The following is a 481,458-nucleotide window of genomic DNA, read 5'->3' on the forward strand; positions in this document are numbered from 1 at the left end:
TGAAAACAAAAATATACATGTACGAATACTAAGAAATAGGTGAACATTAAAGTGATATTATTTTCGCGAAAATGTATGTTTTTCAAAATTTATTTTTTTGTGCGGTCTGCGAACAAGATAGGCTTTTAAAATTTTCAGATTGTTTTTGCATTTTTACTCTTTAATACTGGTGGTACATATCCTCTTTCGTGCATATTTTTTATGATAATTTTTAAGATAACTTAAATTTCTATATTGAAAAAGTCTATTTCCCCGTCGTTTCCCGACCATAGTTTCTTCTGATGTTTTATGGGCTTAAGTTTCAAATATCATTCCGAAAAAAATCTATTTTTCTCAACTTAGGCTCAAAACATGAAAATGTTAAGGCAAAAGATTTTAGTTTCTGCGTTCGCCAGGACTTCTTATTTTATTTGTTCTCTGGCGTATTCACCATAAAAACTTAATTTTTATATATGTTTGCGACATTCAGGAAAAAACGATTGTTTCTCAAGTAGAATATGACTATTGATTTCAAAATTTTGAAGCAACGTTTTACAAAAATATCAAATTGTGAAAAATATCAATTGTACTCCGATAAAAAATGGCGTGTGCAAGGAAATATGCCCATGAAGAACTGTTTGTGTTATTCAAATAGTTTCCAGTCAAATACTTTGAGAAGCATAATATGATATTTACAATAATAGACGCATAGGTTTGAAATGCTGCCTCTGATACAAAATCTACAATGAGAAGCTATATTTTCGGTGCAACATCAAAATCGTTTAACAATTTGGATGCTCCTAAACCCACAGAAAAAAACTTGGGTTCGGTTTATCCATCCTTCATGCACGAATTCAGTTTTTTGAGCATTTATTACATATATCAGATAAACTTCTAATCAAGAAGTGGAACAAAGAACGGTGGAAGACAAAGAAATTTGTGAAAGAAGAAAAAAAGAAATACAAAAAGATTTCAAAGACACGTTAAGCCTATTGTCGATTTCCCCAAGGCAGGATTTGGAAATACTAATGATAAGAACACATCACGCAATTTTTTTTTTTTTTTTTTTTTTTTGAATTATGAACAGTCTAGTGTAATTACTGGCATTAATTTAGAATTAATTCAAAAATGCAGTATTATTTTAGAAGTAGTTTCATCTAGCTTTCCAATTAATATTGATAAATCTAGTTCTTTTACAATGTAAACGTCAAAATAATATGTTGATTTGTACCCCTGGCATCCGATGTCCCCAACTGAGCATAAGATATTGATTCTTGCTCCTGCAGTGATACTCAATGCCATGGTTCCTATAGGACAATTTTTCGAAGAAGCCAAGGAGGCTAAAGGAAGCACTTTCGTTTATATAGACAACAATACACACGAAAAATGTTCCAGAATTGACTGCAATATGGATGGTTGGAATAGGCTACTTCTTACCTCGGATCCTTTCTTGGCATCAATACGTATTGTTTACAAAAGAAATAGGCAACATTTTACAACAACTGATTTGTCGTTATTACAGGACCATCTTTAGTAACTCTCATTCATTGGTAAAATTAAATTTAATGTTCATAATTATATCCACTAATAAACTAGTTGTTTTAAAATATTAAAACAACAACAATGGGATTAAGCCAGACTATTTTGAAAAAAGAAACAAAATTGCAAACGCTATCCCAAAAAAAAAACGCCACAATGTTTTATAGTTTAAATATTTATGTATTTATAATAGTACATATTAAATTTGCTTTATTTTTAATATCATCATATATGTACCAAATTTTATCAGCTTATGAGGTGTAAGGTTGGAGAATATAATTGAATATATCTTGACTAAAATGGTTTAAACAAATTTTGCCACTCGAAAAAAAACAATAATTTAAAATCAATATTTTTGTCTGTTGTTTAAAAAATATATATGGAAACTACATCTGAACCGATTTGATCTAAATCCTATCAACATAGTCCTAGTGAAAATTTAGGATACATTTTATCAAATGTAATCGTGATCTGAGGTATATTGTGGCTTTTGTGCAACTTTAACAAAATGTGAAATAAAAAAAATATATGTTGGGACTACAAATAAATCTGGACTGACTTGGATCAAATTAGGCATACTTTGACATCTGCTAAGTTTGGATGCATTATTTTACTTTCCGGTTCTATCAAATGTATATAACGCTTTTTGTGTATGATTTATCTAAAGTCGGATGCCAATATATATGTGAGCTGTATTTGAATCTGGACCAATTCTCACTATTTTCTGTAGAGTTAGTCTTTAGACCAAAAATATGATTTGTGCCAAAGTTTACGTCAATCGGACTACAAATGAGATTGTTAAGATTTTTAATCAACTTTTAACATACATTTCCCCTCTGTGCGTCGGCCAAGTGCGGAGAGTTGTTAAACAAATTAGGAAAACACTTTTAATACAAAACAAAAATTAATCATGGGAATTTAATTCCTCGAAGTCATAAAGTCATTTTTCAGTTTACTGCCATAAATAGGCAAACCCGAACACAAAATCAAATTCAGAGAGAAAGTGCTACGGACCGCATTAACGCTTTTCATGTATGCTGTCAACAACATCTGTTCGGTATCATGAGTTCAGACTCTGATACGTTTGGATAAATTGTTGCAAAAGGATTATGGCTTGGGTTCTGGTATTTCTCTCTCCATCGCCAACAACATTAGCGAAACCTATGCGTGAAAGGTCTTCTCACCCACCACCGGTACAACTGGACGTGATACTGGATTCGAAGGTACCGTTGTTGCCTTGTTCCACTTGAAGGCCAATCGTAACGATAAAGTTCGTGCTTTGCGTGAAGCATTCTTCCGTAAAAATGTGGCCAGGTCGATGAACATGTTGGCCACCGTTCTCATCTTTGCTGTTGTCATCTAATTCCAAGGATTCCGAGTTGATTTGCCCAGCACATCTGCCCGTTATCAAGTTGTTCTATACCTCGAACATTCCCATCATCCTGCAGAAATGATGGCCGTTAAACTCCAAAGTAACTTCTTCATCAACCTTGTTGGTGTTTGGACTGATGTTGGTAGTGGCGGCCAACCTCGCTCCTATACCACCCTTCCATCTGCGCCATTCTTTTTAAGCTTCTAAAAAATTTCATGAAATCGTTTTATTCGTTTGCACAAAAAGCTTGTAGAATCAATCGCGTCTGTTATTTCCGTTCCGCACTGGAGCGATTTCATTGAAAAACTTTTTTAGGGTAGGATTTTGTAATAATTTTTATTTATTTATGTTTATTTATTTATGTTTTCTACACAACAAGACATTAATCTTATAATTAAAGTGTAGATGTATAATCAGAAAAAAATATCCTAGTTAAGTAGGGTCACAATGAATAAAAAAGGGACGAATTAAATAAATATAATTAAATTAAAAAAAGATATATAATCAGAAAGAAATATCCTAGTTAAGTAGGGTCACAATGAATAAAAAGGGATGAAATTAAATAAAACCTGATAAATATTAATTTGAAAAACATTTGAAAAAGCATTAATATCCACGTTGACTAATAATGTGCTGAATGTGCTGAATAAGGCGTTTTTTAAATGTGAGAGCGTTGCTGATGCTTTGAATATTGTGTGGTAAATTATTCCAAAGACGTATAGTGTTGATAAAAAATTGTTTTTCGGACATAGAGCTCCGACGTGTGAATGGTTTTAAAATTCTTCCTCTGTCAGATTGGGCAAAAATAAGTTTTTCAAACAGATATTTAGGCTTTTGTTTCACTATAAGTTTATGTAACAAAATTAAAGATCTGATTTCAAGAAGATTGTTAAAACTATAGCCATAGAGAGAAATCGAAAGTTGTGAAATGTGCTGTGACCTGTTTAAACCATATATATATCGAATAATGCTGTTGAAAGTGACATTAAGTTTGCGAAGACTGGAGGAATCGCAGTTTGCAAAGAACTCACACCCATAAGTCAAACTTGGAATCAGGTACGACTTTGCAAGTAGAATCCGAATATTAATTGGCGTATAGCAATGTGTGATCCATAAAACACGCAGTTTAGCATAAGTTTGACCGGCAACAGTGCTTGCATGGTCGGACCAACTCAAAGAACTATTAAAAGTTACACCCAAGTTCTTTGCGCTTCGCACTACATCAATCTTTTGATTGTTGATTAATATATCTGGCGGGCGTAAACTGATTTTTTTTGTTTTTATGAATAATTAAGCATTTTGACTTTTTGGGATTCAATAATAAGCCATTTGCGGTCGCCCAATTGTGGACGCGAGTGAGATCTTCGTTCAGTTTTGCTATGCAGTCATCTACGTTATTTACCGATGCACTTAAATATAACTGCACATCATCTGCATACATCATAATATCACAGTGGTTCAATTGACGTGGTAAGTCATTGGCGTAAAGCGAAAAAAGGAGTGGGCCTATGATTGAACCCTGTGGGACACCTTTAGGTACCAGTAACGGATCTGATTTAGTATTTCCCACGGAAACAGATTGTAGCCTGTTAGTGAGATATGACATGATTAAATTGGTTGCTGTTGTTGAAAAGTTGAAAAACCTCTGGAGTTTTTGGCATAAGTTTAAATGATCCACAAATTTGATTAACTGATAAGATCGTAACTCTATGCATGATTACAAATATTATAATATGTTTAAAAAATACGACACAGTATATTAAAAAAATTTTAGGATTAGCTCTGTGAGTGTGGACAAGGTTCATTTGGAGTACACCGAAATTCATCAAGAACTTTGGAGTGATAAACGCATATGGGCTCATTGCTATCAATGCGTTTAATGTACACCAGCCCGCGAAAGGTATATGCCGATTTTATAAGCCCTTTCTTTTTAACATGAATCGCCTCTTGTAGTAATTGGTAATTGTTGTTTGAAATGTTTTCATTAATGTAATATGGCGAGTCGGAATTATACCCAATGATCCTCAGAGATAGTTTGTTATTATTTTGTTTTTTGTATCCTGATACAGACTTCAGGAAAAAATTTTTGTCATATGGGGACAAAAATTTAATAAGGATAACTCCATCTGGAGAATTTCGTTGTTTAGTATTATTCCTGTTTTGCAGGCGGTGACAGGATTTTATTAAAGGTGGAACTATCCTCATTGAATTGCAAATGTTGTTGAACACTTCATTTAAGTTTTCGTCTCTATGGAAAGGAATTCCATTTATTCGGATTTCACATGCCACTGGGGCATTTTCCTGCTTCAAGAGTTCCATTCGTAGCTCCATAATTTCAGACTTGGCCGTATAAGCTTCACGTTCTAAGTTTGAAACACGCGTGTTCACATCGTTTAAATCATGTATTATGTTTGCCAATTTGTGGTCAATCTCATTCAAAATACGTGTTTCTGTCTCCTTTAGCATCTCCTTGAATTGAGCCATTAGCCTTTCACTTAGCTTATTGAAGCGCTCGTCGAGCATCTGGTACATTCGGAAAGGGGATTCAGATGAGCGAGGTGTTTTTGTTAAATTTCCGAGTGAGAGATATGTGAGGCTTTCTCTGTCACGTTTGGGTGCCCGTGTATTTCTTACAACACGATCAGTTTCTACGTGTATGTCTACCTGTGTAGTGTCTCCTTCGTGTTGATCAGACATTTTAAAGATAACGATTTTTTGGTGGTTTAGAGAGATAATAAATGTTTTGGGCACAGGATGACTCGTAGATGTGTGGAGAAAAGTACGTATACGGTGCGTGTCTTCGGTGGAAGTTTACGATTCACAGGGTGGTTCGTTTGACAACGGTTATGTTTTAAAAGTTTTATTAGGTAAAGACTTATTAAAAAGTGTTGCCTACTTTTAGGCCAAAGTTATTTATATATTTTATGTTGTCTGTTATAAAAAAGCTTAAAGAGTCTGTAAAAGAAGCAACTTATTTACATAAATTTAGAGAGCTTTCACAAATAAAAATGACGTTTTGTTTGACACTTTTCCTTTACTCTCACAGTTCGGCTCTCACTTGCGTTTGTTACTCGCAGTATAGTTCTCACTTGTGTTTATGTTTCTAGTTAGTTGTTCTTGTAACGTGGTATGATCAATTTCTTCTTATTTGTTTATGAATTTTATGCCAAAATAGATTTGCCAAAATTTTAAGATAACACTTTCAAACAATGGGAAATTATTTTATTTGTATTTCAACACAGGGTGTAGCACTTGTTGATTTGGCTTAAGGCTATCTTTTTTTGGTTTTAAACCGGAAAGTAGAGTATGTTCGGCAGCTTAGAAAAACACGTCTACGCGGTACGACTGTAGTCTAGATTTCATTAAATTAGATCGACTTCCCCACAACAGCAATTTCATAATATTACTATAGTTTTGTCGCTTTACTTTCAAGAATCTTCAAGTTTTAACACTTTTTACTCGAAAAGCGTTCCTTTGCTTCAGTCACCATACAATTTATATGGGAGCAGTTTACAACTTTTACTACCTTTGCCGGCTTGACAATTTTCAGAAGTAAAGGAACAGGCCATCTACCATGTATGTCCCGGTCCACACTAGAGTGAATTTCATTAAAAAATTTCTTTCTTGGACCTTGGACCTCACTACAGCTATTTCATGATTTTACTCTACTATGGAACTCGATCTAGAAACGCATAATTTGATGAAATTTTTTATATGATATCACTCTAGTGCACTATAGTGTGGACAGGGACTTAACAATTTGCTTTAAAAAATTCTGTTTGGTTCTACGGCTATTATTTAGTGTTGTCAAAATGTTCGATAGTATCGATAAAAAAAACTATTCATCGATATTGGCGTAAAAAATTAAGTATCGATAATATCGATATTTCCATCGATGGTTTGCTAGCTCTATAATAGAGGTAAATCACGGTTAATAGAGGTCCAAATTCAAAAGCCCAGGAAGCCGGTTAATCGAAGAAGATGTTCAACTGTAATTAATAATATGATTCTATTAATTGGTAACAATGAGTGCCAAAGGGTTGGTGAAAATGCCATGTTGGAGGGTTGGTAAAAATGCAAAGACAAAAGTTTGATAACGATGCTATGCTAAAAGACAGGTGACAGGCTTACGATTCGATATATAACACATCTTTTGGTGATCATGTTCGTGTAAAAATGGTTAAAAATTCATAATTTATCAGATCAATTGTACCCATGATTAAACTGCATCTCTTTTGCAGAATGCATGCAAAAATATATTTTTTCAAAAGATTTACAAAATTATTTTTATATTTATGTTTCAACCTCTTAATTTTTTGCAAGATATGTTCTATTTTATTAACCTTAATAACAAACTTAATAATTTATTACAGACGGCAAGCTCACCACGGAGAGTTGCTGTGCCTGTTTTGGTAAAAGATGGAAAACCATGCTCATCCAGCAGTTCTAATCAATCACATCCGCACCAAGCTAATAACGAATCCACAGATGATCCGTCAAACATGGTTACCTCAAATGGAAACAGCATAAACATTATATCTGAAACACCAAATTCGCATTCTCCAGATACATCAACCTCCCTAATTGCATCGTACAATGATTCGGTTTCAAGTGCCCAAATGTTGCAACAACCCTGCAATAATACAATAGTACCAAATAGTATAGCAATGGCCTACAGAAATCAAAATAATTTTATTCAAAGTAGTCACCAACAGCAATGCGGAGGGTATATCCCTCTTCAAGGCCGGGCGTGGTAAGAAATAAATTCTTAAGTTCATAAATAAATTCTTATGTTGTCAACTAATGGATGATATATATCAAGCGTGTATTCCATTGTATATATATATATATATATTTATGTATAGTTGGTTGAACTTAAAAAAGATATGAAAGCTCAATAATAACATATAAAAATAGTGTAGAAAAAACTCAAATTTCTAAAAATTTCATAAGCATACAGCGTCTACAACGTACAAATATTTTGTGAAGGCTGTAGTCGAGACAGCGCCGACTTTGTGATACTCTATTCCACTACACCTATACATAAGCTTTTCACTGTAAATTTTTTATTGAAATACTAAAGTAAAAATTACCAAATGAAAGACCTACTAAAAATATGTCAAAAATTTTACGAAATTTAAAGTCTAGTTTTTTCATGTTTTTCTCCGACCTCATCAAATGTATTGTCAACCCTGTAATGAGCAACGTCAGTTTATTGTGGCACTAAAACACAGCAAGCAGGTAGACTTCTAAAATTTCATATAGATAGTTGTAGGGGGTTTACAACGACATTTGCCATATATATAATGGTAGAAGCACATACAATTTTGAAAAGTGATACTTTAGTGAGATGATCCTTATATATATATGTTAAAAATGGATAAAAATTGGGTTATGGAGTTATCGAAATCGGTCCAGCCGTTCTCAACTGATGCCGTTACCAACGAAGGGCATTTGATTTTTATTTATATTGATATAGCATTTTTAAAGAAATGGGGTATAGGGGGAGTACCACCCCTTCCGAAATTCAACTAACTTTGTATTTTAACCGGGGCCATCTCTCTACATTACCTGTCAATTTCAGGTAAATCGGTTCAGTAGTTTTTGTAGAGATTATAAAAATTTAAAATTTAAAAAAGTAGGCGTGGTCAAATTTTCTTTGCATAAAACCCTAGTGGGTTATGGCGCTCATTCTACAGAAAGAATTATGTAAATCGACCCAACCGTCCTTAACTGATGCCATTTCCGACGAACGACATTTGATTTTTATTTATATAGATACTAGCCGACCCGGTCCGGGTTGCTGGCCCTTGGAACTGTTTTATTACCTTTTCTTAAGTCATCAATTATATTTTTTTTGCAACATTAATATGAAGTATTTTTGAAGCCTTTTACTTATCAAGTCAACCTAGTGTCTTTGTCTAGAAACCTTTCTCAATACATACACATTTATGTATAATCGAATATGGGTTTTCTTCATGAATTGTAATGCCTTCCATTTCGGAAGTACATTGGCAGTGGCTTAGAACGCTATGACCTCGACAACATTGTCTGTTTGTTGGAGAGGACCCAGGTGCAAACCTCAGCCAGGGCAACCGGTCTCTGCTGTAAATTTTTATTTATTGTTGTCTTTTTAGGTCGAAGGCCATTATTTATGAAAGTTTTTAATTAATTGAATTTTTAATCGAGCTAACATGACCTGAGGAGCTTTTTTTATTGAAAAAGTAAATTCTAGCGAAGTCACCACACACTCAACCAATATGCTACGAACGTTTCGCTGGTGGTTTAATTCAGCTCATCAGGCATATTGAATGTGAATGGTTAAAAGGCAAAGGCTGATTTTGAAACTTCTATTTATACAACCATTATTACAAATTTACAGATATGAAGTATTATTGAAGCCTTTTACTTATCAAGTCAACCTAGTGTCTTTTATTTCCATTGATTTGTAACATATTTAAGAAAGTGTGAGTGATCGGGTCTTATGGTTTGTAATTTTTACATATATATATATATATATATATATATATATATATATATATATATATATATATATATATATATATATATATATATATATATGTATATATATTTCTTCCAAGAATCTTGGGCTTAATGTTGTTGGATATTTTGGTAATGATTAATACATCGACATCCGTGGATAAGATGTGGATTATAATTATTCAATCTGATGAGAAGAATATGAAAACTTTAGCATCAAATATACTAATAATGTGTGTGCTGAGCTTACAATTTGAAGAATTGATCTCTACAAATTTGTTAAGTTATTAAATGTAAAAAAAAAACAAATTAATGATATTGGACGTTTCTTGCTGAAAGGTGAGAATTATCAATAAGGAGTGGAAGGCAAATTTGACTAACAAAGCTTAACAAAACTAGGCTATAGAGTTCTGAATAAGTTTGAAATTCCTATGAACTAGAACACACCAACAAAAGGACTCTCTTACTTATTGGTCCTTATCTGTAGATCAGTGGTCATAAATTAGCGTATGCCAATTAAACGATGTCCAAAAAGATCACAGGCGCTGATAACACAGTCACCAGGTTGATAGGGAACGACAAATTCATCCAAAAACTATATGGGCATCGAAATGAACAATAAACCATTACCAAAAGATAATGAAAGTGTAACCACAATGCAAACGGTCGGCAAGAGCGAAGTAAACTCTATTCTGCTGAATTTCCTGTAAGGTTGTGGAAACTATTCACTACCTAATGTCCTGATATAAAGAACATTTCAAATATCCTATGAAAAAAATGAACTTTAAAACTATGAGAAAAAATTGAGCCAAAAAGACCGGGTATATATCTTCTCGGCCCCACGTTGGGCGCCAAATTCTGTAATGAACATGAATAAATTTCGTGCGAATGCAAGTTTTAATAATGTCTTAGGCATTCAGGGACTTGGGATGAGGTAGGTCGGTGGGAGCCTTTGATACCCTAGCTACAGTCGGATGGGGGGTTCTTGACCTTCTCAAACCAAACCACTTTCCCATTACGTCCTTATTATAGACTCCCATGGTTAATTAATTAAAATAATCTAAAGAAAAGTAAAGAGAAAAAAAATAAATACCCCGTAATACAAAAATCATGATTTTAAGTTGTAACCTGCTTTTGTTAGTCGTTGCTAGGATAATTATGGACTCTCTGATGATGTTGAGAGTCAATGCCTCAAGACCCACACCAGCCTATATTCTACGGGCATATGATTTAATTGTAGAATCCCTAAATAATTACCACTCCAATTCAACTACCTCATTTCATGCAAGAAAACGTCGTTTCGAATTAGAACTTCATATTGAATTATATATCGTCGGCTCCGTCGGAAAAGGTCGTAAGTCCACTTTTTTGGGAAATCGCGTTTTTGTTACAGGATGATAGTACAAGTAAAAACACGTCGTATGCTAGAAAGAAAATGGTAGTATGTCGCGTTTTTCTATATGTTTTGCCCTTGTCGGAAAAGGTCGTAAGTCCACAAAACGTACAAATTTGAGTATGAAAAGGTCGTAAGTCCACAGGAAAATGTATATTTTAAAAGAATACTACTGCTAATGTAGTTCAGATATAATGTTTAACGTCATCAATGGTTGGGGTACAATGTAAAGAACTAGCCCACACCTTTGGATGATAATCGGATGATATTTGGCGGAGCCTGTGGACCAAACTTTTGAACAAAAATGTGATTATTTCTATATTGCAACGAAATCTTACATTTGAAATCTATTTTCCCCTATAAGCGAACTGATTATGAAAGATGGACTTCTGGCCTTTTCATTGATACATATTGGGATGCTGTATGTGTTCAAGTACCTCAAAGATTGATAAAATTGTAAAAAAATCAAATTTTTTTACTGTTTTTACTGTCGTATATCTTACTTTACTTTATCAACTGGTAATTTGTGGTTTCTCTAGGACATTTATTCACATAACGAGATTAGTTTGTATTCTGAATTCAATAAAGTAATACCTTCTAACGGACGGGTAAGTGCAATGTTTATATTATTAAATGATTCTAAAATTATAATTGATTGAAATGTTATTAAACTAAGAAGACGTCATGGTTTTTGCTAACAAAGAGCAGTATGAATTTGGAATGGAATTAGACGATGGTGTCATGGGACTAGTTCCCTATGGTTTTCACGGTGATTCTGAAAGCTCTGATGATGAACTTCCTAAACGCAGGAAGACATTACATGCTGAAGATTCTACATGGTTTGGAGACAAAAACATAATATGCAGTGAGTTGGGACAGAAATACTTGGGAAGACAAAAAAGGACACTATTTGGGATTACAATGTAGCTAAGAAACCACGTACATTAACGGAATTAATCATGAAATTTAATTGAAGGAAAAGGTCGCAAGGCAAAAATACAATAAATATTAGCCGAACCGGTCCACGTTGCTGGCCCTTGAAACAGTTTATGTTACCTTTTCTTATGTCAATTAAATTTTTTGCATCGCAAATTAGTTGGGATATGCAAGTGAATATCAATAACAAGTAAGAACGTCGTTAAGTTCGGCCAGGCCGAACTTGTTATACCCTCCACCATGAGTTGTATTGAATTTTACTTCAATTAGTTTCCATTCGTTTATGAAGTAGACTAGACTAATCTTCAAAATACCGAAATTCGGGAAGCACCGTTCTATGGGGCTATATGAAGGCGTGGACCTATATAGACAAATTTATGGGAGAAAGTTTAATACCCGAAACGAAGAATAAATACCAAAATTTTAGCCATTTCGGACGAATATTGAGGTCACACCTTCAAAATACCGGAAATCGGGAGGTACCGTTCTATGGGGGCTATATGAAGGCGTCAATACCAAACATTCTAGAAGTAATAGAAACTTCTATACCAAATCACGAAGATCTATCTTAAAAATTGCGAGCTGTATCTTAATTTCAATAGACGGACAGACGGTCATGGTTATACCGACTTAGAATTTTACTCTGGTCGGGTCTTATTGCTAAAATATGTACCCAGGATTGGGGAAACGGAATAGTACGTAAGTTTTATATATATACGGCATTTAAAAAATAAGGCACAGGTGTAACCCGCTCCTCCGAAATTCAACAAAATATATAGCCTACTTCTACCAACGGACATCCCTGTGCATAATCTGAAAATTACATGGAATAAGTACTTAGGGTCGGAGATTCAACAACCGTTGCCTCGCAAATTAATTTTCTGACCGATACCTTCATAACTTTTGCAAAAAAGCATTTTCTAAAAAAAAATAGCACCCGCCCCTTCCTAAATTCAAAAATATAAAGCCTATTTTAACCTCGGATGTTCCTTGTATTTTCTTTGAAATTTAAAAAAAAATCGGTTCAGCCGTTTTTGAGTCTATGCGGAACATACAAACATAAACACATTGTCTTTTATATATAAGATTTCACACAAAAGTTTTGGTCCATTAAACCCGCTAATAATTATCTCATCATCATGTTAAATTGCAGGCTTATTCTTTGTCTTAAACTCAAATCATTCTTAAAATTTCGCTCCCATCGGAATATTACTGCGATCCACAGGACAGCTACAAAGTCGGGTAAAAATTGTGGGTTTGGTCCATTTCACACCTTTCGATCATAACCAACATCTAATGGGGTCACTTCCGGTCGGAACCCGACCTCTCCACAAAATTTCGTGACGATCGGTCCAAAATTGAGGTCTGGATTTTTATTACAATTGTTAATGGATGGTCGGACACACATAGCTAGATCGCTTTATCTCGTCAAGATATGAAAAAATGGCCACGGGAGGGGGTCTACGACGAATACTTCGCGATGTTTCACGAATATTAGACAAAAAACTTATAATACCCTTTCCACATTGTTTCGTAAAGTATAAATATTTTATTTTAAAAACGTCCGTAAATTTTAGGAAAAGGTCGTAAGTCCCTACAAAAATACAAAATGTACAAGGAAAAGGTCGTAAGTCCAAAGACATCCAATTATCTCCCAAACGCGACGGAATTTTACCAATCAAAGTACAGGTATTGAAGCGGAATAAATAAACGAAAAATAATGCCTTTACCACCATAATAAAATTTTTAATACAGAAAGCGCTGTAATGTTTTTTCTTCCTCCTGAAAAATTTATTGTGAGGGACTTACGACCTTTTCCGACGGAGCAGACGATATATGTTTTTATTCAAGACATAATATTATAATTGGATTTAATGAGTAGAAAAATTCAAAATGTAACACTAGGACATAATGTAAAAATTTATGAGATATGAGTGATTATTTCTGAATATTATGTATAATTCAAAAAAAAAAAAAAAAGGAGAAAAAGGTACTATAAACTTTATGAAACATAAGCGACCCGCATGGGGTTAATATAAATATTTATGAATGGATTTTGCTAATGAAAAAAAAGTAAAGAACAATATAAACTAGTATCAAGCGGAGATCATAACGTAAACAAAATCATGCAAAGAGAAAGAAATCCAAAACAGAGGGAAAAAATTATATGTGATCAACAACGATTATTCACTTAGAGGTTATTTTGTGATTTCTTTTGCATTATGATCTCTCCTGAATTTCGATTATGGGCAAAGACAAACAAAATCAATAAAGAACACAATATGCAAAACAAATATGATTTTTGGTGTTTTTAGTGCTTACCCCCTTTCTTCGGTCATGATGAAGGCCTCCAAACACGAACTGGATCTTTTTGTTGCTCTCTTTTACTGCAGAGAGCGGGTGGTACTCCAAGCTAAATGTGGGAATTTATGTTTTTAGTTGATTTTGTTGTAGTCTTTTTTTATGAATGAATTTCTTTTCAAGGAAAGTAGCGTTTACGTTTTACTCTATGAAGTATCTTTTTAAAGATTAATGGGAAGTATTCCTCATATACACTGTTGTTATTTATAGATTTAACGTAATGTTTACAAATAATTCCATTAAACTGAATTTTATTTATTGAAATAGAGAATTACTTTGATTTAAATTTGTTGATGATGTATTTGAATAACTTAATATTATTAATTTTGGATGATTATTGTGGAGATTAATTAGGATTGCTTGGTGGCAATATACTTTTTTTTAATTTTATGAATCGACAGTGAAGTCAAAATAAGAATTTTATAGTAAAACTTTAAAGTAATTATTTTAATGATTTTTCAGAGTCTCTCATCCACTAATTTGATGGCATAATATTGGGTGCGATCATATAGTTAATGGCCAAATTCTTGCACCTGTTTTTAAAGTTTGAAGTAAATGATATGCAATAAGCTATCTTTAAACAGAATACCACGGGATGGTTATGAGCGTGGAAGAGCTGGATTTTAGTGTGTGTTGATAATTGATGGCGATTATCCCAGTTCTTAGAAAATAATTTCTTCACTTGATTGATTTTTTCGTAGCCTGTGGGAATCAGGAGATGTCTATATTCACAGTATCTGTGTTTGGTGATTCTTGTCTAGCACTGGATTTCAAGCTTATTCCGCCTCAGTTATTTATGCTTCCGAAGTGTTTTAAGAGGAGATTCGCCGAGCTCATGTGATGGTACAGGAAGGTTCAGATGCTGCACCGCTTAGTGGCGGGTTTATTATTAAAGATGGTGTCTATTCAGCCAATCTTGGGCCACTTCGTCGTAGCAGAAAATAGCCAGACGGTTGCGTGGGAGATTCCAACCAAAATTTAAGCAGAGGTTGTACCACATGCGCAGTTAGAACTCCAATACTTTGTATAGGTGATATATTCGCAGAGTATTATTTTTGATGAGAAGTGGAATATATTATTCGCGATCTGTATGGAATAATATTGTTAAAATATATCTAAATTCCATTATCTTGGGTGCGGAGAAAACCAACCTTTGAGGATAAATTTTCACTTTTTAAAGTATGGATAAGAAATATTGGAGTTATTTTCTGTACAACTATTTGATCTTTTCACTTTGACTGTTCGCACAAAAAGGAAGTTGTTCAATTTTTTTTTTGTCAGCGTTTTGGCCTCTTTTTCGATATAAGTTAGGAGGTTAAAAGGAGACTGTCAAATCTGCTAGAACGATATCAACTAATGATTAATATCGAGTATTCACTGATGGAACTTAGGAAATCAAAATTTGAACTTTAGTAAAAATTCACTATTATTTGGGCAATTTTGGTTATTTTCAATCTCAATAGATTTTAAAAGCAGTTATAAAGGAGTTATCCTTGATTCAAAAGGATTAATTTCCGAAAATATCAATTTATTTTGTGGAGCTCTAGTTCATGCATGATGAATTTATTATATGCATGATCCGATACATAATGCATTCAAAACACTATGTCAGCCCGAGACTGTTATCGACATGAACTACAGTGGTAGACAAAGAGAGGAAAAATATGATCCGCTATAGTGATCAAAACAAAAACGAAAAAATATAGAAATTGATGATCGTCTGAATAATGCCGTCTGAATATAATATTTGGTAAGTTTTTTTTTCAACTTATAATTTTATGTTTGATTTTGATCATATTAATTTACAGCGGCGTATAAAAAAAGAAGTTATCTATAAAGCATCACAATACATTGCAGTGGGCATGATTGGGACCTGAATATGGAATTATGACTTTATGTTATAATATATTCGGTGAAACAATTTGCAAATACATCAACATCAATTTAACAACTTATAATATATGTGTTTTTCGTGTAATGCAAGATATAAAGAGAACCAACAATAAAAGTGCTTGGTGCATATACTGACTGCCTATGAATTGAAATGTGGTATGCAAAAAATGTATTTTTTTACGAGATTGGAAAAAAATGTTTAGGTGTTTATTTCGAGTGTCCTTGAAACGTCCACCACACTCCCAAAAACGTGTAATAATCTTTTCGATTGAAGTGGTGTTAAACAAAGAAATGTTATGTGTATTTCTAGAGGTTTCGGGTATTGGACCGCCTACTATCCAGCCGAATACTGTTTTTTGCGCTAAGAATGAGCCAAAAGGTTTTACGGGAGTCCCTATTTCGAAAATTAAGGGTCCTATATCCATTCCTATGAGAAGATCGTCAGGTTGACTTATGTGGAATTTCGGGTCTGCTAAGTTAAGACCAATAATATCTGTAAGTTTACTCTTTTAATATTTTGTGAAGGCAAATTAGACGGAAGGTGCCCATACATCTATGTAATTCAAAGCTTGGGTCTAAACGAGAACGCAAAGTGAAATGACAAGATTTTGTAGAAGTTTCTGAGACGATTTGGCTAAGCCCTGTAACATCAACAAGGTTTTTCTTGGTAGACAATTTTAATTTGTTTCGAAGTTTTTCAGAGATAAAAGAAGATTGTGATCCAGTGTCAATAATTGCTCTGGCATCATATGATTACATGGTCATGAAAGGCTTTATCTTTACGATTTTTTTGGAATGTAAGTGCATATTTTTTATCTTCTGAAAGTCATTTAGGACTCGGTGAGTAATTTCAAGAAAATTATGGGCGGGTTAGCCGTAATTTTTCAGGAGATTCCTCTACCTTCCCTCCCAGTCCTTGGTTTGGCTGGCTTATGTGTTTCACGAAATCGATTCTTTCTGTATTTTCGTAACTTTTGCATATTATTTCAACTATATTCCACTAATTATTCAAAAATAAGCAAAAATTCCCTTTATTTCTGCCGTTTTTATACTAAAATATAAACAGTTTTCTCTTTTCTAGGATAGCGTTTTTCCTTAGCCCTAAATTTTGATAATTTGCTATGAAATATGGCCATGAAAGGCTTTATCTTTACGATTTTTTTGGAATGTAAGTACATATTTTTTATCTTCTGAAAGTCATTTAGGACTCGGTGAGTAATTTCAAGAAAATTAAGGGCGGGTTAGCCGTAATTTTTCAGGAGATTCCTCTACCTTCCCTCCCAGTCCTTGGTTTGGCTGGCTTATGTGTTTCACGAAATCGATTCTTTCTGTATTTTCGTAACTTTTGCATATTATTTCAACTATATTCCACTAATTATTCAAAAATAAGCAAAAATTCCCTTTATTTCTGCCGTTTTTATACTAAAATATAAACAGTTTTCTCTTTTCTAGGATAGCGTTTTTCCTTAGCCCTAAATTTTGATAATTTGCTATGAAATATGATATTTTTGCTCACAGGAACAAAGATTCTGTTCGCAATTATTGAAAATTATACTAATATTGCAGAAAAAGTTCGTTATTGACCGGTTATTTTCTAAAATATTTAACAAAAGTTACAAAAACCGAATATTTTTGACGCATAGGAAACAGGGTTAACAACTTCTTCTTTGTTATTCTCGCTTATAGGGTTGCCATGGATCCATGTTACATACATTTTTTAATTGCCACAGGACCAACATTTTTTTAAGTATTTGGTTTTTTGAATATTGTGCATGGGCTTCTAAAATACTGAGGTGTTATTATTGGTGAAATTGAAAACCAAATATTTTTGACACTCACTGTATGCAGCTGGAACCAAATTTTTTGTAAACTTGAGACTTTTTCGAACATTCTTCAAAAAATTTGGAGAGTGCGAAGGATGGCGAAGTTAGTAAAACTCAACTTCAATTTTTAGGACTTGAAAAAAAAACCACAAAAAAAGTATTATACAAAATGTGATTTCCAGCACATTTTATGCGAATAATGTGTACAAATTTGTATGTAAAAGTAATTAGAAAACCTTGTACTAAAACTTCCATTTCGAAAAAAAAAATAATTTTATCCTTTCAATTTTGAGTTACTTGTCTAGTAAGAAGTCACAACCTTACTGATGTTTTTGAAGTTTTTAAGATACCATACGTAAATGTCAACTTCTTTTGTTTTGTTTTGATAAATACCATTATAAATTACAAAATCAGTGCTGGAATATGAAAATACGCTATGTTTAGAGACAATTTGTTGAATTGTCGCAGCGATTTAGTGATATCGATTTTTCGATTTTTGTCGCAGGTTGGGACCAGTGTGCGATGTAGCATCTGCTGCATATTAGGGTGCAAAATACAGTAAAATGGTCATAATTTCCGCGAAGTTCATTTACATATTATGCGCATCCGATTTCAATAATCACCATTAAAAAATACATCTTTCTATGCCGTTTCAACGCGATCCACCAAGAACCGTGGATGTAGCATCTCACTCAATTTTTAGAAAAATTCTATTATATCTCTGGATTTACGAGAGTTTCTAAATATCTGTTTTCGCGCAGTTTAAGCACGCGTATCGATCTATTTATTTAAGTAGAACTGACTAGAGTTGTATAGTTCACAAACGAACTAGTTCAATTGAACGATTCATTGAAAAGAGCGTACGAACTAGATTAGTCGATATAGTTCATTATAGTTCAGTAGTTCTCTGAGCACCGACCGAAAGATAAAATAACGATCAAAGAACGAACGATTCAGCACGTCGTTCACATACCATAATGTGACGCCGTCGTCAGAGTTAACTGATGACTTTGTAAAGGTAATATTTTTGTTTACATTTTGTATTTTATACGCATATATGTGCACACAACTTTATTTTAAGTAATTTTTTTAATTTTAATATTTTCATTTACATATGTTTATACATAAATAGTTACAAATTTAAAGTTTTAAAATTCCAAATTTGCTTTTTAGTCACACCAAAGCTATTTTCTTTCGTTCCTGAGTTTTTCAAAATATTCTCCTGTTGTTTGTTCCTTTTCGGTATACATATGTATGTATACATGTGTTTGTATACAAATGAACGAACTTGCAAGCGAACGAGTCAGAGCCGGTGAACGATAGAACAAAAAGAGAGCTGAATGACGAAAGCTTTACGACGAACGATTGAACTACTGAACTAAAAGAGCGACCTAGTTCGTTGAAAAGAGCTGAACTAAAAAGAGCGATCAGCTAAAAGAGCTAGAAAGTACAACTCTAGAACTGACACATCCAAAACGCGTTTTAATATGCTATATTTTCAAAATAATTTTTTGCACATTTTCGAAATTTGAGGGGTATCATATCCGCCGATCTTTCGCCGATTTTGCTATAACTCGGTCAATTTTGATCGAATAGCCCTCAAATTAAATATGTAGTATTTCCTTATGCCCCCGAGTAAAAATCGGTTCAGATTTGGATATAGCTCCCATATATACCTTTCCTCGATTTTGCTATAAATCGCTCAATTTTTGATGAAGATGGGATGTTTCCTCAGGCCACTGATCAGTTTTACCGATTTTGATTTGATTTCATAAAAATCGGTAAAGATTTGGATATAGCCTCCATATATATCTTTCACCGATTTCGCTATAAATTGATCAATTTTTGAAACATAGCCTTCAAATTTAACATGGGATGTTTCCTTAAGGCCTTCTTCAGTTTCACCGATTTTGATAAAAATCTGTTTAGATTTGGATATAGCTCTCATATATATTTTCACGCAATGTATGTGATATATTTATTAAATTAGGAAAATATGACACAATTATCCGTAATTGAGTGACATCGGGCGAAATTATATATCGAAGCCATATTCAAACCTGAACCGATATGGACCAAAGTTGATATTTTTCATTCCTGTTCCCTCATAAGTACTTGTGCAAACATTCATCAACCTAGGTCAACGGTAAAACTGAACAAGGGCCTGAGGAACATCCCATGTTAAATTTGAAGGATATTCATCAAAAATAGAGCGAATTATAGCAAAATCGGGGGAAGATATGTATGGGGGCTATATCCAAATCTGAACCGATTTTTACGACAATCGATGTAGCTATTCAGGGGACTAAGAAAATAACACGTAATTAATTTGAATTTGGCTATCCGATCAAAATTGAACAAGTTGTAGCAAAATCGGGAAGAGATATATATGGGGGCTATATAAAAACTGAACCGATATATCTCAGAAGGTTGCAGGGATGGGCAGAATGTTTTTATACATTTCGCTTCGGAAGAGATGTCCAATTAACGGAAATCAAGAGCCAAGGTGGCAATCAAAAGATATACTCAACCAAATATTAAGAATTTATATTTCTTTTATCAAATTTAAATTTTTAATTCTTGATAACGGTACTTTGCCCATGTGCAGTTTATGTCAACTTTTTGAACTAAAATTTTATATTTATAGCCCACCCATCAAATTCCCATCCAAAACTTTTAAAATTATCAACAAACTTTTCAGAAAATGTTATTTTAAATGTCGTCTAATGTTCATATGATTATCGCTTTAGATTACCTGGGAAATATTTTTCATATTTAAAGAGCTATAATTTCATTATCAACAAAACATATCAACAAAACTCTTTCAGATTCGTTGTATCGGATGTGTTTACTGTAAGAAAAAACATAAACATATGTAGAAGTTAACATCACATTTTTTGATTTTTGTCCACGCGGCAGCACTGTGCGTCATGGCTTTTTAGATTCAGAACGTAAAAAAACTAAATTTACGGAGGTTTCCACGGAAATCGAATGACGTTTGTAAATTTTAAACCAAAAAAATAGCTTTTTGAGAAAAATTTACGCACAAAACTTTCGTGTTTGGGCGCAGATTACTGTGATCCTGTGAGGGCTACACCCTCATTTTATACATTAAAAATGCGAAATCGCGAGTACTACAATCAAATAATAAGCTTTTAGGGAAATCCAGCTGCGCGTCCCGATTAGAGCAAAAATTCAAAAAACCCCATTTTTCAGTCTTCAAAATGTCAGCATCCGTTTGAGGTAGATACAGTGGATATATTAAAAAATCATACATTAGAAACTTCAACTCTGAAGTGTACTCTTTAACTTCTCCTTTGAGCATTAAGCTCTACATTGTGTTGTAAAACCACTAATTGGAAAATAACATAATGAAACTTGTTTCCTTCAACGATTTTTTTACATTAGTTCGACCACAGCTTGGGTTCAAATTATTATTTTAAGAAACCCCTCGGTGAATCGGGCTAAAACAGTTTATTTTACCGAAATGCGATCAAAAGTTATGGTATAGTAAAACTGATCGCGAGTTACAATACCCCATACCTCAGTTTCAACATAAGTTAATTTTCTACAAAAAGCTTGATATATTTAACATAGTCTGGTTGCAAAAGTTTGTATAAATTGTTACAGTAAGTTGTTTGTTAACGCACTTTGTTCCCAGTTAACTCTCTGTTCTTCATTGAGATCTTGCAAGTTTTTGCTGGAGAAATTTCTTCTAGCAAGAACTTGCAAGTAACCAGACACTCATTAGGTCTGTCTGGTTATTTTCCCAGCAAGAATTGTTCAGCAAAAATATTTTGGAAAGTAAGGCGCTTTTATTCTCTTTTGCAAGAAAAATGTAAAAAGTAAACAGACACCTTCCTAGGAAAAACCCGCAAGCAATCAGCTGACTTGCCAAAACAGAACAATTTGTCCGCCATTAAAGGAACCAATGCAAGCAAAAATTTTATATTTTCTTAAAAGTAAAACAAATAAAATGGCCTAAAAAAGAATTTTTACACTTTGCAACTGTGTTCTCCAAGAAAACAATACAATTAGGCTTGCTATTTCCACAATAAAATTGTTTTTAATTTTGAGAAACATAAATCACCGAATAATTAAAAACAGATGACTGATTGTTTCAGAAACAAGAAGAGCTGCAAGTGGTTGCTAGAAGAAATTTGTCCAGCAAGAATTTGCAAACTCTCTGTACAAGAACTGTCGAAATGTCTCTCTCGGATCGCTCTGTTTTGCTGGACTTTTGTGTTAACAGACGACTTTCAGTGGTACAAATTGTTACAAATTTTAGGATAACCAGACAGACTTAATATATTAGGTAAGCATATAACTGTAATGTTTAGATTTCGTTAGTCCCAATTTACATTAGGCGAGTTTACTTGCGGCAATTGTCAGTTTCAAGGAGAGAGAGGTGATGTATATGGTAACCCTTTGCCTCTCAACACCCTCTCTCACCCACAAACTGACAATTGCCGCAAGTAAACTTGCCTAATGTAAATTGGGACTTATATAACATGATGTTTTATGTGACAGGTTTGAAACTTTTATACGCAATTTAGACGTTATTTGCAATCATATGTACAAGGAGTTGAACTGGAAGCGATCCCTGAACCTATAAGTATCGTTTCTGATACCATTATTTGCAAATTTCCTCCTTGATTGCGATTTTAAATTAGCAGCATTTTTTCTGTTATAGGTAATGTTTTTATACATTGTTTCATAAACATTTTTTATATCATAAATTTTCTGTGTTCTTTCTAGCTTTAGAGTTCTTTTACACCAAAAAGTGGCAAAACTGGAAGCCATTGTTAAGAGAGAGAGAACAAAAACGACTTTCTCTTCTACCACAGGCCACCAGACACATTTCGTCGTTAAGAAAATGAATAATGAAGCAAAGAAAATAAAAGAATAAAGCGCGCAATGCCAAACAAAATGAAAAACAGTGAAATAAAATAAGAAAATTGAATGTGTATGTTTATTTTTGACATTTTTACCAGATATGCAATTTTTGTCGTTCTTTCTGTAACATTTTGCAATTTTATTCTCTACAATTTTTTTATGAGAGAACAATTTTGACATTTCGTCTTTTGCTATTAAAAAGTAAAGGAACAAAACTTTTATCTCTTCGTCGTGTTCAGTGAATTTTGTTATTGCTCTGTTCCAGAACCTGCAAGATGTAACGTGACAAATTGATCACATACATAAAACCAACGACAGCGCTGCCCCACTACCACAACAACATTACAACCGGCCAACGGAGATTAACAAAGCCCCACTACCCAACAGCGTCACAACCTGCCAATCCATACTAACTGTTGGGTTCGCTTGCGTTCCAGTGGGATGTGTGTGTTACAGTGCAATTTTAGGCAAGCGACAGCATAACAACTGCAGAGTAATTCTCAAATGCTCTGTGCGACTGTACACACTAATATTTCAGTTTCGTTGGCGAAAGACAGGTTTGCTACTGGAGGGAGCCAGCCATACGGGCTTGAGTACAGTTGTGTGTTCGTGGTCCGCCAACCGACACGGGAGTGTAGAGAGGTTGGGAAGTATTTTTGAGAGCTACCCCTTTGCGCGGTGGCTAATACATTCACTCCACCTTCGGGTGTTGTTCCACTCCACCTTCGGGTGTTGTTCCACTCCACCTCCGGGTGTTGTTCCACTCCACCTTGGGTGTTGTTCCACTCCACCTTCGGGTGTTGTTCCACTCCACCTCCGGGTGTTGTTCCACTCCACCTCCGGGTGTTGTCCCACGCCACCTTCGGGTGTTGTTCCACTCCACCTTCGGGTGTTGTTCCACTCCACCTTCGGGTGTTGTTCCACTCCACCCTCGGGTGTTGTTCCACTCCACCTTCGGGTGTTGTTCCACTCCACCCTTTGGGTGTTGTTCCACTAGTCAGTACTCGTAGAATACCGTAGAGGCTAACGTAGAACTAACACTAACGAACGACAACACGGACAGCCGAGTCGAGTGCAGAATCACCGAGTAGCCGAACACCGATCATCAGTGGGCGAACACATGCGAACTCCGAGGGGCCACACATCTGCAACACGAATCACCGAATGGCCGAAGACTGAACCCTAAACACCGAATCACCGAGTGGCCGAACACATACGAACCCCGAGTGGACGAATATCTACAACACGAATCACCGAGTGGCCGAACACATACGAACCCCGAGTGGCCGAACATCTACAACACGAATCACCGAGTTCCCGATTATCTTCAAATCGTCGCCGAACAGTGAATCATCGAGTTCCCGATTATCTTCAGATCGCCTACTACCGAACGGCGAATCACCGAGTTCCCGACCATCATCAAACCATTTACTTAATCCAAGTTGCCGATTCCCCAGCCAATTATTCTTCTTATCGTATTTAAACATAAGTAGATTATAAATTAGTTTTACATCAATAAATATCCGATTTAACCCCCAGGAAAGGGAGAATACTCGTCTTATTATTCCGTAAGGTTTAGTGGGCCCTTATGGCGACCCTGGACACGACTAAGTCTACCCCAGCCTACGACAAAACCACGTTACAAAGAATCTAATAATTTTACTATGTTTTCGATATCATAAAAGGCAAATTTGTTGTCGTAGTAAAATTCTTGCCGCGTATACTGCAGTTGAGATAGTTGTTCTGTTCCAGAACCTGCAAAAATTTATATTATATTTAAAATTTAAATTTTCAAAAATGGTAGATTCTTATAGTTGTGGAACAAAGCAAGTATAAGATAAGTTCGTAAAAAGAAATTCCCCAAATCACCAAGGCGGTTTTTGTCCCCATATCCAAGACCTATATCTCGGGAAGTATGAACTTCCTTGCAATCAGGATCCCAGGGACAACCTATGGTAAAAATTTCAGCCCCATAAGAGAGGTGCTATAATGAGACATTTCCGAAATCGCTCAACAGGTCACAATTATTTTCCAGTCGATGCCAAAACTTTACCAATTCATTGTTGTGGTCTGTTGTCTGTAAAAACTAAGATACAGCTCACAATATTTAAGATAGAGCTTTATAATTTGTTACATAAGTTTCTATTACACCTTGCGTTTTTAAAAAACCCTCCAAAAACGGCTTCTCCCAATTTTTGGTATTTTGAAGAATTAAGCCTCATCATCTAATTTTGATATATACCCCATAGAATGGTACACCCCGATTTAACGTATTTTGAAAGTTTTAGCCCCATTATCATTCCGACATGGCTAAAATTTGGTACGTAGTCCCGTTGGAGCGTTAAGCAACCCTGCAGGGATGTTTCGATATATATCATCATTTTAATATAGACTCAATCGAACGTTACCTTCCCATTTGGAAGATATGGCTGCAATTAGGTATTTAATTAGGGTATAAAATATGTCGGCTTAATTCAGTGTTTAGGGTATATACACTTTCATACGGGCAAAATGTGCCTCATCGAAATAATGGTTTTAGACCCCAAGTATGTTTGGACGAAATGTGTTTCAGACAATTTGGAGTCGATTGAGCAATGTCCGTCCGTCTGTCTGTCTGGCTGGCTGGAGCGCACGATAACTCTCGAAGGGATGAACCGATTCGGTTCAAATTTTGGCTTTCGTAATATTTTGCCCAAACTTAGTTTAAGTTCGAAGATGGGCTATATCGGTCCACTCCTTCCGGTACCTCCCACACAAAAGTTCGAAAATGTTCCGAAAATTTGTGCGCATGATAACTCTTAAAGGGAGTAACTGATTTGGTCCATACTTTGCACATCGTGAAACTTTTACCAGACTTAGATAAGGTTTCAATATCGACTCAATCGGTCCACTCCTTCGGGTACATCCCACACAAAATTTCGGAAAAGTTCAGTTTAGGGCCATGTCTCGAATCGCTTTGATTTTTGTTTTAGCAACTTGTATTCACGGCCCCCCATACGGCGGTACAAGTTTCATCAGGGGCAAAACCCTAATTCCTGAGAAAATAGCCTGAAAGGTTCAAAAACCCCTATGACACCGTGTGTAGTGGTTGGAGCGCAAGATAACTCTCGAACGGATCTGCCGATTCGATCCAAAATTTGGCCTTCATAATATTTTGTCCAAACTAAGTTTAAGTTCGAAGATAAGCCATATCGGTTCACTCCTTCAGGTACCTCCCCCACAAAAATTCAAAAATGTTCGGGAAAAATTGTGCGTACGATAACTCTTGAAGGGACGGACGGATTTGGTCCATACTTTACGCATCCTAATATATCTACCAGATATAGATCAGGTTTGAATATGGACTATTTTTGCCCATTCCTTCGGGTACCTCCCACACAAAATTTCGGATAAGTTCACTTTATGACCAGCTCTTGACTGACTTTGATTTCTGATGACGCAACTTGCAATCGCTGACTCAATTACAACAGTAAAAGTTTTTTCAGTGGCATATCCAACTGATCGCAACACTGCGAAACATCCCTAACCGCGACATTATTGTGCTCATCGGAGACTTTAATGCAAAAATCGGAACCGAAAATAAGGACATTACGCACGTAATAGGAAAACACGGCCTGGGCTTAAAGAACAACAACAAATGTTTGCGCATCATATTAAAAGTGTTTTGGCCAAACACCATATCAAACGACGAACTCTTAAGACAGACAAAGGAAGATCCAATACTGCAACAGATTATAAGACGAAAGTGGAAATGGATTGGCCATACATTGCGCAAACCAATTAACAGCATCACCAGAACAGCCTTGGAGTGGAACCCTCAGGGAAACCGTCGACCCGGACGTCCAAAAAATACTTGGAGGAGAACCATAAAGACTGAATTAAACCAGATAAATAAATCTTTCGATGAAATAAAATTAATATGTCAAGATAGATTAAGATGGAAATGTATTATAGAAGCCCTATGTTCCCAAGTGGAATAATAAAGGAAAAAAAAAAAATCCATACTTCTTGGGAAAACTGCCCGAAAGTTGTAAAAACCCCCTGTGGCACCATATGTAGACCAATTTGGTCCAAAATTTTGCCTTGGTCATATTTTGTCCAAACTTAGTTTAACTTTTAAAATGGCCCATATCGGTCCTCTCCTTAGGCGATCCTTTGGAAATTTATACCGATGATGTACAGCCATATTATGTTTTCCGTGTACAAGTCTATGCTTCCTGGCAACTGGCCAACAGGTGTACGATAACCCACTGAAATGACTAGTGGGCGAGATATCTATCGAAAAGATATGGTTCTCAAAATAAGATCCACTTCCGTAATGCACTATGTCGGTTCATTCCCTTTAATCCTAATCCACTTTTTTGTCGGCAAGTTCAAATGTCCAAAAAGTGCCACAAAATTCTGAAAAGACCCTAAATACATTCGATCTGTCCGTAGATGAAAGTTCCAATTCAAATATGCTGAGGGTATATCTCTGTCGGCAAAGCCGACTGATACTTTTTTACTTGTTTTATTTTTAATTTCATCACAAAAATCAGCTGTTGTCGAAAAGAAAAGAATGGTTATTGACAACTTTGAAAATATACACTATACACTACCGGTCATCTGAATAGGTTTGAATTTTTTTCTTTTTATATGTTAAGGTATCTTCTGATGTGTTCGTATTGCAGATCCATGCTATTTAGTTTTTGAGAGTCCTATACTATGCCAACATTCCCAAGAAAAAACTTGACGGTGTTGCCATATTTTCGGAAAATATCCCAATTATAATAAAAAATGTACAAAAAAGTGTCCAATTTTTGCGATCATCAGAATAGGTTTGAATCAAAAAAAATTGAAAAATTGTACTACTCAAGCAAATAATGCGCAGTTTTTTGGTTTAGTTTAGTAAAATGGAACATTCTGATAAATCCTACAACAAATTTGACCCGCTTTATTTGGAACGTGGGTTCAATTCTCAACATGGAAAAGTTACCAAGAACTTTTAGATAAAATCAAGAAATATTCAAACAAAAACGTTTTATAAACTTGCTTTAAATGACTTTTTGATTTTGTTAGATCTCTTCTGAGCTTCGAAAATTGTCTGAGAGCAAATACCAAGTGTAGCCATCTTATTAGGATCGATAATTTAGAAAGGTCATTGAAAATAGTTGGTATTTTAGTTCAAGTTTCATTTTTTAACTAACCTTGCAGTACAAATTTATGCATTATCATACTCACAAATCCACCATAGTTGACCACACGTATCATAAATGTTCGAAAATTGGTATGGATGAATGTTTCATCGACGACAATAAAGTAGAAAATTGTAATTCAAATTTAAGTCAAAGGGGCATGATATCACCGACTTTTATAGTGCTGTAATACCTATATAGTCAGGTCAAAAAGTTTTTTTCTGTTCATAAGTCATAAAACAAACACGAATAAGTACAAAAGAATGAACTACAGCACTATAAAAGTCGGCGATATCATGTCCCTTTCAGTTAAATTTGAATTACAATTTTCTACTTTATTGTCGTCGAAGAAACATTGTTCCAGACCAATTTTCGAACATTTATGATACGTGTGGTCAACTATGGTGGATTTGTGAGTATGATAATGCATAAATTTGTACTGCAAGGTTAGTTAAAAAATGAAACTTGAACTAAAATACCAACTATTTTCAATGACCTTTCTAAATTATCGATCCTAATAAGATGGCTACACTTGGTATTTGCTCTCAGACAATTTTCGAAGCTCAGAAGAGATCTAACGAAATCAAAAAGTCATTTAAAGCAAGTTTATAAAACGTTTTTGTTTGAATATTTCTTGATTTTATCTAAAAGTTCTTGGTAACTTTTCCATGTTGAGAATTGAACCCACGTTCCAAATAAAGCGGGTCAAATTTGTTGTAGGATTTATCAGAATGTTCCATTTTACTAAACTAAACCAAAAAACTGCGCATTATTTGCTTGAGTAGTACAATTTTTCAATTTTTTTTGATTCAAACCTATTCTGATGATCGCAAAAATTGGACACTTTTTTGTACATTTTTTATTATAATTGGGATATTTTCCGAAAATATGGCAACACCGTCAAGTTTTTTCTTGGGAATGTTGGCATAGTATAGGACTCTCAAAAACTAAATAGCATGGATCTGCAATACGAACACATCAGAAGATACCTTAACATATAAAAAGAAAAAAATTCAAACCTATTCAGATGACCGCTAGTGTACATCTGATTGTTGAAGGTGTTTAGTGATATACGAGTGATTACGCAAACTTTCGTACATTGTCAAAGTTCAAAATCAATACATATTAGCTGTGTTCCTTCACCTACCTGAGGTTACCATTTTTAACCTGCAAAGCGTTCCTTAAGGCACATATGCCTTTCTCTTCTACCACAGGCTACTAGACAAATTTCTTCAGGTAAAAAATGGTAGAACTGTTTTTTCGACATTTGTTTGACGATTATTTCACAATGAAGAAACAAATGAACGAAAAACAGACGAAAAAGTCGAACGCTAACAAAACAAAATTAAAAACTGTGAAATAAAAAAAGAAATTTGATTTTTTGTGTTTCTTTTTGACATTGCCAACAGATCTACAATTTTTCCGTTCCTTTACTTTTCTGGTAAAATATTAATGAGAGAGCAATTTTGACACTTTTCTCTTTTACCATTTTTACCATTAAAAAAGTAAAGGAAAAAAGCTATTTATCGTTCGACGGGATTTTTCTTACCTAAGTGTTTAATCATACTAATAATTAATTTACCGATATAATAATACAATAACCAAAATAATAAATTTAAATATAGGAAATTTATAAAGTCTGAAAAAATTATACGGATTTTCAAATTCATGAAATAGAACGCTTATTTCCACTTTTATTGATTGCAAATTTTCAAATTTCGTAGATAAATTTTAATCAAACATGGAACCATCAATCCATATATAAAAAGTGATTCAGGGGCTAAATGCCTTCAACAATAACTACACACTCGGTTTCATCTTCTCCATGACAATTCGTTGCTTTACATGTGTATTTGCCTGAATCCGACGGCCTGCAGTCTATAATTTCAAGGGTAACTACGCCGTCAGAATGAGTCATGGAATATTCGTATTTACTAAGCTCTCGCCCATCCTTGTACCATTTGACAGAGGCCACGGGTTTCCCGCTTAAACAACAAAGTAATTTGCAGGTATCACGTGATTGCATAACACGTGGCCGTAACAGGAATGTGAAAGATGGCACTGATTCTGACTCCTCCTGCCAGAATGTATATGGAAGTGGCTCGCGTCTTCGTACTGGTGTGGATTCATGAACATATCTTGGTTGTTATTTAGGCAATGGTGGTACGTTGAGGAAAACAACTTCCTCTCTAGATCCGTAGTGATTTTCTGCTCGAATAATATATTCACCGCGATCCTCTAGTTTTACCCGGTTAATAATGAAATAGTAGTCATCGCCGACGTATCGTTTCATGAATTTGACGCTTTGTCGTAATTCGGAATTATGCGACCAAGACAAAGTAGGAGTGGCAGTAGCAATACAACGACAATAGAACTTTACACTTTGTCCTTCATAACAATATTGTGAAGAGGGACGTATTACGAATCGCGGAGCAGCCTGTCTCGATCAAATGTTGTATCACATATTTTATATTTCTCCATTAAAAGTTTGCGCAATGATGAGTACTCCGAAATTCTTCCCATGGGTATCGCGTAATTACCGGCATTCTAGTTTCTCATTCTCAGTTTATCGCGGAATGCAAGGTAACGGGAGCGTTGAATTTGTTTATTACGATCAGCGTGATCGCCAGTTAGCCATGGGTGAAGGAGACATTCATGTGCTGTCATTCGTTTTCCTTGTTTGCTACAAGCAATTTTCTAATAAAGTCTTTAGCTTCATCCGATATACATATATTTAAAAGCCTCTTCATCAAACTCCCATTGACATGATTTAACATTTTTCAGAGTATTTACGTCATTATCTCCAGCAAATGGCGATAGACCACTTAATAAAATGTAAGTTAAAACTCCAGTTGCCCACATGTCTGTGTAAAATCCAACAGGTTCACGGTTTACTATTTCGGGAGCAGCAAATTCTGCAGTTCCAGTTGTTATCTTTACCTTTTCATTAGGATCAAGGCGGGTGGCAAGACCGAAGTCTATTAATTTTACATTATTACTCTTACGAGTTTGACACATGATGTTCTCAGGTTTTATGTCAAGGTGGACAATGTTCTTTTCGTGCATGTATTTGATACCTTCACAAATTTGTCGCATGTAATGTATAACTTCCGCTTCAGACATTTGGTAATCATCCGCCGTGATACGTTCAAATAATTCTCCACCGGACAAACTGAAAGAATATATATACAGTCAGGGACAAAAATTTACATACACCCCCTAAATCTCGGGTATTAGGGTTAGTAGTGATTTTTATGAAATTCCAAGTATGCAGTTGTATTTCTTCTCACTAATAAACAATATTTAATAGAACAAAAGTATATTCCATAATACAAATAACGGTAAATTTTACAAAAACCTAAAAATGATGGGGACAAAAGTTTACATACACACAAGGAAATATGCGTATTACCGTGCAATTTATGGAATTAACAGCAATATTTATACATTTTATTGTTTTGGCGAATGCCTCTAGGTGTCTGAGATATATTTTAGAGAAAAGAAAATAATTTTTGGGGGTCAAATGCCGTTATTTAAGGTCAAACTTCTTGTATTGCTCGTCAAAGCTGACCCTTCCTTAATTCTTTGCGTTTTTAGGTAATGCACTTTAAAAAACCACAAAATTAGTGTCAGATTGCAAGTCTTGAGACCCTACAAACCTTTGAAGTTGTTCTTGTGCACAAGGAATGTATCGGACTATATTACTTTGTCGTAATTCGGAATTATGCGACCAAGACAAAGTAGGAGTGGCAGTAGCAATACAACGACAATAGAACTTTACACTTTGTCCTTCATAACAAAATTGTGAAGAGGGACGTATTACGAATCGCGGAGCAGCCTGTCTCGATCAAATGTTGTATCACATATTTTATATTTCTCCATTAAAAGTTTGCGCAATGATGAGTACTCCGAAATTCTTCCCATGGGTATCGCGTAATTACCGGCATTCTAGTTTCTCATTCTCAGTTTATCGCGGAATGCAAGGTAACGGGAGCGTTGAATTTGTTTATTACGATCAGCGTGATCGCCAGTTAGCCATGGGTGAAGGAGACATTCATGTGCTGTCATTCGTTTTCCTTGTTTGCTACAAGCAATTTTCTAATAAAGTCTTTAGCTTCATCCGATATACATACAGTGGCGGCCATATAATTAAGAACGACATCGTATTAAAAAGTATTTGACTTGCTACGTTCCAAATATTTGAATATTTATATGGAACAAAATTTGTGAATAAAGTACACGGTAAGCACTTTCAAATAAAGCCAAAACATGTTTTAATTCTCCCTCGTTTATACGAAAGAAACCACGATTTATTAAAATAGTCATAAATCGACCTGGCCACATAATTAAGAACGATATAAGTAAAGGTTACTTTAAGGTAATTTTCATACACAATATGTGAATATATCGTTATGTATTTTAGAAATCGGATACTTTGTTTAATTTTTAGTATCAAATGTCCTTCATTGGTACATATTATTGAGTCTAAGTTTGATAATTAGGGCATACCTAAGGTTTTCCAAAATTTGCCCATAATTTGACGAATTTATTTTATTTTTGGGATCTAAAGCCACAGTTTTGGCTTCCTCTCATCCCCGCTACGACGCTCTGAAGGATACCCTGTGATTGTCGTTCCATAGTCGGCGCTTATTTACCCTTAAATTGGGTTTTATCCCACTTCTTTGTGTCCTTTACGAGGGAATTGTCTGGGAAATTAGCCATTTCCACCTTATAAATCGGTAGGATTGTTGTCTACAGGTAGTAGACAGGAAATAAAACAATAATTTCGTTTTGTGCAAAAAATTGGCCTAACGGTACACCGAACAAAAATGAAAGGTTTAATATTTTGAAAGCCTTCATTGCACAATGTCTTTGTGGGTGTGGTAGGCATAGTTATGTAAGACTTTTTAATCAATGAAGCTCATATTAATATCAAAACCAGTCAAATCAATAATTTTTATGGATGAAAATACAATTTTTGTATAAACTAATGTCTGATGTACATACACAAAATTGTTGTGGAATTCGAGCATTCAAAACATTAGTTAATAAATGTTATATTCGGTGTGGAATTCTTCCAATTCGTGTATATACCTTATATTATTGTTTCATTTCCTGTTTATTACCTGCAGACAAAAATCCTACCGCTTTATAAGGTGGAAATGGCTCTTACGAAACTATTTCCCAGGCAATTCCCTCGTAAAGGACTCAAACAAGTGGGATAAAAGCCAATTTAAGGGTAAATAAGCACCGATTATGGAACGATAATCACAGGGTATCCTTCAGAGCGTCGTAGCGGGGATGAGAGGAAGCCAAAACTGTGGCTTTAGATCCCAAAAACAAAATAAATTCGTCAAATTATGGGCAAATTTTGGAAAACCTTAGGTATGCCCTAATTATCAAACCTAGACTCAATAATATGTACCATTGAAGGACATTTGATACTAAAAATTAATCAAAGTAACCGATTTCTAAAATACATAACGATATATTCACATATTGTGTATGAAAATTACCTTAAAGTAACCTTTACTTATATCGTTCTTAATTATGTGGCCAGGTCGATTTATGACTATTTTAATAAATCGTGGTTTCTTTCGTATAAACGAGGGAGAATTATAACATGTTTTGGCTATAGTTGAAAGTGCTTACAGTGTACTTTATTTACAAATTTTGTTCCATATAAATATTCAAATATTTGGAACGTAGCAAGTCAAATACTTTTTAATACGATGTCGTTCTTAATTATATGGCCGCCACTGTATATTTAAAAGCCTCTTCATCAAACTCCCATTGACATGATTTAACATTTTTCAGAGTATTTACGTCATTATCTCCAGCAAATGGCGATAGACCACTTAATAAAATGTAAGTTAAAACTCCAGTTGCCCACATGTCTGTGTAAAATCCAACAGGTTCACGGTTTACTATTTCGGGAGCAGCAAATTCTGCAGTTCCAGTTGTTATCTTTACCTTTTCATTAGGATCAAGGCGGGTGGCAAGACCGAAGTCTATTAATTTTACATTATTACTCTTACGAGTTTGACACATGATGTTCTCAGGTTTTATGTCAAGGTGGACAATGTTCTTTTCGTGCATGTATTTGACACCTTCACAAATTTGTCGCATGTAATGTATAACTTCCGCTTCAGACATTTGGTAATCATCCGCCGTGATACGTTCAAATAATTCTCCACCGGACAAACTGAAAGAATATATATACAGTCAGGGACAAAAATTTACATACACCCCCTAAATCTCGGGTATTAGGGTTAGTAGTGATTTTTATGAAATTCCAAGTATGCAGTTGTATTTCTTCTCACTAAAAAACAATATTTAATAGAACAAAAGTATATTCCATAATACAAATAACGGTAAATTTTACAAAAACCTAAAAATGATGGGGACAAAAGTTTACATACACCCAAGGAAATATGCGTATTACCGTGCAATTTATGGAATTAACAGCAAAATTTATACATTTTATTGTTTTGGCGAATGCCTCTAGGTGTCTGAGATATATTTTAGAGAAAAGAAAATAATTTTTGGGGGTCAAATGCCGTTATTTAAGGTCAAACTTCTTGTATTGCTCGTCAAAGCTGACCCTTCCTTAATTCTTTGCGTTTTTAGGTAATGCCAGCAAATGGCGATAGACCACTTAATAAAATGTAAGTTAAAACTCCAGTTGCCCACATGTCTGTGTAAAATCCAACAGGTTCACGGTTTACTATTTCGGGAGCAGCAAATTCTGCAGTTCCAGTTGTTATCTTTACCTTTTCATTAGGATCAAGGCGGGTGGCAAGACCGAAGTCTATTAATTTTACATTATTACTCTTACGAGTTTGACACATGATGTTCTCAGGTTTTATGTCAAGGTGGACAATGTTCTTTTCGTGCATGTATTTGACACCTTCACAAATTTGTCGCATGTAATGTATAACTTCCGCTTCAGACATTTGGTAATCATCCGCCGTGATACGTTCAAATAATTCTCCACCGGACAAACTGAAAGAATATATATACAGTCAGGGACAAAAATTTACATACACCCCCTAAATCTCGGGTATTAGGGTTAGTAGTGATTTTTATGAAATTCCAAGTATGCAGTTGTATTTCTTCTCACTAAAAAACAATATTTAATAGAACAAAAGTATATTCCATAATACAAATAACGGTAAATTTTACAAAAACCTAAAAATGATGGGGACAAAAGTTTACATACACCCAAGGAAATATGCGTATTACCGTGCAATTTATGGAATTAACAGCAAAATTTATACATTTTATTGTTTTGGCGAATGCCTCTAGGTGTCTGAGATATATTTTAGAGAAAAGAAAATAATTTTTGGGGGTCAAATGCCGTTATTTAAGGTCAAACTTCTTGTATTGCTCGTCAAAGCTGACCCTTCCTTAATTCTTTGCGTTTTTAGGTAATGCACTTTAAAAAACCACAAAATTAGTGTCAGATTGCAAGTCTTGAGACCCTACAAACCTTTGAAGTTGTTCTTGTGCACAAGGAATGTATCGGACTATATTACAAGGCAATTCAAAGCCTTCTGTATGTAATTTGCGCCAAGAATTCCGTGGAATCTATTCACTTCCTGAGAAATCTGAGGAAAAACGTGCATTTATCGAGGTTCAGGAAGTTATATTGTGCCCAAGAACAACTTCAAAGCTTTCTCGGGCCTCAAGACTTGCAATCTGACACTAACTTTGTTCTTCTTTTAAAGTGCAATACCTAAAAACGCAAAGAATTGAGCAAGGGTAAGCTTTAACAAGCTATACAAGAAGTTTGACCTTAAATAACGGCATTTGACCCCCAAAAATTATTTTCTTTTTTCTAAAATATATCTCAGACACCTAGAGGCATTCGCCAAAACAATAAAATGTATACATTTTGCTGTTAATTCCATAAATTGCACGGTAATACCCATATATCCTTGGGTGTATGTAAACTTTTGTCCCCATAATTTTTAGGTTTTTGTAAAATTTACCGTTATTTGTATTATGGAATATACTTTTGTTCTATTAAATATTGTTTATTAGTAAGAAGAAATAAAACTGCATAGTTGGAATTTCATAAAAATCACTACTAACCCTAATACTCGAGATTTAGGGGGTGTATGTAAACTTTTGTCCCTGACTGTATATATATATTAGAATACTCAAAATATATTTAAGTTCGTAATACTTACAATTCCAAAATCAAAACCATTTCATCGTCATCCTCAAAGGCAACATGTAAATTTATAAGCTTCTGATGATGTAATTGATTCATTACATCAATTTCTCTTCGAATCATGTCTTTTTCAATTGAGTGTGAAACGGGAATAAATTTAGCTGCGAAAACATTACCAGTTTTAAGTTCTCTACACCTGTGCACAACGCCAAAGGCACCAGTGCCAATTTCTTCTAAAATTTTATATTTGTCTTTTGCAAGAAAAATGTAAAAAGTAAACAGACACCTTCCTAGGAAAAACCCGCAAGCAATCAGCTGACTTGCCAAAACAGAACAATTTGTCCGTCATTAAAGGAACCAATGCAAGCAAAAATTTTATATTTTCTTAAAAGTAAAACAAATAAAATGGCCTAAAAAAGAATTTTTACACTTTGCAACTGTGTTCTCCAAGAAAACAATACAATTAGGCTTGCTATTTCCACAATAAAATTGTTTTTAATTTTGAGAAACATAAATCACCGAATAATTAAAAACAGATGACTGATTGTTTTCAGGAACAAGAAGAGCTGCAAGTGGTTGCTAGAAGAAATTTGTCCAGCAAGAATTTGCAAACTCTCTGTACAAGAACTGTCGAAATGTCTCTCTCGGATCGCTCTGTTTTGCTGGACTTTTGTGTTAACAGACGACTTTCAGTGGTACAAATTGTTACAAATTTTAGGATAACCAGACAGACTTAATATATTAGGTAAGCATATAACTGTAATGTTTAGATTTCGTTATATAACATGATGTTTTATGTGACAGGTTTGAAACTTTTATACGCAATTTAGACGTTATTTACAATCATATGTACAAGGAGTTGAACTGGAAGCGATCCCTGAACCTATAAGTATCGTTTCTGATACCATTATTTGCAAATTTCCTCCTTGATTGCGATTTTAAATTAGCAGCATTTTTTCTGTTATAGGTAATGTTTTTATACATTGTTTCATAAACATTTTTTTATATCATAAATTTTCTGTGTTCTTTCTAGCTTTAGAGTTCTTTTACTCCAAAAAGTGGCAAAACTGGAAGCCATTGTTAAGAGAGAGAGAGAGAGAACAAAAACGACTTTCTCTTCTACCACAGGCCACCAGACACATTTCCTCGTTAAGAAAATGAATAATAAAGCAAAGAAAATAAAAGAATAAAGCGCGCAATGCCAAACAAAATGAAAAACAGTGAAATAAAATAAGAAAATTGAATGTGTATGTTTATTTTTGACATTTTTACCAGATATGCAATTTTTGTCGTTCTTTCTGTAACATTTTGCAATTTTATTCTCTACAATTTTTTTATGAGAGAACAATTTTGACAGTTCGTCTTTTGCTATTAAAAAGTAAAGGAACAAAACTTTTATCTCTTCGTCGTGTTCAGCGAATTTTGTTATTGCTCTGTTCCAGAACCTGCAAGAATCTAATAATTTTACTATGTTTTCGATATCATAAAAGACAAATTTGTTGTCGTAGTAAAATTCTTGCCGCGTATACTGCAGTTGAGATAGTTGTTCTGTTCCAGAACCTGCAAAAATTTATTTATATTATATTTAATATTTAAATTTTCAAAAATGGTAGATTCTTATATTTGTGGAACAAAGCAAGTATAAGATAAGTTCTTAAAAAGAAATTCCCCAAATCACCAAGGCGGTTTTTGTCCCCATATCCAAGACCTATATCTCGGGAAGTATGAACTTCCTTGCAATCAGGATCCCAGGGACAACCTATGGTAAAAATTTCAGCCCCATAAGAGAGGTGCTATAATGAGACATTTCCGAAATCGCTCAACAGGTCACAATTATTTTCCAGTCGATGCCAAAATTTTACCAATTCATTGTTGTGGTCTGTTGTCTGTAAAAACTAAGATACAGCTCGCAATATTTAAGATAGAGCTTTATAATTTTTTACATAAGTTCCTATTACACCTTGTGTTGAAAATGGACTATATCTGTCCACGTTTTTAAAAAACCCTCCAAAAACGGCTCCTCCCAATTTTTGGTATTTTGAAGAATTAAGCCTCATCATCTAATTTTGATATATACCCCATAGAATGGTACACCCCGATTTAACGTATTTTGAAAGTTTTAGCCCCATTATCGTTCCGACATGGCTAAAATTTGGTACGTAGTCCCGTTGGAGCGTTAAGCAACCCTGCAGGGATGTTTCGATATATATCATCATTTTAATATAGACTCAATCGAACGTTACCTTCCCATTTGGAAGATATGGCTGCAATTAGGTATTTAATTAGGGTATAAAATATGTCGGCTTAATTCAGTGTTTACTCGTTATACCCTCAGCCTTTAGGCTATGAAGGGTATATACACTTTCATACGGGCAAAATGTGCCTCATCGAAATAATGGTTTTAGACCCCAAGTATGTTTGGACGAAACGTGTTTCAGACAATTTGTAGTCGATTGAGAAATGTCCGTCTGTCTGTTTGTCTGTCTGGCTGGCTGGAGCGCACGATAACTCTCGAAGGGATGAACCGATTCGGTTCAAATTTTGGCTTTCGTAATATTTTGCCCAAACTTAGTTTAAGTTCGAAGATGGGCTATATCGGTCCACTCCTTCCGGTACCTCCTACACAAAAGTTCGAAAATGTTCCGAAAATTTGTGCGCATGATAACTCTTACAGGGAGTAACTGATTTGGTCCATACTTTGCACATCGTTAAACTTTTACCAGACTTAGATAAGGTTTCAATGTCGACTCAATCGGTCCACTCCTTCGGGTACATCCCACACAAAATTTCGGAAAAGTTCAGTTTAGGGCCATCTCTCGAATCGCTTTGATTTTTGTTTTAGCAACTTGTATTCACGGCCCCCCATACGGCGGTACAAGTTTCATCAGGGGCAAAACCCTACTTCCTGAGAAAATAGCCTGAAAGGTTCAAAAACCCCTATGACACCGTGTGTAGTGGTTGGAGCGCAAGATAACTCTCGAACGGATCTGCCGATTCGATCCAAAATTTGGCCTTCATAATATTTTGTCCAAACTAAGTTTAAGTTCGAAGATAAGCCATATCGGTTCACTCCTTCAGGTACCTCCCCCACAAAAATTCAAAAATGTTCGGGAAAAATTGTGCGTACGATAACTCTTGAAGGGACGGACGGATTTGGTCCATACTTTACGCATCCTAATATATCTACCAGATATAGATCAGGTTTGAATATGGACTATATTTGCCCATTCCTTCGGGTACCTCCCACACAAAATTTCGGATGATGACGCAACTTGCAATCGCTGACTCAATTACAACGGTAAAAGTTTTTTCAGTGGCAAGTCCATACTTCTTGGGAAAACTGCCCGAAAGTTGTAAAAACCCCCTGTGGCACCATATGTAGACCAATTTGGTCCAAAATTTTGCCTTGGTCATATTTTGTCCAAACTTAGTTTAACTTTTAAAATGGCCCATATCGGTCCTCTCCTTAGGCGATCCTTTGGAAATTTATACCGATGATGTACAGCCATATTATGTTTTCCGTGTACAAGTCTATGCTTCCTGGCATACTGGCCAACAGGTGTACGATAACCCACTGAAATGACTAGTGGGCGCGATATCAATCGAAAAGATATGGTTCTCAAAATAAGATCCACTTCCGTAATGCACTATGTCGGTTCATTCCCTTTAATCCTAATCCACTTTTTTGTCGGCAAGTTCAAATGTCCAAAAAGTGCCACAAAATTCTGAAAAGACCCTAAATCAGTGTTCGAAAATAAACACTATGGTATCGTACCGTACCGTTCTGTACCGTACCAAGGTGGATAGGTACACTACGATAGTGTACCGCTACGGAACACAAACACAAAAAAATATTTTAGTGATACTGTACCGGAACACAACGATAATCGTAGTGTACCGCATGCCGGAGCACTAAAAATCGTAGTGCTCCGACTGCGGAGGACTAAAAATCGTAGTGTTCCGACTGCGGAGCACTAAAAATTTTAGTGTTCCGACTGCCGGAGCACTAAAAATCGTAGTGCTCCGACTGCGGAGCACTAAAAATTTTAGTGCTCCGACTGCGGAGGACTAAAAATGTTAGTGTTCCGACTGCCAGATCACTAAAAATCATAGCGCACCATGTGTTGGAACACTAAAAAATAATAACTGTATTATGTTTTCTTAGCAAAAATAAATATTTGGTTAAATTTGATAAAATAAAAATTAAGATGAACTGTTACATCCATGTATGTTTAAATTAGTTAAACACATTGCGAAATTTGGTCAAAATTATGAAAAAACAATACTTAGTTTTTGTGGAATGAAACACAAAGATCGTCGTGCCGGAGCACTAAAAATCGTTTTGTACCACGTTTTGAAACTATAAGGTAATGAACCAACCATACATTAATTTATTATGATTTCTGAGAAAATTAAATATTATATATATACTAGCTGACCCGGTCCGCGTTGCTGGCCCGTTTTTAGTTTTCCGTGTAAACATGTATAAACCATCTACATACATATTTATATATCTACACCTTTTCAGATTCAATTCGATTCGTTTTAGGTGTAATTCGAGAATTCCATTTTTAATTCGTAACATTTTATTTGTAATTAGAGAATTGCATTTGTAATTCGAAACATTTCAATTGTAATTCGAATTATTCCATTTGTAATTCGAATTTATCTGTTTGTAATTTGAATTATTATATTTGTAATTCGAATTATTCCATTTGTAATTCGACTTATTTTACTTGTAATTCGAACTATTTTATTTTTAATCCGAATTATTCCATTTGTTCCTTTTTGTTCTTTTCCTTTTTTTAAATGGAATAATTCGAATTACAAATGGAATAATTTGAATTACAAATAGAATAATCGAATTACGAATGAAATGTTGCGATTTTCGAACCGAATTCATGAAATAAAATTTTCAGCAAAACTCTCATGTAATTGTATCTCCAGATTTAAAATAGAAAATTCTTTTAATTATACCCTCCACCATAAGATGAAGGGTATAACTAACATTTTGTTTCCGTTTGTAACACTTCGAATTTTTTGATCAGAATAAGAATGAGTTAATGTAGCGATGTTCTTCAGCTAAAATCGAGCTACAACCCGCAATATTTAACATTGAACTTTGTAATGATATAAACCCAATGTAACTGTACCACCCGATTTTCGGTATTCGCCATTAAATGGATTAAGTCTTCCTTGGGGTATAAGCATTCCCATTCGGTGTCCATATTTTAGCCAAATTATTAAACTGAAATGGCTATAATTTGGTTTCTTGGCTATAATTGGCTATAATTTGTCCGTTGGGGGTCGTAAATGCTCATGCAGAGTATTGTCGCTACAGGCCCACTTTTTGATAAAGCTCCCATAGAACGGTACCTCATGATTTTCTATAGTAAAGAGGTTTTTCATAATTTTCCCACCGAAATGATTGTTGTTGGTCTCCGTCGGGGGTCGTAAACATACCTGCAGAGACTTGTCGGTATAAGTCCATGTTCTGATATAGGCACCGTAGAACAGTTTGGAGGTTTCCCACCGTCATGGCTACAATTTGGTATTTAGTCTTCGTTGTGGGTGGAAGACATTCCCACATAGACTATTCGGTACTTGTTTAGGTTTTTATATAGACTACATAGAACGGTACCTCCCGATTTTCAGTATATGCAAGGTTTTAGCCGCATTATTCAACCGGTATGGCTATACTTGGTATTTAGTCGCCCTTGGAAGTTTCAGCCACATTATCCAACCGAAATGGCTAAAATCTGGTTTCAATATAAATTGTGGTGAATGGTAAAAAAGTTCGGCGCGTTCGAACTTAACGCCGTTTTTACTTCTTGTTAACAAAGTGCTGATTCATTGAATACGTTATTATTTTAAGCTCCTAAACATGTAAACATCAGTGATTCATGAAAAATGAGTTGAATTTATCTAGGCTTTGCTGTATAAAAAACGTGATCTTGATCGAGTTATTCCAAGCACTGAAGTCAACGTTCATGGCGTGTTTGCAGTAAGAATAAAGTTTTCAAAAATTGGACGTAATCGCGGCATTCTGCTTCCAAAACACTCATTAATGGCAGAGGACACCATTGCTGATGTATTGAATACTAATATGTCTAATAATCTCTGAGATTTCGCGATTTGTTAAAACGCGATGTGGGGGAGGTCCCCCACCCACTCAATTTTCGGTATTCTCCAGCCGATTCGGAAGTTTAATTTAGAACATAATGCAGTCTTAAAGAACTTGACATACATTTAGATAGATTATAGATACGCCGCATTGTTGGACCGTCGTTTTAGTGACCAATGCTAATTTCTTAGACGTTCTAGTTTAAAATTATGTTTTGTCTGATTTCTCAATCGATTTTTTGGAAATTCGGTCAAGCGACCTTTAACATTATCGGGGTTGTACTGTATACCAAAATGTGGGGTTGATCGCGCATTCCCACTTATCGATTTTTTTGGAAATTCGGTCAAGGGACCTTTAACATTATCGGGGTTGTACTGTATACCAAAATGTGGGGTTGATCGCGAATTCCCACTTATTGAAGCCAGTGTTTATAGCGTTTTTGTAGTCACGCTTACTGAAATTAAGTATATTATCTATAATTATACAATATTGAAAAATTGGTCTGACCGCGATATTCAACTTCCGAGATGACCATTCAGGATCAAGACAATTATTACCATAGTATTGCAAGCAATTTTTAAACAATATCAAAAATATTTTTGATTTCACGTTTTCTTAAAAAAAATTGTGGGGAAGGTACCCTGGTCACTCAACTGACCAGTATAAAAAATAGCTAAAAACCTATTCTCAGACCTAAAAACTCCACATACCAAATTTCGTGGAATTCGGTCCAGCCGTTTCAGAGGAGTTTAATTTCGAACATCATGGCAGACTCGAAGAATTTTATATATATATAGATATATATATATTTTTTTAATAAATAAAAATTAAAAGAAAATGTGAAAAACATCTGATTTGGGGTTTGGACAATGGACTGTCGGAACACTAAAATTTTTAGTAATCCGGCAGTTGGAACACTACGATTTTTAGTGATCCGGCAGTCGGAACACTACGATTTTTAGTGCTCCGCAGCCAAACACTACGATTTTTATTGTTCCATTCTTTCCATTTTTTAGAGATCCGGCAGTCGGAACACTACGATTTTTAGTACTCCGCAGCCGGACACTACTATTTTTATTGTTTCGATTTTTAGAGATCCGGCAGTCGGAACACTAAAATTTTTAGTGATCCGGCAGTCGGAACACTACGATTTTTAGTGATCCGGCAGTCGGAACACTACGTTTTTTAGTGCTCCGCAGCCGAACACTACGATTTTTATTGTTCCATTGTTTCGATTTTTAGAGATCCGGCAGTCGGAACACTACGATTTTTAGTGATCCGGCAGTCGGAACACTACGATTTTTAGTGATCCGGCAGTCGGAACACTACGATTTTAGTGCTCCGCAGCCGAACACTACGATTTTTATTGATCCGTGTTCTATTAAATTTTATTTTGTTGGCGTTTTTTATTGTTGGACTGCAGAATTTTACATCTTTGTGTTTATTTCAGCTTTAGTCCATATTTTGTTGTATTCAAGTATTTGAATACAACAAATACTTGAATACAACAAAATATGGACTAAAGCTGAAATAAACACAAAGATGTAAAATTCTGCAGTCCAACAATAAAAAACGCCAACAACAATAATAGGCATCAGCACGGCCTTGTTGATCAATGCGTAATGCAAAAACAACAACTTTCTCGTTGTTTTACCCCCGCTTATTGAAGCAACACACTATGTTCGTATTCTTTGCAATGCAAAGACGACATAAAAACAGTGGTGGATATAAAATTCTTTAGTTCGACTCAAATTGTAGGGTAATCAGTTTTAGGGCCATATAGCAAATTTCTCATTTTGTTTAATTTGCTGGATGGGCTTATTGACCTGTTTATCGATACAGAGTCGGCGGAAAAGGGAACTGATGAAGTTGTTTGGTGACAACTGAAACTATAGTATTCCCGACCCTCCGCCCGCAACTAATCAATTTCATATCCACTGTAAAACATTTTGTTGTTATTCAAATACTTGAATACAACAAAATATGGACTAAAGCTGAAATAAACACAAAGATGTAAATTTTATTTTTTAATTTGTTTTTATTAAAAAAATTATAAAATATTTAATTTTCCTCACAAATCATAATAAACTCATGTATCCACAGTCAGAACACTACAATTTGTAGTGCGCCATTGTACAACAACCGAATCAATGTTTTTCATATATTCTACGTAAGTTCCCAACGTTATTAATTAATACGTATACATACATGGAATTAAGAGGTGTATCTGAGTTTTTATGTCTTAATTTGTACATATCTCAAAAATTATAAATATTTAATTATCCTCGCAAGTCATAATAAACTCGTGTGTGGTACATTATCATTACGTTATTTTTTGGTGTTCCGACATGTGGTACACAACGATTTTTTAGTGCTCCGACTGCGGAACACTACGATTTTTTAGTGTTCCGACTGCGGAGCACTACGATTTTTAGTGCTCCGACTGCGGAACACTACGATTTTTAGTGTTCCGACTGCGGTACCCAACGTTTTTAGTGTACCAAAATGTGGTACACTACGTTTATCGTTGTGCTCCGGAACAGTATCACTAAAATATTTTTTAGTGTTTGTGTTCCGGAACACTAACGCCAAAAATATTTTAGTGATACTGTACTCGGAGCGGTACACTATGTTAGTGTACTGTTTATTTTCGAACTCTGCCCTAAATACATTCGATCTGTCCGTAGATGAAAGTTCCAATTCAAATATGCTGAGGGTATATCTCTGTCGGCAAAGCCGACTGATACTTTTTTACTTGTTTTATTTTTAATTTCATCACAAAAATCAGCTGTTGTCGAAAAGAAAAGAATGGTTATTGAAAACTTTGAAAATATACACTATACATCTGATTGTTGAAGGTGTTTAGTGATATAAGAGTGATTACGCAAACTTTCGTACATTGTCAAAGTTCAAAATCAATACATATTAGCTGTGTTCCTTTACCTACCTGAGGTAACCATTTTTAACCTGCAAAGCGTTCCTTAACCCCAAAAAAATTTTAAAAGTGAGAGAGGAGAGGGAACATATGCCTTTCTCTTCTACCACAGGCTACTAGACAAATTTCTGCCTGTAAAAAATGGTAGAACTGATTTTTCGACATTTGTTTGACGATTATTTCACAATGAAGAAACAAATGAACGAAAAAGTCGAACGCTAACAAAACAAAATTAAAAACTGTGAAATAAAAAAAGAAATTTGATTTTTTGTGTTTCTTTTTGACATTGCCAACAGATCTACAATTTTTCCGTTCCTTTACTTTTCTGGTAAAATATTAATGAGAGAGCAATTTTGACACTTTTCTCTTTTACCATTTTTACCATTAAAAAAGTAAAGGAAAAAAGCTATTTATCGTTCGACGGGATTTTCTTACCTAAGTGTTTAATCATACTAATAATTAATTTACCGATATAATAATACAATAACCAAAATAATAAATAAAAAAATATGAAATTTATAAAGTCTGAAAAAATTATACGGATTTTCAAATTCATGAAATAGAACGCTTATTTCCACTTTTATTGATTGCAAATTTTCAAATTTCGTAGATAAATTTTAATCAAACATGGAACCATCAATCCATATATAAAAAGTGATTCAGGGGCTAAATGCCTTCAACAATAACTACACACTCGGTTTCATCTTCTCCATGACAATTCGTTGCTTTACATGTGTATTTGCCTGAATCCGACGGCCTGCAGTCTATAATTTCAAGGGTAACTACGCAGTCAGAATGAGTCATGGAATATTCGTATTTACTAAGCTCTCGCCCATCCTTGTACCATTTGACAGAGGCCACGTGTTTCCCGCTTAAACAACAAAGTAATTTGCAGGTATCACGTGATTGCATAACACGTGGCCGTAACAGGAATGTGAAAGATGACACTGATTCTGACTCCTCCTGCCAGAATGTATATGGAAGTGGCTCGCGTCTTCGTACTGCTGTGGATTCATGAACATATCTTGGTTGTTATTTAGGCAATGGTGGTACGTTGAGGAAAACAACTTCCTCTCTAGATCCGTAGTGATTTTCTGCTCGAATAATATATTCACCGCGATCCTCTAGTTTTACCCGGTTAATAATGAAATAGTAGTCATCGCCGACGTATCGTTTCATGAATTTGACGCTTTGTCGTAATTCGGAATTATGCGACCAAGACAAAGTAGGAGTGGCAGTAGCAATACAACGACAATAGAACTTTACACTTTGTCCTTCATAACAAAATTGTGAAGATACGTATTACGAATCGCGGAGCAGCCTGTCTGCGATCAAATGTTGTATCACATATTTTATATTTCTCCATTAAAAGTTTGCGCAATGATGAGTACTCCGAAATTCTTCCCATGGGTATAACGTAATTACCGGCATTCTAGTTTCTCATTCTCAGTTTATCGCGGAATGCAAGGTAACGGAAGCGTTGAATTTGTTTATTACGATCAGCGTGATCGGCAGTTAGCCATGGGTGAAGGAGACATTCATGTGCTGTCATTCGTTTTCCTTGTTTGCTACAAGCAATTTTCTAATAAAGTCTTTAGCTTCATCCGATATACATATATTTAAAAGCCTCTTCATCAAACTCCCATTGACATGATTTAACATTTTTCAGAGTATTTACGTCATTATCTCCAGCAAATGGCGATAGACCACTTAATAAAATGTAAGTTAAAACTCCAGTTGCCCACATGTCTGTGTAAAATCCAACAGGTTCACGGTTTACTATTTCGGGAGCAGCAAATTCTGCAGTTCCAGTTGTTATCTTTACCTTTTCATTAGGATCAAGGCGGGTGGCAAGACCGAAGTCTATTAATTTTACATTATTACTCTTACGAGTTTGACACATGATGTTCTCAGGTTTTATGTCAAGGTGGACAATGTTCTTTTCGTGCATGTATTTGATACCTTCACAAATTTGTCGCATGTAATGTATAACTTCCGCTTCAGACATTTGGTAATCATCCGCCGTGATACGTTCAAATAATTCTCCACCGGACAAACTGAAAGAATATATATACAGTCAGGGACAAAAATTTACATACACCCCCTAAATCTCGAGTATTAGGGTTAGTAGTGATTTTTATGAAATTCCAACTATGCAGTTGTATTTCTTCTTACTAATAAACAATATTTAATAGAACAAAAGTATATTCCATAATACAAATAACGGTAAATTTTACAAAAACCTAAAAATTATGGGGACAAAAGTTTACATACACCCAAGGATATATGGGTATTACCGTGCAATTTATGGAATTAACAGCAAAATTTATACATTTTATTGTTTTGGCGAATGCCTCTGGGTGTCTGAGATATATTTTAGAAAAAAGAAAATAATTTTTGGGGGTCAAATGCAGTTATTTAAGGTCAAACTTCTTGTATAGCTTGTTAAAGCTTACCCTTGCTCAATTCTTTGCGTTTTTAGGTATTGCACTTTAAAAGAAGAACAAAATTAGTGTCATATTGCAAGTTCGTAATACTTACAATTCCAAAATCAAAACCATTTCATCGTCATCCTCAAAGGCATCATGTAAATTTATAAGCTTCTGATGATGTAATTGATTCATTACATCAATTTCTCTTCGAATCATGTCTTTTTCAATTGAGTGTGAAATGGGAATAAATTTAGCTGCGAAAACATTACCAGTTTTAAGTTCTCTACACCTGTGCACAACGCCAAAGGCACCAGTGCCAATTTCTTCTAAAATTTTATATTTGTCTTTTGCAAGAAAAATGTATAAAGTAAACAGAACCCTTCCTAGGAAAAACCCGCAAGCAATCAGCTGACTTGCCAAAACAGAACAATTTGTCCGCCATTAAAGGAACCAATGCAAGCAAAAATTTTATATTTTCTTAAAAGTAAAACAAATAAAATGGCCTAAAAAAGAATTTTTACACTTTGCAACTGTGTTCTCCAAGAAAACAATACAATTAGGCTTGCTATTTCCACAATAAAATTGTTTTTAATTTTGAGAAACATAAATCACCGAATAATTAAAAACAGATGACTGATTGTTTTCAGGAACAAGAAGAGCTGCAAGTGGTTGCTAGAAGAAATTTGTCCAGCAAGAATTTGCAAACTCTCTGTACAAGAACTGTCGAAATGTCTCTCTCGGATCGCTCTGTTTTGCTGGACTTTTGTGTTAACAGACGACTTTCAGTGGTACAAATTGTTACAAATTTTAGGATAACCAGACAGACTTAATATATTAGGTAAGCATATAACTGTAATGTTTAGATTTCGTTATATAACATGATGTTTTATGTGACAGGTTTGAAACTTTTATACGCAATTTAGACGTTATTTACAATTATATGTACAAGGAGTTGAACTGGAAGCGATCCCTGAACCTATAAGTATCGTTTCTGATACCATTATTTGCAAATTTCCTCCTTGATTGCGATTTTAAATTAGCAGCATTTTTTCTGTTATGGGTAATGTTTTTATACATTGTTTCATAAACATTTTTTTATATCATAAATTTTCTGTGTTCTTTCTAGCTTTAGTGTTCTTTTACTCCAAAAAGTGGCAAAACTGGAAGCCATTGTTAAGAGAGAGAGAACAAAAACGACTTTCTCTTCTACCACAGGCCACCAGACACATTTCGTCGTTAAGAAAATGAATAATGAAGCAAAGAAAATAAAAGAATAAAGCGCGCAATGCCAAACAAAATGAAAAACAGTGAAATAAAATAAGAAAATTGAATGTGTATGTTTATTTTTGACATTTTTACCAGATATGCAATCTAATAATTTTTTTATTATGTTTTCGATATCATAAAAGGCAAATTTGTTGTCGTAGTAAAATTCTTGCCGCGTATACTGCAGTTGAGATAGTTGTTCTGTTCCAGAACCTGCAAAAATTTATTTATATTATATTTAAAATTTAAATTTTCAAAAATGGTAGATTCTTATAGTTGTGGAACAAAGCAAGTATAAGATAAGTTCTTAAAAAGAAATTCCCCAAATCACCAAGGCGGTTTTTGTCCCCATATCCAAGACCTATATCTCGGGAAGTATGAACTTCCTTGCAATCAGGATCCCAGGGACAACCTATGGTAAAAATTTCAGCCCCATAAGAGAGGTGCTATAATGAGACATTTCCGAAATCGCTCAACAGGTCACAATTATTTTCCAGTCGATGCCAAAACTTTACCAATTCATTGTTGTGGTCTGTTGTCTGTAAAAACTAAGATACAGCTCGCAATATTAAGATAGAGCTTTATAATTTGTTACATAAGTTCCTATTACACCTTGTGTTGAAAATGGACTATATCTGTCCACGTTTTTAAAAAACCCTCCAAAAACGGCTCCTCCCAATTTTTGGTATTTTGAAGAATTAAGCCTCATCATCTAATTTTGATATATACCCCATAGAATGGTACACCCCGATTTAACGTATTTTGAAAGTTTTAGCCCCATTATCATTCCGACATGGCTAAAATTTGGTACGTAGTCCCGTTGGAGCGTTAAGCAACCCTGCAGGGATGTTTCGATATATATCATCATTTTAATATAGACTCAATCGAACGTTACCTTCCCATTTGGAAGATATGGCTGCAATTAGGTATTTAATTAGGGTATAAAATATGTCGGCTTAATTCAGTGTTTACTCGTTATACCCTCAGCCTTTAGGCTATGAAGGGTATATACACTTTCATACGGGCAAAATGTGCCTCATCGAAATAATGGTTTTAGACCCCAAGTATGTTTGGACGAATGTGTTTCAGACAATTTGGAGTCGATTGAGTAATGTCCGTCCGTCTGTTTGTCTGTCTGGCTGGCTGGAGCGCACGATAACTCTCGAAGGGATGAACCGATTCGGTTCAAATTTTGGCTTTCGTAATATTTTGCCCAAACTTAGTTTAAGTTCGAAGATGGGCTATATCGGTCCACTCCTTCCGGTACCTCCCACACAAAAGTTCGAAAATGTTCCGAAAGTTTGTGCGCATGATAACTCTTAAAGGGAGTAACTGATTTGGTTCATACTTTGCACATCGTGAAACTTTTACCAGACTTAGATAAGGTTTCAATATCGACTCAATCGGTCCACTCCTTCGGGTACATCCCACACAAAAAGATTCGGAAAAGTTCAGTTTAGGGCCATCTCTCGAATCGCTTTGAGTTTTGTTTTAGCAACTTGTATTCACGGCCCCCCATACGGCGGTACAAGTTTCATCAGGGGCAAAACCCTACTTCCTGAGAAAATAGCCTGAAAGGTTCAAAAACCCCTATGACACCGTGTGTAGTGGTTGGAGCGCAAGATAACTCTCGAACGGATCTGCCGATTCGATCCAAAATTTGGCCTTCATAATATTTTGTCCAAACTAAGTTTAAGTTCGAAGATAAGCCATATCGGTTCACTCCTTCAGGTACCTCCCCCACAAAAATTCAAAAATGTTCGGGAAAAATTGTGCGTACGATAACTCTTGAAGGGACGGACGGATTTGACGCATCCTAATATAGCTACCAGATATAGATCAGGTTTGAATATGGACTATATTTGCCCATTCCTTCGGGTACCTCCCACACAAAATTTCGGATAAGTTCACTTTATGACCAGCTCTTGACTGACTTTGATTTCTGATGACGCAACTTGCAATCGCTGACTTAATTACAACGGTAAAAGTTTTTTCAGTGGCAAGTCCATACTTCTTGGGAAAACTGCCCGAAAGTTGTAAAAACCCCCTGTGGCACCATATGTAGACCAATTTGGTCCAAAATTTTGCCTTGGTCATATTTTGTCCAAACTTAGTTTAACTTTTAAAATGGCCCATATCGGTCCTCTCCTTAGGCGATCCTTTGGAAATTTATACCGATGATGTAGAGCCATATTATGTTTTCCGTGTACAAGTCTATGCTTCCTGGCATACTGGCCAACAGGTGTACGATAACCCACTGAAATGACTAGTGGGCGCGATATTTATCGAAAAGATATGGTTCTCAAAATAAGATCCACTTCCGTAATGCACTATGTCTGTTCATTCCCTTTAATCCTAATCCACTTTTTTGTCGGCAAGTTCAAATGTCCAAATGCCACAAAATTCTGAAAAGACCCTAAATACATTCGATCTGTCCGTAGATGAAAGTTCCAATTCAAATATGCTGAGGGTATATCTCTGTCGGCAAAGCCGACTGATACTTTTTTACTTGTTTTATTTTTAATTTCATCACAAAAATCAGCTGTTGTCGAAAAGAAAAGAATGGTTATTGAAAACTTTGAAAATATACACTATACATCTGATTGTTGAAGGTGTTTAGTGATATACGAGTGATTACGCAAACTTTCGTACATTGTCAAAGTTCAAAATCAATACATATTAGCTGTGTTCCTTCACCTACCTGAGGTTACCATTTTTAACCTGCAAAGCGTTCCTTAACCCAAAAAAATTTTAAAAGTGAGAGAGGAGAGAGAGCACATATGCCTTTCTCTTCTACCACAGGCTACTAGAAAAATTTCTGCAGGTAAAAAATGGTAGAACTGATTTTTAGACATTTGTTTGACGATTATTTCACAATGAAGAAACAAATGAACGAAAAACAGACGAAAAAGTCGAACGCTAACAAAACAAAATTAAAAACTGTGAAATAAAAAAAGAAATTTGATTTTTTGTGTTTCTTTTTGACATTGCCAACAGATCTACAATTTTTCCGTTCCTTTACTTTTCTGGTAAAATATTAATGAGAGAGCAATTTTGACACTTTTCTCTTTTACCATTTTTACCATTAAAAAAGTAAAGGAAAAAAGCTATTTATCGTTCGACGGGATTTTCTTACCTAAGCGTTTAATCATACTAATAATTAATTTACCGATATAATAATACAATAACCAAAATAATAAATTAAAATATAGGAAATTTATAAAGTCTGAAAAAATTATACGGATTTTCAAATTCATGAAATAGAACGCTTATTTCCACTTTTATTGATTGCAAATTTTCAAATTTCGTAGATAAATTTTAATCAAACATGGAACCATCAATCCATATATAACAAGTAAGAACAGACTATAGTCGGACGGGGCCGACCATGTGATACCCTATACCACTATCCCTGTGCACTAGCTTTCCGGGCTAGCTGTTATAAGATGTGCATTAGAAATTTTACCAATTTTCACACAAAAGTTTTGATCAATTTAACCCGCTAAATATTATCCGATCATACCGTTGACTTGCACGCAACTTCTTCATCTCAAACCAAAACTACGTTTAAAATTTCGCGCCGATCGGACTATTATTGCGACCTACAGAGCGGCTACAAAATCGAGCAAAAATTTTGTTTTTGGTCCATTTCATCCCTTTAACATTTCACGATCATCGCCAAAAACTAATCAGTTCTATTCTGGTCCAAACCCGACCTCCATACTAAATTTCGTGACAATCGGTCCATAATTGCGGCCTCTAGCTTGATTACAATTTTTAATGGACGGACAGACGGACGGACACACATCGCTAAATCGCTTTATCTCGTCGAGATATGAAGTTTGGTATACCACATGAGGGGTCTACGACGAATATTTCGCGGCGTTACATGAATTTTTGGGAAAACAAACTTATTATACCCTTTTCCACATTGTGGTATAGGGTATAAAAAGTGATTCAGGGGCTAAATGCCTTCAACAATAACTACACACTCGGTTTCATCTTCTCCATGACAATTCGTTGCTTTACATGTGTATTTGCCTGAATCCGACGGCCTGCAGTCTATAATTTCAAGGGTAACTACGCAGTCAGAATGAGTCATGGAATATTCGTATTTACTAAGCTCTCGCCCATCCTTGTACCATTTGACAGAGGCCACGGGTTTCCCGCTTAAACAACAAAGTAATTTGCAGGTATCACGTGATTGCATAACACGTGGCCGTAACAGGAATGTGAAAGATGGCACTGATTCTGACTCCTCCTGCCAGAATGTATATGGAAGTGGCTCGCGTCTTCGTACTGCTGTGGATTCATGAACATATCTTGGTTGTTATTTAGGCAATGGTGGTACGTTGAGGAAAACAACTTCCTCTCTAGATCCGTAGTGATTTTCTGCTCGAATAATATATTCACCGCGATCCTCTAGTTTTACCCGGTTAATAATGAAATAGTAGTCATCGCCGACGTATCGTTTCATGAATTTGACGCTTTGTCGTAATTCGGAATTATGCGACCAAGACAAAGTAGGAGTGGCAGTAGCAATACAACGACAATAGAACTTTACACTTTGTCCTTCATAACAAAATTGTGAAGAGGGACGTATTACGAATCGCGGAGCAGCCTGTCTGCGATCAAATGTTGCATCACATATTTTATATTTCTCCATTAAAAGTTTGCGCAATGATGAGTACTCCGAAATTCTTCCCATGGGTATCACGTAATTACCGGCATTCTAGTTTCTCATTCTCAGTTTATCGCGGAATGCAAGGTAACGGAAGCGTTGAATTTGTTTATTACGATCAGCGTGATCGGCAGTTAGCCATGGGTGAAGGAGACATTCATGTGCTGTCATTCGTTTTCCTTGTTTGCTACAAGCAATTTTCTAATAAAGTCTTTAGCTTCATCCGATATACATATATTTAAAAGCCTCTTCATCAAACTCCCATTGACATGATTTAACATTTTTCAGAGTATTTACGTCATTATCTCCAGCAAATGGCGATAGACCACTTAATAAAATGTAAGTTAAAACTCCAGTTGCCCACATGTCTGTGTAAAATCCAACAGGTTCACGGTTTACTATTTCGGGAGCAGCAAATTCTGCAGTTCCAGTTGTTATCTTTACCTTTTCATTAGGATCAAGGCGGGTGGCAAGACCGAAGTCTATTAATTTTACATTATTACTCTTACGAGTTTGACACATGATGTTCTCAGGTATTATGTCAAGGTGGACAATGTTCTTTTCGTGCATGTATTTGATACCTTCACAAATTTGTCGCATGTAATGTATAACTTCCGCTTCAGACATTTGGTAATCATCCGCCGTGATACGTTCAAATAGTTCTCCACCGGACAAACTGAAAGAATATATATACAGTCAGGGACAAAAATTTACATACACCCCCTAAATCTCGGGTATTAGGGTTAGTAGTGATTTTTATGAAATTCCAAGTATGCAGTTGTATTTCTTCTCACTAATAAACAATATTTAATAGAACAAAAGTATATTCCATAATACAAATAACTGTAAATTTTACAAAAACCTAAAAATGATGGAGACAAAAGTTTACATACACCCCAAGGAAATATGCGTATTACCGTGCAATTTATGGAATTAACAGCAAAATTTATACATTTGGAACAAATCTAGTTTAGTAAAAACTCTCCGATTTTTTGAAATTTTTTCCAGAGGTAGGTATTTTTACGCTGATTACGGGAATATAAAATTTTCTTGGGGGACGGACCCGGTTACCCGGTTATTCGACCCGAAAGTCCGGGTACCCGGTACCCGATAGACCCGGTTCTACTGAACCGATTCGTTGGAAAGCTTATGAAACTACCTATCCAACAAGTGGTCATATGATGGGGTTATCTCCAGGGGTTCAGAAGTTATAACCAAAATACCTCTTTTTGGACCCGGGTTTTTTCATAAAACCCTCAAAAAGTCGAAAAAGGGCCCATTATGTTTGCTCAATTAATTCACGTAATTTTATAGCTCATACTTCAACCTTTCCAAAATGGTGCCATTTGTTATAATACCTTCACTGGGTCCAGAGTTTTTCTAAATTCATCACTTTTTTTAAGTAAATTTTTTTCTAAGTAGCCGGCCTTCGGCCGGGGATTTAAGACTTTCTCCTATGGACAGGTTCAAATCTAGGGAATGGGAACAACATTTTCTTTTAAATTATACATTTTCTCTAAGTAGCCGGCCTTCGGCCGGGGATTTAAGACTTTCTCCTATGGACAGGTTCAAATCTAGGGAATGGGAACAACATTTTCTTTTAAATTATAAATTTTCTCTAAGTAGCCGGCCTTCGGCCGGGGATTTAAGACTTTCTCCTATGGACAGGTTCAAATCTAGGGAATGGGAACAACATTTTCTTTTAAAGTATAATTTTTCTCTAAGTAGCCGGCCTTCGGCCGGGGATTTAAGACTTTCTCCTATGGACAGGTTCAAATCTAGGGAATGGGAACAACATTTTCTTCTAAATTTTAATTTTTTCTCTCATTCTAAGGTCAATATCTCTGGACCCAGTGAAGGTATTATAACAAATGGCACCATTTTGGAAAGGTTGAAGTATGAGCTATAAAATTACGTGAATTAATTGAGCACCCATAATGGGCCCTTTTTCGAGCAAGGGTAAGCTTTAACAAGCTATACAAGAAGTTTGACCTTAAATAACGGCATTTGACCACCAAAAATTATTTTCTTTTTTCTAAAATATATCTCAGACACCCAGAGGCATTCGCCAAAACAATAAAATGTATACATTTTGCTGTTAATTCCATAAATTGCACGGTAATACCCATATATCCTTGGGTGTATGTAAACTTTTGTCCCCATAATTTTTAGGTTTTTGTAAAATTTACCGTTATTTGTATTATGGAATATACTTTTGTTCTATTAAATATTGTTTATTAGTAAGAAGAAATAAAACTGCATAGTTGGAATTTCATAAAAATCACTACTAACCCTAATACTCGAGATTTAGGGGGTGTATGTAAACTTTTGTCCCTGACTGTATATATATATTAGAATACTCAAAATATATTTAAGTTCGTAATACTTACAATTCCAAAATCAAAACCATTTCATCGTCATCCTCAAAGGCAACATGTAAATTTATAAGCTGCTGATGATGTAATTGATTCATTACATCAATTTCTCTTCGAATCATGTCTTTTTCAATTGAGTGTGAAACGGGAATAAATTTAGCTGCGAAAACATTACCAGTTTTAAGTTCTCTACACCTTTGCATAACGCCAAATGCACCAGTGCCAATTTCTTCTAAAATTTTATATTTGTCTTTTGCAAGAAAAATGTAAAAAGTAAACAGACACCTTCCCAGGAAAAACCCGCAAGCAATCAGCTGACTTGCCAAAACAGAACAATTTGTCCGCCATTAAAGGAACCAATGCAAGCAAAAATTTTATATTTTCCTTAAAGTAAAACAAATAAAATGGCCTAAAAAAGAATTTTTACACTTTGCAACTGTGTTCTCCAAGAAAACAATACAATTAGGCTTGCTATTTCCACAATAAAATTGTTTTTAATTTTGAGAAACATAAATCACCGAATAATTAAAAACAGATGACTGATTGTTTTCAGGAACAAGAAGAGCTGCAAGTGGTTGCTAGAAGAAATTTGTCCAGCAAGAATTTGCAAACTCTCTGTACAAGAACTGTCGAAATGTCTCTCTCGGATCGCTCTGTTTTGCTGGACTTTTGTGTTAACAGACGACTTTCAGTGGTACAAATTGTTACAAATTTTAGGATAACCAGACAGACTTAATATATTAGGTAAGCATATAACTGTAATGTTTAGATTTCGTTATATAACATGATGTTTTATGTGACAGGTTTGAAACTTTTATACGCAATTTAGACGTTATTTACAATTATATGTACAAGGAGTTGAACTGGAAGCGATCCCTGAACCTATAAGTATCGTTTCTGATACCATTATTTGCAAATTTCCTGCTTGATTGCGATTTTAAATTAGCAGCATTTTTTCTGTTATGGGTAATGTTTTTATACATTGTTCATAAACATTTTTTTATATCATAAATTTTCTGTGTTCTTTCTAGCTTTAGAGTTCTTTTACTCCAAAAAGTGGCAAAACTGGAAGCCATTGTTAAGAGAGAGAGAACAAAAACGACTTTCTCTTCTACCACAGGCCACCAGACACATTTCGTCGTTAAGAAAATGAATAATGAAGCAAAGAAAATAAAAGAATAAAGCGCGCAATGGCAAATAAAATGAAAAACAGTGAAATAAAATAAGAAAATTGAATGTGTATGTTTATTTTTGACATTTTTACCAGATATGCAATCTAATAATTTTTTTATTATGTTTTCGATATCATAAAAGGCAAATTTGTTGTCGTAGTAAAATTCTTGCCGCGTATACTGCAGTTGAGATAGTTGTTCTGTTCCAGAACCTGCAAAAATTTATTTATATTATATTTAAAATTTAAATTTTCAAAAATGGTAGATTCTTATAGTTGTGGAACAAAGCAAGTATAAGATAAGTTCTTAAAAAGAAATTCCCCAAATCACCAAGGCGGTTTTTGTCCCCATATCCAAGACCTATATCTCGGGAAGTATGAACTTCCTTGCAATCAGGATCCCAGGGACAACCTATGGTAAAAATTTCAGCCCCATAAGAGAGGTGCTATAATGAGACATTTCCGAAATCGCTCAACAGGTCACAATTATTTTCCAGTCGATGCCAAAACTTTACCAATTCATTGTTGTGGTCTGTTGTCTGTAAAAACTAAGATACAGCTCGCAATATTTAAGATAGAGCTTTATAATTTGTTACATAAGTTCCTATTACACCTTGTGTTGAAAATGGGCCATCTCTCGAATCGCTTTGATTTTTGTTTTAGCAACTTGTATTCACGGCCCCCCATACGGCGGTACAAGTTTCATCAGGGGCAAAACCCTACTTCCTGAGAAAATAGCCTGAAAGGTTCAAAAACCCCTATGACACCGTGTGTAGTGGTTGGAGCGCAAGATAACTCTCGAACGGATCTGCCGATTCGATCCAAAATTTGGCCTTCATAATATTTTGTCCAAACTAAGTTTAAGTTCGAAGATAAGCCATATCGGTTCACTCCTTCAGGTACCTCCCCCACAAAAATTCAAAAATGTTCGGGAAAAATTGTGCGTACGATAACTCTTGAAGGGACGGACGGATTTGACGCATCCTAATATAGCTACCAGATATAGATCAGGTTTGAATATGGACTATATTTGCCCATTCCTTCGGGTACCTCCCACACAAAATTTCGGATAAGTTCACTTTATGACCAGCTCTTGACTGACTTTGATTTCTGATGACGCAACTTGCAATCGCTGACTTAATTACAACGGTAAAAGTTTTTTCAGTGGCAAGTCCATACTTCTTCGGAAAACTGCCCGAAAGTTGTAAAAACCCCCTGTGGCACCATATGTAGACCAATTTGGTCCACAATTTTGCCTTGGTCATATTTTGTCCAAACTTAGTTTAACTTTTAAAATGGCCCATATCGGTCCTCTCCTTAGGCGATCCTTTGGAAATTTATACCGATGATGTAGAGCCATATTATGTTTTCCGTGTACAAGTCTATGCTTCCTGGCATACTGGCCAACAGGTGTACGATAACCCACTGAAATGACTAGTGGGCGCGATATTTATCGAAAAGATATGGTTCTCAAAATAAGATCCACTTCCGTAATGCACTATGTCGGTTCATTCCCTTTAATCCTAATCCACTTTTTTGTCGGCAAGTTCAAATGTCCAAATGCCACAAAATTCTGAAAAGACCCTAAATACATTCGATCTGTCCGTAGATGAAAGTTCCAATTCAAATATGCTGAGGGTATATCTCTGTCGGCAAAGCCGACTGATACGTTTTTACTTGTTTTATTTTTAATTTCATCACAAAAATCAGCTGTTGTCGAAAAGAAAAGAATGGTTATTGAAAACTTTGAAAATATACACTATACATCTGATTGTTGAAGGTGTTTAGTGATATACGAGTGATTACGCAAACTTTCGTACATTGTCAAAGTTCAAAATCAATACATATTAGCTGTGTTCCTTCACCTACCTGAGGTTACCATTTTTAACCTGCAAAGCGTTCCTTAACCCAAAAAAATTTTAAAAGTGAGAGAGGAGAGAGAGCACATATGCCTTTCTCTTCTACCACAGGCTACTAGACAAATTTCTGCAGGTAAAAAATGGTAGAACTGATTTTTAGACATTTGTTTGACGATTATTTCACAATGAAGAAACAAATGAACGAAAAACAGACGAAAAAGTCGAACGCTAACAAAACAAAATTAAAAACTGTGAAATAAAAAAAGAAATTTGATTTTTTGTGTTTCTTTTTGACATTGCCAACAGATCTACAATTTTTCCGTTCCTTTACTTTTCTGGTAAAATATTAATGAGAGAGCAATTTTGACACTTTTCTCTTTTACCATTTTTACCATTAAAAAAGTAAAGGAAAAAAGCTATTTATCGTTCGACGGGATTTTCTTACCTAAGCGTTTAATCATACTAATAATTAATTTACCGATATAATAATACAATAACCAAAATAATAAATTAAAATATAGGAAATTTATAAAGTCTGAAAAAATTATACGGATTTTCAAATTCATGAAATAGAACGCTTATTTCCACTTTTATTGATTGCAAATTTTCAAATTTCGTAGATAAATTTTAATCAAACATGGAACCATCAATCCATATATAAAAAGTGATTCAGGGGCTAAATGCCTTCAACAATAACTACACACTCGGTTTCATCTTCTCCATGACAATTCGTTGCTTTACATGTGTATTTGCCTGAATCCGACGGCCTGCAGTCTATAATTTCAAGGGTAACTATGCCGTCAGAATGAGTCATGGAATATTCGTATTTACTAAGCTCTCGCCCATCCTTGTACCATTTGACAGAGGCCACGGGTTTCCCGCTTAAACAACAAAGTAATTTGCAGGTATCACGTGATTGCATAACACGTGGCCGTAACAGGAAAGATGGCACTGATTCTGACTCCTCCTGCCAGAATGTATATGGAAGTGGCTCGCGTCTTCGTACTGCTGTGGATTCATGAACATATCTTGGTTGTTATTTAGGCAATGGTGGTACGTTGAGGAAAACAACTTCCTCTCTAGATCCGTAGTGATTTTCTGCTCGAATAATATATTCACCGCGATCCTCTAGTTTTACCCGGTTAATAATGAAATAGTAGTCATCGCCGACGTATCGTTTCATGAATTTGACGCTTTGTCGTAATTCGGAATTATGCGACCAAGACAAAGTAGGAGTGGCAGTAGCAATACAACGACAATAGAACTTTACACTTTGTCCTTCATAACAAAATTGTGAAGAGGGACGTATTACGAATCGCGGAGCAGCCTGTCTGCGATCAAATGTTGCATCACATATTTTATATTTCTCCATTAAAAGTTTGCGCAATGATGAGTACTCCGAAATTCTTCCCATGGGTATCACGTAATTACCGGCATTCTAGTTTCTCATTCTCAGTTTATCGCGGAATGCAAGGTAACGGAAGCGTTGAATTTGTTTATTACGATCAGCGTGATCGCCAGTTAGCCATGGGTGAAGGAGACATTCATGTGCTGTCATTCGTTTTCCTTGTTTGCTACAAGCAATTTTCTAATAAAGTCTTTAGCTTCATCCGATATACATATATTTAAAAGCCTCTTCATCAAACTCCCATTGACATGATTTAACATTTTTCAGAGTATTTACGTCATTATCTTTAGCAAATGGCGATAGACCACTTAATAAAATGTAAGTTAAAACTCCAGTTGCCCACATGTCTGTGTAAAATCCAACAGGTTCACGGTTTACTATTTCGGGAGCAGCAAATTCTGCAGTTCCAGTTGTTATCTTTACCTTTTCATTAGGATCAAGGCGGGTGGCAAGACCGAAGTCTATTAATTTTACATTATTACTCTTACGAGTTTGACACATGATGTTCTCAGGTTTTATGTCAAGGTGGACAATGTTCTTTTCGTGCATGTATTTGATACCTTCACAAATTTGTCGCATGTAATGTATAACTTCCGCTTCAGACATTTGGTAATCATCCGCCGTGATACGTTCAAAATAGTTCTCCACCGGACAAACTGAAAGAATATATATACATATATATATATTAGAATACTCAAAAATATTTAAGTTCGTAATACTTACAATTCCAAAATCAAAACCATTTCATCGTCATCCTCAAAGGCATCATGTAAATTTATAAGCTTCTGATGATGTAATTGATTCAGTACATCAATTTCTCTTCGAATCATGTCTTTTTCAATTGAGTGTGAAACGGGATTAAATTTAGCTGCGAAAACATTACCAGTTTTAAGTTCTCTACACCTTTGCATAACGCCAAATGCACCAGTGCCAATTTCTTCTAAAATTTTATATTTGTCTTTTGCAAGAAAAATGTAAAAAGTAAACAGACACCTTCCTAGAAAAACCCGCAAGCAATCAGCTGACTTGCCAAAACAGAACAATTTGTCCGCCATTAAAGGAACAATGCAAGCAAAAATTTTATATTTTCTTAAAAGTAAAACAAATAAAATGGCCTAAAAAAGAATTTTTACACTTTGCCAACTGTGTTCTCCAAGAAAACAATACAATTAGGCTTGCTATTTCCACAATAAAATTGTTTTTAATTTTGAGAAACATAAATCACCGAATAATTAAAAACAGATGACTGATTGTTTTCAGGAACAAAGAAGAGCTGCAAGTGGTTGCTAGAAGAAATTTGTCCAGCAAGAATTTGCAAACTCTCTGTACAAGAACTGTCGAAATTCTCTCTGGATCGCTCTGTTTTGCTGGACTTTTGTGTTAACAGACGACTTTCAGTGGTACAAATTGTTACAAATTTTAGGATAACCAGACAGACTTAATATATTAGGTAAACTGTAATGTTTAGATTTCGTTATATAACATGATGTTTTATGTGACAGGTTTGAAACTTTTATACGCAATTTAGACGTTATTTACAATTATATGTACAAGGAGTTGAACTGGAAGCGATCCCTGAACCTATAAGTATCGTTTCTGATACCATTATTTGCAAATTTCCTGCTTGATTGCGATTTTAAATTAGCAGCATTTTTCTGTTATGGGTAATGTTTTTATACATTGTTCATAAACATTTTTTTATATCATAAATTTTTCTGTGTTCTTTCTAGCTTTACTCCAAAAAGTGGCAAAACTGGAAGCATTGTTAAGAGAGAGAGAACAAAAACGACTTTCTCTTCTACCACAGGCCACCAGACACATTTCGTCGTTAAGAAAATGAATAATGAAGCAAAGAAAATAAAAGAATAAAGCGCGCAATGCCAAACAAAATGAAAAACAGTGAAATAAAATAAGAAAATTGAATGTGTATGTTTATTTTTGACATTTTTACCAGATATGCAATCTAATAATTTTTTTATTATGTTTTCGATATCATAAAAGGCAAATTTGTTGTCGTAGTAAAATTCTTGCCGCGTATACTGCAGTTGAGATAGTTGTTCTGTTCCAGAACCTGCAAAAATTTATTTATATTATATTTAAAATTTAATTTTCAAAATGGTAGATCTTATAGTTGTGGAACAAAGCAAGTATAAGATAAGTTCTTAAAAAGAAATTCCCCCAAATCACCAAAGGCGGTTTTTGTCCCCATATCCAAGACCATATCTCGGGAAGTATGAACTTCCTTGCAATCAGGATCCCAGGGACAACCTATGGTAAAAATTTCAGCCCCATAAGAGAGGTGCTATAATGAGACATTTCCGAAATCGCTCAACAGGTCACAATTATTTTCCAGTCGATGCCAAACTTTACCAAATCATTGTTGTGGTCTGTTGTCTGTAAAAACTAAGATACAGCTCGCAATATTTAAGATAGAGCTTTATAATTTGTTACATAAGTTCCTATTACACCTTGTGTTGAAAATGGACTATATCTGTCCACGTTTTTAAAAAACCCTCCAAAAACGGCTCCTCCCAATTTTTGGTATTTTGAAGAATTAAGCCTCATCATCTAATTTTGATATATACCCCATAGAATGGTACACCCCGATTTAACGTATTTTGAAAGGTTTTAGCCCCATTATCATTCCGACATGGCTAAAATTTGGTACGTAGTCCCGTTGGAGCGTTAAGCAACCCTGCAGGGATGTTTCGATATATATCATCATTTTAATATAGACTCAATCGAACGTTACCTTCCCATTTGGAAGATATGGCTGCAATTAGGTATTTAATTAGGGTATAAAATATGTCGGCTTAATTCAGTGTTTACTCGTTATACCCTCAGCCTTTAGGCTAAGAAGGGTATATACACTTTCATACGGGCAAAATGTGCCTCATCGAAATAATGGTTTTAGACCCCAAGTATGTTTGGACGAAATGTGTCCCTCTGTCTGTCTGTCTGGTGGCTGGAGCGCACGATAACTCTCGAAGGGATGAACCGATTCGGTTCAAATTTTGGCTTTCGTAAATATTTTGCCCAAACTTAGTTTAAGTTCGAAGATGGGCTATATCGGTCCACTCCTTCCGGTACCTCCCACACAAAAAGTTCGAAAATGTTCCGGAAAGTTGTGCGCATGATAACTCTTAAAGGGAGTAACTGATTTGGTTCATACTTTGCACATCGTGAAACTTTTACCAGACTTAGATAAGGTTTCAATATCGACTCAATCGGTCCACTCCTTCGGGTACATCCCACACAAAATTTCGGAAAAGTTCAGTTTAGGGCCATCTCTCGAATCGCTTTGATTTTTGTTTTAGCAACTTGTATTCACGGCCCCCCATACGGCGGTACAAGTTTCATCAGGGGCAAAACCCTACTTCCTGAGAAAATAGCCTGAAAGGTTCAAAAACCCCTATGACACCGTGTGTAGTGGTGGAGCGCAAGATAACTCTCGAACGGATCTGCCGATTCGATCCAAAATTTGGCCTTCATAATATTTTGTCCAAACTAAGTTTAAGTTCGAAGATAAGCCATATCGGTTCACTCCTTCAGGTACCGCCCCAAAAAATTCAAAATGTTCGGGAAAAATTGTGCGTACGATAACTCTTGAAGGGACGGACGGATTTGACGCATCCTAATATATCTACCAGATATAGATCAGGTTTGAATATGACTATATTTGCCCATTCCTTCGGGTACCTCCCACACAAAATTTCGGATAAGTTCACTTTATGACCAGCTCTGACTGACTTTGATTTCTGATGACGCAACTTGCAATCGCTGACTCAATTACAACGGTAAAAGTTTTTTCAGTGTCAAGTCCATACTTCTTGGGAAAACTGCCCGAAAGTTGTAAAAGCCCCCTGTGGCACCATATGTAGACCAATTTGGTCCAAAATTTTGCCTTGGTCATATTTTGTCATAGTTAGTTTAACTTTTAAAATGGCCCATATCGGTCCTCTCCTTAGGCGATCCTTTGGAAATTTATACCGATGATGTAGAGCCATATTATGTTTTCCGTGTACAAGTCTATGCTTCCTGGCATACTGGCCAACAGGTGTACGATAACCCACTGAAATGACTAGTGGGCGCGATATCTATCGAAAAGATATGGTTCTCAAAATAAGATCCACTTCCGTAATGCACTATGTCGGTTCATTCCCTTTAATCCTAATCCACTTTTTTGTCGGCAAGTTCAAATGTCCAAATGCCACAAAATTCTGAAAAGACCCTAAATACATTCGATCTGTCCGTAGATGAAAGTTCCAATTCAAATATGCTGAGGGTATATCTCTGTCGACAAAGCCGACTGATACTTTTTTACTTGTTTTATTTTTAATTTCATCACAAAAATCAGCTGTTGTCGAAAAGAAAAGAATGGTTATTGAAAACTTTGAAAATATACACTATACATCTGATTGTTGAAGGTGTTTAGTGATATACGAGTGATTACGCAAACTTTCGTACATTGTCAAAGTTCAAAATCAATACATATTAGCGTTCCTTCACCTACCTGAGGTTACCATTTTTAACCTGCAAAGCGTTCCTTAACCCAAAAAAAATTTAAAAGTGAGAGAGGAGAGAGAGAGCACATATGCCTTTCTCTTCTACCACAGGCTACTAGACAAATTTCTGCAGGTAAAAAATGGTAGTACTGATTTTTCGACATTTGTTTGACGATTATTTCACAATGAAGAAACAAATGAACGAAAAACAGACGAAAAAAGTCGAACGCTTACAAAACAAAATTAAAAACTGTGAAATAAAAAAGAAATTTGATTTTTTGTGTTTCTTTTTGACATTGCCAACAGATCTACAATTTTCCGTTCCTTTACTTTTCTGGTAAAATATTAATGAGAGAGCAATTTTGACACCTTTCTCTTTTACCATTTTACCATTAAAAAAGTAAAGGAAAAAAGCTATTTATCGGTCGACGGGATTTTCTTACCTAAGTGTTTAATCATACTAATAATTAATTTACCGATATAATAATACAATAACCAAAATAATAAATTAAAATATAGGAAATTTATAAAGTCTGAAAAAATTATACGGATTTTCAAATTCATGAAATAGAACGCTTATTTTCACTTTTATTGATTGCAAATTTTCAAATTTCGTAGATAAATTTTAATCAAACATGGAACCATCAATCCATATATCAAAAGTGATTCAGGGGCTAAATGCCTTCAACAATAACTACACACTCGGTTTCATCTTCTCCATGACAATTCGTTGCTTTACATGTGTATTTGCCTGAATCCGACGGCCTGCAGTCTATAATTTCAAGGGTAACTATGCCGTCAGAATGAGTCATGGAATATTCGTATTTACTAAGCTCTCGCCCATCCTTGTACCATTTGACAGAGGCCACGGGTTTCCCGCTTAAACAACAAAGTAATTTGCAGGTATCACGTGATTGCATAACACGTGGCCGTAACAGGAATGTGAAAGATGGCACTGATTCTGACTCCTCCTGCCAGAATGTATATGGAAGTGGCTCGCGTCTTCGTACTGCTGTGGATTCATGAACATATCTTGGTTGTTATTTAGGCAATGGTGGTACGTTGAGGAAAACAACTTCCTCTCTAGATCCGTAGTGATTTTCTGCTCGAATAATATATTCACCGCGATCCTCTAGTTTTACCCGGTTAATAATGAAATAGTAGTCATCGCCGACGTATCGTTTCATGAATTTGACGCTTTGTCGTAATTCGGAATTATGCGACCAAGACAAAGTAGGAGTGGCAGTAGCAATACAACGACAATAGAACTTTACACTTTGTCCTTCATAACAAAATTGTGAAGAGGGACGTATTACGAATCGCGGAGCAGCCTGTCTGCGATCAAATGTTGTATCACATATTTTATATTTCTCCATTAAAAGTTTGCGCAATGATGAGTACTCCGAAATTCTTCCCATGGGTATCACGTAATTACCGGCATTCTAGTTTCTCATTCTCAGTTTATCGCGGAATGCAAGGTAACGGAAGCGTTGAATTTGTTTATTACGATCAGCGTGATCGCCAGTTAGCCATGGGTGAAGGAGACATTCATGTGCTGTCATTCGTTTTCCTTGTTTGCTACAAGCAATTTTCTAATAAAGTCTTTAGCTTCATCCGATATACATATATTTAAAAGCCCTTCATCAAACTCCCATTGACATGATTTAACATTTTTCAGAGTATTTACGTCATTATCTCCAGCAAATGGCGATAGACCACTTAATAAAATGTAAGTTAAAACTCCAGTTGCCCACATGTCTGTGTAAAATCCAACAGGTTCACGTTTTACTATTTCGGGAGCAGCAAATTCTGCAGTTCCAGTTGTTATCTTTACCTTTTCATTAGGATCAAGGCGGGTGGCAAGACCGAAGTCTATTAATTTTACATTATTACTCTTACGAGTTTGACACATGATGTTCTCAGGTTTTATGTCAAGGTGGACAATGTTCTTTTCGTGCATGTATTTGATACCTTCACAAGTTTATCGCATGTAATGTATAACTTCCGCTTCAGACATTTGGTAATCATCCGCCGTGATACGTTCAAATAGTTCTCCACCGGACAAACTGAAAGAATATATATACAGTCAGGGACAAAAATTTACATACACCCCCTAAATCTCGGGTATTAGGGTTAGTAGTGATTTTTATGAAATTCCAAGTATGCAGTTGTATTTCTTCTCACTAATAAACAATATTTAATAGAACAAAAGTATATTCCATAATACAAATAACGGTAAATTTTACAAAAACCTAAAAATGATGGGGACAAAAGTTTACATACACCCCAAGGAAATATGCGTATTACCGTGCAATTTATGGAATTAACAGCAAAATTTATACATTTTATTGTTTTGGCGAATGCCTCTAGGTGTCTGAGATATATTTTAGAGAAAGAAAATAATTTTTGGGGGTCAAATGCCGTTATTTAAGGTCAAACTTCTTGTATAGCTCGTCAAAGCTGACCCTTCCTTAATTCTTTGCGTTTTTAGGTAATGCACTTTAAAAAACCACAAAATTAGTGTCAGATTGCAAGTCTTGAGACCCTACAAACCTTTGAAGTTGTTCTTGTGCACAAGGAATGTATCGGACTATATTACAAGGCAATTCAAAGCCTTCTGTATGTAATTTGCGCCAAGAATTCCGTGGAATCTATTCACTTCCTGAGAAATCTGAGGAAAAACGTGCATTTATCGAGGTTCAGGAAGGTATATTGTGCCCAAGAACAACTTCAAAGCTTTCTCGGGCCTCAAGACTTGCAATCTGACACTAATTTTGTTCTTCTTTTAAAGTGCAATACCTAAAAACGCAAAGAATTGAGCAAGGGTAAGCTTTAACAAGCTATACAAGAAGTTTGACCTTAAATAACGGCATTTGACCCCCAAAAATTATTTTCTTTTTTCTAAAATATATCTCAGACACCCAGAGGCATTCGCCAAAACAATAAAATGTATACATTTTGCTGTTAATTCCATAAATTGCACGGTAATACCCATGTTTATTTACAAACCTTTTTGCCTTTCTTATTTGTAAATAATAAGTAAGTATTTTATGTTTTCAAATTTCAAGTGTTTGGTTTTATTTTGTGTTGTAATTCAATGGATGTTATGTGTGTGTATGTACAATGTGTGTTCAAGGCAATTTCAAGGGTTTTTAGATAGCACAAATTAGGATTAGATTTAAAATAGATTTTAAGTTTTAATATTTTTAGATTTAATTCAACTAGGGTTTTTTGTAGCTTTTAGGTTTTAAGCTTTAAGTTAGCACAATTTTTTAGGATAGGTTTTAAATAGTGGTAAGTTTTATTTACAGGGGGAGTGCAAGTAGTATATTGTACACAATGTAATATTTTAGTTTTAGTTAGCAAATTTTCAATTATTTATTTAATTTGTACTTGTTATTTGGTGTATATTTTACAAACGTTATGTTTCTTAACTTTTTGTTTTATGTGAAATTTTATGTTTTACAAGAACAAGTGTATCGTTTTGATGTTGAATGTAACTTGTATTTGTGTAGTGTAACTTGTATCACGATCGCACGCTTTTAAGGTTGATGACGGAATGGATTATCGCTGCTCTTTGTACGGCTTTTAATGTTGACAAATTCCAGGATTCATTGGAAGGAGAGCAATAGGTTGATAGTTAGCGGCCGCAGTTTGTTTGTATATGTGTATATATGTAAAAATGTACATAGTGCGGACCGCTAATCAATTTTGAAGAAAATAACTTTACAGTGCTGCTCATAAGTATGGTCAGTGACCATACATTCTCCGCCCCCCAAGACTCAGTGCTTAAATCATCCTTCTAGTTGACTGGCAGGTTGCGTATTGGTATGCTGCAATCTGGAAAAAAACGAGAAGCAGTACAATGTTCTTTTTTTTAAAAAAAAGGGGTCCGACTAATTAGTCGGAAAATAGCTTGACCACCTTCGTTATGGGTCGGCTGATGTTACCACCAGCAGTCTTTATGTCTACCACTCTTACGTTTTGGTCGATTCCCTGGTGGGTCTTTATAATTCGTCCTAACTTCCAATCAGTTGGAGCTGAACGTTCATCCTTAAGTACAATTAAATCACCCTCCTTAAGATTGTCTTGTTGATACTTCCATTTAGTACGTCGATGGAGCTCATGCAGATATTCAGTTTTCCATCTATTACAAAAATATTGGGAGATAATTTTCAAACGCTTCCACCTATTGACAATGCTAACATCTTGGTCTGAAACATCGGGTTCGGGAGGGGCTAAAATTGGTGTACCGATTAAGAAGTGACCTGGGGTCAGAGGCGACAAATCGCTAGGATCCTCACTAGCTGGACTTAAGGGTCTTGAATTAAGACAAGCTTCGATTTTTGACAAAATTGTGGAAAATTCTTCGAAGGTAAAAGTCATTTTTGGTATGCATTTCTTCAAATGTGTCTTGAAAGACTTCACGCCGGCCTCCCACAAACCGCCCATGTGTGGAGCGCCGGGTGGAATAAACTTCCAATCGAGATTTTGATGGGAATTTTTTACAATCGCTTTATTTTGTAATTCTTTCATGAACAAGAGTCTGTCTTTCTTTAGGACATCGACTGATCCAACAAAATTGGTTCCGTTGTCGGAGTATACACAAGATGGGCATCCACGCCTACTAATAAATCTGGAGAATGCCGCTAGAAATGACTGAGTCGAGAGGTCACTAGTTGGTTCGAGGTGTATGGCTTTCGTAGCAAAGCATACGAAAAGGCAGACATATCCCTTTGTAATAAGACATGCTCTTCCCGTAAAGTTTCGTATGCTGAATGGTCCCGCAAAATCTACGCCAGTGTTAGTAAAGGGTCTAGATAGCAAAGTTCTTTCTGGTGGGAGTGAAGCCATAATTTGATTCTCTGTTCGTCGCTTATACAGAATGCAGACTCGGCAATTCCGAATAGTCTTTTTGATCAGTGATTTGAGTCTGGGTATGCAAAAACCGGATCTCAAAACTCTCAACATCAATTGGTTCCCACCGTGTAAAGTCACCTTGTGAGTGTGTTCGACGAGTAAAGTAGTAAATTTCGCATTGTGAGGAAGAATTATTGGGTGTCGTTCTTCGAAAGTGAGTGCTGGCGATAGAACCAGTCTACCATGAGCTCGCATAATACCCTTTGGATCTAAGTATGGGTTAAAAGATAGCAAAGGACTCTTTGGAGGAATTCTGGATCTTTTCTCTAATGCTTGAAACTCTTCTGGGAAAAAGAACCGTTGGGTGCGAATTATACTGGCACGTTTGCCGGCCTGAATTTCATCAGCAGTAAGTTCAACTTCAGAAGTTAGAGGGTTTTGTCTACAAACAATGGTGTTTTTCCAAAATCTGAGTGCTTGCGCATATGCTCTGTATACTCTTGTTAATGAAGATATGTTTCTCATGGGGTCTTTTTCCGTCATTTCTTCAATATTTAGCATCAGCACTTTCGATGTTTTTGCTTCCAGTGTAACTTCGCAAATTTCTTTCGATGGCCAACTATTTTTCGGTAATTTTAACCAATCTGGCCCAGTCCACCAGAGTTGGTAATTACTAAGCTCGTTGGGTGAGCACCCACGACTAGCAATGTCCGCTGGGTTATTTTTAGAGTCAACGTGGGCCCAATTTTCTATTCCAACATTTTCTAAAATTTCAGATACGCGGTTTCCCACAAACGTTGACCAGTGGCAAGGGGGTTTTCTCAGCCATGCGAGGACAATAGTTGAGTCTGTCCAAAAGTGAACGTTAAACTTCGAAATTTGAAGATTATTTAGTATCGATGATGACAATTTTGATAGCAGAACTGCTCCACAAAGTTCGAGTCTGGGGAGTGAAATTTTCTTAATTGGGGCAACTCTTGTTTTAGCAGTTAGTAAGGCTGTTTTTATTTCATTATTTGTGTCCCGGGTTCTGATGTATAATGCTGCTGCATATGCGCTCTCAGACGCGTCACAGAATCCGTGAATTTCCACGTCATTGTCTGGAGAGTAATTTATCCACCGTGGAATCTTTAAATGCTCAATGTCTCCGCTATTCTTAACAAAGTTCTGCCAGTTCATAAGAGTAATTGCCTTCAATATGTCATCCCAGTTAATCTTGTCCAACCAAATCTGCTGCATCACTAATTTGGCGACAACTACAATGGGAGCAAGCCACCCACAAGGGTCGAACAGTTTGGCAATTGTCGATAGGACTTCTCTTTTTGTGTAAGATGTTTTAATCTCCATTGTGGGTTGTGTGAACGAGAAATAATCACCAGAAATATTCCATTTTATTCCAAGCGTCTTTGTGGAGGCATCATCGGAAATATCGAGTGAATTAACTGGATTTAGTTGTTCCTTGGCCAGATCCTTTATTATTTTTGGGTCGTTAGCTGTCCATTTCATCAGCTCAAAGCCAGCCGATTCCATAGCAGCCGTTAACTCTTTGCGAGATTTAATAGTATCTTCTATTGAATGACCTCCTGCTAGTACGTCGTCAACGTATAAATTTTCCAAAATAACCTATGAGGCAATTGGGTATGTGTCTTTTGTATCTTCAGCTAATTGTATAAGTGTTCTAAGTGCCAAGAAGGGTGCGCAGTTTACGCCAAAGGTAACCGTTTGTAATTCGTAATCCTCTATGGGGTCAGACGGAGACTTCCTGAATAATATTCTTTGAAATTTTGTTTGAGTAGGATCCAATAATATCTGCCGGTACATCTTGGTAACGTCGGCATTATAAACGTATCGGAAACATCTCCACTTTAATACTTGCAACACGATATCTTGCTGTAAAACTGGACCAGCGTACAAGTTATCATTCAGACTTCTTTTATTTGAAGTGGGACATGATGCATTGAAAACTACACGCAATTTTGAAGTAATCTTTTCGGGTCTAATTACTGCATGGTGCGGTAGATGGTAATTTGGAGTCTTGGAGATATCATTTGGAGAAATTTTTCTCATGTGTCCCAGCTCAAGATATTCAAGAATTGTGCTATCATATAATTCCTTAATTTCTGGGGTCTTCATGAGCTTTCTTTCCATCCGGTAAAATTGAGCTAGTGCAATATTTCTTGAGTCTCCAAGTTCTTCACATTTTTTAAAGGGGAGGGTCACTATGTATCGCCCTTCTGTGTTCCTTTTAGTAGTCTCCAAGTAGTTTTGCTCACAAAATGCATCTTCATCTGATCTCAAAACTTGTTTTGGGGTTTCCTCCACCTCCCAAAAACGTGTTAAAATTTTCTCAATTGATATGGTATTGCAAAGTGATATTTGTCTCTTCTTTTGAGATTCATCCTTCAAGGGTCCGCCAATTATCCACCCAAAAACTGTTTTTTGGGCCAAAAGAGATCCAATTGACTTCATAGGTGTTCCAATTGTAAATATAAGAGGTCCTATGTCCATCCCTATTAGGAGATCAACTGGTTGGCTGACGTAAAATTTCGGGTCTGCTAATTCCAAGTTCGTAGCATCGCGCATTTGTGTTTTTTCTAAGGTATATGGTGGTAAATTTGAAGGCAAAGATTTCAAAACAGGGGCCCAAACTTCCAATTTAAAATTTGGGTCAAGTCTAGATCGTAGTTTAAAAACGCATGCTTTAGCAGAAGTTTCCGAAATGAGTTGGTTTATTCCAGTAACATGAACAAGATTTCGTTTAGTTGGCAAACTTAAACGATTTTTTAACTTCTCTGTAATGAACGTGGATTGTGATCCAGAGTCGATTATCGCACGTGCATCATAAAAATGACCATTTGCCTCAATTTGTACTATGGCTGTGAAAAGTAAAGTGTCTCCGGGATGTTGATCTCTATTTCCACCATCCTGGAGAGTCAAAGTTGTAATATTTTCCGGTTCTTGATTTGTTGTGGACTGTATAAGTGTAGTGAGAGCAGCAGCACTGGTACTAGGTCGTGCTTCCTCTTGAACTGTAGTTTGTATTGCAGATATGGTCTCCTTTCCCTTGTGTAACAAGGTATGGTGTTTTAAACTACAAGTTCTGCATCCAAAACGGCTTTTGCATTCTTTCACGCCGTGATTAGCAGATAAGCAATTATAGCAAAGATGTGAGATTTTCACAACATGAATCCGGTCATTCACGTTTTTAGCCAGAAACTGTGGGCAATCTCGTATAAAATGATTGGCTTTGCAAATTTGACACGAATTCTGATATTGTGTCTTGGGTTGCTGAGGAGCATTTGCATTTAATTTACCCGTTGAACTCTGAACTTTCTGATTTATATTAGTTTGAAAGCTGCTTGTGAACTTCATTTTCTTCGAATTTTCTTGTCTGTATGGAGTTAATTGGTTTTGCTTTGAAAAACTTGGCCTTATGTTTCCGACCGATTCCAAAGTTTTGAATTTGTGGGTCAAAAAATTATTGAAACCGTTCCACGTTGGCAGTGTCTTACAATCTTCAAGAGTATTTTCGAATTCTTCTAAAAATGTTCTTGGAAGTTTGCTGGAACAAATATATACTAATATTGGGTCCCATCCTAAAACTTCAACCTTCAAAGTATCCAAAGTTTGAATGCAGCTATTCACCGTTCGCTGTAATTTTTGAATGCTGTGACTTGAGTCGGAAGTAACATTTGGTAAATTGAATAAAATTTTCAGTTGCTCGTTCACCTGCATCCTCTTATTTTCATATCTGTCGGTTAAAATCTTCCAAGCTAGCTCAAAACCATCATTTGTAAGAGGAACATGGCTTATTAATTCTCTTGCTTCGCCAGCAGTCTTCTGAGTCAAATGAAAATATTTCTCGACATTACTCAATTTGGAGCCTTTTATGTAGATTGCTGTAAATAAATCACGGAAACTCGGCCAAGAATTATAACCTCCCTTAAAAACGTCTGTGTCACATGCTGGTAATCTTGAAATTGGTGTTGAATCGATTTGCTTCTGTGCCAACAGGGTCTCTCGTTTTATTTTCTCCTCTGATTCCTTCTGCTTGAGCGTCTGAATTTGTCCATTTACAGCAGCAATCGCCTTTTTATAAATATCAATAGCCTCTAAGTAATGTTTCCTCAGCTGGTTTTTATCGATTGGTTTTTGTCCCTCTTCTGGCTCATAATCGCGGCATTCCACATAAGCTTTCTTCACCTGGTCGTAAAAAGAGTTTAGCTCCACTCGTGATGCCTCTAGGGTATGTATGTCGTCATCAGTGTTAGCAATGCTTAAAATTGAAACGTAATCCTGCAAGTCATTAACGCAGTTTGCAAATTTTGAGCACTTAGCTTTATCCATCCTTATGGTAATGAGGGTCAGACTTTAGAACAAATTTTTGTTTTACAAAGGTTTGACAAAGTTGCCCTTTACGAGGACAAAGAATTATTTTTATTGGGTCTTTAAACCAAATCAAGAATTTTGTCTTTGCAAAATCTTTGTTGTTACTTCCCAAATAAATTGACTTGACGACAAAAGGATCTAATTTTATGGAGAGCCGAGGAGTCGACAGCAAATTAAAGTATTTGATAACAAATATTTCCAAACGAAAAGCCAGGAAATGAGTCAAAAAGTTGGATAATAAAACCGCTGGTAAGTATTTAGTTGAGTAAGAAATCTTATAAAAATGCTTTTCCACAAAAGATATTATGCAAATTCAAGAAACGATAGCAAAAAGAATCATAAACAGAAAAATTCCAATCCAAAAAATATTCGACTAGAAAAGGTGTGTTGGGTTGCACAGAAGAAATTATAATTTTCAAGAGTCGTGTACCAAAGTACTATAAAATCACTTAATTCCTTTGTTAGGAGGATTTTATAATTTGTTAAAGCTCAAAAAACAGTATAATGTAGAGTCGAAACCAGACAATAATCAAATCAGAAAATGTTAAGAATCCCAGCAAAATGTTGCAATCGCGACCAAATTTTTGAGTCGGTAGAAAAATTTCAGCAAAAAATTTAAAAAACTCCAATTATTTCCAACAGAAGAATGATTTGGGTCAAATGTAAAATATTTCAGCAAAGTTTAAAGTAATTTTGCTTTTCGAAGAAAAAATTGCAGCAATATGTTGTAAAAAATCACAGTAAAATGTTTCAGCATAAGAATTCAAGAAAGATGAAAATATTTTGTATCAAGAACAAAAATTTTCATCAGCAAGAATTCAAAAAATTGTTCAAAAGTTTTCAAATAGTTGTGTAAATTCAGGTTAAGTGTTTTCAAAGACATGTATAGAAAAATGTTTAAGTATATTTTTAAGGTTAGTTAACCTCAAAGTATTTCAGCGCTTGTCCACCAAACGCGTCTATTTCCTTGATACGTGTTTTATTTGCGCAAAATTGTTCCAAAAATTTTCAAAAAAACCGCGAAATTTTTCCAAATATTCCCAAAATTGATGTATTGGGATGCTAATATGGCGATTATTTACCAATGTTTAACAATGTTCAAATGTGTCTGTGTCTCTATGTAAAATATTTTTGTAAGGTTATGTATGTGTCTTTGATAAGCGGCGAGTTTTTTCCAAAAAATTCCCACAAAAATATATGTAAAAATTGCAAGGTTATGGTTGTTAAACTATGACGCCAAAAAGTTGCGCCAAAGTTTGCATATAAACGCTATGTATGTACACTACCGCTCACTTGAATAGAACCCCCCTGCAAAATTTTTTTCAACCCCCATTTTTTCCAAATTATACAAGATATGAAGTTATTAAGTTTTATTATATTTTGCTTCATGTGTTTGGAGTAAACTTAGTCATTCATTTGCATTCAAATCCAATTTGTATAAGAATTATGCAAGGAAAACAAAATAAAGTCAAAAATTGAAGTAAAAAAATTGGCTCATTTGAATAGAACCCCCCTTTAAAACTTGGGAATACAGAAAGATTGTAGTAGAATATCTATGCATATTTACTCTATATTGAAAACGAATTACTTTCAGTAATATTCAGTAAAAGTATATCCCTCCTGATTAAGGATACACCCGTATATCCTGCTTTGGCAAGGATTCTTTAAATAATCGGGTGTAATGCCCAACAAAGCTTGCTTTTTTCATTCAACAAGTTTATTTTTGGAAGATTGCTGTCTCCTTTAGTCGTATATTTTACGCATAAATCATTCCCATATATTTTAGAGAATATTTACCACTGTAGAATATGGCGGACACGCAAGGACATCCGCATTTCTTTTCAAAATGTTAAATTTTTATGACTCGAAGTGTACAAAAGTTTATAAAATCGTGATGAAATTTCCACACGGGATATCCAAAAATGTTACTCACTACTGGATATGTCTGCTTCAGAACTCCTTTGTAAATTGTCGTCCGCATTTAGGGTGAAAGAAATTGACGCCCAAGTCCTTCATAATTAGTAAGGACTCTCCTTATTAAGTAAACAATTGCATAAATATAGAATTATTTTTTTCGCGTCTATTGAATGGAAGACAATCTTCTAAATTGTTTCTGTAGCGATGAATGTGCTTTTATGGTGCTGGAAGGCATTACTAATTATTAAGGACATGCGCGTCAATTTACTTCACCTTAATGCGTACGGCAATTTATAAAGGAGTTCTGAAACAGACATAGCCAGTAGTGAGTAAAATTTCATCACGATTTTATAAACTTTTGTACACTTCGAGTCATAAAAACTTAAAATTTTGAAAAGAAATGCGGATGTCCTTGCGTGTCCGCCATATTCTACAGTGGTAAATATTCTCTAAAATATATGGGAATGATTTATGCGTAAAATATACGACTAAAGGAGACAGCAATCTTCCAAAAATAAACTTGTTGAATGAAAAAAGCAAGCTTTGTTGGGCATTACACCCGATTATTTAAAGAATCCTTGCCAAAGCAGGATATACGGGTGTATCCTTAATCAGGAGGGATATACTTTTACTGAATATTACTGAAAGTACTTAGTTTTCAATATAGAGTAAATATGCATCGATATTCTACTACAATCTTTCTGTATTCCCAAGCTTTAAAGGGGGGTTCTATTCAAATGAGCCAATTTTTTTACTTCAATTTTTGACTTTATTTTGTTTTCCTTGCATAATTCTTATACAAATTGGATTTTAATGCAAATGAATGACTAAGTTTACTCCAAACACATGAAGCAAAATATAATAAAACTTAATAATTTCATATCTTGTATAATTTGGAAAAAATGGAGGTTGAAAAAAATTTTGCAGGGGGGTTCTATTCAAGTGAGCGGTAGTGTATGTATTGTAGTTGTTGTGTAAAATATTCTCCAAAATGTCTGCTAAGTTCATGTAAATTGTTGTGTCACAATTATGACGCCACAAATATGCGCCAAAATTGCAAAAATAAACGCTTTTTTCGTATACGACGAGAATATTCCCAAAAAATGAGAGCAGGATTCCAAATAACAAGCAGCAATTTCCAAAAAAATCAATAATTTCAAAGAGAATTGATTTATATCGTGTATATGAGAATATGTAAGTATTTTTTCTCAAAATGTTTTCAAAAATGTTTTATGTAAACAAAAATTTAAATTATGGGTCAATTTTACAAAGGTCCCACTGTAAACGGACAGATATTGAGATTAGGAAGAGAGGAAAGAGAGTATATTTCTTTCCAAATGTTCCAATTTTCCAGTAAAATTATCTCCCTTTAAAAACACACTGGTAATTTCCCAATTTTTGGAAGAAATTTCCAAATTTTCCAAATATTCAAGGAGAGAAATAGAGAGTCGTGTATGTATGTGTAAAAGTGTGGACGTATTTGTGTATTCCCACGAACAAAGAAAGGGTCAACATCAGTCCTTGATCCCAGAAATCTGTTGAATTCGGGTCAATGTGTCAAAGGGTGCCAAATTGTGTGTAAAAATAGCGCTTTTATCATATAAAGGTACAGCGTCGGTGTCAAATTTCGCCGCACCCTGTATCCTTCTCGATTCCACGCTTTCAAAGCAAGAAAAAAACAATTAGTACTCACTGTGACTCTCTGTGTATAGCTGGGAGTGTGTCTGTGTGTGTGTTTTTCACCTGGTGTAGTGTACACTGCTTCTTCTTCTGTTTGTCGCCTTGTGTCGTTGTTGTTGTTTTGTAATTGTTATTTGCCCGAGCCGACCGATAATTAATTGTTGAATTTTGTTGATTTGTTTTGTTGCAAAATGTGCCAAAGTTCTGTTTTTCTTATTTATTTGTTGTTTTTCACAATGTTCCACTGTCCTGTTTCACTATTTGTTGTTGCTACGTTCCACTTTTTGATAATGTAATTGTATTTGTTCACCAAAATTATGTCGTTTTGTTATTTGGTTTCACTGTTTGTTTTATCTGTGGCCCACTGTAGATTTTGTAGATCTTGTATTTGTTGTTGTAATTCACAGTATGTTGTTGTATTTTTGTGTGTTTCAATATTTAATTAAATATTTAATTGATTTTAAATTTTTTGATAATAATCACTGGGACCACTGTATGTTGGGGTCTTTTTTATTGTTTCTTTTCTCACTTCTCTCACAATATGTTTCTATGTTTGTTGTTGTTGTGCACTGGATGTTTCCAAAATATCACTTGTTTGTATTGTTGTTGTATTTAAATGTAATATTACCGGCTTTTTCTCACTTTTATTGGAACACTTTTGTTTGACATTTTTCGTTTTTCACCTTTATCACTGTCACTATTTTTATTCCAAAATGTGTTTTTTGTTGCTTTTTGTATTTTTGTAGCACTTTTCTGTTTTTATTATTTGTATTTTTTCCACTTTTTTTTTTAATTTGTTAAATGTCACTGAGTATTTACTTCTATTTGTTATCGTTTATTTCTTTCACTGTTCAACTGTTATGTATTCACTGTAATGAACCACGCGTTCAAGTTCACTTTTTTAATGTAATTTATTTATTTCAATAATTGTATTTTTTTATTTTGTAGTTTTTTTTCACAATCACTTTGAACTTTTTAACTAATTTATAAAAAACACGATCTGGCTCGCAATGGACCAAATGTTTATTTACAAACCTTTTTGCCTTTCTTATTTGTAAATAATAAGTAAGTATTTTATGTTTTCAAATTTCAAGTGTTTGGTTTTATTTTGTGTTGTAATTCAATGGATGTTATGTGTGTGTATGTACAATGTGTGTTCAAGGCAATTTCAAGGGTTTTTAGATAGCACAAATTAGGATTAGATTTAAAATAGATTTTAAGTTTTAATATTTTTAGATTTAATTCAACTAGGGTTTTTTGTAGCTTTTAGGTTTTAAGCTTTAAGTTAGCACAATTTTTTAGGATAGGTTTTAAATAGTGGTAAGTTTTATTTACAGGGGGAGTGCAAGTAGCATATTGTACACAATGTAATATTTTAGTTTTAGTTAGCAAATTTTCAATTATTTATTTAATTTGTACTTGTTATTTGGTGTATATTTTACAAACGTTATGTTTCTTAACTTTTTGTTTTATGTGAAATTTTATGTTTTACAAGAACAAGTGTATCGTTTTGATGTTGAATGTAACTTGTATTTGTGTAGTGTAACTTGTATCACGATCGCACGCTTTTAAGGTTGATGAAGGAATGGATTATCGCTGCTCTTTGTACGGCTTTTAATGTTGACAAATTCCAGGATTCATTGGAAGGAGAGCAATAGGTTGATAGTTAGCGGCCGCAGTTTGTTTGTATATGTGTATATATGTAAAAATGTACATAGTGCGGACCGCTAATCAATTTTGAAGAAAATAACTTTACAGTGCTGCTCATAAGTATGGTCAGAGACCATACAACCCATATATCCTTGGGGTGTATGTAAACTTTTGTCCCCATAATTTTTAGGTTTTTGTAAAATGTACCGTTATTTGTATTATGAAATATACTTTTGTTCTATTAAATATTGTTTATTAGTAAGAAAAAATAAAACTGCATGGTTGGAATTTCATAAAAATCACTACTAACCCTAATACTCGAGATTTAGGGGGTGTATGCAAACTTTTGTCCCTGACTGTATATATATTAGAATACTCAAAATATATTTAAGTTCGTAATACTTACAATTCCAAAATCAAAACCATTTCATCGTCATCCTCAAAGGCATCATGTAAATTTATAAGCTTCTGATGATGTAATTGATTCATTACATCAATTTCTCTTTGAATCATGTCTTTTTCAATTGAGTGTGAAACGGGAATAAATTTAGCTGCGAAAACATTACCAGTTTTAAGTTCTCTACACCTGTGCACAACGCCAAAGGCACCAGTGCCAATTTCTTCTAAAATTTTATATTTGTCATAAACGCTTTCACGAGAAATTTCCACAATTTCCGCTGGGGAACGTATCTAGTATAAATATCGAAAACAAAAGAGTCATAATCCTTCACCGTTCTATCAGGTTTACCACGAATTATCTTTCCGTGTTCATCCAGTTCCTATGTATGTTGCCTTGGTTTCTTATTATATGAGTCCTTTGTTTTAATTAGAGTACTTATTTTCTGCATAATGCGGAATTCATATTCCTTGCCTGGCGTTAGGCCGGAAACAGCCATTGAAGTAAATCGGGTACTTCCTACTGTGATCCTGTGAGGGCTACACCCTCATGTTATACATTAAAAATGCGAAATCGCGAGTACTACAATCAAATAATAAGCTTTTAGGGAAATCCAGCTGCACGTCCCGATTAGAGCAAAAATTCAAAAAACCCCATTTTCAGTCTTCAATATGTCAGCATCCGTTTGAGGTAGATACAGTGGATATATTAAAAAATCATACATTAGAAACTTCAACTCTGAAGTGTACTCTTTAACTTCTCCTTTGAGCATTAAGCTCTACATTGTGTTGTAAAACCACTAATTGGAAAATAACATAATGAAACTTGTTTCCTTCAACGATTTTTTCCGATTTTTTTACATTAGTACGACCACAGCTTGGGTTCAAATTATTATTTTAAGAAACCCCTCGGTGAATCGGGCTAAAACAGTTTATTTTACCGAAATGCGATCAAAAGTTATGGTATAGTAAAACTGATCGCGAGTTACAATACCCCATACCTCAGTTTCAACATAAGTTAATTTTCTACAAAAAGCTTGATATATTTAACATAGTCTGGTTGCAAAAGTTTGTACAAATTGTTACAGTAAGTTGTTTGTTAACGCACTTTGTTCCCAGTTAACTCTCTGTTCTTCATTGAGATCTTGCAAGTTTTTGCTGGAGAAATTTCTTCTAGCAAGAACTTGCAAGTAACCAGACACTTATTAGGTCTGTCTGGTTATTTTCCCAGCAAGAATTGTTCAGCAAAAATATTTTGGAAAGTAAGGCGCTTTTATTCTCTTTTGCAAGAAAAATGTAAAAAGTAAACAGACACCTTCCTAGGAAAAACCCACAAGCAATCAGCTGACTTGCCAAAACAGAACAATTTGTCCGCCATTAAAGGAACCAATGCAAGCAAAAATTTTATATTTTCTTAAAAGTAAAAAAAAAATAAAATGGTCTAAAAAAGAATTTTTACACTTTGCAACTGTGTTCTCCAAGACAAAGACATAAATACAACTAAGACTAGACAAAATGCATGCAACAAAAAAATGTTTACGAAACTTTGTATAGAAACATTACCCTTAACAGGTTGCAGTTTATTTAAAATCGCAACCAAGGAGGAACATTTCATGTAATGGTATCAGAAACGAAATTTATGCATTCAAGGATCTATTCAAGAATAAGTCTATGTCAATTGGATCGGTAAATTCGGTTAAATACGTAAAAATGTATAAAATGATAGCAAAAAAATGTCTTATCTTGTTGTATTTATGTCTTTGTCCAAGAAAACAATACAATTAGGCTTGCTATTTCCACAATAAAATTATTTTTAATTTTGAGAAACATAAATCACCGAATAATTAAAAACAGATGACTGATTGTTTTCAGGAACAAGAAGAGCTGCAAGTGGTTGCTAGAAGAAATTTGTCCAGCAAGAATTTGCAAACTCTCTGTACAAGAACTGTCAAAATGTCTCTCTCGGATCGCTCTGTTTTGCTGGACTTTTGTGTTAACAGACGACTTTCAGTGGTACAAATTGTTACAAATTTTAGGATAACCAGACAGACTTAATATATTAGGTAAGCATATAACTGTAATGTTTAGATTTCGTTATATAACATGATGTTTTATGTGACAGGTTTGAAACTTTTATACGCAATTTAGACGTTATTTACAATCATATGTACAAGGAGTTGAACTGGAAGCGATCCCTGAACCTATAAGTATCGTTTCTGATACCATTATTTGCAAATTTCCTCCTTGATTGCGATTTTAAATTAGCAGCATTTTTTCTGTTATGGGTAATGTTTTTATACATTGTTTCATAAACATTTTTTTATATCATAAATTTTCTGTGTTCTTTCTAGCTTTAGAGTTCTTTTACTCCAAAAAGTGGCAAAACTGGAAGCCATTGTTAAGAGAGAGAACAAAAACGACTTTCTCTTCTACCACAGGCTACCAGACAAATTTCGTCGTTAAGAAAATGAATAATGAAGCAAAGAAAATAAAAGAATAAAGCGCGCAATGCCAAACAAAATGAAAAACAGTGAAATAAAATAAGAAAATTGAATGTGTATGTTTATTTTTGACATTTTTACCAGATATGCAATTTTTGTCGTTCTTTCTGTAACATTTTGCAATTTTATTCTCTACAATTTTTTTATGAAAGAACAATTTTGACAGTTCGTCTTTTGCTATTAAAAAGTAAAGGAACAAAACTTTTATCTCTTCGTCGTGTTCAGTGAATTTTGTTATTGCTCTGTTCCAGAACCTGCAAGAATCTAATAATTTAACTATGTTTTCGATATCATAAAAGACAAATTTGTTGTCGTAGTAAACTTCTTGCCACGTATACTGTAGTTGAGATAGTTGTTCTGTTCCAGAACCTGCAAGAATTTATTTATATTATATTTAAAATTTAAATTTTCAAAAATGGTAGATTCTTATAGTTCTGGTACAAAGCAAGTATAAGAGAAGTTCTTAAAAAGAAATTCCCCAAATCACCAAGGCTGTTTTTGTCCCCATATCCAAGACCTGTATCTCGGGAAGTATGAACTTCGTTGCAATCAGGATCCCAGGGACTACCTATGGTAAAAATTTCAGCCCCATAAGAGAGGTGCTATAATGAGATATTTCCGAAATCGCTCAACAGGTCACAATTATTTTCCATTTTCCAGTCGATGCTAAAACTTTACCAATTCATTGTTGTGGTCTGTTGTCTGTAAAAACTAAGATACAGCTCGCAATATTTAAGATAGTGCTTTTAATTTGGTACATAAGTTCCTATTACACCTTGTGTTGAAAATGGGCTATATCTGTCCACGTTTTGATATACCCTCCAAAAACGGCACCTCCCAAATTTTGGTATTTTGAAGAATTAAGCCTCATCATCTAATTTTGATATAGACCCCATCGAATGGTACACCCCGATTTAACGTATTTTGAAAGTTTTAGCCCCATTATCATTCCGACATGGCTAAAATTTGGTACGTAGTCCCGTTGGAGCGTTAAGCAACCCTGCAGGGATGTGTCGATATACATATATCATCATTTTAATATATTAGGTAAGCATATAACTGTAATGTTTAAATTTCGTTATATAACATGATGTTTTATGTGACAGGTTTGAAACTTTTATACGCAATTTAGACGTTATTTACAATCATATGTACAAGGAGTTGAACTGGAAGCGATCCCTGAACCTATAAGTATCGTTTCTGATACCATTATTTGCAAATTTCCTCCTTGATTGCGATTTTAAATTAACAGCATTTTTTCTGTTATGGGTAATGTTTTTATTCATTGTTTCATAAACATTTTTTATATCATAAATTTTCTGTGTTCTTTCTAGCTTTAGAGTTCTTTTACTCCAAAAAGTGGCAAAACTGGAAGCCATTGTTAAGAGAGAGAACAAAAACGACTTTCTCTTCTACCACAGGCTACCAGACAAATTTCGTCGTTAAGAAAATGAATAATGAAGCAAAGAAAATAAAAGAATAAAGCGCGCAATGCCAAACAAAATGAAAAACAGTGAAATAAAATAAGAAAATTGAATGTGTATGTTTATTTTTGACATTTTTACCAGATATGCAATTTTTGTCGTTCTTTCTGTAACATTTTGCAATTTTATTCTCTACAATTTTTTATGAAAGAACAATTTTGACAGTTCGTCTTTTGCTATTAAAAAGTAAAGGAACAAAACTTTTATCTCTTCGTCGTGTTCAGTGAATTTTGTTATTGCTCTGTTCCAGAACCTGCAAGAATCTAATAATTTAACTATGTTTTCGATATCATAAAAGACAAATTTGTTGTCGTAGTAAACTTCTTGCCACGTATACTGTAGTTGGGATAGTTGTTCTGTTCCAGAACCTGCAAGAATTTATTTATATTATATTTAAAATTTAAATTTTCAAAAATGGTAGATTCTTATAGTTCTAGTACAAAGCAAGTATAAGAGAAGTTCTTAAAAAGAAATTCCCCAAATCACCAAGGCTGTTTTTGTCCCCATATCCAAGACCTGTATCTCGGGAAGTATGAACTTCGTTGCAATCAGGATCCCAGGGACTACCTATGGTAAAAATTTCAGCCCCATAAGAGAGGTGCTATAATGAGATATTTCCGAAATCGCTCAACAGGTCACAATTATTTTCCAGTCGATGCCAAAACTTTACCAATTCATTGTTGTGGTCTGTTGTCTGTAAAAACTAAGATACAGCTCGCAATATTTAAGATAGTGCTTTATAATTTGGTACATAAGTTCCTATTACACCTTGTGTTGAAAATGGGCTATATCTGTCCACGTTTTGATATACCCTCCAAAAACGGCACCTCCCAAATTTTGGTATTTTGAAGAATTAAGCCTCATCATCTAATTTTGATATAGACCCCATAGAATGGTACACCCCGATTTAACGTATTTTGAAAGTTTTAGCCCCATTATCATTCCGACATGGCTAAAATTTGGTACGTAGTCCCGTTGGAGCGTTAAGCAACCCTGCAGGGATGTGTCGATATATATCATCATTTTAATATAGACTCAATAGAACGTTACCTTCCCATTCGGAAGATATTGCTGAATTAGGTATTTAGTTAGGGTATAAAATATGTCGGCTGAGAATTGTGGGTTGATATCCACGTTTATTTTTATGGCCCAACTTAATTCAGAGTTTACTCGTTTTATTTTTTCATCACAATTTCAATTCAATTTCAATTTCATCACAAAAATCAGCTGTTGTCGAAAAGAAAAGAATGGTTATTCAAAACTTTGAAAATATACACTATACATCTGATTGTTGAAGGTGTTTAGTGATATACGAGTGATTACGCAAACTTTCGTACATTGTCAAAGTTCAAAATCAATACATATTAGCTGTGTTCCTTTACCTACCTGAGGTTACCATTTTTAACCTGCAAAGCGTTCCTTAACCCCAAAAAATTGTAAAAGTGAGAGAGGAGAGAGAGCACATATGCCTTTCTCTTCTACCACAGGCTACCAGACAAATTCCTACAGGTTAAAAATGGTAGAACTGATTTTTCGACATTTGTTTGACGATTATTTCACAATGAAGAAAAAATTAACGAAAAACAGACGATAAAGTCGAACGCTAACAAAACAAAATTAAAAACTGTGAAATAAAAGAAGAAAATTGATTTTTTGTGTTTCTTTTTGACATTGCCAACAGATCTACCATTTTTCCGTTCCTTTACTTTTCTGGTAAAATATTAATGAGAGAGCAATTTTGACACTTTTCTCTTTTACCATTAAAAAAGTAAAGGAAAAAAAGCTATTTATCGTTCGACGGGATTGTCTTACCTAAGTTTTTAATCATACTAATAATTAATTTACCGATATAATAATACAATAACCAAAATAATAAATTAAAATATAGGTAATTTATAAAATCTGAAAAAATTATACGGATTTTCAAATTCATGAAATAGAACGCTTATTTCCACTTTTATTGATTGCAAATTTTCAAATTTCGTAGATAAATTTTAATCAAACATGGAACCATCAATCTATAAATAAAAAGTGATTCAGGGGCTAAATGCCTTCAACAATAACTACACACTCGGTTTCATCTTCTCCATGACAATTCGTTGCTTTACATGTGTATTTGCCTGAATCCGACGGCCTGCAGTCTATAATTTCAAGGGTAACTACGCCGTCAGAATGAGTCATGGAATATTCGTATTTACTAAGCTCTCGCCCATCCTTGTACCATTTGACAGAGGCCACGGGTTTCCCGCTTAAACAACAAAGTAATTTGCAGGTATCACGTGATTGCATAACACGTGGCCGTAACAGGAATGTGAAAGATGGCACTGATTCTGACTCCTCCTGCCAGAATGTATATGGAAGTGGCTCGCGTCTTCGTACTGGTGTGGATTCATGAACATATCTTGGTTGTTCTTTAGGCAATGGTTGTACGTTGAGGAAAACAACTTCCTCTCTAGATCCGTAGTGATTTTCTGCTCGAATAATATATTCACCGCGATCCTCTAGTTTTACCCGGTTAATAATGAAATAGTAGTCATCGCCGACGTAGCGTTTCATGAATTTGACGCTTTGTCGTAATTCGGAATTATTATGCGACCAAGACAAAGTAGGAGTGGCAGAAGCAATACAACGACAATAGAACTTTACACTTTGTCCTTCATAACAAAATTGTGAAGAGGGACGTATTACGAATCGCGGAGCAGCTTGTCTGCGATCAAATGTTGTATCACATATTTTATATTTCTCCATTAAAAGTTTGCGCAATGATGAGTACTCCGAAATTCTTCCCATGGGTATCACGTAATTACCCGCATTCTGGTTTCTCATTCTCAGTTTATCGCGGAATGCAAGGTAACGGGAGCGTTGAATTTGTTTATTACGATCAGCGTGATCGCCAGTTAGCCATGGGTGAAGGAGACATTCATGTGCTGTCATTCGTTTTTCCTTGTTTGCTACAAGCAATTTTCTAATAAAGTCTTTAGCTTCATCCGATATATATTTAAAAGCCTCTTCATCAAACTCCCATTGACATGATTTAACATTTTTCAGAGTATTTACGTCATTATCTCCAGCAAATGGCGATAGACCACTTAATAAAATGTATGTTAAAACCCCAGTTGCCCACATGTCTGTGTAAAATCCAACAGGTTCACGGTTTACTATTTCGGGAGCAGCAAATTCTGCAGTTCCAGTTGTTATCTTTACCGTTTCATTAGGATCAAGGCGGGTGGCAAGACCGAAGTCTATTAATTTTACATTATTACTCTTACGAGTTTGACACATGATGTTCTCAGGTTTTATGTCAAGGTGGACAATGTTCTTTTCGTGCATGTATTTGATACCTTCACAAATTTGTCGCATGTAATGTATAACTTCCGCTTCAGACATTTGGTAATCATCCGCCGTGATACGTTCAAATAATTCTCCACCGGACAAACTGAAAGAATATATATATATATATTAGAATACTCAAAATATATTTAAGTTCGTAATACTTACAATTCCAATATCAAAACCATTTCATCGTCATCCTCAAAGGCATCATGTAAATTTATAAGCTTCTGATGATGTAATTGATTCATTACATCAATTTCTCTTCGAATCATGTCTTTTTCAATTGAGTGTGAAACGGGAATAAATTTAGCTGCGAAAACATTACCAGTTTTAAGTTCTCTACACCTGTGCACAACGCCAAAGGCACCAGTGCCAATTTCTTCTAAAATTTCATATTTGTCATAAACGCTTTCACGAGAAATTTCCACAGGCTGGGGAACGTATCTAGTATAAATATCGAAAACAAAAGAGTCATAATCCTTCACCGTTCCATCAGGTTTACCACGAATTTTCTTTCCGTGTTCATCCAGTTCCCATGTATGTTGCCTTGGTTTCTTATTATATGTGTCCTTTGTTTTAATTAGAGTACTTATTTCTGAAGGATTAGATCTACCATACACATTTTCTGCATAAATGCGGAATTCATATTCCTTGCCTGGCGTTAGGCCGGAAACAGCCATTGAAGTAAATCGGGTACTTCCTACTCGTATCCACGAAGACATGGGATGTTCCCGTTTTTCTACCACATAATTGGTTATATCACTGCCTCCGTCCCATGCCGGCGACTTCCAGCTGAGAGCTAATGAGTCATGTCCTACATTTTCTATTACTGGCAATCTAGGAGGATCTGGTCGATCACTAATTTGAATAACAACATCAGCTGTATCAGAACCTAGATCATTTTCGGCTGTTATTCTGTACACGCCTGAATCCAATTGTGAGCCGTCTCGGATGGTAAGGACAGCATGACGTTCTTTTGTTTCCACGTGATAGTGTCCTCCAGACTCAATTTTGTCTCCATCTCGCATCCATTGGATCCGTGGCTTAGGGACACCAGTAAATGGAATTTTAATTACGACATTTTCCCCTTTATCGAAATATGCTGTTCCACGGAATCTTGGTGGAACATTTAATTTCGGTGCCGCTAAAAAGATAATACATAAATATACATACATAAATAATATTGAATGGAGGAGTTATTAGTAACCTGTATTTAGTTTGACCTTACAAAGAAACGATTAAAGATGTTCAAATGTTTGTCAACATGTACTATAGGCCTTTTGTAAAGAACTGCAATCATTGCTATTTTATATTTATTTCTAAACAATGATGTGGTTAATAGCTTTTAAATCTTTCTGTGAAAGTTATCATTTTGTGTAAAATTTAAGACTTATTTATGGCGGTTTTATTGTTAAAGCATACATTAATTAGCACGTAGAGTGTTCGAGATATCAATGAAAATTTTTCAGAAAAAATTTAGTAATATTTGACTAAGTACATTTATTCCTTAGTAAAGTATCTGCATTTTTTGCATAAAATTCAAGTTTATTGGTAACAATTATAAATTATATAAATATGTATGCTATATAAAGCAAACTATACCCAAACATTATTTTGCAAAATATTTCTTATTTCAAAAGTTTCGATATTTTTCGCCATAATGACGATTTTTAGGTTATGGGCGAATCATGGCTGCTATGAACTTTATGTTATGTATTTTTATACTGGACTATATTGTGGACACCATAAGCATATCCGGTATGCAATATAAATTCCCATGATGACATAATTACAGGTTAAAATACTCGAAATATCTCAAAAACAAGAGCTGATGGAGAAAACCGCGACAAGATTCGAAAATAACTCGCCGATTTCAGTTAGAAACACTAAAAGATTCGCATAAAAAACTCTAAATTTACTAATTTTCTTTCAGTGTAATTAAAAAAAATTAATTGTATGTTACAGAACCTCTAAGAACCTGCTGTTTATAAAATTGTTCCTTTAAATTGAAATAGGATAAACTCATTAGTAGACATCGGATTTTGCATATGTTTTAAAAATAAAAGTACACAAATTATGATATTTTTGGATGATTTTAAATATTTTTTGTAATATTCATACATAATTTAATAAAATATTTTAAAATATGGTAAAATATATTCAAAATTATCTATGAATATCAAAATAGTATTTATATTTGATATTTTGAAAAATATGCAAAATCCGATGACTACTCATTAGTTACCTTAGTAACATTCAAGCCAGAACGACTTTACTTGTGCGTGGCTTTCACCGGCTACTGTCGACTTTTTGGATATTTCAGTGATAAAAAATATTTGCAGAGTATAGAAAAAAAGAGGAAATATATTTTCCACGTTATTGACTAATTAAAGAAACTAACTATTATTATAGGTTTGCCGAGAAAAAAATATGTTCATTAAAATATCAATGATTGTTATCTTCGTTAACTTCATTATTAAAAATAAACGGAAGATCGATGCAAATTCTCATTGTGTTATTACAGTTAAAAAAGGCATAATTATTTTGACAAAATCTACATTGGGCTTATAAGGCATATAATTATTGTCTGTATTCACAAAACGGGATATTAACCGCCTAGGTTTTTTCTTTGACATCTCAGCTATAAAAATGTATGGGTAGACGGATGTTTAAATAGGGAAGCAAAAGCAAAACGGCATAACTATTTTGACACGTCATAATTATATTACTTTTGGTACTTAATCGTACTTTTTAGTTCCAAAATGAATTGTTTTAGCTAAATTATTAACATTTAAGTACAAATACACTTCGACGCCTCCAAACAATAGTATGCTAAGTCGACTTAACATGTTTTCAAGTTCTTTACATTTTTATATTTAACGTCCTTTAACTTAAATTCTGTCAAATTTTGGTAATGATCGGACAATCCGAACAGAAGTTATAAACAAATATTTCCTTAGCATAGTACTGAAGGTCAAAGAAATTTCCAAACTTTTAGAGCTTGTCCTGCAAAACTCGCTTTTCAGAATTAGCAAACTATTATTTGGAGGTGTCGAACGTCCTTTAACTTAAATTCTGTCTAATTTTGGTAATGATCGGTCAATCCGAACAGAAGTTATAAACAAATATTGACTTAGCATAGTACTGAAGTTCAAAAAAATTTCCAAACTTTGAGAGCTTCTCCTCCAAAACTCACTTTTTAGACTTAGCATACTATTATTTGGAGGTGTCGACTTGAATTTCACAGATTTTAAAATAGCAAATTTTAAATGATTTCCTTTAAATACCATATTTGTTTTTATCTCACAACTATGATATTTAATGATAAATCTCTTGAATGCCCCTATAACCTTGAAATATCGATCCGTAAATGATAATTCGTCGGTGTCATGGTAAGGTGTTTCCTTCGCCATTTTTGACTTTGTGAGATATAGGTGGGTTTTTGCGTCTGCTCTTTGTGTGTCACAAGTGTGGATATGGAACAAATCAGCAAAAATTCTATTTTTAAAAAAATGCTCTATAACTATTTTATTCTATATACTATTACTAATAAATCTTGCCAAAAATATAAATATTTTCTTAAGTCAGCTCCAAGCAGTTGTGACGCAAACATTAAAATGAGATTATCTCAAAACGTAAAAATGGTGTATGGAACACTTAAGCATGGCACCGATGAATTGTCAAAAGTATAAATAAGACATTGTTAATTGTTGAGATCTAAAAAAATCAATAGAAATATTTGTCAAAATACTTATGCCACGCAGTGAAATTTTATGTCAGTTATAAAAGTACAAGAGTACATTGAATTGCTAAAATTTGAACTAACTACTCTAATTTGTAGTACTCTAGTAAAGGATTAACCAGAATATTTTTAATATTTTTGTAGACTACTAATTTTGGATTATTATCAAATCCAAAAGCTTCACTTTTTCAAACTTGTCAAAATAATTAAGCCCATGACTGTATATTGCATTGAAAACTAACATTTACATTAAAAAAATAACATTTAATATTGAACTTACTCGCTATTATCAAAGCTGCACGTGAAGATTTAGCTCCAGCTTTGTTTACTGCGCGGCAAATGTATTCATCTGCGTCTTCACCAAATACTCCATTAATGTTAAGGAAATAGTTGTCACCTTCGTTATAAATGCGATATCGTGCGCCGTTTGTTATTTCACGCGCTCCTTTGTACCATGTAACGGATGGTTTTGGTGTTCCTGTGATAGTGCATGTAAATTGGGCATTGTGATTTTGAATGCATTGTGCATCCCGTAACGGCTTTACAATGACTGGGGCTGTAGCAGCTTTAGGATCAATCATTTTAATAGCTGTTGAATTAATAGATTCCCTTGAAATTCCTGCTTCATTTTGGGCAAATACTCTGAACTCATACTGCCGTCCTTCGATTAAATTAGGACAGCATATTTGATTACAACTACAAATTGTAATATTAACACGTTGCCATGTATCACTTCCAACCTCTCGCTTGTCTATCCAATATCCCTGAATGTGAGCACCACCATCTGAGTCCGGTTTACCCCATTCTAAATATACAAAGTCTTCGCCAATTTCCGTAACAGTTGGTTTTTGCGGTGGAGAGGGAGGGTCAATAGGATCTTTGGCTTTTATTGGATTAAGACCTTCCAAAGCTGGGCCCATACCATTTCCATTTACTGCCATAACCCGGAATAAGTACTCTTGATTTTCAATTAGACCTTGAACACTAAAAGAAGTGTCCTTACAATACGATGAAACTGTAATCCAATGGTTTGAAGTAGTGTCCTTCCGTTCTACGACATAATGAGTCACACGGAGTCCACCATCATAAGATGGGGGGCGCCAATTAAGTAAACAGGAATGCTTACTGATGTAAGAAACTTGCATTGGTCCCACTGGCGCTGAGGGTAGCCCAGTGATATTCACTAAAAATTGTGCTGAAGCTTTTCCAGAGTCATTGGAAAATTCAATTTCATACAAACCAGCGTCGGACTTTGAGACGCCTTGTATAAACATAGTGACATAATCATCGAAAACAGTTATTTTAAGATGACTTTCTTCTTCGATAAGTTTTTCATTGTTCTTAAATATTACAATATTCATTGGATGGTCACCACCATAGAACACTTTAATTTTTGCGTTATCGTCCTCAGGTAAGAACAACTCTTCAGGGCATCTGTGAATCACTGGTGGCGATCCTATGCGGAGGTAACCAGAAGTATGTACAAATCCCAAAGAATTTACCGCTTCACAGGTATAATCGCCCTCATCGCCAGATTGTATATTCGAAATATGCAATCTGAATACACCATCTTTGCAGTCACAACTGAATCTTCCCGTATTCATTTGAATTTCCTTGCCATTTCGTAACCATCGCGCTGTTGGTTCCGGTTTTCCTGTTGCAGCACACTGCAATGTAAAATCTTTTCCACAAGGTGCGACTCTGTCCTGCAATCGTGTAATCCATTCAGGCTTTTCACCTCCTAGAACTTCGCATACTTTAATGGGCATTGTACACGAGCTAGGTTCCGAACGACCTGCGGCATTGACGGCAAAAATTCTGAATTCATAGTCAGCCATTTCAATGAGGTTTATAGCAGTATAAGTTGTATCCATAATATTATAATCGTTACATTTAACCCATACAGCTCCTCCTATATCTCTGCGTTCAACAATATAGCCTGTAATTCGGGAGCCACCATCGCTGTGAGGTTTTTCCCATTTAAGGTCGACGTAGCTCTTTCCAACTTTAATTACTTGTGGTGTTCCTGGTGGAGATGGAACTGTAAATTTGCCTTTCAATTTGAATTTACTTGACGGGGCAGATGGTTTGCTAAATCCTGCAGCATTTTTGGCTCTTATTCTGAATTCGTACTCACAACCTTTTCTTAAGTTATAAAGCTGATATTTTGTATCTTTTACTAAGAATTCATAAGTATTCCAAGATGAATCATTTACAATGTCACGATATTCAAGTTGGTAACCTTGAATACGAGATCCACCGTCATTACTTGGACGAGACCATAACAGGGTAACATTATCCGAGTCCCAGTCGACAACTTTAGGCTGTCCTGGAGGATCTGGTACTGTGAATTGGTATTTCGCTGTGATACTGTCCTCCATTTCTAGAGGTAGTGAAACTCCGTACTGATTTTCTGCTCTTACACGGAAGAGATATTTGTGTCCTGGTTCCAAGCCCATTACGTCATAATGTATATTTCTTACAAAGCTGCTGATTTTTGTCCACGTTCCATTTTTATCCATTTTTTCAACTACGTAGTTTGTAATGGGAGATCCCCCATCATCTATTGGTGTTTTCCATGATAATGTACAAGTATCGGGTGTAATATCGTAAACAGTTAAGGGACCTTGAGGTGGTCCTGGCTTGTCAAATACTGTAACGTAGCAAGATGCTGTATCAGATCCTTTATTATTGGATAAGGTTATAGTGTAGGTTCCTGTTTCAGAACGCTTAGCACATTTATTGTAATAAACTGTGCTGTATTCGTTAGTTGTAAAAGTTATCCGATCGTCTGGGATAACATCTTGGCTATTTATGTTCCATGTTGGTTTTGGTATGGGGCTGGCAGTGTATGGTACGGTTATACGGAATTCTTCCCCAGCTATAACATTAATATCTCGAATTGATAAGTCCGACGTTATTTTTGGTGCATGTTGGGGACGTCTGCAAACTATCGTATCACTGGAACCACTATAGGGCGATTGACCAGCCATGTTGACGGCAGCTACTCTAAATTCATATTCAGCATTTTCGATAAGGTTAGGTATTTTAACAGATGTCTCAGGGCATAGTGAATGCAAAGCTTTTATCCATTTATCATCACTTATAAGACGTTTTTCGATTACATAACCGGTAATAGGAGACCCACCATCGCTTTTTGGTTTAAGCCATGACACAGTAATAGTATCTTCCGTTGAATCGACAAATGTTGGATTACCGGGTGCACTGGGAACGTCAAATGGATACTTAGCCCGTATCGGCTCTGATGTGACAGCAGCATCTGATTTTCCATATTTGTTTTCGGCAATTACACGGAAATCGTATTCTTTACCAACACACAGATTCCGAACTCGTATAAAAGGCACTGTGCAATAACTACTAACTTTCGACCAGTTTGATGATGATTTTTCCTTCTTTTCAACGATATAGTTTGTGATTTGCGAACCACCATCGTCCTTTGGTGGCTGCCAATATAGGGTCAAAGCATCACCGGCAAATTCTTCGGCATGTAAGTTAGATGGCGGTTGTGGACGATCCAAAACCCTAACATTTACTGTACATGCATCAAATCCTGAAGGATTTCTTAGTTGTAGTCTGTATTGTCCAGTGTCATTGCGGCTTGCATTTTTAACAATAAATGAAGCTGCGTCATCAGTTAAATTTTGGAAACAATGCTTTCCATCATCATTAAGGAAGACATCATTGACATGCCACTGAGCAGTAGGTTTTGGGAAAGCGACGTAGGGGACATGGATGCAGAAGTCTTCGCCTGCTCGGCATTCTATATCACGAACAGATCCCAAATCCATGCACGGCTTATTAGGTTGTTCTTCGATAGTTACGGGTTGCGAAGGTTTCGATGGATTAGACTTGCCAATTTCATTTATAGCAATAACTCTAAAGGTGTATTCTTCGCCTTCCTTTAATTTTTGAATTGTATGAACAGTATTATGTATGGGGAGTTCATTAACCGGCTCCCAGATATTCGATCCTTTTGGTTTCATTTCCAAGAAGTAGCCCTTTAGCTTTGATCTACCGTCATGTCTTGGAGGGCGCCACGATAAAGTAACACTGTTTCTTGTAATACGGTCAGTATTTGGAGCGTCTGGAGCATCGGGTACACTTCTTTGTATTTCCGCGGTTATGGCTTCCGAAGGCTTTGATGGGGATCCGGGCCCTGCATCGTTAACTGCTTTTACGCGGAATTCGTAACGACCACCCTCATGTAAATGCAATACCGTAAAACTTGTGTTTGGTGTGGGATAGTTAGTGCATTTAATCCATTCTCCCCCCCGTTCCCTGCGCTCTACAATATAACCAGTTATAGGTTTTCCGCCTGCATATTCAGGAGGATGCCACTCCAAACTTGCACTGTTGGGAGAATAAGCGACAATTTTTGGTTGGCTTGGAGGTCCTGGAGGATCAAATGGTGACTTCGCTACAATGGGCGCACCTTCAAGTGGTTCAGAGACGCCATATATATTTTCAGCTTTTACCCTGAATACATATTTCTTGCCTTCAATAAGGCCCTTTACTGTATGGTTAGTTTTTGGACAATAACCAGATACCGGACGCCAGATATCTGTTCCATATTCGGCTACTTCAATTATATATCCCACAATTTCGCTACCACCATCGTCCTTGGGTGGATTCCATGACATCGAAATATGGTCATTTCCTTGTTCAATGTATGTTAATGGTCCCACGGGTGGAGTAGGTTTGTCGACTACGATTATTTCAATATCAGCAGAATCTTTTCCAAACTCATTCGAAGCGGTAACAGTGTACAAGCCAGCATCTTCTCTCAGAATGTCTTCTATGCGTAACAGAGTAAATTCGTTATTGTTATTGTAAGAAATACGGGTATTCTGTGGAATTCTTATATCTCCGCGCTTCCATTCGACGGATGGCGTAGGAGCACCAGAAATAGGTATATTAAGATTAAGGGTTTCCTTTGCACGTAATTTTATTTTCCGTCCTAAAATGGCATCCAAATGCAGTCGTGGTTTTTCCCTCATAGGCTTTGCTGAATATACGTCTGAGTGGTCAGAAAGTTTCCCATTTCCAGCTGCATTTACAGCAGATACCCGATATTGGTACTGATGTTCCTCCTTAACATGATCGTCAGTATATTGTGTGGCCGGTACTGGAACACTATTTATCTTAACCCAACGTCCTGTTGGCACATCACGACGTTCAATGTCATAACCAATGATTTGAGATCCCCCATTACTAATGGGGGCAGACCATTTGATTGATATGAAGTTCCTATCACTATCCGTAATTTGTGGTTTGCTAGGTGCTCCAGGAACAGTGTATTGATTTTTAGCAATGATTGGGTCTGAAGTTAATGGACTAGAACGGCCTTGTGCATTTTCAGCCATAACCCTGAATTCATATTGAGTGCCTTCAACCAACCTAGGTACTACTGCATGGTTGTATTTTGCGTTGATATAAGTAACTGCTGGGACCCAGCCCCCACCATGTGTCAAATCCCGCTTTTCTATTACGTACGATAATATGTCCGACCCTCCATTATCGGTTGGAGGTTTCCATGAAACGGTAACAGAGTTCGCTGTAATTTCTTCATATTGTAGTGGCCCAGTTGGTGGACCTGGGCAGTCCAAAATAACAACGTCGAAATCGCCTTCATCTATGCCAGAGTCATTTCGCAACATGAGGTGGTAACGACCTGAGTCACTTCTCTGGCAATTTACAATGTGAATAATAGTGTGGTAGCCTACGGTGTTGACACTTATTCTTTCGGTGTTCATCACATCAACATTATTTCGAGTCCATTTTACTTCTGGTATGGGTTCACCAATGTATGATATATCAGCATGTAATATAAGACCAGCTTTAGTGCGGAGATCACGCATAGGTGTTATAATTTTAGGCGCCAAATACCTACACCTGGCTTGTATCATATCCGAACTCTCAGAAGGATCAGACTGACCCGCCTTATTAACAGCAATAATTCTGAATTCATATTCTGCGTACTCAGTTAAATCGGGAACAGTTGCTGTAGTTTGATTAGGAGGTACATGTACAGAATTCACCCATTGTTGTGTTCCCTTTTCCTTCTTTTGTATTATGTATTCGGTTATGGGAGATCCTCCATCAGATTTTGGAACAGCCCATTCAAGATCCACGTGATCTCGATCCCAATCTGTTATAACAGGTTTTCCTGGTGCATCAGGTTCATCAAACTCATTTTTGGCAATAATACTCTTATCTGCTTCTAAACCATCTGATTCGCCAATTGCATTAACAGCTTTAACACGGAAAAGGTATTCTTTACGATGTGTCAAATTAGTTACATCATATACTGGATGACTGGTTATACCGACATCTGACCATGTTCCTCGTGACATATCCATTTTTTCAACCTTGTAATGAAGTATAGGTGAACCCCCATCGTCCAATGGAACATTCCAAGTAAGATGACATCCTTCGCGGGTAATTCTGGTAATATCTAAAGGACCCACAGGTACTCCGGGACGATCCAAAACATTAACGTGCGCAGATGCGTCAAATGATCCATGTTCATTCTTCAATAAAAGTGTATACCTGCCTTCATCACTTCGTAATGCATTTGAAATTTCGAAAGATAATTCGTTATGGAAATATTGTGTGTCCACCCTAGAAGAGGGTTCAATGATTTTTCCGTTAAATAACCATGTAATCGTGGGAGGAGGCGAAGCCACAATGGGCAAGTTCCATCCAAAGTGTTTTCCAGCATGTACTGTGATATCAGATAGCAATGATTTATCAAAACATGGTGCCAAAAATCGGGGTTGACATTTAATTGGTACTGTGGGGTCAGATGGATCACTTCGCCCACCTTTATTCACGGCAATAACGCGGAATTCGTATTCGCAACCTTCTGTTAAATTTGGAACGCGGGCCTTATTTTGTGAAGCAGGCTCATCAAGAGCATTTTCCCATTGACCAAATTTCTGCCGTTTTTCGATAAGATATCCAGTTATAGGCGACCCTCCATCTCGTTTAGGAACTGGCCATTCCAGTTCGACAAAATCTTTGCCCCAGTCGACAGCTTGTGGTTGGCCTGGTTTGTCTGGTCGTGAAAATGGATCTTTAATAGTAACTCCTTGTGATGAGAGTAAGGGTTGTGAGATGCCTTGCTTATTTACGGCTCGAACACGGAAGTTGTAGTCATGACCTTCAATTAAGTTATCAGCTCGTACATGGCATTCGTTACATTCCGCTACTGGAATCCATCGCATGGCATCGGTATCCATTTTCTCTACAATATAATGTGTTATATCTGAACCTCCATCATCTCTTGGAGGACGCCAATGCAAATTCAAAGAGTTTTTAGTAATATCGTCAATTCGTAGGGGACCCTCTGGCATTGATGGAACATCCAAGACAACCACTTTCACAGTAGCTTTATCTACTCCATTTACATTTCGGGCAACTAGAGTATATTCACCCGAATCTGCCCGTTTTGCATCAATGACACGTAACTTAGTCCTGTGAATATCATTTACAATTTTCAACCGGTCCGTATTTATAATAAAGTTGTTGTCTTGAGACCATTCTTTTGTAGGATCGGGTTCCCCGCTTACAGGTACATCAAACTCAAAACTGCTTCCAGCACGAATCTTTACATCTAACATGTAATTTTTGTCAATTATGGGCGGCAAATTTCTTGGTCGGGCTATATGTGAAGCCGATGCATCACTAGGTTCTCCGGTACCTGCTTTGTTTACAGCTCGTACTCGGAATTCATATGTATTACCCTCAATTAAATCTTCAACGCGACCACACGTATTGTCACCATCGATTTCGGCACATGGCTCCCATTCTGATCCGTATTTTCCACGCTTCTCAATTACATAGCCCGTAATAGGGGTACCGCCATTGCACTCTGGACGTGTCCATTCTAATTCTACGAAGTCCTTATCGAAATCCTTTATTACAGGCACTCCTGGTTTCGTAGGAGTATCGTATGGATTTTTCGCCAGTATAGGCTGGGTTGTTGTCAAAGGATCAGAGACACCTTGTCGGTTCTTTGCGCGTACTCGGAATTTGTATTTGTGGTCTGGAGTAAGACCTTTTACTTCAAAAGAAGTAGTATTATCGTCAGTTTCTCCGGCAGGTACCCATCTGCCAATTAATTCATCGAATTTCTCTATCACATAGTTAATAATTAGTTGGCCTCCATCATCATCAGGTGGATTCCATGTAAGGGAACATCCATCCGCATGAACGTCGTTTACTTTGAGTGGACCGTTGGGTGGTGAAGGTTTGTCTATTACTATTACCTTTACGTCAGCAGAATCCACACCATTCTCATTTTCAGCATGTATAGTATATACTCCAGAGTCGGATCGAGTAGCGTTTGTAACTTTAAGTTTCGTATAATAGTCAACGTGTTTCACTTTAATGTTGTCCTTTGAATACAATTCCCGTTTTTTATGAAGCCACTTGGTTTTTGGTGCTGGTTCACCGGCGACCTTGCATTCATATGAAAACGATTGTCCTGCTTTGATACGAATTTCACATAAATTAGTGCGATCAATAAGAGGTGCCTTGTTTCGAGCTTTGGCAGTTACGGGATGTGTTGCATCTGAAGGTTCACTCAATCCAACGGAGTTAACAGCGATAACTCGGAATTCATAGGTTTGTCCTTCAATTAGATTTGGAACTGAAGCTTTTAATGAATCAGCTGGTACCTCTACAGCTTTTTCCCAATGTCCGTATTTATCTCTCATTTCAACAATGTATCCGGTTATAGGTGATCCACCATCATGGGTAGGAGGAATCCATGCTAAATCGATGTGGTCTTTATCCCAGTCCACTGGATGAACGTTCTGCGGTTTATCGGGTTCATCATACAAATTTTTGGCAATAATGGATTCATCACCAACTAAAAATTCAGATTCGCCTTCGGCATTTATGGCTGATACCCTAAATTTATATTCACCTCCACATTTCAGACCAACAACGTCAACTTGAGGTTCCACAGATCGACAACAGGGAACCCAACATCCAGTCTCGACATCCATTTTCTCAATTTGATAGTATTCAATAGGTATGCCCCCGTCGTCCTTAGGACGCTTCCACTTGAGGTGACATCCTTCCCTGTGAACATCAGTAATACCTAAGGGTCCAGTGGGAGCGGACGGCTTATCTGTTACTGTAACATTTATTTTAACTGTATCTTTTCCAGAACTGTTTGTTGCGGTAACAACGTACTCTCCTGAATCTTCGCGCTGCGCTGGTCGTATTACTAATTTTGTAAAGTAATCGGGCGATTCAATGGTTACGGTTTTTCCGCTTTGCAGAGGGCAGTTTGAATATCTCCATTCCACCTTTGGAGCTGGTTCACCAGTTATACTAGCCTCCAATTTAAGGGACGAACCAGCAGATATGGTCATATCTCTAAGATAACGTCGGTCGATTTTTGGTTCCAAGAAACGAGGTTTAGCGGTAAATGTTTTACTAGCTTCGGACGGATCAGAATAGCCAGCCTTGTTAACCGCAATAACACGGAATTGGTACTCATTTCCTTCTACTAGGCCATTAATAGTCGCAGTGGGAGTAGAGTTTTCCGTTTCAAGAGCCTTTTCCCATATGGGACTATATTTATCCTTCTTTTCTATAATATAACCTACAATAGGAGATCCTCCATCAGATATTGGTTCAGCCCATGAAAGTTCTACCTTATTCGAAGACCAATCTGTCGGTTCAGGAGCTCCTGGTGCAGATGGAGTGGTAAATGGATCCTTAGCTATTATTGAGCTGAGCGTTTCAAGGGGTTCCGATTCGCCCTCTTTGTTAACAGCCTTTACACGGAATTTATATTCACATCCTGGGCGCAGTCCTTCAACATTAAATTCAGGTACGGCAGACTTTCCGCATTGGATCCAGACACCTTCCGTTGGATCAAATTTCTCAATTACATATTCTTCTATAGGCTCACCACCATCATCTTTGGGTCTTTTCCATTTAAGCTTGCATCCCTCTTTATGAATATCTGAAACTTCCAGTGGTCCTTCTGGTGCAGATGGTTTTGCTGTAAAAAAACAAGTGGTGTAAACTTTGAAGTGTGATTCTAAATATAAATTAACTCACTGATAACATTTATTTGGAACTCAACTTCATCATGGCCATACAAATTTGATGCCACTATTTTATATACTCCAGTATCCTTCCTCTCAAGATTAGAATTATTGTATTTAGTTTTATTGGGTATATTTTCGAGTTTTCTGGAAGATGTTTGCTGAATAGATTTTCCGTTATGTGTCCAGTAAACATCAGGTGCAGGTTCTCCTTCTACCATTATATCCAATAAAATAGATTCTCCTGCTTTGACGTTATATGTGTGTATATTACGTCTATCAATTTTGGGTGCGACTAAAAGAATTGTAAACATGTTATTATTTGACATATACAAGTGCAGACAAGAAAAGTATTTTCAATCTTACGTTTAGATGGTTTTGTTATGACTGGTTTACTAGCATTAGAGGGTTCCCCGCTACCTGCGGCATTAATGGCTCTAACTCTAAATTCATATTTGCAATTTTCGTCTAAATAGGATACAGTAGCCTTGCAGTCTTCACCTTGAAGCGGTGTAGGTACTTCCATTACTTTAATCCATTTATCAGATCCCTCTTCTTTCTTCTCAATGGAATAGGCAGTAATAGGGGATCCGCCATCACTGATTGGGGGTTTCCAAGTAATATCGACATGATCTTTGTCCCAGTCTACAGGTTCAGGCGCACTAGGTTTACCTGGGACATCGAATGGATTTTTGGCAATAATAGAATGATCTCCGTTTAATGGTTCTGATTCCCCTTCAGTATTCACGGCTACCACACGGAATTTGTACTCTTGTCCTTCAACTAAATTGTTTATTTCTGCATGAGGATCTTTAACACGTGTTGCAGGAAGCCATCTACCACTTTCAACATCCATTTTTTCTACTACGTAATAGTCTATAGGTAGTCCTCCGGAATCAAGCGGTGGATTCCATTTCAACTTACATCCCTCCTTATGTACATCTGAAATGCGTAGAGGTCCTTCAGGTTGTCCAGGACGATCAAGTATATTGATTTCGAATGAAGCTTCATCGCGTCCAGATTCATTTTCAGCTTTAATTGTATATCTTCCAGTATGTAAACGTTTAGCAAATGGAATAGTAAACTTTGTTTTATATGGTTCTATATCAATTGTTACTTCATCACCTTCTATGCGCGCCTTGTTGTGGAACCACGTTTTAACCGCAGGTGGTTCGCCAGATATTTTAATATCTAAACGTACATGCGTACCAAATTTTGTGGTAATATCCTTAATATTTGTACGATCAATCTTAGGTGGAGCGAAGCGACATTTTGCTAATAACGTGTCAGACGGTTCTGACGGTTTACTTTCCCCAGCTTCATTAACAGCTCTTATACGGAATTGGTATTTAGTACCTTCAATCAAATCGTTAACACGGGCAGTATTAGCTGGGGTCTTAGTCTCCAATGCTTTTTGCCATTTTCCTGTGTTGGTGTCTTTTTTCTCAATAATGTAACCAGTAATAGGAGCTCCACCATCATCATCAGGCACTTTCCATTTTAAGTCAACGTGACTTTCAGACCAATCCACGATTTGTGGTTTTCCAGGGCAGTCAGCTGCGTCGAATGGGTTTTTGGCAAGAGTAGGAACGTCGGTAGTAAGTGGGTCAGATTCTCCTTCTGAATTGACTGCCTTCACCCTAAACATATACTCTTTTCCTTCAGTAAGACCTGTTACTGTTGCTTCTGGATTTTTGGTAGTCAACACCGGAACCCATCTTCCAGTCTCTGTATCCATACGTTCAATAACATAATTATCAATAGGTTGACCTCCATCATCTTCTGGCTTCTCCCATTTTAACGTAACTGAATCTGATGTTACGTCAGAAACTTCTAATGGACCCTTTGGTGCTTTTGGTTTACATAAAACTTCCAGCTCAAGTTCTACAGTGTCAGTTCCAGAATCATTTTTAGCAGTGACAACATAAATTCCTTTATCTGACCGCTTTACTTTTGGTATTATAAATGTTGTTTTATAATTTTCGTTTTCAATTTTAATCCTATCATTTGTCTTTAGCACCTCCCCATTGAATGTCCACGTTACAGTTGCTGGTGGTTCCCCATTTACTACTGACTCAATATGTAGCAACTGACCACTTCTTAATGTTTTTTTCTGCAAATTTTTACGATCTATACGTGGTTTGAGGTGGCGCGGTTTAGCAATGACTGTTTTCGACACATCGCTTGGTTCGCTTGGTCCCGCTTTATTTACTGCTACTATTCTGAACTCATACTCGTGACCCTCTTCTACATTAGTCACAGTACCTTTGGTACAATTTCCTGGAGTTATGGCAGCATCAACCCACGATCTTCCGGACTTATCACGCATTTGTATAATGTACTTTTCAATTGGAGCACCACCGTCACTTTTCGGTGGGTCCCATTGTAAGTCAACAAAATCTTTATCCCAGTTAGTTGGCTCTGGTCGACCTGGTTTGTCGGCTTCATCATAGGGATTTTTAGCTATGATTGGTTTTTCAGTCTCTAAGTCTTCAGATTCTCCTTCTTTATTTACGGCCCTAACCCGGAATTTATATGATTTGCCCTCTTGGAGACCAGTAACTTTTGCATTTGGTTCCGAGCTTTTTCCACATGGTAACCACTGACCAGTATGAGGATCAAGTTTTTCAATTTCGTAGTAATCTATTGGGGCACCACCGTTGTCTTCAGGAGGTTCCCATTTGAGTTTACAACCATGTTTAGTGATATTATCCACTTCCAAGGGCCCCTTGGGCTTACCAGGCTTACCAAGGACCATTACATCAAGCTCAGCTATGTCTTCGCCAACTTCATTACTTGCTTTTATGGTATATATGCCTGACATTGGGCGTTTTGCACGCATAACAAAGAATTTTGTATTATAGTCAACATTCTCAATTTTAATTTCTTCATTTTCCAGAGGACTTCCTTTGAAGAACCATTCAACCTTTGGAGCAGGTTCGCCCTTTATGTTTATATCTAAATCTATGGAAAGGCCCGTCTTTACCGTTAACGGTTTCAGTTTGGTTCGATCAATATAAGGTTTAACTGTAAAGAATATGAAGGAATGTGAAAACAGATGTTTGCTTGTATAATAATTTACTTACGGAATCGTGGTTTAGCCGTATGCCAGTTTGTTTGTTCTGATGGCTCAGAAGGTCCAGCTTTGTTATTAGCTCTAATACGGAATTTATATTGTTGTCCCTCCTCCAGTTTTTTTACAGTGCCTGTACACACAGGACCGTCAGTCTCGAATGCTTTTACAAACTCGCCCGAATCTTTGTCCATAACTTCAATTGTATAACTGGTTATGGGCGTGCCACCATCACGAATAGGAGGCTCCCACTTAAGTTTAACATGATGCTCGTCCCAATCTTCTAATTCAGGAAGACCTGGAGGAGCCGATATGTCAAATGGATTCTTTGCAGTTATAGCGGAGTCTGTTTCTAACGGATCCGATTCTCCTTCTTCGTTAACTGCTCTAACGCGGAATTGATACCGATGATTTTGTTCTAGACCTTTGACATCATGTTCTGTTTTTTCAGGATCAACTGTGCCAGCAGGTTCCCATTTTCCGGTGGCTGTATCTAATTTTTCTATAACATAGCCAGATATTGGTATACCACCATCATCTTTCGGCTTTTTCCATTTCAATTTGCAGCTGTCCTTGTAAATATCGCTAACTTCTAACGGACCCTCGGGTTTTGATGGTTTATCAAGTACGATTACATCAACCTCCGCTTCATCTCGTCCATTAATATTTTCAGCGGTAAGCTTGTACTTTCCACTTTCTTTTCTTCTAACATCAAGGAATGTAATTTTTGTATTATAGTCCTCAGTTTCTATTCGAATTCCCTCAATGGGCAGAACTTCCACGTCCTTAAATGTCCATATTAACGTAGGTGCTGGTTCGCCCTTTACGTCAACGTCGAATTTCACTGTTTGTCCTGCGCGAACTTTAACTGGCTTCATTTTTTCTCGATTTATAAGTGGTTTCACTGTAAAATAAAAATCATTAAAGGTTGAAATTCGGAAAGGCTTTAATTGAGAAATTGATGTTGCATAAAAGCTTTTCAGTACGCCCCTTCTTTAAATGGGGAGCAATATAGCCATAAAATGCGAACAAGCGTTGTGTTCGTAAAATGATATTCTTACAATTTCTCGGCTTAGCCACTTGTGGTTCAGAGGCGACACTGGGTTCGCTAACTCCTGCTTTATTAACAGCTCTAACGCGAAACTGGTAAACGTTTCCCTCAATGAGGCCGTCGACTTTTGCTTCTGTTAAAGGCGACTATAATTGTTCGGAGAGATTTTAATATAAAAAGACAATAATAATAAAGCTAATTATTGTACTTACATCAGTAGACAAAACTTCATCCCAATGAGGAGAAAATTTATCTTTCTTTTCAATTACGTAACCAGTTATGGGAGCTCCGCCATCATTTTTGGGCGCATCCCAGATTAATTTTATAAAGTGTGAGTCATAGTCATCCACTTTTGGTTTACCCGGCTTATCAGCAATATCGTAAGGATTTTTAGCTATAATACTGGTATCTGTCTCCAGTGGTTCAGATTCGCCTTCGTCATTTATAGCTTTAACACGGAATTGGTACTCATGACCTTCTTGCAAACCTTTAACGTCCATTTCAGTCTCAGATCCAGGAATACGACCAACTGGTACCCAACGACCTTGTTTCTTGTCAAACTTTTCAACTTGGTAGGCAGTAATTGGTTTTCCACCATCATCTTCTGGTTTCTTCCACTTTAGTTTACAACTATCTTTCGTTATATTATCAACTTTTAATGGACCTTTGGGTTTGCCAGGAGCTCCTAAAACATTGACCTCAACAGTTGCTTCATCTTCACCATGTTCATTTATGGCGCGAATTTTGTAAATACCAGAATGTTGACGGACCGCATCTATTATCGAAATTTTTGTATTGTGTGGTATGTTTATAATTTCACTAGTAGAGGGTAAATCTTCTGGTTTAAGCTCTTTATCGTTTTGATACCAGATTATTGTAGGGACTGGTTCTCCACGTACATTTACGTCATATTTAATAGGTTTACCAGATCGTATAAGTAAAGGCTTTAAGTTGGTGCGATCAATGCGTGGTTTTACTAAAATTGGGTAAAATATGTTTTATTTACTTTGATGTATTGGATAATATGGCCAAGCAAACGTTGTATGCAATGCTAATTTCTTGTAAAGCCCATTTCTTACTTACGCTTTTTATATTTTACTATTTGTGGGGCACTGGCATCAGAAGGCTGCGATGGTCCAGCCTTGTTAACAGCAATAACACGGAACTGATATTCCTCGTATTCCTTCAAATCTTTGACTTTGGCTTCCAATTGATCACCTGAAACTTCCATAGCCTTTTCCCAAGTCTTCTGATTCTTAGGTTTCTTTTCGATAATAAACTTTTCTACGGGAGCGCCGCCATCGTTTGTTGGAGTAGACCATTTTAAAGATACACTCTCATTATCGTAATCGGTGACTTCTGGAGTACCTGGTTTATTAGGTTCTGTGAATGGATCTTTAGCGACAACACCAACTAACGTTGTTAATGGTTCCGACTCTCCCTCTTCATTTACTGCTGATACCCGGAACATGTATTCGGAACCTGGGTTTAGTCCTGACACTGCAAAACTTGGCGGTTCCTTTTCTCCTGGAGAGCGACCAATGCGAATCCACTTTCCTGTGGCTGTATCCATTTTCTCTACAACATATTCTTTTATTGGGATACCACCATCATCTTCTGGCTTTTTCCACTGAAGATTACAGCCTGTAGCGGTAACATCGTTAACAGCAAGTGGTCCCCGCGGACTGCTTGGTTTTCCCAAAACGATAAGTTCTACGGTTTCGGTGTCTGTTCCCACCCGATTTTCTGCTTTTAATGTATACTTGCCACTATCTTTACGGGTAACTTTAGTTATAGTAAAATCTGTGTGATAATCTACAACTTCTATTTTAATTCTATCCCCCGTTGTTAAAGGAACATTGTCCCGCCAGCTCCAATTAAGGGCAGGTGCTGGTTCACCTGAAACATCTACAGACCACTTGTGGGTTCGTCCGCTCTTGATAGTTACACGCTTGAACGTTGATCGATCGATTTGAGGTTTCACTGTTCCGAAAATTGAATTATCAATGGTTTGACTTAACAGAAACTTTAAAACCAAGCAAATAAGCTTTACGAAATATCGATTTTTGTTATTTATGTGCACAAGCTTAAGTACATTATTTGTTATAATATATAAAGCTCTCATTAATGCAGGCAATTACACAGTTAGAAATCTTATATATAAGTTATTTATCGAAAAATTTACTAAAACCTACTTAATTAGGTGGACAAAGAATTTTGTTGTATTTGTTACATAGTCATTTAAAAAAAAATAATATTTTGAATGGCTGACCAAAAAAGTAATGTCTTCTGGTTAGTGTTCTTCCCTAGCAAATAGAACTCTGTTTTTATTAAGCTGCGTACATAAAGCTAACTATACTTTAAAGCTAGCAAAACTAGTTTTGTATATATTTGTTCAAGACCCTCTCACAAATCGCGGATGTTACGCCACAGTTGACATCTTACTTCGCTGGCCGTAGAATGTCTACGCACGCATTTTGACATACGATATGAGACACAGTTTGCTTGTCCTTATGATATTATTCTAATTGAAAGTTTTCAAAATCCGAAATTTTTCCAAAGTCCGATATCGGACTTCTATATTTTCCCTAGTATATTTACAATGAATACAGGAAAAACTGTTTGGATCGATCACATGACATCTTCTTAACAAACTTATATTTAAAAACACCGAAAATCTGGGTAAAAATCGTAAGATAGTGCACTGAACTATATCCCAAAAAGCTGGTTGAGAAAACCCGAATTTTAAATAACTCGCCAATTTGAGTTAAAAACAGAAAAAATTTGGATGAAACAGCAATCTTTATTCGTTTTGTTGACCAGTGAAATTGATCTATTTTTTCACTGCACCATAATCGTACACCTTCCACGCATTTTGGCATGCAATATCAGGAACCAATAACTTATACTAAAAACATAATTTTAGTTTAAAGTACTAAAAATACCCAATTACAAAGTCTGAAATTCATTCTCTATATGTTTCAAATGTGTATTCACTGCAAAAATGAAAAACATATCTCCATGACGAGAAAACATCAATATTGGTATCCACGGATGACGACGAAAAAATTACGAGAGGAACTAGAAAAGTTTGCGGCCTAGGCAACACGCAGTGTCGCCAGGCGTCATTTGACATTTTTTCTGGACATTTTGACAGTTTTTAGCCTTAGCGTACTCAGGACAGTTTGACACACGATCATGTGCTGGGTTGTTTAAAGTGGCTCGATTGACACACCTCCAAAACATGGGTTTTGAACCCTTTTACAGCATCTTCTGACGATTGCTGCTATTTTTCGTGTTCATACGCATAGTCCATGATTCGTCACCTGGATCCATCTTTTAAACGTCTTTTGAAGCACGTGGTCGTATTTGTTCAAGATTTCTTGCACCGATCAACACGAGAAAAACACAAAGGTAGAATAGGCTATGTTGCAAATGAGAGATATGAGCGTTAGAAAGAGAAAGTTCATTCTGATTTGTAGGTAACATCGAAGTTTGAAACGCGGTTTTCTCAAAATGGCATTTTGGAATGCAGTGCCCAGTAGTGTTCGAAAACGAATGATCCGATTTTCATATGTTTTTGTGGGATTATTATACATATAAAAATTTGTACTTAAGTGAGAGACTTTAAAAAACATGGCGTAAAAACTATCCATTTCTTAGTTAAAATCGAAATGTTGATATTGACAGTTCACAATTTTTTCAAAAATGGATATTTTTTAATTCCATTTCGCTTATGTATAAGATTATTAAGTTCTTCATGATCCCAGAAGAATATATGCTGATCGGTTTATTCGTTTTCGAGCTACAGTGGGCACCGCAAAACGCTTTAATAAAAACAGGGTTTCGTAGACGGCCATTTGCACAAAGCTTTTTAATATTTTTCAACAAATTTTCAGAATGTAGATTAAGTTATGCTCTTTCAGATAAAGGGAAAAAATCTAGCACAAAAGTTTCGTAGTTTTTAGGAAAAAATTTATGAAAAAGGGTTTATATTGGGTTTTTAACTGGGAATCACCTCTTAAGGCTCTCGAAGATTTCTAAACTGTTGGCTTATATCCATTTTAAAACCTGGTCATGAATTGCTTATAATTTTTACTGCATGTAGTCCTTATGATTTGTATTGTCCCATTATTTTCACATAGTCTTGTGCCAGACTATGAACATTTTCATGAAAATGTTTTGAGCTTATGGGTAAGAAGGGAGAAAGCTATATCCTTCACCACCTCTCTCTCCCCTAAAAGTTAAAAAATGTTCATGTTATATCTTCAATGTCTGGCGCAAGAGTTATTTTCTCACGAAGAAAAGTTCCTCCCAGAATATTCTCGTGCTTGTACTTTGTTGCTATTTTTCAATATAAGATTTAGTAGACACAATATAGATATGAATTTAACTTCATATTTATGTTCTGTAGTTAAGTATTATATTCGAACGGATGTCTTTTCTAAAGAATATGTTAGGAAAAACCATAGATTAGCCTATATGGGCCCAAATATACGAAAAAGTTAAAAATGTTGGCATATTTTATTAATGTTTAGCATATATAGGAATTTACACTCGGAGTCGACCCGGAGTCGGAGCCGGAGTCGTGAAAAAAATTGGTCTGGAGTCGGAGTAGACCCAAAAATACCTCGACTACGAAACCCTGGTCACAACGCGCTGTATTATAGCTGCCATGACACAAAGCATGAGTTTGGTTGCGGATTTGTAGTTGGTCGGGGTTAAAACATCCGGTCTCCAGCTTCACACCAGTAAATGAAAGACTCCCTGCAATTCGTAAAAGCAAAATTCTTCAACATCAGCTTTATTTGCGCTCATGCTCCCACTGAAGACAAGGACGAACAGACCAAAGATATATTTTACGAGCGCTTAGAAGAAACTTATGGCAAAGCATTGCCCACTCCATGCAAACAGCCGCAAAATCACTACTTACCTCCAGAGACCTCCACCAAGGAATCCATGGTAGGGCTACTTTACAATCAGTAGCAACGCGTAGCGCACGAGAGAGGTACCGGGAGATAGAAGAGAGTAGAAACGTCTTTTCCGCAGGAAAAAGAGAGAGATGGAAAAGCGGGAGTGTGAACAAATCGAGATATACAGGAGACAGAATTAAGTCCGAAAATTCTACCAAAGAGTGAAACATCAAACTGATGGCTTTGGAACTGGCACATTCTCCTGTAGAGACCAGCAAGGTATTCTGGTAACTGATACAGATAGTGTGCAAAGGATATGGAAAGAGCATTTTTCCAAACTGTTGGTATCCAATAGTAGCGAAGTCGGCGAAGATAGTACAGATCCAATCCAGAAGATGGTATTGAATGTATACCACCCGGCCAAGATTAGGTAAAGACAGCAATAAACCGGCTGAAGATTAATAAGGCAGCAGGAGCTGATGGCCTACCAGCCGAGCTGATTAAAACCGGAGGCGACACGCTGATAAGGTGTATGCATCAGCTATTTAGCTCCATCTGGCAGAAAGAACGCGTACCCGACGATTGGAACCTGAGCATCCTGTGTCCCGTCTATAAGAAAGGAGATACGACTTTATGCTCCAACTATAGGGGCATAAGTCTTCTCCCTATCGCCTACAGGATAGCGTCAGGGATATTGTGCGAACGACTAAAGCCCATGGTCAACGAAATAATTGGACCATACCAATGCGGCTTTAGACCTGGCAAGTCCACCATTGACCAGATATTTACCCTGCGGCAAATCCTGGAAAAAACCCAAGAGATGCAGATCGACACCTACCATATTTTTGTCGATTATTAAGCAGCCTTCGACAGCCCGATACGTTCAAAGGTATTCCAAGCAATGTCTGAATTTGGTATCCCCACAAAACTTATTCGGCTTTGTAAAATGACTCTAACTGACACACGATCTTCAGTTAAAATAGGAAAGAACCTCACCGAAGAGTTTTGTACCAAAAGAGGTTTAGGCAAGGAGACAGCCTTTGTGATCTTTTCAACATCCTGCTAGAAACACCTATGGAGAGATTATTTATTTTATTATTTTATTCCTTTAACTCCTACTGGAGCATCTTTGGTACATTTTTTTATTTTTGGTCCAAAAAATCGTCAAAATGATGATAAGTCGTCAAATTCAGCAGCAGTTTTTGTAGGACAAGTTCAAATAAACTCAAAAAACAAAATTTTTACAAATTCTTGGCGTTTAGGTAATATTTAACGTTTTTTTTTGAATTTTGAGACATTTAGTAAAATTTTATGACCTGTAATCCGTACACCACATGTTTCCACGGTGTCCGAATTATCGACTTGTCCGGATTACCGAACAACAAAGAAAAAATGTAGAAGTAAAAAATTCTGCAGGTTTAAAAAATAGAGATGTCCAGATTTGCGAGAAGGAAAATCTCGATAATCGGATAATTTTAGCATTCGTATTAAAGAGTGTTCGGTGTGAGTTTTTAAAAGTTTCTAAAAAAAGGGACTAAAAATATCCAGTGAATGTGTCGTAATTTTAGAAATATTAAACAACAACAATTAGAAGAAAATAATTTATGTAATTTTGTTTTACAGGGTTATCCGCTCTTTTTTAAGTTTGAACAAATATTTATTATTACTAAAATAATTTCCTACTCCTATTTTTAAAGCGTTAATATTTACTACAAAGCGGGTGTTATAAACAACATAATATATAATTTACTAAAATTGTTTTAGTTTATACTGCAAAGCTTTTATGAAATTGAAATGTGGTATCATTAATGAATACTTACAATTTTTGTGTTTACATAGATGATTATCAGTTGGTTCAGATGGTTCTGAAGGGCCTGCTTTATTAACTGCCTTAACACGGAAATTATATACCATCTTCTCTTTGAGATTTTCAACTGTGCATTGCGGCACAGCATCATCTGTTTTTGTGACTTCAACCCATGTAGGCGAAAACTTATCCTTTTGTTCTATAACATAATACAAAATAGGACGACCGCCATCGGAAGGTGGAATTTTCCATTTCAGTAGAACACTCTTGTTGTCATAGTCATCTATAACAGGTTTTCCAGGCGCACTTGGTGGATCGTAAGGGTTTTTAGCCAAGATGGGCTCTGTGCACTCCAAGGGATCAGATTCTCCCTCCTTATTGATAGCTTTGACACGGAATTTGTACTTTTTCCCCGGTGTAAGTCCTTTAAAGTTAAATGAGGTATCATTGGGGCCTGCCTCACCTGCAGGTACCCAACGACCAGTCTCTTCATCCATTCGTTCCATTGCATATCCTGTAATTTCGCAACCCCCATCGTCTTCTGGAGGTTTCCATGTTACAGTAATGTGGTCTGCGCGAACTTCTTTTGGTTCTAATGGTCCTCGTGGAGAAAGTGGCCGATCCAAAACGGTAACCTGGGCTTGCGTTTCGAAAGTTCCAGAACTATTGGTAAGAACAAGTTTGTAAATACCAGTATCAGTTCGTATAGCCTTCTTGATCGTTATGGAAGTATTCCTTTCAATTTGATGGGAACATATACGTTGATTGTCAAACACCAATCTTTGTGCTCCTTTATGCCAGGAAACCTCAGGTTCTGGCTCGCCATCGTACTTAATTTCATAACGTACTGTTTGTCCTTTCTTCACAGTAATATTTTTAAGATCATCTCCAACAATAAACGGTTTAACAAATCGGCATTTTGCGATGATGGATTTTGTTTTATCGCTGGGTTCACCAGGTCCTGCTCTATTAACCGCGCGAACTCGGAATTCGTATTGTTGGCCTTCTTTAAGACCATCTACCGTACCAGAAAATTCTTCGCCAGAAACTTCTTTACCAGGAACCCAATCATTTGAGAATTTTTCTTTATACTCGATAACATATGATGTAATTTTGTCACCACCGTCACTTTCAGGAGCATCCCATTTGAGATCTGCGTGATCTTTATCCCAATCGGTTAAGTCAACATTCCTTGGCTTCCCGGGTTCGTCCCATGGATCCTTGGCTAAAATGGTATTTTTGAATGTTGCAGGTTCAGACGACCCAATCGCATTAACAGCACGAATACGGAATCTATATTGTTTTTTGGGAACCAAATCTGTAATATCTTTAGTAAGTGGTTCAGTGGGCAACACCTCCGATACCGTCTCCCAAGCCTGTTTTTTACTTAGGTCTTGTCTCTCAATAATATATTTGGTGATGGGTGATCCACCGTCATCTTTCGGCGGACTGAAGTTTATTTTACATGATGTTTGGTAGACATCAGTTACGTCAACATTATTTGGGCTTTCAGGTACATCCTGACAAATAATATTCACATCCTTTACGTCATCACCTTGGCCATTTGAAAGCTTTATTTGATATGGACCTGACATGTCGCGAGTAGGTTTTTTAATTTTAAAAGTAACTTTGTCGTCCGTTATTGCCACTTCTACATCCTTTATTGGCAAGACTTTGCCATCCTTCATAAGTTTGGCTTCAACTGGAGTTTGTTTTGTGCCGGAAACTGTAATAAAAAAATAATATTTTATTAAGTTAGGAATCGGAAAACCGTGACGAATATGACGATTGTTTATTTTGACCCAATTGGCTCAGATTTTTCGAAAAAAATCGTTATGATTTATTTTCTCTTTGACATATTGTTCTCATGGAATACACCAAGTCAGCGGAGAAGAGAGACAAGAAACAAGAAAAAGGGAACTTATAAAGATGTCGCAAGACCCGAACCTATAGTCATATCTTCTACCGGAGGGTTATCAATATCATACCCCCATTATTGCAAGTCTTCTTTTGTTATATTTTGGATTTACCGAACAGATTTAGAGCGTTCCGCTTAACTTAAAGTTAAAAGTGATAATTGAATTTCAAGGAGGAGTTTCTTGGCATTAACTTTTAATGTAAAAATTATATTTTTAATGCCTCAAAATTGGTTTAATTTGCGTTTTCAAATCCATTAGATAGTAAAAGAACACATATAATAATGGCCCATATCCTCTTAAAAATATATTATTGTTTTTCAAGTATGTAGAAAAACGAAATATTCACTTTAAAGTTTATTATTTCAAAAATCTCACCTTTGTATGGCACCTCAACAATTACAGGGCTAGATACTGGGCCAAAGAATTCATTAGGGCAGTCGATATTGGGTTTACTTTCACCTTTTCGAACTGTCAGCTTACAAGATGACACCAATTGACCGGACTCACAAGATATGTCACCAGCATCGGTAAGTTCCAAACTGTTAAAAACTAACTGGTGTTTTCCGCCACCAAGATTTTTGATCTCAATTCTATCGCTAGGTATAATGGGTTCTCCATTAAATTTCCAGTCACATGGTGCTGTCTGATCCTGCAATTCAACGTCCAATACAAGCTTTTCACGTTCCACAGCGTCAGTATTTTTGAGCTGTTTATTAAAGCGATTTTGATCTGAAATTTGTGGATATGTTATATTGGTTCAATATTTCTTTATTAATTTTCTTACAATTTATGATGAGTTCAGCCTCAGTCTTGTCTGCATTGGTTGTACATTTGAACATTCCCGAGTCCGATACTTTGCAGTCTTTAATTACAAGCTTACGTTTACGTCCATCTTTTATAATTTGTATACGCTTATCTGGTTTGATCTCCTCATCATTGCGCCACCATTGCACTTCTCCAGTGGCATCATCTATTTCACAAGCCAATGTAACCGTGTCTTTTTCCACACACTTTTGAGATTTAAGTACTTTAACAAATTTATAAGGATACTCTACTATCTTTAATTTGCATTCGGTCTTATCAGGTTGTTTGTCTAACTGGCATGTGTACAGACCACTATCTTCCAGTACACATTCTTTGATAATGAGTTTAAGATTTCCGTTTATATCTTTTGAAATAAGGTATCTGGAGTCATCTGATTCAATTTTCTTTCCGTCCTTTAACCAGATAACATTAGCCATGCTACTGCTAACGGAACATTCCAAAGTAGTTTCATGTTGAGTATATCCTTCCATTTTCTTCTTTAATGGCTTTGTAAATGTATACGATGGATCAGCTTCCTCTACATTTAGGAATGCAGTACTTGAAACTCCGCCAATTTCAATAGTGTATTTGCCAGTATCTTCAACTTTAGGATTGGAAATAATGAGTTGGTACGTATCGTTCTCATTTTTAAATTTGAACTTGCTTCCAGGAAAACATTCCTTTTTAAATATAATGGGATGATAAAAATTTATACACATATGGACGAAGATAAATCAAATTTTCATTGAACAAAAAATATGTTTTATAGGCACACAACTTTAAAAATAGTTTTGTGATGGTAACAACTAAATGACGGAACATCCCATATAGGACGTGAAATCAACAATTACTACATGCTCGTAAACTAGGATACATGGTAATAAAGCTTTTATTTTGCGCAAGTACATTGTCATTTCATTTCAGTTATTAAAGTTGTATGCCTTTATGAAAATTTCTAAACTTTATAAATATTGTTGTGTAGCAATATATACTTACATCCTTACGAAACAGCCACTTTGGTTTGCAATTTGGTTTTGAAAAACGGGCTTCGAAAACGACCTTTTTGTCCTTACCCTCCTTTGCAAACTGATCAATCAATGGGCTTAAGAACGATTCTTGCTTCTTCATTTCGTTTCGTAATATGTTCAGAATATAACCATTTCAAGATTTTCCACAGATGATTGAGATCGAATAATAAACGTTTGCATTATAATCGTTGTCAAAAAATGGGACAAGAAAATTACATAGATTGTTGTGAAAGACGAAAAAACATAAAAGACCTTGTTGTAGTGTTTAATATTTTCACCACGTAGAAATAAGGACGAACTTTTTTAAAACACAAAATGACCTTCGCAAAAACGCAATACAAAAATTGTTATGCATATCTAAATATTACAGGTCAACACAAAACATAGACCCAAAAAACAAGTGCATAATATTTAAATGTAGACAAATATTCACTTCAAAAAAAAACTTTATAAACACATACGTAACAAACTCCGTTACTTCATCCTTTTATGCTTACCGCACACTCTAATGCTTAGATTAACTGAGGTACAACGATTGTGATGTTGTAGAAATTGTAAGCAGTTAGAAACGAAAATTTCAAAACAAAAACCAATACTCATCTTTAAATATATAGTAAAAATGTTATATGAAATTTCAATAGTGAAATTTAATATTATTCTAACAATATCGAACCTCTTCTCGTCGGAACGGTTGAAGTATTGGCCAATCTGGTATAAGTTCAGCCAACGATGGTCTCCTTGATGTTCCTGGCTATTTTTAATTGTAAAAAGCATTTGATGTCAATTGAAATTCAGAAAAATTAAAGGGATTTTCGTTTTTTACAAGGTAATAAAACAGAAATAAAACATTTTAATTAAAATTACAATGCAATTTGTTATAAAACAGTAATGCCCGTAATTTCAACGCCTAGGTAAACTATTGGTTTTATTTAACTACGCGTTTGATAATATCTACGTGCCATTTACCGAGGCGTGTAATTTTTGAAAACATATGGTAACATTGGTGACTTTCATTCATGATTTCGCAAAATTATTGCCAGATAGAACTGTTTTACAACTTTTAACACATTGGCAACGATCAACCAGGTAAAATCCTTGGTCTAATGCCCGTAATTTCTCGCCCTAGGTAACCGGGTAGGTAGCTACCTATTAGTTATCTTTACTTACGCGTTTGGTTATTTCTACGTGCCATTTACCGAGGCGTATACATTTTGATATCATGTGGTAACTTTGGTGATTTTCATTCATGATTTCGTAAAAACATTGTCACATATAAGTTTTTACAAATTTTAACACATTGGCAACGATCAACCAGGCAAAATCCTTGGTATAAGTAACACGGCCGTTTTCGACCCGGTAACGTTACCTATGGATTGAAATTGTGAAATTTTCCTTACACGGGGGATATCTATAAACTCATAGATAACTACTCGTAGAAATTACGGACATAAGTAACACGGCAGTTTTTGACCCGGTAACGTTACCTATGAGTTGAAATTATAAAATTTTGCTTGCACGGGAGATATCTATGAACTAATAGATAAATACGCGTAGAAATTACGGGCATAAGAGAAGTATGAATGAGTCACACTAATGCCCGTAATTTCAAGGTGATGGGTAAACGGGTAGGTATCTATTAGTTATCTTTACCTCCGCGGTTGGTAATTTCTACATGCCATTTACCGAAGTGTGTAATTTTTCAAATCATGTGGTAACATTGGTGATGGCCAGGTTTTTTGGAAAATCGGACACTGTGCAATCCCTTAATTTGCAACAAAATTGTGTCCCGTTATACTGATTGAGGTGTAAATATTCGAAAAATATTAACATTATATAACTTAAATGCTTCCTTGAATTAATCTCCGTTTTTTGGAATCTTGCCACAATGTGCGGCGTGTCTAAGACACCACTTCTGTAGAGAAGTTTTACATGGCTGAAATACTCAGGAAATGTCGCCAACATTACTGAGGGGTATTTTGCCACTGTTGAAAAGTGTTTTGATGTTGCCTGGCCGGGGAATCGAACCCCCGACCTTATGTGTGCAAGGCGGGTGTGCATACCATTGCTCCACGGTGGTACCCGTATTCGGCAGGTAACTTCTACAATTTCAAACCGAATTAAAAAAAAAATCAGCATACATCAGTTTTAATCATTCAGAAATTCAAAATGTTTTGAAAACAGATGAAGTTTTGAAATTTGAACCACTTATGTATTCGGGCAGTTTTAATTCCACTTAAGTGTAGGGATTAAGGATTTTTTCATGTCTTCAAAGGACAATGGTCCGTAAAATTTGGATTTACTTCAAGAAATTCCCGTTTTATACAAGATCCACCCATATTGAAACTTTAGAGCTTTTCATTGCTTCAGAATTCATAAACATGTCATTTGTCGATACAGTATTAAAGGCATTTTCCGTACTATTAGTTTACAATTTTTCAAAACACATTTAGTACAAAAAAGATACCCAACAGTGATAACCATACTAGTTTTCAAGATTGTAACTCATTTCGATCAACTAGTATCGATTGTTACAGAATTCTCGTAACACAAAATGTTTTAATTATACGTTGTAGTTTAGCGACTTAAAATGCCGTTATAATGACGGCAATAAAGAGGGATTTAGCTAAACCATGATAGAAGATATATTTCGAATTTTTTGATGTTCTACTTTGTCAATTTTGAAATTGACATTAGCTAAATGTAAAATGTTCAAAGTTACCAAGCACATATTGAGCGTATTATGTACTTATGTATATGTCTCTGTATGTTTTTTTGTATTTCAAAAATCTTACCCTTTCGACTTTTTTAAGTGCGGGAATAGGCTTTTCAGTTTCTTTAAGATCACCCCAATTTGGATCTTCTTGTTCTTTATCCCATTTTTGATAACGACGTTTCTTTAGCATAGCGCGGAAGTCCATGCCACTTGAGTCAGAAACATACAGTTGCATTTCAGCGGTATCTTCTCCATGTATATTTGATACAACAACCTTATACTTTCCTTCATCGTTAGGCTTACATTTTCGCATACAAAGTGTAATCGTGTTAGTCTGCCCGTCAGTCAAAAATTTAAAACGACCGCCCTCCAGTATTTCACTAACGCCTTTATAGAATTTGAAAGTAGGAGCAGGATTTCCTTCCACGCCCACAGTCATGTAAGCCGTCGAGTCTGTTCAAGAATAACAAATTGTGAGAACATTTATATATATTTTAGTTATTATCGGTTGTCGTCTACTAAAATAACTAGTAATCAAAGTGACATTCCGAAATTTTAGTTGACGACAAACGTAATTATGGAAATCAAAAAATATACCATTATGAAATATATATTAAAAACTTACCCTCGACAACGGAGTAGGATTCTTGCACATCCACAATTTGTGGTGGGCCTCCATCTCCAGTTGCGTGTAATGGAGTTGATGGTTTGTTTATTAAATCTTCAAGATCCTGTACACTTGGGCGACGGACATCTATAGAAGGACGTCGTCTCTGCTGTAGGACATTACATAAACATGAACAAAATAGCGGAAACATGAAACAGAAAAATTAGATATGGTTAGTCATCAGGATACTGTATTTGACACGTGTATAGTAAGACATTAATAATTTATCAAATTGTGTACATTTACATTATTTTAGTTAAAATCATTGCAAAACGAAGCATTGCTCAATTAAAAGGTAAACCAAAGCTGTCTGATGATTTAGTTTTCTCGGTATGCCAAACTTTTGTTATGTATAAAGTAAAGTCCTTTGTCGGTTGTATTTATGTAATTATATAATGAAATGGTATTAAAAAACTAATACCATTCACTTTATTACGCAACCTTTTAATACTGGAAATACGATTTTTTCACTAATTTTTAGTGAGCAAGTACATGTGTATTACTTTATTATTTATTGCCCTGGAAATAGCGTTTTTGCAAAGTCTTGAATATCGCTGATTTGCACCAACAGTATGACTAATCTTTATCCTATTAGTTCTAATAAATTAAACACTATTGACCAATTCATTACTTTACGCTTGTTTACAGCCAACAAATATATAGAATATACTAGCATGTACCCGCTACTTCGTTAGCAAAAATTTTTCATTTATAGAAAAGAGGATGCAAACTGAATTTTTTATTAACCCAGTCTTTTATAACCCTATCAGAATTCAGCTTCTCTTCCTACACACTATACGAAATTTGGTACCATTAAGTTATTATCGTATACCTATGGTACGTGTTTTAAAATTCAATACCAAAAATCTCAATACAAAACTTCGGAATTCTACACATCCACATCTCAATTTCTTCTGTTCCTACTCCCTATCCGAAACTTGGTACCATTTCGTAATTGTCGTATATTTATGGTACGTATTTCTAAAATTCAATACCAAAAACCCCTAATACAAAATTGAAAATTTTAATTCTATCCATACACGCAATACAAAATTTAGTACCATATGGTACCTTTCGAACTCTAATAGAATATATATTTGACAACCCTGAACACAAACAGTGACCCTAATGCCAAATTTCAGAATCCCACTTCTATTCCTAAACCAAATATAAATTAGTACCGTTTAGTACTTTCCGTAAAGCCACATACATATATAAACCCTTAAGCACCAAAAGCGGCCTTTATTCCAAATTTCAGAATTACAACTCTATTCCTACAACATAAACGAAATTCTGTACGTATTTTCAAAATCACCCCATACCAAATTTAGTACTTAGTACGTTAGTACCCATAGGTACGAATTTCTAAGTCTACCTCTATTATTCACTCCAAAAGTAATCTTAATTCCAAACCTGAGGATTCCAGCTCTCTCCGACCACCCAAATCCAAATTTAGTGTCATTTAGTATTTTTCGTACCCATATGTAAGAATTTGCAAAACAACCTCATACATAAAATTCAACAGCAATCTGAATTCCAAATTTCAGGATTCCAGCTCCGATCACCCAAATCTAAATTTTACCAAATGTAGTACCATTTAGTACTTTTCGTACCCATATGTACGAATTTCCAAAACTACCTCAATTCTACACTCCAAAAGTAATTTTAATTCAAAATTTCAGGATTCTAGCTCTATACGTTCACACAAATCCATATTGTATCATATTCAGCACCATTTAGTACTACATAGGTACGAATTTTAAAAATTTCCTCAATCCTAAACTCCAGCAGTAATCTTAATTCAAAATTTCGGCATTCCAGCTCTGTCCTTTCACCCAAATCTAAATTGTACCAAAATTAGTACCATTTAGTACTTTCCGTACCCATAAGAACGAGTTTCCATAACTACCTCAATCCTACACTCCAACACTAATCTTAATTCAAATTTCAGAATTCCAGCCCCAAATCCAAATTGTACCAAATTCCATATTGTACCATATTTAGTACCATTTACTACTCTTCGTACCCATAAGTACGAATTTCCAAAAGTACCTCAATCCCAAATTGTCCCAAATTTAGTACTTTCCGTACACATAAGTACGAATTTCCTAGACTACATCCATATCTCAATCCTGCACTCCAACAGCAATCTTAATTCCATAAGTACAAATTTCCAATACTTTCTTCATATCTTAATCCTACACTCCAATAGTAATCTTAATTCCAAATTGCAGGTTTCCAGCTCTATTCGTTCACCCAAATCCAAATTGTACCGGGTTTAGTACCATTTAGTATTTTTGTATAGTATTGTAATATTAGTGATGACACTTCACTATTCATTACATGTTGGTTCTGCTTATATCAGTGGCATGCTAAGTGTGTTGGTGTTCGAGCTAGTGCCGTTGATTCAATTAACGATAGTTCTCTTGGTCTTCAATGGTGCTGTCCCGGCTGTAGGAAACTTATTGCCGATTTTTATAGTTTTGTGAAAGACGTATCATCGGAAATTACATCTATGAAAGATGAAATCGCTTCGGTACATTCTGGATTGGAAAAATTTGGTTCTCTTTTCCAAAAATATCCTGATCTGGATGAATTTGTGTCCTCGCCGACCAAAATTGATGGTGACTTTTTCCTTAAATCGTTTAAACTTCGTTCAACTTTACATACTAATAGAGTATTTTTCAAAATTATTGTTCCTTCTCATATTTTTGATATCCCAGTTTCTTAAGAATTCTGGTCTAAAGAGGCTTTTAAAAGAGTTTGTTGAAATATCTGACAATTTAGCTCACTTACCTCCTAGACATTCATCAAAAAACTAAATAATTCTTTTTCACTCTGCTATCAGCACGTTCAAGGCTTAAACACAAAATTATCTCGACTTCTCATTGATTGCTTCCATTTTGAATTTTCTATCATAGCATTTACAGAGACATGGTTAAAATCTTCTATTCTAAATACTGAAATCCTTTGTTCTAAATTTCAAATATATAGAAAAGACCGCTGCAATAATTTCTAGCTATTTGCATTGATCTGAAATTATTTAAATTGTATGTTACCTTATCATACATTCCCCCATTATCAGAATTCCCCATCTATCAGCGTCATATTAATGCAATAAATTCGATTGTAATTAATATGATGAATAGTGATCGTATTGTCGTCCTTGGTGACTTTAATTTATCTTCGGTAAAATGGCTTGAACTGCCCGACTCTGAAGCTTTAACACCTCTGAATTCTGCTTCATTCTCAAACCAATGCGAGTTTGATATTATTTCCGGTTTTTCTGATGCCAATTTATATCAGATTAATAATATTAATAATAGATTACTTGATCTTTTATTTGTAAATGATCCTCACTACTTTGAATTAACCAGAATTCCACCAATATGTACTCCAGAATATAGTCATCATCCTTCGTTGCTTATTTCAATGGATTGTAATAATTCTCAAAATACGAATCGTTCGTCTTCCTCCAAAGAATCCATGATCTGCTATAAGGAAACCAACTTTCAAAAATTGAACTCATTACAGTCAACAATAAATTGGGACTCTATTATTCAATGTAAAGTTTTATCTGACCTAGAGGTTGCAATCACTATTTTTTACATAATTATGAATACAATGTTATTAGAATGTGTTCCAAAAGTCCGAGTAAATAGCTCAAATAGATCTACATGGTTTACGCCAGAAATAATACATATGAAAAATTCAAGAAACAAATTGTTTCAGAAATTTAAAAGAACTGGATCTTCAATTGATTATTCTAATTATTCCATAGCCCGATCTAAGTTTTCATTAGAATCTCGCAATGCTTATAAATGTTACCTTGTAAAGATGAAAAATGGATTTAAAACCAGTCCTAGGTAATTTTATCAATTTGTCAATATGAAAAGGAAGTCCTCCTCTAAACCCTCAGTCATAAAAATGAATAATAGGGAGTACGTCAATGAGAAAGATATTGCAGACTGTTTTGCCAATTTCTTTTCGACTACATACTCTGATCAAAAATACCAACAGGATATTCAGTACCCATATCATATTAACTCTCTTAACCACATATCAATGCCTTTCCTCAAGGCCAATCAAGCCTTAAAAAGTTTACGTTCTTTGAAACCTAATAATAGTTCGCAATTATTCTAAAACATTATTCAAGTACTTTATCAAACCCTTTGACAATTCTATTCAATTATTCGATACAATTTGGTCATTTTCCCTCAATCTGGAAAAGTTCTTTCCTTATACCCCTGCACAAGTCTGGTAGCTTGTCTGATGTCTCGAATTATAGGGGAATAGCAAAATTAAGCGCTATTCCAAAATTGTTTGAAAAGCACGTAACTGAAGTAATTTCACATAAAGTCCAACCCATTCTCAGTCCCTATCAACATGGCTTTCGTAGCGGTCTCTCTATATCAACGAATCTTATTCATATCACGTCTGATGTTATAAATGGCTTCGTCCAAAGAAAACAGTCAGATACCATTTATACCGATTTTAGTAAGGCGTTTGATAGAGTTAATCATACGTTACTGATATATAAGCTAAATTGTTTAGGATTCAGCCGTAACTTTTTGAATTGGATTTCTTCTTATGTACAAAGTAGATCTCAGGTTATTTCTTTTGAAAATTCTCTGTCTAATTCCATTAGTGTTTCATCTGGTGTTCCTCAGGGTAGTCACCTAGGTCCGGTGCTGTTTTTATTATTTGTGAATGACTCGCCTCTCTCAACCCGTAACTCTAGTATTCTTATGTGTGCAAATGACGTTAAGATATTCTTAACTCATAAGTCCTTAACTGAGTCCAACTCACTGCAGAACGATTTAGACTCGTTTTCAAAGTGGCGCAGTATTAATAATATGGAACTGAATTTAAAAAAAGTAAGCACATGTGTTTTTCTAGAAGTACACCAATTTATATCCAATCTCGCCTAAATTGCACAGTATTAAATTCAGTTGATTTCAGGGTTTCGGAGTCGGTGTCAGAGTCAGAGTCGGAAAAAATAACTCGACTCCGACTCCGGGCAATTTTTTCTACATTATAGATACATATATAACACCAAAGTCGGCACACCAAATTTTTTCAAAAAACATTATTTATTTGAAAAGAAATCTATAAGAAAAAATATAAGCGAACGATAGTTAGAGGACGATTCACAGGATATTTACTATCCTTTGAAGTCTAGACTTTTTCAACTCTATTTTGATTACAAATTTCATGTGGAAAATGTTTTTTGGTCCAATTGACCCTTTAATTTTTTTGTAAGCAAAAGTAAATTTCTATGACAATCGAGTTTTAATTATAATACGTCTTCCATATAAGTCCTACAAGTCTTCTGTCAGAAGACCTGCTGGTCTTCTCACAAAGGTCTAATGGTTTTTTCATCTTGCCTTTTGTGAGAAATCATCCTTGTCTTCTATTAAAGGGCCTGATGGACTCCGTCGAAAGACATTGTGGTCTCTTCGGATATCCTACTGATTACACTGTGACACCAAATGGAAGTCAAGGTGAAAAATTTCCTTTGGGAATGAAAGCCAATATTGAGTATATTAAGTAACCCAAAGGATCCCATAACTGATATTTCTGAGTTAACAACAAAATCCTAACAACGTCTGAAGAAAATGCTTTATTGCTTTGTTATGATGATATTGGTTCATCATTTTGAGATGACATCTTTTCAGTTAAATAGAATGAGGAATCTTTTTGTATAATATTTTGACCTTATAGCTCAGTTGCTTCATTGTCCGGTTTGTTCTTGAACTGAAAAAGAAAAACAAGACGAATGAAACCATTCTCTAAAATGTCCCTTTGAGAATTTTATGTAGGTTCCAAAAAATCGATATTGTCACTTTTTTATTGTCCTTTAAAAGATTTACCCGTTCCTTTCTCAAAAAATCCGTATGTTAATGTATTTTGGTACATTTCGTATAAGTTATTACCTGTGTATGAAATACGGATGGTTATTACATTATTTTTATTTTTTTTTTTACAACCTGATATTCCTGCATCATATTTTGAAAAGGTTTTACATAAGATTAGATAAAATCTTTATTATAAAATGATTCCATAAAAATCTAGTAAGGACATCAAAATCTAGAAAATCGTCGATCCAATTAATTTTCAATTTTTTTTGCCCTCTTTATGATCAAGAACGTCAGGTTTTTAAACAAAAAATTTAAATTTTGACTTATTCTGTCCGTCATTTCAGTAAAATCTAAAACTTGTTATAAAATGGATCGATATGGGACAAGAGTTGTATGTCCTTGATAAGCCCACAAAATATATGACAAACGGTTTATTAGTTTTCGAGCCACAGTTGGCACCATAAAACGCTTTTATAAAAACAGGTTTTCGTAGACGGCAATTTGTCAAGAAACTTCGCATATATTTTTCAACAAAAACTCAGAAAGCATATTAAGTTATATTCTTTCAAATGAAGAAAAAATCTACCAAAACAGATTCGTTGTTTCGTAAGTCTCATGAAAAGTGGTTTTCAACTGGGGGTCATTATTAAGACTCTAGAAGCACTGTGCAATTTTGGCTTACATCCATTTTATAACTTAGTCATGAATTGCTTATAATTATGACGGCATGTAGTTTTTTATTTGTATTGGCCTTCATTTTCACATATTTTGAAGGCGAAAAGATTTTCGCACTGGGAAAAGTTCTTTCCAGAATATATTCTGGAAAAAAGGTAAAACTGACAAAAACTTTTTAAGTTGTATTTTGTTGCTATTTTTAAATATAGGAATCAGTAGAAATAATATTAATATGAATGTTTATGAATTTATGTTCTGTAGTTGAGTATTAATGAACATTCTAAAGAATATATTAGGGAAAACAAACATATTACAGTTGCCTTCTTTTTATTCATTTTTAGTGATATAGGAATTTACCCTTGGAGTCGGAGCCGGAGTCGTGAAAAAACTGGTCTGGAGCCGGATTCGAACCAAAAATACATCTACTCCGAAACCCTGGTCACAACAACACCTAAAGGTGACGCACTGTATTATAGCTGCCATGACATAAAGCATGAGTTTGGTTGCAGATTTGTAGTTGGTCGGAGGTTAAAACACCTGGTCTTCAGCTTCACACCAGTGAATGAAAGACTAGCCACAATTCGAATAAAAGCAAAATCCTTCTTCTTTATTTGCGCTCATGCTCCCACTGAATACAAGGACGAACTGACAAAAGATATATTTTATGAGCGCTTAGAAGAAACATATGACCGTTGTCCTGCCCATGACATTAAAATTAGTCTAGGCGATTTTATTGCCAAAATTGGAATGGAAAATATCTTTGACCCAACAGTCGGAAAATTCAGTCTCCACAGTGAAACATCTGACAATGGTATGAGGCTGATAGACTTCGCAGCGGCAAAAAAATGATAGTTAGCAGCACCAGATTTCAACATCTCGACATCCATAAGGGCACCTGGCTGTCTCCAGATCAGAAAACAAGACATCAAATTTATCACGCTGTGATAGATGAAAGACATTCATCGAGCGTGTTGGATGTGCGTTCGTTCCGAGGAGCAAACATAGACTCGGACCACTACCTTGTTGCAGCAAAGGTACGCACCCGTTTAAACGTAACAAACAAAGTACGAACAGACACAACACGAAAGTTAGACATCGGTAAGCTGCAATCACAACAGATAGCCACATCATATTTCACTCAACTAGCACAATTGCTTAATCAAAGCACTCCTCATCCCGATAACATATCAGTGTAATGGCAAAGTATTGCCCACTCCATGCAAACAGCCGCAAAATCCATACTTGGATACCAGAGACCTCCACCAAGGAATCCATGGTATGATCAGGAGTTTCGTGCTGCTACCGAAGAGAAAAAATCGAGATGTACAGGAAGCAGAATGAAGTCCGAAAATTCTACCAAAGAATCATGCATCAAACTGATGGCTTTGGTACAGACACATCCTTCTGTAGAGACCAGCGAGGTAATTTGGTAACTGATACTGATAGTGTACTCTGGATATGGAAAGAACATTTTTCAAAACTGTTGGTATCCAATAGAAGCGTAGACGACGAAGATATCACAGATCCAATCTCAGAAGATGGTATTGAATGTATACCGCCCATCCAAGATGAAATCGGCTGAAGAATCATTAGCAGCAGGAGCCGATGGCTTACCAGCCGAGCTGGTCAAAGCCGGAGGCGACACGCTGGTAAGGTGTATTCATCAGCTAGTTAGCACCATCTGGCAGAAAGAACGAGTACCCGACGATTGGAACCTGAGTATCCAGTGCCCCGTCCACAAGATCGTGTCAGGGATATTGTGCGAACGACTAAAGCCTATGGTCAACGAGATAAGTGGGCCATACCAATGCGGCTTTAGACCTAGCAAGTCCAGCATTGACCAGATATTTACCCTGCGGCAAATCCTGGAGAAGACCCAAGATATGCAGATCGACACCTACCACCTTTTTGTCGAGTATAAAGCAGCTTTTGACTGCCCGATGCGTTCAAAGGTATTCCAAGCCATGTCTGAATTTGGTATCCCCGCAAAGCGCATTCGGCTTTGTAAAATTACTTTAACTGACACGAGATCCTTAGTTAAAATAGGAAAGAACCTCTCCGAAGAGTTTTGTAACAAAAGAGGTTTTAGGCAAGTAGACAGCCTTTCGTGTGATCTCTTCAACATCCTGCTGGAGAAAGTTAGACGAGAGGCAAACGGCAAAAGAAGTGGCACAATCTGCACCAATAGCCAAATGTTACTTGCTTATGCTGATGAAATAGACATCATGGGACGATCAGTAAAAAAGGTAACTGATACCTTTATGAAGGTCGAAGGAGTATCTGTTAAACTGGGTCTGGCGGTAAACGGTGAGAACACCAAGTTGATGGTGTTGACGCGCAATGCGTCCATTGAGCTTGGACCAACTGTGGAAGTTGATTCTTATAATTTTGAGGTGGTAAAATACTTCCGTAAAAACAACAAACGACATCAGTTGTGAAATAAAAAGAATTGTATTGGCCAACAGACCAGGCCATAACATAAGAATGAGCGAATAGGAACCGGCTAAAAAGCACAAATAAATACGGGCAACTTGGTTGTGCACGCAGAATTGACCGGCCAAGGAATAGATGGCGCAAACAAGTTGATGAAGAGATGAAACGGCGCGGTATTTCAGAAATCGAAGCAATAAACAGAAAAAATGGAGATCTTTTCTTAGTTCGGCCTATGATACTAATGTTCTGTAATGGGCCAACTAAGTAAGTAAGTAAATAATTATACTATACAGTATCTTCTAAGCAGCCTAGAGCAATTGCAATTTGTTAACTGATTTAAAAAAATATGTTTTGTTAGAATGAATAAATAATAGAAATTCGTTGGGTAACAAAGAAGTTATACCCGTTTATAATAGAAAATCTTAGAAACCCAATTTTTCAATAGATTATAATTGTTCCTCAAACATCCCAGATCGGACAAGGGAGACTTCTCTCATATCAACGAGTGCACCCCGATTCATATTAGCTCAATCATATGGGACGGCGAACGGCGTGTCTTAAGACACCACTTGTAGAGAAGGGGGTTTTTTGCCAGCGTTGAAATTGTTTGATGTTGATTGGCCGGGGAATCGAACACTAGATTAACCGTTATAAAATCAAAAAACGAAGTAACCAAAAAAAAACAAAGTTATTTTTGTTGTCCATGGACCCCAAAAGGATAGAAATTTTACATCAGAACGCTTGAACATTTTTGTAGTAGCACAGTGTTATTAATATATTGTGTTAATACCAAAATCACTGGACACTTTGTCCTATAATGATATAAACTCCTTCCCCAAAGGTCCAAATTTTGTGGAAATTTTTTTCAAAACCCCTATTTTTGGATACATAATTTACAATTTCCTTTTGATTGTGCTGGCACCCAAGATATAGTAGTTGATTGACAGTCCGGATAATATAAGTCGTTGATCGCTAAATCCACCCACTAGAACGGCGGAAACGGCTACTGCAAAAGTAGGTTAGATTTAGATCGATGTATTTGTTCATGGTTGGTAGTGAAAATATTTGAAGTTTGTGTAATTATAAGCGTTTTCTATATCTAACTCACACAACAAGTTTGAAAAAAATATTTTTTCTTACAAAAATTTTATAAATTTGCTCCATATTTTTTTTTTGCCGGTAAACAAATTTGCATAGTTTTGGCTTAATTGAATCTTCTGTATGTGTAGATAATGTAAATATTTTTGAAATATTTTTAATATGCATAAACAGATTGAATTTTAGATACAAATATAAATGTTGCAATTTATCAGTACATATCCACATATCTTTAAAATTATAGGTTTTAGTGTACAATGTTGTATTAAAGAAACTAAAACATGCGGAGCTTTCATAAATTACAAATGAAATATAAATTAAATTAAGAGCTACAGAGCCTTTGCGCGAATTGCAAATCAATGTGCTAAAATTTTATTTTCAATAGCAATAAAATCTAAAACAAAACTTGATTAAAAAAAATTCAAATAAAAGACTAGCTGGGATTTGACCCCACGCCCTCGAAAGCATATGAAGATGTTATCACGGCGTGTTAGTGTTCAAAGCCAAACTCATAACTTCCAAACGCTGCGCTAAAAAGAGTTTGTCGTGGTAGCCATGCAGGTTGAATGCGAAAAAAAGCTAATCACTGCAAAAAGCACATTGCATTTGAAAGATCAAAGTTTGATGGCAAAGATTAGTCTCTTAATTACAATAACTTCGGTATAAGTGTAAGCTTCGAAGCATTGACAGAGAGGCCACTCCACAGCCGATGTGTCTGATAAGCTGCGTAACTAACAGCGAAATCGGTCACATAAATTGGTGGTTGTGTGGGTTCGAATCTTCGGCTTTCCTTTATCACTTACAAAAAATCTTCGATCATTCAGCTCAACTCCAACGAGAAAATTAATAAAAATTAACATTCAAAGTTATCATCGCCATAAAAGTCAAAATTTCGAATAAAAACACAACTTGAGCCAGGCTGGGATTTGTGAACCCACGTCCTCAAAAGCATATCGAGTTGTTATCACTGTTATCAATTATGAGCCAAACTCATAACTTCCAAATGCTGCACTGAAAAGCATTTGACGTGGAAGCCATGTTGATTGAATGGGGGAAAAAAATCTCATCACTACAAAAAGCACATTGCATTTGAAAGATCAAAGTTCGATGGCAAAGCTTAGTCTCTTAATTGCAATAATTTGGGTATAAGTTTCGAAACATTGCTAGAGAAGCCTCCCCACAGCCAGACATATCGGATGAGATGCGTAACTAACAGCGAAACCGGTGTTATAATTAGGTGGTTGTGTGGGTCCCAATCTACGGCATTCGTTTTTCAGTTGCAAAAAATCTTCAATAATTCAGCTTAACTCCAAAAATAATTAATAAAAATTTGATTAACTTCACGTACGTATTTCCGAATACCAGAATCATATCTTAATTATTAGATTTATTGTCATTTGTTTGTAAAATCATTTAAGGGTTAAAAACACAAATATTGAATTATAATAGATCATATAGACATTTAATGTTTTTAAGGACCTGTTTCAAATCACCCATTTCATCTGATTATGATTGCTTGTCTGCTAATTAATTCGTATGTTTTGATTTAATGAACTCATTTATAAACCACAGGAGCATTTTCTATTTATCCGATATTGCAATTTATTACATGATATGCTTAAAAAAGTCTTGATATTGCAGATGCTGTTTTTTATATCACGATATATTTATCACATTTATCATTCGTTTCATTTTTTTTCTTTTTTATGTAACAACTCTTGCAAATTGTATTGTTTTTCAATAATTTAAAATCGCAACTATTCTTTTGCTTGATAAATGTAAACTAAGGGCACTTGGCTGTATTTCTGCTGAAATACCACCGACGAGAAGTTCATGCACATATTGAATGGGCATAAATACATGTCTGTCAATACTATATATGTATATATATACTTGTGCACATAAAATGAATAATTGTGTAGTATGACCAAACAAACCGAAGCAAATATGATTTTAATAATGCACCTGTCTCACAATTTATTTATTGTTCTTTATAAATATTTACTGTTACAAAAAGTTGTTTTAAGCTATAAAATAAGTCAGAATAAAATTATCAACAAATAGCTCAAGCAATCAAATCTGAGAGGGTTGTAGTCGGGCGGGGCAGACCATGCGATACCCTACACTACTTGTCCTGGGCATTAGTTTTCCACGGAATTTATTTTATATTATTGCGTCAGGTTATATGTTATTTTAAAATTTGTATTAAGAAAAAAACGAAAATCATTTAAAAATAGCTCCAGGTGGTTTTTACCGCATTGACCAAAGAACGAGTAAGAAAGCAGCAGTCAGCTGTGCTGACCAAAAAAGAAGCAAACACCATAATTATACCGTATATAAAATGTATTGATTTAGTATCACAAGGTTGCTCCGTGGAACCGGAAGGTACCGGAAGGTACCGTAATGTGGGGCTTTACCAAATCACTGACATATACCAACAATTTTTAATAAGTATACTTTTGAGTCAAACTTGTGATGAAAATAATTCAAAACGATCCGAGAGGAGCTCTTTCTCCAAATTTTGTGTGAAAGGTACTCGAAGGAGTGGATCGATATTGTCCACATTCAAACCCGATATATATCTAGATGGAATAATGTAATGTGCTAATTTGGGACCAAATTGGTTTGACAGTTATTGTTCGTACCATTTTATAGAAAAATTTTTAACTTTTGTGGGGGAGGTACCGATTTGGCCCATCTTCAAACTTCAATTAAGTTTGTGCTAAATGATTATTATTATCATTAATATTAATAATATCATTATTATTGTTATTATTATTATTGTTATTATTATTATTGTTATTATTATTATTATTATTATTATTATTATTATTATTATTATTATTATTATTATTATTATTATTATTATTATTATTATTATTATTATTATTATTATTATTATTATTATTATTATTATTATTATTATTATTATTATTATTATTATTATTATTATTATTATTATTATTATTATTATTATTATTATTATTATTATTATTATTATTATTATTATTATTATTATTATTATTATTATTATTATTATTATTATTATTATTATTATTATTATTATTATTATTATTATTATTATTATTATTATTATTATTATTATTATTATTATTATTATTATTATTATTATTATTATTATTATTATTATTATTATTATTATTATTATTATTATTATTATTATTATTATTATTATTATTATTATTATTATTATTATTATTATTATTATTATTATTATTATTATTATTATTATTATTATTATTATTACTATTATTATTATTATTATTACTATTATTATTATTATTATTATTATTATTATTATTATTATTATTATTATTATTATTATTATTATTATTATTATTATTATTATTATTATTATTATTATTATTACTATTATTATTATTATTGCAGTGTGAATATGCTGTGTATGTTACCATACCTTCTGTATGTAACATTATTCTCATACTTTGTTGAAACTTTGGTGCGCACGTCACCACACATTCTGTGTGGCACATACCATCCGCGATCACACCACATTCGTAATTCTATCCCTATACATTGTTGGGAATATATTCGTTCACACTCCACCAGGCTAGCCAGCATGTATAATGCTGGCTCAGCGTTATCCCACGACCAGCAATACCATTTTAACACTTAGGTTTAAGTAGACAATAAGTTGTAGTTTTAGTTTTGATTCAAATAAAGTTGTGAGAAGTCGCAGTGGCGACTTCGTTGTACTGTGTTTAATTAAATTAAATGGGATATAACAGACCATTCATTATTATTATTATTATTATTATTATTATTATTATTATTATTATTATTATTATTATTATTATTATTATTATTATTATTTATTATTATTATTATTATTATTATTATTATTATTATTATTATTATTATTATTATTATTATTATTATTATTATTATTATTATTATTATTATTATTATTATTATTATTATTATTATTATTATTATGGTATGTTTGGACACGCTGTTCGGACTCGGTGTGCACTCATTGATATGAGAGCACTCTTCCTTGTCCCTTCTGGGATATTTGTGGAACAATTATTAAAAAAAGTAGGTGTGGACTAAAATTCGCTCATGTTATTTCATTTCCATTGGGGGAATATTCCCTTGTTAGAATACATATCAGTGCTATCGGGATTACTATGCCTGCAAATAGGTGACCTTATTATAAGCATATTACGAGGGCGGTTCGGAAACTTCTTAGCCTATCAATGAAAGAGAATAGTTCGTTTTTCAAAAATATTTTTATTTTTCAATATAATCTCCTTAAACTTCAATACACTTATTCCAACGCTTTTCTAGCAATTCCATCCCTTGATTAAAATAGTTTTCCCCAAGGTATTCAAAATAGTGGTTTACAACTGTAATTGCATCTTCATTTGAGGTAAAACGCTTGCCAGCAAGGAATTTTTTAGATTTGGAAACAAGTAAGTCACTGGGAGCTAAATCATGAGAATAAGGTGGGTGGTCAAGCAACTCGTAATTTAATTCATTGATTTTAGCCATTGTTAAAACACTCTTGTGCGCTGGTGCGTTGTCTTGATGAAAAATTATTTTTTTGTGTTGTAAGCCAGTCGTTTTTCTCGAATTTGTACATTTAATTGATCCAAAAGGTTGCAATAGTACTCTGAATTTATTGTTTTACCCTTTTGCAGATTGTCAATCAATAAAATACCTTTGAAGTCCCAAAAAACCGTTGCCATAACTTTACCAGCCGATTGAATTGTTTTTGCCTTCTTTAGGGCACTTCCTCCAGTTTCAGTCCATTGTTTGGATTGTTCTTTTGTCTCTGGAGTATAGTGGTGGATCCATGTCTCATCAACAGTTATGAAACGACGCTTAAAATCCATTTTATTTCGCTTAAAACGATCCAAACAAGCTTGAGGAATTTTCATACTTATGCGTTTTTGATCGACTTTTAACAAATGCGGCACCCATCTTGCAGAAAGCTTTTTCATCTGTAGTTCTTCATGCAAAATTAAATGGACTCGATCATTTGAGATGCCCATGATATTAGCAATTTCAAGAACTTTTATTCGTCGATCATTTAATATCATATCATGAACTTTGGCTACAATTTATGTTGTTGTTGCTGTTTTTGGACGTCCACTACGTGGTTCATCTTCAATGCTTGTACGACCACGTTTAAATTCAGCAACCCAATTTTTTACTGTTGCATATGAAGGAGCACTTTCACCTAACACATTCACCATATCATTATGAATTTCTTGTCCCAATAAACCTTTTTTATGTAAATATTTATTTCTAATTTTTCCATTGTAAAAAAATTGCGGATGAGTCTTTTTTGAACACCTGTTTCTATATGAAGGAGTTGCCAGATCGAAACAAAATTTAACATGTGTTCATAAAGGAGATGGAAGTTTCGACAACACTTAACTTTTTTCTATTTATACCGCGCTTTTTGTGCTAGGCTAAGAAGTTTCCGAACTGCACTCGTAATGTGTAAGCATTTATAAGTATATGTACTGCCTAGTAATGCGGAGAGTAATGAGCTTGGTAATGCAAGGAGTAATGAGAGATGTGCATACCAAATTTTTGCTGGGGAACAGCTCGATTTTATCTTATTTATCCTAAACATGAGCTATCTGCTGATGCATAACGTCTGCAATTTTTCTGCCTACAAGGCATATATTTTTAACATTCCATAATATTTAATCCTTTAAATATAAACAAATAAATGATACAATATCGGCTCTTTAACTACATTTATAAACGTGCCGTAACAATACTTATCGCCAGCCTTCTTTCATATTAGTTTAAAATCAAACATTTTATTAATTTTTTTTTATTTATTTGCAAGAAATGAACAACTCAGTTTACAACTAACCATTTCCAGTAAAACGATCGTAGCATATTGGTTGGATGTATTCATAAGTAATTACTTAAGTCCTAATAAGACAACAATGAATAAAAACTGACATAAAAGCCCGGCTGATCTATGAACCTGGGTCCTTGCCAAGATACAGAGATTGTTGCCTACGTCTTATCGTTTTCAGTATTTTGAAGGTTGTGGCTTCAATATTCCACCAAAATGAAATTTGGTATTTAGTCTTCATTTGGGGTATTCAACTTTCCCCTCTAAATTTGTCGGTAAAGTGCACGCCTTCATATAGATCCCAATTTTCAGTTATTTGAAGGTTCTTGCCTCAATATTCTACCGAAATGTCTGAAATTTGGTATTTAGTCTTCATTGGTGGTATAAAATTTCCCCCCGAAATTTGTCCGTACAGGTACACGCCTTTATATAGCCCCCATAGAACGGTACCTCCCGAATTTCGGTATTTTCAAAGTTAGCCACATTCTTTTACCGAAATTGCTGGAATTTTGTATTTAGTCTTCTTCATAAACGAAAGGAGACTAATTGTTCAGTTTTACTTCAATACAACTCGTGGTGGAGGGTATAACAAGTTCGGCCGGTGCGAACTTGACGCCGTTCTTACTTCATCTTTTCTGTATACATTTTTTCATAGTACGTTTCCATATAACATTAATATTATAGCTCCTTCCACATTGTGGTGTAGGGTAGGGTATAATAAAATTAGAATATGATTTTTATTTTATAACAAATTTGATTTTCCACGAATCCTCTGACGCATTTCGAAATATTTTGCATCATCGCAAAAGGTACAAATTCAGTAAAGTCGCGATTTTTTTCTAATTATAAAATTAAATATCTTTTGCACGCAAAGATCAGATTTGAGTCAAAAATAGATTTAGAATTTCGATTTTTTTAATCTATGTACCAAAAATCATAAATGTAGTATCAAAACATTTTTTGAAATGAAGAAGTCGATTTTAGCCATTTTTCCTGATTTTCATTATTTTGATATGGATTTTTATAATTTTCCCGAAAAATAAAAAAAGAATTACTGAAAAATTTTTTGTTCCATATCCATAAAGTCTGACGTATGGAACAGAAGAACTTTGAACTTTTTTGTTCCATATCCATACCGTTTGGCATATGGAACAAAAAAAGACAAAAGCGAATTGTTCTTCTCAAAAAATGATGGCGTTACGAACAATGTGGCGTATGGAACAAATTGTTTTAAAGGACTAAGTTTAAAAGATATTTTAAAATGTTGTATTGTTATATGAAAAATTAATTTTTGCTTAGATTTAACGCCTGCCGCTTAATAAAATACATGTAAGATAATTTAAATGTCAGAAAATGAATTAAAATATAATGCTATTGCCACTACCAATATTTCAGAGAACGATTATTGATTTTTTCGAATGAATTAAACGATGAAATAAGACAATACAAATAAGCTAATAAAAATTATATTTTTCGAAAGTGGTCAACTCCTTAAAAAATGTAAAGCAAACACATAACAATGGTCCCTAAAGCATTTTTTTTCTACTGCAACTGTTTTATTGAAGACCCCGAATTCAGCTGTACAGCAGCACTTCACATAACGGAGGTGGAACGCAATTGATCAAAAGTTTGTTTGTTAACATGTGACATAAAGCGGTCAATGTGACCCAAATTGCCAAAAACATGACAAAAAGAACAAATCAACAACCTTTTGCATTTATAAAAATTGACCATAACTTCTAGATTATAACAAAAATCTGACTAAAATAAACTCCTAATATATTCTTTGAGTTTAGTTAAGTTGAACTGAGCTCTTAAAGTATTGGATTCTTGCGCCACATCTAGCCTGTATGGATTAAAACATTAAATTGAGTTTTTCTCGAATCAGGCAAATGGCGTATGGAACACTTAAGCATGTCACCGACGATATGTTGACAGACTGAGGATCGCATATTAAATGAGTTGGGTACAAAACTATGCGATTTAAAACCTGACTTAAATGATATTAGTAGTGGAATTGGAAAAAGTCCATGAGCAAATTGCATTTCTAAAATGCAAGTTCTAAAGCAAGAAAACCTAAATGTATACTGTGCACATGCACAGTACTTTCACTGATATAGCCCAAAGCTGTAATATAGAAAGTGATGGGGATGTTTTATTACCTACGGCGCTTGTAAAAATCGAACATTCCGGAAAACATTCACTGCGAGGGGTTTTAGTTTTTAATTGATAATTGGTACTAAACAATCTTTCAAGTATAACGAGTTCGGTGCCATCTAAGGCACACGGATCTTAAAATCTTTATAATATTAATGATTTAAAATTAGCCTATCTTCGTTTCTTAATATGTGATATATGATGTCATCCATTATATTAATTGGAACTAGAAGCAATGTACTTGTGAGCATGAAAGGTCAAAATTTCGTCCTAGGATGGTACGTATGTTTCCATAGTAAAGCAAAAAGGGACATAAAACAAAAGAGAAATAATATCTCGACTCATTTAGGGTTAAAAATATTGAAAAAATTTAAAGTCTTAGAAACGGAATAAGTAAAACAAAACATCTTTTATTGAGGCTCGAAAATCAAAATAAAATTTATTTATTTATGTATTTATTTATTATTATACTAGCTGACCCGGTCCGCGTTGCTGGCCCGTTGTTTGTGTTCTCCGTGTAAACTTTAGTTATCTATCCAGCATTGATACAGCCATAATTAGGCATCCCTCTAGAAACTTCATAATATAATTCAATGTTTTGATATAAATTCCATGTAATGGTATCCCCCAAATTTAAGATATAAAATCTCTTTTATTATACCCTTCACCATAAATTGACAGTTTAAAGCACTTTGTGACCCACATATAATGATCGGCGCACGACAATTAACATTGCTATATATTGGATTGTTGGTCTCGGTTGGGGTCGTAATTATTACTGCAGAGAATTGTCAGTATAGGTCCACGTTTTGATATAGCTCCCATACAACGGTACCGGCTGATTTTCGCTATTTTTGAGGATTTTACATCATTATCTCACTGAAATGGCTAAAAGTTGGGTTTAATGTAATTTAGAGAGGGGAGAGGAAATATTCGTATCGACCGAAAGACACGCCTTTTTATTTGCGCTCGGTATGCAACAGTTATAGGTTCACGTTTTGATATAGCTCCCATAAAGCAGTACCTCCCAATTTTCGATAGTTTGGAGATATAGTCACTTTTGGGGGTCGTAAACAGTCTTGCAGAGAATTTTCAGTATACGTCCTCGTTTTGATATAGCTCCCATAGAAGGGTGCCGCCTGATTTTCGCTATTTTTGGTGGATTTAACCTCTGGATGGTGACATCTCAATTTTTTGTATTCCAAAATGTTGAGTTGATCGCGCTATCCCACTTATTGTTTAGTGTTCACCGTTTATAGCATTTTTTACGCACGCAAAATTATGTATATTATCTGAAATAATAAATGTTTGAACATTTTGTGACGACCGCGATATTTCACTTCCGCGAAGACCATTCAGGGTCAAGACGGTAATTACAGTAGTATTGCAAACAATCAGTAAACAATACGTTCAAAAATATCATGGACTTTGAAAAAATTGAAGGAGAACCTCCGGTCACTACACTTAGCCATATTAAAATAGCTCACGACCGCGCTATCCCACTTGTTCAAGCTAGTGTTCATATCATTTTTGTGTCACGCTTACTAAAATTATGTATATTAATTGAAATAATACATTTTTGAAAACTTTGTGATGACCGCGATCATTCAGGGAAAACAATCTGTAAAAAATACGTTCAAAAATATCAAAGATTTCTGATTTTCTTAAAAACATTGTGGGGAGGACCACCGGTCACTATTCTTAGCAGTATAAAACAGCTTACGACCGTTCTAATTAATTGAAATAATACATTTTTGAAAATTTTGGGATGAACGCGATTTTTACTTCCGCCACGAACATTCAGTGTCAAGACTGTAATTACCGTAGCATTGCAAACAATTTGTAAACAATATATTAAAAAGGAATCTTGAATTTCGCGGTTTTCTTAAAAAAATTGTGGGGAGGACCACCGGTCACTACACTTAGCGGGATAAAAAAATAGATTACGACGTATTCTCAGACCTAAAAACTCCACATACAAAATTTCATAAGATTTCCCAATCGATTTTTCGGAATTTCTATATAGTGACATCTCAAGTCATCGGGATTTTACTGTATTCCAAAATATGGCGTTGACTGCGTTATCCCACATATTGAAGCCAGTGTTTTAGCGGTTTTGTAGTCACGCTTACTAAAATTAGGTATATTATCTGAAATAATACATTTTTGAATAATTTGGGATGACCGCGATATTTCACTTCCGCGACGACCATTCAAAAAAAATATATAGCCTATTTTCACCACCGGTGTTCCCAGAACATTATCTGAAATTTTCAAGAAAATCTATTCAGCCGTTTTTGAGTCTATTCGGAACATACAAACAAACAAACATACTAACATACACACATTGCCTTTTATATATTAGATTAACTTGTAGTAAATTCAATGGCTACAATGGCCATCAGCTAATCAAAATAAAATATTCTACATATTTATAAGAAAAAAATTGGTCGCACGGTGCATATAGTCATTTCCATGGCGTGTCTTCAATCGATATTCATTAATGTTCTAAAATATATTATATAAATGAATTACGCCGAGTTATTCTAGAAGAATGAAACAAGTAAATTTTAATTTCAAAAATATAATTTTATTTTTAAATTATAATTTTGAGACATTTTGGGCCGTGTCTCCATTTTTCGTCATTCCCGTGGGCCAATGTGTTTATGAAAAATTGCTTTAAATCTGTTTTTTGGTTAGATGTAATCTGTCAATGTAACGACAATCCCGTCAGTTTTAAAGGTTATCGACAAAAGTGAAAAATGTAGTCGGTTGTTTGAGAGCTATTGAAGTGTTTTTTTGTGCATGTTCCTGAAATTTCGTCATTCCCTTGGTATATTTTTCCGTTATTTATTTTATAATTTCCATTTTATAAGTCTTCATTAAATGTATTATATTTTATAACAAATTTTGAAGATTTCCACATTTAAATCCAAGAACAATCACGATTCCGTCATTACCGTGGCGTTCGTTACCATGGGTATAATTAATATAAATTAAGATTATCCAATCTATAATAATTATTAAATAAATTTATCATTGGGGCTTTAAACATACCATCAAATACTACATGTAATCATAAAAAAGTAGAAATGCACAGGAAAAACAAATAGCCAGTAAGAAAGGATCAAAGTCAACCTTATAAAACAGTATGAGCAGAAAAATGTCTATTTAAATCCATTTTCGGACTTCGGCCGTTTCGACACGAGACCAGTCAATTCACAATATTCATCTATATTTTCAAAGTACAAGTCCTTTCGTCTGAATTGGTACATGCCAATATTGTAATAATAATATACAAAATAATAATGTTGAGCGTAAACACCAAATATTAATAGAATAGATATTGAGAAAATGCACTAATTTTGAAGAATAGCAAAAAAGATTTATAAAGTATAGTAACGATTAAATTGAAGATAATGCAACTTTCATAGGTATACTTTATCTCAATGAAATTTTGGTTTGTCATCCACGATAAAATGATTCTAAACGTTCATTGAAAAAATATGTCCACTAGAGGTGGTTATTACTTTCACACCCATACTTTCCATACATAAAAATCGAAGTGGTATAAATAGCTTAATGCAATAATCTGATAATCAATACACCAATTCCTACCGATGTCACTTCCTAATGTTGCAGCCGTGCAAGAAGCCCGGCATGTCGAGTTTGGAGCCTATCGATGACTGTTAATCTCGACATTCAATATTTTTCAGCTGGGTACACATTGTCAGTTTTGAATGACAGCTTTGCGGTTGCTTGCTAGTGTGGCCGTTCATTGTTGTCATTCATCACGCAACCACAAACTATTTTGACAGTTATCGGTAATTGCGAAAAATCGACATTCAAAACTGACAATATGTGTGTTCGTTTACTCAAAATTTGTACAAATTGTTACTGCATGTTGTTCGTTTACTCTACAGTACAATGCAAAAGACCTTCGTCGATTACAAGAAGTTACTGGACTTGTGCAAATTTGTACAAATTGCTGAGTAAACGAACACACCTATTGTGTACTGCACTTAAGATGTGCAAGAGACATTAGGTCTGTCTGGTTACTTTCACAGCAAGACCTTTATTAGAGAGTAAGGAGTTTTTATTCTCTTTTGCAAGAAAACTGTAAAAAGTAAACAGACACCTTGCCAGCAAAAACCTGCAAGCAATCAGCTGACTTGCGAAAACAGATCAATTTGTCCGCCATTAAAGGAACCAAAGCAAGCAAAATGTTGTTTTATTTTATTAAAAATAAAAAAAGAAAATGACCTAAAAAAGGAATTTTTCCGCTTTGCAATTTTGTTCTCCAAAAAAGACAATACATTAGGCTTGCTATTTCCACAATAAAATTGTTTTTAATTTCACAAACATAAATCATATGATAATTAAAAACAGATTGACAGGTTGATTGTTTTCAGGAAGAAGAAGAGTTGCAAGCGGTTGCTAGAAGAAATTTGTCCTGGAAGAATTTGCAAAATTCTCAGCAAAATAACTATCGAAAGTCTCTCTCGAATTTCTCTCTTTTGCTGACTTTTTGTGTTAACAGACGACTTCCAGTAACAATTTGTACAAATCGTTACAAATTTTATGGTTACCAGACAGACCTATTACTTCACCACTAATAACTTATAAAAATCATTAAAGCATAACAAAAAAAATTTTTACATGAAGATATAGAAAACATGCTACCTAAGAGAGAAAAATCAAAGCCTTGTTGCTAGTATCGTTATATTTGAAGTTACGGTATCTACAAAATGACACTTTTCGTTAAAAAAATACTCCAAAACGGCAAGGAAATTCATTGATATTGTGTGGACCCTATTATAACGAGTTATTGAAATTTTTTAATAGTTATTTTTGCTATCCAATAATACACAACGTGACGTATTAAAATGTGCTTAGAAGTAATTGTATTTGCCTTATAGTTCTGTAGAACAACCGGATTTGTTTTTGAATCTTTTGTACGTGTATATTTTTAATTAGTCCTTTTTCAATAGGATATAAGAAAAAAGTTCCACGATATTCCATTATTAATGGAACACAAATTTAAAGGAGCTCTCGAGCTGTCAATTTCTGAATAGCTTATAGCCTCCATATAACGGTGCCACCCATTTTTATGGGTTTTTAAGGTTTCTGGCGACATGTTTGAATCAAATTGGCTGAAACTTTACATTTCGGGATCTTAGTGAGTAAGGAGCATGCCTGTAAAAAAGCATCAATATAGGTCGATGTTTTAACATAGTCACTACATGACCATACCGCCGCTTTGAGACTATAAATTAAATAATATGTGATTTTTTGTAACTCTGCAAAATAAAAGATCTCCATTTTAATAAACATCTCCTCCAAATTTATTCAGAAGATATAGATTTTTGGACACACTGTGGACCGCTTCTATCAATCAATAAAACAAGCAACACGTAAGTATCGCCTTCTTGTGTTTTCTTTATTCATAAAAGTGTTGTTGTTCGGCTTTGTATAACATTTAATCCATACACATAAACTACTCTGTAGATTTAAAAACTCTACAAGTCAAGACGCCTGTATAGGAATTTGTACAAAGCACATCCATAATATTTAATCGAAGAAAAAAGAAATTTTTTATATTTATTTTACAAATATTTTTATATATATTTAAGTTTTAAGAAAGTGTCCAAACATGTCAAATATGGGGTTTGAGAGTATAGAAAACAAGTCTAACATGTATTTTTTTGATAACACTGTGAACGGAAATTTTGGGGGGTGAGAAATTCCTTTTTGGGATGAAAGCCCTTGGTGAGTACATACAGCACCCCGAAGGACAGATCCGCCGTAAGTCGAACTTCTGAGTTATGGAGTGATGAATATTTTGCTGGAGACCCTATGAGCCGTCTGGAACTAGCTTCATATCTTTGTTCGCTGCTATTTAAGTTTATTTTTAAGTACAAACATAACCACGAAGGACAGATCCGCCGTGAGTTGAACTTCTGAGTAATGGCGTGATGAATATTTTGTTGGAGACCCTATGAGCCATCGTTATTCTAAAGTTCGACTCACGGCGGATCTGTCCTTCAGGTTCCTAAATATACTAAAGATTATCTCTGAACCTCAAAAGCGCCGTTTAATGCACAATTTCCTTGATGTAAGCCTGGTACACTAAATGGTATTTTACGAAAAAGTTCGGCGCAATCATCCGATCTTGATCTTTTTTGTAAATTTGGACGAAAAACGTAGGAATTTTTACACATTTATTATAATAGTCATAAACTTCAATAAAAAATGGACGTTGGAACAATTTTGGCCAGAAAATTTGGATTTTGGAGCATCGTAGATAATTTCGATGTCTTTGTGCTTATGTCGTTCGATGCTTGGTGCTTAGGCTTATGTTTATTTAATACATAGAAATAATGCAATCTTACCTTTGTATCCATAACTTCTCCAGGACGAAGCTTCTTCTAAAAATTTGTACATCACAAAATGCACATATTAAAGTGTTAGCAATGACATTTTTGTGGCAATGACATTTGTATGTAGTGTTGTAGTAAATTGATATGATTGGTTTGGTATGTGGCGTGTGGATAAGAAATTTGTATAATTTCGGAGTAGAAAGTGTTAAACATGTTAATATAACAATTTAGAAATTACAATATTATAGTATACAATATTATAATATACAGCCCCTTTCCTTACCTCATCAATTATTAGTGATGGCCGACGACCTGTATCGGGGGGTACTAACGAGCCACGCCTACTGGCTGGTTCTGGGACTAGCGATGGCCTCTTTTCACGAATAACTTCAATTTTTGGTGGTTCGCCAGGTGCTGGAGGTTGAACTTTAGTGACTTTCTGGGGTTCATTCTAAAAGAAATTGTATAACGGACAAATAAAAATGATTAAATGAAAATTTTAGAAAATTTACTCTTTTTAAATAATAATATTCAAGTTAATGAAAAGTTTGAAGATATGTAGGTCAGAAGTTATATCATTACATATTTTGTTGTTTATAAAAAAAGCTGCATTGAACGTTATTGGTAACCAGAATTTGCTTTTATTTTGAGTGGTGATGGCCTATTCTTATTATAACGTTTTTCATGGCAAATTTGATTGGATCGCTTGCGTTAATGTGTCGTTCACATGAGCCATCAGTGTCGTATGAGATGTCATATTTGCCATATCTATTGACCCGAATTTTATTGCGTCGCTACAAAATCGTTCATAAATGTGCCGTTCACATGAGCCATCAATGTGACCCCTTTGCATCTATCAAAATTATGTCGCAACTCATATGTAGCTTCTTAGTTTAGGGAACGCTCTATTCGGTTGAGAAATAAATTGTTGGAAGAAAACGATTTTACAAAAAAAAAAAACAAATTATGAAAATTAAGATTTGAGCGCGATTAGATGTTTTTAACAAAATAAATTTTGTTTGTTTTGTGATATCCACTATGTTGTTTACATATGGCGATTTCTGAGTGAAATGGGACATTTTTCAAAATATGTTTTTATACCCTACACCACTATGTGCGGAGGGTATTATAGGTTGGTTTTGCGATTTTAATTATAAAGACGAATATCACAGCTTTGGTTGGGGACTTTCCAAAAGCAAAGCCTGCCCATGAAAGTAGAAGATTCCATATTTACAATAATGTAAACTAGGTCGGCGTAGGTGACCAAATAACGGAGATATCGCAATAATCGGTAATACATCCCATTTATCCATTTTTTGGAAATCACGCTACAGATGGGGATTTCTGAGTGAAATGGGAAATTTTTTCAAAAAATGTTTTTATACCCTACACCACTATGTGCGGAGGATATTATAAGTTGGTTTTGCGATTTTAATTATAAAGACGAATATCACAGCTTTGGTTGGGGACTTTCCAAAAGCAAAGCCTGCCCATGAAAGTTGAAGATTCCATATTTACAATAATGTAAACTAGGTCGGCGTAGGTGACCAAATAACGGAGATATCGCAATAATCGGTAATACATCCCATTTATCCATTTTTTTGGAAATCACGCTACAGATCGCAATTTTGATCAGATAGTCACGAAATTATGAGGGTTAATGGGGGTCTCACAGAGGAAGAAGCCTATTGATTTTGGTGATGGTCGGATAATATTTAGGGTCGGAATGGGCAAAAAAACTTATTTGGATAAAAAGACAACGTTTTTTTCCAAAGCGACAATGAAAGTAGAAAATATCACCTTTCTAATGATGTTAAGCAGGTTCTCTTAGCTGATCAAACAACGAAGATATCACAATAATAGCAAATAAATCCCAACTTTTCATTTTTGCGATTTTAATTATAATGACGAATATCACAGCTTTGGTTGGGGACTTTCCAAAAGCAAAGCCTGACTATGAAAGTAGAAGATCCCATCTTTAAAATTATGCAAAGTAGGTTGGCGTAGATGGTAAAATAATAGAGATATCGCAATAGTCGTTAATACATCCCTTTTTTCCACTTTTTGTGCAATCACACTACAGGTCGGAATTTTGATCGGATCATCACGAAATTTTCTCACAGAGATAGAAGCATATTGATGTTGGTGATGTCGATGTCGATAGTAGTCAAATATAAAATTAAATATTAATTATTTTGGTTCAGTTCGCCTTAAGTCATTTGGTATAAAAGCCAGATAGATGAAAACTTTCGTATCTCCCTAAAAGAAATGTTTTCGAGTGAAAAGATAATGCACAGAGGTAGTGGTGTAGGGTATCACATAGTCGGCCCCGTACCGACTATAGCCTTTTCTCACTTGTTTGATTTCTTTTATTTTTTGCTGAGGTGTTGATGCTCATTAGGTCTATAACCAAAAAAATACCACGCAAGTGCTATGTGCGGAATATTGTCCTGATAACGAAAACACGTGTTTTAGTTCGATTCGGTGAAAAAAGTTTCCGCACCAACTGCGATTACTAAATCCCCTTTGATATTTTTCTACTAAAAAATGTAAATTTGCTTTGTTTGAATAAATATTTATAGAAAACTAAGGCCATGTTTATATTATAGCCTTTTGCAGGGTTAACCTTCTTAATGAGGATTTATATGACGTATACGCAAAGGAGTTCACATTTGAAACCCAGTGGGTTTGTTAAATCCGCTTATATATAAACGTACTATAATACAATTTCCACAGGCGAAGTCATTAAAAACAGTCTGTAACTTTCGCGAATTCGTTGCAAATGAAAACATATTATCTTGTCCGATAGGTCAGAGGTGCATTAAATGCTCTAAAATATCGCGATTTGATAACAAATTGGTCCAGAATGGTTTGATATTGATTTTAAATAAGATTTTAAATAAGGGACAAGGGAGACTTCTCTCATATCAATGAGTGCACCCCGATTCATATTAGCTCAATGATATGGGACCTACAGTTTATCGCCGAGTCCGAACGGCGTGTCTAAGACACCACTTTTGTTGAGAAGTTTTACATGGCTGAAATACTCAGGAAATGTCGCCAACATTACTGAGGGGTATTTTGCCACCGTTGAAAAGTGTTTTGGTGTTGCCTGGCCGGGGAATCGACCCCACGACCTTATGTGTGCAAGGCGGGTGTGCATGCCATTGCACCACGCTGGCACCCTCTAAATTAGATTAAAGCTATTAATAAGTTATTAAGAAAAGGGTAGCTGTCATTATAACAAACAAAATTAAGTACATAATGCATTACTGAACTTCAATGCATTTGGTGCGGAAACTTTTTTCGCGATAGAGAAAAAAATGGCACCGTATTTCATAGTAGTTGTTCATGCTCTACACGGCTATGCGGTGGTATTTTTGATATTTGCAAAAATTGCAAGCAAGTTATATCCCTAATGCTCATAACTGATTTTTTTGACTAACGGTTCCAGAGATATCGCGCCCTGAAATAGTCGAATTCTATAAAAACTATGTGCAAAGAAATTGCCATAACTTCTTTAACAACTTTCTTTGTCAGCTATTTAATAAAAACTAGAAAAAATGCAGTGTGCTTGGATGCAATTTTTGCGATTTAATATTTATACTCGATTTTCAACAATGATTGTACTCTTCGCTTTTTTAAATATTTTTGTATTTTAAAAATTGTTCGACTTCCTCAGAATTCTCCATATATTATTAATTAGCCAAGATGTACCAATAGATTTAGATACTCTTGTGTCTCCTAGCCCTCAAAATTCTTCTACTGTACAAGAAAGGTGTTAGAGTTTTAGTTTAAATTTATACTGATGCATCTACATAAGCAATAAAATCATCTGATTATACAGTATTGAAAAGCGGATTTCTGATCCGTACATAACTCCGTTGCGTCAGAGATAATTTTATTACTGACAATTGCAATGCAGAATTTGTTTACATTAAATTTAATTGTTGTTCCAAATGCATAAAAAAATTATGCATTAATAGCTAGCACAACTAGTTTGAGAGTTCTAAGGTGTAATGGACTTTTGACAAAACATTGTAGTTTTCATTAACTCTCATTGCATGTATTTCATTTAAATTGAACTTCGTCATTTTGGTAACGGTAATAGCATCTACTAAATTGTACGATATATTGTACAATAAGTTGTTTTAACCAGGATTGTACGAATGTGGTAACAATTTCTGCTGACTGAGAATGCTTGTATAACAGAAAGGCATCTGCAGACACCACCACTTACAGCTTCCGTTCTTTCCAATTTAATCGTCATCAAGATAACATCAATCTCTTGCGCCTACTAGAATTCAAAAATTCTAAACTTTTGACGTGGTCTGAGTAAAACTATAATTATGTTTAAATTCGGTGTTTTATTGACATCAGGTAATTAAACCAATATTCGCTTTGAATTGTCCATTTTTACCTAGTTAAAAACTTGTGATTTAGGAAAAAGTGCACCTTTACTATAACAATGGTTACGTTCTAGGGGGAAATTATTCGTCATCCCAAGCATGTCCTCTATGGACATGCAAAGAAGAACCAGAACTCCGCTGGTAATACATTGACTGTTTGTACCCATCCCACAATTTCATCGCTGGTAGCATTCCCTACTTATCCATTGGAAGACGCCGATTTTATTCCAAATCAGCCAACCAAAGACAAGCGTCGTATTCTGCAATATCATCCTTTGTCATTTCTGGACCATCATCCAGATTCGGGACAATATTCCTGAACCTATGAATGACATGAGTTGTCCACTAAGTACATGGATTCAAGTAAGGTTGGTGCATACATAGCCATAAGAGTCATACAATAAATAAGGAACTTGGACCTTGTTCAACAATACCTTAAATAAGACTTTGCCAATTCTAGTTTTTATTGAAAACCTTTATTTCATTTAAAACATTAATTTCATTAAGAAAAAAACCACAAAAATTTTATTGCCAAGAATTTCACATCTGTATTTAAAAATTCCATGCCTTTTTAATGCAATCGCTGTTAAAACTCAATCATAATTATAGTTTGTTGGATATATCAATGATCTTAACAAATTATAAACAAAATAAACAATAACTTGAAAATGATGAATAGAAATTAAGTTGTACAGTACACTAGCAAAAGAAACACCACAAAGAGAGAATAGCGCTGCAGGTATGCAGATCAACATTCACTGTTAGTCTTAAATATTGTGTCATTGCAAAAGCAAGTTACAAGATCACAAGAAAGAAAAACGTGGATTATTAAAAAGAAATAGTAAAGTGTATTTTGATCTGCTGCATCAAACTGAAAGTGCTAAAAACATAAAAAAACCTAAAGTAAAATTGTAAATTAATGTGACAAATATTTAACACCAAATCCAGAAAGTGCTCGTTAATTAAATATCAAAATAAATTTATTGAATAATTATAGGCTTGGAATTTCTATCAAAATAGATTAAGTTGAATGATATTAATAATGTGCTTAAAATTGTGAAAATTATAGGTAGCCATCTTATATACCTATATATACATATAAATTTCATTTATATAGTGATATAATGTACTTCGTAATCATCACGGATTGGCTACCCTATTTTGGTGCCCCAACGTCATAACAACAACAAAACATCGATCTTCATTGAAAAGGCCTCTTCAACGATAGCTGATGTGTTGGGTAAGTTCCTCTTATTTCAATTCCTATGAAATTGGAGTTTTCCTGAAAGAATGATGATGAATAGGATCTAGGCATGTATTAGTCGCATTCGATTATGGGTTCTTCTTCTTTATTTGCCTATTCGTTTTACGAATTTATGGTGATAGGAAGGGAGGGTATAGGGGCTTCACCCCCACCTGAACATCTGGGAGGTTGAATATTAAAAACAATATTAAAATTCCAATATCCAATAGCTTTTTACATAAAATGGGGTAATTTTGTTTTTTTTTTTGTTTGTTATAGCTAAAAAAGGGAGTCTTAAATTTATTATCGTAACGTGGAAACCGATTGATAAAGAGGAAGGACCGAACCCCGAAACCGACGGACCAGTTAGCCCTAGTGATGACTCCCGTAGTCCTAATCCTCGATATTAGTTTAAAATGATTAAAACCGATACCTGTTAAACAGGTATTCGATAAACACTGACAGTGTTCGTTACAAAGGTGCATGGGTTTTATAGGGACACCAAAGATGTTCAATCTGTAAAAATTAATCTAGATCCCTGTCGACCAGCAGTGACAATCTAGTATTCATTTCTATTGGCATTTATGCATAATTAGCTGACCTAGCTAACTAATTCTGATGATTCAGTTTCCGCAACTAATTGCATTAGAACCACTATACAGTGGGAAAATGCAGATATAGCGTTCAGAAAATAAAAGTCGATGTTGTATTGTATGTTTACCCATAATTATTATAAGGATAGCTTCAGATTCAGGTCAATTTGTATTTTTTATATAATTTTTCACTTGTATGGAGAAAGTGGGAAAAAATATTTCCAATGTAAACATCAAGCTAATGTGCTGTTTACAGCTATGTGCTGCTGCGAAGATTGTTTTAAGAAACCATGAGCGTAACAAATCGTCTTCTGGAAGGGATATAGGGTATGAATTGAACATGAACAAAGGTATCTTATGATGCAAAAATAGGCAAGAGGAGATGTGCACTGGAATGTATCATGACTAAAACCTTAGGTTAAATTTAAGTATATGATCGAATTGGCATTACAAAATGCAGTTCATTGGAATTCTACAACACATCAAACCACTAAAATAAAAAAATGGATTTAATAATTGGCAATATGTATTAGTTTCGCGATATTTGGAATATATTTACTTGCACGTACATTGTAAGTTGTACTCACTACAAAAAATATTTTGAACCTACTGTTAAGAAGAACGCGTTCGAATGAAAAAAAAAACTAATTTATTTTTAAAATGTTCTATGTCATGGCTGTCAAAGTTTCCAGGTACTGTTCCAATCATACAAATGTCTAACAATAAGTTAAAATTATGGTTCAAGTTAAAATAATATAGATTTCATTTACAAAATTTTTTGCATATACACCTTTTTACATTCAGTTTTTTTTTTGGCCCATGGCCGGAACGACTGTGGAACAGGAACAAATGATTTTGGTAATTTCGTTGGTGGTATAAAATATTCCGACAGAGAATTGACGGTGCTGGTCCACTTTTTGATATAGCACTCATTATGCAACTGAAGTGGTTGAAATTTGGCATTTAGTCTTCGTTGGTCATATAAAATATTCCGACGGAGAATTGTTGGATCAGGTCCACTTTTTGATATAGCTCCCATAGAACGGTACCGTTCAAGTACTGAGTATGTTATGTGCTTATGTTGACATAGTAAGTTGATAACGACACGCAATGAGTCATTTGAACTCGGACCAACTACAGAACTGAAAACAATAGATAATGACTTCTATTACCCCGGCAAAGTCGTAAATTCTACATTGTGTTTGTTAAATTTATAAGAGGAATTCTGACCAACAAATATAATAAGAATATGTAAGCAGTTCAGAAACAATGTCACTTCGTCAACTACAAATAACGCTGATATTTTGATTGAAAATTCTTCAAAAGATTTACGGTCCAAACTGCGATGATGCTAAAAAATATATCGTGAACCATGACAGAAATCGGAGAGATAAGAAACCTATTCTTAGTTCGTCTTGTGGGAGACATGTTTTTGATATTGCAAATAACACTGTGAAACAAAATGGAACTCGAGGCCTGGGGGAGGATAACTCCTTTTTGTGGTGAAAGCCCTTGGTGAGTATATACGGAATCCCGAAGGACAGATCCACCGTGAGCCGAACTTTCAAAACAAAGTTTTAGTCAGTTTTGCCGAAATATATGTAAGCGTATATACGCTCAGATTATTATTTTAAAATTCGGTTGGATAAAAATGCTGCCTTAAATTTAAATAACCTACCTTAAAGCTCTGTATTGATTTCACAGATAAATGGTGGACGGTGAATGAAGGCAATGCCGATAATTTAACATGCAAGGAGAAATCACCATTATTTAATAGTATTTCTCTGTATACATATTTAATCAAAATTTTAATGTATTTAATTTATGTTATGAGGTAAGCAATTTAAGACCAGGTCTTTAACTGGATCCAATCCCAACGTTTGTAGTACTTAACATAAGTCCACACATTTTGAAAATGTGGAATTCGGTAAAAGTTAAAAATGACCACTAAAACGAGATCATATCGATTTCGTGTCTTTAAGAACCGTACCTAAAATCTTCCGAGCGACATTTTTGCAGTATATTCCGAAGCTGATATAATATAATATATAATATAATGCAAGTTTCAGAGTTATAGGGTATCCAGCAAAATATTCGTCACGCCATAACGAGAAAGTTCGACTCACGGCGGATCTGCCCTTCGGGATTCCGTATATACTCACCAAGGGCTTTCACCCCTAAAAGGAATTTTGTACCCCCCAAAATTTCGGTTCACAGTGTAATTACATATTTCTTAATTTTCCCTTTGGGATTTCGTTATGAATTAAACAATTATAAAGTATATAGTGGAATAACAATTATGTCGCGATTATGTGCAAAATTAGTTTAGGTTAAGGGAATTTCGGTATATTTCTTACAAAATTGCCCTCTATCTTTTTAGATATGTTAAAATTACCATATTTGTATTTTCCCGGTCAATGTAAAGTTCTGCTCGATTTAAAGATACATACTATGGGTCACTCTTGCCGCTATTATACGCATAGCGTAAAGACAAATTTCAACATTCAATGGTCAAAAATTGTCGGGAAAAGTGTGTTAGTACAACTTTTACTTGAAGGCAGTCTATTAAGAATTAATTGATGTTAAGCTCATATTTTGACTTTTAAATAGAGTGTACTTAAACGAGTGTCGCACAATTTAATGGTTTTAGAAAATTTTCCACGATTAAACGATTATCATTGACTGTATTTTTCTCTTATTTTGTTAAATTTTGATAAAACTAATTGTTTTTTAACAAAACACCTTATAAAATTTAGTTAATTCGCGAGTATATACAAATATACACAAAAATTTGTCTTGCGCTTAAACGAATGTCGATCACTGTATATATGTATGCAAAAATTGACAATATCAAGCCAAATACAGTATACTTCAAGTTTACTCAAATCTGATTAGTTGATTTGAATTTGTTGTAATTTTTTTAGGTTTTTGGTGTAGCATACTCTTGGGCGCCCTTTTAACTTTAAAAGTAATACAAAGTTTCTTTTATTTTATCTTATACTTAATCTTAAAGCGAACTTGTAAGAATAAAAAATGACAGTTTATAAAAATGGTCCTCATTGTACTAAAATATGTGGGATCTGAAAAGTGATTTCTCCGCGTTGCGAGAAAAATTTGGAACTAAATTGTGTTCTTTATAAACCTGATCTGAGTACGAAGTACAATGCAGTTATACAGGTTATAAGGACAAAAAAGATTTGGTAAATTCATTGAATACCTGGACAACAAAACAAAATATTACAACTACAGTAAAATTGTAGTATGAACTATCTGATTAGTAAGTTAATATTTGTATATGGTTAATTTATGATACAATAATAAAAAGATATACAAATTACGTTAAGTTTAAACAGAAAAGATTAAAAAAGCAAACAAATTGCTGATTTGGATTGGAGTGTTGGCCCAAGAAGCTATTTTATTTTTTGTAAAAACCTTTTTAAGTTGAGAAGTCAAATTTTAGTCGGCAACTTAAAACGCGATTTTTTCTCGAAACTGGCACTTTTAGAGTAAATAAGTGAGTATGTGTTTCTACTAAATAATTTATAATTATATCTAACAGTTAACTGTTACAGTTGAAATTTTGTTTTGTTTTTAAGCAAAAATAGTCAATTTTTGGGGGCAAAGATCGTGTAAAAAATTAAAAGCATCGCTCGTTTACGAACAAGATTTTAATGGGCAGTCTAAACTCGATAATCCAGACACCACATGTTTCGGCGGGGTCTGAATTATCGGATTGTATGCATTACAGAACAACAAAAGAAAAAATATTTTTTAGATAAGATTACTAGTGGTAGGCTCACTAATAATAAATTGTTGCTTGTAAATGCTAAAACCGAGCACTTGAATGACCGCATTTCCGCTTTGTCCGGATTGACGAGTGTCCCCTTAAGGAAAGAAAAAAATACGGCAGATGAAAATAAAGAAAGAATACGTGTGGTTTGTTTATACTTTTCCGTATATGGGCGAGCATCGGTGCCCTACTCCATTACCCGGTGATTACACATGCAAGTAACTTGTAGACAGTAGTGTATACATATTACAGTCGAAACATAAAATTTTTCGAACTGACACTTGCGGGTGTAAACGTTCGGAAAAAATTAAGTTATTTTCAAAGCACTGGCAGTGAATATGTGTGAGTGTATTGGTATTTTCGAACTGTCACTTGCATGTGTAAACGGGGGGTTATGTAGCAATCATTTATTAGCAAAGTTATTAGAAATAAATGATTTTGCTTAACATATGCAAATTATTAAATGGTATGTTATCGCTGAAACAATTTTACCAGTTCATTTCTGTGGCTAAACAAGTGATCCTACAAAAATTTTGAAAATCGGGTTGGATTTAATTTTAGCTATATATAGGGCCCATGGAAACTTTGAGGCCCCAGTGGACTTGTTAACATATTCCGATTGTACTCAAACTTTGGCAATCTTTAAACCTAACATAACTAAAAACTTTAGGGGGTGCCGCATAAAAAATACATTTTCCTTTTGCACGATACACACATAATTTTGTGACACATTTTGTGGGAGTCCATGGAAGTGAAAATACATTTCGTTTCTTTGGCTCACTTCGTTTTTTGATTTTATATCGGAAAATGTAGTGAAAAACGGAGTTTCTTGGAATTTCAACTTTAAACGGGCATATCTTATTTTTCCACAACGTATTTCTACAGCCTATTTTTTTCTTTGAATGGGGAGAATTTTTGTCTTTCGGAGAAGCCATAGATTTTCAAAATCGGTTTCCAAAAGTCGAAAAACCAAACCGTTTTTCACTACATTTTCCGTTATAAAACCAAAAAAAAAAAAGATTTTTTATCAACTTTTGTATCACAGTGTTATTAATAAACTTGAATTCAACAACCGTCACATTTTAATAATATACGATTTAAAGTTTGAGCAAACTTCGCTGCAATATGACCCTAAAGTAAACGGAAGGGTCTATACCAATACATTGAGATATGTTGAACAAATTTTCTCGAGGTGAATTCTTAGACACTAAGATCTATAGACACTCGTTTACAGAAAGATATATTAAAAATGTAGTCAAAGCCCTCAAAATACATTAAATCCGAAAAACCCTTATATGGAAGCTACATTAAAACGTTGACTTATCTTTGACATTTTTGGAAATATAGATAAAACCCTAAAAATACTTCATATTTTCAGGGCTTTATATGAGGGCTTCCAAAGAACCTCCTCTATGTACCAAAACTGTGTTCCGCTTTTTTTTTGTTTGCGTACACAGCTTCAACACATTTTTCCTCATTTAATTTTATTATTGCTACAAGCACATTGAAATTTACTCATTGTATCTATTTTAGATTTGGTACACTTTTTGATGTTTTCCAAGTTTTGCATATATTGCTTTAAAAAAAAAGCAAAATTTCAAAAAATAAAAAACAGGCTGAAACCTGCTGGGATTTGAACCCTCGTCCGTATAAACATATGGAAAAATGTTGTTACGGCGTGTTAGAGTTCAAAGCCAAACTCTTAACTTCAAAGGCAGCGCAAAAAAAGCGTTTGTCATGAAGAAATACAATTCAGCGGCCAAATATCCGTTGTTGTATAAAAACACATTTGCATTTGAAAACTCAAAAGTTCTAGGACAGAGAAGCCATTCCACAGTCGATATGTCTGCAGAGCTGTTCAACTAACAGCGAAACGGGTCACATAATTTGGTGACTGTGTGGGTACGAGTCCTTGGCTTTCCTTTTTCACTTGCAAAAAATTTCGATCATCAAGCTTAACTCTAAACGGGAAAATTAAAAAAAAATCATTAAAAATTATCTTCGCCCTAGCAGAGGTATACCCTCAGCCTGTGTGGAGTGACACACTTTTTTTCCAAAAAAAAAACTTATGTACATATTTATTTTGGTTTCCATACGGATTGGATTACATTTTCGGGGAATGTCGATAGATAGGGCTTTTGTGCCATACTTGCCTACGAAAAACATAATATCGTTTTAAACAGGGCCACTAGGAAAACCTACGGTAAACATTTCCAAAGAATCCTCGAACAGACCCTTAACCACACAAAAATGTTGAACATTTCGGTGAGTGGTAGGTTGCTGCGTTTATGAGATATCGCGCGTACCATTTTAGGGAATATTTTCGAGCTTTTGTGGGGGAGGTAACGGAAGGAGTGGACCTATAAGCACCACCTTCGAATTTCATCTAATATTCGAAGCAATGTTGCGATATCCAAAGTGAGGACGAACGCAGTATTCGGTTCGAGCTCTCCAGACACTGCATACGGTGGTGTAGGGGGATTTATACGTTTCGGGCTGTTATCTCAAGAAGTATGGACTTGTCCCTGAAAAAACTTTTACTGCCGTAATTGAGGCAGCGAATGCAAGATGCTTCAACAAAAATTAAATTGATTCGAGAGTAGGTCTTAAAGTGAATTTAACAGATATTTTGTGTGGGAGGTACCCGAAGCAGTGGACTAATATAGTCCATATTCGAACCTGATCTATATTTGGTAGACATATAAGGATGTGCAAGGTATGGACCAAATCGGTCACTCCCTTCAAGAGTTATCGTGCGCACAGTTTTCCCGAACATTTTTGAACTTTTGTGGGGGTGGTACCTGAAGGAGTGGACTGATATGGCTTTTTTTAAAACTTAAACTAAGTTTGAACAAAATATTACGAAAGCCAAATTTTAGACCTAATCGGTTGATCCGTTCAAGAGTTATCGTGCGCTCCAGCCAGACAGACAGACAGACGGATATTGCTAAATCAACTCCAAATTGTCTGAAACACATTTCGTCCAAACATACTTGGGGTCTAAAACCATTATTTCGATGAGGCACATTTTGCCCGTATGAAAGTGTATATGCACGCAGAAAAATATATGTTAGAAATATGTTTGGATCCAAACAAATATTTGTTTGAGACTGATTGCAAACAAATATATGTTTGGATCCAAACATAATGTGTTTGTGTCCAAACAAATATATGTTTGCAACATTTTGTAACATATCTCAATTTAATATGTTTGGGTACCAACATATTATTTATGTTACAACATATTTTTATGGTTGAAGAGGATTTTGGTGAAAGAGAGTAATTACAGGGCTCTCGCAGCTGCGGAATGCCTTATTAACAAACCACACACACAACAACTACCGCTGTCGCAACAATTGTTGTTAGTTAATTGACAAACCAAACAACTACAGTGCGTTTGGTGTCGAAAAAAACAAAGTTAGTATAGTCAAATACTTCGCAACTACAAATTTGTAATTTCTTTAATATAAAGGCAACATCTAATAACTAAACCTAGCGCTGATTGACTCAACATGTATGTACATATGATTCATATTGTTCTGCTATGCTTACAAAACGATAACAACTACAGTGAAAATCTTTAGAAGAAACGGTAAGTTACAATATTACAAATATTATGTGTGTTCGTTTACTCAAAATTTGTACAAATTGTTACTGGATGTTGTTCGTTTACTCTACAGCACAATGCAAAAGACCTTAGTGGTTTACAAGAAGTTACTGGACTTGTACAAATTTGTACAAATTATTGAGTAAACGAACAGACCTATTAAATAAAAAGAATTAATAAATAAAAAGAATTAATAATTAAAAAATAAATCTCTCAGAAAAACCATTTTTTTTTTGCATTATGAAAGGCGTTGTTATGTTTGGGACTGCTTGCAAACAAATATATGTTTGCTGCAAAATATGTTTGGGACATATGTTAGAGAGGCCATTTTTTTCTGTGTGTGGGCAATATTTTTGAAAATTTAACATGGTTGAAGCCAAGGTTTACCCTTTTATAAGTCGCGAATAGTGGTTGTGTATTGTACAAATATAATGCTTTTGGATAAAATGAAATGTTTTTAGACTTGGCAAAAAATATTGGCCTTAACAATTAATTTGCGTGGAAGCTGTGGCTATATTTATGTTAAAAAATGGGTAAAAATGGGTTGAAGTTGACGTGTCTTTCTTTGTTTTCTCTCGATTTGTGATTAAACGACACTATTCACGATTTTCCTATCAAAGTAAAAGTAGAAGCCAACTAAACAAGGATCATCTCACTAATGTATAACTTTTCAAAATTTGATTTGCGTCTACCATTAAATGATGCTGACATTTTGAAGCCAGTTTTTAGGTGTTCTTTTTGAAATTTTCTTCTAATTTCGTTCCGCAAACGGGTTTTTCAAAATATCGTATATAAGATTGTAGAACTCGCGATTCTGAGTTATTTGATAAACGTGTCGTGAATGTAGCCTGCACAGCTTCACAGAAATCTGTATCCAAATACGAAAATTTTGTTCGAACAATTTTCTAAAAATCATATTTTTCGGACCTACATTTTACAATTTTCATTTGATTTACTCGTACTTGATTGAAAATTTTAGATTTTTACGTTGCGGATCTAATAAATCATTGCTTGTGAAAATCCATCTACTAAAACGCGAGATACGAGAAATTCCAAGGTAGGAAAATCACCTAAAATTGTTTTTGAAAATATTGCGCATTTTATCGGGTTTTCAGCGGGTCGTTTCCACTGCAATGAAAAAACTGGTGAAGCATCTTCGTTTTTACGGAAACAGAGATTTAAAAAATTCACTGATAAGGGACCTACATTCGTTTTATCCCAAAATTACTGTGTTTATTTTGGCTATAACATCCAAACTATTATCCCGATCATTATAATTTTGGTCTCATTTGACTCCCCGTGAAGTTTCTATTTAAAACTATTTTTCTTTTTGTAATTTTTGACGGGTAAATGGACCTATATTTTGAAAAAAGTCGGATTGCATTTAAAATTTTGTAAATTTTTTGTAAATTTCGCGAATACTGAGTAATCTTTTACAAATATTATGCAATCTACCTATTGACGTCGCTTCGTGATAAGTTTTTAGTGACAATTGTGCTCATTAAAATAAATAGCGTTATTATAATATTTTTTTCTTAAAACCAGAAGTAAAACCGCGATAACTTTTGTCCGCAACAACCAAAAATTTGCTCGCGAGCGGATTTGTAATGGGGAATTTTTTCTTAACCTATGTACACAAAAATCGTGGATGTAGCGCGAAAAGAAAGCAATATTTTTTTTAAATGGAATATGAAAGAATTGGCAACATTTTCAAAATACCCTCGTTAGCATTTTGTATTTAGTCAATTTGTACGTTGCCACATCATGCCTACCACGACACATTCCGGAAAATTTCACGAAAATGTTAGTTTTCGAGATATAACTTATATAAAAAGTGACCGTGAATTTTTTGTAAATTTCGCGAATACTAAGTAATCTTTTACAAATATTATGCAATCTACCTATTGACGTCGCTTCGTGATAAGTTTTTAGTGACAATTGTGCTCATTAAAATAAATAGCGTTATTATAATATTTTTTTCTTAAAACCAGAAGTAAAACCGCGATAACTTTTGTCCGCAACAACCAAAAATTTGCTCGCGAGCGGATTTGTGATGGGGAATTTTTTCTTAACCTATGTACACAAAAATCGTGGATGTAGCGCTAAAAGAAAGAAATATTTTTTTTTAAATGGAATATGAAAGAATTGGCAACATTTTCAAAATACCCTCGTTAGCATTTTGTATTTAGTCAATTTGTACGTTGCCACATCATGCCTACCACGACACACGAAAATGTTAGTTTTCGAGATATAACTTATATAAAAAGTGACCGTGGTCGGGACTTCGGTTCCCTACTAAGAACAGTCGATCGGGGAAACAGCCACCGCAGTCTCGCAAATTAAATTTTTCTTTTAAAAATTGTAAAAGTATCAAAAGTTGTGAACTGCTCTCGTATCAATAGTATGCTTGCGTCAAGTAAAGGAACACTTTTCGAGTAAAAAGTGTTAAAACTTTAAGATTCTTGAACGTAAAGGAACGGACATCATAAGTTTTGCAAATACAAGAATTTTGAAACAATATGGTTATCCGATTTTTTTACAAATATATAACCTCTTTTCACCACGGGACATTCCTGAACGTTTTATGAAATGCCAAGTTTTATGTTAGCTCCAAATAAGTACATACCCAGGGTAGGAAACATAAACCCCATTGTTTCCGAAAATGTCATATAGGTGTTTTCCTGCAATGAGCATTTCAATCAACCGCTCTAAATGCTCTCATATACCAAAGATGATGCTGTTACTATTCTGGCAGATTTGCCAAAATATGGAGCAAAATACTCGTACATACATAGGACAAATTTTACCCACATAAAGCCACTGGTGGTTTAAACGCCATAAAAAATGGTTGAAAAAATTTACCTAAAATTTTGGTAATTCCCCATATTTTTGAGAGTTTTTTGTATTTGGTTATAGTATTTGTCTATTATATATTATCCAAAACTTACAACGTTTTATTTGGTCTTTGCATTTCCACGCATTTAGCCTAAAACGCAAGCAATTCTAAAAATCGACTTTTGTAAGAGTATTTTAGTAAGAGTATTTTCTCAATCAAAAACCAAGGGATTGTAAGACTATACGTACATTTGGCCGGGGCAATTTGTGTGGAAGGAAAAACACCTTAATGGGCCCTTCGGGTTTCTGATTCCTGGGATTGAACTGAGCAAAAAAGTCCACTAGACCATATGTCTACGGTGAAAATCAAGCCTCCCGATTTTGACTTAAAGATTTTTATTGACGTTATTTGGATATTTTGGCATATAACAGCAAATCATTGAGATTTGCGATCCAACACAAACACCAAAATTGTAGCCAACACAATAATTAAGAACTCTCTAGTACATTGCAAAAGTATTGGAATGCTCCTTCAAGCAGGTTGTGGCCACATTAATACACCGAAATGGCTGAAATTTGTGGTGGGGGGATAAAAAATTTGGCCCGACCGAACTTAACGCTTTTCCTACTTGTTTTTGCTCAGGTCAATCCCAGGAATCAGAAACGCGAAGGGCCCAATAACGTTTTCAAATCGCCCCGGCCTAACGTACATACATATTGTAGGGTAATATATGTATGTACGTGTAGTTTTCATTTTCAAAAGAAGGCACGATTGCAGGAAACAACACGTTTTAGAGAAAAATGTTATTTATAGGAGATGCTTCAAAAATCTCAAAAATATCATTTTCGTATAAAATTTTAAGTTTTTCGCAAAAAAAAATCTCGGTGTCGGTTAGACATGTTTTCATATGCAAATAAGGTAATCTTCTTCAAATGAAACTAAAATTTGCTAAAAAATGTGAGTATTGTACTTTATATAGTTTCTACCTACATTTCTGTCATGCCTAATATACGCGACGTACAAAAATTATTCACCATCTTACCACACAACGCTTTCTGGGCATCCATATTACCCTAAATGATTTGATTTCGGTTATAAATCAAATCATTTAAAACACAAAAATCGCTACAGAAACTTATTTAAATGTTCTCATTTCCCTGTACAATAAATTGTATTTAATGTTTTGTTGGGCTTTTATTTTTAAAATACAAATACACAAATACAAAACGTAGTGTCATAGTTAGTTGAATTTATTCAACTTTAAATTATATGTGCTCCACGTGTTTCGGTAGTATTCATAAGAATACATGTTTTCTACTTTTTTCACCACAAACCCTTTGGGGATTCGGGCGTATTTAGGCATGCCTTTTGGGGTAAATTTCTGGGTATTTACCAATTTTACCCAACCCAGCAAATATACCCCTTACAAAATCGCTCGAAATAAGTGGTTATTTTTTAACCCACATATAGCCACTGGTCGTTTAAACGCCACAAAAAATGGTTGCAAAAATTGACATAAAACTCTGTTTTTTCGAATATTTTGTGGGGTATTTTGCATTTTTTAGTATAGTCTGTTATCGACATCGACTTTTTACGAAAAATTTAATTTAAATTAAATTTAATTTATTTATGCGATAAAAGTTTAATCGTAAATCTTAGATTCATATAAAGTCAGGAATTTGTTAGGAATGTAGAAAGAGTATTTTCTCAATAAAAAACAAGGGATTGTCATATAAGAATACAGCTATGTATATTACCCTCCACTTTTAAAAGAATGCCCGATTGCAAGGAAACTATACGTTTTAGAGAAAAACGTTATTTAAGGAATTGTCACATAATACACCTATGTATATTACCCTCCACTTTTAAAAGAATGCCCGATTGCAAGGAAACTATACATTTTAGAGAAAAAAGTTATTTAATAAAATATGCTTAAAAAGTCTCAAAAATATCATTTTCATAAACATTTTTAAGTTTTCTCACAAAAATATTCTCGGCGCTAAGTGGGTTAACCACTGAAATAAGAAGTTAAATAAGTAGTTGTTAAAAGTCGTAACTACTTACATATATAACTACTTATAAAAAATAACCACCTACTTCGAGCGACACGCCCTTGTTAAAATAATGCGTTAGTAGTAAAATAATGGGTTAGGTTTTGAAAAGGGTATTTTTGCTGGGAATTTACCCACTTTAATGGGTATTAACTACTTCGCAACTCTAACCATAAGTTTTGAAAAACGGTTCAATAGAGATACAATATGTTTAAAAATTGGACGTGGCCGTGCCCTTAGGCCACAAAGAAGTATCTAGATTTTGTATGCAACCACAACTTTTTTCGCAAATTAATATTCCGTAACGTCCATAATTTTTACAAATACAGTGTTTTAGAAAAAAGTAATAGGACAGTACCTCACCCCTCCTAAATTTCATAAAAATCCCTTCAGAAGTTTTGTAGATATATGTATGTATGTAACATATTAATATGTGAGCGTAGTCGGGTCTTCAGGCGTAAGGTCGGAGACACAACCATCATTGTCTCGCAAGTTAATTTTCGAATCGATACAATCGAAATTTTTACAATTATAACGTTTTTAAAGAATCCAAGAAATATGTAGTCTATTTTTACCAGAGGCTATCCGTATACAATCTCTCTCGGTTTAGCCGTTTTTTAGTCTATACGGAAACATACATTTTATTGTTTTAAAAATAATGTACATCAAAACCTACCTTGGATAAATATAAACATTTTAAAACAAAACGAAAAAAACGAATCGATTGTAAACTGGTCGAGTTTTTGATACACGTACCAACGTCGTAGAAAGAAGTTATACAAAATGCCCATTAATAACCCCTTATGGGTTAATACTTAAAAGTGCATCAACTGGTATGTCCTAAATTAGTTCACATTTTCGAATAACCACTTACAGTTAGTCAACTTAATTAAATTAACCAAATTTATAATAAAATTTTAAATAAAACATCATTTTATTGGTATAAATACACTATGCAACACTGAATATGCAAACAACTTCTAGTATGCATTTTTTGAAAGTACATATTTAGACTACAAAAACCCTAGTAGGGTTTTGTCCTGTCAGATCCAGTTCGGATTTTATGGCCTCATCTAAACAGGGCTAAATCTACACTTGTTTGCATTTATCAGGCCTTTGTCTCAGAAACGAATAGGAATTTGGCCTTGCTGTCTTTAGCAATATTGTAGCCCTTAACTTGTAGAACTTATCTTTTGAAAGAACCACATAAGAAAAACTCCATCTAGGGCATCAAAATCTATAAAATATAGAAAATTTTACATAATTGCTGAAATTCTGGTCAGTATCGGCTAAACTATTGGGAGTTGAACCAAGTAACCTTGTGCAAAAATCTTCCAAATAAAGTTCTCAACAATTTTTAGAACATTCGGAAACTCTAAAATGCTTACTTCATGTTGTTTCAGCGGTATTTTGCATCATATCTTTTACAACACGTATTTCAAACACAGTTCACACCAACAGTTTATTCTCGCATTTCGGATTTCACTACATTATTGACATTTTTATTAAATCGTCGTTGAAAAATGTACTGAAAACAACGGCATAGAGGCATTTTACAACAATGACATGTTCTGAAGGGTTGTGTACTACATTCCAGGGAATATTTTTCCAACAGAAAATATTCAGAAAAAATTAACGGTTTTGGAGATACCGTGCGAAATGTATAAACATTGTGGAATTTTTGCATATATTTTGAAATTTGAGGCAATAAATGTAGTTTTTCGAGTTCATTATTTCTCCAAATATTTTATTCTTGTCCTTATCTACAAATTTGCTTCAGAGGTCAGAAGAAGATTCGCATCAGTTTCAGAGATATAGCCCCGAATTTCTTTAATAACTCAATATTTAACCATGTTTAGATGGGGTCATAAAATCCGAGCTGGATCCGACACAACAAAACCCAACTAGGGGTTTTTGTCGTTTGGGTCTGTACTTTCAAAAAAATCCTCAGTTCGAGTTGTTTGCACAAGATCATCTAAAAAATGTTGCACAGTGATATCATCAATATTGGATTCTCTGAATGTTAGAACGCTTAGAGACAGCAATGATGATAAATGTGAATTCCAAGCTTCTCCAAGCCGAACGTGAGATGTTAAGACTTGGGATCTCCATACTGGGTCTGAGTGAAGTACGTTGGAACGGTTCAGGTGAATATGACTCCCCCAACGGTAACACCAAATTCCTATATTCTGGGAAACCTATTAGCAGTAACCATGAATCGGGCGTGCGGCTGCTATTAACAACAGAGGTTCGAAAAAGTCTAATGTCATGAACACCGTCTTCAGACCGAATTATGTCCGCCCGCTTTAAATCTAAAGTGAGAAACGTTACCATCTTTCAGTGATATGCCCCAACCGAGTGCGCCTCCGAAGAAGCGAAGAACCTCTTTTACAGCCAACTAAATGCAGTCTATGGTGGGTGATTTAAATGTACAGGTTGGCTCCGACAATACCGCACTACACCATGTAATGGGCAAACACGGCCTGGGAACTCGAAATGATAATGAAGAACGGTTCGTCGACTTTTGCAATGCACGAAGAATCGTTATTGGTGGTACCATCTTCGAACACGTAGACTGCCGCAAGACTACTTGGACCTCACCTGATCGGTATAATACTGCTAATCAAATAGATCATTTCGCAATTAGCCGACGTTTCCCGAAATACTTATTGGATGTGACAAATAAGCTCGGTGTCGATATTGGTCAATCAAGGGACCACTTTCTGATAGTACCTAAATTGCGCCTACGAAACGCTGCTATACAAAAAGGTGACCAGCAGAAACGTCCGCAGAAGCTTGCAGTGTACCGAATGAACATTAACTCGGTAAAAAAAATTTTATTGGCAAACTGCGGGAATTATCATCGAGATCAAATGTTAAACGTGAATCGACGGCCTCAGCAAAATGGAATAAAACCAGAGACATATTTATGAAATGCGCAAAAGATACTCTGAGTCCTCTGACTAAAGGCAGACAAATATGGATGACGGACGAAACGTGGAACATCATTCAAATTCGATTGGAGCTAAAGGAGAAAATCCACTCGGGAGAAAACATGAGTCCCGCAACATTAGCCCAGTACAAGTTGGAATATCGATCCCTCCATAAAGTAGTGTAGCGTTCAGTCAGAAGAGACAAACGCAGTTATATTGATAAATTTCGTTCAGTATCTAGGGTCACCAAAGAATTGGTAAACCGCAATATACCTCCTCAACACCCCATAAAAGTTGAGGCAGGAAATCTTCTTAACACCGACGAAGAGAAACTTTAAAGCAGCCGGTGTTGATGGTATACCCGCCGAATCATACAAAGCCGATATAAAACCCCGGTTACACTTAGCCGGATTAACCCAGTGGGTTTGGATTTCAAATGTCAATTACATAGCGCAAACGTCAAAAAAATCCTCTCGAAGTGGGTTAAGCCGTCAAAAAACTCTAGTGTAATACCCCGGTTACACTTAACCGGATTAACCCAGTGGGGTTGGATTTAAAATGTAAACTCCATAGCGTAAACGTCAAAACAATCTTAGCGCTGAAATACTTCTCCCTTTAATATCTGAAGTCTGGGAGCAAGGGACCTTTCCGAGCGAATGGAAAGATGCCATAATTGTAAAAATTGCTAAAAAAAAGGAGCTTTAAAGGAATGTGGAAATTGGCGTGGTATTTGTGTGCTACCGACAATAGCATAAATAATTGCAAAATTATCCTCAACCGCATCAAAGATCACCTGGAGGATTCCATAAACTCAGCCCAAGCCGGATTCCGAAGTGGATGCTCATGCGCGGACCATATAAATAACATTCGGTTAAATTCGATTTTGCGGAAGTCCATAGACGACGAAAATACCTTTGGTTTCTTTGGGTCACTTCGCTTTTTGATTTTATAACGGTAAATGTAGTGAAAAAGGGGCTATCTTGGTTTTTCAACTTCTTTTTCCCACAACACATTTTATGTTTTATTTGAAAGGGGTGTATAGTGCGTTTCGAACAAGCCATAGATTTTAAAAATCGATTAACAAATGGCTAGTTTTTAGTGGTTTAAGTGTTTTTAGTGGTTGTGTTCGTTTTGTTTTTTTTTTTAATTTTCTTTTATAAAAGTTTGGTACCTTGTGCCTAATTGTTAAGCAGAAAAATCACAGTTAGAATCATACAAACGAAGGCACCAACATTTTATAAAGGAAAATATGAAAAAACCAAAAAGTTGAAATACAAAAAATTACGTAACTCATGCATTTTTCAACCGATTTCGTTGGTTTTTTTTTATTTTGGAAAGCCAACTAAATTTCCTACTTGCTAGAAGTAAAAATTGTTCTACGCAGCCTGGAGCACAAGGAAAAAGATTTTTCTGTTTTTTAATGCATATTTGTCACACTTAAACCGCTATAACGTATCCATTTGTTAATCGATTTTAAAAATCTTTGGCTTGTTCGAAACACTCTATTCTCCCGATTAAATAAAACATAAAATGTGTGAATCCGTTCCGGAAAAAATAAGTTATGTCCTTTTAAAGTTGAAAATCCAAGAAAGCCTGTTTTTCACTACATATACCGTTATAAAATCCAAACACGAAGTGACCCAAAGAAAACATACCGTTGTCGCATTCAATGGACTTCCGCAAAACCGAATTTATGCATCAGAACCCCTGCAAAAACTTTTTGTCAACTTTTGTATCACAGTGTTATTAAAAAGTGTTGAATTTAATTCAGAGCTGCATCTACTTTTAATCGATTTTGAAAATTCTTTCGACAGCATTAACCGTGCCTGCATTTGGAATTCACTGCAGAAAAGAGGTATCCCCCCTAAGCTTTAAATCTCATAAAAGAAAGCTGCAAGGGCGCAAACTGCTACGTTTTGCATAAAGGAAAATTGTCTCGACCTTTTCAAGTTTTGAGTGGAGTAAGGCAATGTTGCATTCTCTCGCCTATCTTATTTCTGCTTGTCATCGAACCTAACACAATCTGTCACAAGTCTGCAAGATAACTTGAGAGGCACAGGCCTACAGATAAATTCAAACAACGAACAAGAGTTACACGCAGGAGGTCGAAGCTATGCCTCAGTAGACCAATTCTGTTATTTGGGGATGGTGGCACAGAAGTAGATGTAGAAGCAAAGATTAGTAAAGTCAAATCAGCATTTGGAATGTTGGTACCAATTTTTCAAAACAATATCTGAAGCCTACGAACAAAGCTCCGTAATTCGAATCCAATGTCAAATCTGTATTGCATTACAAAACGACTACTAGTTTTTATCATTCGCTGCCTTCGCCGGATTCTACGTATATTTTGGCCGCGTGTAATTATGAATGCAAAGCTCTTACGCCAAGCAAATCAGATGGATGTGGGATCTGAAATCCGAAAACGTGAATAGCAATGGATTGGACATGTTCTACGTCCTGTGACAATAATATAGCAAATCAAGCTTTACGCTGGAATCCGTTCAGCCAAGAAGGAAGAAGGGTCGGAAGACCAAAGAAAACCTTGAGACGTTCCACAGAAGCCGAAATGAGATCTATCGGATTGGCCTGGTATCAACTTAGATATAAAGCTCCAAACCGAGTGAGATGAAAACAGCTATTGTTAGCGCCCTATGCTCCAGTGGGAGTTAAAGGAATAAAATAATAAATATCATTATCAATATTTTTATTACCAGTTTAATTCTTACACATGTTTATTAATAAAATAAAATAAAAAAATAGCTAAATTTCACTAAAAATTTTCTTAAAATTAACAAAAAGGAGATCAACTCATTAGTTGTACTGTCAACTAAAGAATTGCAAAATTTACAACTTTTCAGGCATTCACGGTATTTTTCGAAAAATTGGATATAATATTGCGTATGCCCACCTTGGGCATTAATAACAGCTTGTAAAATAAGTTTCGGAATGTCATATTCCAAATGGTATTTTTTGCCATTTTTTTTTTTTTTTTGCTTTAATGCAATTTAGTTTGTCCCTCCTGTTAGTGAGCGACCTATTCCCGACTTTTTTCTTCAAGTGTACCTTTGAATTCTCGATGAGGTTAATATCTAGACTTTGTGCAGTTGTATAACAACCAAGTCCTACATAAATAAGATTTATGCTTAGGGTCGCTGTTTTAGTAGTACTGATGTTGCAATTTGTTTGAATTTTCAGGATCAACAGGCCCAAATATCTTGACGCTGTTGGTCAAATCATTTTTTTAAACATCCAAATAAACCCCCTCTGTCATTGTTACCTCCAAAATCTAGAAAGTCACTACTTGGTATACAACCCCATACCATAATTGACAGTTTTCCATGCTTTACGGTATGTATTAAATTGTTGTTTTCCATGGCTGTAAGGTGTTTTCGCAATACTTTTTGAGGCCCATAGTGATAGTACAACATAATTTTAGTCTCATCCGAAAATATAACGTCATCCCTATACTAAAGATGACGTGAAAAGTTGTCTGTAACAAGGCTGAATAGTTTCTATATATTGTGCTGGGAGGGCAATGGTTTTTACCTCGTCACTCGTGATGAAGGCTTGTTATTATGTATAACTTTTCTGACTTTTCCATGTGACAAATTTATTCCAAAATCTGTTTTAATTAGAAAACGCAATTTTCTGGTGCTGCTTTGGGGTCTTTGTCAATTTCTTTAATCATTCTCCTGTCAATTCGTGGGATTCCCATTTTTGGCCTGTGTTGTAACGTCTTTAGTTTGAGTCTGCTTTCTCTCTCTGTGCTGTATATGATGTTGTATACAGTTCTCAGTCTGGCGGATTTACCATTATTATACCCTACACCACTATGTGGAAAGGGTATTATAAGTTTGTTTTGGTAAAAATTCATGTAACACCGCGAAATATTCGTCGGATACCCCCAATGTGGAATACCAATCTTCATATCTCGACAAGATAAAGCGATTTTGAGAAGTGTGTTCGTCCGTCTGTCCATTATAAATTGTGATCAAACTCCAGGCCGCAATTATGGACCGACCGTCACGAAATTTTGTATGGAGGTTGGGGTTATACCAGAATAGATCCCTATTTTTATTGGTGATGATCGTGCCATATTTAGCGGGGCAAATGGACCAAAAACATAATATTTATCCAATTTTGTAGCGGCTCTGTAGGTCGCAATAATAGTCCGATCAACCGAATTCAACCGAAACACCTAAAAACTCTCGTAGCCGCATATGTAAACCACATTAACTACTCCCACTGTCATGTGTCTCCACATTGCAGAGAATGTACATAACTATTTTGATAGTTGTCGAAAAATAACAACAACCAATCGTCCACGGTGCTTTGTGTCAATTTTTAGATTCACTTTGGCAGTTTCTTAATTTGGTTTACATATGTGGCTACGAGAGTTTTTAGGTGTTTCGGTTGAATTCGCATTTAAACGAATTCATCAGTCATATTTATTCTTGAGCTCGAGTCGTCATAAAATTGGGGAGGGGTTCTTTGTTTCAATACAATGAACTAAGAGAACTGATGAGTCCAAGTGGCGTTGGACGAAACTAGTCTTCTCTGCCATCCCCAAAAGTAATCAATTTTAACTACATCCCACTTTAAACTTGTTGTTTTTAAATTTGAAAACAACAAATATGAGAATTAGCTTGACTTACATACAAATAGTAAGTAAAACACACATCTCAACAAAAATGCCAAAGTGAATCTAAAAATACAGCTCATATCTTTATTCCTTGAAGAGACATTCCGCCCACGCAAATAACATTTGGAAGGCCATTTCTTGACCTTTTTATTGATGCCAATTGTGTTGATTTACGTGCTCAGATAACAGAGTTACAGTCCAAAATATCCACTTATTTGTTTGTAGTGAATTATAGATCAATTATAGATTTTGCACGATGTAATAGTTTAGCTTGAAGAACATGCCTACTATTTTGGATGATGATCTCATATTATCTAGAGGGTTAAACGGACCATTACTTTTGTATGAAAAATACAAAAATTTTAAAGTTGGTCCATATTTTACTTCCTAGAGGGCATATAACAGAAAAGTAGCCTACATATGGAAAAAGAACTACTGACCTTTCTCCTGAATCAAATTGCTATAATGTGTCTTATGGATAACTAACGGGCCTAATATATAATAGGTTTTGTGTAGAATACAACATTTTTCTCCCATGCTACATTCTATCATGATAGAGAAATTCCCAGCACTCGGTGTCGCTACCGTTAATTTTTTTTTGAAATATTCATTTTGGTGAAGGCGCACATCCCCCTGGCGTATAATTAAATATGAATACTTTTGGGAGACATAAATTTGTTTGCGTGCAAATAATTTGAATTTCAACTCATTGCTAGTTGTTTTTTGCCGGTTAAAATATATATCCTCTAACTAACTATTTTCGAATTACCCTAAAAAGCTCAAAATCGCGTGCATTTCCACGCATATGTATGGTACAAGCGCACTTTTTTTGGGCGATAGATCTTCAATAAACTCACAATGTTCCCATTGACCATTTGTAGTGTTCAATAAAATTATTGCAGTGTCCGTCTGTCGAAAATTTCACCGTCAGATATGGAAAATTGCGTTGAAATTGGGTATATTTGCAGCGGATTATATATTTATTTATATTAGGTGTATCTTTTTGGAATACGCCCGATATTCACAGAAAATTTATAGATTTATCAGAAGGTGCAACCAATGTCAATTTTACAACTTTGGAACATTTATTAGAAATGTATAATGATATACAAAATTGTTCCAGAAACATCCCAGTAGGGACAAGGGAGGCTTCCCTCATATGAATGAGCGACCCCTATTCATACTAGCTCAATGATAAGGGACTTATTGTTTACCGCCGAGTCCGAACGACGTGTCCTAAGACACCGCATGTAGACAAGTATTTCATAACTGAAATACTCCGAAAATGTGATCATCATTACTGAGGGGTATTTTGCCACCGTTGAAAATTTAATGTGGCCTGGCCTAGGAACCGAACCCTGGCATTCAGCGTAAAAGACGGCATACCATTGCACCACGGTGGGATCCTATTAGATATGTCAAAACATGGAAATTTTACATTTTTTGAGGAATAGGCTTCGGAGACATTTAATATGCTCAAAATAAAAAAATTATTACGTATCTTCGATTCTTATATTATTCCATAGAGTGGTGCTATATTTCAACTACACACTTGTACGCAGAAGGTTGGAGGTTCGATTCCCCGGTGAGGTAACATCAAACTTTCAACGGTCCGAAATTAACGTGATAAGGTGGCAGAATCGAGAAAGTTATTTCTTACAATAAGCTTATTTGTTCCATAAAGGAATTTTGATTTGCTGAAAGCTAATTCCCAGGGGCAGTGGTGTAGGGTACCACATGGTCGGCCCCGTCCGACTATAACCTTTGCTTACTTGTTTTGTTCGTTCTTCTAAATTCGTAATGTTTTAGGCATCCATAGATAACATACAGATCTAATTCTTTGTAGATGCGATCCATATATAGTAGACTGGTTTTAACTCAAAGGGAAAAAATCGATGTCGGAATTTTTTTATGCGGCACCCTCCTAAAATTTTCAGTTTTGTTAAAAATTAAGATTGCCAAAGTTTGAGCTCAATCGGAATATGTTAACATCTGCCACTGAAGCCTCAAAGTTTCCATGGGCCCTTAATACAGCAAATATTAAAATCTGACCCGTTTTTCAAAAATTGTTGTAGGATTACTTTTTAGCCACTACAAAGAACTGGTAAACTCTTTTCATCGATTGGACAATAAATGTGGTCCATGTTAACATATTCCGATTGAGCTCAAACTTTGGCAATCTTAATTTTTAACAAAACTAAACATTTTAAGAGGTTGCCGCATAAAAAATCCGACATCGATTTTTTAAAACCACTCTAATATATAGTTATGAATTCCTCATTTAAACATCGGCGCTCTACATTGGCGCTAAGGCAAGTAAATCAATTCACAAGGTTTGACAATTCGTGTGAAACGAATAAATTTTTTTACAAAAACTGGGGGTTACACACAATATAGTTACAACTCGCTTTATATGAAAATCCTTAGCGAAGAAGGACATAATACCCTTTACGACAGTGTGGTGTATGGCAAAAAGGGGTACGAGGACACAGATAAGCTAGTTAGTTCTTCAATGATTTTTTGAGAGCCGTGCTTCATCCATTAGATTTATACATTTTGTGTGTTCCCATACTCAAAAACTTGTAAAAAAATTTAAAGAAATTTAAAATGACAGAAATGTTAGTTTACACTGTGATACAAAAGTTGACAAAAAATTGCAGGGGTTCTGATGCATATATCTGGTTTTGTGGAAGTCCATGGAAGACGAAAATACCCTTGGTTTCTTTGGGTCACTTCGTTTTTTGATTTTATAACGGTAAATGCAGTGAAAAGCGGATTTTTTTCGATTCTCAACTTTAAACGGACGTAACCTATATTTTCACAACGGATTTCTACAGCTTATTTTTCTTGAAAGAGGAAAATTATGCATTTCGAACAAGCCATCGATTCTTAAAATCGGTTAACAAATTGCTAAGTTGTAGTGGTTTAGGTGTGACAAAAACGCATTAGAAAATACATTTCCTCGGTCTCTAGGCTGCTTAGAAGATACCAGACAGTATAATAATTTACTTTTGGCAAGAAGCAAATTTAGTTAGCTTTCCTAAATCGGTTGAACTTTGGATTTTGTAAATTTTTGTTTCAACTCATTTTGTGCCAAATATAAAACAAAACTTGCGATTTTTACGAGGTAGAAACCAGAAGTGAATTTAGGTTACCTTAGCCGGGATTACGTGTCGTTGCATTTCCAAACGCTGACTACATTTATTTTCCTAGGAAACTTCGAACTGCTATTAGCTATTTCGGATTTTCGTCCTACTTTTTATTCATGCAAAATATTTAATTATTTTATCGTTATTTTTAAATTTTTCTACAGGAGAGGCACTCTAAAAGAAGAAATGAACAAAAATTGGTGTTATTTTTCTTTAAAAATCCTTACAAACCACAAAATATAGTGCTTCTAGGTGTACGAATACGAACTATGCCACCCACACAGGCACCATCTATACCTAAATGACGGAATAAATTAAAAATTTGTTTTGTTATTTTTAAATCATTCTTCGTTATAGTAATCCCCATCAATTGTTTCATATTTGAATATAAAATATGGAATTAATAAAGTTTTTATTCATTTTCTAAGTTTGTACGAATATGATCTTTGCATACTGTATGTATTTTTTACGAATAGAACGCGCTCTATTCTCGTCTGTACAACAAAAGGAAGACAACTGTTTTGTTTTTTCGCATAATAAATATCGAAAACAACAGAAAACATGTAAAAATAACATTTTGCTGTGCAGAAGGAACTACATATGGGCGAAAAAAAGTGAAAGTTGCCATGCATAACATGTAAAAAAACATAACGTGTAGAAGCCGCTTAAAGAATTATTAGTTATAAATTTATCTGAAAATTAATTATTAAGAGCAATGATGTTTACCTCAGTGGTTTTACTCTTATCATTTGTCGCATTCAATTTCTACGTTTATTTGAAAACCGTATTAAAAATTAAATAAGATAAATTAAATAAATTAGAAGTAGTACGAACAATATATACTATAAGAAATGTCAGCATACCTCTGGAATTACAATGACCGGTTTCAATGTGGCAGAATCGTTCTGAACAGTATTATCTTCTAATTTACCCTTACCGACAGTGAAACCTTTTGAGGAGTCTACGGTATTTACATCTGGTTTTTGTTCCTGAAAAATATTATACCATACTGTATTATTTATTTTCATGTTCATTTATGTTTTTCATAAGACTAACGCAACAATGTTTGGATAGAACATTTCCTTTAAGACTGAAAGCCCTTACTGAGTTTTGTTCAAATGACAGCTTATATATTGAGATTAAATCTTCAGAAGATTTTTAGTGTAACATTTTGACATTCCAACTCGATTACTTCGAAATGCCACCGCCGCAGTGGTTCAGAATGGGTTTTCCTAGCCGAAATTATGCAACTTTTAAATAGAGATATATTCATATTTGTTTGTTCTGGTAAAAATAAAAACTTTTGAGTAATTAATTAAAACTTTTGAATTTTTTGACTATTTTTCACCAAAATATAAGCGTTTTTGGGCATTTTATATTTCTCTGTACATTAAAAATGGTCTAACCCCAAATAAATAAAGTATACAAATAAAAAAACATTAAAAAATAATTTTTACCTTTTTTAAAAGTAAAACTTGTTAAAAAAATTAAAGAAGATATTCCTTTGGTTTTCATAAAATTCATAAAGCTCATATATTAAAAAAAAACATTTGTAGCAGGGTTTGTATTTTTTATTTGGGATGACAACTTCTATTTTGCCTTTTAAAATAGTCAGGCTTAATCGCATATTCGTTGTTTTAATACTTTTTTAAAACAACTTTAATTTATTAGTGGGAAAAAAATTACGATGATTACCAAGGGTAAGGCAAGGAAGACTAACGTTTCGGATATCGCCACAGATCCTCATCAGTTCATTTGTTTTTTGTTTTTCAATAAAACTTTGTATAACCAGGTGTTTCTGGTTGTGTAAAAAAGCTATAAATAATATGGGAAACGGTAAGAGAAAATACCCATATAATTTCAATAAATTAAAAAAAAAATTAAACGGACAGAACAGGTGGTCTATTCTGTAACTTTTTAACAACTTTACTCATTGCGCAGTTTACAACTATTTCATTTGCTTGGGTTGTAGTTGTTACAAAACAAACAAAAAAATACAGAAAGTTACAGAATTCCTGTACAGGAAGGGTACAAAAATATATGTATATGGAATGGAAGAGGACACATATTTCTGAGAATGCGAAACTTTGTTCGTATTGCTCCCTAAAACTTCTAGCCCACTAAAGTTGGAATTTCATTAAATTTAGTGCCTGAAGAAAAATAAAATAGCTCACTACGTTTAAAGGCTATTATAGCTTCAGAGAAATAGCTATTCCTTTCTCCAAAAGTTTTCAAAAATTGAACATATTTTGACCTAATTTTATGGTTTCCTTAGTTTCAATATGCTTACTATCGAATTCCATATAGAAATTAACAATCGGTGGGGACAATAAATTAGGGTTGTTGCCAGGAAAATCGATTTCTGAACCATTGCGCTCCGTGTATTTACAAAGGGCTTTTATACTAAACGAAATTTAACACAAACATGTTTCACATTTGTCGAATTCCAAAATTTTTACAAATGCGTTGCACAGTTTCCATGTTCCGTTTATAGGCCGATAACCGTAGCTATAAGTTTATTATAACTTAAAATTGTAATAAATATTTAAATAAATAAAATTAAAAGTTACAATCTATAAATTAATACCTTAGAGAATTTAGGAGCTTCCATAATATCTTTTTCTTTTTTTGCTGAATCCAATAGTGGTTTTTCCATTTTACTAGGAATATTAGTCTCACGACTAAAGTCGGTAGACTCGAATTCAGGTTTTTCAAATTTCTCAAGTTGTGGGCGTTCATAATCAGGAATTTCAGGTAGATCTTCGTACTTTGATTTAGGTTTCGGTTTAGTCTTTGTCTTAGTTTTCGTTTGTTCTTGTTTAGGCTCTTCTTTTACTTGAGGAGTTTTCTTTAATTTAGGAAACTGTTCAGCAGGCTTCGGTTCGTCAACAATCTAAAATATTAAATTTACCAAATTTTATTTCTTATACCTTGGGAATTTCAATTCTCCGCAAAGCGTAGTTTTTAAAAGTTTAAAAAAATCTGTTTGAAAAAAAGTTTATCTATGGAACTATTTTAAACTGAAAGTTTAGATTAGGGAGATTAATAAATACTTAATAGAGATATTCGGAAGCGAATTTAATCGCAATATTCTTAAGTTTCCCGCTGTTATTGACCTATTCTAACTACAATCCTTTCTTATATAGAAAACTTAAATGACGTTCTTCCGTGAATCAAAAACTCGACCAATTTACAACCGATTTATTTTGCATTTGTCTTATAATGTTTACATATTTATCCAAGGAAGGTTTTGACATACTTAATTTTTTTAAAACAATAACATTTTTAAAAGAACCTTATCTTCTTTTTGCACATAAATAAATGAGTGTTTGTATGTATGCATGTTCCGTATAGACTCAAAAACAGCTGAACCGATTTTCCTGGAATGGTCAGGGATTGCCCCTGGCGATATAGGCTGTACCACCGACATGCCGTATTTTTTTTTTGTTTTTTTTTTTTTTTTGTTTTTTTGAAACACTTAATATTTGCTAAACGTACGAATGCATATAGGTAATTTGGACAGGTTTTTAGGCAAAAAGTCGATTTAGCAAATTTTTATAATAATAATTTTTTAGTTTGCATTGAAAAAAGAACATGTTAAAATTTATTAATATGAATGATATTTTTCAAAATAGAGCCATTATCGCGGTTTAAATTGCCGTCAAAGTGAGAATTTCGAAGAAAAAGTAAAAAATAAATAAATTATAACGCCTATTTCAATGTGTTTAAAACCGTGGAAAAATAAACCAAATATAAATGTGTGTAAAATGGAATAGATTGGCGATTGCGATTGCAATTTTTTTAATATACATATAATATATCTTAAACATTTTGTGTAGCGACCAAAAAACACAAAATGTCAGAAATAATTTGTTTTTCTAAAACACACTTCATATACTTTTACTAAATTGGCCGTGATTTTACCACCTAAAACACATTACTGAAAGTCTTCTGCATTGGCATTACTAGGTTCCAAAACCCCGATTTTGATCGTTTTTTGATATTTATCAGATTTTGTTAGGTTACTTCTCAATAAAAACTCTTAAAATTTTGGCAGTTTGGTTTGAGGAAATAAATATTAAATATAAAAAATATTGTTGCTTGCAATTTGATTGCAAGTAAACTATGTAATGGCTACAAATTGTTCATTGTATCCGTGGTTTTCTATAAAGTTTGCGGCAGTAGTAAGCTTTATTTTATCTCTATTTTACATAATTATGGTGGATACGGCTTAAAGGAGAACTAAACTCGTTTTTATTAACGTATATTTAAAAAAATATACAAAATTGTAATTACAATTCGTTCGAAAATCTAACTGCGCACTGTGGTTCCGTCCGTGGACAAAAATCGAAAAATGTATGCCGACGAATTTGATTGCTATTAAAATAAATATTCTCTAAACACATTAAATTTTTATTTTCCAGTATTATTGTTGCCAATTTACAGCGGTAATATGCCAAGTTATGTCGAAGAAGTTGAGATTTGTATGTGGTACCTTAATAACGAAAAAAAGATCCGCAAAGCATTCGTAGATTATGAGTGAAATTATAAAAAAATTAAGAAGTAAATGTACATTTTCCAAAAAGAAACTTATAGTTGATGGCATTGGCAATATTCATACGAAAAAACAAATTCAAAACTCGTTTTCAAAGTTCCTTAAAAATAAATTCTTTGTAAATGAGTTTTTGTGCCATTTTTAATATCTTTGCTATAAACTTATGTTGAGTTTTACTAATGTTGGCCCCGTAGGGGCAAGTCCATATTTGTTCTAAAATACAGGGGAAAGTCTCTAGTTTACGATAAAAAGAAATACAGCTGCCACCATCTGCCACCGTGTATGTCATTCCCCTTATACCACGCGTGTAAAATCACCAAATTCCGAAAATCGGGAGGTACGTTTATATGGGAGTTATACCGAAACTTGGACCTATATTGAACATTTTTTGCACGGACGTATGATCTTCCCTCCGAAGTTAAAATACAAAATTACAGCCAACTCGGTTAGAAAATCTGGCTAAAATCGTCAAAATACCGAATATAGCGAGGTACGTTTATATGGGAGCTATACCTAAACGTGGACCTATATTGAAGATTTCTTGCAAGGTGGTAACATAACATCCCTCAGAACACAAAATGCAAAATTACAGCCAAATAGACTGGAAAATTTGGCTAAAATCGTAAAGATATAAAAAATCGGGGGGTACCTTTATATGGGGTTACACCCAAATGTTGACCTACATCCATTAAATTTGTTTTTCTCCCTGTTGGACTCGTTATAAAACTATGTTTAAAATTTCGAGGCTTTAGCTCGATTAGAACTATTTTTGGCACTCCTTTCCATACAAGTGGTACCACTGCACTGTGGTTTAGCTTGTATGGGAGAGAGCGACAAAAATATTTCTAATCAAGATATCGATCTGAAAATTTTACCGTAAACTCGTAGCTACTAGAAGATAATTTTCCCCAAAAATCGTCAGGATTGGTCCACTCCCAGGTATAGACCCCCCATAACGGTACTTTCAGTTTTATATTAATTTCATGATTTTGGCTATATTTTTGATGTGAATTCGCTGCAATTTGACATTTTGTGTTTTTGGTGGTATAAAACATCTTGCGTAGGTCTATGGTCAATAGAAGTCCAGGTTTTGGTATATCACCCATATAGACGTACCTCCCGTTTTTTTATAATTTCACGATTTTGACCAAATTTTGCAACTGAATGTGCTGCAATTTGACATTTCGAGTTTATAATCTGTATCATACATACTTGCCAATATTCATCAAAATATGTCCACATTTTTGTATAGTCATATGTCATGATAATTCCCGACATTTGGCATATTTATGTATTTGGCCTAAATTTTCTACAAAAACGTTTGTAAAAATCATGACGTTTTCTGAATTATATTCATGACAAGGATTATCTGGTAGAAGTATCAACAATATGAGGCACAAAACATTCTTACTAGGTGGGTTAACATATGGACCAAGGGCGTACCAGATTATATTAGATGTAAACAATGTCCTATAGGTCTCAAACAGACTAAAAATGTACCAGGATATATAAACAGTAAACAAGACTTGCTGCTTGCCAATTTAACCATTCTATGTTGTTTATTATTTTGTGTGGAACTTAAATCTACGGCAGGCCTTCCGCGTTGTTACTTTCAACGGCAGATAGCTCTTGAAGTGGCATGTATCTTTCAAAAATAATGGTGTCTTTTATAGCAAGCCAGTTTGCTGTATCTTTCAGTGGCATGTAAAATAGTGGTGTCTTTTATAGCAAGCCAATTTGCATGATGTTTATCAATATTTTTGTTCTCTTGTTCTGTATCCAGAGTTTTGAAATTCCTTTGCAGAGATAGTGTATACGATCTGAAAACAAAGAGAATTCATATCCCGCAAAATCCACCTGAACGTTTGTTTGAATTTCTCCGAATACCGTCCCCATGCTGGCATTGACAAAGTTTTTTGAACACCATATTTCAAAAACATACATACTGTAATCCTATAAACATTATTTTTTATAAAATAAGATCGATACAAAATGCAAAACAATAACACCGATTGCTTAAAAACACCCAAAAAATCTATACTAAAAATTTACAAAACTCCGAGTACACTCAGTATAATGAAAACTGAATACCGCTCGGCAACTTTCGGCAGACGAGATAAATTTTTCCTAATTCTGGATACTTCCACGAACATTTAAATAAAAATAACGTGAGGATCCGCGAGGATCCAATGTACTAAAAGTCTATTTCTTTTCACAATATTAAATAAAAACACTCACAAAAATACATTTTAAACGAGATCAATTTTACTACAAAATTAAGATACAACTTTATGATGTTATCAATTAAAAACAATAACAATACCATTAAGTTTTACTTCCATTTCTTACTGTAGTAATTTTACACATTACATTTTTGTGATATCACTTGTAACTTGACTCGACGTTAAAGGAAATTTCAATGTCTCAATTTCTTCAAATGGAAATGCTCACTTCTGTGGCTCTGCTTTAACTAGTACCGTTAGAAGTTGTTAAAAGAAAGCCGGAATACTAAAATTTGATGTGTCTACACTAGATTTGAATAGTTACAATCATAATTTGTAGACATCGATTTGTGTATTTTTGTCGCGGGCTGGAACCACAGTGCACTGTGCCGCGGGGTAAAATTTGTATTACTTCGATTTCAGCAGTTTGTTGTGTAAATAAATATTTATTTATAAAATAATTGATTAATGATTATTAAATGATTCTTCTTCTTTTATTTGCCCATCCGTTGTTCGGATATAAGCGATCATACATTAAATAGTTTTACAATAAAAGAATTACATTTCAATTTACATTTATTTTTTTTTTTTTTATTTATATAGTCGGCAGTTCTCTGTTTTTGGCCGCCCTGAACAAGTTCCTTTCATCGTCGTAGCCAGTCCAGTCTTGAATATTCTTTAACCAGGAGAGTTCTCTTCTTCCTCTGCTGGGCCTTCCTTCAATTTTCCCTTTAAGAATCTTTTGGATGAGTTGGTATTTGTCATTTCTCATTATGTGTCCAAAATAAGAGATTTTTCGATTTATTATTGTTTTAACCAATAGTCGATCCACGTTCATTCTTCTTAAGACTTCATTGTTCGTAATTCGAGCGGTCCAGGGTATTTTTAAAATTCTTCTATATATCCACAATTCAAATGTCTCTATCTTTTTTTCATCTTTGGCTTTAATTGTCCATGTCTCTGCTGCATATAGTAGTATGGACCATACGTAACATTTCACAAATCTGATTTTGGTTTGAATTCCGATGTCATGGCTTGTTAGTAGCTTATTGTATTTATAAAACGCTCCTCTGGCCATCTCTATTCGACATCGAATTTCATGTGATACGTCCCATTTGTCATTTATCAAAACCCCCAAATATTTGAACGTAGTTACTCTTTCAATTTCTGTATTGTGAATTGTCAGCGATGTGTTATTATAGATGTTCTTTCTGCTGATAATCATGTATTTTGTTTTTGTGATGTTAATTTTAAGCCCATATAGTTCGCTTACGGTTGTAAGTTTGTCTAATGCTTTTTGTAGGCCATTTATACTGCTTGCTAGGATTGTCGTGTCGTCTGCATATCGTATGTTATTTATTAGAACCCCATTTGTTCGTATTCCCATTTTCTCATTTTGCAAGGCCTCTGTAAATATTTTTTGGGAGTAAATATTAAATAAAAGTGGCGATAATATACATCCCTGTCTGACGCCCTTCGATATGCTGATTTCGTCGGTGAGTTCGCCGTTAACATCAATACATGCAGTCTGGTTCCAATACAAATTTTTTATACATTGAATTTCATTTCCATCTATACCGATTGATACAAGTATATCAATAAGTTTATGGTGCTGGACTGTATCAAAAGCTTTAGCATAATCTATGAAACAGATAAAAACATCTTTTTGCACATCACGGCAGTTTTGGATCAGCGAGTGTATGCTGAGTAGAGCTTCTCTGGTACCCATTCCTTCTTTGAAACCAAATTGTGACTGGCCCATATGGAGTTCGCATTTTGCATAAATTCTTCTATGAATAATTCTTAGGAAAATTTTCAAGACGTGGTTCATTATACTTATAAGTCTGTATTCATCGCATTTCTTTGCATTTTTCTTTTTCGGGATGGTTATGAAGATTGATTTTAGCCAGTCTTGTGGGTATTGGCCGGTGTCATATATATAATTAAAAAGAGTAACTAATATATCAACGTTTTCTCCATCTATTAATTTAAGAATTTCGGAGGGTATTTCATCAGGACCAACAGCTTTTCTGTCCTTAAGAGAAGCAATTGCGTATTCGACTTCACATTTGTTTATTTGTGTTCCTGTCAGGGCGGGTTGATTAAAATCATAGGTTGACCTCTCGTCATCTGTAAAAATTCTAGTGACGTAATCTTTCCAAATTCGTTTTCTCTCTGATGTTTCAAATGCGGCAATATTATTTTCGTCTAATAATATTCCCGATGATGAATGCCTGTATATTCCTGCAGCTTCTTTTAACTTTTTGTGTAAGTTAAAATCATCATGTATGTTTTGCAGCATTTCAATTTCTTGGCACTTCTGTTGTAGCATTGCATTTTTTGCTGTTCTGGTAGCATTTCTAATTTCTTTGTTAATTTGCCAGTATCTTTCAAAGTTGGTGTTTCGATATTTACTTCTTTCTTGACGAAGCTCTCTTATTTCGTCAGTAATCCATTCTTCTTGTTTTTGTTGGGTTTGATTTCCTAAGTTGTTCTTTGTAATTGTGTTAATTTTGTGTTTTATGTTGTTCCAAATATTTTCGAGGTCTTCTTTGTCGATGTTCTCCAGTGTGGAATTTACTCGCTCTTTTATGTCTCTTTTTATTGAGGGGTCTTTAAGTTTATCTACGTTAATCTTTGGCCTTCGATTTTTTCTCGTTTTTCGGACGGCAGAAATTTTAATTTTTAAATTGGCCAACAAGAGGTTGTGGTCAGACGGAACGTCTGCTCCTGGGAACGTCGAGCATTTTGTTACACTTGTACAATATCGGCTGTTTATTATTATATAATCGATTTGATTCCGTATAATGTTGTCCTTATTGTCTCTTGGAGATTTCCAAGTGTATAGCCTTCTTGGGTGTATATGAAAAAGGGTATTTGTGACTGTCATTTTATGTGCTTGACAGAATTCTACTAGTCTGTCTCCTCTATCGTTTCTTGTTCCCAGTCCATATCTTCCTGTAATGCCACGTATTTCATCATTTCCGACTTTTGCATTGAAATCACCTTGTATTATGGTTATTTCGTGCGGCTTTGTCATTTTTAAGAGCTGTTCTAGTTCATGGTAGAATTGCTCAATTTCCTCCGAACTTAAATGAAATAATCACCGTACGCTGAAGGTTGTTTATGTACTTCAAGTTCTGTACGTTTGTATCGTGATGGTAAGGCAAATTCAAAACTTCGAAATGTTCAGTCAGGTTGACGACAGCTGATCGAGGTATTCCCGGTAGTTAACGGTATCGAACCATTCATGTTCTTGTAAATGGTATCGTTGACCATCGTCACCATCAATGCCATTTCTCCTTTTCCTTCTATTACAGCAGTTTGGTCATTGCTGCGTTGTTAAATGTAGAGCGGCACATCACTGCGTTACCAGAAACTAATTGTAAAGCACAAGACAAGGAAGTTGAAGGTTGACAGAACATGGGCGCGGTTACGCTGCACTTTTTAACGGCCATTGTAAAATTTCTGCAAATGGCAACAGTTGAATCAAAGTGAACGATTGTATTGTTGTGGGCAACAGGAAAAATGGTCAGCTTCTTACATGCTAACTTAGGTTTAGGATATTTAATAAGAAGGAAAATTACATTATCTACTTGTATTACTTTAATATTAGCATTTCCTAAAATATCCGCGGTAGAATAACCATTTCTTTCGGAAGGTTCAATTTAGATGACATTCAAAACGACAGGATTATAGATGAAATATAAATAGTGAGTGACAGAACAATGACGTTAGGATCAGTAATTTTGAGACTGCGACTTTTAATTTGATAATGTCCTGATGGACCATCCCCTCTCTTATTAGTGAGGGACTTCCCAGCACTAGTAGAAACTTCGGTTTGACACCTAAGGGTGAAAGCTTATTGTCTAAATACTTATTAATTTTAGCCAAATCTTTCCCCAATAATTCATACAACTACTTGTGTTCAATGACTTGCATTATATAGTCTCAGATCTATCAGCTGAGCACTTTGAAGCCGAATTCACGTACTCTAAGAGTATAAATTCTTTAGTGAAAGTGTTTTCCTGAGATCAGGCTACCGAAGAACTAATCATACTGTGAAAAAAACTAAACGTTTGTATCAAAAATCCAAAAATTTGTCTGTGTGTCGTAGCCATTTGGACAATATTAGAACTCAAATGTAATTCTTGAATTATACTCTGTTTTTCGTTAAATTATTTTGTACTTGCATCTGTTTTCAATGTATTTCAAACGCAATATTTGTCTATGGAAGGTTGTGGATAATTGGAAGATAAATCGCAAAATGTCTTTAAGTTGGAATGTCAGGATGGTATTTTAACTACTTTTTACTAAATTTTAAAAAACTAAAATAGTTTTGTGAAAAAACAGGTTCAACGAAATTTTTCAATATAAGTGTTCTGAATATTTTTAAAAATCGGCTTTAATGTATTTGATTTAAATACAGTTGAACCTCGATTATCCGTGAATCGATTATCCGGGAACCTCCATTATCCGTGATAGAAAACAAATGTTGGACTTTTTCCATTTCTTCTATTTTTCGTTATAAACTTCATTGCCCGGGAGTAAAAACACACTTTCCAATTAATCTGATTAAGCAAACAAAAGGTAAACAAACGAAAACTGGAAATGCTCCCGTATTTGTGTATCTATGGTATCACAAAAACCATGGGCAAAGTCAATTCAGATGAATCTGATGATGATGATATTATATATCCTTTTAACATTTGATGGATTACCGTAGCAAATTTAATACAAATTACAGTTTTTTATATTTTTGTACAATATTATGCCATTTTTACTTAAAAATATGTTCAAAAACTGCATAAAAGCATTGCCTCCATTATCCGGGAAAATCGATTATCCGTAATGCCTCTGGTCCCGACCATCACGGATAATCGAGGTCCGACTGTATTTAGTAATAAATATTTTGTTCCATCCCAGAACCTATAGTAATCAACAAATTTACTCATCATTAGAACTTTATCGTCTAAGAATCTAATAATTTGTAAGCTTTGGACGAACGTGAACTAATCATTATCTCGCAATTCCAATTTTTTTTCTAACTTTCATAATGGAAGATTTAATCGAATCACCTGACTTTAATCAGACAAATACTGATAACCAAAAGTTCTATTAAATTTTGTAGAAAAAATTTAACTGATGAGATCCAGTGGCGTAAATCGAAACCAGTCTTCCCTGCTTTACCCCTTGACTAACAATGCCAAACTTTTTCCACTAATAAATTAGTTGTTTTAAAATAATAAAACAACAAAATTAGTATTAAGCCAGACTATTTTGATAGAACGAAAAACGAAACAAATTTAATGTGAAGAATTTTTCCACATTTTTATGGTATGGGCCTTTGAAAATTTAACAAGTTGTCGGTTATAAATTTATTTTGATTTGAAATTCGGCACATAGCTACAAATTCTTCGGCCTTTTTTATTTTCGGAAAATAGTAATCGTTCAAATACTTAAACTTTACTCGAAGAAAAAACTTAGGTTCTTGGTGGATTCGATCTAGCGTTGGTAGATAACAATGAATTGCGTTTACAAAGTTTAATTTTACAGCTTGTTGCAGCGATTTCATAAAATCAATGTCATTGTTAAATGCAATGAAATATCTTGTTTTCTTCCCAAGGGAAATATAACGTTTCATTCCTTTTGCATTTTCTACAGCACTTATAGTTTGATTGCGAAAAAAATTTGCTGGTTTGTCAACCGACATTATGGTTTTTGTGAGAGAAGCTTCTTTGTGGACGGTTGCCTCAGTTATAATGCTAGCACTTTCGCCCAAGTTGCTAACTTGTTGTGTGGAAAAGGCATTTGCCACGGCACTTTCATTGTCTGATTTGTAAAATTCGTTTGCATTACCTATATCAAACATATATGCAGCGTTTGTTTCAGCTCGCAAACGTACGTAATTTTCGAGTGTGCCGACAGGCTCCGGAAGAGATTTAACGGCCTCACTACTAATGAATACGACAATTTTCGTCTCTTCACAGATGCCTACGGATGCCAAAAGAGTTTTCAGGCCGTCAAATTGGCTTTTAACTTCATTAATTTGGTCTTGAACGACTTGATATTGTGCTTCAATTATAACACTCTGTCTCTGAAGTGCTGAACTAACTGCAGCATCGATGATTTGCTTAACTGCCCCGCGTTCATTATTCTGTCGTTTTTTTTATTTTAGCACTTTTCACTTTGACATGTTTTCTTTAATGAATGGTTACTTCACTTACATTTGCTCGACGTTGGGCGCCAATTAATATTTTTTAGGATAATAATTATTCTAATTACACTTTATTTATTTATAAAATAATTGATTAATGATTACTAAATGATTAAATGGTAAATTAATAAAATTCTTTTAATTTTTAAATACACTTTAATGCTAAGTATGTTGTTTAGGTTGTTGTTGATGTTTTTGTTGACGATTCCACTTATTGAGGTAGGTTCTGTATTTACTGAGTGAGCTGTTCTGACATGACTACTAAAAAGTGGCGTTTGTTTGCACTTGCCTTTGCTGCTGCTGCCGCTGCCACTAAATCATCTTAGCTGTGAGAACGGCATTGACTGTGGGAATATGCTCACGATGCATTTTCCCATTGTCATACTTTAGTTCGGTAACTTGTATAAGAAAATTAATGAAGATGACATTGGAATAATTAGCTTTGTTCGTTATATACGTAGTTACTTTTTTTATTTATTTTTTTATTTATTTTTTTCAAAAGTAAAAAACATTTCATTATTCAGTAAGTCCCACGAAGCTTTAGTTAGCTTGTATGTGGGTACAAGATCTATAATGTTTATGTATTAATTGAATAAACAAATTATTGTAGACTTCATTGTTTTTTAACTATTTATACAGTGATTTTTCATTAGCTTATTTCTAATATGTTTATTTCTTTCTTTAACTACTTCTTTTGGCAATTCATTTAAGGTATTGGGTAGCGCAACAGAAAGCGAATATTTCCCATAATCATTTTTGAAATTAGGGACGAAGTATTTACCCTCTGCTCTTCTTCTCGTGTTTTGGTTGTGATCCAGTTTCTTCGCCATACTTTCGTCGTCGATGAATTCGCTTACTATTGTAGTAGCGTGAAGCTCTTTAATATTTAGTATTTCAAGATCTTTGAGTTTTTTATTTGCTGAATTTGTGCCTGTAATGATGCGTAGATTTTCTTGTTGTGTTTTATGTTCCATTTTTTTGTGCATAATTTTCACAATTCGATTTTGTGCAGTTTGGAGGTGCCTACATCATCTTGAATTTCCCCAGGCTGTAATCCCATGCTTCAGATGTGATTCAACCAGTGAGAAGTAGGCTTGTTTGAGTACATGAAAGGGTGCACAATTCCCGAGATGGTACAGTGCGTACGATGATTGTTGTAGCTTCTTTTGGAGTTTTTTGTATGAGTTTTCCATTTGAAATTTTCATCTAGGTATACTCCAAGATACTTGTATGTTTCCACCAGTTCTAATTCTGTGCTACAGTTGTCATTCAGAGGTTGATTAATTTGGTTATGGCTGTAGTGTAGGCAGTCTATATCATGGTATATGATTTTGATGTTTTGTTTCGGTGTTGTTCTTGGTCTGATAAACATTACTTTGGTTTTTGAAGAGTTTATTATTAAACCGTTGTCATGAGACCATCTATTGATTATATTTAATTCATTTTGGAGTGTTGATATTGCGTTGTTTAATGACTCGTGACTTACTACAATGGCCGTGTCGTCAGCGTATGTGAACGTTGTGCTGTTTTTTAGCTGATTTACCATTTCGTTCGTATATATAATGTAGAGTATGGGACCCAGTTTTGAACCCTGTGGTACACCGAAAGGAGCTTTCATCATTTCACTTGTAGTTTCGTTCACTTTAACACAAAAGCTTCAAGATGACAGATAATCTGCGAATCATTTTAATGCTTGTCCTCTGATACCGATCCTTGCAAGTGCGTCTACTAGTTTCGAATGGGGCAGAGTGTCAAAGGCCTTACTGAAATCTATGAACAGTGCTAGACACGCCTTGTTCTGGTTCAGGGATTCATTAATGTGATTAGAGAAGTGACCAAGGATTTGGTTAATGTTTTTTCCTTTTTGAAAGCCAAATTGTTGTTTGTTTATGATTTTGTACGTCCTTAAACAGCTGTTTAGTCTTTGAACAATGATTTCTTCTAATACTTTTTCGAGGACTGGAAGTAATGCTATTGGCCGGTAATTATTATAGTCCGATCTGTCGCCACTTTTATAAATGGGTTTTACGATTGATTGTTTCATTATTTTTGGTATTGAAGCTTCATAGATACTGCTGTTTATCAATTTCGTTATGATCGGTGTTAATATGTTAGCAATGTTTTTCAAATAAACTGCTCTTATATCGTCTATTCCCGCACTTTTCCTAGGATTTAGTGTTTTTATTATATTATTGATTGCTTCCTCTGTTGCATATTCTAAGTATATTGAATTGTTAATAGTATTTGCAACACTTGTATTTAGTGTGACAATGGAGCACGTATGTATGATTTTCATCACATTTTCATTAAATTTGACGGCAAAATTTTGAGTTATATCGCTTAGTGATTCATTTTTGAAGTGTTTTTTGATTGAATTGTTTAAATTTTCTGATTTTTTCCCGGTGATTTGGTTGACGAGTTTCCAAGTGCCTCTGATGTTAGTTCGGTTTAGTAAAAATTGTTGATGGTAATAGTCATTTTTTGCTCTAATTATTTTATTATTTATGCTGTTGTTGAAGTTTTTGTATATTTTTTCGTTTATTTGATTATTTTTATTTTGCAACCACTTTTTGTATAATTTTTCTTTAATGCTGCAGCAGTTTAGGATATGTTCATTGAGCCAAGGATATTGGTTCCTTTTTTTAAGTTTTGACTGTTGTGTTTTAGAATTTCTGTACATGTTGTTGAAGGTTTGGTAAATATTATTGAAAAGTTCGTTTGAGTTGCTTGAAATATTCATTTGTTGTTTCCAATCTGTGCTATTTAATTGTTGGTTGACTTTAGAGTTGCTTAACACGAATTTTCCACTGTTTGTTGTATCTAGTTCATGATTCAACGCTTGCTTCGTCTCATCTATACAACCAAAGATTGCAAAATGATCGGATATATTGATTTCAATTACAGCCGCGTGAGTTTTTGACATTTTTTTGTCCCACCTGGAGAATAAATGATCGATGCATGTAATAGATTTACTGGAGTTATCTTCTCTGGTCACTTTATTGATCATGCTAATTAAACCATATGAAGATAGAATGTTTAAGTAGTTCGTTGTTGTAGCATTTTGTTGCAATATATCGATATTTATGTCACCCACAATAATTAAATTATTCTGTCTATTTATACCACTTATATTATTTTCCAATTCTTGTAAGAACCTTTTTGTATTTGTGTTTGGTGGCCGATATATTGGTATGATTGTAGTTGTTCTGTTATTTGATGTAATATTGATTTGTTTTACTTCTGCAGACTCCATATTTATTTGTACTTCTTCATATTGAATATAGTTTTTAATGTAAATTGCGATTCCACCACCTTTCCGTTCTCTATTGTGGAATATTGCGTTGTATCCATCTATTAAATAATATGGGTTCTCATGATCGCAAATATTTGTTTCTGTTAATACGATTAATTGAATTTTATTTATTATTTTAGATACAAATGTTATGAATGGCAACAAGTTTTTTCTCAGAGATCTTATGTTTAAATGTATTACCGACATATTGTAATTCAGGTATTTCGTATTTATGTCGTTAAAATGTTGTAATACTTCCTCTGTGTAATTCATTTTCTATTTTTGTTTTTATTTTTGATAACTTATAACCGCTGTTCGTTATATCCGAATTTACCTGTAGAAATCTTTGTTTTATCTCACGTTTACACATAAATAATTTAAAAAGTTAAAAAATCCTATAATTCCGCCCTAATTAATTTTTGCCTCAAAAACAGGCCAAATTACCTAGTGGAATGTATCGGAATATGCATCTACAAAATTTTAAATTCTCAAAAGTTACGTATATACAACACAACAACAACCGTTACTAATAACCATTCTGGAAGATTTTTTCTTGGAACTCAGAACGTTGTTCTGATTAGTTTTTACATGAAACAGGTCGGAAGGCAACATATCGATAGCTATAGTTCCATCATTTATACCAGCTATTGTATAAGAATGTCAAAGGACGGCACAGTTGGCTTATAAGTTGCCACTGGAAATTTATTTGAAAAACACAACAACCACATGATGTTCATCGTTTGTTTATGTACACGTACACTGTACGTGAGAGAGAGAGAAACAAATGCAAAAACAAGTCAGTGGGCACCCTCACTATACTGTCTAGGCAAGGAAGCGCGTCCCTGGCCTAGACAGACGGAAGAGATAATTTGCATTAAAAGTTCCTTAATTTGAATTAAGGTTTCACCCTGACAGACGATAGTTTCTGCATTTATGAAACAGCCGTTTGTGTTGTTTTTTTTGTACACAGCAGACCATTTCATAAAGTTTAACAAAAATACGCCTAAATATGCGAAACAAATATACTTACACCATTGACATTTTCACCACGATAGAATTGGTATGGTGGGTAATGAAAAGTTTGTGAAAATAAAAATTTTAAAAGTAGATCTGATAGAAGGCGCGAATAACGATTAGCTGTTATGCTATTCGCGAAAGACCACTGCTTATTTGAAACAAACGCGAATAGACCCCTTCCTATGACATCCCCATGTTAAATTCATCAGTCTATAGCATTCACACATCGATTCAAACCAGCGCCTGTTTGACCGAAAAAAAAAACGTGGAATTTATGGCTCATCCGCCGTACAGCCTTGACTGGGGATCAAATGACTTCATTTGATTCCAGCACACCAAAAAAAAGGCGTGGTCAACGATTTTTGTTGCCTGAAGATGCTGTAAAAGCTTTCAAAATCCATGTTTTGGAGGTATCTCATTCGGAGTAGAGCCAGTCCTTCGCCAATAGGTTTGAGCGTACGAAAAAGTGTATAAATCATACTGGAGACTACTTAAGAAAACAATAAAACCGTTTTTTATGGTAAATATTCGCGTTTTCATTGTTAGGCCAGATAGTTATCGTTCAGCCCTCGTATTATCCCTTATGTATACACGTATGATATTTCTTAATAAAGGACAACCTGAAATCTGAAACGATTTCAAAATAATTTGGCCAACTTTTTCTAGTCCAAATTCTGCACACATTTTAGATATCTTGACAGATTTCAATAAAAATTTTCAAACTTAATTGGACATACATACATACATAGTGTGTTTGATGCATCAAATACATGAAATCGGCCGAAAATATGTTTGGGAGCTATGACTGGGGATCAAATGACTTCATTTGATTCCAGCACACCAAAAAAAAAAGGCGTGGTCAACGATTTTTGTTGCCTGAAGATGCTGTAAAAGCTTTCAAAATCCATGTTTTGGAGGTATCTCATTCGGAGTAGAGCCAGTCCTTCGCCAATAGGTTTAAGCGTACGAAAAAGTGTATAAATCATACTGGAGACTACTTAAGAAAACAATAAACCCGTTTTTTATGGTAAATATTCGCGTTTTCATTGTTAGGCCAGATAGTTATCGTTCAGCCCTCGTATTATCCCTTATGTATACACGTGTGATATTTCTTAATAAAGGACAACCTGAAATCTGAAACGATTTCAAAATAATTTGGCCAACTTTTTCTAGTCCAAATTCTGCACACATTTTAGATATCTTGACAGATTTCAATAAAAATTTTCAAACTTAATTGGACATACATACATAGTGTGTTTGATGCATCAAATACATGAAATCGGCCGAAAATATGTTTGGGAGCTATAAGCAAATCTGAACCGATTTCAATATATTTAGGCAAATTTATTTCTAGATCAAATTCCGTCACACATCCAAATTTTGGAGACCATATATGTTACCATTGGTCGACTTTTTGATTAACGTACGAACGTCATTTAAGTTTTATATAATAGATTATAAGAGAATTGATGTTAATAAGTTTGTTAAGACTGACTTCATAAAGATTAATCGTAAGATGTTAGACACTCTGATTTCTTTTCATACCATAAACCAATGACGCACAAGATAATATGTGTGACTGTAGTGGCGAAAATATCAAATTTTCTCTCCGTTTGAGCACAACATTTAAGAAAAGTCGTTTTTAATAGATTTTCTTTATTTTTTAATATGGTCAGTAATTTTAAATAAAAACATTAAACTTCATAGATGAGAAAATCAAAAAAACAAGAGAATCGCCGAAGGCCTAAGTTCAATTTTTTTTCGTTTTCACGATTTTGCTTGGAAACCGGAAGTCTCATAGAAATTGAAATAAAAAAATGTTTTAGCATTGAAAATTCTCTACAAGATTGCCTTTTATGATATTTTCGTAGGTTTTACTGTTTTTTGAGATATAGAAGTTCATAGATGAGAAAAATCAAAAACAATCGCTGGGGGATTTTTAAATAAATCGCGGTCAAAGTTCTTTTTTCAATGCCAACTAAAAAATTATTAATATTAATAGGTGCAAAATCGACTGAGCAAATTACATATAGTGCATTGTTTGGAAATAAGGATAGGCTTAAAGTAGTGCAACTTCGTACCAATATTGTGTTCACACATTGATTTCACAAGAACAAATTTATCAATTATTTATATATAGTGATCGATATTCGTTTAAGCGCAACCCATCTTTTGTGTTTATTCGCGAATTAAACTACATTTACTTAGGGATTTCTTTATAAAAGAGTCTTATTACAATTTAACGAATTAGGCACAAAACTTACGCCATAACAATTAATCGCGGAAAATTCTCGACAAACACCTTAGAATGGTGAGACAAGCACACCCTACTTAAAAGTGAAAAATATGAACTTAATATAAAGTTTAAGCCTGCATTTATAATAAATTAATTCTTAATAGGGACTCTATTTTCCTCAAAGCAGAAAAAACGCGTTGTTGTTATAAGAAGATTAATCGATTTGAGGTTAAAGTTGAAACTACACTTCTTAACCGTTTTTTAAAGACAATTCACTCTTGAATAGTGTATTTTACTAGTGTAAGCAATAGCTAAGGCAATACTCCATAGTTTTTAACCCGAACTTAATTAAAAGTTCTATCTTTTCATGATAATACATTGATTTACTGTCATTATTTATTGATTCGGTGTAGGAATGGATGTATTCTCTCGCTGAAAACAACGTCTTCATAATTTGTTTATTTAAGATGGGAAATCTACAGGTTCACAGACATTTTCAGAAAAAACGCCCCGAAGTATTATAGGGATTTTATCAACAAAATAATGCTAGGATGTAAATATATTGTTTTTACTTATATCGCGGAAGTATTACTTTTAAGACTCTAAACCAGCTATATTCAACCTTTTATGGTCGTTAATGTTATAATCATTAAATTTTTTTATCCAAGTCATATGAATTTTGAGTACTCCATTCTTTTCAGTTTTTTTGTATGTAAAAACATATGTTACATTGAAATTTTTTGATATAATGGGTATTGTTATCCTTAAAAACCCAGCAAAAGTTCATTCAATAAAGAATAAGTCGCGATTATGTGCAAAATTAGTTTAGGTTAACGGAATTTCGGTATATTCCTTACCAAATTGTCCTCCAAACTTCTATGTTTTAAAACACCATATATTTTCGCGTTCAATTTAAAGTCCTGTTCTGTATTGAAGGTAGATACTATGGGACACTCTCAATTCGGGTAAAGTGTGTTAGTACAACTTTTATGTCAAAGCCAGTCAAAGTCATATAACAACACTTCCAAATCGCGTTTTTTATCATTCAGGATACTAAAGGGTCCATTAAGAATTAATCTGTTAAGAATTAATTAATGTTAAGCTTTTATTTTGACTTTTAAGTAGAGTGCACTTAAACGAGTGTCGCAGACGTTTTTAGTGATTTTAGAAAATTTTCCACGATTAATCGCATCTGTATCCAGCAAAATTTGAAGGAAGGGTTTCTTTGCGATGACATGATTTCATGGCATATTTTGTATTGGTTCAAAGGAAGTCGTGAAAGATCCGATAATTTCATTAGCATTTGAACCCATGCTAAGGGTGTCGTGAAAGATCCGATCTTTTCATCAACATTTGAACCCATGCAAAGGAAATCGTGAAAGATCCGATCTTTTCATCAACATTTGAAGCCATTCCATCGATCGATATATATGAATTTTGTATTTTTATTTATACACACATTTTTATAATATATAAGATTAATTATTTACAATAGACTTGATGTTGTCGGAGACTCGAAATCACAACCAACGTTGTGAAAACTCTCTGCAAAGGGTTGGTGAAAATGACATGCCAAAGCATTGGTTAAAATGACATGTAAAAGCATTGGTGTAAATGACATGCTTTGGATCTAAAAATGAATAGCACCTTTTGGGGTCCACGCTCATATCAAATTCATCGATGAAGATGCTAAAAAGATGACATGCCAAATCACTTTCACCCATGATTGAATTACATCTTTGGTATCAAACATTTGGCTGGGTATTATTATTGACTTTATTTATCTCTTAGTTTATTATACTTTAATAAAATTAATTATTTTGTAAATAAAAATGGTTTAACATGTAATTAATTCGCGAGTATATACAAATATACGCAAAAATTTGTCTTGCGCTTAATCGAATCACTGTATTACTAGTGGACCCGACGAACTTCGTCTCGAGGACAGGAATAGAAATTGAATATTTGAGTTCAAATATTCATTCTATGAGATTGCCATCACATTGCAGTGGTCAAATGCACATTGCAGTTAATTTCTTGATTTGGTGTATTTAGAACGACGTAGAATTTTGGAAGTACTTACAGGTGTTTCGGGTAATTTGTAAATTAAGCATTATGAATTCAATATAATATTATCTCGCCCTCACATATTTAAGAACGGTAATCTTTTACTTAAGTAATCGTAGCTATTGTTAGTAACAATTATGTTCAGAACCACGTTGAGATTATGAAAAGTTTTCGAAAACAAAATATATACATTTTTGTGTCGAAAGAAAATGGTTTTATACCATGAAGACTATTTAAATTTTAATGTCGGATGAGTGATTCGGCAATATTTAAGAAATACGGTCGATATTTCAGTTGAGGCAACTGACGCAAACATTTTTGATCTTATACGAATGTTACGTGGATTGTGTTCCCAGAGTAGTGGACATGGTGAGTTTAGAACCGCGTCGCCTAAAATTTTCCATCAATGTTTTAGTATGTGAAGAAAATACTGTAAGTGAAAAAGAGAAGCAAATGCAAAAACAACTCAGTGGTCGGCCTCACTATACTTCCTTGCAAAGAAGCCCTTCTCTGCTTTAGAAATTCGATAGGGAAGTTAGAATCGAGAATTTTATATAATCGAAAGAAGACTAATATCAGTTATTTCAATTAATTTGACTTCGAAGTGAATCCATTATTCTTTGTAATATTTCAATGCTCATGAATTAATTACTGAAAAAATATGGAAAGACGTGAATCTGGTTCTTCCCCGCGGTTATTTGCTTGCCTAAGGAACATCGATGTAGCGAAATTGATTCAGACTACTTCTGTTGGGGGCAATAATGCAATTATGATAAAAAGCTACTCGATAGTTAATGTGCTCTTTGATTAACATACTTTCCACAATCAGATGGTATATTAAATTTGTCATTGAAATGAAACCATGTATAGTATACAATAAAGGGGGGCTATAAAAACATCAGCACAACCTCGTGAGTATTGTCTTAATAACAAAAGCGCGTATTTAAGGTTGTTTCGGTGAAAAAGTTGCCGCACCGAAAACGATTTTTAAGGGTCCTTTTTTACATTAATTAACTTAAATTAAACGCGGATTGTTACAAAATTTATAACAAATACGTTATATTAACTGCAATGGAAGACTTCCATGCAATCGGAGTGGTACCTCAGTCCATCCGTCTGTTGAATTGGCGATAAAACTTACAACATTTAAGATAGAGCTTTCAAAGTATATTATAGATATGCATTTTTTGTATTGAAGATGGATCATATTGGTCCATTTCTTGAAATAGCCCCGACACGGCTATTTGGACTTTCGTGGAGTTACCAACCATTCTGCCATAAATTTTTCGGTAAGCTCCACGTTTCGATAAAGCGCCAATAGAATGACAATGCCACATATTCCAAAAAATGTGTATTTGTTCTTTGCAAACTTTTTTTCAGAAAATTGCTGCCCCTGTTTATTGAAGCACGGGATCTGGCAAGTCTTTGTCATTTATATAAAGTTCATAGATGCACTTTCCAATTTTCTGACTCGCGGGACAGGAATATGTAAACACTAGGCTTTTTGTAGAACATTTCATTCTTCTAACTCTATGCCTTTCATGTTCTTTTCGTCCTTTATTTCTTGAACCGTAGTGAAAGTACCACAAGATGAGATTTTTCAGCATCCAAATATTCTAAAAAAATGTTGCTCAGAAGATTTTAGCTACGGTTCTCTTTGACAGCTAATCGATTTTGTCACATTTTCATTGTCCTTTTTGACATTTAATCGGTTTTGGTTCAGAAATAAACTATGTTTTATTTTTCTGTATATTCAGCATTGGATAGTTATTGGTATGTAGACATAACAATTGGTTATTGCTTATGTAGACATCTGTAGTGCGATTCTGTAACTAATTTTTTGAGTTACCGACAAAAATCGGTAAAATGAAAATTCTTATAATTTCGGTATTTAACGATATTTTTCGGTAAGTTAGGCACCAATAAAAAGTAGTCGTAAAGTTCTACCGACAGCAAAAGTGTTGCCAACTTTAATTTAAACTTTTCATTGATAATTTTGCGTTCTAATTTTACCGATTTTTGTCGGTAACTCAAAAAATGAGTTAGAGAATCGCACTACTGGGGTTCTTCTGAAATATTTACCACAAATAGCTCTTGTAATGGTGAACACATTAATAAGAAATTTTCTTGGAGGATAGATCCGGTTATCTCAATTATTGATCCAGATATTCCGATATTGAAACGGATTTTTGAACCGGTTTTAAGTAACCGATTAAACATATATGTATACCGTTAAAAAGCTTATAGAGTTGTCAATCAAATTAAATTAATTCGCTTCTGAAAACTTTGTTAGTTGCAGTTCTAGAACAAAAAAAAAACCGATTTCTTAAAAACGGTTTATGAAATCGGTTTTTTTGTTCTAGAACTGCAACTAACAAAGTTTTCAGAAGCGAATTAATTTAATTTGATTGACAACTCTATTAGCTTTTTAACGGTATACATATAAGTTTAATCGGTTACTTAAAACCGGTTCAAAAATCTGTTTTAATGTCGGAATATCCGGATCAAAAATTGAGATAACCGGATATATCCTCCAAGAAAATTTGTTATTAACGTGTTCACCATTACAAGAGCTAGTTGTGGTAAATATTTCAGAAGCACCCCAGATGTCTACATAAGCAATAACCAATTGTTATGTCTACATACCAATAAATAACCAATGCCGAATATACAGAAAAACAAAACATAGTTTATTTCTGAACCAAAACCGATTAAATGTCAAAAAGGGCAATGAAAATGTGACAAAATCGATTAGCTGTCAAAGAGAACCGTAGCTAAAATCTTCTGAGTAACATTTTTGTAGAATATTTGGATGCTGAAAAATCTCATCTTGTGGTACTTTCACTACGGTTCAAGAAATAAAGGACGAAAAGGACATGAAAGGCATTGAGTTAGAAGAATGAAATGTTCTACAAAAAGATTCGCCAATCGATTTGACTGAAGACATTTCACTTCAAAATGAAGCTACATCAACGCCAAATAGTGATATTACCAAGTATTATAGGAAAAAAATCAAAAACTTAATCGCGCGATATCTCAGAAACTTGACCTATGACGAAAATTTCCTTTTGCGTTCTTTCCTTTTGCTTTCATATTCAAAAGAAATTTTCCACCCCCCATACTTTGAGTTCCATTTTGTGTCACAGTGTTATTTGTCGTAAATAAAATTTTTTTAACTTTCAAATATTGACAAACATAAGCAAAATATGTATATAGTTGTGAATATATTTACATTTTTACACAATTAAATATCTAATTGTATTAATTTTTTAAGCGAAAAATGCTTAACAATTGTAATAAGTGTTCAAAGTTGGCAGTACGACAAACTGACGGGCCAAGAAAAGAAAGCAATAGAGGCGTTTACACTGAATTTTCAATTTTGCTTGTTTCGCTGTAAAAAATTAATATGTAGTCTTACCTTTCGTTGTATAGATTTTTGATCAGTTTTTTTGAAACCAATTTTTTCGAATAATTCTTTCTGTTTTGGAAAAGAATAAGAACGTCATTGTCATACATTAATATTGAAATATGGTGGGGACGCACATACAATTTGTAAATCAGTTATTAAATTACATTATGCATTAAAAAATATATTCTCATAAAATTCATACTGGTTGGTAACCCTGTCATGGGAATAATGTAAAAAAGAGTGTCTGTCAATAATTCCTATTTTAATTAAAATTAAACATATGTATTAGCTAAAAATTGCTCGTGTCATAAGTCCTATAAAAATAAAGTGTCAGAGCGTAAAAGTTTAATGATTTAAATGCAATTAGCTGTATAATTCAACAAAACAAACTCTCACGTGTACAGCTGCACTAAAGACTATCAAAAGTGTTGTTAAACAAAAACAAAGCAAATACCAAAAAGAAAACAAGCAAAAAAAAATAAATAATAAACATGCCCGCCAAAGGTTCAGCAAAGCCCACCTCATCTGAATCCAAATCAACAAAAAGTGATTTTCTGCATTATTAAAACAAGGAATTAAACAAATTAATTAGAATTTTGATCAAAAGCTGGACGAACACCGATCATCCACTGAAGCCCACATAAGTCTTGCTATTAAACATTTGGAGGTTAAGTTTGATGGCTTAGTATCGGAACTGCAACGTGATCTTCTTGTTGATACAAAAAAATATTAAATCCGACGTACATATCTCATTGTTACGAATTCGTTAAACAAGTTGATAAAGGAACTACCAGTAAACTAATGCAGCTTGAAAGGTCTCAAAATGCTCTTTATAAACGCTTAAACCGTGCAGATATAATTGTAACTGGACTTCCAAAGAAAACACCGAATCTTACAAAATGTATCTGGAATATAGCCAAATATTATGATATTGTGCTGAAGTGCTGGTTAAATTCCAATCGATTAACGTCAGAGATTCTCTAATGAGAAATTATTTCAAGAAGCGTGATCTCAAACTAAAAGATGTCTTGGTTTCTTAACATATTTTTTTATCTCTACTTAATAAGAAACAACAGCAATTTAGTGTTAGAATTGTTGTTGCCAAAAAGTTGTTAAAGTATTTCTTTTTCATTTTACGTGTCTCTCTCTCTCTCTCGCCAAAAAAATAAATAGATTGTATAACAAATTTGCATTTAATCAACGCTCTCCGAATCTTGTTGTTATTTTTCTAAAACTGCTATACATTTGCAGAACACTTTATTTCAACTTGTTGTAGAGCAAACTGGAATTAAACACAATATCTAAATTTAATATTCAGTTCATAAGTTTGTTTATTATGAATAGGATTACTGAATGAAACTTGGTAGACAAAAGTTGTGAAAATGTTAGTTACAAAAGCGTTCACTATTTTAGATTTAAGTTCATTTTTGTATATACAGCTTCAATTTATAACATTTTTCATCAAATATGTCTACTTCTAATATAAATATGGGCCCAGTAGTTAGCAGTGGGTTAGAAACTATGCTGATTGTAAGTAATTTAAGAGGTGGACTCAAAGTAGCGCATTGCAATGTGCAGAGTACATTATACTCAACAAAATTTGATGAGTTTAGAAAGTTTGTTACTGAGTCTAGTTTTGATATTGTTGCTGTCACGGAGACATGGTTAAAACCTGTCATTCCCAGTGCAACTGTGAATATACCCGGTTACACATTTATCAGAAATGACCGTACTGTTGGCCGTGCAGGTGGCGTAGGTCTATATATATCAAAATCTATCAAATATAAAGTTATCTCGAAAAATACCATTGTTGAAGATTGTGAAAATATATTAATAGAAATAGCGTATGGCCAATCCATTTTCTTAGTTGGGGTTGTGTATCTTCCTAATGGTAATATGGATGCGTTTGAGACAGCAATAGGGGATTTTATAGTGAGATACGTGGATACAATTCTGGTTGGGGACTTTAATAATAACCTTTTTAATTCTGCTAGAGCGGCATGTGTTCGCTCACTCTGCACCAGATTGAACTTGTCTGTAACACAATTGTGTGCCCACTCATACCGACCTTCGGTAAAATACTACTTCTCTTATCGACTACTTTTTGTTATCGGGATGTGCCCAAGAAAGTTCCATGGGACAGTTTCAATGCCCATTTTTAAATTCATAGTTTTATCTATGGTGTTTTCGCATTTTCACCTCAACCTAGAGAAATGTTAAATAAATATATTCGATTCAGAAACTATTCTGCGATGGACTTGAATGTATTATCAACATCAATAATGGAACACGACTAGAGTTGTATAGTTCACGAACGAACTAGTTCAATTGAACGATTCATTGAAAAGAGCGTACGAACTAGATCAGTCGATATAGTTCATTATAGTTCAGTAGCTCACTGAGCACTGACCGAAAGATAAAAGAACGATCAAATCAAACGATTCGATTCAAGAACGAATGATTCAGCACGTCATTCACGTATCATAATGTGACGCCGTCGTCAGAGTTAACTGTTGCCTTTGTAAAGGTAATAGTTTTGTTTACATTTTGAATTTTACACAGCTACCCACACACATCTTTATTCATCGTAATTTTATAATTTGAATATTTTCATTTATTTTTAACTTAATTACAAAAACTCCAAACCTATTTTCTTTGCTAGGTTCTTTAAAATATTCTTCTGTTGTTAAAGAACTTATCGGTATTCATATGTATGTGTGTTTGTATAATGAACGAACTTGCAAGCGAACGAGTCAGAGCCGGTGAACGATAGAACGAAAAGACAGCTGACTGACAGAACTTTTCGACGAACGATTGAACTACTGAACTAAAAGAACGACCTAGTTCGTTGAAAAGAGCTGAACTAAAAAGAGCGATCAGCTAAAAAAGCTAAAAAGTACAACTCTAAACACGACTTCAGCCCTTTTTATGCCTCCATTGATGTGGATTTTAAGGCGTCATTTCTGGAAAACCTTATGCGGGAACTATTAAACTCAGTACCTTTTTCTGAAGTAAAGGTAAGGAAAAAGTCTTCCAGCTGGCTACGGAGCAGGAAGATCGTCTTCGCAAATTCGTTAAGGGATATTGCATACAAAGTATATATCACGGACCCTACTGCTGCAAAGTGGAGGGTTTTCTGCAAATATAGAAATAAGGTCAAGAAAACTTTACTGAGAATAAAAAGAATCCACTCCACAATTACTTTTGAAAACTTACCCCCAAAGGAAAGTTGGAAGAGATTACGGAACGAAATGGACTCTGACATATCTGAAGGAATGACTAACATTGATTTTCTCAGCATCATCAATAAATGATTTTTTTGTGGATGGCTTAGTTGATGATATTAGTACAGACAATGATAGTATATGGCCTAGTGACTTTGACGGCAATTTAATGTTTTCCTGTATAGATATAAACGACCTTAATTGTGCATTTGCAAATATCAAGTCAAATGCTAGTGGTGTAGATGGACTTCCATTAAAATTTTTAAAAATAATTTTCCCTCTTTTAAGTGGACATATTTTGAATTTATTTAATTTTATTATTACCACTTCCAAGTTTCCATTGAACTTGAAGGTGGCAAGGGTGATACCCATTCCGAAGTCCGAGAACTCTTTTGAATGTGACAATTTGAGGCCAATAAGTATGCTACCAATAATTGGGAAAGTTTTTGAGCATGTCATTAAGTCGCATATTTCGGCATATTTACAGCAATCCAATCTGCTGAATGATCATCAGACAGGATTTCGCAATGGCTGTAGTGTGCCTGCTTCACTTCTGGGAATAACAGAAGCAATTAGAGAGTATGTAGATAAGGGGGAGATTTGTGTTTAGTGTCAGTAGACTTATCCAAAGCCTTTGATCGTGTGAGTCATAGATTATTGGTACACAAATTAAGAACTATGTATTATTTCTCCAATTCTGCATGTTCATTGTTGAGATCTTACTTGGAAGGGAGAAAGCAATTTGTTACTTTTAAAGAAAGGGACTCCAGTACACGGTTTGTTAAATCTGGCGTGGCTCAGGGTTCCGTTTTGGGACCTCTGCTGTTTACCATGTACTTGAATGACATTTTTGACAGATTTGAAACGGAAATATGTTCTATGTAAGCCTTTGCAGACGATATTCAAATTATTTTTCACCATAAGTCGGTCGATCATTTACAACAATCAGTGAACGAAATTATGTCCCAAATTCAATATTGGGTTTCAAGCAATAATTTTCTACTAAATGTATCGAAATCTAAGGTAGTAAGATTCGATTTTAGACATACTGAAACCATTGTGGTAGATATGTACGGTAGCGAGGTATCTTTAGTCGACAGAATCAAGATCCTAGGAGTTATTCTAGATTCCAAACTTAGTTTTGATTACCATGTAAATAACATATATTCTAAGGTTCTTGTTCTAGTTCTTGTCCTGCTATGTTAGGTATATTATTGCTCATGCATTACTTATGTCACAAGTGAGCTTCAGCATGGAGGTATATTCATGTACCTCAGCGGCGAATCACGATAAGATAAGAGTGCTTGTTAACAAAATTGTAAGATATGTTTATATGGTGAAACGTTTTAATATATTGCAGAGCCAAGAAGGAAATATTATTTATCAATACAACCATATCACACCCTATGTAAAAATGTTTTTAACATGTTCATTTACCAACTATTTAAAAGTAAGTAATTTACTATTATACTACAAAGTTTTGAAAACTCAAAAGCCTTTACATTTAGCGCAGAGATTTAGCTTTTTACATTCGCAAAGAAATCGGTTACTATATTCCTCTTAGCCATTCTTCTATTTATGATAACTCCCCTGTTATAAGTATTGCCCATTTGATTTACCTCCAGAATTAAAGTTATTTAGTTATAGCTGTAACCAATACCGGAATAAGTTAATAACATTCATTCAAAAAAAGTTCATTCATGGCTAACTGAAGGGTTCTTTATATTTATATTTACTGTTTAGGTAATATGTTGTAAGTTGATGCTGTTTATACAATTGTAGAAATAATTTAGATTAAGGGTTATTTGAATTGATATATGTAAATATATTGTAATATACTTATGGCCTATAAGATTTTTTGTATTACAGAATACGATGAAAAAGTACAAAAATAAAAAAATTCTGCATAAAGTATATATGTAATGTATATACGTTAGGTTGTCCAAAAAAGGAAATTATCCTAGCAAAATTTCATAAAAAAGGTTCCATGCTATGACATGCAGCACGAAAAATGTTTAATGTTATTATCGCATTAATGTAGTGATAGTGATAACATGCAATGAATTGTTATAATTTAATTCATCTTTTTTGGCCCGATGGCTTTGAATTAATGTTCGGTTGTTAAATAAAATAAAAAATAAAATAAATATATAAATATTATAAATCTTGCACCGACAGCAAGCAAATTTTTCCATTGACGTTATTTCGTTCTTAAATATTGAATGTAATAATGAATACAATCATTTATTAATTTATATATTTATTAGTTTATTTATTTATTTATTTATTTATTGAAACATTTTGTAAAGTAAGCCTTAAGGCCAATTGGTTTTACAATATTCATAAGAAGAGTTCCTACTCCCAAATATAGTAATATAAATAGTGTATACAAATTCATATATAAATACAAGTTACGTGAGATATTACTCATATCTTAATCTAATGTATAGAAGAAAGCGCTTTCGAAAAGTAGAAATAGATAAATTGAACATTTTTAGATTATTGGGAAGGGAATTGAAGAGACGAGAAACTCTAACTTAAAACGATTTATCCATTCGTCCATCCAAACGAGGGATTTTGAGGCTAGTAGATCGTGTAAATCGAGCAAATGTAAAGGAAGTCGCAAGGAAACAAGGATACTGGAATTTACAAACCTTATAAAAAAGAAGGAGGCACCGAAGATTAATCAGATCATCAAAAGTGCATCCTAAAAAATCTATTGCAAAAGGTGTTATGTGTGAAAAGCGTTTGGTGGAATATAGATAACGCATAGCATTGTTGAAGGCTTAACAAGTTTCAGTCTGGATGAGGTAGTTCCGGAATACAGCTCAAGACAATATAGTATGTTAGGCATGACTAAAGCGTGAATTAAAGTCTTGTTAATGCCACGAGGTAAAACCAAGTCGCAATTGTAAAGTTGGCGTAAAGCAAAGTTAGTACGTGAGGCTACTCGATCAATGTGATAAGTGAAGTCCAACTTATTGTCCAAAATGACACCGAGACATTCCATTCTGTCTACAAAATCAATTGATATACCCTTGTATTTCACAACTAAAGTGTGCGAGGAAAAGAGCATTGCTTTGGTTTTGGAAGGGTTAACCGATAGTTTCTTAACCGAAGAAAGAGTATAATTAATCTTTGCTTGTAAAACATCAGGCGAGTCTATGTTACTCGTGAATAAAATTTGAACATCATCCGCAAACAGATATGTATGGTGAGCAATAAAGGTTCAATGAGGAAAAGAGATCATTGATATACAGCATAAACAGTAATGGCCCAATCACCGAACCTAGGGGCACACCACTTTTTACAGGGAGTACAGTGGAAGCAACACCATTAAGGTATACATACTGTTTTCTATTTCTTAGATATGAGGCAATCAAACGACAAGCGATACCTTGAAGCCGATACTGCGAATTCAGTTTATGTAAAAGTGTGCCATAGTCCAATCGGTCAAAGGCTTTTTCCATATCAATAGAGATAAAGACAAATTGACTATGATCATTAAACGACCTTCTAATGGAGTCGGTGAGACCAAGAAGCAAGGTTGCAGTACTTCTATGCCCACGAAAGGCGCACTGAAAATCGGTGGGAAGGCTTAATGTTTCAATGTGTTGCGAAAGTTGACGTTTAAAGACATGCTCTACTAACTTACCTAATATGGGTAATATAGATATTGGTCTAACGTTAACTATTGATCTAATGTACCCAGCAAAATTTATTTGAAGTTGTTCCTTTTGAAGTAGTGATTGAATAGCTTTTTTTGAAGCAGTCCACGCAGAGTCATGAAAAATGCAGTCCGTTCTTCACATTTTGACAATGTCCGATTTGAATCCATTTCATAAATTTTTCACATTTTAGAAATTTCAAAATTTTGCAAAAAAAAAAAAACTTAAAACGACAAAGAACATAATTTGTTTCTTGTTAATTATAATAACAGCACTATGTTTGCATCCATAAAAAGTAATTTGTATACAAAAAATAATAAAAGTGATTTCGAACTACATCTTTGTTTGTAGCCAAAGAAGTAGTTGAATCATATGTTGTTGTGATTTATTCACTACAAAGAACTAATGCAAAATGTGTGCTTAAGAAGTAAATTAGACAGTATCCTCACTGCACCATGCCCTTGTAAAAATCATGACTTCTTTCACGTAAAAAGATGTAGTCCGAAATCACTTGCACTCATGATTTAACTACTTCTTTGGCTACAAACATTTTGCTGGGTAACTATGGTATTCACAAGTTGAAGGAAGTCAACACTAATAAGAGGCAAAACTGTTTTTAAAAACTTTAGCGGGTATCCATCATTGCCGGCCACGTTAGACTTGATCGAGGAGACAGCCAAAAACAATTCATCAAGAGATATAGTCCGAAAGGAGAAACCATTAATACAATCAGAAAATGACTGAATGTTATTGCATAATGTATCATCCAATTAGTTAGAAACAAAAGTGTTATTCAATTGATCAGCGTCAACATCCAAAGAGGTACATCTATCTGGAGTATTATCTAGTAAATCATTTCTCCAAATTTTTTGCCATAGAGATTTTCCATTACCCGTCTCCAGAAAGGATGCTGCATGAGCTTCTTTTTTATATTTCCTCACAAACGTTTTTGTTCTGTTCCTAGCTTTGCAGTAGATCTTCCAGTTCTCCTCCGTACTATTTTCTTGAAAAGCTTTGAACGCTAAGTCTCTAATAGAAGTGTAATAATCAATATTAGGGCAGTTATACCAGTTATCAGAAATTGACTGAACTCTTCGCCTTTTCAAAGGGACGGCAGAATAAATGTGAGACAAACCAGACATGAATATAGTAAGCTGAGCGTTAACATTTGACGTACGCCACATGCCAGAAAAGTCAAAGGAATTTATTTTCGTTTGTAGTGAGTCATTACTCACACTACAATAGTCATAGAACTCATAATATGCCAACTCACGCGTAACAGGTAATTTAATCCCAAAGTATATCAGCGCATGTTTAGAAATTGATGGGCATATAACCTGATCAGAAAGTAATATAATATCAGGAACAGACAACAAAAAGAAATCTAAAAGGGACGTCGATTTGTGAGCGACGTCAAAATGTGTAGGTATTGAGTTATGCCTAATTGACATGTTCATTCTTATACAAGCTTGTCTAACGGAGGAGGCAACATCGGGATCTAATAATTTTTTGTTATAATCACCCTTATAATAATTTTAGTATACCTGAGCAACAGACTTAAAACACCTTTCTCGAATGCCTCAAAGTCACCGTGAGGTAAATAAACTACACCCACCAAAACAGTATCCGTCCCACATAAGACCTCGGCAAACAAGCATTCAACAATGCCATAATTACTGCCGCTATAAAAAATTTTATAAGATAGGGATTTGGATACATATAACGCGACTCCACCGCCTCTACACTGAAAGAAAAATGCTTCGTTGTATGAATGAACGGGTTTCATTGATTATTTTTCATTGATGATATGAAACGTTCCATTAATATAATGAAATGTTTCATTCATGCAATGAAACTTTACGTTATTTAAAATTCAATGATTTTTGGTTTCATTGTATAAACGAAACGGATTTCATTGATGCAATGAAACTTTTAATTTCTATAAATTTAAGAAAAATGTGTATGTTTTGAATTCAAACTAAATAGAATAGGCTAAAAACAATAGTACGCAAACATCTTTTTAAAAAAAGGCGAAAAATGTATATATTCGATGGGTTTGGTTTGCTTTAAAAATTAATGAAACAGTTTCATTAAATAAAGGAAAGAGTTTCATTAGATAAATGAAAGATTTCATTCATTAAATAAATGAAACATTTTTGAAATTCCTTTTTGCGTTTTGTATTCCTTGTAAATCTGTTAAGTTATAAAATTTGTCTTCTAATTATTTTGTCTTTATTAAACAAATTAAATTTTTGGCAATCATAAAAAGAACACATTTATATATTGGCTACTTACATATGTATAGAATCACATACATAACTATGTGTGTATGAATATTTGCCAAAACTAGCAGAAACGACATCAACTGTACAAAAATTCGCTACCGTCGCCGATTGGCGTTGGTATACATAAATATTCATCCACATAAAAAAGAATGCTCTTCTCAGTTCTTTGTGGTTTGTATTTTCGTTCATTGAATTCCATTTGTGGTTGTGTGTGTGTATTTAACAAGCAGAAAAAACACGTGTTGTCAAAGCAACCACCGCTTTCTTAGCTACCACAAACAATGTTCAAGAACATTGTTTTAGTTTTCGCTAAACCACAGTCAAGTGTGGATGAAGAAAAAGTTATTTTACGTCTGGTGTTTCCAAATTTAAAAACTGTGGTGTTTAACATGAAAAGAAAATGTAAATATTATTTTTAGGTGTTCAGTTGTTCTTTTAAGTGAATTTTCATATATATTGTTCTTGTAATGGAAGCATTCAATAGAAAATCTAAAGATGAGTGGAATGGCGGAGAAACTGTTACCAGCATCTCTTACTTAGAAAAAAAATGTTGTATAGTTTTCTGCCCAACGACGAAATTGTTTTATAGTTTTCAATTTTGCTTACAGATGACAACGCTCAAAAGGATAATAACCTTCGCTGAAAGTAAGTATGAAGTGTTTAATAATGTAAAATGAAAATTAAAATATTGGTTAAAATATTTTTTGTAGATTTTATGTGTTCGTTTATTTACTTTTTTAATTTTCATTCATAGTTGCAATGGAGATAAAAATAGCAAATCCAATGATCAGTGGAATTACGGAGACTGTCCGTGGCCAAAGAAGCACTACTCCCTTAAGAAAAAAATGCTGTATCCTAACATCGTGGACGTACACAGGGGATGACTCAGCGACAAAAGTTGGAGGTAAGTTATTGTTTAGAAAACCAGTCAATTTGTTAGCAATTTGTTTATTGTTTCAATTTTACTTACAGATGACAACGCCCAATACTATCATTAATGTGCTTAATACCTGAGGTATTAAATATGACTTGTTGTATTAATGGTCAAAACTAATTGCAATAAAATGAAATAAAGATATTTAGCATTGACTTCATTTTTGTTCATTACGTGAGTATGAAATGACTTCATAATATGAATGAAATTCTACGTTGTATCAATGAAATGTGTCATTGATTTTGAACCAACGTAAGGCTTCATTGCATAAATGAAGAAGTGTCATTACAAGAATGAACGTATCAATGAAGGACTTTCATTGCAATAATGAAAAAGTTTCATTGCATTAACGGAAAAGTCTCATTACATAAATGAAGAAGTTTCATTGCATGAATGAAGGAGTTTCATTGCATTAATGAAAAAGTTTCATTGCATCAATGAAGAAGTTTCATTGCATTAATGAAGGAGTTTCATTGCATTAATGAAAAAGTTTCATTGCATCAATGAAGAAGTTTCATTGGATGAATGAAGGAATTTCATTGCATTAATGAAAAAGTTTCATTGCATCAATGAAGAAGTTTCATTGTATAAATGAAGGAGTTTCATTGCATTAATGAACAATTTCGTTAATTTTACTTCAATGAAACTCAATGAAACTTTTTTCATTTATTCAATGAAGCTCTACGTAGGCTCAAAATCAATGACAAATTTCATTGATACAACGTAGGATTTCATTCATATTATGTAGCTTTTTCTTTCAGTGTATGGTTTAGACGATCGTTACGACAACAGTTGAATCCATTAATAGAAACACAATTGGAAGAAATGCTAGTCTTAAGCCACGTTTCAAAAATCCCCACAATATCCAAGTCACTGTCCTAATAATATTTCTAATTTCCGAAAACTTTATAGAGGACGGATTGACACAGAAGCTTTGAATGTTGTAATGAGCAAATTTTAAATCCGAACTCAAATTATTAAACTGAGATCAAAGTTTTTGGCTATTATGAATTACATCACCCAAATTATTCATTATATTATTAATATCAAAACATGTAAAATAATTATTTATCGAGAAAATTAATTGAAAGCACAAATAAATAGTGTACAAAATTCACGACATAGAGATATGATCGTACCAGCGCAACGCAACGGTATCATCTCATGTTTCACTGAGCTAAAGGTGCAGACGGCAAAAACCACGTCCCTACAATTTCGGGAGAATTGCAGAGACATGGATTTTGGAATCAATCACCAGAGCTCTAAATAAAAGGAAATTTTACCATGCAGAAACTACAGAGCACAAATTTATCCTAATCGCATAAATCAGTCTAGTTTAACTGCTCTAGAAAGTTAACGGGAGTTACCAATATTACCATTATTATGTAAAATGATATTATTACTATTCATTTTTATAGTTATAATTCTTTTATGTTTATTACGTAAATATTACTCTTTCATTATTATTAATATTTGCAATAATGTACTGACTTAGATGTCAATGCCCAAATTGCCGTAATATTCTGACATAAAGCAGTTCACTGAAAAAGTAATTCTGGCAAAAATGCCGTGAGTTGTGTTCTTATTCATTGAGCCAAAAGGCCAATGTTAGTGAAAAATAATAACAAATAAATAAAAGACAAATAAATAAAGACTTTAAAAATGGCTTCCTGGGCGGGAACTTTTACACCGAATGGACCTATTACACTATGCCTCACTGAAAACGCAAACAACTTTGAGTTGGGTTTTGTCCTGTCAGATCCAATTCGGATTTTATGGCCTCATCTAAACCGGGCTAAAAATACATTTTTTCTCCATCTATTGGACCTTTGTCTCAGAAAGGAACAGGAATTTGGCCTTGCTGTCTTTAGCAATATTGTAGCCCTAAACTAGTAGAACTGTTGAACAGACCACATAACAAAAACTCTATTTAGGGCATCAAAATCGATCAAATATAGACAATTTTACATATTTTCTAGAATTCTGGTCGGTATCAGCTAAACGATTGAGAGTTGAACCAAGTAGTCTTTTGCTAAAATCTTCCAAATAATATTCTTAGCAATTCTTCAGAACATTCTGAAATTCTAAAATTAATTATTTCATGTTGTTTCAGTGGTATTTTTTTGTATCACATCATTTACAACACGTATAGTGGCACAGATAGAATAAATACCCCCTACAAAAATGCCGTTTAGGCTAAATCATTGGGGTTTTTATAGCAACAACTGCACTATGTGGCTCCTTGGTGACAAAATAACAATAACTACACAAATTTATTTTAATATATTAAGTGCATTTAATGCATTTTTCATCGAATATACAAGTTTATAAGTAATTTTACATTTACCCACTCAGGCCCGTATGTTTCTATGTTTCAAGGCTACTGACTATAGATCTTCATGGAAAGTTCCCATTTAAAAGACCCATATCGATTATTTTCGTCACATATTTCGCCTACTGCTAAGTCCATTCATTTCCGATAACCAGGCAAACGGTAAATGCCTTCGGAATGTCGGAATGACATTGTCGGGCCTTTCTACCTTTGAATCAAAACAAATATCCCACCATATATTACCTCCACAACGACCATAATCAAGCCAATATTTGTAATACTTTATTAACGTACTACTTAGTGCGTATTAAAGGTATTACAAGTATTGGCATTTTACAACATGTTAAAAACAAGACTATTATCATTTATATATCAAAACTTACAGTCAAGATACGTTTATATTATAACAAATAATAATACTTTAAAAACTTTATCGTATAATGGATTTTAACACTTCCCAAAATATTCTTGCAGTCCAAAATGGCGGTAGGATTGATAGAGTGGGACTTAAATGATTTTAGTGATTATCCATGTAGATGTCACCGGTCCAGCTATGTCCCTTTTAATGTTACTAACCAACTCTGCTATGGGTGCCACCGTGGTGCAGTGGTATGCACATCCGCCTTGCACGCAAAAGGTCGTGGGTTCGATTCCCCGACTAGGCAATATCAAATTTTCATCGGTGGCAAAATACCCCCCAGTAATGTTGACAACATTTCCTGAGTATCTCAGCCATGTAAAACTTTTCTACAAGTGGTGTCGTAGGACACGCCTTTCGGACTCGGCGATAAACTGTAGGTCCCATATCATTGATCTAATATGAATCGGGGTGCACTCATTGATATGAGAGAAGTCTTCCTTGTCCCGTATGGGATGTTGTGGAACAATGTTTGTTTTTGTAATCAACTCTGCTTTTTTTTTGTTGCGTAGATCTCAGCTTGGAAGACACTAAAATTTTAGTTTGATCTGCATGAGATCCGTATATTGTATCGCAATCGTATCGCTTTAGACGCCTCCTCCTGTTCTCATTTACATCTTGGAGCCATACGTATGTATATTAGGGTTATGGCTCTTTTACAACCTCGTATCCCTGTATCATATTTTGACGAGTTTTTATCTAACCAGTAAAATGTTCGATGCCAAGGATGCTATTTAATCATGGGTGCAAGTTATCTGGCATGTCATCTTTTTATAATTTAACTCGTGAATTTTATATGAGCGTGACCCCTAAAAGATGACATTTTAACCAATGCATTGACATGTCATTTTTACCACTGCTTTGTCATGTCATTTTAACCAATGCATTGACATGTCATTTTCACCAATGCTTTGACATGTCATTTTCACCAATGCTTTGGCATGAAATTTTCATGTCTCGTTTGGAAAATGAAAACTGCTGTATTTTAATATGATTTTCATGACAAACAAAACTCTTATTAATTCAAACGAATACCTGAAATAATTACAACTAATTTATCAGCAAAAAACTTATATACAAAATTGCAATTTATCACCGTCGCTGTACCGCAACAGATTTCACTTCCTTAGCTCTCCGCAACTGATTTTATTTCATATTACAAAATTTTTTTCTATTATCTTCCCAAAATCAGTTCAGATTTTGACATGGACTCCAACCGCACTCCTTTACGAATTTCTTGTTCGTAAATTACTTTCAATTTTATAACAAAATTTTGGAAATTTTTACTCTTTTATTTCGGGAAGAAATGATATCGCTACGTGGGGATCTACAAAGCGATTTGCTTTTTACGATATCTGGAGAATCAAACGTAACGAAAAGAGAGGAGAGACTTTTTAAATATCATTTATGCGTCATTAATTTATTTTTAAGTTATAACATTTTCATTCTAAAAGTCGTTACTTCTTTCTTTTCAGATTCTTGTTCCTGTTCTTTTCGGACTTTTTGTTCAAAATTCGAGAAGCGAGATTTGATTTATTTCATTCTGTGTCAGATTAAGAACAGACAAGGGAACTTTTACAATACCAAATAGTGTAGTCCGATTCTATTTTTAGCTCGATGATTGAGACTTCCTTTTTATTGCAGAGTCTGAACGACGTTATGAGCTAGGTACAACACCAATTGTTTAGAAGTCGTACTTGTACTTATACAGGAAATGTAAGACAACATTACGACGAGAGTTTTAACAACTTCCACTGAAATTTAGCACTGATATCTAGCTAGCTCTTTGTAAAAGATGTCCCGGTGCTTATTTTATTTTTTTGTGTGTAATAATATTTCTAAGTTGGGAAGTCAAATTTCAATCGACAACTTAAAACGCGTTTTTCTCGATACTTGATTATTTGAGATGTATGTAATACTCTTCGAGTAAATCTGTGGGTTTCGTGGAAAACGACATACTCGTATGTAAGTCTAAGCGAAAACAATATTTTTGTAATATTTGCTACATATCGATGATTTTGTTTTGGTTTTTGCTTTCATATTCATAGAACATGCCAAAAACAAACGTTAGGAATAAAAAGGTTCAAAATTTTTTTATAGACGTATTTTTATTATTTTTTTTTTAAAAACGTATCTTTGCGAGTGCGTTTTATTTCTTGCACAAAATGACACATTTATACTTATGTTGTTTTCTATGAAAAAGAGGGAGGACATGGAAAACACATGTACAATTGTGTTGTTTTTCGGTGAATTTTTTTTACAAATTATTACCGTATCTTCGTAGAAATAAAAGAAAAAACATTTGATAAAAATGTTAATAAAATAATTCTATTTCAAAAATATTATAAGTTTTTGTAGGCGATTGTCAAATAACGATCGAAGACGAATATAAACTAAAACAGAGGTGTTCAAAGGGTGCCTTTCTGATGTCGGTGTGTTTCAATTTGCTCACACACAATTTAAAAAGAGAACATTTGTTTATGTTTTGAAATTTTTCAAATCACAAATTCCTTTTACGGCACGCTTATTGTAGGTTTATTTGAAAATAGTGGGCGGTATTACAAATTAAATTATTCGTTATAGATATATTAAACGCCTTTAGAAATTGATGAATTTGTATGTATTTATTTATTCATTACATCACAATTATGTACTTTAGTAGTTCAATGAACAATCAGCAGTTCTTCTGTTTCTTCTGTTCTGTTTTTTGGCCCATGGATCTCCTTTTTCATAAAAATTGCGCAACAAGACTTGTGTTAGGGAGTAAACTACACAAAAACAGAAAAGTAATATAAAATAGCCACTTAAGTTGTTTTGCTAAAAGATATATCAGTAACGGAACGTCTTTTTCAAAAACTGAAAAGTGATATGGAAAGCTCTCAAAAAGTACAACTACGTGGCATTAATAACTCAAAATTTACATAAGTCGACTTATGTCGTTTTGTTTGAAAACCACAGAAATGAGCGATAATTAGAAGTGGTTTGTGCGCGACCTTTTTCACTATTTAAATGGAATATAAATTTTAATAGTCAATAATAGGCAAAAGATCATTCGGGCAAGGATAATTTCCATTTCAAAAACAGTTTTTGTTTTCAAAATGGTACGTTCTTCGACATTCCTTTTCCACGTTAATTGGTGGTTTTTAAAGCATATACAATAGAACGGCAATTTGTGGTGTGATCTATTTTATATTTAGATATTTGAGTTGATTGTCCTGCTACTGAACATTTCGTTTATGCAATTGATCAGTGTAGGGGGAAATACCTAATTTGGAGAGTGCATTATGGATGGATTCAAGCTTAACGTTATAAAAGACACCTTGTATGTCAATAAAGGCTGTTAACGTATAGTTTGAACTTGCCATATTCCTCTCTATTAGTGCGAGGTAAGGCAGTGTTTTGTAAAATTTGTCCTGGAAGGACATTTGTGTAGTGAATCTATGCCAATTTTATGTATTGTATAATTTATTATTATTGTATAATTTATTGATGAACTTTCAAAAATAATTAAAATTTTTGTAGCATACCACAGTGGATCCACTTGTGTGGAGAAAGTGGCCAAAAATATTTAGAGTGTAAAAATCAAGCCAATGCGCCGGTTACAGCTTTGTGCTGCTGCGAAGAGTGTTTTCAGAAACCACGAGCGTAACATTCTCCCCCCTTTCCCCTCTGGAGGGGGCATACGGTAAGAATTATTTTATGCTGTTAATACAAAATGACATGAACAAAGGTCCCGATTATCTTATGATGCAAAAATAGGCTTGGGGAAACAAAACAATCTCCAAAACAACATAAAATCCAACCAATTTAGCGGATTAAAAAATCAACATTTTGGTCTGAAAATTGGTAAAATTTTTAATATATGTAGATCTTATACCGTTCTTCCTGGAAGGCTCGTACAGCCAACGTAAGACAAATTTGGAAGAATAAAACACTGATCTTGCCACTGACGCCAATTATGTTAATGTACGTGGTCAGATAACAGATAACCTATTCTAGGGCAGCTTTAGTCAGCGACCCACCATTTATAGTCTGGCAATAGATGGCAGCTGATTTTAATACTGAATAATCTTAAACCCATGACCTACTTTGGAAAATTATTCCCGAGGTGGGCACTGGTGGGCATCTTGGCTAAAAGCTTAGGTCAAATTTAAGTATATGATCGAATTGGCATTACGAAATACACTAAGAAAATATGCAGCTAACTAGAATTCCACAACACGCTAAAACACTATTTTTTTTTAAAAAAATTAAGCTATTAACTCCTCCTTCAAAATCCACTATACAATTTTGCTATGCGTTTTAGTTTCGCGATATTTTGAATATATTTACTTGCACTTAAAATATAGGTTGTACACACAACAAAAAATATTAGTTAAATGTTCCGAATTTTGAAGCTATTCTTAAGAAGATCGCGTTCGAATGAAACAAAAACTAATATATTTTTAAAAAGGTCCATGTCATAGCTGTTAGAGTTGCCAGATGTTGTGCCAAAAATTTGACATTAATTTTTTTATTTTTGGCCAATGGGTGGATCCGCTGTGCATACTTCTAAAACTTCGATCTTCTCATTCCAAAAATGTCGCACAGGAGAAATTTAATTTTGTTTACACAATACATTTGTTGCACAAAAATCTAACAAACATTCGGCTAATAAAGGAAAGCACGATGTGTATATTTCTGTGGTTTTCAAATAAAACATATGTATGTAAATTCTGAGTGATTTGAACCACACACAGTTAGGCAACTGATGTGTTTGCAACAACTAAAATTGTAGAAGAACCATATTTATTGTTCTTTTGTGGCAACAAATTATATAAAAACTATACGGTTTTTATGGAAATCTCTTGCTATTGGACCGTCAGAATACGCAAAGTTTATGTACGACTTATAACAAATACTGTCCAAAACAAGAATTACCTCCTACTTTGGGGTGATAAATAAAGAATTGCAAACATTACCAAATCTATGGTTTCTTGGAGAATTACCAAAGCTGTGTTCCTTAATGAGTTGTCTATTAGCTTTGGACATACATTGGAGCTTCAACGAGCTAACGAGCTAAAATTAAGGCCCGGCATGTTACACTGTAATGTAATGTAATCTTGGTCTTTCGTTGAGCGATCTTTTTCGAGTTTTTTTTTCTTAAAATGGACCCAATAATTTTATTAGGGCAGATATCAGGATTTTGGCCCGAAGTATTTATCAATTTAGTGTAATTATATTACACTAGCAATTTACACAAATAAGATTAATTTAATATGTGATGATTTGGCCTTTGGAATACTGGTATTTGAAATAGTTTGAACTTTCTGGATTCCTTTTACTGACTTTCAGAATAATTACTATTAAATATTTTCTTATGATCCCGATTTGGCATACTATTTTGCTTGGTATCCAAACATACGGTATTCCAGCTTCTCCAGTAGGTGTTGAATCCCAATATTTGGGTTTGGCATACTTTTCAGGTTTTATTATGATAGTAGATGATAATTGGATAGATAATTAATAAAAATTAAGCCTTTCCAATACTTTTCAGAGAGGACAATACATTTTGAGTTAAATATGCATTCTTTGCATACTTGTTTTTGGCCGATTCGTCATTGTTTATTGTTAATATGGCCATCTGCGTTTACTTATCTGTCTTAATACCCACCACGACGCACAGTGTTGCCGCTTCCTTGTAAACGTGGAGAAAAATATAATGAGCAGACCTATGTTGATGAACATTTGTACAAGTACATAAGAGGACATTGGAATGAAAAATTCCTACTTTGGTCCATATCGGTTCAGATTTGTATATAGCTCCCATCAGGGACGTAGCCAGGATTTCATTTCGGGGGGGGGGGGGGGTGCCCATCTGACCAAAATGTTAAAAATTCATGTTAGTGAAAATTTCTTATTTAGCAATGATGTAAACCTTATTTTAGGCTTATATTACTGATTAACTAATTTTTATTACTATGTTTTAATTAAAATGAGGTAAGACTTCTTCCCAATTTCACATTGTTTTCAGAACTTTTTTGACAACATATCAGAGTTTATATATGTTCACAATAATGGATGTATTAATAATCACATATATTTTTGGGTGTATCATTTATCAAATAACTCACAACTACAGTGAATGTTAGGTAATTCAGTGATGTCACTTCGGTAAGACAATACAATCGGGAAAGCTTAGAAATATCTTAACATTTATTTTTTTTTTTTTTTTGTTTACATGGAATGTTGAGGACCCTTTCTTTGTTTCCTACATCACAAAATTTCAAAATCACGGCTTCAAGTTTCCACTCCAATTTTATTTAGTAATTTTTGGAAGGAAAATGGGATTAGTAGAGAATTGATTTAATCAGAGGGAACGTTTGGATATCATGGCGTTATCCATTTTTTATATTTACAGTTAAAAATTAGGAAAAAACGCCGAGACACGTGTCTTCTTTTTTATCTTTTATCACCCTGCCGTGTCAGAATATGGTCTACTTCGGAAATTCAATCGTTGTTATTGTCATAAAGAAACCAATTATAGTTATTTCCCTAAATATATTTTGGTGTTCAATCGTAGATCTGATCACAAAGAATTTCGGAAGGCTGATAGTGTTTTTTTATAGAGAACTAATGCTGAGCAATAGTGAGTCTATCCATGATGAAATCGCGGGTATGTAAATGACAAATTCTGTCGCCCAATTGTGCATCTGTCAACAGACTATGTTTGACGTACAATACAATTCTTATCGAAATTCTGGTTTCCTATCGTGGATCTTCTAATTAATTGATCAGGAACTAGGAAAACTCTGGCAACCAGTCTTGAGTTATTTTAAAATTAAATTCTGGCGCCCAATCCAAGGTCTATACATTTATACATTCTTTTAGCAAAAATCCATAAACACAATTTTTTCCAATATAAATTTTTTATACTCTCAGCGTGATATTTTGTCCAAATTTTGATCAACTTCGAATATGGACAAGATCGATCCACTCTATCGATAACCTTCCATAGAGTACATACTTCAAAATTTTTCAGAGAAGTGCAGTTTAAGACCTCTCTGGATGAATAGTAAATACACCTGTGTAAGCTTAAGACTTCAGTAGTAGCTTCACTTCCTTTATGCTACTAATTTATTATAAGTAAAAATATGAAATAAATAAATTAATAAACAAAAAAACTCTCGGGAAACGCTTTGCTTTTTTGCAAAAAGCGTTATCGGGTCCCCTATTACTAGAGTACAAGTTTTTTCAGGAGCAAGTCCATACTTCCAGAGAAAATGGCCCGAAATCTGTAATCTGTGGTGCGCACGACAACTTTCGAACCGGATACTGCGTTGGTCCAAACTTTATTTATCGCAATATTTCTGCCAGCCTTATATAAAGTTCGCAGATGGTGATTTTCGGTCTACTCCTTCTGGTATTTCCCCCCCAAATGTCAAAAATTTTAGCTAAAGCGGTATGTGCGATTTTTCTTGAATGGAGCAACAGATTTGTTCCATTTGGATTTAGTAATATTTTGTCCAAACTTACTTTTAGCTCGAAAATGGACCACATTGGGTACATCTCTCACAAATCTTCACAATAGTTGTTTAATACAGTTTAAGGTCTGTTCGAAGAACCTTAGAAATTTTTACTGAAGGTATTTTAGAGCGGTATTATATTTTTCGTGGGCAAGTCCATATTTCCTGAAAAAAAGCTGAAAATAATACTGTGAAAAACTGAAATGTCTGGTGGGCGCAACATCTTTTAAGAGGAATGACTCGCAAAACAATATCTACTTCCAAAATAACCAATGTTGGTGCGATCCATTTCTTCAGGTACCTTCTCCGCAACACTTGTAATCAATGATAAAATGTTGGCAAGTTCATACGTCCGAAAATGGTTACACAATTCTGATAAATCTCCTAATACATAGCTTTGGGTTAAGGGAGTTTGGTTGTGTAGCCGTTTTTCGATCTGTCCATAGATGAAAGTTTCAGTTCACACAGGCTCAGGGTATATTCCTGTCCGCAAAACCTGACTGATACTTGTTGAGTTTTTGAAGAAGAAGAATCAGTTTCCGACCAGTTTTTTTTAATTTCGTTTGTCGTCACAAAGTCCTTTTCCGAAGAAGGAAAAAGGAACATTTCTAGAAATATGCATCCATTGAGAGTACTTTCTAAAATACAATTCAATGAGTAATCGATAATCTTGATTTTATTATCATTCGAAAGGTCGAACAAAACATAAAAATACGACAGAAAAATCCTTTTTTGTACAATAGGCAAGAGACCAGTTTCAAATAATCTCAACGGGCGACACTACGTTGGAACAGAATTATATCATAAAAATGGTTGATATATATTTTTTTCAAATTTCAAACATAATAAAGAATTTGTAATTGTTAAGATGTTCAAAATAGTTCATTACAAAAACGTGTTAGAGGCTATATACAAAAATTTAAAACCACAAACATTAAGTAAAGATTTTATCTTTTATTGTTAAATTGCTCTTATCAAAAATTTACAAAAAAAAAATATCGCAAGAATGTATTTTCTAGATGTTGTTTATATGCCAAAGTATTGGACGTGATGTGTTGCAAACGTTCAATAAATACAAATAAACATCTTGTTCTGAACTAAGTAACACTTACAGTCAGCCTAAAATTAGGAATAAACGCTTAAACAACACCTTAAAACTTAACAACAACTATGCTGAAAATTGCTCAAAAAGTCTAAAGTGTTCATTATTTTTATACTTTCAAATATGTTGGACAATAAGTATACCAATGTAGTTAAATAATGTTCTGTAATACTTTCTCCAAATACTTTACATACATACATACATAGTTCTTGACAAATTTAAAACAGTTTAAAATTTTATTCAAAAATTAAAAAATGTGTAGCATAAGCTAATATCCTATGGGAACGAAAATCATTTCTACGTCGGAGGCTCCCATATATATTTGCTATAACTCGGTCAATTTTAATTAAATAGACTTCGAATTTAATATGCGACATGTTCTTAGGCACCTGATCAGTTTTACCAATTTTGAAAAAAAGAAATCGGTTCAGATTTGGATATAGCCCCTATATATATCATTTCCCGATTTTGAAAAAACTCGGTCAAATTTAATTGAATAACCTTCAAATTTAATACGAGACGTTTTCTAAGGCCCTTGATCGGTCTTACTGATATTGACAAAAATCGCTTTAGATTTTAGATATTTTCGCCCGATTTAATATATTTGACACACTAAACACGCAAATAATGATGAAATTTGGAAAATTCTAATCAGAAAAAAATTGCCAAATTATATAGGAATCGGTTGAGATTTGACTATAGTTCCCATATATATATTTTCGCCAATAGGGATGAATTTTGTGTTTTTATTTATACACAATTTCTAAATATATAAGATTAATTATTTACAATAGATAATGTCATTGCAAAGGGTTGGTGAAAATGACATGCCAAATGTGTAAATGACATGCTTTGGATCCGAAAATTAATAGCATCTTTTGGGGTCCACGCTCATATAAAATTCATCGATGAAGATGCTTAAAAGATGACATGCCAGATGGGTGCAAGTCCCATGATTGAATGACATCTTTGGCATCGAACATTTTGCTGGGTATATATACTTCACCGATTTCGTTATGACTCACGCAATTTTGATCCGATCGCTTTCAAAATCAGATTGTAATGGATTCTCGGCTTGCTGTTTGTCTTCTCACATTGTGACAAAAATAGGTTCAGATTTATATATAGACCCCATCTATATACGTATTTCAACGATATAGGTATAAATCATGAATTTTATGTCCCGATCTCATTCAGAATCAGAATGTAATGAATTTGGCTGGTCTGTGTGTATTTTGACAAAAATCTGTTAGGATTGGGATATAAGTTACACATGTTCACGAACGTTTTACATAACTCACAAAATTTTGTTCTACCAATTACGAATAATTATGTAACATTTTCCAAATTATGCCACATATCCCACACAAAATTCGGAAAACGTGAATTTTAAGAGCTCCTATCGGATCGTTTAGAAACTTTTTCAGTATGTTGTCCTTGCGGTCCGTTAACGAAAGTACAAATTTTCTGGGAGCAAGTCCGTACTTCCTGACGGCACCAGCAAAACTGGGTAGTACGTAAGATAACCCTCGAAGGGAGTAATCGATTTTTTGTACATCGAATTATTTCATACAGCCTCGAATTATATCAGAATATTGACTACATCGTACCACCCTTTCGGGTACCTCCCATGCAAAGTTTGGAAAGTGCGCAATTTCAGTTTTTAAAATTTTGGCAACATGTTGTGTATGTACACACAATTTTTTTGGGGGAAATCCATACTTCCTGAGAAATTGGCAAGAAAAACCCTATAGACGTCAGAAGTATTGTGTCTGTGCATTCTTTTTCTTAGGTCCGAGGCTGAGGGTATATCTCTGTCGGCACAGCTGATACTTTCTGTCCTACTTCTTTATCACATTCAATACTGTTAGACCATTATTAGCCGTAAAATTTATAAAAGTGCGTAATAATAAGTTCTTTTCTAATTGCAATACTTTTATTGTCACCCAATGAAGTAGGTAATTCTTATTTTTGATGTTATTTGGTATAAATCGCAAACAAACTTTGTATATTTTGTTGGAATATTGTTTTGAGGACCAATAGCAAGAGATTTGCAGAAAAAAGGTATTGTTTTATATAATTCGTTGCAACAAACAACTAATATGCAATTTTTTAAAATTTTGATTTTGGCAATACATTACTTGTCTAATTGTATATGTACTTTCTGATAGCAAAAATCCCTCGACTCTTTTACTTGAAATATAGTATCAAATATTTTTCAATTAATACTCATATTTGTATGCAAGAGAAAAAAGCTATATTTCCACAAAAAATAAATAAATCGCACACACAAATATAATTTTTAATAAAATTTAAATAATCAAATTAAAATAAACGTCTCTAGAAATTTGCTAACCTATAAAACTGCCATTTAGACATATAATTATATTATATTTTATAATCAAAAGAGTAAAAGCATGTGGGGCTTAAAGATACCTGTATGACAGTTGTAAATTTTAAATACCAAAAAAAATTTTAAGTGAATTTTACGTCAAGTTCTCTCATATTTATTTTTAATGGAAATTTAATTAAAAATTACTATAAAATTTTCATCATATATTCGGGATTTTCACATGTAAATATAATACATAATTCGTATAATATATTTCCAGATATATATTTAACAAAAGCTAGCATGTTTTGTTTTTCTTTTAGTGTTTAAAAAATCCACGAAACCAATGATAATTATAAAGCCCATATAACTATGTTTCTTGTAAAAGCTGATATATAGTTGGTGCTGAATATATTTTCGTTAATGTAATATTTACTGCGACAACAAATTAACAATTATAACATCATCGGGAGTGTTCAGTTCCTTAGTGTTGGTTCGATTTTTCAGCCGATGTACGGATCTGACACAAGGAGCACCTGCATTAATGGAACTTCAAATATTTCAAAAAACTTCTATCAAATTCTCGTCAGCATTATATGTAATACCATTACCTCGAATTTCGCACGCTACGCTTAAATTTGTAGGTCTTCAGTAAATTTGTCAAGGTTTGAGACGCGATCTTTGACATGATTTTAATTGGATTGAAAAGGTATAAATCGCTCATTTACCCCTAACTCAGAACAAAATCGATTTTGCGGAAAAATCATTTTATGTTGACTTCCCAATTAAAGATTATTACACTTGTACCTCGATTTGCGTTAATGGTTGGTGCGAGACAACGCAAATCGAAACACAGGTTTTCACAAGTTTGTGTGAAGAATTTTTTAATTGGTTCCAGCGATTTTTTTCTAATTTTTACTCTAAAAATTCAAACGTATGTGGATTTTTAACATGTATTGGTACAAATCTTATGTAAATGATATTATCATTAGCAAATTAAAAGTACCAAAATCAGTCTATTTAGTCCGCGTTTATACGTTCAAACTGGAAATGTTTACTATTAATTTTTACAGATAATATTTTGTTCAATTTATTTTTCATCACAAAAGTTTTTATTTCAAATGTGCGCGTTGTTGTTTATTTGCCGGCGGAGAAAATATAATGAAAGAAAATTAAAAAAAAATCTGCAAGGAATAAAGGAACAAAACAGAATTTGCGAGTACAGGGGTGTGTGTACCCCCTCTTATTCCTCTCTACTCCCTCTCCCATAAACTCAATTTTCTTTCCCATTAACTTCGGAGGTCTAAACATCGACTTTTGCATTGTCGCTGTGATTTTCATCTGGATCGTTGTCCACAAATTTATCAGTTGCTTTGGTTATATTAGACATGAGTGATTTTCCTTTAATTTATGTTCCGAGACAATGAAAAATAAATAATCGTTGCTAATTTATATATCGAATAAATGTCTTCTTCACGATATTTAAAGCCATATATGGTAGCATGGGGCGCCTTCGCCACGTTTTTGTTCAAAATGTTCTCATATCGACATAAAGTTTTTTCAAATATCATTTTTGGTAAAAATATTACCATATCTTTACTATATGTTTTGATATATAAATTATTATAACTTTGTTTAAAATTTAAAATCTTATTTTTGAGAATTTAAAAAATGTCTTAACAGTGGCGAAGCCTCCCCACCCATGGGGCAGTTTCGACATTGATATGGGAAATTTACCAACGGACTCTAAAACTGTAATTTACGAAACCTTTTCCTTAAATATCAACAATATGCAAAAAAGGATCATGCTTTCAATTGAATAATCAAAAATGATTCTAAAATTCGCAGAAAGAAACAGATTCTAGCAGTTAATTGAAGTAGGTACCTTGAATACAGGTACAAAAAGCATAATATTACTAAAAAAGATACGTTAAGCATAACGTTTGATTTTAACTTTACATTATATTGGGGTATATCTATAGAATACAGAAATTAAGTTAAACCTGACAAATTTCTCACATTAACCCACCACACCCCTCTCATAGCGTAGGGGGTGGGCGCCTTTCGAAATATGAATATATTGACATATGTAATTACTATTTTCATGCGAATTATTGGGATTTCTATTCTGAAGCTGTTGCCTAATAACGGTATAAAATAAATTTTTGATGTCACAAAAGGTAAAGGAGATATCGCAAAATATATATGGTAAATTTCAAATTTCCTTTACAATTACATAGAAAAAAAATTAAAAACTTTTTTGGCGAGCACATCCGCCATTTTTGGTACATGGGTTAAGAAAAAAATCGTGGGTTCAAATCTGTTCGCGTTCACAAAATTGGATGCTGCACTCAAAAGTTATATGCGGTTTTACTCTATTGTAAAGAAAAAATATTTAAAAATTCCTATTGAGTTGTAATAAGAACATGTATATATGAATCGTTAGCAGAATGTGATATCTATCCGTAGATGCTAAAATAGTTGCTAAATTTATTTTTATTTTCGCGGTAAATCAAAAAATATTGAAGAAATCTTGGAATAAATTTTATTTATTCTAAATTAAAGTCCAAAAAATCTCTAAAAAAATAATTTAAAAATACGTACAGAATCTAGACAACGTGTAGAAAAATGTGAGACCAAAATTATAAAGATCGCGTTTATAACTTGCATATTAAGCAACAACAAAGAACGGAAACTTATTGTTGGAAATTATTTCAAAAATATATTTTTGGTTAAATACGAAAAATTTGAAAAATAAATGTTGGGAGTTATTCTATTATTTCGCTAAATTTCGATCCAAATCCTGAAGTATTTTGCTTAAACTTCTACGAGAAAAGTAATTAGTCATCGTGAAAGTATATTTGCTTTCTGTGATAAGCTATAGAAATAAGAAGTAGAGAGTAATATTGAAATTACAACCAAAGAAAAAACACAAAAATTAAAAGGCGTGTAATTCGCGAATCCGTTAAAATCAGTTGGGGTGCATGTGCTTTTCGGATACAGGGAGTCCATGTCTATCAATATGCATGGATTTTCCCATGTTTCATTCAGCGGCCAAAGTGTGCCATCAGTTGCATCTTACTATCCAAAAAACCTTCAAGTGGGCAAAAATTACGCGATTGTGCATATGATTATAAGGTGCATCCGATTTCAATGGCCCCCTATTAAAAATACGTCGATATAAATTATTTTAGACAGATTCGTCAAGAACTGCGGATGTGCCACCACATTCTATTTTGGGATAAATAGGGATATTACTCCCGAATCTTTGTATTTTGTGACACACCTTTTTGGCAAATATAATAATCGCGTATAAAGGATTACATTTATGTAAAAATAATCAAAGAAAATCGCGGTTCAATTCGCGGAATTGTCAAAATATATTTTTGCAGATTTTCCTACTTTCAAGGTATCTATATCCGGCGTTTTAGTGGATGGATTTGACCGCGGAAGAACTCATTAGATCCGGCACGTAAAAAAACTAAAATCACGCGGGGTTCAGGGGTACCTGTACGACAGTTGTAAATTTTAAAGCCAAAAAATAGGTTTTTTCAGAAAATTTACGGACCAAATTTTCGCCTTTGGACTTCTATTACTAGGAAGCTGTATGGAGCACACTCATGAGATATACATCGAACGACGTGGAATCGCGAGTTCTACAATCCTGTAAACTACTTTCGATTATTATCTAGTTGCACCATCTAATTATAAGAAAAATTCGAAAAACACTGAAATCAAAACTTCAAAATGTCAGCATCGATTTTAGTGGGATACAGGGTATATATCGAAAAGTCATACACTAGAACCATATTGCCTAAGGGGTATTTTTTAGTTCTTTCTTTGAGCATAGGTTTGAATTTTCCGTGGTTTGGCCAGAAATCAAGAAAGAACACAAAAAAACTTGTTTACTTCAACACATTTTTCCCATTTTTTTATATTACCACCAGCGCAGCTTCCACGAAAATTATTTGTTATGGTCCATATTATGAGATCGTAGCTAAAACACTTCAATATATATAAATGTATTCATATTTTATAAAATATATTAACAGTTCGCGACTTATTAAATGTTGAACTTCAACTTCAACGATTGTAAAACTTTTTTGAATATTACCATATACCTACATAGAATGAATTTTTTCGCAATACCACGAAAACACAAAACCGGGCGCATCCGCAATCATTTCTATGACACAAGTACCAACTTTTGAGAGATGATAGAATATTAACTCGAAAAATGCATTTTTTGAGTTATGATCCTTTTTGAGTAAATTAGCGATATGCGTCTGAGAAGTACACATAATCAAAGGATCCGAATCAGTTTCTTTCAAGGAGATTGTTTACTATAGGAACAAGGATCAAGGTTATGTTTACAAATCTCAATCGGAGAGACAACAGTAAATACTTATTGGTCTAAATAGGAACAATGTGTATTAAGAACAACATCGGTCGAATAAGATATAACAAAGTATAACTATCGCACTTTGGATATTATGAAAACGTCATACACAAAACAATATTAATAAATGTTTATGTACCATTCTCAAATCAAACTGTAGGAAAGCTATCGGGAAACATTTGAAATATTATAAGAACTTCAGTGACTACGCTTCATGTGCTTTAAGTTGACATCGAGAATCAAATCTTGACGGTGAATAAAGCCATAATTGTCTTACCTCTTCTGGAATGTTTTTATCATCATCGGTACCATTAGTTGGTAATTCTGAATCGATATTTTTTGTAGTTTCCTGTTTCGCTTCGGTATTAGATGTTTTAGCACTAGGAGATGTGTCATCCTGTACCTGCTTGATAATACCGTTTTCTTTTTCTGGCAATTCAGTTCTTTCTTCAATTTTTGGTTTCGTTTTTTCTTCCACCTATTACAGTAAAATACAGCGAAACAGTTGCGGGTACAAATTACATACAAATTGAAAGTAATAATTTTGAATTTATGAGATAACGAAATAACAAATTTCAGTTTAATTTATTCATATAATTCAATTCAATATAAATTAAATGTGTGTTTAGTTCTTTGAAGATAACATCATTTCTGCGCTCACCTTCTTAGGAATGTTTTCGGATATTTTATCTGTTTCATTTTTTTCGTTTTCGTTTGTCTTTTTAATAGGTTTTTTGTCTTTACTTTCGACATCAGCACCCTTAGTTGTTTCAGCGTCATTTTTTTCATCGTTATTTTGAGCTGCGTCCTCCTCCTTTATAAAAATTAATACATTAATAAGTAATACAGTTTAAATATCAAAATCATGTTCTCCCTAAAGAAGACATAGACATTGTAATATAATATTTTGTAAAAATATGTTGCAAATGACTAGAAAATTTTGCCTGTTTACGATATAATTCAAAAACTAATTAATTGGTTTCCCACAATGCTGATACGATGAAAGATAAAATTAGATTGATACAGTTCAGTACTAAATGAGGTACAGACAGGGGACAGTCTATCATACACTTTTTAAAATAATGTGTCACCGTCGGTGGAAGTTTTCGATTCAAGTGATTGAGCTATATACTGTACTTAAAGTTGATCGTTATAGAGCGCGGTTGAAAGTGAGTGTACAACTTTAGATAATAAAAACCAGCGTATATACACATACAAAAAACCCTTAATTGCAGAACTTGCAATGAAAAGTTGTTTAAGAACATAAATTGTGAGCAAATTTAACCTTACCTTTCTTTTAACATCAGCTTGCTCTTCGTTTTGTTGTTTTTCTTGTTTCTTTTCTACCACCACCTTACACATGCTCTCTGCGCTACCAACTTCGTTAGAAACAATTACTTTGTATGTAGCTGTGTGTTCTAATCGCGCGGCGCTGAATGTCAAGCGTGCGGTAGTACCGTCAAAAGTCGTAGTAATTTCTTTCGTTTCGCGAATCAGAAGACTTCCCTTGTGCCACTCAATTTTACAGTTACGATCAGCTTCTTTAAGCTTTATTGTCAACTCAAAAGATTTACTTTCTAACACTTTTTGATCTTTGAGTTTCCTATCAATCTCCGGTTTATTGGGCTTACGTTCCGCCTCTGGTATATCTGTTAAATGAACAATTTGGGAAACGGCTTCTCCTTTTTCGTTACTTGCCACCAGTTTATAAGCGCCCTTATCAATTTCTTCGACGTCGTTTATTTCTAATTGTACAGCAAATTCGCCTTCTTTAGATTTTTGTACTTTGTAAACGTGACGACTACTTTCCTTCACAATGTTAGATTCCTTAAACCAAGTGCACTTGGGTTCGTACTTTGAAGCAACTGTACATTCAATTACTACTGTACGTTTCTTTATAATTTTAATTATTTTCGGCTTGTCTTTAATAACAGGAATGACTATGAAAAATAAAATTTTGATATTATATATGAATGTTTTTTAATTTATATACAACTTACTTTCAATATTTAACGTTAAGTTTGCATTAAGTTCTCCCAAATTATTTTTTATGTTACACTTGTAAAGACCAGAGTCCTCTAGTTGAGGATCTATCATTTCAAGTTTTATATAGTACTGGTCTCCTCGCTGTTCTACAGACATCTTAATTCTGTTGTTTTCATTTATAGTCTCGTTATTGCGGTACCAAATAATTTTTGGTTTTGGATCCGCTTTAACCTTGCATTCCATTATTATTAATTTACCACCATTTTCGGAGACAATACGCGGCTTTTCAATGAATGTTGGTCCTTCGCCATCGGGTTCAGCTTCTGCTTCAATATTTAAATTAAGATTCGCATTTGATTCTCCGAATTCGTTTTTAACGTTACAACGATATGTCCCACCATCGGCAGCCCCGGGATCCTGTATAAATTACACAAGTAAAACTTATTATAGTATTTTAAACTGCAAACCAATAAGCTGTTTATTATTTTCATTTTAATCAATCATAAAATATTCACACAATCATTCTCAAATTTTCAAAAATTTAGATATACTACCATAGACTAAAGAAAATTCAGCTGAACGCGCAATGACTTTTTGTGCGACATCTGTTACATTGAGAAAATGGAACCTCCCGTTGTCCATTTCTTTGTTTGTCTTTGATACTACCACAAATTCTGGCAAGCAAACTTAGCAGTGAATGGACTGCTTAAAAATATAAAATTTTTTAGAAGTATCAACAACTTTTGGCAACAAATGTAGGGGGATATACTTCCTGACAACTACTGTGGATATAAAACAAATTAAATCTAATGAGATTTTCCAATAAGCAACATCCAGACGAATATAAAATTTTCTCAAAGCTGCAATTTATAGATGAAACGAGAAAGATCTCGTAACGCCTTCTGCATGATTGCCTTATTGATGAACAAGTTGACATCGATGACAATGTTTACACATCTGTCATGTATAACGACGACAAAGCTTTAGATTAAGGCAATTCTAACGAAAAAATTGAGGATACTACAGAATCAGAATTGCGATACCGTCAGTGTCAGAGGTGTGTTCAGTTGTAGAAACTCTTCAAAAAATTATTTACTCAGAAGATGTTACATGCAAAGAATGTATTTTGGAAACCCTTTCAAAACTCATATCTGAGCTAAACTTAAAACTTATGTTGGAATTCAAAAGCCCAAACTATATATCTCCTGAAGTATGTATTTTATATAGATTTTTTTTTTGAAAATTTTGCCTGTTATGGCAAAGATCATTTTTAATATTAATTTTTAATTAATTTTTCGTTGGAATCGAGCTTAATGACAACCACCACTGTGTGACATGCATGCCCTTAGTAGAGGCTCTTCAGACATATCGGCTGTGGAGCGGCTTCTCTGTCATCGAACTTTTCTTCTTTCAAATGCATTTTTTTTTGTTTTTTACAACAATGGGCATTTGCCCATTAAGTTGTGCTTTTAGGAATTTTGAAGATATTAGTCCCATTTTTCCTCAGAATTGGTTGAAATTTAGAACTTTGTTCTAGAAAACATTTGTACAAAAACTTTTCTATATGGGAAATGTTGTCAACTATTTCATATTCCATTTCAAAAAACATATACACTCCACGTCAGTAGAATAGAACAACTAAATTTTTGATAACAGCTCCGTTCCAGTACTATTTAATGGTCAAATGTGCAAAAGAGAGAATTGTCAAAAATTACTTCAACGCGGACATTTTTCCAAAATGTACGGGAACGGAAAAATGGCAGAAACGTCAAAAAATCTCGAACAAATGTCAAAGTCGGCGTGTCAGCCAATCAGAAGCCGGCAAACATGTTGCACATTTTTGCTCGCTCAAATTTGTCGTGTAAAAGTTTCTAACGAGAAAGCTGTATAGCGCCAATTTTGTTCAAAGAGAAGTGAACATTTTGCAACTTTTTTGGTGTACGAGAACGCATTTCGGAGATAAATGTGCAAAATGTGTTAAATGTGTAAAAACTTTTTAGTTCTGGAAAGAAGCTAATGTTAGCGTATTTATCCCAAAACGAATGAATCTGCGTTTTTATTCTTGTGGGGATTTAAAGTCTATGATGCTCCATATCAAACACAGAAAAAATTATGTTTCTAGTTCTTCGCGAAACGATTTTCTGATCATTTTTCCGATAGTACTATAAAAAATAGGCATTTATTTTTGGTCATCAGTATAGAACAGTCTCTTTCTTTTCCCGATTTTTTGAGATATTAACTCCGAATTTTCTTTCAGTCCGCGAAAACCGTAATAAAAGCGTTAAAGGGTTTGAATTGACAGATATATGAAATATCTCGGAATATCAATAGGAGTCGCGCAGTTATGTCATATTTCTTCACAATAAAATAGAATATGACACAGACAACCTCGACGGATATAATCGAGTGCTTCGGATGCTGATAAGATGGAACATTTTCAAAATAATTATGAAAAACGTCAACATTTCTTGATGTTTTGTGCAATAAAAGGGGTTTTCCGCGAACATGTCTGCCGTTCAAAGGTTCGGAAATATGCTCCATATTTGGAGGAAGATAATCTGATACGAAAACAACCGTTATTTTAATACACTGAGGGAGATTTTAGTATACATTCACATACAAGGTTTCCCATTAGGGAAAATTATCCGGTTGTTGAGATAAATCATTAGGCTTCTAAATTGAAAAGAGAGTTCAAATAAACCCTTTTAATTTATATGCATTTTCAAAATATGTGTAAATCGCGCAATTATCAAAATCACTTTTTCCGCATGTGATTTTTATGTGCAACAAAACCATACCTTTGAATTTGTATTTGTATCCAAAAACCTATAAAACGTCGGTAAATTGCGAGGAGTGCATACACTATTTGTTCGCATCCGATTTCAGGGTCCACCACGTAAATCTACGTTGCTATATATATTTCAAGGCGGTCAGTGAAGAACCGTAGGTGTAGCATCACACACCATATTAGGAATAAAATATGTGTAAATCGCGTAATTACCAAAATCATTTCGTCCGCATTTGCTTTTCATTTACAACAAAGCCATACCTTCAAATTTGTATATATCTTTCGAAATTTAATTTGGATATAAGATGTAGCATCGGTTGCATCTTAGTAGGCAAAACCTATAAAACATCGCTAATGTGCGCAAAGTTTTTGTCCGCGTGGGGTTGCAGTGTCACCATCAAAATGTATCATCACACACTATTTTTGGGATAAAATGAATATAACTCCCTTATCAGTGAAGTTTTTAAACCTCTGTTTCCGCAAAAACGAAGATCTGTATCTGTACTATAAAATGCGCGATATTTTCAATCGTGAAAAGTGTGGTTAAATCACAAATCGAGAGAAAACAAAAAGTAACACGTCGGCTTCAACCCATTTTTTAACATAAATCTAGCCACAGCTTCCACGCAAATTACCTTATTACCAAAATATATAATAATAAATTTATAATTGTCGAACTGTTATTATGTCAAAATTTCAATTCATGTTTTTATAGTTTTTGAAATAAGAAAGATATTTTATTGGTTCGATCAAAGTAACGTACATAGGAAACATATTTTGCTTAATAAATGTAGTGACAGTGATATATTTTTATTGTACGATACATTTAGTATAAATAATACATACATATGCTATGAATAAGTAAATGGTCGCTCACTTAAATTGAACCCCTTATTGCAATAAACTAAATTTACAATAACTCGGACATCGATCAACATATGCACTCCGGTTCATCTGAATAGAACCAACAAATTTTGCTTACAAATTCCGTTATATCCAACGATAGAAGTGGAATTGTGAATTATGTTTTTGTGGACATGAAGAGCATATAGTAGCCAAATTTTCAATAGCTAACATGTTTCGCATATGGTACGGTACGTTTTACTTGCTTTATGAAAAAATACGAAAATATTAGCATGTTTTAATGGATAGAACCACCCCACGAATTTACACAAATCATTTGTTACATGTGGTAAAATTTTACAAAAAACTACGTATAATTAAAAACCAGTAAGGTAATGATCAAAGTCGGGCGGGCCGACTATATGATACCCTACACCACTGTGAATAAGTAAAATATAGATGGGAGCTAAATCCAAATGTGAACAGATTACGATATAATTTGGCACATATATTTCTAGACCAAACACCGTCACACATTCCAAATTTCATCAAAAGTAGACATGCGTCTTTGCTGCATCATATACCTTAAATCGGGCGAAAATATTTATGGGAGCTATATCCAAATCCGAACCGATTTCGATAAAATTTGGCACTCTTATTTCTAGACCAAATTCCGTCACACATTCCATATTTCATTGAGGTCAGACATATATAACGTGTTTCGTGCACCAAACACAAAAAATCGGCCAAAAATATATATGGGAGCTATATCCAAATCTGAACCGATTTTGATATAATTTGGCACACTTATTTCTAGACCAAATTCCGTCACACATTCCAAATTTCAAATACCAAAATCGACCGAAAATTTATATGGGAGCTATATCCAAATCTGAACCGATTTTGATATAATTTGGCACATTTATCTATAGACCTACTTCCGTAACATATTCCAAAATTTCATCAAAATTGGACATATACAGCGTGTTTGGTGCATCAGATACTTCAAATCGGCGTAAAATATATATGGGAGCTATATCCAAATCTGAACCGATTTTAATATAATTTGGCACACTTTTTTCTAGACCAAATTCCGTCTCACATTCCAAATTTCAAAAACCAAAATCAGCCGAAAATTTATATGGAGCTATATCCAAATCTGAACCGGTTTTTATATAATTTGGCACATTTATCTATAGACCTACTTCCGTAACACATTCCAAATTTCATCAAAATTGAACAGATACAGCGTGATTGGTGCATCAAATACCACAAATCGGCCGAAAATATATATTGGAGTTATATCCAAATCTGAACCGATTTTCACCAAAAGGAATAGCGTTCTTCATTAGGCTAAAAAATGATCTTCCCCAATTTTCAGCCAAATCGAACAATAAATGCGACCAGTACGTTGCGAACGGATGGACGGACGGACATGCATAAATCGATTCAGAAAGTGATTCTCTGCATATCCCTAAAAGGAACTATGGGTCTATCTCTTTTCCATAGGCATGTTACATACAAATGCACTAACACATAATACCCTTACCGAAGGCTGGTGTAGGGTATAATAAAGGCTAAGAATGTCCTTTCACAACAAGTATTGGACATCAAATGTGTATTAGCAAAAATTCGGATCCGTTAGTCATTATGTAACCTACTTCAAAGTAATGTTAAAGTTAAAACTACTTACTAAGTAATGAGTCGAACTCTTCATGTTAACATCAAAGCTTTGCAATTTTAAAAGATCCCAATACATTTGATGTACATAACCAACTAAGCCACCGACAACACAAGCGTGCTTCCCCGGAGGTAAAAACGCATTTAAACATTGGTACATGGCACGTAAGTAGTCTCAATGAAGCAAGAAAACTAGTCAACACCATAGCAGAAATAAATAGATTAAACATCGATATTATCGGAATAAGTGAGACCGACCAGCAGGTGAATTTATGTCCCAAACGCAAAAATATACCTCTCTGGCAACTTAACGAAAATCACAGAAACGGTGTGGGATTTATAGTAAAATGTAACATAGCGCAATGTAAGGGTTTTATTCTTAAATCGGATCGGACTATGGCGCTTAAAATTAATGCAAACCAATTGATATAAACATAATCCAAGTATATGCACCTACAGCAAAACAAAGTAATCATGAAATTGAAGCTTTTCCGAGGAAAACGACGATTTATTAAAAATAACAAAGACCCACGAAATTACAATACTTCAAGTCGACTTTAACTCTAAAATAGGAGCAGAAGAGTGCCTAGATATAAAAGAAAACAGGCGAAATAGGCGAAAGAAATGAAAGAGGTGATAGACTAATTCTGTTTTGTCAAAAACACAAAATAATACACACGTGGAAATCACCACAAGATAGAAGGGACAATATTGTGATAAATCAAATAGATTTTATATAAATTAACACCAAATACGGATCTTCAATTATAAACTGCTCAACATATGTTCCTTCAGACCACAATCTGGTGAGGATGAAGTTGTGCACAAAAATTGCCACAAATAAAAAAACGGAAGATTCGTCGAAAACTCAAAGCCTAAAATTACCGCTTTAAAAGAAAATTTCAGCGAACAAATAAATGGAACGCAGTTAAGACTACACTCAAGCACTTAACGGATAATTCCCTCGCACACCATTAAAATCAACACAGAAAGAGAGAGAGTGAGAGACAAAAACATAAGAACACAAATTATAAACTGAATTGGGAACTAAGCAGGGAAATCCAAACCTATGCTGATCATTTCCTTACGGTAGCGTAAAAACAAACCACACGTATTCTCTCTTTATTTCTCATTTGCCATTGCTTAGTAATGGGGAGAGTGTCTTACCACTACTAATACACGAACTATTCTGAGCACCCCTGATCCAAACCACTATTGAAAAATAAAGATTGAAAGATTGAAAACCCTTGACGACGATTTTAATCTCCATAGAAAGCTAAAAGAAATTGCCGCAAACCACTCTCAAAAGTACTATATAATAATAATGGTCCTGTTTTTGAAATAGGAGAAAAGATGACTATTTGGAGAGATTCTATAAAACAAATTTTTTCAGATGAACACATAACAAATTTTGAACAACAGCCGCAACAACCTCTTACTGGAACTCCAATCAGAAGAATAGAAGTTGAAACTGCTATAAACACTCTGAGAGGTAAAGAAGCTTTTGGCCCTGACCCTGAGATCCCTTCGGAAATCATAAAGTAAATAGATAAAGATAATATTGAACATGTAACAAAATTATTTAACCATACTCGCAAGATTGGTTAAAATCCACATTTATCACCATTCCAAAAAATGTAATGTAAAGTAATTTAACAAGCACACGCTTACTAGTCTCATGAGTCATGCTCTAAAAATATTTCTACACATAACTCATTCCAGAATTTACTCAAAATGCGAAAAAAGCCATGGGTTCGGTCGGATATAACGTAGGTATGGGAACCCGAGATGCATTTTTTCAATACAAGCATTGGTTCAGAAATGTAAAGACGTACAAAAAGACTTAGTTCTATGGTTCATATACATATTACGAAAAAGCTTTCGACACAGTGTTACAAGATAAATTGATTGACATCCTCATCTCCATTAGTCTAGACCAGAAACAAGTTAAATACATTAAAAGTCTATATTGGCATCGAAATGCATAAATAGATGTCATCGGGGAAATGACAGGGGATCATACAAGGGTGAATATTATCACCTTTCCAGTCTCTGGGCCAGTCTCAGACGAGGCAGAGGAGGAAACGATTGAACATCTCCTCTGTTCCTGCCGTGTCCAAAAGCAACGAAGATGGTGTTTACGATCTCGCTGATCGAACGAACTATGTCTAGAAGAGCCTCCAAGATTTCTCAATTCATCAGGCCAACATATCATGACTGTTAAAAATATGCAACACAATTGTTAGTTTAAAGTAGTAGCCTTTGCATAAAAGAATGACGCAATTATAAGTTTTTGTTGCAGCATTGTTTGTAACATAGTATGCAATGCGTGTTATTATTTTGGTTTCTGTTCGTCATGTAAATATGTTTTGATTTCGAGTCTTTAGAATTGTCTTGCTGTTAACATTATATAAGTATTCAATCGGATGTTTGCCCGTGGGTGCTTTATTCCTATGCGTCCTTCCTGGATTTCTAATAATAACATTCATTGCACGAGTGATGTACGAATTTCCAAAAATTCAGTCTTATCTGACACCTTCGGCCCAAGAGTGACCGTCAACAAAAATTTCAGGATTCTAGCAGCAACCATCTAGCTTGGGCGTTGATTACACTGTGCAACAGCTAATATGGGGTATGGGAAAGTCAAATTCGATTTTGAGTTCTCAGGGCAAACTTTTTTAGAGACCCCTATATAAGCTTAACCAAAAGCTATGGGTTCCTAATATTCAGAGCTATCCTTCGCAAGATTAAAGATAAAGCTTTGAAAAAATGGATCATGTAAGCCTACTTCGTGGTTTTTCATTTTACCCATATGTTCTAACTAATTTCGCCAAAAGTTGGCAATTTAAACAAGAACTCTTATATGTGTTCCTTCAAATGCCTGAGGTTACGAGTTTTGCTATTTTTAACCATGAAAGCGTTACTTTACTCCAAAAAATTGCAAAACTGGAAGCAATTTTAAGAGAAAGAAAACAAAAATGGATTTGTACGGAGAAAATTCCGACTTAGCGTGCAGCAAATAAAAAAATTGGCTTGAATGAAACTTTGAAACATTAGTTCAGTTTTGAACTACAGTGTTGTCTGTACTTAACGCCATATAAAATAATTCAAATTAATTAGAACGGAATAACGGTACATTTAAAATAGATATAAACGTGTGCATTTTGTGAATATGTTATCGTAGAATCTTTTCTTTATAGTTTTATAACTTATAAGTTATATAAATATAAGTAGCGTTCATTTTTTTTAATTTCTCCAATTGACCTACTTATCGCCGAGAATTTTTTTGCGAGAAAACTTAAAATTTTAAAAATGACGAAAACTGTGAAGGTTTATAGGTTTTATAGGTGTATTCTTATATTCCAATCCCTTGGGGTTTGACTTGGAAAATACTCTTACTAAATTCCTAAAAAACCTGAATTTATATGAATTAAACAGTTAAACAGTTCCTTTGTTGATTTTGTCTTGCGCAACACTTATACCGCACATGTTCAACAAAACGGTAGTAATTTAACATTTTCTATAACTAAAATATATATCTCTTGTTGCGTTATTGAAGACATGTAAGAGTGACATAACGGTATTATTTGACGAAAGAGTAGACAAAATAATGTTGAATTTTTAGTGACTATCCTTATGTTAATATAATGATATGAATGATATATAATGCACAGTGAAATATATATCTTACCTTAATTTCCAATGTAAGCTCATAGGCATCTTCACCAATAGGTGATATTTTTATTCCTATTTTCTTTGATTTCTGGACCACATCTTTGCCTCTGTACCAAGTAACGGTAGGTTCTGGTTTAGCTTTGCATCGACACTTCATTGTTATAAGGGTGCCTGAATCGTTTGGTATAATCCTAGGTTTCTCGATAAATGAAGGAGCGAAGCCATTTGCATCGTTTGTACCTAATTAATAGAAAAATTTATAAATAAAAGTTAAAGAATTTATATAATTTAAATTACAAGACGAATATTTTAGCAAGTTATACTTCAACTTCGTCACCTGGAATATTCTCAATGATAAATCGAATGAGTAACTTTTACTAATATTAAAATACAAACTACGCTGATATAAAGTAAAGTTGTAAAGTGTTGTCTAATTACAAGATATCGCACCTGCTCAATGGGTTGCTTCTTAACTAAAAAATGTACTTATGCAAATACATACTTAATTATATATGTCCATCTATTAATTCTCTAGTTTTGCTGTACTCCTAACAATCCACAGTGGTCAGTTCACCAAAAAACCTGGACAAAAATTAAAAAAAAAAAAATACACTAAATGCTTTTAAATTGTTGTTCAAAACCGCACTGCGTATAGTTATAAAAGAAAAAATATATCTTTTGTAAATTATCAGTCGGCTCCGCCCAATTTTAATTCTTCTCTACTATTTTATTTATTTATTTTTATTTTTTTGCAAAATTTTTACACAGATTTACTCGTTATGTAAAGATTGCATGTCTTTGGTAACTTATAGTTATATTAATGGAGAAATAATATGTCTGTTCCAGAACCTGCAAGAAACCTAAATTTTTTACTACGATAACAACTTTTCCTTTATGTTATCGAAAAAATAGTAAAACTTAGTAGATTCTTGCAGGTTAAGAAACAGAGCAAATCATATAATATTTTGTTTTTAGCCCTAAAATGTGTTTCTAATTTTTGCATATTCTAGAGTATATATAAGATATAGAGTTTTGATGTATTCTAGGACCTATAGTAAAATTTTATGGCGAACAAATTTTTAGAATACTTTGATCTGATACGATCACATTTTCCACGAAAAAACTACCAAAACGGTCCCTCTAATGACCCGCATGAGGGGTTTTATGAGAAATGAAACCACCGAAACAAAAAACGTAGGTACCCAAGGTTAGATCAATATCCATTAATTTTTGGATTTTTTGCCGGGTTTTTCCGGAAAATTTCCACGGGTGCCACCGTGGTCCAATGGTATTCATACCCGTCTTGCACGCACAAGGTCGTGGGTTTGATTCCCCGGCCAAGCAACATCAAAACACTTTTTAACGGTGGCAAAATACCCCTCAGTATTATTTTCCTGAGTATATCAGCCATGTAAAACTTCTCTACAAAAGTGGTATCTTAAACACGCCGTTCGGACTCGGCGATAAACTGTACGTCCCATATCATTGAGCTAATATGAATCGGGGTGCACTCATTGATATGAGAGAAGTCTCCATTGTCCCTTATGGGATGTTTGTGGAACAATTATTATTATATTATTGTATTAGTCAATTTAATTTTAAGTCATTCTTAGAATATAAATTTTTATCTGTGTGTCCATTAAAGTTCGTATGCCACAGTTTGGTATTCTTAGGATTTTAGCCACATTTTTTCATTAATCATAAATTTCCTAATATATTCAGTTATTGGTAAAAAAAATTAAAAATATCTTGCCAAATATAAACTATTTTTCTAAAATTTATTATTTTCAGTTGTAAATATGTAAGAAATTATCTTACGCAATTTTTTCAATATCAATATTTTCAATGTGTTGGTGTATCCCACATATTCTCTATTTGGGGGATTCAAACGGAATAAAAAAGACTTTCTACCAAATATCGTCCTCATATATCCTCGTTTAGGAATACATAGTTTCCATATACAGACGCAAACAAATTTGATATATTTTTTAAGATCTTATTTCTAAATTTGTTGGTTAAGATATCGTAAACAACATTTTCAACATTTTATTATGAAAGTGCTGTAATAACTACCCAGCAAAATTTTAAGGAAGTGGTTCTATGCGATTTCAAAGTATCTTGGTTCAAAGAAAGTCGTAATCTTTTCATCAGCATTTAAACTAATTCCATTGATTCAATAGGAATGACTTTTCTGTTTTTTACAGGCATGTACATATATTAGTTTATAAAGGGTGAACCATTTAGAAGTTCCTACTTTCTTTAAAGAAAAAAAAAAAAAAACACAGAAAAATCAAATGCTTATTATCATTTGGCCGAGGCTACGTCTAAGACGGTCTGTCCGTAGAGTCCAATTTTCTCTGAATTATTCGAACAGGACACGCATGATGTTTTCCGCCAAGGCATGAATCGAAGCGGGGTTGTCCGTACACTCTATAGACTTTACATAAACCCACAGCAAAAAGTCTAACGGAGTGATATGAGAGTGTTCTTTCAATAAATCCATTAATTGATGCGATGTGTGGGAAGTGAGATTACGAGCTTCAATTTCAGACATCAAATAGTCGCAATGACGGTCGCCATTGACGAGGAAGTCCTAACCGGCATCATTTTGAAGAAATAGGGTCCGACGATTCCACCGACCCACAAACCGTTATTTTTTCTGGATGGACTGGCAGCTCGTGAATCACTGAACAAAATTAGGCTCAAAACACACTCCCCACATAACGCGAATTTTCGTAATAAAGTTGAACGATTTGTAAACGTGGCACTGTGGTTTAGCTTGTATGGGAGAGAGCGACAAAAATATTTCTAATCAAGATATCGATCTGAAAATTTTAAACTCGTAGCTACTAGAAGATAATTTTCCCCAAAAATCCTCAGGATTGGTCCACTCCCAGGTATAGACCCCCCATAACGGTACTTTCAGTTTTATATTAATTTCATGATTTTGGCTATATTTTTGATGTGAATTCGCTGCAATTTGACATTTTGTGTTTTTGGTGGTATAAAACATCTTGCGTAGGTCTATGGTCAATAGAAGTCCAGGTTTTGGTATATCACCCATATAGACGTACCTCCCTTTTTTTTATAATTTCACGATTTTGACCATATTTTGCAACTGAATGTGCTGCAATTTGACATTTCGAGTTTATAATCTGTATCATACATACTTGCCAATATTCATCAAAATATGTCCACATTTTTGTATAGTCATACACGCAGAGAAAAAAATATGTTTGATCCAACAATATTCCAAGAGCAAAATATGTATTGTTAACATATTGTTGGATTCCTCATGTAGTATTGTAAATCCAAAAATAGTTTGTGTCAACTGAACAATATTTCTCTCTTTTCTTCGAAAATTTGTTTCTCTTCTCTCGCTATTCGATGCCGTGTTGAAAAACCAATTTTGGTGAGTTGTGGTGTGTTTGTATGACATGCTGCCTTTACCTTTGTTTTTGTGTGTATGTACTTGTGAGACTCTTGTTTTTATTTGTTTCATTCTTCTTTCCTTTTCATGTTTGTTATGGTGTTTAATTATTCCTTATGTTGTGGTGGCTGCTTGTGGCTTTTTGTTTGTCTTTGTTGTCAACTAAAGTAGCAAACCATGTATTGCGTTATTCAATGCTCGTAATATTATACGCGATATTTACATCAAAGTTGTGTGGAAAGTGTATATGAGAAGTATATACACTCAAATCAAAAAATTTAGTATCTGGTTTTCAGGGCTGACAATATGTTTTGTAAAAAATTTAGATTATGATTGTTCCTACAATCGGTATTGTTAACGATTTCTACAATATTGCGGAAATTCGAAAGTTGTTTTTGTTTTCTATGTTCGGAACAAAAGATGGTATTTTTGGATTTGGATTACAATATTTGTACAAAACAAACACATTTTTGGAACCAAAATAAATATTTTTATTCCAACAAAACCGAAAAATATTTTTTCTTTGCGTGTATGTCATGATAATTCCCGACATTTGGCATATTTATGTATTTGGCCTAAATTTTCTACAAAAACGTTTGTAAAAATCATGACGTTTTATGAATTATATTCTTGACAAGGATTAACTGGTACAAGTATCAACAATATGAGGCACAGAACATTCTTACTAGGTGGGTTAACATATGGACCAAGGGCGTACCAGATTATATTAGATGTAAACAATGTCCTATAGGTCTCAAACAGACTAAAAATGTACCAGGATATATAAACAGTAAACAAGACTTGCTGCTTGCCAATTTAACCATTCTATGTTGTTTATTATTTTTGTGTGGAACTTAAATCTACGGCAGGCCTTCCGCGTTGTTACTTTCAACGGCAGATAACTCTTGAAGTGGCATGTATCTTTCAAAATTAATGGTGTCTTTTATAGCAAGCCAGTTTGCTGTATCTTTCAGTGGCATGTAAAATAGTGGTGTCTTTTATAGCAAGCCAATTTGCATGATGTTTATCAATATTTTTGTTCTCTTGTTCTGTATCCAGAGTTTTGAAATTCCTTTGCAGAGATAGTGTATACGATCTGAAAACAAAGAGAATTCATATCCCGCAAAATCCACCTGAACGTTTGTTTGAATTTCTCCGAATACCGTCCCCATGCTGGCATTGACAAAGTTTTTTGAACACCATATTTCAAAAACATACATACTGTAATCCTATAAACATTATTTTTTATAAAATAAGATCGAAACAAAATGCAAAACAATAACACCGATTGCTTAAAAGCACCCAAAAAATCTATACTAAAAATTTACAAAACTCCGAGTACACTCAGTATAATGAAAACTGAATACCGCTCGGCAACTTTCGGCAGACGAGATAAATTTTTCCTAATTCTGGATACTTCCACGAACATTTAAATAAAAATAACGTGAGGATCCGCGAGGATCCAATGTACTAAAAGTCTATTTCTTTTCACAATATTAAATAAAAACACTCACAAAAATACATTTTAAACGAGATCAATTTTACTACAAAATTAAGATACAACTTTATGATGTTATCAATTAAAAACAATAACAATACCATTAAGTTTAACTTCCATTTCTTACTGTAGTAATTTTACACATTACATTTTTGTGATATCACTTGTAACTTGACTCGACGTTAAAGGAAATTTCAATGTCTCAATTTCTTCAAATGGAAATGCTCACTTCTGTGGCTCTGCTTTAACTAGTACCGTTAGAAGTTGTTAAAAGAAAGCCGGAATACTAAAATTTGATGTGTCTACACTAGATTTGAATAGTTACAATCATAATTTGTAGACATCGATTTGAGTATTTTTGTCGCGGGCTGGAAACACAGTGCGTGGGTGCCACCGTGGTGCAATGGTATGCACACCCGCCTTGCACACATAAGGTCGTGGGTTCGATTCCCCGGCCAGGCAACATCAAAACACTTTTCAACGGTGGCAAAATAACCCTCAGTAATGTTGGCGACATTTCCTGAGTATTTCAGCCATGTAAAACTTCTCTACAAAAGTGGTGTCTTAGACACGCCGTTCGGACTCGGCGATAAACTGTAAGTCCCATATCATTGAGCTAATATGAATCGGGGTGCACTCATTGATATGAGAGAAGTCTCCCTTGTCCCTTATGGGATGTTTTTGGAACTGACTTAAACTGAAATCAATCAAATCTGGTGTCTCGACATTTGACAAAGAAGGCGGAAACGAAATGGAATATGAATCTGAAAAATGGTAACTACATTTGGAAATAAATTTTTGTAAATTAAAAAAGTTATTAAAGCATAAATTATATTTTCATAAAAAAGGCTCTGTGTTCGTTACATTTTATTAGAATTTCTCATGAGATCCCTAAATGCAAGTCGGTTTGTGGACCCCTACAAGAAGCAACTTAATTTCTTCCCAAAAAATGTATATATTTCCAAAATGATGTTATAAAATAACGAGTCGAAATCTGACTGGTGACTCTGTGCTGATTGTAGTTATTTCATGGTTTCGTTTGAATTAATAAAGATTTTTTGTCATCAAAATCATGTATAAATACAGCATTTTCCAAACAAAGCATGAAAATATCATGCCAAAGGGTTGGTGAAAATGACATGTCAAAAGGTGGGTGAAATTGACATGCCATAAGGTAGGTGCAAATGACATGCCAAAGGATTGGTGAAAATGCTATACTTAATATCCGAAAATGAATAGCATCTTTCGTTTCACACAAAAAGATGACGTCTCAGTTCATTCGCACCTATGATTAAACAGCATCTTTGGCATCAAACATTTTGCTGGGTGTATATATTTCTAAATATGTGATATATTTCTAAATATGTGCAAAGATTTTTTCCCCGGCATGTATTATGCATAGCAAACTGTAATTTTTTACAGCTCTGAAACTTGTACACATCGCGCATGTATAATTTTGACGATTACATAGTTTTTCGGTATCATGTCAGTGGTACAATCACCATGAAAATGTAGTACACTTCGCAACCTGAAAAAGGAATTTTCTAAAACCCTACCGGTCTGTCGTATTTCAGAACTCCCGTTCTATCCGTTCACACAACCCCAATGACCACCAATTGTACACTTACTGATCGAATTTTCAAATCACCCCTTTATCTCAATCCTAATACTAAATATCAGTATTACTGCCCTGTCTGTTCATACAGTAGCAACCAAGTCCTATAGAAGGTCGGCCATTCAGAGTTCTGTTAACAACTTTTGACAACAAACATAATATATTTTATATTATTGTGATTTGAGTTTCTTTGTATTTTAAATCACAATAATGTTTTTGACAACAAACATAACAATCAGTAGTGGGATTCTGTAACTCATTTTTGCTGTTATCGATAATTGTCGGTAAAATTAAAATGCTTATAATTTCGATAATTAACGACATTTTTCGGTAAGTTAACGATGAATAAAAAGTAGTCGCTAGCCTCTACCGACACAAACAGTGATGCCAACTTTTCTTTATGTTTTTAGTCATAATTTTTGTCGGTAACAGCAAAAATGAGTCACAGAATCCCACTACAGGTGGGCTTAGTGTCCAACTGTATAAACTGTGGTAGCAACGGTTTCAAACTTAGTACATTTCGTAAAATGTTTTTAATTTCCCTTTCGAAAGTACGCAATAATTATGAAGAAATAAAATGAAAACTAATGAAAATGTTATCACGACGTTTTAGCGTTCAAAGCCAATTAAAAAGCGTTTGTCATGTAAACCATGATGATAGAAACGGAAAAATCTCCGTTGCTGCAAAAAAAAAAAAAAACACATTGTAACACATAATTTGTTAGTTGTGCGGATTCGGATCTTCGATTTTCCTTTTTTACTTGCAAAAATAATCTTCGATCGTTCAGCTCAACTCCAACGAGAATATTAATATTAATTGATATTCGTACTAACAGGCAAACTTTCAAATGAAATACAATTTATTTTATTTTCGAGCTTCTGTATAAAAGAGAACGCATATTTCAAATATGAAAACAAAATATTTAAACAAAAACGGGTTCTACCCATAGAGTCATGCATAGACAACTTGACAACCAAACCGGGTTTTCTAACAAAATATGTGGACGACTTATTTGCTATCATCAAAACAAGTGCATTAACAGATACTTTACAAGCACTTAACAGTTACCATAAGGATATAAGCAAGGCCTACAGAAGGTCGGCCATTCAGAGTTCTGTTAACAACTTTTGACAACAAACATAATAGATTGTTCATTATTGTGATTTGATTTCCTTTGTATTTTATGTCACAATAATGTATTTGACAGCAAACTAAATAGTCAGGGCTAACTAGTTTGGGCTGTATGACAATATGCCGGTAATATTGGCCGGATCTACATCCTCAAATAAAAAAATCAACAAAATCTTGCAATTTACCCCAAAACAAAATGCAATTGAGTGAACACAGAGCATATTGAGTGTAAGGGCGACCCCTACAAAAAACAAGCACACTACAATTTCTCTGTCTATTCTTTTATTTGTCTATGGATATAAGATTCACAATAGAAGAAGAATGTTATAATAAACTCCCGTATTTGGACACATTGTCATAAGAAACAATAATAAGATAAAACTAGATTGGTATCAGAAACCAACAGCTTCAGGTAGACTAATTAATTTCCTATCAAAACAACCGAAGAGGATTATTATCAACACGGCAAATAATCTTATACACCGAGTATATAATACTATTGATTCAGATTCCACTCATCAAAAATTATGCACATGGCTTTCAACAAGAAAAGAAGAACAAAAGCATAACAGTGAAAGTCTACAAGTCAATGATATAGTCCAGGGATGCACAAGGAGAATCTGACACATTTTCTCTTAAATATTTCACACTGCATTTTTATTGGCATTTCTTAACTTTTTTATGTTTTAAAACTTTAATTGTATTCTAAAATACTATAAAAATAGGTAAAAAAATCTTTTTAAGTTAAACGGTTTTATGTTAAACATACATACATTGCAATGTTTAAGATAAATGTACTAAATACCAACAAATAATAAAATAGATACAGTCGTGGGAATTATAAACATATGCATAGACTAGACTAAAATAAAACTGTGGGGCACGTGAATTGTCTACAATCGTTGATTAAAATGTTTGTTTTGTAATGTTACACTATAATTAGGCAGTTGTTCAACCGACAACGATGGACGTGTGATAAGTAGGGCTAGAATGTGGAAACAAGCTAGCAAGCTCGATTATAAGCGAGTTTTAAGGTTTCATAGTGGTGAGCGAGTAGTACTTTGTCGATTAAAGACAAACTACGAGCAGTGAAACGATTCCTCGCCAGGCAGCAGTGTGAATGTCCAACAATAAACTAGTTGAAACATCTCTTTTATTTACATGGAGTGTATAACTATTGGAATTTCCATGAGGAAGAAAATAGTAAGTAATTTCCTCAGCGTCTGCGGGCCAACTGCCTAACGACGAATTAAACGATTCTTTTATCGCACACTAAGTCGATAATTTGTAGACAATTGACGTGCCCCACGGTTTTATTTTAGTCTAGTCTATGCATATGTTTATAATTCCCACGACTGTATCTATTTTATTATTTTTTGGTTTTTAGTACATTTATCTTAAACATTGCAATGTATGTTTAACATAAAACCGTTTAACTTAAAAAGTTTTTTACCTATTTTTATTTTCTAGTTTTTATTTCGCATTCTGTTTAATTCATTTAGTGCTTCATTATTGCAAGGTTTCTTGCCCGTTAGTTTATTGCAGTCCAACTCCTCTATACGTAGTCCCTGCAAAGATCTTACTCTACTAAGAGCCACGTAGGCTTGACCTTCTTCAAACAGTTTCGCACCTAAGTATACGACTGCGTGATCCACAGTGCTGCCCTGCATTTTATGTATTGTAGAAGCCCATGATAGTATTAAAGGCAACATTCTTCTTTCAGCCGTCCCGTAATTGTACTTAGCTAGAAACTGTATGGCTTTCGGGTGTATAAAATGTACTGTATAGTGCACTGTATTCTTCTTGTCAAGCCCTTTTATTTGATACCCATATTGGAGGGATTGATAAAAAATTGTTGTCAGCCATTTGGTAGCGGCGGCCATCTTAGATTTCGATTTTTCATAGTAAATTGTATTCTACTTGTTGAGACCTTTCATTTGATACCCATGTTGATGGGATTGATAAAACCAAAGTTATCCGCCATTTTGTAGAGGCCGCCATCTTGGATTTTAATTTTATATAGTACATTATATTCTACTGGTTGAGCCCTTTCATTTGATACTCATATTGATGGGATTGATACAACCTACGTTATCCGCCATTTTGTAGCGGCCGCCATCTTGGATTTCAATTTTTTATAGTATATTGTATTCTGCTTGTTGAGCCCTTTCATTTGATACCCATATTGATGGGATTGATAAAACCTACGTTATCCGCCATTTTATAGCGGCCGCCATCTTGGATTTAAATTTTTTATAGTATTTTGTATTCTGCTTGTTGAGCCCTTTTATTTGATACCCATATTGATGGGATTGATAAAACCTACGTTATCCGCCATTTTGTAGCGGCCGCCATCTTGGATTTCAAATTTTTATAGTATATTGTATTCCGCTTGTTGAGCCCTTTCATTTGATACCCATATTGATGGGATTGATAAAACCTACGTTATCCGCCATTTTGTAGCGGCCGCCATCTTGGATTTCAAATTTTTATAGTATATTGTATTCTGCTTGTTGAGCCCTTTCATTTGATACCCATATTGATGGGATTGATAAAACCTACGTTATCCGCCATTTTGTAGCGGCCGCCATCTTGAATTTATAATGATAATGAATAAACATAATTGTATTGTCACCAAAATCCAAAGTGTATACAAAATGTCAGATTAATCGGTTGACAGGAAGAGGGTGAAATTTGAATTACTAAATTTGACCCAAGAATAAATAAAACAAACGGGGTGAGCTAAATAAAACCTTTTAAAAAGTTGCATATTGTTTAAAAATATTTATAAAACAATGTGTATATTTTTGATTAAGAGTAATCGACGCTAGAGTACTGTTTTGTTCATCATTGATATAGTCCCAAACATATCGGAGAGAATAAAAAAATCAAATTAAAAACAAGACTTTCGGCTCACAAGTCAGACTTAAAATTGCGACAACAATATGAAAAACCAAAAGCAGCACATGTTGGAGAGCTAACATCACAACAACAAACGATACACCATAGAGATGCTACATATTTTAAATCAGCCGTGTGCACGGTCATCCACTGGTGCAGCATCAGGCAACCCATAACAACGCACATTGCATTGTTTGCATTAGTATTGGAGACATAACATGCCTAATAGTCATTTCGCTAAGGGGAGACATACACAAAAAAACAAAAGAAGCGACGCAGAACCTTCTTCATTGCCTGCTCAGCTGAGACTAACTTGTTTTGTTCTCTCCACATTTTTTGTAATTATTATTTAAAAATTCATTTTAGGCACGATTACAGATTAAAAATATGTTTTCAGAATTAAAAAACAATGTAGAAAAACCACGAAAAACGGCAAATGTTAAATTCTCTTATAATCTCTTAAATTCTGTTTCGCTCACCATTGTTTTAAATGTGCCAACAACAGCAAGAATGAACTTCAAAACAGATGTAGACAACAGCGCTCTCAATTACAGAAATCTAATTCGCAAAACAAAGAACATAAATAGATCGCAATAATCGAAAACATGCTGTGATGCTATCCTAGGTTTAAGTAAATTGACAATTTTTTTTATGTGTTTTTAGCGAATTTATGGTATGATACTTATTGTTGTTAGATTCATATGAAATTTCTGTGTTTTTAATAATGTTATTTTATTATGGTTCTTCTTTAAAATTATTGTTTTATATTATTATATGTTATTTTATTATGGTTCTTCTTTAAAATTATTGTAGATCACATCCTGAAGATGCAATTCAAGAAATTGCAAAATATTGATAATAGATAAATAAAATATTTCTAAAATTGACCTCGAGCTTGAATCAATTAAACATTTCAGTAGCAACAAATAGGTCGAAAATATCAAATTCTTTAAACAAAATTTATTTTATTTCTGCATTGCACATGACCATAAATGATTTACTCTCATTGATATTCCAATCACTTATCGATATCGATTTTTTAGTTAACTTTTGGAGTTTAAAGTTTTCACTCTAACATATTCACGTCATTTGCGTTGTCAATTCCATTGAAGATACAACAAAACTCTTGTTATTGTTAAACAGACATGCAAAAATTCCCCCTTCTGTCATCACTTAATAATTACTTAATAATCACTTAGTATACATATTAGTGTATTAATTACACTGTGATACAAAAGTGGACAAAATTTTTTTGCAGGATTTCTAATGCACAAATTCGGTTTTGTGGGAGTCCATAGAAGACGAAAATACCTTTGGTTTCTTTGGGTCACTTCGGTTTTTCATTTTATAACGGTAAATGTAGTGAGAAATGGGCTTTCTTGAATTTTCAACTTTAAACGGACATTACTTCTTTTTTCCACAACCGATTTGCACACACTGTTTTTCATTATAAAGGGGAGAGTAATGCCTTTTGAACAAGCCATAGATTTTTAAAATCGGTTAACAAATGGCTATGTAATAGTGGTTTAAGTGTGACAAAAACGCATTAAAAATCAGTAAAACGTTTTTCCTTGTGCTCTAGTCTGCGTAAACGACACCTAACGGTACAATCATTCACAGTTAGCATGTAGAAAATTTAGTTGGCTTTCCAAAATGGGAAAAACCAACAAAATCCGTTGAAAAATGAATGCGTTATGGCATTTTTTGTGTTGCAACTTTTTGGTTTTTTCTCATATTTTCCTTTATAAAACATTGATACCTTGTGCGTGATTGTTAAGCAGGATAATCACAACTAGAATCATACATGCTGAGATACCCATATTTTATAAAGGAAAATATGAAAAAAACCAAAAAGTTGAAACACAAAAAATGCCATAACGCATTCATTTTTCAACCGATTTCGTTGGTTTTTCCCATTTTGGAAAGCCAACTAAATTTTCTACTTGCTAACAGTAAATGATTGTACAGTTAGGTGTCGTTTACGCAGCCTAGAGCACAAGGAAAAAGGTTTTACTGTTTTTAATGCGTTTTTGTCACACTTAAACCACTATTACATAGCCATTTGTTAACCGATTTTAAAAATCTATGGCTTGTTCGAAAGGCATTACTCTCCCCTTTATAATGAAAAAGAGTGTGTGCAAATCGGTCGTGGAAAAAAGAAGTAATGCCCGTTTAAAGTTGAAAATTCAAGAAAGTCCATTTTTCACTACATTTACCGTTATAAAATGAAAAACCGAAGTGACCTAAAGAAACCAAAGGTATTTTCGTATTCTGTGGACTTCCACAAAACCGAATTTATGCATTAGAACCCCTGCAAATTTTTACTGTAGCACTGTGTTATTATACACTACACCACTAGGTGGGGAGGGTATTATAAGTTGGTTTTGGCCAAAAAGTTTGTAACGCATCGAAATAATGGTCGTAAACTCATACATATATATATATATATATATATATATATATCAAATCGACGTCCGTCCGTCTGTCCATCTAAACCTTGTAATCACGCTACAGGTCGCAATTTTGATCGGATCGTCACCAAATTTTTTGTGGATGGGTCCCGGAGAGGAAGAAGCCTATTGATTTTGGCGATGGTCGGATAATATTTAGGGGTCGGAATGGGCAAAAAATTTATTTGGACAAAAAGTCAACGTTTTTTTTCCAAAGCGAATATCTCAGCTTCTATAAGAAGTATACCAAAAGCAAAACCTGACAATGAAAGTAGAAAATATCACCTATCTAACGATGTAAAGGTTTTCGTAGGTGGTGAAAAAACGAAAATATCACAATAGTCGACTTTCCAAAAGCAAACAACTTATGTGGACAAAGGTTCAAAGTTTTATTCTTATGCGAATATCTCCGCTTTTAGTAGTCGTATTCTAAAAGGAAAGTCCGTCAATGGAAGAGGAAAATATCACCTTTATTATGACGCAAAATAGGTTGGCGCACATCCCACTTTGCGTTTTTTGTTGAATTGTACTGACTAGTATCTCCGCTTTAGTTTTATGCGTTTCAACAATGAAGATATTTTGAGTTTTAAAATGTTCCCAATTGCGTTACCAAAATTGGTGAAATGCTTGTAATGTTGAAAAAGACGCTGAGATATCCCAATTTCCAATTTATGGAATTTTATTTCCATCTCACATATTTCTGCTTCCGTTGGACATATTCCAAGGAGAGAGCTTGGTAATAAAACTAAACTATCTGAGCTTTAAATTAGTTCAAAATGTGGCATCTATGGTAAAATATCAGAGTTACTCAAAAGGAGCTTGTCCCTTATGGGATGTTTGTGGAACAATTATTATTATAATAGTTGGAGTTGACAATAAATGTATTACAAAAATTACCAAATCTACGGTTTTTTGATAATTACCAAAGTTATGTAGTTAAACCAAAATTTAAGGCTCAGCATGTTACTTTCTAAGGGTACTAGTTCCCCAATTTTTATTAAATGTTGATTTTCGCGGAAAATCAAAAAAATTACAAAAAATCTGGGAGCAAATCTAAATTATACAACCTCAGAGTACGCATAAACCTCTAAAAAATAAATTAAAAACACGTTCAGAATCTAGACAACGCGTAAACAAATATGGAGCCAAAATTATAAACATTGGCTTTATAAACTGCATATTATAGCAACAACAAAAGAGAAAAACTTATTGTTAAAATATTATTCCAAATATATTTTTTGGTTCGATTAGAAAAATTAGAAAAAAAAAATTTGGGAGTTCTTTAACTATTTCGCTAAAATCCCATACAACAATTAAGAAATACTTCATCAAGAAATATGGTTTACCATCGTGAAAGCTTAGTTGGTTACTGTGATAACTTATAAGGATAGGAAATTAAGAGTAATGTTGAAATTACAATCATTCAAAAAATGTGAAAATTAAAAAGCATATTATTCGCGTATTAGTTAAAACTAGTTGATACGCATCCGTTTTTGGATACAGCGAATCAATCTCTTTCAATATTTATGCATATTTCGATGTTTCGCACAGCGACCAAAGTGTGCCTTCAGTTGCATCACACAGTGCAAAAACCTTAAAGTGGGTAAAAGTCGCGCAATATGTATGTATACGATTTTGGTGCCCATCCGATTTCGGTAGCACCCATCAAAAATACGTCAATATACACATATTTCAAATATATTCATTAAGAACCCCGTATGTGCCTCCACATTCTATTTTGCGTAGGATACCCATATCTCTGTAATTTATGACACGCGTTTTTGCAAATATTATAATCGCGTATAAAGGATTCCATTTACGTAAAATTTTTTAAAGAAAATCGCGGTTTATTTATTTTTTATTTTATTCAATTTAACATGTATAACAAAGCCAATAGGCCAATTAATTAAATAAAATATGCTTAAACCAGTGACTAGTACGCGGATTTGCCAAAATATATTTTTGCTGATTTTCCTATTTTCAAGGTATATATATCCGCGATTTTAGTGGATGGATTCGATCGTGGAAGGGCTCATTAGATCCGCCGCGTAAAAAGCTAAATTCACGCGGGGTTCAAGGGAAATTCAATGACACTTGTAAATTTTATACGCAAAAAATAAGTTTTTTTTTTTTTAAATTAACGCATCAAATTTTGGCCTTTAGACTCCAATTACAGTCGAATCGCTTATAACGTCGGTCAAGGGACCGGCCAAACGGACGCTATAAGCGATAGTCGTTATAAACGATATTTATAAAAGAGGTAATATTATATTATGTATAGTGACATTTGGGTATAAATACGTTGTTTTATTGAGTAAGTAAATAAAATCAATTCAATTTTTTACTTTTTCATTCTATAAATGACAAAATAATAAAAAATAACGATATTAAATTCATTCTTCAGCAGATCACCTTCAAAATATCACCTTTAAATGGGATATGGTTCTATTTCTAAGAGTCTGTTATTTTAGTTTGTGCTTTTGAATTCCGACATAAGTTTTAAATTTAACTTAGATCTGAGTTTTGAAATGGTTTCCAAAACACATTTTTGTTTGTAACATCTTCTGATTAAATAAATTTTTTAAGAGTTTCTACAGCTAGACACGCCTCTGACACTTACAGCATTTGAAACTCTGTTCATTAGAATTGTCTCCATCTAAAACTTCCAATATTATGTCGTCGTCATTATATATGGCAGATGTGAAAACTTTGTCATCGATGGCAAATAATTAATGAATATCTTCTACGTGTTGGGAGAAATTAGAACGAAGATAAATGTCTTCAGAAACTTTTAAAGGTCCATTAACAATCCCGCAAGATAAAGAAAATTATCAATGACAGAAGACGTTACATTTTTCCAGGATTCATCTAACACTAACACGGCATCCAACACATTTAATTTGTACTTTGATCCTTTTCTATACAGGATAGTGGATATTTGCTTATCCGGCAATGGTTGTAAAACAGATGTGACATTGGGTGGCAAACTCTCAAGCTTAATTGACTTGAGACCGCCATCTTCGAACATGATGTGCATAAATTTGGTATTTTCTTGTTGTTTGAGTTTGAAAAAATATACATACAACAAATTATTAAGAGACAATTTCCTTCTTCGTATGATTCGACGTTATAACCGATAGCAAAATTCAAATATTTCACAAAAAACCGACGTACAACCGGTATGACGCTATAAGCGATTACGTTATAAGCGATATTTATTTTTGTGGAATATAAAGGGCAGAAATTCGGGACTTTTGGATTTCGTCGCTATAAGCGATATGACGTTATAAACGACGACGTTATAAGCGATTTCGACTAGGATGCTGTAAGAAGCACACTCAAGAGATACACATTAAACGACGCAAAATCACGAGTTCTTTAATCCTATTATGTTGTACCTTGTTGCGCGTCCGGATTATTAAAAAAATTAAAAAAACACGAAATTCCGGCTTCAAAATGTTAGCATAAATTAGTATCATGTTGCCCATGAGAATCTGTTGAGTCGCTTCAAAATCGTTGCTTTTGTTTCGAATGACAAGGGGTATATCTTGCCTTTACTCTCACCCGAGTTCTCATTTAACCCTTTGGTGAAGAAAAGGAACTAATTTTCGAATGTAAATTAAACATAACGTCAACATTTGCATTTGAAATTTCTGTTCTGATTTCTGGAAAATTTAAATTTGTAAGATTATACTGTATAAGAATTATAAATGAAGAATATTAGGCATACAACAAGAAAATCTATTAACTAAAACGGATCTAAGTGATTTACAATTAAAAAAATCGAACTTTTTCACTTCGTAGTATATGTTTAAATAATGTATAAATAAATTGTAACTACCTTGAAAGTTGAGGGCAATATTAGCATTACTCTCTCCATGCTCATTCAGAGCGTTGCAACGGTAATTGCCACCATCTTCTGTTGTCGGATTTTTTATATCCATAGTTAAAACGAATAAATCTTTTCCACGACTTTGACACTCCATTTTAACTCGTGCTGAATTTTCGATTTTTTTATCCCCTCGGAACCACGATATTTCTGGTGGTGGATACGCCTCTAATATGCACTCCATAATTAAAACATCTTTTTCTTGTCGTATTGTTGGCTTTTTTGGAAATCTGGGCGATTTTGCGTCCGATATTCTGTCAATAGTCATTTAATAGTACCACATTTCGTTGTAATTATTATAAAGCAAACCACTTACTTTTTGGAAGATCCCTCAAAATTAAGATTAAGAGAAGTGGTCCCCTCTCCATTAACATTCTTCGCTATCACATGATATTCTCCTTGATCACTTGGGACCACGTTCGTTATTTCCATGATAGCCATGTGATACAATTGCTGATCCAATACCAGAGATATTTTATAACGTCCGCCTTCCACAATTTGTTCTTTGCCGTGATACCTTTTTGTATATTTTTGTTCATGTTATAATGTATTGATATTACCTCAATTCATTGATTAAAGCTTTCAAAACGCAACATTTCATTCCGCCTCTTAAAATTTTTATTAATTTTCAAATTTAATACATTTCGAATCTACATATAACAAATGCTTTTCTTTTAATATTTACATTTTAAATGCAGGGACCAATTTACATTACAAAACCCACACCCAAAACTTGTTTAGGTCTATATTTTTATCACCACTTTAAATTCATGTATTTCTATGCTTATTTTTTTATATGATACATTTAAAAATATGACTGACTTCATAAATACATGCTGGCAGTGTTGCGCAGAAATTGTAAAATTTGTGTAGTCTTACCATTTGTGTTGCGCTACGATCGACATTTATTTAGTACTGTTATTCTTTGACATTTGCGAAAAAAGAATACATGCAAATCGATTAGAAATTCGGGATTTCTTGTAAGTATTTAATGTAATAAATTTATTTAAAAAAAATCGAATTTTATAAAAGATAATTAAATGTAATGCTTTGTGAGTGTTCATAAATGCAGTGTTGCCATAGATGTTTTCTTTGTGATCATGTTGATATGTCTCGCATGTGACAACTCAATTTTTCTTTTATGAAGTCAGCCTGTATTACTAATGACAATATTAAGTTGAGTATGTAGTGGAACTGAAGAACAAGGCTTTAAACAACGTTCAGATTTACGAAATCCACTCAATTTCAAACGCCAATTGCATAAAATTCAAATGGATTTTTAACTAGGATTTATTGTACGTATACGCTATGGAATTGACATTTGAAATCGGGTGGATTTATAAGTCTAAACGTACTATAAGAGACATAATTCGAATCACGCACTCTTGATTGTGAACATCGAATTAACGCAAGCCATGGAATTTTGATAGTGATAAAGTTTTTTTCATCGATTGCAATAGGAATCAAATTGCATCATTACTGTTTAACACTATATGTGCATATATAGTATAGACTGTTTAACAATATATGTATATATAATAGACAAATGTAAAAGAGTTTAATTTATACTTAGATAATGGTGAAATCGGTGCTCGTCGATTACAAACCAACGTAACAAAATTACGTCCCTCGCGAAAGTACCGGAAATGTAATGACGATATTTAACTTTCTCCTTCTTAACCTAAACATCAGTTAAGACAATAATTGGATTGTCGACGTTATCTTTTTAGATAAGCCTTCTAGAGACTTTTTGGTTATAATGCTTGTTGGGTACCATATAGTAGTATTTCTATAGGGTATATCGAAAAATAAAAAGTGTAATGTATTCAAAGAGTGTCACATCTCAAAAAATGTAGTTTCGGGAAAAACGCGTTTTAAGTTGGCGATTGGATTTCTACTTCCCAACTTAAAAAGATTAATACACAAAAAATAAAAAACAGCTTACGCGTGCAAACAACTGTTGTTGTTTTGATATAAAAGAAAACAATTCAAGTACGTATAGTAATGGTTTGTTATCAGTTCAAGTTTCTTCCTGAATATATTTAGCATGTCTTAACCTTTTTGAATTGCTGTCGAATGCCGAACTACCTGCTGTTATGTAAAATTGTATTTCAATTTATTGCACTTGAAATATGTTGCTGTAATCAATGAACGTGGCGAAAATTTATTAATGTAACATTTTCTAGGAAAGAAAACTACAGATTTAGAATTATTCATACCAAGTAACTATTGGTTTCGGATCTCCAACGCATCTACATTGAAACACGACGTTTCCATCATCAGTCTGTCGAATCACCGGCCTTTCAGTGAATGTTGGTTTTATACCATCGTCGGGTACCGGAGCTTCATCGCCTACGATTTAAAAATGTTTTTTATGTAGACATATATAGAAAGTCGTAATAGTGTGTAAGAATTTAAATTATTCCTATAACTACACCCTTTCAAGTGTAATTCGAAACACTTTACTTGTAATTCAAAACATTTCAATTGTAATTTGAGAATTTCATTTGTAGTTCGAATTATTCCATTTTTAATTTAAATTATTCCATTTCTAATTCGAATTTTTTCATTTATAATTCGAATTTGTCTATTTGTAATTCGAATTATTTCATCTGAAATTCGAATTATGCCATTCGAAATATTTTACGTGTAATTTGTAAAAAACTAAATATAACATCAATGCAAATAAAAATTTTGTATTTTTTCATTTCAAATTACAAATGGACAAATTCGAATTACAAATGGAAAAAAATCGAATTACAACTGGAATAATTCAAACTACAAATGGAATGTAACGAATATCAAATGGAATTCTTAAATTAGAAGTAAAATCGTTCAAATTACATCTGAAAAAGGTGTATGCCTATGACTATTTTGTGGCTCAGATAGCTAGTTTAACATAGAAAAATATATTTTTTCATGTGAAATTAAAGACCTTCCAAGTATCATAATTATGAGTCATATTATAACAGAAAGTAGTGGTTCCCAGGATAATCAAAGCAGTACCAATTCAAACTAAAAGTAAAGAATTAGACTGCTTCATTTATTTTAGCGTAAATGCGCATTTAAGACCGCATCTAAGAGTTTTTTCAAAACATGTTTCTTTTACGTTGACAATTTGTTGGCCCCAAATACTTATTTTAACAGGTTATGGGTAAATGTTCAAATTTTGTGCTCGACCTGCATTAATTACATTAAAGTAATATGTTTTGAACATCTAGCAGTCCTTTTATATGTAGTCGGAACTGGACGGCCATTACGAATTTATGCAAGCTTTAGTGTCCAAATTTCAGAATTCTAACTCTAGTCCTTCGCCTAATAAGAAAAGTACATTTTTTTTGTACAATTTAGTACTTTTCTCTCACGAATTTTCACTAAACCAGCCTTATCACACACTTACACTTCAATAGGAACCCTCACTCAGAATTTCATGATTCTAGATCAGAGAAGGGCTTCTTTGCAAAGAAGTATAGCGCGGGCGCCCACTGAGTTGTTTTTGCATTTGCTTCTCTCTTTCACTTACAGTGTATATGAATGAAAACAAACGATGAACATCATGTGGTTATTGTTTTCTTCATCCATACATATTCACATACTAACCATTGATGGAAAATCTTGGGCGACGCTGTTCTAGATTCAGCTGTTTCGTCGATTATCGCCTTAATTATCAGTCAGTCACTCAAATGGTACAATTTTCAGTTCATTTAAGGTTATTTAAGTACCCTTCTAGTACTAATGTTCAAAAACGTAGCCATATCGACGAACTCCACGACTAACACTCACCCAAAATTTCAATATCCTAGCTTCCGCCGTTTCGCCTTCACATTGATTGTCAGTCATCATTGCTCAGGTATTTAGATACGAATTTGAAGCAGTTATGAAAATTGGAATGAATGATATACGGGAATATATTTTAATAAAACACAAAAATAGCAGTCGTTTGATATGAAAGTCAAATCGATATGTCAGTAAGAATTAAGAATTAATTAAGATAGAATTATATAATAGTTACACCTAACACATTTTACGTTCATGCGTTACGCTTAAATAAAAAGGATCATCTAAAAGTAATGTGTCAATGCATTAACATTGCCACAAGTCGTTTTATAAGCACATCACCATATAATTTTTACTAGGCAAATCCCGTTACATTTTATTTCTTTCAAATATTTTCTCATTAATTGTTCTGTTGATTCTGCTCAGTAAAAAGTTTATACCATGAAATAAAAATAAATGGTATACAATTAATATGGTATACAATTAATAAAAACATTTCTAACAAAGAATGAAATTGAATAGTTGAATTCTTGTTTATAATATGAAAATTTTATTATATAAAAATGTTTCTAAAATGAATTGCTACTTTTTAAGTGCAAACTTAAAATGTTTACTGCTGATAAAACTGTATAATATTATGTTTTCTTTTACTATAATTTGCTGAAATATGTGTATGATAGATTGTTACACATATATGTACATATAATACATGTTATTCATTCAAAATATAACAATAACCCTATTTCTATACGTGTAATAACAAAATTGGGTATTAACTGGGTATGTAGTATGGCAATCAGTTTAGTTTTGTTTTCATTTTAATGCACATATGCCTAAGTAAAATTTATTTATTTAATCAATTATATCCTTGTTCGTTCCTGCTCTATTTGCTTTATTTCATTCGCTGCAAAAGCTTATTTATTTTGAGATGTCGATTCAAAATTGTGTGGCACTACAAAGTACGTCGATTTTGAGCGAGATTGCATTGTGGGGATCTGTGGCAGTCTATCGCGAAATAAAAAAAGAAATAAATGCACTTTTTGTTTGGTATAAACAAAAAACAGTTGTTTGTATTTCAGATCCTCCATACGTACATATATCTAAATACCGTGAGATTTAGTTGTGATTAAAGAGATGTGTTCCTTGAAGTCCAATCGGCGGTCAAAAAGTATACCAAGGTCTTGAATGGAAGCTATTGCTCAAGTTCAAAAATAGTTTGTGTTTACCTTTTTGAACAATGTTAATAAATGGGACCAAGGTGGCTGCCTGTGGAGGCCCAGATTTCACATAAATTTTGAGAGAAATGGCCCTTCCGAATTCCCAACTTGAATTCTGTTTGCTAAGTATGATCCTATCCATTTAAAAGATGATGTGAAGATGCCTATAAAATATAACTTCAATAATAGTAGCTAATTATTTACCTTATCGAACAATTTACTAAAGTCAGTATAAATGCAGTCCATTTGATAACGATTTCTGAAGTTATAATTTACAACAGTTGTTACTTCTAGAAGATCTGTATAGTAGATCTATTTTTACGTTAACCATGCTGGAATTAAGATAAAATTGAGGAAACTTGAAATGAGAAAACATCGGTTAAATTGAATTGCGTTTTACTTAGCTATTCCTCTGTAATTTGATGCAACCAGACTTGAATAAAGGTATTATGAAAGACTCGCTCCAAATTGAAGAAAGTAACCAGTGCCAATAAATGTGTTGAATATGATAGAAAGAGGCAGAGCGAGATTTTCTGCATAATTTTTTAAAATTAACACAGGTATTCTCTCTGGCCCGGGTGTTGCATTTAAGTCTTTAAATTACTTAAAACTGTTGACATGTCAACTGTAGTTAAATTTATAGCGACAATTCGGAAATAAAAAGAGGTAATGATAGGAATAACATGTGACTTATTAGAATATGTCTTTTGGAAGAAAAAGAGGCAACAATAGTTTTGAACTTAAGAAAAATTTTCCGTTCTGACGGGTTCGATATTCATTTCTTTTTCAAAATGACTTGTTTTGACACACCACCGTGCGGGATAAGGGTTTTAAAAATTTGAGCAGGAAAAAAATAAATGCTTATAATATGACAAGTTTTATATCCTACACTACACTATGTTTGCATTTAACCGGATTTAATAAACCCACTGGGTTTCAAATGTCAATTCCGTAGCGCAAACGTCAAATAAATCCTCATGAAGAAGGTTTACCCGGCAAAAAGCTCTAGCGCAAACGCCGTTTGTGATTATAAGTTGTTTTTGGTCCAAAAGTCGTAATAATATACTATAATATATAATATACTTATACCCAGCAAAAATTTGGATCCGGTAGTCATTACGTAACCCATTACAAAGTAATGTAAACAAGCTTATTTTCGCATTACAGGTAATCTGAAAAGTAATGGGTTACTTCTTAAAAAATTACAAGGTAAACCTACTTACTTTACTCCTCCCTAAGTAATGACGACGGTGGCACAGTGAGTGTGTGTCCGACTATCAATCCTAGGGTTGTGTGTTCAACGCTCACCGTCGGCACGCGATTTTTTTTAATTAAAAAATAACAGTTCGTGGTGAACATGTGCACTGCACATTTAAGTTCTTAAGCAACCCTTAATATTCCTGTGCGTGGCATAGTGTGTAGTGTCTTTGGTTAGAAATCAGAGGGTTCGTGGGTTCAATTCGGGCAGACAGCGAAATAAAATAAAGTAAAATAAAAGTAAGATGTGTGATGAAATCAACTAATCAATCTATCTCAACTGTCTAAAAATAAAATTTTTTTCATCTTACTTTTCAACTTCTATTGGCCACAGAATAACTAGTTATTCTAGTGGTCGTAAAATATCTACAAAAATGAGTGCGACATGCCCTTGTAAAAATAATGGGGAAGACAGGGGGTTTGAGAGTAGTTACGGCTGCCAAAAATCCCTTACGAAACCCATGGTTTTGGGAGGAATTTTTTTGCTGGGTATATACCAAAATTAATGTTCGAGCTGAGTCGATCAAAAAAACAAAAAAGAGAATCCCTAATCCAGCCCATTTTTCCATTTTTATACTCTTTTATACCAGATGACTAGACATCGGATTTTGCATGTTCTTTATTTTTTATCCGATTGGAGTCAAATGTTGGATCAATACGTTTTAAGAGTAAATTTTCGATATATGGGCTCATATCAAGAATATGCAAACAATATGCAAAATATATGTCAAAAAATATGCAAAATATGAAAAATATACAAACAGTTTTTGGCCGAAAATCGTCATTAAAGTCTTAAAATTGTCAAATAAAGTTGGTAAATCGTCACGAAGTGTGCACTGGGCGTCTAATTTATTGTACGGACACTTATAAGCCCAGCAAAAATTTATGAATGTTGTTCCATGTGATGCCATTATTTTCACTAGATCGTTTTCATTAGGCCTGTTCGAAAACTTCGCAAGAAAAAAGTATTTGCAAGTTCTTGCAAGTATGTACTTGCAACTACTTCACATTTCTCTTTTACAGAACAAGTTTGTTATCGAACAGAATTTTGTAAAATTTGTACAATATTTTGGGTTATCGAACGCAAGTATAGGTTCAAATGGTGTCGTGAAAGATTCGAACTTTCCTTCAGCATTTGAACAAATGCCATGCATGATAAATATTATTTGTGCCACATCCGATCTTTTCTTCAGCATTCAAACCAATTCCAGGAACTTGGTTTTCTCTTGTTGTGTTTTTTTATAATAAAAGTAGTTGATAAATATCAAATTATTTTTCCATATTCTACATTAGCAATTTAACTCCTTCTTTCATATTTTTTTATTGATTCGGATCTTTTGGGAGTCAAGCTCTTGTAAAAAGAATGAGCGATGATGCTAAAATGGTGGCATGCCAAATCACTTGCACTCGTGCTGGAATAGCATCTTTGGCATCAAACAGTTTGCTGGGGATTAATTTGAACTCATGAAAATATTATGACAAAGATCGGATGTTTCAAGACTTCAATTGCAGATATTTCAGGACTACAATTGCACTCATGAAAATTTGATGAAAAAGATCGGATCTTTCCCAACTCTATTTAAATTCATAATCGGATCTTTTACGACTTCATAAATTTTATTTATATATCCACTTAATTTTATTTATGTATATTAAATTTTCCAAGCATATACAGTGAGCGTTAAAATAAAGTTTCCACCTCCCAACATTATTCTGATTGCATTATTACACCGACTTAGAGATATTATATGTATAACATATAAATGTAAATTTTTAAGTATTTTGTGGTGAATTAAAATCCTGAAAATATAGGGCCCTTCCAACGTTACATAAGGAAATAAATGAAGATTACCAAAATAACCCAAAATTTAACGCGTCAAAATAAAGTTTACACTTTGCCAATCGCAAGAATTTTTTAATTTCTTTAAGACAATAGAGGAATATTTTAGCTTTTGATATTATTTTCATTACATTCGAACCTCCAAAACAATAAATCAATGAGTGTAAACATTATTTTGCCGCGTCAAATTTTGGGTTATTTTGGTAATCTTCATTTATTTCCTAATGAAACGTTGGAAGGGTCTAATATTTTCTGGATTTTAATTCACCACTAAATACTTAAAAAGTTACATTTATATGTGATACGTATAATATCTCAAAGTCGATGTAATAATGCAAGCAAGAAAATGTTCAGAGGTGGAAACTTTATATTGACGCTCACTGTATATATACTCTGAAAAATGCATTTCAGTTAATGTAACTTTGCATACTTTAGACATACTTTTCTGCTATTGAAAACACTTTATTCGAATACTACGACTATGTCTACATTGCCAGTCCGATACATATATTTAAAAATGGAAATATTTCACACATTTTCTCATAATAGTAGAGATGGTTGAAAGACACGTCCCATATCATTGAGCCAATTTTTCCGTTCATCTGAATGGAATATTGTCATCTATTTGTCAAAAGTCTACGTTAACATAGATGACATTGATAACTTCTCTACATTGATTTAGGTAAGAAAAGTCAAAGATTTTAAGGCAGATAGTAACGTTTATTATAAAAAACTCAGCAAAAATTCGGATCCGTTAGTCATTACGTAACCCATTACAGAGTAATGTAAACAAGCTCCCTTTCCCATTACAAATAACCTGAAAATTACAAGGCAAACCTACTTACTTTGCTCCTCACTAAGTAATGAGGACGATGGCACAGTGAGTGTGTGTCCAACTATAAATCCTAGGGTTGTGTGTTCAACGCTCACTGTCGGCACGCGTGTTTTTTTTAATAAAAAAATAACAGTTCGTGGTGCACATGTGTACTGCACATTTAAGTTCTTAAGCAACCCTTAATGTTCGTGTGCGTGGCATAGTATGTAGTGTCTTTGTTAGAAATCAGAGGGTTCGTGTGTTCAACTCGCACAACGAGCGAAATAAAGTAAAATGAAAGTAAGAAGTGTGTTGAAATTAAAAACAAATTCTCCACGTCAACTGTTCTAAAAATAGAATTTTTTTCAACTTACTTTTCAACTTCTAGTGGCCACAGAATAACTAGTTATTCTAGTGGTCATAAAATAACTACAAACTGAGTGCGACATGCCCTTGTAAAAATAATGGGGTAGAAAGGGGGTTTGCGAGTAGTTACGGCTGCCAAAAATCCCTTACAAAATTTTGGGAGGACTTTTTTTGCTGGGAAGCTATAGTGTAGCTGAAGTTTACGTAATAATTTATATTAATCTCATAAATAACTGAATATGCAAATTCAATAGTTCGGGGCAAAAATGTTAAATTTTCTTTTTTTCAAAAATTCCCAAAGATGTTACATGAAGAGGTGGAAATCAAGCTAGGTACGAGAAAAATGAATATGTCGTTGGTAGTACCGTTATATTTAAAGTAACGGTACCTATAAAATAACCTTTTCAAAATCATCAGTTTTGTATGGACCATATTATTACGAGTTATTATTATAATGGTTCTTTTTGTTATTCGATGGTATGAAGCCTGCCAACGTATTAAAATGCTCATAGAAGAAGTTGTACTTGCGTTTCAGTTCTGTAGAGCAACCGGATTTATTTAGGAACCTTTTTTAAGTGTATATTTTTAATTTATATTATTTCAATAAGATATAACTAAAAAGTCAATAGGATATAACTAAGAAGGAAATCGAAAATAATTGAATAAAAAGTTATTTAATATTTGTTTTAAGTTTAAATATTTTTGTTTAGACATTCGCAAACGTCTATAGTGGCGATGGCAAAAGAATGCAACGCACTTTTTTGTTAGCTGTTGTGTATGTATACATACATACATATGTTCCCACAACATCCCTGAAGGGACAAGGGAGATAAACAAAAATCAGCTCATTGCATTTAAATCCTCCAAAGGTAATATCTAAGTGCCACAAGATTTGTACTGGATTTATTGAATCCAGTAGAGGATTTACGAATAGTCTAAATCAGGCATTAGTGAGTAAGGAGCATCCCTGCAAAAAAGTTTCAATATAGGTCCACAAATAACCACCATATAACGATACCATCGCTTTGAGGTTATATATTTATAAATATTCTAGCTGACCCGGGTCCGCGTTGCTGCCCCGTTGTTTGGGTTCTTTTAGTAAACTATCTCTGGTCTCGCCCGAGCTTTTTCAGTATGCAAATCCTTCCAGATGTTATTTGTTTAATATTTCAGTAGAATTTTCAAACTGAATTGACCACAATTCACATTCATCTTGAAACTTCATAATATAAATCTACTTTTTGTCATAACCCTAGTGCAATCGTGTTTCCAAATTTTAGATAGTAAATCTTCATAATTCATTAATATAAAATATGATTTTTTTTTTTTAGTTTAATTCAATTTTATTCAAATATATTACATTACAATTATTAAATGTTACCCCAGCGCCTTGAAGGCTTTTTGGGGATATTTTTTTTTTTAAATGATCTTAAAGACGTGTAAGTATTTATTTACATTGACAAATTAAAATATTATTTATTCCATTCTACATCAGAAGCATTTCCGTATTGTTTAATAAATGCGACTTTAACTTTCTTTTAAATAATGATATTTTTGTAAGGTTTTTGATATTGTTGGGTATATGATTGAACTCGAGGCATCCGTTGTGCTCAATTCGTTGCTTTGAAATTTCCAGTCGACATCTCTTAACTCTTAAATTTGAGCTACTTCTTGTATTAATTGTTGTTTGATTTATATTAAATTGTATTGTTCGAGGTCCGGTGTTATGTAAGACTTTGTACATGTACGTTAGAATTTGTAATTTGTATATACCATGTAACGGTAAGATTTGATTTGTATTCATATTATAAAGTTGATTTGTTGGGAATGATCTTGGCAAATTATACACCACCTTTAGTGCCTTGTTTTGAATCCTCTGTAGTGATTTTAAGCAAACGCTTTTTTTGTACGCGTAAATCATTGCCATATAAGTAAAATGGCTATGAACTAATGCGTTATACAGCAGCAATTTCGTTTTTTCATTAAATATATTTTTGAATTTGTACAAAATTCCTATTGCAGGCGCAACCTTCCTTTTCAAATCCTCTATATGAAGGCTCCATGATAAGTTATTTTGCAAATGGATTCCCAAGTATGTTAACGATTGACATTCCACAATGCTTGTATCACCGATTGTAATATTAAAATTTGAATCATTTTGTGGGACTCTAGGTCGGAATCGGATTATTTTCGTCTTCTTAGAATTTATCACTAGTTTATTTAGTCGACAATATTCCATTATTATCTCCGCATCATGCTCCATTTGGCATTTCAAAACCACCTCGTGATTATATGGGTAAACAAGCGCAATATCATCAACATACATCACCAATTTTCCGTAGAGGCTTAGATTGCACATGTCATTTAGGTATAACGTAAATAATAAGGGCCCCAATACACTTCCTTGTGGGACACCGTGCTCTACAGTCCCTATATCTCCTTTCACTCCATTGATCTCTACATACTGCTTTCTACAGCTGATATAACTCTCAAAAAGTTTTAATTCATTTCCTCGCACTCCATAGTATTTCAGTTTCCCAAGCAGAATTTGATGATCAACGAGGTCGAAAGCTTTTGACAAGTCATAGAAGGCTGCCCCCACACCGCCAAAGTTCGAATCAAAACCCTCACAGATAAGGTTGATAATATTTACAACGGCATCCTGAGTACCGCAACCTTTTCTGAATCCGAATTGCATGGGGTACATTTGTCCAGTTTCCTCAAGAAATGTTGCAAATTGTTTATGTATTACCTTTTCAAATAATTTGTCAATCCCTGTCAAGACAGCTATGGGCCTAAAATCACACGCTTTGCTGGAATTTGGCGTTTTGGGTATTGGAACTATCTTTGCAACTTTTAACATATCCGGATATATAGAAGTATCTATCATATTATTAAATATTAATGCAAGGTGCTCGCTTATGCATTCTTTAGAACGAAGTAATACTTTATCAGAAATCCCATCGTGGCCAGGACTTTTTCCAACGTCATTGCTTAATATGAGATTCACAATATCATCTTTGGTAACTGCATCAAAGTGAAATGTTGAAGTACATTGTGTTAGACTATTCAAAGAATTGAAATTTTCTCCCTCGTTCTCCATTATCTGTGCTTTTAACGTTTTGGGGGTTTGTAAGAAGTATTCATTGAACGTATTGCAAGCTAGTTTTTCATCATGAATTATTTCTTCTGCATCATTTTTCAGTTGTATTGGGTTTTTAACGTTTCTCCCCAAACAGTCGTTTAAAAAGCTCCAACATTTTCGTGGGTTATCATTAAATTGCTCCAAGTTAGAGCTAATATAGGAGTTCATACATATTTTATTGGCAATCTTGATAATACGACTTATATTCTTTAGTATATACTCGGTTTTCGCATCTCCAGGATTTTTCCTTCTCCTCTTCAATATTCTGTTCTTATATGTGATAAGAGATTGCAGATGATCATTTGCCCATGGCATTAATAATGCTTTTGATTCTACTATTGCTTCCTTAACTATTGTATTATTATTTACTATTTCCTTTAAATTATGGGTCATGTGCTGAAGGTCAGTAGAAGGATTCCCAGAATGTGTGTAGTTAGTAAGGAATGTTTGAATATTTGCGGCTATGTTGCTATAATTGCAGTGTCTCCAGGTTTTCCTACTTTCTTGGCAATTTTTGTGTGTGCTTTTTAAACAACACCATATAATATTGTGGTCTGATATGCTGCATTCCACGGATGCTATATGTAGTCTGTTCGCAACATTGCTGTATACGTGATCAATAGATGTGTTGCTACACGGCCGTGAAATAAGTGTATGGCATGATTGATAGTCGACACAAGAAAGAGTGGAAAAAAGTTCAGAATTATATGGGATTAATTGGTCAACATTTGCGTCCCCAACAATTATAGACGACGAGGGGCAAGGACCGCAGAGCTCATTTTCTAAGTACATAACAAAAGAATTCAAATTACATTTCGGAGATCGGTAAAATGACGTTATTTTCAGAGGTATCCCATTGATTAAGAATCCATGTAATGAAATTCGGATTGCTTCAATAAAGTGTTTGCTTTCACATAGTTCAATCGTATACGAAAGGTTTTCCCGAACATAAATAGAGGTACCTCCATAACCGTCTTTGCGGCAACAATGTACAGCATTATACCCACTGATACTATATATTTGTGTCACATCCTCTTGAAACCAGGTCTCTTGAACCGCAATTATGTTCGGCAGAAAAGGAAACTGTGCAATTATTGATTTGAAATAATTAAACTTTTTAATGGATGAAATGCTTCTGACGTTAATTGACATAATATTAAAATTATATTCATTAATATCAGAAAAATTTTCAATAAATGAATTTAAGTTTTCAAAATATTTGTTGTTATTTAACATTATATAAAAATAAATTCGAAAGTATTCATAAAAAATATAAAAAACATTCTAATTGGTTGGTGATAAAAAGGCAGATTGGTCATCATTTTCATTCCTCTGGTCTTCATCATCATCCAGTACTGGAGTTATTATTCGCATAGATCTCCTTCCATGAAAGGTTTGGGTTGTCGGCTCAAGAAAAATCTCATCTATATCCTCCTTTCGACGAATAACTCTTGGTTTGTTAATTGCGCTTTTTTTAGCATAAATTTTGTTTCCACTTGTATATATGTGGTTATACCCGATAGATTTTAAGGATTTTGCATAATTAAATAGTTCTAACGATTCTTTGGATAAGAAATCATTAATATATATTGATTTTGTATTTTCACTCTCCTTTAGTTTATTTTTCGCTTCCATGAGCATGGTTTTTGCCATTTTTGAATTAAATTTTACAATTAAGGATTGACTTGTGTTTTTGGAGTTCTTCTTTTTCAAAAAATATGCCTCTTCTATATTTTCTTCAGCAATTTTCACACCAACTGTTTGAGAAAGTTCAATTACAGTTTCTACAACATTTTTGTTTTCGACCAAATTTAACCCATTTATAACGCAATTGTTCTTAACTCTTTGGTCATTCAACATTTATGAGTCATTACAAGTATTGAAATCAATGTTCTGGCATTTTTGCAGTCCCACTTCTAAATTCAGATGTCTTATCTGCAATTATAAAATTTTCATAAATCAGACGCGACCGCGGTATTCTACTTCCGAAACAACTATTAACGACATACTTCAGTAGTGCGATTCTGTAACTTTTTTTAATAACGAACCGACATCGGTAGTTAACGAAAATATTCGGTTGAGTTAACGAATGTGCTATTCTGTAACTTTATGTTACCGATTGTAGAAATCGTTAACTCATACCGACGAATATCGATGGGAAGAAATGTCAAATATTATATTTTAATATTAATTAAAATATATTTTGAAGCTGAAAACTTTATTTCGTCTCGAGTACAAAACATAAAACGTTTAAGAAGGAAACAATTCAGATTTTTGAAGGAATGTGGCTCAAATGTGTGTCGTTTGGATGACTACGGATGCCAGTAAAGAAGCATTTCTTAGGATGTTTTTATTGTGTGTGTGATTTAAAAGTAATAAAAGTGATAAAACCATCATTAATCTTTTTTAAAATCGCAGTTGTGTTTTTTTAATTAAAAGTTGGGATCATATTTTGTTTTGTGGCGCTCTGTATGGAAATCAAGCTTTGATATTTGACATGACTTAAGCCCCTTCAGTGACCGTGGATCCACGTTACTGTCATTTGAGTTTATATTCACATATTCAATTCACGGCCACATTAAATGAAATTTCTCATAGCGAAGAGTATGAAAAGTTCGAAAATCCAAGTTTATACTCCATTTTTAGCATCCTGATTGTTAGTGATGCTGTGTTTAAATCAATAAGATTATCACAGAACAAAGTAGGTTATAGTAATACTATTCACGTGTTGGCCTCAATGCTAAATTAAAGCCAACGAAAGCCTCCTAGAAAGATAGTGTTAAGGACATTGGTATAGGTCTTACATAGCAGTACCACACTTGAGTTCTTTTGAAGCACTAGCTAACGTTTTTCCTCTTTAATAAGTAAAGCAAAGGTTAGCGCAGTCTTCATACGTAGAGTAGCATGGGGCAGCTTCGCCACTGTTGCGCTTTCGCCAGCGCCCATTTAATTGATTCTATTCGAAGATCTACAAGTTCTCTTTGATAATCTTTTTACAGTTTCAATAAAATCGGCGCTGTCGAAAGCACAACAGTGGCGAAGCTGGCCCATGTTATTCTACACAGTTAACACTTATGTAAATTCATTAAGAAGATTTTTGTCAATAAGGCGGAATTTACCTTGTGTACCCTCCTTATTAACATAACATATGTTCATATAAAACGCCGTTGTTAAAAGAAATCAGCGAAATATTGTAATAATGTACTGTCGTTAAGACTTAACGACTACTTTTTTTTGGTTGTTAACTTAACAATAATTTTCGGTAATTAACGACAACATTTACCGACAAAAATCGTTAAAATTGGTATACAGAATAGCAATTACCGAAAATTGTCGTTAACTACCGACATTTGTCGTTAATTCTGTCGTTAAGAAGTTACAGAATCGCACTACAGATCTACATACTCAACATAGAAAATTTCATCAAATTCGGTAAAGCCGTTTCGGAGGAGTATGTTTTTGTTCGAACACTCTGTCATGATTGATATAAAATAAGGAGAATTTTATTTACCGTTAGCATAAGTGCCCAAAGACGTAGCTCCAAAAAGATTAGAATTCGCTTTTTATTGAATTTTATACATACACTAATACCTCGATTTGCGTTGCCTCGATTTGCGTTGTTTCGATTTGCGTTAAGAAAAAAATGATAGATTTTGTTTCGATTTGCGTTATTGATTCGATTTGCGTTATTAAAAAAATAATAGATTTTTTTTGATTTGCGTTTGTAAATCGATTTGCGTCAATAAAAAGTAATATATGTGGCTTTTTTAATGTCGTCGCTTCCATCTCGTTTGCCGCCGTCAAAAGTGCCGTCGTGCAATTACGCTTTGCGTTACGTCGTTGTTTTGATATTCATCGTTATTTTGTTTATGCGTACAACTGTGATTCCCAGTATTGTGGTACGCCAACGTCTGTATGTGTACATTGTCAATTTGAAAATAGTGTAAATTTATGTTACAATATGAGTCAAAAGCGAAAACAAATTACTTTGCAACAAAAATTAGACATAATAAAACGATTTAAAACCGGTGAAAAGCCTAGTACTATCGCAAGAGCCATGGTGTTTTCTGCATCTACAATAAGCACAATTTGTAATCGTGACATCGGCAAAATTCAAGAGTGTGGAAAAACTGCAACACAAGTTCAAGCAACACAGGTTACAAAAGCTAGAAATTCATTAATAGTAAAAATGGAATCGCTTTTATGCATCTGGATAGAACATCAAAACCAGAGAAAAATGCCACTTAGCCAAATGGTTATTCAAAACAAGGCTTTATCAATTTTTAACGATTTAAAAAAGAATTCTCCATCAACAAGTTTGGAATCTACGGAAAGATTTGAAGCTAGTCGAGGGTGGTTTGAAAAGTTCAAATTAAGGGCAAATCTTCATAACGTTGCATTAAAAGGAGAAGCTGGTAGTGCAGATATGGCAGCCGCGAAGAAATTCATATTTGACTTAAAACATATCATAGAGGATGGTGGGTACACTCCAAAACAAGTTTTAAATGTCGACGAAACTGGACTATTTTGGAAACGACTTCCAAAAAGGACATTCATTTCGAAGTGTGAAAAATCATTCCCAGGCCATAAGACCAGTAAAGACCGTCTTACGCTTCTATTAGGAGGAAATGCTAAAGGTGACTTCAAATTCAAGCCTTTTCTTATTTATCATTCTGAAACTCCAAGACCTTTAAAAAATGTAAACAAAAATGAACTTCCGGTCCATTGGCGGGCAAATAAAAAAGCTTGGAGGACGGCAACACTTTTTCAAGACTGGATGGAAAATTGTGCAATTCCTGAATTAAAGACATACTGTTCCTCTGAAAATATAGAATTCAAAATGCTTTTATTAATAGATAATGCTCCAGGGCATCCAATATTTTCTGATGACATTTCAGAAAATATAAAAGTAGTTTTTTTGCCGCCAAACACAACATCCATCATACAACCAATGGATCAAGGTGTCATATCAAACTTTAAGAGTTACTACCTAAGACGAACCTTCAATCAGTTACTTAATGCCACAGAGAGACAAAACGAGCTATCAATGAAAGAATTTTGGAAAAACTTTAACATAAAGATGGCAATTGAAAATATTAATGAATCATGGTTGGAAGTTAAAAGAACAAGTATGAACGGATCTTGGCGGCAACTATGGCCTGGTTGCGTCCAAAATAATAATTTTACAGAAATAAATGAATCTAACAACATTTCTAGAGAAATTTCGGAACGTGCGAAAGAGGCCGAAGTGGAAGGCATGGACGAAGAGGACATTCTGGAATTATTGGCGTCACACGATGAACCACTTAGTAATGAAGATTTATTTTCCATTGACTTGGAACATGTATTAGAGGAAGAGGATGGTTCTTCCTCGTCTAATAATGTTATAGCAGAAAAAAGAAGTTTAAAAGTTACTCAGATATCAGAAGCTATGCAACATATAACTAATGCAATCGATATATTTGTGGACAACGATCCAGATGAAAATCGGAGCAGCAATGCCAAAAAGGCTATGGAAGAAGCTATTAATTGTTATAAAGAAATATATTTACAAAAAAAATCAGAACTAATTCAACCAAAAATAAGCCACTTTTTCTCAGAGAAATAAACTGCATAAAATGACGATAGTTTAAGAAAAAATAATTTTATATGAATGAGTTATAATATTTTCTTTAAGTTTTTTTTTCATAAATGAATTGATTTTAAGTTTAATTGATTTTAAGTTTAATTGATTTTAAGTTTAATATTATAAACAAAATAATAAATGTTAAAAACAACAAGTACTTGAATTTTTATTGCACAATTTAGAATGAAATTTTAATAATTTTTTGGAATTTGGAATTTTTTGGAACCAATTAAAAAAATTTTCATACAAACATGTGGAAAAAGGTGTTTCGATTTGCGTTGTTTCGCATTGCGTTGAAGTTTGTCGGAACCAATTATCAACGCAAATCGAGGTATGAGTGAATGCTAAAAAACATCCAAAATGTTAGCCCTCATAAGATTGATATCCTGTAAAGCAGTTTTCATTTTTTTGCTTCTCCTGTAAAATTGTGTTTTTTTAGTTACGTCTTTAGGCATTAATGGTGACAATATATTAGATTTATGTATGTTAAAATAAACGCGTTTTGTTAAAAAGTGTAACAAAGGTTTATGTTGTTGTTGTTGTTGTAACAGTGTTAGATGGGTAGGTTTGGAGGGGCAGTTAAAAAGGTGTTGTGTGTCGCATGCCGCATACTGAGCATATGCCTTGCACGGCGCGATCGATTTCCGCCCAATACGAATTTAGGCGACTGCACCATCCCGAGCGTAGTTGAGCCAAAACTACTCTGGTTTGTCGTGGCAGCTGATGCTCCTCAGCTGCGATAGATGGAGGATGTACTCCGAGTACTTTATTCACACTATAATTGCTTAAGGCCTTGGCAACTGCGTCCGTTTGAATGCTATTCAATCCTGCTTGATATGCTTGTTGATCTAGGGGTTCTCTCCTGTATTGTTGGACCTCTCCCTCTAGAGCATGAATATCCTTCCTGATCTCCCTGAATGGGCCGGGCCTACCCACAAGATGGTGATTGGGATGGCTCACACTATAACATCCAAGCAGGTACTGCAACGAAAGCATCTCATTGTGTTGCTTTACAGGAAGAATTTTTGCCTCCTCATGTAGATGGTCCACTGAAGATTTGAGGAGGCACCCTGTCGCTGTTCTCAGGCCGGCATTCTGACAAGTTTGAATCTTTTTCCAGTTCGTGTCACACAATCTCGGGGACCAGATTGGAGCCGCATAGCTTACCACAGACCGACCTATCGCGTTATATGTGGCCAACAAGGTTTCTTTATCTGCATCCCAAGTGCTGCCGGCCAGGGACTTGAGGACCTTGTTCCTACTTTTCAACTTGTCGCAGATAGCTGTGGCGTTTGCGCACGACGTGAATGTAGTGTCGAATGTGACCCCTAAAATTTTAGGGCAGTTTGTGATCGGAATTCTGCTACCGTCGACCACGACATTCAACTCAAGTCCAAACTGTGCTGTCCATGTGGTGAACAGAGTGGTTGTAGATTTTGTGGCGGAAATCTGCATATTCCTCGAATGGAAAAAGTCGGTATGATCGGTTAAATAGTTGTTCAGTCTCTCACAGATGTCATCAGGATAGGTACCCGACGCCAGTATCGTGCAATCATCCGCATACGTCACGATCTCAGTGCCGTCTGGAGGGGGTGGAATACAGGAGAGGTAGAGGTTAAACAGTTCCAGAGATATCACCCCACCTTGGGGAACTCCCTGTTTCACTCTACGGGGTTTGGACTTCTTATTCCTGAATTCCACGTACGACTGGCGTCCACACATATAGTTGACTATCCAACGTTCCAAGCTTGGCCGGAGGGTTGTCTGCTCAATGTCCTCAAACAGCGTGGAGTGCCTGACTGTATCAAAGGCTTTTGATAAGTCAAGCGCCACCATCACTGTTCTATCGCACGGCCGTCTCTGGTTGAGTCCTTTACAAATATATGTGGTAATGGCGTGTAGCGCTGTTGTCGTGCTGTACTGCTTACGGAATCCATGCTGATGATCGGCAACTTGATAGCTATTTCTGATACTGGGGAGGAGCAAGGCCTCAAGTGTCTTTGCTACGGGCGACAAAAGCGAAATCGGTCTGTACGATTCACTTTTGCTGGCATCCATGCCTGGCTTCCGTAGTGGGACCACCCTGCCCATTTTCCAGACTTCGGGAACAACGAGGGTGGCTAGCGACAAGTTGAAGACTTTGGTGAGATACTCGACTCCCGGCTCATCCAGCTGCTTCAAAATTCATGGAGATTCCATCAGGGCCCAACGCTTTATATGATTTAGCGTTCCTGATGGCATTGGCAACATCATCCATTGTAAATTGTGGTGGCTCATCCTCGGCAGGAAGAGATCTGATGCGACGTAATACTCTTCTCTTCGACCTGTCACTCTCGGGATGCTCGCCAAACTGTCGATTGAAATTACTTGCGCACCTCTTCGGGTCAGTCAACGTAACGTCGCCAAACGTGACTGAGGTCCTATCTTCCCTTCTTCCAGGGTTCGAGAGTGACTTAACCGATGCCCACAATTCACCTATACCGGCTCCAATGTTGCAGCTCTTCAGATGATTTAACCATTTGTTCCGCTTATGCTCGCCGACCAGCCTGTTAACTTCCAGTGTCAGCTCCCTGAATCTGGGGTCATTGGGGTTGAATCGACGAAGCTCATCACGCTCATTTGCTAATCCCGTCGCATCTGCTGGGAAATTTGGTCTTATTTCGGGTATTCGACCAGCAGGTATATGGCGAGCGGCTGCAGCAGTGATGATGTTCCGGAACGTCCTTTCCGCTACCCGAACATGAGAAGGATTGGACAGTTCTCTGAAGCGGTGATTGGTGAACTCTCTGAAACTCGGCCAATCAGCTTTTTTTGTGATTGACGAACGTGCGGCGTTCAGAGATGATGAAGTCGGGTGGTCTACTAATGGAGACAATTATGGGGAGATGGTCTGATCAAAGGGAAATGACGGGTTGCCAGGTAGCGTTATTTGTCAGACCAGGTGACACGATGGTTATGTCAGGCGAACTGTGACAGTCTCCTCTAATTCTGGTAGGGGCGTCCTTATTGACCGTGCAAAACGTAGAGCTATCAATCTGCTCAGCCAGCGCTGTACCTCTCTGGTAGTTTCCGAGGGCCGAATGCCACATCTCATGATGCGCATTAAAATCCCCCAGGACCAGACAATTATGACCTTGCAAGAGCGGTCTAATGTCAGGCCTATAATCAGGGATACAGCTATTTCTCGGCGGGGTGTATACATTCAGAAACTCTATCTCGGCAGCTCCACACCTGACTGCTACCCCCATACATTCCAAGTACGGGTCATTAGAGACAGGCTCAAGCGAGATAGGTCTATATTGGGCAGACTGGTGCAATAGGAAAGCCAATCCCCCATCTCCACTTCTGGTAGGATCTTTCCTCAGAACATTGTAACCATCACAATGCTCTAAGCTGTGGTTGTTGTTTAGCTTGGTTTCCTGCACCGCCGCGACCTTGATGTTCTTCCGACTCATAAAATCTACTATCTCCTCGATCTTACCTCGGAGTCCATTGCAATTCAATTGCAAAAAGGCTGCATTTTCGGGGATTGGGACAACAACGGCTGGTGTTAAAGGCAGCGTGTGCGGTTGTTGCTGTGGTTGTTGTTTAGCTTGGTTTCCTGCACCGCCGCGACCTTGATGTTCTTCCGACTCATAAAATCTACTATCTCCTCGATCTTACCTCGGAGTCCATTGCAATTCAATTGCAAAAAGGCTGCATTTTCGGGGATTGGGACAACAACGGCTGGTGTTAAAGGCAGCGTGTGCGGTTGTTGCCGAGGGGACTGCGGGGGAGTTTCGTAATCAGACGACGAGGGAGTCTCGTAATCCGACGACGACTCACTGGGGACTGTGTTCACGCAGCATGCAGCAACATAGTCCCTGTCGTAGTCCCTCACGTGGACGAGTCCAGAGCAACCCCTTAGATGCACCCACTCCTGACATCTATTGCATCTCACCGAAGGTTGGATGTGGGTGAAGATGTGGATGTGACAAACTGAGCACAGATATATTGGTCCTGGGTTTTCCTCCGTCCCGGCTCGGACCAATAGAATTCGGAGCAGGCATTCCGGGATATGCTGCTCCCAATACAGGAAAACGAAACAAATACAAACATGTACACACTGTAGTGGCAGCCGCTGGCCGGAACATTGGTTTTGTGTTGTTCCGGGTCAATCCGGTACGAAAGAACCCGCTGCCGTGGGATTGGGATTTATATGGAACGGTTGGTTATTATAGATTAAATTCAAATTCAATAAAAAATAACTTTTCTAAGAACGACTTTCTGCCGTAATGGCAAAATTAAAGAAATAACTGCAACGAAAAACTTGCATGCACTCGGTAAGGAAGCTAAAAATGTAATGTTGATTATAGTAACACTAATTGTAATTGCATGATCGGGAACATCCTAATACGGGTTTTTCGATAAAGAAGTACATCTGTTATTGAAGATGATACCAATTTTCCTCTCTACAACTTAATCTTTCAATACTTTAACAAGATGAACACAATGGACTACAAGGTCTCCGAATGAAGTGGCTGCCTATATGACAGCTGCACGTCCTTTAACCTAACGTAACCTATTGAAGATGGATTTTATCGGTCCATGTTTTAAATAGAAGGTTCGGAATTTAGATGTATACCACTATTTTGTAGAAAATTGTCAGTATAGGTCCATAGTGCCCGTAAAACAATACCGCCATATTTGAGATATTTTGTTGATTTTAGCCACATTGTACAATAGAAACGTATGCAATATTGATCTTGGTCTTCGGTTGAGGTACAAACATTTCTTGTCGAAAATGTTCGGCGTAGCCCCACGTTTCGTCATAGCACCCTTAGGACGACACCGCCCTATAGCGGTATTTTGGAGTTCGGCCTCAAAAAATGTTGATATTTGGTCTTCCTTACAGTTCTTACAGAAAAAATTGGTGAAGATCCATGTTTTGAAGCACGAAACACGGCGAATTTAACACTGTTCTGATCATTTATATACCATTGATTAGCGTAATTTCGAATCTTCTGACTCGCGACAGTGGAATATGATAGAATATATAAGACGACCCCATAAAATACATTTTTGTCGTTGCTTGCGGTCGGAACACCGGAATGTATTTACTTTCCAAAATAATAACTCAAAAATGATTGCATCACTCCAAACCACTAATAATAACAAATAATAATTAAATAAAATAATTATTAGAACTTTCATATATTGGTGAATCTAAAACATAAAATTTCACTTGCAGTTTGTGCATATACGGTTTTCGCTAAAAAATTGAAAAATGTCCACCAAAAATCGTCAATATAGGTCCATGTTTTGGAATAACCCCCATATAACGGTACCCCTTATTTTCGGTATTTTTGACCGAACTAGCTGAAACTTGACATTTCAGGTTCTCGGTGGCCCCGAAACTTCTCTATCATAGGTCCATGTTTTGATATATCCCTCATAGAAAGGTACCAACAGATTGAAGAAATTTTTATAAACATTTTTGACCTAATTTAGGCATTTGGGGTATACGTGGTCGAGCAATTTTTGAACCTAACAGGAAACTAATTATTCAATTTTAGTTCAGAATATTTTATGGTGGAGGGTATAAAAAGTTCGGCCCGGCCGAACGTAATGTTTTTTTACTTAATAATTTTAAGTACTTATTGTTTTTGTGTTTTTTTATTTTGTTAAATTATACAAATGTATTTAAATTATTTTGTAGTAAAATGGATGAAGTATCGTATTTATAAACCTGCAATATTGGGAGCTGTTCTTCTTCCACCAATATAACGATTCTGTATCGAGGCTGCTATTACCAGACAGCAACTACCGTATTATCATATTTTAGTACCTTAATGATTTCAAATTGTTGTGGGCAAATACCCAATGCTAAATTGGGAAATACTGAGTTAATACCCAATGTATGGTATTTATTTGGGTATTTACTAGAGTTGGGCAATCTCGTTCAATTGAACGATCCGGATCACTATCTCGTTCAATGGACACCGGTAATTTCATTGACCAAACTGCGTATATTTCATATCACACGTTGGTTTTTATGATGTTACTCATTGGTCTTTGCATAAGAACAGTGATCCGGATCGGTCAATTGAACGAGATTGCCCAACTCTAGTATTTACTAAATTGAATCGCAAATATAGCTTCTGGAGAAATATTCTTGGGTTTTGGTAGTGAAATTGTATCGAAATTGACAGTATAACCCCCATACAATCGTACTTCCTGATTTTAAAACAAAATTGACTAACATTCAGCTTAGTGAGTTCTTAATGGGTAAAAAATATCATTCTAAAAATTGGCAACATATGTCCATATTTTTATGTATTTGCCCACATTTTTCGAAGGAATTAACGTGATTTGGTTGTAAAATGTTGCTAATAATCTCAAAGTACCTTAACCTGGGTGAAACAGTTACGGAGTATATCGAAACGTGGACCCATATTTTGACACGATTTCAGAGTCGAAACCTAAGAATATATCAAAAATTCGATACTTGGCATTCAATTTATTAAAAACCCACCAAGGGTATGGAAAAGAGTGGGTTTTTTCCGGATAATTACCATCTCTACATATAAGAACTTCGCCTTTACGATTATGTTAAGTAAACCACCCACAAACTCTACACTCAGAAACAACATTTTTAAATGGTTAAGTTGTGCCACATCACTAGTATTATAAAGTAATATAAATGAGTATTATAAAATATTTGTATTAATGTCATATATACTTACTGTCAAAATTTAAGCTTATAGTAGCATTACTTTCGCCCAGTTCATTTTTTCCATTAACCTTATATTTGCCAGCATCTTCGACCGTTACATCTTTTAGTTCAAGAGTGGCAAAGTAGGAATGACCATCTTTTTTAACAATTATCTGAAAATTGCAAAATAGTCATAAAATTAATGATAATAAAAAATGTAATAATACTAATAATAATAAAATTAAATAAAGTCACTTGCAGATCCCCACTAATTACACTGTGCTACAGTGAAAATTTGCAGGGGTTTTTATGCATAAATTCGGTATTGTGGAAGTCCATGTAAGACGAAAATACCGTTGGTTTCTTTGGGTCACTTCGTTTTTTTTTTTAATTTATAAGGGTAAATATAGTGAAAAACGGGGTTTCTTGGATTTTCAACTTAAAACGGACATAACTTCTTTTTTCCACAACGGACTTTTACAACTTATATTTTTTAAAAATATGAAAAACATCTCTTTCGAACAAACCATAATTTTTAAAAATCGGTTAATTTATAGTGATTTAATTGTGACAAAACGCATTAAAAACAGGAAAATGGTTTTCCTCGTGCACTAGGCTGCGTAGAAGACACCTGCAAACTTATTCACTTTTATCTAGAAGGAAATTTAGTTAGATTTACAAAATGGGAAAAACCAATGAAATTGGTTGAAAAATGCTTGAGTTATGTCATCTTTAGTGTTTTAACTTTTTGGGTTTTCCTTTATAAAAGTTGGTACGTTTGTGCGTATGATTGTACTTTGAATTTGTCTACTTAATAATTACGCACAAGGTACCAATCTTTTATAAAGAAAAAACCAACAAGTAAAAAAGCATTAAGTTCGGCCGGGCCGAACTTTTCATACCCTCCACCATAAAATATTCATTCCTGTCCCCAACTTTAAGTGAGTACGTTAAAATGTCAGATAATGTACATAAAATGCTGCATTCGGGAGGCCCTTTTTTATGGTGCCTATATCTAACTGTTGACAATTTTTGGTGGGCTAGAAATTGGGAGGTACTGTTATATAGGGGTTATAATAAAACATGGGTCTATGTTGAGAGTTTTTGATGGGAGCCTTTAATGTGAAATAACTCCTAATTCGCTTAAAAAATTTAGCTAGAATCCTCAAAATATCGAAAATCGGTACATAACGTGGGAACTTCAAATGTCATTAACAGCTAGTTCGGAGGTATCTGGGCTATACGAAAATATGAACTTAAATGAACAATTTTTGTTGCAGAATTTTTGTTGACTTTTAAATTTCATATTACAGAAAGTTCGTCCAAAAATAAAGCTAAGGTACGGAAAATCGGGAGGTTTGTTTTGGGGCTATACAAAAACATGGACCTACGTTCGGTTAAACATTTTAAGTAAAATCCTCAAAGTACCGAAAATCGGGAAGTATCGTTATATTGGAGCTATGTTGAAAATTGTTGATGCAGATGCGTGGTGACCACTACAACCTTCAAATGTCAAATTACAGTTAGTTCTGTTAAAAATTGTATCTAAAATGGCCAAATTACTGAAAATTGGGAGGTACCGTTACATGGGAGCTATATCCGAACATGGACCTATGTTGGCAATTTTTGATGGAGAGATGTTGTGACCACTAAGAACTTCAAATGTCAAATTACTGCTAGTTCGGTTTAATATTGTAGCTAAAATCATCAAATTACTGAAAATCGGGAGGTACCGTTATATGGGGGCTTTCTTGACAATTTTTGGTGGAGAGGTGTGGTGACCACTAAGAATTTCAAATGTCAAATGTTCAAATTACAGATAATTCGGTTAAAACTTGTTGGTAAAATTCTCAAAATACCTGAAATCGGGCGGTAACGTTATATGGGGGCTATTCCAAAACATGGACCTATGTCCACTAGTTATATAAGTTTATTGACATTTAAGAACCCTAAATGTCAATTGATAGCTAAATCGGTCTGAAAATGTAGATAAAAACGTCAAAATGTCGTAAATCGGGGGTTATATGGGGGCTATACCAACACGTGGACCTAGGTCCACAACTTTTGTTATATAAATTTAGTTACACTTAAGAACCCTAAATGTCAAATTATAGCTAAATCGGTCTGAAAATGTAGCTACAAACGTCAAAATACCGCAAATCGGGGGGTACCGTTATATGGGGGCTATACCAAAACTTGGACCTATGTCCACAACTTCTGTTATATAAGTTTATTGACATTTAAGAACCCTAAATGTCAAATTATAGCTACATCGGTCTGAAAATGTAGCTAAAAACGTCAAAATACCGCAAATCGGGGGTACCGTTATATGGGGGCTATACCAAAACGTGGACCTATGCCCACAACTTTTGTTATATAAGTTTATTGACACTTAAGAACCCTAAATGTCAAATTATAGCTACATCGGTCTGAAAATGTAGCTAAAAACGTCAAAATACCGCAAATCGGGGGGTACCGTTATATGGGGGCTATACCAAAACGTGGACCTATGTCCACAACTTCTAATATATAAGTTTATTAACACTTAAGAACCCTAAATGTCAAATTATAGCTACATCGGTCTGATAATGTAGATAAAAACGTCAAAATACCGTATATCTGGGGGTACCGTTATATGGGGGCTATACCAAAACGTGGACCTATGTCCACAACTTTTGTTATATAAGTTTATTGATACTTAAGAACCCTAAATGTTAAATTATAGCTAAATCGGTCTGAAAATGTAGCTAAAAACGTCAAAATACCGCAAATCGGGGGGTACCGTTATATGGGGGCTATACCAAAACGTGGACCTATGTCCACAAGTTTTGTTATATATGTTTATTGATACTTAAGAACCCTAAATGTCAAATTATAGCCAAATCGGTCTGAAAATGTAGCTAAAAACGTCAAAATACCGTAAATCGGGGGGTACCGTTATATGGGGGCTATACCAAAACGTGGACCGATATAGCCCATCATCGAACTTGACCTGCCTGCAAACAAAAGACGCATTTTCCCAAAATTTCAGCGTCCTATCTCCATTTTTGTGGATGCTAGAGTGATTACCACAGACGGACGGACGGACGGACGGACGGACGGACGTGCTCAGATCGACTTAGAATTTTACCCTGATCAAGAATATATATACTTTATAGGGTCGCAAATGAGTATTTCAATGCGTTACAAACGGAAAAACAAACTTAATATACCCTCCATACTATGGTGGAGGGTATAAAAAGTTAAAACACTAAAGATGGCATAACTCACGCATTTTTCAACCGATTTCATTGGTTTTGTAAAGCTAACAAAATTTCCTTCTTGATAAAAGTAAATAATTTTGCAGTTTGGTGTCTTCTACGCAGCCTAGAGCACGAGGAATAGCATTTTCCTGTTTTTAATGCGTTTTTATCACACTTTAATCACTATAGCTTAACCATTTGTTACCCGTTTTTTAAAAATTATGGCTTGTTCGAAAGACATGATTTTCACCTTTTAAATAAAAAATAAGCTGAAAAAGTCCGTTGTGGAAAAAGAAGTTATGCCCGCTTTAGGTTGAAAATCCATGAAACCCCGTTTTCCACTACATTTACAGTTATAAAATCAAAAAACGAAGTGACGCAAAGAAACCAAAGGTATTTTCGTCTTCCATGGACTCCCACAAAACTGAACCCCATCAGAACCCCGGCAAAAAAATTTTGTCAACTTTTGTAGCACAGTGTTATCGATGTAAGAAAAATATAATTGACTTAAGAAAATATATATATGTCCTTTATTTTTGTTTCATATATCTACACACAAAAGTAAGCAAACGACTTAAGAAAAGGTAACATAAAACTGTTTCAAGGCCAGCAACGCGGACCGGGCCGGCTAGTCTATATAAATAAAAATCAAACCTAGTTCGTTGGTAATGGCATCAGTTGAGAACGGCTGGACCGATTTGGGTAATGTTCGCCATAACCCGACTTAGGTTTTTCATGCAAAGAAAATTTGACCACGCCCACTTTTCTACAAAAACTACTGAACCTATTTTCCTGAAATTGTCATGGAATGTACAGGGATGGGGCGGGATACTTCCCCTATACCCTATTTCTCTAAAATTTTTATATTTACAATAATTACGAATGTATCGATTTGGAAATTAATTTGCGAGACAATTGTGGTTGTGTCTCCGACCTTACCTGCTTAATTGGGGCCCAAAAACTTGTCCACGCTTTTGAAAATATGTTACATCTACGAAACTACTGAACCGATTTTCCTGGGATTTCCAGGGATGGTCCCCAGTGAAAATGAGATGCGATATTTTTAAAAAACTAAGCGATATTTAAAAAACGCTATATTTGCAAAAATTACGCATGTATCGGTTTAAACATTTACGGAAAGACCCGAGCACACCTGTTTTTTAATATGTTATATCTACAATACTACTGAACCGATTTCCATCAAATTTGCAGCAAAAGCTCAATGTTTGTCGTTGTTATGTATATTTTATAAAATTCGGAGGAGGAGGGGTGCCTTCCCCATGCCTTTCCTTTAAACGCTATATGTACATATAAGGCAAACTTATGATTATATCGGTTTCAGCAATGGGGTTGTGTGTAACCTAGGTACATATCTGAAGCCAAAATCCCGGCCACGTCCATTTTTTAAACATGTTATATCTTGAAAACTGATGATCACACCCACTATTTTCAGTACTTTCCATAACTACTGAACCTAATATCATGCAATTTTCAGAAAATGTTCCAGAATGTCCCGCGGTCCAAAATGCTATATATTTGGAGACGAATTTCTGAGGCCTTTTATTGCAATCGCTATATTTGCTAAAGTTATGAGGGAGGTAGAAAATACCTATTTTTCCATTGTCAAGCATAAAGCCCATAAAAAGTTGTCATTAAAACTCATACAGTAGTTTATTTTTCTTCTTTTTATATCCAATATTTACAAACTATAAATAAACCAAAAAAGTTTTACTACCAGAAACATGTACAACACCTGCAAACTTATTCACTTTTATCTAGAAGGAAATTTAGTTAGATTTACAAAATGGGAAAAACCAATGAAATTGGTTGAAAAATGCTTGAGTTATGTCATCTTTAGTGTTTTAACTTTTTGGGTTTTCCTTTATAAAAGTTGGTACGTTTGTGCGTATGATTGTACTTTGAATTTGTCTACTTAATAATTACGCACAAGGTACCAATCTTTTATAAAGAAAAAACCAACAAGTAAAAAAGCATTAAGTTCGGCCGGGCCGAACTTTTCATACCCTCCACCATAAAATATTCATTCCTGTCCCCAACTTTAAGTGAGTACGTTAAAATGTCAGATAATGTACATAAAATGCTGCATTCGGGAGGCCCTTTTTTATGGTGCCTATATCTAACTGTTGACAATTTTTGGTGGGCTAGAAATTGGGAGGTACTGTTATATAGGGGTTATAATAAAACATGGGTCTATGTTGAGAGTTTTTGATGGGAGCCTTTAATGTGAAATAACTCCTAATTCGCTTAAAAAATTTAGCTAGAATCCTCAAAATATCGAAAATCGGTACATAACGTGGGAACTTCAAATGTCATTAACAGCTAGTTCGGAGGTATCTGGGCTATACGAAAATATGAACTTAAATGAACAATTTTTGTTGCAGAATTTTTGTTGACTTTTAAATTTCATATTACAGAAAGTTCGTCCAAAAATAAAGCTAAGGTACGGAAAATCGGGAGGTTTGTTTTGGGGCTATACAAAAACATGGACCTACGTTCGGTTAAACATTTTAAGTAAAATCCTCAAAGTACCGAAAATCGGGAAGTATCGTTATATTGGAGCTATGTTGAAAATTGTTGATGCAGATGCGTGGTGACCACTACAACCTTCAAATGTCAAATTACAGTTAGTTCTGTTAAAAATTGTATCTAAAATGGCCAAATTACTGAAAATTGGGAGGTACCGTTACATGGGAGCTATATCCGAACATGGACCTATGTTGGCAATTTTTGATGGAGAGATGTTGTGACCACTAAGAACTTCAAATGTCAAATTACTGCTAGTTCGGTTTAATATTGTAGCTAAAATCATCAAATTACTGAAAATCGGGAGGTACCGTTATATGGGGGCTTTCTTGACAATTTTTGGTGGAGAGGTGTGGTGACCACTAAGAATTTCAAATGTCAAATGTTCAAATTACAGATAATTCGGTTAAAACTTGTTGGTAAAATTCTCAAAATACCTGAAATCGGGCGGTAACGTTATATGGGGGCTATTCCAAAACATGGACCTATGTCCACTAGTTATATAAGTTTATTGACATTTAAGAACCCTAAATGTCAATTGATAGCTAAATCGGTCTGAAAATGTAGATAAAAACGTCAAAATGTCGTAAATCGGGGGTTATATGGGGGCTATACCAACACGTGGACCTAGGTCCACAACTTTTGTTATATAAATTTAGTTACACTTAAGAACCCTAAATGTCAAATTATAGCTAAATCGGTCTGAAAATGTAGCTACAAACGTCAAAATACCGCAAATCGGGGGGTACCGTTATATGGGGGCTATACCAAAACTTGGACCTATGTCCACAACTTCTGTTATATAAGTTTATTGACATTTAAGAACCCTAAATGTCAAATTATAGCTACATCGGTCTGAAAATGTAGCTAAAAACGTCAAAATACCGCAAATCGGGGGTACCGTTATATGGGGGCTATACCAAAACGTGGACCTATGCCCACAACTTTTGTTATATAAGTTTATTGACACTTAAGAACCCTAAATGTCAAATTATAGCTACATCGGTCTGAAAATGTAGCTAAAAACGTCAAAATACCGCAAATCGGGGGGTACCGTTATATGGGGGCTATACCAAAACGTGGACCTATGTCCACAACTTCTAATATATAAGTTTATTAACACTTAAGAACCCTAAATGTCAAATTATAGCTACATCGGTCTGATAATGTAGATAAAAACGTCAAAATACCGTATATCTGGGGGTACCGTTATATGGGGGCTATACCAAAACGTGGACCTATGTCCACAACTTTTGTTATATAAGTTTATTGATACTTAAGAACCCTAAATGTTAAATTATAGCTAAATCGGTCTGAAAATGTAGCTAAAAACGTCAAAATACCGCAAATCGGGGGGTACCGTTATATGGGGGCTATACCAAAACGTGGACCTATGTCCACAAGTTTTGTTATATATGTTTATTGATACTTAAGAACCCTAAATGTCAAATTATAGCCAAATCGGTCTGAAAATGTAGCTAAAAACGTCAAAATACCGTAAATCGGGGGGTACCGTTATATGGGGGCTATACCAAAACGTGGACCGATATAGCCCATCATCGAACTTGACCTGCCTGCAAACAAAAGACGCATTTTCCCAAAATTTCAGCGTCCTATCTCCATTTTTGTGGATGCTAGAGTGATTACCACAGACGGACGGACGGACGGACGGACGGACGGACGTGCTCAGATCGACTTAGAATTTTACCCTGATCAAGAATATATATACTTTATAGGGTCGCAAATGAGTATTTCAATGCGTTACAAACGGAAAAACAAACTTAATATACCCTCCATACTATGGTGGAGGGTATAAAAAGTTAAAACACTAAAGATGGCATAACTCACGCATTTTTCAACCGATTTCATTGGTTTTGTAAAGCTAACAAAATTTCCTTCTTGATAAAAGTAAATAATTTTGCAGTTTGGTGTCTTCTACGCAGCCTAGAGCACGAGGAATAGCATTTTCCTGTTTTTAATGCGTTTTTATCACACTTTAATCACTATAGCTTAACCATTTGTTACCCGTTTTTTAAAAATTATGGCTTGTTCGAAAGACATGATTTTCACCTTTTAAATAAAAAATAAGCTGAAAAAGTCCGTTGTGGAAAAAGAAGTTATGCCCGCTTTAGGTTGAAAATCCATGAAACCCCGTTTTCCACTACATTTACAGTTATAAAATCAAAAAACGAAGTGACGCAAAGAAACCAAAGGTATTTTCGTCTTCCATGGACTCCCACAAAACTGAACCCCATCAGAACCCCGGCAAAAAAATTTTGTCAACTTTTGTAGCACAGTGTTATCGATGTAAGAAAAATATAATTGACTTAAGAAAATATATATATGTCCTTTATTTTTGTTTCATATATCTACACACAAAAGTAAGCAAACGACTTAAGAAAAGGTAACATAAAACTGTTTCAAGGCCAGCAACGCGGACCGGGCCGGCTAGTCTATATAAATAAAAATCAAACCTAGTTCGTTGGTAATGGCATCAGTTGAGAACGGCTGGACCGATTTGGGTAATGTTCGCCATAACCCGACTTAGGTTTTTCATGCAAAGAAAATTTGACCACGCCCACTTTTCTACAAAAACTACTGAACCTATTTTCCTGAAATTGTCATGGAATGTACAGGGATGGGGCGGGATACTTCCCCTATACCCTATTTCTCTAAAATTTTTATATTTACAATAATTACGAATGTATCGATTTGGAAATTAATTTGCGAGACAATTGTGGTTGTGTCTCCGACCTTACCTGCTTAATTGGGGCCCAAAAACTTGTCCACGCTTTTGAAAATATGTTACATCTACGAAACTACTGAACCGATTTTCCTGGGATTTCCAGGGATGGTCCCCAGTGAAAATGAGATGCGATATTTTTAAAAAACTAAGCGATATTTAAAAAACGCTATATTTGCAAAAATTACGCATGTATCGGTTTAAACATTTACGGAAAGACCCGAGCACACCTGTTTTTTAATATGTTATATCTACAATACTACTGAACCGATTTCCATCAAATTTGCAGCAAAAGCTCAATGTTTGTCGTTGTTATGTATATTTTATAAAATTCGGAGGAGGAGGGGTGCCTTCCCCATGCCTTTCCTTTAAACGCTATATGTACATATAAGGCAAACTTATGATTATATCGGTTTCAGCAATGGGGTTGTGTGTAACCTAGGTACATATCTGAAGCCAAAATCCCGGCCACGTCCATTTTTTAAACATGTTATATCTTGAAAACTGATGATCACACCCACTATTTTCAGTACTTTCCATAACTACTGAACCTAATATCATGCAATTTTCAGAAAATGTTCCAGAATGTCCCGCGGTCCAAAATGCTATATATTTGGAGACGAATTTCTGAGGCCTTTTATTGCAATCGCTATATTTGCTAAAGTTATGAGGGAGGTAGAAAATACCTATTTTTCCATTGTCAAGCATAAAGCCCATAAAAAGTTGTCATTAAAACTCATACAGTAGTTTATTTTTCTTCTTTTTATATCCAATATTTACAAACTATAAATAAACCAAAAAAGTTTTACTACCAGAAACATGTACAAATATTATATAGCTTATAAAAAGGGACCTCAAATAACATAATATATGTTATCACGAATACCACGAATATTGTCAATTATTTCATATTCCATTTCAGAAAAAACGGATAAATTTTTTTCGCGCTACATCAAAGGCTTTTGATATGTAGGTTAAGAAGTACCTATTTGGTCGCGAGCCAATTTTTGGTTGTTGCGGACAAAAGTTATGGCGCTTTTATTTCGATTTTTAGGAAAGAAAATATTTTAAAAACGCTAATTATTTTAATGAGCACAAAAGTTCTCTCAAAGTGACTTCAGCGAGTAGATTGCATAATACCTGCAAAATGTTACACAGAATTCGCGGAATGTACATAAAATCCATAAATTATTGAATATAAGTCAAGTTTTTTTTAAATTAAGGCCCATTTAGTGGTCATAAAATTACATAAAAAATGGTTGTGTCTCAAAACTTCACGGCGAATCAAATGAGACTACAATCATACAGATTGGTGTTATAGTTTCGATGTTACATCCAAAATAAGCACATATTTTGGTTACAAAAGTATTTTTTTTTTTTTTTTGTTTGAAAAAAATATTTTTTCACATGCATTATGTAGTAGAAAATATTGTAAAAATCTATATGAATACTTCCTTCATTTTGCTTAAATCTCCCAATAAAATAGACGGATTTTGCTTTATTGACATTCATATTAAAGCTTTCCCATTAGGGAAGGTAATTGGGTTGATGAGGATATATCTCAAAGCTTCTGAAATGGAAATAGAGGACAAATAACCCATTTTAATTTATATGCATTTAAAAAAATGCGTAATTATCAAAATCATTTTGTCCGCATGTGATTTTCATGTACAACAAGACCATATTTATTAAGTTGTATATATTTTTCGAAATATAATTTGGACGCTAAGATGTAGCATCGGCTGCATCTTAGCATTAAAAAACCTATAAAATATCGCTAATTTGCGCAAAGTGCATACAATTCTTGTCCGCATCCGATTTCAGTGTCCACCATGAAAATCTACATCGATATATATCTATTTGAAGGCGATCAATCAAGAACCATGGATGTAGCATCACACACTATTTTTTGGGATAAACTGAATGTAGCTTCCTTATCAGTGAAGTTTTCAAATCTCTGTTTCCGCTAAAATGAAGACGCTGCACTAGTTTTTTCATTGCAGTGGAAACGATCCGCAGAAAACGCGATAAAATACGCGATATTTGCAAAAACAATCTTAGGTGATTTTTCTACTTTGGAATTTCTCGTAACTCGCGTTTTAGTAGATGGATTTTGGGTGCCACCGTGGTGCAATGGTATGCACGCCCGCCTTGCACGCAGAAGGTCGGGGGTTCGATTCCCCGGCCAGGCAACATCGAACATTTTTCAACGGTGGCAAAATACCCCTCAGTAATGTTGGCGACATTTCCTGAGTATTTCAGCCTTGAAAAACTTCTCCATAAGTGGTGTCTTAAGACACGCCGTTCGGACTCGGCGATAAACAGTAGGTCCCATATCATTGAGCTAAATATGAATCGGGGTGCACTCATTGATATGAGAGAAGTCTTCCTTGTCCCGTATGGGATGTTGCGGAACAATGTTTTATTTTCACGAGGAATGATTTATTGGATCCGGAACTTAAAAAACTAAAATGTGCAATGGAGTACGAGGTATTCTAGAGACAATTGCAAATATTAGACCCGAAAAATATGATTTTTAGAAAAATGTTCACACAAAGTTTCCGCATTTGAATGCAGATTTCTATGAAGCTGCGCAGACTACATTCACAATATACGTATCAAATAACTCAGAATCGCAAGTACTACAATCCTATATATGATTTTTTGAAAAACCTGTTTGCGGAATGAAATTAGAAGAAAATTTCAAAAAACACTGTAAATCTGGCTTCAAAATGTCAGCATCATTTAATGGTAGAAGCAGTTCAAATTTTGAAAAGTAATACATCAGTGAGATGATCCTTATTTAGTTTGCTTCTACTTTTACTTTGACAGGAAAATCGAGAGAAGTGTGGTTTACTTACAAATCGAGAGAAAATCAAAAAAGACATGTTGGCTTCAACCCATTGTTACCCATTTTTTAACATAAATATAGCCACAGCTTCCACGCAAATTATCTTTTAAGGCCAATATTTTTTGCCACGTCCAAAAAACATTTCATTTTACCCAAAAATAGTTAATTTGTATAATACGCAATCACAAGTCGCGTGTTCTGAAAGGATAAACCTTGGCTTCAGCTATGTTAAATTTTCAAAAATATTGGTGATATATCTTATTTAAATCTTAATATTTATACCATCTGCATTTATGCTAACGAGGGTATAGTATATAGGAAAAATTGAATTGACAAATTTTAAAAAATGCAGAAAAAATAGTAATCGTCCGAACCCCATTACCACATAGGACTTAAAATTTTTGTAATTGAACGTAGTTTAATACAAACAAATTTAAGGAAAATCGAAGGGGTCGAACATCTTTAAAAATTGATTTTAAATATTAAATCGCGAAAATAGCATCCAAGCCCACTGTGCAATTTTGTTTGCTATTTTTTATTTAATAGCTGATAAAACAACAAAACACACAAAAAAAGATTTTTTCACATTGGGCCAATATTAAAGAAGTTATGAGTATTTCTCTGCATTTAGTTTTTACAGAATTTGACTTTTTCAAGGTGCGATATCTCTGGAACCGTTAGTCAAAAAAATCTGAAAATATACTAAAATGTTTTGCTAATGAGCAGCATCACCACAGCAAAAAATAAAGAAAATCAAAAACCTCGTCTCGAAAAAGTGTCCGATTTCACTCAGAAATCCCCATATATAAATATGTAAGGGATATAATGTGAAGTTAAAATCAAATATTGTCCCAAACATATCTTGTTTTAGTTATATTATGATTTTTATACCTAAATTCAAGGAACATACTTCAATTAATGGCTAGAATCGGTTACTTTTTGTGAATTTTAAAATTATTTTTGATTATTCTATAAAAAACATGTTCCCTTTTTGCATAATGTTGATATTTAAGGAAGAAGTATGGTAAATTACAATTTTAGAGTCCGTTGAAGAATGTTCAATATCAATGGCGAAGCCCTTCTCCATAGAGAGGATAAAACAAATGTCACCATTCAGTACCAGGTTATATTCGATCTCCCAACAAGATGGTAAAAAATGGGAATAGATAAATTATTTTTTATAAACCCTATATCGCGCGCGCGATTTCTTATAAAATATACCTTTTTGACTTTTGCTCCATCGCTTTCAGCATTCTCAGGTTTGTTCTATGACTCAATTTATTTACAATAAGGAAACAATATAAAATACATATTAATATTTAACATAACAACTGACGATCGAGCAAAAGTCGAAAACGGTATATTTTATAAGAAATCGCGCGCGTGATTTTTTATAAAATATACCGTTTTCGACTTTTGCTCGATCGCTTTCAACATCTTTAGGTTTTATCTATGACTCAATTTTTAATTCACAATAAGAAATAAATCACTCAACACTCTGTCAAACATTCCGTTTTGTTAGTGTTCGTTATTTGCAAATGTGTTAAAAAATTCCTGAGGGTGATTTCGACATACCTAGCTTGGCTCCTTATGCGTCCAACTGGTTTAAAATCAACTGAATGATGTTATTTTTAGGGTTCAATCAAATAATTTTTAAAATCTACTTAACCATTATAAAATCTGAAAGAGTCTACCATATTGAAAATTTTAAACATTTTTTCTTTATAATAAAGTTGGACAGAAATTTCAAAAATTAATAGTTTATTGTAGGTTTTGGAACACAGCAATTGAAACCGGCGCTGCATTACAAATATTAATTTTAAATCATTAAAATATGAAAAAAACATAATATAACATTTTGAGTGTTATGTCCACTTACAACGCGGACATAACGCCCAAAAATTTGTTGTGTCCGATTTTTTGGGCCTTATGTCCGGAATTAGGTCGGACATAACACCCAATTTTATTCTGGGCGTTAAGTCAGGGGTCAGGGCGGACATAACATCCAAAATTAATTTTGGGCGTTAAGTCAGGTCGCCGTTAAGATTGGTTGTATAAGTGATGTGTAAAACAATGCTTTTACATTTGAGTCAATGTGTTTTGAATAAAATACATGACTACAGCTTATAAACGCTTTTTTCGCTTCACACAAGCTCCAGTGCACTGAGCTTTGTTTAAATTCCATTGTATATTGGATACTAAAATATGTGCTGCATTTATTGTAGAGTGGTTATATTTGAACCCAAATTGATTATCATTTATTTTAAGCTATCCCTCAAGGTGTTTGATTATTATAGTATTTATACAAACTTCGAAACTAATATTATGCGGCTGCTACACGGACTGTATTTTACATAACGACTGTCACTTTTACAGATCATAATTTTGTACACATGGTGTGAAACATAAATTTCAGTGCATCGAATTGATATGGCAATACACAAGTACTTTTTACGAATAGAACGCATTCTATTCTCGTCTGTACAACGAAAGGAAAACAGCTGTTTCGTTTGTTCGCAATATAAGAAACGAAAACAACAGAAAACGAATGAAAAATAAAATTTTGCTGTGCAGAAAGAATTACATGTGGGCGAAAATACAGTGACAGTTGCTATGCATAACATGTGTAAAACATACAGTGTGGAAGCCCCATTAGGTAGGAGGGTAATTGCACGCAGTTCTTGAGGATGGTTAGGGACCTTAGTTTTCTTTGGAAGTGTAATTATTTTACCAACTTTCCATTTCTGAGGAAAATATGAATTGTTGATAATGTTATTAATTTATTATTTTGCAGTATTCAGTTACAATTTGTTCTTGTATATTTTTAAGGACTATGTAAAGTATTTTTCGGTTCCTGAGGAAGATTACCCTTTAAGTTTCTAAAAATATAGATTAGAACTTCTTTTAATAAACATATATCTGAATCTTAGACTTGATTTTAGATTGTTTGAAAAAATACTGCCGACATTTTTTTGTGATATTATCTGTATAGCATTGTGATCACTATCACATTTTGTGGTTGAATTTAAACCTGCAATATGTATACGATGATCGGTCAAGCAAACATCAATATACGAATTGCTACGTGGGAACGAAGAATTTGTAATTAATTTGGCTTTCTTCTAACCATGTATTTAAAAATGCTCCCTTATGATTTGATATCGGGTTACCCCAAGCTATGTGCTTAGCGTTCAGGTCACCAGCTAGAATATACAATTTTTGTAAATTGTCCATTTTGAATTATTCAAAACGTTTATGTAATTCACTTTTAAAGTATGAGTCGTTATTACCAGATGGGTAGTAAAGGGAAATTATGTAAAGGATTTCGCCAGAGTTTGTTGGAATTTTGATAACACATGCTTCAATATGTTTAAAAGTGTTAATAGTTTTATTGTTCACTATTTCATATTTAATTTTTCTTTTAATGAGTATAGCACCACCTCAACATTGAACTATAAAAGTTGAAGGCTTATAGCCGTATCTTTTAGCTAGAATATAAAAATTTTGTAAATTGTAAATGTTTAATGATTCAAAACGTTTATGAAATTCACTTTTAAAGTAGGAGTCGTTGTTACCAGATGGGTAATAAAGGGAAATTATGTAAAGAATTTCTCTAGAGTTTGTTTAATGAGTATAACTGTACCACCTCAAGATTGAACTATACAAGTTAAGGGCTTATAGCCGTTTCTTTTAGATTTAAATGCTTCAAATTTAGAAACTTGGAGGAACTTCAAATCATCCATTTCTATTTTTTTTAGTTCAGATAATATAGTTTTAGCCTTGATACCTTTAAATAAGACAGATTTATTTTTTACACTTTACGGTGTAAAAGTGTAGAATTTCGCTTTTGTTTTTTCTAAGTGCTTTCTTACGCGAGTGTAATTTACTAATTGACCGAAATAAATAATAATTTTATTGTCTTTGCAACCTGTTTATTTTATATTGATCTCATTAATTTTGAGTCCATTTTTAATAAATGAGATCAGCTTATTTGAGTCAATATCAAATATAATTATGGGTGGAAGTTTTTCTTTTTTGTTTTGATTATTTGCTAAACTTTTTGTTTTTTTCTGTTGATACACTATTTGTTGTTGTTATTTGATCTCTTCGATTACACTGTACAACAAAATCGAACTTTTTCATAATTACAAGAAACCCCCCACAGATTATGAAAGAGGACCGAAAAAAAGAAGACACGTGTATCGGCGTTTTGAAAGTTTACGTCGGGGAGTAACCTAAATAGACGTGGCAAATTCCACCAATTTCTACAGGTTTTGAAATATTCGACATCAGATTCCTTGGAATCCTTGCATTTTAGGTATAAACTGTCCTTGGTAATATTACTGACAACAATGCGGGGTATCTTTTTATGAAAAAAATTAACCCTCATGCGAGTCACTAAAGAGGTCTTTTTGGTCCTTTTTTTCAAAAACGTTTAAAAACTCTTTTAAAATGTGATCGTATCAGATCAAAATATTCTACAAAATTATTTGCCATAAAATTTTACTATAGGTCCCCGAATACACTAAAACTCTAAACCGTACCTAAACGCCAGGAATCTACTAAAAGTAAAATCACGTTTTAGTATTAATGTTGTACTTTATCTGAGTTTATTAAGTTTTGTCCCACAAAACTTCATTCTAGATAGAAGACGTCAAAGACAAAAATAATCTCCATCAATAATCTCCGAATAAATGAAATATGTATTTGCAATATATATCAAGAAAATATATACATCAAGTTTGCCAACAAAATACCCAAATATTTTTTGAATAAATTTGTTTTGTTTTTTTTTTTCGAGTTGATGCATGAAAGTAACATGAAATTTAATTCTAGACGAAAGGTGTTAAAAGAAGAAATATTCTACACAAAATTTCATTGTAAGTTCCAGAACAAACTAGATATCTAAGTAAAATAGTTTCTTAAGAAAATGGCGTTACAAAATTAGATATTATAGTTAGAAATTATTTGTTACACTTTAAGACTCTCAATTAAAATTTATTCCATTCTGAGCCAAAATCTCCTAAAATATCTCACTTTTTGGGGGTTATGTCAAAAGAAGAAATGTTCCAAATCAAATTTCATTATGAGTCTCTGAACAAAAGAAATTTTTAGCTAGAATATTTAACATCTCCAGAAGCTTTCGCTTTTCATATATGATTTAGGACCATATTCTACCGTTCTTATTCATATTTTCGTTATCTTCATTATGAGTCTCTGAACAAAAGAAATTTGTAGCTAGAATATTTAACATCTCCAGAAGCTTTCGCTTTTCATATATGATTTAGGACCATATTCTACCTTTTTATTCATATTTTCGTTATCTGCGGTCACAAAATATATTTTATTGATGTTTTTTCATAATAAATTCTTTCAGAAGATTACGTGTGCTCGATCCAAACTGTTTTTGAAATATCTATGGTGAATATATATAGGGAAAATATTGATAACCCAGACCGGACCTTGAAAAATTACGTATTTTAGTACTATTAACTAAAATAACGTCATCAGGATTAGCCATAAGTTCCTAATATTGTCTACGGCTATTGTCCAGTGAATATATATCAAGCTTTTTGTAGAAAATTAACTTATGTTGAAACTGAGGTATGGGGTATTGTAACTCGCGATCAGTTTTACTATACCATAACTTTTGACCGCATTTCGGTAAAATAAACTGTTTTAGCCCGATTCACCGAGGGGTTTCTTAAAATAATAATTTGAGCGGAAGCTGTGGTCGTACTAATGCAAAAAAATCGGAAAAAATCGTTGAATTAAACGAGTTTCATTATGTCATTTTCCAATAAGTGGTTGTACAACACAATGTAGAGCTTAATACTCAAAGGAGAAGTTAAAGAGTACACTTCAGAGTTGAAGTTTTTTTAATATATCCACTGTATCTACCTCAAACGGATGCTGACATTTTGAAACCTGAAAAATTGGGTTTTTTGAATTTTTGCTCTAATCGGGACGCGCAGCTGGATTTCACTAAAAGCTTATTATTTGATTGTAGTACTCGCGATTTCGCATTTTTTAATGTATAACATGAGGATGTGGCCCTAAGAGGATCACAGTAGTCTGCGCCCAAACACGAAATTTTTGTGCGTAAATTTTCTCAAAAACCTATTTTTTTGGTTTAAAATTTACAAACGTCATTCGATTTCCGTGGAAACCCGCGTAAATTTAGTTTTTTTACGTTCTGAATCTAACAAGCCACGACGCGTAAAAATCCACCCACTAGATCGGTGGATATGATACCCCTCAAATTTCGAAAATTTGCAAAAAATTATTTTGAAAATATCGCATATTAAAGCGCGTTTTGGATGTGTCAGTTCTACTTAAATAAATAGATCGATACGCGTGTTTAAACTATGGGAAAACATATATTTAAAAACCCTCGTAAATCCAGAGATATAATAGATTTTTTCTAAAAATTGAGTGCGATGCTACATCCACGGTTCTTGATGGATCGCATTGAATCTGCATAGAATGATGTATTTTTTAATGGTGATTATTGAAATCGGATGCGCATAAAATGTAAATGAACTTCGCGGAAATTATGACCATTTTACAGTATTTTGCACCCTAATATGCAGCAGATGCTACATCGTGGCCGCCAAATAGAATTTGACAAACTGTACATCAAATAAGAGGGATTGATTCGCTGTGTTGGAAAATCGGATGCGCATCATGTCATTTTAATAATTACGCGGTTTATATGCGTCTCAAATGTTGTAATATTCAATATAACATTATTTTAACGTTATGCCACAATTGGAATTCCTTGTGATTTAATATAAGGTTCTAATAATATTATCCAATAGGAAAACAATAAGCGAAAAGTTTGTTACAACGGAATATCATCATTATTGCGTGAAATTTTCACGAAAATGTCGAAGAACTAAAACATTTTTTCTCCAACTTTTCCTATAAAACCATAAAAAAATAATAGCCTGTTTCACTAAGACGATTCGAATACAAATTCGTTCGAACTACTACCAAACTTCTGTTATTTGAAAAATATTTGAATTGTTTTTATTTTCAAACAAACAAACATTTCCTACAACAACAGGAGCTTGGTAGTAATTCGGACGAATTTGAATTCGAATCGTCATAGAGATATTTTCTTCGTATTTTTGCAAATAACATGAATACTTTAGCTCCAACCTTCTCAACTTAGGTTTCATTTTATTCGTCAAAATGTCTGGATGCTGTTATAATTTTTTTATATATTTTTCGTAAGTATGAGCGCTATTGTTTCAAAAATATGTTTGTAAATACGTGAAATTATTTAACAAATTTGATTTTTCGCGAATCCATTGAGACTTTGCGATTATTTTTTGCATCATCGCAAAGGTTACGAATTCAGTTAACGATAATAGGATATCACAGCTAACTATATTAAGCCGCGATTTTTTTAGAATTTTTTCTAATTATCATAATTAAAACGGTCATATCTTTTGCGCGTAACGATCAAAGTTAGTAACGAAAACAGATTTGGAATGCAGATTTTTTTCTTAATCTATGTACCAAAAATCATTAATGTAGTATTAAAATTTTTTTTGATTTTTTTGAAATGGAAAAGACAATTTTAGACATTTTTCCTGATATATGACATACGAGTCCTAACATCCATGGTTTTGGCATGGTCCTAAATACTATAATGATGGCAGCTACTCCTGCTCGGATAAAATTGATGGAGATAATTTTTATCTTTGACGTCTTCTATCTAGAATGATGTTTTGTGCGACAAAACTTAATAAACTCAGAAAGTACCACATTAACCCTAAAACGTGCTTTTACTTTTGACAGATTCCTGGCGTTCAGGTACGATTTAGAGTTTTGGTGTATTGGGGACCTATTGTAAAATTTTATGGCAAATAATTTTGTAGAATATTTTGATCTGATACGATCACATTTCAAAGGAGTTTTTAAACGTTTTTGGAAAAAGGGACCAAAAAGACCACTTTAGTGACTCGCATGAGGTTTAATTTTTTTATGAAAAGATACCCCGCATTGTTGTCAGTAATATTGCCAAAGACGCCGATACACGTGTCTTCTTTTTTTTTCGGTCCTCTTTCATAATCTGGCCGAATTATCTTGTAATTATTTTTTGTGTTGTACAGTGTTATTGTTGATTTTTTCATTTTCTTTTGGGGTATCTGTTGTGAGCACGTGCTGCTGGAATTGAGAGAGAATTTCTTCTTCACATTCGAAATTATCGAGTGTATCAATAATTGAATAGTAGTTTTCACTTCTTGCATATTTGCTATGATTATTATCATTCATTGTGGAGCTTTTTCTTTTTCTTTCAAGAACTCATGTTGGATTTAATGATTGTTTACAATTATTATTTGTCGAACTCGAGTAAAAACTGTATGCACATACGTATGTCGTAACTCTAAGTTAAAAGTAATTTAAAAAGTTTAATAAACACAACAATTTATTTTTGTGCATTGTAAGATTAAAAAGTACTGTGGAAAATTATATTGGTGATTTTTTGTGTGTTTTACGGTAGGGTGTTTTTATGTTTAATATCTATAGAATGGTTACAGATAATGTCTCCAAATTTTGGATGTATGAAGCAATTTTGTCTAGAAATAAAATTGCCAAATTATATAGAAAACGGTTCAGATTTGAATATATATTTTTGGCCGATTTCATGTATTTTATGCTGTAAACACGCCATGGGCGTAGCCAGGTATGGGGGAGGTCAGCTGCACCACCCCTAGATTATACAAACACTTTCTGGAAAATAAACTGTGATACAAACGTTTAAACAAATTTTTCTAATTCGGCTTTGTTGGAATCCATAGAAGAAAATTGTATGTGGCAGATACAAAATTTGTTTAGCAATTCAATTTGAAAAAAATTAAAACAAATTTTTTGTGTGCACTTCTACGATTTTTGTAGAGGTTGAGAAAAAATTTTAGTTTCAAATCCGTTCGCGTTCACAAAATTGGCCGATGCGCACAAAAGTTATAGCGGTTTTATTCACATTTCAAGAAAAAGTATTTAAAAATTATTTATTTTTATGAGAAAATCTATACAGAAAACGCTAACAGCATTGCATATCTATTCGTAGATGTTTACATATTTACTAAATTTATTTTTATTTTCGCGAAAAATCAACAAATAATAAAAAAAATCTTGAAGTAAATCCAAATTATCCTGTCCAATAATCCGTACATACCTCTAAAAAAAATAATGTCATTCAAAAAATATTATTCGCGATTTATTGAAAATCAACGGCCATGCTTTTTCGCAAATATTATAATCGCGCATAAAGGATTTCATATATGCTAATATTTTCAAAGGAAATCGCGATTTGTCAAAATATATTTTTGCAGATCTTCCTATTTTCAAGGTATTAGTGGATGGATTTGAACCCGAAAGGGCTCATAAGATCTGTGGTGTAAAAATAAATTCAGCCGGGATTTAAAGGAAATTGAATGACGCTTGTAAATTATAAATGCAAAATATAGGTTTTTACAGAAAATTCACACATCAAATTTTGGCATTTAGACTCCAATTACTAAGATGCTGGGATATACACTTAACGACGTAAAATCACGAGTACTATAATCCTATTATGAGTTTTGAATATTATATTGTTACGCGTCCGGATTATTAAAAAATTCAAAAAACCCCGAAATTCCGGCTTCAATATGTCATCATCAATTTTAGGTGGATGCAGTAACATGTTGTCCTTGGAGTATTCTTTGAGTCTTTTTTGGCCATAGGCCTATGAAATTAAAAGTTAAGCCAGAAATCAGAAACATTTGTTGGCTTCAACCCATTTTTTCCCATTTGTCTACATTGATTCCAACACAGCTTTCACGTAAATTATTTTTAATGGTCGATATTATAAGATCCCTCCTAAAAGTCTCCACTTTAAAGAAATTCTGTCATACTATATAGAATGTGTTTACAGTTTGAATTCTGTAAGGATGAAACTCGGATTCATCGATTGTAAAAGATTTTTGGTTTTTACCATATACCTTTGGTTTCTTTGGGTCACCATTTGGTGGGTTTGTTCTTGCTTTATATTTGTGCTAAATAAAAAATTGCGAATATACCCTGGGTAATATTTTTGAAAATTTAACAATGCTGAAGCCAAGGTTTACCCTTTTATAACGTAATAATTGTGATTGTTTATTAACAAATTAAATTCTTTTGGATAAAAATGAAATGTTTTTGGACTTGGTAATAAATATTGGTTTTTATATATTTATATATTTATGTTATAAAATGGGTTGAAGCCAAAGTGTCTTTTCTTATTTTCTCTCGATTTATGGTTAAACCACACTTATCACGGTTTTTCTGCTTAAGTAAAAATAGGACCTAACTAAATAAGGATAATTGCATTAATGCACATAACTTTTCAAAGTTTGATCTGCGTCTGTCATTAAATGATGCTAATATTTTAAAGCCTGGTTTTAAGGGTTTTTTAATATTTTCTTCTAGTCGTGTTCCGAAACAGGTTTTTTGAAAATATCATTTATAGGATTCTAGTACTCGCGATTCTGAGTTATTTGATATGTATATCATGGATGTAGTCCACACAGCTTCACAGAAATCTCAAAGTTTGTGCGAACATTTGTCTAAAAATCATATTTTTCGGGCATAATTTTTACAATTGTCATTCGATTTCTTCGTACTCCATTGCAAATTTTAGATTTTTACCTTCTTCGTACTCCATTGCAAATTTTAGATTTTTACGTTCCGGATCTAAAATGTTTTTTTAATGCATGTAAAAACCATTTTTATGAACCAAATATGTTTTGTCCCAAATATGAGCACAGTTTGGCTATAACTTCCAAATATTAGACCAATCTTTAAAGTTGTGGTATGAATAGATTCGCCGTAGAGTTTTGATTCAAAACAAATATTTATGTAATTTTATGACGGGTAAATGGATCAATATTTTGCAAAAAATTTGGGTTACATTTAAAAAATATTTCATTTTTTGTAAATTCAGCGAATACATACTAATAAAATTTAACAAATATTATACAATCTGCTGACTAGGGTCACTTCGTAATAACCTTTTGGTACTCATTAAAATAATTAGTTAATTAATTAAAATAATAATTGTACTCAATTAAATAATTAGCATCTCGATAATAATCTCTTCTTAAGAATCAGAAACAAAACCGCGGCATTTTATCCGCAACAACCAGGGAATTCGTACTGGGAAATTTTTTCATAACCTATGTACTCTAAATGGCCTGAAACGGAATTGGGTTTTGCATATATTATATGTGGTTTAAGACCTTATTTTGGTTCGGGTACTCCCTTAACAAAAGTTCAATATTTTCATAGCTTTTCCATGTGATACTATGTTTTTCGTGATCAAGCCAATGCTTTCTCTAGACTAAGCCATTATTTTGATGACACAAATTTTAATATCCTCAGCGAAATCTTTTTCAGACAATTTGGAAACGTCCGTCGGTCTGCCTGTCTAACGTCGCACAGATGGTTGAAATCTCAAAACTCGCAGATTAATTCAAAAAATGAAATTCGGTTTTTGGAACAACTATTATTATACGGTTATAGGGTAAAGAATTCTACGTCTGTACCGAAAATATCAAGGTCATATGTTGTTTATTTTTACAGTTACACTGTGCTAAAGTTGAACTTTTATTCACATTTTCAAAAGTACCCGCAAAAAAATAAAATTAGCTGTTTTTAATGTGTAATATTTTTGATTTTGCGTATCAAAAGTGATAATTTTTGAATGGAATAGTCAAATACAGGTACTTATTAACATTTTAGAAAAAACGCGTTATAGAAAATGTGGTGTACAACTATAATTAAAATTAAGTAATAAAAATGTGTCCATATTTTCCATATTTTCTGAAAGTACATGGAGTTATAAAAAAGATAGTATCTGAGAGGTGTGCAAATTTTAATTTTGTATTTTAGTGTAGAGTGTTTTCTTTCAAAATCAACTCATAACTCGTGCCGTTATTTTTTTATTGAAGAAATGGTGCAAATAGTCATTTATTAAAAAGCTGGTAATTATGGATTTTTTCCTCGCTATTATACTTATGGTTGTTATTATACCCTACACCACACTGTGGTAAGGGGTATTATGTCTTTGTGCATTTGTATGTAACATACAAAATGAAACGAAATAGACCCATAGTTCCTTTTGGGGATATACACATAATCACTTTCTGAGTCGATTTATGCATGTCCGTCCGTCTGTCCATATATTTTTGTTCGCAACGTACAGGTCGAATTTTTTGTCCGATTCAGCTGAAAATTGGGGACTACAATTTTTTTAGCCATAGGAAGAACGCTATTGCTTTTGGTGAAAATCGGTTCAGATTTGGATATAGCTCCCATATATATTTTCGCCCGATTTCACGTTTTTGCTATTTGCACCAAACACGCTATATGCGTCCGATTTCGATGAAATTTGGAATGTGTGACTAAATTCGGTCTACAAATAAGTGTGCTAAATTATATCGAAATCGGTTCAGATTTGGATATAGCTTCCATATATATTTTCGGCCGATTTCACGTACTTTCTGTACCACACACGCTATATATGTCGGATTTCGATGAAATTTGAAATATGGGACTGAATTTAGTCTAGAAATAAATGGCAATCAATAATTGAACATATTGAAACATCTGAGATTATTTAAATAAGAAATGTAAATAAAACCGTGAAAATACTTTCTACTTTTATGGTCCCAAATTTATGAGGGCTTCGACAACCCTCTTCTAACCCCTGATATGCACCAAAACTGTGTTCCGTTATATTAATTGAGGCGTAGACATTCGAAAAATATTAACACTAGACCACCCAAATGCTCCCCTGAATTAATCTGCCTCTTTCGGGATCTCACCCCACTGTGCGTCGGTCTGCCTGGTACGCACGATAACTCTCGAAGTGATCAACCTATTTCTTTATATCGACATGGAATTTTATGCTGTAGTGTCATTCTCTAACTATTTTTTATTTTGGTTACCACCAAAACTCTGTGAAATTAAAGTGCTTATAATTTCAATAATTAACGAAATTTTTCGGTAAGATTACAACCGATAAGAAGTAGTCGAAATGTTTTACCGAGAGCAAGAGTCCTGTCAATATTTATTTGAACTTTCCGTTCGTAATTTTGCTTTTTAATTTTACGGATGTTTGTCGGTAACTCGAAAAACGAGTTGGAGAATCGCACTATATGCATAGAGTTTGCTTATAAGTGGGATTTGTATGTATGCACCGAATGTGCTTATAAACGGGATTGTGATATAAGAATCCCCCCCTATTTTCCTTGCATTTTCCGCAGTGCTTATATCCGAGAAATATTGCAATCTTAAATAAAAACTCATCAAAATATGATACAGGGATACGAGGTTATAAAATTATCATGTGGATGTTTTTTGGTCTCAAACGAGAATAGAGTGATGAAAATGATATACATATATGTACATATCCCTTCAAATTAGTTCGTATTGTACAGCAAATATATTAAATAGTTATATATTACCTTATGACGTGAAGATTCCTTCACAACTTTGTCATTGTGGAACCAAGATATTACCGGCTGCGGATCTGCGTTAACAGTACACTCGAATAGAAGTCGTTTGCCCTCATCCTCCTGTCGAATTGAGGGTTTCTTCGCAAATGTAGGTGCGAACCCATCGATTTGTCTGCAGCAATAAAATTGGAATGATTACAATTTTTAAAATAGAGAGCACAAATGTAAAAAAAAAAAACAAGAAACTTACCCCAATATATGCGAGAAGGAAAAACTTCCTTCTATTGATTTTAAGCGATATAAGCAGCAAAGGAATTATGCATTAATAAAAAGCAGAGCGAATAAATTACAAATAAAAATATTTGCAAGAGAAAAGTTGTTAGTACTTGTATGGAAAATAATATTTTGTGACAAATATTGATATTTCTTACTTTTCCTTTGGCTCGTCTGCAGCTGTTATTGTGTCAAAGATTAATCATAATCCATGTCGCGAGCAAAAGAAATACAATACGGTATTAATTGTTGCATAGGTTAATACATTTTCCATAAATTAGTTCATGTTATGTATTTATATCATAAGGTCTTACCACTTTAAAAGAGCAACATTCTAAATACTTCAAAAATATAAATTATTAAGAGGTATCGAGATCCTTACTTCTTCGCCTTTTGAATCCCGTTAGTTGTAGTTACATTTCTGAGTAAATGTTTGTAAGTATATGAAAAATATAAAATGTGCCTACGTCTTTTCATTTCTGTCTAGTCCGGTCAAACTAGACATATGAAAACAATAAAAACTTCCACAAAACCAAACTTTGGTGGTGACTAGGGTTTACTATGTGTGCAGTTATTCGGGTCAAAGGTCAACATTTGACGTTGTCATATATTTATTTAGTTGTTGAATCTAGTACGTTTAATAAAATCAAGTTTCGAGAAAACCTCATTTTAAGTTGTCGATTGAAATTTAACTTCCCAACTTAAAAAGATTATTACACAAAAAATAAAATAGCCACTTAAACCATTTTTCATAAAGAGCTAGGCAGATGGTAGTGCTAAATTTCTGTGCAAGAGCAGGTATGATTTGAAGTATTTAAGTGTTTCATTGAACCGTACAATTATCAAAAGGAATGGGTAATAAATGAGAAAATCCAAATTGGTTCCATACAAATTACCAAGTAAATAAAGATGGATCCGATGTAAGGCGATCGGTTTTATTTAAAATGTCGTATGATGTGACTCTTGTCAGGAGATCAACTGATTTTGTTCGATAAAACATACCGCTATCGAGAAAAATCAAACTTAGGTTTTTGACCTAGAATAATTGAATTGCAAACATGTAATTTTACCTTGCACACCAGCAAAATTTGGCTTCGTGGATTTTTTTTAGTTTAACACTACATTCATTTTGCCCGAAGAACAAACTATTTTTAGGAAAACCAATATATTTACTAGGGATAGGTAAGTCGACTTTCGGTTAATCGATTAATCGATTTTTTGCAGTCAAAAACCTAAAAATCGTAGTCGACTTTTGTCTGGAAGGATAATCGCATAATCGATTATCTTGTGATCGATTTTCGAGTTTGACCATAGATTGTTGACTTGGCGGTTTTGCACTTTTGGCGGTTTTATTTACAGTTTGAAAAGAAAACTCGAAAATCGACGAATAGTCGATTATAATCGATTATCTGCGGTTATGAAAAAGTCGAAAGTCGAGTTTTAAGACAACTGAAATAATCGCAAGACCGAAAAATCGCATTTTTAGGTTTAGACCATAATCGAATAGTCGAAAAATCGATTATTGCTTTCCATTACCTATCCCTAATATTTACATATATTTAAAAGTTGGAATTACGACCGCACAAGGTAGGAATCATTGAAAGAATGCAATAAGTTTGATAATTTTATTATTACATTTAAAAAAATAAGGAATTTTATTACATTTGTGTTTTTATTTTAAAATGAAGATTAGAAATAAAATGTTTCTATTGCTTGCGTGGCTCAGATTTTTGTAAACTTTGAAGCACAAGTACCACTCCGATATGATCTTTTTAAAATCTACACTGATTTAAAACTACATTGTGAAAATGAAATAACTTCAATACTTTCTACAGCAGTTTACTTACGAGAAAAATTCAGATTGATAGAAGCGGAAACTTCGCCCGAACTGTTTTTAGCTCTCACTTTATAGAGACCAGCATCTGTATCTAATACATCATCAATTTCCAATAATACTGTATACTTATTCCCTTCTATTGGAATTATTTTTAACTTTGTTCTGTCATTTGGCACTACGAGTGTATCACTTCTATACCATTCAATATTTGGAGCAGGCGACGATTGTAACTGACATTCAAAAATCAATCTGTTTCCATCATCCTCTTGCCTTAATTGTGGTTTTTTAATAAAAGATGGGGCAAAATCTTCCACAACTCCCATTCCGATTTTAAAACTGTTTAACAAGGAATCAATCTGACTGGGTTGGAATGATTCTTGCCAATTTTATAGAATCAAGGTATTCATCTATTACTGGTTGATTTTTTTCAGCCTTATAGTTGCTATTTTGCAAAAAAAAAAAAAAACAGTTTAGTGCTTGAAATATAAAAACTTCACAAAGCAATACATTAGGGCTATAACAAAAAATAAATAAAAGAAAACTCTAAAAAATATCACTCCTGTGTCAATCGTGACTAGAGACATAACGCTATATATTTGCTTTTAATACTGTAAAATATCACGATGTTGTAAAAACATGGCTTAGGCTTATGAGGAGAGTTTGGTATTGACGATTAAAACACAATATTAATTACACTATGCTACAAAAGTTGACAAAATATTTTTGCAGGGGTTCGGATGCATATATTCAGTTTTGTGGGAGTTCACGGAAGACGAAAATACCTTTGGTTTCTTTGGGTCACTTCGTTTTTTGATTTTATAACGGTAAATGTAGTGAAAAACGATTTCATTGGTTTTCCCAATTTTGTAATGCTAACTAAATTTTCTTTTTGATAAAAGTAAATAATTATGCAGTTTGGTGTCTTCTACGCAGCCAAGAGCACGAGGAAAAGCATTTCCTGTTTTTAATGCGTTTTTGTCACACTTAAATCGCTATAACTTAACCATTTATTACCCGATTTTTAAAAATTATGGCTTGTTCAAAAAACATGATTTTTACCTTTTAAATAAAAAAAGAAGAAGTTATGTCCGTTTTAAGTTGAAAATCCAAGAATGCCCATTTTCCCTATATTTATTGTTATAAAATCAAAAAACGAAGTGACCCAATGAAACCAAAGGTATTTTCGTCTTCCATGGACTCTCACAATACCGAATTTATGCATCAGAACCCCTGCAAATTTTCACTGTAGCACAGTGTTATTAATGAACATTTATCAATCTGTTAAAATTAAATAAAAATGTACATTAGCATAAAATTCATAAAAGTATAACCCTAATAAAAATATGGCTTAGGCTAATGAAGAGTGGTTTAGTAATGTCGATTAAAACCAAAAAAATATATATTTATTAATAAAAAATGTATCCGTCAGTACAAATAAAATAAGTTGCAAATGTCATAAAATTATAACCCTAATATATATACTATATACGAGTATACTTATACATACCATTTATTATATGTACAAAACCAAACACAAATCGCACGAATTTAGTTAACATATGACAGAAAATTGGATTAAACTTTGGCAAACCAAGAATTCTCTGAGGTCCCTTTACAGCACTGATTTTTCTTTGTCACTATTTGTTAGGGAAAGCTCTTTTTATGTCGTCAATGGTATAGTGCGTTAAAATCACCTCGGATAAAACTCGGACTAACTTACAACTATTGCGTTTATGGATCAACAGGGAAGCACTTTATATTTACGGCCAGTTTCTCTAAGATGATTCGAATCCAAATTAGTTCGAATTTCCACCAAAATCCTGTTATTGTAGACAATTTCTGTTTCATTCAAAACAAAAATGAAACTATTTTTTTTAAACAGAAGCTTGGTTGTAGTTCGAACGAATTTGAGAATCGTCTTAGCGAAACAGGCTATTATAATGTAAATGATAGAAACCATATTTCCAATTATGTGCACAAAATTCTTGGTTGAACTTTTTCTTCGTTTATAAATTGTCGCTTGCTTCTTTATAATGTAGTGGTTTCTCAGTGTCAGAAATTTTTAATACGAGTCTTTGAGTATTTCCATTCAACGAGGAGTAATCAATTGCTTATACCAAGCATAGTTCATTTAATAAGCGTGTCATTTTAGGCTAAGTTAGCTTTATGGGTAGTTTTGAGAAATTTCAGTTTTTCGTATTCAGCGTATTCTAGCAGACTTTCAATAAATGCCGTCCGTCCGTCTGTTGAAATCAAGATACAGCTCGCCATTTTTAAGATAGAGGTTTGTAATTTGGGATAGAAGTTTCTGTTACTCCTAGGATGTTTGGTATTGCAACTGGGCTATATTTTTATAGAGCCACCATATAACGGTACCAAGGTTTTAGCCTCATTATCACACCGAAATGACTGAAATTTGATACTTAGTCTTCGTTGGGGGTATAAAACTTTCCCCAGAAATTTGTCAAATAGCCCCCATAGAACGGTACCTCCCGATTTTCAGTGCTTTGAAGGTTGTGGGCTCAATATTAGTCAGAAATGGCTGAATTTTGGTATTTAGTCTTCGTTGATGGTATAAAACTTTCCCCAAGAAACTTGTCGGTATAGGCCTTAGTATAGCCCCCGTAGAAAGGTACCTCCCTATTTCCGGTATTTTGAGGTTGTGGCCTCAATATTCCACAGAATATTGGGGTATTAAACGTTCCATATTAAATTTGTCGGTACAGGTAAACGCCTTCGCGATAGAACGGAACCACCCGATTTTCGGTATTTTGAAGGTTTTACCCTCATTATACTACGTCCATGCCTTCATATAGCCTCCGTAGAACGGTGCCTCATGATCTTCGGTATTTTGAAATTTGGTATTTAGTCTTTGTTGGAGGTAAAAGCTTTTCTGACTAAAATTCGTCAGTATAGATCCACGTTTCGATATAGGCCCCATAGAACGGTGCCTCCAGATTTTCGTAATTCTGAAGGTTGTGACGTCAATATCCCACCGAAAGACTGAAATTTGTTATTTAGTCTTCCATGGGGTTATAAAATATTCCAGAATAGAATTATCAGTTTAGGTCCGCGGCTTCCATATCCCCCATAGAAGCGTACCTTTTGATTTTCGGTATTTTGAAGGTTTTACCGAAATATAGGAAAATTGGTTTTTATTCTTCTTTGAGTCTAAAAACTTTCCGCCAGAAATTTGTAGGTATAGCCCCCATGGAACGGCATCTCCTGAATTTCGGTATTTTGAAGGTTAGCCACATTGTTTTACCGAACAAACGGAAATTAATTGTTCCATTTTACTTCAATACAACTCGTGGTGGAGGGTATAACAAGTTCGGCCTGGCCGAACTTAACGCCGTTCCTACTTGTTAATGATTGTTATGTCTTTTGTCTATCCTGCTTTTAAGTTGCGCTTAATTTATGAATCATATAAATAATATTGTCCATAATTAGTTTATTTTAATCGAGTAGTTGCTATTACATTGCTTCTATAATGTAACTTAGTTATTTTTAAGCATTTAATCTGTTTATGTTGAATAGTGTGTTCGCATGGGTAGTTTCTCCTTATATAGGTTAAGCCAATTTTGTGGCATATTGTAATTTATGTCAAATGGGTCTGAAGACCTACAATTACATGTGATATAAATTAATATTTTTTTATATTTGTCTTATTAAGTCGAACGTCATTTATAGTGATATTTTTAATTAATTCTCTTTCGAGTTGAGCTGTTATGACCTAAGAGGTACAGTGCTGCTCAAAACATTTGCAATTCGGATGGCTATTTCACATTTAATCTATTGACCTTTGAGTTTTGAAATTTAAATTCCAATTAAATTCCAATGGCTGATAGATAGTTCGTGTTTATCCAGCTAAATTCCTTTCCGCTTTCCAAAATGTTTTTAATTAAACGGTTATAAGGTATAATTTTACTTTCTCTATTAATATATTCATTAGAATATCGCTTATTCAGTGAGTTAAAAGTCCGTCCTAAACACTTGCGGAGGACGTATCGTTAAAAAATCTCGAATTGTTTCATTGTAGTTGGTGACGATCAAAATCCAAATTGCAAAGGCATACAGAAGTACTGACCTTAAATTTACTTTCTATAGATAAAGTTTAGTTTTTGTAGACAAAAAACTACTATTAAAAAGAACTGCAATGGCAACTTTTATACGATGGGCTCTTTCTAAATTATAAAAAGCGCGTTTATTAAACTTCAACAACTTGTTAAAATTAACGCCAAGGTATTTTAAATTTACTTTAAAATCAATTTTGTTAACACGCAAATATAAATCTAGTTTCTTACTTTCTGGTACCACTGTATACTTGCATTTACCTGAAGCATTGCGAATGCATATGGCATTATTTTTTCAAACATTGATTTTTATTCTCCATTGCGAATAAAAATTGCTAACTTGATTTAGATGCGTCGAGGCATATTGCAGAGCAACTGATGGAGATTCATCATGAGCATAAAGGAGTGAATCGTCTGCATAAAGTATTCCCTTGGACCCATTTACTTCGTGAGGAAAATCGTAAATCGAAATGTTGTATAAGTGGGGAGCCTTGTGAGCCTTGTGGCACACCGCATGACATCGAACCCTCAGATGATACTACATTTCCTATAACTAAATACATATTGTATAATAATATATATTTAGTTAACTAGCTGATAGATAATTTTCTGTAGCTGGTCTTTAAAAAAATGGAAATGTTATAATTGAATCCAAAAAGGTGAGACAAAGAAGAAATCGAATTTAATATTGATAATAACATCAATACAATTTTCATATACAAACATATATGTATTTGTAATATGAATGTACCTATTTATTAAATTTTATAATCATTTGAATCCAGATACCGATTTCCCGCTGATGATTTTAACTTTGAGAGGAGAATGTGTTATTTCAAAACTAATGAGAATTATACAACGATGCTTCTATATTTTTGTTTTCTTCTTTTTAGAAGTGGGCACTTCATTATTATTTACTTTTATAAATAATAATAATAATAATAATAATAATAATAATAATAATAATAATAATAATATAATAATATAAATTATTCTATTACGTTTTTCTTTCATTAGAGTCTGTTATGTATTTCACTGTCGGCACGCGAGTTTTTTTAATTAAAAAATAACAGTTCGTGTTGCAAATGTGCACTGCACATTTAAGTTCTGAAGCAACCCTTAATGTTCGTGTGCGTGGCATAGTATGTAGTGTCTTTGGCTAGAAATCAGAGGGTTCGTGTGTTCAACTCGCACAGCGAGCGAAATAAAATAAAGTAAAATAAAAGTAAGAAGTGTGATGAAATTAAAAAAAATCTCTACATCAACTGTTCTAAAAATAGAATTTTTTTCAACTTACTTTTCAACTTCTAGTGGCCACAGAATAACTAGTTATTCTAGTGGTCATAATATTACTACAAACTGAGTGCGACAAGCCCTTGTAAAAATAATGGGGATAATGGGGAAGAAAAGGGGGTTTGCGAGTAGTTACGGCTGCCAAAAATCCCTTACAAAACCCATGATTTTGGGAAGACTTTTTTCCTGGGGTATATCTATGCCTTTCAATAAAAGAAATAATTTAAAAAAATTAAGTTTCAGTGTTTTATTTAGAAATGCGCTTAAAACTAAAAAATAATTTGTCGGTTACCCTCAATAAATATACATATTTTTTCTCATGATAGAATCTCTCAAATAAAACGCTTGCCGTTTAATTTTGCCACCATTCATAATTTAAATGCAAGCGTTTTATTTGAGAGATTCTATCATGAGAAAGAATATGTATATTTATTGAGGGTAAGCGACAAATTATTTTTTAGTTTTAAGTGCATTTCTAAATAAAACACTGAAACTTAATTTTTTTAAATTATTTTTAACTTTTTAGTAAATACATTTTTTTGACCACTGAGAACCCCAAATGCCGAATTACAGTCCATTTGAGCAGAAAATGTAGATTAAAATGCTTGAAATTGGGTAGTACCGTTATATGGAGGCTATATTAAACATTGACCTACGTCCACAATTTTTTTTTCTGGACTATTGAGAACTCCAAATGCCAAGTTACAGCAAATTCGGGCTAAAAATGAAGACAAAATCCCCAAAATACCAGAAGATGGGTGGTACCGTTATATGGGGGCTATATGAAAAAATGGATCCATTTTGGTTTTGGTTTCATATTCATGTATTGTCATCTAAATCTGAAAAATGTGCAAAGTTTTATTTCGATTGGTCAACTGCAACCGTGCTAAAAATCAGTTACCACATTTTAAAAGGGGGTCAAGTTAGACACCTTAAAAACACTGTAAAAATGGACCAATATTTGTTTTGATTTCATATTCATGTATTGTCATCCAAATCTGAGAAGTGTGCAAAGTTTAAGTACGATTGGTCAACTGCAACTGCGTGAAAAATGAGTTACCAGATTTGAAAATGAAAATACCGGAAATCGGGTGGTACCGTTATATGGGGGCTATAGGAAACAATGGACCCATATTGGTTTTGGTTCCATATTCATGTATTGTCATCTAAATCTGAAAAGTGTGCAAAGTTTTAGTTCGATTGGTCAACTGCAACCGTGTAAAAAATCAGTTACCAGATTTAAAAAGGGGATCAAGTTAGACACCGTAAAAACACTGTAAGAATAGACCAATATTAGTTTTGATTTCATATTCATGTATTGTCATCCAAATCTAAAAAGTGTGCAAATTTTAAGTTCAATTGGTCAACTGCAACTATGTGAAAAATGAGTTACCAGATTTGAAAAGCAAATTAGATAAAACACTGTAAAACAGTGTAAAAATGGACCAATATTGGTTTTGATTTCATATTCATGTATTGTCATTCACATCTGAAAAGTGTGCAAAGTTTTAGTTCGATTGGTAAACTGCAACTGTGTTAAAAATGAGTTACCAGATTTGAACTAAACACACACCAAAGCAAGTTAAATAAAACACTGTAAAAACACCACCATTTATAAATGTGTATGTTTGTGTGCTTTGGCATGTCATTTCCACCAATGCTTTCGCATGTCATTTTCACCAACTCTATGCAATGACATTATCATTATCAAATTTAGGCATCCATAGTTCAGCCCCAGATAACATATTGACCTAATTTTTCGTAGACACGTTCCGTGTATAGTTAAGAATTCCTCATTCTATTATGCGCTAAGTCGAGTAAATCGATGTACAAAATTTGACAATTCGTGTGAAAATAATAACAAATACAAAACATATAACATATGTTTGAATCCAAATATATGTTATGTTAGGGACCGTTTGGGTGCAAACAACTACTATTTGGATCCAAAAATTCTTAATCCGATAATAAAGCAAAAATACGGGGTTACTTTTTAGTTAGTTTTAGCTAAATGTATCTTTATTACTTTTGCATAAAAATCTGTACAAATTATTCGCATAAAATGTGCAGGAAATTCATTCGTCATATGTATGTGTATGCAAGCTGCAAAACCTTTTAGACATGACATCAAAATAATACAATATAGTTTTAAGTATTCTCATCAATAATTGTTTTATATACTTTATTACTGAAAAAAAAACTCTCAATAAATATAAATGTAAATGTTGGTTTGTTAAATCCGGTTATATATAAACGTATTACATGTTACTTTATAATTTTGTGCACTTTCATCTAGATCAAATTCCGTCATCCATTACACATTTGGACAAAATTGGACATACATGTACATTAGGGCTATAACCAAAAAAATACCACCACATAGCCGTGTAGAGCATGGAAAACTATTATGAAATACGGCGTCAATTTTTCTCTATCGCGAAAAAAGTTTCCGCACCAAATGCATTGAAGTTCAGTACTGCATTTTTTAATTTTAGCTGTTATGACAACATATTTGCTTTTAATTAAAATTTTTATTTTTTTGTAATCTAATTTAAAATCATTATCAAAGCGTTCTGGACCAATTTGTTTTCAAATCGCGGGATTTCGGAGCATTTTAGGAATTTTTGACACTATTGCAATTTTTGCTTTTTCTTTATAAACTCGTGAGTTTTATGTTTATATTTTTTGTACCTACCGGACAAAAGAATATGGGGTTATTTGCAACGAAGTCGCGAAAGTTACAGGCTGTTTTTGTTGACTTTGCCTGTAAGAATCGTATATGTTTTTTACAAAAATACAACACCAGTACCACGTGGGGAATTTTGTTCTAATAATGAAAACGCGTTTCTAAGATTGATTCGGTGAAAAAAGTTTCCGCGCCGACTGTAATTACTAAAACCCTTTTGGTATTTTTTCTACATATAATTTTAAATTTGCTTTGTTTGAATAAATATTTATAGACAAAAATACATTTCTCACAGGCAAAGTCATTAAAAACTGTCTGTAACTTTCGCGAATTTGTTGCAAATGACACCATATTCTCTTGTCCAATAGGTACAATAAATATAAACATAAAATTCGCGAGTTTATTAAGAAAAAACAAAAATTGCAATAGTGTCAAAAATTCCTAAAATGCTCCGAAATAGCGCGATTTGAGAACAAATTGGTCCAGAACGCTTTGATAATGATTTTAAATTAGATTACAAAAAAATAAAAATTTTAATTAAAAGCAAATATGTTGTCATAACAGCTAAAATTAAAAAATGCATTACTGAACTTCAATGCATTTGGTGCGGAAACTTTTTTCGCGATAGAGAAAAATTGACGCCGTATTTCATAATAGTTTTCCATGCTCTACACGGCTATGTGGTGGTATTTTTGATATTTGCAAAAAAGTGCAAAAAGTTATAACCCTAATGTACATAGCGTGATTAGTTCATAAAATACATAAATCCGCACGAACATAGCTATATCCAAATCTGAACAGATTTTGATATAATTGGGAAAATTTTTTCTAGACCCTATTCCGTAATACATTTAAAATTTCATTAAAATTGTACGTACATACATGACGTGATTGGTGCACCAAATAACTAAGATCGAGCGAAAACATATTTGGGAGCTATATCCAAACTTGAACCGATTCTTACCAAAATAAATAGCGTTCGCCCTTTTGCCAAAAAAAAAAACTAAATTCCCAATTTTTATTTGAATCGGACAACAAATGTGATCTGTACTTTGATTACAAAAATACATGGACAGACGCACATATATAAATCAACTCAGAATGTGATGCTATGTAGATCGTCAAAAGTTTTCCTCCGCATGTTATATATGTACATACAAATGCACGAAGGCATAATTCCGCTTACCGCACCGTGGTGTATGGTATAAATACTATTTAAATAAGTACAAATAACAATTATGAAGCCTACAGCCATACTTTAAGCAATGTTGTTAAACTACAATTGTAGTAGTATTTTCATCTCCCACAGACAAGATATAACTAAATTTTTGTCGGTTAAAAATAATATTTCATTATAAAGTAATTGATAAAAAGAAAACAAATAAATAAGTAAAATAAAAAATCATTAATGAATGCCGAATGTAAACAAATTTTGTACAAAACTATGCTGAAATATTTTACCGCGCTTCTTTGCAGTAATGAAGTCAGAATGGTGTCGATTTAAATAACAGTTTGTTAAGATTTAGTTCATGAATTAATTCTAGAAATGTCAATAACAAAATGATAACATTAACCAGTCTTGACCGACATATGTATTTGAACATTCTCATACCTGGCATTCATTCTCACAGCGGCTAACATACATATATGTAAATATCTTGTTCTCCCAAATGTTGGATTAAAGTGCGCTATTTCAATTATTGAAATATTATAACATATAAATATCTTGTTCTCCCAAATGATGGATTAAAGTGCGCTATTTCAATTATTGACACCAGAACATGAATGCGATATCCCTAAGAAAAAATTAAATTATAGGTGATTTGATATGAGGCATACAAAAGCTTATTACAATAAATCCAGTTCATCATTATATAATTAAATCATCTACCAACGTATAAAGAAGGTATATTTATATTTATACCCTACACTACAATGTGGAAAGGGTATTATAAGTTTGTTTTGGTAAAAATTCATGTAACACCGCGAAATATTCGTCGGAGACCCCCAATGTGGTATACCAATCTTCATATCTCGACGAGATAAAGCGATTTTGAGAGGTGTGTCCGTCCGTCCATTATAAATTGTAAACACGCTCCAGGCCGCAATTATGCACCGATCGTCACGGGTTCAGGCCAGAATAGATCCCTATTCTCATTGGTGATGATCGAGAAATATTTAGCGGGTGAAATGGACCAAAAACATAATATTTATTCAATTTTCTAGCGGCTCTGTAGGTTGCAATAATAGTCCGATCAACGCTAAATTTTATATAAGGTAAGAGTATATGACAGAGAAGAAGCTTGCAATTTGAGATGGCGATCAGATAATATTTAGAGGGTTAAATGGACCACAACTTTTGTGTGAAAATTTTGAAAATTTTTAATATACCACTTATATCTTTATTCCTGGAATATACATTCCGGACAAGTAAACTACCCTTGGAAATGGAACGCTTGACCTTTCAATTGATGCCAGTTGTGTTGGTGTGCATGATCAGATAACAGAGTTACATCCCAATATTTTCAGTTATTCGTATATAGTGTAATCATAAACTCGTTAGAGGTTGCAATTTTACCCCAATAGTCACGAAATTTTTCACCGGGTAAGAGTTTAGGTCAAAGAAGATGCCTACAATTTTGAATGATAATCTGATATTATTTAGCGGGTGAAATGGACCATTACTTTTGTATGAAAAATATACAAATTTTATTTTTGGTCAATATTTTAATTCTTTGAGGACATATATCGGCAAAGTAGCCTACATATGGAAAAAACGACTGACCTTTCCCCTGATGTAATTTGCAATAAAGTGTTTGCTAGATAACGGTCCTACTGCTTAATATATAATGGGTTCTGTGTAGAGAGTCACATTTTCCTCCCATGCTATAAATTGTCTCTATCATTCCCAGTTTTTACATCATTGGATTTTTATACCCTACACCGCAATGTGGAAATTTGGAGTTTCACAGTTCACAATTTTTATACCCTACATCACTATGTGGAAAGGGTATTATAATTTTGTTTTGGGAAAAATTCATGTAACACCGCGAAATTCGGTCGTAGACCCCCAATGTGGTATACCAATCTTCATATCTCGACGAGATAAACCGATTTTGAGATGTGTGTCCGTCCGTCCGTCTGTCCATTATAATTTGTAATCAAACTCCAGGCCGCAATTATGGACCGATCGTCACGAAATTTTGCATGGAGGTCGGGTATAGACACCTATTGTTATTGGTGATGATCGTGAAATATTTAGCGACTGAAATGGACCAAATACATAATTTTTATCCGATTTTGTAGCCGCTCTGTAGGTCGCAAAAATGGTCCGATCGCCTCGAAAGAAGCTTGCAATTTGAAATAGTGATCAGATAATATTTAGCGGGTTAAATGGACCACACCTTTTGTGTGGAAATTGTGAAAATTTTTAATATACATCTTATATATGTATTCCTGGAAGATACACTCCGCCCACGTAAATAAAATTAGGAAGGCGATTTCTTGACCTTTCCATTGATGCCAATTATGTTGATTTATTTTGATATTGTCTTCCTCTGCATGAATGGATTTCGACTTACAACAACCTTGTGCAAAAAATGAAAGCCATACATTTAAGGAGATTACGCAAGCTACAACCAAACAGATAATTTGCAGAATTTACATAACGAACAATGTTAATAAAAGTGACGTTTAACATTCGAAAACTCATTAAGTTGCAGTTGGTGAATAGTACTAAAATGTGTTCTTCCACAAAGCTCTTAATTTTGCATAAGTTTGGCCGCAGGCTGGGTTGGCGTGATCAGTCCAACTTAGCGAACTGTTAAAACGACTCCAAGATTCATTGGCTTATTAACATAAATTTGTTAATCGTTAATATGAATAGGAGGGGTCTGGACTCGAAAATATTTCTTTTTGTGGTTTATAATGCACTTTTATTTCTTATGATTTAATATCAAGCCGTTTGCCATTGCCCATTTATACAAGCGTGTGGGATTAGAGTTGAGTGTATCGATAGAATCATTGATGTTATTAACGCGCCCGCTCAAGGAAATTTGTACGTGATGATTTGGCTATAGCTTAACTGTTGGGGGAGATCGTTTGAGTAGAGTGAAAAAAGTAATATACCAATAATTGAACCCTGTCCCATATGCACAGATTATATCCTGTTATTGAGATACGACGCACAGTGTCACGACCGTGGCCAAAAATGGTAAAAACTAAATACTTCGTTGAACAAATTTATTGATGGGGAGTGATAGAAAACATGTTAATTAAGAAGTATCTGAATTTTGGTACTGATACGTGAAGTAGTTTTTGCTATATGAGGATTGAAATCCGACAATTTTAGTTAATACGTATTTTTGTGATTTTTTCTTCTAAAATTAATAAATTATATAATGCGTTAATATTTAAAAGTAATGGTCGCTGCAAAAGTGGTTCCTAAGTTCTCTTGGGATGTAATAAACTTGGCTACACTTTTGTTTGCATATAAATATTAATCATATGGTGTTTACATTTACCCAAACATGTATTACTAAGTTTATTAATTTTCTGAAGCAAATTTTAAATTGAGTGGAGTGGGAAAAAAAATTGTATAAAAGTGTATATAGATATTTTTTGCTGTATGAGTAGTAAAAAGTGAGTACTTCAAATATATAAAGGTCCCACCTGCAGAGGTTTGCAGACGAATGTGTCATTTCTCTTTTTCAGCGACCACCTCACTGAGAGGATATCCCCCTTTTTTAACAAATCGTTTTGCGGTGTTGGCTATAGCGCGAAAACGAATGAACCGATCATCATATATTTGTGTGGGCTTATTACGTACTCAATAATGTTGCTTTAAAACGAGAGAATTTTAAAAATATCAATTTTTTAAAAAAAATTGAGAACAGCGAAAATCAAAATTCGATTTTTTACAAAAAAATTTACGCTTTTTGACCACTAATCGATTAAAAAAAAATTTAAATGAAATTTCGCATATAAACAGACAAGAGTTTGATATATTCAATATGCTCACACACAATATAAGACTAAACACCAAATTTCAGTCATATCGGGTGGATATTGAGGCCACAACACTCAAAATACCGAAAATGAGGAGGCACGGTTCTATGAGGGCTATAGGAAGACGAGGACCTATACCGACATATTTCTGGTGGAAGGTTATAAGTCCCCCAACGGAGACTTAATACCAATTTTCAGCCATTTCGGTGTGATAATCAGGCTAAAACCTCCAAAATACCGAAAATCGGGAGGTACCGTCCTATGGGGGCTATATGAAGGCGTGGACCTATGCAGGCAAATTTAAAGGTGAAAATATAATACCCCCTACGAAGACTAAATACCAAATTTCAGCAATTTCGGTGTAATAATGAGGCTAAAATCTTCAAAATACCGATAATCGGGAGGTACCGTTGTATGGGGGCTATATCAAAACATGGACCTAAGCCCACAATTCTCTGTTGGAATGTGTGATACCTCTGCCGAAGATTAACCACAAAATTTGAATACTTTCGGTTGGTCATTGTGTCTAAAACATTCAAAATACCGAAAATCGGGAGGTACGGTTCTATGCGGGCTATATCAAAACGTGGACCCACCAACCCAATTTTTTGTCCTGAAGATTGTAAGTCAATAATAGGTACGTGTACCAAAATTGATGCACCTACGACAATTCCTTCTATTTTTGGCCACAGTTAATATGAACTCGCGACATTGTGCGACGTAATAAAGTTAGTAGCAGGTGATGAGAAATTAAAAAATGTCTTAGTTTGATGTTGATGATCCACTGAATCGAACGGTTTAGAATGGTCTAAGAGCACAAGAAACTCGACATTACTGTTATCAATGATTCTGTTACTTCAGCTAGAGCCGTGATGCAACTGTGGTTGCTACGAAAACCTGATTGTCTATTAGACAGCAACGATTCCTGACATTTGCATATGTATTATTTTCTCAGAGACTTTTGAGAGGTAACAAAGTATGGAGATGTGCCGAAAATCCGAGTTCGATTTAGGTAACGGAATAATCTTGGCGTGCTTACATATGGTAGGGTAAATGTTAAAAGTCTGAATTGTATTGAAGAAATAAGTAAAGTATTATCCTTATGAATTTTTGGTCGATACCATTAAGACCGATAGCATTCGATTCAACCCCGGAAAGACTATTACAAACCTCGTCCAGTGAGACACATCGGAAATCGAAAGAGTCCATATTGCCAGCTGCCTCATTAATAAGGTCGTAGAAAGTATTATCTATTTGCATAGGTGGTATGTATTCCTTCCATGTGAATTTAGAGCCTAGTCCACGATTACATTTATTAGAATACATAGTAATCTGTTTTGGTAGCATTAATATATTTTTTCACTTTCTTTCTTACTGTACGATATTCCTCATGGAGTATTAGATGTTGTTCTCTTATTTTTGATAGGAATACTTTCATTATAAATACGAACAATATTACTTGTAGGAAATCTAGCCCTTGGTCTACTGCAAAGGAATTTATTATATAATGCCGTGTAATTAAGATTTTTATAGTCAAGATAAGTGTATGCGAAAGTCTCCGATTCCTCATGAATGGTAAAATTGTAAGCGAGATAAATCAAGTCAGATAAATCAGTCATGATCGTAATGTTGAACGCTGCTAAGATTCGGGGAATAGTGTGTGGGATATATGTTATTGACATTGATAAAGTTAAGTGTAAGCATTTTGTCTATTAAGAATGAATCGACAAGAACATTTGAGTTAAAGTCTCCTATTTAAACTACATCATTGTAGCACAAAGTTAAAGTTTCCAGAACAGTTACAGGTGGTTGCACATCAATTGCATTGTTTGATCGATATATACAACCAATAAGACTAAGAGATAGTTTCAATGAAGACATAATCAATATATATTTATTTATTTATTTCATCTACCGAGCTATGCTCTCACAGATTACATCGGATTGGACTTAAAAACTAGAATTTTATTAATTTGGCAACCATTAGATATATACGTATAGAGTTAAGGTTCATTTTCAAGCAAGGATCTAACTAATCTCTTCAAAACATGACGTTCTATGTGGTAATCTATATGGTTTGCAAGGGAGTTAAATAAACAAAGACATCGCGTTAACGGCTTATTCTTCGATCAGTTCTATGAAAAGATATATTAAATAATTGATGTTCTCTTAAAAAATCGATTTGGAACGTGCAAGGGTAAAAAAGACAAAAGCTCCGAGCAATCAATGTTTTAATCAAATAGATCTTTTATAAGAACAATAACTTGCAGCTTCCTCCTCTGATATAGTTGCTGAATACCAATATAATAGTGTGCGATACCTCAATTTTGCATCATTAGCTGCTAAGAATGATTGGTTGGTTGTATTTCAAAATTATTGGCAATACGCCATTCGAAGTTTGACGGACATGATATAAAATAATCTTTCGTTCCACAAAGCCAACACAATTTTAAAAAATGTTTTCATATTTTCCTGATACATTGCCATGTTCGCAAGAAGCAAACATTTTGAATCGATTATATACCATTCAATTTCCTTTGTATTTGATCCAAAACACTTAATTGCAAAATATAATGGACGTTTACGATTGTATGTGGCTTATAGTAGATTTTCACGAAATTGTTTTACATTCGCATTTTACATCTATTGCAAAATCTATATGAAAATTTCGCCAGCTCATAGTTGAGACTTAGAACGATTCCTACGAAATTATTTGAAAATCGACTCAGATTTCTTTCCATATTCATTCTATGAAATAAACTTTAGCCTGATTTTATGTTGTTTACATAAAATATTTTAATCCCATAATTGGATGTAAAACAATAAATCTGATTAGAACAAGTAAGATTGAAAGATGCAAAAACACAAGCTCTAAATTGTTAGATGGGGTAATCCCGACGTAGCGAATTATATTATATATCGACTAGCTGAACCGCGTTGCTGGCCCGTTGTCTGTGTTTAGTATTTAGATTACCTTAGTAATCCAGCTACATATTTATCTATCTATTGTTGAAACGGCGCAATAATAAGTTTTTGTTGCTGTATTGTTTGTAACATAGTAAGTAGGCAATGTGTATTATTGTTTTGGTTTCTGTTCATGTTGGCAAAATATTGTTTTGATTTAGAGTCTCTAGAATTGTCTGTTAACATTAAATAAATAATCAATCGGAAGTTTTCAAATCGAATTAATTATAATTATGAACTCTTCTTGAAATTTTATAAAATAAATCGATGTTTGGTATCTCCAAATTTATGGTTATTCCGTTTGTAACACATTGAAATATTCGGGGACACCCTAAAAAGTATATATTCTTGATCGGCATAAAAATAGATCGATGTAACGATATCCGTCCATCTGTAGAAATCAAGATGCAGCTCGCAAAATTTAACATAGTGTTTTACAATTTGGTACAGAAGTTGATATTACTCGTAGGTAGATATTTGGTTTTGATATAGCCCCCATAGAACTGTACGACCGAATTTTCGATATTCAAGGCTTTAGCATTATCCTACCGCAATGGCTTATTTAGTATACGTTGTGGGTATAAAACAATCCCGCATTGAATGGTGGGTACAGCTCCAGGCTTTTTTATATAGTCATCCAGTGTATTTTCAAGGATTTTATCCGCATTATTCAACCGAAATGGTTATAACTTGGTATTTGGAGACATAGACCATTTTTGCAGATAATTATTGGTATAGGTCCACGTTCTGTTTCATCTACCATATTACTCAACAGAAATTGCTATATTTGGTATTCAGTCTCCCTTCGTGTTACAAAATATTTCGTCAGAGAATTGTCGATATACGTCTACGTTTTGATATTTACTTCCACACACCACATTATCCAATATTATGTATTGTGAAGGGTATAAAAAGTTCGGCTGGGCCAAACTTCACGCCGTTTTTACTTGTTGTAAACTAAGTGCTGTTTCGTTGAACATGATATTATTTCACACTCCTAAACATAAAAACCGAAACTATAGTTAGTCATTGAGGATTTTAAATTTATCAATATACTTTATTAGTAAGCTTTCGTTTCTCTAAATGGTTATGATTATTTCTATATTTCATTAATTTGGCCGGTTTTAGCAATTGAATGTATTATTATACGCCAATTACGTATGATGTCTGTATTTCCTGCTAATAAAAATACTTCCATATCGTTATACACTCTAAGTTTAACCCCCCTGCTTTTGTAAAAAAAAATATCCTTTTACTCGCCTTAGCGTAAATGTAGAGCGTTGATTTTTAAATGAGGAATTCTTAACTATTGTATATTGCAATAATTCGTACCTCGAGATTCGATAGTGAATCTCGATAACTCGAATAAGTTGTCGGTCCCTTGAATCCATTTCTTTCCCATTTTAACCCCGCTAAATTGAAAACCTCATAATTCGTATAAAATGATCGGTCCCTTAGATTGCGAATTATCGAGATTCTAACGTACTAGAAAAAACCATAAAATATCAATGGAATTTGTTGAACAATCCATTCAAAATAATAATAAAATGTCTGTCCCGGAACCTGCAAAAATCTAAAAGTTTTACTACGATGACAATGTTTGCTTTATGATATCGAAAAAATAGTTAACGTTGGTAGATTTTTGCAGTTCTGGAACAAATCAAAAGTACATGCTTTCGTTCCTTTTCAGCAGTATCTAACCACTTTTTGAATAATCTTAAATCTTAGTGTCAAACCCCTTGATATAGTATTGATATAATAAAGAAAAACGGGCGTTTGACTAGTCTTATTAGTTACTAGCAAGTGCATAATATAGTCTCATCCGTTGCTATTTACAACTGGTTCTATCAAAATAAAATCGGTAACGGTTTATGTTAACGTAAAGGTCGTTAAAGATCAAAATAGCACAGAACTTTAAACATATATGATCTTAAAAAAAATAGAATATGTTATATATATACAGTGGCTCCAAGCGAAAGTCGTACACCTAATGAAATTTTTTTAATTAACTTATATCTCCGACACAACAAGGAATATGAAGAAAGTGTTTACGCAGCCTTTTAGTGCATTTAGTCGACAATTTAGAATCACGATAAAATAAAATAATCAACCCGTTTATATTGTTGAAAAATTAAATTAGCTAAAATACTAAGAATTTTAGCACCAAGCGAAAGTCGTACAGCAATTAAAAAGACAAAGTATTTGTTAATGTAATTAATTCTAGTACGAAATGCTGTCTTTTGTTAAATCCTACGATCGATTTAGTGTAACATCTGTGCTTCTTTACAATTGAGAGGGTCAATTCTGGAAACTTGTATCAGGTTAAATGGGAAAGAAGCGTAAAAATGAAACAAAAATTATTTTTATGAAACAACATGAGAAAATGATTTATTCAACTTTACAAAAACAATTTTTTTAGATTCAGCAGATCTCGAAAATTAAAACTGCAAAGCTATTCAATACCTTGATGTCTACTAATAGTTTAATATACGAAGTGCAAAATGAGTTGATTTTTAGTGTCCCGACACTCTAATCGATTGAGAAAAATATTTGGAAGCTTATTTTTCCAATGTGCAGTCAAATTTTTACAACATAAATACCTTGTCAATTGGTGATAAAAAATGCGTAAAAAAGCTATACACAAATTTATCCAAGAGCGATGTTTAGAATATCAAAACAATAGCGATGAATGCATTAATTTTCTTAAAAGAGTGTAATTTTCATAGATCCAACAAGTTCTGTGCAAAACCTGACATTACATTGTGAAAAATCCCACAAATTGCTTCATGTCTAATACACGAATAATAGAACATAACGCATCAGTGTATTTGTGTGTGGGGCTTATCTTTCAGATTTGAATCTTTGTTTTATAAGTTTTTTAAGTCATTGGAAATCAAACTGTGAGATTTTATAATTAAAATGAATCCCACTACCTGGCGAATAATGTATTGGGCAAGGTAAGCGTTGTTGTTGTTGTTGTAGCAACGCATATATGTTCGTTCGTGTATTATTTCAGTTATCAAGTTCCTCTGTATCCAGACTCAAGAATTCTGCAAACTGGACTGGTTGCGTCCATAAAGAATGAGGAGACAGGTGAGTGGGGTTAGCTGGGCAGTTGAATAAATGCAGAGTATCGTGTGGTCCCAATCCACATGCTGGGCATATGTTGGGTATCGTGGCGTCAATTCTGGCCCAATACGAATTGAGGCGGCTGCATCGTCCGGATCTTAACTGAGCTAAAACCACTCGTGTTTGCCTTGGCAGCTGTCGTTCTTCTGCTGCGATGGATGGGGGATGGTTTCCAAGTACGGCATTCACACTGTATCTTCGTACTGCTTGCGCAACCATGATTCAAGCCTGCCTGATAGGCTCGTTGATCTAGCGGTTCTCTTTTATACCTTTGGACCTCTCTCTCTAGATCATGAAGGTCTCTCCTGACGTGCCTGGGTGGGGGGCGCCTGTCCATTAAATCGTGACAGGGATGCTCACTGCGGTAACACCCAAGCAGGTACTGCATCGACAACATCTTATTGTGCTGACGCACCGGTAAAACCTTCGCCTCCTCATGAAGATGGTCCACTGGTGTCATGAGGAGGCACCCTGTTGCAGTCCTCAGGGCGGCATTCTGGCAGGTTTTAATCTTCTTCCACTGCGATGCGCTAACCTTTGCGGACCACGCTGGCGCCGCATAGCTTACCACAGACCGGCCTATTGCATTGTAGGTGGTCAACAAGGTTTCTTTATCAGCACCCCAAGTGCTGCCGGCCAGCGACTTGAGAACCTTGTTCCTACTTCTGATCTTATTGCAAATAGCTGTGGCATGCGCGGACGACTTGAACATGCTATCGAACGTTACACCCAGTATTTTAGGGTAGTTAGTGGTCGGAATCAGTGCACCATCGACCAATATGTTCAGTGGGAGCCTCATCTCAGCCGTCCATGTGATGAACAGCGTGGCTGTGGATTTAGCGGCGGATATTTTCATATTCCTCAGATGGAAGAACTGCACTAGGTCAGCTATGTAGACATTTAACCTATCACATATGTCATCGACTATAGGACCCGACGCCAAGATCGTACAATCATCCGCATACATTACGATCTCTATGCCGTCTGGAGGGTGTGGAATTTCAGAAAGGTAGAGGTTAAACAGTTCCGGAGATATCACCCCTCCTTGGGGAACTCCCTGTTTCACTCCACGGGTTTTGGACTTCTTGTTTCTGAATTCTACCAACGACTGGCGTCCACGCATATAGTTGATTACCCAACGTTTCAAACATGGCTGGAGATTAGTTTTCTCTATATCCTCGAACAGCTTGGCATGGTTGACGGTATCGAAGGCCTTCGATACGTCAAGAGCCACCATGACTGTTCGGTCGCACGGCCTTTTCTGGTTCAGTCCTCTACTGATATGTGTGGATATGGCGTCTAATGCTGTTGTAGTACTATGCATTTTCCGAAATCCATGTTGATGTTGGGCAACTGGAAAACACCTTCTCATCGTGGGGAGGAGTAGCGCCTCTGGGATCTTTGCTACTGGCGACAGGAGTGAAATCGGCCTGTACGATTCACCTCTGCTGGCATCCTTGCCAGGCTTCAGTAGCGGGACCACCCTGCCAACTTTCCAGGCATCCGGTACAACATGGGTGGCTAACGATAGGTTGAGAACACTTGTTAAATACTCAACTCCAGGTTCATCCAGCTGCTTAAGCATTACCACCGATATTCGGTGCGGGCCCAACGCTTTGCATGATTTAGCGTTTCGGATGGCATCTGCAACATCGCTCATCGTAAATTGTGGTGGTACCTCCTCGGCTGGAAGAGTTCTTCTTATACGGCGTAGCACACTTCTCTTCGCCCTATCACTCTCGGGGTGCTCTATGAACTGCCGGTTAAAATAACACGCGCACCTCTTTGGGTCAGTTACTGTCACGCCGTTGAAAGTAACAGCCGTTCTGTCATCCTTCTTTTCCGGACTCGAGAGTGATTTAACCGTTGCCCACAATTTACTTATTCCTGCACCAATGTTGCACTGCTTCAGATGGTCTAGCCACTTTTTCCGCTTATGTTCGTCCACTAGCCTGTTGACTTCAAGAGTAAGTTCTCTAACTCTTGGGTCTTCGGGGTTCGTACGACGAAGCTCATCACGTTCATTTGCTAGTTCCAAGGTAAGCGTTGTTCTTTCTGCCAAAACTCTGAGTTCAAGCATAAAAGCTTATTATTTGCGAACACTGGTATTATATAATAATTGGTCCAAGCTTGAACAATAAATCGTATATAGTGGTTCTATAATTGAAAATGTCTCCAGACGACATATACTTCCAGACATCCTTATAGGAGAGATTTTCAAAACAAACAGGGACATATTTTAAACTTCAGCTGTTCAAAACTGGTCAAAAATATTCTAAATCGATTGCAGAATTCAACTGAAACCAGAAATATGCCGAAGGACGATTTATATTAATAAATATTTTGTCTTTATAATTGCTGTACGACTTTCGCTTGGTGCTAAGTGTTTCTAAATTATCGACTAAATACACTATAAAGCTGCGTATATACTTTCTTCATATCCCTTTTTGTATCGGAGATATAATTCAATTAAAAAAATTACACCTAATGAAATTTCGCTTGGAGCCACTGTATATATATATATATATATATATATATATATATATATATATATAAATTAAATTTTACCATGACGCTTTTGACCTTGACATGGGCAAAAACTTTGCCGGAGAAACCTCAAGTCTTTGGGGCCCAGAACCGCGAATGTGCAATTGATGGGGAAAAACGCCGAGACATATACCATACATACCATATACCATACCTTCAGTTGAATGCTTTGCTGCCCTTTGGTGTTTTTAAATCCTTACCAACGCATTTTAGTGCGAGTGTCTTTCCTGATATAGAAATAATAAAAATCAGAAAATAAATTCAAGCCTTTATTACAATTTAATTCAGTTTAATTGCAGTTTGAAAGTTTTTATTTCAGTATTGGTTTGTTTATACTTTCTGAATATGCCGGCTATTCTTCCAAAGAGGTATGCTAGAGCTAAAAATAAAAGATAAATTTGTGATCAGTAACTAATTATGAGTTATTACAATGTTATCCAGTTAAATGTATACATTATAATTAAAGTGCACATTTCAATTAATTATTTAACATACTTTATGAATATACACGGATATACTCTAGATAATTTTGAGAAAAAAATAGTAAAAATAAAAAAACATTTTTTCACCAACACATTTATAAATTTTCATATGCATATTGACACGTTTCCCGTGGTCTTCTATCACGCTGCTGAACATGGTTACAATTTTCGTGTCGCTCAGTGAAATACATAGCTTCAGTTGAATGCTTTGCTGCCCCTTTGATTTTTAAATCCTTACCAACGCATTTAAGTGCGAGTGTCTTTCCTGATATAGAAATAATTTATATCAGAAAATAAATTCAAGTCTTTATTACAATTTAATCCAGTTTAATTGAAGTTTAAAATTTTTTTCAGTATTGTTATGTTTATACTTTCTGAATATGCCGACTATTCTTCCAAAGAGGTATGCTAGAGCTAAAAATAAAAGATAAATTTGTGATCAGTAAGGGGTAGTTTACACTATATGTAAATGTCATATGACATGAAATTTTCCATCATTATATAGTCGCTAATATGTGCAATATTGGGGATTTTCCTTACGCCATTTACTTTGTGCGTCCACACCATGAAAATTGTAACAAAATTACGTCTCCACATTGCCTGCGTGGGTAGATATGGAATGTTTTTATTTCGTGGCATATGACATTGATAGATAGTGTAAAACACCTCTAACTAATTATGAGTTATTACAATGATATCCAGTTAAATGTATACATTATAATTAAAGTGCACATTTCAATTAATTATTTAACATACTTTATGAATATACACGGATATAAATGTAGTAAGATGGGACAATCCTTCGTTATTTTACTTTAGGGAGTGGCAATGGAATTTAACATTGTGTTGGGTGCCACCGTGGTGCAATGGTATGCACGCCCGCCTTGCACGCAGAAGGTCGGGGGTTTGATTCCTCGGCCAAGCAACATCAAACATTTTTCAACGGTGGCAAAATACCCCTCAGAATTGTTGGCGACATTTCCTGAGTATTTCAGCCTTGAAAAACTTCTCCACAAATGGTGTCTTAAGACACGCCGTTCGGACTCGGCAATAAACAGTAGGTCCCATATCATTGAGCTAAATATGAATCGGGGTGCACTCATTGATATGAGAGAAGTCTCCTTTGTCCCGTATGGGATGTTGTGGAACAATGTTTTTTTTTGTGTTATGTCACGATATGATGCCATAACATAAAGTTATTTTTATAAATTTTATTCCTGTGGACCTGTAAAATTTGGCGTTTACTCTAGATAATTTTGAGAAAAAAATAGTAAAAATAAAAAAAACCTTTTTTCACCAACACATTTATAAATTTTCGTATGCATATTGACACGTTTCCCGTGGTCTTCTATCACGCTGCTGAACATGGTTACAATGTTCGTGTCGCTCAGTGAAATACATAGCTTCAGTTGAATGCTTTGCTGTCCCTTTGATTTTTAAATCCTTACCAACGCATTTAAGTGCGAGCGTCTTTCCTGATATAGAAATAATTTATATCAGAAAATAAATTCAAGTCTTTATTACAATTTAATCCAGTTTAATTGAAGTTTAAATTTTTTTTCAGTATTGTTATGTTTATACTTTCTGAATATGCCGACTATTCTTCCAAAGAGGTATGCTAGAGCTAAAAATAAAAGATAAATTTGTGATCAGTAAGGGGTAGTTTACACTATATGTAAATGTCATATGACATGAAATTTTCCATCATTATATAGTCGCTAATATGTGCAATATTGGGGATTTTCCTTATGCCATTTACTTTGTGCGTCCACACCATGAAAATTGAAACAAAATTACGTCTCCACATTGCCTGCGCGGGTAGATATGGAATGTTTTTATTTCGTGTCATATGACATTGATAGATAGTGTAAACTACCTCTAACTAATTATGAGTTATTACAATGTTATCCAGTTAAATGTATACATTATAATTAAAGTGCACATTTCAATTAATTATTTAACATACTTTATGAATGTACACAGACATAAATGTAGTAACATGGGACAATTCTTCGTTATTTTACTTCAGTGAGTGGCGGTAGAATTTAACATTAGCTTCGTTCCAGTACTTTTTTAATGATAAAAGTGTCAAAAGAGGAAACTGTCGAAAATGAGTTCCACATACACATTTTTCCAAAATGTACGGGAACGGAAAAATGGCAGAAACGTCATAAAAACTGGAACAAATGTCAAAGTCGACGTGTCAGCCAATCCGAGGCCGGTAAACATGTTGCACATTTTTGCTCGCCCAAATTTGTCGTGTAAAAAGTTTCTAAAGAGAAAACTATTCAGCGCCACTTTTTTTCAAAGAGAAGTGAACATTTTGCAACTTTTTTGGTGTACGGGAACGTATTTTGGGCAAAAATGTGCAAAATGTGTTAAATGTGTAAAAACTTTTTAGTTCTGGAACGAAGCTATTATGTTATGTCACGATATGGTGCCATAACATAAAGTTATTTTTATTAGATTTATACGTATTTAAACGATTTAAGCGATCCAATGCGTGTGAAATTCCTCTTGAACTTTCAAACTTGGCATTTACACTGGATAATTTTGAGCAGAAAATATTAAAAACAAAAAAATTTGTTCCCCAACACATTTATAAATTTTCAAATACATATTGAAAAATTTATACATTCCCAGATAGCATTTGGAAGACTGTTTTTTCAAAAATCACATTGAGGAGTCTTTTTAGAGTCCTTTTGGTGATCAAAAACTGATTAAGTCGCTTGTATGATCAGAAAGGGACTCGAAAGTGACTCCCTGTAGTAATTAAAAAGAGTTCAATTTAAAATACAACAAAAAATGTGTAGCTATCACAAATTAGTCATTGAAGTGTTTAAAATGTGACCATTTTTTGTTATTTATTGTCACATTTTGATCATCTGGAAGATTGAAAAATGCTTAATCAAAAAAGGGTCATGCAGGTGTTTGAAAAGTGATTATAATTATGTATCTTCTGATCATATTTTGAACAGTTAGGTGATTAAAAACTGATTGCTTTGTTTTATTTTTATTTGGTTGTAAATAAAAAAATAAAATTCTCATATACACTTTATACAAAACTTTGATATAAATGTAACTTATTAAATGTATATACAAACACAACACATGTTCAGGTTTTGCCAAGTGAAATGAAGAAGCAGTATACTCACCGCCCAACATAAAGGATAATTAAGTCATAGCAAAGCAGAAAAGAAAACAAAGGAAAGGAAAGAAAAAGAGAATAAAGGGAAAATTCTTTTAATTTATTTCGTTTAATAAAAATACTCATAAATGACTCCCTAAAGATTCATAAACGATTATAAAATGACCCAAAAAAGACTCGAAAAAGAGTCCCAAATTATTCATCAAATCACCAATAAATGATTGAAGTGCGAATCGAAAAAGACTTTATATACCATCAGAAAATGGGCAAAAATGACTCGAAACTAATGCAGAGGAAGACTCATTTGTGATTTGCTTAGACGAGTCGCCTGAGGTTATGTTTTCCTACCGACAAAGGAGTCATTTATGATAAGAAAATGATCTTATATTCTAGCTTTTTAATCGTGCAGTCGGATCAAAAAAGACTCGAATTTGATTAAAATTTTCAAAAAATGCTGACTGGGTTATTGCTGAAAAAAGATTTTATTGGTGCTATTGTCTGCTTAAAATTATCTGTGTTGAAAAGCCCCGTTATGTTTAGAACAAATTCGGTTATAATTATATAATTGTTCCACAAACTGATAACATATTCGGTTACACATTCCATATGTCATCAATATTGAATAATATCGTGTTTGGTATATAAAATATACTTAATCCGGCGAATGTAGCTACATTTCTGTAGTTTATTGTTTCTTTAATTTTTAATGGTTTGATATCAAACCAGAAAAAAAATCTAAACGAAATTTGATCATAATGGTTTTGACCTTGGAGATGAAGTTGGTTCCTTAAGTCAAGGGCAATAACATTGCTTTCGACAGTAAATCAAGACGGTCTGGAATATATGAGCCTGACGGACCTCAAGTCTTTGGGACCCATAACCCCTAAAGCGCAATTGATGGGAAAAACGCCGAGACACGTGTCCCGTAGTTTTCTACCACGCTGCGCTGAATAGGGTCACCATTTTTCGTGTCGCTCAGTGAAATACATACCTTCAGTTGAATGCTTTGCTGCCCCTTTGATTTTTTAATCCTTACCAACGCATTTAAGTGCGAGTGTCTTTCCTGATATAGAACTAATTAAAATCAGAAAATAAATTCAAGCCTTTATTACAATTTAATCCAGTTTAATTGCAGTTTGAAAGTTTTTATTTCAGTATTGTTATGTTTATACTTTCTGAATATGCCGACTATATTTCAAATAAGGTATGCTAGAGCTAAAACTAAAAGATAAATTTGTGATCAGTAACTAATTATGAGATATTACAATGTTATCCAGTTAAATGTATATATTATAATTAAAGTGCACATTGCAATTAATTATTTAACATACTTTATGAACGTACACAGACATAAATGTAGTAAGATGGGACAATTCTTCGTAATTTTATTTCAGTGAGTGGCGGTAGAATTTAACATTATGTTATGTAACGATATGGTGCCATAACATAAAGTTATTTTTATAAGATTTATACGTATTTAAACGATTTAAGCGATCCAATGCGTGTTAAATTCCTCTGGAACCTTCAAACACTAGATAATTTTGACCAGAAAATAGTAAAAATAAAAAAAAATTGTCACCAACACATTTATAAATTTTCAAATACATATTGAAAAATTTATAAATTTATTGCTAAAAGAAGATTTTATTGGTGCTATGGTCTGCTTAAAATGATCTGTGTTGAAAAGCCCCGCTATGTTTAGAACAAATTCGGTTACACATTCCCTATGTCATCAATATTTTATAATATCGTTATTTAATGTCAGACAATGGATGCTCGAGGATTGTACCAGACCTTATTGCAAGGTAACTCGAAGGCTTCTGCATGTAATTTGTCCCTTGGAATGTTGTGAAAATTATAACATTTATGAGAAAATTCAGGAATTCAAGAAAAACTTCATGGCGCTGTTGGATCCCAAAATTATTAGTCCCGCTGTATTTTCTGGGGTTTCATAAACTACTAGACTCAAAAACTCAAAGAAATCTGCAAGGGTCCGCCTTAACGAGCTATACGCGAAGTCTGACATTAAAAGGCAATTAATCCACAAATATTTTGTGGATTAATTTTGTCTAAAATAACCTTAAAACCTGAGATTTATAGGGTGTATGTAGACTTTTTTGGTTGACTGTATGAGCCCGACAGACCTCAAGTCTTTGGGACCCATAACCCCTAAAGTGCAATTGATGGGAAAAACGCCGAGACACGTGTCCCGTGGGTTTCTATCACGCTGCGGTGTCTGAATAGGGTCACAATTTTTCGTGTCGCTTAGTGAAATACATACCTTCAGTTCAATGCTTTTCTGTCCCTTTGATGTTTTTTAAATCCTTAAGTGCAAGTGTCTTTCCTGATATTAAAATCAGAGAATAAATTCAAGCCTTTAATGCAGTTTAATTGCAGTTTGAAAGTTTTTATTTCAGTATTGTTATGTTTATACTTTCTATTCGGCTATGCTAGAGCTAAAAATAAAAGATAAATTTGTGATCAGTAACTAATTCTAAGTTATTACAATGTTATCCAGTTAAATGTATACCATATAATTAAAGTGTACATTGCAATTAATTATCTAACATACTTTATGAATGTACACAGACATAAATGTAGTAAGATGGGACAATTCTTCTTATTTTACTTCAGTGAGTGGCGCTGGAATTTAACATTATGTTATGTCACCATAACATAAAGTTATTTTTATAAGTTTTATGCGCATTTAAACGATTTAAACGATCCAATGCGTTTGAAATTCCTCTGGACCTATCAAACTTGGCGTTTACACTAGGCAGTATAGTACATACCTGCAGTTTAATTGTTTTGCTGTCCATTTTATGTTTTTTAAATCCTTGACAACGCCTTTATGTGCGAGTGATATAGAAATAATCCAGTTTAGGTGCAGTTTAAAAGTTTTTTTTTTAGTTTTGTTAATATGTCGGCTAATCCTCCAAAGATGAATCTGAAAACTTCAAAATAAAAATAAATAAATTTGTGGTCGGTACATAATTATGAGTTATTACAATGTTATCCAGTTATTATGTTTCAATAAGTGGCGTTGAAATTAAACATATTCTTATGTCTCGATATGGTGACTTAATTGGTTTGTTCCTTTATGTTGTAAAGTAAAGGAACACTTTTCGAGTATAAAGTGGCAAAACTTGAAGATTCTTGCACGTAAAGGAACAGAGCTATTATTATATTATTTTTACATGTTTTATACTTAATTGACGAATTAAACATTTTGAAAAATATTAAATTTAAGTGTCACAGCCCTTGATATTGTTTTATTTTTTATATTTATAATAACTTTCCTGAATAATAAAGATAAGCGCCGTTAAATGGCAAATACACATTACATCATCGCGAGTTGCAACATTTCGTTTTATAGAGTGTGCACTGACAAATTAATCGTCATTATAGCCCTGTTCCTTTACGTGCAAGAATCTTCAAGTTTTACCACTTTTTACTCGAAAAGCGTTCCTTTACTTCTGACACCACACAATTGATATGAGAACAGTTCACAACTTTTGGAGACGTTTTTGGCCACTGGGACCTATAAATATCAAATGACATCCAATTTTGCCCGAAAGTTTAGCGTCGTTATGAGGGGGCCACCAAATCGTGGGCATGTGTTCGCCATTATGCTGAAGAAGTTTTATAACCACTTTGAACCCAAATGACACCTAACTACCTTAAATCAGCCGGTACCAGTTTATAAGACCTCTTCCAAAACCTTGACCTATGCCCACAACTTTGGCGGTGACGTTTGTTGATCACTACGAAGCTTAAATGCTAATTACAGCCAATTTAAACCGAAAATTTATATAAAAACTTAAAATGCCTGAAACCGGACAGTACCGGTATGTAGATCTATGTCCACAATTTTTAATGGAGAAGTTTGTTCAAAACCATAAATACGAAATTACAGCTAATTCGATCTGGTCTCAAAATGTAGCTAAAAACATAAAAATACCCGTTATTTAAGGCTATTCCGAAAAATGAACACATGTTGGCAGTTTTTGGTAGATAATTTTTTTGAACCCTAGGAACGCTAAATGCTAAGTTATAGGCAATTCCTATCTCAATTTTTGTGATTACCACAGATGGACATGCATAAATCGACTAAGAATTTTACCCTGATCAAAAAAAATATATATACTTTATAGGGTCGCAAATGATTATTTTGAAGCGCTTTAAACGGAAAAACAAACTTAGTTTACCTTCCATATTGTGGCGGAGGGTATATATTATTAAAAACGACGTTTTTAAATTTAGCATTATTTTTTGGCATTTTAATATTTATTTTAGCATTTTTTAGCATAATTTCAAAGCAGATTTAGCTGCAACACTTTTTTAGATCTGGTCACACTGATTGAGTTGCAATTGTTGACAGACTGAAGTTTTGTTTGGTACTGTGGCAGCTGTGTCATATTACCTGTGAATTGACTGTGTGAATATGCTGACGATGCTTTTTCCCATTGTCATATTTTAATTCGGTAACTTACACTAAAATAAAAAAAAATGCGGATGGAGTTTTCCTCGTCCTATACTTCGTTTTTGGAAAATCCACATGAATATAAAAGAGGATAACAAATGAACCTATCAAAATGAAGAATATAGTCTCACCCGTTGTCATTTGCAACTGTTTCTATCAAAATAAAAGCCAGTAATGCGACAATTACGAGCGTTTAACGTTAAGGTCGTTAAAGATCAAAACAGCACAGAACAAAACATCATATTTGAATTATAAATTCTTGTGTAGCCACTGGAGAATAAACGAAATTGATTCTCTTGAAAATAATGAATGTGTATGCCAATTATTACCTTTTCCGTTTAATTGTAGAATGTATTTATACGAATTGTTTTTCGTAAATTCTATAAAATCAGACTGAATGGTATGTTGTGAAACTATCAAAATGTTTGTGTTTCAAAACCTACACAATAACAAAATGTGTTTGTATGTGTGTGAGCAGGCCTATTCCTAAGTTTATTTTCAATTATATATCTGCTTACAGTGACTTCAAAAAAACTGTCCATAATTCTGATAAATTCAAATTTTAAAATCATTTTGTGCGTGAGGTTTTTTCACCGTGTTACTATGATTGCAATCTTATGTAGAAACACATCACGCGATGATATGGGGATATTAGACTGTAAAAAAGTCATAACAATAATGTTCATTCTTATAAAGTTCTTCTACCAACTCATTTTTCTTCTGTAATGATGCTATTGGATCTTTATTTACTCTTTGGTAGATAAAAAGGCAATGTTTGAACATAATTTTATCTTTTTCTGTTAAAATTGCTGCTGTTATTTATGTTATATCTTGTATATCTATTTCTGATTTAATTGATGCCCAAGGATTGTATCCGACCATATTACAAGGCAATTCAAGGCCTTCTGTATGTAATTTCGACAGGAATTCCGCGGAATATATTAACTTCCAGAGAAATCTCAGGAAGAACGCGCATTTATCGAAGCCCAGGGAGGTATGTTACACAAGGACAACTTCAAAACTTTCTAGGATCTCAAGATCTGCAAACTGGCACTAATTTTGTGGTTTTTATAAAGTATAATACCTAAAAAACGCAAAGAAATAAGCAAGACTCCGCTTTAACGAGCTATAAAAGAAGTCTGGCCTTAGACAACGGCATTTAACAGACAAAAATTATTTTTTTTAATACATCTTAGATACTCAGAGACTTTTCTGTGTTGTGAAAATTGAATTTCTATAATTGTAATAAATACATATACAGTTTGTCAAGTAATTGTTTTCGAACCAAGAAAACTAACATTTTTCTGTATTAATTAATGAAAAAATTACTGATAATTGTGATAAAAATGTCGGGTTTTTTGCAAAAATTAGTTGGACGACTTATTTAAGACAAGATAGGATGTATAAATAAAAAATTAACCCACGTAGTCCAACAAAAAATAACGAAAAGCAATAACTACATGTAATGCAAGTTGTCAAATAAATGTTTTCGAAATGTAATGGAGGTTCCAATATACCCCATATTTTTGGTAAATACTTGAAAGTCAGGACAATTTATGAATTTTATTTTTAACAGGGAGTAACTACTAACAAGTATCAACAATATTAGTCATCGAATATCCGTACTAGGAGGGTTACCATATGGACCAAGGGAGTACCAGGTCATATTACATGTAAACAGGGTCCTGTAGGTTTTAAACCAGAAATATTTGAAAACTAAGACGTTTTATGAGTTTCTTTAGTTCACTAGGATGGATTGTCATCAACTAAAATAAATATTACCTTCAGAATAATTAAATCAGGGGGTTGCCAGATGTACGAAAAAGGTACCAGGTTATATAAACAGTAAACGAGACCACCTGTGTCTCAAAACAGGGCACCGAAGTTTGTTGTTTCACTTAATATTAATTAAGAGGTAATAACATTTCACGAAACTATCGGATATATCGCAGTAAGAGACTAATATTGCTTAGAAATGTATGGGGTACAGATTTCGACAATTTTCAGAAATGCCTACTACGACCTATTGAACTCATTTCGTGTACTCTGCAATACTACTCAGCATATTTTTTAAGGGAAAAATAATGCTGGCGGCAAAATAATGCTTCAATTTTACCATGGAAAAAACTTAGAGAATTCCTCTGAACTGGCTCTAAACAGTTGACATCGGATGTCCATTATAAAATCAGTATAGACTGACAATATCTTGCATATGTATTTCTAAGCGATATTTGTACTATTATGTCATATTTTGATTTGTTTTAGAGAATTGTTTCATCCATTAATTCAATTTGAGTTAAATAAACAAATCTTAAGCCCTGGTTATGGATTCAAGTGGTCTCATTTACTGTTTATATAACCTGGTACCTTTTTCGTACATCTGGCAACCCTCCTGATTTAATTATTCTGAAGGTAATATTTATTTTAGTTGATGACAATCCGTCCTAGTGAACTAAAGAAACTCATAAAACGTCTTTGTTTTCAAATATTCCCGGTTTAAAACCTACAGGACCCTGTTTACATGGAATATGACCTGGTACTCCCTTGGTCCATATGGTAACCCTCCTAGTACGGATATTCGATGACTAATATTGTTGATACTTGTTAGTAGTTACTCCCTGTTAAAAATAAAATTCATAAATTGTCCTGATTTTCAAGTATTTACCGAAAATATGGGGTATATTGGAACCTCCATTACATTTCGAAAACATTTATTTGACAACTTGCATTACATGTAGTTATTGCTTTTCGTTATTTTTTGTTGGACTACGTGGGTTAATTTTTTATTTATACATCCTATCTTGTCTTAAATAAGTCGTCCAACTAATTTTTGCAAAAAACCCGACATTTTTATCACAATTATCAGTAATTTTTTCATTAATTAATACAGAAAAATGTTAGTTTTCTTGGTTCGAAAACAATTACTTGACAAACTGTATGTACGTATTAGATTAAAATAAATTTGTGTAATTATGGTTATTTTGTCACCAAGGAGCCACGCAGTGCAGTTGTTGCTGATAAGAACCCAACGATTTAGCCTAAACTCCATTTTTGTACGTATTCTTATCTGTGCCACTGTAAGTGTCTTAACTTAAAATTAATGAAATAAAATTAGCATTATTCTGTTAAATTCAGATAAAAATAATAATTGTTTAAAAAAAACATAATGTTTAGCCTTTTCTAGGTGTTGTTTAGCCTCCTCCTCCAATCTTTTCACTTCATCCTGATGCTGCCTGGCTAATTGCATATTCGTCTTTTTCCCTTGAAGACCGTTGAGAATTTGTTGTTGCTGCTGCATCTGAGAGTCCCTCTGTTGTGCGTAAGGGTGGAATCTTCCCTCGGACATTTTCCACCTTGTCTTCCCGTTACTGTCCCCATTGATCGATGGAGCATGGTGTTGTGACGAACTCCACACATTCTGCAACTTCCTCTCCAAGGACAGTTGCGTACAAAATGATTTTTACGCAGGCAATTTATGCAGTACCTGTGGGTAAGAACTACGCCTTACCTCTGTTCTACTGTCATTGACTTAAAAGCGGCACAAAACCTCAGGTGATGATTGCCAAAGCATACCATGCACAGTTCACTTTGTCCCATGTTCATGATGATATAACAATAAAGGATCTAAAAAAGAACAAGAAAACAGGAGAGAGCACGCCCCAAAGCATGACAAGTTATTTATAACTATATTTTTTCAACAACTACACTCATAACTGTTCTACTGACGACTACTGACTGGAAGTACACATAATTTCACAATCGGACGAAAAATTATACCTGTTGTAGTTTTAATATCAGCTACTCTTACGTGCTCATCGTGCCCTTCATGCACTTTTACCACACGTCCCATCTTCCAATCATTGGGGGGTAGCAGCTCATCCTTGATTAACACCAAGTCATTTTCCTGCAGATTTCGCTTAGTATATTTCCACTTGTACCTCTTATGTAATTCCAGCATGTATTCCGTTTTCCATCTTTTGTTAAAGGTGTGATGGAGAGATTTATTTTTTTCCCAACGATTTATTAGCGATAAATCATCCGCTGGCATTTCAGAAGCAAATATAAGCGATCCACCCCTCAGAAAGTGCGCTGGAGTTAAAGCTTCCAAATCCTCTGAATCTTCCGATAATGGTGTTAGAGGCCTAGAGTTTAAGACGCTCTCTATCCTAACCCAAACTGTCGAAAACTCCCCAAAATTAAACCTAATATCTTTCATAACCTTCTTGAAATGTGACTTAAAACTCTTTACTCCTGCTTCCCATAATCCTCCCATATGTGGAGCGCTAGGAGGAATAAACTTCCATTCAAAGCCATTAACTATATACTTTTCGGATATTTCTTTGGAAGACTTTTTTAGAAATTCTTGATACTCCCTCATCAGAGCACGGTTAGCACCTACGAAATTGGTTCCATTATCCGACATTAAACATCTTGGCAACCCTCTTCTACCAATGAACCTAGTAAATGTGGCAAGAAACGCTTCAGTACATAATGTCGAACACGCTTCAAGATGAATTGCTTTCGTCGCAAAACACACAAATATACACACATAAGCTTTCTGATAAGGAGAATTTCTTAAAGTGCCAGATTTTACCTGGTAAGGTCCTGCAAAATCTACTCCAACATATGCAAATGGAAGCGAAAGGGAAGTTCTTTCTAAGGGCAATGCTGCCATTATCTGGGATTTCAGATTACACAGCTCACAGCTCTTCTCAATCGGGGAATATAAAACTGTCTTTGAACTGTGGCCATCATCAACGTTATATCAGCATGAAGCAGTGTTTTATGGATGAAATCCAAAAATGTATGACATAAATGAGAAGTATTGGGCATTGGAAGTCGCTCATCATACGTAATATTTGCATTAGCTAGACGTCCATTTACTCTAATTACCCTACTATTATCCAAGAATGGATTTAATGTACGTAAAGGACTCTGCCGTGATATTGTTTTTGAGTTTTCTAAATCACTGTATTCCTGCGGATAATGAAACTTTGTGTCATTCGGACAAGAATTTTTCCATTTACTAAATCTGAATTGTTCTCTTTTCTTCGTTTATTTTTCATTCTATACATATACACAATTATCCATAACGTTTTATTGTAAGAAGAAAATTTTGTCATCATTTCTTTATAACCATCTTCCTCTACAATTAGTGCACAATGAATGTTTCGCTTTTCTGGTGGAACTTTTAATACAACATTACTTTCTGGCCAATTATCGCCAGGACTTGGTAGCCACACTGGACCATTCCACCATAAGGAACAATTTGATAAATCCGCAGTATTAGAACCTCTAGTTCCAAGATCTGCTGGATTGCATTTTGTAGAAAAATGTCTCCATGTAGCATTTTCAACATTTTGAAATATCATAGCGTTTCTATTCGCAACATAAGTATTTTAAGTGGACGGATGTTTTTGCAACCATGCCAATACAATATTCGAATCTGTCCACAAATGAACAGAATAATTATCAACATTCAATTTGGAGACAACACATTTTACCAAAGATGAGAGCAATACGGCATCACAAAGCTCTAATCTTGGTAAACTTACTTTCTTCAACGGAGCAACTTTACTTTTCGCTATTAACAAACTTACTGTAGAATTTGTTGCTATGTTCGTACGAATGTATAATGCGGCATATGCTTTCTCAGAAGCATCACAAAATCCATTTAATTGTACAGAGCCCTCTTGGCAATAATTAATCCATCTTGGGATTTGAATCGAATCAATACTTGAAAATTGATCCACAAAATTCTTCCATTTTATATAAGTGGATGATAAAACTTTGTCATCCCAATTAATGCCTTCTAACCAAAGGTCTTGCAACAAAATTTTTGCTATATAAAATGATAGGCGTTAACCACCCTGCTGGGTCAAATAGTTTTGAAAATGTTGACAAGATTTTTCTTATAGTTATTTGGCTAGTTACCTCTAGTGAAAATGAGTCCGTAATGTCATTCCAACGAATACCTATAGTTTTTGTTGAACTCATTTCTTCGATTCTTTATTCAATAAATCTTCTGATCGGACACTCGAAAGCAAACTCGGTTGATTTGCCGCAGTCTTTTTCAACGGAAATCCAGCCCATTGCAACGTACTCACTAATTGCTTTTGTGCCTCTCTTTATTTATTATTTTAGCTGCAATTGGATATTTTTGTTTCGACTCTTCTGCCACTTGCAACAACGTGCGAATCGCCAAATAAGGTGCACAGTTAATACCAAATGTTACTGTACTCAATTCGTAATCTTAATTTCACTTTGACAATCTTTTCTAAACAATATTCACTGGTATTGCCGATCAGAAGGATGAACAAATATTTGTCGGTACATTTTCTCAATGTCACCGTTAAAAAACATACTTATACAAGCGCCAATTAAGTATTACAGCAACTGAATCATTTTGTAATATTGGCCCTGTATGCAAAACATAATTTAATGAATACGAGCTTTTTGTCTTACTCGATCCAATAAACACCACTCTCACTTTTGTGATAGTACTTTCTGGCCGAAAGACAGCATGATGCGGTAAGTAATACCAAAAATATTTTCCATCATTACAAATTTCTTTGGAGCTTGTGGGTTTCATATGTCCCAATGACAAATACTCATTCAACACATCATTATAAGATTTCTCAAGGTCAACATTTTTTTCGCAACTTAACTTCCATATGCTCATATTGCTTCTTTGCTTTGAATCTAGACGAATCTAAATGTATTTTATGTGGAAAATCATCTCTGAATGGTAATTTTACAACGAATCTGCCATCTGCTCGACGGTAAGTCGTATTGGCGTAAAATTCCTCACAACAAATCTCTGATTCTGTGGAAATAGGAACTTGACTTATATCTTCTTGTTCCCAGAACTTTTTTAATAACGAACATATGTCATCCTCAGTATTCTTTTCTGCTTGTACGGACGCTAAACAAATTTCATTTGACGTTATTGGTCCATAGATATACCACCCATATATCGAATATGAAATCATGAAACCTGGGTAACTTCAAACTTTAATACTTTCCATGTTCTTTATTTTTATTGTTTGAGACGGCAGTAAGCTAGTTAAATTCTTTACTATTAATGCCTCTGTTTCAAACTCAAGATCATTTACTTCTGAACACAAAGTCAGAATACACTTTTTATCTGTATTAGCTACGACTGTTCCACTCAGCCCGCTAATCTTGAAACTTGCATTCTCAGTTTTGATGCCAATTCTTTTATCTATCTTTTGAGTAATAAATGTTCTCTTTGAGGCAGAGTCAATAAGTGCTCTAATTGTAAATATTTCCCCAGAATATTTTACTTTTACTAGAGCTGTAGGCAACATAATGTCACCATGAAGCTAAGCTGCCGAACTAGACGAACATGGCATTTCTTCAACAACATTATCTGTAGTAACAAGAGCATTTGTTTGACATCCATTTGTCGAACGGAAAGATGTTTGATTATCTGTTGCTACTGTTCTTGGCTGTGTAAATCTCTCTTGCTCATTATTTGCTAAATGCAGTTTGGTATGGTGCTTCTTCTTGCAAAACATACACCTATGTACACTAACACATTCTTGAGAGATGTGTCCGCTTGTCAGACAATTATTACACAACCACTTTTCTCTGACAAATTCAATTCTCTGATTTACATTCAAGCTATTAAATCTTGAACTGTTCTTTAAAATGTGATTTCTACTACAAATGACGCATCTATTGGATGATGTCGATTGCGTATATTGATGCGCTGGATAACCACTATTGAAGGAAGTGGAAGCTGCTTCATTCCCAAGACAATCTATTCGCACTAGAACTCGATGTCTGTTTTTTAGAAATTCCTCCATTTGTGACCATTTTGGTAGCTCTGAATGTGATTCGAGCGATTGTTCCCAAAGGGCCAATGTTTCAACTGGAAGCTTAGTTGAACATAAATATATCAAAATTGGATCCCACTAATCTATCTCTATATTATGGGCTTTCAAAACAGATAAACAGTCGCTAACTGTGGATTGTTTTCTTTTGACGTCTTTGAAAATCAACAAATCTCCCAGCTTCACCCTTTGTTTTGTTTCGCAAATGGTAAAGTTTTTGCGCTGGCGTAAGTCTGGGATGATTACCATACCGTTCTTCATAATTCCGTAGAAGTCTTGAGAGTCACAAGGTGGCATTTTAATACATATCTCCGACATATCAAATGTTGTATTCGGAGGATAGACAGCTAAGCTGTGAAACAATGATGGATTTGTAGCATCGCCTCTGGCGGTGTTACCTTGACTTTCAACTTTTCGTTTTTTCATAATTTCCATTAAATTAGATTTTGTTATCTCATATTTGTCTTCAACTGCCTCAAATATTTTTCTTACTTATACTTTTTTTCTTCTTCATCTTCTGCTTCTACCAAATGGATACTTTCAAATGCACGGCGTACATTGCGCCAATCTTCATCTAGGGAATCTAACTTTGTTTCTATTAAAGAAACCGAAAGATCATTTTCTGGAGTATTTCCCAATTTCTCACACGTTTTCATAAGGCTATCAGTTTCGTATTCGAACCTAGCACAAACAATCGAATCCATTTTTAGTAATATCAATTTATTTCTGTGTTATTCATAATAAATAAGAAATGTATATATTATATTTTACATTATTTATGCACTGATTTATTTGTTGTATTATATTATTTATTAGCGTTATTATTTATATTACGCTTGTCAAACTACAATTATCGCGTTATTTATTTTTAAATAAATGAAGTGTAAATATTTCGTAATGATTTAATGTGTTTGCAAGGTAATTTTTGCGTTTTCTCAATAAATAGTTTAAATTATAAACTTTTATGGGGATAAATTCGATATTTTTTATTATTTGTAATTTTTTATTTTGTTTGTTAATTAGATTATTATATTTTATTGAATTAAAATTTATTTTGCATTGAATTTATTATTTTTTATTATTATTACGAATTTTATAATTTGTGCTACGTTCTATACGTTACGTTATACAACCTTACGTTACGTTACGCTAACCCCACAAATTTTCAATTCACACTTTATAAGCAGTAGTCGATATGGCAACAATTGACTACTGACAGATCGATCAAGCACAACAATAAACAGATGGCAATATTCGTTTATGTTGTGAATGACAGATGGAAAGAAATGAAAACAAATGTAACAAAATGCAAATAAAATTAAAATTAAAAAGTGAGAGTGATGCTTTTTAAATGGTGCTAAATATGTGTTATTATTTTTTTCTTGTTAGACACAATAAATACACACAACCTCTCAGTGTTCAAAAATACACAAATGATTTGTTCTTTTTTGGAAATGTTCGTTTGTTGTGTGTCTCAATCACAACAACAAATTACAAAGCCGCCAAATACGCACACAGACAAGCAAACACAAATTCTACTTTTCTTTGACAATTTTTTAAGCAATTTTTATATTTTTTTTTTTTTTGGAAATTTTTTGGCAAATCAGCCGTTTCTTTATTTTAGGACTCGAAGGACCATGTACAAGTTCCAATACTGTCGAAAGGACTTGTAGGGGCTCAAATTCTACAGAGTAGATTTTGAACCGAAATTATTGTTGCACAAAGACGAACAACAATATTACCTTTTGCAAACTACAACAAGTATTCTGACGATACTTACGTTTGCTGTCTGTAAACAAAAGAAAAACACTTTAAACTGATTTTAAATTCAATTTTATTGACACAGTCGGTCATTTTAAAATTATTTTATTCAAAATATCAATTCAAATATGTTTTGGACAAATTATTTTGATCTGACGATCCACACTCAGAAACTTCAAGAAGAAGAGTGCCTCTCTTTATTAGTTGGTGATGGGACCTCATCGATTACAATGACTTATCGAGGTTGATGAGGTCCATATCGATGTCGTCATCGAGAGGATGGGGTGGATTCCCAATAAGATGTGTTATTTAAACTTTCTGAAGGATGATTGTAAATGTAGCGCTGAAAATGGTATTGGGGACAAGATCCCAATTTTATCAAGATAATCACCCCAAGCACAAATCACTCAGTGTTCGTGAATGGATGCCATTAACTATCTAAAAGTGAGACACATCCCCAATCCCCGTATTTGAATCCTATAACAAATGGAGTATTTTGGAGACAAATATAAGAAGTCGTAACAACCCAAGTACAGGAACTCTGAAAAATACGTTGCGAAAAAAACTTTGTTAAATCTATGCCATAAAGGCTCAAAGATAACAAAGGATAACATACCTAAGAAATCCTTTTTGTTTAATATAACTTTTAGTGTGAACACTTTTTACAGTTTGGTAGAAATTGATCTTGTTTAACAATTTTTTATACCCTCAGCCTTTAGGCTAAAGAGGGTATTTACACTTTGATACGACCAAAAATGTGCCTCATAGAAATAATGGTTTTAGACCCCAAGTATGTTTGTACGATATCCGTTTCAGACAATTTTGAGCAGATCTAGAAATGTCTGTCCGTCTGTCTGTCTGTCTGTCTGTCGGTCTGTCTGGCTGGCTGGTGCGCACGATAACTCTCGAACGGATCAATCGATTCGGTTCAAATTTTGGGTATCGAAATATTTTGTCCAGATTCGATTTAAGTTCGAAGATGGGCCATATAGGTCCACTCCTTCAGGTACCTCCCCCACAAATGTTCAAAAATTGTCGCAAAACTTGTGCGCACAATAACTCTTTTAGGGAATAACCGATTTGGTCCATACTTTGCACATCGTGTAATTTCTACCAAACTTAGATGAGGTTCCAATATGGACTCAATCGGTCCACTCCTTCGGGTACCTCCCACACAAAATTTCGGAAAAGTTCAGTTTAGGACCTGGTCTCGAATCGCTTTGATTTTTGTTTACGCAAGTTGTATTCGCTGTCCTCTATATGACGCTGTAAGTTTCATTAGAGGCAAGTCCATACTTCCTGAGAAAGTAGCCTGAAAGTTTCAAAAAACCCTCTGACACCGTATGTAATGGTTGGAGCGCAATATAACTCTCGAACGGATCTGCCGATTCGGTCCAAAATTTGGCTTTCGCAATATTTTGTCCAAATTTAGTTCAACTTCAAAGATGCATTATATCGGTCCACTCCTTCCGGTACCTCCCCCACAAAAGTTCGAAAATGTTCGGAAAATTTGTGCGTACGATAACTCTTGAAGGAAGTAACCGATTTGGTCCATACTTTGCACATTATGAAATTTCTACCAGACTTAGATGAGGTTCCAATATGGACTCAATCGGTAAACTCCTTCGAGTACCTCCTACACAAAGTTTCGGAAAAGTTCAGTTTAGGGCCATCTCTCGAATCGCTCTCATTTTTGTTTTAGAAACTTGTATTCACTGCCCTCCATACGACGGTACATGTTTCTTCAGGGGCAAGTCCATACTTCCTGAGAAAATAGCCTGAAAGTTGCAAAAAACTCCTATGACACCATATGAGGTGGTTGGAGCGCAAGATTACTCTCGAACGGAGCTGCCGATTCGGTCCAAAATTTTGCCTTAGTAATATTTTGTCCAAACATAGTTTACGTTTGAAGATAAGCCACATCGGTTCACTTCTTCAGATACCTCCCAAACAACTTGCATTTGCTGCCTCAATTACGTTGGTAAAAATTTTTTCAGGGGCAAGTCCATATTTCTTGAGCGAACATCCCGAAGGGTATAAAAACCCCCTATGGCACCATATGTTGGGGGGCCACCGTGGTGCAATGTTTAGCACGTCCGCCTTGCACTCAGAAGGTCTGCGGTTCGAATCCCAGGCCAAGCAACATCAACTTTCCAACGGTGGCAAAATTCCCCCTCAGTAATGCTGGCGACATTTCCTGAGTATTTAAGCCATGAAAAACTTCTCTACAAGTGGTGTCGTAAGACACGCCGTTCGGACTGGGCAATAAAAAGTAGGTCCCATATCATTGAGCCAATATGAATCGGCGTGCACTCATTGATATGAGAGAAGTCTCCCTTGTCCCATCTGGGATGTTTGTGGAACAATTATATGGCACCATATGTAGTGGCTGGACATCCACTTCCACAATGGTCAATGTCGGTCCATTCCTTTAAGTATCTCCTCCGCAAAACTTTTGATTTTTAATCCTTATCAACATTTTTGTCGGTTCATACATCCAAAATTTTTAAAACCCCCTAAATACATACGGTTTTTGGGAAAAAATTGTTTCAATATACATAGGATGAGGGTATATCTCTGTCAGCAAAGCTGACTGATACTTTTTTACTTGTTTTATCTGAATTTATCTGAATATTTGTTATTTTATTTTAATAATTTTAAGTTAAGACGATAATGTAAAAATATAAAAAAGAATAAAATCAGTTTCATTAATTAACTTTTAGTAATCGCTTTTTTAATTTAAGAAACTCAAGTTGATACTTGACTCACTGTATTCAATATTGTGGGTCACTTCACTCATCTACACAACTAAAATACGACTTTTGCTCGCTAAAAAATATCTTGCTGCTATTCATGTAGCTTGCAATGAAGTTACTAGGAATGTATTTGGATTAAAACGAAATGATCATGTCTCAATTCATTAATCTCCTATACGGATTTGATTTCAACACCCTTCCTAAAATAAGATCTCTATCTTATCTTATATCTTAGTAAAACACAAACCTAAATATATCTATGACAAATTAAGGTTTAATATATCAAGTAAAGGTAGGGGACTGGTTCCCATTAGAACACGAAGTCTTGCCTCTGAACATAATTTTTTTCATAAATACCACTTGTCTTTGGAATGCACTACCACAAGAAATATAAAACGTCAGCAACGCGTTTACTTTTATGACAAAAAAATGTAATTTATCTTAATTAATTTTTTAACTATTTACTAAATTTGTCCATGCATAATTTGTTTATTTAAATCAATGGTGAGCTAAATCAGAGAGATGGAAATCTTATATTTCATTTCTATTGATATTTCTTTAACCTTTACAACATATTTTAAACATAAATGTCGTCTTAAAGCATTAATAAATAATCCAAATTAATAATTTTAAATTATTTAAATTTAAATTGCATAAACGTTGATTTTTCAAAACACAAAGCGAAATTGACACCAACTTTAAATTCGCTTAATGCTCACGACTGATTTAAATCAACTTTATTATACCCTACACCACAATGTGGAAGGGTATTTTGTTTTTCTGAAAATTCATGTAACACATCGAAAAATCCGTCTGTCCGCCCATTCAAAATTGTAATCAAACTACAGGCCGCAGTTATGGACCAATCCTCACGAAATTTTGTTTGGTGGTCCGACCAGAATAGAAACGATTAGTTTTTGCCGATGGTCGCGAAATATTTGGGGCGTGAAAAACTAAATTTTCATCCGATTTTGTAGCTGTTCTGTAGGTCGCAATAACAGTCTGATCAGCGCGTATTTTTAAGTACGGTTGGAGTTTATGCCGCAGAAAAAGCTTGCAATTGTACATGATGGTACAATAATATTTAGTGGTTTAAATGCACCGAATCTTTTGTGCGAAAATTGGTAAAATTTTTAGTAGAATGGTCATATCATTATTACTGGAATATTTGTTCCACCCATGTAAGTTATATTTAGAAAAGGAACTCTTGATATTTCCATTGGTGGCAATTATGTTGTTGTATGTCGTCAGATAACAGAGATAAACATGTATCTCACAATTTTAATTGTGTGTTGTGTAACCATAATCACCCTAGAGGTCGCAGTTGTAGTTCAATACTGAAAAATTTTGCACAATGTAAGAGTTTCGGTCGAGAAAGATGCCGTTAATTTTGGATAATGATCAGACTTGATAACCAACTCTTGACCTCTCTGATAACATTACATCAATGTAGGAGAAGGATAACGAAACTACTGTGTAACAAATAATCTGGTATGTTGTGATGTATGTATGACCAGACCCCTGTAGGGTATAACATAGTCGGCCCAGCCCGACTACAGCCTTCTCTTGCTTGTTTTGTATTTTTTTATTTAAATCAATTTAGACTATGCTGGTTTTAGAAATTCAATCGATTTAAGTTGTCATTTTCGTACAATATACATATGTCAAATAAATCGAAATCAAATAAATCATCGTATAAGTACATACATAGCCTAAACCCAGTTTAAGTTCGATTTAAAAAAAAGGATATTTCTTTGACATCTTATAGCCTACACTGAATTAATAATAAGATTATATAAATAAATAAAAATAAAGACATTTCTATAGTTAATGGATTTTTTCTTTTTGAATTTTGAACGGTTTGGTATATACATATAGACCGAAGAAAAAATATTATAAACAAAATTTGACCAATACGCTTTTGACCTTGAAAATGTGCCAAAGTCCAAGTGATGGGAAAACAACGATACACGTGTATTTTTTTGTCTTCCATCACGCTGCGTTGTCATAATATGTTCGTGTCGCTCAGTGTAATACATACCTTTAGTTGAATTGCTTTGCTGTCCCTTTAATGTTTTTTTAATCCTTAACGACCATTTAAGTGCGAGTGTCTTTCCTGATATCGAAATAATTAAAATCAGAAAATAAATTGAAGCCTTTATTATAATTTAATCCAGTTTAATTGCAGTTTGAAAGTTTTTATTTAAGTATTGTTATGTTTATACTTTCTGAATATGCCGACTATTCTTCCAAAGACGTATGCTAGAGCTAAAAATAAAAGATTAATTTGTGATCAATAACTAATTATGAGATATTACAATCTTATCCAGTTAAATGCAAACATTATGATTAAAGTACACATTGCAATTAATTATTTACCATACTTTATGAATGTACACAGACATAAATGTAGTAAGATGGGACAATTCTTCGTTATTTTACTTCAGTGAGTGGCGGTAGAATTTAACATAATGTTATGTCACGATATGTTGCCATAACATAAAGTTATATTTAAAAGATTCATACGTATTTAAACGATCCAACGCGTGTGAAATTCCTCTGGAACTTTCAAACTTGGCGTTTACACTAGATAATTTCGAGCAGAAAATTGTAAATGTTTAATGATCGCCCTCATTAAACCTTCCAATTTTTGTGTACTTTTTTTGATTTACCACAATATATTTTAAGAAAGTTCTTCTGCCTTTCCAAGGCTTAAAATATGTAGAGAGTCATGTAATTTAGTGTGAACATATCATTGGAAAGACCCATATTTATTTCTCTTCGTTATTTACAAAATATTTTCAATGCCATTAATATTTTCAACGACCTCTCCTTTCCTTGTTTTCTTCTTCTTTCCTACTTCTTTGTCCATTTCACTCAATATGCAAGAACACCAATAGTAAAAACTCTCCTAGTTATGACGAATAACTATGTGTGTACATATGTACAGCTAACGGACGTCTTCTTTGGTTTTCGATTGTTTGCAAATTCTCTCTCCTTGGCGCCCGCTGCATTGTCATCTTCAATACAATAAAGAAGTCAGTAATCAGAATATCATCGGAGCGATCACAACGCTTAAACATAGCACGACCAATAAAGTGAAAACTAATTTGCGAGAAACAAAAACAAAGGCCTTATCAACAGCAAACGTAACAACAACGTCAACCAAAGAAAAAGAATAGACCTCAACAACTAGTTGGAGATAAACAATAAGAAGAAGTCATCAATAAAAACGAAGTAGAAATACTGCCAACATAAAATAATTAAATCTAGAAAAAAAAAATTAAAATAAAACAATCATAATTTGAACTAAATACTGAAAACATGAAATTTTTAATAAAACTTTTTTACACAGAAAACCCCAAAACATTATATCTTTCATTTAACAAAAGAAACAAACTTAAAATACCAAAAATCTAAATCTACGGCTAGGTTAACATTTACGAAATCCACTCGATTTCAACTGTCAATTCCATTACTCAAACGTCAAATGAAATCTCATCTGAAATCCATTGGATTTCATTTGACGTTTAACCAATGGAATTGACAGTTGAAATCGAGTGGATTTCATAAATGTAAACCAAGCATAAGAAAAAAATTAACCTAGAATAAAACCCCTTAACATTTGGTCCCCACGAGCCGAATAGTGACTTAAATATTCTAAAATATTTTTTAAAAACGAAAAAGTGATCGTACCAGTGACATTAAATGAAAGACTTCTAAAAATAACGTTTTATAAAGAGATAGGTGTTTCTCAATTTGTTCTACTTTTTAATCATAAAGAAGAAAATCGCCGCTATTTCTAACGGACCTGAATGTAGCCAAATAGCCAAAAATGTCATGCATTCCGTCTCTTTCTAGATTTTAATTTTACTTTAATACTGCGAAATCGATTGTGCTCAAAGTAAACCTTTTAGAGAAATTGCTGAAGCAATTTATTTATTCCAGCGGAACTTAAATTTTGCAGCAACAATAATTCAAGAACACTGCGTGACATAACAATGGAAGTTTTTGGCAACATTTTGATATTCCTTAATTCAAATGTATGCTTTGAAGCAATATTTGCCAGCTCGGAACATTAGTGGTTTTTTTATAGAAGAAATTCTACATTTTATAAACATCACTCAAATAATCTTCGTGTTGCAAACACTCGTTTTGGTCACTTGTTAGTAGTTATCCTAATTCCTTTACTTCACACCAACAATGGATATTGTAAGATTTCAAAATGCTTATACCGACCTTATTGACCTTGAAGAAACTCTATCATTGAACAATTGTGATGACAGCGTATATGAATTAGAAGTCCTACCGTCACATTTAGACTACGTTTGGACACAAGTACTACACTACTACGAAAAATGCAGAGATAATCAAACTTTGGAAAGAGAAAAACTCATCGACCTCAAATGGTTACGAAACACCTTCCAAGCAGCTTTCATTGTTTATAGATCTTGCTTTGCATCCATCAAAACCGAAATTGATATTTCTTCTTCTAAAAACAATACCAAATTCTCCAATGACCGACCAAGACCTCAAAAATTTATGAAAATACAGTCCACAGATATTATCAAAACGGAAAATCTACACCAATCAATATGCAAAGATGCCGTGCTAACCACTGTTCATAAACATCAAGGATTTTCAGAAGAAACCCTTTTCAAAGAACCTTCCAATCCAGTTCTTCATTACAAACATCCAGCTCCTTGGGATAGACCGCAGGAATTTGATTTGTTGCCTAGCAATCAATCAACACATAGAACTTTGCAATTCCTTCGCAATGAGCATAGATCTCAAAACATATTGGAAGTAGATTTGCAAGCTTCGACCACGTCATATAACCCTAGCATTTTAGTTCTTCCAGGTAAGGATAACCATCAATCCAAATCGGAAGAAACCTTGACACTCACATCTCTGGAGCGAGCTAAGTTCAATAGTCACAAATACGAGGAAATTGCATTCATTGATTCCGAATCAACATTTATTTCTGATAAACAGCAACATAGACTTCCGACGAGACTCGACATAAAGTATTGCTCAGGCCCCAATCCAGCATTGATGGAAGCAGCAACTCAAGCTTGTGCTACCACACTTCGCTCGCGATTGAACCCTGACTCCCAATTAAAAATCTTTGTGTCTTTTACAAAAACCTTATCGTTTAAATTACCTTGTTTAAAAATTTACATCGATCAACATCCAGCTTCCAAGCTATCAAAACCTAGTCGGCCTCTTTTAAAAGCTATCAACGATACCGAATCGAAAATTTTTGCCGTTAAACTACAAAGACTCAGACTTTCTAAGAAGAATACCGCAGGTCTAAAACCATCAATGATCAAAATCCCAATACAAGTCTTCACCTTCACATTTCGCTCTCGATTTCAAGCTGACCTTGACTTACCGTTTAATTCACCTTGTTAAAATATCGACTTGAAAACATTCAAGAATCCGGAATATTGATGATATTTTTACTAACCTACTTCCAAATATATTTGACCTATCAGTTTCCATGTGTTCACTGGAAATGTTAAAAATGCCTAAAACATTATGGATTTTGGAAGGAACATTGCAAGAACCATTATGCTTTACATCGAAATATGTTAGAATGAAAAAAGAGAAGTTTGAAAGCATATTGCATTAGCGGAACAATTAAACAATGAACTGACAACCGATAATTCAAACAATGAAAAGGGTCTAGCAAATCGCACAATAGAGCTCTATAATATCAAATTTGAGTTATTGACAGCAGCCGCTTCATCAATTATAGAAAATCCATCTTCTAAATTTAAACGCCGTACAGGAATATAGCGACAAAATACTCCCCAACAACTACTGTGGAAATTTCGACTTAAAACTGCAAAAAACAAAGTCAAAATTGAAAGTTGCACTTGTGGTTTGAATAGGGAACCCAATACAACCAAAAACGTTTTACCAAATATTTTAAATCTTAAATCGAATTCGTACTCATTCATTATATTTGCAGATTTTACAAAAATCACGCCTGACCTCAAGAAGAACACTTTATCAGCTTTTGGGTTATCCTTTTGTTCCCACTCTCTTAATTACCAATATAGAAAACAAATCAAAATTGTACTTCTCATCAAGCAGATTCCAAAAAGACCTCCGGACAGGACATCCTTGATAACGCCAAGAAAAAATGCACGTCGTCAAAAACAAACGCATCTACAATGCTGCACAAAATCACCATCATTGTCAGTTTACGCGCTCGTTTGTCTAAAAGCCCGCAACCATCATCATACTTCTATAGTCATGAGCAGATCGCATTTACATAGTAAATTCAGGAGCAACAATCGAATGTTCACAACAACCACTTGGAAGTTTCGACTTAAACCCTCAGATTTTAGAAAAGATGAAGGCGACCTCAACCATGAACTCATAACATACAACTGGATCAATTCGTACCGCAGACACATCCGTTTTAAATCGCATGTTACTACCCTATTCAAAAATTGTCAACAATTAATCCTAGGAGGCCACCCAACAAAATCCAACTTAAATTACATATGAATCAATAATAAAATCCACACAGCCATTGGGCAACAACAAAAAAGTCATTATTAAAAATCAACAATGTCTTCGTTAAATTCATCTAACATCAATTCCGTATTCACAACCGAAGTCATAACGGAGGCAGCAACATTTAATTTCCAAAAATCAAAACAATGAAAAATTTAAAACGAAGTTTCTGAGCATAATATTTAACCTAACGCAAACGACTTTTAACTCCTACCACGACCTCAATATAACCCATTGTCTACATCATATTCCAGAACATGAAAACTGTCAACACATCACGGAGGGCCGGTATGTTTAATGATGGCCATCATTAAACCTTCCAATTTTTCCTTTTTTGATTTACCAAAAAATATTTCAAGAAAGTTCTTCTGCCTTTCCAAGGCTTAAAGTATGTAGAGAGTCATGTAATTTAGTGTGAACATATCATTTGAAAGACCCATATTTATTTCTCCTCGCTATTTACAAAATATTTTCAATGCCATTAATATGTTCAACGACCTCTCTTTTCTCCTTCTTTCCTACTTCTTTGCCCATTTCACTCAATATGCACAACACCAATAGTAAAAACTCTCCTAGTTATGATGAATAACTATGTGTGTACATATGTACAGCTAACGGACGTCTTCTTTGGTTTTCGTTTGTTTGCAAATTCTCTCTCCTTGGCGCCCGCTGCATTGTCATCTTCAATACAATAAAGAAGTCAGTAATCAGAATATCATCGGAGCGATCACAACGCATAAACATAGCACGATCAATAAAGTGAAAACTAATTTGCGAGAAACAAAAACAAAGACCTCATCAGCAGCAAACGTAACAACAACGTCAACCAAAGAAAAAGAATAGTCCTCAAAACTAGTTGGAGATAAACAATAAGAAGAAAACATCAATAATAACGAAGTAGAAATACTGCCAACATAAAATAATTAAACCTAGAAACAAAATTAAAATAAAACAATCATAATTTTAACTAAATACTGAAAACATGAAATTTTGAATAAAACTTTTTTACACAGAAAACTTCAAAACATAAAATCTTTCATTTAACAAAAGAAACAAACTTAAAATACCAAAAATCAAAATCTAAGAAAAAAATTAACCTAGAATAAAAATTAAAACCCCACCCCTTAACAGTAAAAATAAAAAACCTTTTTTCACCAACATATTTATAAATTTTCAAATACATATTGAAAAATTTATAAATGTATTGGTAAAAAAGATTTTCTTGTTGCTACTGTCTGCTCAAAATTATCTGTGTTGAAAAGCCCCGTTATGTTAAGAACAAATTCGGTTACACATTCCATATGTCATCAATATTGAATAATATCGTTGTTGGTGTATAACATATAAGTAAGTACTAAATCCGGCGAATATTGACACATTTCTGTAGTTTATTTTTTTCGTGAATATTGCAAAATATAAATAAAATTTGACCATGACGCTTTTGACCTTGTAGATGCATTATGTAAGAAATAATTAAATTCAGAAAATAAATTCGAGTATTTATTACAATTCAATCAAGATTAAATGTTGTTCGAATGTTTTTAATTCAGTATTGTTATGTTTATACTTTCTGAATATGTAGGCATTCTTCCAAAGAGGTATACTGAAATTTAAAAAAAAAAAGATAAATTAATGACCAGTAAATAATTATGAGTTATTGCAATGTTATCCAGTTAAATGTATACATAATTAAAGTGCACATTATAATTAATTATTTAACATACATACATGTGAATGTACACAGACATAAATGTAGTAAAATGGGGCAATTCATTGTTATTATAATTCAATCAGTGGCGCTGGAATTTAACATAATGTTATGTCACCTATTTAACTGATTTAAACGGTCCAATGGGCGTAGAATTTCTCAGAATCTAGGTATCTAGTAATCATATTCTTCATTACAGATACTTTTAACTCTAATTTTCAGCTTTTAAAGCGACGGTTAAATAACATAGCCCTGTAATATTCTGTTTTTCTTCCGTTATACAGGAAAATAAGAACTGCATATGGGTGACTAGTCTTTTAAGATACTACCACGTGTCCGCTACTTCCACATGAATATAAAAGAGGATAATAACTAAATCGACTAAAATGCAGAACATAGTCGCACTGTTGAACTGTTTATATCAAAATAACATTCAGCAATGATATTTACAACAACATTCCAACAGAGAATTGTGGGCTTAGGTCCACGTTTTGATATAGCCCCCATACAACGGTACCTCCCGATTAACGGTATTTTGAAGATTTTAGCCTCATTATTACACCGAAATTGCTGAAATTTCGTATTTAGTCTTCATAGTGGGCATTATACCTTCCCCTTGAAATTTGTCTGCATAGGTCCACGCCTTCATATAGCCCCCATAGGACGGTACCTCCCGATTTTCGGTATTTTGGAGGTTTTAGCCTGATTATCACACCGAAATGGCTGAAAATTGGTATTAAGTCTTCGTTGGGGGACTTATAACCTTCCACCAGAAATATGTCGGTATAGGTCCTCGTCTTCCTATAGCCCCCATAGAACCGTGCCTCCTCATTTTCGGTATTTTGAGTGTTTTGGCCTCAATATCCACCCGATATGACTGAAATTTGGTGTTTAGTATGTTAAATTTTTTGTAAAAATTCGAAGTTTACATTCGCTGCTCACAATTTTTTTTAAAAATTGGTTTTTTTAAAGTTCTCTCGTTTGAAAGCAAGATTATTAGGTACCTAATAAGCCCACAAAAATATATAATGATCGGTTCATTCGTTTTCGCGCTATAGCCAACACCGCAAAACGATTTGTTAAAAAAGGGGGTATCCTCTCAGTGAGGTGGTCGCTGAAAATGAGAAATGACACATTCATCTGCAAACCTCTGCAGCTGGGACCTTTATATATTTGAAGTACTCACTTTTTACTACTCATACAGCAAAAAATATCGATATACACTTTTATACAATTTTTTCCCCACTCCACTCAATTTAAAATTTGCTTCAGAAAATAAATAAACTTAGTAATAAATGTTTGGGTAAATGTAAACACCATATGATTAATATTTACATGCAAACAAAAGTATAGCCAAGTTTATTACATCCCACGAGAACTTAGGAACCATTTTTGCAGCCACCGTTACTTTTAAATTTTAAATATTAACGCATAATATAATTTATTAATTTTAGAAAAAAAAAACACAAAAATACGTATTAACTAAAATTGTCGGATTTAAATCCTCATATAGCAAAAACTACTTCACGTATTAGTACCAAAATTCTGATTCTTCTTAATTAATATGTTTTCTATCACTCACCATCAATAAATTTGTTCAACGAAGTATTTAGTTTTCACCATTTTTGGCCACGGTCGTGACACTCTGCGGTGGCCCCCCGTCTTTCCTTACATGGAAATAATTAAATTCAATTAAATCCAGTTTGTAAGTTTTTATTTTAGTACCGTTATGATTATACTTTTTGAATATGTAGGCTATTCTTCCAAAGATGTAAACTGAAATTTAGAAATTAATAAAATGTGTGCTCAGTAAATAATTGTCACTAAATAAAAAGACCTAAATGTAGTAAGATGGGACATTTCATTGTAATGATACTTTAGTGAGTGGCGTTGGAATTCAACATAATATTACAGCGAGTTTTATTAAATTTATATGTATCGTACACATTCAATTTACCAAAATTCAGAACATAGTCTTACCGATTCCTATTTACGTCTATTTCTCTTAATCTATAAAATTCAGTAATGCTATTTACGACAATGCACGATGGAGCCAATGAGAGGTTTTTGAGGCAAAAAGTCATTTTTTCAAGTCAGTGATTGAAATAAAATAATAACGGAATTATATTCTTAACACTTCCAAACCTCCAAAACCAAAAAATACAATCTGGCATCGGCCCACGGCGACATGCCAAACTGTCAAAGATGTCATAAATTTCATTCCGTTTATTCCGTCGCAATTAAACAATTTAAGTATTTTGCCGCCAAAACCTGATCTCTTGGTATTATATATTTTTTGCAAATGGAAAATACGGGTATGTAAAGTAAGATTATTATTAAAAATGTAATATTAGATGTGGTCAATAATTTGTTGTGTTAGTAAGTGATGTTTTTTGATGCAGTCTGTGGTATCGTCCATGTGTTCTTTGGAGTAGAACTTTCGGTATCGGGGCGTATTCCCGTAAATATATATATTTGGTGAAAGGTGACGATATCAGCTAACAGTTTTTGAACAGAAATTTTGCGTATACTTGCGAATTAAAAAGAAATCAATTTCCAGATTTATGAAAACCTAAATATGTTATACACTGGATATCTGCGAAATTTAATAAAGGTGTCAAAGGGAACTACATGACGGGAGTTAAACAAACAATTAATAACATTTGTGCACGCCTTAGCCAAATAAAAAAGTTCTGTGCGCAGCAAAAGATTAAAGTCGAACAGGGCCGACTATATGATACCCTATCTTATCAACTTAACATTAAATAGGATGGAATTATATTATATGAACAGATTATAACAAAAATTTACCGATTCTGCCAATACAATCGAAGAGAAAATTTTACCAGTTAATTTCACTGGCTAAACAAGTAATCCTACAAAAAATTGAAAATATGCTGGATTTTACTATAAGGTTATATTATAGGACCCAATTGGCCAATATACTATTGGAGCAATAAAAAATCTTATCCGATTTACATAAATTTTTGTAGGATTTTTTCTAGCCACAGCAATGAACTAGTTAAATTTTTTTAATCGATTGGACAATTAATGTTGCCTTTAGGCAATTTCCGGAAAATACACCTTTGGAAATCTTAAAATCTAACAAAACTAAACACTTTAGGGGGTGCCGCATAACAAAATCCGACATCGTTTTTTAAAACTACCCTAGTGTTCATGCAACATCGAATTAAAGCTATATTATAGCTGTCATGCATTATCATTTCGCACAGGGCTTCAATGTTTTGTAGCACAACGACCGTTTTTGGACGACCTCACTAACTTCGTCGTTGAGCGAGCGTTGACCACGAGTGAATTCTTCAATACAGCTCTTCGCAGTGCTATAGAATCGAGCTTCATCGCCATACAAAGTTTTAAGTTCATCGATGCACTCCCGCCGTGATAATCAACATCGAAACGTGTAACCAAAATGATCGGACGAAAATGTTCAGAAGTAAATTTGATTTTGGCGAATTGATTTTTCATATCGCTATAAACAACGCAACACATGGTGGTACGTCAAACCGTACTGAGGACGTTTATGCTAAAAATGTCAAACTTTCCAATGGAAATGTGAAATGGCCTTTGGCAACATGTATTGTTACCTAGGCCAGAAACTTATGTAGTAGCCCTCGTATGTGTACTATGTTCTCATCAAAAAATATTGGTCAACGTACATATACGAAATAAAACATCATATACGCATGATGTTGTATGCTAACAAACTCCGTCACAACAACAACATATATATGCTAAACATATGTATGTACATATATCACGACCGTATGAACAGAAACAACAGGCATTTAAGTCAAAAAGCTTAAGAGTTACAGTGTAATTAATGAATTACTAACACACCATAAACCAAACCAATATTATACTGAATTTTACATATGTCTTAACTACAAAAAATATTGCCTTATGAGTCTAACTCAGTTGTAATAAAATCAAAATTAATAAATCTGTTTTTGAAAAATATTATTTAATTTCGCGCAATAAAATTTATCTCCACATTTTTTCATATATCAAAGACTATAGACAAAACTACATACGTGTACTATATGATGCCTTACACCACTGTAAATATGCAATAATTAGTTTTCTTAAGTAATGAAAGTACTTAGCTCCACTGCCACGTCAAGGCTTATTCCTTCTGATTGTATAGAGCTACTGCACTACTAGAATTTCATTGGACGTGGTTCAATTGCTTACTAACAACATTATAAGAAATAAGTGAAAACAACACAGAAGTCTTAAACAATTCAAGCAGTAATTAGGAACTGACAGTTATATGTTGGTCGTTGGTGCACCAAATAGATGAAAGCGGGCGAAAATATATGCGGAGCTATATCTATATCAATTGAACAAAGGGGTGACACAAAATTGTATATTAGGGCTAAAACCACAAAAATACATATGCTTTATTTATGTTAAAATGAAGGCTTAAAATATTCGATTTGACGAAATTTATGTATTGGGCGTATGTAGAATTTTCCGATATTGAAGATTACATTCAATTTTAATAATAAACAGCTTATTTAATAACGATATGCTATTATAATGAAAAACATATAAGAAAAAAAAACTGCAATGAAAAACTTGTATGCAATCAGTATGGAAATCATTTCTTAATATTATTCCATGCTCTATACGGCACAGTGAGTGTCAAAAATAATCGGTTTTCGATTTTTCCAACAATAAGATCTCAGTGTTTTAGAAGCCCATATCTAATAACCAAAAAATACTTAAAAATTTTGTTCCTGTGGCAATTAAAAAATGCATATAACATGGATCCACGGCAACCCTATAAGCGAGAATAATAATTAAAATTTGTTAACCTTGTTTTCTATGCGTGAAAAATATTCTGTTTTTTAACTTTTGTTAAATTTTTTACCAAATAACAGGTCATTATCTACAATATTAGTCTACATTTTAATATATGCGAATAGAAACTTTGATCCTGTGTGTAAAAATGTAATATTTTATAGCACAATAGAATTTGTCAGAAATCAGTAGTACTACGCCATTCGCGTAGGCGAATGGTAATCTAATTCTGTCAGTATGAGTACCTTACAGGACCTGAGGAGTACCTCTGGTAACTGTTTTCCTAATCGCTGTTTCTTTAATATTTGAGTTTATAACTCTGCCTTCTAGCATTTAATTTTTGTAATATGTATCTTCAGGGTTTAAAAGTGAGAGGAATGGATGGCCTGTCGGAAATGATTACCTATCTGATTTTTACGTTATTGAAAGCTCCTTCTATAGCAAGAACAGCATCATATTGGGTAAGTTCAACTAAATATATATTAAACATGTGATATGATCACATGTTTTTAATTTTTTTACAGATTTTTAAATTTTTTAATGGTGAACTAAAAGTCGGAGAGGAGTAAATATTCTGCATTTAAGCTTGGAATCCATTTAGAAGCCATTGAAGACAATTTGGGCGACAATTTGAATTATGCTGTTATCCATGAATAAGTTTAACACAAAGACTTGTCGCTCAACTTGTCGTGCATGAGTTTTGCGACATTTGTGTGAAAATGTCGTCGATGATCCCCAAGGACTGTCGTCGAGCCGTCTTCAACAGATTAGTGACAACTTTTAAGATACATTTCCGCTGATGATTTTCAATGTGGCAGACGAATGTGTTTTATTTCATAACTAACGAGAAGCGTTCAACGATGTTCCCTGTATTTTATATTTAAAAGTGATTTATTTGTTCTCTTTTATTAAAATTAAAGTGTGGCACTAAAAATAGTTATTTACTTCTGTTATTAATTATTCCATTCCGTTTTTTTCAAAAGTGTTATTTTTTTAATCTGTTATTTTTTATGTTCCAATGCGTCTGTTGTTGCTTTTGTGTTTGTCATTTCTTTGCGTTTCAATTAAATAAATAACCACCACCATTTATAAATGTGTGTTAGAATATGAGCATTTAAATATGAACATTTTTTATCGATTGGAAAAAATTTCGTTTAACAATTTCTTTAATCAATAAAATATTTTCTTTTCATCAGGCATAATGTGCAATATTCCATAGGTATTTTTGTCAATATGTGATATTTTATCAGTTAAAAATAAAAAAATCGATAAATATTTTAGTCAATATGACAATTTTATTTTATCAAACTGTATTTTTACTTTGTGATCAAATAATTTTATCGAATTTTGTCAATATGACAATTTTTTATCGCCGAAAAATTGATTAATTTTTGATTGAATCTTTGATTTTTTTTATCAAAGGGCTACAATTTTTTCTTGTAAGTGACTTTCACATTTCTCCACAGGCCACGTACGCACGACAAAGACAGAAAAGCCCAGTTTCCAGTTTCTGATGACAAAGTCATTTAAATTGGAGAGAGTTTTTATCTCTTTAACAGTAGGATCACTACCCTTTTTAAATATTCGTAAATTATGTGATAAAATAATGTCAAATATTGGTGTTCTTGCTACCCCATTGAAAATTGTGGACATTTGTGTCGCATCCAAACACCACATTACATCATCCTGAGGATACCCAGGTTTGGTGGGGCTTATTGGCCGAAATTGTCAACATTTATTTCCTATACAAATTTGTTCAAAAAATACAAGAGAGGAAAAATTACAGAAATTGCAAAAACTATTTTCTGCTAGACATATTAGTCCGAGTATAAACTGGCAGGTTCTTTGCTGTCATCTGATTGGCTAAACGTTATATTTCGGAGCATGAGTGTAAGCAATCCATTAAATTAATAGTTTTTTATTTAAAATATTTTTTCTTCAACGTATTAACAATAACTTCACTTAAATTTTCTAATTTACTCGTTGATGAAATTGGTTGCACTTTTTCTATACAATCACGCACAAAAACATGTTCAGCATACCTTACAGAAATTTCTCTTAGGGCTTCTTTCCATGGTATGTATGTATAACAATGCTGACAAAAACAATAAAATAGAGTATTTTAATTGTGTATAAATACAACATTTTTCTAACTTTACTTATTTAAATTTTTTAAACATAATTTTTTTTTTTCTAAATAAAACAAGTTATTAAAAAAAATAATTTGCTTACTTGTGCGATTGATGTGCTCAGCATGATGACAACAAGTCTATTTTGATTGAAAGTCCTTGAAGCTGTCAAAATTTTTGTTTACGTTTTCAACAAATAATTCACAATAACAATGAATTTGATACATTGGGTTGAATCAGCTGGCCTTACTGCTCAACCTTATATATTGTACCATGGTACTCAGTTAGTTAAAAAGTTTTGTTGTTATCGTTGAGAATTGTTCGAGATCATATTAACTGTTTTCCTTTACGTTGAAGGATTCTCAAGTTTTGGTATTTTTGATATGAGAGCTGCTCTCTACTTGCCATTTAGAAGGAACATACCAGGTATAACATGTGATATACTTAATTGCATAATAGTTTATACTTACTGTTTAACATTTCTGATTCCTTTAAAATCACGCACAATAGCATGCTCAGCGTGTTCATCTCTGTAATGTACTTAATGATCTATGAAAAAAAATAAATTGATATTGATACACGTTATTAATCCTACGTAGTAAGTATGTATGTTAAAATACACCCAGTTAATCATACATAATCTACAATTCGCTGTTATACATCCAACAAATAAACGAATCGAAATGTTTATGCCAAACTGGGTTTAGTAAAACTAATCAGAAATAGACGTATGCCGTTACGTATAATTTAAAACTGTACTAATGTTTCATTGTTACTTCCAAGCCATTTTTTATTTTTTGCACACTAAATCGGTATTTTTTCACAGTGAATTACAAATGTCAGTTCCATAGCGTATACGTCAAATAAAGTGGATTTCGTACATATGAACGTACTACAATTTGGATAAATAATATAGTTTGTTGGGACAAAAATGTGTTATTTTCAAATTTTGTCGGATAAATTTTGCATTCGCAGTGCAATATCCAGCATCGGAATTAGGCTCACGACAAAGAAAGTATTTAGCAGGGACGCATGCTGGGTATATGAAAAGAGCTACTGACCTTTTATAAAGAAGATTTTCTACAGATCGAATTTCGATGAAATGTAATAGATTTATACTAAGGAAGGATGAGACCTCATGGCGTTCTTTAATTTTATGTTAAAATTAAATTTGGGCCTACCTCAATCCATAAGATGAATGGTTATATTAATTTCTATGTCGATTTAGTCATTTACGATTGCCTGTGGAAATTAAGATAGTTCTTCAAATTTCTCTCAGAAATTGTATTCAATTGAATGGGTTTCTAATGGCTAAATGAATGAAATTAAAATTCCAAAGTTTTTGTATGTCACATATTGACATATGAATCTTAAAAGATTAAACGTTCTCTCACAAGGGAGTATACAAAGCAGAGAATTGAATGAATAGATGATTTCGTCACAAAGGTGACGTAAACCTTAACGTTAATTTGATTTTTCCACAGCAGAGGCCTTCTAAAAGAGGAAAGAAAAAAATTGGGCATAAACTTGGGGTAGAATTCTTTGTTTCAATACAAAGAACTGATGAGGTCTTGTGGCGTAGACTGAAACAATAGTCTTCTCTGCATTTCACGAAAGTAAATCCCACTTCAAAAAAACTTGCAGTTTATAAATTTGAAAACAACAAAACTGAGCCTAAACTGGCTTACTTTACAAATAATTAGTAAAACACATATCAACAAAACTGCCAAAGTGAATCTATCCCTGAGTTTACACATGACAGGACGGTTGAGTTCATGTATTGGTTGTCAAAAACCCAAAACTTGCCTGTGTGACGTAGGTGTTTAAGTTAGAATTGATTATTTGATTTAAATTGGCCCTATGAATTGCATAGGCATATTCGTTGAAATCTCTTCATTCCCATTTATTACATCCCTGTAATAGTATGAGAGATTTCAACGAATATTCACTTGACAACCGACCTTTTCAAGCATCCATGCAGATGTCAACACACAACATAATAAAAATAAAAAAAAAAGATCGATCGAACGCTTGACTCGCAAGCAACAACTCCCGCGCTTTATCGTAAGCTTGCTACATATCGTTGTAGAAAGGTAATATTGTTTACCAATAAATAAACACCGGCAATTGAGCCAACCTATTTACTAAAACTATTGTGTTTTATTTTCTTATTCTCTTTTTATATTGACGGCCAAACGTACGCATTGGGCGTACTGGCTCCATTGGGGAGTCTTTGATACACTTGTTCCCCCCAAGTCCCTATAGTGCGGACTAAACATTTGGCCGCTTCGGGCCGAATAAACATTTGATCCAATCGAGCCGGATATTCAAGTTGGCATAATTTTGGAAACCATTACAGTCCACAATCCCATTGGAGCTTACTATTATTGGTACGTATAGTGCATAGTGAGCATCAAAATAAATAAAAATACAAGTGTTCGTTTGTTTGTTTGGTCGTTTTGCAACGTCATCGATTCCCTTTCTTGTTGGTCGGTCAAAGTCCAAATCGTGGACAGACGTACATACATACGGGAATAAGAAACCAAAACAAAAATACTAATTTTCGTTTTAAAAATTTCGCATTTGTTTTTGTTCTTCGAAATTGTCATTTACTTTTCCTTTCTTGTTGCAAAAAGTGTAGAAAATATTCCCTAAAATATTTCTAATTTACGTTGATTTCGTTCTCGTTGTCTTAAGCAGTGTAAATATACAAAAATATATTCATAAATACACTGCTTACATATTTACACTGCATGGCCTATTCGTGGTCCCTTCAGCTTCTTCAGCTTTGATAAACACACGTTCGTATAGCTACATACGCTACATACTCCAGCATCGTCGCTTTGTCGTACCGTCTAGTGACTAGACTCTAGTCGGTCAGTAAGTGGCTTGCATGCAAATACATACACACACGAATGTACGCATAAATATTGCATTTTTGGGCATTCCTCTTTCTGTCGTGTCCGTTTTTATTGCACAGTCTCCTGCCGGTGTATTATTACACAGTACCCGGGCAGTAAATTAGAACTGTGACACATATTATTATATTTTATGGTAAATATAATAAATCGGTGTCAGTGAACATTTTAATAATATTTTTGGACACTTTGGAATTGCGTGCACCCTACATCCGGTCAATTGGACCTTTTCTTGTGTAGGGCGTTATTTAAAAGTATTTATTGCGATTGGTATATATTTTTGGAATTTCAATATAGTTTGAAATTATTGTTGCATTATTGGACACAAATACGCTACATTCGGTAGTTATTTGTATGCATTTGATATTGCACAAACCCTAAAGTTGCTCAATTGGATTTGTTCTATTGTAGAGAGTTTTTTACTCAAATTTTGTGATTTTTTGGAATTTTGATATGGTTTGAATTTCGTGTTGGTTTTTTGAACACAAATACACTACAATCGGTGGTTATTTGTAAATATTTGATATTGCATACACCCTACAATCTGTCAATTGGACATTTTCTTGTGTAGGGCGTTTTTAGCCATACTTTTTGAGAAATTTTGTTGGAATTTTGATAAAGTTTGTATTTCCAGTTGCAATTTTAGAAACAAATACGCTACATTGGGTAGTTATTTGTATAATTTTGGTGGATGCTTAACTGTACTATATATTTTTTGTGCAATTTATATCGACTTTTTTGTTTATTATCCCATTCATATTTTTGTAAATTAGATGGTAATTTACATAATTTGACATTTAACTATTGGTTTTAATTTCTTATTGCAAATTTGTTGCTCATAGACAATTGCTAATTATAATTAATAATTTTTGGTTGCTTTTCTTGTGCAAAATTTAGTGCATTTTTTGGATTTTGAATATTGTTTTAAATTTCAGATTTCAATTTTTAATTAGCACGCTATAATTGGTAGCTTAAGAATTTCTGTTTTTGTTGAAAATAATATATTTTAGTGTACATTTTACCGATTTAAATAAAGTTTAAAATTTTCCTTCTGAAAGTTTCGCTACAATAGATAGCTTGAACATTTCTGGGTTTGTGAAAAATAACATATTTTATTTTCATTCTTCTTTGTGGCTTTATATTTTTGTACTTTTGTGTCATTCGCCATTTTGTTGGTTTGTTTTCCTAGTTTTCACTAATATGGCTTTCACTCCTCCACATTTATTAATTCGTGCTTCCAAGTCTATCGTGACATTCGCTGAACACTTCAGTTCACTAAAGGAAGACGAATTTGACTTTTATGGTCTCGAAGTTTATTGCGAAGAAATTGAGAAATTGTGGAAGAACTTTCAGGGAACTTTTCAAAAATGCCTCTCTCGTATAGAAAATCCTGAGAAACTTCATTCCATTTATGAGGAGTCGCATCAAAAATATGTAAATTGTTCGTCAATAATAAATAGATTGTTATCAAAATTTCGTAGTTCTGCTAAATTGTCCCCGAACACATTGGAAAATAGTTCGGTAGATTCCTTAACGGAGCATCCCGGTGATATTTCTTCGAAAAGCCCGCCGTGTGATGCAAATGTTAAAGACCTGAGTTTGTCGACCCACACTTCTCGTTATGTGGGTACACAGGCGTCTAGCTCTACAATATTGAGTATTGGGAATCCTAGAGTAGGCACAAACTTCGTTGCTGAGCTCCCAAATATTGATAACATTCATAATCTTGCGTTACCTCCTTTGGATGTTGAGGTTTTCGATGGAAATATTCTAAATTGGCCCACTTTCAAAGATTTGTTCGGTGCGGTTTTTAAAAATAACTCCCAGTTGACAGATATTGAACGCTTGTGTCATCTGGTGAGTAAAACTAGTGGTGAGGCTCGAGAAATCGTCTCGAAGTATCCTTTGACTCATCGGAGTTTTAATCTTGCGTGGAATGAATTGAATTCCACCTATAATAATCCACGGTTGCTCGTCCACAATCAATTAAAATCTTTGTTTTCGCTTCCTGTGTTGGATCAGGAAACTAGTTTGGGACTTAAGTCAATACAACGTGGGATCAATAGTTGCCTTTCGGCAATGGCAATTTATGAAATACCTACGGACAATTGGGATCCGATCGTAGTTTTCATTTGTTTACAAAAATTGCCTAAGATCACACACGCTTTATGGGAGCAAAGTGTGACAAATAAGTCTCGTCTTTCAACTTGGAAAGAATTAGATGCATTCTTGACAGAGAGAATTCGAACTCTTCTGTGTTTGCATGAAATGAGAAGTGTTGACACTTTGTATAATTCGACTTGTAAAGTGTCTCCTAAATCTTGTCCTTCTCCTCACTCTTCTCCCAGTCCCAAACACTTTTCGGCACCTCTTCGTTCGTTTCCTAATTCTTGTTGCGTTCTTTGTTCAGAGCAACAACACAAATTAAATGTTTGCCAGCGGTTCGTAAATTGTACGCCGTTGGAAAGATTTAAATTGGCCAAAAAGCATCGTTTGTGTGTGAATTGCCTACGGAAGGGACACGAAGTCAAAAATTGTGCTAGTCGTTGTTGTCGAAAGTGCAACCAGAGACATCACACTCTGTTGCACAGAGATCGCACTATGGTGAGCAGTCCGAGTCAAATTGTGACTCCCAGAAGTTCGAAGTTGTCTGCTTCAGCTTCCACTTTTCGGCCTAGAACTCTAAATGGTAGTTGTACTTCTTCCTCAGCTTCTAGCATTCCTTCGACATCGGTAGATAATGTAGTTCGACAATCCTTCCACGTCAGGCAGAAAAGAAAATTTCTATTGGGAACAGCACTGGTGAATATCGTTCACCAAGGTGTTTCTTTTCCTGCTAGGGCGTTGATCGTCCCCGCTTCTGAGTCGTCCCTCGTTTCGGAACGACTTCAGAAGGATCTGGGACTCCAGGTCCAATCCAATAAATCGTCAATATCTGGAGCTAATGATACTGTCACAGCTACATGTCATAAAAGTTGTTCGTTGAATCTTCGTAGTCGTGGTAACAGGTCGTCTACTTTTGAGACTTCGGCGTTGGTAGTAGGTTCCATATCGAGAAATCTTCCAACCTTTTCAGTCACTTCGGACCTTAAGTCGGATTTGTCGAATATAGTTTTGGCAGATCCTCAATTCGGCGAATCGCGCCCAGTAGATATTTTGATAGGAGCAGATTTGTACCCGAAGATAATTAAAAATCATACTCTTCGACTTTCGTCCGGTTCGCTGCTCGCTCAAAATACATCATTTGGATGGATTGTTACGGGTCCTGTCACTTAAATTTGGTTTTTCGTAAATCGTACGGAAAAATAGTTGTAAAGCGGCCCCAAACAAACATAACGAACGTTAGCTCACGTTGCACTATCGTTCGCAGGGTCCCTAATGGCCCTTTCGTTAGCCAGGTCTATAGTGATCTGCACAACAGCTGGGTCCCTAATGGCCCAGTCACTTGAATGGTCCCTCATGGCCATATTTACCGCGGGGTCCCTAATGGCCCGGGGTCCCTAATGGCCCGATCGTTTAGTTTGTAAGCTTATCGCATGGTCCCTAATGGCCATATTTACCGCGGGGTCCCTAATGGCCCGGGTCCCTAATGGCCCATCGTTTAGTATGTAAGATTGTTTTTGAAAAAATGAAACAAAAAACAAACAAAAAATTGGAAAAAAAAAAGTAAAAGGTTATGCTCACGCCTTCACTATACCAATACTGAATACTTACATATATACATTGCACTTATATCGATTTTGTTAAAACATTTGGATGTTTCAAGGGAGGCGGCAAATGTTTAAGTTAGAATTGATTATTTGATTTAAATTGGCCCTATGAATTGCATAGGCATATTCGTTGAAATCTCTTCATTCCCATTTATTACATCCCTGTAATAGTATGAGAGATTTCAACGAATATTCACTTGACAACCGACCTTTTCAAGCATCCATGCAGATGTCAACACACAACATAATAAAAATAAAAAAAAAAGATCGATCGAACGCTTGACTCGCAAGCAACAACTCCCGCGCTTTATCGTAAGCTTGCTACATATCGTTGTAGAAAGGTAATATTGTTTACCAATAAATAAACACCGGCAATTGAGCCAACCTATTTACTAAAACTATTGTGTTTTATTTTCTTATTCTCTTTTTATATTGACGGCCAAACGTACGCATTGGGCGTACTGGCTCCATTGGGGAGTCTTTGATACACTTGTTCCCCCCAAGTCCCTATAGTGCGGACTAAACATTTGGCCGCTTCGGGCCGAATAAACAGTAGGCGTCCCGACAACTGCAAAACCCAGTTGCAAAATTATGGTCAAAATCATCGATTTCTTTTGTTTTCCGTTCACATATTTTGTTTTTGTTCATTTTCTTTTGTTTTCAACACATTTCAATTATTAACTCACTTATTTTTGCAAAAATTTCAAAAATTTGTTAACCCCAATATCTGTGAAAAAATTATGGACAGTTGGAAGACAACCGACAAATGTATGTATGTGTTAGTAAATCAGAGTTGTATTCTAAGACAAATTGTCTGGTGTAAACGCCTAGTATAATAGACACACACAGCACAGTGGATGATTGGTTGTTGTTATTTTCGACAACCCATCATCTGTAAGCAGTGGGAGTAATTAATTTGGTTTACATATGATGCTACGAGGGTTTTTTAAAATTTTCTGCTGAATTCTCATTCAAATGAATTAATTTTCAGTCTTGTGTTCGGGTAGGCAAAAAATTGGTAATGAGTTCTTTGTCTATATAAAAAGAACTAAGATAACTATAGTACATTCCACTCCAAAAAACTTGTTCTTTTTTTAATTTGAAAACAACAAAACTGAGATTAATACTACGTTTACATTTACGAAATCGAGTGGATTTCAACTGTCAATTTCTTCGCGTATACGTTAAATGAAATCTCATCTGAAATCCATTGGATTTCGTTTGACGTATAAGCAATGGAGTTGACAGTTGAAATCGAGTGGATTTCGTAAATGTAAACGTAATGTAAAATTGGGCAACGTTAAAAAAAACGTAGTAACATTTTACTTAAAAAATTCTTAAACTACCTGAAATATATTCGCGAATACGAATTTTGCCCCACAGAGAATAAATTTCTTGGTTGGAGGAATTCCCAGCAATTTTTTAATATTTGTATATAAACAATTGAATTAATAACAATTTTGGGTGCCACCGTGGTGCAATGGCATGCACACCCGCCTTGCACGTAGAAGGTCGTGGGTTCGATTCCCCGGCCAGGCAACATCAAGATTTTCAACGGTGGCAAAATACCCCTCAGTAAAGTAATGTTGGCGACATTTCCTGAGTATTTCAGCCATGTAAAACTTCTCTATAAAGTGGTGTCGTAAGACACGCCGTTCGGACTCGGCGATAAACAGTAGGTCCCATATCATTGAGCTAATATGAATCGGGGTGCACTCATTGATATGAGAGAAGTCTCCCCTGTCCCGTCTGGGATGTTTGTGGAACAATTATATATATATATATAATAACAATTTTATTAATTTATAAGGGATGTGCGAATATGAATTTTGGGTACTTTATGCAACTATAAAATTGATTTTTAATTATAAAAAATAAAAATGAATTTTAATTCTCTAATAAGGAGAGAATGAGAGAAGTCTTCCTTGTCCCGTATGGGATGTTGTGGAACAATGTTTTTTTTTTAATAACAAGAAGCTACTGTAAGGAACATAGAGTTACAAACTAAAGAAAATCACATAGAGCTTTACAAACATTGTATTGCTTGTAGTGTTGTGTGTGCTTATGTTTTAGCGAATTATCAATGCTTATACCCTAGAGTCTAGGCAAAATAATCGGCTGTTTCGTTGATACCAACATGTGAAGGTGTCCATAATACGGAAAGTTGCCGAATTTTTGAATTAGCTAATTTATGTATAATGTTGTGAACAGTGAAATTGTGTGAAGCGTTGTTTTGAAGCACGAGGAATGCGTTTTTGCTGTCTGTAAATAAAGCTGCTGAGCTGACACCACCGTCAATCATGAGATCATTGGCCTTTTCAATAGCATGTACAATAGCATGTAGTTCACCACTAAGGGAGGAAAGCTGTTTGTCAATTTTAAAGGCGATGTTTTGTTTTGCGGAAATGGTGCATACAGAACAACCAGTGCTGTTGCCGATTACTGAAGCATCCGTAGCCCAAACAGATACACCTTGTGACTTAAAATCACTTATAAGTTTGCAGTAGTGTACTTCCATATATTCCGTTGATGTCTCGTTTTTTTTTTTTGTAGTATTAAAGACATCTAGGAGCAAGACCACTTGTTGGACACAATTTTGTTATCACTGATTTTGAGATGTTGCGAAATTTTGAATATGCAAATCCAATGTTTGTAGTGAAAATGTGTATAACGAGGAATTGTAAATTCATAGTTTTATTAGTTCTTTGGCAGCTAAGTGTTGCGCTCTTAAGTCTGTGGGGAGAATGCCAGCTAGAGCACATACCATATTTTTTGTTTGCACCACATTATCATTTGCTCTGCAATATCTACTCCATGTGTCTCAGAGCAAATTCATGGCTTACAGTACTGCCATATTGAAATACGTAAATTCAGTTTAATTTTGTACATTAAGAATGCGTACATTGTACATTAATTTGAATTAAGGCAGTTAATGGAAAGGTTATATACGGTATTATACCCTAGACACACTGCAGCGTTAATTTGCATTAACTCCCTTAATTCAAATTAATTCGTGCATCATCCACATTTTTAATGCACAAACTCGAACTGAATTTAAACTGCATTTACTAATTTGAATATGGCAATACTGTAGCAAGATTCTGTAGATTTGCACTGAGTAACAAGGAATTGATATTGCAGTGCAAAATGATAATGCAGTGCAAACAACAACAAAATACATGTTAACCAACAATCAGCTGATATATAAATGCAGAAACTGCCGTATGTCAGGGTAAAATTAAATGCACATCTTTATGCTAATTAACGCTGTCGTCTGCCTAGTGTATTAGAGAACACTTGTGAAATATGTATAAGCGTGACCAAAGGAAAATCTCAATGAGAAGTTTTTCTTAGGCAACCTCATTTAACCCCAACGAAAGTGTTTGCAAAACAAGACAAACCTTCTCTCTCCACTGTTATGTGTCCTTGAATTACAACGAAGCCAGCATTTTTCAGAACATTGCACTGTGGATGCGCCCAACGACAAAAATTCAAAACTTCATGTCACCATTTTCTTAACTTTTCAAATCCTTTGAAACTCAACTTTTTTTGCCATATTTCGCCGTTCTTAAGGAGAAAAAGGCTTACAAACATGACTAATTTGTGAATTGTGTATGCAATGCAAAATATGAATGACACTAGGGTTATGACTTTTGTGCAACCTCGTATCGTATCGTAATTTAAAACAAGCTTTGGAGCCACACTACATGACAAAAATTTCATAACCTTTTTTACTAAGTTTATAATCATATTATTACATACAGTCGTTCGCATAAGTTAGTATGCAGTATTGAAACCAAAATGTTTAGGCATAAAAAGCACGGTAATTTGTTGAAAACAAAAAACAATTAGTCTTCTGTGTTTTTATATGTTTTAGTTTTATTTGATAGACACGAAGGTAGTATTCGGTGATAACGAAAAAAGTGTGTAATATTTGCATATATTAGCAAACGTACGGGTCAAATCCCAAAAAGCCCAACAGTTATATCGCAAAAGAAAGTATGCACCGGAGAACCCTTACGGAATTGTATAAAACATTATTGATATTTTTTTAACAACATATAACTAACTCTGTAGTTAAGGTAGTTAAGAGGATATTTATTAGTTTTAATGACAGTTATAGTACTTATAGTGACAAATCCACCGTGCACTGTATCGTATAAACCAGAATAATTGGTAATCTATAAATAGAACTACTGTAGCGACTACATTCCGAAGCCAAGAAATGCTCAGAAAAGCTCTTAAGTGTTAATACGAGGTGATCTTGGTCGAGTTTCAACTTGCCCTGTTTGATAAAACGGGAATTTTTCAAAGGAATCCCATATTTTTGGGGCCATTGTCCTTTTGAAACATTTAATATTCTTTAATCCTTACACCTAAGGGCCTTCGTTTTCGTTTAATTTTCAAACAAATTGAGCTCCTTTTCATATTCCCTAGAGAGACTCAAGATCCCTGTATTAAAAGTCAAGAGCTTTTCTGAGTATTTCATGGCTTCAGAATTCTTAAACAGGACATAACAACCGGAACTTTGTGGCTACAGTAGTTGTATTTATAGATTACCAATTATTCTGGTTTTTACGATCCAGTGCATGGTGGATTTGTCACTATAAGTACTATAACTGGCTATAAAACTAATTAATATCCTCTTGAGGATCTTAAATACAGATTAATTATATTTTATTCAAAAATATCAAGAATTTTTTACATAGTTCCGTAAGGGTTCTCGGCTGCATACTTTTGCGATATAAATTTTGGGATTCGAACCGTAAAATATCTTATGAATGCAAATATTACACACTTTTCATTGTTATCAAGGCTACCTTCGTGTGCATTAAATATAACTAATTGTTTGTTGTTTTTAATAAGTGATTTTTATCCCTAATACATTTTTCAATACTGCATACTAACTTTTTCGACAGACTGTATATATTTTATTTCATACATCATATCAATTAAAAGTGGTTTGCGGTCAATAATAGGGAAAAGGTCATTCATTCGTGCAAAAGGAAATATTTTTTTTTAATTTTTAATTTCATAGTTAATTTTTTATTTTCTTTTTTTCAGCGTGGTTTGTGCGTGACATTTTTTAAACATAAATTTTTTTTTTATTTCATAGTAATTTTTTTAATTTTTCAAAGTGGTTTGTGCGTGACCTTTTCATACCCTACACCACTATGTCGGGAGGGTATTATAAATTGGTTTTGGCGAAAAAGTTTGTAACGCATCGAAATAATGGTCGTAGACCCATACTTATATGTATATACCAAAATGAATGTCTCGACGAGGTGAGTCAAGTCTGGCTATGTGTGTCCGTCCGTCCGTCTGTCCATCTAAATCTTGTAATCACGCTACAGATCGTAATTTTGATCGGATCGTCACCAAATTTTGGGTGTTGATGAGGGTCCCGCAGAGGAAGAAGCACATTGATTTTGGTAATGGTCGGATAATATTCAGGGGTCGGAATGGACACAAAAACTTATTTGGAGAAAAAGTCAACGTTTTATTTCAAAGCGAATATCTCCGCATCTATAAGGGGTATATCAAAAGCAAAAGCTGCTGCAAAGTAGAAAATATCACCTTTATAACGACGTGTAGTAGGTGGTTAAACAACGAAGATATCGCAATAGTCGCTAATACAACTCAACTTTTCATTTTTGCGATTTTACTTATAATGACGAATATCACAGCTTTGGTTGGGGTGCTTCCAAATGCAAAGCCTGACTATGAAGGTAGAATATCCCACCTTTACAATGATGCAAAGTAGGTTGGGGTAGGTGGCTAAATAACGGAGATATGGCAATAGTCAGTAATACATTCCATTTTTCAATTATTTCGAAATCGCGCTACGATTTGATGGATCGTCACGAAATTTTGGGGGTTAGTGGGGGTCCCACAGAGGAAGAAGCCTATTGGTCGGCCCCGTCCCGACTATAGCCTTTGCTCACTTGTTTTTTGTTTCTGGATATTCTCCACCAAAGTTATTTTTCAATAACTTCTTCAATGAAAAAAAAACTTCTTATCGTATTATAAAGGAAATCTCAATGAGAAGTTTTTCTTAGGCAACCTCATTTAACCCCAACGAAAGTGTTTGCAAAACAAGACAAACCTTCTCCACTGTTGTGTGTCGTTGAATTACAACGAAGCCAGCATTTTTCTGAACATTGCACAGTGGATGCGCCCAACGACAAAAATCCAAAACTTCATGTCACCATTTTCTTAACTTTTCAAATCTTTTGAAACTCAACTTTTTTGCCATATTTCGCCGTTCTTAAGGAGAAAAAGGCTTACAAACATGACTAATTTGGAGAAAAAATTATTTTAAAATGAGAAAAATGGTTGTATTATAGGCGAGTTTCTGAAACAATGGACTATTGTTCACAGGTAGGTAGAGTGATTTATTAAATCTCCTAAGCTTCGTTTCCTTCTTATAACAATTCCTCCAATTTGCAAGGGTTACCAAATATTTTAGTTATAATATTAGTCAAAATTGAAATATTTAATATAGATGTATGGATTTCTTTAAGGTTTTAGTTGCTTTCCACGCCCCTAGTACCAAAATAAAGCCAAGGGTCTGTAGATTTCAAACCTGTTTAGACTTTTTGCGGTCATTAGCGGTTTTATCAATTATGACCAAAAGTTTTGTCCAGTTTTTATGTGCTGAATTTATATATTTTGGAGTATTTTTAAGTAATTGTATTATCATTTCTGACATTTATGTTCAATTTTTTTTGCTATTAATGATTTCTTTTATAATAGTAATTTGTGTTTGAAATTGCGCATAAGGTGGTTTTCTGAACGTTGAGTTCGTTATTAAAACCAATTGGGTCTGAATATTTGGTTAACAACTGCCGAAATAAATCGAGATATAAATCATATGGGAGCATATTAAATCATGGACCAATACTGACAATTTTTGGCGAGGAGGGTTAATATGTAATAAGAACTACTGGTACCGGATTACATCACATTCGATTGAACAATGTGTTGGTAACAGTAAAATATATAAATTCAGGATGATTCGTTACATGGAAACCACGAGAAAACTTGTACCTAGGGCTAAAATAAAATATTTTGTTAGAGCTTTTTTAGGTCACTAGGGCCTATTGATTCGTTACATGGAAACCACGAGAAAACTTGTACCTAGGGCTAAAATAAAATATTTTGTTAGAGCTTTTTTAGGTCACTAGGGCCTATTGATAAAAATTCAGTTCAATATATTATCTAGAAGTATTTTGTCACATCTTCCCATGTAAATGCCACCACTGTGCATTAGTGGCGATGTTTTATTGGGATAGTTTTTTAACAATCCCATTGTTGTTATTTCAATACTTTAAAACAACTAACTTATTAGAGAAAGTTTGGCATTGTTCGCCAAGGTGTAAGGCCAATTGCAGGTGAAATTTTCGATTTAACATATTCAATATACATAGCACTTGACTACTGCATAAATGCTAAAGCTATTATCAAAACGAAAACGTGGCCTGAATCTTATTATTTGTGTTTTATGCGAATTTATGAAGAGTTTGTTAATAGTCAAATATTAAAGATGCATCACATCAGTGTGTACACTTGTCAGTTGTATCGCATTCATTAAAAGTTTCACCAAAAGTTTCATTAATAAATCGCTTTTTTAATCATGCTGAATATACTTTAAACTAGTTAAGTCATAATTATTTATGGTGTCCTTATGTTTTTTTTTTTTTTTTGATTTCATTACTTATTCTTTTTATTCGTCTAATTGCTTTTTATTCGTAATTGCTCTATCATTAGGTTTTTTCCTTATCTTCTTTAGTAGTTTCTGCTTAACTAGAAATAGTTTTTCCTAGTTGCCATTTACCCAGGGTAATTTGACACCCTAAGTTTTTCCTTTTTTTTTTAATGTAGCACATTTGACAGAATTTTGTATGACAGAGATTAAATTGTCTGTATCAGCAGAAGGATTACTAGCCAATGGTGTTGCAGCCAAACTATGTTGCAAATGAGATCTTAATTGCGTATAATCGCCTTAAATATGTTCTGTGGTGTTGGTCTCCTTTTGGACAAAATCTAGATTAAGGAATATAAACATCAAATTATGATCAGATATTCTATTCTCAATCGAACTAACAAGTACATTATTTAAGTAAAATCATACGAATGGAGCAAGTTAGTTAAGTCTAAGGCAGGCATCACCAACAAATATGAAAAAATTATGCCCATAATCTTTCAATACATTTGATAGAACATCAGGAAGTATAGCTTCAGACCACTTTGGAGATCCTCAAATTGAACAAATATACAATGCTTTGCTATTCAGTTTCAACTCAAAAAATTTTACAACTACTGACTCGACGTAATTTTGACTTATGCTTTGCATCACTAAAAATTTATTAATTTATAAACACCTTTATATCCTGGAACCTTATAAACTTGAACAACAACAGAACAAAATTATGTTTCCTGCACAGCAATAACAGCAGGAAGCAAGGAATATGCTTTTTACATTAGAAAAAAATCAGGTTTTAGGGGTGTTTTGTCATTTATTTGCTAAAACAGACAACATTTTTCGTCATTTACCATACAATAATAAATGACGATAGCTGCGTCATTTATTCTAAACAACGCAGAAAAACACCATACAGTAGTACCCTGCTTTTTTGTAATAAACTATCAAAAAATTCAACTATATCATGTTGTTGCTGTATGATGGAGAAAAACAAAAATACTCAAACAATAAAAAAAGTAAAAACAAATGGTTAAAAAACTAATCTAAAGAGGCTTGAACATGGTGCAATTAGATCTTTAAACTTATTGAACTTAAATATTGATGAAACACTTCTATCATTTACATTTATTTTTGAGTTCAAGATTAAATTCTTCAAAATTATAAAGATATTGATTATTCATGAAAAAAGTAAAATATATCAAACATGTATAATTTTTAAACATTAGCAACTGCAGTTGTTTCATTCCTTGATCATCGTTGATCTTGGAAGTTGCCGCTTCCTCTAAGAGTTTTTCTGAAAAATACTCTTCCAGAGGCAGCATCAACAGATCTATATCCAAGTTCCTTCAACGTCCTGCTGTTTTCAATAATTCACTACTGAGAAAATCATTAACATATATATTATTTTATTGTCTTTTTTAACCATTCCATCGCTTAACAAATTAACATATTTTTTCTTCTTATTCTCGGCATGAGAATGTCAACATATTGTTGTAACATGAATGTTATTGTATCATGCATTACACGCCATTTACATTAGAGCTTTTTGTCGGGTTAACCTTCCATATGCGGATTTATTTGACGTATACGTAATGGAATTGACATTTGAAACCCAGTGGATTTATTAAATCCGGCTATATGTAAACGGGCTACTACACTCAGGCCCCTTTTAATCTATTCCAGTTCAAATTTAACATAATTGTTGCTGTTGTTTTTACTTCCACTCTTGATTTTATCACAGACATGACACACAGACTCTTCACTACGGTTATCTAATAGATGTTTATATTAGCGTTTATCAAGTTGAGTGCAAACAACATGATATTCACTTCAACACTCATCGCACCCTATGCTTTGTTCATCTTCATCAATCCTAACTTGCATTGCGAACAGTTGTTTTTATTTTATATGCTACGTCTTGTTTTTTGCGGCATATTTCACTACTAGCAAAATGCCCGCTACTTCGTATGCGGAAAGGATATAAAAAAAAAAACAAATAAACAATATATAATATGGAAATGACAAACACTGAAAATTTGGTCGCACTAATACCAATTTTAATCAATATTTATTTTTATCTTAGTACTGTACGTACCCCTTAAGTTCGTTTTTAAAAAAGATCAGCCGTATCTCACCCTTACACATTAACAGCGAGATCAACGTTGCACACCAATACACACCCTAACTCCAAAAAATAAAAATTCCAGCACTGTCCCTACACCCAAAAACAAATTGAGTACCATTAAGTAATTTTCGTATACTTATGGTACGTATTTCGACGACATATCTCAGCCATACACGGACATTAATACAAAATAATTACAGTAAATTCCATAATAATTACAGTAATTCCAAATCTCAAGATTCCAGCTGTATCCGTTCGTCCAATTCCAAATTGTACCAAACTTAGTATCAAGTCGAACTCTTCGTACCCATAAGAAAGATTTTCCAAAACTACCTCAATCCTTCACTTTAGTAGTAATCTTACTTCCAAATTTCAGGATTCAAACTCTATCCGTTAAACCAAATTAAAATTGTACTAAATTTAGAACAATTTAGAATTTTCGTACCAATTTTCAAAACTTCCTCAGCGCAACGGCTCCGCGAAAAATGGCCCCAGGAAATATGGCCCCAAAATGCATTGTGAAAAATGGCCCCAAATTTGGGGTGAAACTGTATAATGAATTTTGACCCCAATATACCTCGAACAATTTCCCCCCAAAATAATGCAACATTGCCCCAACAATAAAATGAAAAATTGCCCCATGTTTGGGGTTATTTTGCCTAATGAAGTTTTACCCCAAAATAAAAAATGCAATTTCGCCCCAAAAATTTTATAATTTTTATTGGTAATATAAAAACAATCAACCATAGTATCAACAACACTTTAACTCTTTGCAAGGAAGCATCAGAACAATTTAAAAATTGTCCTTCCACAATACATATTCACACCATTTCTTCTAACTTTCTGATAAAAATCTAAATATATCGACACAATTAAAACAAAACAGTTACAGTTGAAGTAACTTTTATGATATTGCAAACTAGAATTTATTTTAATATTTAATAATTAAGCGGGGGAAAGATTGTATGATTAATAAATCGGAGAAGCCACTAGAGAAAATTAAAAAATTGCGCGATTTTTTAAGTTTCTCTAGTGGCTTCTCCGATTTATTAATCATACAATCTTTCCCCCGCATAGTTATTTCACATAAAAACAGATTTTATAAACTGTGTGAAATCATGCTCACCAATGCTCATTCACAAATTTGAAATCAATTTTTAAAACAAAAACCGATATTATGAACTGTTTGAAATCGATTTTTATTTGTAATACTTGTGAAGGAGCATTGGTGAAATTGTTTTAAAAATCGCGCGATTTTTAAAACAATTTCACCTATGCTCCTTCACAAGTACTACAAATAAAAATCGATTTCAAACCGTTCATAATGTCTGTTTTTTATTATAATATTTCAGTTATCTTATAAACATACTAACATCAAATGCTCTCTAATACGCACTCTATACTTTTTCTTTCCTTGTTTTAATTACAAATTCACACTTCTTACGACTTCCACAGAACATCTAAGAATAAATGGTTTGCAAAGTTGATATATTTTACAACGGAGTAACACGTAAATTGCTATTGTACGATTATAAATATGAAACAAATTTTTGTAAAATTTAATTTTCATTTTTGAAAAATATCTCAGAAACGCAAAAGGCCCCAAACATGGACAGAAAATAATTTTGGGGCCTTTTTGCATTTTTAATGTTTGGGGTCATATTTCATTTTTATTGAAATGCAATTATGCCCCGATTTTTTGGGGCAAAAATACCCCAAAAATTTGTGAAAAACTGCCCCAAATTGCGTGTTGTTGTAATGTACACAATTTTTTGGGGTCAATTTGCACTTTTGCTTTGGGGCAATTATGCATTGGGGCCATTTTTCGCGGAGCCCAGCGCAACAGGGCTACAATAATCATACTTTCAAATTGCAGGATTCCACCGCTATCCGTTCACCTACATACAAATTGTACTAAATTTAGTACCATTTAGTGCTTTTCGTAACCATAAGTTTGCTTTTTCAAAACAACCTGAATCCTACTCTTCGACTGTAATCGTAATTCCAAATTTCAGGATTCCAGCTCTATTAATTCACCCGAATCCAAATTGTATCAAATTTAGTACCATTTCTTTCCCAAACAAAAATTTCAGGATTCCAGCTCTACCCGTTCACTCAAATCCACATTGTACCATATTTAGTACCATTTAGTACTTCTCGTACGCACACGTACGACTTTTCAAAATTTCCTCAATACTACACTCCTACAGTAATCATAATTCCTAATTCCAACACTATCCGTTTACTAAAATTCAAATTGTACCGAATTTAGTGCTTTCTGTACCCATAAGTACGAATTTCCAAAACTACCTCAATTCTACTGTCCGACAGTAATCTTAGTTCCAAATTTCAGAATTCCAGCTTTATCCGTTCATCCAAATCCAAATTGTACCAAATTTAGTACCATTTAGTACTTTTCGTACTCAAAGGTACGAATTTCTAAAACTATCTCAATCCTACACCCCTACAGTAATCTTAATTCAAAACTTTAGGATTCCAGCTCTATCCGTTCACCCAAATCCAAATTTAGTACTGCTCGTAATCATAAATACGAACTTCCAAAACCATTTCCTTATTTCAACGCCATTTCCCAACCTTGATACTTAAAATTCAGGATTCCAGTTCTATCCGTTCACCCAAATCCAAATTGTAATAAATTTAGTACCATGTGTACTTTTCGTACACATAAATACGAATTTCCAAAATTTCCCCAATCCTATGATCCAACAGTAATCTCAATTTCAAATTTCAGGATTCCAGCTCTGTCCGTTCACTCGAATCCCTATTGTACTAAATTTAGTACTTTTCGAACACATAAGTACGAATTTCCAAAACCACCCTCATATCTCAGTCCTACACTTCACAGTAATCTTAATTCCAAATTTCAGGTTTCCAGCTACATACATACGTTCACCCAAATCCAAATTGTACTAAATTTAGTACCATTTAGTACATTTCGTACCCATAAGTACGAATTTTCAAAACTACCAAAATTCTACACCCCACCAATAATCTCAATTCCAAATTTCGAGATTCCAACTATATCCGTTCACCCAAATCCCCATTGTCCCAAATTTAGTACCATTTAGTACTTTTCATTCACATAAGTAAGAATTTCCAAAACTTCCCCAGTCCTACACTCCAACAGTAATATCAATTCCAAATTTCAGGAATCCAGCTCTATCCGTTCACTCAAATCCAAATTGTACTAAATTTAGTACCAATTATTACTTTTCGTACACTCAAGTTTCCAAAAACCCTTTGGTGCATCTTTCTTACTCTTCATCAGTGATCCTCAGTCCAAATTTGAGGAATCAAGCCCTATACGTTCACCCAAATCGAAACTGTACCAAATTTAGTGCTATTTAGTATTTTTCGTACCCTATGTACGAATTTCCAAAACTTCCACAATATTAAACTCCACCAGTAATCTCAATTCCAAATATCAGGATTCCAGCTCTATCCGTTCACCCAAATCCCCATTATACAAAATTTAGTTCCATTTAGTACTTTCCGTACACATAAGTACTAATTTCCAAAACCACCTTCATATCTCAATCCTACACTTCAACAGTAATATTAATTCCAAATTTCAGGTTTCCAGCTCTATCCGTTCATTCAAATCCAAATTGTACTAAATTTAGCACCATTTAGTACTTTTTGTACCCATAAGTACGAATTTTCAAAACTACCTCAATCCTACACCCCACCAGTAATCTCAATTCCAAATTTCGAGATTCCAGCTATTATCCGTTCACCCAAAACCCCATTGTATCAAATTTAGTACCATTTAGTACTTTTCATACACATAAGTACGAATTTCCAAAAGTTCTTCAATCCTACACTCCAACAGTAATCTCAATTCCAAATATCAGGATTCCAGCTCTATCCGTTCACCCAAATCCCTATTGTACCAAATTTAGTACTATTTAGTACTTTTCGTACACATAAGCACGAATTTCCAAAACTACCCTCATATCTCAATCCTACACTACAACAGTAACCTTAATTCCAAATTTCAGGTTTCCAGCTCTTTACGTTCACCCAAATCTAAATTGTACTAAATTTAGTACTTTTCGTACACATGATTGGTAATTTTCCAAACCATTTCCTTTTAGAAGCACCACTTCCCAACCTTGATTTCCATACCAAATTCCTATATTCCTATATTCCTGGGGCCTATTATTGATTTCATTAATTATTTAGCGATTTCATCAAATTACAGATTTTGAAATTGAAAATTGAATAGTTATGACTGTACATCTCCATATACGATAAAATTCTTAATTGCAAATAAATCGTGGTAATATGCACAATTCTATTGCACTTTCATTGATTTGCAAACATTTAGTTATTACCAAAAAGTCAGGTCCATACAGTTTTTAGTTGTTGTTATTTCTGGCCGATTTCTGAATTTATTCCCCTAATGTTGTCTTCAACAGCAACTCATTTGTTCATTTGCGTAATTGATGTTTATACACCATTATCACCAACTGCGACATCTGTTGCAATGGAAGATAACAAATGTCTTGTCTTTCTATTATTTAGTGGTTTACGATAAAATAAGTGCGCCTAGAAGTAAACTACAAAATTTGAAATTATGTGTGATCTCTTACGATATCAAGAAGTTATGGCATTGTTAATTTTACACATGTCTTGCAGAGGGCCAACTAAGTGAATAAGTACGTAATAGTAATGAAAAATAAGGATTTTTGTTGTTGTTATTTTTTGTGGTTCCAGGACGAATTTTCTAAAACCCGGCCCTATCTCGCACATTTGCATCAACAGTGACCCACTGGTAAAATTTCAAGCTCCTAGCTTTAGCCGTTTTGGCTGGGCGTTGATGATGAGTCAGTCAGTCAGTCAGTCAGTCAGTCAATCACTTATCACCAAGCTCATTTATATATATAGATATCCATTATCATACGTATTTGGAAAATATTTGTGTACCAGTCAAAAATTCAACGACTATTAAAACTCTTGTTTTTGCTAATTACAAAAAATATTTTGCGGAACTACGAAATATTGACGTTTACTCGACAAGGGTCAAGGGAAAACAAGAATGTCTTCTTTAATACTGGTTTCTTTTGTTGAAATGCGCCCAACTAAAGCCGGGATATTCGTTATCAGGGATGGAAAATTCAAAATTTCAAAAGGTACTAAAATGGTACATTTTACACTGAAAAGTGCTGTTTATACCCTCCACCATAGTATGGAGGGTATATTGGGTGTGTATTTTACTTACTAAATGTTGCTGAAACATTTTTAGCAACTTTCCATTATACAATAAAACAAATTAAGACAGGACGCTAACTTTTGGACAGTAGCGTCTATTGTGTACTGGTAGGGAAGATGGGCCCACGTTTTAGAATAGCCGCCATATAACGCTACCGCCCGTTTTCAGGTATTTTGACGATTTTAAGACTGATTTAACTATAATTTCGCATCTAGGATTCTATCCCAGCAAAAATATGGTAAGCACATGTCATTACTTGATGCATTACCTAGTAATGAGTTCTCATTACACTCCGCATTATCAGGTAGTGCATATATAAAGGTTTACACATAACTACTTACTTCCTTACTTACTTACTAAGGAATAAGTACGGTGGCACAGAGCTACTGTGCCCGACTACAAATCCTAGGTTTGTGTGTTCAAAGCTCACCGTCGGCATGGGAGTTTTTTGTTGACAAATTTACGAAGAAATGTTGATGTATGTACATTAGAGTGGGGCGATTTGAACACCACCAAGGGCGCCTGCAGTTTCTGATTCTTGGGATTGTACTGAGCAAAAAAAGTCAACTAGACCATATGTCTCCGGTGAAAATCGAGCCCCCGGATTTTGACTTGAAGTTTTTTTTCAAGGACTTTTGGATACTTTGACATATATCAACCAAACCACTGAGATTTTCTATCCAAAACAAAGACAACAATTGTAGCCAAGACAATAATAAAGAACTCTCTAGTACATCGCAAAATCATTGGAACGCTCCTTCAGGTAGTTATGGCCTCGAGAAAGTGCACATTTTTCCGAAAATATCGATAAATGACACTGTGCTACAAAATGGGACTCAAATTCAGTGGGTGGAAAATCCCTTTTGAAGATGAAAGCCCTCGGTGAGTGTACTAAGAACCCAAAAGGATATGTTCACCATAGATCAAGTTTCCGAGATATTGCGTGATTAATGGTTTGATTTTGGCCCATTAATTTGTGAGAAAATAGCTTTATATCTCACTAAAGCGTTATTGTAGCTTCATTTTGATATAACATGTCTTCAGTCAAATCGAATGGTGAATCTTTTTGTAGAATATTTCATTCCTCTAACTCTATTCCTTTTATGTCCTTTTTGTCCTTTATTTTTTGAACCGTAGTAAAAGTACCAGAAGACGAGATTTTACAGCATACAAATATTCTACAATAATGTTGTTTAGAAGGTTTTAGGTACAGTTCTCATTGATGACCAATCGATATTTCCCCGTTTTCATGGTCCTTTTTGACATTTACCCGGTTTTTGTTCAGAAAACTATGTTTTGTTTTTACGTATATTCGTTATTGGTATGTGGTGCTTTTGAAATACTTACCATAAATAGCGCTTGTAATGACGAACACGTTAATAACAAATTTTATTGAAGGATAGATCCGGTTATCTCAATTTTTGAAACGGTTATTCTGATATCAAAACCGATTTCGGAACCGGTTTTAAGTAACCGATTAAACGTATATGTGTATCATGAGAAAGCTAATAAAATGGTCAATCAAATGACAGCAAGCAGCTGATTACAACAAAAAGAAAAAATGGAAGCCCACCCAAACGTAGCTCGTGGAGTCAGACTTTTTGGCGAAACTAAAGCCACTTTGGATGGATGTTGCGGAGCAATTAAATAGTTTTGGTACACCAACCCGTACACTAGATGAATGGCACAGTGTGGACCCATTTTAAATCCAAACTAAAGAAAAAATTTCTCAAAATAAGAAGAACATTACAACTACAGGAGGTGGTTTCTTCTCTGTCATCAAAAAATAGTTCCACTGAGCTTATCATTTTAGAAAAATATATAACATTTGTGTACAACTTGTTCTAATATTTTTTTCTTATTTATTCAAATCAAAACTAGAAACGCCACGCTAAATCGACGGTAATTACGGCGATTATTTTCTATCGCTTTACGCCACACGACTCGTGTCGCAATACCGAATCGACAATTAGTTTCACACAAACGTGAAAAATGTGGAAAAAATATGTGAAATGGTACTGAATTGGCCGCGGGGGTACTTCGGTACTTTTTATAGTGAAATGGTATTGAAAAAAGCACTATTGTACTGAATTTTCCATCCCTGTTCGTCATTTCAAATCAATTTAAAAACTTTGAAAAATGGGATGCCGATCATCGGCGAAAGCTCTCCCGAGTAGTAGGGTACTCTATTTTTTTATGTTATAAAATAAAAATTAAGTCAACGTTTCTGGTTATATCTTTCAGTTGTTGAAAACATTCTTTAAAATGCGTGATTATATCAGTAATCTCAGGAATGGGAACCACAAAAATATAAGTGCGATATAGCAGTAGTTAACAGCTTTGGGTATATTTTCAATATAAAATTTTGAAATTTTCACTTTTGGTTAAAAAATTATAAATAATGATCACTCCTCCAACTGTAAAAATCTCACATTATTTTGTCTATTATTTCGTCAAAAATGCCGTTATGTCGTAGCTTCAGAGTCACTACTTTTGTAACAACAGTGTTTTGGTCTACTGAACAATACAACATTTTGAGTTACTACCCTTTTGCTGAACAGGTTGCGAAAATTACAAAACATCCAGTTAATCGAAATCTAGTTTTCTGTAATTTTATAAATGTGTGTTAAAAAATTACAATACATCCATCCAGTTAATCGAAATCTGCCATGGTGTAGACAATTTTCAAAAAAAAAAAACAGTTCACACGACACCAGTACCCTTCCCTTGGAATAAAAATCACTCCTCAAACGCATTCCGGCTGGTGAGCATCTCTCTCTTAATTCACCTTTATAAAGGTGAAGTTTTCTTTTTCATGCATTGCTTTTACTCTCAATAGAGGATATATTAAAACCTTTACTTTTTTTATCCATACACACATAGCCCAGAAAGTCTGCGTTCACCTTACTACTTTTCAAAAATGATACTAAAACATTATATAAATGGGTAAATGGGCACAGTTTTTCTTTCATAAATATTTTACTCGCACTCTTTAGTACATGAACAGTGGCACCCAGAAAATACATTACTATTACGAAGAAAACGGTATAAAAGTGTTACAACTGGTAAATAAGAGCCCTAAATAGTCTGCGTTCACTTTGCATGTTGCCCGTTAGTTTTTTTTGACTTTTTTTGCAGTTTTCTCCCATTTTTAATCAATATTGTCTCAACTGATCATTCTGTGAGCTCGTTTGCATACTTAACTTAAAAAAGTAATGGGGTTTCTACACGGTATGTTTTTTACATGTTTGTGCATACCAACTGTCACTTTTTAGAAATCTGAATTTTGTACACATGGTGTGAACCACACAGAAATTTCAATGCAGCAAAGTGTTATGTGCATACATATGTATTTTTTCGAATAGAACGCGCTATATTCTCGTCCAACCAAAGGTAAACAGTTGTTTTGTTTGTACGCGATATAAATTAAGAAAACAACAGACAACGAATGAAAAATAAAATTTTGCAGTGCAGAAGGAATTACATATGAGCGAAAAAAAGAGACAAATGCTATGCATGAATATGTAAAAAACAGACGATGTGAAAACTGCATAAGTTATTTCAAGAATGGAAAACAAGGGCAAAGAAATTAGTATAGATAAAAGGAAAATTCTAGGTAAATTATGGAAAAAGCTATCGAAGCATTGGTGAAACTGTAGGTAGAACATATTAGTCCAAACATAGAGTTATAATTAACCGGAATTTTTACGTTAAAGTCCAGATCTGGACGGTCTAAGCCCAGATTTGGAGGTCAGAAATATTATCAGAACGGGAAGAGCGTAGCATAATTAATATAGTTAAAACAAACAATCCGATAACTACTTCGAAAATTGTTGAAAATGTAAAAGCGGCATCCAAAAAAAGTATTTTTGCAGAAACCGCCATATTAAGTCCAATTTACATATGCACATTAAATGATTTCGTTTTACGAAATCCTGGAAACAAATTAAGTGTATTTACATCTGTTTTTTGCGTCATTTGCTTACGCACACAAACGCACATACACACGGATACAATAACACATACACACGGATACAATAACACATACACACGCACACAGTAATTTTAATTCCGAAAAATAAGAATTTCAAAACACTAATGTTTACCAAATAACTTGACTTAATTCAAAATTAAAAATTCAACAAATATCACAACAAAATTCAATTTACACTAGAAGTAGAGAAGGAAGAATCAATACCATATTTAGATGTCAAGCTAAAACGAGCTAATGATGCAATAGTTTTGAGTGGTATAGTAAGGAGACCTCATCTGGAAGGATTATTAATTACCATGCAACACAAACGAAATCGCAAATTTTCAATACAGCAAAAAACTTAATATACCGAATTCTGAGTATTAGCGACAAACATTTTCACAACAAAAATATCACAATAATAAAAAATATATTAAGCAACAATAGTTTTCCAACAATAATCATCAACTCCCTCATAGAAGAAATCGCCAGCAAAATAAAAAGAGAAGAAGACAACAAAACCATAACTGACGAATTAAATACAACATTAAAACATTTTTACGGTTTAACCTACATCCCAGGCCTTTTCGATAATCAACAACTAAGAAAAATAATACCCAACAACAACGTAACTTCGCCTACAAACCAAACTCAACACTCAATGCAATATTCAAAAGCACAAAAGCACCCATCGACAAGCAAAAACAAAACAACGTCGTGTACCAAATCAAATGCAAGGGTAATAACAACGACAAATGTAATTAAATCTACATAGGGACAACAAAAAGATCGTTAAACGTGAGAAAGGGAGAACACAAGCTAGACATAGAGAAACAAAAAGAAAGGACGGCACTAGCACAACATGCATTGAGTAAGGGCCACACACCTGATTTTGACAACGTCGTAATATTAGACAAAGAACGAAAAGAGAAGAAGAGACTGATGATAGAAAGTTTACGAATTCAACAAAACATAAGAAGGACGATGAACTTAAAAGAAGACACCGACAATATAAGCGCCAGTTACGGAGTTGCAATTTTGTAAACAGATGTGATATTAGTTTTTAATTCGTGTTTTTAGTTTATATGTTTGTTTAGTATAAACTTAATGTAACGCGTTTTATAAATATGAAATGAAATGCGTTCCCCTTTGTACATTCTTTTTGTCGATTATGAGAAGGCTTTTGATTCCATACATCGAGAATGCATTTGGGCAGAACTAAAAAACCTGGGGATGCCACAAAAAATAATTTCGATTATACGTAGCAGCTACGACAATTTCGAATGTACAGTTATGCACGAGGGTAAAATGTCAGAACCCTTTATTACAATCTCGGGTGTTAGGCAAGGATGCCTTCTGTCACCTTTGCTCTTCTTGGTTGTGATCGATGCCGTAGCGAGGCGTGCCTACCATGAAAAACCTAGAGGTATTGTGTGGGATCCACTAAAACCTAACGAAAGGTTGGAATCTCTGGATTACGCTGACGACAAATGCGAACTCTCGCATAGGCTTTGCGATATGCAGCAAAAACTAAATGATCTTGCGAGAGAATCCAGTAAAGTGGGTCTTAAAATCAACACGGCAAAGACCAAAGAAATGAGAATAAACTCGACATCCACGGAACAACTAAACCTCTTTGATGCATGTGTAGAACGAGTACAGGAGTTCACATACCTTGGAACCTGCATCTCCGAAGATGGCGGTGCCAAAAAAGACATTGAAACCCGTATTGGCAAAGCCCTCGGTTCATTTACACAATTGCGGAATGTGTGGAATGCGAATACTTATAGCACCCGGACGAAAATTAAAATTTTTAAGGCTTGTGTTCTCTCTGTATTATTATATGGCTGCGAAACATGGTTTGTGACAGAGAACATACAGAGGAAACTGCGTGCGTTCGTTAATAGGTGCCTACGTAGAATTTTACGTATTTTTTGGCCAAACAGAATATCTAACGAACATCTGTGGAGGAAAGCAAATATGGTTGACATAAATATCGAAATCCGTAGAAGAAAATTTGGCTGGATTGGCCACACACTGCGAAAAACACCAGAAGAAGTATGCAACCGTGCATTAGTCTACAACCCTCAAGGAAGCCGAAAAAGGGGTAGACCGAAAACAACATGGAGAAGGTCAACGATATCAGAAATTAACTCTATGTCCCACAGTCTTGGAAGATCCTATAATAACATTGCAGAACTGAGTGAAGTAGCTACAAACCGGCAGAGATGGAGACAATTTATAGACAGCCTATGCCCAGTATAGAGGCAGCTCGTAATCAGAAGACGGCGAGCAAGGCGTTATATATATAAGTTGTTTACATTATCTTGATGTTTTTCTTGTAATGCAAATTGTATAAATTTATTTATTTAAGTAGACGAAGTCCCCTGAAGAAGTCGCCAAAAAAGTGACGAAACGTAGGGATGAAAAGCAATAATTCTCTTTGTTTTATTTGCTAAAACCATCGTGGGTCAAATAGCTAAAAAACCTATAGCAATATAAACAAATTTTGACCAACACAAACTACAAAAAATATAACTTTTGCAAGTTCTTTTAACCATTTATTTACACTTTTGTCATCGTTTGAGTATTTTTGTTTTTCTACAACACACACAAACAAACAAAGACATCATAAAACAGCTGCATTTTTTGGTAGTTTATTACGAAAAAGCAGGGTTGCGTATATTAGCATGGTGTTTTCGTGCGTTGTTTAGAATAAATGACGCAGCTATCATTTATTTTTGTATGGTAAATGACGCAAAATGTTGCCTGTTTTAGCAAATAAATGACGAAACAGCCTTAAAACTTGTTTTTCGTGCTAATGTAAAAAGCACATTACGGTAGAGTCGCACGGTGAATGTCATACATATCACTAGTAAACAGGCAGAGGCGTATTGAATACATAAACAAGCCTCCAGAATTATAAAATAATTCATATTTCCGGACGAAAGCATGTTCTGTATGCTTACAATAAAAGGACGTCAAATAGTTTGGAGAAAAGCTCGAACGGCGCTTGGAAAACAAAATCTTGTTTGATACGGTAAAAAAGGTGGTGTACTGTTATGGTTTGGGGGTGTATAGCAGCTTCTAGAGTGGACTAACTTATATTTAATCGAAAATGGACAAGTATTACTACCTAAACATCTTGAAACACAATTTGAACCAAAATGCAGATAAACTTGGTTTAGCTACAACATTTTGGTTCCAACAAGATAACGTTTGAAGGCATACTGCTAAGATTGGAAGGCTTTGGCTTCTATATAATGTCTAGATCTGGGGTTTGACGTAAAATTCCGGTTTCTTTATAAAAGGAAAATTCTAGGTAAATTATGGAAAAAGCTATCGAAGCATTGGTGAAACTGTAGGTAGAACATATTAGTCCAAACATAGAGTTATAATTAACCGGAATTTTTACGTTAAAGTCCAGATCTGGACGGTCTAAGCCCAGATTTGGAGGTCAGAAATATTATCAGAACGGGAAGAGCGTAGCATAATTAATATAGTTAAAACAAACAATCCGATAACTACTTCGAAAATTGTTGAAAATGTAAAAGCGGCATCCAAAAAAAGTATTTTTGCAGAAACCGCCATATTAAGTCCAATTTACATATGCACATTAAATGATTTCGTTTTACGAAATCCTGGAAACAAATTAAGTGTATTTACATCTGTTTTTTGCGTCATTTGCTTACGCACACAATCGCACATACACACGGATACAATAACACATACACACGGATACAATAACACATACACACGCACACAGTAATTTTAATTCCGAAAAATAAGAATTTCAAAACACTAATGTTTACCAAATAACTTGACTTAATTCAAAATTAAAAATTCAACAAATATCACAACAAAATTCAATTTACACTAGAAGTAGAGAAGGAAGAATCAATACCATATTTAGATGTCAAGCTAAAACGAGCTAATGATGCAATAGTTTTGAGTGGTATAGTAAGGAGACCTCATCTGGAAGGATTATTAATTACCATGCAACACAAACGAAATCGCAAATTTTCAATACAGCAAAAAACTTAATATACCGAATTCTGAGTATTAGCGACAAACATTTTCACAACAAAAATATCACAATAATAAAAAATATATTAAGCAACAATAGTTTTCCAACAATAATCATCAACTCCCTCATAGAAGAAATCGCCAGCAAAATAAAAAGAGAAGAAGACAACAAAACCATAACTGACGAATTAAATACAACATTAAAACATTTTTACTGTTTAACCTACATCCCAGGCCTTTTCGATAATCAACAACTAAGAAAAATAATACCCAACAACAACGTTAGCTTCGCCTACAAACCAAACTCAACACTCAATGCAATATTCAAAAACACAAAAGCACCCATCGACAAGCAAAAACAAAACAACGTCGTGTACCAAATCAAATGCAAGGGTAATAACAACGACAAATGTAATCAAATCTACATAGGGACAACAAAAAGATCGTTAAACGTCAGAAAGGGAGAACACAAGCTAGACATAGAGAAACAAAAAGAAAGGACGGTACTAGCACAACATGCATTGAGTAAGGGCCACACACCTGATTTTGACAACGTCGTAATATTAGACAAAGAACGAAAAGAGAAGAAGAGACTGATGATAGAAAGTTTACGAATTCAACAAAACATAAGAAGGACGATGAACTTAAAAGAAGACACCGACAATATAAGCGCCAGTTACGGAGTTGCAATTTTGTAAACAGATGTGATATTAGTTTTTAATTCGTGTTTTTAGTTTATATGTTTGTTTAGTATAAACTTAATGTAACGCGTTTTATAAATAATATTGTAAGTTATAAGTTGTTTACATTATCTTGATGTTTTTGTTGTAACGCAAATTGTATAAATTTATTTATTTAAGTAGACGAAGTCCCCTGAAGAAGTCGCCAAAAAAGTGACGAAACGTAGGGATGAAAAGCAATAATTCTCTTTGTTTTATTTGCTAAAACCATCGTGGGTCAAATAGCTAAAAAACCTATAGCAATATAAACAAATTTTGACCAACACAAACTACAAAAAATATAACTTTTGCAAGTTCTTTTAACCATTTATTTACACTTTTGTCATCGTTTGAGTATTTTTGTTTTTCTACAACACACACAAACAAACAAAGACATCATAAAACAGCTGCATTTTTTGGTAGTTTATTACGAAAAAGCAGGGTTGCGTATATTAGCATGGTGTTTTCGTGCGTTGTTTAGAATAAATGACGCAGCTATCGTCATTTATTTTTGTATGGTAAATGACGCAAAATGTTGCCTGTTTTAGCAAATAAATGACGAAACAGCCTTAAAACCTGTTTTTCGTGCTAATGTAAAAAGCACATTACGGTAGAGTCGCACGGTGAATGTCATACATATCACTAGTGAACAGGCAGAGGCGTATTGAATACATAAACAAGCCTCCAGAATTATAAAATAATTCATATTTCCGGACGAAAGCATGTTCTGTATGCTTACAATAAAAGGACGTCAAATAGTTTGGAGAAAAGCTCGAACGGCGCTTGGAAAACAAAATCTTGTTTGATACGGTAAAAAAGGTGGTGTACTGTTATGGTTTGGGGGTGTATAGCAGCTTCTAGAGTGGACTAACTTATATTTAATCGAAAATGGACAAGTATTACTACCTAAACATCTTGAAACACAATTTGAACCAAAATGCAGATAAACTTGGTTTAGCTACAACATTTTGGTTCCAACAAGATAACGTTTGAAGGCATACTGCTAAGATTGGAAGGCTTTGGCTTCTATATAATGTCTAGATCTGGGGTTTGACGTAAAATTCCGGTTTCTTTATAGTTAATTCTCACTCTTTGTATGGATCAATATGATCTACCTACAGTTTCACCAATATTTCGATAGCTTTTTCCATAATTTACCTTTTATCAATCCTAATTACTTTGCCCTTGTTTTCCATTCTTGAAATAATTTACTTTTTTACGTGTGTAAGTGTGCAAACGAGCTCACAGAATGATCAGTTGTGACAATATTTATTAAAAATGGTAGAAAACTGCAAAAAAATCCAAAAAAACTAACGGTACTATTACAACATGCAAAGTGAACGCAGACTTTTTGGGGCTCTAATTTAGCAGTTGTAAAGCGCTCTGCACAAACGATGCGTTGAGCGTCGCGGTACAACACATGAAAAAAGTGTAAGTGATGCCAAGTTTTTTTGAAAAACAAAAATGTGGCTGACGCATTAATGTTAAACATAATTTAACTGTTTTGGGACAATGCGTGTCCCAACGTGTCACTAAACGGACCGTATGTGCCGAGGGCTATCTTCGCAATAGTAATGTATTTTCTGGAATTTTTCTTTTTATTCATGTACATACTAAATAGTGCGAGTAAAATATTTATGAAAGAAAAACTGTTCTCATTTACCCATGTATATAATGTTCTAGTATTATTTTTGAAAAGTAGTAAGTTGAACGCAGACTTTCTGGGCTATGTGAAGTGTTAGCCATAATCATCAAAAATAAGCTACAGGTGATCGAGCGCTCATTACGGGACGAACAACCTGGATTTAGACCCCATCGAAGTTGTATTGACCAATCGAATACTCTTCAAATACTTGTCGAGCAATTCATCGAATGGCATTCGCCCTTATACCTAGTGTTCATTGACTCGGTATCCGTGTTCATCGATTCGGTAAAACGCAGGTTAATATGGAATGCTTTGCGTAAAAATGGAGGCCTGCAAAAACTAATTCACATAATCAGAGCAATGTATCAAATGTCTCACTCAAAGTTCGACACAACAATGTATACAGCGATACGTTCAACACAAACATCGGAGTGAAACAAGGTTGCCCTTCATCCAAGTCTGCAAGAGAAAGAGAGGAATTGCATGGGGATTTCAGCGTCATCTTGAAGACTTGGACTTTGCAGACGATATATGCCTAATATCCTACAAACATAGCGACAAGCGTCGACGTCCCAAGAACACGTGGCGAAGAACGCTAAAAACAGACATCGCAAATATAAACCTGTAATTTAATTCAATTGAAAATATTTGTCACGACAAAATAAAATGGAATGAACTTGAAGATACACTATGTTCCCAAGTGGAATAAACATAGGAAAAAAATGAAATATATAAAAATCTTGTCTTTGGGCGTGACAGATTTTTTTCTTAATATCAAAAAAGGGTTTCGCAGGTAGCCATTAACCCCAAACTATCCAATATTTTCCATCGAAAATTCCAAAAGTAGTTTAAGGTGGTTCCTTCAGATTAAAGAAAGATCTATTTAAAAATGTCGGTAGTTTCTTTGAAAAAAAAAAAACAGTAAAAAAGTATCAGTCGGCTTTGCCGACAGAGATATACCCTCGGTCTATGTGGATTGAAATACTTTTTTTCCCCAAAAACAAAAAAAACTATGTATTTAGGGGTTTTTAAAAATTTTGGCCGTATGCACCGACAAAATATGGATAGGATTAAAGCTCAAAAATTTTCGGGGATATCGATAGATAGGGCTCTTTTTTATCACACTAGCCTGCGAAAAACATAATATATATTCTGTAATATATTCGGTTCAAGCCCTCCAGCCACTACATATGGTGCCATAAGGGTTTTTACAACTTTCGTGCTGTTTTATCAAGAAGTATGGACTTGCCCCTGAAAAAACTTTTACTGTAATTGAGGCATAGAATGTAAGTTGCTTCAAAAAATCAAAGTGATTGGAGAGCAGGCCTTAAAGTGAATTTATCCAAAATTGTATGTGGGAGGTACCCGAAGGAGTGCACCGATATGACTTATCTTCGAACTTAAACTAAGTTTGCACAAAATATTACAAAGACCAAATTGTGGATCGAATCGGCAGATCCGTTCGAGAGTTATCTTGCGCTCCAACCACTACACACGCTGTCATAGGGCTTTTTTGTACCTTTCAGGCTATTTTCTCAGGAAGTATGGACTTGCCCCTGATGAAGATTATACCGTTACATGGGGGCAGTGAATGCAAGTTGCTACAACAAAAATCAAAGCGATTCGTGAACAGGTCCTGAAATAAACTTTTCCGAAATTTTGTGTGGGAGGTACCCGAAGGAATGGACCGATTGAGTCCATATTGGAACCTCATCTAAGTCTGGTAGAAATTTCACGATGTGCAAAGCATGGACCAAATCGGTTACTTCCTTCAAGAGATATCGTGCGCACAAATTTTCCGAACATTTCCGAACTTTTGTGGGGGAGGTACCGGAAGCAATGGACCGATATAACCCATCTTCCAACTTAAACTAAGTTTGGGCAAAATATTGCGAAAGCCAAATTTTGGACCAAATCGGTTCATCCGTTCGAGAGTTATCGTGTGCACCAGCCAGGCAGACGGACGGATATTGCTAAACCGACTGCAAATTGTCTGAAACACATTTCGTCCAAACATACTTGGGGTCTAAAACCATTATTTCGATGAGGCACATTTTGCCCGTATGAAAGTGTATATACCCTCGTTAGCATAAATGCTAAGGGTATAAAAAATCATGAAAAATGTGTTTATTTGGTCTGCATATCTAGGTTTATTTCGATATGTTATAAACTTTTGGGTCAAAACTAACTTATAATGCCATACCCGCATAGTGGTGCAGGGTATAAAAACTTTAATAACACCGCTAAAAGAGCATTTAGAATTAAAAAAAGGGGTGAAAGTTCTCCCGTTAACTCTACTTTGATTTTTTTGTGTTTAAAATATAAAAATTGTGTCAAAGGTTGTGGTTATATTGCAGAGTTGTTGAAAACATTCTTTAAAATTAATTAATCGAAATCTGTTTTTCTGTAATTATATCAGGAAGAGAAACAACGGAATAAAAGTGCGATATTGCAATTGTTAACGGCAGCTTTATATAACTAATTCTGTAAAAGAAGAAAACGTATTTATAATTTTATAAACATGTGTTAAAAATAGATCCAGTTAATCGAAATCTCAGGAACGGGAAACGTAAAAATATAAGTGCGATATTGCAATCATAACAGCTGACGTATTAATTGTTCTGAAAAATACAACACTTTTTTTAGTATATACATATGTATATCGTATCTGTTCAACAAAAGGGTAGGAACTTTAAAGTTTTCACTTTTTGTTAAGAAATGATATATAACACCGTCCGACAGCCAAAATTACACTTGAACCGGACAATATACGTTTGAAACTTTAGGCAAAATGGAGTAAAATAGCATTTTTGATTTTTTGTTTTCTCATCGTTTTGACCCTTTAGAGGACAATAAAATTTCAAAAATTTTTTTCAAAATTTCAAATTTTGAAAAAAAAAATTATTTTAAATATTGTACTCGTCGTCGGAGAATATTAGCTTTATATAATAATTTTCATTTATTGTATTCAAGGATAACAAGGTTATCAAAAATGTCCTTGAAAAATTAAATGCTAAAAATCCTTTGGAAACATCCTGCAATTTGATTAAAAAAAAATGTTAAAAACCTTTATGTACTGCAACACTTCCCGAAATTTCAGGATTCTAGCTTTGCAGGTTATTTTTTAATAAATATGTATTACATGGAATTCTGCAAAGAAAACAAAACATTTTATTCTATATCAATGTGGGACACGAACAATATTTACAAAAAAATCACAAACAAACCATATTTAAACACCGCAGCAGACAGAAGACCAAAATTAAGAAGACACGTGCGCCTTCATTTTCCCCTTCACTAAGTTATCCACAGTTATGGGCCACAAAGTTTTGAGGCCTTGTTGTCAAAAGGGATAATTTTTCCAAGCTCATATTTTCTAAAACGCTAAGAATTTTAGTCTGCTCTTGGAGGCAAATCACATCTTCAGGGTCAAATGTCCTTTATAATTATACTCTACACCACTATGTGGAAAGGGTATTATATGTTTGTTTTGGTAAAAATTCATGTAACACCGCGAAATATTCGTCGGAGACCCCCGATGTGGTGAACCAATCTTAATATCTCGACGAGATAAAGCGATTTTGAGATGTGTGTCCGTCCGTGCGTCTGTCCATTATAAATTGTAATCAAACTCCATGCCGCAATTATGGACCGATCGTCACGAAATTTTGTATGAAGGTCGGGTTCAGAGCAGAATAGATCCCTATTTTTATTGGTGATGGTCGTGAAATATTTAGGGTGTGAAATGGATCAAAAACATATTATTTATCGAATTTTGTAGCGGCTCTGTAGGTCGAAATAATAGTCGGATCAACGCAAATTTTTAAATAAGGTAAGAGTATATGACAAAGAACAAGCTTGCAATTTGAGATGGCGATCAGATAATATTTAGACTTTACTTACTTTTTGTGTGCAAGTCAAGCTTAATCTCATATTTGTTGTTTTCAAATTTAAAAACAACAAGTTTAAAGTGGGTGTAGTTAAAATTGTCTCTTGTCTCTAGTTAGCACGCAGCAATTATTTAACCGATATGTTCAGTTCAACGCTTAAAACACCACTAACTCAATTTTGCCTTTCCTACCGCTATTTATACCCCAAAATCTCCTTGGTCGAGAATCCTCTAGAACACGTATGGCAACACCTCGAATCTGTGCAGCGAACACACAGATGCTCATTCGCACTAAGCGAACAACCATACTCACATACATACATGGGGGGAATACAAGCGGACGACAAGCACAGTAATGACGTAATTACAACAACAAACAAATGCAAGAAAGAAGTAGCAACTACCGATAATTACATGACTATGGCAAAACAAACAAAAGCACATTAATAAAAGGTAATGCAACAACTAGAATGATGAAGAGAGTTCTACATGGTAGTTGTTGTTGCTTAAATAAAGTAACTGCGTAATAAAAACTTTACGTTACAATTCAAATTTTTAAATTACCGGAAATTAAACTAAACGAACTTAAACCTATCAGTTACATTCGTAACAATATCAACATATGAAAACAAATTAGATTTTATCCGTTTTTCTAAACCGCTTAAAATTCAATAAAATAATCAACAGCAACAACGTAGCAGGGATATCAGTCAACAACTTTCTGGAATATACGAACTGTCTATGAACGGATCTTATCTGTAAACCAAAGCTCTAGAAAAAGATATAAAGCAAATTTGACCTTGAAGATGTGGTTTGGTGCATTTTATGTGTTCAGAATGAGTTCTTTAAGACAAGAGCTACAACTTTGCCTGAGAGAGCAAATTAAAATTCTTAGCGGTTTAGAAAATATGAGCCTGTCAAAATGATCCGTTTTGACAACAATGCCTCAAACCTTTGGGGGCCCATAACTGCGAAAGTGTAAGTGATGGGGTTAAACGCCGGGACGCGTGTCTTCTTATTTATGGTCTTCTATCATGCTGCGGTGTCAGAATATGGTTTGTTCGTGATTTTTTTTTTAAATTTTATTCGTGTCACACATTGATATAGAATAAAATGTTTTGTTTTCTTAGAAGAATTTCATGCAAATATTTATTAAAGCTAGAATGCTGAAATTTCGGGAAGTGTTGAAGTACATAAAGGTTTTGAAAATATATATTTGAAAACAATTGCAGGATGTTTTCAATGACATTTTTGATGCCCTTGTTATCTTTGAATACAATACATGAAAATTATTATATAAAGCCAATATTCTCCTCTTTAATATGACACCAATACCAGCATCGTACGACTATTACAAGTATTTAACATATTTTTTTGAAAAATGTTGACCTTTGAAATTTGATTGTCCTCTAAAAGGTCAAAACGATGAGAAAACGAAAAATCAAAAATGTAAATGTAATGTTCAAGTGTAACAAAATTATTTGAAAATTGTCGGACGGTGTAATGTTGAGCTCATCCAACTGTAAAAAGCTCACATTATGTTGTCTACTATTTCGTAAAAAGGACCGTTGTGTCACTCTACATGTCTTTAGAGTCACTATTTGCGTAACAACAGTGTTTTGTCTCTACTGAACAATACAAAATTTTGAGTTATTACCCATTTGGTGAACAGGTGCGTTATGTATGCATAAGGGAAATTACAATACATCCAGTTAATCGAAATCTATTTTTCTGTAATTATCTCAGGAAGAGAAATAATGGAATATAAGTGCGATATTGCAATTGTTAACGACAGCTGACTAATAACTAATTACGTAAACGAAGAAAACCTATTTATAATTTTATAAATGTGTATTAAAAAATTACAATACATCCAGTTTATCGAAACTGCGTTGGTGTAGACAATTTTCAATACAAATTATTAATTATATCGGGAAGAGAAGCAACAGAATATAAGTGCGATATTGCAATTGTTAACGCCAGCTGACTTATAACTAATTCTGTAAAAGAAGAAAACCTATTAAAAAGTTAATAAATATGTATTAAAAATTACAATACTTCCAGTTAATCGAAACTGCCTTGGTGTAGACAATTTTCAACACAAATATCGGGAAGAGAAGCAACAGAATATAAGTGCGACATTGCAATTGTTAACGACAGCTGACATATAACTAATTCTGTACAAGAAGAAAACCTATTTATAATTTTATAAATATGTATTAAAAAATTACAATACATCCAGTTAATCGAAACTGCCTTTGTGTGGACAATTTTCAACATATATTATTAAGTAATTATATCAGGAAGAGCAGCAACAGAATATAAGTGCGATATTGCAATTGTTAACGATAGCTGACTAATAACTAATTCTGTAAAAGAAGAAAATATATTTATAATTTTATAAATATGTATTAAAAAATTACAATAAATCCAGTTAATCGAAACTGCTTTGGTGTGGACAATTTTCAACACAAATTATTAAGTAATTATTTGTATCAGGAAGAGAAGCAACAGAATATAAGTGCGATATTGCAATTGTTAACGACAGCTGACTTATAATTAATTCTGTAAAAGAAGAAAACCTATTTATAATTTTATAAATATGTATTAAAAAATTACAATACATCCAGTTAATCGAAACTGCCTTGGTGTAGACAATTTTCAACACATATTATTAAGTAATTATATTAGGAAGAGCAGCAACAGAATATAAGTGCGATGTTGCAATTGTTAACGACAGTTGAATTATAACTAATTCTGTAAAAGAAGAAAATATATTTATAATTTTATAAATAAGTAGTAAAAAATTACAATACATCCAGTTAATCGAAACTGCCTTGGTGTAGACAATTTTCAACACAAACAATTCGCACGATGCCAAACCTCACAGCAAAAATATAGATGTCATATGAACCACATCGCCCATTCGAATGAAATCCAGCAACATTAAATCTGAGCGTATCCATTGGGTACCAGCATGTTCAATGGTAAGCATGTCCGCCTTACACTCTGTATAATACTTTCCAACAGGGACAAAATACCTACCAGTGTAATGTAGGCGACATTTTCTGAGTATTCCAGCCATGTGAAAATTCTCTATAAGTGGTGTCGTAACACACGCCTCGGACTCGGAGGTCCCATATCATTCATTGGTATAAGTCGGTGGGCATTCATTGATATGTGAGAAGTATCCCGTGTCCCTTGGGAACTGTGTATGGAAACATATGTATGGGTCCATGATAATGTATGGTTTCCCTGGCTCTTTTGCAATTGTTCAAACTTGAGAAACCTCTGATATTTACATCACATTTGAAATTTATCCGATTGATATTGGCGAAGTCCCCGACCAATAAACTACCAAGTATATTATGCAATTGCTACGAAGAAAACACAAGTAATTTTTCGATGATACTTGTCCTCAGGTAGTACAAGTGGTAAATATTTTTAACGAAATGTTTAACGTGCATGAAAAAGCTAAATCCAAAATCCGTTCTCTGACATTTACAATACATATTATTAATTTGGACAAACATTTATCATAAATCTTATCACAAAAATTATCAAAAAATATTACATACCGTAGGTATGTAGTGGAATTCGGTAACTCATTTTTTGAGTTTCCGACAAAAAATCTGTAAAAATAATACGCAAAATAATGAATTAGAGGTATCAATAAAAGTTGATTTCACTCTTTCTATCGATAGAACCTTACGACTACTTTTTGGGTCGCTAACTTACCGAAAAATATCGTTAACATTAGGTAAATTAGTGTACATTGTTCAGAGAGTTTTTTCGAGACGTTATCTATCAGATCAGCGTGCTAGTATAAATTTCAATTTACAAGTTAGGAGGAATATAGGAACAGGTTATAAAAATACTATTATCGAGATACTTTAGTTTTACGCAAATAAATTCATCGAGAGGGTTTATATTTTAAAATGTCATTATCAATAATATTAGGTATTTTTAGCTTTAAGTAAGATTTTAAGATTAAGATTTTTTATTTATAGCCGGAGGAGGTTTATTCACTATAACAGAAGGGGAGTTGGTATATGGTAATATTCAAAAAAGTTTTTCAATCGTTGAAGTTGAGGTTCACCATTTAATAAGTCGCGAACTGTTAATATATTTTATAAAATATGAATATATTTATATTAATTGAAGTGTTTTATCCACGATCTCATAATATGGACCCAGCGAAAAGTTTGCCTCCAAAGAGGCAGTTAAATGATATGTACAAGTGATTTGGAAGTGCATCAAATTATGCATTTTCACTCATATCTGAAGTTTATATTTTGCTTGCTTTTTACTAATTATTTCGTCTGCGGTATATACTACGTCGGGTGAAGTGTATTTTCATAGACAAATGTTGGACAACAAGTTTCTTAAGTTTTTCCACATAAAGTGTTAGATGTCAGAAAATCGCACAGATGTGTCGTGGCAACCCATTTTAAAGTATATGTTGTGCACATTTTGAGCACAATGCCTTAAAGTCACCAAAGCAAATATGATGCCCTCAAATGTTTGACATAATATATAAAGCATTCCAGAACCAAAGTTATCCCGCCGCCCTAAAATATATATTTATTTATATTTATATATGTGTGTTACTTTAAGGACAGCGAAATAATGGAACTTTTCTATTTTGTGGTGCTCTAAATTACATACTTTTAAATATGCCATCGATTGGAAAATAATTGTGGCCTGTAGAGCGATTTCTTGTAAATTTGCCATTTGCTATCGTACAAAGGACTATGAAAATAAAGATCGGTCAAGGGGCAAGGGACAACCGATCATCATACATTTTTGTAGAAATCGTTTTTAGCAACAATTATGAACTATTAAAGGGTTTTTCATAGATTCGATCATAAATGCGGCTTTTACAGAATTTTCGTGATAGTTCGCCTTTGGTCCCATACAAATTATTGTTAACACACATTAGAAGTTAAAGCGATCAGTTCGCATTGGATGGCACACACAAGATGTGCATGTAAATATTCTAATTGTTAGCATGTAAGCAAGAAATATTGTAATTGAGCTCACTCGTAATAAAGCACTCAGCTGAACAACATCGTCGCTCATGCAACCACCATCTGCAGACAAAATAAAATATTTCAACTGGTTATGGGCCCAGGATACAAAAGCACAACGCTAAGGAAATCAAAATTAATTAATTCAAAAATAAAATTAATTCAATGTTTAATATTGAGAAACTGACGGAAGAAAACTACCAGTCATGGTGTCTGCAGTTGGAAGAGAGTGTATCCAGAAATGGCATGGCTAGAAGGCATGACAACAAACAAATTGAGTGTTACTCCTATCCAGCTCTCGCACATAAAGAACAGTAAGTCGGCTGGAGAAGCGTGGGACAGTCTAAGTGCGATACATCGACCAAAGGCACAGTGAGGAAGGTGTCGTTATTTAAGCAGATGCTCAATATGCAGATGGAAGAAGGCGATAGAGTTCAGCAGTATCTGTATGAGTTTACGTCCGTCGTAGACACGTTGGCTGGCGCAGGTATCGTGCTTGATGAATAACTATTGGTAATTATGATCCTCACCAGTTTGCCGGAGTCGTACGAAAATGTTGTTATTGCATTGGAGTCGCGGGATTATTTACATAAGCTGAGTGCTCTAAAGGTGAAATTGTCAGAAGAAAGCGAAAGGTTCATCAGCAAATGTAAAATATGATACAATTTCCAAGGAAGCGTTTATGGCACAAAACACAAGCAGTAGCAACAAAAGAAGAAGAACAAAATAGAGATGATCACAACAACGCAGGTAGCAGACAACGGCATTATTCAGGAAATTATAAGAAAATGTAAGTGTTACAATTGTGGTGGCATAGGCCATTATGCAGCGCAATGCACACAAGAAGCGAAAAGGGTAAGCTGAGAAATCCCCAAGAGCATGTGTACTCCGTGTTGGCGACGAGTGGCAACAACAACGTAGACAAGAACACATGGTGCTTAGATAGCGGTTCGTCGGTGCTTAGATAGCAGACATTTCCAGTAGTGAGAAGCATTTTCGGTACACTTCGGCCCATATTCTACAGTTGTAAATATTCCCTAAAATGTATGGGAATGACTTATGCGTAAAATATACGACTCTTGCAGACAGAACGCTTTCAAACATAAACTTGTTGAAAGAAAAAAGCTAGCTTTGTTAGGCTTACAACTGATTATTTAAAGAATCCTTGCCAAAGCAGGATATACGGGTGTATCATTAATCGGGAGGGATATAGTTTTACTCAATATTACTGAAAGTACTTCGTTTTCAATATAGAGTGAATATTCTAATACAATATTTCTGTATTTCCAAGTTTTAAAGTGAGCCAAATTTTGTACTTAAAATTTTGGCTTTATATTGCTTTCCTTGTATAATTCTTATACAAATTTGATTTGAATGTAAATGAATGACTAAGTTTACTCCAAACACATAAAAAAAAAATATAATAAAACTTAGAAACTTTATATATTGTATAATTCGGAAAAATGGAGGTTGGATTTGAATTTTTTCCACAGAAAGTTACATAAATTAAATTTTTGTCGAAACTCATAATTTTTTCAAAAGTATTTTTTTTCAAAAATCATATGGGTTTTCGGAACTTTCGAAGCCTATATCTCGGGAAATAAGGACTTCGCGAACATGATATGTATATATTGCCGTAATTAGCATTCCAAGATCTATCTGTGGACAAAATTTGAATTTTCTGAGTCCAGCCACTACATTCATCTTATGCCAACATTTCAAGTAAAAAAATTTTAAAACAATCGAATTCAATGATTTTTAGAATAGTTTTCTTGGACATTGGTATGGAAAAAATTCTTCAGTTTTGGTTTAGGTTTAATAATTTCGGAGGTAAACCCAACATACACCTGCACCTTAAACCAGTATATGGGGCACATATATCTGCACCTAAAATCAATATTTGGGCATGCACGTAATTTATATGGCAGATATTCAATAGAATTGACGAATTTGATCCCGTATATCTTTACCTGATAGACGAAAATGTGTCTTTACATGAAGCCAAGCCAAGGTTCTATAGTTTTGAACTAACTCTACCTTACTTCTTTAACAATGTACATATGTACATTACTATTATTGATCACAAGAAGTGTATGGACCGTTCTTATATTTTATTTTTAAAGTCCACTTTTGTTTCCTTACTTTAAAAAATAAATAATAAAGATCGCATTACTAGGGATTTGTTATTACATTTCCATTTAACATTATCGTTATATTATGTAAAAATATGGCATTATCGAGTCAAAAAAATAGTATTTATCAAGTATATACAAATCTAATTGGTTGATTTGAATTTGCGGTCAAATTTTCAATTGCCTAATATTAAATGGATAGAAAATCCTGATAACAAAAATGAATATTTGCCGACTGAAATGACTGAAGGTACAAAACAATGCCTATGGCCGTTAATAAGTATTGGTCTATCGCAAATTAATGGAAACTACAATGCATTAGGAAGGCTCCTTGATCTCACATTTGTCAATTTTCCTTGTGACATTTCATCTTCTCCTTGTGGCCCCATAACTTTCCCGAAGATAAACATCACCCTACTTTAAACATTCAGGTTCCATTAAGGACTATTACTGCATTCACTAGTAAATCTAATCAATCTAAGCCTGTGTACTGTTTCTCAAATTAAGTCAAAGTCAAATTACGTAAAGTTAAATTCTCTTCTGAGCTCTATTGACTGGTCTACTAGATTCTTTAGAGGATATTTTACACTTGTTTTATCGCACTTTAGAAACTTCAATGTCAAAAACTGTTCCAGAACCGCAACTTTTAGGAATTCGGGTCCTCCATGGAATACTCCACTTCTATTAAAATTGAAGAACAAAAAGCATAATTTCTATAAGGAATTCAAGAAAAGTGGTACATGTATTGATTATAAAAATTATTCTGTTATAAGATCGAAATATATGATCTTAAACAAACAACTTTACAAAAACTATATAGATAAAATGAAGAATGAAATGCTGTTAAATCCTAAAACAATCCAAAAACAATAAGAGTCGATATAATGGATTTCCTAAAATATTAAAATTTGGTAAAGTTGTTGTATATGATGACATTGCAATCTCGAAAGTCTTTGCATCGTTTTTTAAAACAACCTACCCCATAAAAATGCACGATAATACTTTTCAATATCCTTATTCGATTTCGAAACTCTCATCCATTAATGTGCATAGTTTTTGCGTCTAAACTGTTTTAAGCATTTTAAAATTCCTTAAAGGTACAACTGCTCCCGGTCCTGATGGGATTCCAGCATGTATACTGAAATCATTAAAGCTAGGACACTTTCATGAGGCTTGGAAAGAATCGTATATTGTACCCATATTCAAATCTGGTAATAGACCTGATGTCACCAATTACGGAGGTATTGCAAAGATTAATGCTATTCCTAAACTATTTGAAAAAATGGTTACGGATTTAATATCATTCCAAGCTTCATCTATTATATCAAATTATCAGCGTGGATTTAGAAAACATCGCTCCAACATTACAAACCTCTTAGAGCTTAATTCTGTTGTAAATGATGGATTTCGAAACAAATGCCAAACTGATTGCATCTACGATTTTAGTAAGGCTTTTGATAAAATAAACCATAAGTTGCATATAATGGACTTTAATACATCCTTGTTAGTTTGGATAAAATCTTACCTAAACGGCAGGACACAAATGGTAAAATTTGGAAATGCGATATCAAACAAAATTAATGTAAGTTCAGGTGTACCTCAAGGGAGTTATCTTGGACCTGTTCTTTTTATATTATTTATAAATGATTTGCCTAGTGTAACACGCCATTCTAATGTCTTTTTGTACTCGGACGACGTAAAAAATTCTTTTCATTTAATATAGAATCGGATCAGTGTCTATTACAGTCTGATCTCAATTGTTTTTATCAATGGTGTAATGACAACCTGTTGGAATTAAACATTAAAAAAATGTAAGCATATGACTTTTTAGAGTTAATAAAATAGCTTCAACCTATTATTTTAAAGATCGCTTAATTGAATCTACTTCATCCATGAATGATCTTGGGAATGCTTTTGGGTCATAGGCTACACTTCCGAGAGCATATTTCCCTTACGACCAATAAGGCATACAAAAGTCTTGGTTTAATAAAATGTTGGAGGAAAGAATTCGTTGATAGAATCTGTTCAAAAACAATTTTTATTATTTTGCCTTAGATCACATGCATTGAGCCCAGTATCGTTTCCAAGTTACGAATACACAGAAAAAAAAGACACCCCGAAAATTTTGATTAAAAGCTTCATCACCATATTTTTGTTGAATGTCGATAAAATATTTCAAATATATTGGGAAAATATTTATCAAACATGAAAGTGTTACCAAAAAGCGACCGATAAACGAGTTCAAACAAATAATTCATTGAAATTTGTTTAAGTTTTTTAACCAATACTTGTTGTTATAATGGTTTTCAACGTTTATCACATGTTCTCGCTCTCAAGAGCGAGAAAAAATAACTTTTTATGGCACAGAGAGATTTTCTGCTACAACAATGTGCTGTGTTTGTGTGTGTCGTTGCTATGTTTGTGCGGCGTTTAGTTTATCTATCTTCTTGTTGCCACGGCGAATGCTTGTATGTATACTAAAACTTTGGTTTGTTGTTTTTATGAACCTAACAAAAGAAGAGGGAAAGAAAAAAATGTTTTGTTCGCAAAAAGCATTTATTTTTTTAACCAACAGTTTGGTGGCAGTTAATGTAAGACTTTTGCTGTGATCAGATCGAAAAGTGTGGAAATAAATCAGTATTTATGTGTAAATAATTGTGCTTATACATTTGATGAGGAACCAAATTTTGTAATATAATGCAAAAATCTGAAAAAGTAGAATCGAAATATTTTATTGGACGAAGAAGCTATTGCACGGTAATACTATTTTATATATTTGAAATATGATGCACCTATTTATTACATTTTATTCCAGATGCCGATTTTCCGCTGATGATTTCTAATTTAACAGGAGAATTTGTTTTATTTCACAACTAACGAGAAGCGTTAAACGAGATTCCTGTATTTTATATTTAAAAGTCTTTTATTTGTTTTCTTGCATTTAAATTCAAGTGTGACGCTAAATTATTACTTTTGTTATACATTTTTTCATTACGTTTTTCTTTCATTTATTTCTTGTATGATTTATAATTGTGTATGTACCTAGCGTCTGATGTTGTTTTGCATTTGGCATTCCATAAATTTCAATAAAAAAAGCGACCACCAACATTTATAAATGTGTGTGTATGTATCTGTCTTTTTGTGGCTTTTGGGTTTGTATTTAACAAAAAAATCAACAACAAAAAAATTGTAAATATGAACATATTTTTATCGATATTTTCTTTGATGTGTAACAAACCTTATTGTATATGTGACAATTTTTTTATCAAAGAAAAATTTAAAAATCGATAAACCAGTTTGTTAATATGAAAAATATTTTATCGCTTGAAAAAATAAAATTCAACAAAATTCTTAGTTAATATGAGAATTGCTTTATCAAAATAATTTCTAATGAAAACAACAAATTTTTTTATCGACGATTGTCAATATGAACATTACTTTTATCGGCAAAAAATTAATTAAAAATTAATCAGATTTTTGAATTTTTTTATAAATGGTTACAATTTTTTTCTGTGTATAGATTAAATTAAAAAGTCGCAGTACGATGCTAAATATAACACTTCTGTTGAAAGTTATTCATGGCAAAATATTGTCAGATTTTATTTTGGATAGACTTTTCATTAATATCCCATGCAGATCAACTCGTAACTATCAACTATTTAAAATAACTTATTATACAACGAACTATGCCAATAATGATCCTTTACGTAGAATATTCGTTGAATTCAATAAATTTTCCAATTTGATTGATTTATCAGAAAATTATGAATGTATAAAAAGAAAACTGATGTTACACTTAAATAGCGTTTAGTATTTAAATCTCTACATTAATACATCTTAAACGATTATTATTTATGTATATATATCTAAATAGTTTAGTCTGTTAGTCTGTAAGGATTTTGTCATCCATACCCCCATTATTACAAGTCTTCTTTTGTTATATTTTGGATTTACCGAACAGATTTAGAGCGTTCCGCTTAACTTAGAGTTTTTTTTTTTTTGATGATTGAATTTCAAGGAGGAGCTTCTTGGCATTAACTTTTAATTATAAAATTATATTTTTAATGCCTCCAAATTGGTATATTTTGCGTTTTCAAATCCATCAGATAGTAAAAGAACACATATAATAATGGCCCACAGACTTAAGAATAATAAACAAGTGGGGAAAAGCGTTAAGTTCTGTCGGGCCGAACTTTTAATACCCTCCACCACAAATTTCAGCCATTTCGGTGGATTAATGTGGCCACAACCTTCAAAATACCGAAAATCGGAAGTTACCGTTCTATGGGGGCTATATGATGGCGCGGACCTATACCTACAAATTTCTGGGGGGGAAGTTTTATATCCCCACGAAGACTAAATACCAAATTTCAGCCATCTCGGTGTGATAATGAGGCCAAAACCTTCAAAATACCGAAAATCGGGCGATATCGTCCTATGGGGGCTATATCAAAACGTTTTCAAATCCATCAGATAGTAAAAGAACACATATAATAATGGCCCACAGACTTAAGAATAATAAACAAGTGGGGAAAAGCGTTAAGTTCTGTCGGGCCGAACTTTTAATACCCTCCACCACAAATTTCAGCCATTTCGGTGGATTAATGTGGCCACAACCTTCAAAATACCGAAAATCGGAAGTTACCGTTCTATGGGGGCTATATGATGGCGCGGACCTATACCTACAAATTTCTGGGGGGGAAGTTTTATATCCCCACGAAGACTAAATACCAAATTTCAGCCATCTCGGTGTGATAATGAGGCCAAAACCTTCAAAATACCGAAAATCGGGCGATATCGTCCTATGGGGGCTATATCAAAACGTGGACCTATATAAACATTTTATGGTCGAAATGTTTCTTAGCCTCTGGAAACACAAAATACAAAGTTGCAACCGATTCTGTTGTCAAATTGGACTAATATATTCAAAATATATTAAAATGACGCGTACTTTATATGGGGCGTTATATGGGGGCTATACCAAAACGTGGACCTATATAAACCAACTTTGGTAGGAATATTTTCTGGAGACACAAAATACCAAATCACAACCAATTCGGTGGTAAAATGGGACAAATATCTTAAAAATTCCTTAAAACGACAACGCGTCACGCGTCATTTTGTATGGGGGCTATACGAAAGAGTGGACCTACATAGCCCACTTTCAATACCAAAAGTCCTACGTACAAATAATAGATTTTCCCAAAATTTCATCCACCTACGTCAATCCGTTCGGACGCTAGAGTGACGGACGGACATGGCTATATCGATGTAGAATTGCACGCTGATCAAGAATATATGAAGAAAAGACAAAATTTTTTAGTTTTCCATAAAAAAAAATTAAAAATTTTTTTTGAGCTACATGAATGATTTTTGGTACATACATTGGGAAAAAAATCCCATTCTTAAATCTGTTCGAGATACTAATTTTGGTTGTTGCGCGCAAAAGTTATGGCGGTTTCAATTCTGATAAAAAGAAAAAAAACTTTATAAAAATCTAATCATTATATTGAGAAACTCTCTTAATTAGGGGCTCCCTACGTAATATATGATTACTGAGGCCCCATAACATTAGTGAAATAGTTTTAAGTTTTCGCGGAAATTGAGAAAGAGTTAAAAAAAATTGGTACTTTGCAACTTGTTTTAATAAAATTCAAGCTGTTTACGCATCCTAAAAATATTTAAAAAAATATGTACGTAATCTAAACATAGCGATGATTCAAATGAAACCAAAACTATACAAATCCGTTTAATGGTTTGCAAATTATAGCAAAAACAAAAAGATATATTGAGGAAATTTATAAAATTTTTGAAAGAGAAAATATTTATTAAAATTTATTTTGTGAGTTAGTTGAAAAAATGTAGGAAAAATTTGTCGGAGTTATTCTTCTATTTTAGAGAAATTTCACGCAAAAAAATCGATTTTTTTATTCTAATCACTTCTCGAATACACACTAACATCTAGCGGAACATATGGGTATCGTTCAAATAAATGTTGGGTTCCTTTTAATGGGGTATACTCTTGAAATAAAACTGTATCGAGTAATGTTCTTTTTGAAATGCGTGTAAAACGCGAAATCCCCAAAATCACTTGATGCGCATGCGGTTTAACAACACAGCGACTTCTTCTCTTTTAATTTGTACACATTTGCTAGGATTTACTTTGGCCGCTAAGATGTAGCATCATCTGCAGTTTAGTGTGCAACAAACTGTATACCGCTTATAATTTGCACAAAGTGCATACACTTTTTATGCGCATCCGATTTCACTATCATCCATGAAAAAATACATCGATCTAAACCTATTTCGATAAAATCCATCAAGAACCGTGGATGTAGCATCACACACTATTTTTGGGATAAATCGGATAAAGCTCCCATGGCACTAAATTTTTTAATCCACTGTTTTCGCAAAAACTCGAGTGATGTGTCAGTTTCTTCATTGAAAAGGAAACGATCCACAGAAAACGCGATTTAATCCGCGATATTTTCAAAAACATTTTTCGCAAATTTTTCAATTTTTGCAGTAGCCATTTCCGCCGTTCTAGTAGATGGATTTTTACGATCTGTGATTCATACGATCCGGATCGTCGGAAAACTAAAATATCCCGTGTCACCAGCACACTCAAAACGATGTTGTAAATACTGTACCCAAAAAATAGGCTTTGGCAGTAGATTACTCTGCTGCTAAGTGGGCTACATACTCAATATACATATCAGATTATGCGAAATCGCGAGTTCTTTAATCCTATAATTGGTTTATAATTTGTTGTGTTTATTCGACCTTTTTTCCTTTATTAAAAAAAAATGAAAAAATAGTCAAGCTCGAGGTCAAAATGTTTTTTATTTATTCTTCATCGATATTTCGCAATTACTTTGAAATGCATCATCAGGATTATCTACAATAACAAATGGATACACAAAATTATGCATTGGTTATATCGAAATTTTGTGTATCCATTTGTTATTGTAGATAATCCTGATGATGCAATTCAAAGTAATTGCGAAATATCGATGAAGAATAAATAAAAAACATTTTGACCTCGAGCTTGACTATCTTTTCATTTTTTTTTTTTTAATAATTGGTTTATCGAAATATCCGAATGCGCGTCCCAGTTACATAAAAAATACAAAAAACACCTGAAATCCGGCTTCAAAATGTCAGCATCGATAAAAGGTGGATGCAGTGGAAATTTTGGAAAGTGATACATTAGAAGTGTAATCTTAATTTTGTATTCTCCTACTTTTACTTTGGACAGATGTCCGTCATTTGAATGGTTTAATCAGAAATCGAATAGCAATGTAAAAAACCTGTTTAGCTTCAACGTGTTTTTACCCATGTTTTTTCCTTTACGCGGTCGTAACTACCACGTAAATTAATTTTTTTTGCTAAATTTTTGAGCTTTGTACAAAAACATCTAAATTAATCCAGCAATAGTCATAGTTACTGGTAAACTACAATAGTTCGCGTATTATAATAATGCAAACTTTGGCTTCATGGAAACTAAAAAATTTTTACTTTTCCTCATATATAGTTTGTGGGGTCTACAATTATTATTTTGAGTAGTTACAAACGTAGTGACAAACTTAATATACCCCCATCCTATGGTGGAGGGTATAAAAACAAGTAAGAACGGAGTTAAGTTCGGCCGGGCCGAACTTGTTATACCCTCCACCACAAGTTGTATTGAAGTAAAATGGAATAATTAGTTTCCTTTCGTGTGTGAAGAAGATTTAATACTAAATTTCATCAATTTCGGTAAAACAATGTGAGGCACCGTTCTATGGGGCTATTTCAAAACGTCGATCTATACCGACAAATTTCTGACGGAAAGTTTTAGACTCAAAGAAGACTAAATACCAAATTTCCTATATTTCGGTAAGAAAATGTGGCTAAAACTTAAAAAATACCGAAATTCAAGAAGTACGCTTCTATGGGAATATTTTATAACTCTTGGAAGCCTAAATAACGAATTTCAGCCAATTCGGTGGGATATTGACGTCACAATCTTCAGTATTACGAAAATCGGGAGGTACCGTTCTTAGGGGCTATATCGAAATGTGGACCTATACCGACGAATTTTAGTCGGAAATGGGCCAATATGAAAGCGTGGACCTGTGCAGACAAATTTCGGGCGAACAGTTTTATATCACATTGTAGAATAAATACCAAATTTCAGCCATTTTGGTGGAATATTGAAGCCACAACCTTCAAAATACGGAAAATCGGGAGGTACCTTTCCATGGGGGCTATATGAAGGCGTGGACATATACCGACAAATTTAAAGGGGAAGTTTGAGTACCCGCAACGAAGTCTAAATACCAAATTTCAGCCATTTCGGTGCAATATTGAGGCCAAAACGTTCAAAATACCGAAAATTGGGAGGTACCTTTCTATTGGGGCTATATCAAAACGTGGACCGATATATCCCATTTTCAATACCAACCATCCTGCAAGTAATAAAAACTTCTGTACCAAATATTGACACTCTATCTTTAAAATTGCGAACTGTATCTTGATTTCAATAGACGGACGGACAGACGGACATGGTTAAATCGACATAGAATTTTATGCTGATCAATAATATATACATATATACTTTATTGGGTCTCCGACGAATATTTCGATGTGTTACAAACGGAACGACAAATTTAATTATACCCTCCATATGGTGGAGGCGAACTTGTAAGAATAAAAAACGGGTTATCTGTCCAACACCGGCCAACACTTAACTATAGAAAGCATATAATAAGTGTTTGCTCATGTTCGTTTTTTTCCTTTTCATTAAATAACAAGTAAGAAAAGTGTTAAGTTCGGCCAGGCTATACGAAAACGTGGACCTACATAGCCCGCTTTCAATACCAAAAGTCCTACGTACATATAATAGATTTAACCAAAATTTCATCCACCTACTTCAATCTGTTCGGACGCTAGAGTGATTTCCACAGACGGACGGACATGGCTATATCGATGTAGAATTGCACGCTGATTGTGGGGTCTACAATAATTATTTCGAGTAGTTACAAACGGAATGATAAACTTAATATACCCATCTTATGGTGGAGGGTATAAAAACGATATTGCATTTTTACTGAAAAATAAATAACCCGCAGTTTTAAAGGGGATATGTATATGTATTGAATAACCGTGGGAGTTTTATATACTCCTATGCACCAATTGCTTTAATAAGAGTGATTTATATATATACAAATCCCCGATTTCGATATATGTAATAGCATCCCAGTAAAATTTGAAGGAAGGGGTTCCATGTTATGACGTGATTTCATGGCATCTTTTGCAGTGGTTCAAACGAAGTCGTGAAAGATCCGATCTTTTCATTAGCATTTGAACCAATGTAAAGGAAGTCAAAAAACACTGTAAATCTGGCTTCAAAATGTCAGCATCATTTAATGGTAGAAGCAGTTCAAATTTTGAAAAGTAATACATTAGTGAGATGATCTTTATTTAGTTTGCTTCTACTTTTACTTTGACAGGAAAATCGAGAGAAGTGTGGTTTACTCACAAATCGAGAGAAAACAAAAAAGACATGGTGGCTTAAACCCATTTTTTAACATAAATATAGCCACAGCTTCCATGCAAATTATCTTTTAAGGCCAATATTTTTTGCCATGTCCAAAAACATTTCATTTTATCCAAAAACATTTAATTTATATAATATAGAACCACAAGTCGCGTATTCTAAAAGGGTAAACCTTGGCTTCAGCTATGTTAAATTTTCAAAAATATTGGTGATATATATATATATATATATATATATATATATATATATGATGAGTGACCGACATATCATCGCTCAGACGAAACCGGTGATGCTACGATCTTGAAGTTTTGAGTGAGAGTTGTTGTCTGTAGGAATGATATAAAGCTGGGTTTTTGGAAATTCCACTAGAAGGGTACTAAAAGTAACAAAAGTTACTAAATATGGTAACTTTTGTATTAGGCAAACGGGAAGAGCCAGAATACTGAAATTTGGAATGAGGGTCACTGATGCAGAGTAAAAAAGATTTTCCTAAAGATTTTTGAAAATTGGAACTATAAGTGTGCGAAAAGTAACAAAATTTACTAATTTTTTTACAATTTAGATTTGGGTGACCGGATAGAGCTAAAATCCTAAAACGTTGGAATTAAGTCCATATCTGCATTAGGGAATTTTCCTTCCGGCAATTGTCAGTTTGACGAGAGAGAGGTGAGGCATATGGTAACCCTTTGCCTCTCAATACCCTCTCTCACCGACAAGGAAAATTGTCTAATGTAGATATGGACTAAGATTAAAAAAATTTGGAAATTAGTACTTATGTGTACGAAAAGTACTAAATGTTACTAAATTTGGGACAATGTGGATTTGGATGAACGGAAAGAGCTGGAATCCTATGTCTTGTGCCAGACTATGAAAATTTTCATGAAAATGTTTTGAGCTTATGGGTAAGAAGGGAGAAAGGGAGCTCCATCACCTCCGCTCTCTCCTAAAAGATAAAATATTTTCATGTGTTATTTTCAGTGTCTGGCATAAGAGTAAGTTTTGCAATTTTGATCCAACAGGATTGATGTATTGAGGTAGTTTTGGAAATTCGTACATATATATACTAAATTGTACTTAATTAGTACATTTTGGATTTGGTTTAACGGATAGGACTGGAATGCTGAAATTTGGAACTATGTGTAGGATGTAACTATGGAGATAGTTTTGGAATCTAGAAATTTAATTCTGAATTTTAGTATTAAGACCACTGTTGGTGTCTAGAATAGAGGTTAGAACGATATTGCTGAAATTAGTGTTTATGTTGTGCGAAATATACTAAAATTGTAAACGTCATGATACTGGGTGTAGTGATAGATGCAATTCTGAATTTTGGGATTATGACCAGGGTTGAGAAATCGATGATTTTACAAGTACGTACTATAAGTACCGAAAAATAGAAGACACGTGTATCGGCGTTTTGAAAGTTTACGTCGGGAAGTAACCTAAATAGGCATGACAAGTTCGGCCAATTTCTACAGGTTTTGAAATATTCGACATCAGATTCCTTGGAATCCTTGCATTTTAGGTATAAAGTGTCTTTGGCAATATTACTGACAACAATGCGGGGTATCTTTTTGTGAAAAAAATTAACCCTCATGCGAGTAACTAAAGGGGTCTTTTTGGTCCCTTTTTTCAAAAACTTTTTTAAACCCCTTATAATATATATCTGACATACGAGTTCTAACATCCATGGTTTTGGCATGGTCCTAAATACTCTAATGATTACAGCTACTCCTGCTCTAATAAAATTGACTGAATTAACCCCTGAAATCAAAGTAACTAGCCATATCCTAACTAAGATTGCCATCATTAGAGTATTTAGGACCATGCCAAAACCATGGATGTTAGGACTCGTATGTCAGATATATATTCACTGGACAATAGCAGTAGACTATCCCCGCATTTTCACATACAATATCAGGAACCTATGACTTATCCTGATGACGTTATTTTAGTTCATAGTACTAAAATTCGTAATTTTTCAAAGTCCGATCTGGGTTATCAATATTTTCCCGATATATATTCACCATAGATATTTGACAAACTGTTTGGATCGAGCACACATAATCTTCTGAAAGAAATTAATAATCAAAAAACTTCGATAAAGTATATTTTGTGACCGCAGGTAACGAAAATGCGAATAAAAACGGTAGAATATGGTCCTAAATCATATATAAAAAGCGAAAGCTTCTGGAGATGTTAAATATTATAGCTACAAATTTCTTTTGTTCAGAGACTCATAATGAATTAATAAACTCAGATAAAGTACAACATAAACCTTAAAACGTGATTTTACTTTAGGCATATTCCTGGGGTTTAGGTACGGTTTAGAGTTTTGGTGTATTCGGGGACCTATAGTAAAATTTTATGACAAATAATTTTGTAAAATATTTTGATCTTATACGATTACATTTTAAAGGAGTTTTTAAACGCTTTTGAAAAAAGGGACCAAAAAGATCCCATTAGTGACTCGAAGAGGGTTAATTTTTTCATAAAAAGATACCCCACATTGTTGTCAGTAATATTGGAAGGAATCTGATGTCAAATATTTCAAAACCTGTAGAAATGGGCGGAACTTGCCACGCCTGTTTAGGTTACTACCCGACGTAAACTTTCAAAACCGATACACGTGTCTTCTTTTTTTCGGCCCTTATGATAATCTGGTCGAATTATCTTGTAATTATTTTGCGGACACAATGCTAGTAACACATATTTGCTATTATTATTATATTATTTAATTTCATATTTTCCTTTAATCACTCGTGAAACGTAGTGAAACGCAATGGTTGAATGTGTGGGACTTCGATGGATTCCTAATTTTTGTACCACTTAGGTCATAACAGCTCAACTCGAAAGAGAATTAATTCAAATATCACTCTAACATTATTGAGGCGAAATAAGACGAAAAAAAAACATTACAATGATTTATTGTTTTTATGCCAAATCGTGGGAGTATAGTACCAAGTAAATATATGTATACAATATATTTGTTCAAAAATTCAAATCAAAATTTTTGCAAAGAAAAAAAAGGCCTATAGAAATCACTGTATTTTTTGACGGAATCAAACTTAAAAACACGTTTTCGTTATAGGGACAATATTCCCAACACAGTACTTGTTGGGTATTTTTGGTTATATACATATATGTTAAAAAAACTGAATAAACATCGATCATGCTTATGCCTCCGGTCCCGAAGAACACGGATAATCGAGGTCTGACTGCATTTTGAAACATGCATTTGAAACTAAAAGATATTTAAAGTTTATTAATGGACTCCCAATGTATTAATAATGGCTCTCCTGAAGCGCTTTGTTGTGTATATATGGTGTATTATTTATCCTACAAATTCTTACGGTTAATGTAACAATTTAATACCGAGCACCCAATCGTAAACCATAGGCCCAAAGGCTGTTTGGAGGACTGAATACCGTTGTGCCCTGCTCTCAGCTTTGAGTCGTCCACTCAATCTTCCGAGCAAAGGCGGGAAGGGTTTGTATATCATTAACTGCACTAATCCTCGCTGTGAAATTATGCCATAATTTCATACGTTATAAAGTTAAAGGAAACAGAGTAGTCTTGTGTCTAATGTTTATTTATTATAAACACAGCAAACAAGGATCTGTGTTGGTATTAAGTGCGATATTTCAATTTTGAATGTTAATTTATATAAAAAGTGTTCTCTGTAATGAGCAAAGATAACATTATTTCAATAATAATAATAAATTTGTATTGTATCCAGTTAATCGTACATCGACGTTATTTAGTCTCTACATATATAAAACAAGTGACAAAAAAGAACCAGGCCAATTGCTCCGTTCAAAAACTGTAAGAATTTACGATTTTTAATTTTTTTAATAAAATTGTAAAATAACAGATACCAAGCAAACCACTTTTAATTGATTTGATACATCCCTGCAAAATTTGCCATCCGTCTTGTAACCAAATGGTCACTTGACGATTGCATCAGCGAATGCGATAGTCGCATTCTCATCCATACAGATTAAGCTCTCGGGAAGAAATGTTCCACTCATAAGATACTTATTGTGTGTGTCGCATTGATCACTGCAGAAAGTTATTAAAAAGATATGGGTAAGCGTGCTCGCTTTGCAATCTGGGTTCGATTCCCAGGCCAGTAAACATCTTAATCAAATTAATATAAGCTACAAAACATACATACGTTCATAAAATAATAATAATAATTGTTCCACAAACATCCCATATGGGACAATGGAGACTTCTCTCATATAAATGAGAGATCCATATTAGATCAATGATATGGGACCTGCAGTTTATCGCCGAGTCCGAACGGCGTGTCTAAGACACCACTTCCGTAGAGAAGTTTTACATGGCTGAAATACTCAGGAAATGTCGCCAACATTACTGAGGTGTATTTTGCCACCGTTGAAAAGTGTTTTGATGTTGCCTGGCCGGGGAATCGAACCCACGACCTTATGTGTGCAAGGCGGGCGTGCATACCATTGCAATAATAATAATAATAATAATAATAATAATAATAATAATAATAATAATAATAATAATAATAATAATAATAATAATAATAATAATAATAATAATAATAATATAGCTGATGACCATTGTATCCAATGCTATATCTTATTAACATTGTATTTACATAAATAAATACCAATTAATAGTAATAACAATAATAATATATCCGCAAAACCAAATTAAATGGCAGAAATTAACATAAATAAATCAACTATTAAGATAAAGCCACAACATCAACTCTTTATAATGCCATCGTAAGCGCCGACGACAACATCACACCACTAAACCTGAAAAATAATGCCAATACAAACCAAACATATACACAATCGCCAATAAAAAAACTGGAAATACAATTGTATTTCCAGTTTCGAAACCGCTCTAGGGGGAATACACCAACCACACATAGACATAGAAAATACAGTGTACTGGCTGAAATACACCAATATATTCTCAGAAACGGAGGGCATTCATGTTGGCGATACAAGACGGGGTGATACCAACAAAAGTTATAGAAAATGCATTATGTACGACAGAAACATCACAGATGACAAATGTAGAAGATGTGGAGAAGTCACAGAAACGACCGCACATTTACTTAACAGCTGTAAATCATTAACTTATGGCCAATATACAACAAAACAAGGCACAATAACATGGGGAAAATGGTACACCCATAGACAAATAAAAGAATAGACAGAGAAATTGTAGTGTGCTTGTTTTTTGGGGTCGCTCTTACAACCAATATGCTGTATTTTCACTAAATTGCATTTTCTTTTTGGGTAAATTGCAAGATTTTTTTTGATTTTTTATATGAGGGTGTAGATCCGGCTAAATTCTACCCATATATTGTCTTTTACCATCAAAAATAGTTTAAAAATCTAAGTTTAAGTTTGTTTTTTATTGAGACTTTTTAACAAAATCAAAGTATTTGAAACGTTATAAAGGAGGTACTTAAAACTGGAATGTATTATTTTAATGACTGATAAAAAGAATATAACCCATGTTATTAAAATCAGCAGTTAAACAATCATTCCCAGCAAAATGTTCGATGCAAGAATGGGTGCAAGTGAAATGGAATGTAATTTTTTTAGCATCTTCACTCATTCTTTTTACAAGAGCGTAACCCCCAAAAGATGCAATTCATTTTCAGATCCTAAGCATGTCATCTTCACTAACTCGGTGGAATGGAATCTTCAACAATTGTTTGACATGGCATCTATACCAATTCTTTGGCATGTTATCTTAACTAATTCCCTAGAATAGCATTTTCGCTAATCTTTGGCATGTCATTTTCACCAACCCTTTGGCATGAATTTTTCATGTCATGTTCGGAAAATTCTGTATTGAAATATGATTTTCATGGCTTTTTTATTTATTCAAAGCAATTTATGAAATAACTATAATTTAATTATCATCAAAATTATAATTTTGTTTTGTGTAATATAACCTTGCCCTATAGAAATTTAGACGGCAGCACCATCCCGAGCGTATTGAGCCAAAAAACACTCTGCTTTGTCCTGACAGCTGACGCTCCTCAGCTGAGATAAATGGTGGATATTCTAGGAGGACCGGATGCAGACGATAGATAGTTGTTTATTGAATCTGCGACTGCATTCATGTGAATACTTCTTAAACCAGCTTGATAGGCTTGTTGATCCTGGTTCTGCTCCCATCGACAATGACATTCAACTCTATTGTTCTCAACTCTACCGCCCAAGTGGCCGTAGATTTATTGGCTGATATTTGCATATTCCTCGCGTGGAGACAAAAATTAGTTCTGCCATTCACAAATGTCATCATGGAAGGCACCTGACACCAAGATCGTACAATCATCCGCATACGTTATAGGTAAGACAGATCCTGCAATATCACCTCGGACAACTCCAAGTTTCACTCTACGGGTCTCGGACATCTTAATCCGAATTCTACGCACGACAGGCATCCAAACATATAATTTATTATCCAACGTTTCAAACTTGGCCGGAGCGTAGTCTGCTCGATGAACTCAAACAGCGTGGAGTGCTTGACAGTCTCAAAGGGTTACTATCACTGTTCTATCGCACGGCTTACTTTGATTGAGTCCTCGACTAATATGTGTGGAAATGGCGTGCAGTGCAGTTGTTGTGCTGCTTGTGGATCCCATGTTATTGATCGGCAACTAGACAGTTTTTTCTGATGCTGGGGAGGCCTAAAGCCTTAAGGGCCTTTGCTACGGGCGACAAAAACGAAATTGGTCTGCACGATTCACCTTTGCTGGCATCCTTGCTAGGCTTCAGTAGCTGGTATATTTTCCAGACTTCCGGAATGATATGTGTGGCTAGCGTCAGGTTGAGAACTTTATTGAGATACTTGACATTCGGCCGTCCTCGCAACATAGTATAATTCCTCCGCAACTGATTGATTGATTCATCTTACAAAAGTTTTTCAGTTCCCATCACCAGTACAGATTTCGACATGGACTCTAACTGCAAATTACTATTTCGTGAATTTTATTTTACGAACATTTTGGAAATGTACACTCTTTTGTTTTGTAGGGATCTACAAATCGACTTGTAGAGCAGGGCCCTTTAGAGCAGGCAAGGCAACTTTTATAATACCAAAGATTGCAGTCCGACTCTATTTTCTGCTCAATGATTGGGACTTCCTAGCGTAATAAATTTTACATAGCTTTAATCAATCTTAGATAAGTAAAAGAAAATATATGTACCTGTGTATAAATAAAAACACAAAATTCATCTCTATTAGATCGATGGAATGGGTTCAAATGCTGATGAAAAGCTTGGATCTATCACGACTTCCTTTGAATGGATTTAAATGCTAATGAAAAGATGGGATCTTTCACGACTTCATTTGAACCAATGCAAAAGATCCAGTGAAATCATGGCATCTCATGGAACCGCTTCCATAAAATTTTGCTGGGTATATATGTTTACAATAAAAAAGAAAACGCTTGCTCCCGGAGTTAACAGAACAAGGAGAGTTCTTCCCCAAAAATTAGACTTAAAAACTATGACTTACAAACTAAATCTTAAAACTATTCCTTAAATCTAAGAGAATACAAAGAGTGTATTAACTTAAAACTAGCTGTTAACCCCTGGGTGCCTGCTAATGCCTTTAAATAATAATTTGGTAAGCCAGAAGGTGAATTTACTTCCAAATCCTCCTCAGTAAGTCCAAGAGGTGAAAAATAGTACGTGTTAGACCAATTATAAGCTCTCTGATTAGCCAGGATATCTGCGGGAAATAAAAGTTGCTATCCTATTCATTGCATACATAGTAAGGGGTACAACATTTGCTTTTTCATAGATAAAGCAATTGCTGTATCGTCCCAGCAAACAAAGTCATTACCAAGTAATGACTTTATTCAGTAAAATATGGCAGTTGTAACTACTTACTAATTGGCCGTAAAAGTCATTATTTTTACATGGGGATGTCATAGGAAGGAAGTACTTCCCTAAATATGTTTTTTAAGTACATTCTTAATCACATACCGACAGTCGAAAAAAAGCTAAAAAGCATATGTTCTATTTTTAGAACAATTGAGGTGAAAATATATTCAAATTCAACACTCCACATTTTTGTTTTGTTTTTTCTTTTATTCCGCTCCCTGCTGGTGGCGAACACACGAACTTCTGATTTGTAGCCAAACACACTACATACTAGGCCACCCATACATATAGTAAAGGTTGTTTAAAACATCCATGTACATCAACATTTCTTCGTAATTTTGTCAACAAAAAACTCCCATGCCGGCGGTGAGCTTTGAACACACAAACCTAGGATTTGTAGTCAGACACACTAGCCTTGTGCCACCGTACTTATTCCTTAGTAAGTAAGTAGTAATTAAGGATGTAACTAATTATGTGTTAACTGTTATATATGTACTGTCTGATAATACGGAGGGTAATGAGTACTCATTACCTGGTAATGCAGAAAGTAATGACATGTGCTTACCAAATTTTTGCTGGGGTCTATTAGGTGACTGGAAATTTCTGTTTACACACATACGTAAAATTTTTCTTTCAAAGATAGAAAATTCATTCTTAACCGTTGGGGATATACCGAACCAAATTGAAAACGCATATAATAAAATTGGACGAATATTAACTTTATATATCAAAAGTTTTGTTTCTACCGAGAGAAACTTATTATTAAACAAGGAAGAAAAGGCTGCTTTTACTCCATTGGCTCTCCTGAGAACACGCACATTAAATTTCATTAATTTAGAAAAGTTTACACCCAGATACTTATAATTGTCGCCGATAGGAATTTCTTGACCATTAAGACACAATTTTAAATGTTTACTTTGGGGTACAACATAGTATTTACATTTACCCGATGCATTTGTTAGGCACATTGCTTGACATTTTGAAACATTAATTTTAATCCCCTAATCAGACAAAAACGTACAAACCCTAGCAAGGTACTGGGAAAGAGCTAATAAAGCATTATCAGGAGATTCTGCGTGGGTGTACAACAACCCATCATCTGCATACAAAATCCCCTGACAATCCTGGAAACGATGCGGAAAATCGCTCATATATATGTATGTTGTAAAAATGCGGTGCTAAAATTGAGCCTTGCGGAACACCGCAATTCACTTCAGCGAAACTAGACTCTGATCCATCAAGGCAAACAAAAAATGTCCTATTATTAAAAAAGCTTTCACAAAGCTTTATCATGTGAGGATTGAATCCAATGTTGATAATTTTGAGAAGGATACCTTTGTGATTAGCTTTGTCGAAAGCTTTTTCTACATCTAGTGCCACCGCTACAGTACACTTTTGATCCCTTAGGTTACACAAAACATCATCCTGAAATTTATGGAGTGCATGCTACGTGGAATGACCTGATTTAAAACCGAATTGTTGATGTGGTATGTACCCCGGAGATACCCCAATGTCTATTTTGGATCTAATTACCTTCTCAAATAGCTTCCCTAGATTTGACAATAAGGAAATTGGTCGCAAATTATTTACATTCGACTCATTTGCCTTTTTGGGCACTGGATTAATTTTGGCAACCTTGCAATTGTTGGGGAAGTATCCATTATTTAGGCAGTTATTAAAAATTATAACCAAGAACTGTATTGCTTTCATTGGAAGCTTCTTAATTAGACGGTTAGATATATTATCAGGACCAAATGATTTCTTACTATTCAGTGTTTTCACCAACTCAACAATGTCGTTTGCAGAAGTAAATTCCGACAAATTATTTTCATTCAAAGCTGTGTTCTCCATATTAAACGAAGTTATAGATTCCGGTACACTGCCCACAACCGACTGTATAGATAATTCTACTTCAGAAATTGTTCGGAGAGAAGAAGAGCCATTATAGATGTTACCAAAATGTTTTTTCAACACTTCTAGGTGCTCAGTTCTATTGCTAATCACTGACAATACTTTACAAGTCGAAGCTCTTGTTTTTCCTATAGCATTAAAAATTTGTTTACATGCGCGAGGTCCTGGACGAATATTCTGCATTCATTTATTAAATTCCTGAGCTTGCTCCATTGCAACCCGTTCCTTAATTAAAGTCGTAAGCAGCTGTATTTGCTTTGATAAAAGAGCATACTCAGGTCTTGATCTGTCAGAATTTGTGCTCTATATAACCGTTTGAGTTCTTTTTGCTATTCGTATTTAATTCTAAATAGCCTCTTAACGTCATCGGATAAAGTGTACTTCCTATTTGAAGGCTCACGTTTTTCAGAGTGAACACTAGAAATAAAATTTACTGAAGCGGTAAATTCGTCTACATAGTAATCAATTTCAGTATTGGTCAGATTACGGGAATCTGGAGGGTAAAAATTTTGAAGGTCGCAACTGAAATCGTTCCGGAAGTTATTCCAATTCGTATTTTCAAACGAAATAAATGAGCTCTGCCTATTCAAAATGATATTAAAATTGGGATTATATACTGACAACTTAATGGGAAAGTGATCCGAAAAAGAGGATAGCCTCGAAACTTGATAATTAGGTGGAGAATGGTCTAACATGTTGCATGATACAAGAAAATGATCAAGAAAAGACGAACCATTTGCGCATGAAGGGAATGTGTTGCAGATGCGAGTTAACGACGGCGAATTTAGTTGCAACCAATTGTAAAGATTTGTCCCGTTTGAGTTACTGGAAACATCCCCCCATGTTGAATGCTTAGAGTTTAAATCTCCACCGATGAAAGAACCATCGAAATTTCTAGAAAACTGTTCAATCTTTTCTACACTAGAACACAGATTTTGAGTGTTGAAGTTACATGGAATGTAGATTGAGCCAAATAGGAATTTCTTAACTACGCCATCCACCAAAACGTTAATTTGAACGAAAACATTTGGAAAGTCTACTCCTGCAATGTTAAATTTTGTAAAATTATATGACGATTTTAAAATAATTGCCACACCAAGTTCGCTATCATCACATACTAGGGAATAATTTTGATATGACACTCTCTGACCGACTGAGTTTAAAGGAATAAATATAAAATATCAATACGTCGACTAATATCAACTAATGATCTTACATTAAAAGTGAGAAGATTAAACAATCTATGGACCATAATGATGGACAACTTATTTCAACATACTAAGACATTCATGTTTAGCCTGTTCCTTGGACAAACTTCTGAAGTTCCTAACGAAACGTTCAACTTTGCTCTCAACTGTTTCCTGGTCACATAATTCTCTAGCGATTGCCAAAAATTCCTGAATTAATGGGGGTTTTCCAGGTGTATTACCCAAAGTAGGATGTGGTCTCAAAACATCTGCAAACGAGGAACCATGACGGATGGAATCAGAACGTGAGGCCGCAGCAACATTGGCAGATGTTGCTTTTTTAATATTTCTAATTGATTCCTTTTTCAGTTCTTTAATTTCTATAATGTATAGTTCTTGTGAGAGAATTTAGGTGGGAGGATTTCTTTGTCTATTCTTTTATTTGTCTATGAGTACACCTAAACATAATAAAATCTTTACAAATCCACGAAACCACCTCGTATTACTACAAATACAACCCAAAACCAGCAATAAATACAGACAAATACACCATATATTGGGATAGATCTATGCTGGTCAATAATCCCTCCGATATCAAATACAGCTAAAATTACAGACTCCACCGTCCCACTAGATAGAAATATCAAGGCCACTATAAATACAAAGAAGCAAAAATACCAACCTCTATCTCAATATTTGAAGAATACACACAACTTACAGGAAATTAAGATCCTACCAATAGTAATAAGCTCCCTTGAAACCATACCCAAGGAAACTACCAAGAATATGCAGGAATCAAACCTAGAAAGCAAAGTCCTAACAGAGATCCAGAAAGAAATCAATTATCACAAAAGCAACATCAATAATTAGAGAAACGATTGGATGAATAAAGGATATACAATATCCCAACTGAGCGCAACCTTTGGTCATAGACCCGGTGCGTAAATTCCAGCGTATGCTGAGTATGTAGTAAAATAATAACAATAAAATAAATAAAAAGAAAATATATTATTTTTATTTTATTATTTTTTGTGCTGTTTTATTGTTGGCCTCTGGTGTAGTTAATCCTTTGTTTGGTTTTATTTTCACTTAAGGCGTTTCTTATTAAATTTGAGCGTATGCTGAGTATGTAGTAACTCAGAAAAAATAACAATAAAATAAATAAAAAGAAAATAGATTCACTTTGGCAGTTTTGTTGTGATGTTTGTTTACTTTTTATTTTTAAAGTAAGACCGCTTAATCACATATTTGTTGTTTTCAAATTTTAAAAACAACAAGTTTTTAAAGTGGGTGTAGTTAAAATTGATTTACTTTAGGGAAGGGCAGAGAATACTAGTTTCGTCCAACGCCACTTGGACTCATCAGTTCTCTTAGTTCTTTGCATTGAAGCAAAGAACTCTTCCCCAATTTTATGACGACCAGAGCTCAAGAATAAACGTAATCGATGAATTCGTTTAAATGCGAATTTATCAGAAACATTTAAAAAATCTCGTAGCCGCATATGTAAACCAAGTAACTACTTTCCACTGTTATGCGTCTCCACAATGCAGAGAATCATCATAACTATGTTGATAGTTTGTCGAAAAATAACAACAAACAAATCGTCCACCGTGCTGTGTGTCTTTTTTAGATTCACTTTGGCAGTTTTGTTGTGATGTGTGTTTACTTTTTATTTTTAAAGTAAGCCCGCTTAATCACATATTTGTTGTTTTCAAATTTTAAAAACAACAAGTTTTTAAAGTGGGTGTTATTTTTCGACAAACTATCAACATAGTTATGATGATTCTCTGCATTGTGGAGACGCATAACAGTGGGAAGTAGTTACTTGGTTTACATATGCGGCTACGAGATTTTCTAAATGTTTCTGATGAATTCGCATTTAAACGAATTCATCGATTACGTTTATTCTTGAGCTCTGGTCGTCATAAAATTGGGGAAGAGTTCTTTGCTTCAATGCAAAGAACTAAGAGAACTGATGAGTCCAAGTGGCGTTGGACGAAACTAGTATTCTCTGCCCTTCCCTAAAGTAAATCAATTTTAACTACACCCACTTTAAAAACTTGTTGTTTTTAAAATTTGAAAACAACAAATATGTGATTAAGCGGGCTTACTTTAAAAATAAAAAATAAAAAGAAAATATATTATTTTTATTTTATTTTTTCTTTTTTATTTTTGTGCTCTTGTTATTGTTGTCCTGTTGTGTAGTTAATCCTTTTTTTGGTTTTATTTTCACTTGTGGCGTTTCTTATTATTTAATTCATTGTATATTCAAGGTTTTTTTTAGAAATATTTTTTATATTTTTTGTTATGGCACTACCGTGCCATATAATCCTCTGTAGACAAATTTCTTGTTTGTTCAAATTATTATAATTCTGAAAATAAAGGTAAGCAATCTATTTTGTAACCAAATCAAGTAACCAAACAGTTTCTGCACACAGCATGAAAATTAGTTAGGCGGCCATCAGACCATCTGCTTTTTCAGACGTATGTTGTTACTTTGGGTATACTAATATACAGAACAGCTGATGTCATACATGTGAAAAAGCAGATGATCTGATGGCGGCCTTAGTCACAACCTGCCAGCATTTGGAAGTGAGTTTCTCACTCCCTAGCCTAGGAAGTCACTCTGGAGACACGCCAAGGAAGATCGTTGGTGAATTACACAAACAAATTCTATATCCTTATTGTGATTGCCTTTTATTTCGTATGCCGACACTTCGGAGTGACTTCCAAGGCGATTGTTTACATTTATTTAATGATTCAACACATTTGAACAAATATAGAACATTTTTCTATCTGATCATTATATGAGGCGATGGTGCAGTGGAAAGCACACTCGCTTTGCAATCTTAAGGTCCGGGTTCGCTTCCCAATTCAGGCAACAAAATATCACATTTATTAAAATGACAAAATTCATGTAGGCGGAAATTCCAAAGAATAATTTCTCTAAAAGAGCGTACTTAAAAAAAATTAAAATGAATAGAAAAAATAATAAAAAAAATATTTTTTTAATTCCAAGAACCATTGCGGAAATGATCTTCTAGAAGTGTCGCTGGAGTGTCTTCCAAGACGACATGCCAACGTGGTTAATTTCTTCACAACGGAGGTCACTTCAGGGTGACTTTCGCGACTATCGCCGCGAGTGTTTTCATCGCCCTGGGCGACACTCCTGAGTCACTTCTGCGATAGTTTTTGCTTGCAGGGAATAATGACATAGAATTGTTATTGTTATTTTTCTGAGTTTCTCTCAATAGGTATTGCAAAACTGTTTACAATGTAAATTGTTTTTGTAAAACAATAGTCACAATAACTTCCACTGCTTTTATTTGTCTATGCCCTCCAAACATTTTCTATCACTTGTTTGACGCAAAAGTCACTGAAAACGGATTGTTGTGTCTACTGCGACAGTCGCATTTGTTTCCGAAAAGCCAAAAATGAATAAAGAAACTGTTCCACTTATGCGGTCCAAACTCTATTTTCGCTTCCGTCACTGTTGTATGTTTCTTATGCGATTCAGTTGGAGTGTCGGAAGCGGCGCACTTTGAGTGTGCATTAGGTACTTATGCAGGTACCGTTTACGAAACATTCAGTAGTGACGGAACCGACAGAATTTGTAAAAGGCTATTTATTTTTTTATTGTTTATTCAAACATATTATTATTCATTGGAAATTAATGTTACTGCGGTTATAAATGATGCATTTTATTATACAATTGATAAAAAAACAATTTTTATAATACAATGCACCTTTATAACCGCATTAACATTGAATTCAAATGAATAATAATACGTTTGATTTAATTTTTTATAAAAGTTGTTAATATACAATAAAGAATCTAAACAGCTTTATTTTCATTTAATTTTTTGTATCAAGTTTGTACCGATTGGTAACAGAACGTCACAAGAACTAAAAAAATCACGTCAATCAACTCATTTTTTATTCTACTTATTTGTTTTCATTACAATTCGCTTAACTGTTTGTAAGATAAATAGTTTTTGTAATGCTGCCACTATTGTTTGGAAAACATTACTCTCTATAATAGAGAGTAGTATCAATACTCCAGACTTTAAGCATTTGTTTTTGTACAACATAAAGTGTCGCTTTTTATAATACTGTAAGTCGAACAGTTGTGACCACATACGGATAAAAAGCGATAACAACATATTTGTTCTTGCAAATAGACAACATTCGCATTTTTAACTGAATGCAGGCACTTTACGGAGACGCATTTACGGAGAGAAGATATATTTAACTTCCTAATGTTTGGAGGGTGGGCGCCACTACAAATGAATTTTTCGCGGTCTCACAACATACTACTATTTCGCTCTCTCCACAAACATCGCACAGTGTTGCCGCAGTGGACAAACATCGAGAAAGGTGATGTTAACTTGTATACATGTTTAAATTTCTTTCTTATCTCATCGATACGACTAATATGAAAGAATTTTGTCAATGTGTGAATTTATAATGAAGTTATAGCTCTTTAAATGCGAAAAATATTTCCAGGTAATCTAAAACGATAATCATATGAAAATTAGACTAACTATTTCTAACTATTTCCGAAAAATTTTTTATAATATTAAAAATTTTGGATGGGGATTTGATTGGTGGGCTATAAATACAGTCGAACTTCTCTATAAAGTAGCACTTAAGAATTTCTACGTTATAGAGAAACCACAGCAAAATGGTAATTTGACCCACATGAGTAATAAAGAAACAAACGTGTGTATATGAGTAAACATAAATTGATTTTTTTTTGAAGTAAAAAAGGAAGTAATTTTCATTTGGCTTTTGATTGTAAAAAATATGACCCTATTTTTGTCATAGAAATATTATTTTCATCACTATCAGCAGATTCTATATCTGCACTAAGAAAACCAGCGTTTTTAAAACAATTGTCAGTTGTTTATTTGTAGATGTCTAATTTCCGAGCAACTAGACACGCTAGTCAATAAAAATTTAACTTATTTTGAACCAATTTTCATTCTAAAAGCGCTGATAAATAATTTTTGCTTTTCTTTTTTAATAAAACTTTAATAAAAATAGCGTTATGAAAGTGTTTTGGCTTTTGTTTATTGTGTATACGTCAATAAGAAAAAGTTTGACAATAATTCGTTATAGAGATGTTATTTTGTGTCATATGTATAGAGAAGTATTCGTTATAGGGAAGTTCGTATATATATATTGAAGCAATCCATATTTCAATAATTACACTTTCATGCCCTCTACATTTCAATAGTAACAATTTTCATAGTTTTGTACCTTTGTCATTGTGAGTTTGTAAATATTCCAATTTCCCATTGTGATTGATTCATTGTATTTTAAAGTTAACTGACAGAATGCAACTATGTAAATAATTTATTCTACTACTCTTGTAAAACAACTCATTAATTACTACTTTCGATATACCATTTTATGCATCTGTAAACTATTACTAATATATTTACGCCCTACTATTTCTTCTCATGATTAGTACTTAAGCTAGAACAAAATTCAATAAAATCGCTCAGTTTGTGATCTACATTCTAACGCGTTACATAACCATCAGATAAGATCACAATGGGTGATCTCCATTCTAACACGTTATGGTAACTATCAGATAAGATCACAATGAGACAAAGAGCTCCTCCGGCAATCAACATCAAATCCTTGCTTGTGTTTTCCTGAACAATCCACACCAGAGATTGTTATATCATTCTTTTTGCTTTTATTTGATAATAATTTATTTATTATCAAATAATATTTAAACGCTAAGATTCCATTTTTCTTTGTTTTTTTACTTCTTTCAATAAATTGTAAATTTAAATGTCGTCGTCCCAAATCGTTCATAAACCAATTTAATAAATTTAACTGACAAAAATTGCATAAACGTTGCTTTGTTGAAGTCGCCTACTGCTCTAAAGCAATGGTTTTCGAATGTCATTTTTCTTAATTTATTTACTATTTAAAAAAAATCTGATCTAAAATGGGAATTTATAAATTATTATCAAATAAAATCAAAAAATACATATAAGGCCATATATTGTTGAATTAACAAAATTAAGAGTATCGTGCAGCATTCACCAGTGGATGCTCGAGCACAGGGCTTCTCCACGTTTTTTATTATTAGTAGTCTTGGTAAATCAATAAGAAATGTCCGAGAAGGTAATTTAAGTAAAGAACTATGTGTTAAAAGTTATAATTTTAATTAAAACGAAAATTTTAATAAATATCAAAGCAAATAATAACAACTGAGCGTAAGTGTTCGTATGTGTTGTATTTAACTTTTTCGTAAAGACTCGTGCATGGTTTAGAGCAGAGTGAGGCAGAGAAAATTTTTGGGTCTCTCTTGTGCTCTCAATGAGCGTAAATTTGTTGTTGTTCACAACGTGTTAGCATCTACACAGGCTGTGAGCGATAACAAATTTACGCTCACTTAGAGCACATGGGCTCTCTTGTGAGTCACAATGCCTCCTCCTGGTTTAGAGCAGTGCCGAACAGCCATTTGTCGCTGGTTACGAAGATGCAAGAGAGAGCAAATGTTTTGATTTGTTTTTGTAGCTTGCGTGCATACAATCTTACTAACACACTGTCATAAATTGCCAATGTTTTGAACAGTCACATTTGTGGCTTCGCTCTTCTTGGTCGGCACTGCCCTGCCAGCATTTGGAAGTGCGTTTCTCACTCCCTCGCCCAGGAAGTCACTCCGGAGACACGCCAAGGAAGATCGTTGGTGAATTACACAAACAATTTCTATAGCCTTATTGTGATTCTCTTTTATCGCGTATGCCGACACTACGGAGTGACTTCTGAGTGACTTCCAAGGCGATTGTTTACATTTATTTATTGATTCAACACATTTGAACTAATATAGATCATTTTTCTATCTGATGATTATATGAGACGGTGGTGCAGTGGTAAGCATACTCGCTTTGCACTCTGAAGGTCCGGGTTCGCTTCCCAAGTCAAGCAACAAAACATTACATTTTTAAAATGACAAAATTAATATAGGTGGAAATTGCAAGGAATAATTTCTCAAAAGCAGAAGAGAAATAAAAATTAAAAAATAATAAATAAATAAATAAAAAACAAAAATAAAAATAAATAGAAAAAATAAATTTTTTTTTTTAATTCCAAGAACTATCGCGGAAATGATCTTCTAGAAGTGTCGCTGGAGTGACTTCCAAGGCGACACCCCGGAGTGGTTCATTTCTTCACAACGGAGGTCACTCCAGGGTGACTTCCGCGACTATCGCCGCGACTGTTTTCATCGCCCTGGGCGACACGCCTAAGTCACTTCCGCGATAGTTTTTGCTTGCAGGGTGGTTTAGAGTAAAGCAGTGCTCACCAAACACTACAAATGCAAACGCTCTGTTTGTTTTGGTCACACACACACACACACGAGATTTTCTCTCCCTTTCTCGATTAACATCGTGTGAGTTAATTAATTGCTAAAATTGGAAACCACAAAAAAAGCGTAATCACCACCTTCTTCATTTAAAGTTATGAAGGCACTTACAGTTGTTTGTTGTTAGAAAACAAAGAAGAAGATCGGTTGTGCGATTAACGGTGAAACACACAACAAGTGAGATTGTGTGTGTTAATACAGTAAGGTCACAGTGCCGCCGTGGTTACAAGCTATGCTCTAAAGCAGGTATCGACACTAATACAATTTTTCTCATTGCGATGTTATGTAAAACCCCTGCAAGCAAAAACTATCGAGGAAGTGACTTAGGCGTGTCGCCCAGGGCGATGAAAACAGTCGCGGCGATAGTCGCAGAAGTTACCCTGAAGTGACCTCCGTTGTGAAGAAATGAACCACGCCGGCGTGTCGTCTTGGAAGTCACTCCAGCGACACTTCTAGAAGATCATTTCCGCGATAGTTCTAGAAATTAAAAAAAAAAATATTTTTTTTATTTAAATTTTTTTTATTAATTTTCTCGTTTAGAGTTAAGCTTGATAATCGGAAATTATTTGCAAGTGAAAAAGGAAAGCCAAGGACTCGAACCCACATAGTCACCAAATTACGTTACCTGGTTTCATTGGTGGTAAAGCAAATCTTCGGACGTATCGACTATGTAATGGCTTCTCTGTCCTAGAACTTATCGTTTTTCAAATGCAAATGTGTTTTGTACATTTACGCGGATGCTTGGCCACAGAAATGTATTTTCTCCACGACAAACGCTTTTTTTGCGCTGCCTTTGAAGTTATGAGTTTTGGCTTTGAACGCTAACACGCCGTGACAACTTTTTTTTATTTTTATTTATTTTTTAATTTTTTTTATTTTTCTTCCCTGTTTTGAGAAATTATTCTTTGCAATTTTCGCCTGCATTAATTTGGTCATTTTAAAAATGTGATGCTTTGTTGCCTGACTTGGGAAGCGAACCCGGACCTTCAGAGTACAAAGCGAGTGTGCTTACCACTGCACCACCGCCTCATAATATCATCAGATAGAAAATGTTATATATTTGTTCAAATGTGTTGAATCATTAAATAAATGTAAGCAATCGCCATGGAAGTCACTCCGAAGTGTCGACATACGCGATAAAACGTAATAACAATAAAGCTATAGAAATTGTTTGTGTAATTCACCAACTATCTTCCTTGGCGTGTCTCCGGAGTGACCTCTTAACCGAGGGAGTGCGAAACTCACTTCCAATTGCTGGCAGGGACCTCATCAATATATGATACAGACATATGTAGTATATGAATAAAAATGCTGGTTGTTCTTATGGAGAATTTAATTTTCAATTCCAATATGTGTATTTGTTTGATTTTAAGAGCGATACTTCAGTTAAAAAGTAGTAAATTATTTACTACATATATATTTCTGAAATGTGTATTTGCTGAAAAAGAAAATGTAAAAATATTAAGTGACTTATAATAAATAATTTTGTAATAACCGACAATATATCCAGTTTTTTACATACGCAACATGTAGTAGTTAATATAAATTCTTATAATTATGATGACGTATTTCTAGTTTAAAGTGCTCAAAATGTGCAGTTCTTACAAAGTCTTTTATTTTCCACTTATACACTGTGTGTAATTCTTTGGGTCATAAAAATTAACCATATTCTGATACCGCAGCGTCCATTTAACCTCGCCTTCAAAGTCAAAAAGTCAAATTTCTGTTATAATATTTTCTCGGATTTTCGTCTACATTGGTACCTGGCAACCCTGTTCGCTGTAGTGTCAAATTTTTGTGTGCTCTGTGCATTTTTTAAAAAAAATTCAATTTTTAATTAAATTAGCGTGTATACGTTATCAAAAGTTTATTAAAATTATTAAATAACTTATTGTCTAAATATTGTGCTAATTGGTGAAGTGTTATTAATTACATTTGTGCTAATAAGCTGCTTTTTTGTGTTGAATTTGTCTAATTGGCTATTTCGTTTTGTGCATATATTCTGTTACATTAGCTTATTGTGTTGTTGTAACAGCTTGGTTATCATATCAAAACAGAGTTGCCAAAGATTGCTTTTTTTTTATTAAAGGATTAAGAAATTCAGCTACAAAATCTCCAAAAAAATTTTAACTTATTAGTAAACTGGAATATAGTTAACATGGTCTGTTCATACGAAATATGTAATATTCGTGATGATAGTGAAGTTTGTGTTACATGTTGGTTTTGTTTAGATCAATGGCATTGTAAGTGTGCTCGTATGAGAGTAATAGTTACTGACATAATTAAAGAAAATGATGGAATTCGTTGGTGCTGTCCCAATTGTAGAAAAATCTCTGCTGATTTTTACAATTTTGCAAAGAATCTACATTCCGAACTAGTTTCAATTAAAGGGGAACTTTCCATAATTTGTTCCCGTTTTGATAAAGTTTCAAATTTGTTTAGCAAATATCCGGATTTGGACGAATTTGCATCGTCACCATCGGTTATCGGGCAGAAACGCAAAAGGTCGACGAAAAAGAGTACAGGTAAAACTGTTTCTAGTCGTAAACCTAGTGTTTCTCGGGATACTGTAGTACAATCGGATCCAGTTAATATTTCTGATACAACTGAATCTGGTCGTGCTCAGTTATACGCCAATGTTGTGATGGATAAGCCTTTGGAAGTAAGCAAGCAGTTAAAGGAGGTTGTAGCAACTCCTGAGTTAATGAGTACTGGTGGTGCTAGTCTTGAAAAGACCTCACAATCTGCTCAAGCTAAGCCCTCTTTATTGAAATTCAATAATCAAGAATTTACTAAAAACACAGATATTGCTGAATGTTTTGCAGAATTTTTTGCTACAACTTATTCAAGTGCATCTTGCCAAATTAGAGATACATATCCTTATAAATTATCTCAGATTGATGAAATTTACATGCCTTTCTTACAATACCGAGACGTTTCCAAAAGTCTGCGATGTTTAAAACCCATTAAAAGTCCAGCTCCCGATGGAATACCTAGTTTAATTTTGAAGCATTGTTCAGTTGCATTGTCAACCCCTTTAACTCTATTGTTTAACTATTCCCTTAAATTCGGTCATTTCCCCGCAATATGGAAAAAGTCTTATATTGTACCTTTACATAAGTCAGGCAGTCTGACTAATGTATCCAATTATAGAGGAATTGCAAAATTAAGTGCAATTCCTAAATTGTTCCAAAAATTAATTACTTCTGTAATTTCCCATAAAATTCAACCCATGCTAAGTCCATATCAGCATGGTTTTCGTAGTGGTCTTTCGACCATAACAAACCTTATAGAATTCACATCGAATGTAATAAAAGGATTTGTTCGGCATAATCAAACTGACACAATATATACAGATTTCAGCAAAGCATTTGATAGGGTTAACCATAGGCTTTTGTTGTATAAACTAGATTATATGGGCTTTAATACTAATTTAGTAAGATGGATATCTTCTTATTTACAAAATATATCACAAACAGTTTTGTTTGATGGATGTGTCTCAAAATCGATTGACGTGCCATCGGGTGTTCCGCAAGGAAGTCACCTCGGACCGGTTCTCTTTCTTTTATTTATAAATGACTTGCCAAACTCAATAATGCATTCTAGATTGCTAATGTACGCTGATGATGTCAAGCTATTCATTACTCATAAATCGGAAAAGCAAGCTGATCTTCTCCAGAGTGATTTTAAATAGCCTTTTTCAATGGTGTAAAATCAACTGTATGGACTTAAACTTAAAAAAATGTAAACATATGTGTTTTTCCAGATCTTCTTCTTTAATAAGGCAATACAATATTAACGGTTCTCAATTATTAACTGTAGCATCATTTGTTGATCTTGGCCTTTCGATGGATCGAAAATTAAAATTTAATAATCATGTAATTTCTATTGTTAATAAAGCGCATGGAGTTTTAGGATTTATTAAAAGATGGGCCAAAGAATTTTCAGATCTTTATATAACAAAACAACTATTTACGTCACTTGTAAGACCTATATTAGAATATGGTTCTGTTGTATGGGACCCTCAATACGCAATGTATTCTGATAAAATTGAATCAGTGCAGAAACAATTTTTGCTTTTTGCACTGAGAGGTTTACATTGGAATAGCGATTTTGTCTTGCCTTCATATACAAGCAGGTTAAACTTAATTCGATTACCTACATTAAAAAGTAGACGCACAATGTTAAACACTATGATGGTGCATAAAATTTTAATGGGTAATATTCCCTCGGATTTCTTAATATCATCTATTAGAATAAATGTTCCTTGTAGAACAATTAGAAACTATCAACCCTTATTTAGAGATTTCCACCGCACGAATTACTCTATGGGAGATCCTATTAACAAAATGTGTGTAGATTTTAATTCCATGTATTGTAATGTAGACTTTGGCATGAGCCTTGACCTTATAAAATCTAACATAATTTTATTTTTAAATGAATAGTATATAAAAATGTATTAGTAAGTAACTAACTAGCTGATGAAGTAAATTCTGTAGCTGGTTTTCAATTTCCCTCTCATACCCCATCATGATGCGGATCATGGTGTGTACGCGATCCCTACGTAAAAGGGAGGTCGCCCCCTCGGTCGGCAGGGGTGGGAAAGTGAGGCGTGGGAACGTTCGTATACATTGATAGACCTATCAAAATTTAATCAATCAACCAACTACAAAAATTTACCTTAGATCTCAATAAACAACTTTTTAGGATATATGTACAAACTCTGTAGAAATGGTTCTTAAGGTCAAATTGGCTCCAAAAATGTTGTAGAATTTTTTTAAACATTTTTGAACTACAAAATTCAAGTATATGTTGTTTTTAACTAGTATTTACAAAAATAATAATAATATAGGTAATTTATATTATTTGCATAGAAATATCATAAAAATATTATAAATTCATCCTTATAAATGTTTTCCTTAAATTTCATTATACGAATGATTCATAGGATGTTTTATTTTTGGTTGACTTAATTTTTTGATAAATATATTTGTTTGTAACAACTAATTTGATCTTCCATAGCCTTTTTGGCTTTGTCGCCGTCGTTTTTCACAAAACCTCTTTTTCGGCAACATTATTCGACACAGGTGATTCTTCCACTAATGCATGTTCCCAGACAATGAAAAATAAATCATCATCGATGCTAATTATTTTATAGTATAATGTTAGGAATTCATGAATGTCCTCTTTACTGGATTCAAAGCCACAAATTTATTTGTTTGTAAAGCAAATCGAATCAGTGACGCAAATCGAAACAAAATCTATTATTCTGTTGTTCACGCAAATCAAAACAACGCAAATCGAGGTATTACTGTACTTGATTTTTTAATTGTAAATAAATTAAAAATTCTCTTTTCGTGTAGTGATCGATTTGCGACCAAACCGTTTGAAACAGAACGAGTCAACTCTCGCTTTATGAATGCCAAAGGTCAGAAATAAGAGTAAACTATTAAAAAATTACAAACAAATCTGCAATAAAACACGTGTCTAATTGTTTTTTGGCGGAATTTTTGTGTCCACTAAGAAGTGGCGTTTAAACAACCTGTAGCTTTCGTGTGTTAAAACATCTACTTGTAAGGACCAGAGTTCCAAGAACACTGAACTATTTTGTGCCGTTTCCACGGTACGTCGTTCGTTCTCTATTCGTTGTTCGACCCATAACTACGAAAAAATTACTTATTTCCCCATACAAAATTCTGTGAGCGAACGATGATTTTTCCAGTACTCTGCGTACGCAGTATAAATATGTTCCATCCCACAGTGTTCAATTTTCGAAAAAACCTGGCCAAAAATCGAAAAAAAAATTTTTATCAATTTACACTAAAAAGGGTCAGATATTGTTAATAGGATCCCAGTGCGTGTAGTTATAAAAAATATATACATTTCTTGTTTAATAAGTGGGTATAAAACCAGGTCAAAGTGACCCTATTTGGAATTTTTTTTTTTTTTTTTTAATATTTAAGATGTTTATAAATCTATGATAATATGCGAAATAAGCAACGGTTATTAAAAATGTTTTTTTCGTAATTGTAATGAAAGGTATGTGAAACGTATTTATGATGTTCAGTGTCGCTAATGAATTGTGCGTTCTTTAATAATTGATGTCCGTACTTGTTAATTTTTTTAAGATCAATTTTCACAAAAAATAATGAAAATAGTTATGAGTAAGGTAGAGTTGGGCTGTGTAACTTATCATTTCATAAAAAGGGAAGAGTTTTTTACCAATTTCCATCGAAACATCCTGCACATTTTTGCACTTTTCGTTTTTATGAGATATTTTGTCTTTCAGGTACATGAAGAAAAGACAAAATTTTTTAGTTTTCCATCGAAAAAAAATTTAAAAAATTTTTTTAAGCTACATGAAAAATTTTTGGTACATGGATTGAGAAAACATTCCCTTTCTCAAATCTGTTTGAGATACTAATTTCGGTTATGGCGCGCAAAAGTTATGGCGGTTTCAATTCTGATAATAAGAAAAAAATCTTAAAAGAACGGTACTCATTATATTGAGAAACAGTGTTAACTAATGGCTTCCTACGTACTATATGATTACTGAGGTGCCATAACTTTAGTAAAAAAATTGTAAATTTCGCGGAAAATCAAAAAGAATAAAAAAAGTTTAGTTTGCAACTTGTTTTAATAAAACTCAACCTGTTCATGCCGAAATTTTAGGTTTAGATGCCGAATGCCTTAACCGAGCACACGTTATAATGCAAGTTTTATCTTGTGGTTTCGCAGTAGATATAAATCTTTTTAAGCAGTATTGCTTGGATACTGCAACATTATTAATAAACACGTATCCGTGGTATTACATGCCCACATCAATTCATGAAGTACTCATCCATGGTTTTCTCATTATTGAGTGGGCACCACTGCCCATCGGTCACCTTTCCGAAGAAGCTCAGGAGTCCAGGAATAAGGATATTAAGAAATATCGGGAAAACTTTTCTCGAAAATCTTCTAGAATAAACACAATGACAGATATAATGAATTGGTTACTTGTATCCTCAGATCCTCTCATTTCAAGTCTGCGTTCAAACCCTCCAAAAAGAAACAAAAAGCTATCATCAGCTGTTATTAAATTATTATCTACTAACGTCATTGGGAATGCTGATGTAGTACCTGTAAACCCCAATATAGATTCTGGATCATCAGACGAGTACGAGTCTGACAGCGAATAGTATTGACTTATTGTGTGTATTTTAATAGTAAACGAAGCAATTACATATATATCATGTATGTATATAAAATGGTCCTTTTCACCCTATTTATAATCATCATATTAATTTAAACTTTTTTAAATGATCAAAAATAATATGAAAAAATATTTGAAAATTTGGTTGTAAAATTAAAAAAAAAATTGTTTTCTTAATTATTTAGTACCTTACAAATTTCATTTCATTGATGACTCATAATGAAATTTAGCGGGAGAAATTTTTGTCTTTGACACCATTCTGCTATACTCATGTTTTGTATGACAATTTGGCCAAAACTTTGATGAAGTACGACATTAACCCTAAAATGTTTTTCTAATTTTCATATTTCTGGAGCAAAGGTATGATATAGAGTTTTGGTGTATTCTAGGACCTATACTAAAAATTGATGGCGAACAAATTTGTAGAATATTTTGATCTGATAAGATCACATTTTATAGGAGGAGGGACCAAAATGACCCCTTAAATGACCACTTGAGGGTTAAATGATATGAAAAATGAAACCAGCGAGCCGAAAAACATAAAAACCCAAGGTTTGGCCGAGATCCATCCATTTTTAGAGTTTTGGCCAGGTTTTTTCGAAAATCGAACACTGTGCATCCCTAACAAAATTGAACAATAAGTTTCCTTTCGTTTACGAAGAAGACTAAAAACCAAATTCCAGCAATTTCGGTAAAACAATGTGGCTAACTTTCAAAATACCGAAAATCGGGAGGTACCGTTCTATGGGCGCTATACGAAAGCGGGGCCCTGTACGGACAAATTTCAGCCATTTCGGTCGAATATTGATGCCACAACCTTTAAAATACAAAAAATCGGGAAGTACAGTTCTATGGGGCCAATATACCAACAAATTTCGGTCGAATATTGATGCCACAACCTTTAAAATACAAAAAATCGGGAAGTACAGTTCTATGGGGCCAATATACCAACAAATTTCAGGTGGAAAGTTCTGCACCTCCAACGAAGACTAAATACCAAATTTCAGCCTATGGGGCTATATGAAGGCGTGGACTGTACCGACAAATTTAGAGGGGAAAGTTGAAAACCTCCAATGAAGACTAAATACAAACATTGAAGCCATAAAATACCGAAAATCGGGAGGTACACTTCTATGAGGGCAATCTGAAGGCGTGTACCTATACCTACAAATTTCATGTGGAAAGTTTTGCACCACAACGAAGACTAAATACCAAATTTCAGCCATTTCTTTAGAATATTGAGGCCACACACTTCAAAATACCGAAAACTGCGAAGTGCTGTTCTATGGCGGCTATATGAAGGCGTGGATCTATACCGACATATTTAGATGGGAAAGTTGAAAGTTGAAAATCGGGAGGTACACTTCTATGGGGGGTTATATGAAAGCGTGGACCTATACCCCCAAATTTCATATGGAAAGTTTTATACCCTTCATGAAGACTAAATACCAATTTTCAGCCATTTCGGAGGAATATTGAGGCCACAACTTTAAAAATACCGAAAATCGGGAGGTACCGTTCTATGGGGGCTTGATGAAGGCGTGGACCTATGCCAACAAATTTCATATGGAAAATTTTATACCCCAACTGAAGACTAAATACCAAATTTCAGCCATTGCGGTGGAATATTAAGGCCCCAACCTTGAAAATACTGCAAATAGGGAGGTACCGTTTTATGAGGGCTATATGAAGGCGTGGACCTATACCCACGAATTTCATATGGAAAGTTGTATGCCCTACATGTAGAATAAATACCAAATTTCCGCCATTTCGGAGGAATATTGAGGCCACAACCCTCAAAATACCGAAAATCGGGAGGTACAGTTCTATGGGTCCTTTATGAAGGCGTGGACCTATACCGACAAATTTCATATGGAAAGTTCGAAGACTAAATACTAAATTTCAGCCATTTCGGAGGAATATTGAGGCCACAACCTTCAAAATACCGAAAATCGGGAGGTACAGCTCTACGGGGGCTATATGAAGGCGTGAACCTATGCCGACAAAATTGAGGGAAAAGTTTTATACTCCCAACGAAGACTAATTGCCAAATTTCCGCCATTTCGGTGTGATAATGAAGCTAAAACCTTCAAAATACCAAACAAATTTGCAATACCAAACATCCTAGGAGTACTAGAAACGTTATACCAAATTACATAGCTCTATCTTAAAAATTGCGAGCTGTATCTTGATTTCAACGGACGGACAGACGGACATGGTTATATCGACTTAGAATTTTACCCTGATCAAGAATATATGTATATATATATACTTTATAGGGTCTCCGATGAATATTTCGATGTGTTACAAACGGAATGACAAATTTAATTATACCCTCCATATTATGGTGGAGGATATAAATACAGTATTGTGGCTAAAGCTGGGTACGCATTGTCAGTTTTGAATGACAGCTTTGTTGTTGCTTGCTAGTGTGGCCGTTCATTTTTGTCATTCATAATGCAACCACAAAATATTTTGTGGTTGCTGGACGGTTGGAGAGTTATCGATAATTGCAAAAAATCGTCATTCAAGACTGACAATGTGTACCCAGCTTAAGAATTTATTCTATTCTGACATCATTAAGGTGATACCCAAAACAATTACTTCCAACTGCTCTTCGATAATTTCTTTACAATTCTAGCTATACTTGTTTTCACGATACAAATTTTATAATTTTTAATACTCTTCCTTCTCTTAAGGTTCAAATCGTCAAAAATACACCTTTATCACCGTCATGATTTTAGATAGGACATTTAAGATTTAGATACTATATTGATATTGAAAATGCATATTTATTATAATTTATTTGTATCTATTCCAGAAAAAAGTAAAAGTTTTAATATTTTCTCATCTATATATATACGCTTATAACTCAAGACCGACTGGACTGATTTAGACAATTAGCACTAATTTGGCAGAAAAGGATAAAACCGCAAAAAGCCGCGAAAAATTGCAAAAAAATAAAATTTTAAGAAAGTCAAATTTCCACACATTTCTTTGGAGATTTTACTGTTGATTTGCATAGTCTTTAATTTATTTTTTAATTTTGGACAAACTGTATGTGGAATTTTATGTTTTTGTTCTGTCAATAATGTGTTATTCTTTGTAACCGTAAGTACCCAGCAACCAAATGTCGGATGTCCGACACGTCTGAACAATTTCGGAAGCAAAATCGTTCAGATTTTGTTCCGATTTCTAAACGATTTTTCGGAGGGGAAATAGTTCAGATTTTGTACCGATTTCGTTCCGATATCGGAGCGTATGTCGGAAATAAATTTCCCAAGGATTTTCTTCCGATTTCGTTCCGAATTCTGACCGAAATCGATCCGATTTCGCTCTGACATTTCGTTCCGAAATTGTGTCAGCAACTTCATACAACTTTCGTTAAGATATCGTTACGATTTCGGATCTGACATCGGACGTAGCGTCCGAATATTGTTCCGATTTCGTTACGATGTCGGTACGATTGGTTTGCTGGGTAACGACAAAATGTTTTTTATTTCGTGGTTGTGATATGTTTCCACCTATTTCAGCGCCGCGTGAGAGGATTCGAAGGAATCCCATAATCTGTATATACTCAATGTGTTTTTCTTTGGCACGGAGGTGCCGAAGTTTTTCGGCAATTTACACACATAAGACCCGAATGCATAGAAAGATCGTACGGATGAGAGATAATATTTTGATTTGTTTTTGTGTTGTAGCGTGCATACATTAAAACACAATAACATACAGTCAATAGTTTGACTACATTCACATTTTGGTCTGTTCTCTTCTTGGTCACCCATGGTATAAACATTAGGGTTATAACTTTTTTGCAATTTTTGCAAATATCAAAAATACCACCACATAGCCGTGTAGAGCATGAAAAACTACTGTGAAATACGGTGTCATTTTTTCTCTATCGCGAAAAAAGTTTCCGCACCAAATGCATTGAAGTTCAGTAATGCATTATTTAATTTTATTTGTTATAATGACATATACGCTTTTCGTATTAACTTATTAATAGTTTTAATCTAATTTAAAATCAATGTCTAACCATTCTAGACCAATTAGTTATCGAATCGCGATATTTCAGAGCATTTAATGCACCTTTGACAATATTGAAATTTTCTGCTTTTCTCGCGAATTCTATGTTCATATTTACTTTACCTATCGGACAAGAGAATGTCCGATGTCCGGATAATCGAATTGTCCGGATTACCGAGTAGTCAAAAAACACATAATTTGTAAATTAAAATCATTAATATCGGACGTTTACTAGATAATAACCTGACATCTTAAGTAAACTAATTCATATTAATCAAATATCACGGGTTAGGACCATTTCAAGCAGCTTCCCTGGCTACTAAATTTGCTTCTTAATTTTACTCTTCCAGCGTAATTTAGGTGACATTTCCATACACATGTAGTCTAAAACTTCTCTATAATTGGTGTATATTTTTTCATAGTTTTTTTTTTTTCAAGGATATAAACTTTGTAGCCCATGTACACATAATGATTTTCAGTGTCCATGGGACAAGAGCCTCTAACGACTTGAGATATAACTTCAAAATTCAAATGCACTCATCTCATTATGGTGAATATATTTTAGTCTCGTCGTCGAAAACAAAAAAGGGGATTGTTTAATATATATGTTACAGTCTTCGAATAAGACAACGGAATTTAAATCTATTGGTGGTATAATTACAAGAATACAATACAACGATCTGTATTTGCCTGTGATTTTGTACATCAAAGATTGAAAATAAAAGGAGTCCATACATTTTTTTAAATAATTTATTGAAATTTCTATCCAAGAAGTGCGATTCACCAACTCATTTTTTGCGTTACTGAAAAAACCGGTAAAATTAAATTGCTTATAATTTCGGTTATTAATCATATTTTTTAGTAAGTTAGTAAGTGCTGCCAAATTTTATTTAAACTTTTCATTCATCATTTTGTTTTTTAATTTTGCCGATTTTTGTCGGTAACTCAAAAAATTACTTACAGAATCTAAAAAAAATCTAAATCTTAAAATTAAGCTATTAATCCCAACGCGTTAAATGTTATACACATTTCTAGGTAAAATATCATTGGAATACCATACACAGTTCCAAGGTACTTTCTCACTAATCAGATGTCTAATAAACTACAGTATAGTCTCGATAATCCGGACACCACATGTTTCGGCGATGTCCGGATTATCGAATTGTCCGGATTACCAAGTAGTCACGAAAACACATAATTTTGTAAGTTAAAATCATTAATATCGAACGTTACTAGATAATAACCTGATATTTTAAATAATCGAATTCATATTAAGCAAATATCACGGGTTCCGCAGCTTTTCTGGCTACCAAATTTACTTCTTTCTCAATTTTACTCCTACAGCGTAATTTAGCTGATATTTCCAATACACAGATAGTCTAACACTTCTATATTATTGGTGTATATTTTTTCATAGTATAGGGGTTCATAGGGGTATTAGACAATGGAATTTATATCTATTGGTGGTATAATTACAAAAACACAATACAACAATCCGTAGTTGCCGGCGATATTGTATACCAAAGATTGAAAATAAAAGGAATCCATACGTTGTTTAAATAATAATTTATTGAAATTTCTATACAAAAAATGCGATTCTCCAAATCGTTTTTTTGGGTTACCCAAAAAAATCGGTAAAATTAAATTGCTTATAATTTCTGTAATTAATGATATTTTTCAGTAAGTTTGCGACCAAAAAAGTGGTCGTTAAGTTCTGCCTATAGCAAGAGTGCTGTCAAATTTTATATAAACTTTTCATCATTTTGCTTTTTAATTTTACCGATTTTTGTAGGTAACTCAAAAAATTATTTAAAGAATCTAAAAAATCTAAATCTTAAAACTAGGTTAAATATCATTGGAATACATTACTCAGTTCCAAAGGATTTTCACACTAATCGGAGGCCTAATAAACTAATTCTTTTAGAGGAAAGGAACACCCGACATCGATTTTTAAGGGAACTAAGCTATTGCTTGGAACGAAAACGTCAATGAAATAAATAAAAATATAATGCTTAAGATAGGAAAAAAAATTGATGTCCGGATTATCGAGGTACGAAAAATATGAGATGTCCGGATTACCGAGTCTACAATGTAAAAAATTCTAGTGTCCGGATTACCGCGTTGTCCGGATTAACGAGTGTCCGGATTATCGAGACTATACTGTAATAACGTAGTTACAATTGGTTGAAATTTCAAAAATATGCAAAAATCCGATGACTAATTATAATGTATTAATAAAGGTGATATGAAGCCGTTCCGTACCCATTCAGGGCTGTTATGGTATTTTTGTATGTGCCAGGAGGTAACACTCCTCCTAAATCCTTTCCGACTATAAGTATTCCTAGGTATGTAAATCACTTTTACAAATTTCAAATACTCGTACACTCTTAATTTCTCTTTATTTCGACATATTGAATTTAGATCTACCTGAGCCTACACTCCTCGTTAAAAAAGTGAATTTAATTATGAATAGCACCAGGTTTGGGGAAACTTATAATTTATTTTATTCATTGGACTTATTTTTCCATGTGCATATATCAAACTATTGTGACACCTCAAATAACTCTTAGGATAACTCTCACATGTATTGATGATCTTTACTTCAATAATGCTTTAGACATATCATAGGTAACATACCCCCTTAAGAGGGCTCCCTGAGATATGATATTTGTTACCTGTAGCCTTGGTCAATTCATTTCCAACTATAAGTACTTGTGTATGTAATGATGACTTCTACTGACTTTGAAGTCTCTTCAAAATTTTATTGAAGCTGGGCATACACAGCGTGTTTGGAGCATCATAAACTTGATATCGGCCGAAAATATATATGGGAGCTATATACAAATCTGACCCGATTTTAATATAATTTAAAAACTTATTTCAAGACCAAATTCCGTCACAAATTTTTAATTTCATTGAAATTTGACAAACGTAGCGTCTTTGGTGCATAATATACATGAAATCGGCCAAAAATATAAGTTACCGAATTAAAATAAGACAATGGGAAAAAGCAAGATCAGCATTTTCCCACAGTCAGTGTTATTCGCACAGGTAACATTACACTGCAGCCAAACAAACTCCTCAGTCAAGTCAATCTGCCAGAGCAACTCGAGAAACAAACACAAACCCTTACCTACCGCAACAACGGATATAGACAGCAACAGAATCAGCAACAACAACAAACACAACAAATAAAGAAGAATAAATTAGTTGTAGTGGAAAATATAAGATAATTAAATAAAAGTAAATAACTTGTAATAATTAATAAAATCTATATATATAAAAATGGTGTAAAAAATGTGTAGTAATTCATAAAATGAGAACAGCTAGGCCGATTTCTGTAAAATTTTTTGTCAGTTATTCGTATTTTCGAGGAGAAGGTCTTTACGGAAGAAAATTTTGGAAAATCTCTCTGGAAAAGTCGGAAAATTGGAAAAATCGAAAATTGAGTTTTTGTATGGAATTTTATTCCTTAATAGCGAGACGAAGTTCGCCGGGTCCGCTAGTAAAATATAATAATCATCAAAAAAGTTTAATTTGCGCCCAACGTGGGACCCACTTTGTAAGTAGAATAATCATTCAAAAACATCGAATTAAAAAATGTATTAACAAGATGAAAAAATAAATAGTGAAAAAATGGATGACCAGATTAGGCAAGTTATAGACGAAGTAGTGAAAGTTATAAAATTAAATCACTAGACAGTGCCTTATGGGACGATCTTTGTGACATAATAAAAAACGTGTTCACGAATGGCAAATATCGTCCAATGTGAACACAAATTTCCCTAAAAAAGAAATTAATGCAGAATCATCGGTTCACAGTGAAACTAGTTTAGTGAACACAATAGTGTCTGAGAACGAACCTTGTATTTGGAAAAATATTTTGTGTGAGGACAAATCATTAAATTCAATCAATCAATTCAATATTTCAATCAATTTTCTGAATCAAATCCCAAACAAACATAATGAACACGGTGTGCCTTAACAAATTTAAATGGAAGGTGCTTACACCTCGGAAGTTTTTGCAGATTCTGAAACTACAATGCTCATAGATGAGAAATATCAAGAAACAAAAAAATCGCCGGAGGGATTTTCAAATAAATCGCGATTTCACATTTTTAGGGGTTCTTAAGGTTTTCACGATTTTGCTTGGAAACCGCGAGTTCTATGTAAATGGGTCTAAAAAAATGTTGTAGCAGAGAAAATTCTTCACAAGATTGGCCTTTATGATATTTTCGTAGGTTTTACCATTTTTGAGATATGGAAGTTCAAATTGGGACAATATTATGCACAGTGCCCCTTAACTAACTTTTAATGGAAACCGCTTACACATGGGATGTTTTTGCGGATTCTGAAACAGCAATGTTCATAGATAAGAAAAATAAAAAAAAAAACAGAAAAAATCGCCGGAGGGATTTTTAAATAAATCGCGATCAAAATTCACAATTTTAGGGTTTCCACGATTTTGCTTGGAAACCGCAAGTCTAAAGATAATGTTGTAGCTGTAAAAATTCTCCACAAGATTGGCCTTTATGATATTTTCGTAAGTTTTACCGTTTTTGAGATATAGAGGTTCAATTCAAATTTTTAGGTTTTTATCTTAAATCTTCACGATTTTGCTTGAAAACCGCAAGTCATATCAAAATGGGACTAAAGAAAATGTTGAAGCTCTCTACAAGATTAGATGATTTAGTTTTTCCTAGGTTGTACCATTTTCATGATATATAAGTTTAATTTGGGAAATTGCAGTAATTACACTGATTTATAAGGAGGCGATACAGTCAGTGCATTGTCTCAATTTAAACTTCCATATCTAAAAACAGTAAAACCTACGAAAATATCATAAAGGCCAATCTTGTGGAGAATTTTCTCTTCTCCAACATTTTCTTTAGACCCATTTACATAGAACTCGCGGTTTCCAAGCAAAATCGTGAAAACCTTAAGAACCCCTAAAAATGTGAACTTAAATCGCGATTTATTTTAAAATCCCTCCGGCGATTTTTTTTTGTTTCTTGATATTTCTCATCTACGAGCATTGTAGTTTCAGAATCAGCAAAAACTTCCGAGGTGTAAGCACCTTCCATTTAAATTTGTTAAGGCACACCGTGTGAACCTTACACAGAATTCAATTTTAGATATTCGATACCATTCGAATTTATCAGTTACGAGCGCTACAAATTTCACAGAACCTACAAAGCTATTGCTAAACGCATTTTAAAATATTTATATTGTTATGAAAATGGTTAACAATTATAAGGAAGTGATTTTGTTGTTAATTAATTACTTTTTCAATACCTTAACAAATATTTCTATAATTATTTTAAGGCAACTTTATTCGATTTGTCGCTACAACATTTTACTATTAGGTTAATATTTTACTTCACTCCATATACCGATATTTGTTTTAATTTGTCATAGTTTTTGAGTTTCTCCGACCATTCAGGTATTTTATCGTTTTAGCAATACACTAACTATTTACTGTATTGGAACAATGTCACTGTTACAAAGTCAAATGACTGGAATGTAATCACAAACTTACATTTTTTTATTTATTTGAAAATACTTTAATCAAATAAATAGGAAATGTAATACAATGTAATACACTTATCCATTTTGGCTAAACAGATATTCAGATAGAATAATTAAACTAAAAACAAGGAAACCCTAAGATTTTCAAAATATTACCCGAGTGCCTACGACACACAGAATAAATTTTGGATTTTTGACATAATTGTTTTTTGTTAAGCACAGTGGATCTTCGTAATCTTGGTTACAGGAATACGAAAGAATTAATACTCATGGAGTACAAACGACTTCAAAGTGCTCAGTGGAAATCTGACACTATATAATGAAAGTCGTCGAACTCAGATATTAAATCTTTGGGAAAAGATTTGGCTAACACTAACAACCGTTCACACAATAAGCTTTAAGCTGTGTTAAACCAGAGTTTGGACTAGTGTTGCGAGGTACCTAACTTATAAGAGGGAGGAGGGTCCATCAGAACATTATCAGGACCTAAACTTATTTGAATATTTTATCTTGGATAGACCTTTAGAATAAAAAATAAATTAACGTAATTACAGCTGCAAAAATTATGGTATAAATCTAAAAATGAAAAGAGCCAAAATTACTGATCTTGACGTCACTGACACTCACTATTTATATTTCATCATAATCCAGTCGTTTTGGATGTTATCTAAATTGAACATACTGAGAGAAATGATTATTCTACGGCAAATATCTTAATATTTAATTTACGTTCTAAAAAATTTGCAATATAAAAAATTAATTTATGTTTTAAAAAATAGTTAACAATTAATTTACATTCCTACTAAATTCCATAAACATAAGTTAACTTGTAAGAAATTCATAAGTTTCCCAGTAACTCACAATAAAGCAATGTTCCATCTTGAAGAAACTACTATCGCTGTCCAGATTGTTACCATAGCAGTTAAGAATTGCAACCGTACCCACATTTTGGCCACCTTCATTTACCTCGTAGTGTTTTTTGCGACTTGTATCCGGGGACAAAGCAACGTCCAACACAACTCTTAATAATATAGCTCCTATATTTGAAATTGATGATGTATTTATTGTAATCAACAATCAAACGGCTGTCATAGAAAAAATGGGGGTGTTGTCAGTAATACCCCGGGCCTCTGTAGTTAACTTGCCCAAAGATATAGAGAATCCAAATATCCCATACCTACATCACTAAATTTGGAAAATTTAGAGCAAACCAAAGATCTACAACGGAAGGTGAACGATAACGACAATTTCAGCCTTAGAATGATGATTTCACTGAAATGATTTCAAGAAATCTCCACAGGCAGCAATAACTGAAATCGTGCTTAGACCCGAGGACGTATCTAACTTAGGAGGGGAAGAGTTACCGAAACATTTTCCCACAGTCAGTGTTATTCGCACAGGTAACATTGCACTGCTGCCACGACAACAGCAGCAAATGCCTATGCAAACAAACTTCTCAGTCAAGTCAGTCTGCCAGAGCAACTCGAGAAACAAACACAAACCCTTACCTACCGCAACAACGGAGAAAGACTGCAACAGAATCAACAACAACAACAAACAAAACAAATAAAGAAGAATAAATTAGTTGTAGTGGAAAATATAAGTTAATTAAATAAAAGTAAATAACTTGTAATAATTAATAAAATAAAATATAATAATCAAAAAAAGTTTAATTTATATATGGGAGATATATCCAAAAATTTTGCAAACTTATTTCTAGACCAACTTCCGTCACACATTCCAAATTTCATTGAAATTGGACATACATAGCGTGTTTGGTGCATAAAATACATGAAATCGGACGAAAAAATACATGGGACCTATATCCAAATCTTAACCGAACCCAATATAATTAGGCAAACTTATTTCTAGACCAAATTCTATCACACATCCAAAATTTTATTGAAATTGGATATGCATAGCGTGTTTGGTGCATCAAGTACATGAAATCGCTCGTCGCACATTCCACTGCTAAACGTAAATAACGACGGGACGTACACAAATATTTCAATACAATAATATTTCTAACACAACAACGCTCTCTGAGCGACCGTATTACAAAAATACATTGAGTACAAAATCACATTTTAAACACCAAATCCGCCACCAAAATTTATTTAAATGTTTTCATTCGTAAAATAAATAATTTTCCTTTGCAACTATAGTTGCAAACATTTTTTCAAATTTTTAATCGCTTAAAGATAATCTGCGATTCGCGGGGAAGATCAATTTAATCGCGGAAGAGCGCGCCTAATGATAACCTGCGAATCGCCGACATAAAGTAACTGTGTCCGGGAAGCGAATCGCGAGGAAGAATCGCAGATTAATCATCTGGAAGATCTTCAGAAGATCAACATGTAAAGAAAAATTAAAAAAAGAATAGAACAATTGTTTTTTTGTTTCTTTTATTTGTTTTTTAGTTTTCTGCTTTTCTTTTCTTTTCTGCTTTGTTATGGTTTTTAATTATTCCTTTATGTTGTGGTTATTTGTTATAGGCACTGTGTACTCAGTACTGTTTCCTCAGTCAATATGTTGTCTTTTGGTTAAACTTTGCAAAACCTGGACATGTGTGGTTTATCAATACTCATAATATTATACGTGCCATTTATATCAAAGTTCTGAAGAAAGTGTATATGAGAATTATATGCAACAAAATCAAAAATTTTAGTAACAATCATCTGTTGCTCTTCCAGAAGAGTCTTCTGTGATTCCCAACGGCGATCATTTGAAAAATGTAAGAAAAAAATGTAAACAATCACCCAATGATCGCCGTGGGGAATCACAGAAGATAAATCTAAGCGAACAATCTTCCAAAAATTGAAAAAATGTTGGCAGGGTAATTGCATTTCAGGTTTTGTTTTCAAAATACAAAACACACACATACATGCATATAAAATGTTCTGTCATAGTGAATTTGTTCAACTTACAAAAAGTATACGCTCGACGTATTTCGGTAGTTCTCATAAGAATACATGTGCTCTACTTTTTTCACCACACACGCCCTGGGTATACGGACGTATATAGGTATGGGCCCCAAATTTCATTGAAATTTGATATACAATTTTAAATTTTTTGGAAGTACCTCCGATTCCGAGGCTATTTCTCCAGATCGACGCGGAAATTCAAAAATTCATATTGCCTATTTTACTTTCAGGCGATGTTGCAATATACCCTCAAATTTTCAGGAAGATCTGTTCTGCGGTTTTCGAGTCCATAAATTACAAACAAACAAACGTACAAACATTTTTCTATTTTATATATATAGATCCGACAAATATTTCGATCTCTTACAAAGGGAATCACGAATCCTATATACCTTTAATCATATAGTGGAGAATATTAAATAAGACCCCTTTCTTTCAACGCAACAAATTTATAAATTTCATTTCCGAAAAGGCGAAATACTTCTTAGTGCTTCAAACATTCCACATTGTCTTTAATATTTGAAGTCAAAGAATTACTATCAATCTGCATTTGACCTCTGCAACGTGATAGAAATCTCAAATTCAATGCCCGTCTGCGAGACGAAGTTGGCCGGGTCCCCTAGTACTTTATAAAAAACATTTGTTATTGTACACTACCTTCACTTTTATTTTTATGGTACTTAATGGTGTACACTACGTGGATTTTTAATGTGCGCGTTTGTGTACGCAATAGAGTTGTGCCAAAGGAACTATATGGAACTACATATCTAGTTCACTTTGCAGTTCCAATAGCCCACATTTTTGTTTTGGACAAACTGCGTGTACATAAACTGCGTACATAAACGTTATACACATTTTTGTGTAACATGTACCATGGTGCAATAGTACCAACTGATGCCTTCATTTGCTGTCAAAATATATTTTTAACCAAAAATAAATAACAAATATTTCGCTCCTATAAAGAATATCTGTATACAACATCTTTATTTAAGCTACGCGAAGAATATTTTATCGGTTTCTTCTATCTGTTGTGCATATTTCGCGCAAAAATATTGACAGCAAATGAAGACTACGGCCTAAATTCGCCCTTTGGATACCCTTCTTAAATTCACCTTGGTCACTACGCTATTTGGTTGTAGTGTTAAACATCTTGGCTGAGCAAGAGGTGAACCGAGGCGAATTTAGGAAGGTGGTACAAAAGACGAATTCAGGTTTTCATTTGTTGTCAAAACATATTTTTGATCAAAAATAAGTAACGAATATTTCACTTCTATCAAGAATATATTTACGTATTTGTACAACATATTTATTTAAGCTTTGCGAAGAATATTTTATCGTTTCCTTCATTATTTGGTGGATTCTTCACACAAAAACTTTTGAAAGCAAATGAAGACTAAGGCCTGAATTCGCCTTCTATATAACCTTTCCAAATGAACTTTGAGATGCACCAAGTAATACTTTTAACGCGAAATGCAACTTAATCTAGAAAAAAAAGTTAGATGAAAATATGTGCGTTCGTTTACTCAAAATTTGTACGAATTGTTACTGGATGTTGTTCGTTTACTCTACAGTACAATACAAAAGACCTTAGTCGCTTACAAGAAGTTACTGGACTTGTACAAATTTGTACAAATTATCGAGTAAGTGAACACACCTAATGATCGATAGTGGTAAAAGTTAAAAAATTTTAGTGAAAAATACTATGCAAATTGTTATAAAACAAAAAATGTTAGAACGGCGCACAGTGATTCAGAAATCTATTTTCCTTGTCAAAACCCCCATTTTTTGTTGTCACCGATTGTTAATTTCTATATGGGATTCGAAGGTAAACATATTGAAGCTAAGGAAAGCAAAAAATTAGATCAAAATATTGGAAGGTGCGTGCTCCTAAAAACGACAAATGTTTCCCAATATTGGTAAATATGTAATTTTTGCACATTTCTGGAGAAAGAAACAGCTTTTTCTCTTTTGTTTGTTTTTTTTTTTTTTTGTTAGGTAGGAGGGATTGTTGTATGTAAGAGTCGTTTTAATAAATTACCTTAGCATTTACACGAAGTGAGCTATTTTATTTTTCCTCAGGTACTAAATTAGTGAAATTCCAAGTTTAGTGGACTAGAACTTTTAGGGAACAGCTTAGAACAAAGTTCCGTATCCACGCAATGAGGCCCGAGAGTGTCCTATTTCAGCCCATATATACTTTTGTACAGGTCCTGTTCCGTCCGTTTAACACTTTTGTAAATTTGTTGAAATTGCATGGGTAAAAATGTGTGTGCTTTTCCATACCGTTTCCCATATAAATTATAGCTTTTTCACTCAAATGGAAATTTTTTAATATATGAGTTTTTATAAGAGTTATAAGAGTTTTATGAAAACTCAAGGAGTATTTTGCCAATTTTGGAAAACATTTTAATTTAAAACAAAATTTAAAAAAAAATTTCCACAATCAATTTTTTTTTTAATTTTTTGTATTTTTGTGGTTTGAACATTTTTAACTAGTTATAACGTATGATAAAATAAAAAATACTCATATTTTGATGCAAAATATGAAATTTTTAACTTTGATATATTATATTATATCAATTTCATTTAAACAAGGTTTAATACCAATGAAACAGCAATTTTTTCTGCTCATTGAGAATGAATTGATAAATTTTGGGGTCGATTACAGATAGAAACCCAACTCCAGTTGCGTTGCCCACAGCAAATTTAGTAATAGAAATTTCTGTTTCCGCAACGCAACTACGACATCAAATGAACTCATAAAAATTCGTTGAAAAAGATGGGATCATTCACAACTCCATTTGAATACAAAAGAACCAGTGAAATCATGATTTTACATGGAACCCCTTCCATTTGATTCTGCTGGGATAGAAAACGCGATGAAAGTCCTCAGAAAACATTGACACAAAAATGGAAACGTAGCATAATGGTTGAATGTGTGGGTTTTCGGTGGATTCCTAATATTTCAATGTACCTCTTAGGTCATAGCAGCGCAACTCAAAAGAGAATTAATTCAAATTTCACTATAAAATGACCTTCGCCTTAATAAGGCAAAACAAAAAATGATTTCAGCATGAGGTAGGCTGGGATTCGAACTCGGCAGGTCCCCGAAACCAAGTGACGCGGTTGCCGGCGTCTTAGCGTTCTAAGGTACCATCAATTTGCCAAAGCTTCCGATGACAAATATTGATGATCAAATCTTTCGATACAGAAGGACAAACACAAATAAAGGTGGAAAAAAGCTGTCATAATATTGGCAATTAAACATTGAAAATAGGGTTGCTAGCCAAGTCAGACTATAGGAAAAGTTTGGAATTAAATGACTGACTTTAAAATAAATAAATAGTTCGAATATAGACTTTTCGAATAATTTGTGGTACAAATGCTAGTTTCCAAGCTTAGCATTAGTCCACCCACTAAAATAACATTCAAATATGTCTGATGATCTGACTTAACCACCCATGAAACGTTGCATAATGGTTGAATGTGTGGGACGTCGGTGGATTCCTAATTTTTCAATGTACCTCGTAGGTCATAACAGCTCAACTCGATAGAGAATTAATTCAAAAAGAATGTAAAGTCGAATGAGATTTAAAGTCTAGTTCTTTCATGCCTAACTTTTTCTTCCAAATTACCCAGCGAAATGTACCAAGGATACAATGAAATGTCATGTCATTTTTAGGTGAATCACATATAATTTTATATGAGCGTGATTTTGCCTGTCACATGAATCGTTCGTACTAAAACGTATAAGTTCAACATTTGGTTCTTGCAAAATTTTAAGAACCATTCGCCTTTATTTAAAGCTTTCGTCTATTTCGGAAAAGATTTTATATTTCACGGCTTCTATAATGTCTAATTTGCGAATTTTACATCTGTACGTAATAGTTGTTGCTTGATGACAACCCCGATAACACTGTGCAACATTTTTAAGGTAATCTTGTGCAAACAATTTGAGCTGAGGATTTTTTGAAAGTACAGATCCAAAGGACAAAAACCTTAGTTGGGTTTTGTTGTGTCAGATCCAGCTTGGGTTTTATGGTCCCCTCTAAACATGGTTAAATAATGTCTTTTTAAAGCAATTATGTGCTACATCTCTGAAATCTATGTGAATCTTCATCTCACCTCTGAAGCAAATTTGAAGATAAGGGCAAGAATAAAATATTTGAAGAAATAATGAACTCGAAAAACTACATTTATTGCCTCAAATCGAACATTTCCATAATTTGTATACATTTCGCATCATATCTCCAAAACCCTTAATTGTTTCTTAATGTGTTCTTTTGTAAAATATATGTCAATTAGGCCGGGGCGATTTGAAAACCTTAATGGGCCCTTCGCGTTTCTGATTCCTGGGGTTGAACTGAGCAAAAAAGTCCACTGGACCATATATCTACCGTGAAAATCGAGCCTCCCGATTTTGACTTTAAGTTTTTTATTGACGTTTTTTGGATATTTTGGCATATAACAGCCAAACCATTGAGATTTTCGATCCAGCACAAAGACAAACATTGTAGCCAAGACAGTAATTGAAAACTCTCTAATACATCGCAAAAGCATTGGAATGCTCCTTCAGGCAGTTTTGGCCTTAGGAATGTGCAAACTTTTCGGAAAATGTCGATAAATGACATTGTGCTACAAAATTTGACCCGAAAAATATTCAAGTGTTCTGATGCAAAATTATATCGTGTTGGAATCCATGGACAACGACAATGCCTTTATTTCGTTTGGGTCACATCGTTTTATTTTTTTAAAACGGTAAAAGTAGTGAAAATCTGGGTTTCTTACATTTTCAAATTTAAACGGGCATATCTTATTTTTTCCACAACGGATTTCTTTTGATCCTTCTTCCTTTTAAATGGGTGAATAATGTCTTTTGAATAAGCTATTATTGCTTTAAATCGGTTAACAAATGGCTAAGTTATAGTGGTTTATGTCTGAAAAACCCCACAAAAACCCTATAAAGGAATTTCTCATAATTTTCAAAAATATAATGTTTTTTTGTTTTGTTCAATATTTATTTTGAAAATTATGAGAAATTCCTTTATAGGTTTTTTGTGGGGTTTTTCAGACATAAACCACTATAACTTAGCCATTTGTTAACCGATTTAAAACAATAATAGCTTATTCAAAATACATTATTCACCCCTTTAAAAGGAAGAAGGATCAAAAGAAATCCGTTGTGGAAAAAATAAGATATGCCCTGTAGGGGTTTTCCCACACTTTGAAAATTTAAATTTGTATTTTTAATTGAAACTAAGAAGCCTTAGACTTTTGTCTATGGATATTTTGAATTTTGTATACATACATTTTTCATTCTAAAAATATTTTTCATCTACGAAGTTCGTCTTTCAAATAAATGATTTTAATTATTTTTTAATAAATTGTGTTTCGCTACAATTTGGTGACCCCGATAACTGAAATGACGCAAGAAACCGTTCGCCCATCGCTATCAGGAGGTAATACACATTTAGTTGGAGATTCACATCGTGAGAATGCTCCAGCCACGAATTCAACGCAAATTTTTGCTGCACGAATTGCAAAACTGCCTCCATTTTGGCGTGAGGAGCCAGAAATTTGGTTTTTACAAGTGGAATCCAGCTTCAATTTAAACGGAATTACGCAAGATTCTACCAAATATGAATATTTGCTTAGCAATCTGGACCCATCAATTTTGTTTGTATTGAAGGATATCGTGGTAAATCCACCGGCAACAGGAAGATATGCTGCGATGAAAGCAAGAATAATCAAGCATTTCGCTGAATCAGATGAGTCGCAGTTGAAGAAATTGCTGAGCGGTTTGGAATTAGGCGACCAAAAGCCTTCACATCTTTTACATAGGATGAAATCTCTTGCCGGCACCAGGGTAAGCAATGAAATGATGCGTACTTTGTTTATGGATCGTCTTCCAGAAAATGTTAAATGCATTCTTGCTGTAACTGATACCGCAGACTTAGATAATCTAGCTGGTATAGCGGACAAAATTTGCGAGCAATTTTCAGCTTCAACCACAATTTCGGAAATTTCTTCAAATAATAAAACTAATCAAGATTCATCGGGCCTAGTTGGTAAGTTGGACCAGATTATTCAACGCATTGATGCACTCGAAAGACGTTCTCGTCAACACCAGCCGAACCGCAATGTACAAGTCCAACGATCTCGTTCTAAATCTAGAAGCCGTAAGGATTCGGGTTTGTGTTGGTATCATTGGCGTTTTGCTGATAAAGCATCAAAATGTGTACAACCATGTAAATTTCAATCATCAAAAAACTAGTACAACCATCGTGTGATAGTTCGGCGTCTCTCAGCGATGGTAGAGATAATAGTCGTTTATTTATTACTGAACGCCGTACTAAAATTCAATATTTGATTGATTCTGGAGCTGACATTTCAATTTTTCCATGTAAATTCTCAAAAAATCCTTCAAAGCTAGTTTTATACGCTGCTAACAATACTCCTATTTCAACGTTTGGTGAGAAACTTATTGTTTTAGATTTGGGGTTAAGAAGAGAATTTAAATGGGTATTCATTTTGGCCGATGTACCAAAACCTATAATTGGTGCAGATTTTTTAAAATTTTTTCATTTATTGCCAGATCTCCAAAGAAAATGTTTAGTCGATGGAAACACTTTTTTGAATTCGCCACTTTCCACCACCACTTGTTCCAAAATTCAAATAAAAATGGTTACAGATGAAAGCAAATACCATGCCGTCTTAAAACAGTATCCTGAATTACTTTCGCAAAATCTTAGCAAAATTGAAAACAACCATCAAGTGGTACATCGAATTACTACTAATGGAAACCCAGTAAAAGCAAGGCCTCGAAGGTTAGATCCTGAGAAATTAGCGGCTGCAAAGGAAGAGTTCCAATATCTTATGGAAAAAGGTATTATTCGTTCCAGTGATAGCAATTGGTCCAACCCTTTACATATGGTGCGCAAATCGGATGGTTCTTGGCGTCCATGTGGGGACTATAGGGCACTCAACAAAATGACTGTTCCGGATAGCTACCCTATACCATACCTCAACGATTTTTCCATGTCATTATCTGGTTCTAAGGTATTTTCAAAATTTGATTTGATGAAGGCTTATTACCAGATACCTGTGAACGAAGCAGACATTCCAAAAACTGCAGTCATAACTCCGTTTGGTCTATTCGAATTTCTAAGAATGCCATTCGGGTTATGTAACGCGGCACAGACTTTCCAGCGTTTTATGGATGATGTTGTAAGAGGCTTGGATTTCGTCGTAGTATATCTAGACGATGTGCTTGTTTTCTCGAAATCTGAAGAAGAACACTTGGAACATATTAAACAACTGCTGGATCGTTTTAAGAAGTACGGCATCATAATCAATGCCGGTAAATGTGAACTTGGTGTGAACAAAATTGATTTTTTAGGCCATACTATATCATCTCAAGGCGTCAGTCCAATGAAGAAGAAAGTTGAGGCAATTATGAGTTATAATGAACCAACTACAATCCATTCACTTCGTCAATTTTTGGCACTTATCAATTTTTATCGAAAGTTTTTACCAAAAGGAGCCGAAACTCAGGCACCTCTGAATAATTTATTAATCGGTGCTAAAAAGAAAGATATGCGTCCTGTTCCATGGACTGATGAAACGCGGGAAGCCTTCATAAAATGTAAGCAGGAGCTAGCAGACGCAACTACTCTGTCTTTTCCCTTGCCGAACGCATCAATATGCCTTAAAGTCGATGCGAGTTCTTTTGGAATGGGTGCTGTGCTGGAACAAAATGTTAACGATTCATGGCAACCATTGGGATTTTTCTCAAAAAAATTTAATGCAGCTCAAAAGATGTATAGTACTTATGATCGAGAATTATTAGCTATATATTCCGCAATAAAGTATTTTCGACATTTCCTTGAAGGAAGACCATTTAAAATATTCACGGATCATAAGCCTCTCATTTATGCATTCCATCAAAACTTGGACAAGGCTTCACCTCGTCAATGCCGCCATCTAGATTATATAGCGCAGTTTTCCACAGATATAAATCACATCGCTGGGAAAGAAAATATAGTAGCAGATTCTCTTTCAAGAGTGGAAGAAATCAAGGTGAATGGAATAAATTATAGCAAATTGTGTCAACAACAGCAGCAAGACATTGAACTAAAAGAATTACTTAAGAAGGATGGATCATATTCAATTAAGTTGCTAAATTTTCCACAGGGGAATTATCAAATATATTGTGATGTTTCTCAAGGAACTATACGACCTTATATTCCGTCTTCTTTCAGAAAAGATGTTTTTAATGCAGTACATAATCTGTCTCATGGTGGAATTCGGACAACAAGAAAAATGATTTCACAACGTTTTTTCTGGCCGTTCATGAATAAAGATGTTGGAAATATGGTTCGAAGATGTTTGGCATGTCAACGCAATAAAATTGGCAGGCATACTTCGAGTCCAACTATGAATATCCCAATTGAAAGCAGCCGTTTTTCAGAGGTACACATAGACATAGTTGGACCTTTACCGCCGTCTGAGGGTAATACATACTTGTTAACGTGTATTGATCGTTTTACCCGATGGCCAGAAGCATTTCCGATCCCTGACATTAGGGCAGAAACGATTTGCAAAACGTTTTGGAATGGATGGATATGTAGATTTGGTTGTCCGAATGCTTTAATATCAGATAGAGGAAGCCAATTTTTATCTAGTCTTATGAAACAATTAACAAAATCACTCGGTATACAACATCGATTCTCAACATCTTATCATCCACAAAGTAACGGTTTACTGGAGAGATTCCACAGGACATTAAAAGCGGGTCTACGATGTTCTGAAAACAATCAATGGACAGTATCACTTTATCCAGTGCTTCTCGGAATACGTGCTAGTTACAAAGAAGATTTGAAAGCATCGGTGGCAGAACTGGTCTATGGTCAATCCTTAAAAATACCCGGAGATTTCTTCACAGTTCCACAGTTTGAAGATCCAAGTTCGCTTATAACCACTCTTCGGAAATCCATGTCAGATTTGCAGCCAATTCCAACATCAATGCATTCTAACAAAAAACCTTTTATAAGCAAGGACCTCTCAACATGCACTCATGTTTGGATTACAGTTGATGCAAAAACCAAATCATTAGGACAGAAATACACCGGCCCTTATGAAGTCTCTAAAAGAACTCCGAAATATTTCCAAGTCAGGATAAACGACAAATTGCAAAACGTTTCCATAAATAGGCTTAAGGCAGTATTTACCGAATAAGTTCTATAATATTAAAATTTAATTTCATTTGCTGTATTTATAAACTTAGATTAAATTCAGGGGGGAGTGTTGTAGGGGTTTTCCCACACTTTGAAAATTTAAATTTGTATTTTTAATTGAAACTAAGAAGCCTTAGACTTTTGTCTATGGATATTTTGAATTTTGTATACATACATTTTTCATTCTAAAAATATTTTTCATCTACGAAGTTCGTCTTTCAAATAAATGATTTTAATTATTTTTTAATAAATTGTGTTTCGCTACATGGCCGTTTAAATTTGAAAATGTAAGAAACCCAGATTTTCACTACTTTTACCGTTTTAAAAAAATAAAACGATGTGACCCAAACGAAATAAAGGCATTGTCGTTGTCCATGGATTCCAACACGATATAATTTTGCATCAGAACACTTGAATATTTTTCGGGTCAAATTTTGTAGCACAATGTCATTTATCGACATTTTCCGAAAAGTTTGCACATTCCTAAGGCCAAAACTGCCTGAAGGAGCATTCCAATGCTTTTGCGATGTAATAGAGAGTTTTCAATTACTGTCTTGGCTACAATGTTTGTCTTTGTTTCGTTTGGGTCACTTCGTTTTATTTTTTTTTTAATCGATAAAAGTAGTGAAAATCTGGGTTTCTTACATTTTCAAATTTAAACGGGCATATCTTATTTTTTCCACAACGGATTTCTTTTGATCCTTCTTCCTTTTAAATGGGTGAATAATGTCTTTTGAATAAGCTATTATTGCTTTAAATCGGTTAACAAATGGCTAAGTTATAGTGGTTTATGTCTGAAAAACCCCACAAAAACCCTATAAAGGAATTTCTCATAATTTTCAAAAATATAATGTTTTTTTGTTTTGTTCAATATTTATTTTGAAAATTATGAGAAATTCCTTTATAGGTTTTTTGTGGGGTTTTTCAGACATAAACCACTATAACTTAGCCATTTGTTAACCGATTTAAAACAATAATAGCTTATTCAAAATACATTATTCACCCCTTTAAAAGGAAGAAGGATCAAAAGAAATCCGTTGTGGAAAAAATAAGATATGCCCGTTTAAATTTGAAAATGTAAGAAACCCAGATTTTCACTACTTTTACCGTTTTAAAAAAATAAAACGATGTGACCCAAACGAAATAAAGGCATTGTCGTTGTCCATGGATTCCAACACGATATAATTTTGCATCAGAACACTTGAATATTTTTCGGGTCAAATTTTGTAGCACAATGTCATTTATCGACATTTTCCGAAAAGTTTGCACATTCCTAAGGCCAAAACTGCCTGAAGGAGCATTCCAATGCTTTTGCGATGTAATAGAGAGTTTTCAATTACTGTCTTGGCTACAATGTTTGTCTTTGTTTCGTTTGGGTCACTTCGTTTTATTTTTTTTTAATCGGTAAAAGTAGTGAAAATCTGGGTTTCTTACATTTTCAAATTTAAACGGGCATATCTTATTTTTTCCACAACGGATTTCTTTTGATCCTTCTTCCTTTTAAATGGGTGAATAATGTCTTTTGAATAAGCTATTATTGCTTTAAATCGGTTAACAAATGGCTAAGTTATAGTGGTTTATGTCTGAAAAACCCCACAAAAACCCTATAAAGGAATTTCTCATAATTTTCAAAAATATAATGTTTTTTTGTTTTGTTCAATATTTATTTTGAAAATTATGAGAAATTCCTTTATAGGTTTTTTGTGGGGTTTTTCAGACATAAACCACTATAACTTAGCCATTTGTTAACCGATTTAAAACAATAATAGCTTATTCAAAATACATTATTCACCCCTTTAAAAGGAAGAAGGATCAAAAGAAATCCGTTGTGGAAAAAATAAGATATGCCCGTTTAAATTTGAAAATGTAAGAAACCCAGATTTTCACTACTTTTACCGTTTTAAAAAAATAAAACGATGTGACCCAAACGAAATAAAGGCATTGTCGTTGTCCATGGATTCCAACACGATATAATTTTGCATCAGAACACTTGAATATTTTTCGGGTCAAATTTTGTAGCACAATGTCATTTATCGACATTTTCCGAAAAGTTTGCACATTCCTAAGGCCAAAACTGCCTGAAGGAGCATTCCAATGCTTTTGCGATGTAATAGAGAGTTTTCAATTACTGTCTTGGCTACAATGTTTGTCTTTGTGCTGGATCGAAAATCTCAATGATTTGGCTGTTATATGCCAAAATATCCAAAACACGTCAATAAAAAAACTTAAAGTCAAAATCGGGAGGCTCGATTTTCATGGTAGATATATGGTCCAGTGGACTTTTTTGCTCAGTTCAATCCCAGGAATCAGAAACGCGAAGGGCTCATTAAGGTTTTTTTGCTTCCACACAAATCGCCCCACCCTAATGTCAATACTGTGGTGAAATGCGAAATGCGAGATTAAACTGTTAGTGTGAACTGTGTTTGAAATACGTGTTGTAAAAGATATGATGCAAAATGCCGCAGAAAAACATCAAGAAGTAATTTTAGAGTTTCAGAATGTTCTGAAGAATTGCTGAGAACTATGTTCGGAAGATTTTTGCAAAGGGTTACTTGGTTCAACTCCCAACAGTTTAGCTGATACTGAATTTCAGCAATTATGTAAAATTATCTATATTTAATCGATTTTGATGCCCTAAATGGTGGTTTTTTATGTAGTCTATTCAAAACATAAATTCTACTAGTTTAGGGCTACAATATTGCCAAAGACAGCAAGGCCAAATTCCTATTTGTTTCTGAGATAAAGGCCCGATAAATGCAAAAAAAAACTGTAGTTTTAGCCCGGTTGAGATGAGGCCATAAAATCCGAACTGGATCTGACATGATAAAACCCTACTAAGGTTTTTGTAGTCTCAATATGCACTTTCAAAATAAGCATTCCAGAAGTTGTTTGCATTTTTAGTGTTGCATAGTGTAAACAGAGCTGTGTTCCCTAACTTACCTGAGGTTACCATTTGTTACCATTTTTAACCTGCAAAGCGTTCCTTTACCCCAAAAAGTGGTCAAACTTGCAGCAATTTTTAAGAGAGGAGAGAGAGCACATATGTCTTTCTCTTCTACCACCAGGGATGCCAACTGTTCCGATGTAAAAATCGCTACAGACACATACGCACCATAGGCCTGTAACGATTTTTCCTTAAAACAGTTGACATTCCTGCTTAAACAGTGGTTTTTGTACGTAAAAAATCACCACAAGTAGCGGGAAAACCACCAACTTGGCACCCCTGTCTACCACAGGCTACCAGACAAATCTCTGCAGGTAGAAAATGGTAGAACTGATTTTTCGACTTTTGTTTGACGATTATTTCACAATGAAGAAAAAATGAACGAAAAACAGAAGAAAAATTCGAACGCTGACAATACAAAATAAAAATGATAAAAGTGACAAAAGTACCAAAAGTTGTGAACTGCTCTCAAATCAATTGTATCATACATCAAGTAAGGGAACACTTTTCGAGTAAAAAGTGGTAAAACCTGAAGATTCTTGCACGTAAAGGAACAGAGCTATAATCTTGTTGTTCTTGTTCTGTGCTTCTGTGAAAATAAACATTCCCCACCAGTTTTAATACGTATTGTTCCATTTTTACTTAAATAATTCACTTTTCATTCAAAACGATTTGTCTTTTCCATTCGTTTAATTCGTACGTATTCGTTCGTCTGATTTTGTTACGAAAACTAAAGATACGAAACTGTAAAGCTTTCATTTGTTTGTCACACGATTGCAAACGTCAATCGCTATGAAAACCTAATTCATGAAATCGACGAACGAATGGGTGAAAACTTTTTACAAAAACAAACTGTTAAGTATGTCCTATTCGTCAACCATTCATTTGTCGTTACGTTTTCATCAAACTTTGAGACAGTGGTCGGATTTCAATGCTTCGATAACAACATCAAACCAGTTAAAAATAGCAAAGCTCATATACATAGCTTTATATATATTTATGTAAATAAAAGTAGATATACAGGCATGTCACAGACTCCGGTCGGAATTTTTCAATTCCGTAAAACAGAAGAAAAATTCGAACGCTGACAATACAAAATAAAAATGATAAAAGTGACAAAAGTACCAAAAGTTGTGAACTGCTCTCAAATCAATTGTATCATACATCAAGTAAGGGAACACTTTTCGAGTAAAAAGTGGTAAAACCTGAAGATTCTTGCACGTAAAGGAACAGAGCTATAATCTTGTTGTTCTTGTTCTGTGCTTCTGTGAAAATAAACATTCCCCACCAGTTTTAATACGTATTGTTCCATTTTTACTTAAATAATTCACTTTTCATTCAAAACGATTTGTCTTTTCCATTCGTTTAATTCGTACGTATTCGTTCGTCTGATTTTGTTACGAAAACTAAAGATACGAAACTGTAAAGCTTTCATTTGTTTGTCACACGATTGCAAACGTCAATCGCTATGAAAACCTAATTCATGAAATCGACGAACGAATGGGTGAAAACTTTTTACTAAAACAGACTGTTAAGTATGTCCTATTCGTCAACCATTCATTTGTCGTTACGTTTTCATCAAACTTTGAGACAGTGGTCGGATTTCAATCCTTCGATAACAACATCAAACCAGTTAAAAATAGCAAAGCTCATATACATAGCTTTATATATATTTATGTAAATAAAAGTAGATATACAGGCATGTCACAGACTCCGGTCGGAATTTTTCAATTCCGTAATTTCATTTCGATCGTTTTTGTTTGTTGTTTTCAGATTTTGATCGATTTGGTGAATTCCGAAAATCTTATTATTTAGTATAAATATGACAACATAAGAGGAATCAAAAGAGAGAAAGCTTTTTTGTTCGAAAGAATAAACATAGCATTGAAAAATATCTTGTTTGACTTCATTCTTCTTTTATTCTCTTTTATCTTTGCTTTAATTTATCATTCGAAATGCCATATTGTTTAGTTATTAAATTTTCACGAAAAAATATGTGGCAATACTTTGTTAATAATTGGTTTCGTCGATTGAGAAATAATGAAAATTTGCGAATTTTTTAAATAAAATGATAAAAAAATATGAGTTTAAATGTGATTTTGTTAACAAAACAATATATTTATTATGGAGTGTTTTAAAGTGACATGTTTCCCAAAAATACAATTCCATTTGTAAAACCAAAAGTAGTTTCATTCCGAAAAAAATCGTTTTCTGAAGAAGCTAAATACGGAGTTAATTCCACTTTCGATCGGAATTTGACATGCCTGATAATTATATTTAAATAATAACAGAAAAGTCATCTCTATTGGATCGACGGAATTCTTTCAAATGCTGATGAAAAGATCGGATATTCAATGACATGCTTTGAACCAATGCAATCAAGGAAAAGTTGAATGGATTGGCTATTATTGCGATATCTTCGTTATTTGACTACCTAGCAGCCCCGGATGCGCATTGTTAACCCGTTGTTTTATTTTTAACGGAAACTTTTTAGGTATGTTCTTCCTCATTTCTTTGGTTCCAGTGTCTATCCGAGTTATTTCTTTCCTTTCTCTATTGGACTTTGTAGGATTATTCCGCCTCATGATGCTGTTTATGATTGATAATTGTCATCGTTATCCTAACGCAAGTATAAAGAAAAATTGGTAAAGTCGAATTATTTTCCTTATTGAGACCGTATAGGTTTTTCATAACTGTTGGACAGATATACGTTTTTTTGTACCGTTCAATCTCACTATTTAAGGCCATTTGTAAATATATCGTTTTTTAAATAGGGAAGGTACCAAGCATCTGTGTACGTGTGCGTTTCATGAAAATAGGTTCGTTAGTTTTCGAGATATGTATAACATATTTATTCAAATTCTGTTTCGCTTAAAGACAAGATTATAAAGTTTTTAAAACGATCACAAAAATATGTGCTATCATATCGAGCTATCATTGACACCTCAAACCGCATTTACAAAAAAGGGTTTCGCAGGTAGCCATTTACCAAAAACATATGCTATATTTTTCAACAACAAAATGACATAACAAAGCATTGGTGAAAATGCCATGCTTTCGATCCAAAACTGAATAGCATCTTTTGCGGTTCACGCTCATATAAAATTCATCGATGACGATGCTCAAAAGATGACATGCCAGATCACTTGCACCCATGATTGACTAGCATCTTTGGCATCGAACATTTTGCTGGGTAATGGTAGATCTGTCTGGTTACCCTAAAATTTTTAACAATTTGTGCCAATTGTTGCTGGAAGTCGTCTGTTGACACAAAAAGTCAACAAAAGAGAGCGAGAGATGCATTTTGACAGTTCTTTTACTGAGAGTTTGCAAAATCTTGCTAGACAAATTTCTGTTTTGTGAAATGTTTGTGAAAATTGAAAACAATTTTATTGTGGAAATAGCAAGCCTAATCTTATTGTCTTTTGGAGAACAAAGTTGCAAAGTAGAAAAAATCCTTTTTTGGTTAATTTTCTTTTTTATCCATATATATAAAAAAGGATGATGTTAGTTACTACGCTTATAACTCAAGAACGGCTGAACAGATTTTGACAATTCGTACCAATTCGAAATCGACTCATGGCAGAAAAGGATAAAACCGAAAAAAACCGCGAAAATCTGCGAAAAATGTGCAAAAATATTTTTTGAAAAAAGTCAAATTTTCTACACATTTTTATCGAGCTTTTGCGTTTGGAGTATACCATGACACATTTTTGGACAGATTTTGGCGAAAATTTTACATGCACCAACAGCGAATGACATTTTTGTGTTTCTATTATGTCAATTTTTGAAAGTTCTGGATATACTTTTATTTAAAATCTTTTTGAATAATTAAAAAACAATGAATTAATTAAAAAACAATTTGCTTTCCGCTGTATCCAAACTATTCTTTATGCAAGTTAACAGCGAAAATTAAAGGTGACTTTAGTCCAAAAAGGATATTAGTTGTTTCAGCGGTGTAAACATTATCTAATCGATTTCAAAAAGCAAAGAGATTTCGCTCGTTATTGTTTTGTCGTGAAATAGTTTTTAACCGTACGCAATGAAAATTAGGCAGGATCTCATGTGTTTGTAAAATGAATGTCTTGGCAGAACGCAGAGCGGGAATGCCAAGACTCCATTGGAATGAGTAAGTTATCAACGATATCGAAAAGCGTAATATTTAAAATTTAAATGAATGAAATCAAGAAACAGAAGGGGTTGGAATTCTATTCTTAGTGCAGCTTATGCGAAATGTTTTGTACCACAAGTAAGTAACCACGAATATTTTTATATGACATAAATATTTAACGATAATTTACTTATGTCGTTAACTTTCCTGTCGCAATCTGCCGGGAGTCAGAACTTCAATGTTCAAATCTACACCAAAGCTCTGGAAGAAATGCTCCAAATGGCGGTTTGAATGGAGATTTATTACGTTTGCATACCTGACTACTTACTGCTCACACTCTTCTGTTTGAATTCTGCCAGTTTATTGGGACAACTACTGGATTATACCGCTTCAGTGGACAATTTAATTATGACATTTGCATATACCAATAAAAAATAAGAGTCATAACATTCCCTATCATAGACATCAAAAAATGAGTTAGAGAATCGCACTACAGGCATAAGCTTGACTTTAAATTCTCATGTTCCATTATACAAAATCTTTGATTCTAAACGGCACTTGGGTGACATACGTCCAAAATAGAAATGACCGTAGAAGTTGCTTCATCTAAAATAGCGACCACCCATCTTGAATATTACCAATTCACTCACGCGTTATTAAAATTAAAACACATGTTCGATATAAAATTAAACCATACAAAATCTCAGCGTTTATTTATTTCGATATTGCAAATGGATTCATTAAGTTTCCGAAAAATATTCATAATTTAATTCTAACGAAAAGGGACCCATCCTTTTATGAAATCCCGGACCCAATAGCTACCCATACTAGCAACAACTGCTTGAGTTTGCTTTAAGCGGATAAATGAACTCCATCGAACGGGAATATTAATTTGCATCAACTGTGCAACTAATTTTAACAAATTTAAATCGTACATGCAAATAAATAGCAAGACTGTCCGTATAAATATGAGTTTCCGAATGTAGAAAATTGTCTAACCACATCTATGCACACTGGTCCGAAATCCAATTTTTCTGGCCAAAACTATTTGTACGCTCCTTTTTATTAATATTTAGTTTTATTTATAACTGCTGTCACAAAATATTAGTTCAGAATTATTTTCACCCTTAATTTCCAAAAAACCGTTAAATATATTAAACAAAAAAACTTTGAGCTAAGTTTATAATTTTTGGTGCGAAGGGTTCATATCTTTTAAGAAATCAAAATGCAAAATTACAGCTAAATCGGCTTAAAAATATGGCTAAAATTGACAAATTACCTTAAATTGGGGGTACCCTTATATGGGGGCTATACCCCAACGTGGACCTATGTCGACAATTTTTGGTTGAAATATTCTCTGGACTCTCAAAATAAAAATACCAAGTTTTCAGGGAAATCGGTTCAAAATTGTGTTTCTTAGAATTAATTTTGTACCAGCCGAATATGAAATATTTCGGAATTTGATGTAGCCTGAAAAAATTGTGCATCATTTATCGCAACGAATCGCACCTTGAAATGATTTTTTTATTAAAGTATACACATTCAAGTATTTTTGATTTTTTTCTAACATCGACCACTAGCGATCAAAATTATTTCGGTCCATAACAATTTTACCATTGAAACAAAACGTAAGAATTTAAGAGTGTTCCAGAAATATGTTGATAGCTTTGTTCTTCGACAGAATTTTTCTTCTGTTCTTTTTGGAAAATGATTCTATTTACATTCTTCTTTTTTCTCCATATTTGAGTTTTACATTTACACTTTTACTTATTGCGATTTTATAACCCACAAATTATCACAAAATACTGCGCACTCAACTCGATTAATAACACAGTAAACAAATCTCTATTTTGACTCATTCTCGTCTAACGGTAAATGCAAATTTGGAATAAACAATCATTGTTTTTGTTGTTTTGGAGTGTTCACTTCAATATTGCGAAGAAAAAAACTCAAAAGAAGAATGTCAAAAAATTGACTTTTGGCCAAAGAATTCACATTTGCGACCAATGTGCTATGATGCGATAAACCTAACCCGTTACCAAAACGATCGTCTCTTAGAGACTGATGTGTGATACACATCTCTTAGCTAGATACCATTTTTTTACTAAAAACTATTTAGTTCATATGGCTCAATTAAGTACATTAATTAAAATCTGATGAATAATAACTTCGCATAATTGGGCAATAATTAAATACAAGTCCAACGTCAAAGATTCTAAATCGTCTTTCAACCCAGCGTGATAGTAATCTTAATAATGTTTGATTTTATATCACCAATTGCATGTAGAATTCGGCAGATCGCATATAACAGGGAATTTGTACACCACAAAGTCAGGAAGAAATTTAGACGAATAATGAATGTGGTCACCACAAAACGATCGGACTTATCTCTTCAAATCGGACTTACTTTTCTGAAAAAGTTCCAAACTGAGCACTTGAATCACGGCATTACCTGCATTTAATAATCGCTCATATTCAATAATCGCTCATACCGCGTTGAAATTCAGTTAATTATTATATTATAGCATTGAAAACGCTAAAAGTTGTCACAATTTTATCTCAACGAAAAAGGATCCCATCTTCCGAACCTTTCTGAAAACCATCGATTGTGAAACGAACATGCCCGTGATGATATAACTTAGCTTCAACATTTTTAATTTACACCTGGAAATGCATTATTTACTCAAAAAAATGCATCTTAACCTTAATTTACATTAGGCACCTTCCCTAGAGGTAATTGTAAGTTTACAAGAGAGAGTCGAGGAAAACGGAAACACTTTACCTCTTAATACCCTTTCTCTCCGACACACTGACAATTCACACAAGTAAGATTGCTCAGTGCAACGTGATAGCCATGGTACAAATACACAGGTAGCCGCATCGGCAATTGTGGGTAACATAAGGTGTCAAAATTTGACATCAATTCAATGCACTTGACACATTATGTTACCATCAGCTGGCATGATAATGCTACCTGTATAATTGTACCATGGTGATAGCAATAACTGTATTATATGTCTGAACAAAAGTCATCAAGTTCAATACCTAACAGACTGCGAGACGAAGTTCGCCGGGTTCTCTAGTTTTTAATAAAATAACAAAAAGGAAGCAATTTTGCTTCCTTTGGTTCCTTCATTGGCGGACAAATTGTTCTGTTTTGGGAAGAAAATTTTTGCTATTTTAAATCATTATTTTAGCCAGTTACTTTCCAAATCATATTCCTTATAAACCTAAAGATCACAAAATTAAGAATTTTATATAAATTGTTTTCACAGTTTCTTGAACATGTTAATATATATTACTCCCAATTTAAGAAAAAACAAGTAGGAAAAGCGTTAAGTTCGGTGGGGCCGAACTTTTTATACCCTCCACCACAAATTTCAGCCATTTTGGTGGATTAATGTTGCCACAACTTTCAAAATACCGAACTCGGGAGATATCGTCCTATGGGGGCTATATCAAAACGTGGACCTATATAAACATTTTATGGTAGAAATGTTTCTTAGCCTCTGGAAACACAAAATACAAAGTTACAACCGATTCTGTTGTCAAATGGGACTAATACATTCAAAATATATTAAAATGACGCGTACTTTATATGGGGCGTTATATGGGGGCTATACCAAACCGTGGACCTATATAAACCAACTTTGGTAGAAATATTTTGTAGCCTCTGGAGACACAAAATACCAATTTACAACCAGTTCGTTGGTAAATGGGACAAATATCTTAAAAATTCCTTAACACGACTATGTGCCGTAAGCGTGTGCCTACATAGCCCGCTTTCAATACCAAATGTCGTACGTACATATAATAGATTTTCCCAAAATGTCATCCACCTACGTCAATCCGTTCGGACGCTAGAGTGATTTCAACCAAATCAATTGAAATGTTTGTGGACAACGATACAGAAAATAGTAGCGGTAATCCAAAATGGGATAATATGACTATTGTTTAATGAATATATAAATTTATAGGGATGAATTCTTTTTTATATTTTAGTTAATTTTTTCGCAAAAAGACTAATTTTGATATTCGTTACATACTATTAATAATATCATTTATATAGCATTTGTACCAATAAATGCTAACATTAACAACCACATTCGCTTAAATTTTTACTGCAAAAGTTAGAAAAAAATAAAAAAAGAATTTTGGAACCAATTAACAAATTCTTCACACAAACACGTGGAAACATATGTTTCGATTTGCGTTGTTTCGCATTGTGTTGAAGTTTGTCGGAACCAATTATTAACGCAAATCGAGGTATTAGTGTATATAGGTATAGGTCTATGACCATTATTTTGATATATTGCAAGCCAACTTATAATACCTTCCCCACATAGTGGTGTAGGGTATAATGAAGAACAGATGTGAATTTGGTAAAGAAGGCATGAAAATAAACACATATCGCATATGTTCAACAAAAGGGTAGTAACTCAAAATTTTGAAATTTCCGCTTTTATTATTTTGTCTACTCGTTTGTTTAAAAAATAAAAAAATTAGAAATTTTGTGTTACTGATTAAGCCTGATGTCAATGTAGTTTTTTCTATATCAGACATTTATTTGGAAGCACGTAATTTGTTGTAGAATTACAGCTAATCGTTGGTACAGCAATATCCGTCAACAATGCGTTATTACTATACAAATCTGTAAAATAGTTTCATAGACCTTCTAGTCCTCTATATTTGTTCGAACCTTGAACAATAAAACGCATTTTACATTTAACATGTTTTATAAAACATGCATCATTTAGGTTGCCATTTCATGCTATATCTGTTAAATAAATGACGTAAACTCCCGAAACAGCTGTTTTAAGTGCAAGTGTAAAATGCGTGGAACTGTATATAATTTTATATTTTTAACAGTAGTGGGCGTGCTAGGCCAGAATAGTCAATTAATTTAAATTGTTTGGATTTTTACAAATTATTCCTACAAATTAATAAAGTTTTTATTTATTTTTTGTTTGTATATTTACAATTGTTTATAAAAGGAGCTGTTGCAGAAATTTGTTACTGGTTAAAAAACCGAGTTTGTAAAATCGCACAATATCGTAGTAGTGACCACTCCACCAAACCACTATCTTTTGTGTCAAATAGTATTGTTTTCAATGCAAAGAGAGTTATTTTAATCGCACTTGATCGTAGTATGACACTCCACCATGCAATCACATTCGTGCCACTTGCGCTATTGACGCTGGTCTGTATTTACAATTATACAATATAAGGTTATCGAAACCTTGTAATATATCGTTGTGAAACAGGGTTTACAGTAATATTTTCAACCATACAATTCAATCAGGTATTTCAACGTTAATATGTTTGCGTAGAATACATTACCTTGAGTATTTCATTACTGTTCTACTAGAATCTTAAAATCTCTTACTAAGCACTTGAAAACAAATAAGCACAAACAGATTTTTATTTATAGTTGGTTCGGCGGTATACATCATTTCTATGTCTGTGTAAACAAAAATCAATGAAAAGTTTTTTAATGTCCTCCTAATACATCTCTTAGTAACGATATGCAATACCTAATATTGTTGGAACTTGTTAGAAGTTAATCCTCATTAGGAAATATATTCATAAAATGTCATGATTTGCAAATATTTACCGACAACACGTGGTATTTTGTAACCTCCATTACTTTCGACACTTTCCATTACATGAATTTTTTGTAGAAAAATAAAAGTTTCACACTGGTGTAAAGGAAAAATTGTTTTGACAAATTTAAAAAAATTTAGAAAAAAATAGTAATTATTTGAATCCAACTAACAAATAGGACTTAACGTTTTTGTAATTATTCGTTGTTTAAAACAGAAAATTTCAACAAAAAAATTAACTATAAAAATTATGCGTATTTTTTTTTTTTTGCCTATGGTTTTGCAGAATTCGACTTTTTTCAAGACACGATATCTCTGGAACTGTTTGTCAAAAACAATAAATCTGAAAATATATTGGTATATTTACTGTTTCAAAACCCACATTTTTAAAAAGTGCCCGATTTCTCCATGTACATACATACATATATGTTTGTAAATTTTTCATTCCGTTTCTAACACATCGAAATGTTCGTCGCAGACTCTCTAAAGTATGTATGTATATGTACTAGAGTAGGGCGATTTGAACATCATAAGGGGCCCTTCGCGTTTCCGATTCCTGGGATTATACTGAGCAAAAAAGTCTACTAGAGCATACATATGTCTAAGGAGAAAATCGAGACTTGAAGTTTTTTACCCAAGTTTTTGGGATGTTTTGGCATATAACAGCCAACCCAATTGAGAATTTCGATCCAACATAATCAAAAAATGTAGCCAAGACAATAATAAAAAACTCTCTAGTACATAGCAAAAGCATTGGAACGCTCCTTCAGGCAGTTTTGGCCTTGAGACAGTGCGCATTCTTCAGAAAATATTGGTAAATGACACTGTGCGTTCTGATGCAAAAATTGTATCGTGTTGGGGTTTATGGACATGGAACATACATACTTTGGTGCGTTTGGTAGTAGTGAAAATTTAAACGGGCATAACTTCTTTTTTCACAACGTATTTTTATTGATCCTTATAATAATAGAATAACACTGTGCAACATTTTTAAGGTGATCTTGTGCAAACAGTTCGAACTGAGGATTTTTTGAAAGTACAGAACCAAACCAGAGGAAACCCTAGTTAGGTTTTGTTGTGTCAGATCCAGCTCGGATTTTATGGCGCCATCTAAATATGGTTAAATATTGAGTTTTTAAAGAAATTCGGGGCTATATCTCTGAAACCAATGCGAATCTTCTTCTGACCTCTGAAGCAAATTTGTAGATAAGGACAAGAATAAAATATTTGGAGAAATAATGAACTCGAAAAACAACATTTATTACCTCAAGTTTCAAAATATATGCCAAAATTCCACAATTTTTATACATTTCGCACCGTGTCTCAGAAACCGTTAATTTTTTCTGAATATTTTCTATTGAAAAAATATTCCCTGGAATGTAATACACAACTCTTCAGAACATGTCATTGTTGTAAAATGTCTCTATGCCGTAGTTTTCAGTACATTTTTCAATGTCGATTTAATAAAAATGTCAATAATGTGGTGAAATCTGAAATCCGAAATGCGAGAATAAACTGTTGGTGTGAACTGTGTTTGAAATATTTGTTGTAAAAGATATGATGCAAAATACCGCTGAAACAACATGAAGTAAGCATTTTAGAGTTTCAGAATGTTCTGAAGAATAGTTGAGAACTTTATTTGGAAGATTTTTGCAACAGGTTACTTGGTTCAACTCCCAATAGTTTAGCCGATACTGACCAGAATTTACTTACTTACTTAGTTGGCCCATTACAGAACATTTGTTCCATAGACCGAACTAAGAAAAGATCTTCATTCCTCTCTGTTTTTCGCTTGACTTTTTGGAATACCGCGCCTTTCCATTTCTTCATCCACTTGTTTGCTCCATCGAAGCTTAGGCCTGCCGATTCTGCGTGCACCGCCATGTGGCATGTATTCATACGCCTTTTTAGCGGGTTCATCATCGCTCATTCTCATGATATGGCCTAGCCAACGCAATCGTTGCATCTCGATACGTTTAACTATATTCATGTCTTTGTATAGCTTATATAGCTCGTGGTTCATACGACGTCGATATTCACCGTCAACGCAAATCGGCCCATAGATCTTTCGAAGAATTTTCCTCTCAAACACACCAAGCACTGCCTTATCTGCTTGCGCAAGTACCCATGCTTCGGAGCCATACATTAGCACGGGTAGTATCAGCGTTTTGTATGTGTTATTTTTGTTTGACGAGATGTGGCTTTGTTTTTAAATTGCTTACTTAGACCATAGTAGCATCTGTTGGCCAATACAATTCTTCTTCTTATTTCACAACTGATGTTGTTTGTTGTGTTTATGGCAGTGCCGAGGTAGACGAAGTCTTTAACTACCTCAAAATTGTAGGTACCAACTTCTACAGTTGGTCCGAGCTCTATGGACGCTTTGCGCGTCGACACCATCAATTTGGTCTTCGCCGTTTACCGCCAGACCCACTTTCGCAGATTCTGCTTCGACCTTCCTAAAGGTATCAGTTACTTCCTTTACTGATCGTCCCATGATGTCTATGTCATCAGCATAGGCAAGTAACATGTGGCTATTGGTGTAAATTGTGACATTTCTTTTGACATTTGCATCTCGTATTACCTTTTCCAGCAAAATGTTGAATAGGTCACACGAAAGGCTGTCTCCTTGTCTGAAACCTCTTTTGGTACAAAATTCTTCGGAGAGGTTCTTTCCAATTTTAACTGAGGACCTAGTATCAGTTAAAGTCATCTTACAAAGCCGGATGAGCTTTGCGGGGATACCAAATTCAGACATTGCGTGGAATACCTTTGATCGGAGGGGACTATCGAATCCTGCTTTATAATCGACAAAAAGGTGAAATATGTCGATCTGCATCTCTTGGGTCTTCTCTAGGATTTGCCGCAGGGTAAATATCTGGTCAATGGTGGACTTGCCAGGTCTAAAGCCACATTGGTATGGTCTAATTATTTCGTTGACCATTTGCTTTAGTCGTTCGCACAATATCCCTGACACTATCTTATAGGCAATAGGGAGAAGACTTATGCCCCTATAGTTTGAGCATACAGTCTTATCTCCTTTCTTGTGGACGGGACATAGGATGCTCAGGTTCCAATCATCGGGTACGCGTTCTTCCTGCCAGATGGTGCTAACTAGCTGATGCATACACCTTATCAGCGCGTCGCCTCCGGTTTTAAACAGCTCGGCTGGTAAGCCATCGGCTCCTGCTGCTTTATTATTCTTCAGCCGGTTGATTGCTGTTTTTACCTCATCTTGGCCGGGCGGTATACATTCTATACCATCTTCTGGGATTGGATCTGTGGTATCATCGTCTTCGCTACTATTGGATACCAGCAGATTGGAGAAATGTTCCTTCCATATCCTGAGCACGCTATCTGTATCTGTTACCAGATTACCTTGCTGGTCTCTACAGGAGGGTGTGCCTGCACCAAAAACATCTGTTTGATGTTTCACTCTTTGGTAGAATTTTTGGACTTCATTCTGTCTCCTGTACATCTCGATTTTTTCACACTCCCGCTTTTCCATTTCTCTCTTTTTCTTGCGGAAAAGCCGTTTCTCTTCTCTCCTTTTCTCCCGATATCTCTCTCGTGCGCTACGCGTTGCTACTGATTGTAAAGTAGCTCTATATGCCGCATTTTTCTCTTCGGTAGCAGCACGACACTCCTGGTCATACCATGAATTCCTTTGTGGAGGTCTCTGGAATCCAAGTATGGATTTTGCGGCTGTTTGCATGGAGTGGGCAATATGTTGCCATTGTGTTGTTATGTTATCGGGACAAGGAGTGCTCGCGTTAAGCAATTGGGCTAGTTGAGTGGAATATGCTGTGGCTATCTGTTGTGTTTGCAGCCTATCGATGTCCAACTTCCGCGTTGAGTCTGTTCGTGCTTTGCAACGTTTAGACGGGTACGTACCTTTGCTGCAACAAGGTAGTGGTCCGAATCAATGTTTGCGCCTCGGAACGATCGTACATCCAACACGCTGGATGAATGTCTTCCATCTATTACAACATGATCAATTTGATTACTTGTTCTTTGATCTGGAGGCAGCCAGGTGCCCTTATGAATATCGAGATGATTAAATCTGGTACTGCTAACTACCATGTTTTTTGCAGCTGCAAAGTCTATCAGCCTCATAATATTGTCAGATGTTTCACTGTGGAGACTGAATTTCCCGACTGTTGGGCCAAAGATATTCTCCTTTCCAATTTTGGCATTAAAATCGCCTAGAATGATTTTAATGTCATGGGCAGGGCAACGGTCATATGTTTCTTCTAAGCGCTCGTAAAATATATCTTTGGTCTGTTCGTCCTTTTCTTCAGTGGGAGCATGAGCACAAATAAAGCTGATGTTGAAGAATTTAGCTTTTATTCGAATTGCAGCAAGTCTTTCATTCACTGGGGTGAAGCTGGATACCAGATGTTTTAGTCTCCGACTAACTACGAATCCGCAACCAAATTCATGCTTTACGTCATGGCAGCTATAATACAGTGCGTCACCTTTAGGTGTTGTTGTGACGCCTTTCCCAATCCATCGTATTTCCTGTATGGCAGTAATATCGGCCTTGTACTTTTCAAGTACGTCTGCCAATGCGAAGACTGCACCTTCTCTATAAAGAGTGCGAACATTCCAGGTGCAGATTCGCAGATCATGGTCCTTAAAACGTTTGCGGGGTTCGTCAACTTTAGAGGGGTTTGTTTTTCTTTTCTTTCGTTTTTTCATAGTAGGATGTTTTTTCTAGGGGAGGGTTACTAACCCGACGCCCAAACCCAAGTTTTTAACGTTCTTATGGGTGAACGCGCGGCACATGTTAGCTCACTACCTTTAACGGGTGTTAAAGGCAGTTCCCCAGGTGACACCACGGGGAGGTCAGTGTCCACTTGAGATGAAAGAGGGACCAAGATAAATCCTGTGCTTTGCCATGTTGAAGCCGGTCAAGACCGTTGCTTGATATCATTCATCCCCTACGTCACTCCAGAATTTGAGCAATTATGTAAAATTTTCTATATTTTATAGATATTGATACCCTAGATGGAGTTTTTCTTATGCGGTCTGTTCAAAAGATAAGTGCTACTACTTTAGGGCTACAATATTGCCAAAGACAGCAAGGCCAAATTCCTAATCGTTTCGGATATAAAGGTCCGATAAATGCAAAAACCTGTAGTTTTATCCCGATTTAGATGAGGCCATAAAATACGAACTGGATCTGACAGGACAACGCTCTACTAGGGTTTTTGTAGCCTCAATATGTACTTTCAAAAAATGCATACTAGAAGTTGTTAGCGTTTTCAGTGTTGCATAGTGTAATTATTAATTTTTATCAAATAGGAAATTAAATTAGCTTCCGCAAACGGAAAAACTAATAAAATCGTTTAAAAAATAGATGACTTATGCAATTTTTGTGTTTCAACTTTTTGGTTTTTTATGCTAATCCGACCCTCCGTCCGTCTGTGGTAATTACTCTGGCAGCCACCACAAAAATTGAGATAGGACGCTGAAATTTTGGAAATTTTGAAAGTATGGATATTAGCTTATGTTACACATTTTTTTTAATTGTTGAGTAAAGTGTTAAACTGTTTTAAATTTTTCAAGAAATATGTAAAGTATTTGGAGGAAGTATTACAGAGAATTATTTAACTACATTGGTATACTTGTTGCGGGAGGGCCATCACATGTACACAAATAATCCAGATTATAGGTCATGCCAAAACGGTTCCCCTTTCGAGCACTTGAGTTGTTGTTTTTTGGGCTAGCAAGGAATGGTTTTTGCACACACATGACACTGGTTGTGGACTGTTCTTTCCCGTATGAGTCCAAGCCACGAATGATGGTTCACTTTGTCTGGCGGACGTAAAATGAAATAAAAACTTTATCAACAAACACACAAAATTAGGTGTTTATTTTGTTTACCACATGTTATTGTGAATGGTCCACTTTGGAATATGGTTCGTGGTTGCTCTCATGAGCGCGTATGGAATAAATCGATGAGAGAGTAACTGGGGATGGAAAATAAATATTATGCAATCAATTCAGAGTAAACACTATTTTATTTAATTGCACTTTTGTAGCGTTTTGATGGCTAGATTTCTATTTTTCCCTCGTAAAAAGAATAAATGTTTGCACCCGAGACAATGTG

At 34.1% G+C, this 481,458-nt stretch overlaps 4 protein-coding genes, 1 long non-coding RNA gene and 5 pseudogenes across 54 annotated transcripts; 2 read left to right on the forward strand and 8 right to left on the reverse strand.

Annotated features, from left to right (window-relative positions):
- Positions 1-29,522: 29,522 nt before the first annotated feature.
- LOC141403736 (myosin light chain kinase, smooth muscle-like) lies at positions 29,523-34,023 on the reverse strand (annotated as a pseudogene).
- Positions 34,024-34,493: 470 nt separating this feature from the next.
- On the reverse strand, positions 34,494-36,292 carry LOC141403849 (myosin light chain kinase, smooth muscle-like). The gene is made up of 2 exons (XM_073986923.1): positions 36,063-36,292; positions 34,494-34,872 (listed from the first exon to the last, which is right to left on the reverse strand). Exons 1-2 carry the CDS (start codon positions 36,167-36,169, stop codon positions 34,494-34,496), a joined length of 486 nt encoding a protein of 161 aa, XP_073843024.1. The 5' UTR covers positions 36,170-36,292.
- A 9,845-nt stretch (positions 36,293-46,137) lies between these two features.
- Positions 46,138-53,511, reverse strand: LOC141403912 (myosin light chain kinase, smooth muscle-like; annotated as a pseudogene).
- Positions 53,512-53,535: 24 nt separating this feature from the next.
- LOC141403984 (myosin light chain kinase family member 4-like) lies at positions 53,536-60,303 on the reverse strand (annotated as a pseudogene).
- On the reverse strand, positions 60,225-64,823 carry LOC141404036 (myosin light chain kinase family member 4-like; annotated as a pseudogene).
- Positions 64,824-65,353: 530 nt separating this feature from the next.
- Positions 65,354-82,881, reverse strand: LOC141404097 (twitchin-like; annotated as a pseudogene).
- Positions 82,882-85,590: 2,709 nt separating this feature from the next.
- Positions 85,591-327,844, reverse strand: bt (projectin protein bent). 50 transcript variants are annotated; one of them, XM_073955192.1, is made up of 36 exons: positions 327,399-327,436; positions 327,263-327,289; positions 315,028-315,211; positions 305,374-305,805; positions 303,685-303,706; positions 303,263-303,425; positions 278,412-278,553; positions 255,864-255,996; positions 253,961-254,161; positions 253,597-253,898; positions 236,746-236,969; positions 227,758-228,160; positions 227,048-227,697; positions 226,419-226,571; positions 226,035-226,235; positions 197,568-197,627; positions 175,131-175,436; positions 173,407-173,532; positions 173,270-173,308; positions 143,574-143,741; positions 143,303-143,338; positions 118,779-118,929; positions 118,233-118,606; positions 115,409-115,534; positions 114,393-115,092; positions 113,984-114,337; positions 111,703-113,415; positions 106,053-106,952; positions 105,182-105,945; positions 104,980-105,115; positions 103,932-104,822; positions 101,212-103,872; positions 100,859-101,140; positions 91,035-100,799; positions 87,178-88,156; positions 85,591-87,115 (listed from the first exon to the last, which is right to left on the reverse strand). In XM_073955192.1, the coding sequence occupies exons 4-36, from the start codon at positions 305,684-305,686 to the stop codon at positions 85,723-85,725; spliced, it is 24,831 nt and encodes an 8,276-aa protein (XP_073811293.1). In that variant the 5' UTR covers positions 305,687-305,805; positions 315,028-315,211; positions 327,263-327,289; positions 327,399-327,436; the 3' UTR covers positions 85,591-85,722. The 50 variants fall into 50 exon arrangements, with proteins under 50 accessions (XP_073811293.1, XP_073811236.1, XP_073811257.1 ...); XM_073955135.1 differs by lacking the exon at positions 303,685-303,706 and adding an exon at positions 303,504-303,534 and having other exon boundaries at positions 327,217-327,289; XM_073955156.1 differs by having other exon boundaries at positions 327,217-327,289.
- On the forward strand, positions 207,017-207,829 carry LOC141386650 (uncharacterized). Its single transcript, XM_073955568.1, has 4 exons — positions 207,017-207,137; positions 207,210-207,380; positions 207,490-207,639; positions 207,708-207,829. The coding sequence occupies exons 1-4, from the start codon at positions 207,017-207,019 to the stop codon at positions 207,731-207,733; spliced, it is 468 nt and encodes a 155-aa protein (XP_073811669.1). The 3' UTR covers positions 207,734-207,829.
- A 3,949-nt stretch (positions 327,845-331,793) lies between the features above and the next one.
- LOC141386658 (uncharacterized) lies at positions 331,794-363,294 on the reverse strand. Its single transcript, XR_012408422.1, has 7 exons — positions 363,214-363,294; positions 357,373-357,566; positions 355,650-355,685; positions 349,593-349,819; positions 333,485-333,646; positions 332,974-333,148; positions 331,794-331,913 (listed from the first exon to the last, which is right to left on the reverse strand). It is a non-coding gene; the product is annotated as an uncharacterized lncRNA (long non-coding RNA).
- A 95,577-nt stretch (positions 363,295-458,871) lies between these two features.
- On the forward strand, positions 458,872-459,723 carry LOC141404173 (uncharacterized). The gene has a single exon (XM_073987553.1). The coding sequence runs from the start codon at positions 458,872-458,874 to the stop codon at positions 459,721-459,723; it is 852 nt and encodes a 283-aa protein (XP_073843654.1).
- The last annotated feature ends 21,735 nt before the right edge of the window (positions 459,724-481,458 follow it).

The sequence above is a fragment of the Musca autumnalis genome, unplaced genomic scaffold (genome assembly GCF_047663935.1).
Source record: "Musca autumnalis isolate F117 unplaced genomic scaffold, ASM4766393v1 scaffold_1, whole genome shotgun sequence".
Classification (NCBI taxonomy): domain Eukaryota; kingdom Metazoa; phylum Arthropoda; class Insecta; order Diptera; family Muscidae; genus Musca; species Musca autumnalis.

What these genes read in the sequence shown, in the direction of transcription:
- LOC141403849 (XM_073986923.1), bottom strand. Translation starts at nt 36,169, where the DNA reads ATGATTCGAAGAGAAATTGATGTAATGAATCAATTACATCATCAGAAG. An exon ending in ATGGTTTTGATTTTGGAATT is followed by an intron (nt 34,873 to 36,062) that starts GTAAGTATTACG and finishes ATATTCTTTCAG; the next exon opens with TTTGTCCGGTGGAGAATTAT.
- LOC141386650 (XM_073955568.1), top strand. Translation starts at nt 207,017, where the DNA reads ATGTTCAAGAACATTGTTTTAGTTTTCGCTAAACCACAGTCAAGTGTG. An exon ending in GTTTAACATGAAAAGAAAAT is followed by an intron (nt 207,138 to 207,209) that starts GTAAATATTATT and finishes TTGTAATGGAAG; the next exon opens with CATTCAATAGAAAATCTAAA. An exon ending in GATAATAACCTTCGCTGAAA is followed by an intron (nt 207,381 to 207,489) that starts GTAAGTATGAAG and finishes TTTCATTCATAG; the next exon opens with TTGCAATGGAGATAAAAATA.
- bt (XM_073955135.1), bottom strand. Translation starts at nt 305,686, where the DNA reads ATGGGAGTTGTGGAAGATTTTGCCCCATCTTTTATTAAAAAACCACAA. An exon ending in TATAAGCTTAAATTTTGACA is followed by an intron (nt 255,997 to 278,411) that starts GTAAGTATATAT and finishes TTTAAATCGTAG; the next exon opens with GCGATGAAGCTCCGGTACCC. An exon ending in ATGAAGTTTTGTCTACTGAT is followed by an intron (nt 105,116 to 105,181) that starts GTAAGTACAATA and finishes GAACAATTATAG; the next exon opens with TCGCCTTTAACAGAAGCAAA.
- LOC141404173 (XM_073987553.1), top strand. Translation starts at nt 458,872, where the DNA reads ATGACGCAAGAAACCGTTCGCCCATCGCTATCAGGAGGTAATACACAT.